The sequence below is a fragment of the Lycorma delicatula genome, chromosome 6 (genome assembly GCF_047948215.1).
Source record: "Lycorma delicatula isolate Av1 chromosome 6, ASM4794821v1, whole genome shotgun sequence".
Lineage (NCBI taxonomy): Eukaryota > Metazoa > Arthropoda > Insecta > Hemiptera > Fulgoridae > Lycorma > Lycorma delicatula.
Genome location: NC_134460.1, coordinates 8,087,274 through 8,663,989, shown reverse-complemented (window position 1 = coordinate 8,663,989; position 576,716 = coordinate 8,087,274). Strand labels below are relative to the sequence as shown.

The window sequence follows — 576,716 nt, the reverse complement described above, 5'->3', positions numbered from 1 at the left end:
CAAATATTATTTTAATTATTTACTACGGTTAACAAATAACAAAATTCTGACGGTTAATTTCTTTTAGGGGATAAATGAATTTATTCCTAATAACAACGCATTATTATTTTAAATTATCCTTTATTAAAAATTCAAAAAGATTATGGTGAAAAATCAGCATGCACCCCTACAAAAAAAACAATTAAATTAAGTGGTCTTTCCCATTTTTTCGTGACTTAAAGAAATCCTAAAACCTATTTCAATTGTTTCTTATTACCACTGATATTTATTAGATCGCATTTGTCAATATAATTTTAATCTTAATATATCAGACAAATCGGTAGATTATATTTTAAATCGTACAAACTCTGGCTATTAGCCAGCTGACAACATCGATCAGATTAAATCAGCTTGCTGTAATGTTACACTCATGTCCTGTTATAAGTTACTGAGAATTGTGGAGATATAATGGTCTACGAAATACAAAGCTTAACGTCCAGATTAATTGAGGACGTGTGATTAAACATTTAATTATGAATATTAATATGGTACTTTATCTAACCTTTTGACTCTATAAGCTTTTCAAAGGATTTGATTGATATTTGGAAGGATAACGCACCCCTTTCGATCCATATTTCCTGATTGATCACTACTCCTTTATTCCAATACAAAATTATTGCCATTGATATGACAAATATATATAAAACTTAATAATTTATCAATTTTTCCCCAGAATTATGAATGTTTTAACCGGAAAATGTAAAAATTCACAGGATTAAGATTCACTAGATAACATAAAAAAGATAGTAAGAAATTAGGATTCTGAATTCAAATAAATATATAAATCTATGTAATGAGATATTATTATATACCTACAACACTTTGTAAAACTTGTCCCTAACGTTCGATGATGGATATTTTCAACTTAAAGTAGTTTAAAATAATGATGAACGTTTTTTGCATGCATAATAGTTCATAAAACGTGTAAGACACATCGTTTAAAAACTGAATTATTGTAAAAATGAAAATAATACATAAACTTCAATGTCTAATTGGACTCAAATAACAATAAATATGATACTAATTTATTTGAGACTGCAATGGCAACTAAGTTTAATATGATATATTCTTCAGATATTGTTTTCACAAATTTATTAAAAAAAAAAAAACGGGTGGGGCTGTGTCGGGGCGCACGGCCGTTGGTTTAACGTGAAACGATACAGACCTTGGATAAAGTTCCTCCGAGCTACCAACCAACTTATATGGGAGTGCCACCATCGTATTTTTTTTTTTAACAAACCTGAAACTCCAATGGAAAATTTTAGTTCCTTTAATTTGCCAACTCTACAGATAAATTGATCGGTTTGTATGTCAGCGATTCACTTTTAGTATATTGGATTGAAATAAAAACGAGACATTGACTGCGTAATAAAATTAATTTTAACATAAAACAGACACTAAATGGTGCATGATATTTATTTCGATTAATATTCGACGACAATTTTCTTTAACATTTGTTCTCGTTGTCTTTGTTATGAGAAGTAAAAGGCATAAGGCACAAGAAGCAGCGGTAGGGGTGCTCCCGCCATCAGTGTCGTTCACTGAGCGCGCCGTGCCAGCTTTGCGACGCTCCCGAAACAGTTTCGCTCGCTCGGCACCGGACATTGGGGTACCTGTGGGTGGCCCATAACCTCCCCTTTCCAACGATATGAGGAATTTATATTTCCGGCTGGCTTTTGCGCGAGCTGAGGCTGACATATTGAATTTTTATACTTTTTTACTTGTTTACTTTTATTTTTTACACACAAATATTGTCCAAAATACACTAATTACTTGAATCGATTTATCTCGACAAATTCTTAACACAAACACACATATCACGTCGAAGTCGTGAGCTACACTAAATGGAAAGCGCCAGTTTTGGCTGATCTGCGATGTGCCCCCTCTCCGCAATATAATCTATTACATGCAATATATTTGATTTATTTTAAGGACAAAATTGGATTCGTCTCTCAGAATTAGTATTTGAAATTGTTTTCTGACAAACCTTTGCTTGTTTTTATTCATGATTGAGAACGATGCTTTTAAGTCTTGTTTTTTTTTTAATGATTAATTCATCAAATAAGACCCGTATTCTAGCTTCGACAGAGTAATGTTTCTATATGTGTTCAGAATGATATGTTTGTTTTGTCAGCTCTCCAGTTGCAAGAGATATGAGTTTAAGGACATGATTCTCCTTAGACATGCAGTATTAGAGTAATTAATGTAGCTCGAGAAAGTTAGCTTATCATCAAAAGTCGCACCTAAAAGTTTAATCTCGTTTGTTCTCTTTATCTCATCTTTACTTAAGTTTAATCTCACCGTGTTCTTGTATCCGTCTAGCTGTCCAGAGAAAAAAATAAATCTTGCTTTAGTTACCGATAATCTGAAACCACTACATTATGCTTATTTTTGTACTGAGTTCAGTGAATTCTGCATTATTTCCTTGGTAGTTTCAATTTCCTTGCCTCTACAGGTGATAGTGATATCGTCAGCGAAGATGCTTTTTTTTACCATCGGAGTGATCACATCAGCTACTCCATTAGTAGCTTCCAAGAAAAGCATCACTCTTAGGAGAGATCCATGAGGAACCCCATTTTAATTTCAAAGACTTTTGAAAGTACCCCGTTAGCTTTAACATGAATCGTCCGGTTGCTCAGAAAATTAGCCACAAAGTTCAACACATTCCAGTTAATACCGTTCTGTAGTAAGACAACTATTATCCTCTCTCTTCAAACCATCTCATAGGCCTTTTCAATTTTTAAGTTCACTGTAAGGAGGTGCTCCGTAGAGGCAAATGCCTCAGACACATCCGTCTGTACAGATACTAGGTGATTCATGGTTGATCTGTTTTCTCTGAACCCGTATTGGTATTGGGAGAAGAGTTTAATTCTTTCTAGATGTTTCATTTCAGTTTTATTTATTATATTCTCCATTACCTTGGAAAGGGTGCATGTTAAAGCAGTCGGACGGTAATTCTCTGCTTGTCTCTCTGATGTCACGGTTGGGTTTAGCCATAGGGATGACTACAGGCTCCCTCCAGACGTCCGAAAATACTCCATCCTTCAAGATAGTGTTGAACAGATGTATGAGGTGGTGGAGATTTTTTTATCTGAGAGCTTCCGTATGATGATATTCCATCAGGTCCAGGGGTAGAAGACTTTAAATTTGCAAGTACATCGCGTAGTTGGCTCAAGGTTAGAGTGGCGTTCAGTATCCCACCGGTTGATGTTAGTATTCCGCCGAAGCATGTCCTCTAAAATGAATTCAGGTCCATTCTTAATCTTCAGAAAACTGTCGTTAAGGTTCGATTAGCTCGAATTCAGTGAAAATTTATCGCCCAGAATGCTCTCTATGTCGTAAGGGTTGTGCATTACGCGGCCATTCTCAACTAGATCGTGTACACGGTGGTGTACATAGTTCCTGTACATCAAGTTTCCTTTGATCTTGTTAATCCTCTTCCATACCTCACTCATGGGGGTGACTGTTAGGCGAAGCAAGGTAATCGCACCACGCTTAGCGTTTACTTTCTTTATTTGTCATTCTAGCCTTCGAACGACGTTTTTTCTATTTCACAAATGTTACCTCATTCCGATGCCGTTTTTATCTGTTGAACGCATTCTTTGACGGTTGTATCACTAATTTGCATTCATTGTTCCACCAAGGAATGCGTTTTTTACCGATGAACCCAGGCATTCTGGATATACTGAGCTCAGCGGCGCGCTTTACAAGATTCTCAAAGTCCCTAACATATTCATTTATTTGAGCCCCGTTGCCTGTCAGATTTAGACCTCTAACGTCTTCAGAAACCAGTTCCTTAAATCTCTTCTAGTCAGTGTGCTGCAATAGCTACCTAAGATTCACTCTTCTTGGAATATTGGTTACTTTGCGTTTTTTAATCGCTGCTTCAATAGGGAATATTGCATATTGTAAATATACCAGAAGTAAGCGTCTAAGTCAAAGCCATAGCTTCAAGTCTAGTATGTATATGAATTTCTTTATGAACTTGTTATTCCTTCTAATTACGTTTATGGATTTTATTAAACAACTTTATCTAAGAAAAAAGAAAAAAAAATATTTTGTTTAAGATTTAAAATTTCCCAACAAAAAACCCGTCTTTATTTAAAATTTTAGAAAATCGAAAAGAAAAACACTATTATCGATTATGCTAAATTAAATTGAACACAAAAAATGCCGATCTCCTTGGCGGAGTGATAGCGTCTCGGTCTTTCAGCTGGAGGTCCCGGGTTTGAATCCCGGTAGGCATGGCAATTTTCATACGCTACAAAATTCAGTTTCCATATTCACACATATGTCAAAGCTTCTATGGTAAACTGATTTATTAAAAAAAAATTAATTTTGATTATGAACTTTAAAGAAATTATAAATTTAATTTTGATTACCGATGTAAGAGCTGGTTACTTTGTATTGTTTGTAACGTCAATCATTGAAAAAAAAAAAACAGAATTGTTTCTAACTATTTTAAGAAACTCTTATTTCCTCTAAATATTGTTTTTAGTATTTTATTTGATTTATTTTTTAGATGATATAAGCTTGAATCTTGTTTGTGCAATATGGAATTATAATTTTTTATATTTTTGTATAATTTTATTTTGTTTCTCGGAATAATAAAAGAAAAATAAATTTATTTGACATTAGATGAATAATACTGCTTCTGATAATTGAAAATTAATAATGCTCAATCAAAAACTCTGTACGTTTGACTTTTTTTTAAATATCCTAAATTGTAATAAGATGTGTTTAAGAGAACACGTTTTAAAAAAGTACCAAATTTTTATCATATTTCGATTGTTAATTATGTCTCATTTTTACAAGTGCTCTTCTACGAACGTCGAACTTGATGATGTATTTTTACTGATCTCTTTGATTCGTCCAAGTGCAAATCCATCAGTAATCAGTAAATAATTATCTTTACATAACCTTTTTAATTACGATTAGCCTTTACACTCTACATATTCAAATTGAGAGGTTTCAGTCACTACATATATATATATATATATATATATATATATATGTTAAATTTTGATATTTTTTAAAGTAATTAAAAGGACTAATGTACTATTTTGAATTTAAATCGTTTATTATTATTTCAAAATTTCTTCAGTCATTTTTATTCCAAACGCTTTTATCAAAATGATAATACCGTAATCTGAAACCGTTCTTTTCAAGTTATGTATTCATCTGGTATGAATTTTGTATATTAGTTGAATTATTAGCTAAAGTACTGATATATGATGTAGTACACATAAAAGTTTACCATTGTTTTATGAACTGACGGCATTATTTTGTAAGTGTGGATAATAGGTAGAATTTTATTAAAAGTGAATTTATTTTCAACTTTCGTAGTAAGGTTTCCCCTTTTCATTGGGAAAGTTTCTAATTCACATACCGGTTACATTTGGCCCACAATTTACAACCTATAAAATAATCCTATATGTAGTGTGTTCATGTATAGTAGATTTTATATTTTTATTTAAAAAAGTGCCTTTATTATTCGCAATCAACTGTTTTTTTATGATTCATCGACTTTATTTTATGTTGTTTTTTTTTTATTTTTTTATTTAATCTGTACAATATATATTACTTAAATATTTATCAATCTAGATATAAATATAAGTGAATGGAAAATATAGTTTTTGATTACGACCTCAAACAAATACATGAGTTTTACACAAGTCAACTCGAAATATATATTTTTTTTCTTTTGATTACCTACAAAATAAATAGCTTTTTGAAAATTTTCTAAGAAAAATTCTAAGTGGCATGATGAGACTTCCATTCTTTGACTGATTTTGTAGAAAACTTGCGAAACCTAAATAAATACTTTTACAGTAGGAGTAATTTAGATGATCACAAAACCTATACTTAACTTTTATGTGCCCACAAAACTTAAATAATGCATTTAATATATATTTATGTGAAATTTAATAAATAATTATCAAATGTAAATCTAATAAATTGACAATTTAAATAAATGTAATGTGGAAATACACAAAATTATAATTTTCTTTAATGAAGAGGCTAAAAAGCTAACGATTTTTGTTTCTTGATAATATCGCCACATAAGCTTGAAGCTTGTGTGTGAGATATGGAAATGTAAGGTATAAAAAGTAAGTAAAATGATAAAAAGTAAAACTTAACCATAACCCAATTTTAAATCGGCCAATCATGTATTAGCCTGCAACTAAATATCTTTTCTACATTCACTTTTAGCGTAACATTTCTCTACTTTATTTAAATTTAAAACCATGTCGTGGCAGTTTTCACACTGTTTCTCTTTCGGGAAAATATTAACAATTTGAAATAACTTAAGACTGCCTTTTTTAGATTTACATAAATCATAAATTTCGAAAATATTATTAGGAAGCTTACCATTATTGACTTTACTGACATGTACTAATCACACTTGTATGGCTGTTCAGGAATTGCTTGTTAGATATGTTCCAGTGTATTTAAATGTGTTATTGATATTGTGTACTGCTATCCGGAAATGTTTAAATTTTGTGAGCGTATAACAGGTTTGAAAAATTTAGTTAATTATGTATGAATAACTTAACAAGCTAAACCAAATTAAATCCGTAATTAAAAAAAAAATTGCTTTCGTATGGTAATGTAATAAATTTCAATAATGGAAAACTATACCTGAAAATAAATTGTACAAAAAAATCATATTGACTGGTTGAATGAGCAGAGAATGAAATTATGTAATTTCAATCTTTCTACTTTTAGCGTTGCATGTACTTAGTATTGAGGTGGATGTTTGTCTGTCTGTTTTAATTTTCATGACTTAACCTAGTAACTCATATTTATACAAAAACTATATTTCTTAATTATCCCTCAAACACTTTTACTTTTCATAAAAACAGGTTACTCTTGCACATCTGATAGTGAAAATTCTCTCATGTTGTTTGAAATTAATCTATAATAATTGTGTTATAATTAGCAATGATCTGTTGGAAACTTAATTTATATTGCATTCTTGATAGGAAATATACCCAGAATAATTAATTGAAAACTATTTTTTGTATAGTTTTAATATCACTGAACAATCGCACTGGAAGTACAATCATATGATAATTCAACGTTGAGAAAATGTCATGACACATCTGTTGATTCATAAATTTACACAGCGATACATTTATTTATTTATACAAATTGCAATTAACCGTACTAAAATTTTATAAATTACTCAGTTATTCAACACTTGCAAAAAAAAAAATGTAGTACATAACATTTTTCTATCGCAATAGTAAAGTAAAAAACCTGAGAAGAAAAGATTTGAAGCTTTTGAAATGTGGTGCTATAGGAGAATGTTAAGAATCAGATGGGTGGATAAAGTGACAAATGAAGAGGTGTTGCGGCAAATCGATGGAGAAAGAAGCATTTAGAAAAATATAGTTAAAAGAAGAGACAGACTTATAGTCCACATATTTAGGCCCTTGAATAGTCGCTTTAATATTGAAGGGACAGGTAAAAGGGAAAAATTGTGGAGGTAGGCAACGTGTGGAATAAGTAAAACAAATTGTTAGGGATGTAGGATGTTGGGGGTATACCGAAATGAAACGACTGGCACTAGGTAGGGAATCTTGGAGAGCTGCATCAAACCAACCAAATGACTGAAGAAAAAAATAGAAAAAATGTGTACTTTTACAAATAACAAAAACATCATGTGTAATGAAATTCAGAATTTTCATTTAATTCGTTATCCTTATTGAATTTTTTCCATAATCGGAAATTTGTTACTAAGCGAACTTAGTCGTTTGGTATCTCTCATGGAAGTCATGTTCTTTTTAAACGTGCTCTGTTTTAACTGGTGTAAAAAAATCCTCTTGGGAGTTTTAAAAACAGCAATCAGGCTACAATGTCTCTTGTATTTTTTTTTCAGCTGCATTCTCGCTTTAATTTCTTTTTTTTTTATTTTGCTGGAAACATCGTTTTAAGTTAATCGAATATTAACGGATTACTACTTCTACATTCTTATTTGTAATATTTGAACGAATAGAAAAATTTTACTTTTTTTATATTTCATATTTAAAAAGTAGGAAGTTAAACCGTCTGTTAATACAAATTAGACAATAAACCAAAAACGTGATATTATTTTTCAACATTTAACTTATTAAAAATATGAGTGTTTTCATTCATAAAAATATTAAATAGTTATCTCACCTCAAAAATTTTGTTCATTTTTTCAGTTTAAGGTTTATGTTTAATTTCTTTAAAAGTACTGTGATCATGTTAAAAATTGTTTATCGGGTGTTTTGAAAATTTTTACGTTTTAGAGTCGAAGCAGTTCATTAGACCAAGAAATCTATGTGTATATGTGAGTACGTATGTGTGTTGCACTGCATTTTTATATTTCAGGATTGAACGAACCGATTTTCTGAGAAATTTGACTCAAATATTTCTGTTTATGGGTCATTGATCATATTAATATTTTTTTTCAAAATTCTTTTAGTGGGGGGTATCGCGAGGAAACCAATTTCGACTTTCTTCAGTGGTATTTTATAAAAAACTTAATTAAAATAATTTTGTAACGTACATCCATGTATAAATAATAAAAAAAAAGTATTTCCAAAGATCAACAACTGCCTCATAAAATCGAAATGCTTCTCCCTTCGGTTTAATTATTTAAAAATATATTTTTTATAAGTTTCATATTCTTCGTATGCAGAGCTGTCAAAAACCGTCTACATTTTTTTTTTTAATTACAAATGCCGGACCTAAAGAAAAATTTTTTGAAAATTTTTTCTCGTATTTGAGCCATTATTGAAGGGGTTGTTAGACTTATAGAAAACTTTATTGAAGGAAAGGTGTTATCCCAAAAGTGGATAAAAACTTCAATTCTTTTTTATTATTCAATAGCTATAATATAATAATAGCAAAATAAAAAAATAATAAACCCCAGTCATAAGTTGGAAAGCCTAAAAAAAATTATTTTAATGATTTAGGTGGATGAATTTTCAAATAAATAGATGGGAAACATGTAAATCAAGCTGAATATGAACAGTTAGTAAAACATTTTGGAGTAAAAATGAATAGAAAAAGAAAACTGAATGATGGAAAAGAAAAATCCTGATGATCCAGATTATGGATCTGGGATGCATTAAAAAGGTATGAAAAGCTTTAACGTAAAATTTCCGTAAATTATCTTTTTAAATATTTAGGTACACTATTCTCTAAAACTACTCGGAAGAATTAAATGAAATTTTTTTATGGATGTTTACTAGGTTAAGATGTACTTACACCTTTTTTCTAGTTTTCTATCTGTAACGAATAAATTTTATTAAATTTTTACTGCCTGAAATTTTCATAAAAAATTACTTTTTAAAAAAATGTGGAAATAAATTTCATCAAAAAACAAATTAAGTAAAAATGTGTATATTCTACAAAAAATTCCCTTTAAAATGATGTAAGATGCATGTATCTATGACAACTAGTCCTTTAGAAAAATGTACTTTAATATTACATTGCCGAGATACAAGGTGCACCTTCCCTTAAACTAATCTGTTAGCTTAATATATATATATATATATACAAACACACACACACACACACACACACACACACGAGCATATGAATATTTTTAGAGAAATTTTCTTAAGAGTTTATTTTCCACCTCTAAAGAATATATATTCCGTTTTGTTTTTTTTGCCTGTAACTCTTTTAATTTTATTATTAAAAAAAGTTTGTTTTGTGTTTTTCATCATCACTTAAATATCTATTAAAATTAAATTAGCTTTATCCTGTATTATATTCCGGACCAAAAATGAGAAGCAATTATTTTCATTAATTTTGTATAAGTTATTCTTTATTTTTTCAATATTTTAAAACAACTCTGATTTTTTTTTCTATTTAAATAAAAGTCAAACACTTAATGTTTACTGACTTTCGTGAATTTGCTTAACTTCAATTTAATATGCTTTAAAAAAATGTGAGAGAAAATGAGTGATTTATATACACATAGTATAATATACTATACATACGTACTCGCAGACGCGCAACGTTACGAACCACAGAGATGCTAACAGCATCGCTGTGGTTGGATGATGTGAGCGGACGACAGGGTTGTCAAAAATAAAAGAGAAAGATGTTTTAATGAAAAAGTTGTACAAGGTATTGTATGACTTGACCGACGTAGCCGGGTCGTGCAACACTTTACCAGTTTTTTTTTAGTATTTCTTGAGATATATTTTATCTAACCAACCAATATCAGAATAGGACATTAATTCGATGTGGGTAACCTGAGTTACAGGTTTAAATGCTTTATATTTTCTAAGCTAAATTTACGATTTCTATTGGTATTGTCAAAAATAACAAGTTTTTTTTTTAATTTGATTTCTAAATCGAGCATTTTTATATTTTTCCTCAATACAAATCAATCATTCATGTAAAACAAATGTTTTAATCGATATGGGTTTTGAAATGTTTGATAGTTCTAAAACGTTTTTTTTAAATTCACCTTAATCTTCCAAGCAGAACCACTGAAATGATCACTAATTCTACAACTACGTATCATATTATGTATTACAATTTTATTTTTTTATTTTCCGTAGGGTGAGGAAAAAGCCCTGCCAGCCGCCGCCAGGCCCGCTCTGTCGGCAAGTGCAGGGCTCTCACCCGCTAACAAACCTCCCTCGCTAGTCACGCAGGGGACAGACATAATCCACATTGTATGAAAACAGCCCCTGCGCAATCACCCGGGCACTCTTGTCATCGAATTAGAACAGCCAGAGCGACGTCCCCAGGGGATAATTACAATTTAATTACCAGATCTTTTCTTAAAAATTTTACTCCAGAAGTTTTCCTCAAAGTTATCTGTTCATATGAATCAACCGGATAAATGTAAAACAAATCTACCCACCGAGTTGGTCTAGTTGTAAACTCGTCGTCGTAATTCAGCTGATTTTGAAGTCGAGAATTCTCAGGTTCAAATACTAATAAAGTTATTTTTATCCTTTGATTGGTTTTATGCAGCTCTACAAGATTCACTATCTAGTTTCAATTGTTTCATTTCAGTATAAACCTAACATTCTAGATCCCTAATAATTTGTTTTATGTATTCTAATAACTGCCTACTTGCTTAATATGTTATTTTTATCCTTTGACTGGTTTTATGCAGCTCTACAAGATTCACTATCTAGTTTCAATTGTTTCATTTCAGTATAAACCTAACATTCTAGATCCCTAATAATTTGTTTTATGTATTCTAATAACTGCCTACTTGCTTAATATGTTATTTTTATCCTTTGACTGGTTTTATGCAGCTCTACAAGATTCACTATCTAGTTTCAATTGTTTCATTTCAGTATAAACCTAACATTCTAGATCCCTAATAATTTGTTTTATGTATTCTAATAACTGCCTACTTGCTTAATATGTTATTTTTATCCTTTGACTGGTTTTATGCAGCTCTACAAGATTCACTATCTAGTTTCAATTGTTTCATTTCAGTATAAACCTAACATTCTAGATCCCTAATAATTTGTTTTATGTATTCTAATAACTGCCTACTTGCTTAATATGTTATTTTTATCCTTTGACTGGTTTTATGCAGCTCTACAAGATTCACTATCTAGTTTCAATTGTTTCATTTCAGTATAAACCTAACATTCTAGATCCCTAATAATTTGTTTTATGTATTCTAATAACTGCCTACTTGCTTAATATGTTATTTTTATCCTTTGACTGGTTTTATGCAGCTCTACAAGATTCACTATCTAGTTTCAATTGTTTCATTTCAGTATAAACCTAACATTCTAGATCCCTAATAATTTGTTTTATGTATTCTAAAAACTGCCTACTTGCTTAATATGTTATTTTTATCCTTTGACTGGTTTTATGCAGCTCTACAAGATTCACTATCTAGTTTCAATTGTTTCATTTCAGTATAAACCTAACATTCTAGATCCCTAATAATTTGTTTTATGTATTCTAATAACTGCCTACTTGCTTAATATGTTATTTTTATCCTTTGACTGGTTTTATGCAGCTCTACAAGATTCACTATCTAGTTTCAATTGTTTCATTTCAGTATAAACCTAACATTCTAGATCCCTAATAATTTGTTTTATGTATTCTAATAACTGCCTACTTGCTTAATATGTTATTTTTATCCTTTGACTGGTTTTATGCAGCTCTACAAGATTCACTATCTAGTTTCAATTGTTTCATTTCAGTATAAACCTAACATTCTAGATCCCTAATAATTTGTTTTATGTATTCTAATAACTGCCTACTTGCTTAATATGTTATTTTTATCCTTTGACTGGTTTTATGCAGCTCTACAAGATTCACTATCTAGTTTCAATTGTTTCATTTCAGTATAAACCTAACATTCTAGATCCCTAATAATTTGTTTTATGTATTCTAAAAACTGCCTACTTGCTTAATATGTTATTTTTATCCTTTGACTGGTTTTATGCAGCTCTACAAGATTCACTATCTCGTTTCAATTGTTTCATTTCAGTATAAACAAAAAATTCTAGATCCCTAGCAATTTGTTTTATATATCCTAAAAACTGCCTACTTGCTTAATATGTTATTTTTATCCTTTGACTGGTTTTATGCAGCTCTACAAGATTCACTATCTAGTTTCAATTGTTTCATTTCAGTATAAACCTAACATTCTAGATCCCTAATAATTTGTTTTATGTATTCTAATAACTGCCTACTTGCTTAATATGTTATTTTTATCCTTTGACTGGTTTTATGCAGCTCTACAAGATTCACTATCTCGTTTCAATTGTTTCATTTCAGTATAAACAAAAAATTCTAGATCCCTAGCAATTTGTTTTATATATCCTAAAAACTGCCTACTTGCTTAATATGTTATTTTTATCCTTTGACTGGTTTTATGCAGCTCTACAAGATTCACTATCTAGTTTCAATTGTTTCATTTCAGTATAAACCTAACATTCTAGATCCCTAATAATTTGTTTTATGTATTCTAATAACTGCCTACTTGCTTAATATGTTATTTTTATCCTTTGACTGGTTTTATGCAGCTCTACAAGATTCACTATCTAGTTTCAATTGTTTCATTTCAGTATAAACCTAACATTCTAGATCCCTAATAATTTGTTTTATGTATTCTAATAACTGCCTACTTGCTTAATATGTTATTTTTATCCTTTGACTGGTTTTATGCAGCTCTACAAGATTCACTATCTAGTTTCAATTGTTTCATTTCAGTATAAACCTAACATTCTAGATCCCTAATAATTTGTTTTATGTATTCTAAAAACTGCCTACTTGCTTAATATGTTATTTTTATCCTTTGACTGGTTTTATGCAGCTCTACAAGATTCACTATCTCGTTTCAATTGTTTCATTTCAGTATAAACAAAAAATTCTAGATCCCTAGCAATTTGTTTTATATATCCTAAAAACTGCCTACTTGCTTAATATGTTATTTTTATCCTTTGACTGGTTTTATGCAGCTCTACAAGATTCACTATCTAGTTTCAATTGTTTCATTTCAGTATAAACCTAACATTCTAGATCCCTAATAATTTGTTTTATGTATTCTAATAACTGCCTACTTGCTTAATATGTTATTTTTATCCTTTGACTGGTTTTATGCAGCTCTACAAGATTCACTATCTAGTTTCAATTGTTTCATTTCAGTATAAACCTAACATTCTAGATCCCTAATAATTTGTTTTATGTATTCTAATAACTGCCTACTTGCTTAATATGTTATTTTTATCCTTTGACTGGTTTTATGCAGCTCTACAAGATTCACTATCTAGTTTCAATTGTTTCATTTCAGTATAAACCTAACATTCTAGATCCCTAATAATTTGTTTTATGTATTCTAAAAACTGCCTACTTGCTTAATATGTTATTTTTATCCTTTGACTGGTTTTATGCAGCTCTACAAGATTCACTATCTAGTTTCAATTGTTTCATTTCAGTATAAACCTAACATTCTAGATCCCTAATAATTTGTTTTATGTATTCTAATAACTGCCTACTTGCTTAATATGTTATTTTTATCCTTTGACTGGTTTTATGCAGCTCTACAAGATTCACTATCTAGTTTCAATTGTTTCATTTCAGTATAAACCTAACATTCTAGATCCCTAATAATTTGTTTTATGTATTCTAATAACTGCCTACTTGCTTAATATGTTATTTTTATCCTTTGACTGGTTTTATGCAGCTCTACAAGATTCACTATCTAGTTTCAATTGTTTCATTTCAGTATAAACCTAACATTCTAGATCCCTAATAATTTGTTTTATGTATTCTAATAACTGCCTACTTGCTTAATATGTTATTTTTATCCTTTGACTGGTTTTATGCAGCTCTACAAGATTCACTATCTAGTTTCAATTGTTTCATTTCAGTATAAACCTAACATTCTAGATCCCTAATAATTTGTTTTATGTATTCTAATAACTGCCTACTTGCTTAATATGTTATTTTTATCCTTTGACTGGTTTTATGCAGCTCTACAAGATTCACTATCTAGTTTCAATTGTTTCATTTCAGTATAAACCTAACATTCTAGATCCCTAATAATTTGTTTTATGTATTCTAATAACTGCCTACTTGCTTAATATGTTATTTTTATCCTTTGACTGGTTTTATGCAGCTCTACAAGATTCACTATCTAGTTTCAATTGTTTCATTTCAGTATAAACCTAACATTCTAGATCCCTAATAATTTGTTTTATGTATTCTAATAACTGCCTACTTGCTTAATATGTTATTTTTATCCTTTGACTGGTTTTATGCAGCTCTACAAGATTCACTATCTAGTTTCAATTGTTTCATTTCAGTATAAACCTAACATTCTAGATCCCTAATAATTTGTTTTATGTATTCTAAAAACTGCCTACTTGCTTAATATGTTATTTTTATCCTTTGACTGGTTTTATGCAGCTCTACAAGATTCACTATCTAGTTTCAATTGTTTCATTTCAGTATAAACCTAACATTCTAGATCCCTAATAATTTGTTTTATGTATTCTAATAACTGCCTACTTGCTTAATATGTTATTTTTATCCTTTGACTGGTTTTATGCAGCTCTACAAGATTCACTATCTAGTTTCAATTGTTTCATTTCAGTATAAACCTAACATTCTAGATCCCTAATAATTTGTTTTATGTATTCTAATAACTGCCTACTTGCTTAATATGTTATTTTTATCCTTTGACTGGTTTTATGCAGCTCTACAAGATTCACTATCTAGTTTCAATTGTTTCATTTCAGTATAAACCTAACATTCTAGATCCCTAATAATTTGTTTTATGTATTCTAATAACTGCCTACTTGCTTAATATGTTATTTTTATCCTTTGACTGGTTTTATGCAGCTCTACAAGATTCACTATCTAGTTTCAATTGTTTCATTTCAGTATAAACCTAACATTCTAGATCCCTAATAATTTGTTTTATGTATTCTAAAAACTGCCTACTTGCTTAATATGTTATTTTTATCCTTTGACTGGTTTTATGCAGCTCTACAAGATTCACTATCTAGTTTCAATTGTTTCATTTCAGTATAAACCTAACAGTATAAACCCTCTATTGCGACAAATAGATGAAGAAAGAAGCATTTTGAAAAATATAGTTAAAAGAAGAGACAGACTTATAGGCCACATACTAAGGCATCCTGGAATAGTCGCTTTAATTTTGGAAGGACAGGTAGAAGGGAAAAATTGTGTAGGCAGGCCACGTTTGGAATATGTAAAACAAATTGTTAGGGATGTAGGATGTAGAGGGTATACTGAAATGAAACGACTAGCACTAGATAGGGAATCTTGGAGAGCTGCATCAAACCAGTCAAAGGACTGAAGACAAAAAAAAAAAAAAATAAACCTAACATTCTAGATCCCTAATAATTTGTTTTATGTATTCTAAAAACTGCCTACTTGCTTAATATGTTATTTTTATCCTTTGACTGGTTTTATGCAGCTCTACAAGATTCATTATCTAGTTTCAATTGTTTCATTTCAGTATAAACCTAACATTCTAGATCCCTAACAATTTGTTTTATGTATTCTAATAACTGCCTACTTGCTTAATATGTTATTTTTATCCTTTGACTGGTTTTATGCAGCTCTACAAGATTCACTATCTAGTTTCAATTGTTTCATTTCAGTATAAACCTAACATTCTAGATCCCTAACAATTTGTTTTATGTATTCTAATAACTGCCTACTTGCTTAATATGTTATTTTTATCCTTTGACTGGTTTTATGCAGCTCTACAAGATTCACTATCTAGTTTCAATTGTTTCATTTCAGTATAAACCTAACATTCTAGATCCCTAATAATTTATTTTATGTATTCTAAAAACTGCCTACTTGCTTAATATGTTATTTTTATCCTTTGACTGGTTTTATGCAGCTCTACAAGATTCACTATCTAGTTTCAATTGTTTCATTTCAGTATAAACCTAACATTCTAGATCCCTAATAATTTGTTTTATGTATTCTAAAAACTGCCTACTTGCTTAATATGTTATTTTTATCCTTTGACTGGTTTTATGCAGCTCTACAAGATTCACTATCTAGTTTCAATTGTTTCATTTCAGGATAAACCTAACATTCTAAATCCCTAACAATTTGTTTTATGTATTCTAAAAACTGCCTACTTGCTTAATATGTTATTTTTATCCTTTGACTGGTTTTATGCAGCCCTACAAGATTCACTATCTAGTTTCAATTGTTTCATTTCAGTATAAACCTAACATTCTAGATCCCTAATAATTTGTTTTATGCATTCTAAAAACTGCCTACTTGCTTAATATGTTATTTTTATCCTTTGACTGGTTTTATGCAGCTCTACAAGATTCACTATCTAGTTTCAATTGTTTCATTTCAGGATAAACCTAACATTCTAAATCCCTAATAATTTGTTTTATGTATTCTAAAAACTGCCTACTTGCTTAATATGTTATTTTTATCCTTTGACTGGTTTTATGCAGCTCTACAAGATTCACTATCTAGTTTCAATTGTTTCATTTCAGTATAAACCTAACATTCTAGATCCCTAATAATTTGTTTTATGTATTCTAAAAACTGCCTACTTGCTTAATATGTTATTTTTATCCTTTGACTGTTTTTATGCAGCTCTACAAGATTCACTATCTAGTTTCAATTGTTTCATTTCAGTATAAACCTAACAGTATAAACCCTCTATTGCGACAAATAGATGAAGAAAGAAGCATTTTGAAAAATATAGTTAAAAGAAGAGACAGACTTATAGGCCACATACTAAGGCATCCTGGAATAGTCGCTTTAATTTTGGAAGGACAGGTAGAAGGGAAAAATTGTGTAGGCAGGCCACGTTTGGAATATGTAAAACAAATTGTTAGGGATGTAGGATGTAGAGGGTATACTGAAATGAAACGACTAGCACTAGATAGGGAATCTTGGAGAGCTGCATCAAACCAGTCAAAGGACTGAAGACAAAAAAAAAAAAAAATAAACCTAACATTCTAGATCCCTAATAATTTGTTTTATGTATTCTAAAAACTGCCTACTTGCTTAATATGTTATTTTTATCCTTTGACTGGTTTTATGCAGCTCTACAAGATTCATTATCTAGTTTCAATTGTTTCATTTCAGTATAAACCTAACATTCTAGATCCCTAACAATTTGTTTTATGTATTCTAATAACTGCCTACTTGCTTAATATGTTATTTTTATCCTTTGACTGGTTTTATGCAGCTCTACAAGATTCACTATCTAGTTTCAATTGTTTCATTTCAGTATAAACCTAACATTCTAGATCCCTAATAATTTATTTTATGTATTCTAAAAACTGCCTACTTGCTTAATATGTTATTTTTATCCTTTGACTGGTTTTATGCAGCTCTACAAGATTCACTATCTAGTTTCAATTGTTTCATTTCAGTATAAACCTAACATTCTAGATCCCTAATAATTTGTTTTATGTATTCTAAAAACTGCCTACTTGCTTAATATGTTATTTTTATCCTTTGACTGGTTTTATGCAGCTCTACAAGATTCACTATCTAGTTTCAATTGTTTCATTTCAGGATAAACCTAACATTCTAAATCCCTAACAATTTGTTTTATGTATTCTAAAAACTGCCTACTTGCTTAATATGTTATTTTTATCCTTTGACTGGTTTTATGCAGCCCTACAAGATTCACTATCTAGTTTCAATTGTTTCATTTCAGTATAAACCTAACATTCTAGATCCCTAATAATTTGTTTTATGCATTCTAAAAACTGCCTACTTGCTTAATATGTTATTTTTATCCTTTGACTGGTTTTATGCAGCTCTACAAGATTCACTATCTAGTTTCAATTGTTTCATTTCAGGATAAACCTAACATTCTAAATCCCTAATAATTTGTGTTATGTATTCTAAAAACTGCCTACTTGCTTAATATGTTATTTTTATCCTTTGACTGGTTTTATGCAGCTCTACAAGATTCACTATCTAGTTTCAATTGTTTCATTTCAGTATAAACCTAACATTCTAGATCCCTAATAATTTGTTTTATGTATTCTAAAAACTGCCTACTTGCTTAATATGTTATTTTTATCCTTTGACTGGTTTTATGCAGCTCTACAAGATTCACTATCTAGTTTCAATTGTTTCATTTCAGTATAAACCTAACAGTATAAACCCTCTATTGCGACAAATAGATGAAGAAAGAAGCATTCTGAAAAATATAGTTAAAAGAAGAGACAGACTTATAGGCCACATACTAAGGCATCCTGGAATAGTCGCTTTAATTTTGGAAGGACAGGTAGAAGGGAAAAATTGTGTAGGCAGGCCACGTTTGGAATATGTAAAACAAATTGTTAGGGATGTAGGATGTAGAGGGTATACTGAAATGAAACGACTAGCACTAGATAGGGAATCTTGGAGAGCTGCATCAAACCAGTCAAAGGACTGAAGACAAAAAAAAAAAATAATAAACCTAACATTCTAGATCCCTAATAATTTGTTTTATGTATTCTAAAAACTGCCTACTTGCTTAATATGTTATTTTTATCCTTTGACTGGTTTTATGCAGCTCTACAAGATTCACTATCTAGTTTCAATTGTTTCATTTCAGTATAAACCTAACATTCTAGATCCCTAACAATTTGTTTTATGTATTCTAATAACTGCCTACTTGCTTAATATGTTATTTTTATCCTTTGACTGGTTTTATGCAGCTCTACAAGATTCACTATCTAGTTTCAATTGTTTCATTTCAGTATAAACCTAACATTCTAGATCCCTAATAATTTATTTGATGTATTCTAAAAACTGCCTACTTGCTTAATATGTTATTTTTATCCTTTGACTGGTTTTATGCAGCTCTACAAGATTCACTATCTAGTTTCAATTGTTTCATTTCAGTATAAACCTAACATTCTAAATCCCTAACAATTTGTTTTATGTATTCTAAAAACTGCCTACTTGCTTAATATGTTATTTTTATCCTTTGACTGGTTTTATGCAGCCCTACAAGATTCACTATCTAGTTTCAATTGTTTCATTTCAGTATAAACCTAACATTCTAGATCCCTAATAAATTGTTTTATGTATTCTAAAAACTGCCTACTTGCTTAATATGTTATTTTTATCCTTTGACTGGTTTTATGCAGCTCTATAAGATTCACTATCTAGTTTCAATTGTTTCATTTCAGTATAAACCTAAAATTCTAGATCCCTAATAATTTGTTTTATGTATTCTAAAAACTGCCTACTTGCTTAATATGTTATTTTTATCCTTTGACTGGTTTTATGCAGCTCTACAAGATTCACTATCTAGTTTCAATTGTTTCATTTCAGTATAAACCTAACATTCTAGATCCCTAACAATTTGTTTTATGTATTCTAATAACTGCCTACTTGCTTAATATGTTATTTTTATCCTTTGACTGGTTTTATGCAGCTCTACAAGATTCACTATCTAGTTTCAATTGTTTCATTTCAGTATAAACCTAACATTCTAGATCCCTAATAATTTATTTGATGTATTCTAAAAACTGCCTACTTGCTTAATATGTTATTTTTATCCTTTGACTGGTTTTATGCAGCTCTACAAGATTCACTATCTAGTTTCAATTGTTTCATTTCAGTATAAACCTAACATTCTAAATCCCTAACAATTTGTTTTATGTATTCTAAAAACTGCCTACTTGCTTAATATGTTATTTTTATCCTTTGACTGGTTTTATGCAGCTCTACAAGATTCACTATCTAGTTTCAATTGTTTCATTTCAGTATAAACCTAACATTCTAGATCCCTAATAATTTGTTTTATGTATTCTAAAAACTGCCTACTTGCTTAATATGTTATTTTTATCCTTTGACTGGTTTTATGCAGCTCTACAAGATTCACTATCTAGTTTCAATTGTTTCATTTCAGTATAAACCTAACAGTATAAACCCTCTATTGCGACAAATAGATGAAGAAAGAAGCATTCTGAAAAATATAGTTAAAAGAAGAGACAGACTTATAGGCCACATACTAAGGCATCCTGGAATAGTCGCTTTAATTTTGGAAGGACAGGTAGAAGGGAAAAATTGTGTAGGCAGGCCACGTTTGGAATATGTAAAACAAATTGTTAGGGATGTAGGATGTAGAGGGTATACTGAAATGAAACGACTAGCACTAGATAGGGAATCTTGGAGAGCTGCATCAAACCAGTCAAAGGACTGAAGACAAAAAAAAAAAAAATAAACCTAACATTCTAGATCCCTAATAATTTGTTTTATGTATTCTAAAAACTGCCTACTTGCTTAATATGTTATTTTTATCCTTTGACTGGTTTTATGCAGCTCTACAAGATTCACTATCTAGTTTCAATTGTTTCATTTCAGTATAAACCTAACATTCTAGATCCCTAACAATTTGTTTTATGTATTCTAATAACTGCCTACTTGCTTAATATGTTATTTTTATCCTTTGACTGGTTTTATGCAGCTCTACAAGATTCACTATCTAGTTTCAATTGTTTCATTTCAGTATAAACCTAACATTCTAGATCCCTAATAATTTATTTGATGTATTCTAAAAACTGCCTACTTGCTTAATATGTTATTTTTATCCTTTGACTGGTTTTATGCAGCTCTACAAGATTCACTATCTAGTTTCAATTGTTTCATTTCAGTATAAACCTAACATTCTAGATCCCTAATAAATTGTTTTATGTATTCTAAAAACTGCCTACTTGCTTAATATGTTATTTTTATCCTTTGACTGGTTTTATGCAGCTCTATAAGATTCACTATCTAGTTTCAATTGTTTCATTTCAGTATAAACCTAAAATTCTAGATCCCTAATAATTTGTTTTATGTATTCTAAAAACTGCCTACTTGCTTAATATGTTATTTTTATCCTTTGACTGGTTTTATGCAGCTCTACAAGATTCACTATCTAGTTTCAATTGTTTCATTTCAGTATAAACCTAACATTCTAAATCCCTAACAATTTGTTTTATGTATTCTAAAAACTGCCTACTTGCTTAATATGTTATTTTTATCCTTTGACTGGTTTTATGCAGCCCTACAAGATTCACTATCTAGTTTCAATTGTTTCATTTCAGTATAAACCTAACATTCTAGATCCCTAATAAATTGTTTTATGTATTCTAAAAACTGCCTACTTGCTTAATATGTTATTTTTATCCTTTGACTGGTTTTATGCAGCTCTATAAGATTCACTATCTAGTTTCAATTGTTTCATTTCAGTATAAACCTAAAATTCTAGATCCCTAATAATTTGTTTTATGTATTCTAAAAACTGCCTACTTGCTTAATATGTTATTTTTATCCTTTGACTGGTTTTATGCAGCTCTACAAGATTCACTATCTAGTTTCAATTGTTTCATTTCAGTATAAACCTAACATTCTAGATCCCTAACAATTTGTTTTATGTATTCTAATAACTGCCTACTTGCTTAATATGTTATTTTTATCCTTTGACTGGTTTTATGCAGCTCTACAAGATTCACTATCTAGTTTCAATTGTTTCATTTCAGTATAAACCTAACATTCTAGATCCCTAACAATTTGTTTTATGTATTCTAATAACTGCCTACTTGCTTAATATGTTATTTTTATCCTTTGACTGGTTTTAGGCAGCTCTACAAGATTCACTATCTAGTTTCAATTGTTTCATTTCAGTATAAACCTAACATTCTAGATCCCTAATAATTTGTTTTATGTATTCTAAAAACTGCCTACTTGCTTAATATGTTATTTTTATCCTTTGACTGGTTTTATGCAGCTCTACAAGATTCACTATCTCGTTTCAATTGTTTCATTTCAGTATAAACCTAACATTCTAGATCCCTAACAATTTGTTTTATGTATTCTAATAACTGCCTACTTGCTTAATATGTTATTTTTATCCTTTGACTGGTTTTATGCAGCCCTACAAGATTCACTATCTAGTTTCAATTGTTTCATTTCAGTATAAACCTAACATTCTAGATCCCTAATAAATTGTTTTATGTATTCTAAAAACTGCCTACTTGCTTAATATGTTATTTTTATCCTTTGACTGGTTTTATGCAGCTCTATAAGATTCACTATCTAGTTTCAATTGTTTCATTTCAGTATAAACCTAAAATTCTAGATCCCTAATAATTTGTTTTATGTATTCTAAAAACTGCCTACTTGCTTAATATGTTATTTTTATCCTTTGACTGGTTTTATGCAGCTCTACAAGATTCACTATCTAGTTTCAATTGTTTCATTTCAGTATAAACCTAACATTCTAGATCCCTAACAATTTGTTTTATGTATTCTAATAACTGCCTACTTGCTTAATATGTTATTTTTATCCTTTGACTGGTTTTATGCAGCTCTACAAGATTCACTATCTAGTTTCAATTGTTTCATTTCAGTATAAACCTAACATTCTAGATCCCTAACAATTTGTTTTATGTATTCTAATAACTGCCTACTTGCTTAATATGTTATTTTTATCCTTTGACTGGTTTTAGGCAGCTCTACAAGATTCACTATCTAGTTTCAATTGTTTCATTTCAGTATAAACCTAACATTCTAGATCCCTAATAATTTGTTTTATGTATTCTAAAAACTGCCTACTTGCTTAATATGTTATTTTTATCCTTTGACTGGTTTTATGCAGCTCTACAAGATTCACTATCTCGTTTCAATTGTTTCATTTCAGTATAAACCTAACATTCTAGATCCCTAACAATTTGTTTTATGTATTCTAATAACTGCCTACTTGCTTAATATGTTATTTTTATCCTTTGACTGGTTTTATGCAGCCCTACAAGATTCACTATCTAGTTTCAATTGTTTCATTTCAGTATAAACCTAACATTCTAGATCCCTAATAAATTGTTTTATGTATTCTAAAAACTGCCTACTTGCTTAATATGTTATTTTTATCCTTTGACTGGTTTTATGCAGCTCTATAAGATTCACTATCTAGTTTCAATTGTTTCATTTCAGTATAAACCTAAAATTCTAGATCCCTAATAATTTGTTTTATGTATTCTAAAAACTGCCTACTTGCTTAATATGTTATTTTTATCCTTTGACTGGTTTTATGCAGCTCTACAAGATTCACTATCTAGTTTCAATTGTTTCATTTCAGTATAAACCTAACATTCTAGATCCCTAACAATTTGTTTTATGTATTCTAATAACTGCCTACTTGCTTAATATGTTATTTTTATCCTTTGACTGGTTTTATGCAGCTCTACAAGATTCACTATCTAGTTTCAATTGTTTCATTTCAGTATAAACCTAACATTCTAGATCCCTAACAATTTGTTTTATGTATTCTAATAACTGCCTACTTGCTTAATATGTTATTTTTATCCTTTGACTGGTTTTAGGCAGCTCTACAAGATTCACTATCTAGTTTCAATTGTTTCATTTCAGTATAAACCTAACATTCTAGATCCCTAATAATTTGTTTTATGTATTCTAAAAACTGCCTACTTGCTTAATATGTTATTTTTATCCTTTGACTGGTTTTATGCAGCTCTACAAGATTCACTATCTAGTTTCAATTGTTTCATTTCAGTATAAACCTAACATTCTAGATCCCTAACAATTTGTTTTATGTATTCTAATAACTGCCTACTTGCTTAATATGTTATTTTTATCCTTTGACTGGTTTTAGGCAGCTCTACAAGATTCACTATCTAGTTTCAATTGTTTCATTTCAGTATAAACCTAACATTCTAGATCCCTAATAATTTGTTTTATGTATTCTAAAAACTGCCTACTTGCTTAATATGTTATTTTTATCCTTTGACTGGTTTTATGCAGCTCTACAAGATTCACTATCTCGTTTCAATTGTTTCATTTCAGTATAAACAAAAAATTCTAGATCCCTAGCAATTTGTTTTATATATCCTAAAAACTGCCTACTTGCTTAATATGTTATTTTTATCCTTTGACTGGTTTTATGTAGCTCTACAAGATTCACTATCTAGTTTCAATTGTTTCATTTCAGTATAAACCTAACATTCTAGATCCCTAATAATTTGTTTTATGTATTCTAAAAACTGCCTACTTGCTTAATATGTTATTTTTATCCTTTGACTGGTTTTATGCAGCTCTACAAGATTCACTATCTCGTTTCAATTGTTTCATTTCAGTATAAACAAAAAATTCTAGATCCCTAGCAATTTGTTTTATATATCCTAAAAACTGCCTACTTGCTTAATATGTTATTTTTATCCTTTGACTGGTTTTATGCAGCTCTATAAGATTCACTATCTAGTTTCAATTGTTTCATTTCAGTATAAACCTAACATTCTAGATCCCTAACAATTTGTTTTATGTATTCTAAAAACTGCCTACTTGCTTAATATGTTATTTTTATCCTTTGACTGGTTTTATGCAGCTCTATAAGATTCACTATCTAGTTTCAATTGTTTCATTTCAGTATAAACCTAAAATTCTAGATCCCTAATAATTTGTTTTATGTATTCTAAAAACTGCCTACTTGCTTAATATGTTATTTTTATCCTTTGACTGGTTTTATGCAGCTCTATAAGATTCACTATCTAGTTTCAATTGTTTCATTTCAGTATAAACCTAAAATTCTAGATCCCTAATAATTTGTTTTATGTATTCTAAAAACTGCCTACTTGCTTAATATGTTATTTTTATCCTTTGACTGGTTTTATGCAGCTCTATAAGATTCACTATCTAGTTTCAATTGTTTCATTTCAGTATAAACCTAACATTCTAGATCCCTAACAATTTGTTTTATATATCCTAAAAACTGCCTACTTGCTTAATATGTTATTTTTATCCTTTGACTGGTTTTATGCAGCTCTACAAGATTCACTATCTAGTTTCAATTGTTTCATTTCAGTATAAACCTAACATTCTAGATCCCTAACAATTTGTTTTATGTATTCTAAAAACTGCCTACTTGCTTAATATGTTATTTTTATCCTTTGACTGGTTTTATGCAGCTCTATAAGATTCACTATCTAGTTTCAATTGTTTCATTTCAGTATAAACCTAAAATTCTAGATCCCTAATAATTTGTTTTATGTATTCTAAAAACTGCCTACTTGCTTAATATGTTATTTTTATCCTTTGACTGGTTTTATGCAGCTCTATAAGATTCACTATCTAGTTTCAATTGTTTCATTTCAGTATAAACCTAAAATTCTAGATCCCTAATAATTTGTTTTATATATCCTAAAAACTGCCTACTTGCTTAATATGTTATTTTTATCCTTTGACTGGTTTTATGCAGCTCTATAAGATTCACTATCTAGTTTCAATTGTTTCATTTCAGTATAAACCTAAAATTCTAGATCCCTAATAATTTGTTTTATGTATTCTAATAACTGCCTACTTGCTTAATATGTTATTTTTATCCTTTGACTGGTTTTATGCAGCTCTATAAGATTCACTATCTAGTTTCAATTGTTTCATTTCAGTATAAACCTAAAATTCTAGATCCCTAATAATTTGTTTTATGTATTCTAAAAACTGCCTACTTGCTTAATATGTTATTTTTATCCTTTGACTGGTTTTATGCAGCTCTACAAGATTCACTATCTAGTTTCAATTGTTTCATTTCAGTATAAACCTAAAATTCTAGATCCCTAATAATTTGTTTTATGTATTCTAAAAACTGCCTACTTGCTTAATATGTTATTTTTATCCTTTGACTGGTTTTATGCAGCTCTATAAGATTCACTATCTAGTTTCAATTGTTTCATTTCAGTATAAACCTAAAATTCTAGATCCCTAATAATTTGTTTTATATATCCTAAAAACTGCCTACTTGCTTAATATGTTATTTTTATCCTTTGACTGGTTTTATGCAGCTCTATAAGATTCACTATCTAGTTTCAATTGTTTCATTTCAGTATAAACCTAAAATTCTAGATCCCTAATAATTTGTTTTATGTATTCTAAAAACTGCCTACTTGCTTAATATGTTATTTTTATCCTTTGACTGGTTTTATGCAGCTCTATAAGATTCACTATCTAGTTTCAATTGTTTCATTTCAGTATAAACCTAAAATTCTAGATCCCTAATAATTTGTTTTATATATCCTAAAAACTGCCTACTTGCTTAATATGTTATTTTTATCCTTTGACTGGTTTTATGCAGCTCTATAAGATTCACTATCTAGTTTCAATTGTTTCATTTCAGTATAAACCTAAAATTCTAGATCCCTAATAATTTGTTTTATGTATTCTAAAAACTGCCTACTTGCTTAATATGTTATTTTTATCCTTTGACTGGTTTTATGCAGCTCTACAAGATTCACTATCTAGTTTCAATTGTTTCATTTCAGTATAAACCTAACATTCTAGATCCCTAACAATTTGTTTTATGTATTCTAATAACTGCCTACTTGCTTAATATGTTATTTTTATCCTTTGACTGGTTTTAGGCAGCTCTACAAGATTCACTATCTAGTTTCAATTGTTTCATTTCAGTATAAACCTAACATTCTAGATCCCTAATAATTTGTTTTATGTATTCTAAAAACTGCCTACTTGCTTAATATGTTATTTTTATCCTTTGACTGGTTTTATGCAGCTCTACAAGATTCACTATCTCGTTTCAATTGTTTCATTTCAGTATAAACAAAAAATTCTAGATCCCTAGCAATTTGTTTTATATATCCTAAAAACTGCCTACTTGCTTAATATGTTATTTTTATCCTTTGACTGGTTTTATGCAGCTCTACAAGATTCACTATCTAGTTTCAATTGTTTCATTTCAGTATAAACCTAACATTCTAGATCCCTAATAATTTGTTTTATGTATTCTAAAAACTGCCTACTTGCTTAATATGTTATTTTTATCCTTTGACTGGTTTTATGCAGCTCTACAAGATTCACTATCTCGTTTCAATTGTTTCATTTCAGTATAAACAAAAAATTCTAGATCCCTAGCAATTTGTTTTATATATCCTAAAAACTGCCTACTTGCTTAATATGTTATTTTTATCCTTTGACTGGTTTTATGCAGCTCTACAAGATTCACTATCTAGTTTCAATTGTTTCATTTCAGTATAAACCTAACATTCTAGATCCCTAATAATTTGTTTTATGTATTCTAAAAACTGCCTACTTGCTTAATATGTTATTTTTATCCTTTGACTGGTTTTATGCAGCTCTACAAGATTCACTATCTAGTTTCAATTGTTCCATTTCAGTATAAACCTAACATTCTAGATCCCTAATAATTTGTTTTATGTATTCTAAAAACTGCCTACTTGCTTAATATGTTATTTTTATCCTTTGACTGGTTTTATGCAGCTCTACAAGATTCACTATCTAGTTTCAATTGTTTCATTTCAGTATAAACCTAACATTCTAGATCCCTAATAATTTGTTTTATGTATTCTAAAAATTCGGATTTAAATACTAGATCGTAGATATCGATGTTCTTTAGTGGTATTAACTGTACGTCTCAGGAATTGTCGGCCTGATTTTGTTCAAGACTACTCGTTTACCAGTACAGTTACACTACATTGGTAAGAAGTTTATGACTATAATTGATGATGCAACTATAAATAAATATATTTAAAAAAACTACAATGTTTTATCAAAAGATTGAAAACAAGATAAAGAGTAGGTTATCTTTTCGATCGATCATTAAAAAAAATTTCTTTCTTTCTTAAATACGCTTAGAATAGTAAAATTTTTTCAATATAATATTATGTTCTTTCATTTATTTTCCATAACTATTTTTTATTACCAATAAAAAATACTGATTTGTTTGACTTACAGTTTGAGAGTTCAAACTGTATTTGTGTTCGTTTAAAACGTTGGTTTTTTTATTTTCACGCTGTTTTTTTTACTTGTATTTAATTTTTTTTTTCTCGTTGTTTAGTAATAGATTGAGAATATATGTTAAAAAAAATTTAATTTTTAAAATCATTTTATATAATTTATTGTTAAGGTACCTTGTATAATGGCCTGATGTATCATTTAAAACCGCTTTTCAAGCACTTTCATTTAACGTCCCATCTTGATGAGTTTCAAACAATTTTCATTTTTCGGCTTGAAAAAAAAACATCCATTATGTTGTTTTAATAATTTTTAAATTCATTCTATACATTCATTCATTTTATTTGCGCGATTTACACAAATTGTTTGATAAATATATTATTAATATTACTGCAGCCGTACTGGAGTAATAGAGAAAGATACGAACAAATAAACAAAGTTATTACATCGACGCATCACATTACGTCTACCCTACTTTACGTATAAAAATAGTTTTTATAATTGCATTTTTTACACTTTGCGTAATTATAATTACATCGTGATTTATTAATTGAGCTTATTTTTATTAAAAACAATTTCTTTGAGGAAACAGCTTGGAATAATAATCTTTAAAGATCTTTTTTTAACGTTAATTTCTTAATGCAGTGAAGTGTATGTATAGATGTGTAAATATGAAACTAGAATTTGCCCATAGCTGTAGCCCTAGCTGTCAATTTAGTTACCGTCAAACCCCATCATTGGCGCCATTTTCTCTCTTTGATAGCCGACAAATATTTTCAACTCACAACAATGCAAGTTTCATACAACAGCATAGTTTTAATTAGGTTGAACATGTTGTGTTTTGTAACTACAAACTACGATTTGCGGACAGCATAGATTTTCTGTTACCATTTAAAGAAAACTGCTGCTGAATCGCATCGAATGCTTGTCGATGCTTACGGTGAGCATGCTCTTAGTAAATCACAGTGCTTTGAGTGGTTTAAAAAAAAATTCAAAAGTGGTGATTTTGACGTGAGAAACGAAGAACGTGGAAGACCACAGAAAAAGTTTAGAAAACTGCGAATTGCAGGCATTGTTGGATGAGGATAACGCTCAAACGCAACAACAATCCGCGAATCAATTAAATATAACACGAGAAGCCGTCTCCATACGTTCCATTCAGAAGCCTATGGAAAAGATTCAGAAGATGGGAAAATGGGTTTCACACGAACTGAATAAAAGATAGCAAGAAAACCGAAAAATCACTTGAGAAATGCTGCTCGCCAGGTACAAAAGAAAGTCATTTCTTCATAGGATTGTGACAGGTGATGAAAAGTGGATATATTTCGAGAATCCCAAGCGCAAGAGATCATGCATAACTCCAGGCGAACATCGATTTCAAGGCCAAATCATTATGGGAAAAAGTCAATGCTCTGTGTTTGGTGGGATCAGAAGGGTTTGATCTATTATGAGCTGATAAAACCTGGCGAAACCGTTAATACTGAACGCTACCGACAACAAATAATCGATTTGAATCAAGCATTGCGTGAAAAACGACCATAATATCAAAAAAGGAACACAAACTGATTTTTCTTCAATTATAATGCACCATCACACACCGCAAAACCGGTCGATTGAGGCGTTCAGTTGAGAAATACTTTCGCATGCGGCTTACTCATCAGATTTAGCTCCGTCCGACTACTGTTTATTTGTATCGATGGGACACGCACTTGCTGAGCAGCGCTTGCTTCATTTCTTATGAAAATTTACGTAAATGGTTCGATGACTGGTTTGCCTCAAAAGTGCAACATTTTTTTTGGTGTTGCATTCATAAATTGTTAGAGATGGAAAAAATTTATAGCTAACGATGGAAAATATTTCAAATAAAATATTTTTTTTCATTCTCATACAATAAACGTGTATTTTCTATAAAAAAATTCCGGTTTCATGTTTATACAACTATTTTTTAGTATTTTTTTTCATTTACTCATATGTTAAAATAAATGAAAATTTACTAGCGGATTCGTAAATTTTAACGTTCTTTCTTATTTTTTAATACAAATAATTGTAGTAAATTAAAATGATTACCTCGCGGTAGTCTTCAGAATAATATTCCTAAACCCTTTCCCTACATAGTTTTTTTTCATTATTAAGGTTGTTGCATGTCATTTGTTTGTGTTACACGATGTTTCCATTTACTAAAGTTTAGTTTCCGTAAACTAAATTTTCCAATTTTTTCTTATTTTTTTATTTTTTATTTTTTTAACTGAATTTTTACGGGCATCGACTGCTAAGGTCATTGCCCTAGTCACATTCTTTAAAAGAAATTATTATCTCCATCAGGATCGTCATATGTAAGGGTGTAAAGGGCCCTTACATTTTATTTAAAAACACAAACTTCACAATAAACATTAAAACATGAAAGACAAGGACAATCACAAACACTTACGGGGTGTAAAGGGCCCCGATATTAAAATTTGAGATACGTTCTCAAAAGACCATGAACTTAAAATTAAAATTAAACTAATCAATACCATATCTTTCTTTCTTCTACGAAGTCTCATTTATAGTTTGCTTAAGCACCCTCGGGGCGACCAGAACCGCCGTTGAGCAGTATATCAGTCGTGCCAGGGTGCCGTGGCAGTTGAATCCTTCTTATATCAGGCCATAGGCATGCACGGCGTACACCCATAGCCTCGCGCCCTCAATCCACCCTTGAGGGTCCCCCATGCCATCATCGGACACACCCCGACTCACTGCTCTTGAATGCAGGTGAGCCAAAATGGCCTAGGCAAGAGGGCTACCTCCCGTCACTATACGTGCCACGCTTCGAGACTCCCTTATATGTATGTATAAAACTACCGCTTAGAGTATCTTTTACCACAGCTTTAAACTTCCATTTTATATACTTTTAAGAAGTCCACTGGCGTGTAAAAATGCAACTATATTTTCTTCATTTCCATTATCCAGATCAGCACTAATATTATTTGTAAGACGGAACCTCTTTCTGAGGTCCTCATATATGGTACTCTTCTATTAGATGCTTGATTGTCAGTGTTTTATTACAAACACCGCACATTGGTCTCACTTCGCCGGTTAACAAATATAAATTTGTTAATCGCGTGTGACCGATTCTAAGTCTGGTCACCGCTACTTGTTCACGGCGAGTCAACTTAAAGTCGCTTTTCCATTTATAAGGAGAAGTTTTAACCGAGTTTAATTTTGTATTTAAACTCCTCCATTCAGCGTTCCACTTGTTTCTTACTATGTTGGTTAGACGGTTTTTAACATCTGCCACTCTTACAGGAAATGCATCCAAGTCATCGCAGACTGTTGCCTTTCTGGCAGCTTCGTCTGCGATTTCATTACCTACAGGTAATGAAATCGCAATTGCTGGTATTACAATACCAGCATGCCCCGGAGTCCATACAAATACGCATCGCTGTCCTCGTTGTTTTAGTACGTATAAAATGGACAGGATGTTTACAATTAGGACATCCTTAATGTTCTTGTATCCTTAATGTTCTTTTTCTTATTAATATTATTGTACATTTATTTTTTTTCAAAATATATTCTACTCACAGTATTTGTATTCAAATTTTGGAATATATAATTTATTTTAAATTTATATATTACATTAAAAATAATACATTTAAAACAAAACTGTTATATTTTTACATACTATTACTGACGGTATGTGTTACTTGTTAAACTTTATTAGCTATTCGTGACTTGAAACCGCATTTTAATCTCTGTGTTAAAAGTTTTATCAGGTACTTTGCATGTCAACTGACGCTGGTAAAAGAACTAATATTTTATTTTACCTTTTATTTTATTTGTTGTATTCAAATAGGTACATATTGATTTAACATTCCTGTGTTTGCGGTTACAATAGCTATAATTTTGAATGCAAATTTTTTAACTAATTATTTTATAATATTAACGAATTATTTATCGTTTAAATTATTAACAACAAAATTTAAAATGTCACTTTGGTATAGTTTTTTTTTAATCATAATTAATGAATATTAAATAAGAAATATTAAAGTCAGTGAATGAAGTTAATTTATAAAGGACATATATGTATGTTTAAAATTACAAAGACTAAGCTAAATTAAAGCTGAAGTTTGGAAAAAAACGATAGATACTTTGAATATTAGTGGCTCTGAAAAACCACGTTTAAGTCGGCTGTCAGGGTGGTTACTAGCAGCTGAGGCAGACTGATATAAAATTAATAAATTGACTGCCAAATGATCTGTTAGGTTTATAAGCTCTCGTAGTTGGTAAAAGCAAACGCAGGAGTATTAACCACGAATTACTTTTTAAAAGGCTACCAGGTGGTAGGCAAATCTACAACTGATTTTGAATCTCGTTGGTACTCGGCCTACAAGAATAACTGCAAAAACTGGCAGAGGTAAAAAGAGCCGACCTAATCTTCATTAAGTATCAGATCTATCATTTTCTTCTGTGCTTGTCGCCCGAGACTTTGTTGACGGGATGGTCACGTACTATCTGCAGTGATTGGAAACTCATGATCGTTGGGTCGGCCCAAGGTATTCATCAGAATAATGATCACTCTAATTGTTTCCATGGCTTAATACCTGCACATGTTTGGTCAGAATAAATAATCTTCCGATCGACTACTTCAACTAAACAGTCTCAAGATAATTTTATTAATAACTTCACCTATAAACTGAAAATTTTTCTTTTATGTTAAGATCATTATTTCATAAAATTTTGAGAAAAGTTTCCTAAAATTGTTATATTTGTTATCATTTAACTAATAATTGTTCGTATATTTTTATCACTTTCCTTGACTAGTATCTTTCGTTAAATTATTGAAAAAAAATTTCTTCACTTAAAACTACTTCAGATTATTGTTTGCCTAATTAGAAATTTTGATGAATATAATTATAAATATAATATATAATTAATATAATTTATAATTAGAAATGATGATGAATGTTTGATAGAATTGTTGATGTTTATTGTTGTAATGCTGAGGCATACTTGAACAATTTTTTATAGTCATTTTTTGTATTTATATATTTTTTATTAAAAGTTTACTAAAATTTATTAAAAAAAATTACAGTATACAGAATTACATGCATATACATTTATATTGAAGAATTCTTGATTCTTCTTTGTTATATAAATTACATTGATGGATCTAAACTAGTGGTTTAATAGGTCGTCCGTTCGTGATTAGGCAGGTAGATTTCATGTTTGGTTAGCTTCACTGAAGCAGTAAATATTCTGCTCCTGAAGTTAATCCAATAATCCATTGTCTTGAACGATATCAAATATTAGTAGAACCATAAAGCTGTTGTACTCATGTATTCTTTTATAGAAAAATCATTAAAGGAAATTCAAGTTACACAATAAGATGTATTTACTAAACATTTAATAATGTACGATTTCTTACACATACACACCCGTCTTTCTTTTCAATATTGACAATTTTTCTATGTTTCCTAGATACAAAGGAATCCGAAGTAGTTCACAGGTGAAGTAATATTAGAAAAATTATATACTTAGCTTAACTTTGTGGATTGTATAATTCATTCGAATGATACATATGCTTTGTTAAACGTGACAAATGGCAGTGTAACAAAATAATGGTTTTTCGTTGTGACAGCAAGCTTTTTTTTTTTTTTTGTCTTCAGTCATTTGACTGGTTTAATGCAGCTCTCCAAGATTCCCTATCTAGTGCTAGTCGTTTCATTTCAGTATACCCTCTACATCCTACATCCCCAACAATTTGTTTTACATACTCCAAACGTGGCCTGCCTTCACAATTTTTCCCTTCTACCTGTCCTTCCAATATTAAAGCGACTATTCCAGGATGCCTTAGTATGTGGTCTTTTCTTTTAACTATATTTTTCCAAATGCTACTTTCTTCATCTATTTGCCGCAATACCTCTTCATTTGTCACTTTATCCACCCGTCTGATTTTTAACATTCTCCTATAGCACCGCATTTCAAAAGCTTCTAATCTTTTCTTCTCAGATACTCCGATCGTCCAAGTTTCACTTCCATATAAAGCGACACTCCAAACATACACTTTCAAAAATCTTTTCCTGACATTTAAATTAATTTTTGATGTAAACAAATTATATTTCTTACTGAAGGCTCGTTTAGCTTGTGCTATTCGGCATTTTATATCGCTCCTGCTTCGTCCATCTTTAGTAATTTTACTTCCCAAATAACAAAATTCTTCTACCTCCATAATCTTTTCTCCTCCTATTTTCACATTCAGCGGTCCATCTTTGTTATTTCTACTACATTTCATTACTTTTGTTTTGTTCTTGTTTATTTTCATGCGATAGTTCTTGCGTAGGACTTCATCTATGCCGTTCATTGTTTCTTCTAAATCCTTTTTACTCTCGGCTAGAATTACTATATCATCAGCAAATCGTAGCGTCTTTATCTTTTCACCTTGTACTGTTACTCCGAATCTAAATTGTTCTTTAACATCATTAACTGCTAGTTCCATGTAAAGATTAAAAAGTAACGGAGATAGGGAACATCCTTGTCGGACTCCCTTTCTTATTAGGGCTTCTTTCTTATGTTCTTCAATTGTTATTGTTGCTGTTTGGTTCCTGTACATGTTAGCAATTGTTCTTCTATCTCTGTATTTTAACCCTATTTTTTTTAAAATGCTGAACATTTTATTCCAGTCTACGTTATCGAAAGCCTTTTCTAGGTCTATAAACTCCAAGTATGTCGGTTTGTTTTTCTTTAATCTTTCTTCTACTATTAATCTGAGGCCTAAAATTGCTTCCCTTGTCCCTATACTTTTCCTGAAACCAAATTGGTCTTCTCCTAACACTTCTTCCACTCTCCTCTCAATTCTTCTGTATAAAATTCTAGTTAAGATTTTTGATGCACGACTAGTTAAACTAATTGTTCTGTATTCTTCACATTTATCTGCCCCTGCTTTCTTTGCTATCATAACTATAACACTTTTTTTGAAGTCTGACGGAAATTCCCCTTTTTCATAAATATTACACACCAGTTTGTATAATCTATCAATCGCTTCCTCACCTGCACTGCGCAGTAATTCTACAGGTATTCCGTCTATTCAAGGAACCTTTCTGCCATTTAAATCTTTTAATGGACAGCAAGCTACATTATAGATACTGCAATTCAGTCAATTCAGACACCACTCTAAAAGTTCTTTCTTTATCTTGCGTTTTAATTTGTACTGATAATCTGGTATACTTTCTTTACGATTCGTTATATTCTTCTTGAATTTGGAACTTATACGAAATTTGAAATGGTTTATGAATATTCAGTATTGAATACTTCCCCATAACATAGAACATTAGGGATATCGAAATTATTCCAGTAGAAACTCTGTACTTGATCTGAGTCGATTTTTAGTTTTTGAAGGATAAATATTTAGTTTTCGAGCATTATTTGTTGCAGTATAGATTTAAACTAGTTGACAAAACATTACTGGTCAGTAATTTGCGGCTCCTTTGTGTATAATTATAGATAACGTTATCCTGTATTTGTATTACCTGATACATTTAGTGCAAGATGGTTAGAGAGAGGCGTTATACCGAATCCGGGACCGCCGGCTGCATAACATAACCGTTTGATGCAGCCTAACAGCTGCAGTGTCCAGCGGATAAAACCTGACTGTAAAATATTTCTAATAAAATAAATTACAACATGCGACGCTGATACGATTTAATTAGCATAGGAATCTATTTAATTGATATGAATGAAAGAATAAAATTTTAATTTTGGGATATCCATAAAAAGTATGTAAATATATTTTTGGTGCTTTAAAACAAAACACCAAGAATAATCTTTCGGATTGGAACCTTATATAGATGTGTGAATTTACATTTTTTCATATATATATCTCGTTACTAATTATAAAGTGATGGTTTTTTATATTCACACTGTTGTTTAGATTTTAGTGATGGAATCCCTTTCCAATTTATCGTTTTTCTTCTCTTTATTGTCTCTTTAAAATATTTGTGTGTATTGCTGTTAATGGTTAGTAGATGTTTCTTTTTCGATGTTTGTTTAAAATTATGTACCTTTTTAGTTATTCAATACTGCAAAATTGTTTTTTTTTTGTTCTTTTTTTTAACTTTGATATTGAGTATTCTGAATATTAGCCCATTAAAAAATGATCTATATTCAAATGGCGTAACAATAAAAGTATCATAAGAATTTTCATTAAAGTTTTTAAAGATATCCATAATTTTTAATTTTTTTAAGTCTGAGTTTATTCTGTGTTCCGAAAGGTTTAAATTCTATTTACATTTATTATTTTACTTTCCAAAATCGGGTAGATTACCATAACTGATAAAAAATTTAAATGATTGGACAAAAGATAGTTTTATTTTATTTTTTTTTTTTTCAGTCGTTTGACTGGTTTGATGCAGCTCTCCAAGATTCCCTATCTAGTGCTAGTCGTTTCATTTCAGTATACCCTCTACATCCTACATCCCCAACAATTTGTTTTACATACTCCAAACGTGGCCTGCCTACACAATTTTTCCCTTCTACCTGTCCTTCCAATATTAAAGCGACTATTCCAGGATGCCTTAGTATGTGGCCTATAAGTCTGTCTCTTCTTTTAACTATATTTTTCCAAATGCTTCTTTCTTCATCTATTTGCCGCAATACCTCTTCATTTGTCACTTTATCCACCCATCTGATTTTTAACATTCTCCTATAGCACCGCATTTCAAAAGCTTCTAATCTTTTATTCTCAGATACTCCGATTGTCCAAGTTTCACTTCCTTATAAAGCGACACTCCAAACATACACTTTCAAAAATCTTTTCCTGACATTTAAATTCATTTTTGATGTAAACAAATTATATTTCTTACTGAAGGCTCGTTTAGCTTGTGCTATTCGGCATTTTATATCGCTCCTGCTTCGTCCATCTTTAGTAATTTTACTTCCCAAATAACAAAATTCTTCTACCTCCATAATCTTTTCTCCTCCTATTTTCACATTCAGCGGTCCATCTTTGTTATTTCTACTACATTTCATTACTTTTGTTTTGTTCTTGTTTATTTTCATGCGATAGTTCTTGCGTAGGACTTCATCTATGCCGTTCATTGTTTCTTCTAAATCCTTTTTACTCTCGGCTAGAATTACTATATCATCAGCAAATCGTAGCATCTTTATCTTTTCACCTTGTACTGTTACTCCGAATCTAAATTGTTCTTTAACATCATTAACTGCTAGTTCCATGTAAAGATTAAAAAGTAACGGAGATAGGGAACATCCTTGTCGGTCTCCCTTTCTTATTAGGGCTTCTTTCTTATGTTCTTCAATTGTTATTGTTGCTGTTTGGTTCCTGTACATGTTAGCAATTGTTCTTCTATCTCTGTATTTGAACCCTATTTTTTTTAAAATGCTGAACATTTTATTCCAGTCTACGTTATCGAAAGCCTTTTCTAGGTCTATAAACGCCAAGTATGTCGGTTTGTTTTTCTTTAATCTTCCTTCTACTATTAATCTGAGGCCTAAAATTGCTTCCCTTGTCCCTATACTTTTCCTGAAACCAAATTGGTCTTCTCCTAATACTTCTTCCACTCTCCTCTCAATTCTTCTGTATAAAATTCTAGTTAAGATTCTTGATGCATGACTAGTTAAACTAATTGTTCTGTAGTCTTCACATTTATCTGCCCCTGCTTTCTTTGGTATCATAACTATAACACTTTTTTTGAAGTCTGATGGAAATTCCCCATTTTCATAAATATTACACACCAGTTTGTATAATCTATCAATCGCTTCCTCACCTGCACTGCGCAGTAATTCTACAGGTATTCCGTCTATTCCAGGAGCCATTCTGCCATTTAAATCTTTTAATGGACAGCAAGCTACATTATAGATACTGCAATTCAGTCAATTCAGTCACCACTCTAAAAGTTCTTTCTTTATCTTGCGTTTTAATTTGTACAGATAATCTGGTATATTTTATTTACAATTCGTTATATTCTTCTTGAATTTGGAACTTATACGAAATTTGAAATGGTCTATGAATATTCAGTATTGAATACTTCCCCATAACATAGAACATTAGGGATATCGAAATTATTCCAGTAGAAACTCTGTACTTGATCTCAGTCGATTTTTAGTTTTTGAAGGATAAATATTTAGTTTTCGAGCATTATTTGTTGCAGTATAGATTTAAACTAGTTGACAAAACATTATTGGTCAGTAATTTGCGGCTCCTTTGTGTATAATTATAGATAACGTTATCCTGTATTTGTATTACCTGATACGTTTAGTGCAAGATGGTTAGAGAGAGGCGTTATACCGAATCCGGGACCGCCGGCTGCATAACATAACCGTTTGATGCAGCCTAACAGCTGCAGTGTTCAGCGGATAAAACCTGACTGTAAAATATTTCTAATAAAATAAATTACAACATGCGACGCTGATACGATTTAATTAGCGTAGGAATCGCATCTAATTGATATGAATGAATGAATAAAATTTTAATTTTGGGATATCCGTAAAAAGTATGTAAATATATTTTTGGTGCTTTGAAGCAAAACACCAAAAATAATCTTTCGGATTGGAACCTTATATAGATGTGTGAATTTACATTTTTTCATATATATATATCTCGTTACTAATTATAAAGTGATGGATTTTGGTTTTTTATATTCACACTGTTGTTTAGATTTTAGTGATGGAATCCCTTTCCAATTTATCGTTTTTCTTCTCTTTATTGTCTCTTTAAAATATTTGTGTGTATTGCTGTTAATGGTTAGTAGATGTTTCTTTTTCGATGTTTGTTTAAAATTATGTACCTTTTTAGTTATTCAATACTGCAAAATTGTTTTTTTTTTTGTTCTTTTTTTTAACTTTGATATTGAGTATTCTGAATATTAGCCCATTAAAAAATGATCTATATTCAAATGGCGCAACAATAAAAGTATCATAAGAATTTTCATTAAAGTTTTTAAAGATATCCATAATTACTAATTTTTTTAAGTCTGAGTTTATTCTGTGTTCCGAAAGGTTTAAATTCTGTTTACATTTATTATTTTACTTTCTAAAATCGGGTAGATTACCATAACTGATAAAAAATTTAAATGATTGGACAAAAGATAGTTTTATTTTTTTTTTTTTTTGTCTTCAGTCGTTTGACTGGTTTGATGCAGCTCTCCAAGATTCCCTATCTAGTGCTAGTCGTTTCATTTCAGTATACCCTCTACATCCTACATCCCCAACAATTTGTTTTACATACTCCAAACGTGGCCTGCCTACACAATTTTTCCCTTCTACCTGTCCTTCCAATATTAAAGCGACTATTCCAGGATGCCTATAAGTCTGTATGTCGTATGTGGCCTATAAGTCTGTCTCTTCTTTTAACTATATTTTTCCAAATGCTACTTTCTTCATCTATTTGCCGCAAAACCCCTTCATTTGTCACTTTATCCACCCGTCTGATTTTTAACATTCTCCTATAGCACCGCATTTCAAAAGCTTCTAATCTTTTCTTCTCAGATACTCCGATCGTCCAAGTTTCACTTCCATATAAAGCGACACTCCAAACATACACTTTCAAAAATCTTTTCCTGACATTTAAATTAATTTTTGATGTAAACAAATTATATTTCTTACTGAAGGCTCGTTTAGCTTGTGCTATTCGGCATTTTATATCGCTCCTGCTTCGTCCATCTTTAGTAATTTTACTTCCCAAATAACAAAATTCTTCTACCTCCGTAATCTTTTCTCCTCCTATTTTCACATTCAGCGGTCCATCTTTGTTATTTCTACTACATTTCATTACTTTTGTTTTGTTCTTGTTTATTTTCATGCGATAGTTCTTGCGTAGGACTTCATCTATGCCGTTCATTGTTTCTTCTAAATCCTTTTTACTCTCGGCTAGAATTACTATATCATCGGCAAATCGTAGCATCTTTATCTTTTCACCTTGTACTGTTACTCCGAATCTAAATTGTTCTTTAACATCATTAACTGCTAGTTCCATGTAAAGATTAAAAAGTAACGGAGATAGGGAACATCCTTGTCGGACTCCCTTTCTTATTAGGGCTTCTTTCTTATGTTCTTCAATTGTTATTTTTGCTGTTTGGTTCCTGTACATGTTAGCAATTGTTCTTCTATCTCTGTATTTGAACCCTAATTTTTTTAAAATACTTTTAAAAAATTTTATTCCAGTCTACGTTATCGAAAGCCTTTTCTAGGTCTATAAACGCCAAGTATGTCGGTTTGTTTTTCTTTAATCTTTCTTCTACTATTAATCTGAGGCCTAAAATTGCTTCCCTTGTCCCTATACTTTTCCTGAAACCAAATTGGTCTTCTCCTAACACTTCTTCCACTCTCCTCTCAATTCTTCTGTATAAAATTCTAGTTAAGATTTTTGATGCACGACTAGTTAAACTAATTGTTCTGTATTCTTCACATTTATCTGCCCCTGCTTTCTTTGGTATCATAACTATAACACTTTTTTTGAAGTCTGATGGAAATTCCCCATTTTCATAAATATTACACACCAGTTTGTATAATCTATCAATCGCTTCCTCACCTGCACTGCGCAGTAATTCTACAGGTATTCCGTCTATTCCAGAAGCCTTTCTGTCATTTAGTTTAATAGTTAGTTTAATAGATAGTTTAATAGATAGATAGTTAGTTTAATAGATAGTTTTAAGGAGAATGTAATTTATGTTTTTTTTTTGGAAACAAGAGAATTTGAAACGAAAACAAAGTTAAAATTTTGTTCTTTGGTCCATTTTATCAGTTAGAATCGGACGATTCCGTATGCTGGTAAAATCTTATCGGTTCCGTATATTGTAATTTATTTTATTTAAGAATAACTGAACATCAGGTTTTATCCACTAGATAGCACATTTTGTTACCAACGATCCTGGTTCGGTATAAAATACCCCCTCCCCATCTAACGCTTAATATTAAGCATGTACGGTTAAACATATAAATAACTGTACCCGTTGCATAAACTTTGTAACGTTTTTTTTTTTCTTTTCTTTTGCATAAAAAGTATATCTTAGAATAATAAGATTTGCTTATCAAGCATACTATGGTATATTGATAGTGGTATGCTAATTATAATAAAGAAAATATATTCAGAGGGTATAAACTTAAGATTTGGAAGCTTCTCAAAAATTGTACCAAAAATAATTTTTTTAATGTTATTGGTTTTTTTTAAGAGGGTTACGAAACGTTAAGAAATGAAAAAAAGGAGACAAGGATTATTTTCGTTTGTGTGCGTATGTGTGTTGTAACTCAGGGCTGACTGAACAAAATTCTTCACATTTGACTTTTATATATACACGTAGGTCGTCGATGCTATTGCAATTCAGGTCAATATGTCTCCAAGAAGTAGTAGAGTAGGGAGGTTCATACCTCAGCTGGGATAGACTTGATGAAAGTTTTAGTTTTTAGTTCTTTTTAAGAAATGAAAATATTGTCTTCAGAAGTTTTCTCGAATTCAAACATAATGGTTTTAGTCAAACTTTTCTATTTCCACCAAACCTGATGTTTTTCGTTCTTGGTTGGTATTTATATGTTTACTAGGAACGTTTAGAAACTTTGTTGGCAATTTTTTGAAATCATCTTAATGCTAATAAATATGTATATATAGATAAACAAGAAGAAACGTAGTGCGTTGGTTTGTTTGCTGTATGTGGTTACATTTTTATTTTGAATTGAAGCACAAACTTTAATGAATTGAATTAATGAACTGTGAATGGTGTGAACTGAATGATTCGAATGAATAATATTACAAAAATATACTTTACTTTTGCTTTATTTTTTTTTTTTTGGAAAATTTCCTTTCTTGTCGCCTTGAAAAAAATAAATAAAATTTATTGCAATTCTTTTTGTTATTTTTTCATTACTGTTGCAATTTTTTTAAAATTATTATAATTGTAAGCTTCGTGCTTATAAATATTTATCTTAAATGATATAATGTTTTGAAGATAAAAAATAAAAACATTGCGGTTAGAACTGTGTTAAAAAATCACAATTTAAGAAACAGCTAAAAATGTTCAGGATTTTGAAGCTTTTCGTTGTAAACCTTTTTTGTTATTGTTAGTGCGCTAAATTCATGATCGTTATTTTGTTTCAATAGGCAAAAACATTTAATAAAATCATGTTTAATGGAACGTAAACCATTTAAAATTTTCGCGCCGGCGGCATTTAACCACTTTTTCTAGTATTAGATAAAACATATAAACTACGGTTCTTGTTATCATAGATTAATTTTAGATGAAAAATATTTTTTATTTCCCCGTTCTTTCCATCTTTTTTCGATGTTTTTTTCGACAGAGGGATTAAAGATGAAATTATTCAACTTTCATTATCAATTTCAGTTCCATTTCCCGTATAATTTTTAATAGTGTTAATCCAATTAATAAAGAAATAATAATTTAATTTATTTTGATAATTTATTTTAAGTAAAAAAAATTCGATTTAAATAAACTTTTTAAATAGGCATTTTCTGAATTCTGTTGTGCTAAATTTGTTTATAAATCTGTTTACCTTCTCATTTTTTTTTTTATTTCAAAATGGTTTTATTGGATCTGTTTCAATTTAATTAAAAATGGTCTGCTTTAATTTTTATTCTGTTTACTGTTTAATAATTTTATGAATCGATTTATTTAACTTTTAAAGATACCTTATGTATCCATGAAACTGTACGACTTTGTGCATTTGACATTTGGTAACATCGCATCTTGTAGCTGAGTAGGTAGCGTTCTGGCATTTCATGTGAAGTTCCCGAGTTCGAATCCAGATCAGGTATGGCATCTTTTCATATGCTATCAATCTCCACCGGACTAATGACCATAGGTGTTGTGAACCCCTTTTTCTTAACAAAAAAAGATAAAAAAGTATTATAAATTTTCAAATTTATTTTTACATTCGTTATGAATTTTTTTTCAATTTAAATCGATAAAATGATATTAAATTAATTATATTTTAAATTTTAAAAAAAATTATCGTTCAGGGGTTTTAACAAGTATGTGTTTTCAGCTTTTGTAGATAAATAATGACTGTAATTTTTAGGACGTTGATCCGTGAAGCGAGTTTTCAAATGTATTTGTTTGTTTGTATGAGTGTGCCTTAATTTAAAATGCGTACTGCGTATACAGCTTATGTAATAGGAAGTGGGTTTATACAACGGAGCATACATTTCAATGTAAACAAGCGTTCAGTATTTTGACTCAATATTTTTGGTGATAACAAAACGGGATTTTGTGTGTGTGTGTGTGTGTGTGTGTGCGTGTACGTGTTGTGGCTGGATGGATATCTACATAAATGTATATATGATCTTTTGTGAAACTTTTTTTTTTTTTTAGTCTGATTGGGAGAAAGGTTAAAAAATAATGTAGATTTTCTTAGGAAAAAACGAAGTAGATATTAAATGCCTGAATGTGTATAATCCTTTTAAAACCCACTAAAAGAATGATATATTGAATATTTTCTTTACTTTCTATAAAAAAAAAACAAACTGAATTTAACATACAAAATTGGATTTCTGTCCTCTCTTTCACATTCAAAGAAAAAAATAATAATTTCGTTTTCTATCTATTATTCAAGTGGAAATTTACTTTCATTTTAAGAAATAACTTGTTTTTGATGATAAACAATATGATAAACAGATGGTTTCTCCATAAGCTATTTTTTTATTTTCCCGTCTATGCAGCAGCTATAGCTATAAAAAAGTGAAAGTATGGTGATCGGTCAAAGTTGGAAAAAATCCGGTTATCACCGAATCGTGACAAATTTACCCCTAACGACCCCAGGAAACCAAAAATTGGCATCGAAATTTCCGCGACAAAATGTGCATACGTATGTATGTTGGCGTGTAAATCGCCTTTTCTCCAGAAGTACTTGAAAAATTTTCACCAAACTTGGCTATAATATTTTTATAATAGGGGCATTGATGCTATTAAATTTTTAATTCAAAAGGTCTCGGGATGGGGATACAGGGGGAAAAACGAAATCGTCTGCCGATTTTGCATACTAGGTTTTATATATATATATTTTTATAATTTTGTGAATAAAATTGTTAATAAAGAAATAATTGTAATAAAAAATTATTTTGCTAAATTTCACTCGCACACCTAAAAATGGTTTTAATTTTGAAGAGTTGTAAAAGACAGTACAAGGGGTTATTTTCGTTTCTTTTTTTATGTTAATGTGAACAATTATAAAAAAAACATCTTTTGTTTAAAAATGTGTTTGCTGAATTGCACCCCCACTCCAAAAAATAGTAATAATTTTTAACCTTGTAGTAGGCAGTAAGCCTTTATCGTTTCAGTTGTTTCTATTAGCATCTCGTTGGATCCTCAAATTGTTCCCCATCATAATGGGATCTTAACCCAGTCATCCCCCTTACACACACCGCATCCCACTTAGCGGCCAGACTACTGCTGTAGTCGTCTGCTATGTTGCGACGTTACATGTGAACGGTAGAATTAAATGAATAATATTTAAAGTATAAAAAATTATTTAAATTGGCCGCTAGTACCGCCACTGTCGCGCAAATGAAAACGGTATGCGCACGCGCTTTAGTTAGAATCATTGTATTAAAAACATAAAAAATATTGTTTTTAAATGAAATGATAAATATTTTTAATTAAGTTGTGTGTGTTTTACTTTTATTATAAACATATAGTTTATTTAATAATGGGAAAATACCTTCCTTATTTAATAAAATAAATGTAAATTTCTAAACCTTTCCTTTGAAATGAAGTAGTAAGACTGGGTAATGGACTATTATCAAAGCTTTTTAATGATATCTTAGAAAAAGTTACATACAAGGGGAGAAACGTATGTGAAGTTCAGAACTGTGCTACCTTCGAAATTGACATAGGAAAACGCCACGAGATTAAAATTGTCTTCCTTCGTAAATGATTTGTTATCCTCTGAAGATCTCAAAATAACAACTGGATAAACAAAAATATCATAAGAAACAGTAGAAGTAGAAATATCGTTTGAAAAAGAAAAGACAAAATATAAAATATATCAATATATTCCCAAACTTAATCAGAAACTATTTTAAAAACCAGGTACAATTATATAAAATAAAATATCGAAAATAGTTTGGAGAAACTACAGACTGAAATGGCCAAGAAAGAATAGTTCTCATAAATTTGACAAACTGAATTAAATAGGCCTGTAATCTAGTAGAACACATCTACAACAAATAATCTAACTTTATAAATGCAAAATTAAGGGATTTGAATTTGGTGATCAACCAGAAGCATCATTTACTGCAGAGTATTGTACCATCCTTTTAAAATCTAATCTAAAAAAAAGAAAAAATTTTTAAGGAAAATTATTTGACGACGTACTTAATATATATAAACACCTACCCGAAAAAAATCTAAACGAGAAGTTTAAAAATAACACAAATAATGATTGAGAGGACATCAGCTTTAATAGACAACACTTTATGTATGAGTGATAAGAATTTTAGAAAGAAAAACTAAAAGCTATATTATGATATTTTTTTTTTTTGTCTTCAGTCATTTGACTGGTTTGATGCAGCTCTCCAAGATTCCCTATCTAGTGCTAGTCGTTTCATTTCAGTATACCCGCTACATCCTACATCCCCAACAATTTGTTTTACATACTCCAAACGTGGCCTGCCTACACAATTTTTCCCTTCTACCTGTCCTTCCAATATTAAAGCGACTATTCCAGGATGCCTTAGTATGTGGCCTATAAGTCTGTCTCTTCTTTTAACTATATTTTTCCAAATGCTTCTTTCTTCATCTATTTGCCGCAATACCTCTTCATTTGTCACTTTATCCACCCATCTGATTTTTAACATTCTCCTATAGCACCGCATTTCAAAAGCTTCTAATCTTTTCTTCTCAGATACTCCGATCGTCCAAGTTTCACTTCCATATAAAGCGACACTCCAAACATACACTTTCAAAAATCTTTTCCTAACATTTAAATTAATTTTTGATGTAAACAAATTATATTTCTTACTGAAGGCTCGTTTAGCTTGTGCTATTCGGCATTTTATATCGCTCCTGCTTCGTCCATCTTTAGTAATTTTACTTCCCAAATAACAAAATTCTTCTACCTCCATAATCTTTTCTCCTTTCACATTCAGTGGTCCATCTTGTTATTACTACTACATTTCATTACTTTTGTTTTGTTCTTGTTTATTTTCACGCGATAGTTCTTGCGTAGGACTTCATCTATGCCGTTCATTGTTTCTTCTAAATCCTTTTTACTCTCGGCTAGAATTACTATATCATCAGCAAATCGTAGCATCTTTATCTTTTCACCTTGTACTGTTACTCCGAATCTAAATTGTTCTTTAACATCATTAACTGCTAGTTCCATGTAAAGATTAAAAAGTAACGGAGATAGGGAACATCCTTGTCGGACTCCCTTTCTTATTAGGGCTTCTTTCTTATGTTCTTCAATTGTTATTGTTGCTGTTTGGTTCCTGTACATGTTAGCAATTGTTCTTCTATCTCTGTATTTGAACCCTAATTTTTTTTAAATGCTGAACATTTTATTCCAGTCTACGTTATCGAAAGCCTTTTCTAGGTCTATAAACGCCAAGTATGTCGGTTTGTTTTTCTTTAATCTTCCTTCTACTATTAATCTGAGGCCTAAAATTGCTTCCCTTGTCCCTATACTTTTCCTGAAACCAAATTGGTCTTCTCCTAACACTTCTTCCACATTATGATTCCATATTATGATAAAGTGACAGAAATACTTAAAAGCAGGAATAGAAATTCGGGATAATCGAGAATTAATCAAGAAAAAATTAAGCAAATTTCGGAAATGCTTTTCTATTAAGTAGAAGCTCCAAAACAAAGAAGATTGGTTAAGATGAAATTTCAGAAAAGAGACCATCGAGAGACATAAAAGTACTCGTAGTTAAGGAAGGAGAGAGATGCTAAGAAAAATGTTAACGTGGTACACAGTTGTCCGAAACGAGATAAAAAAAAAAATACACGATGTACTCGTACAATTTTCTCTTTATTTTTATTTCCACGATTGTTTGGCTGGAACTGTTGTGGCATCTATGTTTTCCCCTATTAACAATTTGTTCGTTTACGATTTTACTTGTTATGATGATGCTGTTAAGATAATAATATTTTTTCTAATACTCGTATTTTCAGTTTAATTTTGGCACAGTCATTAGGAATTGATAATTCCTTCTGTATGGTAATATCAATGTTCATTTCTCTTTCTCTTGAACATTGGTAAAAATAGACATTAAAATATGAACAAATAGACATTGGTAAAAAAATATGAAATAGACATTGGTAAAAATGAAAATTGGTAAAATAGACGGAGCATACAGGAAAGTTAAGGAAAAATTTTGGGGTACAAAAATTAAAATCTAATAATGTGTTAAACAAAGATGGTACACCAATATATAATACGAAAGGTAAAGTCGATAGATGGGTGGAATATATTGAAGAGTTATACGGAGGAAATGAATCAGAAAATGGTGTTATAGAGGAAGAAGAGGAAGTTGAGGAGGATGAAATGGGAGAAACAATACTGAGATCTGAATTTAAGAGAGCATTAAAAGATTTAAATGGCAGAAAGGCTCCTGGAAGAGACGGAATACCTGTAAAATTACTGCGCAGTGCAGGTGAGGAAGCGATCGATAGATTATACAAACTGGTGTGTAATATTTATGAAAATGGGGAATTTCCATCAGACTTCAAAAAAAGTGTTATAGGAATGATACCAAAGAAAGCAGGGGCAGATAAATGTGAAGAATACACAACAATTAGTTTAACTAGTCATGCATCAAAAATCTTAACTAGAATTTTATACAGAAGAATTGAGAGGAGAGTGGAAGAAGTGTTAGGAGAAGACCAATTTGGTTTCAGGAAAAGTATAGGGACAAGGGAAGCAATTTTAGGCCTCAGATTAATAGTAGAAGGAAGATTAAAGAAAAACAAACCAACATACTTGGCGTTTATAGACCTAGAAAAGGCTTTCGATAACGTAGACTGGAATAAAATGTTCAGCATTTTAAAAAAATTAGGGTTCAAATACAGAGATAGAAGAACAATTGCTAACATGTACAGGAACCAAACAGCAACAATAACAATTGAAGAACATAAGAAAGAAGCCCTAATAAGAAAGGGAGACCGACAAGGATGTTCCCTATCTCCGTTACTTTTTAATCTTTACATGGAACTAGCAGTTAATGATGTTAAAGAACAATTTAGATTCGGAGTAACAGTACAAGGTGAAAAGATAAAGATGCTACGATTTGCTGATGATATAGTAATTCTAGCCGAGAGTAAAAAGGATTTAGAAGAAACAATGAACGGCATAGATGAAGTCCTACGCAAGAACTATCGCATGAAAATAAACAAGAACAAAACAAAAGTAATGAAATGTAGTAGAAATAACAAAGATGGACCGCTGAATGGGAAAATAGGAGGAGAAGGAGATTATGGAGGTAGAAGAATTTTGTTATTTGGGAAGTAAAATTACTAAAGATGGACGAAGCAGGAGCGATATAAAATGCCGAATAGCACAAGCTAAACGAGCCTTCAGTAAGAAATATAATTTGTTTACATCAAAAATTAATTTAAATGTCAGGAAAAGATTTTTGAAAGTGTATGTTTGGAGTGTCCCTTTATATGGAAGTGAAACTTGGACGATCGGAGTATCTGAGAAGAAAAGATTAGAAGCTTTTGAAATGTGGTGCTATAGGAGAATGTTAAAAATCAGACGGGTGGATAAAGTGACAAATGAAGAGGTATTGCGGCAAATAGATGAAGAAAGAAGCATTTGGAAAAATATAGTTAAAAGAAGAGACAGACTTATAGGCCACATACTAAGGCATCCTGGAATAGTCGCTTTAATATTGGAAGGACAGGTAGAAGGGAAAAATTGTGTAGGCAGGCCACGTTTGGAGTATGTAAAACAAATTGTTGGGGATGTAGGATGTAGAGGGTATACTGAAATGAAACGACTAGCACTAGATAGGGAATCTTGGAGAGCTGCATCAAACCAGTCAAATGACTGAAGACAAAAAAAAAAAAATGGAATATCGCCAATTCTATAAGGTGATAATTTTTATCTAATTTTATCTGTTAGGTAAAAATGTTAGCTATTAAAATAAAATATTTATTCGAAATTTCACCGATCTCCGTGGTAGAGTGGTTGTGTCTCGGCGTTTTATCTGGCGGTCCCGCTTTCGAATCCCAAACAGACATGGCTTTTTTCATTCACTAAAAAATTTAATTTCCAAACATCCACGTACAATGTTCAAAAGCTTCTCTGGTGAATTTATTCATCAGGCATTAAGAAAAAGATTCTTCGCTGATATTTTACGGTGCAGATGCATTAAAAAAATGAATTTATTCCTCCTTGAGTTTGCCTTGAATTCTTATAGAGCAAGTACTACTCGTATCTAATAATGAATCCTTTTTTTCATCATTACTTGTTTGTAATTTTTTGCATATTATTTTCGTCATGCCATACGTTTAATTGTGGCACTATTCAAAGAATAATCTTTGATGTATAGGTATCCAAGTATCTCTGAAATTCAGATGGGAGTAAGTTTTAGTGATTAATTACTTCCCCGACATTGGTTTCTGCTTTAAACGTGCAACCCTAAATTAATTAGTAAGAATTATTTTATGTACAATTAATTAAAAAATTGTTATGTTGAATGTCTATTTTATAAGAAGACCATGTTTTGCTTCATAAATTCTTCAGAGATTAGGCTTATTTTGTATCCACCGGACAAGAAATGGGGTCTTGGTATCAAGCCAAAGTCGGGTCCGTTTTAACAAATCATTAAAAAATATTATGAATTTTCAGTTTCTGATATTCTCAACACGGACTTTGTAGGATCGACTTATACGTATTCCAAAACAGGGAAGAAGAAGATATGAAGAATAAATTAGCGATAAGGCAAAAAGTCGTAGTACAAGATACTCTAATAAACTCCGCTAAGAGGAATTCTCGAGACTTCTACTAGGAATTAGGATCCCATTCTGATCAAAATACAGTGAGAGATCCTGTAATGTTACTCAGATAAAAACAGAAACCGATCAACGATTTTGTGTTTTATAGCTTAAATATATATTACAAAAATTGGTTTTGCTCAATAAGTTAAATATTCACCGGAAACAGGTTTCTTAAATAAATACATCCGGTGAGAGGTTCCTAAAATAATCAACTTCGCTTATCCGGAAATAATTGAAAATTGTATCATCCACCTGTACTGTAATTCCGTTTAGACACATCGTAGGTTTTAAAAATCTATTTACAGTAATTAAATATGATTAATTATTATTTATTAATATAATCTCTTACGGTGCATTTACCTCTTGACATTATTTGAAATGTTTATTTAAACACTCCACGATGAATTTCATTTTTGTGTTTTTTTTTTTTTTTTTTAATTATAAATAATTTAAACTGGCTTATAAAACCTAAGTATTTATTTAATTCAATTAATAGTATCTCAATAATCTATTGATGATGCTTGAAGATAATTGTAACATTTAAAATATTAGATACCCGTTGTAATTAATTATGTAACTATGTAATTAGTTAATTATTTTATTTTAGTAATTATATTAATAGCATCCATTTAATTAACTAGATGGATAGATGAATGTTTAATAAAACAACGATGTTCCTTAACTGTTTGTATTCATTATGTTATTTACGTATACATCTGTTACAGATTTGTACGTAAATAACACTACGTTTATTTTAAAGGAGGATATCTGATAATATGATACAGCGTTAAGTTCAATAAAGATAATTTTATATTTTATTAAAACCCATAAGATTTTATCATCGTAAAAATTTCTCGTCATTCATGTTTATTTGTCAGAATTTTTAGGAGTACATGAAACCTTCTTTTTTGGAATTATACATTTAGAAAATGTATTCCTATTTAAAATATATCCTTTTTGAGAAAAAAATAAGCTTATATTTACTGTTAGAATATTTTTTAGTCCGAAACAAAAAAAAAAATTATGTTATTAAAAATGTAACAATTATGTACTGGCCATAAACAGTTTGAGTACACCAAATTTATTAAAGCAATTTTCTTCAAAATATAATAAATTTTAAATCGATATAACTTTGTTCTTTTTAACATATAATAATTTACAGATAACTACAAAACCTTAAAAGTTATTCCAAAAAACTAGTACAGTAAGCATGTTTAAAAGATTTAAAAACTTAATGCTAACTGAAAAAAAAAAACAATGGCTAATATTATTTTATATTCTATACTAGGGAGTTGTCAAATTGAGTGCAATAATGTTTAAAATTCAGTAAACTGAGCGTAGTTTATTTTATGTGAGCTATTTCATCATAAGGTGTTTTATATCTAGGTAGACTAAACTCATAATCTGAACGCATTTTATGATATTATCATTTTATACAGAATTATAACTTAGACAGAAGGTCTGATACCACGCCTTCAAACTGGAAAATTCAGTTGATCGAAAATGTTTAAAGTTGCGAAATAATTTTACTTCGTTGTTTACTTCAGAATTCATAAAAATTTTATTTCAGTATTTTCCTTTTAATTCTATAGAAAAATTAAGTTATTTAAAAAAAAATACATTTTTTTCTTCCTTTTAAAAAAATATACTAATTATTATTATTATTATGCTTTTACGGCCAACATGGGACCACTTAAGTCAATTTTAGTTGGATCTTTTCTGAGAAAAGCGTGCTATTTAACTCTTTCGAGCTGCCCAGTATTTCTTCATCCGTTCAGATCTTGCTTTCTTTTCTTCATCCGTAAACACCCTCTTCGTTGTATTTTGTCGTTTGTCTGTCTTTTGTTTAAATCTAATGCTTTTATCTTTTAGCTTTGTAATTTTTCCAGTTTTATTCTGTAGGTCGGTCAGGGAAATTCCCAATTCTTTCATATCTTCTCTAATTTCTTTGATCCATCCTACTTCTAGCTTTTGGAACCAGAGCTTTTCAATGATATTTCTTGACAGTCTTGTTTGCGGTGTCCTTATGAGATGACCGAAGAAAGAGATTCTTTTTTTCCGCATAGTATCAGTAACAGGCTCTATTTCTCGATACACCACCTCATTTGGCACAATCCACCATCGGCCTTCTTTTTGGTGTTTTTTATTGATACACGTTCTGACAATTCTCCTCTCTATATTCAGAATTTTTTCAATTCGGTTTTTCTGAGTGATTTTGAAAAGGGTCTCGCTTCCGTAGGTGACTTCTGGCTGTACTACAGTTTTATAATGTTTAAGTTTTGTTTTAGCAGAAAGGCATTTTTTGTTATATGTTGACCGAGTTAATTTTTGGGATTTAATCATTTTATTTGTCCTGTTTTGCCATGTCACTTTTTCATTTAAATTATAAGTTATTATTTCCCCTAGATATTTAAATTGGTTTACTATTTTAATTTTCTGATTGTTTACCGTAATGCGCTCTATTACCAGTGGATCTATGGCCATTAGTTCAGTTTTTTCGAAAGAGATATGAAGCCCTATCTTTTCTGCTAGGTTTTGAAGGCTCATGATTTGTGTTTTGGCTTCTTGAATATTATTTGCTAAAAGAGCGAGGTCATCTGCAAATCATAGGCGATTTAGTGTGATGGAGTTTTTCTTAGTACCCATTTTTATATTTTTGGGATTTATTTCATACAATTTTCTCATGACAAATTCGAGGGCGCAGTTAAAAAGGAGTGGTGAGAGGCCGTCTCCTTGCCTCAATCCAGTTTTTATGTAGAAGGGTTGAGAGAGTTCACCTCTGAATTTCACTCTGGACTGGGTATTGGTTAAAGTTAATTTTATCATGTTTAAGAGTTTAGGGTGAAGGCCCAGGTTTCTCAGAATATTCAGCATGGATGGTCGGTGTATACAATAATAGGCCCTTTTAAAGTCGACGAAGGTGATTATTAGTTGTTTTTTCCGTCTTTTATATAAGTCCATCATAAGTTTTAGGGATATTATTTGCTCCGGGCAACCTCTCCATAGCCTAAATCCCCTTTGGTATTCCCCAATATACTAATTATATAATTTAAATTTCAGTTTCTTCCTTATAATTTATATTTTAACTATTTATTGTATTTTATTTCACCAAGCGCAATGAATTTTGAATATTTTTTGGAGGTGATCTTATTCAGATAAAGTTATATAACTTATATCAGTAGCGTAATGTGAAGATATGATAATACACAAGTAACTTTGTCATAAACTAATCCGATAACAAAGGCGAGCGCTCAGTTTACCAAGTAACACCCTAATAAATTTTATTTATAGGTTAACATATTACTGGAGTGAGAAGCAATTTAACGATATTTTAAAATAGCTTCCTTTCGTTGGATGTACCTTGGGACGAATCCAAGGATATGCATGTCATCTAACCACCTATTTTCGTCGGTAATAACAGACCAATTGTGCATTCAAGGTAAACGCTCCGCCCACATAAATGTTCCTAATCCTTAGAGGATTTTTTATTTCGTCATCGACCGTATTGTAAACTATATTTTTTCACGATTAGGGAAACTACTTTTCCGACGTATTAAATTATTTTTATTATTAATATTAGTGTTTTAACATACAAAATATCTACGCAAATCTATATGAATTTCTTGAGAAATGATAAATTGAAAAATATAGAACAATTTTAGATACAACTACTCCCTATAGATAAAAGCCTTATAATCTGAAAATCATAACTTAAATTTCTGGAAAATTGTCAGTTTTTACTGGAAAAAAAAAATGTTCAATGATTTTTATAATATCATTATTGGACAAACTCTATCCATGTCATCTCTAGGATTAATTAAATATATAGCTAAGTAGCTAATCTAAGTCATTCCTCTTCCATGAAATATAACCATTTGCTCCTTTTTAAAAGATAAAGTGATTCCACCATTGATATATCTTGGTGAAAGCGTTTACCGTGCGTCATTACTTAGGTAGTCAAACTTAGGTGGATAAAAGTAGGTTGAAATCCTAGTAAAGGATCCTAGAATCCTAGTTAAAGTTACTTTATGCGGATTTGAATTTTAGATCGTGGATATCGGTTTTCTTTGTTGGTTAGGTTTCATTTAACCACATATCTCAGGTTGACCTGAGACTGTACAAGACTACACTTCATTTACATTTATACATATCATCCTCATTCATCCCCTGAAGTAATGCCTTACTGTGGTTCCGGAGGCCAAACAGGAAAATAAAAGAAAGGTGGAAAAAGTAATGAATGTGAATGCAACATATCTATTTTTACAGACAAATCGCAGTCAAACTTCTGTGGTTTTCAAAATGTTCTCTTATCAGTTCTATGTAGTTTGCAGCCACCTTCTTTTTGCCCAGGAATGATTCAATAATATTTTATAATATCACTCATGCTGTTTTCTCAAATTCATTCAAACTCCTCTCAAAATCTTTTTTTTTTCTTGTTTAGCCTCCGGGTATTTCCATTCAGATATTACTTCAGAGGATGAATGAGGATGATATGTATGAGTGTAAATGAAGTGTAGTCACGTACAGTCTCAAATCGCCACATGGTTATACGATGTGGAACATCGTATACGACGGCCTCCTGGGATTTGAGTACCCAGGCGGTCGCCTACACTGACGATTTGGCGCTCCTGGTAGCCGGACAGACAGAGCAAGAGGTTGAGGTACAGCAAATGGAGGAGCGAGGACTGAGTGGCTTCCCAGAAAACAGCTATTGTGGCGATGGTTGGCTGCAGACGAATCAGAGAGTTGAAAATATCGGTCAATGATACAAGAGTTCGTACGTCGAGGAATGTTAAGTACCTCGGCGGCGTGTGGTTAGACAAGTCAGGTCTCTTTACTCATTATCTTAAGAAGGTGGCTGGCAAATCAGGAAGGACCCTTGACGCTCTTACAAGACTAATGAGTAACAAGCAGGGGCCCCCGGCCGAAATGAGACGGCTCATCCTCTCGGTGGCCACCTCGTTTCTGCTATATGCGGTGACGGTGTGGGCGGGGGCACTGGAGAGGGCGAGGTATGAGGGGCTCCTCTCCTCAGTCCAGAGAAGTGCAGTGATCAAGGTGGCCTCTGCGTATCGTACGATTTCGGGCGATGCTGTAGAGGTCATAGCCGGGGTCCCCCCGATTCGTCTGAGGGCAACACAGCTAACGAGATGGTACGACGGGATGACGAAGGCTGAGACGTGGGGAATTCTCCTGGAGGAGTGGCAGACCTGGTGGTATGTTACCACTAATGGCCCGTGGACGAAGAGACTAATCCCAAGGATTGGGCCGTGGATTCGGAAAGGGTATGGGGAGGTTAGTTACTATTTCACTCAGTTCCTCTCTGGCCACGGGAACTTCATGGCTTATCTAATCGGTTCGGAAGAAGAGCCTCCCCGACATGTGCGTATTGTACACAAGTAGACACACCAGAGCACACGTTTTTTAACTGTGCTTGGTGGGATCACGTCAGGGTACAGATGAGACTGGCATGGTTCACCCCAGATAACATTGTGGGGTACATGCTCCCAGGCAGGAGGGAATGGAACGCCGTGGAGAAAATGGTCGGCAGAATTCTGGGTACGAAGGAAGAGGAAGGCGGACTCGGGGAGGCGGCTGTACGAGGCTAGGAACAGGACTTGATGAGGAATGCTTCCTTTGAGGAAGTAACGGCCATGCAATGCTTGACAACGCCGCGATCAAGGGGATTTTTATTTATATATATATATATATATTTTTTTTTTACTTTGTTTTGCTGGAGAATTAGGGTGAGATGCACTAATGTATGTGTGACGGAATGTTATAAATTAAACAAAAAAGGGTCGAAGCTTGGCAGGACCAGTGAGGTAGTCTTTTTGCCTTGGGTTTTCGGATCCGACCAAATTCAAGAGTGGAGGGGTCGGGACTCCCCGATGATGACATAAAGAACCCTCAAGGTATGAATGGGTCGTGAAGTGAAGGATGTGCGAAACATACATCTGGAACTGTTAGATTAATGACAAGGTGGGTAGCTCCTTAACGGAAGGGCATAGTGGCTATCCGGAAGAGGAGTATCGGTGTATCCTAGTGAAGTTGGGGAAACCCCGGTGGGGAAGCCTCAGAAGGGGGCTAGCTAGGGCGGACAGAGTCTTCTGCCACGACACTCCGAGGTGGTTGTGTTTTGCTTAACGGCGAGGACCGGTAAAATAATATACGAATATAATACATAACAATATCGACCTCCGCGGCTGAATAGGTAGCATCTCAACATTTGTATGGAGGTCCCGGGTTAGAATCCCGATCAGGCATTACTTCTTTTCATATATCTCCACCAGGCTAATGACTATAATTGATGCCCGCTCTTTCATAACAAAAAAAAAATACTGCAATAATCATATTAATATTTTATCAGTGTAATGAATTCCTTGAGAAATCTAAACCTAATTCTTTTCAACATAGAGTTCTGTGTTTATGGTGGATTTTGAATTCAGCCTAGACTGGTTTCATAGATTTTCCTTCAACTTTGTATTAGTATTAATTCTTTAAATAATTCTTATCTGTTTTTAATCTTATACCAATTTTTTTTTTTTTAATTTATAATGTACTTTTTTTATTTCCATAAAAATTACGATATTTTATTTATTTTTATAGTGGTCTTTATTACATTTTTATTATATGCTTTTATTTGACTCGATCTTCGTGTTTGTCGTTCTGTCGGCGATGGAATAGTCAAAACTTTGCCATCGATTTTTAACCTACATTCTAATAAGCTAGCGAGCTCAAAATTTGCATATATATTTATCGCGGATGACAATATAAATGTAGAGCAAAAGTTTTACGAATAAATTGTCTTCATTATAAAAGATTTTAAATTATATTTCAAAGGTATACGGTTTGAAACGTATATACTCGAACTTGATCGAATAGGGTGAGTGAGAGAGGGTGAAGGAGAGTGTTCTTGTCTGTTAATATATTTCGTGTGTTATTATGCTAATCTATTTGATTCCTCGTTGGATTGCATTCAAATTAACTCCATCTCACAGAAAAAATTCAATGGCAGTTCTTGGTGTCAATGATGTGATTAGTGGCGTTATGTTAGATCAGCTACTTAGTTTCGTATGTAATCTCAAACATCGTGATAAGTTATTTCGTTGTAAAGTTCTCCAGGCATTCGGAGAGATTTGAATTTTCCTGAAACTCAATATAATTTGCAATTGAAGTAAACGATCGCAACACAATTCGATGTAGCTTTACGTGTTCTGATTTTTTTGCTGGTCCTACTTGTGAGTGATAGAATCACGTTCTAATATATCATTGCAATGCTGTTTTAAATTATTAAGTTACTGTTTCCGATAAAAAATATGTTGAATGTTGTAATTTCCTCTTGCATTGTTCTTTAGGTTCAAGAGTTCCTTTAACTTTTCGTTTTTTATTCTGCTTGTTTTGTTTCAAAATTTTCATTTTTTTTCGTCCTTTTTACTTCCTTGTACGAAGTAAAGGAAGTATTGTGATCGCGATAAAATTTCGGTATTCAGATTTCAACGGAAATGTCCTTTTTGACCATCCCTGAATCCATTTTGACTAATTTCGGCGTGACATCTGTATGTATCTCGCATAACACATAAACTATTAGCCGTAGGATGTTATAATTTTGGATTTAGGACTGTTGTAACATCTAATTGTGCACCTCCTCTTTTAATTACAATCGACTGAACCAAAAGTATACAAAAAAGCCCAAATTCCAAAATAGTTTGGATTTTGGACTTTTTCGTAACTCCAGTAATAAGCCCTCATTGATAGCTTTTCAACGATATATATATATATATATATATCATAAGTGGTACTTATTTTCATTGGTTCCAGAGTTATAGCCAAATGAAATTTTAATTAATGAAATGTTTGGATCACACAAGGGTACATCTGCTCGAATCAGACTTAATTTCCTTTTTTTTTTAACTTTTTTTGTAAATTTATGTGTATTGATTTATTAATAATTATTAACCTCTGATTGTAAAAAAATTACAATAAATAATAATCCAATAAAAAAAATTAGAAGTTATTAATGAAATAAAATTTTATATACTTTTCAATATGTGTATATGTAATTTAATAGGCGTACAAGAAAGTCATGCAGTGTCCACATCAGATTTCTATGTGCTCTTTTTCATTCGTTTTTAAAAAACTATGATTTAATTCAATAATTTTATTTATGTCAGAAAATTATAACTATTTATACATAATAGGGATATGCTGTGACTAAATAAAACTAGAACTTTAAAAATAAAAAAATCATATTTTTTTGACCGTTTAAAAACTATGTTTAAAAATATATATTTTTTAAAAATTATAACTTATGATCACAAGTAAATTACCAGTTTTTTGTATTACATCTTTACACGATTAATTTAAAAATAAAAATAAAATTTTTTAATTCAAAGTTTGTATTAAAATGATTGAAACTTCCGAACAAAGTTGTTAACATTGCTTATCTGTTGGATTTAGTTACATTAGCAAGTCAGATTGACGGTAAAATGATGCAGTCCGGTTAGGATTCCTCGTTGAATGTTCAAAATACTGAATTTACTGTTTGCTTGTGCTAACGCTTTTGCTGATGTTACCTTCCTTCCGTTTACAATTAGAGAGTAATTTGTTTGTCGTTTGTTAGAATGTTAAATGTCGTTTAAATATTTCTGGATTCTACTGTTCTCTATAAAATATCCATTCATTTATTAAAGTTTTTTAAAATTATGTAAAGCTGAAATATATATGATAATATTTTTGCAATTGATAATTGAACTTATGAAAAAAACCTGGTTATAAGACAAAAATATAAATAGAGATATTTCCAGTTAAAAATCTTGGATTACTAAGAAATGTACATAATATATAAAACTAGGTTGAAACACTGATTCATTGATCATACGTTGTTTTTTTTTTTTGTTTTTTTTTACTCATATCTAAACAGATATGTAGATTGCCTTTCTCATCAAAAGCTTTTCCTTTTCCTACTTTGTACGTTTTATCTTTATTGGAAAACCATGATTACATTTTCAAACATTTATTCCTTACTGGTACATCTGCCGATTTAAAGTTCTTTTATATGTAAACCACGTAGAAATCGGTCAGATAATTTTAGAGAACTTGTATTCATCAGATGTGAGTTTTAGTAATACAAATTTTATTAAATTATAGAAGCATGTTGCAAATAAAAAAGCTAAACTAGTAAACTAGTTTTTAATTTAGCCCACTTTTAATAATTAAGTTGCAATCCATGTATTTTTTTATTATCCAGAAAATTTATTACTTCTTTTTCTCAAAGTTTATTTCTTCCTTTAACATCTTAAATTTTCTACTATTGAGTTGTGTAAATTTATATATATATATATATATATATTATATTATATTACTGAGATCTGAATTTAAGAGAGCATTAAAAGATTTAAATGGCAGAAAGGCTCCTGGAATAGACGGAATACCTGTAGAATTACTGCGCAGTGCAGGTGAGGAAGCGATTGATAGATTATACAAACTGGTGTGTAATATTTATGAAAATGGGGAATTTCCATCAGACTTCAAAAAAAGTGTTATAGTTATGATACCAAAGAAAGCAGGGGCAGATAAATGTAAAGAATACAGAACAATTAGTTTAACTAGTCATGCATCAAAAATCTTAACTAGAATTTTATACAGAAGAATTGAGAGGAGAGTGGAAGAAGTGTTAGGAGAAGACCAATTTGGTTTCAGGAAAAGTATAGGGACAAGGGAAGCAATTTTAGGCCTCAGATTAATAGTAGAAGGAAGATTAAAGAAAAACAAACCAACATACTTGGCGTTTATAGACCTAGAAAAGGCTTTCGATAACGTAGACTGGAATAAAATGTTCAGCATTTAAAAAAAATTAGGGTTCAAATACAGAGATAGAAGAACAATTGCTAAAGTGTACAGGAACCAAACAGCAACAATAACAATTGAAGAACATAAGAAAGAAGCCCTAATAAGAAAGGGAGTCCGACAAGGATGTTCCCTATCGCCGTTACTTTTTAATCTTTACATGGAACTAGCAGTTAATGATGTTAAAGAACAATTTAGATTCGGAGTAACAGTACAAGGTGAAAAGATAAAGATGCTACGATTTGCTGATGATATAGTAATTCTAGCCGAGAGTAAAAAGGATTTAGAAGAAACAATGAACGGCATAGATGAAGTCCTACGCAAAAACTATCGCGTGAAAATAAACAAGAACAAAACAAAAGTAATGAAATGTAGTAGAAATAACAAAGATGGACCGCTGAATGTGAAAATAGGAGGAGAAAAGATTATGGAGGTAGAAGAATTTTGTTATTTGGGAAGTAAAATTACTAAAGATGGACGAAGCAGGAGCGATATAAAATGCCGAATAGCACAAGCTAAACGAGCCTTCAGTAAGAAATATAATTTGTTTACATCAAAAATAAATTTAAATGTCAGGAAAAGATTTTTGAAAGTGTATGTTTGGAGTGTCGCTTTATATGGAAGTGAAACTTGGACGATCGGAGTATCCGAGAAGAAAAGATTAGAAGCTTTTGAAATGCGGTGCTATAGGAGAATGTTAAAAATCAGACGGGTGGATAAAGTGACAAATGAAGAGGTATTGCGGCAAATAGATGAAGAAAGAAGCATTTGGAAAAATATAGTTAAAAGAAGAGACAGACTTATAGGCCACATATTAAGGCATCCTGGAATAGTCGCTTTAATATTGGAAGGACAGGTAGAAGGGAAAAATTGTGTAGGCAGGCCACGTTTGGAGTATGTAAAACAAATTGTTGGGGATGTAGGATGTAGAGGGTATACTGAAATGAAACGACTAGCACTAGATAGGGAATCTTGGAGAGCTGCATCAAACCAGTCAAATGACTGAAGACAAAAAAAAAAATATATATATATATATTATATAAATATATTTTATATAATATATATATATATTATATAAATATATAATATATATATATATTATATAAATATATTTTATATATATATATTATTCTTAAATTCCGTAACTGTAACGGTTGTAGCCAATCTGGCATGCCATAAATCATTTCCGAATTAAGCTAATGGACTCGATGAGGTAGCTAACACGGAAAGGACCAGGAAATTAGAAAGAGCATACGAAATAACAAAGAATATCTACAACAAAAAGAGTATATCATACGGATCAAAAATAAGACACTACACTACCGTGCTCAAACCAGAGCACTGTACGCATCAGAATGTTTAATACTCAGGAAAATGAATGAACTGAAAGAAATGGAAATACGTGAAAGAAGAATATTGAGGAAAATATTGGGACCAAGAAAACTAGAAGACGGATCTTACAGACTAAGAAGTAACGAAGAACTTTATAAAGGGAACATTGAACCGCTGACGTCGAAGATGAGAAAACGAAGAGTGAAGTTCTACGGTCATATACTCAGGATGACGGATGATAGGTTGACGAAGCGCGTCTTTAGTTTTTTTAACAAATATTAATGCGACTACGGATTGGGTCGTCGAAGTTAAGAAGGATCTCAGCGAACAACAACTGAACGAAGGCGATGAGTGTAACAGAACTGAGTTTAGAGAAAAAATTAATAAACTCATTTTCCGGAAACTTACAGATAAGACAAGAATTGGGAGGCAGTGGACTGATGACAAAAACAAGTTAAACGAGAAGAAATGAAATTGTACTGGGAAAACAGACGGAAGACATCTGTTGTGCAAAAAGTTCAACGCGGTCCAAAGAGACCATAACGAAAAAAAAAAAAATATATATATATATATATATATTTATATTTTATATTTATTTCATTGTTTCATGACAAAAAAAAAATATGTTAATCTAATATTTAAATAATATGTTCCGGTCAAAAAATATAGTTAAAAGAAGAGACAGACTTATAGGCAACATACTAAGGCATCCTAGAATAGTCGCTTTAATATTGGAAGGACAGGTAGAAGGGAAAAATTGTGTAGGCAGGCCACGTTTGGAATATGTAAAACAAATTGTTAGGGATGTAGGATGTATAGGGTATACTGAAATGAAACGACTAGCACTAGATAGGGAATCTTGGAGAGCTGCATCAAACCAGTCAAATGACTGAAGACAAAAAAAAAATGTTCCGGTCACTGTTATGCTTATGAATAAAAGATATGATAGGTAAAAGGTAAAATTAATTTCTGTGAGAGTAATGTCGATTACCTTTTACCAAATCTTATTGTTTAAAGAGCACACGTAAAGACGAAGAGAGCGAAATACCACTTGAATTCGTCGATTTCGATTACGAAATTATTTGACTCTATGAATATATCAACAGTAAATCCTTTTATTTTTTACTTTTCCTATTAATCATAAAGAATGCTTACGTGAATTACTGTGGTATTTTTCGGAAGTGATTTATGGCATGCCAGATTGTCTACAACCGTTACAGTTACGAAATTTAAGAAAAACAAAACCTTTAATACTGATGTATTTTATTGCTAAATGAAATTTAATATTCCTGGAAAATTACTTATATAAATATCTAATTGAAAATGTTATAAAAATTCTACGATTGTTGTAATTTATATGCGATTAAATTTTTATGTTGTAAAATTAAATCTTTATCGTAATGAATAATAATACCCTTTTTATAATTTTTCAGTATTTCCTTCTTTTTTGTAATCTTAAAATCTATGTTACTTCGACAAAAATTAAAATATACAAGAGTATAAAAAAGTACATTGAATAATGAGTTGGAAAACTAAATTTACTAAAATACAGCAATATACCGTTAAATTAATGACACTTTTCCCATTCATGTAACATATATATATGTATAGTCAAGACCAATATAACACGTATATGATTCAACTGTAATGAAGTTGGAAACGGTGAGGTTCGATATTACGGATATGTGCGTTATACTGTTATTATGTAAGTTACTCGTATTAGCGTCGGGTAAATGAACCGTAATCACTCTGATATCATAGCCCAATTTGTAACTAATTGGTTGCTGATGAATTTTAATTACAGAGTGTCACTAAATCTAATTAATTTAACCGATTATATGTCATTTTTCAATGATTTTAATATTGAATTTCATTTAATATAAATTGTCAGATTTCCTATAATATCGTTAATAAATTATGTAATTTGTTAACAAAATCTACATCTATCGATGTAGATTTTAGTTTTGTTGTATATTATTTAATCAACTTAGATTGATTCATTAATAAAAGAAAAATTAGATTAATCCTCAATCCTACGAACAAAATTAAATAGTAAAATAGTTTTATAATTCAGGAAATATATTTGAATTAAAATATCAGCAGATAATATTTATTTAGGAAATAAAGCTTTTGATATCAAGTTGCTTTACGGTTTTACAAGATAATCTACATAATACTGTATATTCCATATTAGTTAGCAGCGCATCTAAACATTAACATTAGGACATTTAAATGAAATAAATATTCTACTGCTGACATAATTAAATTAATAGCTAGATAACAAATCTCTTTAAATTGTAACTGCACTTTATTCAGTACTATTACAAATATACATTTCTTTTCATGATTCTTTAATTAAAATTTTATTACGTGCGCTAATTGAATATTTTTAATTGATTTATCTTATATTTCTATTTCAATTATATTTCATTGTTTATTTATTGCATTTTTTTTTTTTTTATAAAAAATGTATATTCATCCAATTTGATTTTCTTTTTTATTAATTACATCAAAAATTGTTTAATTGGGGTTTTAAAAGAGACAAAATACACAGCTACTATTTTTCAATTTAATTGGGCTATAAAACACATATAAATTACAAAAAATAACCATTACCTGTAATTATCAATAATACTTATATTGTCATAATTTTTTTTTTGTCTTCAGTCATCTGACTGGTTTGATGCAGCTCTCCAAGATTCTCTATCTAGTGCTAGTCGTTTCATTTCAGTATACCCTCTACCTCCTACATCCCTAACAATTTGTTTTACATATTCCAAACGTGGCCTGCCTACACAATTTTTTCCTTCTACTTGTCCTTCCAATATTAAAGCGACTATTTCAGGATGCCTTAGTATGTGGCCTATAAGTCTATCTCTTCTTTTAACTATATTTTTCCAAATGCTTCTTTCTTCATATATTTCCCGCAACACCTCTTCATTTGTCACTTTATCCACCCATCTGATTTTTAACATTCTCCTATAGCACCGCATTTCAAAAGCTTCTAATCTTTTTTTCTCAGATACTCCGATCGTCCAAGTTTCACTTCCATATAAAGCGACACTCCAATCATACACTTTCAAAAATCATTTCCTGACATTTAAATTAATTTTTGATGTAAACAAATTATATTTCTAACTGAAGGTTCGTTTAGCTTGTGCTATTCGGCATTTTATATCGCTCCTGCTTCGTACATCTTTAAAAAAATTCTACTTCCTAAATAACAAAATTCTTCTACCTCCATAATATTTCTCTTCCTATTTTCACATTCAGCGGTCCATCTTTGTTATTTCTACTACATTTCATTACTTTTGTTTTGTTCTTGTTTATTTTCATGCGATAGTTCTTGCGTAGGACTTCATCTATGCCGTTCATTGTTTCTTATAAATCCTTTTTACTCTCGGCTAGAATTACTATATCATCGGCAAATCGTAGCATCTTTATCTTTTCACCTTGTACTGTTACTCAGAATCTAAATTGTTCTTTAACATCATTAACTGCTAGTTCCATATAAAGATTAAAAAGTAACGCAGCTAGGGAACATCCTTGTTGGACTCCCTTTCTTATTACGGCTTCTTTCTTACGTTCTTCAATTATTACTGTTGCTGTTTGGTTCCTGTACATGTTAGCAACTGTTCTTCTATCTCTGTATTTGAACCCTAATTTTTTTTAAATGCTGAACATTTTATTCCAGTCTACGTTATCGGATGCCTTTTCTAGGTCTATAAACGCCAAGTATGTTTGTTTGTTTTTCTTTAATCTTCCTTCTACTATTAGTCTGAGGCCTAAAATTGCTTCCCTTGTCACTATACTTTTCCTGAAACCAAATTGGTCTTCTCCTAACACTTCTTCCACTCTCCTCTCAATTCTTCTGTATAAAATTCTAGTTAAGATTTTTGATGCATGACTAGTTAAACTAATTGTTCATAATATAATAATAATAATATTAATAACAATACCCTATTGAATAATTTTTACTTTCCCGTCTACTGCTATAACTAAAGAAAGTAAAGTATGGTAATCAGACCGATTTGGGAATATGCGGTTTTCACCGGATCTTTACGTTTTGACACCTGAGGAACTCAAAAATCCGGATGGAAATTTTATGGATCTTATGTATGTGTGTTCGGTGTGTTGGCCTTTAAATCACCTTTTATCTTCAAAACTACTCGACCGATTTTGACCAACTTGGTTAGATTACTTCTATGTATGGGGCATTGATGCCATTAAATTTTTAACTTAAAAGGTCAAGGGGGTGAGGCTGTACAGCAAGATCACCCTCAGTATCTCGAGATGGCTAATTACGGTCTTAGTTTTCTTAGATTCATTTGTTAACAATTAGAAAATAATAATATTTCTCAAAAAAATTTTTGCAAAATTGCATCCCACCCCAAAAATGCTATTAATAAACTAGTGGCTAAGTGGGTACAGTCTGTCATTTGTACCCCTCTCACCACAAGGAGCGCTAGTGTAACACTGGTGTATAGCTTCTGTAGTCGTCTTTCTTTCTTTTTCGTGTAGCCTTCAGCACCAGCTGTGTTGTAATGTGACAGATGAGCAGTAGAATTAAATAAATGATTATTATTTTACGGGTAAAAATGTATTTAAAGCGGCCGGCTAGTACCGCCACGCGCACGCGAATGAAATACAGTATGCGTGCGATTTTTGGTTAGAATCACTGAATTAAATAAACAAAATATATTATATTCAAATAAAATTACACATATTTAAAATTAAATTGTTTGTGTAAGCCGTGCATCAGAAAAAGCCGCTCGACGCAAAGTCCTACAACTGTGTTGTCTGCTTTTTCTTCTATATTGGCTGCATTTATTTTAAATATATCCTAGCTACTGTTCATTTTTTTTAATCTTATTAAAAATTATTGCACCAAATCGGTCCAAAATATTGGAGAAAATAATTTCTCCATTAAATAAACTTTTAAGCCCCCCCCCCCCCCCAATCAAGGATCTCAGTAGGATCCGTAATTAAAATACCAATTTTTTTTTGTTTCGATTTTCATGTTTGAAAATTGAACTGTATCTAAAATGGAAACCCCATGGAACACAACTAAAGAATTAAACTTTCTTTTTAGAATTGTTTATAATTTCTGATACTTTATCTGTTTTCCAAGTTTGGACGTTGAATCATTCAATTAAATAAACAAAATATGAAATTTAAATAAAATGATAAATATTTTTAAATAAGTTACACATGTATGTGTGCGTAAGTCGTGCATCAGACAAAAGCCGCGTGGTGGGAAAGTCCTTACAACTGTGTATTTGTGTTTTTTGTTTAATAACGTACAAAGAATAAAAAAAGGTTTGAGGAAAACGGAACTACTTGACAAAAATAAAAATACGGACCGAATACTTTAACGAAGATTATTAAATAAATACGAACACTGAAATCCATCGTAATACTTTCTAATGTAAAAAAATTTTTTTTTAAATTTGTTGATTGTTGTGTATCACCAAAACGGTAAAGGTTCATGTAATTGTGACTTCTAAAACACACAATAACTATACAGCTCATTAATTTATTTACTGATTCACTGTGTAGATATAAATTGATATCAAATAAAGTTTAAAATGAATTTCTAATAAAACAAAATTCTTAATTTTAATCTGTTTTTTTATTTTTAATTCGTTTACTGGGATATAGAGTTTATTGGTATTTTCTGGAATATACTGAAATATCGTTTATCCGAATTTATATTTACTAAAATTCTGTTTATCCTATATATAATCAATAAAAGAATATCAAGATTAAAAAAGTGAAAGTTATCATCCTTAGAAATAATATGTAATTGTTTTGATTATCTCTTTATAAGGATAGAAAAAAAAGTAAGTTCATCTACGAAAATGTTTAAAAATTTCATACTGTTAGATGGCAATTCAGACAATTTAATTTTTAATTAATTTAAGAAAAAAAAATTAACAATGATTTAAATAAATCAACTTAAAATTAGGTATGATTTTCACCCTACAAAATCCAACTTTGATTATGATGGTAGGTTACAGAAATTAATTGGATCTTAGTTACATTAAGTAATAAATAAAAAAAATAATTTTTCTTCTAGGAAGGATATGTAATATGTCTTGGAAAATATGGACATCCTTATGATATTTTTTTTTTTAATTAATATTTTCTCACTGTAAATGAACTGTTCCTTATTCATTAGGGTTGTAAAAAGGAAATTATGCAGAAAATTATTTGGAGATTAGCTAAATGGTTAAAATATTAGTATTTGTTTATTTATATATATATATATATATATATATATATATATATATATATATATATGTGTGTGTGTGTGTGTGAGGGGCGTGTCTCTCTCTCTCCCTCCCTCTCCCCCCCCTCTCTCTCTCTCTCTCTCTCTCTCTCTCTCTCTCTCTCTCTCTCTCTCTCTCTCTCTCTCTCTCTCTCTCTCTCTCTGTGTGTGTGTGTGTGTGTGTGTGTGTGTGTGTGTGTGTGTGTGTGTGTGTGTGTGTGTGTGTGTGTGTGTGTGTGTGTGTGTGTGTGTGTGTGTGTGTGTGTGTGTGTGTGTGTGTGTGTGTGTGTGTAAAAATCCAATTATCTTGGTTCTAATCCTGCAGAGGTGTCTGTTTGAACGGTTTATTATTCAACCAGCTGGATACTTTCAAACGTCACACAATTATGGAGTTGCGTGAGGGAAGTGGAAAAACAATTTATAGAGCACGTACGAACCGAGCCGCTCGACGCAAAATCACTGAGTTATGTCTTGCTCACGTCCTGGTTAAAAAAACATCATCATCCTAAGAACTTTAGATTGTTTGAGACATTTTCCGTTCATAGACAGTGTTTTCAAACGGTAAAAAAGAACGACGTTTTATTTTTTTTAGTTGGAATTCGTAATAGTTCAACGTGCAATCATCATCGACTAGAGTTATTTACTTGCATTATTTGTTTTAATTTAATTTTTTTTTTATTAATTCGTAATTTTATTTTATTTTGTTCTATTGCTACTTTTTTTTAATTTGTGTAATTATGACTGAAATTCCGTTGTAAAAATAAATTTATACGAGTGAGATTAAAAGTGCGGAAAAGTATCTCACACTAGCGATTTCGTTATAAAATCATAAATGTTTATACATGGGAATTTTAAAGAAAATTATCCTGTAACGAAAATGATAACCAGATGGATACCATTACTTGAAAAAATCTAAGACAAGTGATATTGTTTTCATAATCCCTCTACAGTTAGATCCCCTTTATTCCTCATTGTCCACTCCTTAACCTTAGTGTTTATCCTTTTTCCCTAAGATTTTGTAAGAGCTCTGATCAGTCGACAACAGTTATTCTGTTAAGACGGAAACCTATGCAGTTAAAAAATTCATAATACTCTTAATTATGTGGTTTGCCCAACGAGTATAAATTATCCTGCATACTGCCCACTGCTTCCTTTCCTTTTGGACCATTGTTTCCTTACCAATAAGTAAAAAGCCTAACTCAGAGAGGTTAATACCTGCCTTCAAATTCCTTTTTATATATATATCTATCTAAGAGATTAAACTTTCAAGAAATGAATAATTAAATAAGAATAACATTCAACACATTTTTAAAGGTTGAAAAAAGAAACACATTAACCCAGAATGTTACATTAACAATCTGTTTCATTTTAAATGTTTAAGATATATTTTTTTTTATAATCTATAAACAATATTATCTTTTTACCGAAAGTAAATTTCTCCAGATGAAACACTAACTGTAAAATGCCTATAAAAACTGAATTGGGCAGTTAAATTTTAACCAAAATATAAATCACTATCATATTTAAATAAATGTTTTGAAATTTCTTAAGAAAAAAGTAAATAATTATTAAAATAAATAAAAGTTAAGCCCTAGAAAAGGGCGTTGAATGGAATGCGTAATTAAAGTATCTTTTTTAAAAATAATTTTTAAGGTTTAAAATCCAGCTGTACCTTTAGAAATTTAAAAAAAAAAATGGGTTTTCCTATGAAACCCGACTTAAGGAGTTAATTATTTTCTGGATTTTTTATAATTTCTGATACATTATCTGTTCTATTTACAAACTGTATTATTAAAAAAAATTATATTAAGTAGTCGAGCAAGGAGGTTAAATAGGATGTAAATTTTTATTATAAGTTTTGATTTGGTGTTTTCCGAATTATACTCTTAATACAATCAGAATAAGTCTGAAAATAGAAACGTGTTTGGTTAAGGAGGTACCACTTACCTCAGGGCCCTTTTATGGACTCCACTCACCCAAAAAAAATCTGTTAAGAATTTTGATTTTTTTTTTAATTATACTTTTTTATTGTATAATATTTTTTTTTTCTTTGTCTTCAGTCATTTGACTGGTTTGATGCAGCTCTCCAAGATTCCCCATCTAGTGCTAGTCGTTTCATTTCAGTATATCCTCTACATCCTACATCCCCAAAAATTTGTTTTACATATTCCAAACGTGGCCTGCCTACACAATTTTTTCCTTCTACCTGTCCTTCCAATATTAAAGCGACTATTCCAGGATGCCTTAGTATGTGGCCTATAAGTCTATCTCTTCTTTTAACTATATTTTTCCAAATGCTTCTTTCTTTATCTATTTGTCGCAATACCTCTTCATTTGTCACTTTATCCACACATCTGATTTTTAACATTCTCCTATAGCACCGCATTTCAAAAGCTTCTAATCTTTTCTTCTCAGATACTCCGATCGTCCAAGTTTCACTTCCATATAAAGCGACACTCCAAACATATACTTTCAAAAATCTTTTCCTGACATTTAATTTAATTTTTGATGTAAACAAATTATATTTCTTACTGAAGGCTCGTTTCGCTTGTGCTATTCGGCATTTTATATCGCTGCTGCTTCGTCCATCTTTAGTAATTCTACTTCCCAAATAACAAAATTCTTCTACCTCCATAATGTTTTTTCTCTTCCTATTTTCACATTCAGCGGTCCATCTTTGTTATTTCTACTACACTTCATTACTTTCATTTTGTTCTTGTTTATTTTCATGCGATAGTTCTTGCGTAGGACTTCATCTATGCCGTTCATTGTTTCTTCTAAATCTTTTTTACTCTCGGCTAGAATTACTATATCATCAGCAAATCGTAGCATCTTTATCTTTTCACCTTTTACTGTTACTCCGAATCTAAATTGTTCTTTAATATCATTAACTGCTAGTTCCATGTAAAGAATAAAAATTAACGGAGATAGGGAACATCCTTGTCAGACTCCCTTTCTTATGTTCTTCAATTATTACTGTTGCTGTTTGGTTCCTGTACATATTAGTAATTGTTCTTCTTTCTCCATATTTGAACCCTAATTTTTTTTAAATGCTGAACATTTTATTCCAGTCTACGTTATCGAATGCCTTTTCTAGGTCTATAAACGCCAAGTATTTGATCATTTGATCAAGAGAATTAAATTGGACCAAATTTGTTCTTTTACGGAACATTTTATTTTTTCTCATTTGTACCCTAAATATTGCATAATTAAGTCATTAATATTGAAAACCATATGAGTATTTGAAATAAAATTTTGTCAAGGAGGAATTTATAAACCTTTGCCAGCTTTTTTCGTAGTGTTCAAAATTAACAAGTAATGAGATAAAGCTACATTGCTGAATTTTTTTTTTCATTTATTATTAAAATAATTATCGTTAAATGAAGTAACTTATTTTTTTCGTTGAAATTTGTTACTTAAAAGAAATTAATATCTTAAAGTATTATTTATGAACAGTTTAACATTTTATCTTAACATAATTTTAGTCTACAAATTTTTACTTTGGTGCGGTTGTTTTTGATTGGGGAAGTTACTCGTATAACAAAAACTCAAGGGGTTGGTCTAGTGTGAACGCGTCTTCCCAAATCAGCTGATTTCTAAGTCGAGAGTTTCAGCGTTCAAGTCCTAGTAAAGTCAGTAATTTTTACACGGATTTGAATGCTAGATCGCGGATACCGGTGTTCTATGGTGGTTGGGTTTCAATTAACTACACATCTCAGGAATGGTCGAACTGAGACTGTACAAGACTATTCACTTCATCTACACTCATACATATCATCCTCATTCAACCTCTGAAGTATTAACTGAACGGTAATTACCGGAGGCTAAAGAGGAAAAAGAAAGAAGTTATAACAAAAGCAACTATTTTACTACCGTGTACGAAGTAAAGGAAGTATTTTGATCGCAAAAAATTTCGGTTTTCAGATTCAACGGAAATATCCATTTTGACCATCCCTGAATCCATTTTGACCAGTTTCATCATGACATCGGTACGTACGTAGTATGTTGAAATTTTGGATTTAGGACTGTTGTAACAATTAGTTGTGCACCCCCCTTCGCACTGCAATCGTCTGAACTAAAAGAATACGAAAAAGTCCAAATTACAAAAAAATTTTGATTTTAGACTTTTTGCTTAACTGCATTAATAAACCCTCATTGAAGCTTTTCAAGGATATATCATAAGTGGTACTTATTTTCATTGGTTCCATAGTTATAGCCAAATTAAATTTTAATTTATGAAATATTTGTATCTTATAAGGGGAAGGCACATCGGTTCAAATCAGACTTCATCTCCCTTTTTTTTACTTTATTTTTTTAAATTTAAATATATTGATTTATTAATAATTATTGGCCTTTGATTAAAAAAAAAAAACGTTTTACAATAAATAATTCAAAAACAATAAAAAAAAAAATATTAAAAAATATCGTCGTGTTATCCCCACATCAGATTTGGTGAAACATCTGATTATTGGTTTTTGTTTTCATTTTTTTATGGTTATATCATAAATAATTTAAAAAACGTAGTATTAGGTAGATAAAAGACTTACATTTATTTAATGAGTAATAAAGGGACTTTTATTCTACCCTAATATTTCAGGTAAGATTGTTAAATTAATAATTACACAAATATTTTATGTTAATAAAAACTAATATGGTACTTACGCCACCGCAGCTACAGCTTTATTTAAAAACAAAGTAGTCAATCGGATTTCGGTGGAAAATAAACAGTCTCTTTATTAATTTTAATAAATGGTTATTTATATTTATTTATTTTATAAATATAATTTAACCAAACTTAACTTACGCTCGCTTTGCTCGCTAACCTTGACTAATTAACACCGTAATTTTTTGAGTATTTATTTAATAAATTCAGTAATTATTGCAATTATTTATTATTTAAATAATCATTAATTCCTTCCAAATAATAATCCGAGTAAATTCCTCGGTTATGCTATGTTAAGTTTGACCTGGTTCCAACTTCAGGTCACTAAACGGACTGGATATTTGGCTACCTGCAGGAAATGGAATAACAAACGATTTTGGAAATGGATTTATACCACTCTTAGAGCTGGCGATGTGGCGGCCAGGGTCAATGTTATTGCAGGTGTAACGGAGACCCTTCCGTTGTCCACATGCCCCCTGCGATGGCAAGCATGTAGCAATGGTGCCCATGTATGTCGGTGCATGGGAGCTCTGAAAGCTTCGGTGAGTAGGAGCCTGGAGTCAGTGCAGAGACTGCGCATCCGCTCTCTGCCAGGACATATGCCGGTTCCACCGGAGTACCGGATCGGACCTCCAAGGTTAGTAGTCCTGGAGTGGGGGTGTACCCCGGCGGCTAGCCTTGCTACAGAAGGGATCAATGTTCATGAATTTTCCTGAACCAACTAACGTGGCAGAGGGTGCACGTAAACACCCTCGTTTAGAAACCGCCGATTCGCCACAAGCGAAGAGGAAAAAAGTAAGGAGAGTGATAAGATTAGAAAAGATGCTGATAAAATCAGTAAAGATTTAAGAAAAGCTTTGTTTGGAAATAATGTTCCCAAACCAAGATTTTTGGTCATTACAAAAGAGAATGGTAACTTCCAAAAGTAAGTCCATTCTTAATTGATAGAGAGATTACAAATTGTGCTGGTGGTCCTGTCAAGGAAATCCGTAAGACGTTTAACGGATTACATGTCGAAACTATAAACGACATGCAAAGCCAGAAAGTCCAGGCGTTGAAGAAGATCGGTGAATTTGCGGTTACTGTCCAACCGCATAGTACACTTAATTCATCTAGAGGAGTTGTTGTTTGCCGTGATCTTCTTAACTGTACTGAAGAAGAAATAGTGCAGGAAATGTCTAGTCAGGGAGTGACACATTGTCGCAGACTTTCTATGAGACGAAATGGTGAGATTCTTCCTTCGGCCTCTCATGTTTTGACATTCAATAGGCCAAGTCTTCCTGAAAAGGTACGAGCTGGCATCCATCGGCTTGATGTGCGGGCATTTATTCCGCAGCCGATGAGATGTTTTAGATGTCAACGATTCGGACACACTGCAGCTAGATGTGAAGCGCAGGAAATTTGTATATGCGGAATGAAGATACATGAGGGTGATCCATGTAAAGACCCTCCAGTCTGCATAATTTGTAAAGGTCACCATAACTGTCGATCCAGGAACTGCCCAGTATACAAATCAGAAACAGCCATTCAGGAGGTTAAAACGCTTCAAAACGTCAGCTACCCTGAAGCGAAGAAGATTGTAAACCTACGTACACCTAGACCATTGACTACATACGCTGAAGCAGCTGCTGCTCCCCCCACACCTAAAATCAACGTGGAGCAGTTGCTTAATACGATGGCACCAAGTCTCGCGACAATGATAGAAAGAATCATTGATTCCAAGATCGAGTCGACTCATCAGATACAACAAAGTAAACATGAGAAGGCTCATTCCCGGACTGACGTCGCCGACAGAAGACCCGTACCAGCGCAGTTTAAAAAACCGGCAAAATCTTCGATTATAACTCCAGCAATAGACGTAATGAAGAAAAATCTTGATTTATCCGACAAAGATCTAAAGATCACCCCGACGACGAGTCATATAGCTAAGGATACTGTGACAAGAGTACAGGAAAAATCTGCGTCAACCAAAATGGAGGTGCAAGTAACTATCGAAAAAGCACCAGACACAGACGATATTAAAACCGTACCTACAGAGGCCCCAAAAGCTCAGAGAACAACTGTGGCGAGACCATCTGTATCAGCCGGCCCAAGCACAGCCTTAGACATTGAATCAAGTTCATCAGCCGCCGAAAGTGCATCGGTTGCAAGTTTAGACTCAATTGCAACGATGCTCACAGCACCATTGAAGCTTTCATCACCTGATGTAAGCCGGCGAACGTCATTGGCGTCAGAAAGAGAAGACGATGCCATGTCCGAAGCCTCAGACACTCTGTCGTCGGAAGTTGAGGCCGTTCGCAGAATGGAAAAACGTAAGAAAGGATGGCCGAAAAGAAAGCCTATGCGGTAATTTGTTGGATTTTAAATTAGAAGATTGAAATTTTGATCACTTATTTTCTTCATGGAAATATGAATTAAATTTTTATTTTTTTTTTTGAAGTGGGATGGGGCTAATGACCAAAGTAGTCGATGCCCCTAAAAACCTCAAAAAAAAAAATCATTAATTAGTCAAGGTTAGCGAGCGAAGCGAGCGTTGGTTAAGTTTGGTTAAATAAATAAATATAAATAACCATTTATTAAAATTAATAAAGTGACTGCTTTGAATCTATGTTAAACTCTATATCGGCCCATTTTCTACCGAAATCCGATTGACTACTTTGTTTTTAAATAAAGTTGTAGCTGCGGTGGCGTTAATACGTAAGTACCACTAATATTTTAGCAATTTGAGTAGACAACCCCCTGGGTTGTGCTTTGCTTTGTTGTGGACCCATCCCGCGGGGTAGGGTGGAAAAAAAAATATTTTACCAATTGTGTAACTGTACACTTTATTAAAGAATTGGTGGATCCTATCTCACTTTCAAATGAAATAAATTTAAATGAAGTCCAGCAAAAAATGTGTATATAATTTAATAGGCGTACAAGGAAGTCATGTTGTGTCCATATCATATTTTTTCCAAACATCTTTCTAGACAGTACAATAAAGCTTATTTTAATCTTTTCATGATGTAGTTAAAATTTTATAATATTATGTTATTTTATAGAACGATGCCGAGAAATTAACTGATAAATATTTCATCATTTTAATTAATTACTGATAACACAATTAAAAATTAACTAATCCATTAAGAATTAAATGGACTAAATGCATTTAATAAAAATAAAATTATTTAAATAAATACAGCTTCATACATGAAATTACTATCCTTGTAAATTTATCTTCTAAACAGATAAATAAAACAATTAAATATGATTTCGTAAGGGGATAACATTCAGCTTTTAATTTTGATATTTTGTTAACATTTTTAACGAGTATATCGAATAAACAGGATTGTAATAAATCTAAGTTCGGATAAATTATGTTGGAGTATATACTAATAAATGAATAAAAGATGAATAAACTGATTAAAATCAGGAATTCTGTTTTATTAGAATTTCATTTTATAATTTATTCCATATCAGTTGTTACCGATGTGTAGATAGATATACGACTGAACTGTATGTGGTTATTATGTGTTTATACCAGTCATAATTATATGTAAATTTTACCATTCTGATATTACACAACTGTCAACAGTTTCTTAATATTAATTTTTTTACATTAGACACCGTTGTTTCGGATTTCAGTGTTTGCATTTATTTAATATCACTCCTCTGATCTAAAAATTTTAGATAATAAAAAAGAACGTTTTAAACGTATAAAAACTTATTGAAAATTCTAAATTAAACGCAAAAAGATTCAAATCTCCGTGGCTGATTGGTAGGGTATCGGCCTTTCCGGCGGTCCCGGGTTCGAATCCCGGGCAGGCTATTTTTAATACGCTACAAAATTCGATTCTCCATATTCCCATGAGCAAACTCATGATTAATTAATTCATCAACCAAACAAAAAATTATTACTTCTTTCTGCCTATATGATTTGCTCTACATTTTAATTGTTTTCAATTAGTTCAATTTTATTCTATCAGATCTTTTTTTATTCTTTGTTTGTTATCAAGCAAAAAAAATCATTCTCGTCACAGCGAGAATAACCCCTATCAGGCTTAGGTTTCTGATGCTCCGGCGAGTTAACTGTGGGATACCTAGAAGTGAAGCTAAAAGACAGATGCTTGAAGAGTGAGAAAACATCAGTGGGAAACATCAGACACTGGAGGCTGGATCAGAAGAATAATTCCCAAGTCAGTATATGGATCAACAGGAGGTACGGAGAGGTGGGCTTCCATGTCACACAACGGACACGGTGAGTTTGGGGCCTACCTCCATCGTTTGGTAGGCGGATGACCCCAGACTGCCAACACTGTAACGAAATTGGCTCTGTAGAGCACTCGATATACAGATGTAATAGATGGGACGAGATTAGGAACTCAGTTGGGATAAGTCAATTGCATTTGGAAAGCACGCTGTAGTGGATGCTAAAAAGCAAACATGAATGGGATAACGTAGCCTCTGTGGTAACCAGAATAATACAGATCAAGGAGAGAGACGCAAGGGTGTGGAATGGGGACAGATACTGGAGGTAGGGAAATACAAGGGCGGTTTGCTGAGGTGGGTGGGTCGCTCTCGATGATTGAGTGGAGATCCCTTGAGTTCGGGAAAAATTGAAACCGGAGACCCGGCTAGATCCCCTCCTTGGAGGGGAACTAGTTTCTGTTCCAGGAGTAGAAGGTAAAACTACGGCGGAAATTCACAGTCAATTTGGTCAAGCAACCGCAGAATTTGCTTTCCTGAAGTGGTGCTTGTGGAAACAAATAACGTCTCGCTCAAAACCAAAATTCTCCTTTTCCGAACCCTGATTCTGCCAATCTTATTGTGTGGAGCAGAAACGTGGAGGCTACTTAAGACAGACCTCAGCAAACTTGAAGCGTTTCAAATGCGATGCGTATCCCAGATCATCAAAGTCTCACTTCGCGATCACATCCGAAATGAGAATATCCTCCATCGCTGCGAACAACAGCCAACAATCGAGGAATTGATTCAAGAACGAAAACTGCGATGATTTGGCCATGTCTACAGAATGAGTGGAAACCGACTACCATACGAATTCCTCTTGCATGGCCGATCTACCCATTGGAAAGTCCAACAAACAGCTCCATAGAAAACGTGGGTAAAGCAGATCGATGATGATATGAAAGATCGCGGACTAAACCTTAATGAGGCCGTACATGGAAGCGTCTTCTTAGTGAAATCAGACAACCATTGGCACCCACAGCTGCGTACCGGCTTAGGAGTCGAATCAATCCAAAAGCCAGCTAGGGATCAACAGAAGAAAAGAAAAGTTAATGATGACTACCTTAATTGCAGTACTTTCCACAAGATACCCTGCAAACTTTTTCTTGTTTTCATTGATTCTGAGAGGATTAAAAGGGCTACGATTTGCCACGATAGATGAAAAAAAATCGCTTACTGAATTTAACTATACCAAAAATGGTCTGAAATATTTATATATCTATATACGTATTGAACAATTGAAATGGTAATCTATTTTTAGATTTGAAGTATTTAAATTTTCCGGAAATAGCTTTTTGCGTTTTGTTTTTCACAATTTATTTAATTTACTGTCAGTTTTGAAAGTTTGTGTTTAAATTAAGTTATACAATTTAATTTTTTTCCTAAACCTGAAGATGTGTTAAATTCTCGAAACCGCTCCTTAAATATTTTATAATCGTTATTATTTTCTAATTGAAAGTGGTTGTATATTATTAATTAACTTAAGGTATACATAGAACTAAAAGAGCTGTTAAAAATGTATTACATTATAAAATAAAATAGCAATAATATTAACTTAATTAAGTCTACGAGTATCAGAACATTAAAAGAAATAATTCCCTTAACGTTTATAAATTTCCGAATACTTTTAAAATAAATCCCGACTTTTTTCAGTTAATTTATTTTAATTAATATGTTAATTTTTAGCACTTTATGTGTTGTAAGCGAACATTATGTTTTAAACTATGAAAGCTTTTAAAAACTCGTGTAAAAATTTAATTATATTTTTAAAATACTTCATAATCCAGAAGACTGCGCGACTAAATTTTTAATATAATAATGTTTCAAATAAAAGAAAAAAAATAGCTTTTTTATTTTTAACAAAATACTTTTAATATGAAAAGTTTGTTATTATTATTTTAAGGTGGAACAGTGACGCTAGTGTTTTTGATTAGTACTCTATTTAGCACCGGATTTTTAAATTGATGTAGGCATTTTAAAGAAAGAGACAGAATAAAAATTAAGTGAATGTAAATGATGAATTTCAATAGATCAAAGAGGAATGGCGTTATATCGAAGGAATTATTTTTTATCATTATGAGTTACTTTCTGCCTGCAGTAAATGTTTCTTTATAACGTTTTTCTCTTCCTGCTCAGAATATAAAGTTATTTTTATTTTTTATACGAATGACGAAGCAAACCAATTTATAGACTACATATTACTCTCTCCATTGGATTTGACTTGAATATGAATGAGATATTATTCAGGTTTGACATTAAATCTGTCAAATTGAACGAAATAAATGAGTTGTTGGCTGCAAAATTTTTAAGTAATATGAATAAAATTACATTATTGGGTCTTTTAAATCTAATTCAGTATAAGGAAGAGGTTCTTAACTTTTTCTATACGAATTCTTATTTATGTTTCTTTCATTCTATTTTATTTATGTTATTTTTAAGGACTTACTCTCTAGACTTCTTAGACCAATTTCCATGTTACTTTTTTATCTTGTAGTGTTTTATTTATAAGTTCCGTTGAAAGTTTTATCAAGATAACAAAAATGGTAGATTTATTAACGAATAATTGGTTCATCAATTTAATATATAATTGTGAACCGGATTATATATATTGCCTTTTTATATTATTTCTATTTAGTTCTGGATTACTATTTCTTAATACTACCCTGGGGTTAAAAGTATTTTCGACCGAATATTTTTACATATTTCGGAAAAATTCGGGTATATAAAAATTAATGACGTAAGATATTCCCGCAATATGTAGAGGTTTAGCTTATGCTTATGTGTAGTCTGTTATGCTGTTTCAATTTATTGTTTTTCTTATCTTTATGTACGTTGAGACTCTTCATTTCGCTTATTGAAGACTAATTTCTAAACGAGTAGCATTTTTTGTACAAGTATCCATTTTTACTTCCTTGTACGAAATAAAGGATGTATTGTGATCGCGAAAAATTTCGATTTTCAGATTTTAACGGAAATATCCATTTTGACCATCTCTGAATCCATTTTAATTAGTTTCTTTGATGTCTGTACGTACGTATCTCTCGCATAACTCAAAAACGATTAGCCGTAGAATGTTGAAATTTTGGATTTAGCACTGTTGTAACATCTAATTATGCACCTCCCCTTTTCATCAAATGGACCAAAAGTCTCCAAAACCCAAAAACCAAAACATTTGGATTTTTTTTAACTGCAGTAATAAGGCCTCATTGAGAGCTTTTCAACGATATATCGTATAAGTGATACTTATTTTCATTCGATCCAGAGTTATAGCTAAATAAATTTTAATTAATGAAATATTTGGATCTTACAAGGACAAGGCACATCGGTTCAAATCCAAATTCATCTCCTTTATTTTTAACTTTTCTGTTTTTAATATATTGATTTATTATCTATTATTAATTTATAACCTGTGATTGAAAAAAAAATTACAATAAATAATAATTAGATAATAACAGTAAAAAAATGAAAAAAATATCAGAAGTTATTAACGAAATAAAATTGTATGTACATTTAAAAAAATGTATACATATAATTTCATAGGCTTACAAGGAGGATATACATGTTTACACATGTTGAGGAGCGAAATAAACTGGAAGAAGGTTACGGAATTTATAGTAGCAGTATTAACAGAGAAGGATATAGATAAAAGGCGACTAGGTTACTAGTGTAGAATAGGGTAGGGTGGACAGTGGTGAGAGACGGCACGCTGAGGTGTGTCGTTCTCAATGATCCACTGAGGACTCCAAGGGTTTAGATAGGTTCTGATGAAGAAGAAGAGTAAGAAAAGACCCGGTGCCACGTTACGGCTATTCGAGGTATGTCGTGGTTACCAAATGGGCAAACAGAAAATCACTCAAAAGAGCTGACACCGGCGAGCCGACCTGCCATGCCGGACGTTCAGCCGGTAGGCGGGGAGGCTCGTTAGAGTTTACCAGACACTCCCCTGGATGGCGCAATACCAACCAGTCGGACCGGCCCAGGGGAGTAGAGTGGAAAAAAAAAAGCTTACAAGGAAGTCATGTGATGTCTACATCAGATTTTTAAATAAAATATAAGTAAAAAATTCAAACATTATTAAACTTAAAAAAAATAATTTTCATAATAAATCTGATAAAAGCTCATTCAAGAAACTAAAACTTTGACTTTTTTTATTTTTGTAAAGAAATTTAAAACATTTAAATATATACTTAATTTTAAGTATGGATAGATATCCATACTTATACTCCAATATATCCATACTCTTATATAATTTTTCATATGTTAAACAAAGGAAAATGAAGTTTAGCGAATGCTTCCACCTCGAAACGACCTATTTCTCACCATGAGACCATCACATTTCCAAGCCCCCATTGGGTATGAAAATAAATAAAAAAATATTAAGTGACAAGAGTAAGAGTTGCGACATATCATTTTAAAGGGAATTTAAAAATAAAACTTTTGATATAAAATACATTGGGCTATAAAAATTAACCAAAATAGCGATCGTTTAATATTTTCCATATCTAGTTTTAAAAGTTTCCTACAGTACACCTCAAGTGGTAGTCTCATACCGAAAAATATTTCGTTTTGAGATTGTAGCATTCTCCCAATTTTATTAATCTTAATGATGAATGTGTGTTCACGTTAAATTTAAACGTTGAAACAGTTGATTTACTGAAAAATTCATAGTTTTAACTGTAAACAGCATGATTAATTTTAAATGTATGAAGATGATGTAGGTCATCATTACTTTCATCGATAGGTGTTATATCATTGATCATTATTTAATGTATACAGCGATCATTATTACGGTTCAAACTTCAAAATCATTGTTGGATTTTATAATCTAGCAGCTACTCAGTTAATGCTGTAAATTTATAACGATTTTCTGCATCAATCAGTCATCATTACTTTCAGAGAAAGCGGGTGCTATGGATTTAAATTTTTTTATAGTTATGATAGCTAATTATTGGTATCTGACGTTATTTTATTTATATTTTACTTAAGAAACTGGATTTCTCAGACATATCTTTCATTAAATATAAAAAGGGTGTATCTCGAAAGAAGGTGCGTCCTAGGCCATTTTTAACGCAATTTTAAAAGGATTAACCGTATGGATACATGCAATCACACAGAATGATAGGTCCTAGTTCCATGCATCTAGATCTAACTGTTCTCGAGATACTAGCGCGAGCGAAATTTGCATGTCAATTCGCCTCAAACCCATTCTTCGCTATCAATTTTTCAATAAATCTACTCCTTCATCTTGTAAATCTAATAAAAACTATGATGAGGTTCTGTATCAATCGGTCATCATTACTTTCAGCGAATTGCAGATATTTTAGAAAAATGTGATTATTCTACAAACAATATATCTCAATAAATTACATTGTTATATTCAAATTACACGAAACTGTAAACGTTAGAGATTATAAACTTAAAAGTAAAAATAAAACTTTAAATATATACTATACGTAATTCTCAATATAAAAACGCAGCGTCAAATATATTGCATAATATTACTTATGAATTGGGTTATCAAAAAGTAAATTTAGAAAAGAAAAGAAATCCTCTTTTAAAAAGAAGTTCGTTTATGTTTCTACATGCAGTTTTACATTATTTTATATCAAAGTGTATTGAACAAACAAATTAAGATTTATTTATACATGTGGAGTCAAGCTTTCAGGATGTCTCGGCGTTAGACAGCTATCAAGAATGTTGAAATGAGTGAAGGAAACTAAAAAGAAGTAAGTCTCAAAATAGAGAAGGCAGAAAGTGAAGGGACCTATTGTTCTATCTCCGCATAGTGTATAGTTATTATATTTTTTTATATGCGTAACTGTCGAAGGTTGCTCAGGGCACCTGTCATAGGAGCATCTCAGGAGCCTCATTATAATAGTATGTGTAAGCTTTTGTTAAACTGAAAATTTTATTACAGGTAATAAATAGGCTAAGTCATATCTAAATAATCCTTGTGTGTCGATGGCTTCATCGTTCGGCATCCCGGACACCGTTTTGGAGCATTTCCTGCTCTTTGAAGCAATGGGGTACAGGTTGTAAAAAAAAGACACAACATGAATCGTGGTTGCCGTGTAGGGCGGGGAGGTAGTCCCGTTGCTTATGGTGCTTTGATCCGCCCACATGCAAGAGTAGGAGGTCGAAGTTCCTCGATAAAGGCATCAGGGATCCTCGAGGTTTGAGTGGGTTGCGGGGAAGCGTCGGATATGTGCAATGCACATTCGGCGCTGATAGGTTAGGAACGAGAAAGATAGCTTCCCGGAGGGGCGCGTCGACTATCCAGAAGCGGAAGTCGGCGTGCTTCGATGAACCTGGGAAGACTCCGATGGGACGCCCTAGGAGTGGGCAAGACAGAGGGGCAGAGACGACTGCCACGACTCCCTGAGACGACCGCGCATTGCCTAACGGCGGGGGCCGGTGGTCTTGGGAGAGTTTAAAAAAAAATTAAAAAAGGTACCTGAATTTACAATTTCACATATTTCCTCATCTTCGTCACATAAAAATCAAAGCCGTGTCATGTTCACACAAAGAATTTATTCTTTAATTTTCTGGTTTTTGTTTTAATAGGATAAAATCACAATTTTTATTTTTTAATTTATTTAATGGTCAGTTATTTACAGTGAATAAAACTTTTTTTATTGTTAAACAGGTTTATAGACATATTTATAAAAAAAAGTATTCAAATAGTAGATTATTCTATGAAACGGGGGGATACGATGAATTATTTTTACGTTAAAAGACAAATTAATATTTAAATTTTAAATTAAAATAGGTATAAAATATATTTAAATTACTTACCTCAGGAAAGTTTTACAGGGTTATCTTTTGTTTTGGTATCAAAGGAAATAATCGTAACATCTTTAATTCAATTACAATGTCTACAGTTCAAGGTAGGGATGAACAAAAACACACGCTTACATGAAACATTTTGTAGTGATGTGAATGTGCGCGCTCGCTGAACTGGGCTAACATTTGTTAATTACTGTGGAACACTGTTTTCATTAAAGACTATCGGTACAGGTCCGTATTACAGTAAGGGTGGTATGGTTAACGGCACTAGATGAAGTGAATTTAAATGTCTCATTGCTCCATTTACATTTTCTGAGCCCCTTTTTCCTACCACATAATCTTCATTGTAATGCGTACCAAAGTAGAGAACTAACAGACAACGTTAGAGCCGCTTTCTACTTAAATCCATACCATGGATTAAAGAGAGTAATGCATTATTCTACTAATCCAACTGGTCATGATAAACGTCTTTGTTTTATTTTAATACATTTTTTAGTTAATTATAAAATGTAATTTTTTAAAATAGCGTATTTTTTATTTATATGTACCTTATTTTCTCTTTATATGAAAATGAACGTTAAATAACTTCTTATTGATTAAGGGGGCGAGTAAGGGAATATATACTCGTATATACAGTTTCTTGTCAGTAAACGGTGCGTAAAGTTTTTTTCTTTGAAGAGCCTCTTTAGCTCTTTTTTATAGTTTTAACACACGTAAAAAACGTAAGGTAATATAGATAACATCAAGTAAATTTGCTTTCACTGAGTACAATGATGTTCACAATAAATTCTATGGTGATAACAATGTATATTTCATTTATATAGTTAGATATCGTCTTTACTGACAATAAAGGCGATACTCATGAGGAATAGTTGGCCTATGTTAATTTAGTTAACAGGAAAACGTGAAAAAAGTTTACTTCACTTTTCTCATCATTCGTAACGTGAGATTCTTCTTATTCCTGAGAATACTTATGTTATTTTAAGAAGTTCTCTCACATTAGCCTTGCCTACAATCTTTTCTTTCGTCATTGAACCTAACAGATATATAAAAAATTTAAACCTTTATTCTAGGTTTTGTTTTATTTTGCTCGTTTTGCTGTTATTAAACTGAGTTTTATAAACTCCTCGTCTTACATTTGTAAAGAAAGAAGAAGTAAATAGATAGACCTGCATATTAACCATAAAAGTTCAGAAAGTTTCATTTGGAGTTTAAAAAAAATGTGTCACAGTAAATGCGCCAGAAGAGTAGATTGCCAGTTTTAGTTAACCTTGAAAACGTACCCAAAAACTCAGTTTTTTATCTTTAACTCCGGTTACTGTGAACCGATTCGTATAAAAATCAATAGGGTTTTATTTCTTCTAGTTTTACTTCATCCTACCAAGTTTATTCAAAATCGGTTAAAATTTTAGTCCAGTAGAAAGAAAAAAACTGAAAATGTAGCCAAAACCCTGTTTTTTTGCCTTTAACCCTGGCTCCTAAGAACCGATTTGCTTGTAAATGAATAGGGCTCTATTCTCAATAGGTTTATATTATCTTTTGAAGTTTCAACATTACAGAATCGAATTCAGAAACTTCAAATCTTAAAGAAAAGTTGGTCCATTTCCGTCCGAAACCCCCTTATAAAATCTGACCAGGCTCAGTAGGGAATTTTACAACCTCTTTGGAAATCCGCTAAAAAATAATATTGTATAATTCTTTAAGATTTTAAGTTTCTCGGGTAGTATATCACAATTTATTTCGCAAAAAATATTTCTACTGGTATATATAATTAAAACTTATAGATTGGTATATAAATATTATTAATGACAGATATAGATAAAAGTGTTTTGTATTCTTCACCAATGCTATATAGGCTTTGTATAGAACAATTGATAAGCATAAAACCAGTTTTATCTCTTAAAGTAATTTATTCTTAAGGAAATAAAGGAAATGTAAAAAAAAATGTGCTCAGTAGAACAGAAAAAATGCTGGAAACATACCCAAAAACCTTGTTTTTTGTTTCTACCTCTGATTGCTGTGAACCGATTCGCTTGAAACTCAATAGGGTTCTATTCCCAATAGGTTTACATCTCCCTATCACGTTTCGTCAAAATTCGTTAAGATTTGTGTCATGTACAGCCGACGAAAACGTTTTATACGTATATACATATGTATATAAACATGACTAAGCGCAGTAACAGTTTCAAAATTCTTAAGAAATTTGCTTAAAAGTTTAGCTTTAATCTTTGTTTTTTTTAGGGATTCTTTTCAAATAAATTTTAGAATGACGAAGTTAAAAGCAGAAAATATTTTACATGAAGGGAAAGTTGGAACCGTGATGAGATTTCAAAGAAAAATTAAAACATATTTTTAAGAATTTGATTTGGTTTAAACTTTATTGCTGTAAACATTTTTATAATAAAAAAAGAACACAAATTAAAACAGGACAATACTAAAAAAAGAATCAAAATAAAAGAGGGAGGTCACTTAAGGTTTATATTTTTTTTCAGAAGTCTATCTTCTCCAATTGATGATTAATCTTTCCACTAGTAAAAATTTAATTGAACATTTTTTCTAGGGTGTCATAAGGTAACAGTCTGTTAATTCACAAAATAAGTCTTTTATGAAATTGGCATTACCCAAAGTCATTCCTGAAAGTAACATCCATTCAATGCTAGACTTTCTAGAGAACGCGAGAAGTGCAGTGATTTGCCTTCTTCACTGAATCGCATATATTTTCGCATATCAGCATACCAATTCTTTTGAAGTAAAGGTAATTTTCGCCTGTTCACACCAAGTATTTCACTTTTTATCACATTTTTAATAATAAACACTAGTCAGTATCTGTAATAAACATCACTGATATCAGAGAAAACAATCATAATGTCTAACGTCACTTACTTCCGGATGCTTTACTTACGTTCAACCAGAGATCGAATGGAACGTTTAGTTCAAAGAAACTATTCCCATTCTGTTCGAAAAGATGTATTTTATCCGTGATTTGTTATTTAATAGACGTTCTTTGTCAAAAGATTGTAAAGCATTTTGACATAACAATAAAAATGATAGATCATTTTCAGAAATATCATTAAAAACAATTTTAAAAAAATATATTTTTTTAATGATTTCACAAATGCTTCCTTTCAGTTCAATATATTTATTTCATTAATATTTTCAACTATTCGTCTTCTCATAAAATTAAAAAAAAAATATTCATTTGTTTTATCGTTAATTCCATTTTATGATACAATTTTTTTTTCATGTTTATCATTGTTTGTTTATAATATTAGGAACAAGAAACGTCATTCATGTTGAATCTGTGTAGTACGGTAAGGTAAATGTGGAATTAATTCAAATAATATTGATTGTACATTTGCTGCATGTAAGGCTGGTTATCTTTGTTAAATGAATCGGTTTTGTTGACTTCATAGTGCAGTTAATTTAATTATGCTGCATAATATTGTTTTTCCTTGCCGGCCTCTGTGGCGCGAGTGGTAGCGTCTCGGCCTTTCATCCGGAAGTCCCGGGTTCGAACCGGGTCACAGGCTTGGCATTTTCTCACGCTAAAAAACAAAAATTTGAGTTTCATCATATCTTCTAAAGTAATACCTAACGGTGGTTCTGAGGGCTAAAAAAAAAAAAAAAAAAATAAATAAAAATCGATTCGTTTGATTAATTGATTAAATTGAAATTTTCCTTATTTGGAACACATTCATTAGATTCTACCCGTTATTTCTGTAGTGATGAATCAGTGTTTCAACGGCGATTATAAGTTGATGTAGATATTTATTTGGATTATATATTTGTTTAAACAACCCATTGGTTTGTTGTTTTTTTTTTATTTATTGATTGTAAGGAAATAGGCACTCATTTTCCTGTTAGCTTTATTATATACAAATATATATATATATATGTTCATATTCACAATTATTTGAGATATTTTCACGAAGGATTGGTTGAGTTGTCCAACAATCTTCCAAAATGAAATCATGGATTTTTCAACTGGTCTTTTGGAGTAATTTGTCTTTTGTACTTTTGTAATCGCATTTAAACTATCTAAATCAGAAAGAAGTAGTTGATTTCGATGATTGCTGAGTTGCTAAAAACATAATTAAGCTACCACAACATAATTAATTATGTTCCTAACATAATTAAGCGAGATTTCTAGATCTCGAACCGTTAAAACTTTCAAAAATAAATAATTAATCATTGACCAAAACTTTTTATATTATATTAAAATTGATTTACTTTGAAAGGATTTGACAGATAAATTAATCGATAGAAGAATATCGTGAAGTTATAACAGCAATCATATAAAGTTTAGTTTATTCATCAAAGTTTATAAAGCGTAAATACGTAGATGGCAGTGGGTTGTCCAAAGCAGCTAGTGCTGATATTACTAACAGTAAAGTGGTGGAATAGTGTACTGAGACAGGACAGTTGACAGTCCAGCAATTCATCGCCACCATGCGCTTTAATTAAGTTTTCAAGAGTTTATGGGTAATACTTCTTAAATCTTATCACCTATTCGGTAGTCATTCACTTATTCATTATTACTGTCATCTGCTGTAGGTAATTAATAAATCTGTAAAAGTAATTAAACATTTTAATGTATAATAAACATTTCTTGTTGGTAATATAATGATATCAATAAATTATAACATTTGAAGTATTATAGTAACATTGTACTAAATACATAATTATAATAAATATGATAAATAATAGTTCTTTAATTATAAAATTAATTTTAATTTTAAATTCCTTCATGTTTTTTTTTTGTCTTCAGTCATTTGACTGGTTTGATGCAGCTCTCCAAGATTCCCTATCTAGTGCTAGTCGTTTCATTTCAGTATACCATCTACATCCTACATCCCTAACAATTTGTTTTACATACTCCAAATGTGGCCTGCCTACACAATTTTTCCCTTCTACCTGTCCTTCCAATATTAAAGCGACTATTCCAGGATGCCTTAGTATGTGGCCTATAAGTCTGTCTCTTCTCTTAACTATATTTTTCCAAATGCTACTTTCTTCATCTATTTGCCGCAATACCTTCATTTCTCACTTTATCCACCCATCTGATTTTTAACATTCTCCTATAGCACCACTTTTCAAAAGCTTCTAATCTTTTCTTCTCAGATACTCCGATTGTCCAAGTTTCACTTCCATATAAAGCGACACTCCAAACATACACTTTCAAAAATCTTTTCCTGACATTTAAATTAATTTTTGATGTAAACAAATTATATTTCTTACTGAAGGCTCGTTTAGCTTGTGCTATTCGCATTTTATATCGCTCCTGCTTCGTCCATCTTTAGTAATTTTACTTCCCAAATAACAAAATTCTTCTACCTCCATAATCTTTTCTCCTCCTATTTTCACATTCAGTGGTCCATCTTTGTTATTTCTACTACATTTCATTACTTTTGTTTTGTTCTTGTTTATTTTCACGCGATAGTTCTTGCGTAGGACTTCATCTATGCCGTTCATTGTTTCTTCTAAATCCTTTTTATTCTCGGCTAGAATTACTATATCATCAGCAAATCGTAGCATCTTTATCTTTTCACCTTGTACTGTTACTCTGAATCTAAATTGTTCTTTAACATCATTAACTGCTAGTTCCATGTAAAGATTAAAAAGTAACGGAGATAGGGAACATCCTTGTCGGACTCCCTTTCTTGTTAGGGCTTCTTTCTTATGTTCTTCAATTGTTATTGTTGCTGTTTGGTTCCTGTACATGTTAGCAATTGTTCTTCTATCTCTGTATTTGAACCCTAATTTTTTTTAAATGCTGAACATTTTATTCCAATCTACGTTATCGAAAGCCTTTTCTACGTCTATAAACGCCAAGTATGTTGGTTTGTTTTTCTTTAATCTTCCTTCTACTATTAATCTGAGGCCTAAAATTGCTTCCCTTGTCCCTATACTTTTCCTGAAACCAAATTGGTCTTCTCCTAAGACTTCTTCCACTCTCCTCTCAATTCTTCTGTATAAAATTCTAGTTAAGATTTTTGATGCATGACTAGTTATACTAATTGTTTTATATTCTTCACATTTATCTGCCCCTGCTTTCTTTGGTATCATAACTATAACACTTTTTTTGAAGTCTGACGGAAATTCCCCTTTTTCATAAATATTACACACCAGTTTGTATAATCTATCAATCGCTTCCTCACCTGCACTGCGCAGTAATTCTACAGGTATTCCGTCTATTCCAGGAGCCTTTCTGCCATTTAAATCTTTTAATGCTCTCTTAAATTCAGATCTCAGTATTGTTTCTCCCATTTCATCCTCCTCAACTTCCTCTTCTTCCTCTATAAAACCATTTTCTAATTCATTTCCTCCGTATAATTCTTCAATATATTCCACCCATCTATCGACTTTACCTTTCGTATTATATATTGGTGTACCATCTTTGTTTAACACATTATTAGATTTTAATTTATGTACCCCAAAATTTTCCTTAACTTTCCTGTATGCTCCGTCTATTTTACCAATGTTCATTTCTCTTTCCACTTCTGAACACTTTTCTTTAATCCACTCTTCTTTCACCAGTTTGCACTTCCTATTTATAGCATTTCTTAATTGCCGATAGTTCCTTTTACTTTCTTCATCATTAGCATTCTTATATTTTCTACGTTCATGCATCAAGTGCAATATATCATCTGAAACCCAAGGTTTTCTACCAGTTCTCTTTATTCCGCCTAAGTTTGCTTCTGCTGATTTAAGAATTTCCTTTTTAACATTCTCCCATTCTTCTTCTACATTTTCTTTTTTGCGTATCTTTTTTACTCAGACCTCTTGCGATGTCCTCCTCAAAAATCTTCTTTACCTCCTCTTCCTCAAGCTCCTCTAAATTCCACCGATTCATCTGACAACTTTTCTTCAGGTTTTTAAACCCCAATGTACATTTCATTATCACCAAATTATGGTCGCTATCAATGTCTGCTCCAGGGTAAGTTTTGCAGTCAACGAGTTGATTTCTAAATCTTTGCTTAACCATGATATAATCTATCTGATACCTTGCAGTATCGCCTGGCTTTTTCCAAGTGTATATTCTTCTATTATGATTTTTAAATTGGGTGTTGGCAATTACTAAATTATACTTCGTGCAAAACTCTATTTAATTTTAAATTCCTTCATTGTAATTTAAAAAAAAAAATTATTTGATTTTCTTATTAAAACTCAATATTTTAATAATATTTATTTTTGGTAAGATATGGCTCCGCTTTCTATTTACCACCATTAACATCAGAATATCATCTTTGTTTAATGTTTTTTTTAGAAAACATGTAATGTTTTCTATAATAGAATTTACTTTTTACAGTAAATTGCTTTTAATGGTTTAATTTCTTTGTATATTTTTATTAATATTCGAACTTTATTTAATATTTTTATATTGACTTCAATTTAAAGATATAAATAAAATGAGAAAGAAATTTATTGTCAAAAATAATTTTTAAAGAAACAAGTTGTCATCAAAATGACATCAGTGTCCTTGGAGAGATATGAATGACAAGAATAAGGAAGGAAGGAAGACAAAAAAAATAAAATCTGGTGTAACAAGAAGATCTTCCTCTTTTCCTCTTCTAAGTCTGCTACTACTACTACTAGTACTATTTTGTTAGATACAGCAGCTGTCAACAAAAACATGATGCACCTGTTGTGTAAACAATTTCTTCTGCTATATGATGGAAACAAACATCAAATTTCAGAGTACAATATTCTAAATAAAATGTCACGTTTCAAATGATTGTCTTCAAAAAATAATTGTATATTTACTACATTTTTTTTTTAAATTTCACAAAGATATTTATCTTTGTATATTTGTGTGTGTGTGTGTGTATATATATATATATATATATATATATATATATATATATATATACACACAAATATACACACAAACATACATTTGGGTGCACACATGTGTGTGTATGTGTGTGTGTGTGTGTGTGTGTGTGTGTGTGTGTGTGAATAGTATATGAAAATGATCTTAATCTTAAATAATTCTCAACCGTTAAAAGTAGAGAAATTAAATTTAGTGCTGCTGCTTCCTCTACTTGATCTACTTTTCTGTATGAGAATATTCATACTAAAGCTCTCAGTGAGTCATCATGAGGGTAGTTAAAAAATGTTAAATGGAAACCTATTACTTTTGTTTTTTTTTTTATCAAAACCCTTTCTGATACATCATTTTAAAGGACATTGGGATGTGCAAAAGATCGAATTAGAACAACGATAACCAAAATGGCAGCCATTTACATTTTTTCACATCTAGTTTTGAAAATGGTCTACATAGTAAAAAAAAAATCAGCAATTGTTCCTACATCTCAGTTTTTCAATACCAGACCATTACTGGGATATACCGTAAACCACTTTTGGAACTAAATACACAATCAAAATTCATTGTCGTAATACACAAAGAGAGGACTGGAAAGGACTGAATAATTGCTTCAATAGGACTTCAATTCGTTACCTGCAGCAGTAGAAACGAAAGAGAAAATCTATTATTTCCCACAAATCATAGCTACATCTAAGGGAAAGAATCATCGTCAAATTTCTTAACTCAAACAGTAACTCGGAACTCATTATACACCCTCTCTGAAAACTTTACCGAGGAGGAAATAATTAAAGCAGTAAAATACACTAAATCTGGAAAGGGCTTGATTTTGAATGAAGAACTCTGAATTCTTCGTCCATTCTGGTAAATGTACCAAAAGGGCATAGCAAATTTTATTCTTTTCCATATTAAGAGCAGGTGATATACAATATATGTTCAAGTATGCCAAGATTATTGCTATTCAGAAATTATATAAACAAGCTGACCAAAAAGTCAAAGTGTAAGTTACCAACCAACTGCACTTTTAAGTTAAATCTATAAACTGCTATAATGGAAGTTGTATAACAGGATAAACCCAGCTATATTTTCTGAGATCCATTAAACAGGTTTTCAGTCAGTCTAAATTGGAACTGTACGAACTAGGTCTGCCTGTAACATTGAATATAAAAGGAGGTTACCAGAAAAAATTCAAAATCTCTGTAATTTTCATCAAATTTTTTGTAGCATATGAGAGGGTCTATTTTCAAGATCTTATCTACAAGTAAATAAAGATTATACAATCCGGGAAAATTGTAAGATTGATTATCTACATGATTGAAAATTGTAGTATTTGAGTTACCAAACAAAAAAGCACATTTAGCCTGAGAGTGCTCATTAACTGATTACCATAGGGATCAGTGCTGGCACCAATATTAATAATCTATCCTTTACATAATTGATATACCAGAAACACAAAGCAGGATGGTTAAGTATTCTGGTGATTAGGACACATCTACCAGGCATGAATCTTCTGAGACCACTAAGAGAATTCTCACATCTGACCTGTCAACATTGAGGGAAACTTCTGTAAATACAGGTAAGACTGTTGTAACTTAACACCTTAACAGCAGGCTACCTGGTCAGGCATGGCATTTCTTCCATTTGCTACAAATTTCCATCGGGCTAATGACCATAGTAGTTGATGCCCATTAAACTAAAAAAAAAACCAATAGGCTTACTGATAGGAAGCTTAAGGTACATTTTGAAAGGAGAAAACTCTCTCATTATAAACAAAAAATGTACCTTCTATTAATCTTGATATAACCCATAATCTATAAACTTGCTCATCTTACAAAAACTGGTGCATAAATTAAAACAAGAAAAATATAATCAAAAATTTTGAAACACTATTTGAGGATCAATTTCAACAGCTCTGAGAACCTTAGCATTGGTGTATTTTGGGGCTGAATACAAAAAAAAAATAAATAATAATTTGGAACTGAGATAAAAGTAAGTAAATTAGAATGTATTTTTTATGCTGAACCTTAAAATGAAATCAGTCTTTCTTCATCACCATCAGATTTTTAGATATGACCCTTTAAAATATTGAGAAACTTCTTAAATAATAGAATACAAAAAATAATGATAATTACAATTAAAATTCCTTCTTTTACTTTGCAGACTTTTACGTTTATCATAACTTCTTTTTGCTTATATTCCTTTTGTGTTCAGTGAAGTCTCTTTTTATCATTCAGAAATAGTCACTCATCATAGATTCATCCCATCTGTCTTGATAACACTGTTCCATCTGCAATATATTTTGGTAGAACCTTTCTCCTTGTTCGTTGCTGATGTCACCTTAGTTTAAAAGGAAAATGTTCATATGAGAACGTAAAAAATTAACTTTCAATGACATACTGCAACTGACATATTACAACCTAAATTTTTGTGATTCACTAAGAGTTCATTTAGAAGCTGATCATGGTTTTCAGCTGTTTTGTTTCCAAGAAAACCAGTAACGACATCTTTGAATGACTTCCATGGTGATAGTTCTTCAGGATTCAGTTTGCTATCAAATATATTTTCACAAATTAATTTTTTTATTCATGGCCCGATGAATATTCCCTCTTAATTTGGTTTCACTTAATTGTGAAAAAAGTCAGTTAAATATTTAAAGCTGTGTCCATCTTTATCTAACACTCTTTTACAAAATTCTTCATCAGGCCTAGTTTTATGTGTAGAGGTGGTAAAATAATATGATCTGCTTCGCAAGGGGAATATTGATAACATTTTCCTTTCCTGGATTAAACTTTAACTGTGTAGTATTTTTGTGTAGCCCGACTATCACGCAAAGACAAGAAACATATATTTTGTGAAGCCCCTCTTGAAATTGAGAAGAAGCCCACCAGGCTGGTCTAGTGGTAAATAAACCCCGATCATGAATAACGTATTCAATGTCCAGTTCAGACATTAGCCTGTAACATCACAGCAAGAATAAATTAAACTATCTCTCCTAAAGTATTTCAGTAAGTTTTTGTTTTCTATATACTGAGATTTTATTTAATAAATTCTATTCTTTAATTCATGAACCAAGGAATTCTGCATGTTGTTTCAGCAAATACAAGTCATGAATTAGGTGACTTGGTTCTACTTGTGTGATGAGGTGAGATTCGGTATTTGATTCTTCTGAAATATAAATAATACCTATTGAAGTTGAGGATTCATCAGTTGAGCCTTCTAGGGAATGAGAAGTTACTTACCAAAAAGCTGGATCAATTGGAATCAGTAAATCAACACCATGAAAGTAATAGTCTCATAGCTGAATGAACATTTGGCCATGCAATACTGCTTTTATTGTTTGAATTGAAACCAGTAACATTTGTTAAGCAAAAATAATAATGGTTAGTAGACTCTCCCCAAATCATACATACGCCAAATGGCAATGCTCTTTTTTCCTTTTAACCACTGGGTTAGTTTAACGTAGCACTTGATGCATGCTCCATGTAGGGCTCAGGATTTATCTTGGTCTCCCAAGGTATAGTTAAAAAAATATTTGTAAGCAGTTTTCAGCAGATTCGATACTGGTCTTTGTTCACTTTACATGGTAAATTCTCCGCAAGCGTAACAAAAAATATTTGGGGAATTTTTACAAGCCCAATTTTTATTCATTGTAAAATTCAAAATGTTTTAATGAATGAAAGTAAACTGAAATATTACAGATATAAAATTATAAGATATAATATTTACAGGTATAAGATTAATTAAGTTTTAATTTATAAATACTTAAAATACTTCATAAAATTGTTTCACCAAAGAGTGCATAAAACAGAACACAAAACACACACACACACACACACACACACACACAACTTAACAAATCTTGATGTTCAAAAGTTGTTCTCTAATTAGAATCTTTCACTAAATTTTAGGCATCACTTATAAAACAATCTTTACAACATGTTTATGATAAAACTACTACCACAATTAAAGAACAAAGCGAGTCATATCAAGAGCTGAACTCATACTGATGAAAATTTCATCATGTTGAATTACTCATCACTTGACATGTCTGGCTTTACATGGAATGACATCATTCAACTCTTATGTATCAAACATGGGTCTACAGCATGCATCGCAATATAAGTCAGATGTGAATAAGCAAACATACTGATGTACTATCTTATTGTTCCATGAATGATGAAACAAATAAATGTTTCAAATTAAGGGGTTGTAACTTAAGAATGCTACGTGATGGGTTGTTTCAGAATACATATTCAGATTCAGCATATAAGCTACTATATATAACACCTACTCCCTTTTCAGTTCCAAATTGTTATTGTACAACTAAACAGCACCATTTCTCTTATTTCTAGAGTAATTAGAATAACACCAATATTTGGTTGTCAGAGTTAAATTATATACCTCTACCATATTTGCAGAGTACAGATAAGAGGCTCTTCAGAGAGAGTGTTCAACAAAATTTGCCAATTTCTGGACGTACCAGTACACTCTTACATTCCAGACCAAAATACTAATAGATTTCACTCAAGAAAACTTCCTCTCTCCTTCACTGTAGCTAGAGATTGTGCCGATTTTGATCTAAGAGATGAACAAAAGGAACTGGCACAAAATTTCTCTGTCTTGTTTTCACAACTTACCATGTATTTCTGAAATGATGCCTGGATTTGACCAGTCCCATAGTATATAGGTTGTTTTGAATAGACGGAGCACAGAGAGTAACACTACACGTCTAGAGTAGGCTGCCTTCATCAGCATGCTACTGTAGCAAACCATAAAAAATATAAAAGAAAACTCTCAGAGCATGTGAGTGAATCCAGATTTTCTGATACAAACCCTCAGCATCAATCGAATGCATAAAAAGACTTAATATTAGAATATGAAGGTATAGTTTTAATAAACTTTTTCATATTTTTATATAGACATGCATTTTATATATATATATATATATATATATATATATATATATATATATATATATATATAAAACACACAAACAATATATATATTTATTATATTAATGTACTGGTTAGCCAAACTTTGTTAAGTATGTTTATTGAAAAAACCAATTGCTAAATAATAATATAATTATATTTATTACTGAAAAACCAGTGTTCCTTTATAATAAGATAATCCATGTAATCACACCATAAATCTGAAGAATTCTGCATCAAAATACAAATAATAGTTAAATTATGTGCCTAATGATAATGCCTGCCATTATGATTTACATTCAAAATCACGGATTAGGACAAATGTTGAACGTTTTATTATTATTGCACATTATCTTTATACAAGAAGAAATAATTTATGATTTAAAATATTTATCTTTTAAATTATAATTTACTAATTATGAATTAAAGGTTAGAGTCTGCTACCTTCAGAAGTAACATAACTGTAAAGAAAAATAAGATTGTGTTTTATTTTTCATATTATATTTTGAATAATTAAAACATTTTAGTTTTACTGGAACAAAATAGTACGCAGTATTGATTGGAGATTTGTAAAAAAAATGTTATTTAACTTTTGCAAACCCTTATTTAACTTTACATAAATCACTTCTTAATTTTAGTTAATCAGTACAACCTTTGATAGTGTGTGTTATCAAGTTCAATATATTCCAATGTTTGTGTCGTGAATACTTAATGTAGTTAAACATTGTGCGGTACTGCATATACAAAAGTTACTTTATCAACAAATTATATCTACATAAAATCTGTTTTAATATAATTCAAATGGAACTGAACTGTTTTTACTAATCACTTTAAATATACCATTTAGACTAGTTCAAAATAATTATTCCATCCTGAGAAATAAATAAATAAATATATATATTTATTTAACAATTTTATTTGACTTAAAATAATTTACATTAATGGACCTTTTGATTAAAAGTTAACAAAATGAACATGAAATAACATATTACTTTGAAAATTTGTACACATAAATTTAAATATAACTGTCCTATTTTTCTTTTTTTAATTTATTCATTAACTGGATTATTAAATTTATTTTATCTGGGTTAGAGGGAAATATCCCAGGAGAAACCTACTATTAAATATCTATTATAATTTTGTTCTAGTTACATTTTTATAATTCATCATAACAAATCGACATGAAAACTGTAAATAAGACCACGGTTACTGATATTTTGCATGCATTTTAAAAATACATATCATTAACGTAATATCATTACAAAAAATGACTAACCTACATATGCAAAAAAGAAATTAAATAATTGTTTCATGATGTATTTTTAAATTTGTCATGTAATGGGCAATAAATTATGTATACTTGAATACTCAACTTTAATAAATTGTACTGGTATTTTTATGATATGAAAATTTTGTAAATTATACCATAAATAAATTTAGATATATGTATGCAAAATGTAATTTAAAATTTAAGAGAAAGGTAACATATTTAAAAAAACATATTATTTTAATTTTTTTAAGACTAAGATATAACAGTTATTCATTTCAAATAAAAACATTGCACTTTATCTATAGCTATGTCAGAGCTGGCAAGTTGGTAGGGGAGATTGCAGTTGCTAATCTATGTGCACGCGCGCGCGCGCACACACACACACACACACACAAAACCAGTAGAAAGAGAGAGAGAGAAAGAGTAATCACCCAGCAGTAGGTGAAAAACAGTTTGGAGAAAACAAAAATATTAAGATGAAACAGGTATTTTTTAAACTATAAGTCATATTCTCAGAACAGAAACAAAGGTATTTTTTTAAAAAGAAAAAACTATTGAAAGTTTAACTTTTTGTACCAAATAATAGAAATTTTATTAAATATTTAAAATATATATCATCATCACCATCATCGTTTTCAGTTCCCTTTATTCCAAGTTTCCTCGGATTGATTCTTTCAAAGAAATCCCCATCTACTTCAATCCATAAACGATCCCATTATTCTCACCACATTCTTTCTATTATGCACTTTCTACAACACCATACTTATTTTTTTAACCATTCTCCCATCCTCAGAAAAAACTGTTCCAAAATAAATAAACTCTTTTACCCTTTCTATTTTTCTACCATTCATAGTTTTTGCTCTATCAGTTTACTCTCCTCAACACTAAACTACATACCGTGTTTCTGAATTTCTTCACTCCACACATTTATTGCACACTCTAAATCTCTTTCAGACTTCCCCTCCCCACCAGGTCATATCACCATATCTCCATACCTCCCCGTATCACCAGGTCTTTCGCAAATAACACATTGCTCATTCCTTCTGCTATTTCCTTTTTAATTTTCTTAAAGATTCCATCCATAATTATTTTGAACAAAAAAGGCGATATCACACTTCCTTGTCTCAACCCATTCTCTATCTCAGACCAATCTGACGTCACTAGCCTGGTCCTGATACAACTCCAGTTCTCCTCACACATAACTTTAACCATCTGGATGTCCACTTTATCTACATTTCCTTCTTCTAGCAACTGCTACACAACTTTCCTATCCACGCTATCATATGCCTTTACTATATCCAGAAACATCACGAATAATTTCTTCTTATAATCCCACTTCTCACTCACTTGTCTCAGCAAAAATATTGCATCTATAGTGGATCTTACATATCTGAATCCCATCTGTTCCTCATCCAACTCCCCTCAGTCTTCCTTCTGATGCAATTTTCCAGTACCTGTTCAAATTGCTTTGCCATGTGTGAAAATAATATAATACCTCTGTAATGACTACATTACTTCTTGTCCCCTTTTTTAAATATGGAGATTATTATTCCTTTTCCAGTCTTCTGGAATCACCTTCATTTTCCATTTACTTCTGAATACTCTGTACAGCCACTGTAAACCATAAGCTCCTGCAACATTAACCATACTGTTGCATATCTCATCAGTTACTGGTGTTTTGCCACCTTTCATTTTCCTTAAAGCATTTGCTTTTTCTTCATCGTTATGTAACACCCCACATCCCTTACCATTGACCAGTCTTTTTTCTCCTTTCTTCCTCCCAATTGATCTGGGTTAAAGATTTCACAAAAATATTCTTCCCATTTACAAAGTATTTATTTCTCCTTTGTTATCACATGCTCGAGATTGTTCTTAATAAACATTGTAGCTCTCCTTTTCTTTTACTTTTAATGATATCAAACAACATTTTCTTATTCCCTTGAGTCCCCTTCCAGCTCTTCTCTAAATTCAATCCAATGTTTTCTCTTCTCTCTGCTTGAACTTTCTTAAATTCCATTTTTTCTTCCCTATATTAATCCCTATTTTCATTCTTCTGGCTTTGTCTCCATGTCTTCCACGCTATCTTCGTCTTTTCAACTACTGACCTTACATTATCATTCCATCACTTTGTTTTCATTCCTTTTCTTTTCCCACTGGTTCTACCACATACTCTCTGTGCTGTACCCAACATGACCTTCTTGAAAAACTCCCACTCTTTCAACACCTCTTTTATTTTTCTTTCCCTTATCTAGTTTTCTTTCAGTTTTCATATTTTAATTTTTCTTTCACTCATAACCTTCACACTGGGAATTTTCACAAATCAAAACTTAGCCAATACAAACCTATGTTCTCCTATTTATTCTATTTATCGTATATATATATATATATATATATATATATATATATATTTATTCACAAAATTATTTTAAGCAAAAGATAATTTTTTATGTTGAAAATTACATATAATACATAGCCTTGAAAACGATTACGTGAAAAATGAACTAAAATATATCAATTCAAAAAAACAACTTTGGAAACGTATATACTACTTTCAAAAAATTAATTTTCAATAATGAAGCAAGGAACTTTAAATTCAGGCTTCATCATTAGATGTACACAGTGTAGTATGGGTTAATAAAAAGCTGTGTCATCGTAGCTAGCTACTGTTGAAGTCCAAAATATTTGAAAAATCGGAGTACAATCATTTCTTTTTTTTTATTTTACTTGTATATTATAGTTAATTCTTTTGTTTCATTTGACAATTTTTTTTTTATTCTATGAATTTTAATTAATTAATTAACTAACTTAACCACTAGAATGTTAATATAATAGTATTCTTAATTAAAACTAGTAAAATACTTCAATGTAAACACGAAATTACCATATTTTTAATTAAAGTGGTCTATGAATTGTTATACCAAGTTGTATTTTTTTAAGTAATTCCAGTGGACTCATTTCGTATATATACATACATACGAAGTAATTCTATGAATTTATTTTACGGGTTTTTAATTTCATTTCAATGTAATCTATATTTATTTTCCTAAAAAAAGAAAAAGAATCATTATCTTCCAGTTTAATTTTAATATTACGTATTATTTATTTGTTGTAGTTAATTAATTGGTATGAGTTCCTTATAATTAATAAAGGTAAATATTTTTAGAAAGAATTTTTTATTCTTTCATTATTATTGATTTATAAATATTGTGAAAATAATCTAATTTTAATAATAAAAAGTAACTTTATACGAAATTTATTTTTGGATTTTACTTAATTATTGATTAACTTACAGTCGTTCTCATGGTTACTATCTTCTTTCAATACCCAAAAGGTAATTTGCTTTACAATTCGAAAAAAAAGTAAAGGTATTTCTAGAAAATACAATTTTTATTTTTATTCGCTTTGATTCATATTTTCATATAAATCTTCCCTAATTTATATTCCGACCTAATAAATTCAAAACAGAAATTTTAGTAAGCATTCATTCCATTCAATAAAAATTTGTTTTAAAAGATTTTATTTACTTCTCGGTATCATTTATGCAATAGAATTAAATTAAAAATTTTCATAAGAAGTAATTTTTAAAATAATACGAACCCTAACTATAATTTTTAGCTATAAAAAAAAATAAAGATGAGTATGTACAAGTGCGGCGATAAATCGAGCGATTTTGCAACGCTAATTTTTTAAGAGATAGAACTGAGTAGGGATGAAACAGCTTCTTTCATATTGTAGTGTACTGAAAAGCGTTTAATTGCAATGGAGCATTAGAGTGAACAACATACCTTTGCTGTGAAAGTGTTTTAAAAAAAACGGTGACCGTACGGTAATCCCTCAGCGTGAATTTCGAACATATTTCGCAACTAATCGCAATTTGCTGTTCCATCAGGTCATGCCGTTAAGACATAGGTTCGAAACTTTAAGGTGACTGGTTTTACGGTAAACAAGAAAGGTGTTAGAAACGGCACATACACTCGAGAATATCGAGATTGTGAGAGAGACGTTTGACCGAACTTAAACACGAGAATACTGTGTCACTCGGGCTGTCTGACCGCGGTATGTGGTAAATGAACTTCACACGTATAAAATTCAAATAATTCATGTAATTTACGAACGTGACTATCAAAACAGGGTACATCTCTGATTAACTTTACTTGTTAATTAATCAAAGGGAAGACCTTGTTAACAATTTACATATGAGCGATGCGGCTGATGATTTTCCTTGGTCAGGATTTTTTAACAAGCAATGTTAATTAATCAAAGGCAAGACATTGTTAACAATTTACTTATGAGCGATGCGGCTGATTTTCCTTGGTCAGGATTTTTTAACAAGCAAAATTTCCAATACTGGGTGTCCAGTTAATATCCGCCTTGGTGTAGTACCTTGGATTAGGTAATTACTCTATGTATTTACTGCTGGTTCAAATAATAAATAAATATAGACATTTATAACTTCATAATTGGAAATGATTCTTTAATATTTGATTGAATAATACAAGATTACGTATAAGTGTATTTTTTTTTGTCTTCAGTCATTTGACTGGTTTGATGCAGCTCTCCAAGATTCCCTATCTAGTGCTAGTCGTTTCATTTCAGTATACCCTCTACATCCTACATCCCTAACAATTTGTTTTACATATTCCAAACGTGGCTTGCCTACACTATTTTTTCCTTCTACCTGTCCTTCCAATATTAAAGCGACTATTCCAGGATGCCTTAGTATGTAGCCTATAAGTTTGTCTCTTCTTTTAACTATATTTTTCCAAATGCTTCTTTCTTCATCTATTTGCCGCAATACCTCTTCATTTGTCACTTTATCCAGCCGTCTGATTTTTAACATTCTCCTATAGCACCGCATTTCAAAAGCTTCTAATCTTTTCTTCTCAGATACTCCGATCGTCCAAGTTTCACTTCCATATAAAGCGACACTCCAAACATACACTTTCAAAAATCTTTTCCTGACATTTAAATTAATTTTTGATGTAAACAAATTATATTTCTTACAGAAGGCTCGTTTCGCTTGTCCTATTCGGCATTTTATATCGCTCCTGCTTCGTCCATCTTTAGTAATTCTACTTCCCAAATAACAAAATTCTTCTACCTCCATAATCTTTTCTCCTCCTATTTTCACATTCAGTGGTCCATCTTTGTTATTTCTACTACATTTCATTACTTTTGTTTTCTTCTTGTTTATTTTCATGCGATAGTTCTTGCGTAGGACTTCATCTATGCCGTTCATTGTTTCTTCTAAATCCTTTTTACTCTCGGCTAGAATTACTATATCATCAGCAAATCCTAGGATCTTTATCTTATCACCTTGTACTGTTACTCTGAATCTAAATTGTTCTTTAACATCATTAACTGCTAGTTCCATGTAAAGATTAAAAAGTAACGGAGATAGGGAACATCCTTGTTTCACTCCCTTTCTTATTACGGCTTCTTTCTTATGTTCTTCAATTGTTACTGTTGCTGTTTGGTTCCTGTACATGTTAGCAAGTGTATATAAATCCTTTTATTGATTCCGTAAGGCCGGCCTGCGTGGCGCGAGTGGTAATGTATCGGCCTTTCATTTGGAGGTCCCGGGTTTTAATCCCGGTCAGGCATGGCATTTTAACATGCTACAAAACAATGTCATTCATCTCATCCTCTGAAATAATACCTAACGGTGGTCCAGGAGGTAAAAAAGATACATTTTTACATACATACATACTTTTAAGACACATTTGTTAGATACATTTTTTTTTCATATTATATTTTGTAAGTTATACGTTGAGTCCATGGAGATTGATATAAATAGCTAGAAAAGACTGCCTGAATGTTGTGTGAAGCCATCTTATATAGTGTGTACGGAGCCGCTGAATCGTCAGGAGCCGAGTGCATCCGAAAGAAACTGTGTGAACTCATAGAAAGACATTTAAAGTTTATTAAGTCCTTCTTAAATAAATTTTTAATAACATGTTTGAGTCTGAACACTGGGATTCCAAAAACCATAGAATTCCCGTAGAGATACCGTAAAGTGTAATAGGTGACTCTAGCAAGAGTCTTACTGAGTTTGTACGGCTGAATTTTTTAGTTTGTTGTACGATATTTTTTTAATTTTTTGGCAGTCATTTTTGAACGATAAATCTTTATTTTGGGTGACTTAAAATCAAAAATCGTTAGTGCTTTCATGTCTATATTGTATTCGTACGTGTTAAAATAAAATTAATAATTTAGTCTTACGAGTAATAAAGTTTTTGATATCGTCGGATTCACTGCACATTCTGTTTAACTAAATAATCAAGCATCATGTTTTAACATTTAGCTGTATTTTATAAATTCAGCTTAAAACAATAATGTAATTTTAAAGTATTGGTAAAGGTGTTCCTACAGATTATATGCGTACAAGGTATATTATTGCTTAAAGATACATTCTTTCTCATAACTAAAATTTTATTTTTATTATTAAAATTAAAATTTCTGGTTGACAACAAAATATTCTTAGATCTTTAAAGGTTTACCTTTTACTATTTTATCAGACAAAAATAATTACTATCATTTTGGGATTTTATTTGACCGTTACGATTTTATTTTAAAATTTTAGAACCGCTGATCCGATTTCAGTTAAATCTTTACTGGGACAAAATTGATTAAAACGATTTTATAAAATTTAATATTTCATTTCGGGTAACGATCTCTCTATCACTCTCTCTCTCTCTCTCTCTCTCTCTCTCTCTTTTAGTGAGAAACTGTTTTCTTATCTTTTCTTCCGTACACATTTATTGAAAAATTTACTGAAAAAAATGAAACCAATACACCATTTATAATGAGTTTTATCTGTATTGTTTTCTTTTTTTCGGGGTAATTTTCGACAAATGTTTTTCTTTACTTATTATAAATGTTGCTTTCTGCATTATTTAATATTGTTTTAAAAACCGAATGAGGAAAGTAATTAACGCTCATTATTTGTAACAGTTTTTGTCAAAAGATTTTTTGAAATTTTTGTATGGGATTTATCCCAGTCTTTACCCGCAATATCCCTAGTCGTTCTGCTCAGAGATTAAGCCGATCTAATAATATATAAAAGAATAACTTTCCGATAGTATTTCCGAAATAAAAGCCATGCCGGATTCAGAAGAAGTTACAGTACAATAGATAATATTCATTATTTAGTTGCTATCATTAGTTAGTTGCTATCCAAGGTATCACAAATGTAAACTGTACGCATTTTTTATTGACTTGCCGCTGCATTTGGCAGAGTGGATAGACATTCGCTTTTTTTATAAACTTGTTTATAAAAGAGTAAGAAGACTAAGAATGTCTTCTAAAAGGGTTAACCTCTTTAAGGAAATCTATAGTGGAACACAAGTGACAATATTGGGTTCTAACGGATTAACGGAAAAATGTCAAATAACAACGGATCTAAATTAAGGTTGTCCGTTGAGTCGTTTACTTTTTTTACTTTTTTTTTGTTAATGATCTGGAAATGGTTTTGGAAGAGGAAATTTATGAAGCAGGCATTTTAATAAAAGATGCTGGTTTACTCTGATGATATTGTCGTGCTGGCTGTAGATACGATTTCGTTACAGAGAAGAAGTGGATCGCTCAGTTCTGCCAGAAATTAAATTTACAGTTTACTTGGTAAATAAAAAATTACGGGTTTTCGGATAGAATGGAAACTAATAAAACATGAATGTGGAAAAGAACGGATAGAAGTTTTAAACTGTTACATATATTTGGGTGTGCCACTCTTATCAAAATTATCTCTGGAAATGCATTTTAAAGAAAACTTACAAGTGCTGAAATCGGTCTTGAATACATTTAATAATCTGTTGTCCTACGATATTATCGCATTTAATAAGAAATTTGTTATTTTTAATGCGTGTGTAGATCGACAATTTATTACGATGCTTGAATTTCTGAGGGGGGGGTGGAGGTTTAGGATGTACGATAAGGTTGAAATTCTAAAGAGATTTTTTATGAAGATAGTATTTTGTTTTCCCCGAAATAATAAAGGGCGCAGACAAATTATCATGCAGTCGAAACCCCCACATTAAGTATAAAGGCTGTGTAATCAGCCGAGTAAGGGTTCATAAGTACCTAGGTGTTTTGTTTGATGATAAGTTGCTTTTTAGCAACCACATTAGACAAGTTGCGGCGGACGCCGTCTCTGTGATGCACAAACTTAGAAGGATTGCTCGGAAAGACTACGGGCTTTCTGGTCGCCAAATGTACTTAGTGTACCGAGGTGTCTTCGAGTCTATGATTGCATACGCGGCGCCAGTTTGGGCGCATAGGTTGGATAGAAATAGAGCACTGCTTCTAAATTTAAGGAGTGCCCAGCGCAGAGCCTTAATTGTATGCACTGGTGTTTTCAAAACAACCTCCTACGAGGCTACTACCGTATTGGGAAAGGCTCTCCCAATCGATTTAGTGGTGAAAGTTCGAGCAGCCATGTGGAAGTTGCGAAGAGGTCGGGAAACCGAGGTATTTGGGATACGGTTTCGGGCCGGGCTAGAACCGGAACGGAACGGTGATCACAATGCACCGGGTCTAAATTTCGAACAGTTGCCCATTTCCCGCCTGCGGAAGAGGCTTTGGGGCCTCGCGATGGAGGCATGGCAGCATGAATGGCACACCACGTCTAAGGGAAGATCTCTGTATAGATTTATACAGGATCTGGGGGGATGGTATGCCTCAAGTTCATTTTTAAGGGCGGCGGGTGCCCAAGTGCTCACCAACCACGTGAATTTGATGCAATATCTGTTCAGGTTTCGCCTAGCGGCTGATGAGTTGTGCGTCTGTGGGGAGGTCCAGTCGAACGAACACCTAATGTTCGACTGCCCTGCTCTTGGGGGGGCCAGAGACCGGGCCACCCTGGAACTTAGAGGTCAGGGGGAAAACTGGCCGCTCATAAACGGCGAGTCAATGTGGCGTGAGCCGCATTGTCGGACCGTGTGGGAGTTCCTCGATGAGGTTGTGATGTTCAACCGTCATCGGTAGTTTAAGTTAATTTTAATGGGGAATTATTGATTCCTGTAGCGTGTCGGTGAAAACCTTCCTGGAAATAATGGCTGCCATCAGCCAATAAAGCTCCAAGCGCTTAAATGGTGGACAGACACTAGCTGGCAAACAGCGACCGAGGCGTGGCGGCTTAAATTGCCGTCTTTTAATATGTAACTTGACTGTTTTAATTGTAACAAGGGGTGCGCCTCCCCGATTTAGTTTTAGTGTGACAAGTGAGCGGTAGGGACACATAGGCGGGTGCTGTATGGCGCCCAGCTTAACCGCTCACGCATGACAGGAGCTCATTAGGAGCAATTAGGTAACGAGGTCGCAAATCTGTTTCGAGGCACAGTAGCCGTTTATTGGCACAGTACATTTGGTCTATGCTCTAGGGCGACCGAATGGGGTGGTGGCGGGAGAAATGCCAGCTAACCAAATTCCCCGAAATACTCTAGCAACCGGTTGTATCTAGAAACCGGATTGGACCTTCTTACATACAATTACACTCAATTTAAAATACGTACAGGGTTGTTTAAAAGCTGCTAGAAACAAGGTATCCAAATGTTTTAATAAGGCGTATTATAGAAAATAGAATACATTTTTACGATGCGTGGAAGGAACTAGTTCAAAAGCATATTGTACCATTCAATTACGTCTAACCAGAATGTAAAGTGAATTCTGTGGTAGACTGATTAACAATAGAATGAAGTCCGATTACATAGGTATTAGGTACATCAGCCGCAGTCGTCTAATTTACAAAGGACTGGACTTGGCGCTTAAATTATGTATACAGTAATGAAAAATTAAATTTAATTAAAGGTTTTTTTTAAAGCAAGAGCCAAATTTATTTATCTAAATAAGTTCTCATTTTCTACTAATTCTCAGCTTTGTTCTATGTGTAATCTTTGGAAATTGATGATCTGAAGCGTATCTTAATGGAAGTGATTCGCCAATATTATGTAAATACTTCAAAACGCTTGGAAATATAGATTTTCTTTGATTCAGGAATTTAATTTTTAGTAATAAGTCTTTTGTTAATATTAATTTTGTAAATTTTATTTCAATAAAGACATATTATTATTATCCCAGTCTTTTGATAAAACTTTGGTTTATAACATCTCGCTTATTTTTCACATTATTGACAATTTTATCTTCCATTGTGACTTCCATTGTGGAGTGGTAGCATCTCAGTCTTTCATCAAAAAGCTCAGAGTTCGAGTCCCGGTCATTCATGCCAGTTTTCACATGCTAAAAAAAAATTATTATCCATAATCAGTAACTATTATTGGTGTCAGCCTATTGTTACTGTGGAAATAAAATAATTTTTTTCTGGGGTGAAGGGGGGTGTAATCTTATGTAATTTAAAGTAAATTTTGCTTAACACTTTTTTCTTTTAATCTCAGGCTGAAATTCCATAATTTCCGTTCTAAAATTGTAGTTTTTAAAAATATTTCATTCCTTTCGTTGAATTTATTCAATAACACACGGAAGAAATATTAAAAATCCATTTTTCAATCATTTTTATAAATACGAGGGTAAGTCAATTATTATCCGCAATGTAGTTATAAATTTTATTGCAATACAAATAAGAAACTTACATGTACATCATTTTTCAACATTGCATTTCAACGCACTTGGTCCATCGTTGCACAAGCTTCGTGATGCCCTCATAAAAGAAGGTTTTCGGTTGAGCTGCGAGCCAGGAATGCTTCTTTCACCGTTTCGTCCGAGGTAAATCGACGGCCCCTTAATGCCCATTTGAGTGGACCAAACAAGTGGTAGTCAGAAGGGGCAAGATCAGGACTATACAGAGGATGAGCCAGTACTTCAAAGTTGAGTTTCTGGAGTGTTTCAGCAGTGTGGGCAGCAGTTTGTGGACGTGCAACAACGCAACACCTTTCGACAGTAGTCCTCGGCTTTGCTTCAAATTGCAGACTTCAGCTTGGCAGTAAGCATCTCACTGTAACGCGCCCTGTTTATTGTCCTGCCCCTTTCCTCATAATTTTCCAGTACTGGGCGTTTTGAATCCCAAAAAAACCGTAAGCATCAATTTTTCTGCGGATGGTTGGATGTTGAACTTTATATCCAGGGCGAATTTGGATGTTTCCATTCCATACTCTACCGTTTACTCTCCGGCTCGTAAATGATGGATCCATGTTGCGTCACCAGTGATGATTCTGTCTAACAAGATGTCCCGTTCGTTACCATAGCGATCCAAGCGTTTTTCCAGATGTCCAAGCGCGTTTGTCTGTGCGACTGTGTGAGTTGTTTTGGGACCCATCTTGCACAGCCTTTATGAAATCCAAGTCTGTTGTGGATGATTTCGTAGGCAGAACCGTAAATAATTTGCAGACGATGTGCCGCTTCATCGATAGTTACTCGTCTGTCTAAGAAAACCATGTCACCACGTGCACGCTCAACATTTTCCTCATTTGTGGCGATAAACGGTCGTCCGGCTCCTTCGTCGTGCGTAACACTTGTGCGACCATTTTTTTAATTTTTCAATCCATGCGTAGGCACTCCGTTGCGGCAACACACTGCTGCCGTACTGTACCGAAAGTCTTCGATGAATTTTGGCCCCTGATACACTTTCAACCACAAAAAACGGATCGCTTTATGTTGTTCTTCTTTGGTGCAAACAGAAAGCGGAGCAGCCATGGTTAACGGCAGGGCAGCGATAATGGAACTAACCTAGCAGCATCAAACCTGCACAGACATAACAACAATTATACCACGCATGCGTCATCTGCGCAACACGACAAAACTACCAACATAAACAAAAATATAACTAAATTGCGGATAATAATTGACTTACTCTATATAACAAATTTATATATGTATATATTTTGTAACAAATTCATTTGGAAATTATTTTATTTTTATGATTTTATTCATGCTTTTTTATTATTTTGAGAAAGAAAATGAGATGAATGAAATTTAATAAATATCTAGAATGAAATCTAAGGCTAGCTAATTTTTGGGTGAGGCGGTCCATACATCTGTAATTAAAAACAATTTTTTAACATCTTCTTTGGCATATGTTACTTTATATCAAAATCCTGGACGTAGTTATAATTTTTAAAAGATTGTTATTTCGATAATTTTATCTGATCATCAGTAAAATATTTCTTTAATTAACCGATTTCCAATTATTCGTCATATTTATATCATTGTTTGGCAGACACATACATACCAGTACGAAGCTAGATTTTACAAGAATAGATAGTATTATAGTGTACGTTTTGTTATAATCCTTGTTAAAGCTTGTTATGAGAAAATCAAGGAGAGGATGTTTTGCAGTCCGTACTCTTTATTTCTTTTATAGCATATACAATAATAAACGTTACATTTATTTAGCAGTTTCCATACAACTTTATCATTGATTTAACTATTTAATTAATTCGGTAATTGAATTTTAATAAAATTAATAGGTTGAATGGCATTAGTACCATATATGGTACTTAGTAAATTACTCCCAACAGGCTGTCAGTACCACATTTAGTATTTGACATTTAAAAACACATGTGTCTCTTTATTTCTTTTAAAACACTCAATTTTCGAAATTTTTACATTAAAATTTTTATATTTATTTTAAATATATGTAATTATATTACTTCAGTGCTTATCGTGTATGATATGTCTAGGGTATACTGTTGGAAAACCTTTCTCCCAAAGAAACCTATTCCATGTTATTTATTTTCATTATTGATTTTCTGAGTTCTTTTAGCTTATATGTCTTACTAATTAACACAGGTCTTTTTTAGAAACAGCTGAAATTGTTGGCTGAGTTTTATGTGAAAAATATATTTCAACAAAACTTGTAATATCCTATTCTTCCATTGTGTAATAAGGCCACATTTTATAGGAAAAGTTAAATAATTTTTTTTTTTTTTATTAATAGTATTGTAGTAATAATTAAATATTATTGTAAATGAAATGAACACTTCAGTGGTAAAAGATAATAAATTATAAAAATTTAATAAGAAATATAAATCGTTGTGAACGTGTATGTCTAAAAGTTTGATAAAGCATATTTTTTTTTTTTGTAATTTTAATATTTTTAACATTTATTACTTTGATTTACTTGTGATTTATTTTAAAAACTACGTTTATTGTATTATGTAACATTATATATAAGAGTTTACAATATCTTAGAAATTGTTTAAGGAAAGTTAAAGAAATATGAACGACGAACTAGCGTAAAAATTAATCATTTCCAAACGTAATACAATAATACGTAAAGTTTCGTTAAATTTTTATTGAATAAATTTTGATAGCTTTAAACTGGCATTAGATCCAGTGCGTTTATATACTTCCAAACTTTCTCGACGGTAGAATGAAATTTTACAATCTAAATCTGGATTTAACTGTTTTCAGTAGGCTATAAATAATTTGAAATATATTATATATATAAACTTTTATCAGATGGAGTTTTTTTTTGTAATACTTTTGTTGTATTTTATTTCATTGGAAATTCATTTATCTACTTTTGTTATTTTATTATATCATTTAAAAATTGTTACACTAAAAGAAAATCTATAAAAGCTGTCAAAGATGTGTCGATATGAATTATTCAGGGAGTTTATAAAAACCGTTTCAAAAATTCAGGTGATGGTTCCTCACATTGAAATAAAGAAAAGACTTTATTATCAATATATGGACCACTGAATGTGAAAATAGGAGGAGAAAAGATTATGGAGATAGAAGAATTTTGTTATTTGGGAAGTAAAATTACTAAAGATGGACGAAGCAGGAGCGATATAAAATGCCGAATAGCACAACCTAAACGAGCCTTCAGTAAGAAATATAATTTGTTTACATTAAAAATTAATTTAAATCTCAGGAAAAGATTTTTGAAAGTGTATGTTTGGAGTGTCGCTTTATATGGAAGTGAAACTTGGACAATCGGAGTATCTCAGAAGAAAAGATTAGAAGCTTTTGAAATGTGGTGCTATAGGAGAATGTTAAAAATCAGATGGGTGGATAAAGTGACAAATGAAGAGGTATTGCGGCAAATAGATGAAGAAAGTAGCATTTGGAAAAATATAGTTAAAAGAAGAGATAGACTTATAGGCCACATACTAAGGCATCCTGGAATAGTCGCTTTAATATTGGAAGGACAGGTAGAAGGGAAAAATTGTGTAGGCAGGCCACGTTTGGAGTATGTAAAACAAATTGTTGGGGATGTAGGATGTAGAGGGTATACTGAAATGAAACGACTAGCACTAGATAGGGAATCTTGGAGAGCTGCATCAAACCAGTCAAATGACTGAAGACAAAAAAAAAAAAAAAAAATCAATATATGTTCGGAAACGCTTAGTTTGCCGGCTGTCAGCCATTTTATATTTTTAATATACAAATTTATTTCTCAGGAATGGCTCGTATGAGTTGAAATTTTGCATACTACTAGAGTACCTAGAAGAGATTTACTTGTATAAAAATAATAAAGATTTAATAAATACAACGTTTCTATAACTTAATTCCTGATTTAGTCTTAAGTCCCTAATTAATAACGTAATTAACCCTAACGTAAAATTTAAGGAAAATATTTTTTTGTACATTTTTAGCTCTAATAAAAAGATTCACAATTAGGCAAAAAAATTTAAAAAACTAACCTCACATAAAATTTAAAACTTCATCTTATTATAATTTTATTGATTCATTTTTGAAAAAAAATTGGAAAAGAATTTTTTATTGAAAAAGACTCGTTTTTTTATAATTTTCGCTCTTTAGAAAATAATAATTAGACATTTAATATTTCTTTGAATTTTAATTTATAACCTATTAGCAGATCAGGCAATGCTTCACTATTGCTAGATTTGATTATATACTCGTATACAGATTAAATGAACAAAATTGAAAGTGATAAAACATTAAAAACATTACGGAACTTCACAAAATTTAACTTTTCACTTTATCAGTTTTCTATTTTCCCCTTTTCCCACATTTTCCCCTTTTTGTCTTTCTTCTTTTCCCCTTTTTTTCTTTTTTCACGTTTCCCTATTTCCCATTCCCTTTTTCATTTCTCCATTTCTCTTTTTTCCTTTGTCAATTTTTCCCTTTTTCCGTTTTTTCCATTTTCCCTTTATCCCCGCGTGTAAATCGGCCCAGTAGTTTTTTAGTCTAAACACATACGAACATTGTTTTTATGTAAATAGAAGAAGAAAGTCTTTTTAAATATTTCAACCCCAGCGTCTCCTCGCGGATCCATTTTCGCAAAAATATTTTTTTTCACGTAACTAATATATATTCTAAATACGAGCCAAACCGAACCGTAAATGCAATTTAATCAAATATCTCAACCCCACCGCTATCTAGCGGATCCATTTTTTGCAAAGGTATTTCTTTTCATGTATCACATATTCTGAATGAGCCAAATCATGCCATAAATACAACTTTTTCGAAATATCTCGACTCCAGTGCCACCTAGCGGATCCAAACTAATTCAGAAACCTTCGCGGGCGTGCGAAGGTTCACCAAAGTTTCATCGCAATCGGATGAATCGTGTGGAAACGCATGCGGGTCAAACATTCATTTTTATATATACTGTATATAAGTTATATATCCGTCAAATATATATATATATATATATATATATATATATATATATATAAACGAATCTGATACGGTTAGATATCGTGATACGGTATTTTATATATATGTATTGTTTTTTTGGAAATGAATATGTTCTGTAGAACAGATTAAGATAGCTAAATAAATAGAAATTATTTTTTGAATAAAACAAGGAATGTGAAGGAAAAAGAATTTAAAAAAGAATGATAATATAAAAAAAAGAAGAGAAAATAAAATGAAAATTGATTACCGTGACTGTAAGCAGCTTAAAGTTTTCACTGACTTTAGTTTTTAACAAAAAACATCATTTTATCTTTATTTGTTGTATTTTTGTTATAATAATAAATATAATATTTTATTTTTAACTTATTATTTCACTAGTCAACCTTTTATATTATTAAATTTATTTTTTAAAACATCTGTTTTTGACGTATTAATTTTAACTTCTAATAAATTTAATTGTTGGATTAAAATTCTCTGTATAACATTGATATGCTGGTAATTAAAAGAAGCATTTCATTATACTTCATCTCCACTTTTAAATGTGGATTTTCCTTGATATTAATTAAATTAAAATCATTCCCATTTTATAGGAATTTAATAACTAAAAGTAAGAGATCAGTTCAAAAAAATTTTTTATACATAAATTTTTAATTAGTTTTCCCCGTTTTTAGAATACCAACATTGTGTCAGACATCATCTTTGTACGTACGTAGACATTATAATTTTCAAATTTCTAAATCAGTTTTCATGAAAAAACGTATAAAACGATCTTTAATTGTGTGAATTACATTGGGTGTATTAATATATGGAATAATAAAAAATGTATCTGCTGGTATCAACTAAAATTGCTACAATTCTTTTTATATTTTTAAGAGGTGTTTATGTTTTTATAACAGCTAATAGAATTTCAATATAACACAATACTTGACAGTTAAATTATATAATTAAATCGGCTCTGAAAAGTCCATTCAGTTAATATTTTCTGAATTATCTTAGTTTACGTTTAGTGGGCTAAAAAAAGAAAAAAAATACTGAAAGAAAATGAAAAAATTCATTCGGTTTCTGATAACTGTGTTCTCTTTACCGAGTCATAGAGGTTCTACAATTAATAAATAATATTTGTCTATTCAAATATTTTCGTAACATTGGGTTTGATATTTTATTCATGAAAAATAAACTCTCGTTCAATTTTGTGCAAGAAGACAGACTTTTCTTTTTTTATTCTGTTTCCTATTGAAAACGTATCAACTCATTCTAATATAATATTTTACAGAAAAAAAACAAAGTTGATCAATAAGTAGCGTCAACATTCCAACTTCCAGCATCATAAGGAACCATCATTCTAACTTTCTCAGCTTAAATTTTTTCGACATTGAATTGAGCGTAGTTCAAAAAAAAATTTCACATGTACAATTTCAGATACACTACTATAGCATATCTAAATTTTAATGAATTTGATCCCGTAGTTCCGGAGATTTTTGAGTTGTAAAATTATATACATAGGCCTTTTATACTACTATATTTTATACATATTAACATAAATAAATGTGTGAATATATATATATGTGTGTGTGTGTGTGTGTATGTGTATTTACTTCTTTTTATTTATATAATAACATGTAGTGAGTGATTCATAATCAACGCCCAGCAAAAACTACTGAAGATAAATTGATGAAAATCTGTTTGTTTATATGTTCTTCTTACGATATAAGTGCACACTAATAAAAAATGTTTTACACTTCCGAATTTAAAGGGTTAAATGGAATAATAATGAAATTTACTTTTCTTTTAATTTCTCGGTAACAAATAAAGATATCAACTTGATTTTTTTTTTTTCATATAATCTTCATGTAAATATTTAAAATTATTATCTAAAGTATTCGAAATTCTACCTTGAAAGGGGTGAAAAAAGGTAAATTTTGAACAATGATTACAAATCTTCTCAATTTTCGATTATACTAAAGGATATATTCACAAGATTTGTGCTTCCTAATACAGATAAATATCTAAAAACTATTCTCGGTTTTTTGAATTTAGATTTTTTAAGGTGTATGACGGCGTACGGAGCGGCGGTTCAACCAATACAGCAGATGATACTGTTACTGTATGTGCAACACGATTTTCTGCACCTGCCTCCGGTTACTTGACTAAAAAAACAAACTAAAAACAGATTTTTAAAAATGAGAAACGAAAAAGTAATCTTCTACTGTTTTGTGTTGGGTACTGGATGATCCGCGAGTAATGGTCTATAGCGGCTGGTTTTCTTCGCGCCCTTGCGATGTGTAGGTATGCAGTGGGAGTTTGATCGAGGTACTCGATCGTGGTAGGATCCCGGGTGGCTAGGGTTTCGGCTTAGGCATCGGATTGGTTAAAGGTAGGCGCATTGGCATCGTGTCACGGTTATATTGGTACTGTTTGTGATTCGGTTTGGGGCTCCCGTTGGTGAGGATGGCTGCGCTGCCGGGGTATGGTACCGTGCGACCGGGGGCGTGGTTTCCCTCCACTGGTGGCAGTCCTGATCGTGACTTGGTAATGCCACGCGAGACACCAAGGTGGGACCGGGTGCGGGTTTCTCCCCGGCTCCTGGGCGGACCGGAATGAGATTGCGTTCCCCTTGTTGGGTGACCTATACTGGTCGACTTATCTGGGTGTAGGTCTGAATTTCTATGTTGCGTAAAACGCAATTTTGATTGTTATGAGTGTAGCATTGATTTAACTTTTAACTCGTTCGTTTTCTGAGGGATTCACAGTCACGAACGGTGTTGTCTAATCTGTACTAGGCGCGGGGTTCGCGCTTACGCGGTTTCGGTTATTTTGAGGGAATTTTGTTAGGTTGGATGTAAAGATGTCCGTTTGAGGCATACGTGAAGGCGAAATTTGATATGTATTTACTGATGCAAATGTCTGCCAATAAATTTACATCGGTGGCATCCCGACCGAGGCCTGGCTGATGACTGTGAGATGTAATCAGTTAGAGGATCTAAAAACGATCTCCGGTAAAGCCCCTCAGGGCTTGGAACGGAGGAGGTGGTGTAGCGATCGGTCACGTCACAAGGTGGGTGTCTTCCCCCTACGGGGTTGGGATGTTGTGTGTTGGGTAACGCTAAAAGCCGGGCAAAATACAGTTTTACCGGTACGAAGGACGGATAATCAGCTATATCTAATATTTTTAAGATCTAGACCGACTACTTTGAAACCCGCATTCTTCAGATCACATTTTGGGTTCTGTACTTGCCAGAATGTTACTCTGAAGAAATTACAATGCACTGATTTTTTATAAATTAAACAGGTTTTAATTTTGACTTATTATTATTCTCATAAGTATGAGTAAGAACACAGGAAGGTCTAAGGGGCAGAGCCCTTTGCTTAGATGGGGTAGGCGAGCGAAGCGACTCATGACGTGCTGAGTATCCCCTGACCACGAGGGCAACGCAAGTAATTATATAGGGTGAGCGAAACCATGTCGGGGATGCTAGTATATAAGGAAATACAAATTTAAATGTATGGTATTTTCGTACTTCTCATACCTTAAAACGTGAACATAATTCATTTTCATCCCCCACATCCACCATGCGACCGAAAGTTATACCGTAATTTTCATCAAAAAATTGGTAAAAACAAAATTTTTGTGGAGTGGTCTTTCTCATATTTATAAACTAGGAAATATTAAAAGGACTACTTACAAAAAATTCAAAAATCAATTTAGATTATCAAAAAAAGACATCAAAGGGTTGCATAACTTTCCCAATTTTATTTTTGATAAATTTTTATTTTAAAAACGCCATACGGTTTTAAAATATCAGTAACATAATTGTGAAATTATGTTACTGTTATTGAGTATAATATAAAATTGAGTATAATTGCGAAAAATTTAATGTTCTGTAAAAAATGTGGGTCCAATTTAATCCCGTTGATCAAATTTCCTTAATAACCTTAATTCCTTATTTTCCTTAATAACCTTAATTCCTTATTTTCCTTAATAATCATTCAGTATGAAAAGTTTATTGAAAAAAAATTCTTAATAAAAATATTTCAGTTAATATAACGTCCCAAATGAAATTTTTATCATCGTAATGATATTGTATTAAAAAAACAGTCAACAATTTTTGTAAAATAAACTAATGACAATAAATTTAACCGCTCTCTTGGTCGATAACTATCTAATATAAGATTTCCCTTAGTGGATAATTACCTCATATAACATTTCTATTCACGGCCAAACTTGGAAAATAAAGTATCGGAAATTATAAATAATTTCAAAAAGAATGTTTAATTCTTTAGTTGTGTTCTACGGGATTTTCATTAATACTAGATACAATTCCATTTTCAACCTGAAAAACGAAATTAAAAAAAAAAAGATGTTTTAATTATGGATCCTATTCACCACCCTGTTTTTGTTTGGGGGGGGAAATTTTTAATTTATTTCATTATTTATTATTATTAAAATATTATACATAATTATATATATATAATATTAATATTATATATTATTATATATACTAATTATACATTATTATTAAATTATTTATTATTTTAAATTTATTTAATGAGGAAATTATTTTCTTCAATACTTTGGACCGATTTGGTGCAATAATTTTTAATAAGGTTAAAAAAATTAACAGTATGTATGTTTAAAATAAATACAGACAATATGAAAAATAAAGCTGATAACACAGTTGTAGAACTTTGCCGTCAAGCGGCTTTTTCTGATGCACGGCTTACACACACAATTTAATTTTAAATATTTATAATTTTATTTAAATATGATACTTTTTTTAAATTTAATTCACTGATTCTAAATAAAGCGCGCACGCATATCGTATTTCATTCTCGCGGGTGGGGGGTGTTAGCGGCCACTTTACATACTTTTTTACATTTTAAATATTATTTATTTATTTAATTGTACCGCTCACCTGTGACATCACAACAGTAGACGACTACACCAGCTGTATGTCAGTTCTACACTAGCGCTCCTTGTGGTGAGAGAGGGTATTTTTGACGCAGTCCAGCCACTTACTAGCCACTAGTTTATTTAGACAATTTTTTGGGATGGGGTGCGATTTTCCAAAAAAAATGGGAAATAATATTATTTTTATTTGTTAACAAACGTGACTAAAGAAAGTTACACCTTAATTAAGCGAAATCTTGAGATATTGAGGGTGATCTTGCTCTATAGCCTCACCCCCTTGACCTTTTAGGTTGAAAATTTAATGGCATCAGTGCCTCATAAACAGAAGTAATCTAATCAAGTTTGGTCAAAATCGGTCTGGTAGTTTTGGAGATATAAGGTGGTTTAGAGGGCAACACCGATTATGTTCGTGTTTACACGAACATCTCGAAAATTTCTATCTGATTTTTTGGATCCCTTAGGTGTCAAAACGTCAAGATCCGGTGAAAACCGCATATGCTCAAATTGTACCGATTACAACTTTTCCTTTTAAAGCTATAGTTCTGCTATAGCGCTAGAGGGAAAAGTAATATGTTGAAAAGTTACCTCATAATAAAAATATGAAAAGGAATGTTCAAAAATAATATTATATACTTAGAATGAATTACTACTATCTGAAATACGGATTTATACATTTTATTTTACCCTTACGATTTATATTAATATATATTTTTTACTTCCTTGTACAAAGTAAAAAATGTATCGCGGAAGTAATCGCGAAAAATTTTGGGTTTTAAATTTGAACTAAAATATCCATTTTGACCATCCCTGAATCCATTTTTACTAGTTTTAGCGTGACGTCTTTACTTACGATCGTGTGTGCGTATATATGTAGTGTAACTCAAAAACTGTTAGCCGTAGGATGTTTAAATTTTGTAAACTGACTTTTGTAACATCTTTTTCCTCCCCTTTTGATTGCAATTGACTGGTTCAAAATTGTCCAAAAAAGACCAAAATCGAAAACAATTAGGATTTTGGACTTTTTTTTTCAACTGCAGTAATAAGGCCTCATTGAGAGCTTTTCAACGATATGGGAAGTGGTACTTTTTTCATTTGTTCCAGAGTTATAGCCAAATGAAATGATAATTAATAAAATATTTGGATCTAACAAAGGGAAGGCACACCAGTTCAAATCCGACTTCATCTCCTTTTTTAACTTTTTTTTTAAATTAAATATTTTTTTTTTTTTTTTGTTTTTTTTTTGTCTTCAGTCATTTGACTGGTTTGATGCAGCTCTCCAAGATTCCCTATCTAGTGCTAGTCGTTTCATTTCAGTATACCCTCTACATCCTACATCCCTAACAATTTTGTTTTACATATTCCAAACGTGGCCTGCCTACACAATTTTTCCCTTCTACCTGTCCTTCCAATATTAAAGCGACTATTCCAGGATGCCTTAGTATGTGGCCTATAAGTCTGTCTCTTCCTTTAACTATATTTTTCCAAATGCTTCTTTCTTCATCTATTTGTCGCAATACCTCTTCATTTGTCACTTTATCCACCCATCTGATTTTTAACATTCTCCTATAGCACCGCATTTCAAAAGCTTCTAATCTTTTCTTCTCAGATACTCCGATTGTCCAAGTTTCACTTCCATATAAAGCGACATATACTTTCAAAAATCTTTCCCTGACATTTAAATTAATTTTTGATGTAAACAAATTATATTTCTTACTGAAGGCTCGTTTAGCTTGTGCTATTCGGCATTTTATATCGCTCCTGCTTCGTCCATCTTTAGTAATTTTACTTCCCAAATAACAAAATTCTTCTACCTCCATAATCTTTTCTCCTCCTATCTTCACATTCAGTGGTCCATCTTTGTTATTTCTACTACATTTCATTACTTTTGTTTTCTTCTTGTTTATTTTCATGCGATAGTTAATGCATAGGACTTCATCTATGTGACTTTGACTTCGTGTAATTACTATATCATCAGCAAATTGTAGCATCTTTATCTTTTCACCTTGTACTGTTACTCCGAATCTAAATTGTTCTTTAACATCATTAACTGCTAGTTCCATGTAAAGATTAAAAAGTAACGGAGCTAGGGAACATCCTTGTCGGACTCCCTTTCTTATTAGGGCTTCTTTCTTATGTTCTTCAATTGTTATTGTTGCTGTTTGGTTCCTGTACATGTTAGCAATTGTTCTTCTATCTCTGTATTTGAACCCTAATTTTTTTTTAAATGCTGAACATTTTATTCCAATCTACGTTATCGAAAGCCTTTTCTAGGTCTATAAACGCCAAGTATGTTGGTTTGTTTTTCTTTAATCTTCCTTCTACTATTAATCTGAGGCCTAAAATTGCTTCCCTTGTCCCTATACTTTTCCTGAAACCAAATTGGTCTTCTCCTAACACTTCTTCCACTCTCCTCTCAATTCTTCTGTATAAAATTCTAGTTAAGATTTTTGATGCATGACTAGTTAAACTAATTGTTCTATATTCTTCACATTTATCTGCCCCTGCTTTCTTTGGTATCATAACTATAACACTTTTTTTGAAGTCTGATGGAAATTCCCCATTTTCATAAATATTACACACCAGTTTGTATAATCTATCAATCGCTTCCTCACCTGCACTGCGCAGTAATTCTACAGGTATTCCGTCTATTCCAGGAGCCTTTCTGCCATTTAAATCTTTTAATGCTCTCTTAAATTCAGATCTCAGTATTGTTTCTCCCATTTCATCCTCCTCAACTTCCTCTTCTTCCTCTATAACACCATTTTCTAATTCATTTCCTCCGTATAACTCTTCAATATATTCCACCCATCTATCGACTTTACCTTTCGTATTATATATTGGTGTACCATATTAAATATATTGATTTATTAATTATTTATTAACCTCTCTGATTATAAAAAAAAATTTACAATAAAAAATAATTCAGTAATAAAAATAAAAAAATATGAAAAATATAGGAAGTTATTAATGAAATAAAATTTTATGTACTTTTCATTTTTTTTTAAATGTGTATGTGTAATTTAATAGGCGTACAAGGAAGTTATGTGGTATCCACATAAGATTTTTTTAAGTTTAAAATAAAGATTCTTTGAACATCTGAATGACATCAAATTAATTATACATTATATCTTAAAAAGTTAATAATATAGTTTGTAATTCTGATGAGGATTATAAATACAAAAAATAATCACGATTCAAAGGCGTTACTTAAAATCGAGGATATATTTATATACACATTGAACAGAATGTAGAAGAAAACATAAATTTTTTGTCTCTCCATTGCAGTATAAGTTTCCATCTATAATTATATTTAATTTAAAAAAATTATAATTTCGAATAGCTCATGTAATTTTTGTTAATTTTGCAATTTGTTAATTTCCAAGAAAAAAATGGATAAAAATAATTTTATAATCTGGAATCCCCAAAAGCAACAATAATTCCGGAATTAACAGCAACTTACTGTTTAGAAAATCCCACATAGGCTATATAGCTGCATTACACAGTTTTTTACATTTTCCAAAATTCGGTTGAGAAATTGGGTTTCAGTAAAAATAAATTAACTAATGAATATTCAAAATATAATAAATTATTACTAGATCTGAGTACATATATATTTGTTTACGTGTGTATATAAGAAACTTAACGTTTAATTTATAAAATTATTTATTTTTCATAGCGTGACAATGATTTAAATGAACTGATATTCATTCAACAAAAAATAAAGTAAATCCCTTCTCATTCCCTCCCCTCAAACTCCGTCTCATACTCTCTTTCTTATTCTCTCCGTTTATATGCATTTCTGCCATCTGCCACCCCTCTCAAACTATTTTACTTCTCCAATTTTTCCAGAGATTAAACATCCAGCCGACTGAACCGTCAAATAAAGTTATAATGATCGAATATATTATATAAAACTTCCTTGGGGGTTCATTGACTGACAGTAATTTCCTTTTAAATTTCATACTTTTTGACCTACTTGGAATGTACCCAAAAAAAAATTCCTTCCTTTTATTTATTATTCTATTAAATTCAGTTGTACATATCTGTGAATAGTTAATAAAAAAAAAATTATATAGTTAGTTATTACTTAAATTCATAGATTATAAACCGTTACGGTCAGAAAGTTATTAGTTGTTATTTTTATAAATAAAAACGGATCTAAAAATAAAATCACAATGTTCATTATTATGTAATTTTTTTTTTTTATTTTTTTTAAGACCATAATGGATCACTTTAATTCATTTTTTTTTTTTTGGCAAGTTCTTTCGTTTCTTGCTGATTTGTTGTTTTTCAGCTTTTCTTTTTTGCCAGTAATTTCTAAGGGTTTCAGATCTTCTTGCCCTTTCTTGTTCAGAGTAGTTTCCGGTTTTCGTTTTTAGGTTTTCACGGGTTATGTCTAATTCCTCCATGTCTTTCTATACTTCGTATAACCAGTTCGGTCTGCTTTTCTTGTTCCAGAAAAGTTCGATTATCCGTCTGATAATTCTGGTCTCTTCCATTCTGAAAATATGCCCTACAAAGGAAATTCTCTTCTTTCTAAATTTATTAGTTATCGGGATGATAGTTTTGTAAATCTCTTCGTTTGGAATAATTCTCCAAATCCCGTCTTTTTTAATGTTTTTCCCGATGCATCGTCGTAGAATCTGTCTTTCAATCTTTTCCAGTTTGTCGGTAAACCTTGTCTGGTACGGTCCAAATATGGTTTCGCATCCGTAAAGTATTTCTGGTCGGATAACTGAGTTATAATGTCTTATTTTTGTGTTTATGGACATGCATTTTTTGTTATAGATGTTTTCTGTTTTTATTGTGGCTTTGATGAGTTTATTTATTCGTTCATTCCAGTTTGGATTTTCTTGGAGGTTGTGCGTGATGTTTTCCCCCCAAATATTTAAAGTTTTCTACTAGTTCTATGTCATTATTGTTTATTTTTACTTTGCTCATGCATAGTGGGTCTCTCACCATAATTTTGGTTTTTTCGTATGAAATTTTTAGACCGATTTTTCCTGCAATCTCTTCCAGTGTTAACAGTTGGTATCTGGCCTCTTCTATATTTTGGGATAGTAGGGCTAAATCGTCCGCAAAGCCTAGGCAATTTACTGAGATACCTTTTCCAATTTTAACGTTGTCTTTATTTATTTTTTTCCAATCCCGTATTATAAATTCAAGGGCACAGTTGAATAAAAGCGGTGGCAGTCCATCTCCTTGTCTCAGTCCTGTTTTGATGTCGAATGGATCAGATATTTCTCCCCTGAATTTAACCTTGGATTTGGTATCCGTTAGTGTTAGTCCGATGATTTTGACTACTTTTGGGTAGCCCTAAATTTCTCAGGATTTTTAGCAGGGATTCTCGATGTACACAATCATATGCTTTCTTGAAATCAATAAAAGTCACTACCAGTTGTTTATTCCTTAGTTTATGATACCTTATAATTAATTTTAAATGTAGAATTTGTTCTGGCCAGCCTCGCCATGGTCTAAATCCCCCTTGGTATTCCCCTAGTTCTTGTTCCAGTTGGTCTTTGTTTCTGTTGTAAATTATTCATGATAGAATTTCGTAAGTGCAATCTAGTAAGGAAATTCCCCTATGGTTGTCAGGGTTGGTTTTATCACCTTTTTTATATAAAGGGTGGATTATTGCGGTTTTCTATTCTTCCGGAAATTCCTCTTTGTGCCATATTTTTACCATTTCTTTGTGGAGATTTCTGTGTACTTTTTCTGACGCGTTCTTTCATAATTCCGCAGTCAGGAAATTTTCTCCACTTGCTTTGTTGTTTTTCATTTGCTTCAGAGCTATCTTTACTTCTGCTAATGTCGGTGAAAGGATGTTTTCTCTTGGTGTTTTAATCTGGGTATTTGTGTTTATTTCCAGAATTGGTTCTTCGCAATTTAGAAGTTTTCTAAAGCTTTCTCTCATGATGTTGGCATTTTCTTTATCAGTGTGTGCCAGATTTCCTTCTGAATTTCTTAACATTAGTGTTGGGGCATTAAATGTAGTGTTCTTCAGTTTAAAGTTTTTGTAGTATTGTCTTGTATTATTTTTATGGAAGTCTTTCTCAATCTGTTCTAGTAATTTTTTGTGATATTCTCTCTTTTGATTTCGGATTATTTTTTGTGCGAGTTTTCTTTGCATTCTTAGATTTTGTTGGTTCTCTTCTGTCTTTCTTGATTGGAAGATCAACCAAGCCTTGTGTCTGTTTGCCAGTGCTTGATCACAGATAATCTTCCACCAATGGTGTTTCCTTTTTTTATCTGGCAGTGCAATTTCTGATGCTATTTCTTTTAGTTTTTCCACCAGGGCTTCTAGTTTGTTTTCAGTCCCTAGTCGGTCTGTTTTTTCGGTGTATGTGATATTTCCTGTAATTTTATTCCGGTCATATTGCTTTTTAGATCTTTTGTCCCTTGCAGATTTTCTCCGTGGTGTCATTTTGACTAAGTAATGATCTGAGTCTACTTCCAAACCTCTCATCACTTTTACATTGTAGATCTCTTTGTGTGAATTTTTTTCCATACAGACATGGTCGAGTTGAAACTCTCCTAGTTTCCAGTTGGGACTTTTCCAGGTTTTCATTCTTTTGGCTTTACTATTATGTAATTATTATATCTGATTTATTTTTAAATTAACAGACTGCTAGATTAATTAAATAACATTTTAAACCACACTGCTGTGGTTATATTATGTTAATCACAGTTAAAGTAATTTAAGCGCGGTTATATAATTCTCATTACTGAGAAAATTGTCAGTTTTACTGTGTAATATTATAAATCTATTTTGCCAATTTTCAAATCTGTAAACTGAATTTAAATCAATTTATATTGATTGTTTTCAAATTTATAAATTTTTATTAATTAAATTAATAAATATTTATTTAATGTTCATAAAATAAAGGTAATAAAGGTAAAATTGTTCAGTGTAGTTTAGAAAATATAAAATTATTTATTTATTTATTAATTAGAAAAATATTAGTTGTGAAATGATTTATTTCGTATTATAAAAGAAATATAATCACCGGCTTATATAAATAAGTTAATATATTAATTACAAATTTTGATAATTGTACATGTTGCTGAAAGTGATGTTTTTGATTAATGGAGGATATCACAACATATAGTAGACAGTTTCTAGATGCAATCACAATGGACTCTGTTTTCTCCCGTAATTCAGTTCAACTATTAATACTGCTCTTAAAAAGTGGAATAACATAAAATATAATTGTCATATTTTTTGTAAAAAAACATCAATCCTTTCTAGATGTTTCGGCAAATCCTTTACTTTTGTTTAAATAGTTTACCGCACTATTGAATACATTGGAATATTCATAAATTAGATCTAACATAAATATTTCTCGCTTATAAAAAATATACAAACTGAATGAATTGCAACATGACCCAGATAGTCATGTTTTGATCAATAAAAGTATAATGCTACAAATAATATGGTCCAAAGTACGAGACAAGTAATCAAAATATCGTGCATCTGTATCACCTTTATTATTCGTATTTCATATTTTATTAACATAAGCAAGGAGATTTCAAAGTTCATTTAATACTGGATATTTTTATGTACTTGTTGGGCAAATATACCACGGTAAAAAAAAAATATGAATATGTTTTGAAAATTATGAAAATATATTTATCTTATCAGCTGTACTGAAAAACAAACCAACATATTTGGCATTTATAGACCTAGAAAAGGCATTCGATAACGTAGACTGGAATAAAATGTTCAGAAAAAAATTAGGATTCAAATACAGAGATAGAAGAACGACTGCTAACATTTACAGCAGTCAAACAGCAACAGTAATAATTGAAGAACATATATAATCAGCAAATCGTAGCATCTTTATCTTTTCACCTTGTACTGTTACTCCGAATCTAAATTGTTCTTTAACATCATTAACTGCTAGTTCCATGTAAAGATTAAAAAGTAACGGCGATAGGGAACATCCTTGTCGGACTCCCTTTCTTATTAGGGCTTCTTTCTTATGTTCTTCAATTGTTATTGTTGTTGTTTGGTTCCTGTACATGTTAGCAATTGTTCTTCTATCTCTGTATTTGAACCCTAATTTTTTTAAAATGCTGAACATTTTATTCCAGTCTACGTTATCGAAAGCCTTTTCTAGGTCTATAAACGCCAAGTATGTTGGTTTGTTTTTCTTTAATCTTCCTTCTACTATTAATCTGAGGCCTAAAATTGCTTCCCTTGTCCCTAAACTTTTCCTGAAACCAAACTGGTCTTCTCCTAACACTTCTTCCACTCTCCTCTCAATTCTTCTGTATGAAATTCTAGTTAAGATTTTTGATGCATGACTAGTTAAACTAATTGTTCTGTATTCTTCACATTTATCTGCCCCTGCTTTCTTCGGTATCATAACTATAACACTTTTTTTGAAGTCTGATGGAAATTCCCCATTTTCATAAATATTACACACCAGTTTGTATAATCTATCAATCGCTTCCTCACCTGCACTGCGCAGTAATTCTACAGGTATTCCGTCTATTCCAGGAGCCTTTCTGCCATTTAAATCTTTTAATGCTCTCTTAAATTCAGATCTCAGTATTGTTTCTCCCATTTCATCCTCCTCAACTTCCTCTTCTTCCTCTATAAAACCATTTTCTAATTCATTTCCTCCGTATAAGTCTTCAATATATTCCACCCATCTATCGACTTTACCTTTCGTATTATATATTGGTGTACCATCTTTGTTTAACCCATTATTAGATTTTAATTTATGTACCCCAAAATTTTCCTTAACTTTCCTGTATGCTCCGTCTATTTTACCAATGTTCATTTCGCTTTCCACTTCTGAACACTTTTCTTTAATCCACTCTTCTTTCGCCAGTTTGCACTTCCTGTTTATAGCATTTCTTAATTGCCGATAGTTCCTTTTACTTTCTTCATCACTCACTAGCATTCTTATATTTTCTACGTTCATCCATCAGCTGCAATATATCGTCTGAAACCCAAGGTTTTCTACCAGTTCTCTTTATTCCGCCTAAGTTTGCTTCTGCTGATTTAAGAATTTCCTTTTTAACATTCTCCCATTCTTCTTCTACATTTTCTACCTTATCTTTTTTACTCAGACCTCTTGCGATGTCCTCCTCAAAAATCTTCTTTACCTCCTCTTCCTCAAGCTTCTCTAAATTCCACCGATTCATCTAACACCTTTTCTTCAGGTTTTTAAACCCCAATCTACATTTCATTATCACCAAATTATGGTCGCTATCAATGTCTGCTCCAGGGTAAGTTTTGCAGTCAACGAGTTGATTTCTAAATCTTTGCTTAACCATGATATAATCTATCTGATACCTTGCAGTATCGCCTGGCTTTTTCCAAGTGTATGTTCTTCTATTATGATTTTTAAATTGGGTGTTGGCAATTACTAAATTATACTTCATGCAAAACTCTATTAGTCGGTCCCCTCTTTCATTCCTTTTGCCCAGCCCGTATTCACCCACTATATTTCCTTCCTTGCCTTCTCCAATGCTTGCATTCCAATCTCCAACTATTATTAAATTTTCTTCTCCTTTTACGTGTTTAATTGCTTCATCAATCTCTTCGTATACACACTCTACCTCATCATCATCATGGGCGCTTGTAGGCATATAGACGTTAACAATCGTTGTCGGTTTAGGTTTTGATTTTATCCTTATTACAATGATTCTATCGCTATGCGTTTTGATTTATATATATATATATATCTCTTCTTTATCTCGTCCGCATCATTGTCGACGTTTCCATCTTTATTTCATATTCCTCACTCTTCTTTACTGTGGGCTTTCTCAGTAACCTATCTTAATTTTGGTCTTCCTCTCTTTTTTCCTTTGTCAATTTCAACCTTCAAAAATCCTGTATCCAATTTACTCTTCACTAATTCGGTTCACATGCCCAAACCATTTCAAAATTACATTCCTGAATATTTTTACTAAAAGTATCCAACTTTATTATTATAAAAATGTATTTATTTCTTATCTTAACTCATTTTTCATCGAAGTAAAGGAAGTACTGTTATAGCGAAAAATTTCCTTTTCCAGATTTCAAAGGAAATATCCATTTTGACCATCCCTAAATCCATTTTGCCTAGTTTCGGCGTGATCTCTGTAGGTCTGTATTTAACTCAAAAAAGATTAGCCGTAGTATCTTGAAATCTTGGATTTAAGATTGTTGTAACATGTAGTTGTGTATTTCCCCTTTTGGTTGCAATTGACTAAACCAAAAGTGTCCAAAAAAAGCTCAAATTCCAAATGAATTTGGATTTAAATTTTTTTTTTAACTGCAGTAATAAGCCCTCATTGAGAGCTCTTTAACGATATATCATAAGTGGTAGTTATTTTCTCTGGTTCCAGAATTATAACAAAATGGAATTTTAATTAATGAAATATTTGGATCTTATAAGGGGAAGGTAGATCTGTTCGAATCACACTTCATCTCCTCTTTTCTGTTCTTTTTTTCTTTGTTTTTTATTTAAATATATTGATTTATTAATAATTATTAACCCGTGATTGTAAAAAAAAATTTGCAATAAATAATTATTCAATAATAACAATAAAAAAAGAAATATGAAAAAACATCAGAAATTATTAGTGAAATAAAATTTTATGTACAATTAAAAATTAGTATATGTACGCGTAATTTAACAAGCATTATTGCATATGTGTATATGTAATACATTTGGTGAACATCTGATTATTTAATATTAATTGAAAATTTTAATTTTTAATTGTATTATTTTTGGATTTTCTAGTTTATTTCTGATTAATTTAATTTAATTATTCTGTAATTTCTGTTTAATTTTATCTAAATTTAAGTTAACTACAGAGTGACTGAAAAAGAAACCCTCACAAGAACAGGGATATACACTGAGGCGTCCATGCCCTATATTTATTAAACTGTAAAAAGTTCTTATCTATTACTCCTCTGATATTGTTGGACAATATTTTCCCTAAGACGGAGTTGATCAACATTTCGTTTATTTGTTTTATGTTGCCTATCATTTAATCGCCCATTGGTTTGATATAATTCTTATGATTTTAATTTCTGTACAAGTTCTCCAGTTTTCAAATTTTCTGTCTCTTTATATTCATCATCCTATCTTTATCTTTATTCTTTACTTAGTTTTACCATTTTATTACTATTTATATTTTCATCTTCTCTTAATATTCTTATTATTTCTTTGTTTGCAACATTTTCTTCCTGTTTATTATTATATTTCTTGGTTTGCAACATTCTCTTCTTTATTATTCTTTCTTTAGTTTTAACATTTTCTTCCTTTTTATATTTATCATCTTCTCTTAATTTGTTTATTCTTCCCTTTTTCTTAACATTTTCTTCTCCTTCATATTCATATTTTTTTTTCGTTTTTTGAGATATGTTTATTCATGATATCTTTCTTTTTCCTGTATGATATTGTTTCTTTTTCATTTTTCATTAATCTACAAATCATGCAATAATTAAAACTGAATATTTTACACCTTAAGGTAGAATTTAACATTTGTAACCGGTATACAGGAGTTCACTAAATGGAATAGTTTAATTATTATTAAATACGATTTAATTTATACAACACACCAGAAATCTGAAACGTTTGTTAATTAACAACTCACGAGATACGAATATTACTGATCTAGTAATACGAGAAATAAAATTACGTTTACTGTATCCTATTTTTTCATGTTTTTTTTTTGTCTTCAGTCATTTGACTGATTTGATGCAGCTCTCCAAGATTCCCTATCTAGTGCTAGTCGTTTCATTTCAGTATACCCTCTACATCCTACATCCCCAACAATAAGTTTTACATATTCCAAACGTGGCCTGCCTACACAATTTTTTCCTTCTACCTGTCCTTCCAATATTAAAGCGACTATTCCAGGATGCCTTAGTATGTGGCCTACAAGTCTGTCTCTTCTTTTAACTATATTTTCCAAATGCTTCTTTCTTCATCTATTTGCCACAATATCTCTTCATTTGTCACTTTATCCACCCATCTGATTTTTAACATTCTCCTATTTCATGTAAGATTGTTGAATTAATAATTGTATAAATATTTGATTAAATAAAAATATTTGATGTTAATAAAAATTAATATTTCAGCAATTGTGTAACTGTCTACTTTATTAAAGAATTGGAGGATCGTATCTCACTTTCAAATGAAATGAAGTGCAGAAAAAAATGTGTATACTCATATGTAATCTATAGGCGCACAAGGAAGTCAGGTAGTGTTCACATCAGAATTTTTAAAAATTATTCATTGCGTTATATTAAACGTTTTTGGATAGTGTATTTTTTCTTGTTTTTTTAAAAAAAACAACGTAATTTTTATTTTTATTTTTAAGGAAAAGTTGTGGTTAAAATAGCTTTTGCTTGCTTAGACCCTTCACCTGTATTTATTTTCAAAGTAAAATATAATTTCAAAGAAAGATTCACTAAGATTCTTATGTAATATGCAGTTTGAATCTTGGATTGTAAAGATTACTCACTTGAAATTAAATAAGTTATTCGGTTTTTTTACATTATTTAGTTTGTGTAAATGTACAAACTAGTCATGCATCAAAAATCTTAACTAGAATTCTATACAGAAGAATTGTGAGGAGAATGGAAGAAGTGTTAGGAGAAGGCCGATAATTTGGTTTCAGGAAAAGTATAGGGACAAGGGAAGCAATTTTAGGCCTCAGATTAATAGTAGAAGGAAGATTAAAGATAAACAAACCAACATACTTGGCGTTTATAGACCTAGAAAAGGCTTTCGATAACGTAGACTGGAATAAAATGTTCAGCATTTTAAAAAAATTGGTGTTCAAATACAGAGATAGAAGAACAATTGCTAACATGTACAGGAACCAAACAGCAACAGTAGCAATTGAAGAACATAAGAAAGAAGCCATAATAAGAAAGGGAGTCCGACAAGGATGTTCTCTATCTCCGTTACTTTTTAATCTTTACATGGAACTAGCAGTTAATGATGTTAAAGAACAATTAAGATTCGGAGTAACAGTACAAGGTGAAAAGATAAAGATGATACGATTTGCTGATGATATAGTAATTCTAGCCGAGAGTAAAAAGGATTTAGAAGAAACAATGAACGGCATGGATTAAGTTCTACGCAAGAACTATCGCATGAAAATAAACAAGAACAAAACGAAAGTTATGAAATGTAGTAGACAAAGATGGACCGCTGAATGTGAAAATAGGAGGAGAAAAGATTATGGAGGTAGAAGAATTTTGTTATTTGGGAAGTAGAATTACTAAAGATGGACGAAGCAGGAGCGATATAAAATACCGAATAGCACAGGCGAAACGAGTCTTCAGTCGGAAATATAATTTATTTACATCAAAAATTAATTTAAATATCAGGAAAAGATTTTTGAAAGTGTATGTTTGGAGTGTCGCTTTATATGGAAGTGAAACTTGGACGATCGGAGTATCTGAGAAGAAAAGATTAGAAGCTTTTGAAATGGGGTGCTATAGGAAAATGTTAAAAATCAGATGGGTGGATAAAGTGACAAATGAAGAGGTATTGCGGCAAATAGATGAAGAAAGAAGCATTTGGAAAAATATAGTTAAAAGAAGAGACAGACTTATAGGCCACATACTAAGGCATCCTGGAATAGTCGCTTTAATATTGGAAGGACAGGTAGAAGGAAAAAATTGTGTAGGCAGGCCACGTTTGAAATATGTAAAACAAATTGTTTCGGATGTAGGATGTAGAGAGTATACTGAAATGAAACGACTAGCACTAGATAGGGAATCTTGGAGAGCTGCATCAAACCAGTCAAATGACTGAAGACAAAAAAAAATGTACAAATCTTTGTTTAAAGAGTAACTTAAAATATTTTTAATCTTACTCAGTATATATATTAAATAAAACCTTCATAATTCTACTTTCTCTTTCGATTTAAAGTGGCTTGAAATTTTAAATTAGTTCTATTTTAAAATAAAATTCTTTGGTTATATCAGTAAAAATAAATAATGTTAAATTTTCTATACAATAAATTATCTTTATCGTTCTTCAATATTTCAATTAATATGTATTTCCGGATTAAGTCATTCCGTAAAATTAAAAAAAAAAAAATACATATCCTTTATGAAGCTTTTTGAAATATTTTTCTCAATTGCTTCTGAATTTTTAAATAAAAATGAAAAATATATAATCACTTTTATTTAGGTATGTACAAAATCTCGTTTAAAATTCTAAAATTGTTATTCCCGGAGACCAATAATAAATTCCTTTAATATTAGTAGCGTGCTAAAAAAATCATTTATTAAATCTATTACCGTAGAATCAGTATTCTTGAAATGAGTTTAGGTCTGAAAAGGATTATTTTTATGCAAACGTAAGGAGTTGACAGGAATTATGACTGGGCAAATCCGGAAATTTAAAACTTTTTGTGTTTTTTTTTTTAAAAGAACCGTTCTTGCTTCATGATGTTTTAAACTTGACCAGGGAATGGTGAGCTTAGTGAAACTTACGGGCTTACTGTTTCGTTTTCTTGTAATTTTTTCTGGGTATCTTCTTTGACAAAGCTCTAGCGTACAAGTACGCTCTTTTATAGCTGCGGGAGTGTTGTAACGTAAAACTTCTGATTGGCTATGTTAGCTCACAGTATGGTCTTAAAAAAAAATAATTTTAACTCGTTACAAAAAAGGAAATTTCTTTTTAAAAAATAAAAGAAAATAACCTCAAGAATAAAAATGTGATGTGGACACCACATGACGATTATTAAATTACAAACACACATTTTTTTTTTTAAATGCGCGTAAATTATTATTAATTTCATTAATAAAGTATTAATTTCATTAATATCTTCTGATATTTTTTCTTACATATTTTTTGTTGTTGTTATTATTGAATTATTATTTATCGCAAAAAAACCTTTTTTTACAATCAGAGGTTAATAATTATTAATAAATCAATATATCTAAATTAAAAAAAAAAAAAAGTTAAAAACGAGATTAACTCTGATTCGAACCGATGTGCCTTCCCTTACAAGATTTCTTGTAAGATACAAATATTTCATTAATTAAAATTGTATTTGACTATAACTTTGGAACCAATGAAAATAAGTACCAATTATGATATATCGTTGAAAAGTCCTCAGTGAGGGCTAATTACGGCAGTTTAGAAAGATTCCAAAATTCAAATGTTTTTAGGTGTGGTCACTTTTGGTCCAGTCGATTACAATCAAAAGGAGGTGCACAAATATATGTTACATCAATCTTAATCCAAAATTTCTACTTCCTACGACTAATTGTTTTTGAATTATGCGAGATATATACGTACGTCCAGACATCATGCCGAAACTAGTCAAAATTTATTCAGGGATGATCAAAATGGATATTTCCGTTGAAGTCTGAAAACCGAAATTTTTCGCGATCGCAATACTTCGTTTACTTCGTACAAGGATGTAAAAATTAGTTAATCCATAGGTCAAAATGAATTTTCCAACTGCCTGCTTTTATTAGACGGATGGTAGAACAGCTTTACTCAAAATTTAAAAAAAAAAAACATTAATATATAGATGTATAATAATTCTATCAAGGGTGGCAGAAAAAATATTGGCACTGCTTGTAATACGATGTAGAAGCTAGTGTACCAAAGCAGGAAGTCCCATGTATCAAGAAATCGGTTACTGATTCTGCAATCCGCCTCCCTTGCGCACGTAATCTAAACTTTCTAAACTTTGATCTATAGTAATTTTAGAATTTTCTCAATAAAAATATTATAAAATTCTATAAAATTTTTTTACCCTTAAGTAATTGTTTTAAATTTAATTTTAATTTATAATTTTTTTGTGATGTAATTACGAAAAAAAGATGTCTATTGGAAATCTAATGTATTTAATAGAAGACATCTTATTTTGATAGTACCCGATGTAGAACTTTGTTGATAACTTTATACTTATTTTAGAAGTATAAAGTTATCAATGATAATAAAAGTGGGATATTCAGAAAAGAGGATCTAAACTGCGGTAAAAGGCATTTCTATCTAGCTAAAGAGGCGGGTATCGATCCTACCTAAAGACCCTCGAGAACTGATCGATTTAACCTCGTAGGAGTTTTTTTTTGTATTAACCAGAAGACTTATATAACGAAACAGATATTACTTTCTTCAAAAATCAAAGAATAGAATCAAAAAATTTTACCAATCCGAATTGTCTGACTGTGAAAGTTTATAAATGAAATATAAAGGCAAATAGGACTTCCACTGGACCTGAAAATACTTCATAAATATTACATTAACCTGTTTATGTCTCAGAATTCAATGAATTCAAATAGCTTCTTACATCCTGAAATGTATACTTTTTCTTTGCTTAATCTATAAAAATAGTCTGCTCTGGAAATTATAATTTAAAATAAACCTAACAAACATAACACTGGAACATATTACCTATTCCAGGATTAAAAAAAAATATATGTATATATATATATAAAAAAGAAAAAAATATAAAATAAGGAATTTTTATTAATTATTAAAACTTATTAACTAATTAAAATCCGATATTTTAATAAAAGTTAAAATTTTATTCGTTATAAGTTATCTCTATCGTTTATTATTTTAATTTAAACTAATAACTAAATTTTTTTTTGTTTAAATTACTTATTGTAAAAAAAAATATGGAAATACTGTCATGAAAGTGAATTATGATGTATTTCTGTACTTCAAAATTTTGATGTATTAGTTTTAAAAAGTAACTTTTGCATGGTTATATATATTATACAGAAATGTTTGTTAAATATGAGCGAAGCACCCACTCGTGTCGTTATAAAAAAAAAAGTATAGGCATAAAACCTGTCTGTTTTTTCACCGCAAAGAAGTTGAACGGGTAAAAAGTTGGGCGTTACGTTTTACCCATGATGGATTGAGTAGTATATGGGTTACAAGAATAGGTAAGGCAGTTTGATGTAGAAGTTTTAGAAAGGGAAAGTGTGTTTGAAACTGTCTAGAAGATGGATATACCACATCTCCGGTCAAACGAATTTTCTTTATTTTCTGTTCTGATTTTTTAAACGTTAAAAATATTTTATTAATTTATAAAAATAATAAAATTTAGGAACAGATATACTGTAAAAAAACAACATGCTCTGTCAATTCTGCTACAAAATTTACGTGAAATTTCGAAATCACTAAGTATAATATCTATTTTTTCTTGTCTTATATTAAAAATAATTTCTTACATTTGTATTTTTTGCGTGGTTTTATTCAAGTTTGCAAAAATTTATAAAACCTTTGCTATTGTAGTTTAAGTAAAACAAAATTACTTACTTCTGTAAGATCAATCTAAAAATGAAATTTATTTTTATCTTTGATAAGAAGAATAAAAACGTTTATTCTATGTCTAATGAAGAAAAATATACGACTTAGGTAATTTAAAATAAATTAATGAAATCATTTAAAACTTTTTCTATTAATATATCATAAACTTTAAAAATAATAATAATAATAATATTAAAAGTTTACTTTGAAAATTCAATCAACAGTCTCAAAAAAATGTTAAAATTTAAATTTTAACATTTAAAATTTTTTTCGTCATAGAAATTATATTACTCGAATAAACCTTGTGTATGGAGCATTTTTAGAAATTATATTTGTTTGTGCTTCTAATTTTATTAGCAAATGATTTGAATAAAATATTACCCATTAAATATTTAATTTTAAACCAATTCAAAAAAAAAGGAAGAAATTCTCAATTCTCCTTGAATATGTTAATGTATATATTTTTTTATATATCTTCCAGCCGTACTCTTTTACTATAAAGGCCAATTTCAGTTATAATTTTTTTTTAAATAATAACTTCTTTAGGCGCGCCACGCCTATTTGGATGGGCATTGAACATGACTGATCGTCAGGTTCTAAAGTGAAACGGTCAATCGGCTGAATTCGGAGGAGCCGAATTTAGCCGAGCGAGAGTAAAGCTGTCAGCTGGGTAGTGAAGAAGTATGACCGTAAGGTTTTGTTGAGATACGCTCATTCGATTAAATTCGGAGAAACCGAATTTGTCCGAGCAAGAGAAAACCAGGCAGTTATGTGTGTCTTCTGTACTTGGATAGTTCGTTTTAGATTAAATATACTTATAATTGTTGTTTCGCGTATGGTAGTCATTCGTGTAATTGTTGTATCTATATTTCAGTGTACACGTTTAGTGAGTACATCATCGTTCTAATACCGAAAAATATTATTGAAGTGTAATTCAATCATTGTGTAAGTCAATTTATGTATTTCTCATACGTATAATATAACAAAGTAATATTTAAAAGCTACTTTTCATTATGCACGTAGCTACTTTCTTGTACTTCGTACTTAATGTATGTATGCTTTATATGTACATATATATAGTAATTCAGTCAATGCGTATGTAAGTCGATTTATGTATTTCTCATATATATGTATATTCTATTATATTATATACATAATGTAACAAAATAATATATAGGATACTTTTCATTATGCACATAGCTACTTTCATGCACTTCGTACAAAATTAATATATAAATAATATTTTTAATATTTTTGAAGTGAGTATTATAGAAACCTTAGGTTCAACCGCCATTTCTTTCTATGAAAGTAATGATTCTTTGGCGGTTGAACGTGAGGGTGTTTTCTAGGATGAACATGTGTTTCTAGTTAAAGACCTATATATGTTTATAAGAGATTATTACTTATCTACATTTCGCATACACAAAAGAAAGAAAAAAAAAACAAGGTGACAGGTCTCGAACGAGTTCAACAGTTGATTCAGTTAACTGACGCCTTTATCCATTCGGCTACACCGGCTGCTTGGCGCATCGCTTGAAAATTGTATTACATATGTTGCAAGTTATCTTTTATGTATAATTAGTGTTAGCAATATTATATGATCATTACAACTGTTCATGTTATTTGTATTAGATGTGTTTTCGTGTTGGTTCTAATCGGACCAAGTAAGCAAATAAAGAGTGCCTATTTAACAAAACTTTTTTTAAAAAAGTCATTACAGAAAAAATAAAACTTTTCGTTATTTCAACTAGATCTTTTTTTCGTTTCAATCACAATGTAATTATGTGATAATGTTATAAATCTACATTTAATACTTATCTAAATGTATAACATCTTTAGGAATATGAAGATCTTTAGATTGATTAATTTCATTCAACTATGATTGTGTAAGATCATTTTATATATGTATATTTTTAATTTATTTTTATTAACCTATATTTTCAAAAATTATTACTACAAATTGGGTAAAAATGTAAAACTCATTAGTTAAGTTCAATTTTTTTCGATCTATTACTTAAAAAATAATATAACTTATTATTATTAGTTCATATCCTTTATTTTATATTACTAATGTGTATGTTGCTATCTATTTAACACTTTCAGCACCATGTGTATAGTTATTATACACAGTAAGACTTTTATGTAGACCATGTGTATACATATTATACAAATGAGACCCAGTTCACCAGATAAGCTCATAATCTTAAAAATTTACCCTGGGCCCAAGCAAATTTTTTTCAAAAACAAGCAATATTAATGTAAGTTAAGTAGTTTGATGTACTTCAAATTATATTTTAATCAATTTAAGTCCAGTTTTAATGCGTGTATAAAATATATACATGTGGTCTGTGGAGAAAAATTGGTAAATGGTCCACAAATATAGCAGAGTACTTATAAATTTAAGAACATAAGTATACTGGTTTCTACAATATAATTATATTTAATATTCTTCTCTAATGTAAAAATACAAAAACTCATACAACTAATTAAAGATACAACGAATGACATAGGCCAACTATCCTAAAGTTTTACGTTTTTTTATTCTATTACTTTCACTGTTTATAGTCTAAAGTTTACTGCTTCTCAAGAAAAACAAATTATTAAATAACAAGCAATATTATAGGCCTATCAATGTACCATGACGTATCAACAAAACGTAACATACAGTATTTTACTTCAAACTATTATTTTTACTGTTTATGATTGGTAGTCGACTGATTCTCTGAAAAATACAAATTATAAGTTACCCTAAAGTGCTTTAGAAGTTACTTTATTAGTTATTGTTTCTACTATAATTGGCAGTAGACTGCTGCTATAAAAAATACAAATTATTAAGAAATGCTATAGGCCTAACTATTCTAAAGTATAAGTGTTACTTTAGTCTATTATTTCTGGTATTTACAATGTGAAGTTCGCTGCTTTATACACTTATGGATTTTTAAAAAAAACACTTCATACACATAACATTTTCCTTACAAGATAAACACTTACTTAATAAGTAAGTGATAAGTTACTTAAGAGTAACTTCGAGTGTCTTCTTAGCAGCAGTATTTCTATCAAATATTTTAGCAAAATGTGGATAACACATTACACACCTTCCTCTTTTATTAATTTGTACAAATTGATAGTCAGCTGGAATTATATTTGGTGGTTTCTGTGTATTATTTTGAGGTTTTAGATTGAAAATTATAAGAGTTGCTAACATCTCTCTGAAGCCTAAAATATCAATTGATTTATTTTCAGTGATTTCAAATAGTGCCATTGCATTGACTACTGCAGTATTGAGAAGCAGTTCAAACAAAATTTTTCGATACCACTTAACCCATCTTCTTATTGGGGTGGCATATGATTCTAATTGATCTGCAACATCTATATATGATTTTGCTGCATTATATTCTATAACAGTCGAGAGCTTTTTTACAATACCTCGTTTAGTCTGAACTTCTGCCATCTCAGGGACATTTTTCATGGTAATAAAAATAACATCACGTTTATCTCGCCACTTTCCTACGACGACTTTGCTTGTACTCAGATTACAAACCATTTCACCTCTCTGTAATTTTGCATCCATCACATTAAAAGGATTAAATTTTCTTTTTCTGAGAAGTGTACTAACAAGATGAGTTTGCTTTTTATTTAATTTTTATTTAATGTGTAAGCAAGACTAATGCTGGTGTAATAATTGTCTGCATATATAGTTCGACCCTCACCAAGTAAAGGTGCACTTAATTCCGTAACAACTTTTTCAGAAACTGGCACTCCTGAATTGTCTTTCTGTTTACCACTGTTTAATTTCAATTTCCAGGTATAACCTCCTTTTAAGCATAGTTTAAACACTTTAAGTCCGTACTTGTGTGACTGTAGGAATGTATTGACGAAAAAATATGCTCCCACGAAATACTCTCATCAATACATAAATTCTCTCCTGGATTATAAGCATATTGAAATTTATTGTTTAATAAATCTATAAACGGAGATATTTTATAAGTTCTATCATTTAACAGTAATTTTTTATTGTCTGATACATAAATCATGCTTAAAATACTCTCAAATCTATTGCATGACATTATTTTACAAACACTGTTAGCGTACATTGGATTACTTGACCAATAATCACGCAATTTAGGTTTGAAATCTAATCCCATCCATATACTAGACATAAGAACTGTAGCAGTTCAATTTTATCAATATCTTTCCACAATGTAAGGCGTGAATGTGGACGATCAGTTTCATTTAAAATTGCATTAATAATACATTGTTCTGCATAATGATCAAGTCTTCAAGAGATCAAGTACTTCATCGTCAACAAAAATAGAATAATAATCAAATACGGTACGTTTACCTCGTTTTAGTTGTTCCATAACAGCATGATTAATTCCAGGAGCATAGGCTGGATTAAAATCGATTGAGAGAATTTCCTCACTAACAGATCCCCATTGTAATTGATTTGGCAGAGACTGGCATTGATTGTCTCTGAGAATATTATTTTCTAGGGGCAACTCATCTAAATTATCTACAGGCAAACTTCTACGTTATTTTTTTCAGCTAATAATGTAGGTTGTTCAGAAAGTTCAAACTGTGTAAAATCATCACATTCACTTTCTAAATCACTAGATTCACTTTCAGCATTGTTAATATCAAATATTGGGTCATCAGAGTCTGAGATATCGGCAAATTCACTCGAGTCACTATCACTATTATTATTTAAGACGTCCATAATGTCTTGAGAATTCATCATCAATTATTTGCATTAACAGCAACACATAAGTCACAAAACAACAATCATAACCACAAAATTTTACTAGCAATGCTAAACACATGGACTCAAAGTCAGCTGATTTTGTGTAGCTGACAGGGCTACCAATGTGTTAAATCTTACAACCCAAAGGCATAAAACTTTTATCCCAGCCCAGACCTACACATTAACCCACACAAATCATTGCTAGCGTGAAGAATATTGATACCCAGCCTTCTCAACTTGGACAACACATGAGAGACAGTATGATACACACAGCCTGGGGTGAAACTGTGACTGTGTATATCATTGATACACATGGTCTGGTGAAAAAAAAATTGGGAAATCTATCGTGGGCTACTGCAATAACACTGCCATATATGCCTGGCGCTGAAAATGTTAATAAATAACCCAAAGCCCCAATGATTTGAGAGGATGATATGTATGACATGTAGATGAGTCTTGAAAAAACTTTGGCCTACTATTCCTGATATTTGAGGTTAATTTAACCCCGATCACCAAAGTACACCGATTTTTTTTTTGTCTTCAGTCATTTGACTGGTTTGATGCAGCTCTCCAAGATTCCCTATCTAGTGCTAGTCGTTTCATTTCAGTATACTCTCTACATCCTACATCCATAACAATTTGTTTTACATATTCCAAACGTGGCCGGCCTACACAATTTTTCCCTTCTACCTGTCCTTCCAATATTAAAGCAACTATTCCAGGATGCCTTAGTATGTGGCCTATAAGTCTGTCTCTTCTTTTAACTATAGTTTTCCAAATGCTTCTTTCTTCATCTATTTGCCGCAATACCTCTTCATTTGTCACCTTATCCACCCGTCTGATTTTTAACATTCTCCTATAGCACCGCATTTCAAAAGCTTCTAATTTCAGATACTCCGATCGTCCAAGTTTCACTTCCATATAAAGCGACACTCCAAACATACACTTTCAAAAATGTTTTCCTGACATTTAAATTAATTTTTGATGTAAACAAATTATATTTCTTACTGAAGGCTCATTTAGCTTGTGCAATTCGGCATTTTATATCGCTGCTGCTTCATCCATCTTTAGTAATTCTACTTCCCAAATAACAAAATTCTTCTACCTCCATAATCTTTTCTCCTCCTATTTTCACATTCAGCGGTCCATCTTTGTTATTTCTACTACATTTCATTACTTTTGTTTTGTTCTTGTTTATTTTCATGCGATAGTTCTTGCGTAGGACTTCATCTATGCCGTCCATTGTTTCTTCTAAATCCTTTTTACTCTCGGCTAGAATTACTATATCATCAGCAAATCGTAGCATCTGTATCTTTTCACCTTGTACTGTTACTCCGAATCTAAATTGTTCTTTAACATCATTAACTGCTAGTTCCATGTAATAATTAAAAAGTAACGGAGATAGGGAACATCCTTGTCGGACTCCCTTTCTTATAACGGCTTCTTTCTTATGTTCTTCAATTGTTACTGTTACTGTTGCTGTTTGGTTCCTGTTCATGTTAGCAATTGTTCTTCTATCTCTGTATTTAAACCCAAATTTTTTTTAAATGCTGAACATTTTATTCCAGTCTACGTTATCGAATGCCTTTTCTAGGTCTATAAACGCCAAGTATGTTGGTTTGTTTTTCTTTAATCTTCCTTCTACTATTAATCTGAGGCCTAAAATTGCTTCCCTTGTCCGTATACTTTTCCTGAAACCAAATTGGTATTCTCCTAACACTTCCTCCACTCTCCTCTCAATTCTTCTGTATAGAATTCTAGTTAAGATTTTGATGCATGACTAGTTAAACTAATTATCCTGTATTCTTCACATTTATCTGCCCCTGCTTTCTTTGGTATCATTACTATAACACTTTTTTTGAAGTCTGATGGAAATTCCCCTTTTTCATAAATATTACACACCAGTTTGTATAATCTATCAATCGCTTCCTCACCTGCACTGCGCAGTAATTCTACAGGTAATCCGTCTATTCCAGGAGCCTTTCTACTATTTAAATCTTTAAATGCTCTCTTAAATTCAGATCCCAGTATTGTTTCTCCCATTTCATCCTCCTCAACTTCCTCTTCTTCCTCTATAACACCATTTTCTAATTCATTTCCTCCGTATAACTCTTCAATATATTCCACCCATCTGTCGACTTTACCTTTTTGCATTATATATTGGTGTACCATCTTTGTTTAACACATTATTAGATTTTAATTTATTTATCCCAAAAGTTTCCTTAACTTTCCTGTATGCTCCGTCTATTTTACCAATGTTCATTTCTCTTTCCACTTCTGAACACTTTTCTTTAATCCACTCTTCTTTCGCCAGTTTGCACTTCCTATTTATAGCATTTCTTAATTGCCGATAGTTCCTTTTACTTTCTTCATCATTAGCATTCTTATATTTTCTACGTTCATCCATCAGCTGCAATATATCGTCTGAAACCCAAGGTTTTCTACCAGTTCTCTTTATTCCGCCTAAGTTTGCTTCTGCTGATTTAAGAATTTCCTTTTTAACATTCTCCCATTCTTCTTCTACATTTTCTACCTTATCTTTTTTACTCAGACCTCTTGCGATGTCCTCCACAAAAATCTTCTTTACCTCCTCTTCCTCAAGCTTCTCTAAATTCCACTGATTCATCTGACAACTTTTCTTCAGGTTTTTAAACCCCAATCTACATTTCATTATCACCAAATTATGGTCGCTATCAATGTCTGCTCCAGGGTAAGTTTTGCAGTCAACGAGTTGATTTCTAAATCTTTGCTTAACCATGATATAATCTATCTGATACCTTGCAGTATCGCCTGGCTTTTTCCAAGTGTATATTCTTCTATTATGATTTTTAAATTGGGTGTTGGCAATTACTAAATTATACTTCGTGCAAAACTCTATAAGTCGGTCCCCTCTTCCATTCCTTCTGCCCAGCCCGTATTCACCCACTATATTTCCTTCCTTGCCTTTTCCAATGCTTGCATTCCAATCTCCAACTATTATTAAATTTACATCTCCTTTTACGAGTTTAATTGCTTCTTCAATCTCTTCGTATACACACTCTACCTCATCATCATCATGGGCGCTTGTTGGCATATAAACGTTAACAATCGTTGTCGGTTTAGGTTTTGATTTTATCCTTATTACAATGATTCTATCGCTATGCGTTTTGAAATACTCCACTCTCCTCCCTATCTTCTTGTTCATCACGAAACCTACTCCTGCCTGCCCATTATTTGACGCTGAGTTAATTACTCTAAAATCACCTGACCAAAAGTCGCCTTCCTCTTCCCACCGAACCTCACTAATTCCTACTATATCCACATTTGTCCTACCCATTTCCCTTTTTAAATTTTCTAGCCGACCAACCTTTTTCAAGCTTCTAACATTCCACGCTCCGACTCGTAGAATGTTATTTTTTAATTTTCTGGTGACCACTTCCTTAGTAGTCCCCACCCGGAGATCCGAACGGGGGACTATTTTACCTCCGGAATATTTTACCAAGGAAGGCGCCTCCATTATTGCTATGTGAAAATGCAGAGAGCCACATTTTCTTGGAAAAAAGCAGCTGTAGTTTTCCATTGCTTTCAGCTGCGCAGTACTCAGAGGACTGAGTGATGTTGATACGGCCGTTTAAGTCGTCCTGACTCACGCCCCTAACAACTACTGAAAGAGCTGCTGCCCTCTTTCAGGAATCATTCCTTAGTCTGGCTCTCAACAGATACCTCTCCGATATGGTTGCACCTTCGGTCCAGCTACTCTGTATCCCTGAGCACTCAAGCCCCCTCACCAACGGCAAGGTCTCATGATTCATAGAGGAGGTAAACATTAAATAAGTGTTTTTTAAAAACTTTCACTAGTTAAGTGTGTAAAATAACAGTTTAAATAAAATGTTTTTTAATTACTTTATATTCGTTCATTTAGTAGTTAATAATGACATATATTGAACAAAATATGACGGCATTGAAAATTATTAAGTAAAAATTAAAATTGGAACAAGATTAATACAACAAAAATATGTCTATTTTTAAAATACACAGCATGTCCTACGAGGAAACCGAGATTTTTCACAAATGTAATTGTATTCCTCTCATCAGAATAATGAAAAAAGTTCATATAAACACAGGTCTGGAAACTGTTCTTTAGCGAGTTACGGCTAGCGAAAGATTTCACTCGGAATTCAGTTCCACCAGTGAAATGTGGTGGTACTGTAATTTTTAGGATTTAATTCAGCGACAAAATTAAATATCTATAGTTTTTGATCTGAAAAATTGAATAAAATAGATTTCAGAACTATATTTCCAGTATTTTTTATGATATACGAAGTAAAGCTAAATATTTGTTGTCTGAAAACCGTTTTTTTAGGTTTGCACAATACAATAAATTTGTTAATTGAATAATAAATGCGTAAAATTTATTAACGAAGCTTATCAAGAATTTAATTCTAAAAATATTGATGTAAATACTTCCAATAAAAAAAATCAATAAACTTTTTAAAATATCAATGTTTACTGAAGAAGGAGAACAAAAAATAAATGAAATTAAAAAAAAGATTGTATTTAATTTTGTTTTAAAACCATTTTTTTTTGTCTTCAGTACATTTGACTGGTCTGATGCAGCTCTCCAAGATTCCCTTACTAGTGCTAGTCGTTTCATTTCAGTATACTCTCTACATCCTACATCCCTAACAATTTGTTTTACATATTCCAAAAGTGGCCTGCCTACCTGTCCTTCCAATATTAAAGCGACTAATCCAGGATGCCTTAGTATGTGCCCTATAAGTGTATCTCTTCTTTTAATTATATTTTTCCAAATGCTACTTTCTTCATCTATTTGCCGCAATACCACTTCATTTGTCACTTTATCCACCCATCTGATTTTTAACATTCAATATAACTCTTCAATATATTCCACCCATCTATCGACTTTACCTTTCGTATTATCTATTGGAGTACCATCTTTGTTTAACACATTATTAGATTTTAATTTATGTACCCCAAAATTTTCCTTAACTTTCCTGTATGCTCCGTCTATTTTACCAATGTTCATTTCTCTTTCCACTTCTGAACACTTTTCTTTAATCCACTCTTCCTTCGCCAGTTTGCACTTCCTGTTTATAGCATTTCTTAATTGTCGATATTTCCTTTTACTTTCTTCATCACTAGTATTCTTATATTTTCTACGTTCATCCATCAGCTGCAATATATCGTCTGAAACTCAAGGTTTTCTATCATTTCTCTTTATTCCGCTTAAGTTTGCTTCTGCTGATTTAAGAATTTCCTTTTTAACATTTAAAACCATAGGAAACGATTAATTTTTCCCCTCGATTAACGTCCTAAAAATTTCGGTACGACCTCATTTCATCAGGGAAGCTGAATTCCAGGAGAAAACTTTCGCTAGCCGTAACTCGCTAACGAAGCGTTTCCAGACCCATATGTGAAACTTTTTCATTATTTTGATGAGAGGAATGCACCTGTGAAGTATGTATTTCCTCATGGGATACTTGTGTATGAGAAATTTTATTACTAATTTTGTTTGTTCTCAACAATTTCTCATCCATTTTTATTTTCATGGGGGAAACGGTTATAGAGAACATTAATTGTGTTGTTTTATCAGTTTATAGCAATTTTAATTAAAATTATGACATTTTAAGTAACTAAATAACATTTAATTAATTTATCTTTAGTAATTTAGCTAAACATGATGATGTAACTTGACATATTTCCTAAGTATGAAGTACTAGGTTTTAACACATTTTGTTAATGTGAATTTGGTGTGGGCCTGCACGTTTCAGATACAGAACAGCATGTTATTTTTTTTTTCCGTTACGTTTTTTATGGTAAAATCACTCAACCTACTTGATTTTATCTCCTTCAATATAGGTAGTATATAATGCCCATTTGAAAGAAAAAATATATATTTTACGTATCAGAAATTTACAGATCCAATCCTGTTGACGAAAATAAAAAAATAATAACGTAGGTAGAGCAATAGAGTTTATCTCAACTTGAAGTAATTTATTCATTTGAGAAATTAGTTCACAGTACAATGGTTAGAATTTTTTTAATAATAAAAATTAAATTAAGGTAGGTTCACTTTTCATTTCCATTTCGTATACGATTTATGCTTTTATGAACAATGATAATTCTAATTCACTTACTAAAAGAAAGCACGTGTAATAACGAAACAATTTACGCAGAAATTTATTTAATTGTTTTTACAGTGTATTTTATTTTATTACACGCACGATTGGATTTTTTTTCATTAATATTTAACACTTCTGAAAATATTTTTTTTCGATTAACATTTTTTTTACGTATATGGAATTTTTAATTATTCAGCTAAATAAGTTACTTCGTGATCTTTTAAAATGATATATATGATCACTGAACATTTTTGTTCAAATTTAATATAATACTTCATCACGAAATTTTCAAAAATAAAGAAATGAAATCGTATGAACAAACCACTATAAAAATATTTTTAAATGTTGCTGACTTATTCAATTCTTCATTCATTTCAATTTTTTTAGTTTAACGCCGAGTTAAAAACTTCTGTTTGATGATAATCTAGGGCCTAATAAAATCTACCTTTATTTCAGTCTGTTTTATTATTATTTTTTGTTATTTAAATCTAATTAACAAAAAAATTATTTAAACTAAATTACCTCGATTGTAAGGAATACTACATCGGACAGACAGGACGTAAATTTACTTACATACAGATGAAACGAACAGTAGAATTAAGTTTGCAAATTATTTTATAAAACAGTTTACCCCTACAAAAACTTAACGCAATCTAAAACTTTGGAAAGACAATATGAAAATTGTACACAGAAAATAAAAACTTCAACAAATGTAAAATCTTAACGTATACTAAAGATAAAGATGCTACGATTTGCTGATGATATAGTAATTCTAGCCGAGAATAAAAAGGATTTAGAAGAAACAATGAACGGCATAGATGAAGTCCTACGCAAGAACTATCGCATGAAAATAAACAAGAACAAAACAAAAGTAATGAAATGTAGTAGAAATAACAAAGATGGACCGCTGAATGTGAAAATAGGAGGAGAAAAGATTATGGAGGTAGAAGAATTTTGTTATTTGGGAAGTAGAATTACTAAAGATGGACGAAGCAGGAGCGATCTAAAATGCCGAATAGCACAAGCTAAACGAGCCTTCAGTAAGAAATATAATTTGTTTACATCAAAAATTAATTTAAATGTCAGGAAAAGATTTTTGAAAGTGTATGTTTGGAGTGTCGCTTTATATGGAAGTGAAACTTGGACAATCAGAGTATCTGAGAAGAAAAGGTTAGAAGCTTTTGAAATGTGGTGCTATAGGAGAATGTTAAAAATCAGATGGGTGGATAAAGTGACAAATGAGGAGGTATTGCGGCAAATAGATGAAGAAAGAAGCATTTGGAAAAATATAGTTAAAAGAAGAGACAGACTTATAGGCCACATACTAAGGCATCCTGGAATAGTCGCTTTAATATTGGAAGGACAGGTAGAAGGAAAAAATTGTGTAGGCAGGCCACGTTTGGAATATGTAAAACAAATTGTTAGGGATGTAGGATGTAGAGGGTATACTGAAATGAAACGACTAGCACTAGATAGGGAATCTTGGAGAGCTGCATCAAACCAGTCAAATGACTGTTTCAGTTTCCAGATTTCAACGGAAATATTATTTTGACCATCCCTGAATCCATTTTGACTAGTGTCGGCGTGACGTCTGTACGTACGTACATATGTATATATACGTATCTCGCATAACTCAAAATGATTAGCCGTAAAATGTTGAAATTTTGGATGTAGAACTGTTGTAACATCTAGTTATGCACCTCTCCTTTTGACTACAATTGACTGAACTACTAACCAAAAAAGCCATAATTCAAAAAGATTCGAATTTTGAACATTTCTTAACGGTAGTAATAACCCCTCACTAAGAGCTTTTCAACGGTATATTATAAGTGGTACTTATTTTCATCGGTTCCTCAGTTATAGCCAAATAAAATTTTAATTAATGAAATATTTGGAAGGGAGGGCACATCGGTTCGAATCAAACATCATCTCCTTTTTTTAACTTTTTTATAATTTAAATATATTGTTTTATTAATAATTATTAACCCGTGATTGAAAAAAAATTACGATAAATAATTATTTAATAACAACAATAAAAATATATATATATGAAAAAAATAGAAATTATTAGTGAAATAAAATTTTATGTACTTTTAAAAATGTGTATGTGAAATTTAATAGGCATTACTGCACATATGTATATGTAATAGATTTGGTGAAACATCTGATTATTTAATATTAATTGAAAATTATAATTTAGAATCGTATTATTTTTTGGATTGTCTAGTTTAATCTAAACATATACTAATCTAACTTAATTTATTTAATTATTCTGGAATTTCTGTTTAATTTTTACTACATTAAAGTTAACAACAGAGTAACTAAAAAATAGACACTCACAAGAACAACATTTACACTGAGGCATACATGCCCGATCTTTGAATAAATAACAAAAAATTCTTATCTTTTAGTTTTATTCGGCTGATATTTTCGGACAATAATGATCCATAAGTCGGAGTTGATCATAGTTTGGTTTATTTGTTTTATGTTGCCAATTATTTAATCGCACTTTGGTTTGATATAATTCTTCTGATCTTAATTTTTGTACAAGTTCTCGTGAAATTTTTTCTCTTTATATTCATCATCCATTTTTAATCGTTTTATTCTTTCCTTGGTTTTAACATTTTCTTCCTCTATATACTTAGCATCTTCTGTTAATATTTTTATTCTTTCTTTGTTTGCAACATTTTCTTCCTCTTTATATTTATCATTGTCTCTTAACTTTTTGTTCTTCCCTTGTTAGTAACATTTTCTTCCCCTTCATATTCATCATTTTTTCGTTTTTTTGAGATATGTTTATTCATGTTATCTTTCTTTTTCCTGTATGATTGTTTCTTTTTCATTTTTGATTAATCACCAAATCATGCAATAATTACAACTGAATATTTTACACTTTAAGGTCGAATTTAACATTTGTAACCGGTATAATACAGGAGTTCACTAAATGGAATAGTTTAGTTATTAACTATTTATACGATTTAATTTATACGTCACACTAGAAATCTGAAACTTTTGTTAATCAGCAACTGACGCAGATACGAATAATACTGATCTAGTAATACGAGTAATATAGGGACTTTAACTCTATCCTAATATTTCATGTATAAATATTTGATGTTAATAAAAACGAATATTTCATCAATTGTGTGATTCTCTACTTAATTAAAAAATTGGAGGATCGCATCTCACTTTCAAATAAAATAAGTTTAAAGTGAGTATATGTATTTTAATAGGCGTATAATGAAGTCATGTAGGGTCCACATCAAATTTTGTTTTAATCTTGCTGTTGAAATATTAAGAGCCTTTTTGTGATGGTAAAAAAAAAAAAAAATATTACTTCACGAAAAATGACGCTTATGTACATTCATTTTGTAGATATGTAGGTTAGATGTAACCCACCAGGTTGATCTAATGGTGAGTGCGTCTTCCTAAATCGGCTGATTTGGTAGTAGAGAGTTTCAGCATTCAAATCCTACTAAAGGCAGTTACTTTTATACGGATTTGAATACTAGATCGTGGATACCGGTGTTCCTTTGGTGGATGGGTTTCAATTAACTACACATCTCAGGAACGGTCGAACTGAGACTGTACAAGACTACACTTCATTTGCACTCATACATGTCATCCTCACTCATCCTCTGAAGTAATACCTGAACGGTAATTCCCGGAGGCTAAACAGGAAAGAGAAAGAAAGATATGTAGGTTAGATGCTATTTTTATTAACTTCATTTTTTTTTTGTGTTTCAGGTAATCAACTGATAAGTTTTGATATACATTCTATGAAAAAAAACAAACAATTATGTGAGTAGCCTACAGTTAGTAATAAGTATTTTAATTTTTTTAAATAAATTTTCTGTTTTTTTAATTTTTTTATTGAATTTGGTTTTTTATTTTTAGTTTCTTGGCTATATATTTATTTATACTGGATCTTAACTGTATTCAAGGATAAGCTAATCGGATTAAATTTTGAATGTCGAGGTTTTTGTAAATTTTATTTTTTCATAATTTTCTCCAAAAAAAAAAAAAATAAGTGTCAGAAATACGTAAATATATATATATATATATATATATATATATATATATATATATATATATATATATATATATATATTGGCTTGCTTTCTGCATATCTCCAGACTGAGTGGGCCGCTTTGGGTGAAATTTGGAACAATGATTTCTGTATATATGGTGGATTGATGCCATCTAATTTTCGTCATAATTGGTTGAGGGGCAGAGATGAGATATAGACTCCATTGTTTCCGTATCTCAAAATTTTACTCTGAAGGTAGGCTAATCTTTCACATAATTTAATGCAACATACTTTAACTTACATGGAAGATACTTTCTTAGCTAATAAGCTAATAAGGGGCTTTTTACCTTATATCTAAGGTAATTTCTGATGTTTTTTTTTTTTTTTTTTACCTCTAGGACCATCGTTAGGTATTGCTTTAAAGTATGAATTAGATGATTTGTAGCATATGAAAATGCCATGCTTGACCGGGATTCGAACCCGGGACCTTCGGATGAATGGCCGAGACGCTACCATTCGCGCCACGGAGGCTGGCTGCTTTCTGATAGTGTTTGGTCTTATTCAAATCCCCGTAAAGGGGTTGAGGCAAAAACTTTTTTTCTGTAGTTTCTGTACTCAATATTTCTTTTACTAATTAGATTATTCTGCTACATTAAAATGTCCCTTTGGTTATGTATTTGTGCAATCTCATTCAGGGGTGGATAATAAACGAAATTTTTTTTTTTTTCATTTTTCGTCAGTTATTTTTACTTGATAACTTCAGACTGGATAAAGCGATTTTTAAGAAATTTTGTACTATGATCTCTAAATATGAGTGAGTGATGCCGTTTAATTTTGATTAACATTGGTTGTGGGGTGGGGAGATACGGTCATCATGGTTACTGCGTCTCAAAATTTTACTCAAAAGTAGAATAATTTTCTTATATAACTCAATATCTCCTAAGAGGTTTACTCAATTTAGTTGGTGTTGTTTTCCGGTAAACACTAAATTTAAAACGATGAGGCAAAAAAAAAATTGTTAATTTTTTCCATTTATTGTAAAAATTTCTTAAATTATTGGCTAAAGTAGGTCTTATATGGAAAAAATACATTACATTTTATTTAGAAGTTAATGTTTTACGGGTTAGGTTAGTCTATACGTAAAACTAACTAAATGTATCGAAAACAGCTTTGCATACAACTTGGAAATTTAGCAAAATTGAGTAAAATCTATAATTACTGTAGAGCAAGTCAAGCAAACAACGTAGTTGAATAACAAATTACGATTTCTCAATTACGATTTGTCATGCAAATTTTAAACTTTGTTTAGTTAATAGCTTAATAAAAAATTTCCTTCAAAATCTGCCTAAACAGAAATCGTTAGTAGGCAGCAAGAGTTTCTGGGTTTTGCTATTTACCACTTGAAACAAAATATATAATAAATTATTTTTAAAATACAAATGATTGTAGTTATGTGATTAAATTCTATATAACAGTAATTAGAATGATTGAGAAAATGGTGGAAGAATATTTTTTAACAGAGTTAATTTAACAGATCAGAAATATTTTTAAATATCTATATTTCATATCTTCAGTAAATAGCCGTTAGCTTTGCAACAGTTAAATTACAATTAAAATTTTTCAACGGTTGTTAAATAATAAATTAATTAACTGACAAATATTATGAAATTCCTCACTGATAAAAATTGTAAAAATAATTTTTAAAACGCTAAAAAATAAAAGTTTACAGAAAAAATTCAGTTCCATTATTATAGAAACTTTAACGTAAATTGATGAAATTTTTCAGAAACTTGCATTTCATTTATCTCACAGACATGCCTACACACGCGAGGGCGTGTGTGTGGGTGAATCTTCTAGGACATATATTTGTCTAAAGATTTGTTCGAGGTGTAAGAATCAAATAGGAAGCGCTCCTTTTTTTACCATAAAGGAAACGAAATTTATTTAAAGTGAAAAACGTATTTGCATAGATTCTTCAGTTGATATGTAAGAATCGATTCAATCTGGGTTCGATTCAACCATGTTATTTTGATTCATGTTACGATAAGAAATATAAAAGAATGTTTTATTTTCAAGTTCGACTTTTTTTCTTTTTTTTTATAAGAAATTGCAATTTGTAGATTTGATTTCCTATATTTGTTATTTGCTTATTTATGTTCTAACTGAATAAAAAAAAAAGAAACATTCAAAGAATTACAGATTTTGTCGAGGTTTAAAATTATTTTTTACATGTAGATAAAAATTGTGGCTTGAATGTAATTTTCTAATGGAAAATATTTTCTATAATAAAGGCTTATGTCGTTTAAGAGGTACATGAATGAGACCTCTTTTGGTTAACAGTACTGAAAATGTTATCCTAAGCATATGAGATTTATTTTTCCTTCGTAAAAGTGAACAGCAATTTTATGATGGTAGGCTACGAAGTCTTTGTTAAAAACTAATTTATAATTAATTGATTTCAGCCAAATAATTAATTGATTGCTGTCAACTTAAAGTTTAATATTGAAGGCTTAATGTCAAATAAATTTACATAAATTTTTAAACTTCTAAATTAGATAATAATTATAATTTGATATCAATTAATAAATTTTCTGAAAAATGGGAAAATTAAAATTCAAGCTGTTTCAAAGCCCTTTTTTTAAGTTCTACCCTTAACGGATATATAAAAAGAGTAAAATTTCATTTTAAAGGATGCATGGAGTATTGATATTAGACTTTGAATAAAATTAAAAAATGGGTCTAGTAGTTTTAGCAGTTTTCGTCATTATGAATTTTGGTTGGTCATACAAATTTCAGCTTCAGAACGATGAAAGAATTTCATTAAGTTGTACAGAACTCCAAATTTTTAAGTCGATTGGATTTAGGGTTTATAATAGTTTTTCTTCATATCAAGAAAACTCGTTGACCAAAAAAGTTGAAATTGATATATATATATATATATATATATATATATATATAGACAGACAGAGAGAGAGAGAGAGAGTGAGAGAGAGACTTAGTCAAACGGTATCAATATATTTTTTTTATTAAGCTGTAATTTTGTTTAGGCAGTTCGTTTAATACTGTACCAAATCGAGCCATCATATTGAACTAATTAAGTACTCCAATAAATACAGATTTAAGCCTCAAAAAAAGGGGGAGCTGAATGGTCCCTCCTAAATGGGATAAAATATCCTTCTTTTTTTTAATGTTTAAGATTGAAAATCCCACTGTATCTGGTACTATTGTAGATGACATGGGAACTTTTTAAAGAAAGGATCTGACTTAAGAATTTAAAAACGTTTTTGAATATTTTATAATTTCTGATACTTATCAGTTTTTTTATGTTATGGCTGTTATTAAAAATTCTATACGAGTTAGCTGAGTCAAACAACTGGTCAAATTGAATCCAAATATTTTAATGTAAGTTTAGGTAATTATACTTAAAATACATTAGCTTTTTGCATAAAAAAAAAATTAATAGTACCTTTCCCCGATTTTATGACTCGATATGTTAAGATACACTTTTTTATCTTTTCAGTTTGCTTTCTTCTTGGATTTTTTAAATATTTAGAAAAAATGGAAACTTAAAATTGAACTTTAATCTGAACTGAAAAATTTATTAATTTGAGAAAAGTGTTAGGTTTCATGGGAACCGGTAAAAATGTACAGACAACATATTTACCATTTCATTTACACTTACATAGCACTACGTTTGCAGTTACGTCAGGCAGGACAAGGCGGTAACGGTGATTTCAATAACCGAAAACAAACATGAGAAAAACAAACAAACATGTACACAGAATACAAAGTAAAACAGACAAATACTTTTCCTGAACTAAATCTTGAAAAGAGATTTACATTTTGAATTACCTCTAGGTATTCTATATAACGAGAAATTCATTTGATATTTTACATGAATATCAAAACAATACCACATAGTAATTTTTGTTGCTAGTAGACTAAACGGTGACCTTTGGAAAAAGAAACTCAACTCCTTCAGTTTTTCTTTTTTTTTTTTTTTTGTCTTCAGTCATTTGACTGGTTTGATGCAGCTCTCCAAGATTCCCCATCTAGTGCTAGTCGTATGTGGCCTATAAGTCTGTCTCTTCTTTTAACTATATTTTTCCAAATGCTTCTTTCTTCATCTATTTGCCGCAATACCTCTTCATTTGTCACTTTATCCACCCATCTGATTTTCAACATTCTCCTATAGCACCGCATTTCAAAAGCTTCTAATCTTTTCTTCTCAGATACTCCGATCGTCCAAGTTTCACTTCCATATAAAGCGACACTCCAAACATACACTTTCAAAAATCTTTTCCTGACATTTAAATTAATTTTTGATGTAAACAAATTATATTTCTTACTGAAGGCTCGTTTAGCTTGTGCTATTCGGCATTTTATATCGCTCCTGCTTCGTCCATCTTTAGTAATTTTACTTCCCAAATAACAAAATTCTTCTACCTCCATAATCTTTTCTCCTCCTATTTTCACATTCAGCGGTCTATCTTTGTTATTTCTACTACATTTCATTACTTTTGTTTTGTTCTTGTTTATTTTCACGCGATAGTTCTTGCGTAGGACTTCATCCATGCCGTTCATTGTTTCTTCTAAATCCTTTTTACTCTCGGCTAGAATTACTATATCATCAGCAAATCGTAGCATCTTTATCTTTTCACCTTGTACTGTTACTCCGAATCTAAATTGTTCTTTAACATCATTAACTGCTAGTTCCATGTAAAGATTAAAAAGTAACGGAGAGAGGGAACATCCTTGTCGGACTCCCTTTCTTATTACGGCTTCTTTCTTATGTTCTTCAATTATTACTGTTGCTGTTTGGTTCCTGTACATGTTAGCAATTGTTCTTCTATCTCTGTATTTGAACCCTAATTTTTTTAAAATGCTGAACATTTTATTCCAGTCTACGTTATCGAATGCCTTTTCTAGGTCTATAAACGCCAAGTATGATGGTTTGTTTTTCTTTAATCTTCCTTCTACTATTAATCTGAGGCCTAAAATTCCTTACCTTGTCCCTATACTTTTCCTGAAACCAAATTGGTCTTCTCCTAACACTTCTTCCACTCTCCTCTCAATTCTTCTGTATAGAAGAATCTAATCTAGTTAAGATTTTTGATGCATGACTAGTTAAACTAATTGTTCTGTATTCTTCACATTTATCTGCCCCTGCTTTCTTTGGTATCATGACTATAACACTTTTTTTGAAGTCTGACGGAAAGTCCCCTTTTTCATAAATATTACACACCAGTTTGTATAATCTATCAATCGCTTCCTCACCTATACTGCGCAGTAATTCTACAGGTATTGTGTCTATTCCAGGAGCCTTTCTGCCATTTAAATCTTTTAATGCTCTCTTAAATTCAGATCTCGGTATTGTTTCTTCCATTTCATCCTCCTCTTCTTCCTGTATAACACCTTTTTCTAATTCATTCCTCTGTATAACTCTTCAATATATTCCACCCATCTATCGACTTTACCTTCAGTAGCGTATGATATTTATTTTATGTCATCATTATTACCGATTTTTTAGACTAAAATTATTATGATCTATAACCTGAAATTTTTATATAATTGTAAATTATAGTAATCCTAAAATCATCCTTATCTGTTTCGTGAAGCGTTGTTTCGCGAAGCACATGTAAGCATTGTTAAAAGGTAAACAAAGATTTAAAAAAAATCGCTTCTTCTTTGACAGCATTTAAATAATTTTAGAATATTTAGACACGACAATGTACTTATTTATTCAAAACTCTTTTTACCATAAATTTGTACCACTTAAATTTGATTGATCATTCCAAATGTTCGCGCTACCTCATCTAATCCGACGTTCCTGGTAAAAATATAATTGGAATTTTATTTTGTTGATGCTATAAAACAAATCTAATAATTCTATCTTGTACATTTTTTTTTTTATGTTTTGGTTTTCGTCCAAAATTTAGCCAGATTGTGCAATAAATAAAGCACGTAAGTTGTAAGATCTAAACTACTTAATGGTTGAAATGCATTAAAAAAAAAACTATACAACTAAAACACTGTAATCAGGATTTTATAGCCTTTTATGAGGCAGTGTAATCTCAAAATATATGAGTTTACTTAATCAGTAAATCCATTAAACGACCTTCTTATTTAGCTTAATGAATTTCTTGCTCAATAAATTTAGTTAATTCTTTTGTTTCTTCTAATAAAAAGATAGCAGATCTTTTCCGTAATCTTACTTTGAATATAAGAAATTAGATTACTGGAATGTTCTTAAAAAAAACTTTTTTTTGTTTTTTTTTTTATGAATATTTAAACACAAAGTAATAAAAGAAACGGGAAAACAAGCGACTTTTGTAACTAATTTAAGGGGGGGGAAATAGAATTGTTACAAATGTTTTATTAGTGTAATACGAAATTGCAAGATTAAATTTGAACCTTTTATTACCTCACAGAATATAAAATTAAGTTTATTAACGCCTTTAATAAGAAAAAATTAAAAAAAAAAAACAAGATATCTATCCTAATCTGTTATACTGCCTAATTTAATAAATTTAAATCAAAAAGCTTTATCTTCTATACATGTTGTAAAATGATAACTAGGGGCCGTCCCTGTTCGCGCATCACGAAAAAACGACTGGACAGATTTTAATAAAACTTTGCATATTTTTACCTCAGCGGCTTGGTTTTAACTCCAATTATAATTATCATGATATTCATAATGGGGCCTAACATGTTAAAGGTATTTATTAAAGAAAAATATCAATACGGTAACAAAATACAGTGCGTTCAGAAAGTCGCTGTGCAGCATGCTTTAGAATTATGTAGTGCATTCGGTTCTTTCTACATTAGGTTGTGGATGTCCTGTGGGTTCGTTGGACGTTGCTTTGTAATAAAACAAGACGTCAGTTGTTGAGTTGAGATTGAACGTGCTTCGTTTCGTTTCGTTTGCCGAAATCAATAATTGCGAGATACGTAATTGTTCTTTCGGTAGAGGAACGGACCTGTCTCTTTTACACGTCTTTCGTAAAGGTGATAAGTATAATAATTTAGTGAAGCACAAGTTTTCTGAAAAGTTTCCAAATACTCCTGTTCCTCATTGCGATGCAGTTAGAACTCTTATTAAAATATTTCGCGCAACAGGCTCTGTTGAAGAGACGCTGATCGAAGTGGAAGACCATCTATACTAAACGAACTGCTTGATATTTTGGATGGTGTGACCGAAATTCCATCAAAGTCAACGCGTAAGTTAGCTTAGCAACAAGATTTCGGATTTTCTACCGCACGTAAAGATGTAAGAAAAGACCTGAAAATTTTCCCCTACAAAGTAATGTGTGTTCAAGAACTGAAACCTACAGATCATGCCGAAAGAGGTTTATTATTCTTCAATGGAGGTTTAAACTTCAGTAGGTATCCACTGTATTAAGATTTTTTAGAGATGAAATGTGGTTTTTTTATCTGGAAGGGTATATTAATTCATAAATTACAAGACTGTGGTTAACAATTAACCCTTCATGAGTTACACGAACAATCTTTACACGAAGTGAAAATTGGAGTTTGGATCGGTGTAAGTAGAACGAGCATTGTGATTCCATTGGTTTTTGAAGTTTTAACAAACTTCATCAGTCAATTAACTGAAGTTGAAATTAGTCACGGTCGGTTCTAATAAGATGGCGCCACTGCGCACACTGCCTACAGGTCAGTGGTTTTTTTTTTTTGCGAAATATTTTCGGTGAACGAATTATTTCGAGGGGTTTGTGACCTGTACGATCGCCCGGTCTAAATCCCCTCAGATTACTTTCTGTGGAGCGTAGCGAAATAAGTAGTGTATCGCAACAGACCACGGACGATTGACGAACTAAAAACCACAATAACGGTCTACGTACGAGACAATCCTTTATATCTGCTGGTTAGATTGTTGTACTGATGTTCGAAAAGGTGATTTTCAACACTTTTACCTAACTATTCCAGTTATTACAATATACGTACGTATAAAATAACGAAATAAAAATACAAAGTAGTAATTAAGAAAGTTTCTAATTCAGTGAACTGAAACTTACCGAACGCACTATAAAATGTTTTTTTTTCCTTTAATAAATATCTGTAAAATATTTTTTAATTTTTTTTAATATTCTATTAGATTATTATTATTGCAGTTAGCTTAAATAAGTACATTTAGCGAACGTTTATGGGGTTTTATTGTTTTATTTTGGCTGTCGTTATTGGAGTGTGAAAAGTTAAAAAAACATGTCTTCCAGAAATTGAAGTAATCTTTCTTATTATTCAGTCTTCTGAAAGAATGAGAGTATTTTATTCCTCTGCATGATTCTCGTGCTGACTGAGAGTGCTACGCCCACATTCGAGCTTCAGCTTCGTCTACAGCAGGAGCTGTATCAGAGCTTCTACGTCAAGAACGAAGGAAATGTTGGAGGAAAGACAGCTTTTCAAGCATTAATTATTTATGAGTATTATTTACACAATCATTAAGATAACGAACGCAGCGGCTGTCAAGCGGAGCGGATCCCTGACCGGCTAGTTGTAAATAATTTTCTTTCTTTTTTAAAGTTTATTGTACATTTATATCTAATAATATTGCATTTTTAAAAACAAAAAAAAATTTATTTCATTTTTGTTTTCTTACGTATAAAGCCGAAAGTTTGTTTGTTTATCTGTTCTAGCAAGAACCAACCGACCGATTCGTTTCAACTATTTATGTTATTTCAGAAAAGGATTTAAGCCATAGAAGGAGGTTCTAGCCCCCTTGGAGGTGAAGTTATCAATTAAAAATATTCATTAAAGAGGAAAAAAATTAATTCTTTTACTTCATTATTAGATTTTACGTAATCATGGCAACAAAATAAGTTGTGATTTTTTTTTGTCTAAAAGTGCATGTACTTTATTTACATTTTTTACAAACTATTTTGTCTTTTGTAATTAGTTTCTTTTTCAGGTTTCTATAAAGCCTGAATACTTTATCTTTATTCATTAGTATTATTCTCACAACCATGGTAGCATCGGGGGGGGGGGGCAAGATTTTAATGGCGAGCGAAACGAGCTCTGCGTTCCTAGAGTGGGCCCTGCAGTCCCGGGTAGCCTTCGGAGTTTTTGTTAGACGGTTGAGTGAACAAAGCTATTCCCATCCCAGCTAGTATTAAAATTAATAACTTATTATTCCGTTATTATTAATTAATATTAAAAAAAATTAATTTATATTAAATATATTTAATATATTATTAAAAAAAAATTAAATAAAATTAAAATTAAATTTAATATATTATTAAACTTATATAATATAATATAATATATTATTTATATTTAAATTTATATTAATTTTTATTAAAAAATTAATGAAGGTAGGAATTTAATTAAAGTTTGCTTGATGAATTCAAATATTAAAGAATGATTTCTGTAGTTATTGAGACAACTGATTGTGATGAAATACATTGGAGATTACACCTGTATGATGTAATTATCAATTTTTAAAAAACATATTTTTTTTTGTTTTTGTTAAGCGAGATAATTTGGTCTCTGGGTAATTAATTAATAAACCTACCCGATACAATAAATCATAAACAGCAATGAAGAAATGTACTTGATAAAAATTTATTGGTTAGAATAATGATTTCATTATATACATAAATTATTTAATATATGCAACTAATTAGCCCGCCGGGATAGTCTAGTGATTAAACTCGTCATCGCAAAATCAGATGATTTTCGAAGTCAAGAGTTGTAAGGTTGGAGTCCTTGTAAAGGCTGTTGCTTTTATATGGATTTCAGCGTTCGGCTATGGAAACCGTTGTCCTTTGGTGCTTGGGTTTCAATTAACCACACTTCTCAGGAGTGGTCGGCCTGAGTCTGTTGAAGACTCTACACATTTACACTTACCCGCCAGACTGTGAAAAGATGCCTTGGCATCTAGACAGAGTACTGTTGAAATCATTTCACTGTGCTGTTACTGTGTAACCTGGTATTACATAAAAAAAATAAATTAATTAATGATCTTAAACTTGTGCTTCAATGCTCATTTCTACACTACTGATAATCCGTTGAAATGAAAAGAATTTAAAAAAGTACGAATAAAATAAGTTACTTTATTAACTTTTATAAAAAAAATTCTTGTTTTAATTCATTTTGTTTTTTGAATAAATATTTTTTTTTTTTTTTTTAATTTCAATGGTCTTTATCATATGAATATCAAGTAATATGTTATTTGAAGTTTGATGATAATCTCTGTATTTTGTGCACAAAATATAGAGTTCCTTATTTTACATGACATAGTGTAGTTTCTAAGCTTCTACTATTATGAACTATTACACTTCATACTGCATTAAGGAATTAACACGTTTCCGTTTCTGTAATGAATTATTGATTTTAACTAATCTATGTTTGGTTTTGTTGCTAATGGGTAGTGCTTCATGTGCTATAAAAGGTTTGAAAGGAATGATAAGACGTTTTACCTACACACTAATACCACCACTCACGCGCGCACCCATGCACATCCTCTATTTATCTACCTACACTTTCGCGCGCGCGCGCACATACACACACATTATCTATGTCTATATATAGATATATATATTCATGAACTTTAATAAAAGTAATATTTTTATTTAAATAGAAGTAAATTTGTTTATTTATTATTAATCAGGCAATATTACTAGGTAAGCTTTTAAAACAATAATAATTTTTTAGAATACAGATTACCATCTTTGTTTACGCTTATTCCCAAGTGGTATAATCGGATGGTATGAGATAAACTGAATAATTTATGCTAAAGATAAGCTGCATACATAGTAAAGTAATATTAGTAGGCCAGTGTATGACATTTATTATTAAAGAAACGGATTGCCTAATGTTTTTCAGAGTATTAATATTTATTACCCAGAAGGAAATAAAACTCAAAATAAATTTCCTACATAAGGTTTTATTTTTAATTATTCTAATTTATTATTAATTTACCCCCGACCGTAGCGAAGAGAAAAAAGAGGGTATATGTGTTTCACCTGTGCGATGTATGTTCGCGATTTTCTCCGTATCTATTGCAACTATCGATTTGTTACTTTGACAGAATTATTTGTCGTATTCCTTTGAAGATTTTAAGCTTAAAATTTTTAATTTTATTTATTATTCTTTTTAATTTTTTACTCCATTTTTTTAGTTTGAAATTTAAAATTTCTTCAATGAAATTTATTAAAATTTTATTTATTTAATAATTTCCTCTTAGTATTAAAATTATAAAACTTCATTTTTATAAAAAATAAAGTTCATTACAGAGAACTAATTCTAAATATAAGATTGAAATTCTTAGAAAAGCTGTTTACTAAACCAGGTACAGACAAAGTAACTCGTGGTAACAAAAATTGATTGTCACAATGAACAAATGGTGGTTCATAAAGTTGTTTTAAACTATCATGTTTTTACAACAAAAAAACTATATTATTTTAAAAATCTATCATGTTATTTAATAAAAAAAAATACCCAGGTACTCTTTTTTAGATTGTTACCAACTTTCCGTAAATTAAAATCACTACATTTCATCCCATATCATGAAATATATTTTTTTCTGTCCTTCAAAATAAAGATATATCAGGAGTACTCGTTTTTCATATGAGTAAATACTGAATTTTAAAGTTTTTTTTTTCCTTTGCCATTACGAGCTATGATAACATTTTATACCTACAGATTAATATTAAAAATTGATTGTCAAGTCGATATGAAATTTGGTGCGTGTACTAAACATGTTAATGGTTTATCTGATTTTAAGGTTTTATTCTTTACGAACTGCTTATCCAAAACATTCCCAATCAAAATTCACTTTTTTAAAAATTGTTTCAAGGGAAAAAATGCGATAAGCTTTTCAACATAACTACGTACCTGTACTGAATTTTTATTTTCTTTATAATACGGTAGAAATATTTGCGTGAAAAGAGAATCTAAACGTATTTTTCCTTTTATAGATGGTTGAAAAAGAGGCCCAATTTTTTCTTTTGTTACTTATTTGTAACGTTTTTTCAGAGCGAAATTCTATATTATATTACAATTGGGTATTTGGACTTATACCGATTGGACAAAATTTTAGATATCAGAATTTTTTTTAAATGTTGACATTTTAAGACCCCCGCAGACCAAAATGAAATTTCCGAATGCAAATACACCGGTGTATTTGCCTGTATTTTGTTTTAATATCTCCGGACTGGGTCAACATAATTTTATTTCTACGAAAATGGCTAAAATATTTCTTTGTATGAAGCATTGGTGAAATTTATCTTTGAAGAAGTTACAAAAGGGAGTTCTGGTTTTCGAAATTTTGTATTTTTTGTTATCGTCGTAAAATATTTAGCTTTAGTTTAGTGAAAGTACTTAAGTTATTTAAAAATTCAAGTTTAAGTCATTAAAATTAGGCATCGGGAATATTTAACATTTTTTCTAAACAGTTTTTGTTTCGTATCTTAAAAATTTGTTTACCAAGAAAGCTGAAATTTGTTACAAATATCTTCCTACATGTCTCAGCCGTGACCTGAACTTTAAGAAAGGGAATCACGGTATCCGAATTTTTTTTTTTATTAGTAAAGTTACTCTAATTAAACAGATTTTCCTCCAAATTAGCTAATTTATTGAAATAAATAACTACGCCAATGAATAAAGTTTTAAGTTATAAAAACCTATGGGATTGAATGGGACTTCAATAAGGAATATCAATCTTTCAGGAATATAAATCCTACTGTATATAAAATTAATTTTATGACAGAATATTCTATAAAAAAAAAAGGAACCCATAAATTGATGATACCTACGGTGCCAGATGCTTAGTAAATTCAGTCCCATAAAATCCGACTTAAGAATTTATAAACATTATGACGTTTTCATAATTTCTGATGCTTTACCTGTTTTTTTTTTTTCAAGCTGTCGCGATTATTACAAATCTATGAAGTTGCTGTTGCCCAGGTTAGCAAATGATGACCCACCGGGTTGGTCTAGTGGTTAACACGTCTTCCCAAATCAGCTGATTTGGAAGCCGAGAGTTACAGCGTTTAAGTCCTAGTAAAGCCAGTTATTTTTACACGGATTTGAATACTAGATCGTGGATACCGGTGTTCTTTGGCGGTTGGGTTTCAATTAACCACACATCTCAGGAATGGTCGAACTGAGAATGCACGAGACTACACTTCATTTACACTCATACATATCATCCTCATTCATCCTCTGAAGAATTATCTAAACGGTAGTTACCGGAGGCTAAACAGGGAAAAGAAAGAAAGGTTAGCAAATGAAACCAAAATTTTTACCCAAAGATTTTTTTTTAAGCAATTACTCTAAATACAGTATAATTTTTAGATAAAAACCTCATTTCATCAGTGGTTCAAATGATTACAAAAACGTTTTACTAAGAATTTTGATTTTCTTTTTTATTATTATACTTTTAATATTTCATAATTGTTTACTACTAAATGTAGTAGAAATAACAAAGATGGACCACTGAATGTGAAAATAGGAGGAGAAAAGATTATGGAGGTAGAAGAATTTTGTTATTTGGGAAGTAAAATTACTAAAGATGGACGAAGCAGGAGCGATATAAAATGCCGAATAGCACAAGCTAAACGAGCCTTTCTAGATGAAGAAAGTAGCATTTGGAAAAATATAGTTAAAAGAAGAGACAGACTTATAGGCCACATACTAAGGCATCCTGGAATAGTCGCTTTAATATTGGAAGGACAGGTAGAAGGGAAAAATTGTGTAGGCAGGCCACGTTTGGAGTATGTAAAACAAATTGTTGGGGATGTAGGATGTAGAGGGTATACTGAAATGAAACGACTAGCACTAGATAGGGAATCTTAAAGAGCTGCATCAAACCAGTCAAATGACTGAAGACAAAAAAAAAAATTGTTTACTTAAAAACATTATTTGATCAAAAGATTAAATCGGACCCAAATCTTTTTCTGAACATTTTGATCTTTTTAAAAATTTAGGTCAAATGTGGTTCCTGTGCCAGATCAGCTAAACCAATAAAACTGTTATTAATAATAATAATAATAATAATAATAATAATAATAATAATAAAAATGAATATAATCATTAATAAATTATAATTACAATTTTATTTTCATTTATTTAATAAATATTTCAAGTAAAGTTGTCAGGGTTTTACGGACTTGGTACTTTTTATGAAGTGAATTTGTGTAAGTGTATATTTTACAAATGAACTTATGTCTTATGAATGTATGTTTTGTTGAGGGGATTAATTTGGAACCCCCCCCCCCCCCTAACGGTTGTTGTAATTCTATTTACTTATGGTTCCTTCTTGAACCAATTGTGAATAAACGAATCGGTGTAATTAAAGTAAAAATTATTTGATTAAATAATATTAAATATTACCTTCATGTCAGTAATTATTATTTGAGTTTTGCGTTCGTAAAAGTCAAATAATAATAATAATGTACAATTTTTTTTCTTCAATTAAAAAAAAAAAATACTTAAAAATTTAATTTCATTGTATTACGTCCATTTTAAAATTTTCTTAACAACCGGAAATGATTTGCGATCCTTTGCCGGAGTTTTTCCAAATTTCATTTAAATACTCCAATATGAAAGCCAATGTAGAATAATCTAGGTTATTCAACGATACTCACAAAATTACGTAGCGGAGAGGAACGGGTGCTGCTTTTTATAGGAATGGATGATGGATTTCTCGGTAAGGCTAAAACGTTTTACAATGAACAAAATATCTTTATTTTGTTATTTTAAGTTTTGTGAAACAAATTTATAACCTAGAAAAATCTGGTCATGTATGATTAAATAGCTTATGTAACTTTTTTATAAAATGTAGTATATAGATTATTATAAAAGTAACGTAAATTTATGGAATTTTTTTATACGCATAAATTAAATATACGTATAAAATTAATACGCATTTCAAAAATTTATAATTTGATATTTTCATGAAGATAATCGTGGTTTCTTTATTCAATTAATTATTTTTTTACAATTTATAATTTAATCTCATCGGCTGACGCCTTACATGGAATACATTTATTTTATAACGTATTAAAATCTTGTTTCTGGCTTTATATATTTAGCGATTTAATACCACGAGGATGAAGGAGTTGTGTTCGTGGTTATGAAATCCAACACAGTAACTGATATTGCTGGTGTAAACATGCTGAATAATTCATAGGTTACAGTAGATGAAGAGAGAGGTTTGCAGATGAATATTGAACTGTGATGAACAGCGCTGTAGTTATGTTCGGATGCAAGTATACACTTTAGACTGGGGAAGCCCCGTAGCGTTGAACAGAAGAGTCATGAAAATCTTTTCTGTATTGTTTATCATATTTTTTCACTCTGTTTAACTCTATCTCTTTCTATCAAACGCGCGCATGCATATAAGCGTTTACAATATTTTTATCTCTTATAGATGTAAAGAGCGCTCATATTTTCATATTGGTAATTGAATGGTATCTGTAGTGTTAACGAATATTTAAGTAGTAATTATCATATTAGGCCAATCTAATATAAAATATTTATTTATTACTAATTAAATTACCCTTATTTTAGGTTTTACTAATTTAAGAATTACATATTACCTCTGTAATAAATAATTATTTTTTTAAATAATTGGTGTCTATATTAAGCTGTACAAGCTATATAAGTATCTATAAGCTCTATATTAAGCTCAGTGATGCGTACATGCTTATTATTACCATTTTTTTTTTAATAAATATTTCGCTAATTATCATAACAAGCTATTATCCTAGTCCAGCCGCGAAGTATTTAGGTGTGTGGCTGGACAAGAACCGATCCTTTACTATACATGTTGATGAGGTGGCGAGGAAGGGCGAAAATGTGGTGAAGGCGCTGAGCAACATGATGAGAAATAAGGGCGGTCCTCAGACTGGTAAGAGGAAACTGTTGGCCAGTGTGTACTCTTCTGTGGTGTTATATGGAGTTCCTGTATGGCCGGGAGCGTTGTCGAGGGCAAGGAACGTGAGGCGTTTGGTTATGCAACAACGTAGGCTGAACACACGTGTCATCGTAGGGTATCGAACGATCAGCGCCGAGGCGGCTTCGGTTATAGCTGGAGTACCGCCCGTAGACTTACAAGCGCAAATGAGAGCTGCAATAGTGAATGGAGGGGACAGAAAGGAGGCGATTGACAGTCTCTACATGGCTTGGTGTGACAGATGGCGAGATTCAGACAAAGGAAGGTGGACCTATGGGCTCATACGAGACGTCAGCAACTGGGTGGAGCGAAAGCATGGTAATACAAGCTACGAATTCACCCGGTTCCTGTCTGGACATGGATGTTTTCGAGATTACCTGTACAGGATGGGCAGATGCCATACAAATCGCCGTCACGATTGCGGCGGACTGGATACAGCAGAGCATGTAGTATTTTTTTGCCTTAGATGGCGCAACTTCCGCGTAGTGCTCGAGGGTCAGGGTGTGGAGGGGCCCAACAATATAATCGAGGCAATGTCAACAAGTGGGAGTGTGTCTCGACTACGATCGCATCAATGATACGAGAGAAGGCCAATGAAGAGCGGCGACGGCAGGATGAGTTGATGCGAATTTATGGAGGCTTGGAGTTCGATGATGGGTGATCAAGGGAGGCCAGTTTCTGGGGGTGGTCGGCGGGGGCTCCTCGGAGTCGTCGCTCGTCGATCGCCCCCTGGGGACGCCTTCCGGTCACACGGATTCGGATAGTGGAGTGCCTGGGTGATCATGCAGAGGCTGTACATACCATATGGCTTAGATCCGGCCCCTGCTTGATAAGAGAGGAGGTTTTTTAGCGGGTGAGAGCCCCGCCCTGCCGTCAGTACGGGCCTGACGGCGGCTGGCAGAGCTTTTTACTCCGCTACGGAAAGAAAAAAAAAATTATCATAACAAACATAAATTTGAGATTTTGTTAAACAAAATTACGTAAAGTATCATGGTATAAAAATAACTGTGAAAAAAATATAATTTTATAAAATTACTAACGACCTTTCTTGTGTGTTCTAATTTTACTTAAGTTAAACAGGATTTTTTATATGGTAATTTAATATTGTTTGATGCCATATCAAAACGGAATACGTTGACCTTATGCGAGACACCACTTATTCTCAAAAAAAAAATATGGCATTCCCAAGAATTAAAATCATCTTATGCTAGGCTTGTTAGCATATGACAGATAGTTTTTTCATTATATTTTTCATGAATGAAATTAAATGTATTTTTATACAATGCAATTAAAATTGAAAAATTACATCTATAAGCATCACCTTCTCTGTGTTTATCTATAAATTGTTCGCGTAATACGTAAATATCGTAATGCTATCGTTGAGTAATGATTTGTTTATTTCATATGTTTTACACGTTGCCGTAGCCTTAAAAATATAAGAAAAAAATATATAAAACAACGAATTAACGCACCATATTCCGTTTCAGAAATAATGTTGTACCACCACATCACCTCTTAGCAGAGAATACCGGCTGTAAATCTTGTCATAATTTCTTACAAAGGAAATTTATTTCTATCGGCCAATAAAATTAAACCCCTTACGTAAGATTTTTGCATTTCTCTTTACTGATTTAAACAAAAAATATAATTTTACCATAAAACCCCATTTGGTTTTCATATAAAATAGGGAAAACAAGAAATTCATCTTTGAAAAATTCAAAAAACGCAAACAAACTGAAAAATCATCGTAACATTTTATTGTTAACTTTAAAAGGCAAAAGACTGAAACAAAATCATGCCGGTTCATATTTTATGATCGAAGAGAATCAAACATAGCTTTAGAGGTACGTTGCAAAAATGAAAGTTTGCAAATCAGTCAAAAAATGCGGTATAGGTGTTTCTTGCATTTCTCGACGTTTCATATCCTGAGACCTCAAAAACAAAAACAAACAAAAATGGCGGATAACGTTTGTACTTACGTTTTTTCGTGTGCTGACGTGTTTGAAGGTTAATACCTTTTAACTGAATAAAACAATTTTGATGAAATTTTGTGCTGAGACACGTGTATGGAATGGAATGGAATGCAAAGTTGGCAGGAGTCTATTACTCCCTACTTTATCGCAGAACCTGGACAGAGTCCCTTGCTGCTGGATCTTTCTAATCGGGCTTGTTTTTAAAAGGGTTATTTTTTAATCTCGGATCTAATTTTTCAAGTTTTGTCTATTATTATTTTAGTGAATTTAAGACGGATTTAATTGCATTCCAATCCGTTGTTAAACCAGCGTTATCGAACCCATTTCATGGGCCGACCGCGGAAGGCTAGGGTTATAAAGCCTGTCCTCCCGACGTAATTCCCCTTCAGACCGTCCACTGAAGTCCTTTCGGTGCTAACTCTTTAATAGGCTAGCAGGAATACGCCACAACGAGGCACTAACTATAAGGAGGGAGCAATGTGTCCCCTTTTCCGGAGGAGTCGCAATTACTGGGTTATTTTATCTTACTGTAAGTTTAACTTACAGATGGTGATACCTATTCGCGATCGCGGTTTTGGGGCGGCGATTTTCTGGAAAGAAGTAAACAGTAATTATTCTCTCCACGTAACTATTAACCTTCAGACACGCGTGTGTCTGAGAAGGGGTTGGGGGGACCGCGTGGCCGCAGTGAAGAAACCATTTGTTTTTGTGGTAGCTGTTGGCGACACGTGTATACGGGGCCGTTTTGTAGGTAAAATTATGTGATCAATATCTACAAGGGGTGAGATAAATAGTTTCTTTAGTGTCAATTTTATCACAATCTTGTAAAAATAAACGTACTCTATTTTATGCTCAGCGCATGCGTACATGCTTATCTTACCACTTTTTTTAAAGTTTGCCCCGAAATTGTCCTTTCACCAAATATAAAAAAGCTACCTTTTATTTATTGAATATTTTATAAACGAATTTTTTTTTTTTCCTAGGCATAGTAGTAGGCTCAAAAAAGAATTACTAGCGGGCAATGTTGAGGGTAGGAGAACCGATAAAATTTTAAAACATTTATTTTTAAATTTTTTGGGGTTTATTTTCATACGTCATCATCTTTCCGCTAAATAAGAATAAGTAACCAAGGCAAGGAAAGTACTGCAGTTTTGTTCATTCCTTTTCTAAATAAGTTTTAAAAACGTTTTTTGATACGCTGATAACAATTTATTGTAAATATTTATCTCAAACTTAAACATCTTTACAATGAAAAAGTTTACAAATTATTGTTTAATATCATTATAGTTGAATTCTACGCATTTTTTAAATCAGAATCGAATCTGTCAATCCTATTATAAAAGATTTCTGCCTCCTGTTCTTTGAACCGATCTGTGACATTTTTGTGGGCACCATGATAGAAAGAAACTATTCTGTTGATCGGAAACTATTCTGTTTTTCGCTTAAAATTCTTTTACTTACAGAAAAAAAAATGAAAATCATGTAATCCTACGTATGTATTTTTCGATGGATAGTCTAATATGAAGCTTATGCAACTGTTCTGAGTAAGTTATCATGGGTCAGATATATCGCCTTCGTTAGAAAACCACGTCGATGGTTATCAGAAATTCGCGTATCTAAGATTTTGATTTAGCTTCTGCATTGACAGATGATCCTTGAGGCACATAATCGTTCAGAAAAATGCCTTTCCGATCCCATTAAAAATTTTGCTCTTAATAGATGGGCGATCAAATCGCTTCGCCATGAATTTATTCTCCTTTCATTATATAACAGATATTATATTTTTTTTTTTTTTTTTTTTGTCTTCAGTCATTTGACTGGTTTGATGCAGCTCTCCAAGATTCCCTATCTAGTGCTAGTCGTTTCATTTCAGTATACCCTCTACATCCTACATCCCCAACAATTTGTTTTACATACTCCAAACGTGGCCTGCCTACACAATTTTTTCCTTCTACCTGTCCTTCCAATATTAAAGCGACTATTCCAGGATGCCTTAGTATGTGGCCTATAAGTCTGTCTCTTCTTTTAACTATATTTTTCCAAATGCTTCTTTCTTCATCTATTTGTCGCAATACCTCTTCATTTGTCACTTTACCCACCCATCTGATTTTTAACATTCTCCTATAGCACCACATTTCAAAAGCTTCTAATCTTTTCTTCTCAGATACACCGATCGTCCAAGTTTCACTTCCATATAAAGCGACACTCCAAACATACACTTTCAAAAATCTTTTCCTGACATTTAAATTAATTTTTGATGTAAACAAATTATATTTCTTACTGAAGGCTCGTTTAGCTTGTGCTATTCGGCATTTTATATCGCTCCTGCTTCGAGCATCTTTAATAATTTTACTTCCCAAATAACAAAATTCTTCTACCTCCATAATCTTTTCTCCTCCTATTTTCACATTCAGCGGTCCATCTTTGTTATTTCTACTACATTTCATTACTTTTGTTTTGTTCTTGTTTATTTTCACGCGATAGTTCTTGCGTAGGACTTCATCTATGCCGTTCATTGTTTCTTCTAAATCCTTTTTACTGTCGGCTAGAATTACTATATCATCAGCAAATCGTAGCATCTTTATCTTTTCACCTTGTACTGTTACTCCGAATCTAAATCGTTCTTTAACATTATTAACTGCTAGTTCCATGTAAAGATTAAAAAGTAACGGCGATAGGGAACATCCTTGTCGGACTCCCTTTCTTATTAGGGCTTCTTTCTTATGTTCTTCAATTGTTATTGTTGCTGTTTGGTTCCTGTACATGTTAGCAATTGTTCTTCTATCTCTGTATTTGAACCCTAATTTTTTTAAAATGCTGAACATTTTATTCCAGTCTACGTTATCGAAAGCCTTTTCTAGGTCTATAAACGCCAAGCATGTCGGTTTGTTTTTCTTTAATCTTCCTTCTACTATTAATCTGAGGCCTAAAATTGCTTCCCTTGTCCCTATACTTTTCCTGAAACCAAATTGGTCTTCTCCTATCACTTCTTCCACTCTCCTCTCAATTCTTCTGTATAAAATTCTAGTTAAGATTTTTGATGCATGACTAGTTAAACTAATTGTTCTGTATTCTTCACATTTATCTGCCCCTGCTTTCTTTGGTATCATAACTATAACACTTTTTTTGAAGTCTGATGGAAATTCCCCATTTTCAAAATATTACACACCAGTTTGTATAATCTATCAATCGCTTCCTCACCTGCACTGCGCAGTAATTCTACAGGTATTTCGTGTATTCCAGGAGCCTTTCTGCCATTTAAATCTTTTAATGCTCGCTTAAATTCAGATCTCAGTATTGTTTCTCCCATTTCATCCTCTTCAACTTCCTCTTCTTCCTCTATAACACCATTTTCTAATTCATTTCCTCCGTATAACTCTTCAATATATTCCACCCAGATATTATATATTATTATTAATTTTCCTTAGTATTATTGAAATTATTTGTATTACCGTATTTTCTTTTCATTTATTAGCTCATTTTTTTAATATAATCAATTGTAAAAATAATCTCCATTGTTGGAAGCAGTACTGTCTTCTTCAGGTTAATTTCGTTATTCAGAATTTCTTTTAATTTTGAACTACAATTGAATTGATAAATAAAATTATTTTCTAAAAACAAAAAGAAAAATGTAGCTTACAAAAGCTATTGTGTTGTTTTTTAACGCGCGCAAGTATTTTTCCATCTATTTGGCTTTTATCACCGCAGCGGTTTAATCTAATATTGTGTAAGGGTTAGTGTTTAAATTTCTTGCTGCGGTACTGATTCTCCCGTTAAAGCCCATCAGGGCTACGAACGGGCGGGTGTCTTTCCCTATGGGGTTCGGATGCGGCACTGATTCTATTCCATTTTTTAAAAATTAGATTAGACGACTTGTTACACCGAGTAAATGCTACAACGAACTCAAAGTTAGTTGGAATAATTGTTCTGTTGGTTAATTGTTCTTCGCTAATAAATAAAAAATCATGAAAAATACAATTGGGTATAATAAGATGAATTATTTTTGCTAAAAGAAAAAAATTATATTTGCGAGATCTGTAAATAAAGTAATAAGACTGGTTCGGAAAAACTTTTTATTTACGATCCAATTATACATAAACTCTATCACCTTCGAAATAGTTCCCTTGAGAAGCCACGCAACGCTTCAAAAGGTTTTCCCACTCTTCATAACAGTGTTGGAACTCAGAAACCAGAATATCCTTCAAATAGTCGGTTACATTTTTTTTATGTTTCCTACCGTTCCAAAATGGTGTCCTTTGAGGTGTTTTATTTTTTTTAAAATCGGAATCAGCAAAAAGTCAGGTGAATAAGGTGGTTGAGGAACTGCAGGAATGTTTTTCTTTGCCAAAAACTCATCGAGAGTGCAGCGTGACAAGGTGCATTGTCATGACGCAGCATCCAGTTGTCTTTGATGGCTAGTCACACGCGGGCAACTCTTTTCCTCAATCTTTCAAGAATTTCTCGGTAAAAATATTGATTTACAGTCTGTCCTATAGGCAAAAACTCCCAATAGACAATGCCATTACTATCGAAGAAACAAATTAGCATGGATTTGATTTTTGATTTTCTCTTTTTTTTGGGGGGGGACGTGAGTTTCCCACTCCTTGCTCTGACGTTTTGTTTCTGGGTCGTACTCAAATATCCAAGATTTATTACCAGTAATAACATTTTTTTTTAGAAAATCAAGATCATTTTCAATTGGCCCTAGAAGATCGCGACACACTTCCAACCAGATTTTTTTAATTTCTTGGAAATATATGAAGAAATCAACCTAATTTTTGGTGAGTGTAATATCTTCATGTCAATAAACCAATTTCTAAATTTTTTAAATTCGACCTTGAAAGGGGATGAAAAAAGGTAAAAAAAGTTTTTTAACAGTGATAGTAAATTTTCCCAATCCCAAATATAGTAAACGAGATAATCAGTAGATTTTGGCCAGCAGATACTCTTCAGATAAATATTTAAAAACCATTTCTGTTTTTTTTAATTTCCAATTTTTTTTAAGGTTTCGAAGGTAAAGACGCTCTGGCTCAACCAACACCACATTCACTGCCACCGTTACTATATGTGTGACTGACTGCACCTGCCACCGTTTACTTGAGTAATACACATAAAATAAAAAGGTGATCGCAACGAAAAACCCACGTAACCATATAGCACGGACAAAGCTGCGACGAGGCGCTATTTATATATATATATATATATATATATATATATATATATAAAACACACATAATAATCTTTTTTTATAAGGAATAACTATTATATAACAAGTTGTTTACCGTATGTTGAGGTATCTTGATGAAAGTGTCCAATGGAGATTTTTGTTGCTCGTCTCTTCATATTATGTCCCTCATAATCTTAATGTTGTATTTGAATTTGAATTTGAATAGGGGGAATGTTTATTCCTTCTAAATAGATTTTTCGAATATAGCGCCTTAGTTTACAGCGCATTTCTTTTTAAAAGGTATTTTATAACTTGGGTTATTTTCTAATTTTAACAAACATTTACAGTATTTATAAGGTTCATAATGCAGTTTGTATCAAAAACGATGATCCGATTTCAAGCAAATGTATTTCGTAATAAAAATTTGTTGCACGTCTTTTTTTTTTTTGTCTTCAGTCATTTGACTGGTTTGATGCAGCTCTCCAAGATTCCCTATCTAGTGCTAGTCGTTTCATTTCAGTATACCTTCTACATCCTACATCCCCAACAATTTGTTTTACATACTCCAAACGTGGCCTACCTACACAATTTTTCCCTTCTACCTGTCCTTCCAATATTAAAGCGACTATTCCAGGATGCCTTAGTATGTGGCCTATAAGTCTGTCTCTTCTTTTAACTGTATTTTTCCAAATGATTCTTTCTTCATCTATTTGCCGATATACCTCTTCATTTGTCACTTTATCCACCCGTCTGATTTTTAACATTCTCCTATAGCACCGCATTTTAAAAGCTTCTAATCTTCTCTTCTCAGATACTCCGATCGTCCAAGTTTCACTTCCATATAAAGCGACACTCCAAATATATACCTTCAAAAATCTTTTCCTGACATTTAAATTAATTTTTGATGTAAACAAATTATATTTCTTACTGAAGGCTCGTTTCGCTTGTGCTATTCGGCATTTTATTTCGCTCCTGCTTCGTCCATCTTTAGTAATTCTACTTCCCAAATAACAAAATTCTTCTACCTCCGTAATCTATTCTCCTCCTATTATCACATTCAGTGATCCATCTTTGTTATTTCTACTACATTTCATTACTTTTGTTTTGTTCTTGTTTATTTTCATGCGATAGTTCTTGCGTAGGACTTCATCCATGCCGTTCATTGTTTCTTCTAAATCCTTTTTACTCTCGGCTAGAACTACTATATCATCAGCAAATCGTAGCATCTTTATCTTTTCACCTTGTACTGTTACTCCGAATCTAAATTGTTCTTTAACATCATTAACTGCTAGTTCCATGTAAAGATTAAAAAGTAACGGCGATAGGGAACATCCTTGTCGGACTCCCTTTCTTATTAGGGCTTCTTTCTTATGTTCTTCAATTGTTATTGTTGATGTTTGGTTCCTGTACATGTTAGCAATTGTTCTTCTATCTCTGTATTTGAACCCTAATTTTTTTTAAATGCTGAACATTTTATTCCAGTCTACGTTATCGAAAGCCTTTTCTAGGTCTATAAACGCCAAGTATGTTAGTTTGTTGCACGTCATGCGTGAAAAATTACATATGTACTATATAAAAATATTATATCAAGTTGTAATTGTTCTATGATCCCTCCATCTGCTGCACAAATAAAATAAAGACTATAGCAGATTCTATTCTCTATATATACACTATAGCAGATCCTAGTTTTCAGGTCATCTAAATCAGCAAATAATGAAACAAACACTTTGTTTCACATATTCCCACACGATAATATCGCAAAGTGTGTTGTCTGAGGATATTATGGCTAAAAACAGAGTGCTAGGTCTTGGGCCCCCTACGTCCTATTCAGAATTGAAGCGATTATTTAGTAACCGACGAACTCGGTTGTGCAGATGTATGGGATCCCGTCTTCTTGAAAAATGAACAGACTTTTCACTTAATTTTGGAAAAATCCAGTCTTGCAGCATCTCAAGATAAGAATGCTCTGTAAATATTTTTTTTAAAAAAGCGTCATAAATTTTTATAAATGAAACCGCACAAAATACTTTTAATTTTTAGTGAATCTTGTTCCTGCTTTACAATATTTTATGAATTCTCTAATCCCCATATCCAATCATTGTGATGTGAAACTTTACCGTTTAAATGAAAGTTTGCTTCAACACTAAAAAGTAACCATTTGTTAAGTTTTTAGAGGTAGTATGGACTGTATTTGGTTGAAATGAACTAAAACCATGTTCTTGAATAATTGAATTTAATTTTTTAAATTAGACGCCTTTAAAATATTATACAATACAAGTCACAGTAGACCGATGAATAATTGACCGCAATAGACGGAATTATACTTGAATACAATTAATAAATAACGAGAGTCACATTAGACTGTAAAATTCTAAATACCACTAGTCACCTAATATATCCTAGTAGACTAGGTATTATATGACTGCACCCGGCGGGGTTCTGTACTCGAATGGTCACATTAGACCCGTTAGTCACCTTAGACTAAACGTACATGACCGCACCAAGCGGGATTCTCGACTGGAATGAGCTTGACTGACAAGCCAGTGCTAGTAGACACCAGAGTGCAGCATAAACCGGCTCAACTGGTAACCGGAACAGGATGGTAAGAACTTACCATTTTCTATATCGACTTATCATAGAAATATTTTTTTTTTGTCACTTATATGAAGAACTTGTACTAGTTGTAACGATGGCTGAAATACAAGTTTCTTCGTAATCTACGCTGAAAATCATACGCAATTTCTCAGCTAGCAGGACGAGCGGACTCTTTCGGGCTTCCCTGAAAAGCCTCTTGTATTTGTTGTATATTTTCATCTGAAGTGCGTGGTCACCCTATACCCTTTCCCTTACATAATCATGTTAATTCATCAAACGTTTTTACCAGCGACGAATTTTCTTAGCCGATGGTAGATTAATCCTGAAGTGATATCGTGATGCACGCTGAACCGTTATTACTGTATTCTGTCTTGCTAAAATTGTAGAACATAACATCCTTTCTATTGCATAGACGCGATATTGTTTACCACTAAAATTAGTATACGTTTGAACGCTAAATCTGATATCCAATATTTGAAATTCTAGGTTGAGCATGATGCATATTTCATTCATTAAGCATGATTAATGCACTTTTGCATTAATCATGCAAAAGTGTATGATTTTGAAATCGGGTCATTCTTTTTAAAACACGCTGTATTTTCTTTATTAGGTCGGAATGTTACATTCTTAATAAATAATGACGGTGATTGATTAGAAATGTACTTTGTGATTTTATAATTGTGAAAGACATTTTAAAATTAAACCGTCATAGAGTTTCAATATCTCGTTATTTTCTACATGTTATTCCGTATATTCAAATTTGCTTGAAAACAGAATTTTTTTAATGTTTTTATGAAGTGAAATATTTAATATTTTTAGTAAAATTTAATAATTGTTTTGAATCTTGAAATTTATAATATAGTATTTTGTCCATATACAAATTTTTTAGTCAGTAATTTGCAGAATTAATTTCGAAATATTTTCTCATACTGATATAAAAAGTTGATAATCTTAAAGGTTCGTTTAATCAAATAATTCTTATGCGTTTTGAGTTATAAGCTTTCAGTAGGCTTTCATTCTTTCAGACATGGATTTCTATTGTTCTGTTTTGGTGTAATCCGTGTTTTGACTTCGGTTTCACCAGGAATTTTGGCTTTCATATTTTAATATCTTCCTTAGTTTGTTTTTCATTTTAACAGTTCGTTTCTTCTGTTTTACTTAGTTTTTAGATAAAAGTTTGGTTAGAAAAATTTGTTAAAAAACCTACATATGAATATTTTTAGTATTTCTTAAAATGTATTCTCTATCTCTATTTTTTTTTTTTTGTCTTCAGTCATTTGACTGATTTGATGCAGTTCTCCAAGATTCCCTATCTAGTGCTAGTCGTTTCATTTCTGTATACCCTCTACATCCTACATCCCTAACAATTTGTTTTACATATTCCAAACGTGGCCTGCCTACAAAATTTGTCCCTTCTACCTGTCCTTCCAATATTAAAGCGACTATTCCAGGATGCCTTAGTATGTGGCCTATAAGTCTGTCTCTTCTTTTAACTACATTTTTCCAAATGCTTCTTTCTTCATCTATTTGCCGCAATACCTCTTCATTTGTCACTTTATCCACCCGTCTGATTTTTAACATTCTCCTATAGAACCGCATTTCAAAAGCTTCTAATCTTTTCTTCTCAGATACTCCGATCGTCCAAGTTTCACTTCCATATAAAGCGACACTCCAAACATTCACTTTCAAAAATCTTTTCCTGACATTTAAATTAATTTTTGACGTAGTAAACAAATTATATTTCTTATTGAAGGCTCGTTTCGCTTGTGCTATTCGGCATTTTATACCGCTCCTGCTTCGTCCATCTGTAGTAATTCTACTTCCCAAATAACAAAATTCTTCTACCTCCATAATCTTTTCTCCTCCTATTTTCACATTCAGTGGTCCATCTTTGTTATTTCTACTACATTTCATTACTTCTGTTTTGTTCTTGTTTATTTTCATGCGCCCTATCTCTAATAATATATATATATATACTTTTTTACAAAAAAAAAAAAAATTAGAGCTGGCAAATTATTGCATGATATTGAAAGTCATGGAGCTTTACCATTTTTTTTAAATTTTCAATTACATTTGATATTTTTAAACTAAATTACTACATTACTAATTAAATTACTACATTAAAACTAAATTAGTTTTATATCCATAAATACTGTTTTATTGTTTCTATAAAATAAAAGTATCCTTGATAAACATTATTTAATTTATGAATATAAAGAATAAAATAACAGAATATATAACAAAAAGAATAGCCAAATTAAATTACAGTACGTACAGATCCAATAGCCATATGAATAAAACAAAATAAAAATAAATTCCGCATTTAAAAATAAAATATTTCCAACTTTTGAATGTTTATTTTATGCAAACATTTTACTTTTTTAAATGTTGTTTTTATAAGCATAAATATATTATTTTAAATTGATTTCAGTTAACATGGTTAAATTTAGTGAAACATTTAAATAATTTTATTTTTATATATGTATATATATATAAAACATGGTATGAAATATTTATCTTTTTTAAAATTTCATAAAGGTTAATTTTGAACTGGTATTCATTCGTTTTGTCGATTCAATTTCGGTTTTTTATAACCAATAATCGAGCCTTTTTTCTGTTCATTTTATTCATTTGAATAACGTTGCTCCTCATGTTCATTGTTTTTTATTATTATTAATATTACCACCAATGTTACGTTATTTTATTTTCAGTTTAGAATTGTTCTGAACTAATCTTAAGTATAGTTTATATTTGTTGTTCACATAAATAAAATATTTATTTTTTTCGTACGTAATGAAATTTGATAAAATATTTTTGAGTTATCATTATTCAAATGTTTATAATGATGAAAAATTTGTATTTAAAACCTAAAAAAAAAATATAAAAATAAATTAAAATTAAAATTTATAAAATACAAAATATATTAAAATTTTTCTTATAAATATATTAAAACAAAATTCTTCTACCTCCGTAATCTATTCTCCTCCTATTATCACATTCAGTGGTCCATCTTTGTTATTTCTACTACATTTCATTACTTTTGTTTTGTTCTTGTTTATTTTCATGCGATAGTTCTTGCGTAGGACTTCATCTATGCCGTTCATTGTTTCTTCTAAATCCTTTTTACCCTTGGCTAGAATTACTATATCATCAGCAAATCGTAGCATCTTTATCTTTTCACCTTTTACTGTTACTCCGAATCTAAATTGTTCTTTAACATCATTAACTGCTAGTTCCATGTAAAGATTAAAAAGTAACGGAGATAGGGAACATCCTTGTCGGACTCCCTTTCTTATTACGGCTTCTTTCTTATGTTCTTCAATTGTTACTGTTGCTGTTTGGTTCCTGTACATGTTAGCAATTGTTCTTCTATCTCTGTATTTGTACCCTAATTTTTTTTAAATGGTGAACATTTTATTCCAGTTTACGTTATCGAATGCCTTTTCTAGGTCTATAAACGCCAAGTATGTCGGTTTGTTTTTCTTTAATCTTCCTTCTACTATTAATCTGAAGCCTAAAATTGCTTCCTTGTCCGTATACTTTTCCTGAAACCAAATTGGTCTTCTCCTAACACTTCTTCCACTCTCCTCTCAATTCTTCTGAATAGAATTCTAGTTAAGATTTTTGATGCGTGACTAGTTAAACTAATTGTTCTGTATTCTTCACATTTATCTGCCCCTGCTTTCTTTGTTATCATGACTGTAACACTTTTTTTGAAGTCTGACGGAAATTCCCCATTTTCATAAATATTACACACTAGTTTGTATAATCTATCAATCGCTTCCTCACCTGCACTGCGCAGTAATTCTACAGGTATTCCGTTTATTCCAGGAGCCTTTCTGCCATTTAAGTCTTTTATCTTTATGAAATATGGTATTAAAAAGTATTTAATCCAGTAAAAGGAGCGTAGTGATTACTGCAACCCCTTGCATGTTTTCCAACGATGTATTAAGCTTTATTGAGGCCTGAGAGCAGTTTTCTTGGTGATACCTTTTGCGTATTCGTTAAAACTATAGTATCAATCTACTATTCGATATATACGTTATCTAGTTGATAGTAAAATTTGCAAAGTTAAATTCCTCGTTCACCGTGACTTTTTAAATAGCATAAAACTTGTTCTCTTTCGGAGAGTCTCATAAAGATAAATCCAAGTAAGGATTCTCAATCTCTCATGTTTTCGAATTATAGAAATTGACAATCCCAGTATTCCTAATAAATTACGTTATTGCCAAAGTAAATGATTCCAAAAATCGTTAACCTAAAAAATCACAATAATTTTGATTTAGATATAAAGACGCTTTTTTTTTAGATTATCACAGCTTGTGTTTGAAGAGTTTATATTTTAATATCTTTGGTAGCGATATTGAAAATTTTACGAACGTGCTTTTTTGCCTCTATTAACTTGTTATTTCTTCTATCATTCTGCTTGAAATACTCAGTGGACTGTTACAAATGACAAAGTTTTATAATTACATAGATATCTCATGTTTACTTCACAACATTTTTACTACTACTCCTACTTAGCTGGTAACTATGACAATTAAGACCCCAGTTTCCTTAAATTTTACCTTGGCATTAGTTTAAATTTTTTACGGATTTTTTTCTTTTTATAAAATGCAGACAGGAGATAACAAATACGGATGTACTATTTTTAATATGCTAAAAAAATTTTCACGTTTACATTTATCATATCGTAACTTTTATAAATTACGAGATGCTGTTGGTGGTTTTGTTTAAAATCAAGAAGCAGTTGTATATATTTTAAATTATTTCAATTAATTTAATACAGTAATAATTGTACGTAGTTACCTTCCTTTGTTAAAATTCGTTGAAAATGAAATAACAAATAATTGAAACGAACGAAGTTTTTACTAATATATATTTTTTAATAGTATTTATCGATTTAAGCTGATCTTAAGAATTTTATCCTTCTCAAATTTTAAGGAAATAAAATAGGGGAGGAATTTGAAACTAAATCTGGAACGAGATAGGAAAAGAATTGTTGAGGACAATCGGGATAGGGACCTACCATCACTCCCGCGGGAACTTCTATAATGTTTCAACAAATGTTACCCTATAGGTACATCCCTACCTTATCAAATGCTGTTTGGCTTGGCCACGGAAGAAAATGTTGTTTTGTATTTCCTTCAACGCAGGAACTTTATTGTTACAACCTTATATGGTGATATCTGGAATACGGTTAAACTTTCCAAAACTTTACTCTATCCAATAACAGTTAACTTTGAAGCGAGTTGTTTGTTTCCTTTGTTTTACTAAGTATTTTACATAACTCATGTATATGTATATCGCTCTATGTTAACATTAATTAAAATGACAAATGTACTAGTATTCGTGTAGTTTAAATATTTATTTAATGCACGCTGAGCGTCCTAACGCCTTTCTTTTTCCGTAAAATTTGTAAGTGAAGCAGAATAATTTAGCTGGAAGAAAATAAAGATGAAAATTTCAATTTAATTGTTTTTACCTATAATAATATTATCACATTGCACTACTGTTTGTGTAAAGAAAAATGTTCTTCTTAAAAAGGAAAATAATCTGACCTGATATTTACCATTTTAACTAACATTCCTGATTATTTCTTTAAATAATACTACTTTTTAAATAATAGTACTTTTTAAAAATTACAATAAGCTGTACAAATCCAAATAGGAAATCGTACTTTTTATTAGCTAATAAAATTTTTATTTGTGTTTTAGGTTAATATTGTATTATATAAATTTATAAAATTTATTTTTTCTTGATAAATATCAACGACGGATAATACAAGAGTTTCGTTGAAATAACAGCTTTTTTTCACACTATTTTTAGGCATTTAAAAAGGACATTTTCTGAGAAATCCCTCTGTCAAATGATGAACTTGTATAAAACATTTTTTTTTTAAATGTTTAATTTTATTTTAATTAAAATATAAGTAATTAATTAATTAATTATTAAATTGGCATATCGTTTTGTGTTGATACGTTTACAGATCGTTATGTCATCAGTAGCAAAAAAAAAGACATTCAGCCCCATAATTAACACCTTCACTCTATTCTACAATTTGAATTACTTTAATTACCTGGAAAAAACATTACTGATAAATAAATAAAAAAATGATTGAACTATTAATTAATGTGATTATCAAGCCAAGGATTTCTTCGGAGAAATTTCTTCCCTAAAGTTTATTGACGTTCTTTTTGTAATCTGTTTTTTATTATGCTACTCAGAAGAGAGTCGAAAGATTAAACTGATTTGTTTCAATCTAAAATATATATCTGGATAATTTCCATCAGTATCATTCTTTGCCTATATTACACCCACGACCACAGTCTGAATTTAAATGCCTCAATAAAACGCAAAGAACAATCATTTTGAGTGTCATACTTAAAGTACCATACATACTGAGAACATTGAATTTCAAGTTAGTAAAGTAAATTTAAGTTTTGTAAATGTAAGTGGGTTGATGCGTACTAGTAAATTTCTTAACTTTGAGTATATCTTATTATTTGTAAGGTGCGTAGTAGAAGTAAGTGTGTTTAAAAATGAATATCGGGGTTTTAAAGCTGTATAATATTTCTTGAGTTTCACGTATATTGATTATTTATACATGAAATGAAAGAAAATGTGAAACAGTTTTAGCTGTGTGCAAGTTCCAACTGTTTCCTATACCTTCCGCTTGAAAGCGCTAGTAACAAAGATGGCGACCGCCCGTTAATACCGTTCAACGTGTGTTCCGTTTGAAGTTCTCATTGTGATCGTCCCAGTGACAATAATATTCGTAGGTGGTGTAAACAATTTGAAACCACTGACTGTATTTGTAAAGGGAAGAGTACAGGAAGACAGAGTGGGTCGGAAGACAATGTTGAACGTGTAAGAGAATATTTTGAGCGTAGTAGTCATAGGAAATCCGTTAGGAAGGCTAGCCGCGAATTTTCCTCAACTGCAATACGAACCACAGAACTTTATTTGGCAATAATATGGCGCGACTCCTCACTGCCATAACGCTGTATTTGATCGGTTGAATGAAATTCTATCCGAATTCTTGTCTTATTCTTATCTGAATAGGTCGCCGAGGACGTTTTGCCATGGCCTCCACGTTCGCCCCGACTGACCCCGTTCAATTTTTTGTTTGCGGGTTTATAAAGAATTAGTGGATGTACCACCGTTACTGGTTGACCTACCCGATTTGAGACGCAGGATTGAAGTAGCTGTCTCATCAGATACTCCAGACTTGCTGATTAAATTATGGAATGAATTCTCCTATCGACTGGTTGTGTGCCGTCTGAAGAATGGTAATCACATTGAATACTTATAGGAAAAACTGTTTGTGTTTCTCTTTCATTTCATTTATAATTTATTAAAGTAAATAAAATTTAATAAATATTACATAACTTTAAAACCCCGAAATTCATTTTGAAAAACACGGTATATTGAATGGACAAAAGAATGAGGTGTTATACGGTCTAAAACAACCTTCAGGCTTCATTTAAAATAGACTTACGTACGCACACATCAGCAGAGCAGATATAAGTGATTCGCCTCATTCTGCTGTTGAAACTATATTGTTCTCTCACCCGTCCATTATCCGCGTCTAAATAACCCTTCCAGCCTGCGCAAAAGCTTTCCTTACATATCTTACTGTGCTTAGATTTATTTACTTACTGTAATTAAATTAATCCATCTTGCAGTTCCACCGAAGTATATTCTACCCTTTACCCATCAGCTTCAACACAATACTCTCCATGCAAACGACCATCACCCTGCGGTCAGTTTTGATTGCTGTTACTTGTAACTTACAACCGGAAGAAAAATGTGGACCATATACTAATGTTAAAAGTTACCGTATCCCTGTTTTTTTTTTTTAAATATACATCACATAGACAGTCCCCCTGTCTATGTAATTTATATTTTTTTATATATTTATATTATAATGTTTTATGAATTTATATTTTTTAGGAAAAAATAGCCAGTAAAATGGGTGTTAATAAAATATGGTAACCCTTAAATACGTTTTCAACAGTTAAACATAAATTAAATTCAAATACTTCAATCTCGAAACTATCTGTTTTTCGGTATGAGAACACCACATCCTAAAGCCCCCATCAAATAAGTTTTGTGTTGGATAGGTTGCGACGTATCGTTTTAGAAGGCATTGAAGAAAAAACATTTAACGTAAAAAATAACTTTGAGCTAAAACCTTAACCAAAATGGCTAGTTACAAAAGTGCTGCTATACAGAAAGCGTGATCTCAAATAACTTCTTTATAGTTTTTTTTTGCCTTCAGTCATTTGACTGGTTTGATGCAGCTCTCCATGATTCCCTATCTAGTGCTAGTCGTTTCATTTCAGTATACCCTCTACATCCTACATCCCTAACAATTTGTTTTACATATTCCAAACGTGGCCTGCCTACACAATTTTTCCCTTCTACCTGTCCTTCCAATATTAAAGCGACTATTCCAGGATGCCTTAGTATGTACCCTATAAGTCTGTCTCTTCTTTTAACTATATTTTTCCAAATGATTCTTTCTTCATCTATTTTCCGCAATACCTCTTCATTTGTCACTTTATCCACCCGTCTGATTTTTAACATTCTCCTATAGCACCGCATTTTAAAAGCTTCTAATCTTTTCTTCTCAGATACTCCGATCGTCCAAGTTTCACTTCCATATAAAGCGACACTCCAAACATACACTTTCAAAAATCTTTTCCTGACATTTAAATTAATTTTTGATGTAAACAAATTATATTTCTTATTGAAGGCTCGTTTAGCTTGTGCTATTCGGCATTTTATATCGCTCCTGCTTCGTCCATCTTTAGTAATTCTACTTCCCAAATAACAAAATTCTTCTACCTCCATAATCTTTTCTCCTCCTATTTTCACATTCAGTGGTCCATCTTTGTTATTTCTACTACATTTCATTACTTTTGTTTTGTTCTTGTTTATTTTCACGCGATAGTTCTTGCGTAGGACTTCATCTATGCCGTTCATTGTTTCTTCTAAATCCTTTTTACTCTCGGCTAGAATTACTATATCATCAGCAAATCGAAGCATCTTTATCTTTTCACCTTGTACTGTTACTCCAAATCTAAATTCTTCTTTAACAAAATAAAAAATTTTTTTTTTTAAATTAGCCAATGTTTTTTCCTAAAAGTGATATTTTCGTTATGATCACTTGCGATGAACTAAAATTAAGTGCCTAAACTTAACACAGAATTTAAAAAAGTTATAATCGTCTACCTGTCGGTGAATCTTATGTACTAGGACTCCGCAAAGGAAGAAAAGAATCGCAATTTATTTTATGATAATCTTAGTTGAGTCTAATTAAACATATAAAAATAAAAAAACATTGAACAGAATTAAAATATTCTCTTTTTTTTAAACGTTTATTTAACGTAATAGTATTTTTTTTTTTTTTTTTAGGAAAAAGGAATGTTTTTCTCTTATTTTTAGTATCTTTTTTTAATGTTTACTATATTTTTCTACTTTATTTTAAATAAATTAAAAACAGTTATTTGTATTTATATTAGTCATAGCATCTTAATTAGTACCTTCTACATGACGTTCAGGATATGAAGAAAATCTTTATAAACTTAAAAACTACGTCCAGATTATGCGACAACAAGATAATTAATTTATGATTTTATTTATATTTACAAGTTCATAACGGTTTGAAATATAATTAAAATGTTTGCAATTCAATAAAACGTCACAACAAAACATGTATATTGTACTACATTAAAGTATTAATTTTATTTAGCATTTTTTTGCTTGTTTTTAACACACAGGAGGTTTTGCCTGCAAGCGACGATATATATAGATATATTAATATGAAAAACCAGACTTCCACATCCTCCCTCAAAAATTGCATATTTGGTTTTTAATGAAGTTCATTTATGTTTCAAACATTCATCGTTCAGATAATCAAAAATATTTTTAATTTTTCTGAGGATAAATGTTATAATTCAATTTATTCAATGATAAATATTTGATCAAACTAAGCGTATTTGTAAAAAGCTGATTTTCATCACGTATGTGTTAACTTTAGCGACGATTTTAATAATCATTATTATTTAACATTTGTTTATTATTACTTGTTTTAATTTATGCATAAACAAATAAGTACACTGGAATCTAAAATCATTGTTACGAGATAAATTAATCGTTTTTAGTTAAAAACAATTAATCTGTACTCTAAAATTCATAGTTGAAGCTATTCTCTGAAATTTTACCGCATTTATTATAATATTTGTAATTACAAAGATATATTTGTATAAATATTATAATTGAATAATTTAATAAATATTTTTGAGAGAAAAAACAGGATATTTAAAGGTTTTGTTTTGAACGTTAGTAAAGAACTTTGGTTCATTCTTTCATGGAAAAAAAATGTTCGTTTATATGAAAGCACCATTTTTTCTACCAGCCTGTTTTACGGATATAACTACAACAAACCGTTTTAATAAAAGAAAATAACAATGCTGAAGTGTAACTTTATGTTGTTCTTTTATATTTTGCAACAAAAGCGAAATATTCCGTTGAATTACATCGGAAAATTCAGCAGTTTTACGCTATTTTAAAAATTATATTATTACATTCATTCTTTGACATTACGTATCTTTCCAAAGTACTAGGCTATATATTCGTTGTTTTGTTTTGTTTCTAACATTGTCAGTGGCAAATATTTGTCTTTTAATTTTTAATTCAATCCATGTGTTTTTTTTTCTGTTTTAGGAAAACATTCTTATACTATATTGATAAATATTTTTAAACTTAAAAAATATGTTTAAATTAAATATAAAAATGTAATATTACATTGCAAAATTAATTTTACAAAATATTGTACCGTACATAAACTTACACATAAAAAAACAATTTAATATATTTTTTTTTTTCAAAAAGAAGATTAATCTTTTGTGTAATTCCCCTGATTGTGAAAAGCAGAATGATATTTTACAGTGCCTATTTCGTGTTAAATGTAGAATATTATTCTATACGTACGTTATTAAAAAAATAACATTCATTTATTGTGCGTAAAATAAAACATTAATCCTTTCTTTGAAGCTACGTATCTTTTCAAGGAGTAAACAAAGAGAAAAATTGACAAAAATGTTCGCTTCCTAACACTGGTTATTTATTCATATGTAATGGAGAATAATTACATGAAAAATGTTTAAAAGATTCAAGAGATCGATTTTTTTTACTTTTTTCTACTTCCCCACTGCAAGAAATATCCCCTAAAATAATTTTTTGATTTATATATTTACTCTAGTTAAATGGAAAAAGGCTTCTAAAACACCCAATGAAAAACATACAACCAATTCAAAGTTATATAACTTTTTCGAATGGGAGCAATGGCGGCTCTCGTATAGGCACTGTGGAACTACAGTACTTCCTATTTTCACTTGATAATATCGATAACACTTTATATAACGAGTCCTTTTTTTAATTATTTTTTTATACTTGTAAAATATATAATCCTTAAGCTTAATGTCAGTAGTAATCCCCCAGTTTATGAAAATGATTGTATGGAACTGTGCGCTTCACAGTTCCAGGCGTGGTTTAGGATGTTATGCGCATGCGCACATAGGAATCTCCACGCGAGGATGCGAGGGAGAGAGCACTGTCGTTCCCGCAGTGCCGACCCTGGCGTATTGGTGGGTAAACTATTTTTTTTTTTTTTTTTAAACTCCGCGTCTGTATGGAATGTTCCTGGTTCGTTTCCTTTTCTAGTTTAGTCGGTGGAAGGAATACGAAAGCGGTTTAATTGTTTTTTCAGGACTGATCAGAAAATGGCGGAAAGCAAGAACTCTTTGATTACCAAATCTGTCCAAAAACACGCTAGAAGGTCGAAAGAGGAGATAATACTAAAAACTAATTATGTATTTGTTTTTATGTACATAGAAGTTTAAATTAAACACCGTTGGACTATACTGTTTTTAAGCGGACATTTTATTAAGTTATCTAATAATACTAAAAAATTTTTTTTTTCTGTATTGACATTTTATAATTTATTCTATTAAACCGAATTAAAGAAAAGTGTTCAGAAGTGGAAAGAGAAATGAACATTGGTAAAATAGACGGAGCATACAGGAAAGTTAAGGAAAATTTTGGGGTACATAAATTAAAATCTAATAATGTGTTAAACAAAGATGGTACACCTATACGAAAGGTAAAGTCGATAGATGGATGGAATATATTGAAGATTATACGGAGGAAATGAAATAGAAAGGGGCTTTATAGAGGAAGAAGAGGAAGTTGAGGAGGATGAAATGGGAGAAACAATACTGAGATCTGAATTTAAGAGAGCATTAAAAGATTTAAATGGCAGAAAGGCTCCTGGAATAGACGGAATACCTGTAGAATTACTGCGCAGTGCAGGGGAGGAGGCGATTGATAGATTATACAAACTGGTGTGTAATATTTATGAAAAAGGGGAATTTCCGTCAGACTTCAAAAAAAGTGTTATAGTAATGATACCAAAGAAATCAGGGGCAGATAAATGTGAAGAATACAGAACAATTAGTTTAACTAGTCATGCATCAAAAATCTTAACTAGAATTCTATACAGAAGAATTGAGAGGAGAGTGGAGGAAGTGTTAGGAGAATACCAATTTGGTTTCAGGAAAAGTATAGGGACAAGGGAAGCAATTTTAGGCCTCAGATTAATAGTAGAAGGAAGATTAAAGAAAAACAAACTGACATACTTGGCGTTTATAGACCTAGAAAAGGCATTCGATAACGTAGACTGGAATAAAATGTTCAGCATTTTAAAAAAATTAGGGTTCAAATACAGAGATAGAAGAACAATTGCTAACATGTACAGAAACCAAACAGCAACAGTAGCAATTGAAGAACATAAGAAAGAAGCCATAATAAGAAAGGGAGTCCGACAAGGATGTTCTCTATCTCCGTTACTTTTTAATCTTTACATGGAACTAGCAGTTAATGATGTTAAAGAACAATTTAGATTCGGAGTAACAGTACAAGGTGAAAAGATAAAGATGCTACGATTTGCTGATGATATAGTAATTCTAGCCGAGAATAAAAAGGATTTAGAAGAAACAATGAACGGCATAGATGAAGTCCTACGCAAGAACTATCGCATGAAAATAAACAAGAACAAAACAAAAGTAATGAAATGTAGTAGAAATAACAAAGATGGACCACTGAATGTGAAAATAGGAGGAGAAAAGATTATGGAGGTAGAAGAATTTTGTTATTTGGGAAGTAGAATTACTAAAGATGGACGAAGCAGGAGCGATATAAAATGCCGAATAGCACAAGCTAAACGAGCCTTCAGTAAGAAATATAAGTTGTTTACATCAAAAATTAATTTAAATATCAGGAAAAGATTTTTGAAAGTGTATGTTTGGAGTGTCGCTTTATATGGAAGTGAAACTTGGACAATCGGAGTATCTGAGAAGAAAAGGTTAGAAGCTTTTGAAATGTGGTGCTATAGGAGAATGTTAAAAATCAGATGGGTGGATAAAGTGACAAATGAGGAGGTATTGCGGCAAATAGATGAAGAAAGAAGCATTTGGAAAAGTATAGTTATAAGAAGAGACAGACTTATAGGCCACATACTAAGGCATCCTGGAATAGTCGCTTTAATTTTGGAAGGACATGTAGAAGGGAAAAATTGTGTAGGCAGGCCACGTTTGGAATATGTAAAACAAATTGTTAGGGATGTAGGATGTAGAGGGTATACTGAAATGAAATGACTAGCACTAGATAGGGATCTTGGAGAGCTGCATCAAACCAGTCGAAGGACTGAAGACAAAAAAAAAAAAACCGAATACGGTTTTTAAATACAGCGTGCTTAAAAACCATGCACAATATTATTGAACATAATAAAGTGTACAATTAGATTATTATCCTGCTTCCAGCTATTCTATTTGATTCATTTTTTTCGGTTCATTTATTTTACAGAATAGTTTAACTATGGAGTTGAAAAGGCCCAGAAAAAGATTTTCTGGAGCAGCACCTCCACTAATTGAAACTGCGAGTCGCCACTGACTGGGAGTGAATTATGATAAAATTTTATTTAAAATATTACTATAATTAAATATTTAAATAAATTAAAATTGATATTTTTAAACTTCAGGTACTCGTGTGTTCGCTTTTTGCTGCGGTTTATCACAATTTGGTGTTCTTCCTAGTGGTAAGTCCCTTACGCCACCACTCTCCTTATCCGTTTCTGTCCCAAGGCTTTTTCTTCGTCTCTTTGTTGTTTCCAATCTTCACCTCATCCATTAACTTCATTCTCTTCTTCCTCGCCTCCTTTCTCTTTCTTCTGACCCTTCCGATTCGGTTGTCAATATTCCACTTCCTCTACACACACGTAATATCCGGTTTCCTTTGTGTACTTCACGCGTACAGTAGTAAACCTTATTTCTTCTTTCTTCCTGTTCATTACTTCCTTATTTCTTAGTGTATCTTTTATGTTACTTTTTCCGTATTCGCAGCACAAGTCTAAATCCAGTTCTCCTCCCTTTCCTCATTGTCAATACTTCACTTCCAAACAAGACACTTCCTTAACTTAAGTCCAGACTTTTATTACTTTGTAATGCGCTATACTTACTGAAGGCTTCCTTTGCCATCGCTATCCTTTCTCTTAGTTCCATTGCGCTGTTCCAGTCCTCTGCCACCATAGAACCCAAATATTTGAAATTTTTTACTTTTTCTGTTTCCTTCAATTATTCTTAGAAATAAACCCTTTGTTGTTCCTTCCATTACTTTAGTTTTTCCTACATTTATTTTCATTCCACACTCTTTCATTCCTTATTCCTGGGTTATTAATAATCTTTAAAACGCGTTTGTTCCATCAACTCGTATTACCCTATCATCAGAAAGCCTTATACATCGTATTTTTCGTTTTCCTGTGTTCTCTCTTCTAATGTATTCCTTAACATGTTCTCTACGTAAATGTTGTACACTATGAGTTGAAAGAAACATCCTTGTCTAACACCTTTAGCTAGACACACCCGCATAGTATGAATGTGATGCTCAATCATATTCCTAATTACTTTTCATCGCTACTGTTTCTCTCAGCTATAATTATTTAATTAATCTTGTTTAATTAAAAAACTAAGGTATTTTACGGGTTTTTAAAAAAACCGTATTTTAAGTCTTTTAATTTATTTAATTAGCATTAATAAATATAACATATAATTATGTTATATCAAGGTATTTTAATGCAATTAATACATTTTATAGATCTTATCAGGGACGTTTGGTTTCCTACTCCCCAGACCGGACTAAGGACGAAGGACGGTCTTGGAGGTGCGGGAGAGGGTGTATGCGGCCATCGACACTATACAGGAGTGGTTGAGGTCCAGGGGTCTGCAACTGTCTACGGAAAAATGCCGGTGTATTGCCTTTACGGGTAGAAGAGTGCTAGAACCGTTCAATATTTCCATCAACGGTCATGCTATAGAAGAAGCGAATAACATCAAGTACTTAGGAGTTATCCTCCAGAAAAACGGTAGATACACCGAGCACATAGTCAATGTATGCAACAAGGCAGAAAGGATGATAAAAAGTCTAAACATCATTATGTCATCGCAGAATGCCCCTCGGGCCTCAAAGCGCCGTTTACTGGCGACCACCGTCGTGTCTTCGCTTATGTATGACGTTCCGGCCTGGTGGCGCTCTATCGCCATCAGGCGCAACAAAGAGAGACTGGCGAGGACGCACAGGTGTGTGCTCCTAGGTGTTGTGTCCGCATACAGGACAGTGTCCTATGCCGCCCTGTGCGTGTTATCGGGTACACCTCCTATTGACCTAATCGCAAAAAAGAGGGTGGAGAGGGCACAAGGCAAGCCAGAACAAGAGGTCAGGGATGCCGTTTATAATATCTGGCAGGAAAGATGGTCGCAGGAAGCTGTGGGTCGATGGACGAGAACCCTCATCCCCAACATCAAGCCGTGGTTGTCGAGAAGATTTGGTGAGGTTGATCATCACCTATCGCAGTTTTTTACAGGACATGGTTCCTTCAATAACTACCTGCACAAAATAGGCAAGAGAGAAGAACCAATTTGCAACTACTGCAACGAGATAGATGATGCTGAGCACACCTTTTTTGAGTGCAATAGGTGGGACACACTTAGACATAGTAAGGCACTCACAGGTATAACTCCAGAGACAACAATAGACTACATGCTAAGAAGCGAGTCAAACTGGAATAATTTTGCTAGTTTTGTTAGACAAGTTGTTCTACAGAAATACTCCGACGAGAGAAGACAAGGTGTTGGCTAGAATAGGACTGGGTGGACAGCCTTGCTGGTGAGGTCCAGCATGCTGCGGTGTGTTGGCACTGATGAGCCACCAAGGACTCCACGGGTAACAGTCAGGCAAGAGCACACTGAATACTGAAGGGACCCGGTACCGCGCCGCGGCGAACTGGGTCTGGCGTGGTGTATTAGTATTGCCCTTTTGGGTCCCCAAGGGGCCAATATTGATAAAGAACTCTCAAAAAGAGCTAACCGGTAGGCCGACCTGCCTTGCCGGTATATAGCCGGTAGGTGGGGAGGCCTATTTGAGTTTAAAGACACTCCCCTGGGCGGCGTAATACCAACAAGTCGGTCCGGCCCAGGGGAGCTGAGAGAAAAAAAAAAAAAAAAAAGAAAAGACCGGACTAAGGGAGGGTTTGGTAAAAAGTAAGATCTGAGCAATATTACTAGATAAATAATTAGTTATAAAAATATAGACGCGATTTAAGTCGACATTTACTTTAACAAAATTAATTTACTTATTTAAACGTATAATAGTAAAACAAATACAAGGCGCTAACGAAAATTGAATATCAAATAACACTTATTCTAAAATGTTAAAAGTCTCTTGTTAAATTTATTTTCGTTTAAACGGAGATACAACAAAATTCACCATTTATAGTAATCCTTATATTTAAAATTTCATATAGTAATATAGCTTTTCTATAAAATATAGTGTTTTATTTTACTTAAGATGTTAATCTTTCTCTTTATACGAGTTCTACAGTCAGGTTTGATAAAAATGAATCTTTATTTTATGAATAAGCGAGACTCATTTTTTTTGGTCAAAAATATTTTTCTAAAATTATTCTATATTTGATTCATATTTATGAGCATTAAACAGTGACGTATTTTTTATTTTGAACATTTTTCAAGATACCACTTTTTATCATTTTAACATTTTGTAGCACACCGAAAATATATTAGATTTCAGACGGGAATATATGAAGGCGTAATAAATATTTAAAGATTATAATATCTTTTTATCACCACTTTATTTATTAACATTTTTTAAAAATATCCTTAATTTGTTTGATATTGGTTGGTCTAATAAATAAAATCGACCGCATAAAGAAATTTTATGAAACTTTTGTCTGTGTGTAAATATGTGTGAAATTCACATTCATCGACTAGGTAGCATTTAATTATAAGTGACTACAGCCTTTTATTCTATAGGAACTAAAAGTAAGTAATAAATGAGAACAATAAAGACCTTTGTGGTCGGTAATATGGTGAGAGAGCGTAACTGTAATGAGACTGAACTGAGCTTAGTTCATCCGCCTTACACTTTATTTGGCCATCTAATTGAGTGAAACTGCTCTTTTTGTGCGAACTTTTTTGTTTTACTTTTTTATATTGTAAACGTTAAGCTGTCCTTCTCTTTTCTTTTATATATCTCTTAAGTAAAATATACGAATTAGTTGGTTTCTTTATCATCGGTAAAAACATGGAATTTTTTTTACGTACTTATATCCTTTTGTGAGGAATGTTGCAGTAAAAACGAAAACAAAGTAAATATTAAAACAGTCGATTTAAATAGGCTTCTTACATATATTACAATAAATACGTTTTATAGGTTAATAAGTATAAATTACTAACCTTTATTAGTAAATAAAGAATCTGCCCTTTCTTCTTTTAGAAAACGTTTACTTGTATCATGAAGTTCTTGAGTATATTCCAAAGCATTGCTATAAGTTAATATCGGTCGTTCTAGGTTATTTCAATTGTACGAGAACAAATCTTGGGCTGTTTTAAAAACTGCAATTTTTATAAAATGAAGTCAGCCGGGGACAAATTGGGGCTGCGATTTTGCCATTACCCGATGAAAATACGATAGGCTCAAAATAAACTCCCATCATGTTTCTGGCATATATGAGATACAACCATCCTACTTGAATCAATCACATGCGTAAAATAGATTGCATTTTAATTTCATAACAATGTGCGACAGTGATGCGCTTGTAAAAAAAATACCGGTTCTATAAAGACCGGTTTCACGATAAGGCGAAACAAGATAGGAGGTTTTACTCTCCTATTTTCTTAGCTTAGAGGCGGATCTTAAGATATGCTCTTAGATTTTTACTTTAACATTTCCGAAAATTATTTGGATTACTTAGCAGTATGGAACTAGATCTCACCAGATTTTTTTTCATAATAACTTTTCTCCTAACAAAACCAATAAACCACTTACAGAAATATAGAATTCTCGGCGTACCGGGAGGCTTCAACTCCTGTAATGTCATTCGATAAGGGCATATCACTTTAACATTTTAAGGACAAATTCTACACTTCAAGCAGTACTCAAATACCTGTCTCGAAGACAATTTTCAACTTGATTTCAATGAAACATCTTAAATTTTATAGTAAATTCTATCTAACCCACCGGGTTGGTCTAGTGGTTAACGCGTTTTCCCAAATCAGCTGATTTGGAAGTCGAGAGTTACAGCGTTCAAGTCCTAGTAAAGCCAGATATTTTTACATGGATTTGAATACTAGATCGTGGATACCGGTGTTCTTTGGTGGTTGGGTTTCAATTAACCACACATCTCAGGAACGGTTGAACTGAGAATGTACAAGACTAACACTTCATTTACACTCATACATATCATCCTCATTCATCCTCTGAAGAATTATCTAAACGGTAGTTACCGGAGGCTAAACAGGAAAAAGAGAGAGAGAGAGAGTAAATTCTATCTACTTCTGTTTTCATAATGGCTTGTTTAATTTATTCTTATACTTCTTAGCGGTATAATATACTCATAAATAATCGAAATTATAAATTCTCGATATTTACACCGCTTAGAGCTGTTATCAAAAATAAAACTTTGGTCTCGTTTTCGAGCTCTTCAAATAAAATTGGACAGCTTGAAAACTGATCTTCAAATGTTTCTTGAACAAATACTTATATTAACAAAGCAAAATAATGCTAATTTCTAGAAGAAACAAACATTCTTTTACGCTGTACGACTTGACGACTCGCGTTTTAAATCGCCAACGTTTCGATGACCGTTGAATAAGCTATGATGTGTGCTGGATAAATTTTAAATGTGTCCAGCATTATCTGTTCATCTATATTCAATCCTATGAACTGTTGTAATTATCAGAGCGTAAATAAAGATCATGTTGCAATACCTCTTTATTTTCTATTTAGCCTGCGGAACCACCGTAAGGTATTACTTCAGAGGATGATAAATATGAATGTAAATGAAGTGTAGTCTTTTACAGATGTTGCATTTCGTCCGAAATTCACGTTTTTACTGCCACATATATTTTATTTTTATTTAGTAAATAAATACAAAAGAAAATACTAAAGTATTTATGAGTTCATAATCATAAATTGATTCAATATTAGTTGAAAATTATCATTAGGTTTTATTAAAAAAATTTTTTAGACGATTTTTCACTTAAATAAGGAAAAAATTCATACAAAAAATGTATTAATTAATTATGTAATTAATTTTGGGGAATTAATGCACCAATAATTAAGAAATAACATTATAATACTGCAAACAGACAAATACGTACTATCGTAATTTCTCTATTATTGTTTCACCTGAAAGTACAAGTAAATTGGTGTTGTGGGATGTTGATAGATAATTTACACAAATTTTCTCAGAATTAAATTCTGTATCAATTTAACTAATTAGTTTCATTTGTTTATTCACAATTTAACAAAGCTATTTTACGCCAAACCTAATAAAACTTATTTTTCATCTCAGTATTTTTATTTATTACTCCCTGTTTTGTAGAGAATAATGGTAATACAGTTCTGGGATCCATTTTTTTTTTCATTTTTTCAGGCAAAAATCATAAAAAAACCAATAAATTTTCCCTTAATTTACTTTCTCATAAATTCAGTAGGGCTTCATTTCAAGAGGAGCAAAAATCGGGGCGAAAATTTCCACTAGCTGTAACTCACTAACGAAGCGTTTTCGGATCCACGTTTCTATGAACCTCTTCATTATTTTAGCGAGAGAAGTACGCCTATGAAGCTTAGCAGAATCCTTCTGGGATACCCTTTATATATAAATATATATTTATTTCGATGAAAAAGGCAGTGGGAAACGTACTTTACACCTCAGTTTTGTTTTAAAAGCCTGGGAAAGGATGATTATTATTCTGAATAATGGCTAAATCGATTTCAGCTGCAAAATTAATACCTTAAATCAATTTGCTTAAAAGAAGCAGCGAAGAAGTAGCGAATTGCTATTGTACCGTAAGATATTTGCCTAATTTTCTTTTATTTTAAAAATAAGATGGTAATGGAGTGTTATACGTTATTGTTTTTTTTTGTACTGCATACCTTAAATTTTTGTAAAAATAATGGTATTAATATTAATTATACAGTCATAAATTAAAATTTAAAAAAGGAATGAACTGAAGTGGAATTCAGCGTTTTAAACTTAATTTTTAATTGATTACCAATAAGGTATAATTATGCATACTGTTTTATATAAAAGGCAAGAGGGTTAATTTATTTTTTCCTAACTGACTGAAAAATGATGAAGTAATGCTTTTCATTGCAATCGTTCAGTTTTTCCAGTTGTAGTTATTTATTTATACATTTTATATATATATATAACGAAAGAGCTCGGTGGATTGTTCTCATGCTTAGAGTTGGGTTCGGTCCGGTTGGTAAACAGGATAGGAGTATAAACACTCCGCGACAATATATACATACACGACAATATATATATATATATATTGTCGCGTATTCGCGGCTCAATCAGGATATTGAGAGATTGACAGTTGAAAATGTTTATGTAATTACAATTTATTAGTTTAAAAGCAACAGTAAAATAAGAAAAAGTAATAATAATGACAATAGTAATAGTAATAGTAAACAACAAGTATAAAAAAAGTAAATAAAAAAAAGTATAGTGACCAAATCAACAATAATAATCAGAATAATAATAATAATAACAGACAAAAAAACCATCTCACAATAATATTTAGAATAACGACAATAATGGCAACACTAAATAATAATATTAAACGTCAATAACAAATAAATAATCATAAATCTTAATAATAATAAAAATAATAATAATAAACAGAGATTACATACAAAACAGAATTTAAAATACTGGTCAGGATTTATTCACAGTAGATAAATAGATTTTTTTTTTATATTCCCACCTACTCCTCTGGAACGGATCTACAATCAAGTTTGACTCGCGCCAGAGGAGTGTGTCCTTTACTCTAGCTCGCCTCCCCGCCCGCCGGCTGTATGTCCGGCACGGCAGGTCAGTTCACCGGTTAGCTCTTTTATTTCGTAGGTGGAAATTCCACCTACGACAAGCCGTCATCAGCGAGCGGTTTCTTCTTGACGAGCTTCCTCATCTTTCTTCTTTATAACTGCGGTTATAAACGACGAGATCACATTAAAGTTATCCTCGTTAAGTAGCATTTTATCCACCACATTCTCCGTAGATAATGGCCCTATACGTCTTACACAGGATTGCCTGCTTTCAGTCCAACGGTTACATTCAAATACTACATGTTCAGGGGAATCATAAGCCCCACAGTAAGGACAGTTGTTGTTATCTACCCTTAGTCTCGCACATAAATAGGACCTGAACGACCCATGCCCTGTAAAAAATCGCGTTATCCAGTAATTTATGTCCCCGAACTTCCTTTCTATCCACGGTCGGATCAAAGGTATCAAACGATGTGTCCATCGTCCCGTGTTGGCTACATCCCAACGATGTTGCCAATTACGCAGCATCTCTTCATATGCTTCTTTAGAAGGTTGTCCACATGCTATACTCACTCGCATCTCCGCCAGTTGTTTAAGCGGAGGAACTCCTGCAATTACGAGTACTGCCTCGGTGGGGACTGAAGAATATGCGCATATCACTCTTAAGCCCATGCGCCGTTGAATTCCTTCAAGGGCTCTTCTGTTCTTGTCGGCACGCAGAGTTCTTTCCCAGACTTGTATACCGTAAAGTAAAATGGAATTAACTACGTGAGCGTAAATCTTACGCTTCGTAGTTCTGGATCCTGTCATATTACAGAGTAATCTGCTAAGATTTTTGACCGTGCATTCAGCTCGTTTACGTATTTCATTCACGTGTGCCGTAAAACTTCTCCTCTTGTCAAGCCAGATCCCTAAATATTTGGCTGAAGTCTGTTGCTGGACAAGATTACCCCTACTCGAATTAGGATGTCAGATATTCTCCTACGACCTGTCATGACTACGTATTTTGTTTTACCGTGCGAAAGTTTTAAGCCTTTAGTAGACATCTAGACTTCTGCCATTCGTATCGCTGCTTTTGCCTTCTTCGATACCTCTACTTCAGTTAAATAGATTGGAAATACTTCAGATAAATAGATTGGAAAAGCATAATTCAACCCCATTGACAAAAGACATTAGCGTGAGCGTTAGTCTAAACACTTTTAACCACCAGTCTTGTATTAATAACAATAGATAAGACAAGTATAAAATTCTTTCACTGCAAATACCTTTGCTTTTAACAAATAAAACTACCGTAATAGTTTATGAATGAAATGTAGTAAATTATCTCTTTCGCTTATAATCTTACAGTTACTAACCGAACCATTTCTTGTTTTCGTATACCGGGATTACTTGTAAGATCACCTTAGTTGTATCGAACATGCACTCGAAATTCCCTCTTTCACTGACCTCCTCACAGAATGCACACCTCGCAGACTCTCCTCGCGTAACTGATTTTTAATTGATCTTCCCCGGAGTTTTTATACTCCTATCCTGTTTACCTGCCGGACCGAACCCAACTCGGAGCGTGAGAACGATCCATCGAGCTCTTTCATTCCCATGCATTCCAAAACTTCTTCCGATAACTTTTCTCACGAAATGACAAGTGTTTATTGTGTGTCAGTGGGCAGTATTACAAAAGACGATTGTTAAACGAACCTGTTACTTTTACTAAAAGGGTTTCTTTTTCCCCCTTTCTGGATTCCTCCCATTATTATATTTTCTACTACTTTCTTCTTAATTCACAGGATCCGTTACTTAGGTCTGCTATACCGGTCTTATTATAATATATATCCTTAGGTCAAAAACTTTTCAAACTACCATTAAAAATTGACTTTCTTGAGTCGCATTAAAAAATAAATCGGATTCTACGTTTTATATCATTTCGTATGTATTATTAAACTTTCTCAAAATTTAATCATTCTCGTCTGGGAAATTAACCTTACCTTTAATAAAATCATAGTTTCTGATAAAATTTACCTATTTTTTCGTGTATTAAGAAGATTTCATCCCGTATAAAAAATGTTAAAACCGGTTATTATCATAAAAAATTCAGTTTACGATAAATTACTCTTTCTTAAAATATAGTATTGAATAAAGAAGGATTAGGATTACCCAGTAAGGACTGAGCCTCAATTTAGGATTTTAATACCGCCATAGGATATCAAACCATAGTCATCTGATGTTTCATATACAGATCCGCCATTGAATTATTTTTATTTTTAAGTAGCCCTATTGAAATACTTCTGAAAATTTTATGGTCTGAAATTTATGAGGAATTATTTTAAAATGTTTTTAGGATTTTCAAGTTTTCTCTTTTGGAGGTATGAAAAATAATTTTTTTTTCTATTTTCTCTTTTAATTGTTTTATTTTCGATAAAAGTAAAATTTATCCGATTTGTAAATTTCTCCAACCGCATGTAATTTTACTTAGGTAATACAACACATTCAGATCTTCAAATTATTGGAAGACAAACAAACAACAGTTTAAAAGATATCTTATAGAAAGTTATTAATAATTATCTATTAAATCTAATCTATTTAATCTTTTAAAGTTTTTAACATGAAGAGGAATTTTCCATTTTAAGAGAACGAACTCTATTTTTTAATTTATTTAACCAATTTTCATAATCCCTTACCATTTTAATTTATGAAATAGATAAATGATGCTTTATTTTTTTCATTGAATTCGAAGTTACAAGATTAATCCAAGAATTATAAATTTTGAAATAATTTTACTTCCGAATTAGTAGGACAACACAAAATATTATTTCATTGTTTTAGGATTACTACGTGATACTTTGTGAATTGTACTGACGTAACAATTTCAACTTTCTGTTGTATTTATTAATGAATTAAGAGGATTCATTCGGTTGGAACCACGTACTTTCATTTTCGTTCCGGCAGTATTATCTGAATCGATTTGAAACTTTAACGTAAATCAAGTTTTGTTGAAACCCAGACCAAAGTGGAAATTACATTACTAGCTTTTGAAACGTCTCGTCTGAAATAGCACTTACACTTCCTCACCGCATCACCTCCAATCCTAGATTTATCTACTTCCTTATCCACTATACCCCTCTTTCGTTACATCCTCTTTCCGACAGATTTTCATAATTGCTTTTACTGTTGAAAGCCTCTAATCCTGGTGTTTGTTTCTCACCAAAAACAATGACAAATGAATTTAGATGTGCTTCCAGTAAGAAAATAAACGCGCTTGTAGTGTTTATAATTTATTTAATAATCCAAATCTCAACAAAAAGAAATTAATGAACATCGTTATATAATTTTATTTTATTTTTTTAATTGCAGTGTATGACGTAACTTATATTATTGGTAAATTGATTTTCCTCGTTATTAGACCTAATTAAAAATAATAATAATTATTCTAAGCTAAAGTAGAGTTTTTTTAATGAAACGTACATAAAATTTTATTTCATTAATATCTTCTGATATTTTTAATTTTTTTTTATTGTTATTAATTATTATTTATCATAAAAATGTTTTACAATTAGAGATTAATAATTAATTATTAATAAATCAATATATTTAAATTAAAAAAAAAAAAAAGATGAAATCTAATTCGAACCGATGTGCCTTCTCCTTGTAGATACAATTATTTCATTTAATTAAAATTGTATTCGGCTATAACTCTGGAACCGACGAAAATAAGTACCACTTATTATATATCGTTGAAAAGCTCTCAATGAGGGCTTATTACTTCAATTTCAAGAAGAAGTCCAAAATCCAGTTTATTTTTGGATTTTGGGCTTTAATGGACGCTTTTTGTCCAGTCGATTGCAATCAAAAGGGGATTTACACACAACTATATGTTACAACAGTCCTAAATCCAAAATTTCAACATTCTAGGGCTAATCGTTTTTGAGTTATGCGAGATACATACGTAAATACAGACGTCACGTCATAACTGATTAAAATGGATATTTCCGTTGAAATCTGAAAACGGAAATTTTTCATGATCATAATATTTCCTTCATTTCGTACAAGGAAGTAAAAAGAAGTGATAAATAATTAAATTTTTATTCTGATCGTAACATAAAATACATTGTACAGAACTCGGCAGGACTGATACAGTATATATATATATATATATATATATATATAAAGAAGAAATGTCCCAGCATCTGGCAAGATTGATCAAGGGAAAATATGATAAAACCTTGATCAGAGCAGTATCTCAAAATGAGACAATTTATTATAAAATAAAAAAAAATACAAACGGATTAGAGACCATATAGATTTGTTAAAATTTAAGCACATGGTATAATTTTAAGATAAATATATGAGAATACTATGTATAAAAAATACGCAATTCATAAGACGTTAATGAAAATTAGCTGAGGACATATTTGGCACAAGTTGAACGGGGAAAATGCAAAATTTATTATATATTTTAATTATTATTATTACTTAAAAATTCATTATTTGTTATTTCGTTAAAAAATTCGTTATTTGTTATTTGGGAAGTAAAATTACTAAAGATGGATGAAGCAGGAGCGATATAAAATGCCTAATAGCACAAGCTAAACGAGCCTTCAGTAAGAAATATAATTTGTTTACATCAAAAATTAATTTAAATGTCAGGAAAACATTTTTGAAAGTGTATGTTTGGAGTGTCGCTTTATATGGAAGTGAAACTTGGACAATCGGAGTATCTGAGAAGAAAAGATTAGAAGCTTTTGAAATGCGGTGTTATAGGAGAATGTTAAAAATCAGACGGGTGGATAAAGTGACAAATGAAGAGGTATTGCGGCAAATAGATGAAGAAAGAAGCATTTGGAAAAATATAGTTAAAAGAAGAGACAGACTTATAGGCCACATACTAAGGCATCCTGGAATAGTCGCTTTAATATTGGAAGGACAGGTAGAAGGGAAAAATTGTGTAGGCAGGCCACGTTTGGAGTATGTAAAACAAATTGTTGGGGATGTAGGATGTAGAGGGTATACTGAAATGAAACGACTAGCACTAGATAGGGAATCTTGGAGAGCTGCATCAAACCAGTCAAATGAATGAAGACAAAAAAAAAAAATTCATCTGTGGAGTAATATTGTTTCTATAAAAAAAATTCGTTTAATTATATAAATAAATTTGTTGATAGATTTGCTTTAAATGGTTCAGTGATTTAAACAAAAAAAAAAAAACATTGTTTTGAGAACAGAAAACAATTCTGTTGACTGGTTTCATAGTGATGGACATTATTATTTTTTTAAGAATAAATTACTATTCTGCAAACGGTCTTTATGGCTGTGGAAATTTTATCCTTGGATATTAAAACGGCAGAAATTCTAATTATTTTTTTAAAAATGTTAGCTGAAAAAACAGATTTTTCAAATTTCTTTTCAAAAAATTGAGTTTATGGCAAATATTAAAACGTTTAAACTTAAACTTAACATAAACTTTCAAAACGGAGTATGGAAAAATTAATAAAGCGAATAAATTTAAATTGCTATGCGAAGTAATTAAATACAAACCTTTAGATAAAGAATAGAATAAGGAGCTAGTAAAATGAATCTTGCGCATCGCTTAACAAAGCATTTACACAATAAAAAATCAATTCCCAGAACAACAAAAATTAGGCATTATAATACAATTATTAGACCTAAATATTTGTATATCTCGGAGTGTTTATATATGAATAAGAAAGGCGAATTGAAAAGCTAGAGAAGAATGAGAGGAAAATACTAGAGCCAAATAAAATTGAAATTAATAAATAGAGGATAAGAAAAAATGAAGAGCTTTATAAATTTTATGACAGACTTTCAGATGTAATAAGGAAAATAATACTGACGGTTTTTGGACATATTTTCAAAATGGAAGAAAAACGATTAACTGAAAGGATTTTTAATTTTTTAAATGCTTTAATGGTTTAATTCTTAAAATCATTTTTACCAGATCTTGTATATTTCACAAGTCTAATATGGTTGTGACCAAGTAGTAAGTAGTTGCGTCTACCGTTCAACTTAAGTAGTAAAATTAGCTTTGCCGCCCATCCTTACGGAAAAATTGCTGTCTGATGGGCGTGTTCGCATTGGGTGGGAGGCGTGCTTCCGACGAACTCTGCTTTAGATACTGGAGTTCAGGCTACAGGGCCAAGTTCTGTAATGGCGCAGATAAAAGTGACCATTGTTTTACGTGTGATAAGGCTGGCCATATACGTAAAGATTGTAAGCAGAAGCTTCGATGTACATCCTGTAATTTTTGCACGTAGGTCGAGGATACAAGACGGGTCCATCTGCGTCAGGAGTTGTGTCTTAACAGTAACGTCATGGTGTCTTTGAGGGACAGCTCCACCCGGGAGAGGTGAAAGGTTTTGGTCTTCCACCTTCAATGATCGGGTGGGGACTCCTTTGAGATGCCTTTGGGGGGAGAATGTAAGACCATAGTCCCGGTGGGAGTTTCCCCACTATAGAAGAGATGTCAAACCGGAGTCCCGGTAGGGAATTCCCTTTTGAGAACTCCTCATTTCAGGGAAAGCATGCAAAAAGACCGAGTCCCGGCTTCCTGGGCGAGGCCTTGCGTCCTTCCGAGGTAGTTTGAGGTGAAGCTGAGTTTATGACCGCCTCCGGAGGGGGAGGGGAACTACAGATTAATTAAAATTTTTTTTTAAATATGGTGAGCCCAACCCTGGGCTAACAAAAAAACATACTTTATTTACAAAATAAAATCAGTAAAACTGAAAATAATAACATTGGCTATGAGAATAAGCTGTATAATCTTAACCACGGAATTTTTTCCTTAAAAACGCTTAAAAAAAGAAATTTATTATTTTTCCCGATATTTTTATTAGCAAGTAAAACGTTAAAATTATCAAATTCTATCGGTAATACTTTTAACTTGCCATAAAAATTAGTTTGAAACAGCTTAAGTGATAATACTCTGGGCATCTCCAACAAAAATATATGTTTATAAATCTGAAAGGTCATCCTCTAACTCGTTTATAAAGGCGAAAATGGTCTACTACCATGTCTTTTTCATAAAAAAAATTTAGTCAAAAAGGTTAACTGTAAAGACAAGTAGAAAATCTTTATTTAAGAATATCTGGGTGCGTATAAAAGATGATTTTACAGATATTCAGGCTGAAAACAATCCTTTTATACAAAAATATAATAAATTAAAAATAATAATATAAAAAGGACAAATCAATAAGTTAAAATGCCAAACTTTAAACAAAATTTATAAAAAATAATTTTTATTAATATGGTTTGGAATTTTGAACATTTTTTTCTAAAATTTTAATACTACTACAACTTTTATTTCTAACGATTAATAATTTTTTATAAGCTTTAAAACAATACATTAATAAATTCTGAATAAGGTTAAATCCTCCTTTATAAATCCGCATGGGTCGCGAGTCTTCTCTCGCAAGTTACTAATTACGTGCGCAAAAAGTTGTAATTTGTCACTACTCATTCATTTATAGTCGGAAAAAATAGAAAAAAATAAAGGTTATAGAATAAGATTCATAGATTTGAAACAACTGAACCGTATGTCTGTGCGATTTTTTTTACGTATGTTATTGCTGAAAATCCACAAGCATAAAAAAAATCGGAAACAATACGTGACTTTCTTCGTTTAACCCTTTCCAGAGTAAAAATCTTTTTATCGGAAAAACATTTTTATACACAATTTTATAAAACATATTTCGCAGATTAAAAAAAAATAAATTTGGTCCAAATCGGGCCAAATTTGAGTAAGATAAAATGAAAACTATCGTGAATGGCGAGACCGGGACGCGTGGGGTCGCTTGGCAACAATGCGAAAATGATGGAATTCAACCCCACCCTGCTAGAGTGATATAAAGTGACAATTTATTCTCATTTTCCTATCTTTGTTCTATACATTGAGTAACGGTACCTTCTTGGACAAAAGGCTAATCCTACACAAGAGTTTGCGTAAACGTTGACAAAAAATCCCCCTCCCACTTGTAATTCGACCAACTCTGTTAGAAATAACACTAACCGAATGATCCCGATGTCGCTACGCTCTACGAAAACGAACGATTCAAACTGAATACGCTAACGTACGAGGTTGCAGTGGGAGATGTTTTTCAAAGCATATTCACACGACCGGCTCCTCCGCTGGCCGCAGTGATGCAACTTCAAATTTCTATAACAAAATTTCCCTTTACAAAGTACAGATACAAACTACATAACGTTAAAGATTGAAATCTGTTCTTTCCAACGATAATAACAGTTTATGAATAGAACGATCGGTTCATAGTTTACAGTCGGCAAAAGAATAGCCTTTCAAATCCCCATAATTGGGTTAACGGCATTTAACAGGAAAAGATATCACTCTCTCATATTCGGTTTATAAATTTTTATAGACAAATATTCTCCTTATAACACAAGATATTACATCAAAGTTTTAAGTTTAATCATACCAGATATATTAAATAAAGTAAAATCCATCGTGTACAGAATACATTAGTATAAAAACATAAGTGTAATACAAGAGAAGTGTTAGTTACTAAAATTATCAGTTCGGTACAGCTAATACAAAGCAAGCTTGTGAAATACAGAAAGCTACCGAAAACGTTGTTCTTCGAGCTAAGTGTTGTATCCATTGAAGTAGAAGACATTTTCGTAAATGTATTATTTGTTCGAAATATATTTGTAAATGAGAGTGTTAATAAACACATAGGTTTTAAACAAAACTTGTAGATAATTTTATTTTGAGTAAAATGTTATATATGTATTTTTATAAGTAAAATAATCTTAGAAATAGTATATATTTTAAGTTCTTTAATCAAATCATCCCATAATTAGTCATTATATGAAATATATAATAATAATACTATAATATTTCATGCATAAAAAAAAGGAATTATACCGGTATTTTACTAGAAATATCATAGGGAACTATCAAAACATTTAAAACAGAGCTGCAAAACGAACTAAAAAAGAATAAATAAAAAAGTGAAATGAGTTCTTATTAATAAGAACTATAATTCTCCTTAATAAGAATTTTTTCAGCAATTGCAAATACTGTATTTGCAAATACACAACAGTAATCGTTTATACCCCATTGAACGAAGTAAAGGAAGTATTGTGATCGCGAAAAATTTCGGGTTTCAGATTTCAACGGAAATATACATTTTCACCATCCCTAAATCCATTTTGACTAGTTTCGGCGTGACGTCTGTTCGTAAGTATGTATCTCGCATAACTTAAAAAGGATTAGCCGTAGAATGTTGAAAATTTGGATTTAGGACTGTTATAACATCTAGTTATGGACCTCCCCTTTTCACTGCAATCAACTGTATCCAAAAAAATCCCAAAATCCAAAAAGTCTGGATTTTGGACTTTTTCTTAACTGCAGTAATAAGCCCTCATTGAGAGATTTTCAATGATATATCATCATAAGTGGTAATTATATTCATTGGATCCAGAGTTATAGCCATATAAAATTTTAATTATTTAAATATTTGGATCCTACAAGGGGATGGCAAATCGGTTCGAATCCGACTTCATCTCCTTTTCCTTAATCTTTTTTTTTTTTAATTTAAATACTAAATTTTATTTAATATTTTTGTTTATTAATCCGTGATTGTAAAAGAATGTTTACATTAAATAATTCAATAAAACCAACAAAAAAAAAATTAGTAATTAATTAAATTAAATAATTAAATAAGAATAAAAAAAATAAAAATATCAGAAGTTATTAGTGAAATAAAATTTTATGTATTTTTAAAATTTTTTTTTATGTAATTTAACAGGCATTATTACATATGTTTATATGAAATAAATTTGGTGAAACATCTGATTATTTAATATTAATTGAAAATTATAATTTAGAATTGTGCTCATTTTGGATTTTCTAGTTTAATTTCTGTTTAATTTTATTTACATTGAAATTAATTACGGAGTGAAAAGATAACAATTTTTTTCAGTTTATTAAACGCAAAAAATTGTTATCTTTTACTTTATTACTCCTCTGATACTGTCGGACAATATTCCTCTAAGTCGGAGTTGATCATCAATTCGTTTGTTTTTTGTTGCCAATCATTTAATCACTGTTTGGTTTGATATAAGTTTTTTAATCTTAATTTATTTTCACGTCTTCTAGTTTCAGCAAATTTTCCACTTTATTAAAGAATTGAAAGATTGTATCCTCCACACGCTTCCAACACTTTCAAATAAAATAAGTTTAAATGAAGTGCAGAAAAAAATGTGAATATGTAATTTAATAGGCGTACAAGGAAGTCCACATCAGATTTTTCGAATTAGAAGTGATACAAATCCAATCAATACTTACTGCCGCTTTAATCGCCGAACGAGCTCGCTATTATCCAGGAGATTAACTATGAGCCAGCTCACATGACTGTTGTCACATTTTGTATTTGGTATTAAATCGTTGTATCTCCTGCCGATTACTAGGTACTCCCAGATTAGTATGTACCGGAGTGTATCTTGTAAACCATGGCGACTCTGTTACAATTCTTAATAACTTAGTTTGCAATCTCTTAACGATGTCAGTAATGGTACTTTCATTTATAGTACCCCATGGCTGGATTCCGTAGGTCCAAATAGGTTTCAGGATTATTGTATATAACAGCTGTTTCCTTCAATAATGAAAATTGTGACTCCCTGCCTAGCGATCCGTTCATCTCCCTGAACTTAACATTAACCTATTTCTGATTCTCCCTGACGTGAGTCCTCCACGTTACGCGGCGATCCAGGTGCAGAACCAGCTACCGCACGCTTTTAGAGGGCGGGATGAAAATACCATTCATTTGAACTCGAGGGCAGTCCCCACCCTCACTGCAAAAGTAACTTGTGTAGACCTTGCCTGATTTACTTCATTCTCCATTTAGAATGCCATTCACTAATTAGAGCCAATACAGTCTGCTGCTTTTTAGAAACTGGACTTATGTTAGCATCCACAGCCAGGAATGCCTTCTCGTCTGCAAACGATGAAGTCCTCAGATGTCCGAAAGTCCTCTGTGAAGATCGAAAATTAAAAAACAGGTCCAAAAATAAACCCTTGAGGTAAACCCGATTCGGTATCAAAGAATACTGTCAGATCCTAATTGTATCTCACTTGATAGAAATGTCTCACTTGATAGAAATGTATTGGAAAATTTTGTTTTAATAAGTAGTTAAAATCGATCACATTTTGAGGTTTTGTTTTTAATCCTCAAAATTATTATTACTTTTGTATTTTGTTTCAGTAGGCTTAATTCATATAATTTTACTCAGAATCTAATGCAAAAGGTATATTTAAACGTTTATTTTTTAATTACCCATTTAAGAAAGTTGTTTTACATCGAACATAAAATAGTGTGTTTTCGATCACTAGTCTCTAGTGTTTATCCCAGATTTCTGGAAAACTACTAAGTTTTAAAATATACGAGATCTGTAAATAAAGTAATGAGACTGGTTCAGAAAAACCTTTTATTTGCAATCCATACATGAACTTTATCACCTTCGAAATAGTTCCCTTCAAAAGCCATGCAACGCTTCAAATGATTTTTCCACTATTCATGGCAGTGTTGGAACTCAGAAACCGGAATATCCTTCAGATGGTCGGTTACTATTTTTTTTAAGTTTTCTACTCCTCCAAAATGGTGTCCTTTGAGGTGTTTTTTTAAAGGCGGGAACAGGAAAATGTAGCAGGGATTCATGTCAGATGAATAAGGTGGTCGAGTAACTACAGGAATGTTTTACTTTGCCAAAAACTCATCATTTCAGAATGCAGTGTAACAAGGTGCATTACCGTGATGCAGCATCCAGTTGTCTTTGATGGCTGGTGTCATGCGGGCAACTCTTTTTCGCATTCTTTCAAGAATTTCTTTCCGCAGTCCAAATTCAATTGTTCTGCTATCATTCTGACGGTCGGTCATGTCGTATCAAGGTCACCGATTCGTTCAACATTGTCGTCATGTTTTGACGTTAACGGTCTTCCAGAGTGTGGATCATCCGCCATCGGAAAATGCTTTAAACCACCAAAAACCTGGGCTAGTGCTAGTGCTAGTGCGTCATCTCCATACGTCATTTTCAAGTTTAAAAGAGTCTCGGTAGCATTCTTACCGAGTTTAACAGAAAACTTGATTGCACAACCTTACTCATAAGTAGTATCACTTATTTTTGTAACGCAAAACAAAAAATTGTTTCACTAAATGTTCGTTTACTTATCGCATGGCAACAATAAACTAAAAATATTAATACCTAATATAAATCAGCTGTTTTTTATAACCATTTATTTACTAGTAACTTTACAGCGTTGCCATTTTGGCTGCCAAAAAAACTAGTGTCATTAATTTATTTACAGACCTCGTTTTTTTTTTTTCAATTTTACAGGTTAGATTTTATATAAAACCGTTAAATTTATAACTTAATTTGCCTCCCAAGAATTTCAGTCTGAAAGCGCAGAAATCATTCATCAGTCGACATTCGCTAACGAAGCGTTTTCGATGTTTATAGTTCTGAAAGTGTGTGTGTGTGTACGTGTGTGTATTATACATATATATATATAAATTAGATTTAAAATAGCTTTTTATATTTTTATTATCATATCGTAAGACCTTATAAAGTCGGAAATTACAGAAAATTATTTGGGAAAATTATTCATTTTTAATTTTAGCAGTATTTTTTTGTTATTCTTCTATATTCTAACAGCTGGGAAATTATTTTTCTGTAACTGATATTAATTTTCGTTATATTTATTTATATCACAAATAGATTTAAAATTATCGGAAAAAGACATTTTTAATGAAAATTCTTACGTGAAGTTACATATAAATTTTTAAGTTAATGAGAAACTTCACATGGTAGTTAACACTGAAATTATTTTATCTACGAAGTATGTTTTCCAAGTTCATCAGAAATTGTTACGTGTAGGATACCAAAGAGAATATTGTATATTTTGCTCTTTGTGAATCTTTAGTAACGTATGAGAGTGACCACTTGGGATGACGCTGTAATTTGTTGTGTAAATAAAATTGCGCAGACTGTGAGAACCAAGTAATCAAGTCTGTCGGATTTCAGAGGATGTTTCCTAAAATTTACTAATGATCAACAAACAAATAAAATTTAAGTTTCTACGAATACAAAGGGAAGTTAATAGGTTTAATAATATTTATTTCTTAGTTTACTTTTTAATTACAGTTGTATTTTTTAAACTTATTAATTTACTAATTTCAGTTTATTTATTTAGGTAATAATAATTGTTTTAGGTTTTAAAAAGTTTTATAAAACCGTGAGAGAAATTTTCTATTATAGTTTCTTCAACTTTATCCCAAAATCTTGTGTAATTTCGTTCAGGTATTTCTTTACTTATGAAAACGAGGCTTTTCTTACAAGGCTTAAAACATCATTATACAGGAAATATAGAAAAAAACTTTTATATTAAAGAAAATTATTTATAAAACTTAAAAAAGTATGATTTAGTTATTTGCATAACTTTCATATTACACTAAATGGAGAAGAGAAATTTATAATTTTTGATTGATCAGAAATTTCAAGGATTAACATATTAAAAATGGAGTCCAGTAATTGCAAACCTTTTAGATTCTCTACTGAGAGTTCCAATTTGTGCATAGAGCACTAAAGGTTTAGGTATAAGGCTAAATTTACTTAGGCATACAATATCATTAGCAATAATTTTTGTGGCCGGTTTTTTATTCTCGATTATAGTAGAAGAAACTTGTAATATTATTTGTATATTTTCCATCAGAGGATATTTAAATTAGTGATGACCAGTGGTCAGTTTATGAAGGGAATGTAATGATTATTAATACAAGTATAATGTGTTCGTTTTTGTACTGTATGCAGTAAGAAATATTTATAACTACACTAAATATTTTTTTTTAAATTATTGTCTGAAATTAAAGAAAATTATAATAAATTTTAATTGTGGAAAGAATTTTTGCTACTGGTTAAACACACTGTATTGTAAAATATTCGGTTTTTAGAATGAGTTTAATCATACGAGAAAAAATAATATAATACCTTGCTCAACGACTGTCTACCTCGTGCAACCAACCTCTTATTTTAACCGTACTCACTGTACTATTTATTGAGGGGTTTCGTTGGAGACCCTTCTTGAACTGATTATTGTGATTCGGTTTACCTGTGATTCGTTAATCGGGACCGACTGTAAATAAATAAAAAATCCCTTTCGGCGTGCCGAAAGGCGGATCTAGATTTCACCGGTGATAAGTAGGGAATAAAAAAGATTTCACCTTAAAGTTAAGAAAAACTTCAAATTTACTCAATACGACAATAGTTGCATGTGAAAAAACTGTTTCACATGTTTAGCACACGATAAACTCCATCGTCTTACAATTCCAGCAACATTTTAGTCATCCCTTGCTATAAGGGTTGGTCATATCAAAAATTTTTTCAGACAAAAATGTTAGGTAATGTTTAGAGGACAAACGAACACTTTAAACTGATTCGATACTTTACCTATTAAGGGAGGTATGATTTTTTTTGTCTTCCAAACCCCATCTTTTCTACCCCATGAGCTAATGGTTGGTGATATCAAAAAACTTTACTTAGATAAATTTTAGGCCCTTATCCAAAGAATAGTAGGAACTTTAAATGAATTCGATATTTTACTTAATAAGAAAGTTATAGCGATATTTTGTTTTGGTCATCCCATATTGTAAGGTTTGATCATATAAAAAATTGTTGCAAACAAATGTTTTAGGTAATGTTGAGGACTAACGACCACTTAATGCCGATTCGATACTGTGCCTATTAAGGGAGATGAGATTTTTTTGTCTTCGAAACCCCATTTTTTCCACTCTCTAGGCCAGTGGTTGGTGATATCAAAAAACTTTACTTAAATAGGTTTTAAGCCCTTATTCAAACAGTAGTAGAAAAATTTAATCGATTCGATATTTTAGAAATATCGAACAAATAAATAAATGTTTAAAAAAGTTATACCGATATTCTATTTTTTTCGAAAAAAACCCCCCTCCGCAATTTCTACCTCCATGATCCGATTTTCGCCGTTAATGAACTCGACCAAGATTTTCGGACGATTTTTTTTTTAAGGAACAATTTGAAAGTGATTGGTACAAAATTACGGCAGTTATCGTGTCCACAACGTGAAAAACGTGAAAAAAAAATCTATATATAAACATGAATATATAAACTTTTGAACGGATGGTTTAGGGGTCAAGGGTATGTGAAATGCGAAGATATGTCGAAATTTTCCGGAAGTCGAATCATGCTACGCATTATAGGTAGCTTTCTTATGAAATCTACCTAAAGAATAGCGAGACAACAAAATTCTTTAAATTTTGAAAATATGAATTCGTGGAAAAATGAAGGATTAATGTTATTAGTAGTTTTGCCCACTTCTCGTAAATAAAATCTAATGAATACTTTTAAAAAAAAATCTATTTTATAACTTTTTTTTAAAAACTGTAACTTTAGCATTTTCAAGATAGCTTATTTTTGTAAATAATTATTATCAAATGTTTATGTAAAAAACATATTGTCTGCCCTTTTACCATATACTTTATCATCCATTTTCTTTATCTCATCCCAAATTTTTTAATTAAATCAAAATTAAATTATTTTTAATAGAAAAATTTCATCAAATTTAATAAAACTTTTATTAAAAGATCATTGAAAAATTCTCTTCACATTTCATTATAAACTACATGAGGTCCTTTCATCTTAATTAAGCTGACAACAAAATTTTAATCATAGTATTTTTTAATATTACATTATTACGATAGATTTGGTTTTAATGAAGCTTTTTATTTTATTTTATATTTTTATTATTTCAAAAATTAAATTTTTTATTGTTTTTTCTTTTTTTAAATACTGATTTTATAAATTACCACCAGTTCTTTTTTCTTTGATTTATTTATATATATATATTCTACATTAAATGTTAGAATTTTTTTTGTAAAAGTATGAACTTTTTACGCATAGCTTATTTCAGTCATATAAAACGATATGCCTTAGGAGGTTTTTCACAATAAAAGGTTCTGAATAAAATCTAAAATCAAACGTAGAACTCAGGGTAACTCTAACTCTATAGGACTCTTCTTTTTCTTATTATATTATCTCAAAAAGAGAAAGTAACAGACAACCTTATATATATCTACTTTACAATTTCCTTTTTTTTCTACATCTTTTATTCTTAAATTTATTTTTTTTTTGTATCCAAGTAATATTTTGTCTATTGTTCAATTTATTCTGCATTGTCTTTTAAAATGCTTAGAATAATAAGTTTTTCATATTAATATAATAATAATTTAGGATGGTTATTTTAATTAAAATAAACAATGACAATTTTGTTCCATTTATGTTATAAAAATAAAACACTTTTATTATATTTTTATTTTACTGTTTTTTTTTTGTTTTTTTTTTTAATGAAGCAATGAGAAAAATTTACTTTTTGTTTAAAGTAAATTAAACCTTTGCATATGTTTAAAAAAAAAAAAAAAAAAAAAAAAAATATATAATGTTTTATATGCTTTAAATAAATGTATATATACAATGTGTTCGGGAAGTCACCGTAGTATCCCTAAAATTAACTAAAAATATGAGTTACAACATGGTATTTTCGTTGGGGTCAGTTAGCAACAGTTTTTACAACGTCACAAACGCTGAGAAAAAGACAGTTGTGCTAAAATGTCTGACACGAGTAGTAGTTATAGCGTCGAGGAGCGGTTAGTGATAAGTGTATGGGATCATGAACGACATCATACGAATTAAACAATGACGTTAATTAGTGATATGTTTTGGCAACGCTTTAATAAGCCGCCACCACGAAAAGCAACAATGTTGGCTTGGGAAAATGTGCGTTTAAATTAGGCAGTGTTTAAGATATGCCGCGGAATGGACGAAAGTTAACGCGGTTAGAAATATGTGCTTATGTTGCAGTTTCCATTGAACAATCCCCAGTTAAATCAAATCGTAAACGGTTTGCCAAACTTCGTATGCCGCGGACAACAATGCAAGGCCATTTGAAAAAGTACTTAAAAGTAAGGCCATTTCGTCCGATGTTCATCTGTGAACTGTCAGATGCAGACGTCGAACGTCACGCTGCATCCTGCCGGGTTTTATTAGAAAAATTCCCCGCTGCAGTTCACCGTGGAAAGGTGCTTTTTACTGACGAATATGCAATCTATCGCAGTTTTTTGCCACAAACGTGTTACTTTGGGCGAAAGAAAAACCTAATACGCGAAAGAGTTGGAAAGAAATACACCGCACGTCATGTTATGGGCTGGAATGACAGCTCAATCATTTTTTAGGTCCTTATTTTTTTGACGGGCCACTAAATAGAGGTGTCTCCAACACCTCTATTTAGAGGTGTTGGAGACTCTGTTAATACCACAAGAAAAGAATCTGATTGGAACGAATATGATTGCAGCAGGTTGGAGGACCTGTACATTTTTCTCTATCAGTCCGCGCATTTCTGAGTGAAAAATTTCCAGGACATTGGATTGGCCGCGGTACTCCAGCGTCACGATCTCCGTTATCATGGCTACCACGAAGTCCTGATCTCACCACACAAGACAATCCATTATGGGGAATTATCAAGGCACACTTATCTGCACGTCACTAAACCACAAATGAAGAATTGCGTGACGCTGTGAGGAACGCCTTCCGTTACGTAACACCGGAAATGTTCTGTCGCATGTCACAGGACGTGGCGACGTATAGAATTGTTCGTGCAACATGAGGGTGAACACACAGACCCACTGGACCATTAAATTAATACTATGATGTATCAAGTAAGTAAATAAATTTATTCATTATTATATAGCATTTTTCAATTATAACTCGTTACAAATTTTTTGTTTTAACTTTACCGGTTACGGTGACTTCCCGGCCACCTTGTGTATAAAATCGTTATTCTACTCCTATTACCACATTTAATTAAATTTTAGAAGCCATTTCTCCAAATACAAATTCACCTGCAAGGACAGAAACAATTATGTAATCCATACACTTTTTAATCAATACGCACGCGCTCACCCACATATATTTTTACTTATCAATAAATATACATTAGCAGTTTGAGGCGAAGGCACTCCCTGGAGCTGCGTTAATGCCTACCTATTTTATGTTACTGGTATTGTATGAAAATTGAGAAGGTGGGTGTTTTTAAATGGCTACGTATGCATTTGAATTCAACTTTAAATTGGAGAGGACATGTTAAATATATTAATATCATTCTTTACAGTTTTCTAAAAAAACTTAATATTATTCGTAAATTCATGTATTATATTAGTAGATTTTTTAAATATTATATTATGATTTGATTTAACTGGTCATGCATCAAAAATCTAAACTAGAATTCTATACAGAAGAATTGAGAGGAGAGTGGAGGAAGTGTTAGGAGAAGACCAATTTGGTTTCAGGAAAATTATAGGGACAAGGGAAGCAATTTTAGGCCTCAGATTAATAGTAGAAGGAAGATTAAAGAAAAACAAACCAACATACTTGGCGTTTATAGACCTAGAAAAGGCTTTCGATAACGTAGACTGGAATAAAATGTTCAGCATTTAAAAAAAATTAGGGTTCAAATACAGAGATAGAAGAACAATTGCTAACATGTACAGGAACCAAACAGCAACAATAACAATTGAAGAACATAAGAAAGAAGCCCTAATAAGAAAGGGAGTCCGACAAGGATGTTCCCTATCTCCGTTACTTTTTAATCTTTACATGGAACTAGCAGTTAATGATGTTAAAGAACAATTTAGATTCGGAGTAACAGTACAAGGTGAAAAGATAAAGATGCTACGATTTGCTGATGATATAGTAATTCTAGCCGAGAGTAAAAAGGATTTAGAAGAAACAATGAACGGCATAGATGAAGTTCTACGCAAGAACTATCGCATGAAAATAAACAAGAACAAAACAAAAGTAATGAAATGCAGTAGAAATAACAAAGATGGACCGCTGAATGTGAAAATAAGAGGAGAAAAGATTGTGGAGGTAGAAGAATTTTGTTATTTGGGAAGTAAAATTACTAAAGATGGACGAAGCAGGAGCGATATAAAATGCCGAATAGCACAAGCTAAAAGAGCCTTCAGTAAGAAATATAATTTGTTTACATCAAAAATTAATTTAAATGTCAGGAAAAGATTTTTGAAAGTGTATGTTTGGAGTGTCGCTTTATATGGAAGTGAAACTTGGACGATCGGAGTATCTGAGAAGAAAAGATTAGAAGCTTTTGAAATGCGGTGATATAGGAGAATGTTAAAAATCAGATGGGTGGATAAAGTGACAAATGAGAAAGAAAGAAGCATTTGGAAAAATATAGACAGACTTATAGGCCACATACTAAGGCATCCTGGAATAGTCGCTTTAATATTGGAAGGACAGGTAGAAGGGAAAAATTGTGTAGGCAGGCCACGTTTGGAGTATGTAAAACAAATTGTTGGGGATGTAGGATGTAGAGGGTATACTGAAATGAAACGACTAGCACTAGATAGGGAATCTTGGAGAGCTGCATCAAACCAGTCAAATGACTGAAGACAAAAAAAAAAAAAATTTTATTTGCAGGCCTTTGATAAACAAATTTTAAAACACATCGAACTGACAGCATTGTACTGTCTATAATATGTTATTACTAAATGTAACAAATTCTTTTAAATTTACCAAAAGTTATTCCTGTAAGTATCATTTATCGATTACATTTTGATTTTTGCATTATATATCGTAGATGAAAGGTATATCTATCATTGTATATTGCACGCGTGCGATGAAACGGTGCCGCCGGGTACCTCTTATCTGTCCGCATAGACAATATATGCGGAGCGCAACTTTTTATTGCATTAGCTCGTTTATTTTTGATCTAATCAAAATGTGTCCTTACAATTTTTGTGTAGAATTTCCAACTCCACATTTTTAATAATTAATTTTTTCCGTAAAATCATATTTAACGACCTATAGACAAAATAGTGAGGAAAAACATGGTTCTTATTTAATTTTATTTACAAAAAAATGTCGGAATGGTAGCGAGGTTCTTGACTTTTAGTATGTTAATTGAAACCCACTGGGTTGTTTTAGTTGTGAACGCGTCTTCCCAAATCAGCTGATTTGGAAGTCGAGTGATCCAGCATTCAAATCCTAGTAAAGGCAGTTTACTTTTATACGGATTTGAATACTAGATTGTGAATACCAGTGTTCTTTGGTGGTTGGGTTTCAATCCACATATCTCAGGAATGGTTGAACTGAGATTGTAAAAGACTACACTTCATTTAAACTTATACATATCATCCTCTGAAGTAATAGCTGATCGGTAATTCCCGGAGGTTAAACAGGAAAAAGAAATTTAAGTATGTTAATTGAGGCATGTTTAGTGAACTTCTTAACCTGGTCTGATGGACAGGAAATGTTTGTCCCTATATTCATGTTTTGAATCTAATGCTCCTACACTTAAAAGGTTTTAATGCTTTTGGTAAACTGAAGCATGTTCTTAAAGCTAAGACCGTATTGTTGCAAAAAGATATTGTGCCTTTTTTTTTATAATAAGTTTCAATCCTGCAGATGTAAAATTTCTAAACATTTGAATGATTTTAATAATAAATTTGAAAAAAAGGTTTTCGATGAGATTTGGAAAGTTGCAACTTTATCCCGCTAATTCTTTAGTGAAAATTTTGTCATTATAATTTTTTGTACAATTTTCTTTAATTTCTGTATGTTAAACTTCTTTGTTTTCTAATTTTTTTATACGTTGTATAAGATACATTATTAGTCAGTCAGCCAATTTTATCTGTTGGAAGTGGCCGCCATCTTCTTGAACACAAGCTTCAATTCTTTTTACAGCGTTTCTTGCAACTTTTTTCAAAGTTTGTGGCTGGATATTTAATACAGATTGTTCAATATTGACTTTTAATTGTTCAAGTGTTCGTGGTTTGTCGCTGTAGACTTTTTCTTTGAGATAACCCCGTAGAATAAAATCCGGCGCAGTCAAATCTGGAGATCTTGGTGGCCACAATCCTCGACCGATAACACGATTACCAAAGAATTCCTCGACGAAATCAGAAGTTGAACCTGCGTAGTGCGATGTCGCACCGCCATGTTGTAGCCAACAGTGTCTGTCTTCCTCTTCCAAGAGTGCGATGAACCGAAATAAAATATCTTGATATCGTTCTGCATTAATGGTGTACTCAAAAAAATAGGACCGATTATTTTCTTCCGTGATATCGCGCACCACACGCCCGACTTCTGCGGGTGTAATTGTTTTTCCTGATAAACGTAGGGATTTTCAGCACTCCAAATTCTACTATTTTGGCTGTTTATGTAAACTTGACTTTTGAAATTTCATGGATGAGTGATTGATGGGTTGCGTTTTATATGGGACACTCTGTATTAGAAATATATAAATATTTTTAAAATATTTATCTTCTTTGGTGGAAAACCCTAAATAATCAGGCTTGTCCTATGGACAGATTACCTAATTATCATCTATTGTTAGTATTATTTTGGTGCGAAGAAGTATATTATTTAAACATTTATTATAATTTATATTATTTTATTTTGTAAAAAGTATAATTTAGTATTTTACGAGTATATTACTTACTTTGTATGTTATTTTACATTTATATATGAATACTTATTTTAAGTTAAATTTATTTTTTTTACCACATTTTATTTATTTATAAGTTATGATGACGGTATTAAAGACATTTATTTTATTTATATAAGTATGTGTGTATGCGTGTGCGTGGGCGCACGCGCACGGTTGTACTTTTACATGTAATGTAACACATTCACAGTTTACTCTTTTAGAAAGAGTAAAATTTAGTTTATAAAGTTCGACTTAAATTGATTTTTTTTCCTTTGTATTTGTAGGCTTGCGATTTTTTCCTGAGGCAGGTTCTGTTCTTTTTCATTAAACTTTATCTCTCATCCTTTTATTTTCAGAATAAATATAACCCGTTGAAAATTACACTTAGTTCTCTCTGTAATAAGTATAATGTACCTTTTCTTACTTATTTTCTTCAATCATACTTTATCATATTTTTCTTAACAAGGTTTTTACTTGTATTCTGTTTTATATCGTATACCACGGTTTTCCTGAAAATAATTTACTTATATACTTATATGTCATATATATATATATTAGAAGGAATTTTTTTTACTCTTAATTAGAACTAATGTACATTTTGAAGTTTTTAAAATAAAAAACTAATTCAATTTTTTATCCTTTTTTTATTTACCTTTCGTCTCCACAATTACATTGTTATGGTTTTCAAGTTAGGAAAATTCTCTTCCATCAGGGTAATCTCTTTATTTTCTTTTACTTCCTTCGTTTTTAATCCATAAAAGTATAGTATATGCAATTTTTTATATCGTTATTCTACTGAAGTATTTATTATGAATACATATTTTCTTCGATTTTGTTGATAACTATTCCGAACGACCCAATATTTCTATATTAAAATCATTCTGTAAGATATGTGTTTTTTTTTTTTTGTCTTCAGTCATTTGACTGGTTTGATGCAGCTCTCCAAGATTCCCTATCTAGTGCTAGTCGTTTCATTTCAGTATACCCTCTACATCCTACATCCCCAACAATTTGTTTTACATACTCCAAACGTGGCCTGCCTACACAATTTTTCCCTTCTACCTGTCCTTCCAATATTAAAGCGACTATTCCAGGATGCCTTAGTATGTGGCCTATAAGTCTGTCTCTTCTTTTAACTATATATTTCCAAATGCTTCTTTTTTCATCTATTTGCCGCAATACCTCTTCATTTGTCACTTTATCCACCCATCTGATTTTTAACATTCTCCTATAGCACCACATTTCAAAAGCTTCTAATCTTTTCTTCTCAGATACTCCGATCGTCCAAGTTTCACTTCCATATAAAGCGACACTCCAAACATACACTTTCAAAAATCTTTTCCTGACATTTAAATTAATTTTTGATGTAAACAAATTATATTTCTTACTGAAGGCTCGTTTCGCTTGTGCTATTCGGCATTTTATATCGCTCCTGCTTCGTCCATCTTTAGTAATTTTACTTCCCAAATAACAAAATTCTTCTACCTCCATAATCTTTTCTCCTCCTATTTTCACATTCAGCGGTCCATCTTTGTTATTTCTACTACATTTCATTACTTTTGTTTTGTTCTTGTTTATTTTCATGCGATAGTTCTTGCGTAGGACTTCATCTATGCCGTTCATTGTTTCTTCTAAATCCTTTTTACTCTCGGCTAGAATTACTATATCATCAGCAAATCGTAGCATCTTTATCTTTTCACCTTGTACTGTTACTCCGAATCTAAATTGTTCTTTAACATCATTAACTGCTAGTTCCATGTAAAGATTAAAAAGTAACGGGAATAGGGAACATCCTTGTCGGACTCCCTTTCTTATTACGGCTTCTTTCTTATGTTCTTCATTTGTTACTGTTGCTGTTTGGTTCCTGTACATGTTAGCAATTGTTCTTCTATCTGTGTATTTGAACCCTAATTTTTTTTAAATGCTGAACATTTTATTCCAGTCTACGTTATCGAAAGCCTTTTCTAGGTCTATAAACGCCAAGTATGTCGGTTTGTTTTTCTTTAATCTTCCTTCTACTATTAATCTGAGGCCTAAAATTGTTTCCCTTATCCCTATACTTTTCCTGTAACCAAATTGGTCTTCTCCTAACACTTCTTCCACTCTCCTCTCAATTCTTCTGTTATAAAATTCTGTATAATATGTGTTTACCAAACATTTTTTTCTTAATTTCTTTCTGAATTATAAAGCCCTCTCATAATGTAACTTATACAATAAAACTAGACAAAAAATTATTGGAATTCTTTATTTATTTTAGGTTTTTATTTATAGGCTTATTACTTTTATTTTATTTAAGGTTATCATTTATTACTGAATGGTAATTAATTTCCTTCCACTGAATTTTCAAAGGTGTGTGTAAATTTCATTTCAAGTTTTTAAAATTTCCTATAATAAATATTAATGTAACCGATCTATCTGTTATGTAGTACAATCGAATAGTTTCAGGCTATTTTGTTTCAATTTAAAATTTGTTTAGTAGAGTTGAATTGAATATTCGAATGATGCTAAATTTACAGTAAAATCGCCAACACATCTCAAAATGCGCTTCTTTTGTAAAAAAAAGTACTTTTTACCATTTAATAACCGGTTAATCAAACCGGTTGATTGTTAAAAAGGGTTAAATGAATCAATTAAAATATTAATTTTTCATCGCTATCTGTTATTTTTTTAAAGCCACCTAAATTTCATGTTTCAGAAAATCTACAAAAAAAAGGTTTTTTTCTATTTTCATATTTATAAAATGAAAATTGAGATTGAAATGAAAGTACTGTTTTATAAATTTTATGCAAATAAAATTCATGATGAATCTAATCCTGTAATTAAATTTTCCTACAGTTTTTTTTAAGGTCGCAATAAAATAGTAATGTTACATATTAAGTTTTACGGCTCTTAAAATAACTGTAGAAATTGCAGTTTAGTTTTACTTTGTTATAAAAATGTTATATTATTTACTTAAAAGTAAGATTTTTATTTTATTTTATGATTTTTTTATTAAGTTATATAAAATAAAAATAATTATAAGCTATTTATCAGGTAGAAAAAATATTTTTAATCTAAATTATTCGATAAATATAAGGAAAAAATACTGAACTCTGATCATGTTCACAATTTGTTCAATTTTAGACTATTACATTTTTTTCTGAAAATTTATATAATTATAACACATTTCATAATAACGGAAATTCATACCAAAATTAGAAAAAACAGATTATAATGTAATTATACTCTTGTGTAAACTCTTTTAATTTCTGTTGCTTTGATGAGTAATTTTTGCTATTTTTTTTTTTTTTTTTTTTGGTGCAAAATACGAGTTACAATTTAATCAGCTTTTTTTTTAAACAAAATTATAAAAATACACAATTTAATCGAAATAATTATTTTTTAATCAGTTTTGAAATTATCATAAATATTAATTAATACTGTTTTCATTACACATTAAAAAGTTATAAAGCATTTAAAATCAAAACCTTTAGGGTTATTAAAATTAAAATGGATATAAATTGTTAATCAGGAACATTGTTTCCACGCATCACAGTCAACTAGTACGTATGTTAAACTGTACGTGATTACTTTTTACGTTGGTATTGTTAATTTAAATAAAATATTTTAAAATGCTACGGTAAGAAGCAGCTAAATATTCTTACTCGGTCAAATTTTTTTTTTTTTTGGCTCAATAACAATCGGATCTCCTGCGGAGCCATGAATAAGTTTCCATTAATTTCAACACCATATACTCCACGAAACAAACATTAATAATAAAGAATAAAAAGAAAAAGAACGAGAAGTAACGTGAAATGAAATACGACACCACCAAACTTGACGGTGTTAGATTCCAAACGCAGACCCTAAGTCGAGTACATGGGCACGTTTCAACCGTCGGACGTCTCTGCTGTTATCGAGTAGATTAATTGCAAAGTGGTTTACATGATTCTCAAGCCTCTGCAGGTATTTTAGACTGCGCTGTTGTGCAAATCTCACGAACCGACGGGATCTCCAGATAATCGTGAATCTCGTCATTCCGTGTGAACCGTGGCGCTTCAGCAGTTACCTTCGCTACATTGTTCTAGAATTGTTGTAAAAATTTCCATATTACTAGTTATAGCCGTTCCCCACAATTCTACACCTTACGTCCAGATTGGGCGCAAGATAGCCTTATAAATTAAGATCTTGTTGGATAACGTGAGACCCCTGTGTTCCTCTGTAGAAACCTGTAGGAACTTACGCAAGGTAAGTTCCCTTACCTTGCGTTTAGCTGTTTCTTCTTCATCCTTGCGTGACACTTCCAGGTCAAATGACGATCCAGATGAAGTCCCAGATACCGCCCAATCTCCGTTTGCGGGATCAAAACACCATCAAAGTACACACTGGGACAGTCACACCTCCGCATGGCAAATGTGACGTGCCTCGACTTACTTGATAACCTTAATCCTCCACTTTTTCTGCCATACGCAGACACGGTCTAGTTCCATTTGTAGGTCCTGCGAGGGTAGGCGAGAGTTTTTATTAACGGGAAAGGATAGCAATGTCATCTACGAACGTATCGACGATGCAATCAACTTGGGCCGGAATGTCCGCAGTGAATATGATATGGAATACATCACAGAGCCCTGAGGGACAGTTTGATTTTTAAAAATAGAACAAATTAAAAATAAATATTTACGTAAATTATTGATTCTCAAACTTTTTCGCCCACCGCCCACATTGAGAATCAAACATTTTCTAACGCTCCCAAAATGTTTAAACTTATTATCTGTTGAAAATAATTTCAATTGCTGTTTTTAAGAAGCGCTCTTAAAAACAGCAATTGAAATTATTATTTTTAAACGTGGCATAACCTATTTCTGAGTTGAAACTTAACATTTTAAATGAAAGCAATTAAAACGCGTATTCAATCATAATTGGAACTATTTTTATTAAAATTGTGTCTATATAGTTGTTATACCTGTATAATAAAAATAGAGATAAAATATTCAATATAACAATACAATAATTAAATCAAACCCTTCAATTGAAAAATTACACTTACATTAATATGAAGGATGAATCTGATGTGCTTATTCCCCAATTTTCTGTGGGCCCTCAAGGGGCCTGTGGGCGCCTTCAGCGCCCTCAAGGGGATGTTATCGCCCACTTTGAGAACAAATGATCTAAATTAAATAAAAGTTAGTTACTACAATAGAACTAATAAAATCTCGAAAATAATTATAAATTGTAATGAAATGTTACATTACTGTTTTCATATAAATTACGTGATATTTTATGGCAATTAACTACTAAACTGGGGGCACTTTTACTCTTACTTGATTTAAAAAGTACGCTACCTTTGCTGCAGTGTGCGTTAATAGGAATACTTCTTATTGACTTTAAGCTTATCATTTATTTCCGGCAAAGTGCAGTAGTTACAAAGTTACCCATCATTTAACGGTCAATACCGTTCTAGTTTTAATATCGCTGTAAGAAAAACAAAATTAATTGAAGTTAGTTCCTCAAGGTTTCTCTAGGTCCTGTGCCGTATTCAATATTCACTTCGAAACTTCCAACGTCGCCACATTTGACGATGCATCTGCAATCCTTCCCGTTAACGAAGGCCCTGAACTAGCCTCGCGGAAGCTACAAACGGACCTTGTCTGCGAATTACAGAAAAAGTTGAGGATTAAAGGTAATCATGATAAATCGAAGTGTGTAATATTCGCCATGCGGAGTGACCGTCTATTGTTCCAGTGTGGACATGGATGGTATTTTGATCACATTCTCACTCGTGCGCTGAGTGTGTGGTACCTAAAACTTCATCTAAATCGGCGTTTGACCTGGAAGTATCACGTGAGGATTAAAAGAAAACAATTGAACGCGAAGTACAGGGAACTGCATCGGCTGCTGCGAAGAAACTCACACCACACGATACCCAATAAAATTCTTATAATCAGAGTTATCCTACAACCGATATGGAGTTGTGGAGAATAGCAAGTAGTAGTAACATAGATATCATACAACGATACCAGGAAAGTAACGAGAGGAATTGCGGAGGCGCCACGATTCATACGAAATAGCAAGATTAACGTATATTTGGACGCGCAGACTGTTCGGGAGAGCGGCTGTGTCCGAACACAGTCATCTTCGGGACATCTGCAGAGAGGACCCAACTCCGACAGTTGTAAGGAAGCGGCCTCACGCCGTACTGGACGAACCACCGTGATGGTGCGGTGCGGTAGCCGAAAATCGACAAACCAGGCTTAGGGGCCTCCATATCGCGTAAGCCATAAACGGAATAGTGCGTCAGACGCGTTTCCGGGGTCGCGAGTGAATAGTTTTTCGCGAGTTATATAATTTGAAGACTTCAAATACGGTAAGTCGCGCATACAATAAAAACGCGGTCTAAATTAAATTTTTTTTTTTTTTTTTTCGTGTGTGTGTTCTGCTTCTTTTGTTGCAGATACCAGCAGCCACCGCAAGAGCAAATGGTTTCTTCACTGCGGCCACGCGGTCCCCCCAACCCCTTCTCAGACACACGTGTGTCTGAAGGTTAATGATTACGTGGAGTGAATAATTACTGTTTACTTCTCTCCAGAAAATCGCCGCCCCAAAACCGCGATCGCGAATAGGTATCACCATTTGTAAGTTCCCTATTACCTTCCTTTCCTTTCAAGAAAGAAGAAAGAGGGAACGAGCCCAGCAGCCATCAGCCCAGCAGTCGCAAGCCCAGCAGCCACCTGCCCAGCAGCCACTGACAGCACAGAAGAGCGAAGAAACCTGCACTTTCCCCCGTTCAGCCCTTCGGGGCTTCGGGAATTACAAGGTTAATGGTATGTAACTTCGGTTACTACCAATTCTTGGAAAGTGCAGGCCAAAGAAGAACGAAGAGGTCTTCGGGAGAAGAAGAGGGAGAAGATGAAGATGAAGAAGAAGGAAGACCAGCCACTCGTCTCAACATCACGGACTGGAGTCCGGAACAGAGCCCAGCAGAGATGCGTCCTGAAGGGCAGCCATACCAGAAGCGGATGAAGAGCTTCTAAACATCCTCTCCTTTTCGAAACTTACAATAAGATAAAATAACCCAGCAATTGCGACTCCTCCGGAAAAGGGGACGCATTGCTCCCTCCTTACAGGTAGTGCCCCGTTGTGGCGTATTCCTGCTAGCCTATTAAAGAGTTAGCACCGAAAGGACTTCAGTGGACGGTCTGAAGGGGAATTACGTCGGGAGGACAGGCTTTATAAGCCTAGCCTTCCGCGGTCGGCCCATGAAATGGGTTCGATAACGCTGGTTCAAGAACGGATTGGAATGCAATTAAATCCGTCTTAAATTCACTAAAATAATAATAGACAAAAATTGAAAAATTAGATCCGAGATTAAAAATTAACCCTTTAAAAAAACAAGCCCGATTAGAAAGATCCAGCAGCAAGGGACTCTGTCCAGATTCTGCGATAACGTAGGGAGTAATAGACTCCTGCCAACTTTGCATTCGATTCCATTCCATATTTGGAGATTCCAAAGGTTCATGAATGTGAGACAGCACAGTTTTAAATACTAATAATGTTTAGAAAATCACGTTAACCAGTTACCGTCAATCTGCTTGATAACAGTAGGGACGTTGAAATGCCTCCATGTACTTGCTTTGGGGCTACTGATTGACAATTTGCAGTTACGATCGCCAAATCTATTATTGACTATTTATTTGTTAATTGTTTATTTTTTTTGTTTTGTTTGGGGGCGAAAAACGCCTGAGCGTTATCATCGCCCGGAATTTTTATTAATAAAAGGGTAAAATAACACCAAAATAATAAAACTTATAAGGTGTAAAAGTAATATTAATCATATAATAAAAATTTGTTAAAACAAAAGTCAAAAAAGTAAAATAAAACTCAAAACTAATTATGGGATTTTAAAACTAATTATATTATGACAATTCCTTAAGAACCCTCCATTATGTGCTTTTTATCAAACGATTTACTCACGGTTCTATTTAACGAGCCGATTGCAAATATACTAGTTGCGCAGAACAAAAAAAAAAATTATTAATAGGCATAACAAACGATAAATTGAAAACTGCCATTCGACTGTTTCTACCATACTCTACAAAAGTAGAAAAGTAGAATAGAAGAATAATAGAACCTCCCTACAGGAGGTGGAGACCCAATCCTATATCAACACTTATTCTGATTCTTTGGACATCCAGAAGTATATATTTTAATCCTTCCAGGATTCGGATTAATCTCCCACATTATTACTAACGAAAGAGGAAAAATAATAACATTCGGCCATCTAGGAATAATTTATGCAATGCTAGCAATTGGTATTTTAGGATTTATTGTATGAGCACACCACATATTTACTGTAGGTATAGATATTGACACACGAGCATACTTCACCTCCACAACCATAATTATTGCAGTACCAACAGGAATTAAAATCTTCAGATGAATGGCCACAATACAAGGAATAACAAAAAAAAAAAATCACCCCAAATGATTTGATCTATAGGATTTGTATTTCTATTCACTATTGGAGGATTAACAGGAGTAATTCTAGCTAACTCTTCAATTGACGTAATTTTACACGATACATACTATGTTGTAGCCCACTTTCATTATGTACTATCAATAAGAATAGCTATCAATTACTATCAATTAATAGGAATAGCTATTAGGAATACTATCAATTTTTAGGTTTAGCAGGGATACCACGACGATATTCAGATTATCCAGATAACTACATGACATGAAACATAATTTCATCCATAGGATCATTAATTTCAATAATCAGAATTATAATATTCATATTTATTATATGAGAAGCTATAGCATTTAAACGAATTACAATTTTTAAAAACAATAAATCATCCTCAATTGAATGATTTTCAATTACACCACCCCCCGAACACTCATTTAATGAATTGCCACTAGTATCTAAGCCATTCTAAGAGTGGCAGAAAATTGCCATGAACTTAAAATTCATTAATAAATTAAAAAGTAATTTCCTTAGAAATATCATCATGAATAAAATTTAACATAATAAATAGAGCCAGACCAATTATAGAACAACTATTAAATTTCCATGATCACACTATAATAATTCTATTATCCATTACAGTAACAGTAACAATTATAATAGCAACAATAACAAAAAATAAATTATCAAATAACATATTAACAGAAAATCAAATAATAGAAACTTCAAACTAGAAATCAAATGTTCTACTTTTGCCCTATAATAGGTTCCTCCACAGTTTACAACTTCTACCTAATTACGTAAGTTTAAATCTCGCTTGTTGTTTCTCATTTAATTTCAGCTTTAATACTTTTAATAAAGTAAAAAAATAACGAATTTTTTACTAGGATTTAAACAGAATAGCAGGATTAACACAATAGCAGATCGGTAATGTAGTTTTCATTAAATATATCACTTCAAGCTAGCAGATGGATTTTCAAGCTTCTAAACTCCTCAAAAAAATGTATATTCATAAATGAATATTATACATATTTTAAAATTTCATCTTTTATTTTTAATAACGTATTAATTTATGTGTTCGATGAATACATAAATTAATTGTAGAATTTTGATTTAAAGATTGCTTTATACATTTAAGCGATTATAGACGAATTAAATCTCCTATAAAATAGAAGAATGAATAAAATACATTGTACGAGAAAGGAATATTTGACGGTGACGTGTAGAAGATGTAGGGAGAGATGGTTGGAGATTACCGGCGGGGGGGACTTTTCATAGCACATCTAATTACAAGGTTTGAAGTGGGATGAGAGAGTCGGTCGGTCTTCTACCTCAGACCTCAAATATTCACTGTATACGCTATATAGGGGTAACTTTAACGACCTGACTCTGTTATAGCATGCTTACCCATCAGCACTTTCTCTCTTACTTTCATACTCTGTAACCCCTCTCGTATCTTCTCGAGCCGTGTCATCTAACAAGGCCGTGCTTGATTACCACCGCAGCTATAATGACTTGGTTGTCCTTATACCTTCATTCCGTTCCGTTTAACAACCTTGTTACTCACCGACAACTATACTGACTTACTTCTCATCCTCCTTTAACGCCCTCAAATAATATCGGCCTAGTTAAGAAGGTAAGATTGTGATAGTAAAGGTATAAAAAAAAGCTGTTAAAACGTTATGCTCAGATTGATATTAGATTTCAATAAAAAAATTAATATTAACGCCTCCTAGGTTACCTCATTTTTTTATTATTTATAACATATACATTAAACGATGAAAATGACTTTTAATAACGCTTATTATCGTTTAATATAACCTTTTAACTGAAACTGCAATTTTGAGACTTTTTAAAATAATTATCGGTGCGGCAGAAGTAGATCTAAGTTTTTTATTTACGTTTAATAAACGCTTATATGTTTTAAAAACAGAGAATATTAGTAAAATAAATCGTATAAATTTAAAAAACTAGTCATCTAGGATTTTATAAATGTTTTATATTCATTTATAAAATAAATATTTTATTTTATAAATGGAAATATAAAATACTATTAAAATATTAAACCGAAATAAAATTTGATGAAAGTTTTTTTTAGTTCAAACTGGAGATATTAAGAACTTATATTTATATAATATAATAGCCACAGTTAAAAATATTATTGAACATTATTTTTATCTCAATTCTTTTATTTACAATCGGTTCCAAGAAGGAACCGTAAGTAAATAGAATTACAATAAGCGCTTGATGGGGGATTTCCAATGAATCCCCTCAATGAAATATACATACATAAGACATTAGTTCAAATGTGATATAAATATAAGATAATATATAAATACATTTTTTTTTTTTTTTTTTTTTTTTTTTTTTTTTTTTTTTTTTTTGTCTTCAGTCATTTGACTGGTTTGATGCAGCTCTCCAAGATTCCCTATCTAGTGCTAGTCGTTTCATTTCAGTATACCCTCTACATCCTACATCCCTAACAATTTGTTTTACATACTCCAAACGTGGCCTGCCTACACAATTTTTCCCTTCTACCTGTCCTTCCAATATTAAAGCGACTATTCCAGGATGCCTTAGTATGTGGCCTATAAGTCTGTCTCTTCTTTTAACTATATTTTTCCAAATGCTCTTTCTTCATCTATTTGCCGCAATACCTCTTCATTTGTCACTTTATCCACCCATCTGATTTTTAACATTCTCCTATAGCACCACACTTCAAAAGCTTCTAACCTTTTCTTCTCAGATACTCCGATCGTCCAAGTTTCACTTCCATATAAAGCGACACTCCAAACATACACTTTCAAAAATCTTTTCCTGACATTTAAATTAATTTTTGATGTAAACAAATTATATTTCTTACTGAAGGCTCGTTTAGCTTGTGCTATTCGGCATTTTATATCGCTCCTGCTTCGTCCATCTTTAGTAATTTTACTTCCCAAATAACAAATTTCTTCTACCTCCATAATCTTTTCTCCTCCTATTTTCACATTCAGCGGTCCATCTTTGTTATTTCTACTGCATTTCATTACTTTTGTTTTGTTCTTGTTTATTTTCATGCGATAGTTCTTGCGTAGGACTTCATCTATGCCGTTCATTGTTTCTTCTAAATCCTTTTTACTCTCGGCTAGAATTACTATATCATCAGCAAATCGTAGCATCTTTATCTTTTCACCTTGTACTGTTACTCCGAATCTAAATTGTTCTTTAACATCATTAACTGCTAGTTCCATGTAAAGATTAAAAAGTAACGGAGATAGGGAACATCCTTGTCGGACTCCCTTTCTTATTAGGGCTTCTTTCTTATGTTCTTCAATTGTTATTGTTGCTGTTTGGTTCCTGTACATGTTAGCAATTGTTCTTCTATCTCTGTATTTGAACCCTAATTTTTTTAAAATGCTGAACATTTTATTCCAATCTACGTTATCGAAAGCCTTTTCTAGGTCTGTAAACGCCTAGTATGTCGGTTTGTTTTTCTTTAATCTTCCTTCTACTATTAATCTGAGGCCTAAAATTGCTTCCCTTGTCCCTATACTTTTCCTGAAACCAAATTGGTCTTCTCCTAACACTTCTTCCACTCTCCTCTCAATTCTTCTGTATAAAATTCTAGTTAAGATTTTTGATGCATGACTAGTTAAATTAATTGTTCTATATTCTTCACATTTATCTGCCCCTGCTTTCTTTGGTATCATAACTATAACACTTTTTTTGAAGTCTGACGGAAATTCCCCTTTTTCATAAATATTACACACCAGTTTGTATAATCTATCAATCGCTTCCTCACCTGCACTGCGCAGTAATTCTACAGGTATTCCGTCTATTCCAGGAGCCTTTCTGCCATTTAAATCTTTTAATACTCTCTTAAATTCAGATCTCAGTATAAATACATAAGACATAATAATTCTTTTGTATAAATGCACTTTAATAGATTCACTTCATAACAAGTACAAAAGTCCGTAAAAAAATAACAAGTGGAAGGCGTGTCAAGTAGTGAAATTTACGAGACCAGGTAAACCTGCAGACCAATTAAGTCTTTTACCCATTCTATTGAAGTTATTTGGGAAAATGTTTTTGGAGACTGTGGCCAACCTTACAACGAGAAAATATTATTTCGGGTCATCAGGTTTCAGAAGTGTATTTGGTTAACTGGCATTTCTCCCACCACCACCCCATTCGGTCGCCCTAGAGCATAGAACAAATGTTCCGTGCCAAGAATGGCTACTGTTCCTCAACGGTTTAGCGACCCAAATCCTAAAAGCTCCTAGTGAGCTACCTAACGTGCGTGAGCGAATCAAGCAGGGTGCCATACAGCACCCGCTTAAGTGTCCCAATCGCTCACTTGTCAAACATAAACTAGATCGGGGAGGCGCACCCCTTGTAACAATTTAAAACTATACGAGTCTATAAGTAAATGACAGCAATTTTGGCTGCCACGCCTCGGTCGCTGTATGCCAGCTAGTACCTGTCCACCATTTAACAGCGCTTGGAGCTGATTTGGCTGATGGCCAGCCCTATTCCCAAGGTTGGTTTCCAGCAGCAGAGCTGTAGGAGTCCAATTGCATTTTACATTTAATAGTCCCTTAAATTTACCGATGACGGTTGAACATAGCAACCTCATCGAGGAACTCCCACACGGTCCGACAGTGCGGCTCTCGCCACACTGCCTCGCCGCTTGTGAGCGGCCAGGTTTTCCCCTGACCTCTAAGTTCCAGGCTGGCACGGTCTCTGCCCCCCCCCCAAGAGCAGGGCAGTCGTACATCATATGTACATTCGACTGGACCTCCCCGCAGACACACAACTCATCAGCCACCAGGCGAAACCGAAACAGATATTGGTTCAGGTTAACATGGTTGGTGAGCACCTGGGCACCCGACGCCCTTAAAAAAGAACTCGTGGCATACCATCCCCCCAGATCCTGTATAAAACTATACAAGGATCTTCCCTTAGTCGTGGTGTGCCATTCAAGCTGCCATGCCTCCATCGCGAGGCTTTGTAGCCTTTTCCGCAGACGGGAGATGGGCAACCGGACGAAATTTTGTTCCGGTGCATTGTGATCACCGTTCCGCTCCGGTTCTGGCCCGGCTCGAAACCGCATCCCAAATGCCTCGGCCTCCCGACCTCTTCGCAACTTCCACATGACTGCCCGAATTTTCACCACTAAATCGATTGGGAGAGCCTTTCCCAATACAGTAGTAGCCACGTAGGAGGTTGTTTTAAATACACCAGTGCATACTATCATGGCTCTGCGCTGGGCACTCCTTAAATTTTGAAGTAGTGCTCTATTCCTTTCCAACCTATGCGCCCAAACTGGCGCCGCGTATGCGATCATACTTTCGAAGACGCCTCGGTACACCATGTACATTTGGCGGCCCGACAGCCCGTAGTCTTTCCGAGCAATCCTTCTAAGTTTGTGCATCACAGAGACAGCGTCCGCCGCAACTTGCTTAATATGGTTACTAAAAAGCAACTTATCAACAAACAAAACACCTAGGTACTTATGAACCCTTACTCGGCTGATTACACAGCCTTTATATTTAATGTGGGGGTTTCAGAAGTGTATATTCTACCGTTGAACAGACGCATAGGTCAGTGAATGTCATCACCAGTGCCTTTTTCTTTTTTTTCTGCTCCTCCGTGACGGGTCCGCAGTGAAGAAAATAGTGTCGCGTTCGGAGAAGTGTCCTGACTAACGGACCTCCCCACCTACCGGCTGTATATCCGGAATGGCAGATCAGCCCGTACCGTCTGGATCGCTATGTTTTTTTATTTTTTTTTTAACTGTGCGCTCTTTTTGGTGCTCGGCAGTTGGAAGGGGAAGCCCGGCCTGGGTTCCCTTCCGTCTGTCCGAGTATATTCTGTTCTGGTCTATCAGTTCTCTACTTACTCGTTAGTGAGCGTTATTATATGTTTCTTATCCTTGTTTCCATGTTTGTCAGGCGATCCAGTCCTAGTTTTCCTCCTCTGTTCGTAGGAATAAGGTGACGTACCTTTGTACAGTCAGCTAGTTTTCCCGGTTTCTTATGTATACCATCACGTTTTGTAGTGATAGTCGATGGATACTTGAGGCATACCGGGGTTCACCAAGTCCTTGGAAGGAACTTATTGTTTAATGTTGACTTGCACATCTAGTTTTTCAGATTTTTATTTTCTAAACGGTTCCGATTTCATTTTTATAACTATTTCTCTCATGCGTCCTTGTTATTCTTTGTAAATACTTAATTCATTAAAATATAAACGAATTAAAAAAATAAGTCTATCATAGAGAAGTTATAGATTTATTTTAATTCTTTGTTATATTATAAAAATTTAAATCGACGATGGTCACAAAAAATTAATGATATTTTACAGGTTAATATACAAATTTTACAAATACCGAAAAGAAGATGAGAACTCAATAAAAAAAGAAATTAATGTCCAATTAATATATAACTATTACAATAATAAATATTTATAAAACAATAGGTAACTTTAATAATAGAATTTAAAGGAAATTACGTATATATGTATATATTTTTTATTGTGTATGTGTCACACACACACACGCGCGCGCGCGGGAGGGGCACCTTTTTTTAATAAAAAAGACTGGTTCAAAAAAGCTCTCATAATAATACTGTTCAAAATAGCTTTACTTCAAACTACAGCATTTGTGAATATTTTTTTAGCATAATTGAGTGTTGTAAGGGAAATAAAGACATTCAATACGTATTATTTTAATGTTGTCTGAATAAAAAGTGAATTTGAATTAAATAATACGGAATTATTTTATTTAAAAAAATTAATTGAAACTTGAACTAAACATTTAGCAAGTAGTATATAATTAATATGTATAACTATTTTGATAAAATAAAACTATACCTTTTTATTCGTTTTAATATTCTATATTAATAAAATAAAACAAGTGTTATTTTAAGTTAAATCATAAGTTTAAGAATTTTATTACTTAAAACTAATTATATACAGAACGGTAATAAAATATAGGAACCGTTTCAACAGTTAAATTTAGAAAAATTACCTACCCAAAAATGAAACCACCACACTCCCAAGGACTCATTAAGGGTACCTCATTTAACCCTTTAAATGGAAAAGGTAGTGTTGTGACATCATTTTAAACATTTTGACTTAAAGCTTAAATGTGTATCGACAAATATCCTATCTTGTTTCAGTTATCGTTTGTCTGACATTTTATGTTTCAGTTTCAATAAATATTGTAGAAACAGAGTGAGTCATTTTAATGAAATTTGGGTTACGTGTGCCGATAAAATTTTCTACAGAATAAATGGGCTTAAAAATTTATTCATTCGTCTATTTTTCCATTAAAAATGATAGTCCAAGGGGTACACAAATCTCTGTTATTGAAAAATAATCATTTCCTTTTTCTAAAACGTATAGCAAAATAATTCAAAATTCCTTACACAAAAAGCTTAATAAGAAAAAAATCTGCCAAAACATTTACGTAAGTTTCCTTTATTGATTAATGAAACCGTAATATTAATAATGAAAAATTAAACAATAGTTTTGGAGCATAATTAATTAATAGTGTGCTAAGTAAAAAAAAGTGATGATTAATTCCTCACAAGGTAAATTTTTTCTGTTTTTATTTCTTTATACCCTTATCTCAAAAACTATCAAAGTGAAAAATTAACTAACTAAAGCTTAAAACTCATTCGCAAAGACAATACAGCTTTAGTATAGCTAATAAATTATTTAAATGACAAAAGAAATCACCTAAATCTGTTAAGCAATTTTTCATTCAGAGATATTATAAATACTTATAAAAATCGATTAAGATGAAAATTTATTAAAAATGTTAATTACTTTCATTCTGTAATTCTGAATTGTTTGTTAACAACAGAAAATGATAGGCAGTAAGTAAGTTTCTATGTTATATGCTGGTATATGGTGGTAAGCGAACATCTATAGGAAATTTAGTCAATATAACACCAGAAAAGCAATTAATTAAACCCTCAAAGCAACTAATAATAAACTAAATAGCAATTCAAAACCTACCTAAAAGTGTCTCCCAATGGATTCTGTCAAAGTGTTAGTCAATTTTTAATTAGTGATTTGACGTTTAATACTTCACCGAATAACAGTTGTATTAGTCGTTATCTAAACTTATATTTACTTATAAAATTAATTAGAAAAAAGTGATTAACAAAAAAATACGTTTGTTTGATAAGTATTTAAAATGTGTAAGTAAAAATTATTTAATTTCATATTTGAATTATTTTACTACTCATTTTATTTTGTCAAATTAACGTTATTACCAACGATGTTAAACTCTGATTATTTTTCAATGAAATTTTCATGAATCTCACTAAGTTTAATTCAACTACTCGTAGGAATGTGTAGTTTACTTAACTTTATCAAATTCATTTCAGACTAGATCGGTTAGAAAGATAAGAACAAATTTTATTTATTTATTTTTTAATAATTATATATATTTAACTCAAACTGAGAGGATAGCATGGCAATTTTACTTGCATGCTTGTAAATATATAGTTTATTACGTAATATCGTGATGTGATATTATGTAGTTTTTGTGTGTAAGACTAACGAACGAAACGTATTGTGGGTAATTTTCATTCCCTGATGATGGTGATACATTGATTTGGCGAAATGTGTAGGAAAAACTATTTTTATGACTAATGTATGGTACAACGATAATAAAAATTATGTATATATATATATATATGTGTGTGTGTGTGTGTGTGCACGAGTAGCCAGAAGGTTCTCTAAGGGGCATCCAAAACTTAAAAATGGAAAGGTTAGGGTTATGACGATTCATTTTAAAGGGCATTGAAAAACGTTCGGTGGAAAACACTTGTACGCAACCCTAACCAAAATGGCTACCATTTAATATTTGTTTTAGCGCTAATTTCAAAAACGTGTACGTACGTCTAAGTAAGCATTCAATAGTGAAACATTAAAAAATAAAAACCTTAAAAAATGCTATTATTTCAAACTACAAAAGGTAAAAAAACTTAGCTGCAATTTTGAAATTATTTAAAGTAAAATTTTTAAATCTATTGTCGCTTGTTCGCGGCTCTACCAGGATATTGAGAGACTAACAAATAAAAATGTGTATATAAATAAAATTTATTACTCTAGAGACATAAATAATAAAATAAATAATAATAGTGATAATAATAATATCAACAACAATAATAATAAATATTTAATATCCTATAACATTTTTTTTTTTTATGCCGAATAGCACAAGCTAAACGAGCCTTCAGTAAGAAATATAATTTGTTTACATCAAATATTAATTTAAATGTCAGGAAAAGATTTTTGAAAGTATATGTTTGGAGTGTCGCTTTATATGGAAGTGAAACTTGGACGATCGGAGTATCTGAGAAGAAAAGATTTGAAGCTTTTGAAATGCGGTGCTATAGGAGAATGTTAAAAATCAGACGGGTGGATAAAGCGACAAACGAAGAGGTATTGCGGCAAATAGATGAAGGAAGAAGCATTTGGAAAAATATAGTTAAAAGAAGAGACAGACTTATAGGCCACATACTAAGGCATCCTGGAATAGTCGCTTTAATATTGGAAGGACAGGTAGAATGAAAAAATTGTGTAGGCAGGTCACGTTTGGAATATGTAAGACAAATTGTTAGGGATGTAGGATGTAGAGAGTATACTGAAATGAAACGACTAGCACTAGATGGGGAATCTTGGAGAGCTGCATCAAACCAGTCAAATGACTGAAGACAAAAAAAAAATAACATTTTTTTATAAAGGTTTTTATAAAAAGTTAGATTTAACTTTAAAGGATTCTTCACCTTCGTTTTTGATAGTAAAAAACTGACCTAGTAATTTTAAACGTGGTAATATATGTCCATTCAAACTGATGATCGCCTGAGACGCCCAAAAATCACTTAGACCATAGAAATCATCACAAAAATCCGCAAAGCCTTATTAAATCATCCTTGAATGAAAGTACGCTAACTTGTTCACATTGGACAAATCTCAATAGATTGCGACCACTACGTTATACTCAATTTTTTATGCATGAAAAAGAAGACTTCTCGAAGGTGTTTAGACTTATTTATACGCGATTAGGCTGATTTTCTTCAATATTTTATAATTTTAGATGAAACATGGATTCAGGATTACACACAGAAACCAAATATCAATTCAAATAGTGGATGAAAGTGCGCCAAAGAAAGCAAAAACGGCTCTATGTGAAGGTAAAGACCACGATTTTTTTATTCTCGTGGTATAATGCTCGAAGACCACCTGGAAAAAGGCAGGTCCATCACCGGCGTATATTACGTTTCATTACTAGAACGATTAAAGTGTGCTCTTCTGGTCAAACATTTACATCTGGCAAAAAAGAAAGTGCACTTTTAATCACGATAATTTGACTTCGCACACGTCTCGGGTTGTTGCAAAATTCTATAAAAACGTTCATTTTGAAGAAAGTTCAGGTAACCATTACCTGTGAGTTTACCGTTGAAAATGTGAGGTCCAATAAGAACTCCAATAAGAATTCAATACCAGAAATTAATGTAAAACGGTGTTGTTAATGGTTTCATGAGGATTTTCATATTTCCAAATATGTTTGTTTAGTGTATTCCTCCTCACGTAAATGTTACTTCATCTGTAAGTAATATCAGCGATAGATTGCGTTGTTTTGTAATAATCATTGAAAATAGTCCAGCCGTAGATTCTAAATCACCTTCAAGATATTGAACTAGTTGAGGATGACATGTACAGAGACATTTATTTTGTAATGTCCGCCGTATAATTTTGCGTAGAATCGCTAAATATGTAGATAATTTACGAGTAATAATCGTTAGACTTCGATCTATCATTTGCTCATTTATATTTGTTTCCCGTTCATATTTTTTTTTTTTTTGTCCTCAGTCATTTGACTGGTTTGATGCAGCTCTCCAAGATTCCCTATCTAGTGCTAGTCGTTTCATTTCAGTATACCCTCTACATCCTACATCCGCAACAATTTGTTTTACATACTCCAAACGTGGCCTGCCTACACAATTTTTCCCTTCTACCTGTCCTTCCGATATTAAAGCGACTATTCCAGGATGCCTTAGTATGTGGCCTATAAGTCTGTCTCTTCTTTTAACTATATTTTTCCAAATGCTTCTTTCTTCATCTATTTGCCGCAATACCTCTTCATTTGTCACTTTATCCACCCATCTGATTTTTAACATTCTCCTATAGCACCGCATTTCAAAAGCTTCTAATCTTTTCTTCTCAGATACTCCGATTGTCCAAGTTTCACTTCCATATAAAGCGACACTCCAAACATACACTTTCAAAAATCTTTTCCTGACATTTAAATTCATTTTTGATGTAAACAAATTATATTTCTTACTGAAGGCTCGTTTAGCTTGTGCTATTCGGCATTTTATATCGCTCCTGCTTCGTCCCGTTCATATGTAACATTAAATGTTTCGCTTTCCCTTATGTGCCGGTGATTGCCAGTAAATACTTGCCGGTTAGGAATGTTTCGATCGGGAATTCTCGGACGATATTCTTCAACGGCTCGTGTAGCATTGCCGTTACAAAAACCAAAGATGATATGAATGTCGGCATATTCCTGATTTCTGAACTTATACAGCATTTATCTTTTACTATAAAACAAATCACTTATCGATTATTATTAATCGCTTTTAAACTCGGTTCAAATGAACTACTTAAATGCATATAAATCGCAAATTTATGTTACAAATTAAATAAATTTCTCTACTAAAAATACTTCTCGATACAAGTACTTCTCAATACAAATTCAGCACACTGAAGCAAGATTCTGAATCATAAACACAATAATGTTTGAAAATTTTGTTGTTAAAGCTCTGCTCTCTGAGAGATTAAACACAGACTAATAATTTGGTACAGTATTACAGCGCCTCTATTGGGGAATTAATACACCAATAATTAAGAAATAACATTATAATACTGCAAACAGACAAATACGTACTATCGTAATTTCTCTATTATTGTTTCACCTGAAAGTACAAGTAAATTGGTGTTGTGGGATGTTGATAGATAATTTACACAAATTTTCTCAGAATTAAATTCTGTATCAATTTAAATAATTAGTTTTATTTGCTTATTCACAATTTAACAAAGCTATTTTACGCCAAACCTAATAAAACTTATTTTTCATCTCAGTATTTTTATTTATTACTCCCTGTTTTGTAGAGAATAATGGTAATACAGTTCTGGGATCCATTTTTTTTTTCATTTTTTCAGGCAAAAATCATAAAAAACCAATAAATTTTCCCTTGATTTACTTTCTCATAAATTCAGTAGGACTTCATTTCAAGAGGAGCAAAAATCGGGGCGAAAATTTCCACTAGCTGTAACTCACTAACGAAGCGTTTTAGGATCCACGTTTCTATGAACCTTTTCATTATTTTAGTGAGAGAAGTACGCCTATGAACCTTAGCAGAATCCTTCTGGGATACCCTTTATATATAAATATATATTTATTTCGATGAAAAAGGCAGTGGGAAACGTACTTTACACCTCAGTTTTGTTTTAAAAGCCTGGGAAAGGATGATTATTATTCTGAATAATGGCTAAATCGATTTCAGCTGCAAAATTTATACCTTAAATCAATTTGCTTAAAAGAAACAGAATGGAATTGCTATTATACCGTAAGATATTTGCCTAATTTTTTTTTATTTTAAAAATAAGATGGTAATGGAGTGTTATACGTTATTGTTTTTTTTTTGTACTGCATACCTTAAATTTTTGTAAAAATAATGGTATTAATATTAATTATACAGTCATAAATTAAAATTTAAAAAAGGAATGAACTGAAGTGGAATTCAGCGTTTTTAACATAATTTTTAATTGATTATGAATAATTTAAATGTCAGGAAAAGATTTTTGAAAGTGTATGTTTGGAGTGTCGCTTTATATGGAAGTGAAACTTGGACAGTCGGAGTATCTGAGAAGAAAAGATTAGAAGCTTTTGAAATGTGGTGCTATAGGAGAATGTTAAAAATCAGACGGGTGGATAAAGTGACAAATGAAGAGGTATTGCGGCAAATAGATGAAGAAAGTAGCATTTGGAAAAATATAGTTAAAAGAAGAAACAGACTTATAGGCCACATACTAAGGCATCCTGGAATAGTCGCTTTAATATTGGAAGGACAGGTAGAAGGGAAAAATTGTGTAGGCAGGCCACGTTTGGAGTATGTAAAACAAATTGTTGGGGATGTAGGATGTAGAGGGTTTACTGAAATGAAACGACTAGCACTAGATAGGGAATCTTGGAGAGCTCCATTAAACCAGTCAAATGACTGAAGACAAAAAAAAAATGAATAAGGTATAATTATGCATACTGTTTTACATTAAAAGGCAAGAGGGTTAATTTATTTTTTCCTAGTAATTACAGACTCTAGGAGTATACTTGAGAGCTTGAGCTGCAAACTCTCAGGTCCATCGTCCAGATTATTCATGATATCCTTTCAAGGATAAATAAGACTGTGGTACTGATATGGGTCCCTGGCCATTCTGGCATTCTCGGGAACGAACGAGTCGATGAGGATGCCAAGAGAGCTGAAATAAATGGCATCGGAGTACACTCTACATGTGAGAGAGACTTTATGAGATCAGTCCGTGTAAAATTGCGGTCTCAGTGGAATAGATTCTGGCTGCTGATTCCTCCCACGGCATTACATATCCGGGAGAATGTGCTCGAGAAACCTCTTTCCCCGAGCAACAGAAGAGAAGTCATCTTAACTCGGCTAAGGATTGGACACACCTGGCTAACTCACACTCATCTACTTGGCTCTCCTCAGAAGATCTGTGAGACTTGCAAGGTCAAATGGTTCGTGTACCACCTGCTCTTTGATTGCCCAATCTTTGGAACCATCGGACAAAACTTACACCTGGGTTCGGATATGAAATTTCTATTTTACCAGAACGAAGGTACAAAACGTCTGTCGCGGTTCTTCTCCTAGAGTGGAAAGAAGAATACGATTTAGTGATTTTTGTCTGATATACGTATTTTATTTTGTATTTATTGTTATCACTTGTCTTTGTTTATTATTTATTTTTATTGTCTCTTTATTGTTTATCTTTTTCTTTATGATTTTTGTTGTTTTATATAATACTACATGATAGTGTTGCTGTAGTCGCTAATGACTAAAATTGTTGATGCAACTGTGAATAAATGCATTAAAAAAAAAGAATGAACTGAAGTGGAATTCAGAATTTTTAACATAATTTTTAATTGTTTATGAATAAGGTATAATTATGCATACTGTTTTATATTAAAAGGTAAGAGGGTTAATTTATTTTTTAGCTTTTATAGGAAAGTTTAATCTATTTCTAAAGGATGCAAATTATTCTATGAATAAGTAATTTACATGTACTCCTTTATTCTTTATATATTCCTACATCAGGTACTGTTTAGAAAGTCCAAGCAATAACGAAATGCTAACCAACGTTGTGATAAATAATTATTTCATACTAGCTCTTATAACAGAATTTATATAAATAGATAATACATATGCATAGCGGTGTATTACTGAATAAGGAATTTTCATTAAAAACATTCTATTTATCAAAAGATTTTTCAGTTTTACGGATATTTCAGTACTTAATCTTTAGTTTAATTGCTTTTTTGGCCTCTATTTAATGTTTAAAATATTTTAATTAAATATAATAAAAATTATTTCAAAACAAAGTAATTAAGAGTGTTATTAAATTAAACTACAAGTAGTCATTATGAAAGTAAATTTTTGTTTTTGTACAGCTTAAACTTCTTGATGGGAAAATTAAGTTTTATATTACTATTAAAACTTACTTTTTTCGTTCCAGCGAGCTATGTAACACGAAAAAAGTAAGTTTTTTGTTTTATATTCTTTTTATTTTTCTCCAGTGTTCTTTCACGTATTTTTTCTGTCTATTTATTCCCCTTAGATGTTCTTTGGGATTTTTATTCCGGGAAACATTTAAATCTCTTTCTGAGTTTTTTCTTCTTCTTTTAAATATTATATCTTGTTTAATTCTTATTTTTCTAGATCAGTTGTCTTCAACCTTAATGAAATAAAGGGCCATATGCCTGAATTTGACGGAGATTACGGGCCACGCAACAAATTATTTATGCAAATATTGGCCATATATGGTCATATACCACTATAGGAGAGTAAACGTGTTTTTTTATAAGTATGCTTATAAAAGTTTATAGCTTTCAGGTTTGCCACACTGGAACATTTAATTATTATGTTTTACGTTTGGTTTTATTGAATTTTTCAAGGAAACCGATTGAAAAGCAATGATCAAATATTACCTTTTAAATTTATTTCAGTATTCATACAAATTATATAATTAAAATTTTTAAGCTAAACAACGTGTTTAATTAACTTTTAAAAGTTAAATAAAGTTCATACAATTACCGGTGGAAGTTTTCATGAGTTCAGTGAGACAGTTGACACTGTTTTTTTCTTCACTATTTTCTCAATATCAGCTTTGATGTTGAAAGAAGAAATTCTAAGGGTGTTCTTTAAATGTCTCTCACTGCTGATTTTGCTTACTTCATTTTAGAAAAAAAAAATTGTTCACAGGTGTATATGATGCTAAGAAGTGAAGCTAAGTAAATCGAAAGCATTTTTTCGATTTCCTGAGAATTATATTCTTTCGATTTAATTATAATTATATTATTATTATTATATTATTATTAATTATATTATATTATATTATTATATTATTATTAATTATATTAATTATTATTATATTATTATAATTATATTATTTAATTATAATTATATTCTTTCGATTTACTGAGAATTTGTCTTCATCGACATATTATGAATAAAAATCCATCAGTCCAGTATTTCTAAACTTCTCTTGTAAATTCGTATTGCGTTCCAATTCGATTAGTTCCATTTGCATATTGGCGGGAGCTTTCTCAACTTCAACACTAAACGGTGTAAAAAACAGGAACAAATCATCATTTGGTTTGAAATCTTGGAACCTATTACTAAAGTCAGACTTCAAAGAATAAATGGTATCTACATTTCTCTTTGTTGGCATATTCATAGAGAGTCATTGTAGAGAAGTGTGAAAAGTATTTTTTTTAACTGCAACTTATCCTGACTGGATGACTGACTCATCAAAGCCCAACAAAAACTACTGATGATAAATTGATCAATGAAATTTACTATTTTTTTTTAACTTCTCGGGGAGAAATGAAGATATCGACTTGATTTTTTGTGTATGTATCTTCATGTAAACATCTAAAAACCAATATTTAGATTTTTTGAAATTCCGGTTAAAATGGATTTTAATGGAAAATTACCTCTTATCTTATAATTTAAAAATAACTTTACCTCCAAATTCTTCCCTTTCCAAAAGTTGGATAAAAGCTATCCTTTATTTATTGCGTATTTATAAATGAATTTTTTTTCGTCTTCCTAGACATAGTAGTAGTGCAAACGACCGAAAAAACAAATATTTTGGGGGTGGGGGAAAAATATAGATTTTTTGATTTTGGGAAAACCCGTTGCGACAAGTAGGTTGATGAAGTGGAGTCTTTAAATACTGCATCGGAAGAGTGAGTAGAAGGTGAGAGGAAGATTGATGAAGTTAATAGATTAGGTGAAGATTAAAACCTACAGGAGAACGAAAGAGCTGATTTGGAAGTCGAGAGTTCCAGCGTTGAAGTTCTACTAAAGTCAGTTATTTTTATACGGATTTGAGTAGTAGATCGTGTATACAGGTGTTCTTTGGCGGTTGGGTTTCAATTAACCACACATCTCAGGAGTGGTCGAACTGAGACTGTACAAGACTACACTTCATTTACACTCATATATATCATCCTCATTTATCCTCTGAAGTAATCCCTGAACGGTAATGCCCGGAGGCTAAACAGAAAAAAAAGTAAAGGAGAACGAAGGAGTCGACTTGGAACAGAAGTGGATGGAGCAGCGGTGGCGTAAGGGACCTGGCATCAGGCAGAACATCAGATTACAATAAATGTTTTACAAGATAAATAATTTTCATTGTAAAATTTTCAGCTTAAATATATTTTTATTGTATTGTTGGCATTAGAATATTGGCATTAGGATGCCAGTTGGGAAAATTAATATATCAAATTTGATTTTATTCCTGCTGTTTTACTAAAATATGATTTATTTAATAATATTAGTCTCTATTCTTTGTACAGCCTCCCTAATGTATTACTTCAGAGGATGAATGAGAATGATATGTAAGAATGTAAATGAAGTTATCCTTGTACAGTCTCCGTTCCTAAGATTTGTGATTAATTGAAATTCAACCGCTAAAGAACTCCGGTATCCACGATTTATTATTCAGAACCGTATAAAAGTAACTGACTTTACTAGGATTTGAACTTTAGAACTCTCGACTTCGAAATCTGCTGATTTATGTTGAAGAGTTTACCACTAAACCAGGTAGTCTAATAATATTAGACAGTACAAGATTTGAATTAGTTATTTTAATGTTCTCTTTAAATTGGGATTGTCTAATTTGTACTCAAAATGAAATATTTTTGTGATAGCATCTTTATTTAACCCATTTCCCTTCCGAGGTATCATATTTTTAGCTGAAATTTAAGCTATTTCTTAGAAAGTTCTTTTTTATCTTTAGTGTTAAGATGTACTACACGGTAAGAAATTGACGATGTAATAATTTACAACTCTTGTAAGTTTTGTTTTACGTGAAATACTTTCACCGGTCATTATCATAATGCAACACAAGATGGTATTTATGATTTATAGTTCTAATATTTTCTACCGTACAAGCAATTTGTCCTTTTCTACCTCATTTTCTTAACTGTACCGCATTTTTTGTTTCGTAGAATTTTTTAATTCATTTGTTTTTGCTCAGAAAACTTTCACAATCTTCTTTTTATTATTAATTTTACTCCCTCTTTTTTCTTTCTTTATAATTCCACAAAACAGATTAATCTTTTTGTTCTTTCATCTATATTTTTCATTTGTTTTTATTTTCCCTATTTAATAAAAATTATTACGGGAACACACAGATTAAAGTCGTCGACACTTTTTTGTTTCTATGCGCATGTGTGTCAGCACAAACATTACTATTACTACTGTTATACTAAAAACGTTTTCTTTTTATTTTTATCAAAAAGTATTAATCTTATGATTTTATCTTTATTAAATAAATAAATCTATTAGTTAACACTATAATTCTAAAAATTGTAAATTTGTATAGGTTTAATAGAATTTTATATCTTCTACTTTAAAATTTCTAGGAATTAAAAGACAGCAATAGAAAAGTTTCTATTGCAGTAATTTACAATAATACTAGTTTAGATTATATATATATATATATATATATATATATTAAAGATTTTCTTTTAACATTTTTTTGTGAAATAGTAAAAAAGTACATGTTAAGGAAGAAAAGCTGATATAACGATAATGTAGATTAATTTTCAGAAATTAAAATAGGTTAATTTATACTTTTGCTTATATTTTTGTAATAAGTAATATTTGCTAAAAAGAATATTCAATTTTTCTTAAAAAATAATAATATTCACCTGTATAAAATCTTAGAACAGATCTGTTTTCGTGTAATTCAGTGCAATACTTCAACATACGAAGAATAGTTATGTATGCTTCCATTATGTTTTTAATAAATTGATGACAAATTTTTAAGATTTTCACAAAAATGTACGTTAAATAAAATTAAAAAAATTTGTTATACACAAATAATAATACTTTGTTAATGAAATTTTAAATTAAAAAAAAAAAAACTTTAATTTTATATATCTCCGTTCATCGTATAATATACATACATATATATATATATATATATATATATATATATATTCACCGTTTATAAATGTAGGTCAGATAATTTTGATTGGCTTCTGAATGTGTAATTATTTGGTAGTTATGTTTTATATTAAGCATTATTTACCTTAATACTCTTTCATACGTATATAATTTAAATAAATTATATTGATTTTAATTTATATATATATATATTTATATTATTTTATAACTATTTGTGTATTTGATTTTTATATAAAAATAATCGTATATATGTAATAACTGAATTCGGACACAAAACTGCAAAAGATAAATATTAAATTAAAAAAGCAATTAAGGTTAGGTTGTTGATTTAATTAAATTAAATTTTCTAATTTTCATATTCATAAAAATGGGTGGGTGTGTGTGCGAGCGGCGTATGGCTCAAGTACACGCACTCTCGTACACACACAGTAACACAGTTTATTTTTAACGAGTGTATATTTAAATGAAGACTTCTATTTTAAGTACATTTTTTTTTCAATTCCTTATATTGGAAGACTAGTTATTTAAAACTCCCACGTGATAAATTTCAAGTATCAAGTAAAAAAAAGTAAGAAATTGAATTGTTCTCTAATTAATTAATGTTCGTATTGATTTTGAAATATAAAAAATTATTTACTTGAGTTGCTTTACGAAATTTACGCCCACTCACTGGATGTAATTGTTGATTCTCTTTCAAGTAAATAATTCGTATATATGACTGCGAAAGAAAAAAAAATTCTATACAAATTAAGATAAAAAAAATTAATGGCTTTACGTGTTATTCGAGTTATATAATATTTAATTAAATTGTTGTCAAGAGTTGTATTTAGGTATTTTTATAAATCATTTCCGTTAAATTAACAAAGAATAAATAAAAGTCTAAAATGAAATTGTACAGTATTTATTTCTGATAAAATTAATTTTAATTAACAATAATGGTATTATTATTATTATTATTATTATTATTATTATTATTATTATTATTATTATTATTATTATTATAATAATAATAAATAGACCTGGATAATTTCAGGCCTATTTCTATCATCGGTACTTTTTCCAAAGTCTTCGAGAGGATTCTGTTTAGACATGTTTATGACCATGTTCTCCCGATGTTGTCGTCATTTCAGCATGGTTTTATTAAAGGTCGTTCACCAGCTTCTAATTTGGCCGCCTGTTTTGCAGGATCCAGTTAATGCAATTGAGCATAGGGGTCAAGTAGATGTGATATATTTTGATTTTACCAAAGCTTTTGACAAGATACCCCATCATTTGTTGTTAACAAAGACCAAGCGCTTCGGCTTCAGCGATCGTTTTAATGATTGGGTGTCCTCTTATCTTCGTGACAGGCGTTTTTCGGTTCGTTTTGGTGGATAGATGTCTGAGGAATCCTTCTTGGCTAAGTCTGGAGTGCCGCAAGGCTCTGTTTTGGGTCCCCTTCTTTTTATTATTTTTATAAATGATATCGGGCATCTTTTGACGTGCAATTTTCAGATGTTTGCGGATGACGTCAAAATATATTGTCCGATCGGAAATAGTATGGATCACCTGTTGCTACAATTGAATATTAACAAGGTTGTTGAGTGGGCTGACCGCAATTGTATGCCCTTGAATTTTCGGAAGACCAAACATTTGACTTTGTCTCGTAAGACGTCGAGCTCTGTTTTCAGCTATAGGATTGGTACGCACGTTATTGTCGCTGAGACATTGGTTGAGGACCTCGGGGTTTTATTTGACGCGAAGTTGTATTTTCACGAATATGTTGCTCGGATTGTCAGTAAAGCACGCCGGGACCTTGGTCTTGTCCTTTGGATTTGTGGACGGTTTAACAATATTTCCACTTGTAACCTGCTGTACAAGTCTTTGGTGAGGAGTCGCTTGGAGTACTCGACCGTGGTGTGGAATAGTACACGACGTTTTGCCTCTGATCTGGTTGAGGGTGTTCAGAATAGGTTCTTGAACTGGATGCGTTTTAAGTTTGGAGATTTTTTTGTTGGTGCTAATAGAGAGGATATGTTGAGGCGATTAGGCCTTTCCAGGTTATCTGATAGAAGAACGTACTTTGACTTTGTTTTCTTTTATAAAGCTCTGCACAACAGACTTCCGACGCGTTATCATGTTGTCTTGCGGAACCAGGCCAGGTCAGTGAGGTCTTTTAGGCAATTTGTGACGCCGGTTGGTTCCACCGTGTCTCCGATTGAGCGGTGTACCGGTGTTGCAGTGAAGTTCCAGGATAAGCTAAGCTTTTGGGAAGATGAGGCAACCTTCGTTAAAAATTTGAGAGGGTTACGTGGCGATGGATCATTGTCCTTGGTGTGATGCTCACTTTCATGATTTTAAAATTATTGTTGTTTTTTTAAGGATTATTGCTTATAACTTGTTTTATTTGGAATATATTAGTAATGTTGTCGTTTTGTTTTTGTATGTTTTCATCTATGTGTTTTTATTATCACTCCGTAGCTACCGTTTTTAAAGTTCTAATTATTTTTTTGTATTTGACTGCATAATTGTTATTATTATTATTATTGTGTTTTGAATATTGTATTTTTAATTTATATGTGGGTGTTCTTTTGTGACTTTATGTGATATTGTGTGGCATACAAAGGTTTTGTAACTGTTCTGTTGCACAATTATAAAAAAAAAATTATTATTCCACACTTTCATAGCCTTTAGCCGGTGACATCCCCTAAACTCGGATTAATTTATACCAAGGCTTGCTATTGTTGACTTCTGGACAACACATGTCCAGGGACAACAAGGCATAAGTGCCTTCTTGACAACATGGCAGGTAATCACGTTTCTTTGCATTAGCGCTTGGGTCTTCCACTGGATCTTCAGTTTTACAAGACTTTTAGGTAAAATAGATGGTATTATTCCCTCAGCAGATATAATTATCGGGATTATATAAACTCCTTTTCCACATTTCTTTAATTTCAAAAGTAAGATCTGTATATTTCTGCAGCTTCTCATTGTGTTTAGTTTTGATGTTGTTACTTGGTGGGATGGCTACGTCTATTAGATAAATTACTTTTTCCATTTTATCAACAACTACTACTACATCTGACTTATTACAATTGATGGGTTTTGTTGTTACAATTCCTTTGTTCCAGAGAATTTTTGCATTGTTGTTCTCCAAAAAGGAGGCTGGCTCTTAAGTATTGTACGGCTTATTTTGAAACCTTAACTTGTATCTGTTGTAGAATTCTATGTGTACGATTTTCGCCACGTTTTTGTGCCTCCTGGTGTAATCCGTCGAAACTAGAATCGGACAGTCAGTGATTATTTGTTCTATTGTTTTATTGTGTTGCATACATAGCGTACATTTGTTATTGATATTTTCTTTAAGGATAAATCGCTTAAAATTTCTTGTTGCTACTATTTGATTAAGTAGTATTTGATTAAGTATAACACTTTATAATATAAACTGTTATAGTTATGATACCAAAGAAAGCAGGGGCAGATAAATGTGAAGAATATAGAACAATTAGCTTAACTAGTCATGCATCAAAAATCTTAACTAGAATTTTATACAGAAGAATTGAGGGGAGAGTGGAGGAAGTGCTAGGAGAAGACCAATTTGGTTTCAGGAAAAGTATAGGGACAAGGGAAGCAATTTTAGGCCTCAGATTAATAGTAGAAGGAAGATTAAAGAAAAACAAACCGACATACTTGGCGTTTATAGACCTAGAAAAGGAATTCGATAACGTAGACTGGAATAAAATGTTCAGCATCTTAAAAAAATTAGGGTTCAAATACAGAGATAGAAGAACAATTGCTAACATGTACAGCAACCAAACAGCAACAGTAATAATTGAAGAACATAAGAAAGAAGCCCTAATAAGAAAGGGAGTCCGACAAGGATGTTCCCTATCTCCGTTACTTTTTAATCTTTACATGGAACTAGCAATTAATGATGTTAAAGAACAATTTAGATTCGGAGTAACAGTACAAGGTGTAAAGATAAAGATGCTACGATTTGCTGATGATATAGTAATTCTAGCCGAGAGTAAACAGGATTTAGAAGAAACAATGAACGGAATAGATGAAGTCCTACCCAAGAACTATCGCGTGAAAATAAACAAGAACAAAACAAAAGTAATGAAATGTAGTAGAAATAACAAAGATGGACCGCTGAATGTGAAAATAGGAGGAGAAAAGATTATGGAGGTAGAAGAATTTTGTTATTTGGGAAGTAAAATTACTAAAGATGGACGAAGCAGGAGCGATATAAAATGCCGATTAGCACAAGCGAAACGCGCCTTCAGTAAGAAATATAATATGTTTTTATCAAAAATTAATTTAAATCTCAGGAAAAGATTTTTGAAAGTGTATGTTTGGAGTGTCGCTTTATATGGAAGTGAAACTTGGACAATCGGAGTATCTGAGAAGAAAAGATTAGAAGCTTTTGAAATGCGGTGCTATAGGAGAATGTTAAAAATCAGACGGGTGGATAAAGTGACAAATGAAGAGGTATTGCGACAAATAGATGAAGAAAGAAGCATTTGGAAAAATATAGTTAAAAGAAGAGACAGACTTATAGGCCACATACTAAGGCATCCTGGAATAGTCGCTTTTATATTGGAAGGACAGGTAGAAGGGAAAAATTGTGTAGGCAGGCCACGTTTGAAGTATGTAAAACAAATTGTTGGGGATGTAGGATGTAGAGGGTATACTGAAATGAAACGACTAGCACTAGATAGGGAATCTTGGAGAGCTGCATCAAACCAGTCAAATGACTGAAGACAAAAAAAACAAAAAACTATTTGATTCTGTATGCTACATATAAACCCCTCCGTCGCGGAATGTAATTTTCCTTGCACAAGCCATTATTTGAAGCTGCTTTGTTGACCCCTTCCTGGCCGTAGCATAGATTTTTAATATCGAGTACTCCTCTTCCACCTTCCTTTCTTGGGAGCGTAAATCTTTCTTTTGACGAGTGGATGTGGTGGGACTTTTCTTGGTAGAATAATTTTCTAGTGAGTCTGTTCAACTCGTATGTGTTTCACTGTACTTTATTATACTTAATATATACGTGAGTACTGATACTGCACATGTGTTCACCGCCTTCACTTTATTTCCCCCATTAAGTTCCGATTTTAAAATTAATTTTAACCTTTTTTCATACCTTTTCTTAAGTTTTTCTTTAATGGCTTTGTGTTCTAATTTTATTGTTTGATCGTATCCTTGGTATTTGCACATGTCGTCTTCTTTCATTGTTTCTATGCTACCTTGGGTTTGCAGGTCGTAATTTTGCGCCTGGTGGAACTTTTCCTTCACAATGGCGTTTATCTTACATTTACTTATTCCTAGCTCCATTTTAATGTCTTCGCTGAACATTTCATTTTTTTTTCATAGTTATCGGGCATCGACTACTCTTGTCAATTCTTAAAATAAAAACTACGAATAAAAGATAACACGTAAAAAAAAGTATAAAATAACAAAAATTATACACCCTTATAATCACTTTAATATATACGACTTACCGATACGTGGTTTGAATATACTAAGTCGTTGAGAAAATCATCACAGCCGGATTGGATGTAAAAGGTCCTATTCAGTACAAAACAAGAAATAAAACAAAAGAAAAGGAATATCTAAATATTCTCTCAGGGCATAGAAGATATTTCAATGACATGCCTCCTAAAATTAAATTAAATTTAAATACAGTAGAAGAGACCGGCTGCATAAAGAAAAAATAGCTAGTCTCTAATAGCACATTCTTTGTTTCTCAAAATGTTCTTTATTCCTTCTTCTATTTTAAATTGACGACGCAGATCCCCATGTACGATGCAATCTTCCAATAATTGTTTGACTCTCAACGGTTCTGACACTCCTCACAAACCGGTTGATTGCTGCCAGTCAATATATAACTCGACGTTAGGTTCGTATGTCCCATTCGCAACCTTGTTATAACAACTTGCTCTCTCCTCTTGATCGTAGATGGGGTTGTCCACTTTTTTTTTTTTTAACTTATTAAACACCCCAAGGCAACCAGCCTCCGCCCGTTAGGACATAGCATGGTCATCTTGCAGTGTCGTGGCAGCAGTCTTTGCCCCCCCTATCTGCATCCTACCGAAGGATCTCCCGCCGGGGTCCCCAAAGCCTCTTCAGAGCGAGCCAACCACCTCTGTCGGGCAGCCAACCCACTCCTCCGCTATGGGGCTACCCTCCCCGTCCCTATCCTACTTGCAGCCGGCACGCCTTCCGCGCACCGCTGCCTCCTCGCGTTCCCCTCATACCTGAGGATCCTTAATGCCATCCTCGGCGAGCCCCAACCCCAGCATCTGGAGCCAGAACACCCTAGGCAATAAGGCTACCTCCCTGGGCCCTAATCGTCGCCACGATTCAACCCCAGCCTCCAGATTTTTTGAGGCTTCATCTAGTGACTGCACGTCACCCATCCAGTGTGCTCCCCAAGCACTATTCTATACACAGTATTACAATATATATCACAATTACATTCGCAGCATACTCCGCACGCCGCCCTGTGATCCACAAGGGCGCGCGTGGGAAGTAAAACCCATATACCCCAATCACACAATCACCATCAACTAATTCCCAAAAAACAACAGCAATAATAACAACAATAAAACAAATTACGAAATACAATAATACAACAATACGACACCGACTCAGTCATCCACCAGAAGCCACACCTCATAGGCGTGCACGCAACCGAGGGGGTTCCTCTTTAGCCTTCGAGTCCAAAATGGTGTGAGCCAGGTCTGCCGACTCCTGCCATCCCTGCGAGGACCTGACCATCCGCCTGACCACATCGTAGGGTGAGAACGCCGCTACCCTTCTCCTCTCGACGTCCCACCGGACACAGTCGAACCAGGTGTGTTCGACCGTGTCTACTTCGTCGCAGTACCTGCACGTCGCTGATCTCCTGCGTTTAAACCTGTGCAGGTAACTGCCGAAATCGCCGTGGTCCGTGAGCAGCTGGGTGAGGAAATAGTCCACCTCTCCATGTCGTCGCCCCACCCAAGCTCTCACGTCCGGGATCAGGCGCCTGGTCCACTGGCCCGCCTGACTCACTGCCCATCTCTCCTGCCACCGATCCAGGATCCGTGCCCTCGCCTCTTCCTTTGAGACCCCACCAAACCTCATACACCTTTCCTCAACCAGTAAGTCGATCGGTGGGGATCCCGCGACGACACAGATCACATCGTAGGAGACCGTTCGATGCGCACATGGAGCAGCCTCCTGTGGATCGACTCCAGCTTCCGACAATACTTCTCCACTTGCAAGGAGAGTCTTTCACGGCGTTAAGTTTCGTTGTTAACTCTTTCCAAACTCTGTGCCATTCACGTCTGACACAAACAGACATGTGATAAATAATATCGGCAGGTCTGACGGGAATTTCCTGGGACTCAGGCTCGTCAGCAGCCGTTCGAGATGCTTCATCCGCAGCCTCGTTTCCAGCAATACCGGAGTGTCCCGGGATCCATATCAGTGTGTTCTGTTGCCCCTTCTTGTTTAGAATCCGGAGCAGTGCAAGTATATTATTATTATTAATAATAGAATAATTCCTTAATTTAAAATATAACAGCAAAAATTGAAGAACATGTTACAGTAATTGCATATTAATCATTATAACCTTATTTATCTTATAAAAATTTTAATTTTTAAAATGATATTTTGATTTTTAATAAAAAATTTAAAATAAAGTATTTTATTTTTCAATTTTTTTTTTAATTTTATTAAATTTTAATAAAATTTAATAGGGTAGTGTAACAGAAATTAATATAAAAATTTATTTTCTCTAACAAAATATATGATAAAAATACTGCACATGTTTTATGATGTGAAAATAACGGATCGTAAAAATTTTGCTAGTAAGCAAAACTGAAGAATCACTGGTGTGTAGAGAAGTGCCAATATTGGTGTTTTGTTTTGTTATCTTTTTTTTTTGCTCTTTATTTTGTTCGAATCTCACACTTTAGATTAGCATATAAACGAGTCAACCCGTTCTAAAAAACACAGCCCTTATTTATTCTAAAATACAAACACGCAGTCAAATAGATGCTGAACGTTTAAACGTATGAGGCCATCGGTTACCCAAACTTAAGTCATCCCTTCAATACCATTTGGTTCAAGTCTTTCTCTTTTACAAAAAGAAGTATTTTTATTTATTTTTTAATAGTATTTATTTAGATAGAACATGAAGGAAAATTTTAAGATGTTTCCTAAACATTTTCAATTTGATTGTTTATAGAATATAATAAATTTTGTTAAATTGAAATGAAGGCAGTAAAAAATCATTCTTTCATTATTATCAACGATATTTACGAATATTTTGTAATAGATTTTTAGAAATTGTTGTCTTCCTTTAATATTTATCTATTGTTATTTTTATTTATTATCTACTATTTTATTATCGTTTACTTTAATTGAAAAAAAAACGTAAAGATGTTTATTAAAATGTGGTGTACGGAGTAATCTACGAAGTATGTAAAAATTTTTGGGACATTTTCTACTGGTAAAAATTAAAAAAAACGTTCATATAAAAATATGTTCAGAAACGCATCGTTAGCGAATCGGCTGGCAAAAGATTTCACCCTTATTTTTTCGTCGGTAAAATTAAGTCAGAATGTAATTCTTGGGACCGAGAAAGTAAAGAAAGTAAGAAGTAAATTAAATGGTTTTATACGAAATATGACCTGAAATGTTGAAAAAAAAAATAGATCCTATTTATATTTATATAAAATTTTTTTGAGAAATTTGGAGTAAAAGACTGAATATTGGGGCCGAAATAGAACGCAGTATTTTATTTTTGGTGTAATTAACTTTGTTTTACGGGTAATAAACTCATGAAGGATTTTAAGATTTTGACCGGCATATCCAGGAAAGTTATTCAATTCATTGCCGGGTGATTTTTAAACGGTGAAGAATTTTTAAATTAGAAGAATAACAGAAATATGGTTAGTTAAATTTTATATTTAAAAAAATTTTAATGGATAATAAATTATATTGAGTAGATTTGGAGGTAAAGAATTGAAAATTTTGTTGCTAAATAATCATTTACTTTGAGCACCAGTGATGATTTTATTAGTTTTATTTATGATTTTATTTCCAATTCCTTGTTTTACAATTATCAGCTAAAATAACTATATAATCTTGTTTTTACTTTTATTTAGTAAAGAGAACAGTTTTGTGTATACCCATTGACATCAGATTTGCCAAACTGATAAAATAGAGATCGTCAAGGATTATAAGATTTTAGACTTTTTTTTGTAGTTTAACCATGCCGTGATTTTTAACCACGACAAAAAGGTTTCAAAGCTATGTAATATTTTTTAACGTAAATTGATTAATTATACATGAAATGAAAGAGCAATTTAAACAGTTTTAGGTATGTGCAAGCTCCAAAATATTGCATGCTAGTATCGCGAATAAAATGATGCACCCTGACGATTATGATTTTATGGTGTCAAATTCAGTGACGAATGAACATTTCACGTTAATGGAAAAGTAAACATTCATAATCTGCGTATCTGGGGATCAGAATATCCTCACGAAATATTTCAATGTCTTTACATTGAAATATTAAAAAAAAAAAATAATCACTCAAAAAAAAAAAAAACAAGATCATACTCAAACAAAAATCCTGACATTGTCATAATTTTACATAAAAAAAAAAAAAAATGGTTCAAAATATATAAAAATAAACTTAAACAATAAATAATCTTAATATTGAAAATAACAGTAGTATAATAATAAATTTGTTTTTAAAGAACCAAATAAAATAATTAAATAAAACATATGTAACTATCTTATTAAACTAAACCTTAAGATAAAAATTAAACCATGAGGTTTTTTTTTTTTTTTTTTTTTTTAATAATTATATATTTTTAAATACACTTATTATAATATAATTATATCCCTCAGGTTTTTTAAACTTTAAAATTTATTTGAATGAATAAAATTATTTTTAATAAAATCCTATTTAATTTAATTAAAAGTTAATTTTAATTAAATCCTTATGAAATAGGTATTTAATTAAAATTTTAATTTTAATTAAATATCTTATTGATGCATTTAATTAAATAATTTATTTTAGATGATTATCTTTACAAAAACTATTTTACATTAAATTAAAATCTACATTATATTAAAATCTTTATTTAAATATAAGAGGTTATCTATTATATAATAAATTTTTTAATTTATATAACACTTATGAATTAAAATATTATATTTAATAAGATTAAATATTAAAGGGAGAAATAGATATATTTAAATAAATATATTACTATATATAATATATATATTATAATATAACTATCTTTTTTCTTTTTTGTAATATAATAATTAATCAATTGAATGATATTATATAAATATCTTATTATAACGAAAAATCTTTTGTTGAAAAATTAAACTCAAAAATTAAAAATTGCAAAAAATTGCAAAAAAATTGCAAAAAATTGCAAAAAAACCAAATAAGTAAATAATGTACCGTATAAAAAAAATGATATATAAAAAAAAAAGGAAAAAGTTCTGGGGAGTTTCTTTAAACTTCCCAGAACTGAATGTTTTTTATGCCATATCCTGAAGGTAAAGTATACGAGCCGTTCTTTTTTGCGGAACCATGAGGGTCTGGAATGAATTATTTTGTTATGCTAAAACTTTCCCTCTTTCCTATACTGCTATACGAACCACAGAACTTTATTTGGCAACAATGTGCGCTTCCTTACTGGTATAATACTGTACGTGATCAGTTGAATAATAAAATTCACTCCAAACGCTGGATTGGTCACCGGTGACCAAATGACAGGGGGCTTGTTTGCCGTGACCTCCACGTTTTCCCGATCTTATCCCATGCAATTTTTTTCTTTCGGGGTTTATAAAGTATCAAGTGTATGTGCCACCGTTATCGGCCGACAATCCCGACTTGAGACACAGGATTGAAGCAGCTGTCGCATCAATTACTCCAGATTTGCTAATTAAAGTATAGGATGAACGCTTCTATCGGCGTAAATGTGTGCCGTATTACGAATATTGCTCACATTCAACACTTACAAATAAAACTTTTTGAGTTGTTTTTTTCATTTCATGTATAATTTATCAACGTAAGTAAAACTTATTATTTATTACATAATTTTAAAACCCCGATATTCACTTTGATGCCCGGTATTTTGATTCCAACCAATAACGATAAGTTGAAATATTTGCTGTGTAACATTAAGTAGCTGGTTTTAGAAAATAGGAAGAGTTTTTAACTGTTAATATAAAAAATTTGATCTTTTATAACTAATTTAAAATGCAAATAATGTTAAATTCGATAGGAAACAATTCAGAATAGTAAATTTATATTTTCCAGTTAACAACGTTTTATATATTCTAACCTCCATTTTGCTAAGAAAAAAAGTGGTACAAAAATAATTACTAATATTATTTGATCTTTTCTTTTAGATAAAATAATGTGTACATTTATCTTGTAAAAACTTATTGTGAAGACACGTGCCTTCTTTTCCGTGTTTGCGCGCTCGAGTAAAATAACTAATTCAACATAATATGTGTTAACTCCCCCTATATTTTTCATTGTAAACCGATCACTTTCAAATAGATAGGGTTACAGTTTTTTTCTCCGAGTAACTTATTTTCAGGTTTTTCTACCGAATTTCCTATCTTCCTACTTTATTATTATTTTTTCTTTCACTATTCTCTGTCCATTATCTTTCACCATTCATCAAGAAAGCTATTATCAAACCAGTTATCTTACTTTTCTATCGTACCTTTTCAATTATTTTACTCCAGCTCTTGTGATTCTTTTTTTTCGCACTATATTTTCTATTCTTCTATCTAACTCTATAACTTCTCTAGGTATTGTTTGAGTTCATTTTATTGGCTGTATATATATAAAGCCAAATTCTTTTATTATTCAAAAAATTAATACCTCATTTTATCTTTTAAATTATTCTAATACTAAATTTTACATGTTCATAAAAGAAATGGTGCGAAATTGAAAGTACCTCAATTTTTTCAGTTTTTTTCTTTATTTCAGGAATTTTTTTTATCGACGTATGGTTCACTAATAAGAATGAAATAAAGATTTTTAAATCTAAATCTAATGTACTGGTCTTTTCTTCTATTGATTTTCCATGTAATTATTGGAAATAAAAAATTCTGTAAAACAATGTAATATAAAAATAAATCTTTATTTTGTTTCTAAATATTTTTCATTCTAAATAAGTAAATTTTTCCAATGTTTCTATTCATTTGCATCTGTTTACATTAACAAGATTATTTATTTGTAATTGCATACGTTAAAATATCTTTCATTTTATTTTCCGGAAAATCTAAAGCATCTTTTTCTTTTAGATCGTTTAATAAATTATATTCGCTTATTCTAACAAAGTTCGGATATTTTGTGACCTTTAGCAGATGTAAGTCTGTCTCTCTTATTTTAAGAATGGTATATTTTTAGGCCAATAGTATATTGCTAATTCGTTTTTATTATTTTGTGTTGTGTTAGGAATAGGAAAAAATCCTTCTGTTTGTATTAAGTTTGTTTTATAAAAATTTTAAATATATTTTGAAGTTGACCTTTAGGATTACACATTTTAAATTATTCTTTTTTTCTCTATTTTCCATAAACAGCAACTACAGGATATTTTGCAAGAAAAGTTATTTACAGTAAAACCATAACATCGAAAATAGTATATAATGGTAATTCCACCCGATTAATTTGCAATTTTTTAACCAGGACTTTAACAGTTTCTTATTTTATTTTTATCGCTAAAGCTTTTTTAGCATTTTCGTAATTAAACAGATGTTCCGATTCGAACTATTTATTTTTATAATATTATTTTCTCCTGAAACTCTTTTCACTTTTTATGGTAATAAATTCTAGGATGCTTTATTGGTGTAACTTCTTGTACCTCATAATAATTTAAATTATGCGTAATATTTATTATTTTAGTAATAAAACGTGCAATATTTTGTGCTATTAATCCTCTTTCTGCAACATTTATTTCTTTTCACATTTTAGAAAATAATGTTGTGTATTTTATAAAATAAGTCTTACCATATTTTATGTAGTTTTTATGTAAAACTTGTAAATTAGGTTATTGGATTTTTCTTCGATGATACGCATAATTCATAGGCAAAGTATTAAAATTAAAACTTAAGCTATAAATTTTCGTCTATCTTTATTATTTTGTTGTAAACTAACACCGTATCCTGTTAAGTTTTCTGTTCTTTTATTTGCTCATTAATAATAATACTTTTTAATCTTTTAACTCTCCGTTACTTTTTAATCTTTACATGGATCTAGCAGTTAATGATGTTAAAGAACAATTTAGATTCGGAGTAACAGTACAACGTGAAAATATAAAGATGCTACGATTTGCTGATGATATAGTAATTCTAGCCGAGAGTTAAAAGGATTTAGAAGAAACAATGAACGGCATAGATGAAGTCCTACGCAAGAACTATCGCATGAAAATAAACAAGAAGAAAACAAAAGTAATGAAATGTAGAAGAAATAACAAAGATGGACCACTGAATGTGAAAATAGGAGGAGAAAAGATTATGGAGGTAGAAGAATTTTGTTATTTGGGAAGTAGAATTACTAAAGATGGACGAAGCAGGAGCGATATAAAATTCCGAATAGCACAAGCGAAACGAGCCTTCAGTAAGAAATATAATTTGTTTACATCAAAAATTAATTTAAATGTCAGGAAAAGATTTTTGAAATTATATGTTTGGAGTGTCGCTTTATATGGAAGTGAAACTTGGACGATCGGAGTATCTGAGAAGAAAACATTAGAAGCTTTTGAATTGCGGTGCTATAGGAGAATGTTAAAAATCAGATGGGTGGATAAAGTGACAAATGAAGAGATATTGCGAAAAATAGATGCAGAAAGAAGCATTTGGAAAAATATAGTTAAAAGAAGAGACAGACTTATAGGCCACATACTAAGACATCCTGGAATAGTCGCTTTAATATTGGAAGGACAGGTAGAAGGGAAAAATTGTGTAGGCAGGCCACGTTTGGAATATGTAAAACAAATTGTTAGGGATGTAGGATGTAGAGGGTATACTGAAATGAAACTACTAGCACTAGATAGGGAATCTTGGAGAGCTGCATCAAACCAGTCAAATGACTGAAGACGAAAAAAAAAGTATTTATTGGGATCCGAATACATATTTCCAACACTATATTCAGTACATTAAAATCTTAATTTTATATTATTTATTTATATTATATTCTCTAGAATCAAATCCATTTCTTTTTATTTTTAAGAAAACTTCACGTGTATATATATCTTTTTTTTATTTAGGTAATAAAGCTAAATTCTTTTAAACGTCCGGAATAATAAAACAACACGAAGCGTTAAAGCTAAGCTATCCATGGAATTCTCCACACGTACTCCACTTTCTTCACTCCTTAGGGGACAGCTGAATCCTCTTGTAGTATCTTTTTTCCTTTTAACCTTAACCCCGTTTTTCATGCACTACGATGGATATAGAAGTAAATGTTGCAGGAGTTGGAGGAGACTAATAAATACACTTTCCGTAACCTGCAACGACAGGTTTGAAGAGAACATGCAAAAATGTTACTATCAAAATAAGTAAATTTAATGTATAAGGAGAAGGAAGTAATCTTTTACCAAAATACTACCTCTTAATATATTCCTACCGCATTCGTACTTACAGACAGAATATTTCATAGTCCTATATATTTATTGACTTGTACTTTGGTATTGCTTAGAGACAGTGAAGGGTATTTCATTGTATTTTCTATTAATTTCATATATTAAATAATGTATATTAAGTTTCTTCGAACTATTTTGGATTGATTTTTTTTAAAACTATTTTTGTGACAGTACTGATTTACAGGATGAGTCGAAAAAGAAAAAAACTGAAATATAACATCTACGTATTCCAACTTAGGTATGATTGGGTAAAAAATGTTTTAGTAAAACAGCTTTAACTTTTTTTATTAAACTCTTCATAAAAATATCACATAGTAATTTTTCATTGAACATTGACGGGAATTTCTCGGTTATCTTTTACGTATGAAATTCATTTTTTTTAGGTTTACCTTATTTTAAATTTTATGTAATAAAATTTAATGATATTATAATACTTTAATTATATTACGTTTACGTCACAAATCGTATTGGTTGTTGACATTTCAAGTACATATTAGTTACTGGTATATTTGTACAGTATTTACTTTTATCCTTTTTTTTCATAACACATTTTGGTATTTGCGTATTAACGCCACCGCAGATACTGCTTTATTTAAAAACAAAGTAGTCAATCGGATTTCGGTGGAAAATGAACAGTCTCTTTATTAATTTTAATAAATGGTTATTTATATTTATTTATTTTATAAATATAATTTAACCAAACTTAACCTACGCTCGCTTCGCTCGCTAACCTTGACTAATTAACACCGTAATCTTTGGAGTATTTATTTAAATTCAGTAATTATTGCAATTATTTATTATTTAAATAATCAAAACACTCCTGTTAATTAGTCAAGGTTAGGGAGCGAAGCGAGCGTAGGTTATGTTAAACTCTATATCCGCTCATTTTCCACCGAAATCCGATTGACTACTTTGTTTTTAAATAAAGCTGTAGCTGCGGTGGCGTTAATACGTAAGTACCCACATATTAATAAAATGTTCTCAAGTTTTAATTTTATTTATGTATCTACAGAAAATCCTCAATAAAAAGAGAAACTGGTAATTAATGTTACTATGTCCAGTGAATTTTAAGATAGTCGTCAATTGGTTTTTTTTTCACTCTACTAAAATTGTAATTTTTTTTGTTTAATTTGTCGTATGAACTTCCATTTTATATTGTACTACATTTTGCACGAATATAATTAAATATAAAATATAATTACATTAAAATGAAAAGTTTATATTTAGTAGTAACAGTTTTAGTAATTGAAGACTTTGTTTGATACGTAACTCAAATTTTTTTATATATATTTACGTGATGATAAAACTCTTATACTGATGACGTACAAGTGTCCCATATAAAAAGCAACCCAACCTTATATTGGTAGGTATTGAAATAATAAAAAGGTATGTGTAAATGTAAATGTAATTTTTATTATTACCATCCATTACCTTACATTTAGAGTAAATGTTGGAAGTGGCCGCCATCTTCTTGAATACAAGCTTCAATTCTTTTTACAGCGTTTCTTGCAACTTTTTTCAAAGTTTGTGGCTGGATATTTAATACAGATTGTTCAATATTGACTTTCAATTGTTCGTGGTTTGTTTCTCTAGGCTTTTTCTTTGACGTAACCCCATAGAAAAAGATCCGCTGCAGTCAAATCTGGAGATCTTGGTGGCCACAAGCTTTGACCGATTACACGATTACCAAAGAATTCCTCAACGAAATCAGAAGTTGAACATGTGTAGTGCGATGTTGCACCGTCATGTTGTAGCCAGCAGTTCTGTCGTCCTCTTCCAAGAGTGCAATGAACTGAAATAAAATATCCTGATATCGTTCTGCATTAATGGTGTACTCGAAAAAAATAGGATTGATCATTTTCTTCCGCGATATCGCGCACCACACGCCCAACTACTGCGGGTGTAATTTTTTTCGTGATAAACATGTGGATTTTCGGCACTCCAAATTCTACTGTTTTGGCTGTTTACTTAGACATCCTAATGAAACCGTGCTTCATCTGTGAAAAATAACGAATCCATAACATTAATTCCGTCACGCAGAAATCGACGGAACCGTTGACAATATTGTAGCCGTTTTTCTTTCTCGGGCTCAAGAAGTCGATGAACGGTTTGAATGCGATAAGGTCGTAATTGTAATCGTTTGGTCGCCCGATGAATAGTTGATTAAGACAAATTAATTTCAGCAGACAAACGTCTGATCGATTTATTTGACGAGGCGAGTAATCGGTCTTTGATTTCAGCGACTGTATTTGTATTCAACACTGACGCAGATCTTTTGTGTTCCTAGTTATTAACAGAACCGGTCTCTCTAAATTTTGCGACTGACCTTAATACTGATGTTTTGTTAGGAGCCGGTTTATCTGGGTACTTATGGCGAAACAAATCTTGCACTGCAACCACTGATTTCGTACTGAAGTACGACTCAACAATGAAAACACGTTCATCTAGCGAAAACACCATCTTGTCTCTAGCGATACACTGAACTTTATGATTGCATTGTTGTTACAATCGGTAGTGTTCTACTGCATCGCCGCGATGTTCAGATGTTGGACGAGTCCATTTCAGTAACGAGTAGGGGAGTAAGCTTGACTTTTGAAATTTCATGGATGAGTGATTGATGGGTTGCGTTTTATATGGGACACCCTAGTTATTATATGTAATAAATATGAACAATGAAATTATAAAAATTTTGTAATTAGATCAACAATTAAATAATTTATTGTATCGATGTAATGTTATATAAATTCTCACAGATTTATCCACATTTAATTAGTATAATAATTATGTTTATATAACTTTTATTATTAGGATTTAATTATTTTTTTTTTTTGGTCGATGTTGGTTAAATTTCAGTCGTGTATCTGCACTCAATTCTAGTTTATTCCTGAGATAATTATTTAAGTAAAGATAATATACAAAATGATATTTCAGTATGGTAACAACTTTATACTTCATATCTGAGAAGTATTTGGATGTAGAAAGAAATGGAGTTCTACATATCTATATAGTTAAATAAACCCCTGTTTTAAGGTTGGTTTTTAATTTTTCTCCGCCATCTTGGATCGGCCATATTGAATCAAACTTAATTGACACGTGATTTCGATTTAAAATTTTATAACAAAAACAACGGTAAAACCAGTTTTTCTGTTACTGCCTTCATTATTGAGTTATAAGCATTCACATTTGAAACGACGGAAAAATCGTGTTAACAATAAAACGATGTAAAATTCGCTTCATCAATAAATATTATTGAGTTAATAAAAATTTTAAAAATTTTTTATCACTGTTTAAAGTTGGTTAAATGTATTCATTATGAATGTAAAATGTAATAAAATTGTTCATGTAGCGCGTTTTACCTCTTTCTATCGTTAACATGGTTTTTCCGTTGTTGCAACTTTGAATGCTTATAATTCGATAACGAAGGCATTAACAGAAAAACGGTTTTCACCATTATTTTTATTGTAAAATTTAAAATCGAAAATGTAAAACCTTCCTATTTAAAAAGTAATAATTTAAGGATCCTAGATGGCAGGTTTTTGTCTTCAGTCATTTGTCTGGATGCAGCTCTCCAAGATTCCCTATCTAGTGCTAGTCGTTACATTTCAGTAAACCCTCTACATCCTACATCCCTAACAATTTGTTTTACATATTCCAAACGTGGCCTGCCTATACAATTTTTCCCTTCTACCTGTCCTTCCAATATTAAAGTGACTATTCCAGGATGGCTTAATATGTGGCCTATAAGTCTGTCTCTTCTTTTAACTATATTTTTCCTATTTGCCGCAATACCTCTTCATTTGTCACTTTATCCACCCATCTGATTTTTAACATTCTCCTATAGCACCGCATTTCAAAAGCTTCTAATCTTTTCTTCTCAGATATTCCGATCGTCCAAGTTTCACTTCCATATAAAGCGACACTCCAAACATACACTTTCAAAAATCTTTTCCTGACATTTAAATTAATTTTTGATGTAAACATATTTCTTACTGAAGGCTCGTTTAGCTTGTGCTATTCGGCATTTTATATCGGTCCTGCTTCGTCTTCTTTAGTAATTCTACTTCCCAAATAACAAAATTCTTCTACCTCCATAATCTTTTCTCCTCCTATTTTCACATTCAGTGGTCCATCTTTGTTATTTCTACTACATTTCATTACTTTTTTTTTGTTCTTGTTTATTTTCACGCGATAGTTCTTGGGTAGGACTTCATCTATTCCGTTCATTGTTTCTTCTAAATCCTTTTTACTCTCGGCTAGAATTACTATATCATCAGCAAATCGTAGCATCTTTATCTTTACACCTTGTACTGTTACTCCGAATCTAAAGTGTTCTTTAACATCATTAATTGCTAGTTCCATGTAAAGATTAAAAAGTAACGGAGATAGGGAACATCCTTGGCGGACTCCCTTTCTTATTACGGCTTCTTTCTTATTTTCTTCAATTGTTACTGTTGCTGTCTGGTTCCTGTACATGTTAGCAATTGTTCTTCTATCTCTGAATTTTAACCCTAATGTTTTTTAAGATGCTGAACATTGTATTCCAGTCTGCGTTATCGAATGCCTTTTCTAGGTCTATAAACGCCAAGTATGTTGGTTTGTTTTTCTTTAATCTTCCTTCTACTATTAATCTGAGGCCTAAAATTGCTTCCCTTGTCCTTGTTTTTTTTTTTTTTTTTAATAAAGTGGAACCCCATTTCTTTCTGCCTCCAAATACCTCTCAGATATGCGGAAATTCTGCTTGGTAGATTCTGGGATGTCTTCAGTGGGGACAATTGGACGATAACTACCATGTTCTTTATGGGTGTTCAAAAGACGAGTTTATGCGTACGGAGATCTTCTGTCAACCTGATTATATCGGGTCAGCGTTGGTTCTCCGTGTAAACTGGAGGAGCCGGGCCAAGAGGCCAATAGTGGAGTTTTATAGTGTATTTAGCAAAGGAAAAGATTGCTGAGGGAATCTACAGCTCTCCTTGAATTTCTCATTTATTCTATTTTTGTTGATGTTTTGTTTTATAAATTATGTTTTTTGTTTTTGTTCTTGTTCTTTGTTTTGTTTTAATTTTACTGTGTTGTTATTGTTCCGTGTAATATTTTTTATGTTTCGGGTTGTGTGTTAAACTCACCTTCTATGGGTGGGTAGTTCAGTTCCTTTGTTTAAGACTCGGTGAGATGTGTTTTGTTTTGAGTGCTACTACTTAAGTAGTACACCGATGGGAATGTCAGTTGTGGCATCCTGGCCGAGTCGGACTGGAATATGTCAAAAGCCGAGGTTTCGAAGATGACCTCCGGTAAAGCCCACAAGGGCTCGTAACGGCGGGGTGGCGGAGGGTGGTCTTCCCCTACGGGAGTCAGGATTTGCAGTATAAAGCTATGTTCATAATAAATATCACGGTGAAATGAAATTTTTTAGTCGTCTTAGAATTCAGTTTGATTGAAGCCTTCTAAATTTACAGCAAAATGATAAAGATCGTTGCTTTAGCGCAGAATTTTTTTTTTATATACATTATTACGTTAGTTTAATAAAATTTATAGTACAATATTATAAATGAATGTATTTGAAATGTATATTTCTCACTATTACCTTTATTTGTCAATATTTTATTACGTATAATATTAAGTAAATATTGCTATTATCTAACATTATACGACAGAACGGTAAAGTGCGATTTTATGTTACCATTAAGCAAAACTTGTTGTTCACGATATTTGTTTTGAAAACTCATTTGTTGTTTTAGATTAAAATATAATAAAACTTTATGTATTAAGTAAAAGCTTTGTTATGTCGTGTTTTATTTCTTTTTGAGTTATTTTACTTTACAGATTAAATTACGAAAATTTAATTTGTTTTAAATAAATTAATTGTTATATACATAGCTTAATTAATTTAGAAAAAATTCTCCAAAAAAATCTTATTTATTTTAAAAATTATTTTACAAAGTTATATTATCAGTATATATACTTAATTTATATATTTTCAGTTAAAAATTTGTACTAATTAATCGCATGTATGTGCATAATCTTACAAACAGAACATTTACTATGAACATCTCCTGAAGCTTTACATCTTTATAATTTTTCAATAAAATATACAAAAAAATTACTTTTATACATACTGCTGTAGCAGCTCTAAGGAAAGTACGAGTATATAAATTGGTAAAAAAGAGAAAGAAAAAAATTGCTTTTTTCAATCTTGTGATTTAAGGAGGCATTAAACATAAATCGAAATAAATAATGAATAATCTGTGAAATTATTTTTTTTAATTCAGTCCACCCAATACAAAAAATCTGATGTGGAAACCACATGACTTCCTTGTACGCCTATTAAATTACATAAACAGATTTTTTTTACAATCAGAGGTTAATAATAAATAATTAATAAATCAATATATTTAAATTAAAAAAAAAGAAAAAAAAAGAAATGAAGTCGCATTTGATCCGATGTGCCCCTTCCCCTTGTAAGATGCAAATATTTCATTAATTAAAATTTTATTTGGCTATATCTCTGGAACCAATGAAAATAAGTACCACTTAATTATATCGTTGAAAATCTCTCAGTGAGGACTACTTATTACTGCACCTGATTTTTTTTTTTTGATTTTGGGCTTATTTGGACACTTTTGGTCCAGTAGATTGCAATCAAAACGGAGGTGCATAACTAGATGTTACAGAGTCCTAAATCCAAAATTAGTCCTAAATCCAAAATTTCTACATACTTAACATTTCAACATACATCGTTTCATAAATAGATTTTTTTTTACAATCAGAGGTCAATAATTATTAATAAATCAATATATTTAAATTTAAAAAAAAGGAGATGAAGTCTGATTCGAACCGATTTGCCTTCCTCTTGTAAGATCCAAATATTTCATTAATTAAAACTCTATTTGGCTATAACTCTGAAACCAATGAAAAAGTATAACTTACGTTTTAGCGTTGAAAATCTCAAAATAAAGGCTTATTACTGCAGTTAAGAAAAAGTCCAAAATTAAAAAAAAAAATGGATTTTGGACTTTTTTGGTCACTTTTCGATTCAGTCAATTGCAATCAAAAGGGGAGGTGCACAACTAGATGTTACAACAGTCCTAAATCCAAAATTTTAACATACAACGGCTAATCATTTTTGAGTTATGCGAGATACATACGTAAGAACATACGTACGTACAAACGTCACGCCGAAACTAGTAAAAATGGATTCAGGGATAGTAAAAATGGATATTTCCATTGAAATCGGAAAACCGAAATTTTTCGCGATCACAATACTACCTTTTCTTCAAACAAGGAAGGAAAAAGGAACGTTTGTATGTATGTAGCTATTTATATTGTTCTATATTTGATCTTAACTCCGTTGACTAATATTCTACAAACTTGGTAAATGATACTACCTTCGGGGGGAAATAAGGTATTCAGTCTTTTGAAAAAATTGAAAAAGAGATTGGGCTTTTTGGTCAAAATAAAATTTCAAATCTTCACTGTCGTTTAGCAAAATATTTTTACTTCCTTGTACGAAGTAAAGGAAGTATTATGATCGAGCAAAATTTCGGTTTTTAGATTTCAACGGAAATATCCATTATGACCATCCCTGAATCCATTTTTACTAGTTTCACCCTGACGTCTGTACGTACGTATGTATGTATCTTTACAAGATGTTACCAAAATGTTTTTCCTATACTATCTGTTTTAAGATCTCTTGATTTCGTATTATTATAGACTAAACAAATTATCAATTTTTCCCTATAATATCACATTTCAAAGGTATATATATTTTATTATCTGATTTTTCTATTTTCCGTATTTTATTATTATTTAGTGCTACACTCCACACAAATATTTTTAAAAAATCTTTCCCATTCTTAGACCTTATTAAATGAGATTTCTTTTTTCATAAAATAAATTCTTTTGTGAGATATCCTTTCATAATCTGGTGTACTGCTTTTGTACATATAATGTATTATGTCCATGTATTTTACAATTTAATTGCTCATTAACAGCTTCTTTCGGTCGGATCTCATTATCTTTATACTTTATATACTTTAAAACTGAGTTTTTACTATTGCAATGAATCCAAGCCAATCACTATTTCTTTGAACCATTTGTTCAATTCTAACAAAAGGATCTTTGTCAGAAATCAAAAGGATCATATCATCAGCAAATCTTAATACTTTTTATTCTTTGTTTTTCGGTAGCTTCTCCTTTCACAAATTTGCTTCTTGAATTGTTTCGTGTTTATAAAAGTTGAGTAAAAAAGGAAAAAGACTGTATTCTTGTCTCACTCTAATTTGAATCATATCTTGTCGTTCTTCATAATCTATTCTTTATACAACTGTTTAGCTTTTGTAAAAATTGTACAAAAGTCTATTTCTATATTTTAGTCTAATTTGCTTTAAATGATAAAATAATTAAATATCTTTTTGTGAACTAAAAAAAAATTGTGGTTTGTCTACTTACCTCTTACGTCTAAGATTTTCCTGTAGATCAAAATGGCTTACTTTGTACTAAATTCTTCTTCAAAGTAAATTAATCTTCATGTAAAAAATCTTCCACCAACCATTGTATTCTAATTTAAATCAACAGTAATTTACTTTTGACGTTTGATGTTACAAAAAAAGAGCACTTACCTTGTCCTTTTTTTGTGTTAATAATTAAACTTTTTGTCTTTTAACTCTATGTTTAATTTTTCTGTCATAATCTTTTCGTAAAGTTTTTTGTGTTAATAATTAAACTTTTTGTCTTTTAACTCTATGTTTAATTTTTCTGTCATAATCTTTTCGTAAAGTCTTTTGTGAGATTTTTCCTTTCATAATATGGTATACTTTTGTGATTTTATACGTATAATATACATATGTTCATATTTTTACGATTTAATTTCTCATTAAAAACCATCCTTCCGGTGTTCTTTGTTGGTTGGGTTTCAATAATCACACATTTAAGGAGCGGTCGACCTGAGTCTGTTGCACACTATATAGTTTTGAACAAATAAGCTGCATTGTAACCGGTAAACATGTGTTTATCAGTTACATTGCAGCTACGTCAGGCCTGTCAAGCGGGTGTAGTGGTAATTCCATTTGTTCATACACACACACACACACACACACACACACACACACACACACACATACACACATACACACACACATCCAAACCCAGCAATAGCTGGAAAACTAGTTGGAAAAACCAAAAACAATATTTACTGATTAATTTCTACTAGATAGTCTTTTTTGTCCTGTTACTCCTAAGCAAAATAAAATATAATTTTAATAGTGTATCTATCTATTCCTTCTTTTCTTTCTATTTCCTGTTTAGCCTCCGGGAATTACCGTTCAGGTATTACTTCTGAAGATGATATGTATGTAAATGAAGTGTAGTCTTGTACTGTATCAGTTCGACCATTCCTGAGATGTGTGGTTAATTGAAACCTAACTATCAAAGAACACCGGTATCCACGATCTAATATTCAAATCCGTATAAAAGTTACTGCCTTTACTAGAACTTGAACGCTGGAACTCTTGACTTCCAAATCAGCTGATTTCGGAAGACACGTTCACCACTAGACTAGGTGGGTTATATCTACCTATTCCTATTGCCATTTTTAAAGCCTTTTAGAATCAAAGTCTGATTTCAAGATGGCCTAATTTCGTGATAGGTTTATTTTTCCTTCATTAAATCGCATTTGATTATTATTCCTTTCGTTATAGTCCTTTCATATATATATATATATATTCCTGTCAATAATTTTTTTGATTTTTTTTTTTTGAGTCCCTACCAATAATAATTCTATCCGCAATTTATAATCGCAAAATGTTTTGTAAAGTTTTCTCTTATTTCTGTGTATGTTCTTACGAAAAATAATTTTCTTTTAAGTTCATTATAAAAATGTTTTTGATGCTCTGCATCTTTTAACAATTTAATTATTCTGTAGAGTCTATGTAGCTTTCTACCTTAATTAACTTTAGATTTTTTTTTATCCTTTCGCTTGATAATCAGTTTTTAATACATCTTTTGTTATTCGTGGTTATCTACCATATTATGAAGATAAGATGTGTATTGTATGAAAACTATTACACTTTTAACTTTTTTTATCCAAAAACGTTACGTTTACTTAAATTTTTTTTGGTTTTGACCTTTGTTTTTAAACAATTTCTTTTTAATTTATAAAAAAATAACTATAATTATTGGGTTAGGATTAACTTAATATCAATTAAAAATAATTTTATCTTTTTGAAAAAAGTAAATGAATTTAAAATAATTTATTGCTTTAAATATACGGAAATAGAAATATTTACGTTTTTTTTCGCTTTGTGTTTTCAGTGATTAATATTTTGTTTTTACAGTGAGAAAAATAACGTTTAATTATTTAGCCGCATAAAATGAATATTAATATATCACTTAAGTGGTTACACTTAATTATAATAGAAATAATTATTATTATAATTATTACTACAATTCTAAATTTAATTTTCCCATTAACTAAAAATTATATTTCAACCGGAAAGTTTTCTTAATAAACTTATGTGAAATGGACATTATAAGTGCATTATTTTTAAGTAAGCTGGTTTTATCCATTAGACGGAAGTAAATGTTACAAAGAGAGAAAGGTTGTCCCTGTATAACTCACCCCGACCGATTCCTTTTTCCTTTCTCAGTTTACTTTAGTTATGATAGTCCAAATGGTTTTAGGCGCCTCGAAGCCGTCTGAGAGTGCTTAACAATCATTAGAACACTTCTTATACAACAGTCGTAACAACACATGTCTCTTTTCAGTTTCCCCTCTCGGTTTTATCTCTACTTCCTTATCTTGATTCTTACTTTATTTATTTTTAAGATTATTTTCAATTTTTTTTACATGTTTCTTCCCGTACGATTTTTCACATCTTAAATCTTTTCTCAACGAAATTTCTGTATATTTCTTTCTGTATTTATACAGTCAAAGAATATTAATAAAAATGTTGGTCATAAATTACTTGCCGAGCTATGATAATGACAATTTCTTTGGAAATGTACAAACATTACAAACGTTTTTATTATATATCAGCACGTTATCCAATAATTGTAATCATATAACGTCAATAGAATTTAACGTGAATTTAATACAGTTTTTAATTTAGTTATTTTTAAATTTCATCATTTATTTATGTTTACTAATAATGTGTGTGTGTGTGTGTGTGTGTGTGTGTGTGTGTGTGTGTGTGTGTGTGTGTGTGTGTGTGTGTGTGTGTGTGTGTGTGTGTGTGTGTGTGTGTGTGTGTGTGTGTGTGTGTGTGTGTGTGTGTGTGTGTGTGTGTGTGTGTGTGTGTGTGTGTGTGTGTGTGTGTGTGTGTGTGTGTGTGTGTGTGTGTGTGTGTGTGTGTGTGTGTGTGTGTGTGTGTGTGTGTGCGTGAGTGATATTAATCATTATGAGTTATTTTTATTTGAAATTTACAAAGTACAAAATTGAATTTCTTTATACGACAAATATTACACAACTTAATTTTAATTCATTTCAATTTTCTTGTTTATGAATTTCTTTATGTATTTATATGTGTGTGTGTGTTTGTGTGTGTGTGTGTCTGTGTGTATACAGAGAGAAAGAGTGACAGTTTATGTGGGTTTATAAAGTATTGAAACCCCTTAAATGACTTTTTTAAGAGTTAAAGACAGAAAAATTAAACTTATTATATACTCCATTTTTCAGTATGTATCCATTGGTCGGAAGAAATTCTAAAGGTTTAAATGGAAATGGTAGTGTTTAGATACATGAATTTAAAAGGTATTAAAAAGTAGAAATTTTGACGTAAGAAATTTTTGACTTTGACAACCTTCACAAAAATTTAATGATTTTCACAACTAACTTCAAAAGGAGCCTACATTACAAACTAAGTAATTTTGAAAAAGAAACGTTTGGTAAATTTTTTTATTTTTAGCATTAATAAAGAGGTACTGTAGACCAATGATAAAACTAACTGTGAAAACAAATTCAGGACCTGCCATGTTGGTTAGGGTTTCTGTAGCCTGAATATTGTTACGTTAAAATATTTGTTTTCAATTTCTTTAAAATAGTAGTTTATAAACTTATTCTTTCCCCTTAAAATTTTTGAATGGCTCCTCTCATTGAAACCTCATGGATGCTTTGGGTATAGTAATCACAAAAAACAGGTAGTATCGATCTATTTCCTAATTTTTAAAATTTCATCCCTCCATCTCTAACGGTTAAAAATTTACTTAAGGATTGCTATTCTTTATAAACACCCTGTTTTGTTGTTATTTTTATTATTTTATTTTTACAGTAGGTTCCTCAGGTAAAAAACCTGAGGAACATTTTTTTTCACATCATTTATTAGATGAAAATGTTTTTAACGAAAAAAACATTTTATTTTAAATAATCTATTATAAACTTTAAATAATTATTTTTACGAAAATCTATTTGTATTAGATTCTACTACAGCGTAATACTTTCTAATTATGATGCCATTTTTTTATTCAAGAGAAGTAATTTTTATTTCAATCGTTCCAATGATACTTAGCTCACGCTCTTTAGTAGTCTTTAAATCATTTCTTTGCATTCGTCTTCATATTTTTGATTAAGGTAAAGATTTGTTTTCTTTAGATTTTTACTTTATTTATAGAAGCGATTTTGTAGATGTATCCTACTATAATAAAAAGTATTACATAAAATAATCTTTGACATCAAAACAGGACTGAGACAAGGAGATGGACTGTCACCGCTTTTATTCAACTGTGCCCTTGAGTTTATAATACGGGATTGGAAAAAATTAAATAAAGACAACGTTAAAATTGGAAAAGGTATCTCAGTAAATTGCCTAGGCTTTGCGGACGATTTAGCCTACTATCCCAAAATATAGAAGAGGCCAGGTACCAACTGTTAACACTGGAAGAGATTGCAGGAAAAATCGGTCTAAAAATTTCATACGAAAAAACCAAAATTATGGTGAGAGACCCGCTATGCATAAGCAAAGTAAAAATAAACAATGACATAGAACTAGTAGAAAACTTTAAATATTTGGGGGAAAACATCACACACAACCTCCGAGAAAATCCAAACTGGAATGAAAGAATAAATAAACTCATCAAAGCCACAATAAAAACACAAAACATCTATAACAAAAAATGCATGTCCATAAACACAAAAATAAGACATTATAACTCAGTTATCCGACCAGAAATACTTTACGGATGCGAAACCATATTTGGACCGTACCAGACAAGGTTTACCGACAAACTGGAAAAGATTTAAAGACAGATTCTACGACGATGAATCGGGAAAAACATTTAAAAAGACGGGATTTGGAGAATTATTCCAAACGAAGAGATTTACAAAATTATCATCCCGATAACTAATACATTTAGAAAGAAGAGAATTTCCTTTCTAGGACATATTTTCAGAATGGAAGAGACCAGAGTTATCAGACGGATAATCAAACTTTTCTGCAACAAGAAAAGCAGACCGAACTGGTTATACGAAGTACAGAAATACATGGAGGAATTAGACATAATCCGTGAAAACCTAAAAACGAAAACCGGAAACTATGAGAAATTAAAAAATAAAGAAACAAGATTCCTATCAAAACCCAAGAAAACAATAAGCCGGGTGTACTCTGAACAAGAAAGGGCAAGAAGATCTGAAACCCTTAGAAATTACTGGCAAAAAAGAAAAGCTGAAAAACAACAAATCAGCAAGAAAAGAAAGAACTTGCCAAAAAAAAAAAAAAATGAACTAAAGTGATCCATTATGGTCTTAAAAGTAATAATAAAAAAAAATAATAATAATCTTTAAAAGATTAAAAAAATGAAACAATATTAAAAAAACTTCATTAAGAACTAAATTTTTATTAAAATTAGATTTTCTTTTAAAAACTAGAAACCTGGCAAAGTATTGCATGATTTTTCTTGCTATCAATAATAAAAATTAGAAGAGTTCCAGCCAAAAAAAAAACAAAAAGTAGAAGAGGTGGTAAATGAATTTTTATTTCTATTATTTTTTTATTATTTATATATGTATTATAGATAACCAATCGACATTATAGTAAAAGTTCTGAGTTTGTTGTCAGAGTTGATTTTTTTTTTTTTTTTTTTTGTTAACTGAATTTTTACGGGCATCGACTGCTAAGGTCATTAGCCCTCGTCACATTCTTTAAAAGAAATTATTATCTCCATCAGGATCGTCATATGTAAGGGTGTAAAGGGCCCTTACATTTTATTTAAAAACAAACTTCACAATAAACATTAAAACATGAAAGACAAGGACAATCACAAACACTTACGGGGTGTAAAGGGCCCCAATATTAAAATTTGAGATAGGTTCTCAAAAGACCATGAACTTAAAATTAAAATTAAACTAATCAATACCATATCTTTCTTTCTTCTACGAAGTCTCATTTATAGTTTGCTTAAGCACCCTCGGGGCGACCAGAACCGCCGTTGAGCAGTATATCAGTCGTACCAGGGTGCCGTGGCAGTTGAATCCTTCTTATATCAGGCCATAGGCATGCACGGCGTACACCCATAGCCTCGCGCCCTCAATCCACCCTTGAGGGTCCCCCATGCCATCATCGGACACACCCCGACTCACTGCTCTTGAATGCAGGTGAGCCAAAATGGCCTAGGCAAGAGGGCTACCTCCCGTCACTATACGTGCCACGCTTCGAGACTCCCTTATATGTATTTATAAAACTACCGCTTAGAGTATCTCTTACCACAGCTTTAAACTTCCATTTTATAGACTTTTAAGAAGTCCACTGGCGTGTAAAAATGCAACTATATTTTCTTCATTTCCATTATCCAGATCAGCACTAATATTATTTGTAAGACGGAACCTCTTTCTGAGGTCCTCATATATGGTACACTCTTCTATTAGATGCTTGATTGTCAGTGTTTTATTACAAACACCGCACATTGGTCTCACTTCGCCGGTTAACAAATATAAATTTGTTAATCGCGTGTGACCGATTCTAAGTCTGGTCACCGCTACTTGTTCACGGCGAGTCAACTTAAAGTCGCTTTTCCATTTATAAGGAGAAGTTTTAACCGAGTTTAATTTTGTATTTAAACTCCTCCATTCAGCGTTCCACTTGTTTCTTACTATGTTGGTTAGACGGTTTTTAACATCTGCCACTCTTACAGGAAGTGCATCCAAATCATCGCCTTTCTGGCAGCTTCGTCTGCGATTTCATTACCTATAATACAGAGTTGATATACAGAGTTCAGAGTTGATATTTCACAGAAGTAGTCAGTTTTTCGTGTTGATTTTTTTTGTAATAGTTAGGTATGTGAGGGTATCAATAGGAAATTTTTTTCAGCCATATACAGTTTAATTTCGAGAAAAAAGTTTTTTTTTTTTAAATGAAGGAGGGCAATTTTTTGTTGTAGTGGCTTGAGTAGCTGCCTTAGATTTTTGTTTGGATGTGTTTTACGAGCAAACGCTTAAATGAATTCGGACAAAATTAACCCGAATTTTGAAGGGGCAAATTTTTAATAAGATTTTCTCTAAATACCATTGAAGAAATCGAAATTGGTTTTATTGCGATATCCCCGAATGAATTTTTTAAAAATCTAATATGATCAGTGCCCGATATATATAGAAATATTTGAGTCAAATTTAAAAAAAAAAACGGTTTGGTCAATTTTGAGTTACAAATCCAAAAAGAATGCGACACATCTACGTACGTACATATATATATACATATAGTTGGATTTTTTTGGTCTAGATGAACTATTTGTACTCTAAAACGTAAAAATTCGCAAAAAAATCGATTCCCCATCTTTGACATGATCACTATAATTTCCCCGTTAATCGCTGAGAAAGTAAAAGGTACAGATTTTTTTAATCTTTTTAAAATTTTTACTTATTCATGTCTGCGCCAAATAAAATATTTAGAATTTTATTGGTGAACGTTTTTAATTTGCTATTGACATAAAATTATAAATTTAAAGAAAAAATTATAATTTATTATTTTTTTATTGCAGATTCTTTTGTTTTTTTTCCTTCATATTTTTAGTTTTATTATCAAAGAGAAGGAAACATATTCTTCTTACTTAATACGTTCGTCCCTTTTTTCCTTAAAACATACTTCTTATATTATATTCTTATTTACTCAACATACTCTTGATTATACAATAAATTATTAATTTGTAAGAATTTAAACTATAACTTTACTAATTCCGTAAGTGCACGCACGTTTAATAAATTGTTTATTTTCATTAAAGTAGAGTATACCATAATAAAACTAACTCGACATTATCTCCTACCCGTTATTTATTTATTTATTCACTTCTCTCTGACTGGGTATCTTGGGTTGCTTATATTTCTCTTTCTGTATTACTTCCAAAAATTTTAGTAGTAAACTCATTACTTATTCGCTGTAGTAAGTAAGTAATAAGTTAGTACTTCTCACTAATTGTTTATTTATAATATATCTTTGCTCATAAATTACACGAAGTTAGTAGTTAAGCCTCATTTTCTACGTAAATCCTTTCGAATTCTACTTATCTGATGTCTCTTGTTTCAGGTTAGTTTAGATTATAGTTGTATAATAAAACCTTAACGTAACCGCAGTTAAAATTAAAAATTAGAAATAAAACTTTAATTTCAGAATTATTATTTAATAGTGATTAAAAATCACCTTACTTTATTTTAGATAAAACCTGGTTTTTTTTTTTATTTCATCTTTAAAAGTGAAAAAAATTAACACTATTAAAATGTTTAATGTAGCTAATTTTAATTAATGTATGGAAATGTGTTTTTATTATTTTTTTCGTCTATATAGTTATACTGTATCGCTAATATTAGGATATACATGAACAGTATAATACTAGGAATATACAGTGTTAGAACCAGAGATAAATATTAAAAATTAGAAAACACGACAGCCACAAAACATTGCTGATAAACATTGTTCTTTAATTAAAGAGCGTGCGGATGACAATTTTGTATGTATTATAATTTTTTTTAAATTTATTTAAATATATATAGGCCTATGACAATCCCAGAAAGGTAAGGATTCCAACGCGGGTTCCTATGTTCAAATCGGTTCAGCCGTTGAGCTGGTACGGTGGAAGAAACGTACTTACTTGCATCCTAAACAGAAGTTGGGCTGTTTGTTTTTGGCATCTAGATTTTAGACTGTGTATTTATACTGTGTTAATATTTGTGTATTTATATTGTGTATTTATAACATAAATATATTCTCTTTATATCAATATGCCCCCCTAAAATATCAGTGTTGTAAATACGCCCCCTAAAAATCATGCAACTGGAGAAGCTCTTATCAATAACTGTGATTACGACTGAACCGTCTCTGTAGTTTCTGTCCTTGGTGAAAACGCCCCCGTATTCCTCGTTTTGGAGTAGGTAATTTTACGATTTCACAGCTATATCCAGCTGCCAATAATAAACGGCCGAACTCTCTACATTACACTTCTTTCTGGGAAAAAATATTTCAAGAATACATCTAGTTTTATTAATGTCATTAAGATAAAGGAAAATATACAGTTTCACTTTAATAAACGACACCTTTTCATAAGGAAAAGATGCCTCACACAAGGTTCTCGCATCATCTCACCACTCTAGTCTCACCCACAGTCCCCATTATTATTAAACATACATTTTTTTTAAATTTTAAATTGTTTTATTTTATTCATAGATTTAATTCTATTGTTTTTGTAATATTCTTCATTCGTATCACTCAGTTCAATCCCAGCTCAGACAGTGATAGAGACTCTGAGTTCACAGTTCATTAATTCAATTCATTAAAGTTTGTGTTTTAACCGGTAAATTTCGACTACTACATATATATTGTAGCCTATGACTCTCTCGGTAACCTGAGGATTCCAACACAAAATCAAATATCTCAATCGATTCATCCGTTGAGCTGTTACCGTGAAACAAACATATATACATTCACACTAAATACATCACACTTCTTTTTGGGCAGTTGTGTAAAACGTATGCTAACTGGTTACATTTTACATGACGCAGTTTTTGAAGATGGAAAAATTTCATAAGCTCATTTGACAAAAAAGCGTAATTTTATTTTTGAAAAGTCCAGGATTTATGTACATACATTTGTATTTTGAATTGATCTTTTAACGATATCCAGACTAATGACTGATTCTGATGAAATTTACATTGGTTTCTGTATATGGTGCTTCCATTTAATTGGTCACAAATTATCAAAGCGGCAAGGAAATACAGAATTCATCGGATCCATATCTCAAAATTTTACCCAAAAGGTAGGTAAATTTTTTCAATTAGTTTAATACCCCTAAGGTGGTTTCTGATGTTTGGATTCAAACCCCCATAAGTTTGGGGTAAAAACCTATTATTTTGGCGTTTCTGGACTTAATGTCACATCCTTGTACTAATTTTATGATTCCATTACATTAATATATCACTTTGGTAATGTTTTTTGAGTAACTGCATTCAAAGTAGAGAATAATAGACCTACTTTTTTTAATGTTGTCGGTTACCTTTTCACTTGATATTTTTAAATTGGATTAACTGATTTTTTTACGAAATCTTGTGAGATGACTTCTGAATATGAGTCATTGATGCCATTTAACTTTGGTTACAATTACTTACAATTTACTTTGCAGAATTTCATAGTGTTTTTTTAATCACATTTCATTTTATTCCATTAAAATATTTGACAATAAAAATAGTTTTTCTTTTGATTATCAAATTAATTAATCTACAAACTAATAAAGTCAAATCTAGGATAAATTTTCTTTATATTATTACTCATATTACACCTATTTTTCTACAATGGATTGTTTCCTAAAAAATGGATACATTAAGTTATTATTTTTCACAACTTATTCCCCTCGTTATTAATACTGTAACATTTATAAATACCTTACGTAAAAGTTTTAATAGTTATAACTGTTTCTCTGAAAGTAGTAATGTCTCCCATCCATTCATCCATTCACCCCATGTTGAAATTAGCCAAGCGTGTAAACAGTAAGACAGAAACATTCTGTCTTACTGTTTACGACTAACAGTCAATAAATTGCTTGGGATCTTGCTAAACAGTGATTCTTTTTAGAACGAGTAATTATTTAGGGTCGGAGTAATTTTCATACTTCATCATAAGGAAAGTAATTTTTTTTTATAACATTCCAAAAGATCCTCATTTAAATTCTGAGTTTTTAATACATTAATTTTTTTCAGTTAGAACAAATCTGTTCAAAACGTTTTTAAAATTATTTCATGAAGTAATTTAGGTAGTAAGGATAAAAAAAAACTTTTAACTTAGAGATAATCATAGTTCGTTTGGATAGTCGTTCATAAATTTCGGAGATACACGTGGTTATTCTTTTACGAATTCTATACCAATTTTCTAGAGGATGTTTATTCCTATAAGAAAAGAAATTCTTTTTCCACATGTGTATTATTTGACCAGCCGATGGAGAAACATTTATCAATAATATTCTCTTCCGATCCGGATAAAAATATTATTTCCTGAGGAGTTTTGTAAGGATTGGTGTTCCCTGCCTGGAGGGGGCCTTTATCTTTCCTGTCGGTGGGATTTTATTGTATTACATTTTTACATGGGAAATAGATTCTCTCATTAGTGACCTCTTTAACATTTCCTTGATTCTTTCTTCCCCATTAAAGGTTCCACGGATGTAGAGGACGGAACCTTCTAAATCTTCCCCGATGAAGATGACGTTAATCCAATCCTAATTCGGTGTATTCTCACTTGTTTACGACGCGACTGAAGAACTTTAATCGTTGTCCGGAAGCTGTACAATAAGCAAAACGACTTATGCGCTTGACTGGTAAATCGGAATTCGATTTCTAATTCTTCAAGGAAAAATCTTGACACGAGGTACAAGTCGCTCTTAAAAATTACGATTTATAGCACACGCCAAGCTTACAAACGAAATTTTGAAATTAAGTGCCTTTATCGGAGCCAAATATATTGTTGCACTCCATTTCCAGTGAAATTAAGGTGTTATTTAACCCTAAAAGTAACACCTTTATTCTACTCACCGCATTGACTCGCTGTAAGTGAACATCATTACTTTGAGAAAGAAACTGTGGTTACTGTCTTCTGAGCCTCAAACTGTGTACATGCGTCTCAGTAATAAGAAAGACAGGTTGGGGTAATGTAAAGCTATAGATTAATCTACTCCATTCCATCGAGAAATAATGTATTTTACATAAATAAATGTATACTGCCTCTACTCCATAGCAGCATCAGAAATAAATAAATTTAAAATATATATATATATATCAATAGGTATTTAAATGTTTAATTCTGGGATGTTTTACTTTTTGTTAATCATAACTAATATTTTGGGTTAGTTCCATATAATATGCTGATGGAATCGTGAAAAGTGTTAATAACAATAATTATTATTCTTTAAATAATTGTTACTTATAAAGTGAAGGAATGAAAAAATTATAAAAGATACATTTATTAAGTATTTTGTATTCTAGACCAAAAATCTGTAACCGTATAATGTATAATTAAGTATCTATTAAAAGTAAAATATTACCTTTGCGTGATATATAAATTACAAACAATAGTATTCTAATTTGCATGTCACAGAAATTAAAGAAATTTAAATAAGTTAGTAAGTGCGTGCTTGTTTGTTAGTATTTCGATTATAAAGTGGTTAAATTAAGCCTAAAAATGCCGGTGTAATTTTAATAAGGACTATACGTTTATATTTAGTTTAAATTTACTTACAATTTTGTTATCATTGACGTATAATAAAAATTGAACAAAAAGGAAAAGTTCAAGAAACTTTCATAAAAATGAAAATCTAAATCGCATGCCCATGCGATTTCAACAAACAGTTGCAAATATTAATATAGTACAAAAAGGAAACGTTAAAAAATGCTAACAGTTAAGAAACATACCGTAAATACGTAACAATTTACTACGTAAATAAATGGAAATGTCCCACTGGGCATCTCGAGATGAGGACCATCGTTGGAATGATTCTACGCAGTTCGGTGGACTTCGACACTGTGACGGCTTTTGTTTCGGGAATACTGCAAATGAAATATCGGGGAGCGAGGGAGTGAGGGACAGCTCGGTACGGAGCTGCCGTTCGCCGTCCTTGCACGAGTGGGCAGTGGTGATGTAGTGCGGGGACTCTCGAGCCCCTGAGCTAAAAAACTGAGTCCCGGCGGGGCCGTCCCTTCGGGGATGGTCCCCGTTAGAGGCGATGCACAAAGGACCGAATCTCGGTTGCTGGGTGATGGAGGCCGGGAACGTAATAGCCGGGCCTGGCGTTTCCCTCATTTGGCGGCTAGAAGCAAAGGCACCTCCCGGAACCGTGTTCATGCTTAATTGGGGGTCTGGTTCCGGGAGACGGGATTAAAAAAATAAAAATGTAAATAGAAATAACTTTACCAAAAATAAAACCATATTGATTTAGTTAGGTAGATGAAAATGAAATGTTATTTTAAGTACACTATTAAATTAAAATCAGGCCGTGTTGGGGTTCGAACTGATCACCTTCAAGTTCTTATACCATAGTGTGATAAGGTAAAGTACAATATGGCGTGGTAATCAGTTAGTGTGGGACTCTGCTTGGTTCCACGTAATCTATTTTTCATGTTGTGGCAGATGGGACTCAATCTTTTTTATTTAGAATCTTGATTTTTTTAAATTTATACTTTTAACACTGCATAATTTTTAAGGTATAGGCCTCAAATGATCAAAGGAGTTAAATCTCCTAATTTATTTTTACTGAAAATTTTTATACTTTTTACAGTTTTATTATAAATAAGAATATTAAATAATTAAGGCATTAATGTTTAAAACTTTTATGGTGTACTTGAAGTAAATATTTGTCGAAAACTAAGCCCGGAATTTTATGGAAGTCCTTTGTCGGTTTTTTAAAAAAATTTATTGTTGATATTTAAGAAAAAAGAAAAATTTATATGCTTGTTTTTACTTCGATTTCATCATCCCTGTATCTCCAATTGTTGATGATTATTTGATTTGATAATCGAACTACGTATTCAGTTTTGTAATTTTTTAATAAAGTCTTTGACTTTTCCCGTATATTTTAATTTTATTTCAATAACCGTTTTGTAATGGTCATTCTTTTTTAATTGTAATTATACTTCTTTAATATTTTTCAAATTTATGTTGCATGAATTCTAAAAAAAAACTGTTTATTAATTATATTATTGATTAACTCTAATCAGTTGATCCTAATTAGTTAATTAAATTAAATGTTACCTTGTTTTATTAACAATTTTAACCTTTGTTAATAAAATCAAAGCTTAGATTTATAATGAATGATATAAATCCAAGCTTTGATAAAATGCTATAGACAGATGACTTAACTAATGTAAACTATTTGATTTCCGTTTATGTTTAGTTATTTTTTATTATTATTATTATGCTTTTACGGCCAACATGGGACCACTTAAGTCAATTTTAGTTGGATCTTTTCTGAGAAAAGCGTGTTATTTTACTCTTTCGAGCTGCCCAGTATTTCTTCATCCGTTCAGATCTTGCTTTCTTTTCTTCATCCGTAAACACCCTCTTCGTTGTATTTTGTCGTTTGTCTGTCTTTTGTTTAAATCTAATGCTCTTTTCTTTTAGCTTTGTAATTTTTCCAGTTTTATTCTGTAGGTCGGTCAGGGAAATTCCCAATTCTTTCATATCTTCTCTAATTTCTTTGATCCATCCTACTTCTAGCTTTTGGAACCAGAGCTTTTCAATGATATTTCTTGACGGTCTTGTTTGCGGTGTCCTTATGAGATGACCGAAGAAAGAGATTCTTTTTTTCCGCATAGTATCAGTAACAGGCTCTATATCTCGATACACCACCACATTTGGCACAATCCACCATCGGCCTTCTTTTTGGTGTTTTTTATTGATACACGTTCTGACAATTCTCCTCTCAATTTTCAGAATTTTTCAATTCGGTTTTTCTGAGTGATTTTGAAAAGGGTCTCGCTTCCGTAGGTGACTTCTGGCTGTACTACAGTTTTATAATGTTTAAGTTTTGTTTTAGCAGAAAGGCATTTTTTGTTATATGTTGACCGAGTTAATTTTTGGGATTTAATCATTTTATTTGTCCTGTTTTGCCATGTCACTTTTTCATTTAAATTATAAGTTATTATTTCCCCTAGATATTTAAATTGTTTTACTATTTTAATTTTCTGATTGTTTACCGTAATGCGCTCTATTACCAGAGAATCTATGGCCATTAGTTCAGTTTTTTCGAAAGAGATATGAAGCCCTATCTTTTGTGCTAGGTTTTGAAGGCTCATGATTTGTGTTTTGGCTTCTTGAATATTATTTGCTAAAAGAGCGAGGTCATCTGCAAATCCTAGGCGATTTAGTGTGATGGAGTTTTTCTTAGTACCCGTTTTTATATTTTTGGGATTTATTTCATACCATTTTCTCATGACAAATTCGAGGGCGCAGTTAAAAAGGAGTGGTGAGAGGCAGTCTCCTTGCCTCAATCCAGTTTTTATGTAGAAGGGTTGAGAGAGTTCACTTCTGAATTTCACTCTGGACTGGGTATCGGTTAAAGTTAATTTTATCATGTTTAGTTATATATTAAAGGTTTTCTTCAATTTTCCTAATAATGTTAAGTAGTAATAATTAAATAGATTTAAAGTGTATCACTTCTCTATAAAAAATAAACGTTTAACTAATAAACAAATTTTTTTAACATCTTTCCAGTTCTTTTAAAGAAATACACATAACAGTAAGAAATTAATTCTTTTGGTCCGAATGACCTCGTCAGAGTTTTTTTAATTTTTTTATATTTTGTGATATCCTGAGTCCAGATATTACAATTTTGTTTTAAAATTATTTATTTATATATGTGTGTATGTTAAGTACATGTTTTATGTTTTAATTAGTTTTATAATATAACAAACTGCTGAATAAATGACTGATTGCGTATTTATTAACAAAACTAATTTTATTTTTTTTTTAAATCGATTAAGATGGTGAAATCTAAATAAAGCTATATTCGAAATGAGGTTTGACTTTATTAAAATGCTATCCGTGCTTTTTTCTAATTTTTTTTATAAATATGGTATCGGAAATTATAAAATTTAAATAAAAAAAATGTTTGAATACGAGAATTGTTCAGTAATTAGAGACAAATGATTGTAGAAAAGTTAAATCAGTTTAATCAGTGAAAATAAAATTAATTTTAATTTTCGATTTAATCTCCGGTTACATTAAGAGCTTTCTTATTCCAGAAGTAATGAATTTTTCACCTTGGTTTCAGAGCCACCTTGTATTGCTCGTTATTGCTGAACTTTGTGCCACGTAAAAGTTCTTTGAAAAGACTAAAGAAAAAGATATCTTATGGTGCGAGTAGAGGATATATATGCGGGTTGGTCTAAAGGGTGGAGCCCTCTAGGTAAATGATAATGGCGAACGAAGCGAGCTCAGCGGCCACAGGGTAGGCTCCGAGGTGCCCTTGAGTAGGCTCCGGGATTCGCCTGGGCTAATCTGAGCCCCGAGGGTCCAGATTCTGACTGCTGACTAGACAGCCGGAGTTTTAGATAAAATAGACAGAATATAATTCTGAGTTTACTTGAACGTTGAATAAGATAGGAATTATATTAATTTAAAAAATAATGAGTTTCTTTATAAATTACTTGAAAATACAACTTAATTTTTAAACTGAAATTTAAGCCGCATAACTGAAAAGAAATAAATAAATATGCATTTGTTCTATATGTAACTAGCGGGATAAGGAATAGATTTTATTGATCTTTTAAGAATATAACTGTAAATCTTTTAAGGAAATAAACGGTACTGAGTGAAATTAGAACAAAATTGTTTGTTTAATTTATGCTTCCGGAGAATAACATTTTAAGTAGTTTATGTTAATGGTACGTTTAATTCGATAAATTTAACGGCTAGGTTCGGAAAATTAAGACATCGAGGATATTTAATTGGACAGTTTAATTACTAACAGTACCTGGAATATTTGTTACGATTTTGTAAAAATAAAATTACACCTCCCTCTGTAAAGGGTTGTTAAAAAATGTGTTACACCATTTTTACGCATGATGGAAAACAAAAATATTCAGCTCTATAATTATATTATTACGTAGATTTTATTTAACTGAATAATTAACAAATAATAAAAATTTTAATTATTAATTACGTAATTAATTATTACTCACCACGATACTACACCACAAACATAAGTAAATTTGTTACAAATGAGTAACGACTGTGATTGTACAGTCGCGTGTAAATAAACTGGCGCCAAGACACATTGACGATAACAGTAATAAAACGAATTTTTAAGAGAAAATATCTTGTTCTAAGGTACTTCAAAAAGCAATTTTGCCAATGAGTAGCAATTTTTTTTTGAATGCTGCATTGTCTCCTGGTACACAGTAAAGAGATACGAGTAGTATCAGTAAAGAGGTATGAGTTTAGTATTATTTTTTACGTTTTTTTTTTTTTTTGTCTTCAGTCATTTGACTGGTTTGATGCAGCTCTCCAAGATTCCCTATCTAGTGCTAGTCGTTTCATTTCAGTATACCCTCTACATCCTACATCCCCAACAATTTGTTTTACATACTCCAAACGTGGCCTGCCTACACAATTTTTCCCTTCTACCTGTCCTTCCAATATTAAAGCGACTATTCCAGGATGCCTTAGTATGTGGCCTATAAGTCTGTCTCTTCTTTTAACTGTATTTTTCCAAATGCTTCTTTCTTCATCTATTTGCCGCAATACCTCTTCATTTGTCACTTTATACACCCGTCTGATTTTTAACATTCTCCTATAGCACCGCATTTCAAAAGCTTCTAATCTTTTCTTCTCAGATACTCCGATCGTCCAAGTTACACTTCCATATAAAGCGACACTCCAAACATACACTTTCAAAAATCTTTTCCTGACATTTAAATTAATTTTTGATGTAAACAAATTATATTTCTTACTGAAGGCTCGTTTAGCTTGTGCTATTCGGCATTTTATATCGCTCCTGCTTCGTCCATCTTTAGTAATTTTACTTCCCAAATAACAAAATTCTTCTACCTCCATAATCTTTTCTCCTCCTATTTTCACATTCACCGGTCCATCTTTGTTATTTCTACTACATTTCATTACTTTTGTTTTGTTCTTGTTTATTTTCATGCGATAGTTCTTGCGTAGGACTTCATCTATGCCGTTCATTGTTTCTTCTAAATCCTTTTTACTCTCGGCTAGAATTACTATATCATCGGCAAATCGTAGCATCTTTATCTTTTCACCTTGTACTGTTACTCCGAATCTAAATTGTTCTTTAACATTATTAACTGCTAGTTCCATGTAAAGATTAAAAAGTAACGGAGATAGGGAACATCCTTGTCGGACTCCCTTTCTTATTAGGGCTTCTTTCTTATGTTCTTCAATTGTTATTGTTGCTGTTTGGTTCCTGTACATGTTAGCAATTGTTCTTCTATCTCTGTATTTGAACCCTAACTTTTTTAAAATGCTGAACATTTTATTCCAATCTACGTTATGGAAAGCCTTTTCTAGGTCTATAAACGCCAAGTATGTCGGTTTGTTTTTCTTTAATCTTCCTTCTACTATTAATCTGAGGCCTAAAATTGCTTCCCTTGTCCCTATACTTTTCCTGAAACCAAATTGGTCTTCTCCTAACACTTCTTCCACTCTCCTCTCAATTCTTCTGTATAAAATTCTAGTTAAGATTTTTGATGCATGACTAGTTAAACTAATTCTGCATTCTTCACAATTATCTGCCCCTGCTTTCTTTGGTATATTTTTTACGTATGCTATTTATTTCAACAAGCTATAATGGTTTTTTCGTAGCTGTCATTTTTTCTATTATTTTAAAGAAATGAAACAATTTTCTCATTATTATTACAGTTAAAACGGAGATGTCAAAAACGTAATTAATTAGACAGCTATAAAAACTCTTCGCTGTTCATTCTTAATTAAATTATTGTATTTCTTTACATTTAATTTTGTTAATTAAACATTTATTTAACTTTTTTTACTTCAGTAAATTATTGGTTTTTTTGTAACAATTATGTATTATTATTTATTGTAATAATAATTATATTATTAATATTTTTTTATACATATATATATTATTATTATTATGCTTTTACGGCCAACATGGGACCACTTAAGTCAATTTTAGTTGGATCTTTTCTGAGAAAAGCGTGTTATTTTACTCTTTCGAGCTGCCCAGTATTTCTTCATCCGTTCAGATCTTGCTTTCTTTTCTTCATCCGTAAACACCCTCTTCGTTGTATTTTGTCGTTTGTCTGTCTTTTGTTTAAATCTAATGCTTTTGTCTTTTAGCTTTGTAATTTTTCCAGTTTTATTCTGTAGGTCGGTCAGGGAAATTCCCAATTCTTTCATATCTTCTCTAATTTCTTTGATCCATCCTACTTCTAGCTTTTGAAACCAGAGCTCTTCAATGATATTTCTTGACAGTCTTGTTTCCGGTGTCCTTATGAGATGACCGAAGAAAGAGATTCTTTTTTTCCGCATAGTATCAGTAACAGGCTCTATTTCTCGATACACCACCTCATTTGGCACAATCCAACATCGGCCTTCTTTTTGGTGTTTTTTATCGATACACGTTCTGACAATTCTCCTCTCTATTTTCAGAATTTTTTCAATTCGGTTTTTCTGAGTGATTTTGAAAAGGGTCTCGCTTCCGTAGGTGACTTCTGGCTGTACTACAGTTTTATAATGTTTAAGTTTTGTTTTAGCAGAAAGGCATTTTTTGTTATATGTTGACCGAGTTAATTTTTGGGATTTAATCATTTTATTTGTCCTGTTTTGCCATGTCACTTTTTCATTTAAATTATAAGTTATTATTTCCCCTAGATATTTAAATTGTTTTACTATTTTAATTTTCTGATCGTTTACCGTAATGTGCTCTATTACCAGAGGATCTATGGCCATCAGTTCAGTTTTTTCGAAAGAGATATGAAGCCCTATCTTTTGTGCTAGGTTTTGAAGGCTCATGATTTGTGTTTTGGCTTCTTGAATAATATTTGCTAAAAGAGCGAGGTCATCTGCAAATCCTAGGCGATTTAGTGTGATGGAGTTTTTCTTAGTACCCATTTTTATATTTTTGGGATTTATTTCATACCATTTTCTCATGGCAAATTCGAGGGCGCAGTTAAAAAGGAGTGGTGAGAGGCCGTCTCCTTGCCTCAATCCAGTTTTTATGTAGAAGGGTTGAGAGAGTTCACCTCTGAATTTCACTCTGGACTGGGTAATGGTTAAAGTTAATTTTATCATGTTTACGAGTTTAGGGTGAAGGCCCAGGTTTCTCAGAATATTCAGCATGGATGGTCGGTGTATACAATCATAGGCCCTTTTAAAGTCGACGAAGGTGATTATTAGTTGTTTTTTCCGTCTTTTATATAAGTCCATCATAAGTTTTAGGGATATTATTTGCTCCGGGCAACCTCTCCATGGCCTAAATCCCCCTTGTTATTCCCCAAGGTTTTCCCTTGGTATTCCCCACATATATATATATATATATATATATATATATATAGTCGCATCAATAATTAAATCATTGGCGACTTATCAGTGATGTAACTGTACCGGTAAATTTGTAGTTTTGAACAAACTCGGTCGACTAACCTGAGACTTGTGGTTAATTGAAACCCAACCACCAAAGAACACCGGTATCCACGATCTGGTATTCAAATCCGAATAAAGTAATTACTTTTATTAGAATTTGATCCTGAGAACTTAACCAGCCGATTTACGACCATTTTATCATTAGACCAATCCGGTGGGTTAATTTATTTTTTTAAAAAGTATTTATTGTGTGTTGGATTAAAAAAATACAATTCTTATCTTTCCTGCTGAACTTTCATGAAATTCACGCAACTTTTTTGACACTGATTATTTTATTTCTTATATAGTGGAAAAATAATAGATGGAAAAAGTTAAAAAAATTCAGAAAATCGATATTTCAAAATTTGATCGGCTCTCCCCACCACCAATATTGCTCCCCAATTTTTTTTGACACTTCCACTATCATCATGCTTAAGCAGACAAAAACAATTCGGTTGAAAAATATGTAATAATAATTCTTTTTTTTTTTGGTAAAGGGAGAAGTTGGGGGATTTTTTTTAAATGGTAAATTAACCATTTAAGCATGTACTGAACTTAATATAAAGTAAGATTATGTTTGCAAAATTTTGGCAATGTGTTGGTTCGTCACGGTACGATATTTTACTATTTAGCATCACTTACCTATTTTATACTCTTTATTTTTACCTGTAGATAGAAAAAAGAGTATGTTATTTGTCCAACTCCTAACTAAGATGTAATTTAAGCTTATTCTAAAACAATATTATCATAATTAGATCCGCATCAGGCATGTTTGGGTCTGCCTCCTGTACAACCCATCTACCTCAATCCCCTTGACTCTTTCGTATGTTTGTACCTTCTCTTTTATTTGGATAGCCCCCACTGTCCCGCACGGCACTCCCATCTTAGAAAAAGAGTTTTCTAATTTAAAATTACACTGGAAAAATTTTGGTTGTATTAGAAACAGAAGACTTTGTTTTAATGTATCCCTAGTACAAAATACTAGTAATATAAATTTTTACTAAGTTTTCCTAACTTTAGTTATATTTTTATTTTGATTACTAATTCACTGGACACTTGCAAGAAATTCTTAAACGCATACAACTCCTCACCATTTTACATATTTTTATGTTTTATTCTGTATACATATATATAGCTTCCGTATACATATAGACTAGCTTGTCGGGCTCACTTCCGCTCGCTCGACAATCTAGCCAGAAGGCAACATCTTGGCGCTGATCTTTTTCCAGTTTGATTTCTTGTTTTCGTAAACCCTTCTTACGCTAAGCGATACTTGATTGTCCTTGGTTCAGTTTCTTCTTAGAGGATATAATGAAAAAGATTGAAAAAAGTACATGAAGGAAGAAGAAAGAAAATGAATAATGAAAGGGAATAATAATTATATACAAAAAAATAAGAGAAGAGGAAACGGCGAAGAACGAAGTATACAAATTCCTGAAATGAAACTAAAGTAGAAAAGATAGAATAGAAGAAAATATAGTATATTAAATATTTTACATATATTCAGTAAACAAATATGAACTTCATTACATTTCTGTTGCCATGGTGATATAAATATAATGGAGTGAAAGGATTATTATTTTTTTTCTTTAATTCACTCTCGCAATGGGGCTAGAGCCTCGATTTACGGCTTAATACCTTTACTGGGATGACACAAATATGTCCTGAAAATTTAAAAGCAATCGGTCGGTTGTTCTCGCGAGAAGCTGTTGCAAACACACAAACACCAAACAAATAAACAGGAAAACCCTTGCATTTCAACACACTTAGTCCAGCGTTCCACAAGCTTCCTGATGCCCTCATAAAAAAAGGTTTTCGGTTGAGCTGCGAGCCAGGAATTCACCGCTTCTTTCACTGTTTCGTCCGGGATAAATCGACGGCCCCTTAATACCTCTTTGAGTGGACCAAACAAGTGCTAGTCAGAAGGGATAAGATCAGGATTATACGGAGGATGAGCTATTACTTTAAAGTTGAGTTTCTGGAGCGTTTCAGCAGTGTGGGCAGCAGTATGTGAACGGGCATTGTCGTCCAATAACACAACACTTTTCGACAGCAGTCCTCGGTGTTTGCTTCGAATTGCAGGCATTAGCTTGGCAGTAAGCACCTCACTGTAACGCGCACTGTTTATTGTCATACCCCTTTCCTCATAATGTTCCAGTACTGGGCCTTTTGAATCCCAAAAAAACCGTAAGCATCAATTTTCCTGCGGATGGTTGGATCTTGAACTTTATATCCAGGGCGAATTTGGATGATTCCATTCCATACTCTACCGTTTACTCTCCGGCTCGTAAATGATGGATCCATGTTGCGTCACCAGTGATGATTCTGTCTAACAAGATGTCCCGTTCGTTACCATAGCGATCCAAGCGTTTTTGCAGATGTCCAAGCGCGTTTGTCTGTGCGACTGTGTGAGTTGTTTTGGGACCCATCTTGCACAGCCTTTATGAAATCGAAGTCTGTTGTGCATGATTTCGTAGGCAGAACCGTGACTAATTTTCAAACGATGTGCCACTTCATCGATAGTTACTCGTCTGTCTAAGAAAACCATGTCACGTGCACGCTCAATATTTTCCTCATTTGTGGCGGTAAACGGTCGTCCGGCTCCTTCGTTGTGCGTAACACTTGTGCGACCGTTTGTGAATTTTTCAATTCATTCGTAGACACTTCGTTGCGGCAACACAGTGTTCTCGTGCTGTACCGAAAGTCATCGATGAATTTCGGCCCCTGATACACCTTCCGACCACAAAAACTGGATCGCTGAACGTTTGCTCTTCTTTGGTGCAGACAGAAAGCGGAGCAGCCATGGTTAACCGCAGGGCAGCGATAATATTCCATTATCGCTGCCCTGCGGTTAACCAAACCTAGCAGCATCAAACCTGCACAGACATAACAACAATTAAACCATGCATGCGTCATCTACGCAACACGACAGAACTACCAACATAAACAAAAATATAATTAAACTGCAGATGATAATTGACTTACCCTCATATATGCAAGATTTGTATTTTTGTGTGTGTGTGTGTGTGTGTGTGTGTGTGTGTGTGTGTGTGTGTGTGTGTGTGTACGCACGCGCGCGCGTGTTTGTTGTTCCTTATAACATGTATTTTGTCACCGTCTGCCTGATATATTTTATTCTTGAACTTCCGTTAGCACCCTTTTTTCTTTTCAAAATATTTGATATGTTGAGGCTTCATGACCGTTCTAGAATTTCCTGTTAATGCAATATAAAATATTTGTGACATTAATTATATATTTGTTTGAAAATAATAATGCGATAAATAAAATTCAAACACGATATAATCATTAAAACAATAAATACAAATCAAATATGCCAATCTCTGTAGTGGAGAGGTAATGTCTCGGCCTTTCATTCGAAGATCCTGGGTTCAAATTCCGATTAGGCATTTTCATATACTATAAATTTCCATCGGACTAGTGTCAATAGCAGTAGATCCCAGTAATCTCATAAAAACATTTGATTTAAAAAATTGCTTTCGATTTCTTCTCGTAAATGTTTACGATTTACATCTCCAAAAACATACTCGTTATAGATGGACTACCGTGTAAAGTGTAATGGAATTTAGTAATCAAATCAAAATAAGAACATTAAAAATGTAATAAGTGTATGACTTCCAGTCTCATAACCTCAGGGTACCAGAGCTTATATGTTCGATTATCTTTTTTGTATATTCTAATCTTTTTCTTGCTTACTGTCGTCTGTACTTTCTTATAAAATCAAATCTGTAAGCTGAGTTGTCAATTAACCTTGACCCTTTTTTATAAGATTATGACATTATGTTCCTTTTTAATTTCTTCATATCATATTATAAAATCTAATTTTAAACATTCTCCTGTCACTCCGTATTTCATTTTTTGGCCTCCTTATTGTTCATGTTTTACTTCACACACCTCACAAAAATATTCTTAGGAATTTATTTAAAATTCTTAAATTTATCAGACAACTTTGTTTTTTTTTCCATAAAAATATTCTTGCCATTATACTTTTCCATTCTTTGTCATTTTTCTCCTAAATAAAAAATTTGGAACGCACTTTTCTTACACCTTAATAATAAACCCAAATTATCCTTCTTTTTTTTACCGCTTTTATTCTCCTATTTTCCAGTTATAATATCTCCTACAGTTATAGATAACTGTATGGACGAATTAGATCCATTTCTTCTAAATGGATCTAATTCGTCCATTTAGAAGAATGGACGAATAGATCCATTCGTCTAGATTATTCTTCCTTTTTTCTTTCTTTTTCTGTTAAGCCTCCGGTAGCACTATAAGATATTACTTCAGAGAATGAATGAGGATGATATGTATGAATGTAAATGAAGTGTAGTCTGGAGTCAGGTCGACCGTTCCTGTGATGTGTGGTTAATTGAAAGATTATTTTTACTTCAGACTAAATAGAGACCATTAGTTAATTAAAAATTCTATTTTTATTTCCCCCCCCTTGATTTTTATTCTATTCTTTTTTTTGTATTTTCTTTATTGGTTTTTAAAAATTAAAAAGCAAATCGGGTAGACTGCATCTTTGACTCACACCTTTTTGTATTGGAGTTTGTCTTTCTGTATTTTCTATTTTAATTATTCCTATTTGATTTTTATTATAACTAATATTATACTTTAGAAAAATAATGATACTTCGTGTATTTTTTAAAGAATTTAAACGGAACTGAAATTTACAACTATCAATGAAAAGTCTAGTAAGACTTTCCCAAACGAACCTTCTTATTATTATTTGTTCTTTCAGTTATTAATTTATTTCTATTAATATTCTATTTAATCTTCTATTTTCACTGCTCACGATAAGTTATAATTTATTTATCTCGTGTTTTGGCGGTTATATGGCATAATACTTTTTTTTTTAATTTGTAAAATGTTAGTTTTTCCACCATTTTTAGTTCTTACGCTTGATTTGTAAAATTAATATTTGTAATTTTATGCGTTTTAGTATACCTTAAGTTATTGCGTTTGAACTAACATGATAGCTTACACAGGTTTTGCGTAATGATTATTACGAATTTTTATTTTGGCGGCCATTTTGACCCGAACCTGACTGTCGATCGTGGCCATTCTTGTATTTCTGTAATCCTCTAACGATGCTTAATCCGAATCCGTGACAAAAGTATTCACAAACATGCATATATATTGAATTCAATAACGGTTTGTTGGATTGTCTGGTTGGATTGAAATGTGAACGCCTAAATACATAGGAATTTTCTAGCCGTAGGTGATTAAGAAATTTTATAATGCGGTTGGAATAAACATTGAAAGGTTTGCAAGTCGAAAAACAACGGAAGGATTTAAATTCTCTCATCTTTTGATTTTTTTTTACTTTTTTAGTGAAAAAATAAACATAACATTTGAATTGCAAAAATTGTATTAATTTATGCAGTATTAATGAGCAGGTCAATCAATTGTCATTAGAAGAAAGACTTCCCATAAGACTGACGGTAGTAATTTTTTACAATGCAAACTACGATATTAAAATGCACGGTCAGGATTCACGCAAAATGAAAGTATAAATTATTCAGAGCGGTTTGCTATAGAACGAAATTTAGAAAAACGTTGCTGGTCGATAGATGTTCTAAAAAACAAAAACATATCCATTGTATTAAGTATTTACATCAATTTAATGTAACTAACATATTAAACAGATGAGAGAAATTTTATTCTACAATAATAAATGTATTAATTGTATTAAATAAAAATACTTAGTTGAATATTATCTGTTAAATTACGGTACTTATTAAAATTAATTTTATTTAGTTTTTTAGTGTATTCCTTTTTTATTTAAATTGTTAATTACTTGGCGATTTTAATATATAAAAGAAAAAACGTTATACTAATGGTAGAAAGTGACGCAACCGATCCTTTGTGCTTCTGACGTTTTCAGTTTCGTGAATTCATAAATAAAGAAATCTCAGTTAAATAATATTCTGTTTGAATGGATATTTACATGTGTGTTGGTATTTTTAAGCTTTCACCCTCATTCTATCCCGTACGTAAACTTCAAAATTTACATAAAGCTGTTATATTTTCCTGGGTGAGGCAAGAGATATTTACAGTAATTTATTTATTTTTTATCTAAAACATTTTTTTAAATTCTAAGTAAATAAATAAATTAACTAGCTATTTCATAATTTTAGCTGATTTTCGGTAAGAAAAAAAAATCTATCTAAAACTAATTTTGGCGTTTTTCGATCAATGTTTTTCCAGTTACCGACAGTTGTCCAAGAAACGGATATTTAGTCAGAAATAAATATTATAAAAGTGTTAAAAAAATTACATGTTCGTTTTTATAAGCTAAGTAACGAAAAATTTTCATTATTAAAATTATCTGCAATTAAATAGAGGTGAATGTATTTTAAAGAATATATATATATATATATATATATATATATATATATATATATATATATACTAGCTTTTTTCTCTTATAAGGAAACTATAATTTTTTACCCTTGTTGGATACATTGCACAATATATATATATATATATATATATATATATATAAGATATATATATATATATATATATATATATATAATATATATATATATATAAGATATATATATATAATATATATATACGATTCCCCACTCCGTAATTCGATTGACTTTAAATTTTTTTAATTAAAATAAAATTACGTTCGTTGTACTACAATCATTTTTTCTACCACCACACAAAAAACTAAAAACTTAAAATTGACAAAAATTACCTCTCTCCCCTTATTTTAATTTTCTCTAAAGTTTACCATGGTCTATATATAGAAATTTGTTGAGCTATTTACAAAGAATTATATTCAACAAGTTTGGAGACAATAATCAAAATGCAGGAGTACATGCTAGATCTTCCGGAAACTTCTGTAACAATTTTTTTATTTTTTTATTTTTTGGAATAAAGGTTCTTGAAACCTTAAAAATACCCCGATACCCAAAATTTTGAGCAGTCACTATACTTTTCAAATTTATAACTATGATTCTGCACCAGAAGTAAAATTATAACGAGGGAAATAAAATTATTGTTTTGATTATAACAAACCATTAAATACAAACTGTTGTTCAAAAAACTAAGTTTAGGTTAATCATTTTCTTGTATAATTTAAAATGTGTGTATTTAAAATTATATAATATAATATTAAATAAAATAAAATTTTATTTGAGAAATTAATTCTTTCATAAAACGTAAAAATGTTCGTTTTTAATGACTGTTTATTTTTCTTACTTGGCTTATGAAAAGGAATTAAGTATACATTTAAAATGATTATCGTAGAAATTTACTAATCAGAAAATACCCAAATTGGTTTGGTTAATGAGTAAAGATAAACTATAAATTGTGGGTTTTTTATTTTTGAATATTTTACGCGAGCAAAAAATGTAATCAAAAAGCCAATTGTTCTTCAATTTTTAATGATATATTTCGAAATTAAATTTTAATTTAATATATTAACCAAACAACTGATTTTTATTATACTAAAATTTAATGATACTCTGATAAAAAAAAAAAATAAATAATAGAAAAATGGAAGATGAAATGTAGGCAGGTAGAACCACTCTTGAGAGATGTGGTTAATTGAAATCCAACACCAAAGAACACTGGTATCCACAGTTTAGCATTCAAATCCAAATAAAAACAACTAACTGCCTTTACAAGGAATCAAACCTTAGAACTCTCGATTTCTTAAATCAGCTGATTTTGCTCTAACAAATTTAACCACTAGACTAACCCGGTGACCCACCGGGTTGGTCTAGTGGTGAACGCGTCTTCCTAAATCATCTGATTTGGAAGTCGAGAATTCCAGCGTTTAAGTTTAAGAATTCCAGGTAAAGTCAATTACAGCGAAATAAAAAGAAGTTGAGAAGTGTCCATAGACTGGCATTGCTGCGTGTAGCTGCTAGTTACTGTACGGTATCGTATTACGCGCTGTGCGTACTGACCGGGGTCCTACCGGTAGACCTTCAGATAAAAGCCAGAACCCTCAGACACAGCGGTATGTCGAAAGAACAGATGGAAGGGATTATAGAACAAGAATGGCAAGAAGAGTGGACAGGGTCCAGAGTGGGAGAATGGACCAGACGCCTAATCCCTAATATTAAAACCTGGAATAACAATAGACTCGGAGATGTCAATTTTTACATGACACAATTACTGTCGGGGCACGGTTCTTTCGGTCAGTATCTGTATAGGATCGGGAAGAGAGCCACCCCGCAGTGCATCTATTGTCCAGAGAACGACGATGCCGAACATACGTTGTTCATATGTCCAAGATGGGCCGTTAACAGAGGTCAAATAGTAATTAATGGTCTTACACCAGAAAATCTCATAAACTGGTTGGGGTACAACAATGAGAACTTGGAATGGTTCCGCAGTTCGCCGGGGAGGTCCTGCGGGCCAAAGAGGATGAAGACAGAAGAATGGGAGTATAAACAGTAGGGTAGGGCGGACAGTCACTCCATGGAGGGCCTGTAAGCCTTGGTGTGCGGGTACCTGAGAAGGGGGTGAACTCCAGGGGAGTTTGAGTTTGGGTTAAAATAAAAGACCAAGTCCCGGTCGGCGGGGTCGTCCCTGCGGGAGCCTAGGCTCTTTGTGGGGTCGGCGCTGTCGATTAGAGGCCAAAGGCGTAAAGACCGAGTCCCGGTTCCCTGCTGAGGCGCTGGGGGACGACGGGGGACCTTGGCTCTAAAGCGGGGGATTAGAGGCAGGCAATGTAAAACAAAAGATCCGAGACCGGGGAGGCCAACCTGCCGTGCCGGACATATAGCCGGCGGGTGGGGGACGCGTCCTTTGAGAGTAAAAGGACACTCTCCCCGACTGAGTATACTTAATTGGATATCCGATCGGGGAAAAAAAAAAAAAAAAAAAAAAAAAAGGTAAAGTCAATTATTTTTATACGGATTTGAATACTAGATCGTGGATACCGTTGTTCTTTGGTGGTAACCACACATCTCAGGAATGATCGAACTGAGACTGTACAAGACTACACTCATACATATCATCCTCTGAAATAATACCTGAACGGTAATTCCCGGATGCTAAACAGGAAAAAGGAAGTAATATGATATGGTGTCCACCTATGTCATTGCCTGTGTCAAGAATCCCCCACTTGTCTTACCATTGATAATTTATTATAAGAAGGTGACGGATACGTTAAAAACCTCGAAGAAGATTATGAATGGCGTTTTGGATGCCTTGATTCTACGATACTAAAGGAAAAGACATATTCGATTACGATGGATATTGTTTTACTACGTAATAATTGACGAAAACTGTAAAATTCGCAACAAATAAATAATTTTAAAAAAACTTAATATTGAAGTTTTTATTTTTTTTTTTGTCTTCAGTCATTTGACTGGTTTGATGCAGCTCTCCAAGATTCCCTATCTAGTGCTAGTCGTTTCATTTCAGTATACCCTCTACATCCCACATCCCCAACAATTTGTTTTACATACTCCAAACGTGGCCTGCCTACACAATTTTTCCCTTCTACTTGTCCTTCCAATATTAAAGCGACTATTCCAGGATGCCTTAGTATGTGGCCTATAAGTCTGTCTCTTCTTTTAACTATATTTTTCCAAATGCTTCTTTCTTCATCTATTTGCCGCAATACCTCTTCATTTGTCACTTTATCCACCCGTCTGATTTTTACCATTCTCCTAGAGCACCGCATTTCAAAAGCTTCTAATCTTTTCTTCTCAGATACTCCGATTGTCCAAGTTTCACTTCCATATAAAGCGACACTCCAAACATACACTTTCAAAAATCTTTTCCTGAGATTTAAATTAATTTTTGATGTAAACAAATTATATTTCTTACTGAAGGCTCGTTTAGCTTGTGCTATTCGGCATTTTATATCGCTCCTGCTTCGTCCATCTTTAGTAATTTTACTTCCCAAATTACAAAATTCTTCTACCTCCGTAATCTTTTCTCCTCCTATTTTCACATTCAGTGGTCCATCTTTGTTATTTCTACTACATTTCATTACTTTTGTTTTGTTCTTGTTTATTTTCATGCGATAGTTTTTGCGTAGGACTTCATCTATGCCGTTCATTGTTTCTTCTAAATCCTTTTTACTCTCGGCTAGAATTACTATATCATCGGCAAATCGTAGCATCTTTATCTTTTCACCTTGTACTGTTACTCCGAATCTAAATTGTTCTTTAACATCATTAACTGCTAGTTCCATGTAAAGATTAAAAAGTAACGGAGATAGGGAACATCCTTGTTGGACTCCCTTTCTTATTAGGGCTTCTTTCTTATGTTCTTCAATTGTTATTGTTGCTGTTTGGTTCCTGTACATGTTAGCAATTGTTCTTCTATCTCTGTATTTGAACCCTAATTTTTTTTAAATGCTGAATATTTTATTCCAATCTACGTTATCGAAAGCCTTTTCTAGGTCTATAAACGCCAAGTATGTCGGTTTGTTTTTCTTTAATCTTCCTTCTACTATTAATCTGAGGCCTAAAATTGCTTCCCTTGTCCCTATACTTTTCCTGAAACAAAATTGGTCTTCTCCTAACACTTCTTCCACTCTCCTCTCAATTCTTCTGTATAAAATTCTAGTTAAGATTTTTGATGCATGACTAGTTAAACTAATTGTTCTATATTCTTCACATTTATCTGCCCCTGCTTTCTTTGGTATCATAACTATAACACTTTTTTTGAAGTCTGACGGAAATTCCCCTTTTTCATAAATATTACACACCAGTTTGTATAATCTATCAATCGCTTCCTCACCTGCACTGCGCAGTAATTCTACAGGTATTCTGTCTATTCCAGGAGCCTTTCTGCTATTTAAATCTTTTAATGCTCTCTTAAATTCAGATCTCAGTATTGTTTCTCCCATTTCATCCTCCTCAACTTCCTCTTCTTCCTCTATAACACCATTTTCTAATTCATTTCCTCCGTATAACTCTTCAATATATTCCACCCATCTATCGACTTTACCTTTCGTATTATATATCGGTGTACCATCTTTGTTTAACACATTATTAGATTTTAATTTATGTACCCCAAAATTTTCCTTAACTTTCCTGTATGCTCCGTCTATTTTACCAATGTTCATTTCTCTTTCCACTTCTGAACACTTTTCTTTAATCCACTCTTCTTTCGCCAGTTTGCACTTCCTATTTATAGCATTTCTTAATTGCCGAATGTTCCTTTTACTTTCTTCATCATTAGCATTCTTATATTTTCTACGTTCATCCATCAGCTACAATATATCGTCTGAAACCCAAGGTTTTCTACCAGTTCTCTTTATTCCGCCTAAGTTCGCTTCTGCTGATTTAAGAATTTCCTTTTTAACATTCTCCCATTCTCCTTCTACATTTTCTACCTTATCTCTTTTACTCAGACCTCTTGCGATGTCCTCCTCAAAAATCTTCTTTACCTCCTCTTCCTCAAGCTTCTCTAAATTCCACCGATTCATCTGACAACTTTTCTTCAGGTTTTTAAACCCCAATTTACATTTCTCAATATTGAAGTATATTTTTAATTTCATAAGGAATACAGTTAATTTACATCTTTGGGTAATCTTGGTAGCTGAATTGAATACCGGATTGTAAAATAGTAAAAAGAAATAATATTACTTATACTTACTGTGTAATTTTATAGTATATAATGTTTATATTTTAAACAAATACCGTATTTTTATTAAACTATAAGTAACGTAATAAAGTTTAAGTGTTTCTTTTTCTAAACAGTGAATTCATTCTACTGAAATTACAAAATCCTTTTTTAGTATTCAAATTATACTTTTTTTTTTACATATTATTACTTCATATACAACTTTATGTATCAATAAATAAAAGAACTCTTATAAAATTTTATGCGATTACAATTTCACCGGCTAAGAAGCTAATCTCATTTGGAAACAACAGAAATTTTTATGAAAAAACAAACTCTCATTTGAAAACAATTCAATAAAGATAAAGAGTAGTCTATAAACAGAAAAAGACTGTATTATACAGGACATAAAAGTTTTAAACTTTTAACAAAAACTTTTATCTAAAAATCCAAGAATTATAATATACTTTTACATTTTACTAGTTTAAAGAACTTTCAAATACATTCGTTGATTATAAATTAATTCTTTGAAATAAAAAAACATTATTTTATAATGAGACTTTAATACTCTTGAGCTGAGAATAAAAAATAAACTGGTACAGATGTTACTTAAATTTTTCGAAATTTATATTGAGCCTAAAAATAAACATCCTCTAATATTAAAGTTAATTATTATTTGTATATCTATTCAACCTTGTATTATATTGGGAAAGATTACAATGCTTAGTGTTAAATAACAAACATCTAAGACCCGAATTGACCTTTTTGTAAAGTGACCGCAAATGTAAGAGTCCAGAGTCTTCAGATAAGTTACAGCGTTCAAATCCTAGTAAAGCCAGATATTTTTACATGGATTTGAATACTAGATCGAGGATACCGGTGTTCTTTGGTGGTTGGGTTTCAATTAACGACACATCTCAGGAACGGTCGAACTGAGAATGTACAAGACTACACTTCATTTACACTCATACATATCATCCTCTGAAGAATTATCTAAACGGTAGTTACCGGAGGCTAAACAGGAAAAAGAAGAAGAGTCTTCAGATAGGGCTATATACGTAAAAAAACTTAGCACCTTATTTATTTAAACAAAAAATCTTTCTGTTTTACGTCTGATATGAAAACAACTGTAGATGTGGTTCTAGGATCTCTATTCTATTTGTCATGTTAAAGACTATAAGAAACCATCAAGTTTACCCCTTAATTTGGGTTCCAAGAATTTCTGTACGGTTTTATTTCATTCTTTATCCAAAAATCAGAGCGAAATATTTCTCTAACGGAAAATTTCCGAACCCGGATTTAAATGAAAAGACGTGAAATTGTTTTGAAAAATGTCATTGTATAATTTACTTGTATTATGTTACTTTTTTAATAAATTATAATTTAAATTTGAACGCTTCTTGTAGTAATTTTCTTTACAATGTTTATCGTAGTTTATTTTTAACAACTAATTGAAAATAATGTTTTGTTCTAAATTACTTCATTTCTATTTTCTTTCATTAAACAGAAAAAATATATATATTTAAAACCGAATACTTATGTTATTACTATCATAGAGTCTAAAGTGATTTATATATATTTTACATTTTTCGTTTGTTAAAATAGTAACTAACATATTGTAATTAATGATAACTGTAAAAGTTTTAAATATTTAGGCTACTAAAACTGTCTAAGTTATTTCAAAAATGTTAAGTTACAAATAAACATGTCCAAGCAACTGTTTTACAATATCAAACAGACTAAATATTTTCAGACAATTTAAAAGAAAAATATTTTGATTTATTAAATTAAAGAATTTCATATTTTAAAAAACCTATGTAACCTATTTATAATTTGTTTCTTTGTAAGAAAATATGTTATAAGCATATTGAATATATTTACGATAATAGCTTTTTCTACTGATTAATTTTTTTTTTTTTTTTTTTTTTTTGTCTTCAGTCATTTGACTGGTTTGATGCAGCTCTCCAAGATTCCCTATCTAGTGCTAGTCGTTTCGTTTCAGTATACCCTCTACATCCTACATCCCTAACAATTTGTTTTACATATTCCAAACGTGGCCTGCCTACACAATTTTTCCCTTCTACCTGTCCTTCCAAAATTAAAGCGACTATTCCAGGATGCCTTAGTATGTGGCCTATAAGTCTGTCTCTTCTTTTAACTATATTTATCCAAATGCTTCTTTCTTCATCTATTTGCCGCAATACCTCCTCATTTGTCACTTTATCCACCCATCTGATTTTTAACATTCTCCTATAGCACCATATTTCAAAAGCTTCTAACCTTTTCTTCTCAGATACTCCGATTGTTCAAGTTTCACTTCCATATAAAGCGACACTCCAAACATACACTTTCAAAAATCTTTTCCTGACATTTAAATTAATTTTTTATGTAAACAACTTATATTTCTTACTGAAGGCTCGTTTAGCTTGTGCTATTCGGCATTTTATATCGCTCCTGCTTCGTCCATCTTTAGTAATTCTACTTCCCAAATAACAAAATTCTTCTACCTCCATAATCTTTTCTCCTCCTATTTTCACATTCAGTGGTCCATCTTTGTTATTTCTACTACATTTCATTACTTTTGTTTTGTTCTTGTTTATTTTCACGCGATAGTTCTTGCGTAGGACTTCATCTATGCCGTTCATTGTTTCTTCTAAATCCTTTTTATTCTCGGCTAGAATTACTATATCATCAGAAAATTGTAGCATCTTTATCTTTTCACCTTGTACTGTTACTCCGAATCTAAATTGTTCTTTAACATCATTAACTGCTAGTTCCATGTAAAGATTAAAAAGTAACGGAGATAGAGAACATCCTTGTCGGACTCCCTTTCTTATTAGGGCTTCTTTCTTATGTTCTTCAATTGTTATTGTTGCTGTTTGGTTCCTGTACATGTTAGCAATTGTTCTTCTATCTCTGTATTTGAACCCTAATTTTTTTTAAATGCTGAACATTTTATTCCAGTCTACGTTATCGAATGCCTTTTCTAGGTCTATAAACGCCAAGTATGTCGGTTTGTTTTTCTTTAATCTTCCTTCTACTATTAATCTGAGGCCTAAAATTGCTTCCCTTGTCCCTATACTTTTCCTGAAACCAAATTGGTCTTCTCCTAACACTTCCTCCACTCTCCTCTCAATTCTTCTGTATAGAATTCTAGTTAAGATTTTTGATGCATGACTAGTTAAACTAATTGTTCTGTATTCTTCACATTTATCTGCCCCTGATTTCTTTGGTATACTGATTAAATGAAATACGAATTTTTGAGTTTAATTTAATCCGAAACGAAAAAATAAACTGCATTTATTCAGTTTTATTTACGCATATAATCAGTCTATTTTACAAGGGAAATTTTAGTATTTTAAAATTAGTAATTACTTAAATTAATATTTTTATGCAAATTTATATATTAATATTAAAATTATATTGATGAATACAATCCTACAAATGCATATCTAAATAATTTAATTAAATATTAAATTCCTTTATGGAATTATTAGTAATAAATTCCAGTAAATTAATATATAGTTTACATATTTTGTATTTATTGAATTGCAAGTGGATCTATACGTATTACTAATTCATGAAGCCTCTATCAGAAATTTATTTGCTGTAAAAATTATACAGTATGTATATCATTCATTAGAAAACCATTCGTAGATTAAAATTAAACATATTCGTAATTTATTCTTTGCCAATTTTAAAAAGTAGTATCGAAAGATAATTGTAGACAAGATGCTGTGGAGTAAAGATAAATCAATATAATTTTTTTTTCCTAGTAAAGCCAGATATTTTTACATGGATTTGAATACTAGATCGTGGATACCGGTGTTCTTTGGTGGTTGGGTTTCAATTAACCACACATCTCAGGAATGGTCGAACTGAGAATGTACAAGACTACACTTCATTTACACTCATACATATCATCCTCATTCATCCTCTGAAGAATTATCTAAACGGTAGTTACCGGAGGCTAAACAGAAAAAACAGAGAGAATATAATTTTTTAACTTGCAATTTGTTGATTGTTTCATTTACTTTTCAATCTATAAAAACAATATTTTTTCGGAGAATTTTAATTTCATTAATATTAAACCTTAAAGAATATTTATTATTATTGCTTGTTTTATATTCTCTTTTGCGGGTCTTACCCTCATTTTTTGTTGCGATTCCGCAGACAGAACAACAAAGTTATAAATAAAAGCAGTCGGTTTTTTCAGTTACTTTCTCTACAAAGCCTTCATATCCATAACTATAACTCCGTTTGAAACTTTCTTATTACTTTTTTAAAATTTCTTATAAACTTTCATCCATTTGACATGGTCAAACCGTATTAGTAATTCCAACGATGATAAAATTGTCTACTTTGTGTATGACTAAATATACAATATAAAACAAATTTGTAATAATATAAAATAAACAACTTTTTAATCTGTGATTGCAGAAATAATATTTTTGTTAAAATTCGTTTTTACAAGTACAGGCCACCTGTTCCATTATACCTCTACTTATGACTTTAAAGATTTATGATTTCCATATATAATAATGCTAGAAAAAATCGAAGATATTAATAATAATGCCAAAAAAAATATCTTAATTAATTGAGATATTTTTTTCCCCAATTAATTTTCTCTTAATGCTTTACATTGTTAAGGGTGATTTTTTTAGTTCTGTTACCCAATTGTTAATGTCTGATAATTTTTTTCTAAGAAAGGTAAATTTTGTTTTGTGACACGAAGTTGGTAGTGCTACTTAACCGGTATAGATAACGGCAGTGTGAGTTGATTCTCCTTCAGCTGTGTAAATTTTTGTGCCGTTTCCGGTCGTGTTACTAACAGAATGTCTTTAACCATAGAACAACGAGTTTTCATTCTTGAACAATATTTTGCTACGAAATCGTACGCGAGTGTAAAAGAATCATTTCAAATTAAATTTCTTGGTGTTCCTCCGCCAGAAAAATGTAAATTTCTAGGCTATCAAACCGATTTCGAGAGACAGGTAGTGTTTGCGACAGAAAACGTAGCGGTCGACCGACTCGCTTGACAGATGACGTTTTAAAGAATGTGAAAACAAGATTGCTCAATTCTCCACGGAAAAATCTACGAAAACTTTCCGCGCAAGTTGGTTTGTCGTATTCGAATGTTCAGAACGCCGGTAAAAAATTGAAATTGTATCCGTATCGCGTACGATTAGTCCAAGAGCTTCAACCTCCAGATTTAAACAAGCGATTGCAATATTGTCATTGGTTTAGGTCTCTCGTAAATGATAACGGAATCGAATTTTTATACACAGTGTTCTTTAGTGATGAAGCTTGGATCCATCTCGATGATTATGTGAACAGTCAAAACTGTCGAATTTGGGCGGTTGAAAATCCTAACGCTTACAAGACAAATCTTTGCATCCTCAAAAAAATTGGTGTGTGGTGTGCGATATCTCGTCATCATACAGTCGGACCCGTATTCTTCGAACAGACAGTAAATGGTGAAGTATACAGGAATATTGTGCGCCAATTTGTGTCCCTCCTGGAACCTCAAGAACGGTATTGCTGGTTTCAGCAAGACGGCGTTACATGCGACACGTTTCGAGAAACCGTGGATTTTCTGCAAGAGTTCTTTGATGATCGAATAATAAGCAAGGGCTTATGGCCTCCAAGGTCCCCAGACCTCAATCTCCTGACTACTTTTTGTGGGGCTATGTTAAGTCCGAGGCCTTCAAAAACAATCCTCACACTATTGATGGAACTTGAAGTTATTATTACAGACTTAATCACCAATATTTCCAATGCAACTCTTAAAAAGTTTTCTGCTAATATGCTGAAAAAAGTCCCTGCGTGTATAACCGCAAGTGGTGGGCATTTTGAGCATATTCTTTAACAATTATGTAATTTATAGCTTGTTATTAAATCTCTTTTGTAAGTAACAAATACATTTTTTTATTCCACCTAAATTTCGCTTTATTAAATTACATTTAAAATTGGGTAACAGGACTAAAAAATCACTCTGTATTTTATTATTAAAAATTTTCATTAAAGAATATTTTGAACGAAACGAAGCAAAAGTAAACTTTTTAGTCGTTTTTTTAAACCTAAGTACGCCTAACTAATCCGACAAAATACGACTATGTGAATTACGCAAAAAATATGCCTTATTAACTGTCGAATATCTAATCTTTTTCTCATTTTCCTAATCCATTTAAGGTAATTTTTTTTTTGCCAGAGATATTATAATTGCCTATTTTTCGGTCCATTTAATAACTCTTTCAGTCAGGAAAGGTTATTTAAAAAATTAAATATAAGTAACATTATTTAAAAATTAAATGTTTATTTTGATAAGATATGTGTGAATTGATTAATATAATAAAAAACAATCATGTTTTAGACGGTAATGAAATATTAAAAAAATTTTTTTTTTGGATTATCTTGTAGATAAAGAAAAAAATAAAAGGAAGAAAAATATTCCGAAAATCGTGTAGTAATATAGACTAAATAGTGCACTTGTATACCACTACTCATAAGTCAAATATTCTTTTATCTATTTTCCTAATGTGTATTTTGCAATTTGTTCTACTAGTGAGCAATAAGCAATGCGCCCGTTCGGCTCAATGAAATGAGAAAGATATGAATTACGTAAACGAGTCTTGAGCAGATTCGAGCTTACCATTCCTGAGACGTGTGGTGGTTAAACGTACATATTAGTTCCGCATGGTAAATTACGTTAAAACAATTTCACTTTGCATTTTTGTTTTGTTTTTATGTTTTTCCAGTATTTTTTTCATTCTTTCCCTTAAAGTTTTTGAAAAAAATGTAAGATTTAACTTCATTTCTACGTTTGTCTCTTTTACTCTTGGAATGTCCTAGAAATTGTACATTTGGTAGTAGGTTTCTAAACGTTTCTCTATCAAACATTTACTCTTCCTTTTAATTTAGTTTATTTTATTTTTTTTTTTTTCAGTTTTACGGGCATCAACTGCTATGGTCATAAACCCGATGAAAAATTTGTAGCGTATGAAAAAATATCATCCCTAATCGAGATTCGAACCCGGATATATATATATATATATATAAAATTTTTTTTTTTTATTTTATATATATATATATATATATATATATATATATATGACATCGCAATTTTTATTATAATTTAATAATATTAACAATGTCATATCTATTGCACTTTTATATCACAAAGAAGGCCTCACTGGGTCATCCATTCCAATGCTTCGGGTATAAGATCATGGATGTCTTGTAGCGTGCCTCTAAAACATGTATTTGGACAAACCAGGTCGTGGTGGGGATCGTTTGTTCTTCACCTCCATATCGGTCGCATCGTGAGCTTTCTGCAGCTCCACATTGGGTCAAGCTTTTATCACAGATACCATGATTTGTGCGAATTCTGTTGATGTTGCACCACTGTTGTCTGGAAAGAGTAAATTCTGGTACCGTCAGAGTTGGATCTGTCACAAAGTTCAATTTATTGATATTCTGACCGTGCCCTAGTGATTTTCAGTGATCCTTTCTGTTGAAGTCGTTGACCCGATCGGCGGTTGCTACAGATGGTTGCCACAGGCTGCCTTAACAATGCCTCACCGGGATTCGAACCCGGGACCTCCAGATGAAAGGCCGAGACGTTACTACTCCGCCACTTAGATCGATCGGCTTTTTAGCTGTTCCTTTTCGATTAGGTTTGTTGCTGTGTTTTAAGGAATAGTTAAAAATTATCTTAATCAGTGTGTTTTCACTTATATTCTTTTTTAAGTATCCAAGAAGAATAATTTCCTTCTTTATGTTGATTCTGAAAATTTGTTAATTTTCTGATATACCTTTTCATTTGACCTTAGTATATTTATATTTTGTTTGCACATAAGAAATAATATTTTCATTATTAAGTATGTTTTCGATTTTTGATTTAATTGCTTTCGTTGTTTTTCAGGTTTCATTGTTATGTTTTATAGCTTAAATTTTAAATTAAGAAGTTTATTTTTTTTTTTAATTTTAAATGTTTCTCGTCAGTTGATATATTAATTCCATTTTATTTCCTTTGTTCGTTCTTTTTTTTTTTTTTTTTTTTTTATCTGGAATTTTACCGGCATCGACTGCTAAGGTCATTAGCCCTCGTCCAATGTTTAAAAGAAATTACTATCACCATCTGGATCGTCATATGTAAGGGTGTAAAGGGCCCTTACATTTTATTTAAAAGCACAAACTACACAAAATATTTAAGACATAAAAGACAACGACAATCACAAACACTTACGGGGTGTAAAGGGCCCCGATATTAAAATTTGAGATAAGGTTCTCAAAAGACCATGAAATTAAAATTAAAATTAAACTTATCAATACCATTTCTTTCTTTCTTTATATATATATATATATATATAAACTACCGCTTAGAGTATCTTTTACCACAGCTTTAAACTTTCATTTTATAAACTTTTAAGAAGTCCACCGGCGTGTAGAAATGCAACTATATTTTCTTCATTTCCATTATCCAGATCAGCACTAATATTATTTGTAAGACGGAACCTCTTTCTGAGGTCCTTATATATAGTACACTCTTCTATTAGATGCTTGATTGTCAGTGTTTTATTACAAACACCGCACATTGGTCTCACTTCGCCGGTTAACAAATATAAATTTGTTAATCGCGTGTGACCGATTCTAAGTCTGGTCACCGCTACTTGTTCACGGCGAGTTAACTTAAAGTCGCTTTTCCATTTATAAGGAGAAGTTTTTACTGAGTTTAATTTTGTATTTAAACTCCTCCATTCAGCGTTCCACTTGTTTCTTACTATGTTTGTTAGACGGTTTTTAACATCTGCCACTCTTACAGGAAATGCATCCAAATCATCGCAGACTGTTGCCTTTCTGGCAGCTTCGTCTGCGATTTCATTACCTGTAATACCAGCATGCCCGGAAGTCCATACAAATACCCATCGCTGTCCTCGTTGTTTTAGAACGTATAAAATGGACAGGATGTTTGCAATTAGGACATCCTTAATATTCTTGTTCCGAATTGCGACGAGTGCACTTAATGAATCGGAACATATTAGCACTCTCTCTTCGCAATAGTGTTCAGTGTAGCGAAGAGCTTGCTGAATTGCAGTGAGTTCTGCCGTGTAGACACTGGCCACATCTTGCAGTCTCCAAAAGTGGGCTTCTTCATTTACATATATCGAGCATCCAACACCATGTTCGGTTTTAGAACCGTCAGTATAAATTCTAATATGTTCTTCGTAACTACTGACGGTTGTCAAAAATTCCTGCTGGATGATCACTGCTGGTTTCTTTTTTATTTCTCCTTGAAAGAGATCCAAACTTGCTGTTTTGTACTATTTCTCTTAGATATTTAAATTTTGCAGTTACTTCGTTTGTATCATATATTGTTACCAAATTTTATGGCTCTTTTTTTATGTCGTTAATGCAGTCAGCTATTTTATAGGATATTTGAAGACCTGTTCTTTCTGTTTACTTAGTTTAATGTTTATATGTATATTTTTTGCTATATTAAAATCATTCAGTTATGTTAAGATCATCGGAAAACACAGAAAAATTTACTTTTAATTTTTTCTTTTTTTTTTACATCCCAGTTTAGTTGTTTCTAATTAGTTGAATTCTAGTATTTTTTCCATTATTTGTTGACTTTATCTAATCCGAATTGAAGAAAATTACAGATAAACCATTTAATTCTACGTTTTGTTTCAGAATGATACTCCGATGTTAAACCTATAATTTTTATTTTTTGTTAAAATTTGGATTAACATTTATTTTTCAATTATTTTTATTATTATTATATATGTATTTTTTTTTTTAAATTGTAAGATTTTTACTTTTATATCTTAAGAATGAGGACAAAAATATCCTAATAAGAAAATGTGTATCATAATATTCCATTAAATAAAATGGCTTTAAAAACTGTGAATAATAAATAATAAAAATAGTCCAGGAAATTATGGATTGTAAATTTTTTATTATGAAAAATAAATTGTTAGAAAAAAAAAATTTGTAGGTTGAATTCACATTCATACTCATTAAACAGTTTCTATAAGTGTTCACTAATAATTAACAAGTTTTAATTTATATTTGTTAATTATCTTATTTGCTTTTATCTTCACTCAGTGTTCATGTTATTTATCACTAAAAAGTGGAAAATTCAACCTTTTTGTATTGTACAAACCATGTAACTCTTATAGAACACATTATTGGTAGTTTATTTTTAATTTAATGTGACTATTACAATACATTAAAGCTTCACTTTAGCTGACCTCAAATGTGCGCATACATGATCTAAATGACATCGAATTACCTATTAAAGTGTCATCCAGTCAAACTGTAATTAAGTAAGTCCTGTAATTAAATTCATGTGTCATCCCAGTGAGTAAATTATAAAACGTATTGTGGAAAATTAATTAAATAGATTTACAAAATTTGTTGTATTATTTGTTTTTATTGTTACCATTTTATTTTTATCTACATTTTATTATGAAACATAAAAATATTTTTTTTTTTTTGTCTTCAGTCATTTGACTGGTTTGAAGCAGCTCTCCAAGATTCCCTTTCTAGTGCTAGTCGTTTCATTTCAGTATACCCTCTACATCCTACATCCCTAACAGTTTGTTTTACATATTCCAAACGTGGCCTGCCTACACAATTTTTCCCTTCTACCTGTCCTTCCAATATTAAAGCGACTATTCCAGGATGCCTTAGTATGTGGCCTATAAGTCTGACTCTTCTTTTAACTATATTTTTCCAAATGCTTCTTTCTTTCTCATTTGTCACTTTATCCACCCATCTGATTTTTAACATTCTCCTATAGCACCACATTTCAAAAGCTTCTAATCTTTTCTTCTCAGATATTCCGATTGTCCAAGTTTCACTTCCATATAAAGCGACACTCCAAACATATACTTTCAAAAATCTTTTCCTGACATTTAAATTAATTTTTGATGTAAACAAATTATATTTCTTACTGAAGACTCGTTTCGCTTGTGCTATTCGGCATTTTATATCGCTCCTGCTTCGTCCATCTTTAGTAATTCTACTTCCTAAATAACAAAATTCTTCTACCTCCATAATCTTTTCTCCTCCTATTTTCACATTCAGCGGTCCATCTTTCTTATTTCTACTACATTTCATTACTTTTGTTTTCTTCTTGTTTATTTTCATGCGATAGTTCTTGCGTAGGACGTCATCTATGCCGTTCATTGTTTCTTCTAAATCCTTTTTACTCTCGGCTAGAATTACTATATCATCAGCAAATCGTAGCAACTTTATCTTTTCACCTTGTACTGTTACTCCGAATCTAAATTGTTCTTTAACATCATTAACTGCTAGCTCCATGTAAAGATTAAAAAGTAACGGTGATAGGGAACATCCTTGTCGGACTCCCTTTCTTATTACGGCTTCTTTCTTATGTTCTTCAATTATTACTGTTGCTGTTTGGTTCCTGTACATGTTAGCAATTGTTCTTCTATCTCTGTATTTGAACCCTAATTTTTTTAAAATGCTGAACATTTTATTCCAGTCTACGTTATCGAATGCCTTTTCTAGGTCTATAAACGCCAAATATGTTGAATTGTTTTTCTTTAATCTTCCTTCTACTATTAATCTGAAGCCTAAAATTGCTTCTCTTGTCCCTATACTTTTCCTGAAACCAAATTGGTCTTCTCCTAACACTTCTTCCACTCTCCTCTCAATTCTTCTGTATAGAATTCTAGTTAAGATTTTTGATGTATGACTAGTCAAACTAATTGTTCTGTATTCTTCACATTTATCTGCCCCTGCTTTCTTTGGTATCATGAGTATGACACTTTTTTTGAAGTCTGACGGAAATTCCCCTTTTTCATAAATATTACACACCAGTTTGTATAATCTATCAATCGCTTCCTCACCTGCACTGCGCAGTAATTCTACAGGTATTCCGTCTATTCCAGGAGCATTTCTGCCATTTAAATCTTTTAATGCTCTCTTAAATTTAGATCTCAGTATTGTTTCTCCCTTTTCATCCTCCTCAACTTCCTCTTCTTCCTCTATAACACCATTTTCTAATTCATTTCCTCCGTATAACTCTTCAATATATTCCACCCATCTATCGACTTTACTTTTCGTATTATATATTAGTGTACCATCTTTGTTTAACACATTAAATAAAATATTTGCATGCAAAATAAAATATTAAAAATATTTCGTGTAAAATAAAATATTTCTTCTGAAGGTCCCGGATTCGAATCCCGGTCAGGTATGACATCTTTTAATCTATTAATTCCCAACGAGATGACGATAGCTGTTGACGCTCGCTTTTATAAAAAATAAAAAACTGAAAATCAATATTTATACTTTGCAAATATACAAGTATTTTAACAGTATTTAACTACTAAATATTGCAAACAAATATTTTTTATTAATTTGTTAGTTTCTAACATTAGCTGAAAACAAATAGCAGTTAATGAATTTTTAATCGGTTATTTTAATAAGTTTTATTTTTTAAGTCATCTTCTGCCATTCATTTTTACTCTTTGTTAATCGCTACCGGATTCAGATGTTGAATCGTTTTCGTTGATGTAAATATTCCAAATAATTATATTCTCTTATGTAAATATTTCATAATTGATTTTTTAATAATTTATTAAAGAAACTTGAAATCCATTCTACGAAGTTTTTTACCGATGTTTTTATTTGCCGCTTGTAAAAATGGATGATCATTTTACGCGTTCATACTGTGCTCAAATGCGGTCTTGAAATTAGTTATTTACTTCAGTTTAGATGCTTAAGTCATTTGATCAAGCTTCCAGGACTTATGAATAAGTCACAGTCCCATTTTTCTTTCTCAATTTAACATTATTAAATAGATAGTCATGTAAATTATCCATCATCCGGGTACCGTTTCTTTAAATAAATACACCATGTCTTTACTCCCATTTACATTGCAAATAACATTTCATTAATTCTGCTCTCATTCATAAATTTTAAACCGGCCAATTACATCACCACAAAAATTTTCTTTTTGAACGTTTTAACGTCTTATACGTATCAAAAAAGGCAGTCTTGTTTAGCTTTATAGTAATTTAATTCTTTTATATCCGGTTGTTTAATTGTTTTTTATACGTAATGCTGATAATGAACTGATGATTTATTTCAGTCATGGGAAACTAATTTTTTGGCTATCGTTGTTCTGCGCCGTAGCAAGTATTTACGTTTGATAAATTCATCAGATCATTTACGGTTAATTTTGAATAACATTTTCATTATTTTTTATCTCCCAGGTGTTTAATATAATGTGTTTAGAATAAGAGTTATCCTAGCTGTTGTTTGTAGTAGTGATATTTAACTGCAGCGTGTGCGATTGTGATATTGCAGTAATGACGAGAGATTAAATTTCTCAATCCTCAGCAGTATTTATATAATACTTTATTTTCTTTTGGGGTACATAAATTAAAATCTAATAATGTGTTAAACAAAGATGGTACACCTATATATAATACGAAAAGTAAAGTCGATAGATGGGTGGAATATATTGAAGAGTTATACGGAGGAAATGAATTAGAAAATGGTGATATAGAGGAAGAAGAGGAAGTTGAGGAGGATGAAATGGGAGAAACAATACTGAGATCTGAATTTAAGAGAGCATTAAAAGATTTAAATGGCAGAAAGGCTCCTGGAATAGACGGAATACCTGTAGAATTACTGCGCAGTGCAGGGGAGGAGGCGATTGATAGATTATACAAACTGGTGTGTAATATTTATGAAAAAGGGGAATTTCCGTCAGACTTCAAAAAAAGTGTTATAGTTATGATACCAAAGAAATCAGGGGCAGATAAATGTGAAGAATACAGAACAATTAGTTTAACTAGTCATGCATCAAAAATCTTAACTAGAATTTTATACAGAAGAATTGAGAGGAGAGTGGAAGAAGTGTTAGGAGAAGACCAATTTGGTTTCAGGAAAAGTATAGGGACAAGGGAAGCAATTTTAGGCCTCAGATTAATAGTAGAAGGAAGATTAAAGAAAAACAAACCAACATACTTGGCGTTTATAGACCTAGAAAAGGCATTCGATAACGTAGACTGGAATAAAATGTTCAGCATTTTAAAAAAAATAGGGTTCAAATACAGAGATAGAAGAACAATTGCTAACATGTACAGGAACCAAACAGCAACAGTAGCAATTGAAGAACATAAGAAAGAAGCCATAATAAGAAAGGGAGTCCGACAAGGATGTTCTCTATCTCCGTTACTTTTTAATCTTTACATGGAACTAGCAGTTAATGATGTTAAAGAACAATTTAGATTCGGAGTAACAGTACAAGGTGAAAAGATAAAGATGCTACGATTTGCTGATGATATAGTAATTCTAGCCGAGAATAAAAAGGATTTAGAAGAAACAATGAACGGCATAGATGAAGTCCTACGCAAGAACTATCGCATGAAAATAAACAAGAACAAAACAAAAGTAATGAAATGTAGTAGAAATAACAAAGATGGACCGCTGAATGTGAAAATAGGAGGAGAAAAGATTATGGAGGTAGAAGAATTTTGTTATTTGGGAAGTAGAATTACTAAAGATGGACGAAGCAGGAGCGATATAAAATGCCGAATAGCACAAGCTAAACGAGCCTTCAGTAAGAAATATAAGTTGTTTACATCAAAAATTAATTTTAATGTCAGGAAAAGATTTTTGAAAGTGTATGTTTGGAGTGTCGCTTTATATGGAAGTGAAACTTGGACAATCGGAGTATCTGAGAAGAAAAGGTTAGAAGCTTTTGAAATGCGGTGCTATAGGAGAATGTTAAAAATCAGATGGGTGGATAAAGTGACAAATGAGGAGGTATTGCGGCAAATAGATGAAGAAAGAAGCATTTGGAAAAATATAGTTAAAAGAAGAGACAGACTTATAGGCCACATACTAAGGCATCCTGGAATAGTCGCTTTAATTTTGGAAGGACAGGTAGATGGGAAAAATTGTGTAGGCAGGCCACGTTTGGAATATGTAAAACTAATTGTTAGGGATGTAGGATGTAGAGAGTATACTGAAATGAAACGACTAGCACTAGATAGGGAATCTTGGAGAGCTGCATCAAACCAGTCAAATGACTGAAGACAAAAAAAAAAAAAAAAAAAAAAAAATTATTTTCTACCGTATTTTTATCTACATAAATATAGCTAGCATGCAAATAATTTGTAAATAACTCGATTCAATCGGCGCCAAGAATAGAAACATCAGATCGGAAATCAAATATAAAACATCAAAACATAATTGTACGCGTAACAATCGAGACGGTCTATTATTAGTACAACGCCACGCGGTTTCTTTTTTTTTTTTTTGTTATTAATGATGGGGGAAAACCATTTGCGTATGCCCCATGATGGGCAGGCACTATCGGACTAGCAAAACGTTCCACTAGATGTTATTTAAGCGCGTATGTGTACCTGCGCCCTGCCGACTAAACCTAAACACCTCACCAACTCTCCACCCGGGTCCAGATCCGCAATTAAGCATTTACACAGGCCCCGGAGGTGCCTTTGAGCTCGGGAGATCCAGAAGCCCCGTCGTGCATTCATCGTCGCCCATCCACGCAAGCGCGGACAAACTACGGCTCCGTAGGGAGCTGTTCATCACCCTTTTGCTCTCAGGTCCAGAATTTTCTGTCTCAACTCCCAGGACTTCGCTACGATCTTTCTAGTCGTCCTGCATGTTCCCAGCTTCATTTTCTTTGGATTATGCTAGTTACTAATCTTACCACCGCGTCATAGTTTGTCCGACTGTGTAACATTATTTCGACTATGGTTTCTGATACGATATGATATCCTAGCCGAAGGACCCCCATCATACCCAATCGTCCACAGCTGAGGACCCAATTCAGAGCTCTGAGACACACCACGCGTAGACTGGTACTATAGATCAGTATTACCTAGTTTATAAACTAGTCTCCTGTCACTCAGATAATCTTCAATCATTCTCTGGAGGTAGCCGCTATTGTCCAACTTCCTCACCGCCTGGAAGATGGCTTTTCAACTGAGGGGTGTTGAAGGTATTTCTTAACAGGACTATCACCGGTGTACGTCGGTTCTTCCGTGTACCCGCCGCTGCCGCATCTGCGATCCTCATTACTTCGTGGACTGCGTCGACATCTCGATTCCCCCTCGAGGGGAGAAGATCCCGCCTCGTAGCGTGTCCGGTCGCTACACCACTCCCTCCGTTCCTAGCCAGTAGTGGCTTTAACAGAGGACATCTTCTAGACTGCGTCGACAGTCGCCCTCCCGGGTCTGAAACCGTATTGGTTCACAATTAGCCCGCCTTTACTCTCTACCTCCTCCAGGAGTCTATTATCGACCAGTCTCTCGTATAACTTCATGATATTGCTGATAAGCATATCGGCCTATACGAGGTTGGTGCCTCCTCCAGCCCGGGATTCCTTATCAGGACTAACCTGGACTTCTTCCGGTACGTAGCCCGCGCACAGTGTGTAATTAAACACTCTTAATACTTCTGCTGGTGCTACCTCCACCAGAATGCGCATCGCCTCCATCGATATTTCTTCCGAACCAGAACTCTTATGTAACTTTATCCGTATACTGGCTCGGACTTACTCATCTTCCCGAAAGAGCGGAATGTTATCAGCCACTACCACTATCTCCTCACGGAGTGGAGTCTCGCCATCAGGATATGGAGTCGTCACACTGGTTTGTTTACATAGGATAACTCTTAAAGTAAATAGGGTATAGTAATACTGTTGTCACCGGTGGTCCTTTTGGTCGAATTTCTTTAGTAAAGTTAAAAATGCAGCATTAATATTCAAATATTCTCCTTTCTTTGTACCCAAGATTTTGTAAGTAAATAAATAGTTTTTCATATTATCTCATCGATCCAGTATGCTTTATGTAGTAAAGAAAATGCTGGAAAAAGCAGTATCCCCCTATGTCTGCAAGTTTCAGGTTGATGTAAGAGAACTTTTGAAAAGTTAACATTGTATTTAAGACGTATCCTCTTTTTTTGAAATAGAAAATATTAAAAGTAAGACAGACGTTAAATTTAATACGTTAGTTATAAATTGAGTAAAGAACAGTTATTAAAAAAAATTATTTTTATTTACGCTAACTTTATAACTTATAGTAGAATTTTTCATTTCAAATAGATTTTATAACAAAGCTGCTACCTATTATGATGGGTACCTTGATTTGACTTCCGGAAAATTTTGACATAAATTCGCGTTTTACATCCCCCATACCTCAATACCATCATCAGTTCAAAAGATTACATATTTATTTCACTTTGTTATAGACACGATAACTGCCGTAATTTTGCGCCAATCACTTTCAAATTGTTCCTTAAAAATAACTCGTCCCAAAATCTCGGGCGAGTTCGTTAACGGTCAAAATTGGATCATAGGCAAAAAAAAACAAAATATCGCTATAACTTTCTTATTAAGTAAAATATCGAATTCATTTAAAGTTCTTCCTATACTTTGGATAAGGGCCTAAAACTTATCTAAGCATAGTTTTTTTATATCACCAACCAACCATTGGCCCAGGGGTGGAAAAAATGGGGTTTTGAAGACAAAGAAAATCGTACCTCTCTTAATTGGTACAATATCGAATCGGTTTAAAGTGGTCGTTAGTCCTCTGAACATTACCTAAAACCTTTATCTTAAACAATTTTTGATATGACAAACCTTTACGGCAAGGGATGAGTAAAATGTTGCGGGATTGTAACTTGTCGTATGCTAAACATGTGAAACTTTTTTCACATGCAACCGTTGTTGTACTGAATAAATTTGAAGTTTTTCTTAACTTTAAGGTGGAAATCTTTTTTATTCCCTTCTTAGCACCGGTGAAATCTACCTTCGCCTTCCGGCGTACCGAAAGGGATTTTTTAAATTATTATATTATTGTAGATTTTATGATAACGTATAATTGTTTTAAATATTTCGAATAAGTAGAATACATTATAATAAATTTAATCTTGAGTCTTTCTTGCATATTTCAATTGAGTTTTATTTAATATTAGTTAAAATTAAGGTTTAAAGAAATTTTTTTTTGTAAGTAAATCTAATATGAAACATAGAAATACTTTTTTCAATTTAACCTTTGGAAAAATTTTTCAGAGCGAAATGGATGTAAAAAAAAAAAGATAGTTACAATTGACACTCGTTTAATGAATTTTAAAACTTGACTTTTTCCCGGGCCGCTTGATTGAACATTATCTTTCATTTTATCGTACAACTGTTTACTCCACTAACACGTTTCTTTATATTTTTAATTCTTTAAGTTTTTTAAGACTTAGCATAATATCTTTTTATCTACTCCGTTATTTTATTAATTTTTGCTTATTTCTTATATATATTGGAATTTTAAAACTACTTTATTATATTGTTTAATCCATGATTTTTTAACTGATCGATATTTATCTAAATTTTATTCACCTAAGATTATACGATTTATTAAATTTTTTTTTTTTTTTTATTTACGGTGAACGATTTTTTTTTCAGATGATAATAAATGATTTGTTATAAATAGTTGTATAAGAAGCAGTGGAATAATTTCAAAGCCTCTTCCTTAAACGTAAAGCATATATAATAACTTTTCGAAAGTTTTCAAAATGTTTTGAGGGTGTTTTTGTTAGCAATAAATAAACCATATTAATCATTTAAATTATTATTATTATTAAATCCTAACGTTATTAAATAATATTTTTAAAAAAACCAATAGTAACCTACCAGAAATTTAATTAAAAAGTGCTTTATAAATCACATTTTAAATGTAACCCTTCTAACGATTAGTTTTCAATAAAAAGTCAAAAATATGTTTCATATAAGTATTTTCGTTATTTTTTTTTGTAAAGAATGACTATTTTAATTTTTATTTACGCTTATTCAGATAATATGAGAGTTGTAATCAAAGATCTTTTAGAAGCTAAATTTAGAATTCGTTCTTTTATTAGTGAAATTCAGAGATACTCGTGAACTTTTCAGTACGACAACTTTGATTTTGTGTTATAACAGACCATATGAGTGTCGTCCACATCTAAAGGCGACATGCTATATGAAAAATTAACATTTATTTCTATATTTACAGTGATCAGAGGCAAAACTTATATTTTTCATGTTAAATGTTTAACTTTTTTCGTGAGTTACATTTCAACGACTTATGTTTCACTGTAGGCCTACGGATATCCAAAAGGAAGGACTATTTTCGTGCGGTCTGTTTTTTATTTTCCAAAAAAGCAGTAACGGAACACAGTTTGGCACCAGTGCACTTGTGGTGAAGTTAATGTTGACACTATTTATCTTGTCTTAATAATGTTGTTAGTAACCACTTTATGATTAGAATGTTAGATTTAGGATCTTGGAGGGTTCTACAACTTAGAATTCACAGGTTTAGGATCTCTATTATTTGATCAAATAGTGTTAATTATTTTGTTTGTTATTGGAAAATTTAGAGTTTTTGTTTTGTTTAATGGTAACCGCTACATACTTCTCTTTAACCAAATTGAAATGCCAGAAAAAGGAGATAATTAAATTAATTTGCAGTTTTTTTTTTTATGTAAGGTGAAATTTTACTTTAAACCTAATTTAAATGTATCTGGATGATTTTCTTTGTAAAATATATTTTGCTCTGGGGGTATCTCAATAAGTTTTTTCTGATAAAATCAATGGAAGAAATTTTTTAATTAAAAATAACAGAAATGTAGGCGATTTTTTAAAAATATTTTTTTAAATTTATTTTTTCAAATAAAATTACGCGTATAAGATTATTACAACTTATAACAGCTTTATTATAACGTTACATTACATTTTTTTTTTTAACGTTAATTATAATATTTGATATATATTTCTTTATTTTTAAAAGATCAGATTTCTGTTTTTTGCGTTTTTTCCAGACGGTTTTTTTAACTCAATCGAGGTTTTTGTATGCCTATTCATATTTTTTAATAAAATAATAAAACTAAAAATTTTGTTTAGTTTTATACACATACTAACAAATTAGGATTTTTAAAAAAACTGAATAAAATGAAAAATAAAGTTATTTAATTTTGAATTTGATGCTATTATATTGTATTGCTCGTAAAAGTTTAGCGTTCTTTCTACATAAGGTGTCTGAAGATTAATATTACAATGAAGCGAATATACTGCAACTGACGTCATAGACAGCAATAAACTAGCTATCCATCTCCACCCTGTGCGTTCAATTGAGCTTTCTAAATTTTGTGAGTAATAATATAATTTTAATTTGATATCGACTTCAAAAAGTTGAAATTTAATGAATAATTAATTTTTTTCATATTCGGTGGGTGAAATCGCATTTATTTATTTAGTTACTTTTTGTTATTTATTGTTACAATATTAATTTTACAATTCAATAATTTATTTTATATCACAAAAACTGGGTATAAAGTGTTAAAAAAAAAAAACATTTGATGAATGAAATATAAAATTAGATAATTTACAAAATGAATTCATTGGGTAAATATTATTTTTAATTATCTTCTACATTTAATTTGTTGTTATATTAATTATTTGTAAAGTATTTAATTAATTCTCTTTTTTTCAGGTAACTCATTCGTATCAACTATAATAATAGATAGAAATTCTGCTCGTTAATTACGGTGAGATTTAATTATTATTTGTTAAATTAAATTATTTCACAATTATTAACACGGTTAACCTTATTATTTCATAGCACTAATCAACTGATTACTATTTTATTATTCATTCATTTGGTAAACATATTATAAAATTCATAAAATATGCAAAATAATTATAAATTTCGTCAATTAAGGTAATAACGTCGATCATACAGGAAGGAGCATGAGGATGGGGTCTACACAGGAAGATTTGCACTTAGCCAGGTAAGTGACAGAACTAATTATTCGAAGCGGCATCTTCGGCGGAATTGACAGCGTTTCAGAAGGTCAGAAGACCTTGGTCAGAAGGTTGTTCAGGATTATCAGGGACGAGACATTGAAGGAGCATGTCACGATTTCATTGTACACAATTTTTATTTTTTAGCTGCTGATCATCTATGATCCACGAAAGATTTCTTTTTATTCCCTTTAGGTTTTTCCAGTATTCTCTCATGCGATCGGAGAAAGCCTTTTTCCTTTCTTCTAAAAATGTATCTCCTTTTGATGTTTGTTGGGGTTTTTCTTCCTAGATACATAGAAAGAATTAATCAATAGTTAAAATTGATTAATATTATTTCTGAAGTTGTTTTTGTCAAATATAAAATGTTGTTTAATTCAATCTTTCTTCATCAATTTTCTGAAGAGGTCATAGAAATATATACCTTATATCTTTTTCCCTAATTTTCTCTGAAATTTTTAAACTAAATTTATACAGTTCTAAATTTAATCTTTCCTATAAGTCCAGTTTTTTTTAATAATTGCACCTAAAAAAAAGGTTTTACATAAAAATAATTTAAATACAATTTTTTAATAGTAATAATTATATTAAAAAATGAAAATATTATTACATAAAAAAAATTAATTTCTATAAAATATAATTAAGGACGTGGACATATCTTCAACGTCTTTCATAGAGGCATCAATTAACGCAGGAAAGCAAAGTTTGCAGGTTTGGGTCACGACTTTATCAAATTAACTGCTCTAACAACAGTTAAGTTTACATCAGCTAAAAGTTATAACACAACTTAGAATTTCATTTATAGTACTAGTATGTTATAAAACTTAAGAGTGCGTGGAAAATTAATGTTAATAATTAATTAGTTACCGTGTTAATTGGTTTAATACGTAATTTTACACATGTGTATACATATTTTTTAAATTACAAAATAAAATATATCATAATTTTGTTTTCTACCATGAGGATGGTTCCTACATTATTTCGGTCTCATGTATTTCCTATTAAACATTTTAGTTTCAGTATCTTTTAAACCATTTATGAATTTAATTTTTTACGGGCTCTCTTTTTTGCACCTTCTATTTATCCTTCTATGATCGATTTTTCTCCTCTCAGCTGTATTTTCTGAACCTTTTTGATTAACCTTCTATTGTCGATCATTCTTCCCATTTTTTTTTTTTTTTTTTTTTTTTGTCTTCAGTCATTTGACTGGTTTGATGCAGCTCTCCAAGATTCCCTATCTAGTGCTAGTCGTTTCATTTCAGTATACCCTCTACATCCTACATCCCCAACAATTTGTTTTACATACTCCAAACGTGGCCTGCCTACACAATTTTTCCCTTCTACCTGTCCTTCCAATATTAAAGCGACTATTCCAGGATGCCTTAGTATGTGGCCTATAAGTCTGTCTCTTCTTTTAACTATATTTTTCCAAATGCTTCTTTCTTCATCTATTTGCCGCAATACCTCTTCGTTTGTCACTTTATCCACCCATCTGATTTTTAACATTCTCCTATAGCACCACATTTCAAAAGCTTCTAATCTTTTCTTCTCAGATACTCCGATCGTCCAAGTTTCACTTCCATATAAAGCGACACACCAAACATACACTTTCAAAAATCTTTTCCTGACATTTAAATTAATTTTTGATGTAAACAAATTATATTTCTTACTGAAGGCTCGTTTAGCTTGTGATATTCGGCATTTTATATCGCTCCTGCTTCGTCCATCTTTAGTAATTTGACTTCCCAAATAACAAAATTCTGCTACCTCCATAATCTTTTCTCCTCCTATTTTCACATTCAGCGTTTGTTATTTCTACTACATTTCATTACTTTTGTTTTGTTCTTGTTTATTTTCATGCGATAGTTTTTGCGTAGGACTTCATCTATGCCGTTCATTGTTTCTTCTAAATCCTTTTTACTCTCGGCTAGAATTACTATATCATCAGCAAATCGTAGCATCTTTATCTTTTCACCTTGTACTGTTATGATTTAGGACTGCTGTAACATCTAGTTAGGTGCACTTTCCTTTTGATTGCAATCGACTGAATCAAAAGTATCCAAGAAAGCCCAAAATCAAAAAAAGAAATTGGATTTTTGACTTTTTCTTAACTGCAGTAATAAGCCCTCATCGAAAGCCTTTCAACAATATATCATAAGTGGTAGTTATTTTCATTGGTTCCAGAGTTACAGCCAAATAAAATTTTAATTTATGAAATATTTGAATCTTAGGGGAAGGCACATAGGTTCGAATCAGACTTTATTATATTTTGTTAATTTTTTTTTTTTAATCTATATATATTGAGTTTAAGTATTAACCTTTGATTGTAAAAAAAATGTTTACGATGAATAATAATTCAATAATAACAAAAAAAAGAAAAAGAAAAAATATCATTTTTTAATTTAAAAAAATTTTATGTACTTTTCATTGTAAAACTGTGTTAATGTAATTTAATAGGCATACAAGGAAGTTATGTGTTGTCCAAATCAGATTTATTGTCATATCATTATCTGGCGCTAATAAGTGTAAGCCGTGTGTACAGATATTTTGAAAAAATAAAAACGTTAACTTTACTTATGTTTATATTTAAGAATGTTTCATTTTTACTAAAACCTATAAATATTTTAAAAAAATCTATCAACTAGATTGGAAAACGGAAGTGCCTTCGCTTAATTAAACATAATACTTTGGTTTACGAGAAAAGTGATCTAATTATACTTTCCTATGTATTAATTTTTTTATAAATTAACAAATCATTTGAAAGATCTTCCAAACAATTCATTTAAAACAAAATTAAAACACGTTATTTTACAAAAGCCGTATTACTCTGTCGATGAATTTTTAAATAATATTTTTGTGTTGTGTTGCTTTATTTATAATACTTTCCTGAACAATGAAACTATAAGTAAATTGTACAGAGTAATAATGACGTGAAAGGGAGGCATCCTATGATACCTTCCAAGCTACTATATAGTAGATAAAACAAGCTACTATAGAGTATGTAAAACAAATTGTTGGGGATCTAGGATGTAGAGGGTATACTGAAATGAAACGACTAGCACTAGATAGGGAATCTTGGAGAGCTGCATTAAACCAGTCAAATGACTGAAGACAAAAAAAAAACAAAGCTATTGTACTACAGATCTTTGGCTTTTTTTCTTGCAGCATTTGCACATAATGAAATAATCCTTTTTTAAGGATAAAATTCGAAATCGACTAATACTCTTATAAACTTACTTAATTTTCAAAAAAATGATTTATTATTGAAAGAAAGATAATTTTTCAAAAAATTAAAATTATTTTTTAGACCAATTAAAAATTATAAAACATAAATGGATTATTTTTTGTTCAGTTATTTAATCAAAAAATTAATTTTATAAAATCTACTCTCAGTTTTCAAAATAAATAAAGTTAAAAGTTTTCCGTTTAAATAAGGCTTTATTTAGGAAAAATAAGTTACTAAATAATTCCAAAGTCAAGAAGACATTTTCGTTTTGCTTAATTTTTGGTACGAATTTTTTTTATAATGATTTATTTTGATGCAATTTAGATTTATTATTTTTATTTTCATGTTAATATAAACACTTGTTTTAATTTGTTTAATATTTCAATGATTATTTGGAATGATATCATTTTTTTTTTTAGATGACTACTGCGTCAATTGACGCAGTAAAATGATAATTATAAACGATTATGTTAATTATAAACAAAATATAGTATTTATGTATAATTTATTTTTAAGTTTTTTTATAATTAAATTAAATTACTTATCCTAAATGTTAAACAAATTAAGTTTAATTAAAAATCATTTTTTATAGATTAGAAGATAAAAGAAATACTCAATGAACTTCCAACTAATAATGAAAATTTTAAAAACTAGTTTAGACCACCCCACATTCTATAATAATTTATGTTTTTTTAATTGTGCTAATGCATTAGATTAAAAGGAATTAGACTGAAAGGTACCATTCTGCAGGTTTTAAACACAAGAGATATTATGCGTATAAGGTAATACAAAGCGGCGGAAAAAAGAATTACACAATACACTGTGGGTTGCTGAAAGAAGATTTGGTGGGACGGGTATGTGTAACCTCGTTAGGCTGAAATGAGATTTGCGATATTTAGACGAAGAGTTTATTACAATGGGAGTTATATTTGCATAATATATACTATTCTCGACTGCTCTGATGGCCCTGTTTCTTTGTAATTAAATAATGGTTTTACTCAAATTACACTTTACAATAGTCTCATTTTAGAATAGATAAAATTAAACTTTAGTTACCCTTCTTAAAATATTCTGAAAATTTGAAAATAAGAATAAAAATTGTTGGCAGCAAGTACTAAATAAATTTTGTTTTTTTATATCGTTTGTAATGCTGTTTTTTATTGGTAATATTTAATATTAAATTATACTCTGCTGGTCACTGACATCCAAAAGATCTTTCAACCAAAAGGTTCTGGTTTTGAATTCTAATCAAGCAAGGCATCTTTTAAAAACTATTTTTTTTTTTTTTAATTTCATTATCTCCCACAGCTTGACATCAACTGTACAGTTCAGCCAAAAAAAAAAAAAAAAATCCACAGAATTTAGCCAAATCTTTAATACTGGGAAAAATAATAAAACTTTTATTTTGACATGTCTTAGCGTATTAAAACTAATAACACTTGAAATATCTTAGAAATAATCACATTGATCATTTTCTGAAAAATTTTCGCGTTACTTCGGAAGTTGATCTGGAATAATATCAGAAAAAATAACATATAAATATATGTCTAGAAACGCTTTTTTTCGAGTTATGGGTAACGAAATATTTTGCCTAAGGAAAAAATGAAATACCAAAATTCATTGAACCTAATTTAAGGAGCAAATTTTAATGTTTTAAATACTTTTTGAAATGAAAAATTGAATAAAACAATTTTCATCGGGTAATTTGAAATCAATAGTTAAGATTGCTTCGACAATTCCTTAACGTTATGCGGAACACTTATTACTTTTTAGATTAAAATATTGTTTTTCTAACCATCTGTTTTGTTTTGAATTAAAATCAAAATTTTGGAACTTGTATTTTTTTTCTTCTTATTGTATTTACATAGAATATTTTAAAATTTAATTCTCTGCAAGTTTTTTTTATAAACTATTATACTTTTATTTACAATTTAACAAAGTTAATTTACGACAAATCTAAAAAAAAAAATTGTTGGACTTAGCAACAATTTTCTCAGAAACTATTGGAAATGCAGATCTTAGTCTTGTTTTATTCAAGTGTTCAGATCAAAAAAGGCATAACTTAATTTGATAACTAATAATTGTAGTTTACTGTCATTTTAAATTTGGATTAGAACTAGGGTGAAATAAACTCGAAAACGAAACATTTCTGGACATACGCTTATAGGAAAATTTCGATTTCATTGATATTTCAAATAAGTTCCTGTATATTTCCATGAATTTTGAATCACTCTAAATATTTCAATACATTTTTCTTACTTTTTATCCCTACTTTATCAGAAACCAAATCATCTTCCTCCAAAAATATTGGAGTGTGAATTAATCAATAAAAAATTAAGGAACTTTATTTGATGCTATTGGTTTCTCGATTGTTATTCTAAATATAGAGTGATATGAATTTTTAAAGGGCCTTCAAGTTTGTGGAATTTCTATCTAGCTGAAAAACCGGTTGGGAAAGCAAGTATTTTGTTCTAATAACACTCATAGAACGTTTTCAATTCGAGAATCCTGATGAAATATAATTTTTAAGTTATTGGTTAATTTAAAAAATAAAAATACACGCGATCAAAAATAAGATCTTGTTTTTATTTTTTTTTGTCTTCAGTCATTTGACTGGTTTGATGCAGCTCTCCAAGATTCCCTATCAAAAATTGTAACTCGTAATTGCAGGAGTTCCTCCGCTTAAACAACTGGCGGAGATGCGAGTGAGTATAGCATGTGGACAACCTTCTAAGAAGCATATGAAGAGATGCTGCCTAATTGGCAACATCGTTGGGATGTAGCCAACACGGGACGATGGACACATCGTTTGATACCTTTGATCCGACCGTGGATAGAAAGGAAGTTCGGGGACATAAATTACTGGATAACGCAGTTCAGGTCCTATTTATGTGCGAGACTAAGGGTAGATAACAACAACTGTCCTTACTGTGGGGCATATGATTCCCCTGAACATGTAGTATTTGAATGTAACCGTTGGACTGAAAGCAGGCAATCCTGTGTAAGACGTATAGGGCCATTATCTACGGAGAATGTGGTGGATAAAATGCTACTTAACGAGGATAACTTTAATGTGATCTCGTCGTTTATAACCGCAGTTATAAAGAAGAAAGATGAGGAAGCTCGTCAAGAAGAAACCGCTCGCTGATGACGGCTTGTCGTAGGTGGAATTTCCACCTACGAAATAAAAGAGCTAACCGGTGAACTGACCTGCCGTGCCAGACATACAGCCGGCGGGCGGGGAGGCGAGCTAGAGTAAAGGACACTCCTCTGGCGCGAGTCAAACTTGATTGTAGATCCGTTCCAGAGGAGTAGGTGGGAATATAAAATAAAAAAAAAAAAAAAAAAAAGATTCCCTATCAAGTGCTAGTCGTTTCATTTCAGTATACCCTCCACATCCTACATCCCTAACAATTTGTTTTACATATTCCAAACGTGGCCTGCCTACACAACATTTTCCTTCTACCTGTCCTTCCAATATTAAAGCGACTATTCCAGGGTGCCTTAGTATGTGGCCTATAAGTCTGTCTCTTCTTTTAACTATATTTTTCCAAATGCTTCTTTCTTCATCTATTTGCCGCATTACCTCTTCATTTGTGACTTTATCCACCCATCTGATTTTTAACATTCTCCTATAGCACCGCATTTCAAAAGCTTCTAATCTTTTCTTCTCAGATACTCCGATCGTCCAAGTTTCACTTCCATATAAAGCGACACTCCAAACATACACTTTCAAAAATCTTTTCCTGACATTTAAATTAATTTTTGATGTAAACAAATTATATTTTTTACTGAAGGCTCGTTTAGCTTGTGCTATTCGGCATTTTATATCGCTCCTGCTTTGTCCATCTTTAGTAATTTTACTTCCCAAATAACAAAATTCTTCTACCTCCATAATCTTTTCTCCTCCTATTTTCACATTCAGTGGTCCATCTTTGTTATTTCTACTACATTTCATTACTTTTGTTTTGTTCTTGTTTATTTTCACGCGATAGTTCTTGCGTAGGACTTCATCTATGCCGTTCATTGTTTCTTCTAAATCCTTTTTATTCTCGGCTAGAATTACTATATCATCAGCAAATCGTATCATCTTTATCTTTTCACCTTGTACTGTTACTCCGAATCTAAATTGTTCTTTAACATCATTAACTGCTAGTTCCATGTAAAGATTAAAAAGTAACGGAGATAGGGAACATCCTTGTCGAACTCCCTTTCTTATTACGGCTTCTTTCTTATGTTCTTCAATTGTTACTATTGCTGTTTGGTTCCTGTACATGTTAGCAATTGTTCTTCTATCTCTGTATTTGAACCCTAATTTTTTTTAAATGCTGAACATTTTATTCCAGTCTACGTTATCGAATGCCTTTTCTTGGTCTATAAACGCCAAGTATGTCGGTTTGTTTTTCTTTAATCTTCCTTCTACTATTAATCTGAGGCCTAAAATTGCTTCCCTTGTCCCTATACTTTTCCTGGAACCAAATTGGTCTTCTCCTAACACTTCTTCCACTCTCCTCTCAATTCTTCTGTATAGAATTCTAGTTAAGATTTTTGATGCGTCACTAGTTAAACTAATTGTTCTGTATTCTTCACATTTATCGGCCCCTGCTTTCTTTGGTATCATTACTATAACACTTTTTTTGAAGTGTGACGGAAATTCCCTTTTTTCATAAATCGGCTTTTTCATAAAGATCTTGTTAAATAATAAATAAGCTTGATTGATTTTTTGTAACTTTTTTCAGTAATTTTCTTTAATTCTAATATTATATACATTTTAGGATGTTCCCTCTAAACCATTTCATTGTAAATATGAATAATATTTAACTAAGTATACAGTTGTTTTTTTATTATTTTTCTCATGTTAAAGAGATTTATTTCATAGGCGGTATTTACTATTTTTGTTGAATTTACAAAATCTTATGAAGTAAAGACTAAAAATTAGAAGTGAAAAAACTAAAAATACTAACATGATATTTGTATATTAGTTATATTAATACAATAAACATAGTAGTCGTTCACAAATGAAATTATAATTTCAAGGTAGAACGAGTTGTTACTGAAATAAAAGTAAACTGAAAGTAACTTAAACGTATAAATAACTTCAAAGACAGATCGTTTAAGCACTCCTTTCAAATAATAATTTGAAAGGAGTGCTTAAACGAAGCTAAGTATACAGGGCTTTCTCTCTTTGAATATATACGGGTATAGGACCGTTTCAGGTGATGCCTTCCGCTTAGTGGCCGGATTTCACCCTTGATCGCCTCGTTCGGAAGAGGGTGGAGATTACAGGGAAGTGAGTAAGAAGGGTGCGGAGGTATCGCTTTTCCGCTAGTGGCAGGAAAAATAGGATTAGTCTACAAAAGACAGATGAACACAGACTAATTCCAGATCTTCAGAAATTTTTTTTTTTGTCTTCAGCCATTTGACTGGTTTGATGCAGCTCTCCAAGATTCCCTATCTAGTGCTAGTCGTTTCATTTCAGTATACCCTCTACATCCTACATCCCTAACAATTTGTTTTACATATTCCAAACGTGGCCTGCCTACACAAGTTTTCCCTTCTACCTGTCCTTCCAAAATTAAAGCGACTATTCCAGGATGCCTTAGTATGTGGCCTATAAGTCTGTCTCTTCTTTTAAGTATATTTTCCCAAATGCTTCTTTCTTCATCTATTTGCCGCAATACCTCCTCATTTGTCACTTTATCCACCCATCTGATTTTTAACATTCTCCTATACCACCACATTTCAAAAGCTTCTAAACTTTTCTTCAGAAATAGGTGTTCTGAAAAAAAAAACGTGGAAATGGGATACGAGTTGACCCAGTTTCTTACCGATGACTTATGTTTTAAAGCATACCTGCCGATGCGGACGTTAAAACTCTCTACGAAATGAGAATATTGCGGGAAGGAGATGACATCCCAGAACACACGGTGTTCATATGTAATCGGTCCCTGCAGCATGAAGTATGCAGGAGAATTTCAGCGTGTTTACCGCAGAAAACATCATTGGGACTCTGGTGTAGAACGAACGATCGTGGCACACGGTGTACGATGTTGATTAAGATCATTCGAACAAAGTATACGAAAGAAGTTCGGGGTTGAATATTTCCCACTGAATCTCCCTTGGGGCCGGTCCCCGGCCCCAATTTCGAGGGTTTAAAAAAACCGCATGACTATGATGAGTTCGAGGCGTGAAGCTATTAACGAGAGTGTGGATGGAAAATGATACATGGGGTCCTGTGATTATATCGTAAGTTTGACCCGTTATATCCCATGTTACAAGGGGCGGGTTTTAGTGGGTAGGCCGGTAAGGAAAGTCCCGCATATTTTTTTCCTCTACTCCCCTGGGCCGGACCGACTTGATGGTATTACGCCACCCAGGGGAGTGTCCGTTACTCTAATAGGCCCTCCCCGCCTACCGGCTATATACCGGCATGGCAGGTCTGGCCTACCGGTGGCTCTTTTGAGATTTTTTATTCTCTATTATGTCCTCTATGGAACCACATCATACCTACAAGTCGTGATGTGACCCCCGGAACTTTCATAATACTCTCTTGTCCCTACAGCACACCCCAAGGAGTCCTCAGCGGATCATTGAAACCAGCACACCTAAGAATGCTGGCTTTCACCGCTGAGGCTGTCCACCCAACCTACTAGAAACCCATACTTTTTTCATCTTCATTCTTCTGTTTTAGTACTGTCTTTATATAATCAGCGACCTTCCTCCAGTTCTCCTTACTGCTGAGCATGAAATCCACGGTTTCCTTCGGCGTTTTTCCATGAATACCCGCGTCGTGTCTTAGTCTTATCCATTTATTACATACTAAAAACGTATGCTCAGAATCATCGTCCTGTTCGCAGTACATGCACATGGGTTCATTCCTTCTTCCCACCTTATGGAGATAACCATTGAAACACCCATGTCCCGTCAGGAACTGGGTGATCCAATAGACAGTTTCTCCATGCCGCCTGTTTATCCATCCTGTTAATTCTGGAATTAAGCTTTTTGTCCATCCAGCCACTCCAGCCTCCGCCCATCTCTCCTGCCAGATTCTATGTATGTTTTCCCTGACTTCATTTTCTGCTCTCTCTAAAAACCTGTCAGTTCTATATCTGGCGATAAGGTCAATCGGTAACATTCCCGAGAGCACACAGAGGGCCTCGTAAGAAACAGTTCTATAGGCAGATACTACTCCCAGTAGTATCCCCCTGTGTGCTCTCTTCAACCTGTCTCTATTTCTGCTAATAGAGAGAGCACAACTCCATGCCGGCACGGCATACATCATTGTTGACACTACGGTTGTCGCTAAAACTCTTCTTTTTGATGCCCGAGGAGCGCTCTACTTTGATAAAATTATATTTAGGCATTTAGTCAGTTTCTCCGCACTCCGACAGACACTTAGTACCTGCTCAGTAAATCTGCAGTTTTTCTGTAAGATGAGTCCAAGATATTTTAATACTGTTACTTCCTCAATATTATAGTCTCCAATTCGTATATCTACTGGCTGCAATACACGTTTTCCAGTGAATTTAATGTATTTACATTTTTCAGTCGAAAGCTGCAATCCCCTATCAATGAGCCATCTACCAACTGTCTCTAATGCAGCGTTTGCCTTGTTCTTAACTCCATCGATCGTTCTGGCCTGCACAAGGATTGCCAGATCATCTGCGTATGCTATAATTTGTACACCCTCAGGAAATGTTAGCCGAAGCACACCATCAAAGGCAATGACCCATAAAAGTGGTCCAAGGACTGAGCCCTGCGGTACTCCGGCGCTCATACTAAACGATATCTCTTGCTCTTGCGCCTTGACTTTACAGCTGCGACTTTTGAGGTATTCCTCTACTTGCCTTCTCAAGTACGGGCTAATTCCCTTTTCAACCGTGGCCGCATTAATATGTTTCCATGGAATCGACCCGAAAGCATTCTTCACGTCTAAAGAGACAAGCAAAGGAATGTTTCTTGTCCGCCAAGTACCTCTTCTAGTTCCGTTAGCCCAACTAATCACCTTACTAATTGCCTGAACTGTTGACCTGCCTTTCCAAAAACCAAACTGATTAGCACTTATTTTCGCACCATCTTCCACCTCCTGCACTATGCGGCCAGCCAACATTTTTTCAACCACTTTTCCCATCGTGTTGAGGAGGCTCAACGTCCTGTATCATTTGTGCCTTTAGGCAAAAACACAACTTTTGCCTCCTTCCAACACTCCGGGAAAGTCTTGTGAATCAGGCCGTAGCTGGCCACCTCGAGTATCTCTCAAGGTGCTTTCTTGATGAGATTCTTAATTAATGCAGCTGGTATTTGGTCCGGTCCGGGGCTATTCTTAGTCGCAAGCATGCTGCCAGCACATTGCAACTCGCATAAGGCAAATCTTCTGCTATCGCATTCAGTGGGGTTGCGCTCCTCAGTTATATGCGGGAAAAGACTAGATACTTGTGTTTCAGCCCAATCCTTAGAGAGTATCGGAAGCCTTCTGCCAAACCTCTTTGTAACTATTTTAAAAGCCATGCCCCATGGGTCACTGTCTAGTTCAGCACACAACCACGACCAGTGTATTCTCTTCTCTTTCTTTATAGCTTTATTGAGAGCTCTTCTAGCCTCTTTATAGTTGCTAACTGCCTCCTGATATCTCGAGTCACCCGCGGGTCTGAGCCTTTGCATTACACGTCTCCTGGTTTGTAGCGTCTGTTTAAGGAGCGCTATTTTACCTGTCCACCAATAGACCGTGTGTTTCCTGAAGGTCTCGAACCTTGGAGGTTTGAGACCACACCGTGCTATGAAAAGTTCCCCTTTTTTGACGAAAAAAATAATGTTTGATATTTATAGAAATAATAAATAGATTTACGAATTTTTTTGTTTGAAAAACAGAATCTGACATTCGTTATAAAACTCTTTTGGATAATAAATAATATTGTATCAAAAATAATCTTGTTTTATTTAAATAAAAATAACTATGGAACCATCTTTTTATCAATCCAGTCATACCTTTCATCAAATATACCGGCTTATAAGTCATCAAAATTGTATTTTTTTTAATTCGTATATTTTTTTTTGTTTTTTGAGTCAAAAAAAATTCTGTGTATTTTTCTTTCTTTCTCTTATGAAAAATAATTTTTTTTTATTATTTTTAGTTATTTTAACTGTTTAAGAATAAATTTGAGGTTATATAATTTGGTTTTTATCAGAGTAACTTATATTTCTAAGCGTTTTCAGACGGGTTTAATTATAGCGGTTAATTTCATTCCATAAAATAAGCGTAATTTTTTTTTTGTAATAAATTAAGTTAATTGTATTTATTTTTTCTAAAAACCAAAAGAAAAACGTATTTTTATTCACTTAATGAATAAAAGTACAATAAAAGAAATTACGTTTCCTTTTTATCTTTAACCGGTGAGAAATTCTTTTGATTAAGACATATGATCTTAAGGGACATTTTAATCTAGTTCTAACGAGCCAAATCATTGCGGACCAATCAGGAAGGAACGCGTGACAGAAAGCCGCAGAATAAATTGAATTCTTGATTAATAAAGCAAACGTAGCCCTATTTGCATATAAATTAGAAAACCAGTATGGCAAAAATCTAGCTATCAGCATCATATTCAAATTAAACTCATCTTAACTAATGTAACACAATTGAATGTAAACAGACAACCTGTCTGTCAAAAATGGAAATTGTGTACATTATACACAATGCTCATATAACAAAAGGCTCATATAACTAATGTGTATGTATGTATGTATGTATGTATATGTATATGTATATATATGAATTTTAATTTCACCAAAAATTGAGACTAGTTCAGTAATGTAGACTACATCTATACTTAAATTACGCCATTTGCTTAGTATAGTTGACAAAATAATCTATTTAAATTTTAAATAAATAATTAAATTTACTTTACTCTCATAATAATGCTGTCAAAAAGCGTTCGGTGGAACGCTTTTTGGCTGGAGTACACCGGACAAATCCAGTGTACTCCAGCCGTTCCTATTTAACCTATTATATTGGAATAACAATAAAATTATATTTAAAAAAGAGATTATTCCTTGTAATAAGGCTTTTACATATAGATCCATCAGTCCTTTATCAGATACATATGTATATGTATCTGGCTTGTAATTTATTCATATTCCTTTTGGGGGTCTGCCCTATACATGTTATGGGATTTATCCCACAAAATAGGAAAAACAGGATAGATCTAATGGGAAATCAATCGGATTAAATTGGTATCCCCAACAATAGACTCAAACAGTTAATTTAATGTTGTTTTTGACAATTATAATTACGTCCGTCCATTCTGTTTTTTTTTTCTAATTATATTAATTATAGTAATCTGCACACGTTTTCTTTTATTAGGACTAACATTTCTCAGTTTTTCTTTGTAAAAATAAATAAAAAACAAATTTATTAAAAAAAAGCCAGTTAAAAATTAATTCAATTATTTTTTACACCTGTTAAAATCGGCGTAAATTAATATATATATATATATATTTTTAATTTGAATTCTACTTGCTAAAAGTCGAAATTTAAAAAGAAGTGAAAACAAATCTTTTTTTAGCTTCTAGTGTGATTTTTTTTTTAGAAGTCGAGGGAGTGATGTGGTGACCAGGATTGTCACAAGGCCGATGTCTTCTCCTAGGGGGAGGAGGATTTTTTATGGATGACCTTGAATGGAAGGATGAAAAGCATTTTATTAGTTATCAAGTCACACCTGGGAGTTTTCTTTGAATTCCCTCCTCTCCTGATTACGCGCAGAACTTCTGCTGACGAATTCGATTATTTCTTTCTCACAAGCCCCTCGTATATTAAAAAGCTGAAAGTCTTCAAGAAGCCTTGCGAATACGTCAACTTTCTTACTGTCATTTCGACCCCACGACCCATCCAACGTTTTCGAAGGTGGGAATGATGGTGGTGATCTATTGGAAGTCCTTCGTGGTCTTCCATAGTGAGTAATCATTCTTTTGCAAAAATGACTATTTGCATGGCTGCCACAACTTTCACCACTAAATCGATTGGGAGAGTCTTTCCCAATACGATGGTAGCCTCGTAGGAGGTTGTTTTAAAAATACTAGTAAATATAATTAAGCTGGGCATTCCTTAAATTTTTGAAGTGCTCTATTCATATCCCACCGATGCGCCGAGCCGCGTAAAAGGTCATGCTTTCGAAGAAACCTCGGTACGTCATGTATATTTGACGGCCCGACAACCCGTAGTCTTTCCGAGCAATCCTCCTAAGTTTGTGCATCACTAAGACGGCGTCCGCCGCTACTTGCTTAATGCGGTTGCTAGTGATATTGACACCTCCTTCTAACCTCATAGGTCGTGCCTCCCTGTCCTCCACGTTTTTTCTACGGTATCGAACGCCTTCGATCTCACCGCCGTCGAGCTGCTTCTTGCATTGCAGGAGGTGTGAACAGGCTCGCTTGTTCTCAATCCAACTCTGATAGGAGACCCCGTCGGTCCTCTTATTGTACAGGACAGGCGATATGTTCTTTTTTACCACTACCGTTGCTATTGGTAAAAAGCACAGTTGATGGTACATATTATTTTTCGGTATCAATATTGAAACATCTCCGAAAACTTTCTAGTCCTAAAGGTAAACATAATTAGCTATTTCTTGTGATTTTCATAGTTATTATTTTATTAAATGATTTTTTATTTATTTTATTTTTATGATTAGTTATAATAAATGAAGTAAGATTTAAATTTTTTAATAAACTATTTTGAAAAATATTGAACTTAATTTTAAAAGTACCCCTTTTTTATATTTTTACTTTCCCAGTTTTATAGATCTACTATATACGAACATACAATCAGAAGAGAAGCAAACTAATTGGTTTTTCATTTCCAGTTTTCACAGATCTTGACGTTTCATGATCCTTCTCTTAAATAAAGACAATATTAACATTAAAAAATTCCGGAAAAATGTATGTACGTTGGCCTGTTTTTTGCTTGATATTTCCAGACTGGATGGACCGATCTGGGTGAAATTTTTCATGATATTTCTGTATAAGGGGCATTAATATCTTTAAACTTAGATGACAATTGGTAAATGGGGCAAGGGGACACAGACATGCAGATCTTAGAGTATTTCTCAAATTTTTACTCGAACGGTATGTAAGCTTTTCAGATATTTCAATGCCCCTTTGGTAGCTAAGATACTTTCTGATGTTCTTTGGTCTTACTCAAACCCCGATAAAGATGTGGGAGTAAAAAAATACTTGCATTTTTTTAATTTAAAGCCCAGAACTTAATTTCACTGAAATTTCATGGTCTCATTTTAAGAATGATTTGCTTGTGTGGAATCACCGGAATCGATTAACATATTTTGTATGAAAATCAGCAAAAATGAAATTCCATAAGCAAGAATACATTATGAAATTTCTTTATGTGTGTTAAAGCAAACGTTGACGTTATTAAAGTTAAGATCTTATTAATAATAAATTTTCCATCGTGGGCAAAATACTTCGCCTACAAAGGAAAGTCTTGCTACCGAGTACGGTAAAAAGGCAGTGAAAACTTTCATTTGTAGGCTTCGTTTACAAAGGGCTGCCTTTTTTTATACCCTTTTTCATGTACTTTTATTAGACAATAACTTAATGAGTTTACAAAGCAAATTTCATATCTCAGCTTTGAGAAAATTTTATATATTATCAGCTATTTTATTTTATTTTTATATACCATTGTCAATCATTTGGTTGAATCATTGACATACATTGCATAAAAATCGGTTTATTCCGTATTGTTTTTTTTTTACAATCTCTTTTATTTCACGGTTACATGTAAATATATTTTATTTATTTTATCCGAAAATCTTCTGCATCGATTAATTTATTAAAATATAAAACAAAAATTATACAAAAAATCATAGATTTTCTTTTCGTTGCAGTAAAATACTTGTATATGTATATAACGCATATCTTATTTTGTCGGTACAAGTTCATCTATTAAAGGTCATATATATTCCTTTTGATCTTAACTTACAGTACTTTCGATTGTATATTTACATAATATATATATGTAGCCCAGTTCAGTAATGTTTGCATATCTTTGAACTGTTTTTTTGTTTATTTAGGGAATATTATTTATATTTGCTAAAATTTGAATGACAACTTGATTGGTTTCAAAGGGAGGAGAAATTTGTCTGGTATTGATCTTCCGTACATCATCGTGGTTTAACTTTGTTGTTTTATTGGTTATTTAAGCTACATGTTGAAGTAGTATTTAAATACATATATGGGAAGTAAATTTAACAGAACATCTGTCTCTCCTAAGAAATTTATGACTTCGTTTCGGTTTTGATTCTATGAAGTACATATGAATTTTTTTTAAATATTAAAAATGTAGTTAAAAAAAAGAATCCTTAAAAAAATTACGTTTCTTCATTAGCTTTTCATAAACTTTCATTATACCGTATTTCCAGCTGTCAATCTCTCTATAAAAAAAAAACCTATTAAATTAGCTGAAACAAATTTTTCATTATGAAATAAAAAATATATCAAAAATTAAAGGTATATCAAGATTTTATTAATCAACCTCCTATACGATTTTCAAGATATTCACATATTGATACGTAAAGAAATTATAAATTTATCATTCAGAATTATTCAAAACATCCGATTCAAAAACTTGTATATCATCAGATTTAAGTGATTTAATACATGCAGTTATGGAACACAATAATGAATATTGTCGTCCAAGATAATCAAGCGTTTGCCATATTTGCCAGGCTTATTTTTAATTAACTTGGTACACAAACAGTTCTCCTTTAAAAAAAAAATAATAATTCTTATTCAGAATTCGATTAAGAAGGAAAATGTAACATATTTTTAAATGTTATACTATCTGGTAATTCGTGTTTTTGTAACTTTATTCTTGTCTCCTATGTGCTATAATGTTTTACAATAAATTTGAAGATCAAATCCTAAATTGTATCTGTATAAAATATTTTTCCTATTTAATTTCCTTTAAAAATCTATTTCAGATTTTTTGTTGCCGGCCAGCTACGGAACACGAAAGAAAACTATTTTATTGCTCTCTTTTCTCCAGTGTTCTCATACGTTTGGAAAAGGCGATTTACCTTTCTTCTGACCATTTATTCCCTTTAGATTTTTTTGTGGAAATTTTGGGTTTTTATCTTCAAAGAATGTTAAAAATTATTTAATTTTCTTTTTGAAGATATTTCTGTCAAATATTAAGTTTTGTTTAATTTCTATTACTTATAGATTTTATATAGTCTGTTCTCCCTAAAATATATCTAAAGTTTTCTATTTTCAAAAAAATCTTTTGTGGTTAATATTTTTTTTATCCATTCTCTGAAGTTGACCATAAAAAATATAGCTTCTGTTCCTAATTTCAACTGCTATTTTTGGCCAAAATTTGTATAATTCAGGGTTTGATCTTATCCCATAATGCGGATCTACTTTAATGATTGGATCTAAATATTTTTCCGCAGAATTCATTTTTCTCTCTTTTTCTAAATCTTCTGTTTTAATTTTACATCCTTAAAAATCACTTTTCTGATCCATAAAGATTTTCTAGTTTTACTATTTAATTTTAATTTCCTAATTTAATCGCTTAGATAAACATTTTTTTTAGGATTAGCTCCTAACGTTCATAAAAGATTTTTCAGTTTTTCTGCTCTTATATTAATTGCCTCTTTTTTCATTTATAATGTTGATGTTTTCTTTGAAATATTTAAAGTTAACTGTTTTCATAGTGTTTCTTTCAGTTGTTTTGAGTACTTCTGGTTCATTTATATTATTGGACATAAATTCTGTTTTTTTTTCCAAATGAAATTTTTAGACTACTATTTCTGCTGTTTCCTTGGGACGTTTTAATCTCTTTTTAGCGCTTTTAAGTCTAGATTTATTATAATTAATTCATCTCCCATAACTGAACAGCAGATCTTTAATTTTTCCTAGTTTTATTCCCTCTATATTCTTCAATGTTTTTTTTTTTACAATTTTCTAATAACTTTCTCTAAATCACAGTTGAAATAAAATGGAGGTAGTTAATCAATCTCCTTTTTAAAATTGAAACTCAACTTAAAATTTTGAAAAGTTTTTCATAAATGAAACTTTAGAGGTTGTATTTGTTAGGTTTTTGTCTTACCTTATTTTAAAAGTCTTTATTGCTTGTCATTTTGTTTTTTGTTATGTTTTATATTTCATTACTGCAAAACGCTTCATTCCACATAAATATTTCTAAGAATTTCATAAAAATTCTTAAATATATGTATATGTAATAATAGTAGATTTATTTTTTTTACATGAAAGCATTCATTCTTATTAATCTGCTTTTGATTTCTACCTTGTTTTGTCTAAATAACAAAATGTCTAAACTTCTGGTATATTGTATTCATCTACCTTAATATTTAATTCTTCATTATTTTTTTTTTATCCCATTTTATTGCCCTTATTATATACTTTTTTATTTTTAAAATGAATCTCTTTCCTACTAATAAATTCACATCATTCAGAATTTCTTTTAACCTATCTTTGGTTCTGCAAAATAAACCACATCAACCGAACATTTTCTTTTTTTTTAGATAGTCATACCAACCACTTTTACAACTATCCTTTAATTATTGTATTATTTCTTGTATATTTAAATTGTAAAGAAATAAGAACAGATTATATTATTTCTGAACTAAGAGCTTACTCATTTTATTCATATTTTACTTGTAGTTTAGACTATCGAATCTCAAATTTTAAGTTCTGTGCTTTCTCTGATATCTTAAAATAAAAAAGTAAATAGAGAGAAAATGAAATACGAATGATATACGTATATCATTATCACAATTCGTAGAGATATGGGGCGAACTGTTTTGACGCAATACGAATCCCTTGTTATAAATTAAATATTAAAATTTAGTTATGATTTATGGATACATTTTTTTTTTTAATTATTATTTCATATTAAGTAAGGCAGGAAAGGGACTATAAATATTTCAGATTCTCTTTGGCCAAGATTCAAATTTTAAGCCTGCTAGTAAGAAGTTTAGACTCGGTAAATCTAGTGTTATAAATATGTAACAGAATTTGTACCTTTTTTACACCGATATTTAATTCATTCTCTTTGTACTTCTGCCTGAATAATAATATTGTTTTATCCTATATGTTAAAAAACTATAAACCTGATGCAATTGAACGGTATGGGTTTTATTTAACCATGTGCGCGCGCGCGCGCACACACACACACACACACATAATTTAATATAGATGATATACATTATTAAATGAACGGACACAATGCAGATTAAACAACTATTTTCCTGAATAGCTTCCCAACTAACCAAAACAAGGACTGTATTACGATAAAAGCTTCAACAAATTTATTTGTTGAAATATATATGTATATACATATATATCGGGAGATTCGAAAAGGACTGCACAACTTTAAAACATATAAAATTTATTGGAAAACTTACAGATTCGGTTGAGGTCTCATTTCATAGAAGATTACATCAAATTTGTTTGTTTGATTACATTCACTTTGGTTCGATGTGGCTTGCATTTGTAATGCGACTTCTCATCTGAATCTCATCTGAAGGCGATTTCATTTCAGACTGTAGCCAGCAAGTCCGCCGTTACCTCTGCAGCTGCGGCGTTAATTCGAAGTCTTAGCTCAACAAGATTAGCAAGCAAAGGCGTTTCATAAACCCGATCTGTAATGAAACATCATATGAATAAATCTAGCGGAGAGCGAGGTGGCCATGCATTTTGACCTTCACGACCGATCCACCCATCTGAGAATAAATTATCAAGAAAATCTTGGACTTATAGGTGGCAGTGAGATGGTGCCCTGTTTTGCTGATAATAATGGCGTCCATCATGGCCATTATCGTCTAACCGAGGAATTAGAAAATTTTGAGACGCGTTTAGATAAATAATATCATTTGTAGTTGCCTCCTGGAAGAACAATCTGCCACAACGAACGTTTGGTGCCAAGAGTAAATTGTATGCCTGATAGGATGATCTCTACCGTACTGTCTACGAAAATTACGTTAAACTGCAGTTGCCGAGTGAAAATCATCAAATCAAAACATACAGTAAGCACGTTCCGCACTAGTAAATGTATCCATTTTAACAACATTGGTGGGCGAATTCGGTGTTAATGAACTACGTAAGTCAAAATTTTATCGATTTTACTATGAAATTAGACCTCAACCGAATTTGTAATTTATCTAAATAAATTTTTATATGCCTTTAAAGTTGTGAAGTCCTTTTTGAATCGCCCGTTATTTATTTTTTTGTTTTTTGTCGTTTTCTTTATAATATTTGATTCTTGTAGTTTAAAAAAAATATTTTTTGCAATATAAACGTTAAATACATAAACGCAATGCATTTTTTTTTATAATAGTGTTAATTTCTTTCCTGTTTATTCTACCTTAAAAATTTAAATAATTAATTGGTGAACACAAATATTCTTGTTAACAAATATTCTCGTTAATTAATATTAACGAACTTAAAAACGCAATAAGAATAATAAGTTTAAATGAGTATTTGTTTACTTTTTTGTTTTTCATATATTTTAGAATACGTAACGGAGAATTAGTTGACAGAATCGATTCGGTTTAACACTGTAACATGGTTGCCTACTAATCAATCTAGCAGCCCTTACTGTTTCTCGTCCAATCATGCATACATTGTTTACTGCAGCCACCAATCACGTCCTAATCATACTTCCAACAAAACAAAACAACATCACACCAACAGCATTAAAATCTAGTCACCCTTTACTGCAGTGCTTTTAACATTGCAACAAGAATAATGAATTATTTTTTGTTATTTTGTAACTCTAAAATATATTGCAGTTACATTTCACTAGAGGTGTTTAATAATTCCGTACGTAAATATTTAAATTACATCATCGACCGAAATATTATTAATGGTTTACTATTTTGTAATTTTAGCAGTTATTTATTTCGTTTTATTTTCTTTAAATATACAATTTTATTTAAACTATTTTTTTAACTCCTTGGTTTGTAGGTTATACTATTAGTAGCTTGTGATAACAAAAATCCTGTTGTGAAAAAAGCAATTTTTTTTAGAGGCTTAAATAAAGGAAAGGACGTCCTGTTTACTAGATTCGTTGTTGACATGCCAATACTATATTCAATAAACCAAACGCCAGTGTAGAGTCGAGAATTCAAAATTAGACAGCACAGCGTTGAATCTACACTGGAGATGTAATTTAATGTTTTTTTTTCTTAAAACTTACATTATATCACTAAAATAATATGTAGTTTTCTGTAAGCAATTATTTATTTTTATTCATAAATTTCCCATGTAAAATGTATTTACATGTATGGGAGGTATTTTTTAATGATTGTTGATATTTAAATGACTTCTAAATTATTTATTATACTGAAAAATGATAAAAGTTTATTTTTCTAGCAGATTGCGTTTTATTTATTTATACGTCCCCCACCCCACCCGGGCAATGAAAGAAGAAAAACAAAGATATTAATAAAATATTGATTATTTTTCATCTTTACCCCAAAATGTATTAAAAAAGTTCGAAATATTCAGTTTAAAAAGTTAAGGTTCGATTTGATCACATTGATCGAATGTTTTTTATACCGTAAGAATGATGCATTATTAAAAGTGTAATTGAGAAAAAAATCCAAAATCGTAGTGAAACGTTTTGAATCCAAGTTAAGCCTTTGACGAAATAACGATTTTATTAACAAGATTATATTGAATTTAAGGTATAATTACTAAACAGATAAAATATTTTATAACAATAATTCGTGTCCCATTTGACCCCTTTCCTTTATAACTTATCTTGGATAACATTTTTCATAACGGCCACAATTTGAAAAACAGAAAGTTCAAATTATAAAAAATTCAACAAGGTTTTAAAAATTAGGTCTTAAAAGAACCGAAAGAAATGAATCAAATAGAATAACTGGAAGCAGGATAATAATCTAATTCTATATTTTATTATATTCAAGAATATGGTACATATGGTATTTGGTTTAACCGAATAAATAATAAATTGTCAATACAGATAATATTTTTTGGTATTATTAGATAATAACTTAATAAAGATACTAAATTCCAATGGTGCTTAATTTAAATTTCTATGTACACAGAAACAAATACATAATTAGGTTTTACTAATTAACTTCTCTTTCGCCCTTCCAGTGTATTTTCGGACAGATTTGGCAATCAAGCAGTCCTTGCTTTCCGCCATCTTCTGATCACTACAGAAAAAACAACTAAATCACAATCATATTCCTTCCACCGACTAAACTAGAAAAGGTAACTAACAAGGAACGTTCCATACACACGCAGAGTAAAAAAAAAAACCAGCATGCCAAGGTCGGCCCTGCGGGAGCGACAGTGCTCTCTCTCCTACGCAGCCTCACGTACAGCTTCCTATGTGCGCATGCGCACAACAGCCAAACACCACGACGCTGTAACTGTGAAGTGCACAGTTCCATAGAAAGACTCTAACTTTTTCATAAACTGGGGGATGAAAAAATGCTACTGATATTAAGCTTAAGGATTATGTATTGTACAAGTATAAAGAAAGAATTAAAGAAAAAAGGGCTCGTTATATTAAATGTTATCGGTAATATCAAGTGGAAATAGGAGATGCTGCAGTTACACAGCGCCTATACGCCAGCCGCCACTGGATATCATCTACATTAATAACAGATACATTTGGATTTTCAGTCTCGAAAATTAATTTTAAAAAAATTCATGTTTGTAGTATGGGTTCCGTTTACCCCACTTGATTTTTAGAGTTTATTTATTAGAAAAATTTTTTACTTCAGTAATTTGGTCCTATTTAGTGCAAAGTTACTTAAGTTTTAGCGTTTTAACAAGGCTGAAATTTATAATTTACTAAAAACAGTTGTGGATCCTATCCGAAAGGGAATGGAACATAGTTGTTGGGTTCCTTAAATCCTTAGCTTGCGGAGGATGGCTGATGGGATCTGATACTGTTATAGATGTATGGATAGAATAACAACCCGGGTGACTAGGGGTCTGCCTGGGTGCTTACTTCATCAGGATAGGCATTTTAGCATCAAGCCCCGGTAAGCTTAGATATTCGCTGTTAGAATGAGAATGGGTGTGTGGAGAACTCTTCAATAGAGCTGCGGTGTAAGAAGGTATTGACTTCGCTCTCAAAAGCAGTCCAGAGGGGTATGTTATGCGTCCAGAGGTATGGTATGTTAAGCGGTCCAGAGGTAGGATATGTTTTCATTAGAGGCTTATTAAATTTGTGAATGTGTTTCTTTATTTTTAAGGAAACCAAGGGGACAGAGTAAATTGAATTGTAGAACAGAACTGTCGTGCAATCAAAGTTTTTTGTTGGTATGAGGATAGAATTGTTTGTATTTTAAGATTCAATCAAGTAATGATCTAAGTGCATTGTCCAATTGAAGTACGGGAAGATTTTTTTGTAAAACCTTCGGTGTTAGAAGAAGGCGCAGGGATCGCGCTTCCGTGAATCGGTTAATTTGATAGTTCAGGGTTGTAAGTTATATGAACGCGGTTGGAAAAAGCCATAGAAGGCGATAATACGTTGCGTAAATACACTGATGGAAATGTCTGCCGAGATATTTGCATCGGTAGCATACTGACAGAGGCCAAACTTATGACAGTGTTGTGTTATCAAGTTTAAAAAGTCTAAAAGACGAGAATGGGGTTTTCCGGTAAAGCTCATAAGGATTATGAACGGGGTGTTGTATGGCGACCTGCATCGTCACCAGGTGAGTATCTGTCCCTTCGGGTGTTAGGATGTGGATCCCATCGGACAAATGAATTGTCCGATGGAATCGAAAATCAGGCAAAAAGTGGTGTATTCGTGTATATATATATTATTTAATTATTCATACCAAATTTCAACTATTTGGTAATATTTGGCTAACTTTTTCCTGCACTGTGACCGGGTTCGGTACATTGGGCTCCATCTTGATAGACGTGTAACGTGGAATTATCACCTGAAAATGGAAAGGAAGCAACTTAATACCAAGTATAAGAGACTTTATTGGTTCTTATGTATGATGAACTCGTCCCCCTGTCGTTGTTCAGTAAATTTTTGATATATAAGGTGATTCTAAAACCGGTTTGGGCATATGGTATACTATTGTGGAGCACGATGTGCGAAAGTAAAGTTGAGATTATAAAGGTTTTCAGAACAAGTTGGCGAGATCCATTCCAGAGGCACCGTGCTTCGCTCGAAATGAAGAAATTTGCGACTATCTTGGATTGTCTTATATTCGTGACGAGATCAAATGGTTCGTTTAAAATTTAGACAACGGTTAGATAATCATGTGAACTTTGTAGCTGTTAAGATACCCGGTGTCTGAAACGCCAACACACCTGCTGGAGTTGGGATATCTGAGAGGCACTTGAATTCTTTTGGTATCAAACATATGATAAACCTTACTGCCTTACTGAGGATCTAACGTCCTATTTTTTCTCGTGAACTTTTTATGCTACTATTTTGTGTATCTGTATCTATTGTTTAATAATATTGTAGATTCTTTTTGGATTTGTTCTTTCTCTAGATTATTATGATTTCATGAATCTTTGTAACCCCAATTAATACAAATGTTTTTTATATAGACTTTTTATGTGTATGTAGTTTATTTATTTACTGGGCATAAATTAATTTAAAAATCGAATGTCATTTGACGCGAATTAAATCTCGTTTTTATTCTATGTTGATAAATTTTAAATGTAAACATAATAAAAGAAATATAAAAAATAGAAACGGGTATAAAAGAAAGAATAAAAAATGGAGGAAAATTGATTATTATAGAAATACTGTATGTTGATTTTTTATAGAGTTGTTTTTTTTAATGTAAGCTTACATTCTTGGTATCTTCGTAGGCGCATGCGCACTCACATACATCCACACAGAAAAAGAAGTAGAACAAAGTAATTTTTGTTCTTTTTATTATTATTATTTTCGTCGTTTTTTACTGTAATTTTCATAATGTACTTAGAGTTGCGGTACTATTTTTATACTTTTACATTTTCCTTTGTAAAACATTTTTCTTAAAAAAATTCGTTCAATGCAAAATATTTCTTTTATCCATTTATTATAGTAATTCTTAACTTTACGTTAAACCATTCTATCTACAACTTACTTCAGTACTTATTTCTAAATCGTCTTCTATAATTTTATTTTCATAGAATCATCTTTGTATTTTTATCTTTACAATCGTTCAGTAAAATATTAATGTTATAAGAATCATTCTAAAAGAAAAAAAACTAATTCGTAATATATCAAGTGGTAATTTTTAGCGATTACGAGTATTATTTATTTTTTTTTTAAATAATTTAAAAATATATGTTTGTTTATCTTACAATAATAAAACCTTAATTACTCTTAATTAATTAATGCACAGTTAATTAGTTGCATCAGTGTGACTGGACTGTTTTTCTTTATTTTTGTTTTGTTTGTACTTCATTTTCTGTTTGTTTAGACTAACCACTTTAGTAGCACAGTGGTTTGGTTGTTTTGAATAACCCTCCAGGTTGGTTTAGTGGTGAACGCGTTTACGCAAATCAGCTGATTTCGAAGTCCACAGTTCCAACGTTCAAATCCTAGTTTTATAATACTAGAATACTAAATCGTGGATACCGGTGTTCTTTGGTGATTGGGTTTTAATTAACCGTCTAAAAAATGGTCGACCTGAGTCTGTACAAGACTACACTTCACTTATACATGTCACCCATCCTCTGAAGTAATACATGATGGTGATTCCCGCAAGCTAAACTAGTAAAAAAAGGTTGTGTTGAATACGATTAGACTGATGATGTATTTGTTTATATTATTGAATAAAATTCATTATTTCAGTTGGGTAAAACCGCATCACATAAATATTATAAAAATAAAAAGATTGGTTCAAAAGTACAAGAGATTGGTTTTACAAACCTTCAATTTATTCCTAGTCAAATGAATTAAGCCATTTTCATCAATATAAAAATTTTAATGAAAAAATACAGTAAATTTTTTACGTGAATATTAGAGAAACATGATAAAGGCATACAAATTAAAACTTTCACGGAACAGTTGTCTGAAGTAAAATTAATTTAATAATTTTAAGACTATGAACATTTAAAAAAAGAAGCCCCAAAAAATTGATTGTTAAAATTAAAAAATTTATGGAAAATTCATGTTAATTTCTATTTAAACAAGTGGATAGACGATCGGGTATTCGTATTTTCTTGCATTGTCGATCTTGGAATACCTAACTCTGCAGAACGTTTACGCGTTGATTTCATCAATGATCGCTGAATCGTCGCCTCACCAGGCATCGATATAGGTCTCAACTTGAGTGTTCGACATCCCATTGCGTGGGTCATCAAGAACACTTCCCGTTGCAAAAGGCTTCTTCTTCCATATCAGTAACGTTTGCCGTGATGGTGACGATTTCCCAAGACGTACAAAAAAGTCATTCATAATGTTTTATCAATGTGTGGACGTTCGTGGACTCACAAACAAACCAACAAACGCTCTTCGAAAGTAAATGAACTCGTAACCGCTATCGTTCCACATCGGACTACGACTAAGATCATCCCACCGCGAATGAACACACCGGACGATCCCCACCACGGCTTATCCAACCCACCTCTTCCAGAAGCAGTGAACGATATCAGCGCTGAGAATTGATAGCAGTAGAGCCCGATTAAGCTGTATACATTACAATATAAAGCGACTTCCCGCCCGCTCTATACTGTGTAATGAGAACGTGATTTCACTCAACGGTAAGGTAATTATTGCTGTTACAACTACGGTGCTTTTCAGTAGGTAATGCTTGATTAAATAAAGCGCTCTAGGAAATATAATAGATCACTTGCAGTTCTGTATGAATAAAAGTGCTGCACAGGAGAAGCTCGCATAAGTGCTGTCAGGAGTTCTTTTCTTATATTATAATGATATATTAATGCATCAGTGCACCTGACATCAAACGTTTATTATTTATTATCTGTAGTTCATGAATTACTTTAAATTAGAATTTTAAATATTTATGCCTAAATCTATTTTTATTTTTTATTTTTTAAGGACTGTTTTTTTTAACCCATACTGAACTAAGATATCCAAAAATAAATTTTGAATATCTATAATCTGACTGTTAAAGTTCTTAATAATAATAATAATATTTAATTTAAACCCCGTTTAGAAAGGATACGAAAAGGGTAATTACTTCTAAACGTTTATTGTTATCTACCAAAAGGAAAAATGAAGGTTAAAGATATGCAGGATTTGAAATTAACTACGTTAGATGTTTAATATTATGCATTTTATGAGAAGAAATAATAAATAATTTATCCGAAATTGATACTTTTCAACGGGAGGGGCTCGGTAATGAGATTTTCATAAAAATATTTATGGATCTTTTTAAAACGAAGAATAGACAAAATTAATATAAATTTATTAGTTTTATTTTAATATATTAGTTGGTGTGTTTAAAATATGTACTCACCTTATCAATGATAGTAAAATTTTAATTTGTTCTGTTATCGTAATTGAAATCTTAGTACACTTAGGATCAAATATTTACACTAGACCCGTACCATCATAAGTGAAAATTGTTTTACCCACGAATATTTTTAGGGAGGTATTTTTTTAAATTTGTAGTATTAAAAAAAAGGTATTTTTTTTTTTATTTCTGCAGATTCAGAATACATTTTAGCCAAACATATCAATAGAAAAGTTTGAATTTTTATTTATTAAAGTCATGATCATCGGTACGGATGTCGATATAAAAATTATTCAGTCTCACAAACGGTATCGTCATTCTTAAGAAAAACAGTCACCCCGTGCCAAGCTTAATAATAATTAAAGTAAAGAGGGAAAGGGTTTCCCTCTTCATTGAGAGTAATGTCTCAAGACTAATGGGTCTTCTTCATTGAGAGTAATGTTGAATATCAGTATGTCAAACTTGACAAAATAATACAATAGAAAACAAATTTCTCATTTCTACAAATAATACCTTCGGTCAATTCACCTTAGGAACTGGCTAAAACAGTTATAAAATATTAACTAAAATAGAGCTAATTTATTTATTTTATCTAAGGAAATTTTGAAAACTTCCTAGCAAACCGAGAATAAATTATAAGTAAACATTAAAAAGAAATAAAAATTGAAGTGAATTTTAAACAGATAATCAAAACAAAAAAAAAGCCGGCAAAGGATTGCATAACCTTCTCAGCTTCGTCCTACAGACTTTTAGATTCGCCATAAATCTTAAAATATTAATGACTTAATTATGCTGTGTTTAGAAAGCGATTACGAAAAAGATCAAAATATCCGTTAAAAATTTGGGATCGTGTTTGCCCTTTTGATCAGATGATGTTTTTACCTTAAAAATTACATTCTATGTAAAGTGTAAAGAGAAAATAAATCAAAATTCATATTAAAAAAAAAAATTCCTTTCGGCACGCCAGAAGGTGGAGGTAAATTTCACCGGTGCTAAGTAGGGGATAAAAAAGATTTCCACCTTAAAATTAAAAAAAATTCAAATTAATTCAACACAATGGTTGCGTTTGAAAAAAGTTTCACATGTTTTTTTTCGACAAACACTATGTTACAATTTCATCAAAATTCTGGTCATCCCTTGCCGAAAGGGTTGGTCATATCAAAAATAGTTGACCACAAAATTTTAGGTAATGTTTAGAGGACTAACTACCACTTTAAACCGATTCGATACTGTGCCTATTAAGGGAGGTACAACTTTTTTGTCTTCGAAACCCTTTTTTTCCATCCCGTGAGGCAATGGTTGGTGATATCAAAAACCTTTAAGTAGATAATGTTTAGGTCGTTATATAAAGAGTAGTAGGAACTTTAAACGTATTCGATATTTTTACTTAATAAGTAAGTTATAACGATATTTTGTTTTTTTTTCGAAAAAGCTTTTCTTTTCCACCCCCATGGTCCGATTTTGCCCATTAACGAACTCAACCGATATTTTGGGTCTTATATTTTATGTATCAATTTGAAAGTGACTGGCCCAAAATTACGGCAGTTATCGTGTCCACAAGAAAGTGATATATATATATATATATATATATATATATATAAACCTTTAAACTGACGGTGGTTTTGGGGGATGTGAAACGCGAAGATGTCGAAATTTTCCGGAGTGATAGATTTCTTATGAAATCTTCCTAATTATTGTTTAACCTGACTTCTTTGTACAAATGAGTTTTTATCGTACGATATATACTATATTTATTTAATAATTGATAAAAAAATGTTAATAAAAAATTTTGAACCACATTACCCTCTTTCTCAGCTGTCTACGTTGCTACTTTATATAAAACTTTTTAATATCAAAAACTTTAAAAACGGACTAAGTTTCAGAACTATAAAAAGTATTATTTTTCTTTTTATTTCCCATGTCTCTTACTGTATTTAGTAATAATGTATTATATGCAGTTGGACTTTAGTTCTTGAAAATTAAAGTTTAAAATAATTAATATTTTAAATACGATTCCCGTTCAGCCGCTCTTGTATTTTTAGGTTTTAATTTTCGAAGAAGTTACTCACTTCACCATTACTACTACAGCACCAGCTTCTCCCTGTAGTACATCTTCCTGCATGTAAGAGACGTCTGTGGATTCACACCCTTCCGATATATAAAGATCACTCCAACCACCAGCCTTAGATGTTTTCATATCTTCAAGCCACGCACCCGTCGCTTCCCCGAAGTTGTCAAGGAACGTCGCTGTTCACCCGTACTGTCATAGGATTTAGACGGAAAGCCTTCCCACTGGAAAGGCTAGTGTCCACTGGTTTACATTACCGGACTAAGAGTCTCCCGCCGCTGACTAATCGACTTATTTCCCGATTTCTTTCCAGAACACCTGGAAATTAAACGGTCCGCGCGCCGTAACTCTTCCACAATCATGTCAGCGAAACTCTCAGCACCACTGTTATCAGAAATAGTCGTGAACCAAAAGTTTGGTTTATCGCTATATATTTCCTTTATATTTTTGCTGCTGCTAGATCAATAGCCGGGAAAGTAAAAATTATTTTAAATAATGATTCAGGAAAACTTTTAATGCGACGATGCTCTTTTCTGAAGGAAACGGTTTTTAAAAAAAAAATTTTTTTTATACATTTAAAAAATTTTGATCAGGCGTTAGGCGTTCCGTTATGAGTAATATATCTAGGTTATACCAAATGGGCCCCATATAATGGAGTCGGGGCTCCCCGATGATGGCATTAAGGACCCTCAGGTATGAGAGGAACGCGTGGGGGTAGCGGTACGCGGAAGGCGTGCCGGCTACAGGTAGGATAGCGACGGGGAGGGTAGCCCCATTGAGGAGGGGGGAGTTAGCTGCCCGAATGAAGTGGTTGGCTCACCCCGAAGAGGCTTTGGGGACCCCGGCGGGAGATCCTCCGGCAGGAGGCAGATAGGGGGGGGCAGAGACTGCTGCCACGACACTGCAAGGTGACCATGCTATGTCCTAACGGGCGGAGGCTGGTTGCCTTGGGGTGTTTAATAAGATAAAAAAAAAAAAAAAAAGGTTATACCAAATGGAACATTAGGTAATCTGTAGCTTATATAAAATTAAAAATGTTTTTTGTATTTTAATAAAAGCATTTCTTGATCTTAGAATATCTTCAGAATATGTCAGAAAGTTATTCTGTATAAAAGAAGCTTTATTTATAACAAAATTTATCTGTAAGCCTAATTAATTTGTAAATAAGTAATTAATTCCCATCGTCATTAATTTTAAGATTTTCTTTCTGTAAAATAATTATTAGACTTTAAATAAAGAAAAGCTTATTTACTAAAAATAAGTACAAATAGAAAATATTATTCTTAACACCCTGTCTACACCCGCTTAATACTTATTACGTATTTATTTACGCTTAAATTAGTCACTTCATTTTAAGTTTTTCCTTTATTCGATTTTATTCACTTAGAATTTATATTTCTAAATTTTAATAACATATATTAACGTAAATTAAACCTGCTTATTAAAAATGTAAAATTCTTAGTTAATTTTACCTCTTAACAAAAGTTTAGTGTAATCTCTTAAAAAAAAAAAACGCAATGAAATATTTACACTTTTTAATCTCTTTCGGTTTTACCAAATATTTTATTTTATAAATCCCTTAAATGAATTTATATTTACATTTATTTTTTATGAGTAAATAATTACCGTTTAATTAAATAAAAAAACGGGTTTAATTCTTTCTCTTGTTATATCATACTTCTCTCCATTTTTAAATATAATTATTTCTACTTTATTAGAAAAATATTATAATAAAATAAAATAATACTTTTTTGACTTTATAACTTGATTATTTTTTTTAACCTTATTAAAAGATATTAATAAATAACGGTAAATATGATGTCAATGACTATCGCAGACACAATTAATTAAATTATTCGAAAAATTTTTTCATAGTATTTTTAATGGATGCTATCAACATAAAAAGAGTCACAAGTTCACTTGGATTCAGGCAACCAAAGGTCTAAAATCAGTAATTGACTATTTTGTTATTCGACAGAAATCTTTTCTAAAAATAGTGCGTGCTAGAGTTCAAAGAGACGTGGAATGTGAATCAGATCATTATTTAGAAAGAAGTTTGGCACAATAGTAAGAACTGCTTTAAAATATTAGGAGAGAAAACAAGGGCAAAACTCTTCCAAAAAAAAAAAAAAAAAAAAAAACGGATACGATTCAACGGGATTTTTGTACAAGCTCGGCGTGAAAGATAAATTAAATCCTTAACTACAAGAACTCGTCCAAGATATATAATCGCTTGTTATATATATGAACCAGCTATAGTTGATATAGGAATTATTGAATCGGCTATGAACCATTCTAAACCATACTGGAAGAATTTCCAACTAATCAATTTGATATTGGTTTGCTTGGCATTTTTCCTTCCACCACCCCATTCGGTCGCCCTAAAGCATAAAACCGAATGTCTGTGCCAGAAACGGCTACTGATCCTGGAAACAGTTTAGCAACCAGTGTCCTAAACAGCACCTGGAGCTTACCTATCAGCGTGAGTGGACTAAGCGCGGTGCCATATACCACCGGCTTACGTGTCCCAACCGTTGACTTGACATATATTTACTAAAATGGGTAAGCGCACCCCGTCAACTACTAAAAATATATATGACATACGTAAATTAAAATTTATTTTGTCTAGACAGCAATTCTCTGCCACGCCTAGGTCGCTGAATGCCAGCAAGTACCTGTCCACCATATTAAAGCGCTTGGAGCCCTAATTGGCTGGTGGTCAGCCGTATAACTCAAGGTTAGCTTCCCACTGAAAATCAAATTGATATAGGAAAATTAATTATTGTATCATAATGGGTTAACCACGAGAGATGTAGAAGACAGGAAATCATATATGCGACAGAACTACACCAGCAAGAAGTTAAAAGAAAAGCAAAGGAAACATTATGGATGAGAACGTGTGATAAAATATACTCTTGTTTTGAGTGATTCACGTTCTTGGGGGGCTTGGAATGCTCAGCGCTCTCTGTATTGTATCTCCCATAATATTTCTAATTTCTTTTTTTTCTCATTTCTTGTTTTCTATATGACATTATCAACATACACTTGACCATCATTTTCCACTTAATTTGAAGAATATTATATGAATAGCTTTTATGAATATTTTATGAATTAGTATTAACAAACAAAAAGAAGTAAAGTTTCTACGTGTTTATGTAATAGTTTATAAATCTTTTATTGTACGTTGCAATTTTCAAAGAAGCTATAATGTTATTTGGTAATAATCTAGATTTATTTATGTTTAATAGTACACGAAATTATAGTGCACAAGTGAAAATAATATGGAAATTTAAAACGTGTAATTTTTCAAAATCATTAAAATTCCTGACTTCGAAGAATTTTATCAAAATAATTTTACTTAAGTATTTTTATTATATTAAATGTTTTACCCGTACATCTTTTCTGTATTGGTAAGCTAAAGCTTTTACAGGAATATGATTAATTTTGTTGAAATATTCATACCCATTAATTTGATACCTCAATGGATATGCAATATCAAATGTAATTTAAACATTAATTATTTTTTTTTGTCTTCAGTCATTTGACTGGTTTGATGCAGCTCTCCAAGATTCCCTATCTAGTGCTAGTCGTTTCATTTCAGTATACCCTCTACATCCTACATTCCTAACAATTTGTTTTACATACTCCAAACTTGGCCTGCCTACACAATTTTTCCCTTCTACCTGTCCTTCCAATATTAAAGCGACTATTCCAGGATGCCTTAGTATGTGGCCTATAAGTCTGTCTTCTTTTAACTATATTTTTCCAAATGCTTCTTTCTTCATCTATTTGCCGCAATACCTCTTCATTTGTCACTTTATCCACCCATCTGATTTTTAACATTCTCCTATAGCACCGCATTTCAAAAGCTTCTAATCTTTTCTTCTCAGATACTCCGATCGTCCAAGTTTCACTTCCATATAAAGCGACACTCCAAACATACACTTTCAAAAATCTTTTCCTGACATTTAAATTCATTTTTTAAGTAAACAAATTATATTTCTTACTGAAGGCTCGTTTAGCTTGTGCTATTCGGCATTTTATATCGCTCCTGCTTCGTCCATCTTTAGTAATTTTACTTCCCAAATAACAAAATTCTTATACCTCCATAATCTTTTCTCCTCCTATTTTCACATTCAGTGGTCCATCTTTGTTATTTCTACTACATTTCATTACTTTTGTTTTGTTCTTGTTTATTTTCACGCGATAGTTCTTGCGTAGGACTTCATCTATGCCGTTCATTGTTTCTTCTAAATCCTTTTTACTCTCGGCTAGAATTACTATATCATCAGCAAATCGTAGCATCTTTATCTTTTCACCTTGTACTGTTACTCCGAATCTAAATTGTTCTTTAACATCATTAACTGCTAGCTCCATGTAAAGATTAAAAAGTAACGGCGATAGGGAACATCCTTGTCGGACTCCCTTTCTTATTAGGGCTTCTTTCTTATGTTCTTCAATTATTATTGTTGCTGTTTGGTTCCTGTACATGTTAGCAATTGTTCTTCTATCTCTGTATTTGAACCCTAATTTTTTTAAAATGCTGAACATTTTATTCCAGTCTACGTTATCGAAAGCCTTTTCTAGATCTATAAACGCCAAGTATGTTGGTTTGTTTTTCTTTAATCTTCCTTCTACTATTAATCTGAGGCCTAAAATTGCTTCCCTTGTCCCTATACTTTTCCTGAAACCAAATTGGTCTTCTCCTAACACTTCTTCCACTCTCCTCTCAATTCTTCTGTATAAAATTCTAGTTAAGATTTTTGATGCATGACTAGTTAAACTAATTGTTCTGTATTCTTCACATTTATCTGCCCCTGCTTTCTTTGGTATCATAACTATAACACTTTTTTTGAAGTCTGATGGAAATTCCCCATTTTCGTAAATATTACACACCAGTTTGTATAATCTATCAATCGCTTCCTCACCTGCACTGCGCAGTAATTCTACAGGTATTCCGTCTATTCCAGGAGCCTTTCTGCCATTTAAATCTTTAATTATCCATTAATTATACGAGAGTAAAATTACTGTTATCATCAGTCTTCTTAATTATTTCTTTATAAATTTTTTTACAAATTATTTCTCGCATTAATGTCCTTGTATGTTTTCCCAAAAATAAAAAAATTAAAAATTATGAGGTAAAGTATGTATGTTTTCAAAACAAAACCGGTTTTAATTGTTATTTTCAACGATTGCAAATACAATTTTTGTTTTTCTTTACTGCTGGTAGACGTATAGCCTGAAAATATTATTTAGCAGAAGGGTTATTGAACCGTAACCTGTAACTCTTGTTTGTAGGATGCAAAGTGATAATTTAATTTTTTCAGTCTCGCCTGTGAGTTCGTTGTCTGCTTTTTTTTTATAAAACAGAGAGCTTTGGCAATTATCATCATGAGAAATATCGATGGTTTGTCGGGTGTTTAGAGGGAGTAACGGCAAGTTCAAAACTCGTTTCGTGATATATTGTTTTATTAATTAAAAAAACATTTTAATGTTTAGCGAATTACGATTCTACCCATTCCATTTTCTAAAATTTTTATCAGCTCAAAACTAGGAATAAACTGGTGTTAGAAATATCCGTAACGTTTAACAGCCTGCTATATATTGAAGTTAGAAACAAAAAGATTTTTTCAATATAAGCTTAAACCGGTAGAGATTTTAAAGATTTCCCTGTAACGCATCAGCGTTACACTCGAATAGTATGTCGAATAGAACAATTTATTTTTAAATTTAATAACTTCAGACATAAATAGAAATTAATCAAACGTTTGAAATTATATTTATTATATAATTTTAACATTAAAAAATTATTATTAAAAGGTTGTCTGTAATAAATCATTTTTAAATAAATTTTGTTTGAAAAGAATAGATAAATCAAAGGCTATTTTACTACATATTATAAGTATTTATTTATTAATAAATATATATTCGCATTTATTAAAAAAGCTATGAACAGAGGTATAAATATTATTTCTCCTGTAAATAAATTTTACACTTTAAAACTTCTTTTTCCATTATTTTAATGATTAAAGACATTTGATATTGAATATTAATTCAGTGATAACTGTTTTTTAAGATTTTCAGTATATCCACTGTATTATTTCCCAAAAGTAGATGTGTGCAAAAAATGTGATTTGTATCTTTAGGTTACTGTAGTTATAAGGGATTATGTTCTTGTACAGAATAAATGTATGTTTAAAATGTTGGGTATTAAAAAATATGAGTGGTTATAGATTGCCAATATATAGATGTAATTTATTATTTTTAACAGCAGTATCTCTAAGATTTGATGTGTTAATTAACTAAAAATTAAATAAATATTTATTGATTATGGTTAAGAAATAAAATACAGTTATTGATTAATTGTGAATAAATTTAATGTCATTTTGTACATAAAAACAAGATACAACCACTTTTTAATCTGAATTAAGGTTTAACTCTCTGTCAATAGCGAGAGTCGTATACTCTACCACAATGTAAATTATCATGCATACACGTTAATTACATCGAACAGTTCTATTGTATCAGTATATGATTAATTACACTGGACGTGAAATGAATAAAAAAAATTTATTTATGTATGTGTATATATATATATATATATATATATATATATATATATATATATATATATACGAGGTCTGTTCAAGAAATACGTAGACTGTTTGAATTGCTCGAGTCCAATTGGTCCCAGTCAAATCCGCTTGGCGTCGCCACGTTCGTATAGATCAGCTGTTTACAAAGCAGTTTTTTGATTGCAAATATCATTATTGGTTGCTTAGCTACGCGGTTGTTTGTGAAGTGTGTTTTTTTCGTTTGACGGATTTTAGAATGAATGACTTGAACTAGCAAAGAGTTGCTGTGAAATTTTGTGTTAAACTCGGAAAATCTGCGAGTGAAACTTTTGATATGCTCAAGACGGCTTACGGCGACGTTGCTACGAAGCGTGCGACATGTATGTCCATGCCACTTAACTGTAATGGTCGTCAGTCGATTGATGACGATGAGCGTCCTGGACGTCCTTCCACGTCAACTGACGACTCACACGTACACAAAATCAACACCTTGGTTCGGGCAAATCGACGTATGACCATCAGAGAGCTTGCTGAGTGTGGGATATCAGTTGGATCATGTTACGAGATTTCGAGATCATTTTACGAGAGTGGTGACTGGTTTTTTCCAGTTTTTTCCATCACGACAACGCTCCAGCTCATTCGGCTCTCAGAACTCGTGAGTTTTAGGATAAACACTCGATCACTGTTCTTCCCCACCCACCTTACTCACCTGACCTCGCTCCTTGTGACTTCTTCTTATTCTCCAAACTCAAAAGACCTTTGAAAGGAAGAAGATTTGAGAGGATTCACAAAATTGAGGCAAATGCGACGAAGGAACTGAAGAACATCACAAAATAAGCATTCCAGGACTGTTTCCAAAAGTGGAAACACCGCTGGGATAAGTGTGTGCGTCGGGGAGGAGAGCACTTTGAAGGGGACCCAGACAAGTAACTTCTAAATAAAGTACATTTTGTTTTATGACGTTAGTTTACGTATTTTTTGAACAGATTTCGTATATATATATATATATTTTAATATAAGTGTAAGTTTTCTTTTTATGAAATATAACTATTTAATTTAAGTAACCTTACCGCTTGTTAACATATAACTACTGTAATGTAATACCACAACATGCAGCTTCGCATATAGCACCAGTTAAATGATATACTCGTCCGCTGATTTTTAGTTAAAAGAACTCAGTCATCGTGAGATGATTGCACTTCATTCTTCAACATCGAGTACGGCCAATCAATATGAAAAGTACAAGACATACGACTATAACTTTTTGTTTCACTCTTGTGATTATTATATAATGTTTTGATTTAGCTAATATTTATATCCATATCATTAATTATATATGTTTTATTTATTGTATTTATATATTAATTTTTAGTAATAAATGTTAAATGAAACTAAATAATTTTGTTACAAAACAATTTAATAATAATCGCCCCTAAGCGATAGACGTCTAATCTATTTAGTTCCAATAATAATAATAACTTGAATTTTAATAAGAGATTTATTTACCCATCAACGTATAAAATTACTTTTTTAAAGTAAAGCAAGAGAGATGTCAATGTCAAGAAATAAATCATCTTGTAGTTATTTCCACAGGTAGACACATCCTTTCAACCATATCTGCCTCCATTTTCTTCTATTCCGTTAAATTTTTGAATTCTGGTAGCACTCATTTCCATATATATATATATATATATATATATATATATATATATATATATATATAATTTATACTCTTTTTCATCCTCTTATTTTATCATCTGCTGAAACTTCTAGCAATATTTAAATCAGCCTATCTCCAAGTACGATATTTCCAGCTAGTTAGGAATGATTCCTATTCTACATTATTCTGATTAAGCTTCTTTCTCATTCATTCTTCTTTTTATTTCTTCATTTTTCACCTGTCTATCCATTTAGAGTTTTCCAATCTATCTCTATGCTTATATTTTCAAGGGTTTCAAAGTTTCTTTATCCCTTTTTCTTAATGTTATTTTTCACATCTTCATTTTTTCAAAAAAATCTAAAAGCAACATTTCATCTTACAACAATTTAAAATGGTTTCTTTCTGTTAATTACACTTTAATATTCCGGCTGTTATTTCCTTTTAACTTGCCCAGTATGCTTAATGTTATTAATATAATTGCAGTTATTAATGCAATTTTTAATTACCTGAAATAATTAAATAAATTGTTTTTTTTTGTTTTTTTTTTTTTTAAGCAGTGGTACTAAAAAATATCCTTCACCTCAGCCCCACAGACTTTTGTTTAGCTTCCGTGACCGCGGTTAGGATTTAGCAAATAAACCTAATAAAATGGAAATGTAAGTTACATGTAAAATAGACCTAAGTTAAATGAAGCTGTAAAAACAATCCTTCATAGAATATTTTTAATTGCCGGCTAATCGGCAATTGCATAACATTGGATACGTAGCCGGTCAAGTTACGCACTTCAGTTTTTCAATTCGATCATTTTAAGCTATTTGGGGGGCTTATGCATCAGGAACCTTTTTTAATGATTAAAATATTCTCTAAAAATTATTTTAAATTAATTAAAATCGAAGTTTTAATAAAAATTCGACTTTTTTTGACGCGAAACGTCTTTAAAATCACATCGAAACATACGGGTACTAGAACAGAAATTTGTAGCGTAACGAAAAGGTCTATATCGTCCTGCCTTAATAACTCTCTAACTATTAGTCTCAGAGACGTAAATGCGGTGTCATTTTTTATAACTTACATGGTCAGCTCGCCGATACGACTCTGACTTTGCACCACTGTCGAGAGGGTTGGTGGTGAGGAGGCACAAGGCAGATCGGCCAAAATTGGCGCTCTCTCTCATTTCCATTCAGTGTAGTTCACGAATTAGACATGATAGCGCGATGATTCGTGTGCTTGTGTTTGAAGTTTGTCGAGATAGATCGAGATTTAAGTAATAACAAGTGTACTTTGGACAGTATTTATGTGTAAAAAATTAAAGTAAACGTGCACAGAAAGAATAAAAAAAAATAAAAATGCAATATGTCAGCCTCAGCCCGCGCAAAAGCCAGCCGGAAATATCAATTATCGTTGGAAAGGGGAGATTATGGGCCACGCACAGGTACCTCAGTATCCGCGAACGAATGAGACTGTTTTGAGAACGTTGCAAAGCTGGCACAGTGAACGAAGCTGACGGCGCGAGCACCTTTACCGCTCCCCTTTCGCTTATGTCTCTTACTTCTCATATCACAGACCAGTTTTAAACAAAACAGTCATCGGATATTAGTCGAAATAAATATCAGTACCATTTAGTGTCTGTTTTATATTAAAATTAAATTTAGTACGCAGTCAGTGTCTCGTTTTAATTTCCATCCGATACACTGAAAGTGACTCGCTAACATATAGACCGACCATTTTACCTGTAGAGTTGGCCAAGTGAAGGAACTAAAATTTTTCATTGAAGAATTTCAGTTTTGTTCAAAAAATACGATGGATGTTCTCCCATTTAACTATACAGATAAATTGGTCGGTCTGTACCTCGGAGGAACTTCATTCAATGTCTGTAACGTTTCACGTTAAACCAACGGCCATGCGCCCCGTCACAGCCACACCCGATTTTTTTAATTTTGGAGCTTTTCCATCAGGGGAGGGGTATTAAGTTATTTTAGTGAGTTTATTGTTTAATAAATTACGTTTTGAGCATTAAAAATTTGAAAATATAAAAAAAAAGTTTTTTTACATTTCGGGGGCTCCCATACTCAAGGAGAAATAGTCGGGTAAAATTAATTTTTAAGAAAATAATCTCTTACTGGTGAAAATAAAATAAAAAAGAACGTTAAATTTACTAAAAAATAAGACATCCATATTTTCAATAAACAAAGTTGTAATTCTCTATGAAGAAGATGAAAATTTCTGGGTACATTTTTTTTCTTTTCTAGAAGTTCTTAATAGGGGGCTACCAAAAATTAAGATCTTAACATTTTAAATGCATATTTTGTTTCAAAATAAATTTGTAATTGGTTACAATAATAACGAAACGATAAATATGATAACATAAAAAAAATCGCATGCAGAGAGACTTCCAATTAAAGATTCTCAAAAACTACATACTATTTTCTCCATTTTTGAACCACTCAGGGACAACCGGTAATCGCCTAGAAGACGCTGCCTCGGTCGGCCCTGAGTGACGTGGTTGCAGGTTAACCCATACTGTGCATACAGCTAACATCGCTATCTTGCCCGTCGGGGTCCCTCCTGGTTCATTGAGACATCATGACCACCACTTCTGGTTGCCACGATGCCCCTCCCCAGAAAGGCTACTCTTCCCGTCCCTATACTCTAAACAGAGTCCGAGTATGCACCCCACGCATACCTCCTCCGAATCGCACGCCCACCTCAACATGAAGAGGTTCCTCAATGCTTCATCCGAGCGCCTCACTCCAACCACCACTCTTGCATGTGGATGGTCCAAAAACGTCCTCGGCATTGAGGCTACCTCCCTTGTCATTACACGTGTCCACGATTCGACCCCTGGCGACTTTGTTTTTTGTTTTTTTCGCCAGTCCTTCTTTTTTCCTTCCATATAATGCACTCATTTATACAAACATGTGTTTCCCAGGCAGTACCCCCTGGGCGTATTCCTAGAATTTCTGGGAATCATATTTTTTTGAAATCTAACCATTCATGATGGACCTAAAATCCTACAGGATAGCAACAGTAAATGACAAAAGGGATAAAAACTTACAACTAGACATAATTAAATGACAAGACTTCACAAGTTCCTTATAAACAACACAGCAGAAGTCCATGCTTAATAAGGAGGCAAATAAAAAAAAGTTTTACAAAATCAGTTTTTTTTTCATGTACAAGAAAAAATAAAAGACCTAACACTACGTAAATGTAAGCCCAAGAGAGGACTCCTGGGTACCCATTGCTCACAGAAAGCCCGGCCTTAAGTTGATCCAGGTCGAAAAGAGAAAACATCAGTTAACCCACTTCACCGAAAAAACCATAAAAAATTCACGGCCATTTGACGTATCTTACAAGAACCTACATAGCAACTATAGAACAATTTACATTTTAAAACTAATCTAACAAAATAAAGTATTCAACGTCGAGGAATGATAGTAAGTATAAAGAATCATCTCTTCTAGCTTGGTCTTTAGGATGCCCGTGATCAACGTGGACACCTCTTCCCACTGTCGTCATCCCCGAAGCATATAGCCAACCGTATTCTCTGGCTCAGCCAGTCCAGCCCTTGTAGCCGGCGACGACTCAACCAACGTTCACATCTGTAGATCGTGTGCTCCCGGGTGTCCAGCTGCCCATAATAAACACAGAATGGAGAGTTTCGTCGCTTGAACTTGAAAAGATAAGTCCCGTATTCCCCGTGGCCCGAAAGAAACTGAGTCAGCAAATGGGAAACCTCCCCGTGCTTCCTCAGATTCCAGGGGACCAGTTGGGGAATCAACCGTCGAGTCCAACCGCTTTTTCGTGAAGCATCCCTATGGTCCTGCCATTCCTGCAGTAACAGCTGTCGTTCCGCCGTCTTCGATGTACCCTACTGCATCAAAAACTACATGCTAATATCGCTATTCAGAACAGTCAATGTATATACACAGTAGTATTAGTAGCTCAATACAAAACAAAAACAACCAAAGGATTAATAAACAAGATATATAATGAAATACTGAGAGAAAAAAAATTAAAATTAATAATTAAATTGAATTTTTTTTTATAACTAAAATCACTTATTTCGCTTCTGTTAATCTTCTGAGTAATTTCTTTTGCAATCGCTGTATAATCTCGACGTTGCTGCTATTTTTAGTATCCAAAGCTGGATCCCATAGGTCCAAAACGTTTCAAAATACAACAGCTGCTTGTTAGATAGTGAAAATGGTGATTTCTAAAAATTAAAAAAATATTTTTGTTACCATAGACCATTGGAGTGGGACGGGTAAAAAATTGTTATAGGGAGGTTTTAAGCCCTGTCGATGTAAAAAATATAGATTCAAATAATTCCCATTAACACCTTTTGTAAAGCAAGGTATAGCTAAACACAAGAAAAATATACAGTCCTTTTTTGGACGGGGGGAGAATATTAAAAAAAAATTTTCATAATTGGTGATCTATGAAAAAAAATTAACTTTTATAAAATTTTGTAAAACCCTTTTGCTAAAGTGCACTAGTAAGGATTTGAAATTATATTTCAACCAAAACACCCCCGCCCGTTTTTTCAGTTTTTGCAGATTTAATACATTCATTTCCATCTAAAAAATATAGCACTTGTTTATCATCTTTGAAAAGAATTGGCCACTGGATTTTGAAAGGGGTCCAAAGTTATAAAACCCAGCCCAACGTACAAACGTAGGAACACACATATGTAGGTGTGTAACACACATACGTATGTATGTATGTGTGTACCTACGTACATAAATACATACGCACAAACGTCTGTCTGACAAAAAAACTTTTTTGGACTTGGAATCATTTGAATAAACACTTTTATATTCGCAGATTATTTACAGTGTATTTATACGGTTTTCTTTATCTTTTTTTTGGTTTCTGGTTGTATTCTTTGCTTAGCAGAATATACGATAGCATTTTAACATGTCGAAGATACCAAATTTAGGTGACACATTTTCTCCCTTCATCATTAGGAAATAATTTGTACTCTGAGCATTCGTACTTTCAGTTTAAATAATTCTTGCTACTGCCCCTTGTACCTCCAAGTACTTTACATGGGGCAGAGCAACAAAAAAAGATAAAGTATAAAAAACCTTTTTCATACTTCCTTATGGCACAAAACTTAAGCCAATTTTTTTACTGATCTATAAACATTCCCGTTATCGATGTAGTCGGAAAAGTAATAAATATAGTATAAATCTTTCAATACTTCATCATATACTGAATTAAGTCATTGCAAGTATTTTTTTTTTCAGAATAAATTATGAAATAATATTAAATTTTTTTTTTTACAAAATCAATCTGAAATTAAGAGAGCAATAAGTTAATGCTGTACGTTATTAACTGTAATTATAAGTGCTTTAAGTGTCTAATTTTATGCGGAGACATACTGTTTTATAATATTATTGCATCATTTTCAGCAGTATTCCGTCCTGAAATGAGTTACGTAGGCAGTAAGGGTGTTGTGCAAATAACAGCTCGTAGAACCTATTACGAAGACCTGTTTTATCTTGTCGATCAGCTAGAGCACTTTCTCGTGCACACACTTATCCAACGTTACTTCTCATACCCTTAATTTTCTTTTCCCATCCTTTTAAGCTTCTGTATTTTCTTTACCAACTTCTTTCTTTTTTTTTTCTCCTCTCCTTTCTCTTAATATAAGTGCACCAACTTTTACCCTCTACTCTATTTCTTGCTATTGTGCAGTAGAAAGGAGACTACCTGCTGACCTATAGCTCATTCAATTACCGCCTTCTAAATTTTGTTTTATTTTTCCTTTTCAACGTTCTGTACTCTTTTTTCATACTATTTCACTGATCATTCTCTTCTACTCGTGCTATTATAAACACACACATTCGGAAATGTACCAATACCTTATCATATTTATGATTGCATGCAAATTATATATTTTGAAGATTTTATTTGGCAAGGTGGATTTCATTTTAAATAAAATTTAAAGAAAATAAAATTCTCAATTTTATTATTTAATTAATCATTCGTATCTTATTAATAATATTTACCTTAGCTGTTTATAGATCAAATGTTTATTAAATAAATAGGAATTCATAGATTTAAATCTTTCCCTTTTGATTTTAATTCGTATATAAACGTTTTTATCGCTAAATGGGAGTATATTTTTGTTTTATCCTACCTTTTACAGTAGTTTCATATGTGTAAAATGCTTGAAAATTAGCTGAATTACAAGAGTTCTTCGAGAGTTGTTTTTTTTTTAAAGTAATGATGTTCGTTATATACCGGGAGGAATATGATGAGTAAACCTGTTATTTATACTGCTGAATATCACTTTGATGGAACTGGCGTATATTGATATGGAACAAAATGGTCAGAACAGGAAACCATTTCATTCCTCATTTTTCCTGGTAAGTCTAGCGTATAGTTATTGTTAGAATAAATATGAATGAAAATATATAAATACGAGTATGTAATCGAGTCATATACTTAGGTTATATTTAATTTTTTATGAGAAATATTTTATTCGCAGAAACAACACTGCTATTTTAAAATACAGAGTGTCCCATATAAAACGCAACCCAACCTTATTTAGGTAGGTATTGAAATAATAAAGAGGCATGTGTAAATGTAAATGTTATTTTTATTATTACCATCCATTACCTTACATTTAGAGTAAATGTTGGAAGTGGCCGCCATCTTCTTGAATACAAGCTTCAATTATTTTTACAGAGTTTCTTGCAACTTTTTTTCAAAGTTTGTAGCTGGATATTTAATACAGCTTGTTCAATATTGACTTTCAATCGTTCAAGTGTTCGTGGTTTGTTGCTGTAGGCTTTTTCTTTGAGATAACTCCATAGAAAAAAATCCGCCGCAGTCAAATCTGGAGATCTTGGTGGCCACAAGCCTCGACCGATAACACGATTACCAAAGAATTCCTCGATGAAATCAGAAATTGAACCTGCGTAGTGCGATGTCGCACCGTCATGTTGTAGCCGGCAGTGTCTGTCTTCTTCTTCCTGATATCGTTCTGCATTAATGGTGTACTTGAAAAAAATAGGACCTATTATTTTCTTCCGCGATATCGCGCACCACACGCCCAAATTCTGCGGGTGTAATTGTTTTTCGTGATAAACGTAGGGATTTTCAACACTCCAAATTCTACTGTTTTGGCTGTTTACGTAGCCATCCGAATGAAACCGTGCTTCATCTGTGAAAAATAACGAATCCATAATATTAATTCCCTCACGCAGAAATCGACGGAACCGTTGACAATATTGTAGCCGTTTTTCTTTCTCGGGCTCAAGAAGTCAATGAACCGTTTGAATGCAATAAGGTCGTAATTGTAATCGTTTGGTCGCCCGATGAACAGTTGATTAAGACAATTTAATTTCAGCAGACAAACGTCTGATATTTGGCGAGGCGAGTAATAGGTCTTTGATTTCAGTGACTGTATCTGCATTCAACACTAACGCAGATCTTTTGTGTTCCTTGTTATTAACAGAACCGGTCTCTTTAAATTTTGCAACTAACCTTAATACTGATGTTTTTTTAGGAGCCGGTTTATCTGGGTACTTATGGCGAAACAAATCTTGCACTGCAACCACCGATTTCGTACTGAAGTACGACTCAACAATGAAAACACGTTCATCTAGCGAAAACACCATCTTGTCTCTAGCAATACACTGAACGTTATGATCGCATTGTTGTTACTATCGGTAGTGTTCTACTGCGTCGCCGCGATGTTCAGATGTTGGACGAGTCCATTTCAGTAACGAGAGTAAGCTTGACTTACTCTCATGGATGGAAATTTCATGGATGAGTGATTGATGGGTTGCGTTTTATTTGGCACACTCTATATATAAAGCGTATAATTCTAGGCTTTCTAAAGAAAACGAAGAGTGAAGTGGTTTCTGGTTGTATTCTTTGCTTAGCAGAACATACGGTAGCATGTTAACATGTCGAAGATACCAAATTTAGGTGACACATTTTCTCCCTTCATCATTAGGAAATAATTTGTACTCTGAGCATTCGTACTTTCAGTATAAATAATTCTTGCTACTGCCCCTTGTACCTCCAAGTACTTTACATGGGGCAGAGCCACAAAAAAAGAGTGGGAAAGCAATAAATTAATATTCCTTTCTCATTATACAGCCTTATATAAGAGATGATTAAATATGTAAATGTAGAACGGATTTCATTATTACTGAAGTAATGTTATTTTAGCGAACAACATGAAATTAGTATGCGCGTTTAATAATACACAAAACATGATAATATCACGTTATCACTTTAATACTAAAATCGAATGTTATGTTTGCTTTACTCATGTGGGAATTGTTTTTGTAAAATAAAGGGTTTTTTATATTTTTATTTTAATAGAGATTAAGAGTTCTGGACTTATCCAACGGTTTCAACCAGTGGGATTATTGCGCAAACACCGGATAGTAAATAGTCACCGGATTTGTCCTCAGGCCTGATTAGATCAAGGATTCATTAGATTTACACTTCCCGGCATTCTGAGCTAGATCCCGGAATTCTAGCTGTTAAATGATAAAATAATATATTAAAACTAAAATTACAAAATACTATGGGATTTACGAATTTTTTTTTGTTAATTTTTTTATATTTTATAGTAAATAAAAAAAAGGTATATAGCTATTCAATTTAAACATATAAATACTATTTTTTAATTAAAAAGTAAGTAACGTTTAAGTAAAATAAAGTTTTTCTATGTAAAATATATGTTTAATTTTTTTGTTAGTAGTATTTATGTATTATTATTCGTTAATTTATAGCTGAATTGCAAAATTCAAGTAAATATTATATTTTACATTGAAAAAATTATTTATGAATTAACAATTTCTTTTAACCAAGGATTATATTTGTTTAATAAATAAGCAGATTTTTTATGTTTTCAGTCATTTGACTGGTTTGATGTGCAGCTCTCCAAGATTCCCTATCTAGTGCTAATTATTTCATTTCAGTATACCCTCTACATCCTAGATCCCTAACAATTGTTTTACATATTCCAAACGTTGCCTGCCTGCACAATTTTTCCCTTCCACCTGTCCTTCCAATATTAAAGCGACTATTCCAGTCTCTTCTTTTAACTATATTTTTCCAAATGCTTCTTTCTTCATCTATGTGTCGTAATACCTCTTCATTTCTCACTTTATCCACCCGTCTGATTTTTAACATTCTCCTATAGCACCACATTTCAAAAGTTTCTAATCTTTTCTTCTCAGATACTCCGATTGTCCAAGTTTCACTTCCATATAAAGCGACGCTCCATACATACACTTTCAAAAATCTTTTCCTGACATTTAATTTAATTTTTGATGTAAACAAATTATATTTCTTACTGAAGGCTCGTTTAGCTTGTGCAATTCGGCATTTTATATCGCTCCTGCTTCGTCCATCTTTAGTAATTCTACTTCCCAAATTCTTCTACCTCCGTAACCTTTTCTCCTCCTATTTTCACATTGAGTGGTGCATCTTTGTTATTTCTACTACATTTTATTACTTTTGTTTTGTTCTTGTTTATTTTCATGCGATAGTTCTTGCGTAGGACTTCATCTATGCCGTTCATTGTTTCTTCTAAATCCTTTTTACTCTCGGCTAGAATTACTATATCATCAGCAAATCGTAGCATCTTTATCTTTTCACCTTGTACTGTTACTCCGAATCTAAATTGTTCTTTAACATCATTAACTGCTAGATCCATGTAAAGATTAAAAAGTAACGGAGATAGGAAACATCCTTGTCGGACTTCCTTTCTTATTACGGCTTCTTTCTTATGTTCTTCAATTGTTACTGTTGCTGTTTGGTTCCTGTGCATGTTAGCAATTGTTCTTCTATCTCTGTATTTGAACCCTAATTTTTTTAAAATGCTGAAATATTATTCCAGTCTACGTTATCGAATGCCTTTTCTAGGTCTATAAACGCCAAGTATGTCGGTTTGTTTTTCTTTAACATTGAAAAAATTATTTATGAATTAACAATTTCTTTTAACCAAGGATTATATTTGTTTAATAAATAAGCAGAATTTTTTTTGTCTTCAGTCATTTGACTGGTTTGATGCACCTCTCCAAGATTCCCTATCTAGTGCTAATTGTTTCATTTCAGTATACCCTCTACATCCTAGATCCCTAACAATTGTTTTACATATTCCAAACTTTGCCTGCCTGCACAATTTTTCCCTTCCACCTGTCCTTCCAATATTAAAGCGACTATTCCAGGATGCCTTAGTATGTGGCCTATAAGTCTGTCTCTTCTTTTAACTATATTTTTCCAAATGCTTCTTTCTTCATCTATTTGCCGCAATACCTCTTCATTTGTCACTTTATCCACCCATCTGATAATAAGCAGAATAATAAAATAAAAATATAACAGGAGCTATTAAATATTGTTTTAAATTTTAATAAATATTTTTTTTTTTAAATATAACTAGAGGGCTTCGGAATTTAATTGCTTACGGCGATCTCTTATTTTGTTCCTTTTTAACAACTTTTCTAAAAAAACTTCCCCCACCCTTAAAAATGGATTTAATTTTGAAAAGTTATAGAAGGCAGTATAAGGGATGATTTTCGTTACATTTTTTATTTAATATTTTTGTGAAAAATTATAAAAAAAAACATCTTTTGTGTAATACGTTTTTGCTAAATTGCACCCCCACTCCAAAAATTAGTAATAATTTTGAAACGTTGTAGAAATCAGTACAGGGGGTCTTTATCGTTGTAGTTTTTTCTGTTAGCATCTCGTTGGATCCACAAATTTGTTCCCCATTAAAGTGGGGTCTTAATCCAGTTACCCGCCTCCCCCTTACAGACCCCACATTCCTCTTAGAGGCCATACTACTACTGTAGTCGTCTTCTATGTTGTGACGTCACAGATGAGCGGTAAAATTAAATAAATAATATTTAAAGTGGCCGCTAGTACCACTACACCCGCGCGAATGAAATACGGTATAAGCGCGCGCTTTAGTTAGAATCATTGTATTAAACAAAAAATATTGTATTTAAATAAAATGATAAATATTTTTAATTAAGTTGCGCGTGTAAACCGTGCATCAGAAAAAAGCTGCGTGACGGTATAGTCCTACAACTTTAATGAATAATTCGATTCCTTTAAACTTTAAACTTTAATGAATAATGCGATTTTTTTCATAATACGAAGAAATAGATTATTTTTATCTAATTAAAATATTACAAGATTGATTAAAATAAGTAGAAAACAAGTAACAAGTATACATTTCTAACAAGTGAGAATTTAACGAATACGCTCAACAACGCGCGAGTGAGTGTTAACACGGATAGCATAAATCCGCTGCATTTTCGTCTTGTGTGCACCACGCGCTAACACGTGTTCGTGTTTTTTGCGATTTTCAAACGTTTTATATTCCAAGAGTTATATTTAAGCGAGTTAAAAAAAAAATCAGTAATACACCGTTCAAAAGCCACAAGTGAATGTATTAAAAAAAAAAATAGTGATTTAGTCATCCAAAAATGCTCACTTACGACCGAATAATCTTCTTGGAAAAGGTGAAAAAAAAAGTTGCTAAATATATTCAATATTATTGTTTTATAACTTTATTCTAATTTAAAGGAATATATAAAAAAATATTAAATTTTTTATATGAAAAACATTACAAATGAAATACAGGCATTGTAGATAAGAAAAAAACTGAAAATTTTTAAGAAATAAACTGAAAGAACAGCGTTCTTTCAGCCTATTTATTTGGGTGAAATTTAAGAAAACCTGAAGGAATTATTTACCAATGATATAGATGATTATTTACATCATATGTTCCTTGTGTAGATAATTATCTCTACACAAAGTTTTAGTTTATCACAATAACATGGAATATTCTAAAAAATAAGATGAATTAAACCACTTTAAAATGATGTAGTTATATTTTAAGGGAAATATCACCTAACACATTCTAACTAGTATTTACGATTACTTTTTTATGTTAATTTCCTGGTTGTTAATGGATATTCAACAAACTATAACATCTGGTAAAAAAAATTTCCCACCTTGAATTTCTATATTTTTTGGTTTGAATCAAAGATTTGATACTGTTGGTTGACCCACCGGGTTGGTCTGGTGGTGAACGCGTCTTCCCAGATCAGCTGATTTGGAAGCCGAGAGTTCCAGCGTTCAAGTCCTAGTAAATCCAGTTATTTTTACACGGATTTGAATACTAGATCTTGGATACCGGTGTTCTTTGGTGGTTGGGTTTCAATTAACCACACATCTCAGGAATGGTCGAACTGAGAATGTACAAGACTACACTTCGTTTACACTCATACATATCATCCTCATTCATCCTCTGAAGTATTATCTAAACGGTAGTTACCGGAGGCTAAACAGGAAAAGAAAGATACTGTTGGTTAAGTATACTAAATATTAGCATTTATATAATTAAGGAGTGTACGTAAGTGCACAGTTACCAACTATTAAACATTGTATCTCACAGTTTGTATTTAATTTTATTCGTTTCCTTTTTTTTAAACCCGATGAGTGATTTAGAATAATACTGAAGATATATCAGAAAGGAGTATGAATTAATGGGAAATTTTACTTTTTTGTGCTTTTCTGTTTGTAATAAATTATAACATTTGTACTATTGTTATTAAAAACATTACTGGTAGATTTTAGAGCTAGTATGGACTGTATTTTTTTATGTTAGATGATGACGATGATTAAATAAAACAAACCCATTGTTGTTCTTGATGAATCGTTGTGTTTAATTTCTTTTTACACATAAATTTACTTGAACATTATCAAGAATTACAACTAATATATATACTTGAACATTATCAAGTAACACTATGTCTAAGCGTCCATCCGGACTGAAACGAAAAACATGAACGTACTGTACGGGATTCTAACTTAGAATATGACTAACACTAATTGACCATCCGGACGAAATGAATAATGCGACCGTATTTGGCGGGATCCTAACATAGAATAATCATATTAGATTTAACTCGCCGGCCAGCGTTAGTAGCTGCTAGAGTGCAGCACCAACCGGCTCAACGTGGAACGGAACAACTACAAAACTATCTTTGGAAAAATTTATTCATGAAAGTGTACTTACCCTTCAAAATTAAAGTTAATTAATCTAAAAAAATTTGAAAATAAGATAACACACGAAAAACCATTTACAAAATCTAAACCTTTATAGCCGATCATAACCGTTAATGATAATTCTTAATCATTCATTAGACGCTTTAAAAGAAGTATACTAACAGAAATAATAAAAACAATATAATTGAAAATAAAAAATATTTATGAAACAATAAAAGATGTACTTTCACCCAGGATTTTAAAATAAGAATAAAGATAATTATAAATTAATTTTATTTCAGGCAATCCCAGTAAAAATCGTAAAGTTAGTTAAAAAATATCTAACCATTTAAACTTCAATTAGACTGCCCGTCATGACCTGCTGCTCGCCTCTTTTGTAGGTTGGGTAGATAAAATTTATCTTAAACATTCTGTTGTGTTCGCATTCACTGTATTAATATACTGTTCGGGTCAATATGTGCTGCAAAATATTTTTTTATGAAATTATTTGTGTTGTGTATAAGAACTTTCTGCTTAATATTATTTGTTATTAATATTATATTTGTTATTAATAGTAGAAGGAAGATTAAAGAAAAAACAAACCAACATACTTGGCGTTTATAGACCTAGAAAAGGCTTTCGATAACGTAGACTGGAATAAAATGTTCAGCATTTAAAAAAAATTAGGGTTCAAATACAGAGATAGAAGAACAATTGCTAACATGTACAGGAACCAAACAGCAACAATAACAATTGAAGAACATAAGAAAGAAGCCCTAATAAGAAAGGGAGTCCGACAAGGATGTTCCCTGTCTCCGTTACTTTTTAATCTTTACATGGATCTAGCAGTTAATCATATTAAAGAACAATTTAGATTCGGAGTAACAGTACAAGGTGAAAAGATAAAGATGCTACGATTTGCTGATTATATAGTAATTCTAGCCGAGAATAAAAAGAATTTAGAAGAAACAATGAACGGCATAAATGAAGTCCTACGCAAGAACTATCGCATGAAAATAAACAAGAACAAAATAAAAGTAATGAAATGTAGTAGAAATAACAAAGATGGACCACTGAATGTGAAAATAGAAGGAGAAAAGATTATGGAGGTAGAAGAATTTTGTTATTTGGGAAGTAGAATTAGTAAAGATGGACGAAGCAGGAGCGATATAAAATGCCGAATAGCACAAGCGAAACGAGCCTTCAGTAAGAAATATAATTTGTTTACATCAAAAATTAATTTAAATGTCAGGAAAAGATTTTTGAAAGTATATCTTTGGAGTGTCGCTTTATATGGAAGTGAAACTTGGACGATCGGAGTATCTGAGAAGAAAAGATTAGAAGCTTTTGAAATGTGGTACTATAGGAGAATGTTAAAAATCAGATGGGTGGATAAAGCGACAAATGAAGAGGTATTGCGGTAAATAGATGAAGAAAAATATAGCATTTGGAAAAATATAGTTAAAAGAAGAGACAGACTTATAGGCTACATACTAAGGCATCCTGGAATAGTCGCTTTAATTTTGGAAGGACAGGTAGAAGGAAAAATTGTGTAGGCAGGCCACGTTTTGAATATGTAAAACAAATTGTTAGGGATGTAGGATGTAGAGGGTATACTGAAATGAAACGACTAGCACTAGATAGGGAATCTTGGAGAGCTGCATCAAACCAGTCAAATGACTGAAGACAAAAAAAAAAAAAATTATATAGTTCACTAAATAATAATACTAATTTATTTATGAAATATAATGTCGTTGAATTATATAGTAAAATCAACGACAACAAATATAAATATATATTTACTTGAATAGTCTACTATTTTACATTTTACAAATTTCGAACGCATGATTTTATAGAGTTGACTAACTCACTTAACTATAGACCTTAATAACAGTGTTTTATGGAGTTAATTAAGACATTAATTAAATGAAAAATAGGCTGTAATATGAAACCCACCGGATTGATCCAGTGATGAACGCGTCTTCCCAAATAAGCTGATTCAAAAGTCGAGAGTTCCAGCGTTCAAGTCGTAGTAAAAGCAGTTACTTTTATACGGATTTGAATACTAGATCGTGAATACCGGTGTTCTTTGGTGGTTGGGTTTCAATTTACCACACATTTCAGGAATGGTTGAAAAGATTACACTTCATTTACACTCAAATACCATAATAACCATATCATCCTTATTCATCCTCTGAAGTAATACCTGAACCGGTAATTCCCGGAGGCTAAACAGGGAAAAGAAAGAAAGAAGACTGTAGTTTGAAAATTTCCTTTGAAATTTCTGTAACACATAAATATAATCCAAACTTTTAAAAATATTTTTATTTACGGTTGAAAATAATAACACACATATTGCTTACATAAAGATTAGCTCCATTTAATACAAATGATCGTTTTATTTTTGAAGGACAAAACTTGTACCCCGTGCGCGTTCTGTTCTTATAATTTCCCAGTCTGAAGTTTCTGGGAAAAGCAAAGTTTTATCTGGTCCTTGCGTTACTTTCACAATGATTAGCGAATTCAATGTTCTAGGCATGTATTTTCTTGATTTCTTTTTTGTTTAGTGTAATAAGTGATTTTTCCATTTCTTTTAAATAAAATCTTTTTTAGTTACTGAATTTTTATTCCGGTTTTTTCGCGATATCCCCAAACGATTTTTAAAAAAAATGATATGAACCATGCGTCATAAAGACAAATATTTGATCCAGATTTTAAAAAAATCGATCAATCGTGAGATATAAGGCCGAATGCAGTGCGAAACATACGTACGCACATAAACGTAAAGATTTAAAAAAAAAACAATATCCTATTTTTGTCATGATTATCATATTTTCCCCTTTAATATAGCTGTTCTAGTCATATTCACCGGGCAATATATACGTATATAAGCTGTAGGAAATTAATATTAAATAAACTTATTATCTGGGAGGAATTAGAATATAAGCTTTATTTAAAAAGCAATTGTTTTTTTCTCTCTTTCTTCCTTCATCAGTTAAAGGTAAATTCAAAACTGAGCAACTTTTCAATTGCCATATATCTAAACATAAAGAGTTCTAGATCAATCTATACGTATTAATTAATCTCATTATAATATTAATAAATTGTATAGTTGACTCACGTTTTAAATTGTTATTATAATTATGTATATATTTATTTTATATGACTAGCAAATCGAAAATATATAATCATAAAAGAACCATTTGAAAGGAATTCAGAGACTGTTTTATGTAAATTTAATGTAAAAAGAAAAAAGTCAAAGATATTTTGTGCCTTTTTATTATTCATTGCGTGCAGTAGAAAAGAAAAATGTACTTTAAAGGCCCACTTTTATCGTAAATTACATTCTTATAAGAAAGAGAAATGCGAGCAGACCAACCATTTTTGTACATAATGGGTTCACTGCTACCACCTTGCAACTGTATTACATATGACCGTATGTTCTGATAATGCGCATTTCTATTAATATCATCTTTTTGATGATATATGTTGTATTTATTATGTAGCTTTATGTAGCTCTATAAATATAGTACGACAAGTTAACTTGCGTTTTGTTAATATAATATTTTGAGTGAAATTATAACTTTTTTTTAGGTAAAATGAAAATTCATATTTTGTTTTATTTCGACAGTGTCCCTCATTCTATGTTTTTGAATAAACCATTCTAGATTTTAAGAGGTTTGGGATTTTATTTACGATTATTATTTTAAACAATTGTTACATTTTTAAATGATGACCAATGACGTTCTACCGTACAATATTTAGGATACCAATAATTTATTCATTCACGCTGTAACTACTACAGGCTGAGGTCTAACAAATATACTTTGTATATATATAATTTTTTTAATTTATTTATGTTTTATAATATTTAAAATATTTTAATACAGATCAGAATTAGAACTTATAAATAAGTGGACTTTCTTAATAATGAGTACTGATTATCAAACAAAAATGTTGTTTTGTCTGATCTGAAAGTCCTTTATTTACTCTTAGAATTCTGTCCATGAATTTGTGAGATTTAGTGGCAGTTAAAACAAAAAAAAAAAGATTTAATAATATATATTTATATGTAAATTTGAAAACAATTAATTCTTTGGAAATATTTAGAAAAAATTTATTACTTTAATTCACACATGTACAATAATTTTTAAAGCTTTTATATATATTTTTTGTATAAAGTTGTGTCATGTTTAAAGTACAGAGTGATACAAAACTTATTACAATCTGACAGTGTAGTTTTACATAGGACAAACAGGGTGTTACCAAAATCGTATGATGGCACTTTACTTTACCGTAGAAATCATTTCCTCTTTGAATCGTGTTGCTTACACAGATGTCAATATGAAAATTTTACGAACAAACATAAAAGAAGGCAAAATAGACACACTTTAGTAATTCAATATCTATATACACTACATGAACCAAAATTAGTTTAAATAGAAGTACTATTTGAACACATTACCATCAGAAATGATCTTTCAAAACTTTTTTTTTAACACACATATCTACAATTTGTTTCCTCGAAACAATATACATATGTGTTGAGCGTGTACTATTAACTCCTCTATTACTCCACTTTTGTTTTGACTGGCATCCTGTAACAGCTGTCGATGGATGATAATGAAATAAGTATTTTGTAACGCGTGAAAATATTCTATATCTGAAAAGGAATCGAACCCAAAACTTCTGAATGAAAAGCAAAGACACTAATACTACGTTGAGGCGAGATTAATCTACTGCTAAAAGTGACACACAGATACAAGTTTTCATGCTTCTTATTTTAAATTAATATACGCTAATGTCGATTTAAAAATTATTTTACATTCAATAATATATTATGTTACAAACTTGCTTTTTTTTCTTTTTTTTTGGTCTTCAGTCATTTTACTGGTTTGATGCAGCTCTCCAAGATTCCCTATCTAGTGCTAGTCGTTTCATTTCAGTATACCCTCTACATCTTACATCCCTAACAATTTGTTTTACATATTCCAAACGTAGCCTGCCTACACAATTTTTTCCTTCTACCTGTCCTTCCGATATTAAAGCGACTATTCCAGGATGCCTTAGTATGTGGCCTATAAGTCTGTCTCTTCTTTTAACTATATTTTTCCAAATGCTTCTTTCTTCATCTATTTGCCGCAATACCTCTTCATTTGTCACTTTATCCACCCGTCTGATTTTTAACATTCTCCTATAGCACCGCATTTCAAAAGCTTCTAATCTTTTCTTCTCAGATACTCCGATCGTCCAAGTTTCACTTCCATATAAAGCGACGCTCCAAACATACACTTTCAAAAATCTTTTCCTGACATTTAAATTAATTTTTGATGTAAACAAATTATATTTCTTACTGAAGGCTCGTTTAGCTCGTGCTGTTCGGCATTTTATATCGCTCCTGCTTCGTCCATCTTTAGTAATTCTACTTCCCAAATAACAAAATTCTTCTACCTCCATAATCTTTTCTCCTCCTATTTTCACATTCAATGGTCCATCTTTGTTATTTCTACTACATTTCATTACTTTTGTTTTGTTCTTGTTTATTTTCACGCGATAGTTCTTACGTACGACTTCATCTATGCCGTTCATTGTTTCTTCTAAATCCTTTTTACTCTCGGCTAGAATTACTATATCATCAGCAAATTTTAGCATCTTTATCTTTTCACCTTGTAATGTTACTCCGAATCTAAATTGTTCTTTAACATCATTAACTGCTAGTTCCATGTAAAGATTAAAAAGTAACGGAGATAAAGAACATCCTTGTCGGACTCCCTTTCTTATTACGGCTTCTTTCTTATGTTCTTCAATTGTTATCATTCAAACTTGCTATCATTTAAATAATTATTTTAAAAATTTATGAAAATTACTATAAATTGCTAAATTTATATGTAAAAATATGGTATTTTACAACATTTTAAAAATAGACACTAAAATTCTGTAAAACCTCTACGTATCGCTTGGAGATTAAAAAACAATATTATTCTAGATTTTCATACGAAAGTAGTAACTTGTTTGTGATTATCTTACGCTGATTATTGAAATTTTAACTAAAAAATTACACTACAATATAAATAATAAATAATTTTATTACATAGATAATGAAAATTTTATCATCTGCGAACAGAGTCGTCTACAAATAGGGTTACAAATCATGGCCTATTATTTTGATCATTGATGAACCGTATGAAAATAAAGAGACCTATAACACTTCCCTGAAGCACTCCGCGTTCAGCTTCTTAAACTGAGCATTTAAATTTTACATGTGTATTCTTATTAAAGTATGAAATTTCATCTATTTGTTTACGGTTCGCAGGGTATGATTTTAGCCGGTTTTAAGCAGATCTTCTAATGAGTCTATTGTTATTAAACTATCCCACAATTAAAAAATTTTGAACTAAATCGAATGCATTATTGAAATCGCAAAAAATTGAAAACTGAATTTTTTGTTATCTACACAATCAAAAATATTTTAAAACTGGGAAATGGTTTTGTTTTTAGATTTTTTCGTAATTTAAAACTGGGAAATGGAAACTGGGAAATATTTTTTCGTAAAACCACTCTGAATGTTCGTCCGTCCTTAGTAATTTTACTTCCCAAATAACAAAATTCTTCTACCTCCATAATCTTTTCTCCTCCTATTTTCACATTCAGCGGTCCATCTTTGTTATTTCTACTACATTTCATTACTTTTGTTTTGTTCTTGTTTATTTTCAAGCGATAGTTCTTACGTAGGACTTCATCTATGCCGTTCATTGTTTCTTCTAAATCCTTTTTACTCTCGGCTAGAATTACTATATCATCAGCAAATCGTAGCATCTTTATCTTTTCACCTTGTACTGTTACTCCGAATCTAAATTGTTCTTTAACATCATTAACCGCTAGTTCCATGTAAAGAATTGAACTGCTATACGCATGGGAAAGAAAAAGTACAACGTATATATATTTTACAAAATATTAACCAAAAATATTTAATTAGCCAGCTTCAGTTATTTCTTCATCGAAATAATAAAAAAAAAACATACATCTTAATAAATTTTAATATTATTGATTTCAAAAAAAATTATTCAATCTAAAGCACGTTCAACAAAATTAAGCAAACGTAATTTTTTGTATATTAGCATCAATACTTTGAAAAAAATGTTTTCAATTTTTTGATAATTTGCAGGCTTATCGTAAAGCGTTTTTAATGATAAAATTAATTAAATAAATTTTAAACAAATATTTTTTTTAATTTTGTTTTTAAATAAAATCAAAATTAAAAAAAAATTTTATTTTTATTTTTATTTTTTTTAAATTTGGGATCACCAGCAAAATGTGAGGAGTGTTAAGTTATTATAGTAACTGTTGTTGAATAAAAGACGTTTTGAGCATTAAAAATTAAGAATTTTTTTTCATTTTGGGGACTCCCATGCTCAAGATCGTAAAATAATCCCTAAATGCTAATAAAATTTAAAAAAAATTTTTTTTTAAATTGTTAAAAAAATAAAAAGATAAAACATAATAAGATACAAACATAATTTTAAATGAAATTGTAATTTTCTTGGAAGAAGGGAAAATTTTTGGCCAATCTTTTTTCAAGAAATACTAAAGATCAAAGACTATCAAAAAATTAAGAATTTTATATTGAAAAGCAAATGGGTAATTTTGAAGATAGATTTAAATTGAAAATGTATTTAAAAACATTTTATAATTTAAAAAAATATTTTTTATTACCACAGACCATTGGATTGGAAGGAACAAACATTTTTTATATCGGTTTGAAGGCCTAATGATGTAGAAAATGCAAAAAATTCTCATTAATCCTTTTTCTGAAGTAAGAAATACCTACAAAAAGAAAGATATAAAAAGTAATTTTTTTGGGAAGGGGTGAATATTAAATAAATATTTACGGTAATTTTTGATCTTGGTGAAAATTTTTTCAACTTCGTAAAAAAAATTATTTGTCAATACTCTTATAAAGATTTGTAATTTTATTTCGGCCAAAATACCCCCACTACTTTTTCCTTTTTTTCATTCTTTCGCCCCCAAAGGTGTCCGTGTCTATCAAGCTTGAAAAAAAATCTCGTAATGGGTCCAGAGTTATAAGACCAAAACAGGCCAATATACATACGCATAAACGTATATCTGACAAAAATTGATTTTTTGGACTTGGGAGTACCGGAATAAAAAATGTTTTTCGCATATTATTTACAATTTTATTTTATTTGAAATTTATTATGGTTAACATGATAACCATTTTAGATTAACTAATTTTCAAAGTACGCGGAATTGTTCCTTTAAAGGACCTTTCAGGGCTAGTTATGTAGCTTTATATTATATATGTAGAATTTTAGATATTATTTTAACGTGGCCTCCATTACCCACATGGCATCATTAATATAGTTACCATCTAATGGTATACTAATCCGAGAAATTTTAACAATCTAAGATCTTAATTGAAAGATTTGAACAATCGAATGATCGATCTATCGAATTATTTGTCTTCCTAACGAAAGACTGCATTACCGACGTCTCGACATATCATTACGTTATAACTGAATGTTAGAGAGGACGAGTCAGGGCAGGTGGCTAGTCGCCCCCGCGTCACTTAGGATTAGTCGAAGCAACGTCTTAGGAATGGAATGGAATGCAAAGTTGGCAGGAGTTTATTACTCCCTACTTTATCGCAGAACCTGGACAGAGTCCCTTGCTGCTGGATGATTCTAATCGGGCTTGGTTTTAAAAGGGTTATTTTTAATCTCGGATCTAGTTTTTTCAAGTTTTGTCTATTATTAATTTAGTGAATTTAAGACGGATTTAATTGCATTCCAATCCGTTGTTAAACCAGCGTTATCGAACCCATTTCATGGGCCGACCGCGGAAGGCTAGGCTTATAAAGCCTGTCCTCCCGACGTAATTCCCCTTCAGACCGTCCACTGAAGTCCTTTCGGTGCTAACTCTTAATAGGCTAGCAGGAATACGCCACAACGGGGCACTAGCTATAAGGAGGGAGCAATGCGTCCCCTTTTCCGGAGGAGTCGCAATTGCTGGGTTATTTTGTCAACGTCTTACCGGCTACCCTTGAGTAATTAAAAAAGTTTCAAAAAAAAAGTCCGTTGAACCTGTAGCAAAAAATCATGCGTACATGGAATACCTCATACGGTATAATCTTCGGAATGCAATCTCAGAGTTGTTTACTAAAGGATAGCCATTTTTACTACTGTAGACGTACAATTTTATTATTTTACATAGAAATAAAAAAGCAACGTCAGTATTATTGTAATTTTTAACTTACATATTTTCACGTGCAAAATAAGGTTATAGACTATTAACAAAATATACAGTCTAATTTCTATGAGAATAGTTTAACGTATTAACTCATTGAGTGAATACAAATTATTTACATGAACGGCCATAACAATACCATTTATTTTTTACTTAAGTAGTGAGAATTTAGTTTAATTATGAATTTTTAAAAACTTTTTTTGTCATTTAAACAAACTTACAAAAGTACCCCAATACTAAGTCATTACCAGGCACTGGTTAAATGAATTTTGACGTCTTGCAAGCGGATGATGTTTTTTTATAGATTATGATGGAAACAAAGAAATATTTCTTTTAAATTACAGTAATAAATATTGCGTTCTACTTCAAGTAATTCATCAGAGATCTTTCGAAAGGTTGATCAAAAATAAATTCATTTTACACATATATATCTATACCGGGTGATTCAAAAACGATTTCCAAATTTTAAAAGTATATAAAAAATTATTGAGATAACTTACAGATCCGTTTGAGGTCTCATTTCATAGAAAAATACATCAGGTTTGTCATCCAACATTCACTTTGGTTCGATACGGCTTCTATTTGTAATGCGACATACATTTCTCCTGAAGTCGATTTCATTTCAGACTATTGCCGGCAAGTGACGCTTTAGTTCTGGATCTGTGGCGTTAATTCGAAGTCTCAGCCCAATCTTTATCATTAGGCAAAGGCAGTACGGTTTAATGAAACCGTACAAGAAAAAAATCTAGCACTGTCAAATCTAGCACTGTCAAATCTGGGCCTTCACTACCGATCCACCGAACTGGGTATCAAGTTTCAAGAAAATCTCGGACTTTTAGGCGATAGTGAGATGGTTTCCCGTTTTGCTGATAGTAATGACGCCCTCCATATTGTTCATCATCGTCTAACTGAAAAATTAGAAAATTATGAAGTACGTCCAGTTAAACGATACCATTTACGGTTGACTCCTGGAAAAAGAACGTCCAAAAAAAAATTGGACCTTACGGCTATCACGAATGTGCTGCAAAGTTTTATGAGGGTTTTTGCTACCCCCATATTCGGTAGTTATGGGTGTTCAACTTTCCACTGATGTGAAACGTTGATACATCAATAAAAATTATATTGTCTAATAATGTACATTCCACACGAAATTACAGCCAAGCAGTTTTGTCGTGATCTGTTATATGTTGAACCATGGTTAGTTTGTACGGCTTCAAGTGCAATCGTTTACACTTAATACGCGCCAATCAGCAGGGATAGCTCCCTGCTGAGCTGCTATTCGTTTGTGCATGCACATATGGATAGCAGTGATGAGGTACGGGGGCTCTCGTCCTCTTGTAGAAAAGACCGTAGTTTCGGCTAGAATGTCCCTTTGGGTGTTCTCTGTTGAGCCAAAAGGCATAAAAACCGAGTCCCGGCTCTTAGGGTGGAGAAACAGGAACGACATAGTCGAGCCTAGTAACCCTACTCTGGGAGTTAGAGGCAGGCATTACTAGATAAGATCCAGCCGGCTTATAAAAGGACACTTCCCCAGATTGCGTTATGCTTCATGCTTATTTATTCTGGAATCCGATTCCGGGGAGAGGGGAAAAAAAATCAGTCGATCGTAGAGCCAGTCTCACGTGACGCACGTCCAGTTGATTTGTTCGAATTACATCTAAAGCTTTTTCTGAGTTGTTCCACAGCAGCTTCAGGGACGCGTGGGCGTCCAATTGTTTTTGTATGTTTAATAGAACGACCTGTCTCAACGAAGTTTTGATACCAAGAGTAAATTGTACTCTTACTGGTTGGCTCCCTGCCGTACTCTGCACAAAAATTACGTTAAACTGCAGTTTCTGACGTCAAATCGTTAAACCAAAACACACAGCGAGCACGTTCCACACCAGTAAATGTAACCGTTTTTAACAACACTAATGACAGAGCTGGTGGCAGAATTCGGTACTGATGAACTACGTGAATCAAAACTTCATTTGTTTTGCTATAAAGTGGGGCCTCAATCGAATCTGTAAGTTATCTAAACAAATTTTTATACACTTTTAAAGTTATGAAGTCCTTTTTGAATCACTCAGTATTATACTGATGCAAAAACTCTATGATTCTGTAATCGAAATTTTCAAATGGTTTCTTTTGATGTCATTAGTATTGCCATTATCTACAATGTATACGGTAATTTTATTAGAGAAGAAATTGCTTTATTGACTCGGAAAAGTCTTTAGTTTTACTATAAATTATATATAATTGTTAAACCTTCAAAAAATAACAATTATTATTTTTCTAAATTATTTTATCAACATTTTTGAAATAATATCGTTTTTTTTTAAATAAATCAAATAAGCTCAAAAGTATATGCGTTTTTATTTCTATATTTTAGGCATAGAAAAAAAAAACCAATTCAATATACTGAATTTGTAAAATAAGATAAAATACTGCTTCGATTTGTAATAGAGATACTTTCTTTACATCTACTCTTGTTGCATCTTCCTGTATAGCATTACTACAACAAAATAGAGTGGTAATAGGGTTTGATAGGATGAAAATATAGTTGCATATATGAGACGGCATATATTATAAGAAATATTCGTACCTCTTCACTCGGCCATGTCGAACAAGTGACAAAGTTTCTCATGTTTCATTCATGAAATACATAAGATATCAAACCGTTCTTTTTTCTTATTTTCTATTCAAAGTAGTTGTCTTATCTTAGTTTCGTAACGAAAGTAATATTAAGTGTAAAACTTAAAATTTAGTAAATCTAATTGTTAGGAAAGTTTTTATTTTAAATGCAGAAATATAAATTTGTGTTGTATTTTTTTAATACAAAATCTACATTATATATTTAATAGTGAACAGTCAATCGATATATTTTCTTTTTAGTTATTATAATTATGAAAGAATATCTTAAAAAGCTTAGGATGGTCACCAGAAAGAAAAACTGAGAAAGAATTATTAGATATCGGAAGATGAGGAGATTGAACGCTATTCATCGTGATCCCTAGGTGGTCCAAACGAAAACAAAAATTGTGAAAGTTTGAAGAGTTTACATACTTTGCGATTAAAAGAATCGATGTAATAAAGAAACAAATCTTATTAATAAACTTTAGACTAAGTAAAATTTTCGTGGTAGAAATAAATTTCCATATTACCCGTAGGGAGGGGTTGATTTTAACCCTTATGGAAATTCCGACTGGCTTTATTAAAATCAATTCTTGATTTTTTTTGCATGTTATCGTTATTATTATTTTTTTAATTAAAATAATATTTACGTCAACTTCATCATCCGGTGTTCTTCCTGTCGGCATCTCCCTTACGGGACTGCTGTCGTCATCCATTTCTATCAAAAGCCTTTTCCTTCGTTCGTCCCTTTGTAATTTCCAAGCTTCATATTATCCATTAACCTCACTTTCTTTCTCCTTTTAATTAGCCGTCCGATGCAGTGGCTAAGCCGATCTCCTTTTCCTTGTATATTATCAGCATAAGTCCTGTTTCTTCTTGTATCCTTTTCATTACCTCCTCATTCCTCACTGAATCCGTCCATCTTATTTTTTCCATCCTTCTCCATATCTACATCTCAAAAGCCTCAATCCAATTTCTTTCCCTCTTTCGCTTCACGGTTCGTTTTGTACAGTAGGACATTCCATACATAATATTTGATTAACCTCTTTCTTAACTCTTTCTTTAGAAGTATAGACTTTTACTACATACTTTTCTTACTGAAGACTTCCCTTGCTATCGCGATTTTTCCTTTGCTTCCATTGTGTTCTCCCAGTCCTCTGTCATCGTAATCCGCATATATTTTTTTATTTTTTTTTAATTCTATTTTTCCTTTACTTGTCCTTACAACTAAATCCTTTTTGTTGTTTATTTCAACTAAAAACAATTTTAAAATCTAGAAAATTAAATTTCAGTCTTTTGAAGTTAGCAAAATAATAATAATAATTACAAATTATTATTTTCTGACTTTTAATTTTCATCGATCTAAAAAACCAACATTTAAAGAATTAAAAAACTACAATATTTTTAGTATTAGTGAGCATTTTTTTTTGTGAAATCGGATTTTTTTATAGAATTTATTTTATTTTTTAGTTTAATTTTTATTTTAAATAAATAGGTACTGAAAATCATTGTTCTTTATGAAAATAACTGTTCTGTAAATAACAGAATGGGTGTTTGTAAAGAACAAAATAATTAAGGAAGAGATAAAGTAACTGTTAAGAATTTGAGCTGTTTTTTCTTAAATTCGGGAACGTATTATTATTTTTTAACTCTTAACTTTTTCATTAACTTTGTACGAAAATGCTTTAATTTTACGAATTATTGCTTATTTTGGAATAGAATGCAAAGTTGGCGGGAGTTTATTACTCCCTACTTTATCGCAGAACCTGGACAGAGTCCCTTGCTGCTGGATGATTCTAATCGGGCTTGATTTTTAAAAAGGTTATTTTATATCTCGGATCTAATTTTTCAAGTTTTGTGTATTATTATTTTAGTGAATTTAAGACGGATTTAATTGCATTCCAATCCGTTGTTGAACCAGCGTTATCGAACCCATTTTATGGGCCGACCGCGGAAGGCTAGGCTTATGAAGCCTGTCCTCCCGACGCAATTCCCCTTCAGACCGTCTACTGAAGTCCTTTCGGTGCTAACGCTTAATAGGCTAGCAGGAATACGCCACAACGGGGCACTAACTATAAGGAGGGAGCAATGCGATCCCTACTCCGGAGGAGTCGCAATTGCTGGTTTATTTTATCTAACTTGTAAGTTTTGAAAAGGAGAGGTTCTGTAGAAGCTCTTCATCCGCTTCTGGTACAGCTGCCCTTCAGGACGCATCTCTGCTGGGCTCTGTTCCGGACTCCAGTCCGTGATGTTGAGACGAGTGGTTGGTCTTCCTTTGCTTATTTTTATAGTACAAAAATTCATTTATTAAGCAATGATGACTGCACAAAAAAAAAGGGGAAATAGGTTTATAATAAATTATATAATTTATTATATAATTCTAAGCTTCCATAGAAGCTTGAATCCAACCTCATTGGAAGAACTAGTAGGAAAAATAGGCCTAAGAATATCATATGAAAATACTAGAATAATGGCCATAAATCACCTGGTAATTGAACCACGTAATCATAAACGGTCGAGCTAGACGAACGGTTTAAATATTTAGGAGAAAATATCACACAAATTCTCAAAGAAAAAATAAAACGGAAAGAAAGAACATAAAAGCTCAATTATGTACAAAATACCACCAAAACAGCATATAATAAAAGATGCATCTCAATAAATACCAAACTAAAACATTACAAAACTGTAATCAGACCTATAATATCATATGGAAGCGAACACTCTTCAAACTAAGATCCAACATTTCCTACTCAGCAGAGATACAAAGAATAGAAAGAAGAATTCTTAAAACATGCATAAATAAAAGACGACTTACTGATGGGGAAGAATGGAGACTCATACCAAACCAAGAGATACATAAAGACATAGAACCGCTCTAGACTACTTTATAAAGAAAAGAACCTCCTTCTTTGGACACATAATAAGAACAGAACCAAACAGGCTCGTCAGGAAATTGGTCGAGAAATACTGGAAAATGTCCAAAACACCGACTTGGATAACCGAAATTAGAGTAGATATGTAAGAACTAGAAATCACAATAGAAGATTTACAAAACAAAACTGATATTATAAAAATACTAAAAGAAGCAAACTTCAGATTTTGAATTAAAGAAAAGAAAACAACAACAAAGGTTTGTTCAGCAGAACTCAGAAGAGCAAGATCTTACAGAATAGTATTGGGAAGCAATCAAGAAAAAAAGAAAAAACGAACCAGAGTTGACTAAGTGGTCTATTGTGACCTCAAAAAAATATATATATATAATCAATGTAATTTATAGTTCATCGTTTAAAAATGTTGGAACTTTACCTAAAGAGCCGAGCCACTGAAATATATATATATATATATACATGTATACATTGTATATATTGATTTTAGATAAGTCATTGTTAATCGTTACGTTACTAATATTATTGATCACTAATGAAATTTACTTATAAATAATTGCCGTATTTACAATGAAACTGTTTTTTTTTTAAATACTGTTTTCTGATTTACTTTATCCATTTAAAAAATTGTTTTTTCCTTCTGTAACTTGTTCTGTATTTTACTTAATTAGTTCGCTTTAAACTCCTCCATCAAATCCGCTTTTAATCGTCGGTTGTATCATATCGCGACGTGAATTGCTTACAATAAATATAGTTCAGACAAGTGATTACGTTTTAATTAATACCTTTTATATATGACCTTTTATTAAATGCTTTACGTTTCTCTATTTCACCGGTAGTACTATACCTATTTTTATTAATGGAGAGCGTATGGAAAATTTCTAACTTATTCGGGATTAGCGTATATTTTCGGTCTTACGATTTCGTTTGCCCCGTGACGGAGATCCATATCCGTGTGAGAAACACACGAATAAGTAATAAACCGCTTCTCAAAGACTTCTCAAAGAGCACCTAAAGCGTCTAAAAGGAGGGTTGTTGCGTCCTCGGTTATGTCGTCGATATTATATGCTGTCCCGGTATGGCCTTCAGTACGGATAAAGAAGAACTTGACACGCTTAGTTAGGACCCATAGGAGACTGTTGTTTGGCGTGGTTTCCGCGTACAGGACAGTCTCCTATGAGGCGTTATGCGTTTTATCAGGAGTGCCTCCGATCGACCTTATGGCTCATTTCAGAGTCGAAAGAGATCAAGGTGTTGAAGTTCATGATGCGAAGCGTAGGCTAATAGAGAGATGGCAGGAGAGATGGAGCACAGCAAGCCCTGGAGACAGGACCAGAAGGCCCCAATCTAAGGAACTGGATACATAGAAAACACGGTGAAATAAACTTTTACAGGACACGGTAGTTTTAATTACTATCTGCATAGAGTCGGTAGAAGGGAAACTGCAGCCTGTATGTACTGTGACTGTGATGATGATGTCGAACATACTTTCACTGTATGTCATGAATGGAGGGAAGAGACAGACGGTATTGACCTGTCATCTGATGGAACTGGCAGACTAATCAATAGCATGTTAAACAGTAAAGAATCTTGGAAAAAAGTCGAGTCGGTCATCAAAAGAATACTTATGCAGAAAAACAACGATGAGAGGAGACTAGGATTTTAAACTTTAGCATAGGGCAGGGTGGACAGCCTCAGTGGTGAGGGCTAACATGCCGAGGTGTGTCGGTTCCGATGATCCACTGGGCACTCCTAAGGGTTTTTCGTTAATATCAAGATCTGAAAAGTTCCAATCGCCACGTCACGACAATACATGGTATTGACGTGGCGATATACGGATGGGACAAAAGAACTGACCGGTGGGCCGACCTGCCATGCCGGACTTATAGCCGGTAGGTGGGAAGGCCCATTAGAGTAGAACAGGCACTCCCCTGGGTGGCGCAATTCCAACCAGTCGGACCGGCCCAGGGGAGTAGAGTTCAAAAAAAAGTAATAAACCGCGCGTTATTAAACTTCTATTCATCTGGTGGAAGCACAACCGGAATGTTGATATATTTGACGGGTAAAGTCAAACATCGTCGCCTTCCTGGTATCACAATGACTTCACATTCTCCTACAAAATCAATATTATCCATAAAATTTTCTTCTCAATTTATAGCATAAATACGGAATATTCTGATTATTATAATATCACTTATATCAATAAATATTAATGGTGGGCTCTAAGGAGGAAAAAATAAAAAGTTTTTAGTTTCAACTGGAAAAATTTTACAATAAAACCTCAACAGATTAAAAATTCTATATTCAGACTTTTTTATTTTTAAACGATAATTGATAATAATTTTTAAAAAGCAGTTGCATATAGATAATAAATTGCTACGTTTGTTGATTTTGTATCTTCATAACTTGCAAAAACAGCCACTACAAAAACAAATGGTTTCTTCACTGCGGCCACGCGGTCCCCCCAGCCCCTTCTCAGACACACGTGTGTCTGAAGGTTAACAATTACGTGGAGTGAATTATTACTGTTTACTTCTTTCCAGAAAATCGCCGCCCCAAAACCGCGATCGCGAATAGGTATCACCATTTGTAAGTTCCTTATTACCTTCCTTTCCTTTCAAGAAAGAAGAAAGAGGGAACGAGCCCAGCAGCCATCAGCCCAGCAGTCGCAATCCCAGCAGCCACCTGCCCAGCAGTCACCTGCCCAGCAGCCACTGACAGCACAGAAGAACGAAGAAACCTGCACTTTCCCCCGTTCAGCCCTTCGGGGCTTCGGGAATTCCAAGGTTAATGGTATGTGACTTCGGTTACTACCAATTCTTGGAAAGTGCAGGCCAAAGAAGAACGAAGAGGTCTTCGGAAGAAGAAGAGGGAGAAGAAGAAGGAAGACCAACCACTCGCCTCAACATCACGGACTGGAGTCCGGAACAGAGCCCAGCAGAGATGCGTCCTGAAGGGCAGCCATACCAGAAGCGGATGAAGAGCTTCTACACAACCTCTCCTATTTCAAAACTTACAGTAAGATAAAATAACCTAGCAATTGCGACTCCTCCGGAAAAGGAGACGCATTGCTCCCTCCTTACAGGTAGTGCCCCGTTGTGGCGTATTCCTGCTAGCCTATTAAAGAGTTAGCACCGAAAGGACTTCAGTGGACGGTCTGAAGGGGGAATTACGTCGGGAGGACAGGCTTTATAAGCCTAGCCTTCCGCGGTCGGCCCATGAAATGGGTTCGATAACGCTGGTTTAACAACGGATTGGAATGCAATTAAATCCGTCTTAAATTCACTAAAATACACAAAACTTGAAAAATTAGACCCGAGATATAAAATAACCCTTTTAAAAACCAAGCCCGATTAGAATCATCCAGCAGCAAGGGACTCTGTCCAGGTTATGCGATAAAGTAGGGAGTAATAAACTCCCGCCAACTTTGCATTCCATAACTTGCAAAATATTTTCTGAAAACTGCTGTAGAAAATATTTTTAAAAAGAATGCAACGATTTCTTTCGTACTGTACTCCATTCTGTTCGACAAAATTGGAAAATTTAATTGAATCTAGTTATCTGTTTGAAGAACATTTTAAGGATAGAATGCGCTTTACCTTAAAGTTCATATTTATTTACATCCGGTGAAGTGGAATAAAGTATTAAGAAACTTACATAATTTTTTTAACGCAAAATTTCTTTATTTCTTACCGTAAATAAATCGATTCCTTTACTAAAATTAAAATTTTTAATTTATTTTTATAAGTACAATAAGTATATGGGCAGACAAAAGCAAGTCTGGCGTTAATTCCGGGAGAAATAAGGACAAGCTTAAGAAAGGCAGTGTATTAAGTAACTAAGTAAGTAAATAGTTGAAATGTTAGATAGTTAGAAAGACAATCGGTCACTGACAGTTACAACCTTACTGCTTTAATCTCGGTATAACAATCTAGCTAACCTAACCGCTGCACAACCCCCCGTTGCCGGACTAGTCCGAACATTAAGATGGATAAAGGGTAGTTTAAGTTACCTCTCGACCAAACTCTAATCAGTATTATTGACTGACTGACCTTATCTTAACTCCTACTGCATTGCAACTGTCCTTTCATTTATATATCCTAAATACCTATAATTTTCGGAAACATAAATTAATTTTAGTTTAATGGAAGATAATCAGTAATTAACTTTATTTATAACGATTAAAATAAGGTAATTGTTACATTAATTAGCATAACGTCTATTTTAGCGAAAAGGATGTTGCAAGTTGACAAAAAATATAATTTACGGAAAACAGCGTAATTCGTTCAATTAATGGGAAATATAAACAAAATTATTTTACTGTGAGAAGAGAGGAAAATGAAAACCATATGATTTTGTATTAGCTATATTCTTTTGCCCAAAAATTTCGGTTTCAATTTAACGAATACTAATTATGGTCTAACAAAATAAAATAGTTGAGTTTAAATTCATACTTGGCGTTTATAGACCTAGAAAAGGCATTCGATAACGTAGACTGGAATAAAATGTTCAGCATTTTAAAAAAATTAGGGTTCAAATACAGAGATAGAAGAACAATTAAACAGGTTAATAGTAGAAGGAAGATTAAAGAAAAACAAACCGACATACTTGGCGTTTATAGACCTAGAAAAGGCTTTCGATAACGTAGACTGGAATAAAATGTTTAGCATTTTAAAAAAATTAGGGTTCAAATACAGAGATAGAAGAACAATTGCTAACATGTACAGGAACCAAACAGCAACAATAACAATTGAAGAACATAAGAAAGAAGCCCTAATAAGAAAGGGAGTCCGACAAGGATGTTCCCTGTCTCCGTTACTTTTTAATCTTTACATGGAACTAGCAGTTAATGATGTTAAAGAACAATTTAGATTCGGAGTAACAGTACAAGGTGAAAAGATAAAGATGCTTCGATTTGCTGATGATATAGTAATTCTAGCCGAGAGTAAAAAGGATTTAAAAGAAACAATGAACGGCATAAATGAAGTCCTACCCAAGAACTATCGCGTGAAAATAAACAAGAAGAAAACAAAAATAATGAAATATAGTAGAAATAACAAAGATGGACCGCTGAATGTGAAAATAGGAGGAGAAAAGATTATGGAGGTAGAAGAATTTTGTTATTTGGGAAGTAAAATTACTAAAGATGGACGAAGCAGGAGCGATATAAAATGCCGAATAGCACAAGCTAAACGAGCCTTCAGTAAGAAATATAATTTGTTTACATCAAAAATTAATTTAAATGTCAGGAAAAGATTTTTGAAAGTGTATGTTTGGAGTGTCGCTTTATATGGAAGTGAAACTTGGACGATCGGAGTATCTGAGAAGAAAAGATTAGAAGCTTTTGAAATGCGGTGCTATAGGAGAATGTTAAAAATCAGACGGGTGGATAAAGTGACAAATGAAGAGGTATTGCTGCAAATAGATGAAGAAAGAAGCATTTGGAAAAATATAGTTAAAAGAAGAGACAGACTTATAGGCCACATACTAAGGCATCCTGGAATAGTCGCTTTAATATTGGAAGGACAGGTAGAAGGGAAAAATTGTGTACGCAGGCCACGTTTGGAATATGTAAAACAAATTGTTAGGGATGTAGGATGTAGAGGGTATACTGAAATGAAACGACTAGCACTAGATAGGGAATCTTGGAGAGCTGCATCAAACCAGTCAAATGACTGAAGACAAAAAAAAAAAAAAAGTTTAATTGTAATAGGGTGAAAATTACAGTTGCATCAAAATATACAGATACAGTAGCTGGATACCCGGTTTCTACCGGGTAGTCTCTTAATTCTAAGTATTAGTTCATAAAAAAAAATTTAAACTATGCTGAACTTGATTAAATTAATCCTCACTTAGGATAGAAAATTACGTTGTAATAGCAAATTTTAATATTCTTTCATCCTCAAAAAGTTAAGTAACAAAATATTTTATGACGTAATTACAATAAATTTTAGAAACGAAATATTTTATTTGCATATATTTTATACTTGGTACTGAATCAACCGATCCAATAGATTTTGATATTTGAAATACTTCCTCTCTAATTTTGGGATCCAGAAGGTTTGATAGGTTTTAAGAAAAAAATATAGGTTTTAACAAAAATATAGGTCTACTTAATAGGTAAACAGAAAATAAGATCAGTCGGTCTGTAAGTTTCTTCAAATTCGGTCGGGTGGGTCAAACGTGATCTTTTGAAAGATATAAATGTATTTAGTTTTAATAATATAGATATTCATACATACCCCACAAGGGATAGCAAAATAAGAACTACTGATAAACGTAAATACAGAGAGGTAAAAGAATAAGAAAATGGTTTATAGATGAGGAAAATCTAATAATAAAATAATGAATATTATGCATGTTATTATGCATATTCATTATTTGGCTATTCTTAATAGCCAAAAATTAAATTGGAGAAATAGAAGTTTAACTAAAAAATTGTGGCTGAGTTTGAAAAACAATTAAACGAGTAAGGGATGCTTAAACTGAGTGGTTTCATCTAGGAAGATGGCGATGAAAGATTGCTCTTTTCCTCCAACCTTGTTTAGAAGATTCATTGAGGATTTTATAAAAAAAATGATATACAGTGCGTTCCAAAAGTCGCTGTGCAGTATGCTTTAGAATTATTTAGTGCATTCTGTTGTTTCGGCGTTAGGTTGGTTGTTCTGTGGGTTCATTGGGCGTTGCTCAGTAGCGAACCAAAACTTCAGTTTTTGAGTTGTGATTGAACATGTTTCGTTTCGTGTTGTTTCGTTTATAGGAATCAATAGTTGCTAGAAACATAACGGTTCTTTCGGTAAAGGAACGCATTTTTCTCGTTGAACACGTCATTCGTGAAGGTGAAAAGTATACTGATTTAGTTAATTATAAGTTTTCTGGAAATTTTCCAAGTACTACTGTTCCTCATTGCAATGCAGTTCGAACTCTTATCGAAAAATTTCGGGCAACAGATTCTGTTTAAGACGCTGATCGAAAAGGAAGATTACCTAAACTAAACGAACAGCTGCTTGTTATTTCCGATGCTATTCTCGAAAGTCTAGTCAACGCATAATTTAGCACAGCAGCAAGATATCGGACTTGCTACCGCACATAAAGCTGTAAGAGAAGAACTGAAATTTTTCCCCTACAAAGTAATGTGCGTTCAAGAACTGAAACCTACAGATCATACCGAAATACTAAATTAATGTCATCAGTTTAAACGTTTTTTGACTAAAATTCCGTAGGTATCCTCTACAGAATAAGTAGAGATGTTTTTACAGATGAAGCGTGGTTTCATCTGGAGGAATATATTCATTTTACAAAGTACACGACTGTGGTCGACAACTAACCCGCATAAATTACACGATCAATCTTTACACGAAGCGAAAATTGGAGTCTGGTTGATGTTAATCGTGTATTTTCGAAACAGACTGGACCCGCCCAGTCTGTTTCGAAAATACAGTTAATAGTGATCGCTATTGTGCTGTTTTAACAAATTCCATTAGTAAGTTAACAGAAGTGGAAATAAATCACAATGACGCCACAGCGCACACAGCTAACAGACACGAATAATTTTGAGGGGTTTGTGCCTGCCCGATCTAACTCTCTCAGATTTCTTTCCATGGAGGGAGCAGCGAAATAATCAAAACAGACAACACACGATTGACGAACTAAGAACAAGGCTCGTTTCGCTTGTGCTATTCGGCATTTTATATCGCTCCTGCTTCGTCCATCTTTAGTAATTCTACTTCCCAAATTCTTCTACCTCCATAACCTTTTCTCCTCCTATTTTCACATTGAGTGGTGCATCTTTGTTATTTCTACTACATTTTATTACTTTTGTTTTGTTCTTGTTTATTTTCATGCGATAGTTCTTGCGTAGGACTTCATTTATGCCGTTCATTGTTTCTTCTAAATCCTTTTTACTCTCGGCTAGAATTACTATATCATCAGCAAATCGAAGCATCTTTATCTTTTCACCTTGTACTGTTACTCCGAATCTAAATTGTTCTTTAACATCATTAACTGCTAGTTCCATGTAAAGATTAAAAAGTAACGGAGACAGGGAACATCCTTGTCGGACTCCCTTTCTTATTAGGGCTTCTTTCTTATGTTCTTCAATTGTTATTGTTGCTGTTTGGTTCCTGTACATGTTAGCAATTGTTCTTCTATCTCTGTATTTGAACCCTAATTTTTTTAAAATGCTAAACATTTTATTCCAGTCTACGTTATCGAAAGCCTTTTCTAGGTCTATAAACGCCAAGTATGTCGGTTTGTTTTTCTTTAATCTTCCTTCTACTATTAACCTGAGGCCTAAAATAGCTTCCCTTGTCCCTATACTTTTCCTGAAACCAAATTGGTCTTCTCCTAACACTTCTTCCACTCTCCTCTCAATTCTTCTGTATAAAATTCTAGTTAAGATTTTTGATGCATGACTAGTTAAACTAATTGTTCTGTATTCTTCACATTTATCTGCCCCTGCTTTCTTTGGTATCATAACTACAACACTTTTTTTGAAGTCTGATGGAAATTCCCCATTTTCATAAATATTACACACCAGTTTGTATAATCTATCAATCGCTTCCTCACCTGCACTGCGCAGTAATTCTACAGGTATTCCGTCTATTCCAGGAGCCTTTCTGCCATTTAAATCTTTTAATGCTCTCTTAAATTCAGATCTCAGTATTGTTTCTCCCATTTCATCCTCCTCAACCTCCTCTTCTTCCTCTATAACACCATTTTCTAATTCATTTCCTCCGTATAACTCTTCAATATATTCCACCCATCTATCGACTTTACCTTTCGTATTATATATTGGTGTACCATCTTTGTTTAACACATTATTACATTTTAATTTATGTACCCCAAAATTTTCCTTAACTTTCCTGTATGCTCCGTCTATTTTACCAATGTTCATTTCTCTTTCCACTTCTGAACACTTTTCTTGTTAACATTTAAATAATTAATATGAACTTCATACATATTATCTTATCATTTATGATAATAATATTTATAATGACAAAAAAATATTAGTAGTAAAGAGAATAGATATGAATAGAGAATAGAGATAAGTTAAGTTAAAGTTAATTTGAAGTTAGGCAGGTGCAAGGGACCTGCCTAAGAGCAGATAAACTATATGATCAAATTAATTAAAGTTCCTTTTGTTTTAGGTTATGTTATTAAATTTTTTCAAGAAAAAAGAAATGCATCAATTACATTTTTGCAAATTTTTTTTTTGGTACATTTTTCCTATGACAATTTTCAAGCTGAATAACTTCAATAAAACAATGTAATTGTTCCTTTGAATATCATTAACGAATCCGATAATCAGTAACCAGGGAATAATTAATATTACAACTCTTTCTCACTCTCTCACTCACCCTCTCTCTCTCTTTGTGTGGGTGTGTGTGTGTAATATATATATATAATGTGTGTGTGTATATATATATACTAGGCAATTAGCACTGATTATTTTGTAAACATTTCCATAGCTACAACACTTGCTTTATAATACGATTACATGTCTGCTGTTTGTAGTAAGTTCGCATACACACACAATTCCTCGACACAAACAACAATTACTAATGCGATTTATTATGTACTTACTTTCACGGTTAATAAAAGTACTCGTAAATCATACACATAACATATTTAAGTATTCTATAAGATCATGGAATGTACAAACCTATTAGAGGTTATTATCAAAATTAATTAATAAAAGGTTTGCGATGAGTACGAGTATAATATGATATTCATTACCGCACAACTATTTAGGCTTATGATGATAATCTGTTGTGATAAACGTGACTCTGGTTTACTAATAAATACATGATTAAAATTTGATTACTGAATAAAATTAATGTCATTACTTGCTGCATTGTGCATCATTTTTTGTCTATTATGATCTATCAAACGTATAATAAAATATGGGCTTTTTCCTTTACTCTCATCAAATTTCTGCTCGTTTCAGAGATTACTGGTTAACAATCAATCGAATAATGATTTATAAAATTAATCGAATAAAATTATTATATATTTTTTTTTTTTTAATTCGAGAAGTTAGCATTTATTAACTTGGTTGTTGTTATAAATGATTCGAATACAGAACGATCTTAATGTCTACATGAAACGAATATATAAAGGTGATTGTGAAAACCATTTCAAGAATTCAGCGGATGGTCCGTCACATCCAAATAATGAAAAAAACTATCAACATCGGTCAGTGTCAATGTCTTTCATAACTATCAATGTACGTATAGTTTACCGGCTATCCACCATTTTGTATTTTTAACATAAAAATTAACATTCAGTAACGTTTATTCGTATCGAGCAAATTTCGTAAACTGCTATTATACATACAGATTTAATTCTATAAAAATAATGAACCTGGTCTCTCAATCCATTTCAAAATGTCGGTCATGTAAACTTTTTAGTTTTTGATATCTTTGCATCCGCTGGTTTATTTAAATTTGTTATTAAAAATAATTGTTAAGCGTTTTATGACAAAGAAAAAGACCCATTATTTATTTAAATCCGTTCACAAATAACAAAGTTATAGCAAAAATTAATTTTCATGGTTTCAGTAATATTTAATTTTATTATAATATTTATATTAAATTATTATAACTTATTATATGATAATTTTAATAAAATTATTCCCGTTGAGATCGTGTCGAGTTGTTTAATTTTGTAACTTTCTTACGATAAACTGCTGTAACATTTTTTTTTAACCTCTGGGATCACTGATAAGTATTACTTCAGAGGATGACATGAATGACAATTTTTTTTAACATGTGAAAATGCCGTGCCTGAACGGGATTCGAACCCGGGACCTCCGGATGAAAGACTGAGATGCTACCACTCGCGCAACGGTGGCCGGAAAAAATGTTAATTTAGGAACGGATTTGAATAAATAACCTTTCATTTTCTTTGCCATTAAACGCTTAACATTTTTTTTTTTTTTTGTTGTAATAATATAAATTTAAGTAAATAAGCGGTTGAAAAATATATTAATTAAAAGATTTACATGACCGCCATTATGAAATGGATTGAGAGATCAGATTCACTATTTTTATACAATTAAACTTCTAGATAACTTAGCAGTATACGAAATTTCAACCTGATTCCTGAAACATAAATTATTATCTTAAATGTAAAAAATTGCGGATAACCGGTAAACTAAGCATTTCCGGATATATGGTGGTATAAAGTTGTTTCTTTATTTCGATATTGGGAATCATCTGCTGAATTCTTGAAACGGTTTTTATTAACACGCTGTATATACTGGTATTTTTTACAGTATTACAGTCAATTTGTATTTTTATTTGAAAATCCTTACCTTTCGATTGATGTTTTTTTCCATATGTTAGGGGTGATGAGGGTAACTTAACTCCAGATTTGTAACACCCCCCTTCCATAGATTTTGAAAAACTCCAAAAGTTTTGGAAATGCATTTTTCTCTGAATCTATGCATTTTAGAGAAAAGTTTTTCAAACAAAAAATGTAGAGAACATTCTCTTTTACAATTAATGTTTTTAAAGTTATGCCGTATAATTTGAAATTGAAATACTAGGTGGCGCTGAAGTTGTAAAAAAAGTGTTTTTTCGGTTTTTTCACCGGAAAAAAATTTTTTTTCGTTTATATTCCATTTGGAAAAGTTGTTAATCTCAAAAAACAGACAACTTTTATTTAAACAATTTTCTTGTACGACTTACCGTTTTGGAGCTGTAGCTTGTGAAAGTGTGAAAATGTTACTATTAAGATTATTGACCTGTGAATTGGGCACGTGTTCGAAACCGATCTAGTCGTTGAACAATGCCGATCTCCGGGGCTACAGTAACAATAAGACCGCTGCGTTGTCATTGTACCGCTATAACTCTGGAATGCTATCCAGTGTTTTGGACACTTTTGGTCCAGTCGATTGTAATCAAAAGGGGAGGTGCCCAACTAGATGTCACATCAATCCTAAATCCAAAATTTCAACATTCTACGGCTAATCGTGTTTGAATGCGAGAAACATAAGTACGTACAGACGTCTCGCCGATACTAGTCAAAATGGATGTTTCCGTTGAAATCTGAAAACCGAAATTTTTCGCGATCGCAATACTTCCTTTACTTCTCACAAGGAAGTAAAAATTTTAAATAACAACCATTTCGAAATTTTTTAAGGTAAAATTTTCAAAGAGATTATTTTTATTTAAATATGTTGGGTAAATAAACAAATTTTATTAAATAATTTCATTTGTTCCTAAGATACATATTTTTATTGAAGAAGGATAATGAAGCAATGTTTGGCGTTTGTCCAGAATAAATGTTTTGTCCGTTTTGTTGTTTTAAAGCAGTGCCTGAAGTTGGCCAAAACATACTGGAGCATTCTGTTTTCCTAATATTAACCAAAAATATTCCTAATGAATTTATTTATGTTAGATTTTATGTCCCAGTATCACTCTGTTTACATGTATTTCTATTTTAAATATTATGTTAACATTTTAATAATTTTCATGAAAAGATATTTTTAATTCAATACATTTCCAAATTATGTGAATTTCGTTTTATTCTTTTTAATAATTATCACATTTCTTTATTGTTTATAATGAAAAAAGAATTCTATACGGAAGAATTGAGAGGAGAGTGGAGGAAGTGTTAGGAGAAGACCAATTTGGTTTCAGGAAAAGTATAGGGACAAGTGAAGCAATTTTAGGCCTCAGATTAATAGTAGAAGGAAGATTAAAGAAAAACAAAACGACATACTTGGCGTTTATAGACCTAGAAAAGGCATTCGATAACGTAGACTGGAATAAAATGTTCAGCATTTTAAAAAAATTACGGTTCAAATACAGAGATAGAAGAACAATTGCTAACATGTACAGGAACCAAACAGCAACAGTAATAATCGAAGAACATAAGAAAGAAGCCGTAATAATAAAGGGAGTCCGACAAGGGTGTTCCCTATCTCTCCGTTACTTTTTAATCTTTACATGGAACTAGCAGTTAATGATGTTAAAGAACAATTTAGATTCGGAGTAACAGTACAAGGCGAAAAGATAAAGATGCTACGATTTGCTGATGATATAGTCTAGCCGAGAGTAAAAAGGATTTAGAAGAAACAATGAACGGCATAGATGAAGTCCTACGCAAGAACTATCGCATGAAAATAAACAAGAACAAAACAAAAGTAATGAAACGTAGTAGAAATAACAAAGATGGATCGCTGAATGTGAAAATAGGAGGAGAAAAGATTATGGAGGTAGAAGAATTTTGTTATTTGGGAAGTAGAATTACTAAAGATGGACGAAGCAGGAGCGATATAAAATGCCGAATAGCCAAGCTAAACGAGCCTTCAGTAAGAAATATAATTTGTTTACATCAAAAATTAATTTAAATGTCAGGAAAAGATTTTTGAAAGTGTATGTTTGGAGTGTCGCTTTATATGGAAGTGAAACTTGGACGATCGGAGTATCTGAGAAGAAAAGATTAGAAGCTTTTGAAATGCGGTACTATAGGAGAATGTTAAAAATCAGATGGGTGGATAAAGTGACAAATGAAGAGGTGTTGCGGTAAATCGATGAAGAAAGAAGCATTTGGAAAAATATAGTTAAAAGAAGAGACAGACTTATAGGCCACATACTAAGGCATCCTGGAATAGTCGCTTTAATATTGGAAGGACAGGTAGAAGGGAAAAATTGTGTAGGCAGGCCACGTTTGGAATATGTAAAACAAATTGTTAGGGATGTAGGATGTAGAGGGTATACTGAAATGAAACGACTAGCACTAGATAGGGAATCTTGGAGAGCTGCATCAAACCAGTCAAATGACTGAAGACAAAAAAAAAATGAAAATGAAATGGTTTTTGAACCAATTTCATTTATACTTTTATAAGAATTTTTTCTGATCCAATTACAATTTATTTTAAATTACTACTTTACATTAAATTCAAACTTAGTAAAGACAAAGAGAAAATATTTTGAATTCGAGTTGTTAAAAATGAGTCAAAAAGAGCTATTTTTCTTTAGGTTATTTGCAGGAAAATGCAGTTACCAGTGAAAATAAATTATATATATTTAACAGTATGTGTCCGAATGTAGCCCGCGTTAATTTTTACTATTGTACTGAAGCTAATTATTAATATTCAAACTCATCAGAAAAATTATTGCGTGTCTAGTATAATTTTACATATTCAATTATGATAATACATCTTGTAAAACAAACAACACGGCTAGATAAAACTACAATTTTATATGCAACAATATTTTTATGTATTACATGTTGTAATAAAATTTTAAAACATTATTTAAATTCTTTTATAATATAACATGTGTTTAGTCATATCCATTAATGTTATTTGTAAATTAGCTAATAGTCACATCAGGGCGTATACTAGTTAGAATAAATTGCGTGTGACAAAGGGCTTTAAAATAAAAGTTATTATACTGTATGATAAAAGTTTGTTTTAACAGAAAATATTTAATATTCTGTTTAAATAAGAAACGCTCGTTTTTAGTCTGTAATCCGGAATAATAAGTCTAAAATAAAGACATTTGTTTACCAAAATGTTCAAATGTATTCTTAGAATAGTCCGTGAATAGACGTCATTAAAAAGTTTCATTGTAATGTTATAGAATGAAGATATCCATTAACAAAATACAAGGAATAAGGTTAATGTTCGCATCAAAAGCGTCATTCAAAAGATTATTCAGAATGATTGCTTGGTTTATAAAAAAAATTGAAATAAATGCAAAAAAAAGGGTTCATTAATTAAACGATTTGTTTTTATGTAAGTGGATCATTTTATTTTATACTAGCTGACCCGGCAATGCTTCGCCATTGCTTGAGTATACATATAGATTAAATGAACAAAAATGAAAGTTTCATAAAACTTAAAAAACTGAACTTACGGAACTTCACAAAATTTAACCTTTCCCTTTTCCTTCCTACGTTTTCCTTTTCCCCTTTTTCCCTTCTTTTCTTCTTCCCTTTTATCCTATTTCCCTTTTTCGCAAAAATATTTCTTTTCACGTATCTAATATTTATTCTGAATTCGAGTCAAATCCGACCATAAATGTAATTATTCCAAATATCTCAATCCCAGCGCCACCTAGCGGGTCCAAAGTAATTCAAAAACCTTCGCGGACTTGCGTACAACTCACCAAGGCTTCATCAGAATCGAATGAATGGTATAGGAATGCATACGGAACAAACAAATAAACAATCATTCATTTATATATACTTATATATACATATATATATATATATATATATATATATATATATATATATATATATAGAGAGAGAGAGAGAGAGAGAGAGAGAGAGAGAGAGAGAGGATTTTTTTTCAAGGTAAAACCACAGTGAAAATAAAAAGTTTTTTTTTTGTAACACGTACTTATATAGTTACGCTATTTCTCTACATAGTCGCCACTCCGATTTCGACATTTGTCGTAGCGTGGCGTAGCGTAACCAACTTTCCAATACCCTCGTCATAGAACGGAGCCGCCTGTGTTTTCAGCCGTGTTTCTACACTGGTCTGCAGCTCGATGTGTGCGCCAAAATGTTGTAAGCCAACGTTTCATGTGAGTAAAGAGGTGAAAATCGGATAGAGCCAAGTCTGGACTATATGGTGGGTGATCAAACACTTCCCAACGAACACGCTGCATGAGCTTCTTTGTTACAGCTGCAGTGTGCGGCCGAGCATTGTCATGGATAAAGACAATGCCTGATGACAACATTCCTCTCCACTTATTCTGAATTGCCCTTCTTAGACGTTGAAGAGTTACGCAGTATGAGGCTGCAGTGATGGTCGTGCCACGTTCCATGAATTCCACCAAGAGAACTCCATTCCGGTCCCAGAATACAGTAGCCATACACTTTCTGTTGGAGAAGGTTCGCTTGAACCACTTTGCTATACTGGGAGAATGAGAATGCATCCACTGTTTGGATTGTTCTTTTGTTTCTTCAGTTTCAAAATGGACCCATTTCTCGTCCCCTGTGACAATTTTGTTCAAAAAATCTTCTCCTTCATTGTGGTAGCGCTGGAGAAACGTTAGGGAGGCGTCCATTCTCATTGTTTTGTGATGGTGGGACAGCATCTTGGGAACCCATCTCGCACTCAGTTTGCGGTACTGAAGTCTCTCACTCACAATGGTGTAGAGATCTGACTTTGAAATTTCAGAAAAAGAATCACTCAATACAGAAATTGTGAACCGACGATTTTCTCGAATCGCCTCATCCACTCTCTCAACGAGATCATCGGCTGACACTCGCTTCCTTCCCTGACCGCCTGCATCATGAATATCTGCACGTCCTGCTTTAAAGTTCCTGCACCATTGTCGCACTTTGCTGTCACTCATTGAAGTTTCACCGTACACATTACTTATTCGTCGATGAATTTCAGCCGCATTACACCCCTCAGCCTGAAGAAATCTAATTACCGCACGCACTTCACACTTGGCAGGGTATGCTATTGTTGTAGACATGTTTACATGCTAGCTGCGTGTTCAGAACTAAACGAAGTGACGCGACGTGATTGAATGCCATACTAGAGACGCTGCGCAATACATATTCTGATTTTTGCGCGGGTTTTTATTTTGCGACCGATCGGACCTTGAAAAAAAATAACCCTCGTATATATTGTTTTGAATAAAACAAGTGAAAGTAATTTATTTTACACGGATCGTTTATCAAGAACTAATCATTTTTTTTTTAATTGCCGACTATAGGGGTGGCACACCCTACAATTGCATTTTTCATGAATGAAATTATTTCCTTGATTTCTTGATAAATGTCTATCTTTAGTTGTTGGATTGCTGTTATCTTGTTAGCGTAGAACCTTTCCGTCAGGTAATCTTAAAGATAAAAAATCTAGTGCACTCATATCAGGTGAATAATGAGATAGCAGATCAGTATTATTTTATTTGGAATTATTCGACCGAAAATTGCGTTCTTCAGAATTTCGTTCTTTGGACAAGCTGCATTGCATGTGGCGCCAACCTGTTAACTAGATGGACTATGTAACTTTTGTTCAACTTGCAGCAAACAAACATTATTCCAGCAGCTTAAGATATTCGCCCCCGTTAACAGGTACGGCATTCTCACTAGCATCTTCGAAATAAAAATTGTCCAATTACGTCACCAACACTACTCATTCTATTAGAGTGTAGAGATCGTTCCTGGATTAATTTCGGATTCTCAGTTCCCCAAAACCGATTGTGCTTGTTTTAACATGTGCATCTCTAAGTGAGTTTATAATTAAATTATAGGCTTATAATTTTATTTGTTTTAAAAAACTGTAGTTGTAGAATTGTAGCAACGTTGCACTTCACGTTGATATTCATAGCTATTTTTTTAAGTTGTTTTGCAAGTTGAATTTTGCATAGAAAGAAATAAAAGTTTTTCGGTTAAATTTTCCATGTAGAGGTCACAAAAATTCCAATTTTCTACGCCCGATGTCTTACTGAAATGCCTAGATATTTAGTTATACTTTTCCTTACAACATTAATATTTTCTTGGATACATCTATCCGGTATAATTTAGCAATTGCCAACACCCAATTTAAAAATCATAATAGAAGAATATACACTTGGAAAAAGCCAGGCGATATTGGAAGGTATCAGAAAGATTATATCATGGTTAAGCAAAGATTTAGAAATCAACTCGTTGACTGCAAAACTTACCCTGGAGCAGACATTGATAGCGACCATAATTTGGTGATAATGAAATGTAGATTGGGGTTTAAAAACCTGAAGAAAAGGTGTCAGATGAATCGGTGGAATTTAGAGAAGCTTGAGGAAGAGGAGGTAAAGAAGATTTTTGAGGAGGACATCGCAAGAGGTCTGAGTAAAAAAGATAAGGTAGAAAATGTAGAAGAAGAATGGGAGAATGTTAAAAAGGAAATCCTTAAATCAGCAGAAGCAAACTTAGGCGGAATAAAGAGAACTGGTAGAAAACCTTGGGTTTCAGACGATATATTGCAGGTGATGGATGAACGTAGAAAATATAAGAATGCTAGTGTTGAAGAAAGTAAAAGGAACTATCGGAAATTAAGAAATGCTATAAACAAAAAGTGCAAACTGGTGAAAGAAGAGTGGATTAAAGAAAAGTGTTCAGAAGTGGAAAGAGAAATGAACATTGGTAAAATAGACGGAGCATACAGGAAAGTTAAGGAAAATTTTGGGGTACATAAATTAAAATCTAATAATGTGTTAAACAAAGATGGTACACCGATATATAATACGAAAGGTAAAGTCGATAGATGGGTGGAATATATTGAAGAGTTATACGGAGGAAATGAATTAGAAAATGGTGTTATAGAGGAAGAAGAGGAAGTTGAGGAGGATGAAATGGGAGAAACAATACTGAGATCTGAATTTAAGAGAGCATTAAAAGATTTAAATGGCAGAAAGGCTCCTGGAATAGACGGAATACCTGTAGAATTACTGCGCAGTGCAGGTGAGGAAGCGATTGATAGATTATACAAACTGGTGTGTAATATTTATGAAAAAGGGGAATTTCCGTCAGACTTCAAAAAAAGTGTTATAGTCATGATACTAAAGAAAGCAGGGGCAGATAAATGTGAAGAAAATTAGTTTAACTAGTCATGCATCAAAAATCTTAACTAGAATTCTATACAGAAGAATTGAGAAGAGAGTGGAAGAAGTGTTAGGAGAAGACCAATTTGGTTTCAGGAAAAGTATAGGGACAAGGGAAGCAATTTTAGGCCTCAGATTAATAGTAGAAGGAAGATTAAAGAAAAACAAACCAACATACTTGGCGTTTACAGACCTAGAAAAGGCTTTCGATAACGTAGATTGGAATAAAATGTTCAGCATTTTAAAAAAATTAGGGTTCAAATACAGAGATAGAAGAACAATTGCTAACATGTACAGGAACCAAACAGCAACAATAACAATTGAAGAACATAAGAAAGAAGCCCTAATAAGAAAGGGAATCCGACAAGGATGTTCCCTATCTCCGTTACTTTTTAATCTTTACATGGAACTAGCAGTTAATGATGTTAAAGAACAATTTAGATTCGGAGTAACAGTACAAGGTGAAAAGATAAAGATGCTACGATTTGCTGATGATATAGTAATTCTAGCCGAGAGTAAAAAGGATTTAGAAGAAACAATGAACGGCATAGATGAAGTCCTACGCAAGAACTATCGCATGAAAATAAACAAGAACAAAACAAAAGTAATGAAATGTAGTAGAAATAACAAAGATGGACCGCTGAATGTGAAAATAGGAGGAGAAAAGATTATGAAGGTAGAAGAATTTTGTTATTTGGGAAGTAGAATTACTAAAGATGGACGAAGCAGGAGCGATATAAAATGCCGAATAGCACAAGCTAAACTAGCCTTCAGTAAGAAATATAATTTGTTTACATCAAAAATTAATTTAAATGTCAGGAAAAGATTTTTGAAAGTGTATGTTTGGAGTGTCGCTTTATATGGAAGTGAAACTTGGACGATCGGAGTATCTGAGAAGAAAAGATTAGAAGCTTTTGAAAGGTGGTGCTATAGGAGAATGTTAAAAATCAGATAGGTGGATAAAGTGACAAATGAAGAGGTATTGCGGCAAATAGATGAAGAAAGAAGCATTTGGAAAAATATAGTTAAAAGAAGAGACAGACTTATAGGCCACATACTAAGGCATCCTGGAATAGTCGCTTTAATATTGGAAGGACAGGTAGAAGGGAAAAATTGTGTAGGCAGGCCACGTTTGGAATATGTAAAACAAAATTGTTAGGGATGTAGGATGTAGAGGGTATACTGAAATGAAACGACTAGCACTAGATAGGGAATCTTGGAGAGCTGCATCAAACCAGTCAAATGACTGAAGACAAAAAAAAAAAAAAAAAAACATCTATCCGAGCTCTTCCAGGTTTTCACACTCTTTCAACGTTTAATTTTTATCCAAATTTTTTATTATATTCCAAATATATCCCTATTATCCTATTATAAATATATCCCTATTTGCTTCTTTTAAGGCATATTATATACTACAAAATCACTGTGTTTTCACAATTGACGATCTGTTAAAAAAAAAAATTGGTTTTATTATTATCAAAACACGTTTTTTCACTGTTAAACTTGCCTTAATGACCTTGCAACAGTAGAACCACAACTGACAGCAGACTATGGAGAGCATAATGTTATCATTGTTTTTACTAATTACTTATTTTATTTTTTCAGTTGGTCAATTATATTGTTATATTCTGTTATATAATTATTCCACTTTTAATATTATCTTTCTGTCTTCTACTTTTCTTTCATTTTCCTGTTTAGCCTGCGGGAATTACCGTTCAGGTATTACTTAAGAGAATAAATGAGGATGATAGGTATGAGTGTAAATGAAGTACAGTGTAATCTTGTACTGTCTCAGGTCAACCATTCCTGAGATGTGTGGTTAATTGAAACACAACCACCGAAGAACACCGGTATACACGATCTAGTATTCAAATCCGTATAAAAGTAACTTCCTTTACTAGGACTTGAACGCTGGATCTGTCGACTTCCAAATCAGCTGATTTGGGAAGACGCGTTCACCACTAGATCAACCTGATGAGTACTGTTCTGTACTAGTTCGTCTATTTATAACTTGAAAGCAATATCGCAAGTTCCTCTTTTGTTTCTTCTTCCTCCTCTCTTTCTTTTCGTGTTATTTTTTATCGTCTTCCTCTTCCTTTTCTACATCTGGTTCTTCTTCTTTCTTCACTATCGTTATTATCCATTTGCTCTTTATTTTTCTTCATTTCTTTGTACACATCTTCCTCTTGTCTTCTCCCGCTTCTTTTACGTCCTCTTTTACTACTTCTTCCAAATAATTTTTAACTTACTCTTTTACTCTTCTTTCTGCTGTTCTGTCTAGTTTCTGTTTCCTTTTCCTAGTTCTCTGCTTTTCCTTTCTTGTAACTAAGTCCAGTGAAAACATATCTCCTCTTAGCCATGTTTTACTTCATATTTTAGGCTTTAGGTATATATGAATATGATGAATACGTTAGCTGTAATGGAATTTAATAGCTGATAAATTAGAAAAATGGTATAAAACGCTTCGCCAGCCCTGAGTCCTGCTGTAGTGTAAGAAATTGTAATTATTTAAACTAGTTCAGTAAAACGAATGCTTAGAAAATGTTAAAAAAACATAGCAGAAATAATATTTTTAAAAATTAGAATATTGAAAATTCCAGTAATGTTTATAGATTATAATGGAATCGGCTTTTTTTTTTTTTGAATGTAGACTACCATGAAGAAAATATAAGGTAAAGTCATTCACCCCGTTGTAAAAAATAAATTGGTAAAAACAGGAAAAATCCGATAAAAAAAACTGAGAGAAAATAAGGTCATGAAACCCTTATGGCTTTGGGAATGCAGTCGAATGTTTTGAAAAAAAAGAAGAAAATACTCTTCCAATTTTCAAGAGTAATATCTTAAAATGTTTGAAACAAGTGAGTTCTGGATCGGGCTTTTAAAAAATAATTCATTGAATTAATGAATTATCTGTAAAATTATTTTTAATTTTTGTTTGTCTTATTGAAGTTTATAAATTTATTATATTTCATTGTAATCGTTATAAAAAAAAACTTGAAAACATTATTACAATCGAATTGGAAAAAAAATTAAGCACACTAAAAATTAAAAATATAATTTTTTTTAATTATTTTCAGATTCGGTTTTTAAATTAAAAAATCGTTATCTTTTAAAGTAAATAATAATACATTAATAAATCATGTCAGGAATGATAATTATGCTACTTCACGGATAAAATAAGGAACCGCCCAATTTCCTGGGAAACCGTAGCCAAACGTTGATCAGAGCAGCGTTAAAAAATAACAAAACATTTATAAAATCGTAAGTAAATTAAAGTAACCATAATTTTAGGATTTCCCACCATCCCGGTGGGAAATCCTTTCGGCCTTTCCCCATTAGAGGCAAGGCGGGAGAAATGTAAGACCGTAGTCCCGGTGAGGAGATTCCTTCGGGTTCCCCTCATTTGAGACATGACGACTAATTGAACGACCGGGTCCCAGCTACCTGGATGGGACCTTGAATTCTGCTGAGGTAGTTTGAGGACAGTCCCGTCCGTAAGGGGGTGGTAGATCTTGGTTTCCCGCTTATGATGATCGGCTGGGGGGGGACTCCCTTGCAGTACCGTTGGGGGAAAGTAAGAACTAGTCCCGGTGAGGGATCCTGTCGGGGGTTCTCCATTAGAGGTAAGGCATAAAGACCGAGTCCCGGTAGGGAGATCCTTTAGGGGTCCTCTCATTAGAAACATGGCACCTAAAAGACCGAGTCCCATACATCTGGCGGGTACTTTGTTCCCGACGAAGTAGTTAGAGGCTGTGGTACTCCTCGAAGCCGAGTTTATGTTTAGTTGCGGATTCGACTCCGAGGCGGCGTAGAAAAAAGGAGAGAAAAAAGTAATTAAAGTAAAAATTTAAAGTCCACATTAATTATTTTTAATATAAATATATAAAATAGTTTTAAGGTAAATACATAAATATTAATTATAAAAAATAACTAAAGATAATTTACAATTTAGAAGGGGTTAATGAAAATTATTTTAGCTCACATTTATGTACACGATAAAGGATGCAAAAAATTCAGCTTTATTTCTATTTTAAAAATATTTCTGTTTATAAACTCATGGCAAATTAATATTGTTTCTGAAAAAGAAAATCGTTTAATTGTATTTTCAATGAACTGGTGGTACTATAATATATTAGAAATGGCAATGGAAGCATAATAATTTTTCTAGTAAATCGAAATATTGTGTAGAGTTATTCGAAAATACTCCGTTGTCTCGGCCTTTCGCTCAGAGGTCCCGGGTTCGAATCCCGGTCAGGCATAGCATTTTCACTCACGCTACAAATCATTCATCTCATTCTCTGAAGTAATGCTTCACTGTGGACTCGGAAGTTAAAAAAAAAAAAAAACTACGTTGTTAGGTTAATTTTTTTAGGTAATTATTTATTTTTTGGTACTAAATTAAAAACAGCTGTCGACAAAATTTTTATTTTTCGCCGGTTTATAAAGTTTAAATTAACAAATTTTATTTTTTAGTAAAAAGTATGTTTCATTTTTTAAATAATTTTTTTACATAATTTTTGTTCTTTGCTTTTGTTTTATTTTAAATTAATTTTTTTTTATTTAAAATTTTTATGAGCCTAATAAAATCTACCTTTAAAAAAATGTTCTAGGTTTTCTCCTTGCGCGTTATTAAATAAATAAAAAAAGGTATGCGGAGAAACAAGATAAACGTATTATTTCTGACTGGTAGCAAAGACTTTTTGGGATGAGGATTTATCTCTTTGTTATATTTCTAATGATTTTTCAAATTTTTAATGAGTTATTTTTTGAATATCAAAATGACATCGGGCTATAGATCATTAAACCGTCATCATTTTTTTTGTCTTCAGTCATTTGACTGGTTTGATGCAGCTCTCCAAAATTCCCTATTTAGTACTAGTAGTTTCATTTCAGTATATCCCTACATCCTGCATCCCTAACAATTTGTTTTACATATTCCAAACATTGTCTGCCTACACAATTTTTCCTTCTACCTGTCCCTCCAATATTGAAGCAACTATTCCAGGATGCCTTAATATGTGGCTTATAAGTCTCTTCATTTAGTTATATTTTTCAGAAATGCTTCTTTCTTCGTCTATTTTCATATATTTCATATTTCATATCTATTTTCAACACCTCTTCATTTGTCACATTATCCACCCACTTGATTTTTAACATTGTCCTACAGTACCACATTTCAAAAGCTTCTAATCTTTTCTTCTCAGATACTCCGATCGTCCAAGTTTCACTTCCATATAAAGCGACACTCCAAACATATACTTTCAAAAATCTTTTCCTGACATTTAAATTAATTTTTGATGTAAACAATTTATGTTTCTGACTGAAGGCTAGTTTCGCCTGTGCTATTCGGCATTTTATATCGCTCCTACTTCGTCCATCTTTAGTAATTCAACTTCCCAAATAACAGAATTCTTCTACCTCCATAATCTTTTCTCCTCTTATTTTCACATTCAGTGGTCCATCTTTGTTATTTCTACTACATTTCATTACTTTTGTTTTGTTCTTGTTTATTTTCACGCGATAGTTCTTGCGTAAGACTATTTCTATGCCGTTCATTGTTTCTTCTAAATCCTTTTTACTCTCGGCTAGAATTACTATATCATCTAAAATCTAAATGATCTATACTCAACATTAAACCCAGAAACTAATTCAGATTTACCCTCAGAAAAATCAAATGGAGAACGATTAGTTTCAGCCAAAATACAAGAAAGAAAAATTATAAATAAAGGAAAAGAAAAAAAATAAATCAAATATCCAACTGAAAATAACAAAAATAATTTAAATTAAAGGGCTCACAATACAAAATAAAAAAAAAATAATCAAAAACAAAACAACCTCATAAGAAATTCTCTGAGAAATTCTTCGCAAATCGTAGCATCTTTATCTTTTCACCTTGTACTGTTACTCCGAATCTAAATTGTTCTTTAACATCATTAAATGCTAGTTCTATGAAAAGATTAAAAAGTAACGGGGATAGGGAACATCCTTGTCGGACTCCCTTTCTTATTACGGCTTCTTTCTTATGTTCTTCAATTGTTACAGTTGCTGTTTGGTTCCTGTACATGTTAGCAATTGTTCTTCTATCTCTGTATTTGAACCCTAATTTTTTTAAAATGCTGAACATTTTATTCCAATCTACGTTATCGAAAGCCTTTTCTAGGTCTATAAACGCCAAGTATGTTGGTTTGTTTTTCTTTAATCTTCCTTCTACTATTAATCTGAGGCCTAAAATTGCTTCCCTTGTTCCTATACTTTTCCTGAAACCAAATTGGTCTTCTCCTAACACTTCTTCTACTCTCCTCTGAATTCTTCTGTTCAGAATTCTATTTAAGATTTTTGAAAGTACAGTCATCATTGTATATCATTAAATATAGGACAAGTGATTGGTTGGGACACGTAAGCCGGTGGTGTATGGCACCGCGCTTAGTTTACTCACGCTGTTAGGTAAGCTCTAGGAACAATTTAGGACACTGGTCGCTAAACTGTTTCGATGCTCAGTAGCCGTTTATGGCATAGACATTCGGTCTTATGCTTTAGGGCGACCGAATGGGGTGGTGGCGGGAGAAATTCCAAGCAAATCAAATATCATTAAACCGTAATAATCAAATTTGATATATAATGACGATAAAAACAACTTTAATCGTAAAATCACCTATGTAATGTAATTTATAGTTTAAAAAAAGCTTCTGTTTGTCATATTTGGAAAAACTTATGATGGGACTACCAGAGAACTTCCTTTCCTCTATAAAATCATCAAGCCAGTCTGCATTTGATAAAAAGTATTTATGATATGGAAAAAAACCACAGTTTAATCCAGAGCATCTTTTTTTTTCTAAAAATCGAAGTTAATTAATAATCTACTCCTAAAAATAAAAAAATTAGTTCCAGTATTTTATTTCGAAACAAAATAAGTAGACTTTGTGATTTTACTATTACAATATATACCGTACTAACCTTTAAATCCTTAAAAGACAATAGCGGCTTAGATGTGAAGCTTTGGCTAAGAGCCCGGCATATAAAGGAAAATAAAAAGGACTTTTAAGTGAAAAAGTAATGGTGAACGTACGCCCACTGGGAGTTGTTTAAAGGGGAACAAACTTGTATGCTCAGCAGATTTACTTTTTATGTGAAACAAAGGATTTTGTTGATACACTGCTTCAAAATATTAGATAAAGATTTATTTTTGTCTGTACCCTTGTTTTACTCGTTTATTTTTTTAACGTATTTACCTTATGTAAGGATATTATGTTATTTCGTATACTTTTAAATATTCTCTTTAATCTACTTTTGGATGTTTAATTTTAATATTTTTAGGGTGGTATATCTCCTGTTTAATTTTGTGTGTATGTGCGAGTTCGTGTGTGTTTTTAACTTAAAAAATATATTATTTATAAGGCATTACTCCTAAGTCACATTCGCTGGTTACTCCTAAATTACATTTTTGGTTTATGAATTTTTATAGAATTAAAAGTTATTTATATCTCCCACTTCAAAAAATAATTACTAAGTATAAACAGAAAGGAAAGGCTATTAACAGTACATTAACAATTATCAACAATACGTTATACAACGAGCCTATAACAGTAGCCATTGATACAGTAGTGTAAAGTTACGACACGAGCCTTGGCTATGCAGAATTCGCAAGAGTGCATGGTCATTATAAAGTTTCAAACTGTATATTCTCTACGACTGAAAAAATATTGCGATTAATTTAAATCAATGATAGAATACTTTGTGTACGTAATATTTATTAACATTTAAAAAAAAAATATATTAAACAATATATTACTCTAGCACTAGGTTATTAGTCATAAGTTCTACATTTTCTTTAATATCAATTGTGTTAAAGACATTTCTTCCTCAGAATCCGACATAATTAACAAAAGGATAAACAGTGTAACAGAGAAACTTAGTTAACTATCGGTGTACTTTCACATTAACCTCCGCTTGTTGACTATTAATCGAAGTAAAAGTTGATACATTAAACAATACCCGCTTATGATTGGACAGTATTTGAAAATAGTAGGCTTTTGATCGATTAAACACGTTTTCTTTTCTTTTTCTGTTTAGCCTCCGGAATCATTGTAAGTTATTACTTCAGAGGATGAATGAGGATGATTTGTATTAATGAAGTGTAGTCTTGTACAATCTCAGGTCGATCAATTCCTACCCACCGAGTTGGTCTAGTGGTGAACGCGTCTTTGCAAATCAGCTGATTTTCGAAGTCGAGAGTTCTAAGGTTCAAATCGTAGTAAAGGCAGTTACTTTTATACGAATTTGATTGCTAGATCGTGGATACCGTTGTTCGTTGATGGTTGGATTTCAATTAACCATACATCACAGAAATTTCGACCTGAGACTGTACAAGACTACACTTCATTTACATTTACATATATCATCCTCTGAAGTAATCCTGACGGAGGTTCCGGAGGCTAAACAGAAAAAAAAATGTCCACCATTCCTGAGATGTGTGTTTAATTGAAAACCAACCACCAAAGAAAACCGGTATCCACAATCGGTTAAACACCTGTATCATAATGAAAATCTGTTTTACGATGACCCTAATTGTGATACAGATTCCAGCCGTGTATTCAAACTTTGTAATACAGCTGCAGAAAAAATAAATTATAAAACAAGTGTTCAAATTCGATTCACAAAAAAATATATTATTTACCTAAAACCAGAAAGTTTATTTCGATTATTGATCAATCATCAGTAAATAATGAAGAATTAACAGGTTTTGAGATTAACATATAAAATTTTATTACCGAATGGAGGAACCGGTATATACAAAAAAAACATAAGCATTTAAAATTTAGATGAAAGAGAATGTTGAAAAATAATGTGGGATTGATAAAGCTAAAGAGATTTTTGGATTAATGGAAGAAAAAATTAACGCTTATTATTTCCTTTATAGTTTTTACTTGTTTTTGTTTGTCTTTTTCTTTTATTCGTTTTAATTCTGCTTTTAGTTCATTATTCTATTTGCGAGGTATCTCCTCCCCCTACTACCTGCGTAAACTATAATTATCCTTTCGCCTTTTCTAGTCAGCTTCTTCCTGCAGCTGGATTCGGTATCCATACCGAAATATACAAATATATTTTGCAAAGCGGCATCAATATACCGCTTTGAAATTATTTTTTCCAGCATTTTTCCAGGTTTAATTAAAGAAAAATATTTTATTCATTGTAATTTTTACTTTTTCGGCTAATGATAATTGCTGCTGCAGCAACATAACTATAAAAGGAGTATATACGATCAGCCAACATTTTGGGTTTTCGAAGTGTATGCTAATGTCAACACTTCAACACTTCTTTGTTAACCCCCACAAAAAAATTTTAGAAATTTCCGTAAGATATATGTACGTAGATGTGTTGGCTTGTATTTACATTGATATATATCCGTACTGGCTCAACATAAATTTTTCGAAAATGACCCAAAATTAAAAAAATGAGAGGTGTAGTTTACATCATTTTAATTTTTTAAATTTTGTTTAGTAGTCGTAGAAATTTACCGCAATGAAAGTATTTATTATGCTATTTAAAATCAAAAATTTTAATTCATTGGATTTTATGGGTAGAAGGATATTTAACACTATTTATAAACAGTTATTGCTTCTCCCTCTAAAACAAATTGACAAAAAATTTGAAATTTGACACAAATATTTAGCCAAAAATTTAACCAGCTTTGACTGATACTCGATCTCATTGAACAAGAGGACACCAGTGTATCGTTATTTTGTTTTATTAATGTTAAATAACATTGCACCAATTCAGGTCAACTTACTGAAGTAAATAATTATTTCAATAGGTAAACTTTAAGCCATAAAAAGTAAGGGTTTAAGAAGAACTTGTTCTTTCTCTAAACTTCAATTTTTAAGATTGAAACTGTTAACGACATAGGAACTTTAACATTTTGTTTTTTTCGCAGTTATACTCTAAATATAGTATAGTTTTATGATAAACCAATCATTTGGTCAAAAGAGTCACATGGGACTCAAGATGTTTTACTTGATTTTTTTGATTTTTTCTAAATATCATTTAATACTGCATAATTTTTACGGTAAAAACGTCATTTGATCAACGGAGCAAAATCGAACCAAAATTTTTTGATCTTTGCAATTGTACTCAAAATATTTTCATTTTATTAAATAATCAATATTTAAAAATTCTATGCCATACATGATACAAAAATTTGTCTAGATCTGGGAAAGTTATGCAACTTTTTAGCTGTCGTTTTTTACTTCCGATGAAATTATTTCTCATCCAAATAATATTTGATCGATTGAGTGAGATACAAAGACTTTATTTTTTCCTATTTTTGAAATTGTAATTGAATGAAATTTTCACCATTTTAAAAAAATTAGGGTTTAAATACAGAGATAGAAGAACAATTGCTAACATGTACACGAACCAAACAGCAACAGTAACAATTGAAGAACATAAGAAAGAAGCCGTAATAAGAAAGGGAGTCCGACAAGGATGTTCCCTATCTACGTTACTTTTTAATCTTTACATGGAACTAGCAGTTAATGATGTTAAAGAACAATTTAGATTCGGAGTAACAGTACAAGGCGAAAAAAAAAAGATGCTACGATTTGCTGATGATATAGTAATTCTAGCCGAGAGTAAAAAGGATTTAGAAGAAACAATGAACGACATAGATGAAGTCCTACGCAAGAACTATCCCTTGAAAATAAACAAGAACAAAACAAAAGTAATGAAATGTAGTAGAAATAACAAAGATGGACCACTGAATGTGAAAATAGGAGGAGAAAAGATTATGGAGGTAGAAGAATTTTGTTATTTGGGAAGTAGAATTACTAAAGATGGACGAAGCAGGAGCGATATAAAATGCCAAATAGCACAAGCTAAACGAGCCTTCAGTAAGAAATATAATTTGTTTACATCAAAAATTAATTTAAATGTCAGGAAATGATTTTTGAAAGTGTATATTTGCAGTGTCGCTTTATATGGAAGTGAAACTTGGACGATCGGAGTATCCGAGAAGAAAAGATTAGAAGCTTTTGAAATGCGGTGCTATAGGAGAATGTTAAAAATCAGATGGGTGGATAAAGTGACAAATGAAGAGGTATTGCGGCAAATAGATGAAGAAAGAAGCATTTGGATAAATATAGTTAAAAGAAGAGAGAGACTTATAGGCCACTTACTAAGGCATCCTGGAATAGTCGCTTTAATATTGGAAGGACAGGTAGAAGGGAAAAATTGTGTACGCAGGCCACGTTTGGAATATATAAAACAAATTGTTAGGGATGTAGGATGTAGAGGGTATACTGAAATGAAACGACTAGCACTAGATAGGGAATCTTGGAGAGTTGCATCAAACCAGTCAAATGACTGAAGACAAAAAAAATTAAGGATTTTCATAATATTTTATTCTCCCCCCACTTCGCATAAAAGTCCATTTTTTATAAAATTTTCAGATTATTTTTTATTGAAATTTCTTATTCAAAAAAATTTTATACAGTTCATTTCTAAAATCATCTTTCTAAAATGTATCTAAATGATATTTTGCTGAACTTTCCAGCTTTTATAGTTAATCGAAATAAAGAAAATTTCCTCAATAATTATCACGTTTCCTTTAAAAATACTTTTGAAAATATTCAATTATAATAGACCTTTAACTTCAAAGGTTATTAATTAACCACAACTTTTATGCAACAAGACCATGAGACCACGTATTGATAAATAAATTATTAACACTTCTCGTATTGATTAATATAACTTTCTTGAAGCAGAAATGAAACTGTTGGAAAACTGCGATCACGCAGACAAAATATTTTACGAGTAAGTTGGTTACCGCACGGAAGGGAGGCATTATGTAGTATACGTTTGAAAGAGAAGTAGGAGTTAGTGGGGATATATTTTTATTTTTTATTACAATACTTGGTATAATTCTACAGTACAGGTTACAGTATTTTGATTATAAGTTAAAACATAATTTGTTAAATACATCCGAGTTAATTTTTTTAATCAAAGTAAAAACTTTGGGGAGAGGTAATTAGAATACTAATTTAAATAAGGGGTATAAAGGAAATTGTGGATACAACAAATATATTGTAACTAAACCTGTAACTAAAAGTTTAGAACAGATAGAAATGATGGAGAGATGTATTTAACCAATCAAGTGACTGTTAAGTAAATTAACTATACTATATTTTAATAATTTTACTGTAAGATGCAGGTGATTACAAATGGAATTTACACTTTTGATGGTTTATAAAAAAAAAATCTACATTTATATATAAAGATCGGAAATATAGTATATGTAAAATCTAAAAGCGGGTCCCGGGTCTTCCTACTTGCTGCCTCTATCTGCCTCCTACAACCCGACATGCGGAACACGTGCTACTAATTGCCACAAAATTAATGCGTACGTGATATAAAAATATTTTTTGTAAGTAACTACGCCACGTCAAAGAAAATCACAACATTATAGTCTATAATAAATAATTCATTTCATATACTATTGTATTACATCATTTGTACTGTTTATTTACTTTAGTTTAACATTCTTGGAAATAAACGTATGCTTTCCAGAATGGATTGCCAGAAGATATTTCGTAACTATAATAGTGACTTCATAGTAACATACGGTGCAAGTTATTTCAAATTAATTAATGCGACTTTTAGAATACATTACTTTGGCTTCTGGTGTGAAGAGAAGTCGCTAAGTGATATTAGAGCAGTGGAGGGGATGCCATATCGTACTACGGACCCGCCTTCAGATATTACATACACTATAGTACAGTTTCACAAAGAATGATTTTTAAGTTAGTAAAACTGCTTTTGCTGTTGTTATCAATATTGATTATTGTGTTGCGTCACCATTTGACAAGATAGCTGCTACTCCTGAGAAGGAAAGCTTTTTGTGTGCTCGAAATCGCTAAAAGACTGTTACTATCGTCCCGCGACGTTTCAGAATAAAATACGGTAAATAACCTCCAACAAGGCAGTCTACCTAGAACAAAACAATTAGAAACACAATGTGTCTGTGTTAAAAGAACAATCTGGAAGATCTCCCTGTCAGAAGAGCAAATCGATCGTATTCAGCCTGTACCAACGTAGTCTATTTAAATCAAGTAGAGTAATGGGTCAGAATTTAAGATCCCAAAAACAATAATGAGGAAACTTTTGCGAAAAGATTGAAAATGACTCCTAAAATTATAGTTATAGTTATATAACTATATAATATAAATTATATTATAGTTATAGTTATATAGTTATAGTTATTATAGTTATAGTTATTATAGTTATAGTTATTTCAATGTTTAATTGATGACAACAAAAATTTCTTTGTATTTTGACAAGCAGGAATGTGTTGTCGAAGATGGTTTTTACCATCACATAATTTTTGATGAAGAATATAAATTTCACCTTACTGAAAAGACCAACAGACATGTTGTACGAATATGGTGAACAGAAAATCCTGACAAAACAGTGCAATATACACCGGGTGACCATTTGAAAAGTTACGACATTTATTATTCAACAGCTATCAGTTGCATCGTATTTCTATTTGTAGGCAAGTATACTATTCTCGGAGGGAACCTTTTTAAGATTATTTTCAAAGGAGTGAAACTCACCCTTTCCGCTGTATACACCCCAACTCAAAATCTTAAATGGCAATGGTAAAATTTAATTACATTAATTGACTACCCTTAAAAGTGTTCAGAAGTGGAAGGAGAAATGAACATTGGTAAAATAGACGGAGCATACAGGAGAGTTAAGGAAAATTTTGGGGTACATAAATTAAAATCTAATAATGTGTTAAACAAAGATGGTACACCAATATATAATACGAAAGGTAAAGTCGATAGATGGGTGGAATATATTGAAGAGTTATACGGAGGAAATGAATTAGAAAATGGCGATATAGAGGAAGAAGAGGAAGTTGAGGAGGATGAAATGGGAGAAACAATACTGAGATCTGAATTTAAGAGAGCATTAAAAGATTTAAATGGCAGAAAGACTCCTGGAATAGACGGAATACCTGTAGAATTACTGCGCAGTGCAGGTGAGGAAGCGATTGATAGATTATACAAACTGGTGTGTAATATTTATGAAAATGGGGAATTTCCATCAGACTTCAAAAAAAGTGTTATAGTTATGATACCAAAAAAAAGCAGGGGCAGATAAATGTGAAGAATACAGAACAATTAGTTTAACTAGTCATGCATCAAAAATCTTAACTAGAATTTTATACAGAAGAATTGAGAGGAGAGTGGAAGAAGTGTTAGGAGAAGACCAATTTGGTTTCAGGTAAAGTATAGGGACAAGGGAAGCAATTTTAGGCCTCAGATTAATAGTAGAAGGAAGATTAAAGAAAAACAAACCAACATACTTGGCGTTTATAGACCTAGAAAAGGCTTTCGATAACGTAGACTGGAATAAAATGTTCAGCATTTTAAAAAAATTAGGGTTCAAATACAGAGATAGAAGAACAATTGCTAACATGTACAGGAACCAAACAGCAACAATAACAATTGAAGAACAAACAAAAAAATAATAAAAAATTGACTACCCGAAAAAAATAATGAATTTTGGTGAAAAGTAAATTAAAATCCGTCCACCCCTTCGCTCGGTAGGTACGAAAAACCATTTGGTGCAGTACTTTTTTTAAATTTCAGTCCAACAAAATTATCTATAAAATTACGTGATATAACTTCTTAAGACATTTGGAATAGTTATAATCTGTGGATTAACACTGTGAAAATTATTTTTTAAATTACCAACAAAATTTCGCCCAATGTTTTCTAAATTTTCAAGGGTTGAAAAAAATTATTTTTATTAAATGTGACGATGTAGCTTGTGAAATCTCATTGGAATGTCTTTTGAATGACAAGTAATTTGGTACAAATAAAATAAAAATTGGTTCGTTTGTATTGAAGTTATGGTTAAAAATGTTTTTTTTTTTTTTTTTATATTGTTAGGATTTTTCTTTAGGTTATGTTGTGATACAGTGTTATTGACGTAAAGCGTTAGGTCTGAAATCGTCCGTTTTTCTTAAAACGTATGGGTTTTATGTTTCTCTAGTATTTGAAATTTTGCAGTTTCCATAATTGAAAAATATTTTCTTTACAAACCATCTAAAGTGTCGGTTTAATTTGTAATCACCCTATAAAATTTAATTTTCTACGTAAAATTAAAAGACGAATGAAAGACTCTGTGTTCAAAAAAAATAAATCTTTGCTGTCTACGTTAATATTTTTCTTTAACACAGGCTAAAATCCTTATTTAATAATATTTTCTTTCCATTGCAATTTGTTTCATTTAAGATTTAAAAACAGCATTTATCTCTGATCTTTATACAAAAGAAAATATTCATATTATTATAATAATACAATTTTATAATTATAACGATATTATTTTCCTTAAAATTATAATTATGTTATTATTAACTATATATTTTATTGAATTATTATCAAAGAAAAAATACACAAATTTTGAAGCGATGACAGAATAAAGTTTATCAAAGTTCATTCTTTTATAATTATATTTTGACTAATGAAATAAAAAACGCAAATTTGACTTGTGTTAATTTTTTAGAAAATAATTCTTGCAAATCTATTATCATACAATAAATTAAATTCTGTATTTTTTTTCTTACATTACATTCGTATAATGAAATGTTTCTTCTAAACAAGTAATATGTGAAATATATTTATTTACAGTATTCGTTTTTAAATAATTTCAAACGAGATAAAGATGGTTTTTTTCTAGTGACCAGAACTTTGGTAAAACAAATCGGAGAAATATAAATTTTATATAATTTTTTTTTTAAATATGGAATTTTCTATTAAAAATTATTGTTGTTCTCTATTTCGGGGCTATGTAAAAGCTTAAAAAAATACATTCTATAATTCCATCACTAGACATTGTATCGAAACAAAAATAAAATAAAAAAGTTTTATTGCAATAATTAAAGAAAACCCCTGTTAAAAATGTAAATTGTCACTTGGAAACGAAAATAAAATGGATGAAAAATAAATTAATTAATGTTCAACCAACCCCTTATTATATTCTATTAGCACAGCGTAATATGTATGATATTGTTCGTAAAAGTTTAAAAAGTGTTAACATTTATAAGCTCGATAGTTCTAATCAGACGTGTCTGAAATAATGCTAGCACTGCTAATAATACAGTGGAAGGGATAGTGTATTGTGACAGAACAGGGTAGATAGCAAGAAGCCAGTCGCCGATCCAGAAACCCATTTCCATCTACACTTCAAATGAGCTTCCTATAATTTGATGAATAATACTAGGTTATTGTCCAATGATAAATATATAAATTACTTTTTGTATTCATGAACTATCGTATTAAAAAAGTTTGTTCTGTGATATTAATATTTCCTCTTCAACAGTTGATTTTGTTCCCTCTCGGCATACGAACATCAGAATCCGTAAATTTTTTTTAAAAATTATATCTTCCAATTTTCTGATAAATATGATTTTATACTTGAATTTTGAAGTAAAATTTTGAATTACTATTAAATAAAAGACCTGAGACGAAGATGTCAATCTTTATTAAAAGATTTAAAAATATGAGTGTAATCTTGTACAGTCTCAGTTCGACTATTCCTGAGATGTGCGGTTAATTGAAATCCCACCACCAAAGAACACCGATATCCACGATCTAGTATTCAAATCCATATAAAAATAATTGGCATTACTAGGACTTGAACGCTGGAAGTCTCGACTTTCAAATCAGTTGATTTGGGAAGACGCGTTCAAAACTAGACCAACCTGGTGGGTTACATTGTATTATCAAAGTTACAAAACCTTACATTCTAGAATAAATGCTGAAAGTGGGCGCTATTCTTCAGAATACACGCTTCTACCTTTTTTACTGTATTTCTTTTATTTTAAGAGTTTGTGACTGATTATTTAATACAAGCTCATACGTATTGATCTTCAGTTGTGTAGTGTTCGGGCTTTTCCTTTGAGATAACCCCAAAGAAAAAATCTGGAAGTTGCAAATTTGAAGATTACGGCGACCAATTACTCGATTATCAAAGAACTTGTTAATAAAAACAATTGTTGAATTTGTGTAGTGTAATTTTGCACCGTAATATTCTTACTAACAGTATAGATATTGTTTCAAGAATGCAGTTGATCGCAGTAAAATATTTGATAGCGTTCTGCATTATTGGTGTACTTAAGAGTAAATAGGACCAACAACCTTTTCGTGAATCGCACCGTAGACGCCTACCTTTTGCGGGTGCTGTGGTTTTCATAATTTGCGTGGGGATTTTCAGCTCTCCAAATCCTACTGTTTTAATAATTTATGTAGCCATCCAAAAGGATTCGCCCCATCTCAGAGAAAAAGCATAAATCCTCTCGTACACGTATTGATGTAACCAATAACAATATTCTAACTTTTTTTTTTTGCCGGATCAACAAATTGATGAACTGTTTATATTTGATATGGACGAAGTTTAGTTCTTCCCCCCAATGAATGGTTGATTTTGGCTAATTAATTTCACCTTTCTTTTTTTCCCTGTTTAACCTCCAGGAATTACATACCGTTCACGTATTACTTCAGAGGATGAATGAGGATGATATGTATGAGTGTAAATGCAGTCTTGTACAGTCTCAGGTCGACCATTCCTTAGATGTGTGGTTAACTGAAACTCAACCACTAAAGAACACCGGTATCCACGATCTATTATTCAAATCCTTATAAAAATAACTGCCTTTACTAGGACTTGAACGCTGGAACTCTCGACTTCCTAATCAGCTGATTTGGGAAGACGCGTGCAATTAATTCACCTGCTGTGCAATTAATTTACTTCTTTGGCGAGGCAGTTAATTCATTGATTTTATCGACTGTATCTGAATTCAACATTGTCCTACATATTTTGTGTTCCTAAGCATTAACAGAATTTGTTTTTCTGAATTTAGTCAGCGACCTCACTATTCATATCTTATTAAGAACCGGTCTGCCTTAGTACTTAAGGCGAAAGAATTCTTGCCTTTTTGTCGATATCATATTGAAGTAAGACAATTCAATGACAAGTAAGATTCCTCTTGTGAAAACCCCATCTTCTCTTTCACTGAGCGTTCTGATCGTTTTTTTATGGCTAGTACACTGACGCGGTAGTCAGATTTGAAAGAGTCCATGCTAATAAAATGTGAGGGAGTACGGCAATCAATTCAAATTTTTTCAGAAGGCTGATGTGTTACTTTTTACACATTCTGTATTTTAAACTTAAAAACCTTTAAACAAAGCATTTAAGCTGAGTTTAAAGACAGGAACAAAAATAATCAATTTATTTTTTAAATTTGATTTTGATACACGTGAAAGTATAAATCTTAAAATTTGTCTATTAAATATTTTTTTGAGATTGATTTACTGATGTTATTCAAGAAGGGAGAAAAATTGTTCTTTTTATTTAAAAACGAATAATTTTTTCATTCAAAGTTTCTTATAAAAATATTAACAATTTTTTTTACTTTTTATGTTTTAAATAAGGTTTCAATAAAATAATATAAAACAGGACTACATTTTATAATTATACAATATGGATTTTTGACCTTCATTACATGTTCTTACATTGCATTCTCAAAATATCAGTCTAAAAGTTTTTCCGACCAGTTTATTTGAAAGTAAATCTAAGTATTTACTTTTAGAAAAAAATCAACATTACTCTGTTGATGAGTATTTTAATATTTGTTTAACATGTACTTAAATGTACTTAGCAATTTTAAATGGATTTATCAATTTCGAAATAGGTTTAACGATTTTGTTAAATAAACATTATTTCATGAAATTATCATTTTTATCTATTCATAATGACTAAAATAAAATTAAAAATTGTTCATTGCAATTTGTTTAATAACATTAAATATTTCTTATTATTTTCCTTCATCCTTCCAGATAATTAGTATACTAGTAGTAAACCCACCGCGATGGTCTAGTAGTGAACGTGTCTTCGTAAATCAGCTGATTTCGAACTCGAGAGTTCCAGCGTTCAAGTCTTAGTAAAGGCAGTTATTTTTATACGAATTTGAACACTAGATCGTGGATACCGGTGTTTTTTGGTGGGTTGGGTTTCAATTAATTACACATCTCAGAAATGGTCGACCTGAGATTCACTTACACCTTCACTTACACTCGTACATATCATCCTCGTTCATTCTCTGAAGTAATACCTGATGGTGATTCCCGGAGGCTAAACAGGAAAAAGGAAGAAGTTCACTGGTAGTTGTCCTTCCAGTTATCTGTTAATATACCTATCATTCCAGTTGTGATTTGTATAAACATCTTATTATCTCATATGAATAATTTTTTTTTTAATATGATTAATTTTAATTTTATTTATTTTATGATCTTATGCTCAAATTATTTTCATAATTTACATATATATATTTTTTTTTTTGTCTTCAGTCATTTGACTGGTTTGATGCAGCTCTCCAAGATTCCCTATCTAGTGCTAGTCGTTTCATTTCAGTATACCCTCTACATCCTACATCCCTAACAATTTGTTTTACATATTCCAAACGTGGCCTGCCTACACAATTTTTTCTTTCTACCTGTCCTTCCAATATTAAAGCGACTATTCCAGGATGCCTTAGTATGTGGCCTATAAGTCTGTCTCTTCTTTTAACTATATTTTTCCAAATGCTTCTTTCTTCATCTATTTGCCGCAATACCTCTTCATTTATCACTTTATCCACCCATCTGATTTTTAACATTCTCCTATAGCACCACATTTCAAATAGCTTTCAAACGCTATATATATATATATATACACATATATACATATAGTGAAAGGAAACCTAACTTTATTTTTTTTTAAATATCTTATATGGACATCACTTGACTTCTTGTACTCCTATTAAATTACATATACACATTTTTTAAAATGAAAAAATTGATTTCATTAATAACTTCTGATATTTTTGCATTTTTTTTTTTTGTTACTGTTATTATTGAATTATTATTTATTGTAAAAGTTTTTTTTTTACAATAAGACGTTAATAATTATTAATAAATTAGTATATTTAAATTATTAAAAAAAGTTACAAGAAAGAAAATGAAGTCAGATTTGAACCGATGTGCCTTCCCCTTTTCAGATCCAAATATTTCATTAATTAAAATTTTATTTGGCTATAACTCTGGAACCAATGAAAATAAGTACCAGTTATTATTTATCGTTGAAAATATCTCAGTGAGAGCTTATTACTGCAGTTAAGAAAATGTCAAAATCTAAATTTTTTTTACGTACATACGCACATACTTACGAACAGACGTCACGCGGAAACTAGTAAAAATGGATTCAGGGATGTTCAAAATGGATATTTCCATTGAAATCTAGAAACCTAAATTTTTCGCGATCACAATACTTCCTTTAATTCATACAATGAAGTAAAAATATAATATAAATTTATTCTTTAATTAGAACTAAAAGAAAATTTGTTTTAATTATAAAGTATAGCTAGTATGGATGTAAATTCACTTTTTTTATTTTATTGCTCGTTTTATATATATCGGGGAATTAGTTTTAATATATATATATATATATATTTTTTTTTTTTTTCATTTTTCTCAATGAGAGCAGGGAGACAGTATGTAAGAAAGCGTTAGAATTGATGGTAAGGGACTTCTGTTAGTACCAGCTCAAATGTGATGCCGTTCCTCTCTTGGGAAATTAGCAATTTCCATCTGGAAACACTTTTCCTCAGCAAGTGTCGATGTGTAGTGATTTTTCCTTCAAGGTACCTTATCTAGTCAGGTTATATCTTTCACCATTTCTTTTCTGATGATGCTTTATTACTTTCATTCATATTTTATATTATATTATATTTATTTAATAATAAAAATAAATTTAAATAAATATATTATTAATATAAAATTTAATTCTATTTTATATTTATATAAATTACCGGTATTTAATTTATATAATTATTATCTGTTATATATATATATATATATATGTATTTATATTTATTTAAATTTATATGTAACCTGTTAAAATGTTTAAAAACTGGAAACTAGCAAAATTGTATTAACAGTGTATTTTTTAATATTTTCCAATGATTTTCGTGTGGGTAGTATGTTGGATTAGTTAAGATGTCCTGTCTGTAACAACAAAACATTAATTACTTATTTTAACAAGTTGTTAATTAAATAGTCTGTTTACTTTTCATTTAAATATATTTTTAACTGCAGTAATTTAAAAATTATTAAATATACCTTTATGAAAATTTTCTATAAATAAAGTAATGAAATTGTTTAGAAGAGATTTAAGTAATATTAATATATCTTTAAACGAAAAAGATATTTACGTATCTTAATTTTTTTTAAAAACTATTTAAGTTTTTTTTTTCTTTTAGAAAAATTACATATCTAATATTTTTTTATAAATGATTTTATTTGATAAATTACATTATACCGGGATACCAACTTAAAATCGAACTTTTACAGACTAAAAAATCAAATAAAAAAGAGAAAAGACATAAAAAAACCTATTCATGTCACATTTTATAAATTAATTTTTTTTTCTCGTACTTTGTTTTTACAATCGGTTCCGAGTAAGGAACCACAAGCAAATCGTATGACAAAACGAATAAGATGAAGGGTTTCCAATGAACACCCTCAATAAAACGTACATATACAAAAAAAAAGTAATAATAAAGTATATATATATATATATATATACATAAAAATCTAAAGTTCGTTTGTGTACGGTTTCAGAAACTCAAAATGTTCTGCACTGATTTAGCTCAAATTTTAGCAATATATATATAACCCCCATCAAAGATTGTTTTCATCTATTTTTAATTTGTACATTTTTAATTTGGAAATGTAAACAAAGGAAAACCAATCAGATCAATGCAAGATGGCCGCTGTCAAACACAACGACCAATCACAAAGAGCCCATATGGCCGTTGCCAATGTAAACAAAATCACAACTGATTAAGTAACAAATTTCTTTGAATTATATTTAACAGTTAAAATATCTGTATTTTATTAAAAAAAAAAACACCAAAACAAAAAGAAAAGCCACCAAGAAAGATGACTTACAGTAAATAAATTAAAACACCCAACTTTCTTATAGCCCAGATAGACTTAAGACTATGCAAACAAAAAAAGACGAAATAACCAAGTACACAGAAAATAATAACCCTACGTAATGACCAAAAAATCCTTTGTTAGGTTATTTTGTTACATATATATGACCAAACAATCGTTTTTTGGTCATTTAGCATTCTTTGCTGTGTAAAAGCAAAGAACAAAATTCACAAATAGTAACACTGAAACCACACAAGTAAGTATTCGTTTTTTTTTTTTGTTTTTTCTAACCTCTGAAACCACCGTTATGCATTGCTTCAGATGATGATATGAATGATTTATAGCATATGAAAATGCCATGCCTGACCGGGATTCCAACTCGGAACCACCGGCTTAAAGTCCGAGACGTTACCACTCGTGCCACGGAGGCCGGCCAACATATTCGTTAGGAGCCGAATAAAAACACGACTTACCAATATGGCGTTGTGTGTCAAACTAATTTTATACGGACTATAATTACTTTTAATACGCGAAACCCTTTGCAATGATTGAACATTAACTTAATCCTCTTCAAAAATTATTCCTTTTGAACTAAGCCACATTTTGATATCATTGTTTTTGTATAACACGGCTGGAATTCTTTTCGTTTAATGATAAGAAGCGTTGTCGAAGACAATAACCGAATTCTCTTCCAAAGGAGATAATACACCGCTAAACTATTTCTAAATAATTCAAATTCGTGTAATTTTTTTACGAATCGCGTTTTTATCAAAATCTCACCTTTTTCTCAATTGACCTGCGGGGTTTTGTTTTCTTTGGAGACCGTAATTCATAAGTAGATTCATAATCGAGAATCACGTTGTACATTGAAGCAGCCCAACTTCTACTTACGTTAGCAGTTTATTAACATCTGAAATCAACGCCGTTTGATTATTCTGTAATTTGTAAGCATTACTCTGCTTTTGTAAGCATTTAAAATGATGTGTTTTTTCGCACGACTTAAGGGCTTTTTTTCGCAGCCCACAAATCTTTATATATAAAAATGTTAAGTTCGTTTGTGTACGCTTCAAAAACTCAAAATGTTCTGCACCGATTGAGCTCAAATTTTAGCACGATATATAACCCGCATCAAAGATTGTTTTTATCTGTTTTTTTCGCATCAGTCACATAGCCACGACCACGAGAAATCAGTATTTTTAACGGTCAACTGTCTACTAGTGACCGCGCCATCTGCCGGAAGCGAGGGGAACACTCGCCATACTAGCTAACGACAACCGCAGTCACATGCGAAACAATACCTGTTCCCAATTACATTGTTTATTAACAACAAAAAAAAACCTATCCACTTGCATCTGATTCAGATTATTATTATACAATCTGAATTAAATATTCACTTTAATAGAGGTCCTTTTGTGTGATCGTGTCGTGATTGAGCTGCGCCTTTCACCAAGCTCTGAATTTATTAGAAAACGACCAACAGTGGGATATATGTATTAATGACGCGTGCAACACTGCACATCCAAACCAAATTCGCGCATTATTCGCAATTATATTGACCGCTTGCTCCCCTTCATCTCCCACAGAGTTATGGGAAAGATATCGATCGCACATGGCTGAGGATATTTTGCATAAAGTACGCCTAGAAAATACCAATATGACTATGGCATTTACAACGAAGCATTGATAAATACTGAAGACAAGTGCTTAGCTATTGCAAATAAAGTTCTTAGTCAATCGGGAATGCCAGCATCCACCCGAGCTGCGATTGCTTCATTTGATGTGGATTTACGCCGTGTACAGAGTTATAACATTGGGGATCTTCGGTCATATGTCCGATCAAACATTCCCAAATTAACGCGTGAACAGAAAGGCATTTATGATCGTATAATGCAAATGATAAATGACGGTGTTGGGGGGACCTTTTTCTTGGATGCGCCAGGAGGAACTGAGAAAACATTCCTCATTAGATTGATTCTAGCAACGGTTCGATCAAAAAATGACAATTATCCTGTTGCGGAATATTAATCGGCCAAAACTCTGCAACGGCACGCGACTTACAGTTAAGAAATTGATGAATAACGTAGTGGAAGCAACGATTTTAACGGGGCCTTTCAAAGGTGAAGATGTCCTCGTTTCTCGAATACCCATGATCCCGACCGATACACCATTTTAATTTAAAAGATTGCAATTCCCAATTCGATTGGCATTAGCAATCACAATCGATAAAGCTCAAGGTCAATCTTTAGAATTGTGTGGGTTAGATTTAGATGCGGATTGCTTCTCATATGGGCAACTGTATGTTGCGTGTTCCCGAGTCGGCAAACCACCTTTGCCTTTGCCTTTGTATCTACGCAGACAGTGGAAAAACAAAAAATAGTGTATATCCTCAAGTATTGCAAAATTAAACTTCTATGAAACGTATGCTTTGTTTTGTTTCTCATTTCTCATCCATGCAACCACAATGTGCCACAGCGATGCGTGGCGGGTAGAGCTAGTATATATATACACACACACAGAGTGTTTCTAAAATGGTGGGCTGGCTATACTTTTTTGGATTCTACTTGTAAAACTAAACAAAATATATCCTTAGGAAAAATTGCGATTTCTCTTTCGTTCTCCCACTGTTCCCTATTTTGTTATTTTTATATAAAAATTTATATCTCAAAATCGGAGAGACGAATCGCATTAATAAATGGTGAACGTCTTGATAATAAAGTTTTAAAATTAGAAAAAATATCAGGAATTAAATATCTTCGCAAATTACAAAATGGCGGCCATGTTTATTTTTCAATCCTTTATATCTCCGTAAATATTAGTTTTATCAAAATTTATGTTTATTTTCTAAAATATTAAGCCTTTTATTTTGAACAAAATGTCATTTTATTTTTTTAAATTTGTTAAATATTAGCAGAATTATGGCAGAACATTGATTTTGTAATTTTTTATCTGTTTTCATGCCCTCCACTTTACGTTCAACTCGATTAAATATTAATTGTTTTTATTTATTGTTAATTCTAATATGGTAAATTATTATCAAATTAAGTAACAATTTTTTCACAATATTGTACCTTATAATTAAAAAAATAAAACAACTACCTGATAATTTTACTTCAATTATTGTAGAATATTAGGTGTAATTAAACAGTTAACAATTGTTAAAAGTTATCAGAGATGTTCGAAGTGTCCACATTAGAAATTACACAAGTCTCCAGTCTTTTTCTAAGAGATAGTCTTAACCGTTCAAAAGTTCCGGGAGTATTTTTAACTTCTTGAAATTTATTTTGAATTCTTTGTTGAAGATCCTCAATGTTGAGTTGAATAAAGAATAATATGTTTCAAATGGCCCCACAGGTAGAAATCAAGTTTAAGTGAGGTGATCGGGCAGGCCAGGGTATTGGCTCTCCGCGGCATATCCATTTTTCAAGGAAAGTTTCATGCAGTCAATCTGATATTAACAGGCTGAAATGTGCTGGAACTCCATCGTGGAGAAACACCACACATTTCCTCTTAATTGTAGAGTAGGTCTTCCAAAAAGTGTGGATGATTTTCGGTTAAATGAGCAAGATAATTTTCTCCATTTAAACGATTTGATAGAATGGCAGAACCCTAAAATAGTTATTAAAAATACCTGCCCAGGGAAAACGTTCAGGGAATGTTTGTTGATGGTTACTTTGGAAGGTATTTTGGAGAATTCTTGTCGCTCCAGATAGGCTGGTTAGGATAATTTTTAACTCCATTTCTGTTGAAGGAAGCTTCACTTTTACATTGTCAGCAGTAATAGTCGCTGTGTAAAATTAGTCAAAAGTGTAAAATTAATATCAATTGTTTTATTATTATATACTATTAAATTTTATTGTGAGAAAATTATTACTTAATTTGATACTAATTTAAAATACTAGAATTAACAATAAACAAAAACAATTAATATTTAATCGAACTGAACGTAAAGTGGAGAACGTTCAAAGACAAAAAATTACAAAATTAATTTCTGCTATTATTCGGCTATTTGTTAATCGATTTTAAAAAATAAAATGTCATTTTGTTCAAAATAAAACGAATAATAATATTTTAGCAAAATAAATATTTAATAAAACATAAATTAATATTTTAGCAAAAACATAAATTTTGATAAAACTAATATTTACGGAGATATAACGGATTGAAAAATAAACATGGCCGCCATTTTGTAATTTGCGAAGATATTTAATTCCTGATATTTTTTCTAATTTTAAAACTTTATTATCAAGACGTTCACCATTTATTAATGCGATTCGTCTCTCCGATTTTGAGATATAAATTTTTATACAAAAATAACAAAATAGGGAACAGTGGGAGAACGAAAGAGAAATCGCAATTTTTCCTAAGGATATATTTTGTTTAGTTTTACAAGTAGAATCCGAAAAAGTATAGCCAGCCCACCGTTTTAGAAACATTCTCTCTCTCTCTCTCTCTCTCTCTCTCTCTATGTATATATATATATATATATATATATATATATATATATATATATAAAATTACATTCGCACTGAATAAGATCACATAGGTACAATAGATCTAATGAAAAACAAACAAAAGAAATTTATCGCATCATTAAAGAAAGACGTATCCCATAGTTCTATCCCATACTTCAAAACCGGATTTAGAATCACCTTATATATTACAAAATTATTGGACAGTGACAAGAGTTATTTTCTGCCTCAACCAATAAACCTTTTTATATTTCGTGTTTAACTGTTTCCTTTTTTCTTTCGCGTGGTACTTCTACGTCAAACGAAGATCACAATGGAGCCCGAGGCACCGTACGCGGTCAGTGTGATAACTTAGTAATATATTTTTTCTTTTTATAGAAATTCTTCCTTAAATATCGGTTACAAAATTTTAAATCATAACGGAAGGTTGCCTATTTTGTTTTGTGTTTGAAACCGATCCCGTACTACGCCATTTTTAATCAACTCGTGTATGGCATTGTTTGTTGGGATATTGACATTCGGAAATTTTTACGAGATTATTTCAGACGTTTATTGAAAAAATCCAGAATGCATATAATCTACATCAACCCTTTATCGATCGGATAACGCGTTCTAGAAAAACACACACAACTACAAAGAACGAATTTATACTGCGGTGAAGTATGAACGGTTTATAATAGCAGAGACGAGAGTTGTAACATCCACAACTAATGGTATTTTAGTAGCAGCGTTAAAGATGTTTCTCAAATAATTGCAGTTCGACTTGGTTCGATATTAAGTTGCTCACCCGATAGTTTTTTTCATGATCCTGAAATAAGTAGGACCAGTTCTTTGGTGTGTGTGTGTGTGTGTGTGTGTGTGTGTGTGTGTGTGTGTGTGTGTGTGTGTGTGTGTGTGTGTGTGTGTGTGTGTGTGTGTGTGTGTGTGTGTGTGTGTGTGTGTGTGTGTGTGTGTGTGTGTGTGTGTGTGTGTGTGTGTGTGTGTGTGTGTGTGTGAGAGAGAGAGAGAGATTGAGAGAGAGAGAGTGATTGGAGAGAGAAATAATTTTCTTAATACTTATAAGAATGTTGATTATCGATACAATAAATAAAATCGCCTTTGTTTAATTGATAGAAAAGCAGAGATGAAGCTTATTAATTTTTGTAACATGTTAAATCCGTTAGCGGACAAAATTAATTTTTAATAATATTCGTAATTTTTAATTCGTTATAATTGATTTACTTAATTCGTCAAAATTATAATTCTTAAATATTAATAATTATTTCTCAAAAAAAAAAACGGATAAAATTCATATTGCTTTATTTAAAATTTTATTAATCTTCACATTAAACATTTTTAAAGTGAATTTAATTCACTAAATAAGAAAAATCATTTCAAAAATCTTAAGAAAGCTCTTTTATTTAATTGAACCAGTAAATATACTAATTGGACCAATTTAAAGATATTTTTATTTAACTCTGAGAATAAGGTTATTCGTAAATTTTTTAATGAAGATCATTATGACAGGAGCAAAAGAGTTTAAACAGAGAGAACATCATCTTTAACAAGATGTCATATTGATCCAGTGACTAAAGATGTATAAAAGATGTAAATAAATAGAAATGTAGGAAAATATATTGAATGTCATTTCGTTATTCCATTTCAATTTTTACTGAAAACAAAAGAATAGTCATTTACTCTTAATATATATATATATATATATATATATATATATATATATATATATACATGCATATCCACTCTACAAAAAGCAGATGACAGAATTGCTTTCGTTTAATATGACACAATATTTCGTCTTATTGTTAGGATAAAATACCTTATTATGCTTCCAATGTAATTTTTAATAAATTTCCAAACTATATAAAAATCTTCCCACCCATTTATTTCGAACAGAATTAAAAGGTATTGTTTTTCAGAAATAATATTAATCTGTCGATGAGTTTTTAAGTAGTACTAATTTAAAAATTTTAAATAAACATTATTTTTCTGCATCCCGTTCAACGTATACACAAATAAATAAGCGCAGAAAAAATTTTCATTTTTTTCGAAGCGGAGGGCGTTGTCTCAGGTGGTATTATTGAAAGTACTGTATGGAGCCCCAGTCTGGTCCATCGTACTGCATAGGGGGAGAGCCCGTGCAATTCTTATCAGGGTGCACAGGGCTTTTATAGTAGATGATTCGATCCTGTACCGGCAGCATATCGTATGCCGGTACAGGACCATCTCAGGCCTTGCCATTGGCGTAGTGGCCGGGTTTACGCCCTGGATCTTCTCTTTCGGAAGAGGGAGGAGATTTACAGGAGACTGGGTAAGGCGGATGCGTCGCTTGTCCGCAGGTGGCAGGAGAGATGGAATCAATTAACGAAAGGCAAATGGACCTACAAACTGACCCCGGACTTCCAGAAATGGCTGTGCTGAAAACACGAGGAACTAGGATACGAGTTGATCCAGTTCCTTACAATTCATGGATGCTTCAAGGCATATTTGTGCACGCGGACGCTGAGGCCTTCCGCGGATTGCAATTACAGGGTGGAGGAAGACACCGCAGAACACACGATGTTCGGTGCGATCGGTCCTGCAGCACAGAAAAGCATGTAGGAGAGAATTCAGCGTACTCACCCCAGAGGTCATTGGGGACTGTGCTTCAGACCGAACGACCGTGGCACTCGGTGTCCACGACGCAGGTTAAGATTATCCAAACCAAGTTGAAGGAAGATGTCCAGGGGTGAATAACTACCTCTGAGTCTCACGTCTTCCCGGCCCCAAGAAGTCGAAATTGTAAAAAAAACCGCAGAATCCCGACAAATTCGAGGCGGTTGGACTGCATTGGAGGCACGGTTGGTGACAAGATACATGGGGTGTTGTGATATTACCGTAAGGTGGGCGCGGCATCCCACCTTGTGGAGGGGGAGAAATTTTAGTGGTTTGGCCCGCAAGGAAAGTCCCATACTAGTATGGGGCATGAGACCGACCACGTGGTGCATATAAAATATTTCTCCTCCTCCGATTAAAAGAAACAGTTTTTTTTGTGGATGCCTTTTATTTTGTAGTTATTTTAAATTTCCCGGCGAATATAGCTATATTAAAGGGGAAAGTATGATGATCTCTTAAAATTGAGGTATCGGATTTTTTTAAATCTTTAGGTTTTAAGGTCCATCTAGTTCATCTACCCAATAAAAACAAATACACATTGTGCGTACGTATGTGTCACACTGCTTTTGGTCTTATTTTCAGGATTTACTGAACCGATTTTCGTCACATTTAGCTCAGATATTTCTACGTTGAATTGATCACATTGCTTGTTTTTCAAAATTCGTTTAGATGAATATCGCAAAAAAAATATAAATTTCGATTTTCTTCAGAGGGATTTTAGAGAAAACTTTGTTTAAGCAAATATTTTTTACCTAAAATCCATATGTATATAAAAAAAAATTTTCAAAAAAATCAACCCCACCTCTTAAAGTAGAAATATATGTTTTTCCCCTTAATCATCAAAATTCCTTAAAAAAAAATTGTTTAAAAATAATGAAAAAATAAATTATAACTTGATGAAAGTAAGGGGGAAAAATTTCTTCTCATTTTGGATCCGAAATATAATATAGATTCCAGAGCTACTTTAGTTTTAATAGCTCTTTAAGTGATGAATTAAGATATAAAAAAAATTAATAATTAAAATTAAAAAAGTTAAAGGCAAAAAAATATGGATTGTATTTTTTTTGAGGTAGAGAATACATTTTAAGAAAAATGTTTCTAAAAATATTCATGAACAAGTTATGCTTAACAAATTTTCTTAAGTAATTTTTTTCTAAATCTAGTACCCCCCTCACAATTTCAAAAAAGCTAAAATAAGAAAACGAACATTTTTTTTAAAATCGTCTGCGTTTTAGGTTCAGGGTCTCTAATTTAAAATTTTGTAAACATTTCTTGTTAGTATAAACTTTCAATTTTTTTGTTTGTTTATATATTTAAACCAAAGTTAGATAAAGCAAGCCGGGGAAGCCATGCAACACTTTTCCAGCATTTTTATATTCATTAGCTTTATATTTACCTTAATATTATTTAACTTATTTATATTTTAAATAATTGGCTTTAATTTCGTTTTTTTTTTTTATAATTGTTTGTTTTAACCTTGTTGATATATAACGCTTTTACAATATGCTTTCTCTTAATCCACTCAGGCAAGTAATTGCAATCTGAATCCACCCATTCTTTATGTGATCTATAAGATGTAACGAGTTTTATTATATACTAATCACAATAGAATATTCATTTATTATAATTATTTTTTTTTTTTTAAATTAACATATGCTGAACTGATCTCAAGAAATCATCGATTTAATAGAAAAATGTTATTTTGTAACTAATAATCATTGGTAAACGATTGACGTAATTTTTCATAACTAGTTTTATTTAAATATTAGAAATGTTTTGGTAGTTATGTTAGTACATAATTTAAATGAATTTATTTCACGTTATTTTTGTAACCGTTCGGCAGAAAATATTTCTGGTCAGCCTTCGCCTACGGTATCAAAATGGATCGGTACCCGAATTATTTGGCGGTCAATTTATTGGATTACACGATCAATGATTTTTGAACATTGCTAAGGAACTATTCTTGGTTTGCCTTATCGTTTCAATTAGGTGAGTTTATGTACGCTCTTCTATTTCATTTCTTACATTTCGTTGTTCTCGTTAAGTCGCCAGCGGCTGGGTCTGTGACTACTTAATGTTAGTTCAAACAGATGTTATGTACTTATTGTTCAATTATCTTGCTGAATCGATTGTGTAAAGATGTTGTGTCGTTATAATAAAAATAAAAATTGTATTACATACAAAAGTTAAGCAAAAGGCTTTTAATTAATTTCTCTATTTTGTTTTCACGATCTCTACTGGCACTGTTTTTCTACTTCTCAAAATTAATTAGTTATAATTAGAAAGAGAAATTTTATACAATTGAAATCTTAATATGTATATGCTACTTTCTTTGATTGGAAAATTTACAAGGCCAAAACCACATCGATACTAATTGTTTATCCTAATTTTCTAGATTTAAGAATACTATGAAAAAACTTTAAATATACTCTATCATGGAATCTTACTACAAAGTAACAATGACTGATGTAGTTTACTCATCTCTTTAAAAACTTTATTATTTATTTGAGCTGTTTAGTTTCAGTAATTTCTTTGCTCATTTTTAATATTTTGTATTATTTAATCTTTCATAATTGTTTTGCCTATTTCCGGTAACCCAGCACTCTCACGGCTGAAACTTTTCACCCAATTTTTGTAATTTATGTGGTAATGTTATTTCAGTTTCTATTGCTTTACGAAACGCAATTGTTAGTATTTGATAAGTGCGTAAATTTTAGTTAACGTTAAAAACACTCCCGTCGCTTAGGTACTAAAAATGATTTCTAAATATCACATACAATAAATAATCTGTCTTTTTTCTAAACATCCCTTAACCAAAATATATAAATTAAATTAAAATTTTTGTGCACTAAAATCATTCATTTTATTTATGTATAATTTTTTTGTTAATTTTCAAGACGTATTTATTACTATTAGCTTATTAATAACAATTATATCAGTAGAATTCTAATTTAATAACACACTTGTGACGTAGCATTCTCAAATTAACGATATGTAAATTAACTTAATTACTATTCATTTATTTAAATTTACTCACGATAAATTGATAAAAGAAGATAATCTAATATATTCTTGTGTTACATATTATACAGAGATAAGTTATGTATTTAGTCATTAATAACAGGAAATTGCTAAAGGTAAATCTTATGTAAAATTACATTTCACATCGAATGAATGAATTCGTTCTGAGTTAGGTGTACTGAAATTGTGTGCGTTTAAATTGGAGGACGGATGGAATGTAGTACTCAGTCAGGTGTAATTAGGGAGATTCAGAGTGAGATAAGTTAAGAGATTGAGGAGGCAGTGTTCCTTGTAACGACTCAAGTTCAGTGATCATTAAGCTAAATAGTATTACCCTACCGCGTTCTAACACTGCCACTGTGCTTACTAACTTAATGTATACTTACTGACTTAACTTGCTTACTTTTCTATTCAAAATTCAAGTAGTGTATTTTAAAGTTTTTGTCTTCATCTCTTCTTCCTCTTCTCTTTATTATTGTTCGTATTATAATCATAGTCTATTATTATAATTATATATTCAATAGCCACTTTCTCTTTCCACTTCAAAATGGCCACTTCCGAATATCATAAAAATTGAAATTTTTGACAAACATGTTTTTCTTGACTTTAATTTGAGTAAAAAAAAAATAAAATATATATATATATATATATATATATATTGTAGATAACGCAACGAAGATATGGCTGAAATTGTCAAAGTAGAACAGAAACATAATGCAATCTGACAGTTTTGTATCTGTTTTCATTTCCTTCAATAATTCAATTAAAATATTATTACTTTTCTATATAAATAAAAGCCAATCTTCGTTTTGTGTGTGCTCTAATAACTCAAAAACAACTTAACCGATTTCGCTGAAAATTTTACAATTTATTATTTGTCCCGGAAGAGTTCAGTTCCATAATATTTAATAATATAAAAACATATTTGTGCTTAAGACCGCACGGCCGAAGTGAAAACTTGAATGGGGTTGCAATCGTTTCGAATTAATATATATTACAAGTAGCATATACAGTTTACATTAAATAGTCACTTTAACCTTTGCCCCCAAGAACCAATCTGACGCACAATTGAACGTGTGTTTTTCACGATTATCCCCTGTTTGTAGTTAAATTTTCACGTTGAAAGAGTGGATTTACTGTAAAATACAAAGTAAAACACAGGTTTGAGATGCCCCCAAAACTACAACAAAAAAATTGAATATTGAACCTCCACGTCTCTTTTCACGGATTTATTCGAATATATTAAAGAACGGCTACTTTCAATGATGAATGCGTGTTCACATGTTGAAACAGTTGATTTACTGAAGAATTCATAGTAAAACATATACATTAACTGCAAATAGGATGATTAATTTTAAATTTATGATGACTATGTAGATCATCATTACTTTCAGCGATATGTGTGTTTATCATTGATAATTATTTAATATATGCAATGATCATTATTCACATTCAAACTTCAAAATTATTGTTGGTTTTTATAATCTAACAGCTACTCAGTTAACGCTGTAAATTTATAATGATGTTCTGCATCAATAAGTCATCATTACTTTCAGAGAAAGCGGGTGTTGTGTATTTTTTATAGTTGTTATAGCTAATTGTTGACAGCTGATGTTATTTTATTTATATTTTACGTAAGAAACGGAATTTCTCAGACATATCTTTCGGTAATTAAAAAAAGGACGTATCTAAAAACGGTGCGTCCTAGGGCATTTTTAACGCGAATTTGAAAGGGTTAACGCTAAAGGGTGCTTTGCAATCACCCGGAACGACAGGTCCTAGTCCCATGCGTCTAGCGGCCACCGTTATCGAGGTACTAGCGCAAGCGAAATTCGCCCCCCAGAATTGCAGGACCAAAATATTTCATATAAAGTAATTTTTTAACAATAAACAGCAATCTTTACCTACATATTTTCAAGGTTAATGATTTTTTAATGCATATAAATTAGGAGTTGAAAATCTTCACATATGTTTTCCAAGCTCAATAAATATTATAATATGTTAGACTTGAGAGGACCGTACTCCACAGGGTATAAGAAAACGGCCTCATACCGTATTAAACGAACCACCGTGAAGTACGAGAGTCAAAAAATGACAAACCAGGCTTAGTATCCTCTATATCGCGTAACCTATAAATGGAAACCGCGTGAAAATTCCGGCCGCGAAGGTGACCGTTTTCGCAATTAAATTTTGTTAAAACTATAAAAACCTAGACAACACCCCACACCGTCCCACGAAGAGACCTCCGGAGAACGGGGCGCATTTCTCCCTCTAAATAACTAAGGCTCCGTTAGACGCATTCCTGCTAGCCCATAGATGCTGGTACCGAAAGGACTTTAGCGGATGGACTGAAGGGGAATCACGCCGGGATTACTAGGCTCAAAAAGCTTAGTCTCCCACGGTCAGAACCAGTAAATAAATTTCACGGTGTTCCATACGGACCATATGCAAATTACCAAATCCGTACATAAATAAAATTTTAAATGTATAACCGCCTCTAAATAACTTATGAAACCCTCCCGATAATAGAAAGATACAGCAGCAAGAAACATTTTCCAGGCTCTGCGATCTGTAGGGAGAAATATTGAAACTCCCGCCATTCTTGCGTAAATGTTATACTTACATTGAATTTAAGCAATTATTTTTTTTATTATTATGAGCGATAGTGAGGGATAATTATTGTGAATCACCGGCAGTTTTTTCTCTCACCACCCGTCCTTTGCTACTACATATTATACTACACACTCATATATGCGTATATCTATTCTCGCTCTATGCCTTTTTCCCTTTCATATATATATTTATATATATGCTTAGCGTCTTGCGTTACGTTACAGATTTTGATTACGGGTCGGCGTTTTTTCCCCATGTTCCCACGTAATTCGTATGTACAAATCTCCTGACACAATGCGCCTGAAGAAGTTTTCACTTCAATAATTTAACATAATATTTAATCACATAATAACTGTCTGAGGAAGTCGATATTGACATGGACAACGATCGATATAGATAATGATAAATAAATATAGACGATATCTCTTAATAAGTACAACGAGATTAAATTAAGTAAAAGAAGTTTTACATTATTTATTCATACATTTCTTTTTTATGATTTATATAGTAGTGAGATTGGTGAAGTTTGAACTGTGGTAAAAATTCCGGAGGTCATAAGAACAAAGAAAGAAAATTAATAGTGAATTAATAATATACATGTTTTTGTTTTCGTAATGTTGTCCGTTTAATTGTTTTCGTAAGTTAAAAAAAAATAAATAAAAAAAAAACATAAATAATATTAATATTTGTGTGTAAGATAAAACCTTTATGAAATTTAAAGATAACAATGCGTCCAGAACGACAAAATTTTGGTCGACACATAATTGGTGCCAAAAAAATAAGTGAATATAGAAGAAATGGACGAACTATATTAAATATGTCGCAGTTACGTGCTACAAATACTTTACAAGAACGTGAAAATAATCGATTGCATCAACTTGTATCACTTGATCATCACATTGCATTTCAGTATAAATCTGAATTAAATATAGCTTGCATCCAATTCAAACGATGGAAATTTCAATTTAAACTGGCTTTTGCAGTAACGACAAACAAATAACAAGGTCAATCGTTGCAAGTATGTGGATTGAATTTGGAAAATCCATGTTTTTCTCATGGTCAATTATACGTTGCATGCTCCCGCGTAGGGAAACGTAGCGATTTGTTTATTTTTCCGCCAAACAGAATCACCAAAAACATTGTTCATCCCCAAGCATTGCAATGATTTTGATTTATTTAATTGAAATACAATTAATATTGAATTTATATTGTACATTGTATTTTTTTTGTAATATAATTTGTCAGATGTAATACAAAATTTATTTACTTCATATACTTAACTTTAGCAGCAGCGAAGCACTCCTGGGTCCGCTAGTTAATAATTATAAAACAGCCTCAAAATTTCTCATTTGTAAAACATCATTTCTCAATTTGTGAAATTTTTTTAATTTTGCTAAAAAATCACAGAGTGATAGACCTAGGGAAAATGAAGCGAAAATATCCTATTTTTATTCACATGAAGTTTATTTTTATCTCCTGATTCAGCCCCTGATTAGTGATTCAGAGACTAAAATCATTTTGTTAACATCTATATAAATGTTAAAAAAATTTGGTAATTCTTAAACAATCTTCAACCGTTAAAAAGCCGGCTTCCGTGGCGCAAGTGTTAGTGTCTCGGCTTTTCATTCGGAGGTTCCAGGTTCGAATCGCGGTCAAGCATGTCATTTTTCATATGCTAAAAATTCCATATCCCACGCACAAGTTTCAAGCTTATGTGGCGATATCATCAAACAAACAAAAAATTAGTAGATTCTTCAACAAAAAAACGACATACCATATGAAATCACCCCAAGTTCCCAGGGTGCTTTCATGGATAAGACAATTCAAAAGGTTTGAATGGAAAGGTTAAGATTATGACAAATTATTTTAAAGGGGGTTAAAAACAGAAGTGTATAATCTTATAAAACTTCAGGGACCGACAATCCTAACCAAAATATAGGTCATTTAATATTTTTAATAGCTAGTTTCAAAAGTGGTCGCAAGTACCTATTAAATGACTGCTCAACAGTGAAATATTGAAAAAATAACCACGTAACAATATTTATTCTACTATTAGTAAACGTTTTAGGTATGGAATTCATAATAACCGTATCTATCACTCCCTTGAAAAATTGTAATGAAAATTAAATGGCATCAATGACCTTATCCAGTAGTCATCGTACCAAAATTTTATAAAATCAGACTTCCAGTTTGAAGATATCAAGCAAAACGATAATTGATGTATAAAAGCAAGTTAGATTTATTATCCCCACCCATGAATACAGTTGTTCAAACACATAACCAAAGTTACATACTGATGTAATGGAATAATCTAATTATTTCATGAATGTGACTTTGAGCCCATAAACTATAAAAAATAAAAAAATCATATTTGCCCTCATCCCTTCAGGAGAAGGTTTAAATAAGACCAACAACATCAGAATGTATCTTAGCTATGTAAGGGACATTAAATTATATGAAAAATTTAGCTACCCGTTCAGTAAATTTTTGAAATAAAGGATCAATTTCCACTTTGATCGATTTCGACTAAAATTAAATGGAGTCATTGCCCCGTATAGAGTATTCAACATGGTAAATTTCATGTAAATCGATCCATCCATCTAATCTGGAGGTGTCAAGGAAAAAAAAGGTCGACATATTACATATATTATCAACATACATAAATTTTTTCCGGAATTTTTCAATGCTGTTACTGTTGTTTTTTTTTGTTAGAAGGGGGTCATGATACGTCAAGATATGCATAATCCGTGACGTACAAAATTTGACCCCAGTAGTATACGTTTTATATATGTTGTTTAATAACGTGTGTTTCAAAATTAATGTCGGGGTTCAATTGTTATGTAATATTTATTATTTTTTTACATTAATAGATTATACTTGAAAGGAAAGAGCAACTCAAACAGTTTTTTGTATAAATATTCAATATTAGCACCAATCGTCACACACATCCAGCCGACAGGAGAGTTCATATCATACTTTAATCAGCAAGTTCTAAGTAATTGATGCCATAGCTGCTACAATATTTTGTCTCAAGTCGGGGAGGTAAGCTGTTAGCTATCGCACATACACTTGATCCTTTATAAAGCTCCAAAGAAAAAAATCGCACGGGATCATACCGTGGAGACCACGGCAAACAAGTCCAGTCCCGGACAGCCTTCCTAATGGATTTCCTACGACTACGCACAAAAGACTCATACACGTTCAACGTTGTTTTTGGACACACTCGGTCGTCCTGTACTCTTCGCTTTACAAATACAGCCAGTGGTTTCAAGTTGTTTATATCATTTACGAATGTTTTTATCATTCAGGGATCACAACAGAACTTCAAACGGAACGCACGCTGAACGGTAATTACAGATTCACAGTTTGCAAACTGCAAAATAAAAATACAGAACGCTTTCTGATAGGGCAGATAGAAACCAGGGGCAGATAAATGTGAAGAATACAGAACAATTAGTTTAACTAGTCATGCATCAAAAATCTTAACTAGAATTTTATACAGAAGAATTGAGAGGAGAGTGGAAGAAGTGTTAGGAGAAGACCGATTTGGTTTCAGGAAAAGTATAGGGACAAGGGAAGCAATTTTAGGCCTCAGTTTAATAGTAGAAGGAAGATTAAAGAAAAACAAACCGACATACTTGGCGTTTATAGACCTAGAAAAGGCATTCGATAACGTAGACTGGAATAAAATGTTCAGCATTTTAAAAAAATTAGGGTTCAAATACAGAGATAAAAGAACAATTGCTAACATGTACAGGAACCAAACAGCAACACTAACAAATGAAGAACATAAGAAAGAAGCCGTAATAAGAAAGGGAGTCCGACAAGGATGTTCCCTATTCCCGTTACTTTTTAATCTTTACATGGAACTAGCAGTTAATGATGTTAAAGTACAATTTAGATTCGGAGTAACAGTACAAGGTGAAAAGATAAAGATGCTACGATTTGCTGATGATATAGTAATTCTAGCCGAGAGTAAAAAGGATTTAGAAGAAACAATGAACGGCATAGATGAAGTCCTACGCAAGAACTATCGCGTGAAAATAAACAAGAACAAAACAAAAGTAATGAAATGTAGTAGAAATAACAAAGATGGACAACTGAATGTGAAAATAGGAGGAGAAAAGATTACCGAGGTAGAAGAATTTTGTTATTTGGGAAGTAGAATTACTAAAGTTGGACGAAGCAGGGGCGATATAAAATGCCGAATAGCACAAGCGAAACGAGCCTTCAGTAAGAAATATAATTTGTTTACATCAAAAATTAATTTAAATGTCAGGAAAAGATTTGTGAAAGTGTATGTTTGGAGTATCGCTTTATATGGAAGTGAAACTTGGACAATCGGTGTATCAGAAAGAAAAGATTAGAAGCTTTTGAAATGCGGTTCTATAGGAGAATGTTAAAAATCAGATGGGTGGATAAAGTGACAAATGAAGAGGTATTGCGGCAAATATATGAAGAAAGAAGCATTTGGAAAAATATAGTTAAAAGAAGAGACAGACTTATAGGCCACATACTAAGGCATCCTGGAATAGTCGCTTTAATATTGGAAGGACAAGTAGAAGGAAAAAATTGCGTAGGCAGGCCACGTTTGGAATATGTACAACAAATTGTTAGGGATGTAGGATGTAAAGGGTATACTGAAATGAAACTACTAGCACTAGATAGGGAATTTTGGAGAGCTGCATCAAACCAGTCAAATGACTGAAGACAAAAAAAAAAAATTCTGTTGGGGGTTGCCATCTTTGCTAGTAGCGCTTTCAAGAGGAAAGTACTGGAATCAGTTCAAATGAGCCTCCACAAATCTAAAACTGTCTAAAGTGTTCTTTCTTTCATTTCATATATAAGTTAGTCAATGTACGTGAAACTTGAGAAATATTACATAGCTTTAAAACCCCGATATTCATTTTCCATAATTAGGAAATTAAAAACAACATAAAAGTGCTGTTAAATTCCCAGCTCAACAATTTTTTTTTTTATATCTTTTTAGTAATAAAAAGATTTAGGGTTATCAATTAACCTTAAATTTATGACTTTTCCGTCATGGATTCAAAACCAAAACCTCAAATTTTTGGTTTTAAAAATGTTTCCAACGATTTTTGTTAACATTATTTTTATAGTCGTGATGCAAATAAAATATCTTGAATGCAACTGTTGCTCACTGTACGAGGAAATGTTTTACTATTCAACCTGAATATTGGAATACTTAACCTTTTAACTGAATATTACCTGGATTTTGGTAAGCTTAGTATACTGATATGCAACCTTATATTTAGTAGAAAATAATGGGAAATCACTTCGCTTCTCAATTTTTTTTTTTTTATTAAGCATATTATGGGAAATTAAAAATTTGTATCGTCTTCAACCTTCTTTGAAACGGGATTCATTTCATCTCACTTACAGTTGTTATGTTTATTACATTTTTTTTTTTTAAACTTTTCTGTAATGTGTACGTTGCAGTCTTTCTTTTTCCTGTTTAGCCTTCGGTATTTACCGTTTAGATAATTCTTCAGAGGATGAATGAAGATGATATGTATGAGTGTAAATGAAGTGTAGTCTTGTACATTCTCAGTTCGACCGTTCCTGAAATGTGTGATTAACTGAAACCCAACCACCAAAGAACACCGGTATCCACGATCTAGTATTCAAATCCGTGTAAAAATAACTGGCTTTACTAGGACTTGAACGCTGTAACTCTCGACTTCCAAATCAGCTGATTTGGGAAGACGCGTTAACCACTAGACCAACCCGGTGGGTTACGTTGCAGTCTGTTCAACTAATAAACAAAAAGCAACTCCCTCCTCAGACCAATGAGATGATGATGTATATGACATGTAAATGACGTGTAGTCTTCTACAGACTCAGACCGATTATTCCTGAGATGTGTGGTTAATTGAACCCCGACCACCAAAGTACACCCGTATTTATTGTCTAATATTCCATTCCGTAAAAACAACGAACTTTTACTAGGATTTGAACCTGAGAACCTTCGACTTCGAAAATCAGCTGTTAAACAACTGATTCGTGACGACGAGTTAACCACTAGACCAGCCCCTGGGCGTTTATTACTTAATATGCATAAATTACTAATATTATTTAAATAAGTTAGTTCTTCACTTACTACAGTATCAGGTAAAAAAAAAAAAATTCTGTTTCAGTTGTTTGATTTTCTATTTTGTAGTAGTACTTGACGATTTATTGATAGTTTACCATAATTTTTCATAAACTGTATTATTATTTTTTTTAATAAAATATTACAAGATAAATGTGTAAATATATATTTAAGTGCTGTAAATCTGTTTATCCTTAATTCGAATCTTTTACACAAGAGTCTATCTTTGCCACCTCTTCTGTCTTTTTAGTAAACGCATAATCGTAACTCTTTTTAAAACACGTTGCTATATCACTGTTTTTCGTTTTTCTATATTCTAGTAGAAGAAGCGATAATTTATCTAAATCTGATATAGTTTTAACATTATCGCATAATTTTTTTGCTTCGTCAACTTTTTCATGTAATTTATCAAAACAGTTTTTACTGAGTGAAATTTTATCAAGTATATCTTTACTAACAGATTCTGTTTTTTCCACACACTTTGGGTGTTTCGATTCGACTTCTTCTTTCTTAACGAGTAATGCATTTGAAAAATCTGTAACACTCACATGTATTATACCTTTACTGATGTCTTTAAATTCTAAATCGAGTTCCTGTTTATAAAAATCTGCTAAAGTATTGAAATCATTTAATAAATCCTTTTCAAAACTTGTTATTGGTCTTTTACCTTCTTCACTGTTACCACTAGCCAGGATCTGAAATAATAAAAAATAAAAAAAAGTTAACGATAATATAATCTCAGTGTTAATATTATAAAAATATAAAAACCGATCAATTAAGTATAAAAATATGTATCTATTAAAAAACAGAATAAATACTTTTTTTTTTTTTTTTTTTTTTTTTGTCTTCAGTCATTTGACTGGTTTGATGCAGCTCTCCAAGATTCCCTATCTAGTGCTAGTCGTTTCATTTCAGTATACCCTCTACATCCTACATCCCTAACAATTTGTTTTACATATTCCAAACGTGGCCTGCCTACACAATTTTTCCCTTCTACCTGTCCTTCCAAAATTAAAGCGACTATTCCAGGATGCCTTAGTATGTGGCCTATAAGTCTGTCTCTTCTTTTAACTATATTTTTCCAAATGCTTCTTTCTTCATCTATTTGCCGCAATACCTCCTCATTTGTCACTTTATCCACCCATCTGATTTTTAACATTCTCCTATAGCACCACATTTCAAAAGCTTCTAACCTTTTCTTCTCAGATACTCCGATTGTCCAAGTTTCACTTCCATATAAAGCGACACTCCAAACATACACTTTCAAAAATCTTTTCCTGACATTTAAATTAATTTTTGATGTAAACAACTTATATTTCTTACTGAAGGCTCGTTTAGCTTGTGCTATTCGGCATTTTATATCGCTCCTGCTTCGTCCATCTTTAGTAATTCTACTTCCCAAATAACAAAATTCTTCTACCTCCATAATCTTTTCTCCTCCTATTTTCACATTCAGTGGTCCATCTTTGTTATTTCTACTACATTTCATTACTTTTGTTTTGTTCTTGTTTATTTTCATGCGATAGTTCTTGCGTAGGACTTCATCTATGCCGTTCATTGTTTCTTCTAAATCCTTTTTATTCTCGGCTAGAATTACTATATCATCAGCAAATCGAAGCATCTTTATCTTTTCACCTTGTACTGTTACTCCGAATCTAAATTGTTCTTTAACATCATTAACTGCTAGTTCCATGTAAAGATTAAAAAGTAACGGAGATAGAGAACATCCTTGTCGGACTCCCTTTCTTATTATGGCTTCTTTCTTATGTTCTTCAATTGCTACTGTTGCTGTTTGGTTCCTGTACATGTTAGCAATTGTTCTTCTATCTCTGTATTTGAACCCTAATTTTTTTAAAATGCTGAACATTTTATTCCAGTCTACGTTATCGAATGCCTTTTCTAGGTCTATAAACGCCAAGTATGTTGGTTTGTTTTTCTTTAATCTTCCTTCTACTATTAATCTGAGGCCTAAAATTGCTTCCCTTGTCCCTATACTTTTCCTGAAACCAAATTGGTCTTCTCCTAACACTTCCTCCACTCTCCTCTCAATTCTTCTGTATAGAATTCTAGTTAAGATTTTTGATGCATGACTAGTTAAACTAATTGTTCTGTATTCTTCACATTTATCTGCCCCTGATTTCTTTGGTATCATTACTATAACACTTTTTTTGAAGTCTGACGGAAATTCCCCTTTTTCATAAATATTACACACCAGTTTGTATAATCTATCAATCGCCTCCTCCCCTGCACTGCGCAGTAATTCTACAGGTATTCCGTCTATTCCAGGAGCCTTTCTGCCATTTAAATCTTTTAATGCTCTCTTAAATTCAGATCTCAGTATTGTTTCTCCCATTTCATCCTCCTCAACTTCCTCTTCTTCCTCTATAAAACCATTTTCTAATTCATTTCCTCCGTATAACTCTTCAATATATTCCACCCATCTATCGACTTTACCTTTCGTATTATATATAGGTGTACCATCTTTGTTTAACACATTATTAGATTTTAATTTATGTACCCCAAAATTTTCCTTAACTTTCCTGTATGCTCCGTCTATTTTACCAATGTTCATTTCTCTTTCCACTTCTGAACACTTTTCTTTAATCCACTCTTCTTTCGCCAGTTTGCACTTCCTGTTTATAGCATTTCTTAATTGCCGATAGTTCCTTTTACTTTCTTCATCACTAGCATTCTTATATTTTCTACGTTCATCCATCAGCTGCAATATATCGTCTGAAACCCAAGGTTTTCTACCAGTTCTCTTTATTCCGCCTAAGTTCGCTTCTGCTGATTTAAGAATTTCCTTTTTAACATTCTCCCATTCTTCTTCTACATTTTCTATCTTATCTTTTTTACTCAGACCTCTAGCGATGTCCTCCTCAAAAATCTTCTTTACCTCCTCTTCCTCAAGCTTCTCTAAATTCCACCGATTCATCTGACACCTTTTCTTCAGGTTTTTAAACCCCAATCTACATTTCATTATCACCAAATTATGGTCGCTATCAATGTCTGCTCCAGGGTAAGTTTTGCAGTCCACGAGTTGATTTCTAAATCTTTGCTTAACCATGATATAATCTATCTGATACCTTGCAGTATCGCCTGGCTTTTTCCAAGTGTATATTCTTCTATTATGATTTTTAAATTGGGTGTTGGCAATTACTAAATTATACTTCGTGCAAAACTCTATAAGTCGGTCCCCTCTTTCATTCCTTTTGCCCAGCCCGTATTCACCCACTATATTTCCTTCCTTGCCTTTTCCAATGCTTGCATTCCAATCTCCAACTATTATTAAATTTTCATCTCCTTTTACGTGTTTAATTGCTTCATCAATCTCTTCGTATACACATTCTACCTCATCATCATCATGGGCGCTTGTAGGCATATAGACGTTAACAATCGTTGTCGGTTTAGGTTTTGAATTTATCCTTATTACAATGACTCTATCGCTATGCGTCTTGAAATACTCCACTCTCCTCCCTATTTTCTTGTTCATCACGAAACCTACTCCTGCCTGCCCATTATTTGACGCTGAGTTAATTACTCTAAAGTCACCCGACCAAAAGTCGCCTTCCTCTTCCCACCGAACCTCACTAATTCCTACTATATCCACGTTTACCCTATCCATTTCCCTTTTTAAATTCTCTAGCCTACCAACCTTTTTTAAGCTTCTAACATTCCACGCTCCGACTCGTAGAATGTTATTTTTTTACTTTTCTGGTGACCCCTTCCTTAGTAGTCCCCACCCGGAGATCCGAACGGGGGACTATTTTACCTCCGGAATATTTTACCAAGGAAGGCGCCTCCATTATTGTTATGTGAAAATGCAGAGAGCCACATTTTCTTGGAAAAAAAAGCAGCTGTAGTTTTCCATTGCTTTCAGCTGCGCAGTACTCAAGAGGACTGAGTAATGTTGATACGGCCGTTTAAGTCGTCCTGACTCACGCCCCTAACAACTACTGAAAGAGCTGCTGCCCTCTTTCAGGAATCATTCCTTAGTCTGGCTCTCAACAGATACCTCTCCGATATGGTTGCACCTTCGGTCCAGCTACTCTGTATCCCTGAGCACTCAAGCCCCCTCACCAACGGCAAGGTCTCACGATTCATAGAGGAGGGAATAAATACTAAATATTGGATTTATGATTGTGGTATTCTGTAGATCGGTAATTCCTACAGAAGTACTGTAAATAGTAGATTATATTTAAATTTATTTTTCAAGTTTTTTTTCAGACTAGATGTATCCAATTTTTCATTTAGTAATGAAAAAAGAATTCTCTCTCTTATTCATGAAAATTAGAAGTTTTAAATTTTAAAATTTAGTATTCTTTTAAACTACTTATAAACTGATATTAATAAAATGAGAAGGTCCTCAATTTGAATCGAATATAAGCGTACATTTTATATATACTGAAATCTTACTTACAATCAAATTACATATTTCGATCATTTGTTTTTATTTTATAAAAAAAAAAATCCCTTTAAAGTAGGAATCTTGGAAAAATCCTCTGGGGGTTTCTTACAGATAAAATTAGTTCGATATTCAAAAAGTTTTTTATCAGAGAAAATTAGTCTTAAAACTTGAGGTAAATAAAACTTATGCACATTGCTTCATTCCAGATAAAATGATATTTTTCTCTTTTCATCTGATAATATTGTTTCTTTTGTTTTTTTCCTAATCTCGTTCTCGTAATAATTTCCAGTGATTCCGTTTTAATTTATTTAAAAATTATTAATTATTTATTAAATCTTCTTGAAATTCATTTTAAATATATATATATATTTATATACAGTACACCTAACTCAATGGATCGATTTTTCGGTTTAAAACTATTACTTGGTAGTTGCTGTAAAAACTTTCGGAGCTAGCTGTGAAAAATATTTCTCGTTTTGGTTAGGGTTGCTCTAGCTTAACATTTTTTTAACCCACCGGGTCGATCTAATGGTGAACTCTCGTCATCGCAAATCAGCTGTTTCGAAGTCGAGAGTTCTAAGGTTCAAATCTTAGTAAAGGCAGTAACTTTTATGCAGATTTGAATACTAGATCATGGATACCTGTGTTCTTCAGTGGCCGGGTTCAATCAACCCACACATCTTAGTAACGGTAGACCTGAGACTGTACAAGACTATACTACATCTACATTCGTACATATCATCCTCATTCATCCTGTGAAAAATACCTTACGGTGGTTCTGGAAGCTAAACACAAAAAGAGAGAGCCCAAAATGTTTTACGTAAAATCATTTTTTTTTCTGAACCCTTTAAATAACATAACTTATATTTTTAATTTAAACAATTTTATTCTTCTCTCGTTGGCGTTTTGGGATGTAATGGTTTTATACTGAAAAAAAATCGTTTCGAGGTAAGAGCATTCTCTGAATTTTATTTTTTTATTGTTTCACTGTTGAACAATTATTTAAGATGTACTATATAACAAGATACGAAAAACTTTTTTTTTAATTTTTACCCCTACTTAAAATTTTCGTGGGTTTCCTGGTACCATACCGAATGATAAATTGATTTGAGTTGGAAGATTTGGTAAATTTAATTTTTCTGTTTTACTATTAATAAATTCTTTAAGGTTTTCCATGCTTTATTAATACTCGTTGCGTGTGCGTCTTTGCGTTCTCGCGCTCATGTGTACTGTCAATAAATGTCAATACATAAAATCTTTTAATAACAGCCGTATATTAACAGATAACACATGTACAAAGTAATGAATGTTAAATAAATAAGTCATTTATTTGAATAACCTGAGAAAAGTAGTATTAAAAATAAGTCAACACGTGATTTGTATTATATGTGTTGCGATTCGTAAAATGTACATTTGTAAATAACATTTGTCTAACTTCATTATTCTGTATTCATTTGTATTCTGCAGTAATATTATATATGATTAAAAAATACACAGAAACGAAACAATCACGACAATTAAAGCCAATAAAGAACGTATTATTATAATATGACACAGCTTTCTGTGTTGATATAATGACGGTTATAAACTTGTTGAACTTGTTCTATACCATTAAAGGTTTGTGAAGTAAATACAATAAAAGTCACCTTAGAAATAATAGACGTGCCGATGAAAAATGCGGTTATAAAAGTATAATACTTTTTACATTTACATTAAATAAAGAACTACTAAAAATTACCGGTTTTTTTTTTAATAGTATTTAACGTTGTAAATTCTGAGCATTACTCTGAAGTTGGTCATCCTTCTATTTTGATTAATAAATTCATTTAATCTAGAATTATATGTTTTCTATCACATGACATAACATACTCATGAGAATTGCTGTAACTTTGCGATGGATTTTTTTTTCTTTGATTATTCAACTTTTCGTGAGTGTGGATCATTGGATACATACTTTATAGATAGTTACCCCCCCCCACCCAAAAAAAAATTCTTACTGTGAAATCGCGAGCATAGGAATATTACTTTGTTTAAAGTATGGAAATAATCGTATAATTATGGTAGTGCAACTACTTCCATTGAGAGTGCGGCCGAGGATAACGTAATGGAGATATTGCGTGAAAGATAGACGACTGAAAATGACGCAGCCTGGACAAAGAGATTAATCACAGACTTAGACATGTGGATGAAAAGGAAACATGGCGATATAAACTTTTATACGACACAACTGCACTACGGGCATGGAACGTTTGATCATTACTTCAATCGATTTGGCAGACGGTACTCTCCGTTCTGCATGTTTTGCGACAGAGAGGACGCAGCGGAGCACACCATATTTACGTGTACATAATGGCTTCTTTAGCGGACCCAAGCAGGTATCGATAGATTAAGATCCAAAAATCTGATATCCTTCATGCTGTCCTCGGAAAAGAACTGGAGAATCTTCGACACGTATGCTATGAAGGTGTTACGCGTTAAGGATGCTGAAGCGAGAGGCCGTGGACTTTGGCGTACGGAAGGGCGGACAGCTCCATCTATGAGGCCCGGTATGCTTAGGTGTGGCGGTTCAGATGAGCCGATGGAAACTTCGGGGCTAGCGTAAGTAAAATTAAGACCGAGACCCGGCCGTCTGCGGGGCCCTGGAACGACATAGTCGGGCCTGATTGTTAAGACCGAGACTCGGTCTCTGGGTGGACCAGTCGGGCCTGGTCACCCCTCCCGAGGATTAGAGGCAGGCAAAGTAAAGATCAAAAGATCCGACTGGAAGGGGGCCGAACTGCCGTGCCGGATTTACTGCCGGTGGGTTGGGAGGCTCCATTAAAATAAAAGGACACTTCCCTGGGCTGAGCTTTACTTAATTGTATGTCCGGCCTAGGGAAGTAGGGTGGAAAAAACTAGTTCCATTGATCTATTCGCTTTGTAATTAGTCACTTTTTAATGTTGATGCCACATTTCTAAATTGATTTCTGTTTTCTCCACTATTCAACGAAATTATTTTTCTACCATTCTCACAATTGTAATAGCATTTCTATCGTTCTACTCAAAAAAAAATGTGTATGACTATTACAAGGAATACTTTTCCAAACCATACGGTGATTTCTTCAATACTTTGCCGTAGTTACTGATGCATTTTATTACGATTATTTGGTGCTCAATAACGAAAATGTTATTAACCGCGTAAGAAACGTGATTCATAAATCATTAACAAATTAGAAATACGGTTTTCATTACTTTTATGATTCAAAAGCCTTATGTCATGCGTCCAGTGTTCCCTCTTACATAAATGAAAGAAAATTTATTGTCACGGTCTATTAGTGAACACATTTAAATGTTACAAAAAAAAAAAAAATGTTTATAATCCTCCGTTTTGATGGCTTGCTCACGTGTCTTAAAATTAATGTAAAAATAATTAATTAATCTAAGGCATTAATTAAAAAATATTGTTATTGTTGTCGTTTTCTGTGTTAAAAGAAAAAAAATTATTTTGAAAGTAGCATGATATTCGGTTTCTAAGAAATAATATTTTATCGCTGTTAATATCAGTTGCTCTAAATCAACAAGCCAAACCAACTGAAAAAGGAACTACCTATATTTATATCGCTGGACTCCGTTGACCGATTTTCTTCAAACTGTGTGAGCAAGTACAACCTTCGGGGATAAAATAATATGTTTGCAAAAATTGTATAAAGAGGTAGTGGTATTTTGGGCGAAATAAAATTTTAATTCATTATTGCTGCACTTTATCAACAAACCTTTCTTACAAAAGTTGAAGTTTTTATCAAGATCACAAATTACCAGAGTATTTTATTTAATATTCACCCGCCTCAACCCCGCCCCCAAAAAAAAACCTTACTTATATATATTTAGCTATACCTTGCTTCACAAAAGGAGTTAATGGGTGTTTTTTTGCATTTATATTTTCTGCATTAATCTATTTTCTACTTTACACCAGTGTTGAAAACTTTCCCCTATCACACTTCAATGATCTCTGGTAATATTTTTTAATTAGAACAAATGTTTAAAAAAATATTTTAAATTTAAATCCATCTCGCAAGAATCCCATTGCATTTAAAATGTAAAAATGTTAATTTTTTGAGTGACTTTACTGTATAGTATTACTTGAAAAAAAATTAGCTAAAAGTTTTCACTCACTTCTTTAAAAATTACAACAATGTTATTTATAATTATGGCTTTATCTATTGGCCGAGTAGATAGCGTCTCGGCATTTCGTGAGGAGGTGCCAGCTCGAATCCCGGTCAGGCATCTTTCCATACGCTACCAATTTCCACCGGGCTAATGACAATAATTGTTGATGCCCGCTCTTTCATAAAAAAAAAAAAACTTATAATTTTAATTATTTTTTAATAAAAAGGAATTATTTTATCATGAATATACAAATAGAGCTTAAAATGAACTGAATTCCGGATATGCCAGAAATATTTTTGAAAATTTTATAAACGTCTTGGAAATGTTGCTTAGGCGTTATTCGATATTAAATTCCAACGAAAGGTAATATTTTACAATCTCGTCTGATTCTAGATATTGTTTCTAATCTAGTAGTAAAAGGCATCGTAAAAATAAGAGAACAGTAGATTGATTGCACGAAAAAACGAATCTAATAGATGATAATTTTGAAATCTAGAATTAAGACTTTGGAAGAATGATTCCGTTAAATTCCCATAATCATACTTCATAAAAAAAGTAGCGACGAGTTCCATAACTTTCCCGACTTCGTAGAGGAGTCTCCCCATCCTATCAAAAAAAAAATTACTTTTTTGTATTCATAAAAAAAATATTACACCAATTTCTAACAATTAATTTACTATTGAATTACTGATAACTACTCTGAAGTTTGTATGTATGAAATATTTTGAGGAAGGTGTTACTTTTTGAAAAACTTTTTGTAAATATTATAAATGTTTAAGGAACAATAATTAAGTAAGGAAAACAGTTTGTCCTACTGAAATTTTCATCGGGATATAGTAATCCAACCGTTTTATTTCCTCTCCCTCCTTGATGTATTTAAGGAAAAGTTATTAACATCAATGTCCTATATAGAAGCAATCATAACAAATGTTAACTGTTTTCGTTAACACACTTCAGAAATAAAAAATGTACCTGAATTCTATACCTAAATGTACCTAACAGGTACATTTAGATACATTTAAATGTATCTAAATGTACCTGTTTCTTTTGAAAAATTCGATAAAATTAGCTTTATCATACGTATTTTAAACTGATATTATTTATTACGACATAATAAAATTAGTGAAAATTAACACTGATTTGAATTATTTGAAAGAAAAGAAAGACTCCTCCTACTTCTGCATCTTTCCACCTTCTTGACAGATTCTTTTTAATTTAATCGAAGCCTTTATATGGAATTTATTCTACCAGTTTTCAAGTTTCTACGGCTACCCGTTCATGAGATATTAAATAAAGTGAAACCCTATACCTAAAACAGACACATTTTATCTGGATTTCGATGATTTGCAATAAACAAACATTTCGAGATTTATTTTCGATACGGTAGTAATATTTTTCCTAAATTATATTGTTTAATAGTAATAAATATAAAATCATATAGACTAACAATTATACAAGTGTATCAGTATGTTCGAATAAATTAATAAAACTTTATCCAATTAATGAAAACAACAAAAATAGTGCTCTGAGGTAGATAATCCGGAACACAACATCTATGTTCCACGTCCAGGGCGGCAACAGCTGCCCTGGACCTTTGTACATCACATATAGCTGGCTAACGGGGTCCCGAGTAAATTCCTCGGTTATGCTTTGATAAGATTGACCTGGTTCCAACTTCAGGTCACTAAACGGACTGGATTTTTGGCTACCTGCAGGAAATGGAATAACAAACGATTTTGGAAATGGATTTATACCACTCTTAGAGCTGGCGATGTGGCGGCCAGGGTCAATGTTATTGCAGGTGTAACGGAGACCCTTCCGTTGTCCACATGCCCCCTGCGATGGCAAGCATGTAGCAATGGTGCCCATGTATGTCGGTGCATGGGAGCTCTGAAAGCTTCGGTGAGTAGGAGCCTGGAGTCAGTGCAGAGACTGCGCATCCGCTCTCTGCCAGGACATATGCCGGTTCCACCGGAGTACCGGATCGGACCTCCAAGGTTAGTAGCCCTGGAGTGGGGGTGTACCCCGGCGGCTAGCCTTGCTACAGAAGGGATCAATGTTCATGAATTTTCCTGAACAAACCAACGTGGCAGAGGGTGCACGTAAACACCCTCGTTTAGAAACCGCCGATTCGCCACAAGCGAAGAGGAAAAAAAGTAAGGAGAGTGACAAGATTAGAAAAGATGCTGATAAAATCAGTAAAGATTTGAGAAAGACTTTGTTTGGAAATAATGTTCCCAAACCAAGATTTTTGGTCATTACAAAAGAGAATGGTAACTTCCAAAAGGTAAGTCCATTCTTAATTGCTAGAGAGATTACAAATTGTGCTGGTGGTCCTGTCAAGGAAATCCGTAAGACGTTTAACGGATTACATGTCGAAACTATAAACGACATGCAAAGCCAGAAAGTCCAGGCGTTGAAGAAGATCGGTGAATTTGCGGTTACTGTCCGACCGCATAGTACACTTAATTCATCTAGAGGAGTTGTTGTTTGCCGTGATCTTCTTAACTGTACTGAAGAAGAAATAGTGCAGGAAATGTCTAGTCAGGGAGTGACACATTGTCGCAGACTTTCTATGAGACGAAATGGTGAGATTCTTCCTTCGGCCTCTCATGTTTTGACATTCAATAGGCCAAGTCTTCCTGAAAAGGTACGAGCTGGCATCCATCGGCTAGATGTACGGGCATTTATTCCGCAGCCGATGAGATGTTTTAGATGTCAGCGTTTCGGACACACTCCAGCTAGATGTGAAGCGCAGGAAATTTGTATATGCGGAACGAAGATACATGAGGGTGATCCATGTAAAGACCCTCCAGTCTGCATTAATTGTAAAGGGCACCATAACTGTCGATCCAGGAACTGCCCGGTATGCAAATCAGAAACAGCCATTCAGGAGGTTAAAACGCTTCAAAAAGTCAGCTACCCTGAAGCGAAGAAGATTGTAAACCTACGTACACCTAGACCATCGACTACATACGCAGAAGCAGCTGCTGCTCCCCCCACACCTAAAATCAACGTGGAGCAGTTGCTTAATACGATGGCACCAAGTCTCGCGACAATGATAGAAAGAATCATCGATTCCAAGATCGAGTCGACTCATCAGATACAACAAAGAAAACATGAGAAGGCTCATTCCCGGACTGACGTCGCCGACAGAAGACCCGTACCAGCGCAGTTTAAAAAACCGGCAAAATCTTCGATTATAACTCCAGCAATAGACGTAATGAAGAAAAATCTTGATTTATCCGACAAAGATCTAAAGATCACCCCGACGACGAGTCACATAGCTAAGGATACTGTGACAAGAGTACAGGAAAAATCTGCGTCAACCAAAATGGAGGTGCAAGTAACTATCGAAAAAGCACCGGACACAGACGATATTAAAACCGTACCTACAGAGGCCCCAAAAGCTCAGAGAACAACTGTGGCGAGAGCATCTGTATCAGCCGGCCCAAGCACAGCCTTAGACATTGAATCAAGTTCATCAGCCGCCGAAAGTGCATCGGTTGCAAGTTTAGACTCAATTGCAACGATGCTCACAGCACCATTGAAGCTTTCATCACCTGATGTAAGCCGGCGAACGTCATTGGCGTCAGAAAGAGAAGACGATGCCATGTCCGAAGCCTCAGACACTCTGTCGTCGGAAGTTGAGGCCGTTCGCAGAATGGAAAAACGTAAGAAAGGATGGCCGAAAGGAAAGCCTAGGCGGTAATTTGTTGGATTTTAAATTAGAAGATTGAAATTTTGATCACTTATTTTCTTCATGGAAACATGAATTAAAGAACCTTTTTTTTTATTTTTTTTTTTGAAGTGGGATGGGGCTAATGACCAAAGTAGTCGATGCCCCTAAAAACCTCAAAAAAAAAAAAAAAAATAGTAAAATATATTTTCTTTAATGAAATTAGTTATATACTTATCATCTTTCTGAATTCATATAAACTAATTTAATATTTTTTTTATTTTATGCAAATATTTGTTTATGTAATACCAGCTAACATAGTAACAGCGCATTGACGATGTCACCAGTACTCTACAGAGATGCCAAGCATCTGTTCGCAGTCTGGCGTGTAAGTGTAAATGTACTGGTAAACGTGTAGTCTTGTACCGACTCATGCGGACTACTCCTGAGGCTTGTGGTCTAAATCTGTTTTCATACATTTAAATTTACGTTTATACATTTAGGATAAATATTTGCAAATAATGTATATTTTATTATCGATTAATTAATTGTAATACTCTAATGAAAACAAAAATTATTAAAATTTAAAATTATTTAAAAACGACTTATTTGAAAAAAGAAACAGTTTTGATATATTTTCAATTAATTTTTTGAGGGAATCTTCAATTAAATTGGCTAAATACTACATCTGTATGTATATATATATATATCTGTGTATACGCGTACTTATGCATACACGGAATAAGGTTTGCTTTTCAAAAACAAGCATATCTTATTAAAAAATTTTCAACGTGGTTATAGATAAAAACGTTTTATTACCCAGTGTCAGTGTTATTTTCCAGTGTTTGAGAAATACCGGGTGATTCAAAAAGGATTTCAAAACTTAAAAATCATATCACTTTATTTAGATAACTTACATATTCGGTTATGTATAAAAGGCTCATTTCATAGCAAAACATCAAATTTTGATTCACTTAGTTCATTTGTACCGAATTCAGCCACCAACGCTGTCAACAATTTTGTTAAAAATTGATACATTTACTGCTGGGGAATGTGCTCGCTTTGTGTTTTGGTATAACGATTTGCAGTCAGCAAGGTTGCAGTTCAACGTGATTTTCGTAAAGAGTACGAAAATCACGTTGGCACCAATCCTTCATTGAGACAAGTTGTTTTGTTAAACATATAGAATCGCCAGCATACCCACGCGTCCTGAAGCTGCTGTGGAACAACACAAAGAAAGCTTTGCACGTAATCCGAAGAAATCAAGTCGACGTGTGTCATGTGAAACTGGCTTTCATAATCGACTGTTTGACGTGTACTACGTAAACGATTGCACTTGAAGCCATACAAATTAACCATGATTCAACACATTACAGATCACAACAAAGTCGCTCGGCTGCAGGAAATGATGGATAGAATTGCAGACAACGGTACATTTTTAGACGATGTAATTTTTAGTGATAAGTCGTTTCACATCAGGCAAGGTGAACACAACCACCGAGTATGGGTTAGAGAAAACTCTCATGAAAATTTGCAGCACATTCGTGATAGCCTTAAGATAGCCTAAGAAAATAAAGGCTGTACGTCTCGTTCTTCTTCGAGGTGGGAACTGCAAATGGTATCGTTTATCTGGATATGCTTTAAAATTTTATAATTCCTCAGTTAGACGATGTTGACCAAAATGGACGCCATTACTATCAATAAGACGGGACACCACCTCACAATCGCCTAGAAGTCCGTAATTTTCGTGATACTCCCAGATCAATGGTGGATCGGTTGCAAAAGTCCAGTGCATGGCTACTTCGCTCCCCATATTTGACTCTGCAAGAGTCTTTTCTTATGGAGTTCATTAATGACCGGGTTTATATACTCCCCTTGCCTGCCGATCTTGTTGAGCCAAGACTTCGAATTTAACCCGCAGCTGCCGAGGTAGCACCCGACTTGCTGGCTACTGTCTGGAATGAAATCGGCTTTCAGATGGTATATATTTCACATTACAAATTGAAGCCACATCGAACCAAAGAAGTTTGAGTGACAAAGGCTTGTGATCTTACATGAAATGGAACCTTAGCCGAATCTATCAGTTATTTCACTAAATTTTTGTATGCTTTTAAAGTTTCTGAAGTTTTGTTTTAATCCCCCGGTATTTTACATTCCTTAGTTAACAAAAATATTCCATTTTAAGTTTTTTTGTGACCTCAGTAAAGTATTCGATTTCAATAATTCCAATGATTTTATTGATGAAATAATTTAGTAGCTATGATATCAAAGGAGCTGCTTATAATTGGTTGAAGTCATACCTTTACGATCGTAAACAACTAGTTGAAATTTTATCTTTCTATTAGAATGTACTTTTAAAATTTAGGTCCTCACTTCAAAAAGTAGAACGCAGAGTGCCTCAGAGAAGTGTTTTCGATTACTTGCATGTTTTTTACTTCCTTGTACAAAGTAAAGGAAGTATTGTGATCGCGAAAAATTTCGGTTTTCACATTTCAACCAAATTTCATCCAAATTTTTTGGATTTTTGACTTTTCCTTAACTGTAATAATAAGTTCTTGTTGAGAACTTTTCAACGATAAGTGTTAGTTATTTCATTGTTTCCAGAGTTACAACCATATGAAATTTTAATTAGTGAAATAATTGGATCTTACAAGGGGAAGGCATATCGGTTCAAATCCAACTTCACCTCCTTTTTTAAATTTTTTTATTTTAGTTTAAATATATTGATTTATTAATTATTAACTTCTGATTGTAAATAAAATGTTTACAATAAATTATTATTCAATAATAATAATTAAAAAAAAAATATCAGAAGTTATTAATGAAATAAAATTTTATGTACTTTTCATTTAAAAAAAAAAAATTGTATATGTAATTTAATAGACGTATAAGGAAGTCATGTGATGTCCACATCAGATTTTTCGTTCATGTGGTTGGAGATTTTGGGAGTGAGGGGTGGTCCGAGATGTAAGAATTTCTTTCTAAATAAGATTAATTTTTTGTAAAACTTATTATTCTAGTACTTAATACATTTTCAGTATACTCTCATTTTGGTTTTACATGCACTCTTAATATTTTTAAAACATCTTTCATATGAGAGAGCCACATACAATCTGAGGACTGGTTCTACCAAGTAGACCCCAACTTTATCCAATGTGGAATGGAATGGAATGCAAAGTTGGCAGGAGTCTATTACTCCCTACTTTATCGCAGAACCTGGACAGAGTCCCTTGCTGCTGGATCATTCTAATCGGGCTTGTTTTTTAAAAGGTTATTTTTTTAATCTCGGATCTAATTTTTCAATTTTTGTCTATTATTATTTTAGTGAATTTAAGACGGATTTAATTGCATTCCAATCCGTTGTTAAACCAGCGTTATCGAACCCATTTCATGGGCCGACCGCGGAAGGCTAGGCTTATAAATCCTGTCCTCCCGACGTAATTCCCCTTCAGATCGTCCACTGAAGTCCTTTCGGTGCTAACTCTTAATAGGCTAGCAGGAATACGCCACAACGGGGCACTAGCTATAAGGAGGGAGCAATGCGTCCCCTTTTCCGGAGTAGTCGCAATTGCTGGGTTATTTTATCTTATTGTTAGTTTTGAAAAGGAGAGGATGTTTAGAAGCTCTTCATCCGCTTCTGGTATGGCTACCCTTCAGGACGCATCTCTGCTGGTTATCCAATGTCTGTCCTTGTTCTGTATATATGGTCATACAGAAAGCTGGGGGCATAGTAAATTATCTCCTCTGAAATGATGATTGAATCTATTGGTGAAAGATAAATTCTATGGAATAGCATCCTTTGCCCACTATTAACACCAGTTATTATTTCAAAGTCCGAAATCATAAGATTTCATTTAAAAAGAAATTGGCGAAATCTGCCCTGTGGTTGGAGCTAGGGGGGGCTTTTAAATATAATAATAATATAGAAAATGTATTTTCTGTTTTATTTTTGCTCTACTACTTTCATGGATTAACTTGCATTATATATTTTCATAAATAAAATAAAATAATAGAGTAGTATATTAAATAAAATAATAGGCGCGCGTGTGTTGTGTTTTTGTAATATAATGTATATATATATATATTTCTTTGGTAAGAAAAAATAGGTTAATAAGAGTTACGAGTATAATACTCGTTATAAGTAATGCACCGCAATTTTTTATTCTAGCTTGTACAAAATAAATTTTAGAAGTATAAAATGGTAAATTACCCCCTAGGTGCAGACTTCGTTCGTTTACAAAATATAACGTCTTATTTATGTTACCGTTCTCTGTTTTTCTTCGGCTGTTACTAAACGCAACATCGTTAAAAATGTATAAATCTTTTCGATTTAGTATATACGATATTCTATACTTTTAGTGATTTTATATAACCGAAATGTTAAAATAAAGATTAAATGAGTATTTTATTATCAAACACAAATATATTGTTTATCTGATAATTGCTATTTTTTTTTTTTTTTTTTTTTTTTTTTTTTTTTTTTTTTTTTATTGCGATTAAAATATGAATATATATATATATATATATATATTATTCCAGTTAAGGTATATTTTTAAATTTTTGACTGCATATTTACATTATTTTTAATTTATCGATCTTAAAATTTCATCTTATTGAAGTTGGCATGAGATTAAAACCGAGGTAGCTGAATGTTTTAACTGAAAATTAATTAAACAGTATATTAAATAATAGTTATATTATAAAATTGATTAAGAAGAGGGAGAAGAAGAAGATGAAGAAGAAGGAAGACCCACCACTCGTCTCAACATCACGGACTGGAGTCCGGAACAGAGCCCAGCAGAGATGCGTCCTGAAGGGCAGCCATACCAGAAGAGCTTCTACACAACCTCTCCTTTTCAAAACTTACAAGAAAGATAAAATAACCCAGCAATTGCGACTCCTCCGGAAAAGGGGACGCATTGCTCTTTCCTTATAGCTAGTGCCCCGTTGTGGCGTATTCCTGCTAGCCTATTAAGATTTAGCACCGAAAGGACTTCAGTGGACGGTCTGAAGGGGAATTACGTCGGGAGGACAGGTTTTATAAGCCTAGCCTTCCGCGGTCGGCCCATGAAATGGTTTCGATAACTCTGGTTCAACAACGGATTGGAATGCAATTAAATCCGTCTTAAAATACTAAATAATAATAAAGAAAACTTGAAAAAATTAGACCCGCTAACTAAAAATAAACCTCAAAAACACGCCCGATAGAATCACCCAGCAGCAAGGGACTCTGTCCAGGTTCTGCGATAAAGTAGGGAGTAATAAACTCCCGCCAACTTTGCATTCCATTCCATAAAATTGATTAGATAAAAATATCTACCTTTTAACTCATCCGTTTTAGTCCAAAATTTTCTGTTTTACAACAAAAATGGATTTTTAATTTTAAACATTTATTCGCTTTTTACGGACTCTAATTATATAACTTTTCTAAATTAAATTCTCCACAAATTTTTTCTAAAAATAGGCATCAACAGCTTTGGTTAATACCCCGGTGGAAATTGGTAGAATATTAAAAGATGTCTTGCCTGACCGGGATTCGAACCTGGGACTGAGATGTTACCTTCTTAGCTAAGGAAAACTTATCAAATTTTATTTTTTTGTTTGTAGTTTAACAAAATAGATTTATACTAACTTTTAAAGAAATATGTTTTACGATTTTAAGTATGGTTTTTATAACAATTTTCTCAGAAACTACTGGTGATTCAGTTTTTGAACCATCTTTTTTTTTTTCAATTTTTCATATAATATTGCATATAAATTCTTGCTCGATAATTTGCATCGGTTGAGTTTTAGTAAAAGATTATTTGACCTATAAACCAGAAATATAGGGAAAGTTTTGACAAGCTATAACTTGAAAAAAAATGTTTCCCGACCTATGTTTACGTAAATTATTTTATTAATTTTATGAGAGGTATACTCTGTAAGTGTGATATTTATTGCTTATAAGACGAGTTTGTGGAGGAAGTGGTTGTGTTTGTGTGTGTATGTGTATGTGTATGCACGTTTGCGCACACACACTAAAAGGTAAACATCATTTCCAAAAATTTTAAATTTCTTTATTTTTACGTAAAGGTTAAGAATTACTAGGCCCGGCTTTAATCTATACGCATTCTTCTTAATAATTACAATTATGAATGACAATTCTCCTCAGCGTAATTATATTGTATATCGTAGGCCTAGCCAGCTTTCTTAACAGACTTACAGAGAATTTACAAAGTTTATAATTATATTTTCTGTTTTATTTACATAGTTTATTAATAATATAATTAATTTATTATATTTATAATTATTTTAATCAAACAGCGTGGTCAAACCTCTGTTAACATTTGTGTATGCTTAAACGTAATATGTGCGGATAATCATTAGGCGTAATCAGGCTTAAACAGCTATTAAGCAGCGCAGGATAGAAATACATAGAATTGCTAGATAGGTTCACAGATCCCCACCAAATCATACTTATCTTACCTCTACTGTAACGAAAGTATGAACCGAACAGAGTTCTGTATATATATGTATATACAGAACTCTAAGTGGTGAAAAAAAGGCATCGCAGATAATAAAAAGGATCAAAATCGGTGAAAACAAACGATTTATCAAGGATACGATTATATTCTTAAAAAAAGAACTGTACCCAGACCTATATATTTCTTTATCGACGAATTATAATTTTTTTTTAATCGGCAATCTTTTTGTAATAAAATAACGTTTTATTGTAATTACCATAAGATTATTGCAATTAATAAATAATGTAATATAAAATGTTATTCTCTTCTATTATCCTGTCTGAGAACGCAGGAACACCCAAAAAATAAAAAAGTATTGTTAAGACTTCCTCCGGGCACTCCCATCTAGATCATAACCCATCAGGAGATCGCGTCATTTTTCGAACATGAGAATAACAAATTGTAGATGAATAATTTTGTATTAATCGGCTTTTGTACGGAATAATACCTTAAAACACTCCCTTGTAAAATTGGCCCTGTTTACCTGTCGGAGATTTCGAATAAAATAGGGTGTAAAGTTTATATTACATAAATGTAGATCTAATTTTTCATAATGATATATCGATTTTAATACGTAATCTCAGTAATATTGTAATTAGAATTTTTTTTTAATTTTTTTGTGATGAAATAATTCAGTATAGAATTAAACATAAGTCTTATTATTAAAATATTGGTGTGAATAATTGTACTGAATTAGTTAATAGATTACTGTATATTTCAATAAGGATTGTCGGTTCTATCAGTTTGAGTAAAATACCGTTGTTTAAATATGTTATACAGGCTTAAATTTATTTTATAGTTTAAAACAAAATCAAATTGGATTAAAAGTATAAAAAAACCGCTGGTGCGTAAAATTTATTCAAAACTGATGTAAAATAACAATGGAAATCCTGATTGTAATATTAATTAAAATTCACTATGTGCCCGTTTAAGCACATAAATGTAGTACATACAAGTAACTTATGAGTGTTTTTTATTTGTAAATACATTTTCAGAAAATCATATTTATATAATGCCTTTTGTTTGTTGTACCCTACATGTTCCTTTCATTAACATTCTAATTCCATTCGTATTATTTTGCCAACACATTTCTGATTGTTTTAGTTCTTAGCAGATTTAATTCGTTTTATTATTTATTTTTCAATAACAAAGAAAAGTCTTCGTTAGTATAATTGAAACTGTTAATTTTACAAAATTAATATTTATTTTCTAAAAATTAATAAATTTTTATATCAATGAAGAAAAATGTTGATAAAACATTCAAAATTTTAGATCTTCCATACGTCTTTAGTTAAACTTTGTATCAAATCTCTTTCATTGTTGATTTAAATAATATTATGTTAAATGTTTAAACCAAGTATTGAAATTTAACCGTAGATTTTTTCTTCCTCAATGATTTTTTTTTATATTAAAATATATATTTTTATCGACGAAGTATACATTTTTTGTAGTTGCCAGTTTTTTTTAATAAAATAAAGTTTTATTGAAAATATTATTATCATTTGCTATCCTAGATGAGGACGCAGGAACACCCAAAAAATAAATGGAAACGCTACGTTAAGTAGCAGAAAAGACCAGACTACAGATCACTTGCTACAAAACAGATATGATGATTCAAGACGAGTAAGACCTAATACAATTACTAAGTATCAAATACGAGAAGATGAAAATCTTATGGAGAATAGTCGAAATATTAACACAGACTGGCCTACCGATAGAATTACTGAAAGAAAGAGCAAGAAAGTTGGATTTACTATGGTCGCATCAAGAGAATGCCCACTAAGAAAATATTTTTAAAAATTCTAGAATTCATAGAAAATAGTAACACACAATCAAACTGGTTAAAGCAGGTAATCGAGGTAATGAAAGATCATAAAATGTAACCAGAAGTGATGAGATAGAACAGATAAGAGTAGGGGAAATGGTTCAGAGTGTCAAATGTATCATCAAGGCTAAGAAAACGGGAAGAAACTACAACCGTACACGTGAAGAATGAAAAAAATTCCCAATCCAAAAGGATGAAGTCATATTGGTTAGAAAAAAAAATTTGTAAAAGAAAAAAATCAATACTTATCGTGGTTCATAACAGGAAGTGATGAGATAGAACAGATAAGAGTAGGGGAAATGGTTCACAGTGTCAAATGTATCATCAAGGCTAAGAAAAGGGGAAGAAACTACAACCGTACACGTGAAGAATGAAAAAAATTCCCAATCCAAAAGGATGAGGTCATATTGGTTAGAAAAAAAAATTTGTAAAAGAAAAAAATCAATACTTATCGTGGTTCATAACAGGAAGTGATGAGATAGAACAGATAAGAGTAGGGGAAATGGTTCACAGTGTCAAATGTATCATCAAGGCTAAGAAAAGGGGAAGAAACTACAACCGTACACGTGAAGAATGAAAAAAATTCCCAATCCAAAAGGATGAGGTCATATTGGTTAGAAAAAAAAATTTGTAAAAGAAAAAAATCAATACTTATCGTGGTTCATAACAGGAAGTGATGAGATAGAACAGATAAGAGTAGGGGAAATGGTTCACAGTGTCAAATGTATCATCAAGGCTAAGAAAAGGGGAAGAAACTACAACCGTACACGTGAAGAATGAAAAAAATTCCCAATCCAAAAGGATGAGGTCATATTGGTTAGAAAAAAAAATTTGTAAAAGAAAAAAATCAATACTTATCGTGGTTCATAACAGGAAGTGATGAGATAGAACAGATAAGAGTAGGGGAAATGGTTCACAGTGTCAAATGTATCATCAAGGCTAAGAAAAGGGGAAGAAACTACAACCGTACACGTGAAGAATGAAAAAAATTCCCAATCCAAAAGGATGAGGTCATATTGGTTAGAAAAAAAAATTTGTAAAAGAAAAAAATCAATACTTATCGTGGTTCATAACAGGAAGTAACAAAAAAATTTGAATAACTACATCAGCTGCAATACGCGTAAGAACTTTTCTGAATTTTAAATAATTAAAACTTTTTTTGTAAAAGTTTTCAATCGTAAAATTAAATTTTTATCCTGTACATTAAATTATGTTCGTAGGTGGGATATTTATTTAATTGATTTACGGCTATATTTGTCTTTCTACTCGTATATTTAGATTTTTACGTATTTTATGAAATTTAAAGTAGTGTCGTGCATTAAGGTCGTGATGAGCGATTTCAATCGAAAATTATCAGGGTATTAAATGTTCTTAAGCTAAATTTATTTAGATTTCTATTAAATTACATAAAACAACAGTTATTTGTATTTTTTTTTTTTTGTACTATTTTTCTAAAAACACTGGTCCCGATGAGTCTGAGGAACCCCAGTCACGGTGGAGTGTCAGAATCTGTTAGGGTTCATCAGGAATAATCTAGTTATAGGCTAGATGTTATTAAGAGAGCACATGTGTGCCTACGCCCTATCGACCAAACCTCATATCTCATCGATTCTCCCCAGATTCGGGTTCACAATTAAGCATTGCCCGTCCCCAGGAGGTGCCTTTGGGTCAGAGGGATCCAGAGACTCCGTGCGTCATCACTGATGAGTGGTCAATTCTGATTCTTAATGCCGAGTCGAATCCTAATCCTGTGATGTCTGCGAACTCGGGAGACTTGGTATAGAAATCCCCCACAATAAGCATATGTCTGCCTCTGTGTCTCGTGATCTCATCCGTTAAATCATCCAGGAATTCGATGAATTTTTGCATTTAAGATTTTGGCGAGTGATTGCAACAAATAACGATCAGACCTCCTAGGTCAGCCCAAACTATGCCTGTTCTGGCACCACTACATAACACCGGAGTACCTCCAGTCGGGAGACCGATTGCAGATTCTGAAACCTGATCCAGTAATCATCGTGGTTCCTGACCGCCGCCACATTGGGTTCCGAGATGAGGATCACATCCACTGCCTCTATCTGCCCCGTAGCCCAATAGATATCCATGGCGTCCCTTGACCTGTTAGCCTTAAATAGGAGATACTTCATTTTGTGGTCGAACAACTCCTAGCTCAGTGGCCCTCCACACCACATAATGCACAGTGTGCTACTTCAACACACTGCTGTCTCCTATGTCCAGGCCTCCCACACGAAAAGCACAAGTTTAACCTGTCGGGGCCAGTGAAAGTCAAAGTCCGAGGTTCCGCTCCCTAACACCGGAAACAGCTGCGGTCTTCTTCTCTTAGTAGCACTCGACAGGACTGTTATCCTAAGCGAATTCTTCCTCCGGCCTACAGTGGTTATCTGCTCTCCTAGGTAGGGTGACAGTCGCATTCTGCAACTGTCTGAAGGCCGGTCTAAGGGAGGTAATCTTAACCTCTGCCTTTACTTCCGGTGGGAGGGCCTCCCTGACTGCTCTCAACACTTCTTTATTGACTTCTCAATTCAAGTTTCTTATATGCACTGCAGCCTGTCTAACTTACTACAGGAGGTTAGTTTTACCCCTGGAAGGTCTGAACAGATAAGGTCTTAGCCTCATCTCTCATCTTTTATTCTCAGTTCGAGGCCCTCTTCTCCTGCCTCATCTAGCAGAGATGACGGCTTTTGAGATTCTTTCTCCAGCTCCGGCCTTGACTTATCTTAAGAGTTGAGCATATGAACATAATCAATCCTTCATTGTTTGAAGCCACTTCTGCCCTACTTGGCGTCTTTCTCCTATTTGACTTTTTTCTCCCTGGCTATAAAGAACAATCTTCTCTTGCCATCTCTCCTGGCCAAGTATTCTAATAGTCGCTTAACCTTGTGCCCTGTTATGCCCAATATCATTTCCACAAGGATCGGGTCGTTGACTTAACCCTCTATCTTCAAAATTCCATCCAGAATATGCTTACTCACCTGGGCATCTTCCATGTCCGAATTTATGATGATCACCAAAGTTTCTCCCACACTGGCACCCTCTTTTATTCCTTCAAGTAGAATCTCAGTTTATGAAAGCTGTCTAGGACCTCCGAACACTGCCTCGGATACACTTTCCCTCATTAACCGTATTACCTAACCGTGAAACACCATCACATACTGTCCTGGCAAACAGGTTTTTCTTGTCATGTTTCAAGTCTAGGACCATTATCGCCTTGTGGCCCAATCCCAGATCTGGGGTATTCGTTTTAATATCCACACTGTAGAAAAAATAATCTTGCGGAGATCAGGCCCGCGATTTCTACAGTGAAATATTTGTCTTAATTTTTTCAGACAATTAAGTCTGGAAAACTTTTCATATTCCATTTTGCAAAACCATTTTGCGTATGTAAAAAAACTTCTTTCAATGCTTCTTTTATATTTGTGGGTGTGTGAGCGCGCGCGCGATAATAAGAATATAAGATCAGTAATTGTTTTATATATATACACTCTGTCGATTTACTAGGCGGAGAGGTAACGTCTCGGCCTTTCGTATGGAGGTCCTAGGTTCGAATCCTTATTAGGCATGGCATTTTTTTACGCTGAAAAATTCCATTTCTATATCCCACGCGTAAGCCTAGAGCTTATATGATGATATAATCAAGCTAAAAAAATTAAAAAATGGTTTATTTAGTGTCTTTTTTCTCCCATCAACAATTTTCTTTTGTGCATAAATTTTTTTAAATAATTATTGTCAATATAATCAGTACTACAAAGAATGTTACACAGTATAAATTCAATAAGATTTGTAGATCATCGACCTTATCCAATGCGTAGTAAGTAATTTTCCCGTTTCATCTTCAAAAAGCGTTATCAGCGGCTTCATTATCTTCTCACCTTCTCCTTCCTTCAGATCAGTAGAACATAAATACTTAAGGAAATCAAGTTTATCCATTCTCTCAAGGTTTATTTTTAACGCCCTTTGATTGTTTTATTAAGCAACATACAGACTTAAGTTTTAAGTCCTTTCGCATATCGTTGTATTGTATGATATTTATCGGTCGGAAGGCACCGCATTTTGGTTGCTTGAACTCTTTTAAGAACCCAGGATTCACACCACACGCAATGTGTATACAGTTATTTTTATTTTTGACCATTACGTTTAATAATAACACACATTGTCTGTAATCTGAAATTCTTTCTCTTGAGTAACATTAACCCAAATTATTTAAAATTAGCCAGTAAAGTTCTATCACCAATTTTTTAAATAACTGGGAATTTAGGGGAATGCCATAGTTTTCGCGAGTGAAATCTGTTTAATTGTAATCAGAAGCGATAATATTTAAACAAGGAATGAATCTTTGGAGATAATTCTCCGAATATTTCATTATAAGCTGATCATTTACGACTTTTAAGATATTTTTATTTTTTATAAACTATAAAATATAATATATTTATTTTTTATAAACTATAGTATATAATTATATTATAATTTTTACTTCCTTTTAAAAATTATAATAATAAGTAAAGGAGTATTGTGATCACGAAAAATTTCGGTTTTCAGATTTCAACGGAAATATCCATTTTGACCATCCCTAAATCCATTTTTACCAGTTTCGGTGTGACGTCTGTACGTACGAATGTATCTCGCATAACTCAAAAACGATTAGCCGTAGGATGTTGAAATTTTGGATTTAGGACTGTTGTAACATCTAGTTGTGCACCTCCCCTTTTGATTGCAATTGACTAGAAGAAAGTGTCCAAAAAAGCCTAAAATCAAAAAAAAATTGTATTTTGACTTTTTCTTAACTGCAAGAATAAGTCCTTACTGAGAGATTTTCAACGATATATCATAAGTGATTCTTATTTTCATTGGTTCCAGAGTTAAAGCCAAATGAAATTTTAATTAATGAAATACTTCGATCTTAGGAGAAGGCACATCGGTTTGAATCAGACTTCATATCCTTTTTTTACCTTATTTTTTTTATTTTAAATATATTAATTTATTAATAATTATTAATCTCCGATTGTAAAAGGTTTTACAATAAATAGTAATTCAATAATAACAATTTAAAAAAAAATATTAGAAGTTATTAATGAAATAAAATTTTATGTGCTTTTCATTTCAAAAAAATGTGTACATGGAATTTAAAGGTGTCATATGGTGTCCGCATCTGATTTGGTGAAACATCTGGTAATTCGTTTTGTTTCCATTTTTTTGATGGTTACATCATAATACTCTAAAAAACATAGTATCAGATAGATATAAGACATATATTTATTTAAAAAGCAATAAAGGGACTTTTACTCTATTCTAATATATCAGGTAATTTCAGGTTGTTGAATTAATAATTGTATAAATATTTGATGTTAATAACTAATATTTTAGCAATTGTGTAACTGCCCACTTTATTAAAGAATTAGAAAATCGTTTTTCAGATTTAAATGAAATAAGTTTAAATGAAGTGCAGCCAAAAATGTGTATATGTAATTTAATAGGCGTACAAGGAAGTCATGTAGTGTCCTTATCAGATTTTTTAGGATGTAATATCGCCTGATTTATTACACAGGAGACTACTGTAATAGTGATTATTCTGAGTTAATTCACAATTGTAGGAATATTCTCGAAAGTAAAATAATTTGTTTGACTAATAGCTATTTAATATTTTACTATTTACTATTTTATTATTACTATTTTACTATTTAATATTAATCCCTTTCGCCACGTCTTACTTCTGTGAATCGGTTTTTTGTCTATGGATGCCCTAAAAATTAAATATAGGAATAGTCTTTTACCACTTGAAAACAGTTTGCTTTTGTGTGCGTTTCTAATATAGATCTACGTATGGAGAAACTTTTATATGAAAAACAAACGCAACTATCCCATTTATTTATTTTCTATACGTTTGTACTTATAAATGTATGTAAAATATTTATAATAAAAGATTTTTGATTTTTTCATAAAATGATTACATTTTTGTTTATTTATAAAGTTATAGGCTAATTTCGGGACCTCCCTTTCATATCACCGCGACTTCGCTCTAGGAGGAGTAAATGGGTAAAATTAATGTTAAAATAAAGTAGCCCCAAAGTAGCAATAGTAATTTTTTTTTTTAATTTTCAAGAATATTGAACAGCAAAAAGATAAAACCGTAATTTTAAGGTAAATTCAAACGTGATTTTTTTTAGGAAGGGGTGAACATTTTTTGCAGATTTGTTTTGTAAATATACTAGACATTAAGGGATAATAAATATCAATATTTTCACATTTTAAAAGTAATGGGTGTTATACATTGAACTTTTCAACAGTAAAAAAAATGTAAAATCCAAGATTTTGTTGCCTTGATATAGAAAATATTAAAGTAAAAATATCCCATTAACTCCTTTGAAAGAAAAAAATAGCTAATAAATATTTCAAATTATTTTTTGGGGTGGGGTGAATATTAAAAGAAAATTGGGCAATTTATCGCGATAAAAAGGGCTTCAAATTTTGTTAGAAAAATGTTTGATTTAATGCTTTAGTAAAATTTTATTTTGACTAAAACACCCTCAACCCTTTCAGCAATCTTTGCAAAAATTTAATATAACAAATCCCTCTGAGGACCATCTTCCTACCAAGTTTGAAGAAAAATCGTTTACAGCTGGAGCTATTAAGCTTCTCGCATATTTACAGGAAAAATTAATTTAGAAAAACGGTTTTTTTTGGGCCTAAGGGATAACGTTTAAACAATTCTCTTTGCAATTCTAATAAAAAAAGTTAAGATTTTTTTTTTTTTGTTAAAAAATGTTTTTTTCTTAGTGTACCCTTGAGGTACAATTTTAAAAAGAGAGTGATTTTTTAAATCGATTACTACAGTTTTCCTTATTGGAAGGACAGGTAGAAGGGAAAAATTGTGTAGGCAGGCCACGTTTGGAGTATATAAAACAAATTGTTGGGGATGTAGGATGTAGAGAGTATACTTAAATGAAACGACTAGCACTAGATAGGGAATCTTGGAGAGCTGCATCAAACCAGTCAAATGACTGAAGACAAAAAAAAAACAGTTTTCCTTTGTTTAGTTATATTAGCCGGGAAGGTAAAATTACAATTATACGAAATAATCTTTTGGGAAAAAACTAAAATAAATGTAATAAAAATAATCATTTTGATATTGTTATTTGCTGATGATATAGTAATTCTAGCCGAGAGTAAAAAGGATTTAGAAGAAACAATGAACGGCATAGATGAAGTCCTACGCAAGAACTATCGCATGAAAATAAACAAGAACAAAACAAAAGTAATGAAATGTAGTAGAAATAACAAAGATGAACCGCTGAATGTGAAAATAGGAGAAGAAAAGATTATGGAGGTAGAAGAATTTTGTTATTTGGGAAGTAGAATTACTAAAGATGGACGAAGCAGGAGCGATATAAAATGCCGAATAGCACAAGCGAAACGAGCCTTCAGTAAGAAATATAATTTGTTTACATCAAAAATTAATTTAAATGTCAGGAAAAGATTTTTGAAAGTATATGTTTGCAGTGTCGCTTTATATGGAAGTAAAACTTGGACGATCGGAGTATCTGAGAAGAAAAGATTAGAAGCTTTTGAAATGCAGTGCTATAGGAGAATGTTAAAAATCAGACGGGTGGATAAAGTGACAAATGAAAAGGTATTGCGGCAAATAGATGAAGAAAGAAGCATTTGGGAAAATATAGTTAAAAGAAGAGACAGACTTATAGGCCACATACTAAGGCATCCTGGAATAGTCGCTTTAATATTGGAAGGACAGGTAGAAGGAAAAAATTGTGTAGGCAGGCCACGTTTGGAATATGTAAAACAAATTGTTAGGGATGTATGATGTAGAGGGTATACTGAAATGAAACGACTAGCACTAGATAGGGAATCTTGGAGAGCTGCATCAAACCAGTCAAATGACTGAAGACAAAAAAAAAAAATTGTTAATTGAATCCAAAATTATACATTGAAGCAACTTAGTATTTAAAATTGCATAAACTTAGGTTTTTCTTACAAATGAAAATAGTCAATTTTAATTTTAAATAAACCGGTCAGAAAAAATAAAAATTTAATAAGTTATTGAAAATTGTAAGTGAAGGCAATATTTTGTTTCTGGAAGACAGAAATACTGTGTAATATAAAAAATAATAATTAACTAAATATGAAATAAAATTTTAATTAAAATACTTATTTTTATATAATTGATTTTGTTTTTACCTGATGTAGAAAAAATGATATGAAGATAAAATGAACATGAAAAATAACCTTTATATTCACAGAAATCATTTTTATTTTGAAAATTCAAGAATGATGAACGTTTTCTTACAGTGCTGTGTGAGATGTAAGCTTTTATTTCTTGTAAATATATTCTTCGTATATAAACTACGTTTATCAGTGCAAGATATATATATATATATATATGTGTGTGTGTGTGTGTGTGTGTGTGTGTGTGTGTGTGTGTGTGTGTGTGTGTGTGTGTGTGTGTGTGTGTGTGTGTGTGTGTGTGTGTGTGTGTGTGTGTGTGTGTGTGTGTGTGTGTGTGTGTGTGTGTGTGTGTGTTTGTGAATGTAATAGATATATATCTTTGCTACCGTTTTGTTCTCTGTATTATGTCACAACTATTTCTACTTATTACACTTTGGCTATATTTATTATGCATGCAAACGCAGAGACGTTATATTTATTCATATATGTTCAAACAGCAATAGCGTCTTTTGTCTCTTTTAATAATGTTGTTCTTTATACTAAGAATCGCTAACCTTGTGCATCTATCTTTCTGTTACTTTTCATTATTATTAGTACTTATTTTATCTTGTTTTATTATTTTTACATTTTATCATCCTTCCTTTTTAGTTTTCCGTTCCTTTTTTTAATAAATATTGTCCTTACGAGGAACGTTTCTATTGTATTTTATTATATACATGTATTTATGTGTGTACGTATTATTTGTACAATTATCAATATGAACACTTTATTTAAATATTAATTAGGTATTATTTTTTTGTCTTTAGAAAATTAGTTTGCCTAGAAAATTTTTTTGTTTGCCTTGACGATAATTTTTACTTTTGTAATAAAAATTTGTATATCTGTTAAAAAAAAACTGTAACAAATGTTATCAATCATTGACGTTGTCACTTTATTGAAGAACAAATGGTTAATTTACTTCCAATGTTCATAATACAGTACTTTTTTACGGGATGAATACACATTGAGAAAGAATACAAATATCCTCTGACTTTCAATACTTTAAAAAATAAAAATTTAATTTTAGATATAAAATTAAACACATAATTTTATGTATATAATAATGAAGCTTTGATTCAACTTGATTTATTTAATAGCTTATTTTATAATATATAAATTTGCGGACCTCCGTGGCTGTAGGTAGCGTTTCAAATGCAGAGGTCCTGGATTCGAATCCCGATCAGGAATGGCATCTTCTCATATGCTAAAAATTTTCACTGGGCTAATTATCATAAATGTTGATGTCCGCTCTTTCTTAAAAAAAAGTAAATTTAAGTATGCATATAAATTTATACATATATATCATTCAATAATACCAGATACAACATACTTCTCACTTGTGGCAATGTACGTTTCGTGACTGGAGTATGCAAGTTAATCCGTTCTTTATTTGTACATAATTTCTGTCAAATTTATTATATCATCGACTAATCACGAAATTATAAGAAACAAGAAAACATAATTTTCAGTATCGATGGAATTTAAAAATATTTTAAATATTGTGCTTTAAACTGTTTAAATTTTAAATAATATTCTACTCAATTTTTTTTGTATTTTATCTGATTCCGAAAGAGTTTAAATAATTGGTGTTTAAACATTCGAATTTTTGTCTTGAATGAACAAGATGAACTATGCACTTAATTATTTACTTAAACATCTTCTTATTTTGTTTTTTTTTTTTAACTTAAAATACCGAAAAGTTATGTAATATATCTTTGTTTATATCAAATTATAAATTAGGTTTTTTTTAATACTGTGATGGTTGTATATTATTCAGTTTTATACTTTTCATTAAATTGATCTTTGGTAATTTTATTTTAAATTGTACAGAATATAATGAAAAATGTATTTATTTTTTGATTCAAAATGAACAAAATAAAGTTGTTTGAAAAAATCGGGTTGGGGTGTGTCGGGGCGCATAGCCGTTGGTTTAACGTGAAACGTTACAGACCTTGGATGAAGTTCCTCCGAGCTACAGACCGACCAACTAAATGGGAAACCACCATCGTATTTTTTTGAAAAAAAACTGAAAGACTCCAATGGAAAATTTTAGTTCCTTCATTTGGCCAACTCATCAGATAAATTGGTCGGTCTGTATATCAGCGAGTCACTTTTAGTGTATCGGATTGAAATAAAAACGAGACATTGACAGCGTACTAAATTTAATTTTAACATAAAACAGACACTAAACGGTACATGATATTTCGACTAATATTCGACGATAATTTTGTTCAACATTGGCCTATGAGAAGTAAGAGTCAAAGGCTATTAAGCAGCGGTGGAGGTGCTCGCGCCGTGCCAGCTTTGCGGCGCTACCGAAACGGTCTCACTCGCTCGGTACCGGACATTAGGATATCTGTGCGTGGCCCATAACCTCCCCTTTTTTAACGATATGAGTAATTTATATTTCCGGCTGGCTTTTGCGCGGGCATATTGCATTTTTATACTTTTTACATTTTTACTCTAATTTTTTACAAATAAATATTATCCAAAATACACTGATTATTACTTAAATCGATCTATTTCGACAAACTCTAAACACAAACACATGAATCACCGCGCTTTCACGTCTTAAGTCAGTGTAGCTCACTAGCTACACTGAATAAAAATAAGCGAGAACGGCAGTTTTGGCCGATCTGTACTGTGCCCTCTCACCGCCAACCTGCTCGTCAGTGACGCAAACTTAAAATTGTATAGGCGAGCTGACCATATAAATTATAAAATGACACCGCATTTACATCTCTGAGACTAATTGTTATGGAGTTATAAAGGCAGGGCAATAAATAATACCTTTTCGTTTAACTACAAATTTCTGTTTTGATATCAGTATGTTTCGTTGTGATTTTAAAGACGTTTCATGTGAAAATGGTAATTTCCCAATTGTGTTCCTTTTATCCGTCATTTTTGTGTTTATTTTATTTTTCTTCTTAAGAAATATTTGTTTCTCAAGATCAGATTGAGAAATCATTTTAATATTTTGTACATATGTTTACACCAATAAAATCATATGTTGATAATAATCTTTAGTTTTATCAAATTACGTTTTATTAGATAAACCTTTCATTATAAATAAAATGACTTCTTATTATTTTAATAATCGATTGACAAACATGCGAGTTATTGCAGAAAATTAATGACGTAATTTTAATCCGGATTTTATCTCGCTGTAAATGTATCAGGGATATTATTTTACACTCTGTATACATTTAAACGATTAACGTGTACAGTTTTTTAAAAGTTAACCGAAAATATTGAAATATTACGAACATTCAATTCCATTGAAACAATAACAGATTAATTTATAAATACTGTGTAATTAAGTTAAATATATAGAGTAGGTATTTTCGATTTGTGTAAGTGGATATTAGGTGTAACTACGCAATTCTGTTTAGCGAAAATTCCTCAATAATATGTTACAGTAGTTATTTGTAATTAATGATATTTTACGGAATGTGGATAAATATATAGCTATAAACATAATTATGTAATAACTATAACCAACCTAACGATTACGAATGATCTCATGTGAATAGCACGTACAATGTCCAACAGTAAGAAAGCAAAAATATATTACTAAGATAACCAGATTTCATTCGGCAAGAAATTTACTTTTATAGCTACGAACTAAAGAAATAAGTATTCCCTAGAACATGTGAATAGCCCATCGATGGTTAAGTCTAGTGAGCTGCTACATCGCTGCGTTCACACTTGCAGGATTTGTTATTGTCCTTTAGGTTTTTCAGATCCTTTCACCAAGTGGAAATTAAATACCTGGTGAATAATTTTAAAGATTTTTTATAGTAACCCAAGTAGAATTGATTGTCCGAAGGTTATAATAGTGTAATAGCTGAAGATTTTTAACGATCTTATTCTCCCCTCCTCGTTTCTGTTCATCACTTAAATGATGAGATCCTCGTATTAAGGACGACAGCAAAGTTTTAGAACAAACCTCTCTTAAAAACCTAGATTATTTAAATGCGCCTGACGATAATAAAACTGATTACACTGATGAACATGATTTTTGTCTCACGAATACCAGTGGGTGTACTTAATGCAGTTTTTTATCCTGTCTTCAAATATGTATTCGGAATTTCTCCAACACCCACAGTTTTTTTGTTATATTAATTTTTTTTAATATTTTAAAACTTTTTTCGTCCATTTATCCATTGTCAAGTAAAAGCTCCTACAGAATTGTAAATATGGTGGAATGAAACGAGCTAACTTAGATGGTAGCGTTGCTACTGTTGTGCAGGTTTAGACATGTACAGACATGCTAAACGAGATCTAGTGGCACATATTCATCAGAACGATATCATTTGTGAACCGGTGAACACGTCATTGTAAGTGCTTTGTGTGTCTGAATTATTATGTATTACATATTTACGACTTTATTTCTTTTACATAGTCGTTAGTTACAAAATGCCTAGAGTTTGCTTAAATCATCCTAACAATTTTTGTGATGTATGTGGCGAAGTGATGGTGAAGTGCCATAAGCAAAACCTTACTCCATTAGTAAAAATGTGTTATGAACTTTTTTTTTGGGTGTAAAGTCGGAGACCAAACAAGGGTCTGGGCCCTACATTTTTGTTGTTTATAGTTTTCTAGGCTTCTCACTCCATGGAAAAATGGCACACGCCAGATGCCATTTGCTATCCCTATGATTTGGAGGGAACCCAAAGATCACTCTTCTGACTGTTATTCCTGTTTAACAAACATTAAAGCGATTATGTCAAAATCAAAACATACAATGGTGTATTCTAACTTGCAATCTTCAATGAGACCAGTTCTACACTGTGAAGAATTGCTCTTACCAAAGTCTCAAAAACATGTTACATTAGATGAAGAGAGCTCAGAGTCTGGTGGAAGTAAGGAAGAAAAAGAAACAGACTCTGGTGATACAACTTTTGAACAAAGCAGTTTCTTCTGAGCCTCATTTACTGACTCAAGAAAATCTTAACGATCTCATACGAGATTTAAAGTTATCCAAAAATCGGTTTGAAATGCTTGCTTCCCGGCTAAAAGGATGGAATCTTCTTCAAAAGAATACAAAGATAAGTACTTATCGTAATCGTCATTCTGAATTTAGACTTTTTTTCTGAAGAAAGCTTTTAATGAGCTGCTACTGTGGAACAAAAATTGATAAATACACCTTAAATACATTACAATCTTTTTTTCGGCAGTCGTGTAAAAAGTCTTAGAATTATGTGTTGTATCCGAAAAAGAAAGAAGTTCCCCATTTAAAGTTTTCATACCGTGACAAACTTAAAATTGAAATGAACACTATATATATATATATATATATTAAAATAATAATGAAATATTAATTATAAATTATGAATTTTTATTCTTTCTGTTACAGGATTGAATTCACAAAAAGTAGAATTAACCTTAGCGCCTCCGATAAAGGAAGTACAGCGTAGAGTGAATGAAACGCTCATTGTTACTTGTCAAAATCCAGGAAATCTAAATGATATTTTTTGGAAATCTCCCTCTAATGATAAAATTACAGCAAGAAAAGGAAGGTAAGAAGTACAGCTTGTTTCACTATTTATTTTTTTTTTGTACCAATCTTTTATTGTAAAAATATTCTATTACAGTAATTAATCCTAGAATACATTCAAGCGCAATTCAGTAATTAAAAAGACAAATGGCTGTAGAAAAATTATTTATTCATGAAAATGGAACCAACATTATTTTTCAACACAATTCCCAGCTTCATTTTGGCATTTGTCCCGTATTTCTGTGAGCTCTCTTATTCCATTATTAAATAGTTGTTCACCTCAACATCTGATCCATTCTTGTACTGCTCATTGTAGCCGAACATGGTATCACGTAAAAACCATCAAAAAGAAACCTGATAGTGCGAGATCGGATCAGTAAGATGGTTGAGGCATCATCTCACTTCCCAACTTTTGAACAGATTCGTTTGATCGGTATATGGGCAGTACGTAATCTTGCAAAAATTTTACGCCTTTTGATAGAAATACATGCATGAAAAAATTTTAACTAGAATTCTATACAGAAGAATTGAGAGGAGAGTGGAAGAAGTGTTAGGAGAAGACCAATTTGGTTTCAGGAAAAGTATAGGGACAAGGGAAGCAATTTTAGGCCTCAGATTAATAGTAGAAGGAAGATTAAAGAAAAACAAACCGACATACTTGGCGTTTATAGACCTAGAAAAGGCTTTCGATAACGTAGACTGGAATAAAATGTTCAGCATTTTAAAAAAATTTGGGTTCAAATACAGAGATAGAAGAACAATTGCTAACATGTACAGGAACCAAACAGCAACAATAACAATTGAAGAACATAAGAAAGAAGCCCTAATAAGAAAGGGAGTCCGACAAGGATGTTCCCTATCTCCGTTACTTTTTAATCTTTACATGGAACTAGCAGTTAATGATGTTAAAGAACAATTTAGATTCGGAGTAACAGTACAAGGTGAAAAGATAAAGATGCTACGATTTGCCGATGATATAGTAATTCTAGCCGAGAGTAAAAAGGATTTAGAAGAAACAATGAGCGGCATAGATGAAGTCCTACGCAAGAACTATCGCATGAAAATAAACAAGAACAAAACAAAAGTAATGAAATGTAGTAGAAATAACAAAGATGGACCGCTGAATGTGAAAATAGGAGGAGAAAAGATTATGGAGGTAGAAGAATTTTGTTATTTGGGAAGTAAAATTACTAAAGATGGACGAAGCAGGAGCGATATAAAATGCCGAATAGCACAAGCTAAACGAGCCTTCAGTAAGAAATATAATTTGTTTACATCAAAAATTAATTTAAATGTCAGGAAAAGATTTTTGAAAGTGTATGTTTGGAGCGTCGCTTTATATGGAAGTGAAACTTGGACGATCGGAGTATCTGAGAAGAAAAGATTAGAAGCTTTTGAAATGCGGTGCTATAGGAGAATGTTAAAAATCAGACGGGTGGATAAAGTGACAAATGAAGAGGTATTGCGGCAAATAGATGAAGAAAGAAGCGTTTGGAAAAATATAGTTAAAAGAAGAGACAGACTTATAGGCCACATACTAAGGCATCCTGGAATAGTCCCTTTAATATTGGAAGGACAGGTAGAAGGAAAAAATTGTGTAGGCAGGCCACATTTGGAATATATAAAACAAATTGTTAGGGATGTAGGATGTAGAGGGTATACTGAAATGAAACGACTAGCACTAGATAGGGAATCTTGGAGAGCTGCATCAAACCAGTCAAATGACTGAAGACAAAAAAAAAGAGAAATACTGTTTTTTCCTTATTTTGGGTTTTAGTTTACTCTCTACCATGTCAAAATAGTACTCGCTATTGATTGTACGTTTTCTTCCAATTAATCTCAATAAATTGGGCCTTTATTGACCCAAAACGCCATTAGCATCCCTTTACCGGCTGATGTATATGTTTTGAATTTTTGCCCGACGGGGGTACTCAAATGTTTCCATTCCAAACGTAAACGTTTGTTTCCAGCAAAAAATAATGAATCTAAGTTTTATCGCTAGTTATTATACAATCTACAAAAGAACAGATTTTAGCGGAATTACCTTTCACTAAAAACTGTTGTTTACGTTCCGTATAAATTTCAGTGTCTTTGACCACCGGGTTGGTCTAGTGATAAACTCGTCATCACAAACCAGCTTATTTTGAAGTCGAGAGTTCAGATCATAGTAAGAGCAGTTATTTTTATACGGATTTGGATACTAGATCGTGGATATTGCTGTTCTTTGGTGGTTAGGTTTCAATTCACCATACATCTCAGGAATGGCCCCACCTGAGATTGTATAAGAGTACACTTCATTTACTTTCATACATATCATCCTCATTCATTTTCTAAAGCATTACCTTACGGTGATTCCGGAGGCTAAACAGAAAAATAAAAGATGTAAGTGGCTTTATGATTTTGAGTCGACTCTCACAGAATCCACTTTTAAAACGTTTTGTTGTGAACACAAATTCAGTTCATCATCGATAATCAAATGGACAGAGCCGAAACTTGGAATTTTAAGCGATTTGTTTGATTTATATGCGTAGGTATTTTGCAAATAGGATCAGTAATGCGATTTTGTAAGCATCAGTTGAAACTTCCACCGTTTTTCCGCTCCGATAAAAGAAATTTTTTTTGTCCGATTTAAATTGTTCGATCCACTTATAAAAATTTGAAATTTTTTACGATTATCGTACATATTTTTTATCGTTCTGAATATCAACCAAGAGTAAATTTCAGTTTATTTTACACTTTCAGAAAATAAAAATCTTATCACAGCACGTTTTTTCCTTCCACGGTACAGTTTTCAAATGGAGCCGACATTTTGAAATAAAGAAAAGATGTAATAATGAGAATTCTTTTCAAGTAGCCGACATTTTCTATGTTCAGGGAAACAGAGTTTCAGTTTATTTATTGAATAGCTTTTCCGCTGTTATCATTTGTCTTTTTAATTATTGAACGATCCTCGTATTAATAGATAAACGATTTCTTCTGTGCAACCTGATGTATCGATAATCATTTTTATATGTTTATGATATAAGAAACGTAAAAATGGATAATTCTGTTTGTAAAGTTGGTATTGTTTGAAGTTTACATACTAAACTTTTTTTTGGTAAGTTTTATGTAAATATTGAGAAAAAAATTAAGTTTTTATAAACTTATAACGATAATGACCTTAAAACTGAGAAATTGTATAAATCTTCAATCGTACTGTTTTTTTAAACACTTTTATTTTTTTTTTAAGTTTTGTTTTAACCTCTATAGGAGAATTAGAAGTTACAATGAAAGCAACATCCTGCTTTTACACTTTCAATTGTTTTGTAATGGTTTTTGTCTTTAGTGAAGTAAGAAAAGTTTAAAACAACAATATTTCCTCATTTTCTCAATATAATTTATTATTTTGTAATATAAACTTATTTTTGATTTTCTTAAAATTTGCTTTTTTATAACTATTTTTTTTTCTAAAAAGATAATAAAATTTATGCTAAATTAGTTTTATAATAAATCTCAATGTGAGATTGCAATCACAATTATCACATTCCAAAGAGAATTAAATTATAACAATACAATAAAAAAAAAAACAATTTTAAAAAAAGGTATAAAAATCGTGGAACTAATACCACTGCCCAGTAATTTACTGTATTCCCATTTTTTTCAGCTATAAATTGTATAAAGGATGTAAAAGCTAATGGTGTAGTCTCTCCCAAAGTAAAGTACAACGTTGTTTCATTTTAACTTATTAAATATATACCAGGGTAGTAGGAAGTTAAATTGTAAATAAATTAGTTTACCTAACTCCAACAATCCATATTCTTACTACTATCCTGTAGATTATTTTGAGCAGTAAAAAAATACTCTCAAAGGGTTAAGAATGTTAAATAAGATGTTTGATCAAAGCTGAAATTTTTAAGTAATTAAAAATTTACCAGCGTAGCAGAAAGCAATAAGAGTAAGCAAGTCATGATATAAAGTAATTCCTCTTTCCACTTTCTTTTATTTAGCTCAGAAAATTTTTTTTGGAGCTAATAGGATGCTGTTTCTACCAGAGCAAAGAAAGTACGATTGATCAAAGTTTAAATATTAAAGTTGTTAAACATCCACCAGGATAGTAGAAAGCAACCGGCAGACAAAATAGGTTATAACCTAATTATTTGTGAACATAATTAAATATTTGTAAACTAGTAAATACAGATAGTATTGGAGAAATAAAATAAAAATAATGGTTTTGGTTCTTCATCTTTTGTGTATCTGACTATCGATTGGTTTCAATAATCACCCTCCGTTTCTCTTGGCCCTGAGCATCTTTTCTTAATTTCTTACCTTCTAATGTCTGTAAGCATTCTAATGCTTTTTCTTCTCTTTTTTTCCCCATTCTTTCTCTAATCCTTTGCTAAATCAAATTCTCTAATTGACCTTTCCTATTGAAGATTCTTACACTCCAGATTCCTATTAACAATTTAGATTTTTCTCCTTCATTTCCCCAGATGATCAAAACATGTGGTTTTCCTTGGGTAGTACCCAACCAGAATTCTTTGATATTACTCTAGAATATTTTTTCTCAGAGATTACATTGCCTATGAGTCCAAGGACTCATAAGAGTCTATAATAATAAAAGACTATTAGAGTATAGTCCAAGGTAATCAAAAATACTACAACTCTTTATATATTTATACTATATATCTTTATAGTGCAGTGCTTTTCCCATCCCTCTATATTCTACGCTGTTTAACTTATAATAGGTAAATCCATCTACGGAAGTTTACCATCCCTTCATGGGAAGGACGATGTACCTTCTATTTTTTACACAATATGTTTTTAGCTGAAAAAATATTGCTATTTGTTTCTTGCTAGTGGAAGAGAAAACAATAACTATCAATAGTATTTATTTATATTCAATATTTTTCCATTTTAGAATTTTAATGCGCACTCACTCTATCACAATTAATTTATCTGAAATTGTATTTGAATAAAGGCGACATAATTCACTTTATAGTAAAATGGTTTTATTAACTCTGTTACTTTTTCCAATTCTTAATGTTATTTATTCCTAAACCAACTTCTCTTTTGTATCCTATGCAACTGGCTTTTCTTTTTCATTTGGAAAAAAAAAAGAAGCAAGCAAATGGAATATGAAACATCTCCAGATATATGTTTCAGGAAACGTTTTATTCATTTTCAAATAAATAATCTAATCCAAAGTTTTTTATATATTTCAGAAAAGCTTAAATGAACACCAGAGTGGAAATAGTTTCTGATCCACATTCTATTTATATTCAAGTAAAATAATTTTCAATATGAAAGTTATGATACATGTCATTATTCTAACAATACTTTAAAATATTGGTTGAATTTTCAAGACTTATAAATAAACCAAACAAAACCAGTACAGATAGAATCTGAATAAATTTATTTCAAGAATATTTCATAAATTTTTACCGTAAAAAAAATTAAAATAGAGTAATTAAGTACTACACAAGTAATACATTTAGATATCCGCTGCAATTTAGAAAATTACTTAAAGTTTATAAAACGCCATAAATATTTTACTGCATCTATTGTGCACAGTAACTTTAATTTTTATATTTCTTAAATATTATATTACCTTAACACTAAAGAAAAAGAAAAGTATTTTGATACATTTACTAAGTTTCTGTGCGATAAAGTAAAAACTAAGTTCTATTAAACTTATCTACTTATAAGAAGTATATAACCTCTCCAACACTCAAGGGACTCTGGATAATCTTCTCATATCATAATCTTTTTCTTCAACGACTTCGTAAAACTCTATAAACATTGTTTTTTTTTTTTTAGCATCTTTTAAAACCTTTGTTACAGTTATTAAAAAAAGGTTCTTTGTTCTTATTATTTAATACTTAAAATAAACAATAGCAACAAATAAAGTAGCAAAAAAGTAAATAAAACTTTTAATATTATTGAATATGTAAAGTAGAAAACTTCATTAATACTAAAATAGTAAAATTACAGACTTTATTTATTTAAACAGCTAAAAATTTTAGCCCACAAATTTTCTAATTAATAATATTTCATGGCTTAATTTATTAAATTATAAAACTAATATTTTTATTGATTAGCAACCAATTTATTAATATACAAATATTTTCTTGTGTAAAATAGAGTAATTTTATAAATCATTAATTAATCGTAATTTAATTTAAAACAGTGAAGATACTAAGATAAATTACTTTTTCCATAAAAAATTAAATTAAAAAGATTTTTTATAAATAATAAGTAAAAACAATAACATAATCACAAAATTTTAGTAGTTCTTCTGTCCACTATATATGAATAAAACATTTGTCGGTGATATATTCTTTCTAAAAAAAAAAAAAATCCTTTCAGCATGCTGGAAGGCGGACGTAGATTTTACCAGTGCTAAGTAGGGAATAAAAAATATTTCCACCTTAAAGTTAAGAAAAACTTCAAATTTACTCAATACGACAATGGTTGCATGTGAAAAAAGTTTCACATATTTAGTATACAACAAGCCCCATCTTCTTACAATTCCAGCAATATTTTGGTCATCCCTTGCCATAAGGGTTGGTCATATCAAAAATTGTTTCACACAAAAATTTTAGGTAATGTTTAGAGGACTAACGAACACTTTAAACTGATTCGATACTTTACCTATTAAGGGAGGTATGATTTTTTTTGTCTTCCAAACCCCATTTTTTCTACCCCATGAGCTAATGGTTGGTGATATCAAAAAACTTTACTTAGATAAATTTTAGGCCCTTATCCAAAGAATAGTAGGAACTTTAAATGAATTTGATATTTTACTTAATAAGAAAGTTATAGCGATATTTTGTTTTGGTCATCCCATATTGTAAGGTTTGATCATATAAAAAATTGTTGCAAACAAATGTTTTAGGTAATGTTGAGGACTAATGACCACTTAAAACCGATTTGATACTGTGCCTATTAAGGGAGGTATGATTTTTTTTTCAAAATCCCATTTTTTCCATCCCCTGGGCCAATGGCTGGTGATATCAAAAAACCTTACATAAATAAGTTTTATGCCCTTATCCAAAGAATAGTAGAAACTTTAAAATGAATTCAATAATTTATTTAATAAGAAAGTTATAGCGATATCTTATTTTTTTCGAAGAAGCCCCCCTTATTTCCACCTCCATGGTCCGAGTTTGGCCATAAATTAATTCGACCGAGATTTTTGGATCATTATATTTTATGTATCAATTTGAAAGTGATTGGCGCAAAATTACAGCATTTATTGTGTCCACAACAAAGTGAATATATATATATATATATTATATATATATATATATATATATATAACTTTTGAACTGATGTTGGTTATGGGCTCTGGGGGGATGAGAAACGTGAAGCTATGTCAAAATTTACTGGAAGTCGAATTCACGGTACCCATAACATATAACGAATAAAATAACTAATCAACAAAATTAAGGATGTATGAATGCTATGTAATTATAATTAGATACATTCTATAAATCAGTCTTTACACTAAATTAGTATAAAAGAAGGTTGTGGAATATTACAAGTTATATTCCTTATAGGAATAAGATCTTATTGTATACTGTCATGGTATCGTCGATGTTGAAAAGAATATATAATCGACTAAGTATGCAAATGGTCAGCTGGAAAGAAAAGTAAGAGAAGAATTCAAATAATGATGAAGAGAATGGCAGAGAAAGAATACAGAAGAATAGCGATTTGGATAAACAGTGAAAAGATTCAAACTATGAAAATTTAACACAAATTTAAAATTTTTTTACTATGTATAATGTAAAACAATGTAAATGTATAATCAAAACAATTCTAAAATAAATGTAAAAGTAGAGGATAAATGATTTAAAAAGTAAAAGATATGTTTAGGAAGTATTATAACATGCAGTGGCCATGTAAAGAGGAAATAGAGAGAAAAATAGCATTCTGAAAAGTAAAGAATCTAGCAATAAACTAACAATCTAGTAATAAATTTTCTCCAAATCTACCTTAACATATGTAGATTTAGAGAAAAAAGATTGTTAAATTGGAGTATAGTATTTACTAGATGTGTTTATTGTATTTGTTTATTTAATGAAGTATTTGGTCTTGAAAAATGGACCGTGAGAATAAAAGAAGGAGAATACTTGAAATGTTTTGAGATGTAAATATGGAAGAAAATGGAAGCAATAAATTATCGAAAAAATAGGCAAACTTATATAAAATTGTTAATTAAATTAAAAAACAGACAAATCCATAATAAGTAAATAAAAAACAGTCAGGTGTGACACATATTAGAAGAGAATTCTGTTTAAAAAAAAATAATAGAAGGAATGATACCTAGAAACAGGAGCAGAGGAAGGTGTAAGATGTTAACTGATTTGAAAGAACAAATTTACCACTTGTGAAGAGAGAAGCTCCAAGGTAGGAGTATCATTTTGTGGAACTACTTCAAAAGGCCAGAACAAATTTGCAAGGTACAAAAATGTCTTGTCAGATTATTGTTTGGAACCCATGAATGTGATTTGTAGATTAGTTTTTACTTAATTAAAAATGTTAACTTATCCATCTGTTTATATTTATAAATGTGCAAGTCTGTATCACAAAAAAATGTCTTATTAAAAAAAAAAAAATAACAATTACCTCCTATTCCAAACTAGAAAATAATAATATTTTTGTGTAATTTAACTCAATAAATACTTCTGCTTTCAAGAAAGAGTCTAATTATGCACCTATTTCCATTTTACTTTCCCGTCTAGAAAAAGCTGTAGCTTTAGAAGGTAAAGTATTGTAATCAGTCCAATTTGGGTATATGCTGTTTTCACCGGATCTTGATGTTTTGACACCTAAGGAACTCTTTTTTTTTTTTTATTTTGTCTTCAGTCATTTGACTGGTTTGATGCAGCTCTCCAAGATTCCCTATCTAGTGCTAGTCATTTCATTTCAGTATACCCTCTACATCCTACATCCCTAACAATTTGTTTTACATATTCCAAACGCGGCCTTCCTACACAATTTTTTCCTTCTACCTGTCCTTCCAATATTAAAGCGACTATTCCAGGATGCCTTAGTATGTGGCCTATAAGTCTGTCTCTTCTTTTAACTATATTTTTCCAAATGCTTCTTTCTTCATCGATTTGCCGCAATACCTCTTCATTTGTCACTTTATCCACCCATCTGATTTTTAACATTCTCCTATAGCACCGCATTGCAAAAGCTTCTAATCTTTTCTTCTCAGATACTCCGATCGTCCAAGTTTTACTTCCATATAAAGCAACACTCCAAATATACACTTTCAAAAATATTTTCCTGACATTTAAATTAATTTTTGATGTAAACAAATTATATTTCTTACTGAAGGCTCGTTTAGCTTGTGCTATTCGGCATTTTATATCGCTCCTGCTTCGTCCATCTTTAGTAATTCTACTTCCCAAATAACAAAATTCTTCTACTTCCATAATCTTTTCTCCTCCTATTTTCACATTCAGTGGTCCATCTTTGTTATTTCTACTACATTTCATTACTTTTGTTTTCTTCTTGTTTATTTTCATGCGATAGTTCTTGCGTAGGACTTCATCTATGCCGTTCATTGTTTCTTCTAAATCCTAAGGAACTCAAAACACCAAAAAACTGGATGGAAATTTCTGTATGTTAATGTTATGTACATTTTTTCAGTGTTGGCTTCTAAATCACTTTATATCTCCAGAACTACTGGACCGATTTTGACCAAACTTAGATTATTTCTACATAAGAGGCATTGATGCCATTAAATTTTCAACTTAAAATGTTAAGGAGGTGAGGCTGCAGAGCAAGGTCACCGCAGTATCTTGAGATTTCGTCTAATTAAGATCATATTTTTCTTAGACTGGTTTATTAACGATTAAAAAATAACAATATTTTGCAAAGAAAAATTTTACAAAATCGCACCTCCACAAAAAAAAAATGCTGTTGTAGTCATTTGCTATGTTGTAATGTCACAGATTAGCGGTAGAATTAAATAAATGAATAATATTTAAAGTGTAAAAAAGTAACTCGATCTGGCCGATCGACGCGGTACCTGGTGCGTTAAGCCTCGCGGCTACACCAGCTGCCGACCGTAAAACGAAATTTGTTATATGTAAGTTGTGAAATTACATTAGTTTAGTTACTGCCGACTATTGCCGCTAGTACTGCCACATCCGCGCGAATTAAACACTGTATCCGCACGCGCTTTAATTAGAATCATTGGATTAAATTAACGAAAAAATATATATTTAAATAAAATGATAACTATTTTAAATTAAGTTGTGTGTATAAGCCGTACATCAGAAAAAACACAAAGTTACAGGATGCGTTCCTTGAACGCTACTTAGCCGCGTGACCGGGAAAGTCCTACTATTTCCTCAGCTTTTTTAATAACTTTTCCCACTAATTATTTGAAATAAAACTGAAAAATTTTCTTTAACAAAAACAATATTATTCTGTTAATTTTTTTAAATAACAATATACCTTGAATTTTCTGCATTTTAGTCAACATGCACATAAAAATTTTCACAACGATTTGTATCAACATTTTCTGAATTCTGATTTATTTGTAGTTTATATATATATATAGAGTGTACTTCCTGTAATATTTTTTTCATGTAATTATATTTTTAATAATTAATGTGGATTTAAATCACATCTATTTTTTATTTTATAATTAATTATCCGTTTTGTAATGCTTGCTATACCCAAAATTTTATTATGGTTTCCCTTGAGCTATCCACGAAAATGTTGGGACAGTTCCTTTTTTATCCATGAAGCGACATACCTATCCGACTCTGATGTGATCTACGTATAACATAACATATATGCATCAATCAGATTAAAGGGATTTATTTATTTATAGAAAAAGAAACTGAAAAAAATTCCTTTATAAAATAGTCGTCTTCAGATGTGCTTTATGATACTAAATCATTGATAGTTTTTAAAAAAGAGCTTTTTTATTATAACCAGATAATTGAGAATAAATAATGTAGAAGCTGTTATGGCAGAGAGATATTGGTAAAAATAATAATAATACTTCTGTTTCAGTTTAATTTTTTTGCACTTCAAAAATATTGTATGTTCAGTAATACCATATAATAAAGTCGACAGATTAGTTTTACTCGAAATTACAATTTCGTTTTCCACGACTCCCTATATTAATGCTCTTTACAAACAGATTACACTAACTGGGTCGACCTCCCTTTAGGCTGAATGGTTTCAATAAATTTAATATCAGTAGACTTTGAAGTAGAAATTTCACAGATTAAATCTAATATCTAATATTTCTGACATAAAAGGGATGTACTAATTAAAATAACGAAAATCAATATTTATATGTGACAAAAATTATTAAGTTCATATAAAACAAATAAAGAACAGATTTTTAGGCTAATAACCGTAGCTGTTGATACCCGCTCTTCCATAATAAAAAAAGAAAACAGTTTTATTATTAAATATAAAACTACTGTTGGAAGTCAGGGCCAAAGTTCAAGCCCAAATAATAATTAATTTGTTTATATATCTCTATTTGATATCGATCTTATTTCTGATGATGCTCCATTGTAATATATTATCAACTTTAGGTTGGTGACAAAAAATATTGTCGAAGTTTTTAATTTTTTTACTTTTAACATTTTTTTAAAAATAATTTTAAGTGTAACAGAAATATTGTTCGGAATCTTTAACAGGATATAATAATTTTAATTTTATCGGGAATACTAACTTGATTTTTATCAATTCATCATTTTAGATTATTATATATTTATGTTTTTATTATAACAATTAATAAGCGATTTAAATTTTTAATTATAAATAGATTTTACCTATTACAAACTGAACTTTCATTCCAAATGTTAAAGTAGATCGAATATCTTGAAAAGAATTGTTTTATTCATCTTTAAAAATAATTAATTCTGACTTTCATTTCAACACTAAAAATTAAACTAATTTAAACTTTAAAAAAGTAATAAAACATTTTAAAAAACGTATAAGAAAAGTACGCTTAAAAATAAAATATGATTTTTTTTTAATTTCGATTTTCATAAATTAATCCAAATTGAAAATAACTACCAACTTCCTAATCCCTAATTTAAAAAAGTAAATAGATTTATGAAATAATATTTTTTTTTACTTATTACTGTCTTTTTACTTCCGTGAACGAAGTAAAGGAAGTATTGTGATCGCGAAAAAATTCGATTTCTAGATTTCAAGGGAAATATACATTTTGACCATCCTTGAATCTATTTTGACTAGTTTCGGCGTGACTTCTGTAACTCAAAAACGATTAGCTATAGGATGTTGAAATTTTGGATTTAGGACTGTTGTAACATCTAGCTGTGAACCTCCCCTTTTGACTGCAATCCCAAAAGTGTCCAAAAACGCCCAAAATCCCAAAAACATTGGATATTGGATTTTTTCTTAACTGCAGTAATAAGCCCTCATTGAGGTATTTTCAACGGCATATCATAAGTGTTACTTATTTTCATTGGTTCCAGAGTTATAGCCATATAAAACTTTAATTAATGAAATATTTTGATCTTAGAGAAAGGCACATAAGTTCAAATCAGACTTCATCTCCTTTTTTAACTTTTTTTTTTTTTTTTAATTTAAATATATTGATTTATTAATAATTATTAATCTCTCATCGTAAAAAAAAATTTACGATGAATTCAATAATAACAACAAAAAAAAATAAGAAAAAATATCAGAAGTTTTAGTAATATAAAATTTTTATTTTTTTTTAATTTTTACATTTCAAAAAATGTAAATTAATTTAGCAGGCGTACAAGGAGGTTGTGTGTTGGCCATATCAGATTTTTTAAAGGTTACTATTTATTTTTAGCTAATTTTTTTCTAAATGTGAACTGGTTCACAACTCATTATCACGTAAAACAAAACATAAATATTAAAAATTAAAAAACATGACTGCCAAAAAAGAAATTGCTCTTTAATATAGGATTAACAAAGTGTGCGGGTGACAATTTTGTATATAGTATAATTTTTTTTAATCATATATACGAGTATATGTTTAAATTTGTTGAGCTGCTTTAATGGAACGTACATACATACATACATACATATACCCTGAATACATACATTCTTTTATGGGCAGTCGTGTTACAAGGTCCATTTCTGATTATATCAGTTAATTTTTGTTCTGGTTTGATTCAATCGTGATTTTGTATTGTACTAGCAAATACCTCGTTTGAATTTTGAAAATTAGACGATTGTTTCCAGAGGTATTGTAAGAACACCCCATTGACCTCCCAAAACAGCATTCTGACCCCACAGGGGAAGACACCCTCCGCCGCCCCTTCCGTCCCGAGCTCATACGGGCTTTACCGGAGGTCATCTTCGAAACCTCGCGGCATCCAGTCCGCCTCAGCCAGGATGCCACGAGTGACATTCCCATCGGTGTACTACTAATTACTGAACTCAAAACAATCTCAAGCATTTCACCGAGTCTTAAGCAAGACTGAAAATACCTAACAAAGTAATTGAACTACCTACCCGTAGAAGGTAAAAGTGTGTACAACACACAACAGGAAACATAAAAAAATTACATGGAACAATAAAAACACAGTAACAATGAAACAAAACAAAACAAGGACAAGAGCAACAAAAACATAATTTATAAAACAAAACATCAATAAAAATAGAATAAAAGAATAAAAGGTTAAAAGAAGAGACATACTTATAGGCCACTTACTAAGGCATCCTAGAATAGTCGCTTTAATTTTGGAAGGACAGGTAGAAGGGAAAAATTGTGTAGGCAGGCCACGTTTGGAATATGTAAAACAAATTGTTAGGGATGTAGGATGTAGGGGGTATACCGAAATGAAACGACTAGTAGTAAATAGGGAATCTTGGAGAGCTGCATCAAACCAGTCAAATGACTGAAGACAAAAAAAAAAGAAGAGAAATCCAAGGAGAGCTCTAGATCCCCTCAGCAATCCTTTCTTTTGTTAAGTACACTACAAAACTCTCCACTATTGCCCATTCGGCCTGGCTCCTCCAGTTTACACGGAGATCCAACGCCGGCCCGATAAGATAAAGCCGACCGATGGACTTCGTACGCATTAACTCGTATTTTGAGCACTCATAAAGAACACGGTAGGTGTCGTCAATTGTTCATACTGAGGACACATCCCAGAATCTACCAGGCCAAATTTCTGCAGTCTATCCCTAAAAGCACCATTGCCGGAAAGAAATTGCGTCACATATTTATTAGGGTGCAGCCAAGAGACCAGCAAACCAACAAAATTTGGAGAGAGATCATGCGTATAACGCCCACTATCTTCTCATCCCATCTGGCCTGCCACAAGGCATTGCCATGCTGTTCAATTTCTTGAACTTTATGCGAAGTCAATTCACTGGAAGCAGCAACATACTTCTGCTGCTTCTCAGACGCAATCAAGTCTATCGGTTTCATGCCTGCAATCACCAAGACTGCCTCCCATGAAATAGTACGGTAACCACCCGTTACCGTTAACAATATTCGGCGTTGAGCCCTTAATACTATGTCCCGATAACTTTTATATTTTAGCTTGTCCGCCCAAACAGGCGCCGCCATACATAGCACTAAAACAGCACCCCAGGCGTATCTCGTTTGTTACCAGTTAATGGTGATGATTAGTCTAGCCTTTCATGAGCTACTTGCATCCCTTTACCACTCTAGCCGCACACGTGTAATGGGATTCCGGTGGGAACGGGAATCCCATTATTATTAAACAGATATCTTTTTAATTTTTTTTTTTTTTTTTTAAGTAAATTTAATTACATTATTTTTGTAAGTTTATTCATTCGATTGATTCGAATCATTTAGTTCAAAACCGGATCACACTGTGATAGAAGGTCAGTTATTTGATTAATTCATTAGTTAGTACTTACTACATGGTAATGTTCACTACTACATATATATTTTTTTCGAGATTTTTCGAAATGAAAATATATAAAAACCTTCTTAATTAAGCTAAGAAATTATGAAATTATTATGGTAAAGGTTTGGTTGCAATTGATCGAGTAGTTTTTTGTTTAATCCGAACAAACAAAAGCCGCCTTCTTCTTTGTATAATAGTGTATACATATATATATATATTATTATACAAAGAGTATATATATATATATGTATAAAAATGTCTTCCTTTTAAATAATTCTTAAATGTGTGAAACTGGATTAAATATGGATCTTAAATATTTTTCGCTAAAATCTAGAATCCTGGATCTTAAATTTACTCTTTCAAATAATAATGACTTTCACTTTAATCACCCTTAAAAAGAAACTGATTTAGAATAATTTTGTACTTCTAATTCTAAACTCCTTTGAATACAATCTTAAATTGAAACTAAACGTTTTGCGTAGAGCTACGAAATTTAATGAAAAATTATTTCAAAACTTCCGTTTAAATCTTCATAAGAGGGTAAAACATAATGTAGAGATTTCATACTACCAATTTATATTATGAAACTGGTTGTAACATTTCATTCGACAGTGATGTATTGCCAAAATACTACTCAGTCTGTAATGCACACAGGAAAGTCACTCACGATTATTCCCTCATGACTAATTTTCCTCGTTTCACGAATATGTTGAAAGTTGTAATTTTGTACAGTTAATCCTAAAACAATGTTTGTCAACCTGGGGGTCGCGAAATTAGTCTACAATTTTACACGTAAATAATAATGAAATCATTTTTAGAGAAAAAAACCATTTATAATTATACTTGTAAACAAAGTAGATTAATGAGATGGTTGCGTTTGTTTTTCATTTAAAAATTTCTCCATATGTTAGAAACGAACAAAAGGAAATTGTTTTCTAAAAATAAAAGACTATTCCTATTTAATTTAAAACAACCGTAGGCAAAAATACATTTTTCAAAGAGATAAGAAATAGCGAAAGGGATTAATATTTTCAGTGCTTTTGTGACTAAATTTCTATAATCACTTCAACGAACAAGCCAAAACATATATAAATCATTAGATGTGAATTGTAGTTGTAACTTTTTATCGACAGACATTTCGATGAACTGGTCATAGATCTCAACTGGTAACTTAGCACCTGCAACAACGTTTTTACTAAATGGCTCAGTACCCGTATCTTTGAGAAATCATTTTTATCTTCCGGGAAATACTCCGCGAATTGAATTTTTAGCTCACGCAAATGCATTTCTTCATGCTATCCAAACTGTGGTCAATAATATCTTCTTCATACAAATTTTTCTCAATATATTCAGAAGCAAGTAAAAACATATAAAAACTTTTGATTTGAATGTGAATAATCCAGACATCAAGCTTCTTAATGGAAGTATGAACTTTCTCATTAGCAAGATGTTTTTATCACGTCCTTGTAAATTCACATTCAAGTCGTTTAAATGCGAAAATAGATCAGCCAAGTAACCCAACAGTAACATATACTCATTATTCTGTAAAAAAAAAAAAACGTTGAGAATGCCTTTATCCTGGAAAAATATTATTAAATTATCTCGCAATTCCAGTAACCGGATTAACACTTTCCTCCGTGATAACCATCTGACTTCTGTATAGAAAAGAAGATTTTTTTTCTTTTCGCCCATTTTATTGAATAGTTTAACAAACAGTTTATCGTGTAATGGACGACTTTTAATAAAAACTAACCGTTTTACAGTTTTACAAAGAATTTGTTTTAGATTTTCCGGCATATTTTTTGTGGCAAAAGCATGTTTGTGAAGGAAGCAGTATGTCCATTCTACCCTAGGTAAAAGACGATTTTTTAATTTGTTCAGAAATCCACTGTTTTTCTTGTTATTGTCTTTGCACCATCGCTCACCACTACAACGTGCAACACTTTTGTTCACTTTATGTAAAATGTTTAGTAGCTTCTTAAAAAATATGAAAAAGATATTGTCCTGGGGCATGACCAGTTTTTTATTTACAATATATTATACCAGTTTTTTATTTACAATATATTATATTTTCTTTGATTGGCCTATCTCTGTCGTATTCATATGTCACAAAACATAAGAACTGAGAAAGTTTGCCACATCTGTTGATTCACCAAATGGAATACTAAAAAATACATTGAATTCATTTGCTGAATTATATGATTGCGAACATCGGCAGCCGTCCCATCGATTCGCTTTGATACTGTATCGTTAGAAAGCGGAATGTTTTCCAATTTTTTGCGTCTTCCACGCCTATGAAAACATTGACCATATCAATGCAGCAGGCAATATGAGGTTTTCTGCGATTATATATGGGTTTTGGACATCTTAGTTAATCTTAATGCTATGAGGTAAGATGTTTCAAGTATACTTTTATTATTATGGTTTAATTTAACAAATTATCGTTCCTGTTTCGTCCATCTTTTGTAATTCTACTTCCCAAATAACAAAATTCTTCTAACTCCGTAATCTTTTCTCCTCCTATTTTTACATTCAGTGGTCCATATTTGTTATTTCTACTACATTTCATTACTTTTGTTTTGTTCTTGTTTATTTTCACGCGATAGTTCTTGCGTAGGACTTCATCTATGTCATTCATTGTTTCTTCTAAATCTTTTTTTACTCTCGGCTAGAATTACTATATCATCAGCAAATCGTAGCACCTTTATCTTTTCACCTTGCACTGTTACTCTGGATCTAAATTATTCTTTAAGTAACTGCTAGTTTTTTGTAAAGATTAAAAAATAACGGGGATAGGGAACATCTTTGTCGGACTCCCTTTTTTATTACCGCTTCTATTTTATGTTCTTCGATTATTACTGTTGAAGTTTGGTTCCTGTAAATGTTAGAAATTGTTCTTCTATATCATATAGATATCATATTATAAAGGAAGTGTCTAATAGTAAAAACAAAAACAAAAAAGGACAGAATTTCAGAGTTTATCCTGAAATAAAAGTTTAGAAGATGATGATGTTGCTGATTATATCCTTCTAAAACTTTACTTCAGACTAACTTAGAAAGTTTACGGGATGCATTTTAAAACAAGTATCTAGAGATCATGTAATAATGGTGTCTGGTTTTAGTAGAGTTAAACTTTCAAGACGTAACTCATTCTTACAAAAATTATAATAGCTTAGCGAATAATTTTATATTATATAAACAATTAGTATTAAGGAATATATTTATTAGTGCAAATTAATTAAAAATATTAAGCATGATGTTACAAAAAAAAACAGTTATAAAGAAAAAAACACACATTAGACTCAATTATTGATAAAAACATTCAATCAAAACATCTACCTAAATATGCAATAAGTACATACGTTTATTATGATAAAAGAGGATAGAGAAACTTATCTCTGTAAAATTTATTATTTCAGAAATGGCTGCTTAAGCTTTGTAATTATTAATTTTTTTTTTTACTAATATAAATTTATATTAGCATGTACTTAGCGTCACTCATAAGGAATCGACCTAAAGTTTGAATTTTATTTAAAAACATTGATATGGACACCACATATCTTACTTGTACGCCTATTAAATTACATATACTCATTTTATGCAGCAATTCATTTAAACTTATTTCATTTGAAAGTGATATACGATCCTCCAATTCTTTAATAAAGTGGACAGTTATATAATTGCTGAAATATTAGTGTTTATTAACATCAAATATTCATACAATTATTAATTCAAAACTCTTACATGAAATATTAGGACAGAGTAAAAATCCCTTTATTAATCGTATTACTAGATCAGTATTATTCATATCTTCGAGAGTTGCCGATTAACAAACGTTTCAGATTTTTCATGTATTGTATAAGTTAATAATAATTAAATTATTCCGTTTAGTGAACTCCTATATACTGGTTACAATTGTTAATTTCGACCTTACGGTGTAAAGTATTCAGTTTTATTACTGGATTATCTGGTGAATAATCAAAAATGAAAAAGAAACAACCATACAGCAAATAGAAAGATAACATGAAGAAATATATCTCAAAAAACGACAAGAGAATGAATATGAAAAAGAAAACAATGTTAAGAACAAGGGAAGAATAAAAAAAATTAGGAGAAGATGATAAATATAAAGAGGAAGAAAAGGTTAAAACCAAAGAAAGAATAAAGAGAAGAAAATGTTGCAAACCAAAAAATAAAAATAAATTGGAAGAAAATGAACAAACAAAGAAAGAATAAAAACATTAAGAGAAGATGATAAATATAAAGAGGAAGAAAACGTTATGACCAAGGAAAAAATAACAAGATTAAGAGAGGTTGATGAGTATAAATACAAATAAACTTTGAAAACTAGAGAAAGTGTACACAAATTAAGATCAGAATTATATCAAACCAAAGAGCGATTAAATAATTGGCAATAAAAAACAAATAAACGAAATAATAATCAACTCCGACTTAGGGAGAATATTGTCCGACAATATCCGAAGAGTAATGAGTAGTACGGAAATAGGGAGACGGTCGCCATCTTTGACATCACTAATTCAAGATGGCGGTGGTCGGCCATCTTGGACTGTGACGTCAGTGGCGGCCGTAGCCCGTAGTGTTGCCAACTTGATTTATTTTGTGTCGACTTGGTTATATATTGAAGTAATATTTCAAAGGTTGGTAGCACTGTTGTGTAGCGGTCGGATTAAATTAAATAAATAAATAATATTTAAAGTGAAAAAAAATTCGGAAGACTCGAACCCGGTCATGACGGGACGCGACCGACTGACGCCTTAAAACAATCGGCTGCAGTGACTCCCTGATGTAATGAGTGAAAAATGTTCTACATAAGCTGTGAATTTAACGTCACATCAGTCTATACACACACACACATACATATATAAAAACACAAGTAAATTAAAAAAAAGTTTGACGTACCTCGAGGATGATTCTGGTCGTCCAGGCGATGGCGTCGGGAGGCGTCACCGCGAAGGAGAGAGGTTCTCGTCGTAGATCGTGCACCGGGAGGCGATGGCGGCGGTGTCTGCTGCGCGTGTGTTTGCGTGCGTCAGCGGAGTGACGCAGAGGTGTTTACCGTGCGAGATGCGGCGCTCGACTGAAGAATTGTGGGACCAACGTGGTTTATAAGTTGTCCGATTGACCAATCGCAGCGTTTGAATTCGAATCGGCGCATGCGCACTAGCCGTTAGTGCGTACGTGCGAACTGGATCGTCGTTTCTAATAATAGCGGATGCGATAAGGAAAATGTTTTTTTTTTATTATTATTATCAGGTCTCTAATACAAAAGTGTGTGAGTTTTAACCGGTTAAATCCAGTTGTGTTTGTATATAAGTGAAAAAATTTGTTGCATTTCCACACCACCCAAGAGGTAGCAACCGTGGTGCGTTGAGATTTTTTTAGAGTGAAATCTCTCCCCAGTCGTTTTTAAAAAAAAAAACAATAGTTAGTTACAATTTATTGTATGGGGGTTTAAAGTGTTTTTTGTTTTGTGTATGTGTGTAATTTTGTGTTGATTGTGTAATGTGTTGTAGTCCTTAAAAGGACTTATTTAAACATCGTAGAAATTAAAATATTCCTGCAGACGATCGTTGACGGTTTTCTTTATACTCTTCTTTGCGTTTCGTATTCTTGTATAAAATAAAATAAAGAGAAGCGATATGACGTCCTCTCATATATCAATTGGTTTTAACGTGTTCGAATTCTGAATTTTCATTTGTGTCGTATGCCACCAACAGCGGTTGAGTATCATCATCACCGTCGTTGTTAGAATAATCTACCTCATCGCGAGTCCTGAAGAAAAGTCCTCCGTCCGTCGCTACATTAGCAATTACTCTTCTTTTTTCATTAGCAGCAAACACGTTTACAGCGAGTACGTTATTTTTTCGATGCGACGTATTGAGATTTTTTAACACCGTCACATTCAACTTCATATTCGACGAACGATTTAATTTGAACGCCTTTATTTTACCGCCGTCACCGTAGAATCCAGAAAACAGTACTTCTTTCCTGTGAATAAGTGCGATAGCTTGTTCACCGCATTCAAATTCGCAATAATATTTTCGTCCATATCCGAAATCATCATCATCATTGAAAACCACTCTTATGGTCAAGTTATCACTGTTTTTATCGAAATCATGTTCAGATGGCAATATATACGTAATTGTGTTTTAATTTAAAACACATAGGCGTCAGATGATGGTTACCAACGTGCACGCATACATCTTCTTCACTAAACTGATTCATGTTTACACCTCGAACGTTTCTCAACGAATAAACTGCTTCACTCAATTACACGTTATTTATAAGCTCCTCCCCACCCCCACAACTACCACACCCTGCTATCAACGAATCAGAATGTCACAACCTCCCCTCCACAATTCGGAAAAATTCATCTGATAGGTATGGTGATATCCTGACAAGTGCATTTTGTATGATTTGAAGCTACAATTTTTCAGAACAGAAATCAGTTTTTTGTTAAACACTCTCCTCACAATTTGCAACGTAAAAATCCGATAGTACATAAATCTATTACCAGATCGTGTCGCGGGCCTTGGAACCACTGCATTTCATAAACGTAACTAAATATCGTTTTCTATCTTGTTTTCTTTAAAAGAAAACATTTTAAAAAAACAATAGTTAATTACAGTTTTTATTGAATGGGGGTTTAAAGTGTTTTTTGTTTTGTGTATGTATGTGTAATTTTGTGTTGTTTGTTTAATGTGTTGTTATCCTGAAAAGGACAGTTTAAATAGCTACCTGTTAATCATTATTCGAATGCTACATCGAAAGCTTTACCAATTAGTCCTTTATATACGAGTTTTAATTTCATAGATACCATTGTTTCTAATTCATCCTCATTAAGCGTTTCGGTAAAACGTCTTGGTAAATAAACGTTAAATGGTTGTTCTTCTTCGCCATCTCGTAAACGACATACTTTGCTCTTCCCATAACGTGTAGCTATTTTCCTTAACCATACAATTTCTTAAGGTTGACCGATAGTGAGATCACCAACGGTTTTTGTTTCGAAGTTGGTAGCAACAAGTCGCTTATTCAATTGATGCATAAAATCTTTTCTGTTGCTGTCAGTCATGATGATGTTGTTTGTCCAAGAGTTAGCTTTAGAATGAGACTAGGATGATTACGAATGGCTATTTATACCCACACATCTGCTTATCAACATCCGCATTCGGTATTCCAAGAATCGACGAATAATATTTATTTTAATTGCGTATCAACCGCAAAAATATATTTCTACTTGCATATCAACTAACAACATCTGGTTGAGCCAACTATTTTTTCTTATCAAAGCAATAAATGATTTTTATTCTTATCGTCAGATAAAATTATTCCACGAATCGTATTTATTTTATGTTCTTATATACTAACCACATCCGGTCGAGCCAATTATGTTCTGTCATGCTGGCACGTGATATGTCGTGTTTTGAAAATATAAATTCGGTTTAAAAAAATCCAGCCTTATATTAATAAATTTTATTGATTTTTTATATTAAATTCAATGATATTACACAGCTTTAAGGGAAAAATATTTAGTTTGACGATGATTTAAAAAAAAAACTACCTTCTTGTCCGAATAATTGACGTAGTAAGATTATGTCGTGTTTTGAAAATATAAATGCGGTTTAAAAAAACCCAGCTTGATATTAATCAATTTCATTGAATTTTTATTTTAAATTCAATTATATTACGCAGCTTTAAGAGAAAAATATTTAGTTTGACGAAGATTTAAAAAAAAACTACCTTCTTGTCCGAATAATTGACGTAGTAAGAATATGTCGTGTTTTGAAAATATAAATGCAGATTAAATAAATCCAGTTTTATATAAATCAATTTTATTGATTTTTTATTTTGAATTCAATTATATTACACAGCTTTATATGGAATCTATCAACCTTGTCGCAAATAGATAAACCGCGCTATGTTATTGTAGGTTTTCAAACCGATAGAGTAGATAAAGCCATGAAGGACGCATCAAAATTCGATTCGGGTAACGTTTAAAATATTTGTGTAATGATCAATTCCAATAAATATCCGTATGAAGATTTACGAGGGAATCAAGCGATGATGTATAGAATGTGTATTAATTTTCAAAAATCGTATTATAAAAATATAGATTCGCCGTACACGTTCTCCGATTACAAAACCAAATATCCTTTATACGCGATCGACTGTTCGCGTCAAAATGTTTCTGTAAAGATTTGTGTAATCGATTTGACGATTAACGTTGAAGCGGAAAAGAATTTTAAACCAAATACAGTAGCATATTGTTTATTGATATACGATAATGTAATGGCGTATTCTCCGTTGGCGGGCAAAGTGATAAAGCAAAAATAATAAGTGAAAGGTCGCAGATATTTTTATTTTTTTAACCATCAATAGATTATTAGTTTTACGCGAACAAAAAAGTCAATGCTACAGACCAGAGAATCCCTATGATCTCATGCACATGCTTTATTATGTTATAATAGAATACATTTAGTAACAAATAACAAACTATGTATTGTGATGTAGAAGCTGTTTGATCGATAAATTTACTGTATTTTGCGGCGTCTTGCAAATCTGAAGGAAGATATGCAATAAATAAATATATAATTTTTTCCCCTCAATAGATTATTAGTTTTGTATTATTTAAACAATAATCTGTTACTTAATTCGTATGAATGACCTATGTACAGATAAAGTTATCATCAAGACCGCGGTGTTAGATAATTTAACATTAACATTGAATATAATGTTTATTTATTTTAACGTTGAATATATTTTATTTTTTGTTACATTCCACATATATGAACTTGTTTTTGCAAATGTTGTTCAGTAACTAATCGTTAATGAGAAAATTGTGATTGGTTGCAGTAGAGTGAATTTTGTCTGTAAAGGCTGTTTTCCTAAATTGCTTCGATATTGTATTTGATTGCAAGCGGTATAAAATGTTCATATACGAGATGGTAACGTAATCGTGTATTCTCCATTGACATCTCTACTAATTATTAGTTAATTAGATAATTAATTAATAATGATAATTATTAATGAGAAAATGGTGTTTGCAAAAATGTGCGAAATATGTGGATTTTGCCTGTAAATGCTGCATGATATGTAACTTTTTCTCTAAAACAGTGTGCACGGCTTGATCTGAATGCTGCTCTCTGATTGGCTTGTGCTAGAAGGAACATACTATAACTACTGACATGGTCATTTCCAAAACGAAAGCGACCGAACCATCTTTTGGCTGTTGCTTTTGATAACGTATCTCTCCTATAAACAGCACAAATCGCTTCGCAGGTCTGTGCAGAATTAGCTCCTTTATAAAGTTATAAAATGTAGCACAGTTTTGTAGAAAGTTCACTCATCTTCACAGCGCAATACTTTAAATCTGAGTATAAGAATTTTTTGCGATTTATTAGCTTCAACTGCCTGCAGACTGTCATAACGTTTGGTCTGACCCATTGCGACTCGCATACCTGAGATTTGTGATGCTAACGTTATCGAATGCGCAAAAGGCTCACTACGTTTTTAACTACCTTATTATTAATGAACGTAGACTGGATTAGGTGATTGCAAAACCAAGAGTTAAGGCTTGGTACATCTATAACAAGGATGTCGTCAGGGTAAGTCTGAAGAAAACGGAGATATTCCTCAATCGCCGATCTACATCGGATTTACCATATTGGACATTAGCAAAATGATCATGTACGAATTCCACTATGACTACATGGTGGAAAAGTACGGTCATAATATAAATCTTCTAATGTCCGATACGGACAGTCTGATGTATCATATCGTGACCTATAAAGTATTTATATCGATATTCTTCACGATATCGATCGGTTTGATACTTCAGATTACCTTCGCGATCACGTATGTTTTAGTAATACCAATAAGAAACGACTTGGTAAATTCAAAGACGAGATGACTGGAAAAGCTATTCGTGAATTTATCGTACTTCGTGCTAAGAAGTATAGTATTATAGCTTTAAAAAGAAAGAGAAGAATGTAGCAAATGGTATTCCTAGAGTATACATTGCAAAGGATCTTAGACACGATCTGTACATGAAAAGTCTTTTTAATGATTCCGTTACGTACACAAGCGCGTACAGAATCATAAGCACTTTGCACAATATATTTTCTATTAAGTCAAAGAAATCACTTTCGCCTTACGACGATAAACGTTACATAAATAAACTCAACACAGTTCCATACGGACATTACAGTATAAACAAAAAGAAACGTAAACTCCCACCTAACAATGACAACACTCCGCAAAAGAGACCAAGAACCGTAAACGAAGTGCTCATAACCCACGGTCACGACTATTGTAGTCCAAGAACCGTAAACAAAACCCTAGTAGCTCAGGACCGTGACTATTGTTAATTTTTTTATCATGCGGATATATATTGCCTTTCTTTTATTTAAAATAAAACCATTATGTAATAAATTATTGTAAGTGAAAAAAAAATTATATGTAAAAAAAATATGAAATAAAGTATATATCTAATAATATAAAGGACTTTTTAAAAAAAAAAAAAAAAACACTAAAAAAATTCTAATTACTTACATCAATTACTGTCGTCTCCCTCTCTAATGTGGCGGTAGCCCAATACATCTCGTCGACAGACGGGACAAATTCTGCTGTACCTTGCTAATTTTCGCACACAGTCTTCGCAATATCGATGACTGCAAACCAACAACTCGACAGTTACCGATTCTGTTAAACAGATTGGATATCTGTCGGTTGATGAGTTTCCATCATTGACCTCAACAGACTGGCTTGAATAAGCGTCGACCTGTTGTAGAATTCTATTTAGAGTTCTACAATGAGGTCGACGTAGTGTCGAACTAACATCCACGTCTGTGACCTCCGGACGACGACACACTCGAACACGCCGACGTCGACATTGATGTCCACAACGAACACGATGGTTGGTACTACTACTACTATTCTGCCCATTATCACCATCGATAATTTCGTGTATTATTTGCAATTCATTATCTGGTAATAGCGTTCATGTAAAACTGTACAGAGGATGAGAGATGAATGATTTATAGCGTGTGTGAAAAATGCCATGCCTGACCGGGATTCGAACCCGGGACCTCCGGGTGAAAGGCCGAGACGCTACCACTCGCGCCACGGAGGCCGGCTAATATTGCCGACTTACCCTCAAAAGGTTTCATTTTCATTGAATAAGTCGATTTTTCTCTACATTAATTTGTCTCCTTAATTACTGAACGTTCCAGCATCAAGAATTTTGTTGTGTATCGAGTCTTCTTTTGACGGTTTAAAACTGTTGTGTAGTCGATGTTTTGATCGTTTACTAGTGGTATCACTTCTAATGTGCCGGTCTTGTTCAATATTTTGTGATTTTATCAACTTTTTCACTCATTGACCAGAGCAAGGTGGGTCATAGTCATTTTCAAAATTGAAAATGCTTGAACCAGCTTTGTGAAACACATACTGGATACTGCATCATGTTCATAAATATCTTCTTTTTATGCAACCTGAATCGAATTCTTCCTTTTTTTTATAATAAAATTTTAAAATGTATTGTATTTTTGTATCTATTTTCACTCATTTTCAAAATGCAATAACTTTTAAATAAATGAACTAATTTAATTAAATTAGTACATTTTTAAAGATTATAATTGTAATTTTAGTAAAAATACTCAAGAGATATTTTACCTTTCAGAAGCACGTAAATGTTGATAGATTTGATGAATGTTACTAGAATTATGCTATCCTAGAGCCATCTATCGGAAGAATACAATACCTTTTCTCCGGTCAAATTATAACTACTATTAACAAATATTCGTTTAGTTCACAAAATAAAAAAGTGATTATACTGAAGACCCGTTTGTTTTTGTTTTTCATAAGCTTAATAAATAATCCTTTCCAAAAAAAAATCTTACAATGAACGGAAATAGTTCAATAGTTCATGTGATTTCTCACATGAAGAAATAAGCAACAATTAATAATAATTAATTTTCGATAAAATAATTATGTTTGAAGAATTATTTAATTTGTTAAGCGTTTTATTTAAACAATAAAATATGTATATCGAATTTTTAAATAGAAATGTTAATTATTTCTTTTTAATCAACTTTATGGAGAATTGTATCAACAACATGAAAATTAATTACCCAAGTTAATTTTTTTTTTCTAAATAAAATAACTTTGGTTATCCAAAAATATTAATTTAGGTGAAATTTTTTATATTTGTATAAAATTCACAATGAATATTTTTTTTTTCTTGAATTTCAATGGCTTACGCAAATAGACTAATTGGAGGTTCTGTAAACTCAAATCTCCTGAATCAAACTGCGTAAAATTTTAATTAACTTGCCTTTAAATATGTACTATTCCAGATGAATAATATTAGCAATGCACGCAATACAATGATATGGTTTTTTAACAAAAGATTTCGTGGTTTTTTTTACCCTGTTTTCCACCGTTAAAATGCCGCAATTCTTACCGCATAAATATACGTGAAATTGAAGTGGGTAATTTATTGCAGTTGTAGTTATAAATTATATAATATTGACGTGTTAGAAATACATCTTGAGTATAATATCGTGACTTAATACAGTATTATAAGTTTTTATGTAACATCTTTCCATGAATTCAAAATAGAACATTTCATCAAAACTTAATCTAGATACGTAAATATTTTGCTGAATGAAATTTTATTTTTTTCTTTGATGAAACATAAAAATAAAATGTAAAAATATGTATTATATTAATTTTACCAATCTCTATCTTATTTTTTATTTTTTTTATTTATTTATTTAAAGTTTTGCTTTTTTTGTCTAAGAATTCCCTAGATAGTAGCTTTTATTACTTTGTCATAAAAACTTCCTACTCCCAATGTCGTAAACTTTTCACTACCAATAAGAACCGATTCTTAGTGACACTACGTGGCATTCTGGTAGTAAATTTTTTATTTATTTATTTTTTTTTGAAGCAGAGCATTGTATCAATATATATAAAAACAAGTACTGCCATGTTAACTGATGTCCTTCATATTAACGAAGAAATAACTTATTTTCTTAAACTAAATCCATTTTTCAGGCACAAAGATAATAATAAAGAAATAAAACAAGACTTTGTCCTTTTTAAAAATAATATCAGAATGAAAACAAATAAATTAAAAGTGTTTATAAATAATGTTGATTTTTGTTTATAATCAACATTATGCGGGTGTTTATAAGACATCCGCTGCAGGATACAGATCCAGTAATACACCTAGCACTTCTACAGTAAATAATCTGTTATTCTGATTAATGAATAATATTATATTATGCAGATCACATCAGAAAAAGTAGGGTAAACATATAAAGAAGCTCACATAGAAAAGTAGGCACATATCCTATTAAACAGCCAAAAAAATAAACTGCCTCAGTGTTTTCCATGAAGGATCAAAGGAAACCTTGGTAAAAAAAAATAAAAATAATAGGTTGTTTACAGTACATCTTCTAAAATATAAACACATGAAATAATATTTTAATAGATAGAGAAGCTTCCAGAAAGAAGAACGAGAAAGAAGAATCTAAAAGAAATGACAAACGGATTATTTATAGAAAAACATAGAAGGTGGTGAATAATGAAAATTATTACACTTGAACAATCAAAAGGATGAGTCGGGTATTGGTTCTGCAGGCCAGGAGGTTGACCAGCGGAAAGACAGTTTCTTAAATTTTAGTTTGGTATAGTGTGCAATAAAAGCGATCACAGTTTGCAGGAACAATCGGAGTAGTGTTTGGTAACAAACAAGTGAAAGACTGCATCAGGAGTATTCAATTTTGGACAGTGGTTAAAAACAAGAAGCTGTTTGATGAGTTATTTGTGAACAGGAGTGAAAGTGACATTATTCATAAAGTGAAAAACTAGTTCTTTTGTAAACAGTAAAAGTGAGTAATACTTGCATAAAGTTCAATTGTATATTTTTTTCGACTGTTATCTTATTGTTAACTCAATATTAGTTTCTATTGGTTATTATAAAGTGTATAATAAATCATAATTGTATTTTATTTGCTATTTTGATAAGTTAATTACGAGTAATAAATTGCATTTATAAGAAATTATTTTGTGTGTTATCAATCAGTATCGTTCTTCAACCACAAACATGCAACAATATTAAGCATAAATAAATGAGGGTACTAATTATAAAAAATAATTACAAACTAATTCATAATTCAGAATGCTTTAATGAAAATTATTATTTAAGGACATATTTATGAACACGTTAAAAGTAGATGCAGAAAACTCAGATTTTTTAAATTTTGTTAACTGTTATTGATAAATACATTGACAGAGTAATATTGTTCCTGTTAAAAGAAAATATTTTAATTTTATTTTAAGTAAATAATTGCTGGGAAGATTTTGTAGATTATCATCATCTGGTATCTGCATGGCGGCAGATCCCTTACACTGCTGTCTCCATATATTTCTGTCTCAAGCCTTCTCCTTCATCCCATCAATATTCTTCTTCATATTTAATGATTTTTGTATTTAATATTCTTCTTCTCCTTCATATTTCTTCTTCCTTGCTTCCTTTCTTCTTCTACTTACCTTTCTGATGCTTGGAATCTTGAAAATCCACTTCCTCCTATTTGTATACTTCCTACATAAGTGTGCTTTTTTTCTTTAATTCTGATCATTACTATCTCATTTCTCCATCTTACTTTTTCCATCCTCTTCATAATCATAACTTGAAAGCTTCAATTCTTGTCTCCTCCTCATCCTCATTGATCAAGTTTTATTTTCATACAACAAAAACTCCATATCTAGCTTTGGCTAACCTCTTCCTTAATGTTAAATCCAGACTTTCACTAAATAGAAATTTTATCTTCTTTCTAAAGGCCTCCTTAGGTATTGTTATCATTCTTTTTATTTCCATTGCTGTCCATTTTTCTCTCCCCATAGTCATGTACTACACTCAGTATGTAAGTTTTTGCTTTTTCTTTACTTCCCTCACTTATCCTTACCATTATATCCTCTTTATTGTTTACTTTTTAAGTAAGTAACAATTCTTTTTAGTTTCTTAAAATATTTTCTTTTTAGTATTCATTTTTATTTTGTACCTAGCTTGTTGGCCAATAGGGTATTCATTTTTTCTTGGAAATTTTTTTCTTACAATATTAAGCCATATTGGTCGGTCACCTCTCAACCATTGATCAAGTAAATTGTGTGTCTGTAAATAATACTTAAACTTTGATTTAGAAATCAACCCAAATTTCAAATGCTTCTCCACTATTCAATATTACCATTAGCCACAGTTCTCTCTCTTAAGCTTATTCATGCACAATGTTCTCCACAAATCTTTCACCTATGAATAAACCAGAATAACATGGTTGAAATCATCTTCACAATTCCCTTATCATAACCTGCATGAATTATCATCAAAAAATTTTCATTATCTCTAACCTATAATCGAATTTCCCCATGATCTGGAATACGTGTTTCAACACATTTTTAACTGGATATCTGAGACCTATTCTGGTTGTGAGATTTATTTATTATTTCTACGTAAATAATTTGTCATTGGTATAATACTTCCTTAGACTCACTGGGAAACTCACTTAGACTCGCTGGGGAAGTAAAGAGAGAAAAGCAGGTGACAGATGTTAAAAACCAATTTATAATCGCCCTATTGTTATTCTTCAGCTTAATTCTGAGAATAGTTTCATCCCTAGAACAATGTTACAGAAAATCCAGCGTAAGACCTTTTGTATTTTTGTCGGGGGAGGCATTATATGAGAAAATAGGCTTCAGTCTAAAGAAGGACTTTGAAATTGATATCAACTATCACATTTAATAAATTCAAGATTGGTGTATCTAAATGCAGAACTAATGTGATCAGGTGAAAGTGAGCTGGAAAAGATAAGTTTAACTGTGGAGCTTTAAGCATCTTAGCATCTATTCCTTCCTATATTCAAACATGTAAGATGCTTCCACACAGAAAGAACAAGTTTTAGCGACAAATAAAGTGAATATACTAAAAGTGGAAATGTTGTTGGTAGTCCTCTCTTCTATCTTTATCTTTTCTTTTCTTCCTATTTTTTTCTAACCGTACCCTTAGTTTTATTTTTAATAATATCTATTCGATAATTCTTCACAATTTTTTTCACATGAAAATTTTTTATTTTAATTTCAGAATACATGTGGAAGAAACTCCACGTGGTCTTGCATTAATATTTGATAGTATTGAAAGAAATGACAAAGGTAATTACACATGCAATGGAGTTGTAGAAGATAACAAAATGAGAATTGCCTTTACTCTAGTTACTATCAGTAAGTATATATTATTACATTTGTTTATGTATAACTTATAATTTATATATATAAAAATTTATTTTTAATGAATTTATAATTAAACATCATAGCAATGTATAATAATTATTATCAATAATAGTAATAACAATAATAATAATAAATTGAAGATATTCACTTGGTTATTTTTGTAATATTTAACACTAACATTTTCAGAGTGCACACTTCTTCATTAGATGTAAAATAAAAATAAATTTTAAAATTTAAAGGGAAGAATGTTATGTCTTTTTGGTTAAGTTGCTATTATCAATAAAAATTTCCTCCATTACCAGTTTATAACCTAACCAAAAAGAGTCAACATTCATCTTTTTAAATTTTTTAATTAATCTAAATTTTACATCTAATGAAGAAGTGTGTGTGAAAATGCTAGTGTTAAATATTATAAAAACAAGCAGTAAACAAATATTTTCATTTTATTATTACGATAATATATTTTTTTAATATAATCTTCTCTTCTTAACTATGTAGATATTGATATGTAGTTAAGTTATGGATTTTTATATGTATTTATTTTTCAGTTATATGCTTATAATGAATGTTAATTAATTTTCTCTTAATTGATAAGTAGTATTTTGTTAATATAACTTATAAGGAGAAATTTTGTATCAAAATTAATGAATGTGCTGAGTAATTCTATCTTATCACCATCATTCTTAATTATAGATGTGAAATAATAATAACAATAAAACATAATCCAAATAAAGGCTTTAAAAACCATAAAAAATTAAACTAAAATGTAAGTTTCTTATGTTTTCTGTTCTGATCAAGTTGAATCGTAGATTTTTTTTTAGATAAGTCTCAGTCAGTTGTATTGAAGATATATTCTTTGACAACTATTGAAAAAAGCTTAATACTTTATGTTTGGTATGATAATTGATAAATTAATAAATGATTTAATGTGCTTCATAAACTGGAAAAAGCTTTTTTTTTTATTTCTCCTGATGTCTAATAGATACCAGAACAAGAAGTTTTTTCAAATTAATGTGACTAATATGCCCAAAAAAAGATGTTGATCAGCAGGTGATTTTAAATTGGTAGGCAATTAAAATTGATAAATTTCAAATTAAAAATCCATTTTTACTAATCTGTTTATTCGTTAATATTCAAAAAATCTCAGGATAATTGGTGCAGCTTTCTTGATTTGGGCCTTATTTACAGCTGTATTCTTATTCATGTAATAAGCCTTCCTGTAGATTGTATATCCATGAATTACAAGTTAACATGTTATTAAGCGATTAGAATCAAACAGTAGATTGTGACCGGGGACATTATCAAAGAACTATTACTGTTAAAATATAATCTGTTTTCTTCTGAACTATCAACCTTCCAGGCGTTGAATTAACACCTCCCCTCTAGAAGAAGTATGCTAACCTTCACATACAGAAAATTGATTGAACTTATTTCTTATAAAAAAACATGTGTACTTCTAATCTGTTTTGTAAGCTGTTTTTGAATGTTTCCTGTTTTTGTAACCAAATGAAGAGTTTATTTATGGGTATGCCCACTCTTTACTAAAATACCCAATTTTTTTTTATTTTCTTTAATTATGTAGAAAGTAAAAATAAAATTATACATAAATAATATAGTTTTTATTTTTGGTAAATTTTACTCCAATCAGTAAAATATGTTGCCATTAACTGAGATGAAGAAATTAAAATAAAAACAATAAATACTTAGAGCATTAAATATTTATTAAAACAAAAATTCCTAATACAGTTTCACACAGTATAACTTATCAATTCTAATCATTATTTTATACATAATGAAACATTAAGTAAAGTTAGATTTATACTTCCATTTCAAAAAACATTATTTTATATTATGAAGTTTTCTTTACATTTTCAGAGTTTTGTTTTAACTATATTTATATATCCTTTTTTGCTGGAATATTACTACTTTTTCTCTCATTTATGAATTATATAGTTCATTTTTAAACTTTCCAAAACTTCTTTATCTAACCACCAGTGAAAGGATTTCATTTACTTCAGTTTTTTTTTTTTTTTTTTAATATTCAACTTCATATATGACTAATCTAAAGACATAGGCACACTAACTCAATTCTGCAAAATTATTGAAGTTATTAAACTTATTAAACACGTTAGATTTATTAATGAACATCTGTCTTAAGGAAAAAATGAAAATATGATACAAATTAATGGTTACACTTAATCTAGATTTTAATAATCTGGGAGTTGGCATTCAGATTTTTATGCCTGCACTGTGTATACAAGTATTAAGAAAAGTAATTCTTCATAACGGTTGCAATGAAAATCTATTCTTATATATTGTTTTCTCTAAACAGAACTGTAATAACTATCTCGTAGTCCAAACTAGACAGCTGATTTATAGTAGGTTACTGATATGAGATTGAGAAAATGCACCACAAAAATTATATTTTTTAATCACAATTTAATTTACATATAAATTTGTATAATTCATCTATTAATATAACAGTTACAGTACCTTAATCTAAAATACTATGATAGAAGGTGTAAAGTAAAAAACCACAGTTATAAATAGCCGATATATAAAACCACAAACTTATGTAAATAACATCTGAACAGCTGTGTACCTCCTAATTACTCTAGCTGATTAATTAGCAAGTAAATCACCCTACCTACTATAAAAACCATATCTATACGATGGTATTAATTACATTGTACAACTAACTATCCACATTTGGTTCTTTGAGGTACTAGATATCCTTCTATTTTTAATTACATTTTCAAAAGATGCATTCATTTAATTTTTAAATAAAACTATTGATTCAGAAATTAATGATTTTGTTTATCTTTTCAGAACCCATTTCATTTCGAAGCACACCTGATCTCCAAAATGCAACAGAAAATGAAAGTATGTTAGTTAAGTGTGAAGCAGATGGTGATCCAGATCCAAATGTATATTGGTTTTTAAATGGTACAACTTCACCTGAAGGTAAGAATTTTAAATTTTATTATTTTTGAGAGATATACATCCAAAAGCAGGCCAATAAACAGGCTCTTTTTTCATCCTCAGGCCAGTATTTCTAATCTGTGCTGGTTCAAGAGCCAAAAGCCATAATCCAGTAAAAATATACTTTTTATCGATACAAATATTTATGATGTTTTTATTGTCATTTACTGTATTCCAAAAAAAGAGTATCTTAATTTAGTTTTGAGTCTCAGAAATTTTTATAAATTTTTTTCAGTATTTTTACATGATCATATTTCAGTCCTTTCTTGTGTAATAATTTATTAGTTAAATATAGTTAAAAAATTAGATTGTTAAAAGTTTTATTCGAGAAGAAAACTGAGATATGCCCATTTGGATTACAAAATTCTTAAATTGTTATGTATTCACTAGATTCAATTCTATATGGTATTGCAGTTTTTATTTTATTATTACAAAATCAACAACTACTGAATAAAATTAAATAGATTGATATCCAGTTATTTATATTTTTTTTATTTTTGAAGTTTTCTTATAATATTAGAAATATTTTTCACAAAATAAGGTAAATTTAGTCTGTAAGCCTAAATACCTGTAAGGCACGCTTCATAAGACCTGTCCTAGATCATCAGTCTGCATTGTATTAGTCTTTTTCATAAATATTTACTGATTATTCTTTTTTCTGTTATCAGAATTCATCCATATATGCTGAAATTCCACTTAAACAGTCTGGCAAGAAAAAAAATACCCATAAAACTCTCTCTATTCGTGTTTGTTTATTTAACATGTTTTTAAAATTTTGTGTGTTTATTTTTTTTATATTCAAATCTTTGAGTTTATGGTTTTTATATGTTAAATTTGAATCTAAAATTGAAATATTGTCTTTGTGCTTATATTCTGTTTCTTATGATTTGTGAAATTGTATTCTATTATTGTACCTGTTTGTTTTTCTGAAATCTTAAAATGAATGTTCATTCATTCTATTTTGTATAATATTTAGTCCAAGAAAACATTTTTTAATTTTTATACTCCTAGGCAACTGATCTTTTGTCACTGTGTGATATTAACCTTCTTTTCTTAAAACCTTGGTAACTTTGTATCATTGTTTATTGATGTATGCTGTTATTACTGGTATGTGTTTTCATTCATTGGGCAGATTTTTTTATTAGGCACAAACAACAAATACCCTATGATCCATTAACAAATGAGAGACATTAATAACTAACAACCGAGTAACAACATCTTAACTGTGTACAACAGAATAATATCATCAACATACAATACCAGAATTTTATTTTGTAATATGAAATATGTATTAAAAATGTTACTAATTTTATTACTTTACTGTAACAATTTATTCAAATGAAATTTTTTTCTGCATTGTATTTAAATATCTCTCTGTACTAATTCTGCATATAGAGAATTCAAATCTTCTTTTCTAACCTTCAGGTCAATATTCAGTTCTGTAAATTTATATATAAAACAAAAATACACTATCAAACACTGAATTTTTGAACAATCCATATTTCTTTCTTCATCTTAGCATCTCTTAGTCTTGTAATAAATCCATACTTAGGTACAATATTATAATTACAAATAAAAAAATATAAAAAGGCAAAATAAAAAGCTACGGCTAATTAATTTCGTTATACTATTAAATCATAAATTTCTAAAATAAATGACCATGCATTATTAATATAATGATTTTTACTCATAGAAAAACAGTGATGTTTTCATAGAATAATTTTATTGTATGTGCGGTGTTACTATAATTATACTTGTATTTTTGTCCATATCATTATTTCTGAACCAATCATCTCCATACGTACTCATTACTTCTACAACAAACATGGATTCATTTTTAAAATTAATAAAATTTTAATCCTTTCAATAAATTAAAAACTTGTTTTTTTAGAATTGTGTATGTTTCTTTCATGTGTTTTAATCCAGTCATGAAAACAAATTATTTTATTTTAGTCAACGTTATCAAAATATACTGCACATGCATTATAAATTAGTAAATTATTTACACACTCCAGCAAACAATCAGCCCAGATGTTTTAATGATAAGAAAAATATAAAATGAAAAATACAGAAGATTAGCTGGGAATTGTATTTAGAAGCAATATAAAGAGAAGCCATTGTAATGAACTCTACATTAACCACTTACAATTTTTTATAACTTCAAAAAATTGTAAGTTAACTTTTGTAAGTAATATTGGTGAAAATAGTTGTACTTAATGTATTTGGTGGCCCTAAATTTGAAAATGATATGTAAAATACTGTAAGGTACAGTTTTTTGTTACAGGGGTTGGGGGTTTGGCTAAAAACAGAAGACAATGAAGTATTTTTGCAATGTAATGTATATTGAATAAAAAATATATTTTCACCTCCTTTAAATCTAATTAAAAATGTTTTGTTAATAACCATATGCAATAAAAAATATAAAATGTTACATAAAGGTATTATACTTTGCCAAAATATTTCACTTTTTCTCTTGTGTTTAGTAAAATCTTCTCTTTTTAAAAACCAGCAGTAATCGCCTATCATAGATGTCCCAGCATCCCTGGTGTCATGTTTCCATTGTCCTGCTGTCCTGGTAAAATCTCTCTCCTTGTTCATCACTTACCTGTAAAACAAAATGTTACCTGCAAACAAATTTTGTGGAAAATAGTCCGAATGAGAGTACAGAAAATTGATTTTTAAGACATGCAACATCCTAGTAATTCATAGGTTTTTAAGAGTTCATCTATGAGGGTTTTATAGTACTCATCTTCTTATTACTCTAAAATCCCTGCATTACACACACAAACAGTTCTGGGCTGCCAGTTCATTATCATTTAATTTTTCTTTAAAAAGGGGATTGCTTAAAATTTCCTTATTTGAGGTCCAATAAAGATGCCTTCTTTTAGTGCAGTATCACTTAACTGGGAAGATAGTTCTTTTAAGTAGTTGAAACAATTACCTTCTTTGTCCATAGTTTTAACAAAGTTTTAACCAAGCTTAATATGCCAAGGCAGAAGAAGTACCATTTTAAGATCAACAAGGGGTTGCATTCTATTTACTTGCAGTACCTAGTTAAGTTCTATGAGGCCAATCATTCTTAATGAAATGTTCTTGTGTTGCCCCACTGTCCCATAGGCAAAAAATCAGTACTTTGTAAAACCCCCTTGAAGCCCTAGCAATATACCTACCACTTTTAATCTTCACAAATATCCACTACTGATACTGTTTATATTTAACTTCATTTAGTATTGTGGGCAAGTTATAGTTTTCTTTCATTTTCACTGAATAAGCTAAAAGAACAGATGATTTTTAGTTTCCAATATGAAGTAAGACTTCTTTTAGGTTATATTTAGATGAATCTATGAAAATATGCCATTTAGAAGGTATATGTTCATGTTAAGTCCATTCATTAAACCATCAATATCATAACAGATGTATAGCGATCCTTCCATTTTATAAAACTTGAAAATGTTATATTCCGTTTTCAATAATATGAAACACTTGTGGGTTTCACAATCTACAGGTTCCACTGTTAAAGTCTGGAATCAAGAAGTTCAGCTTTTTGTTTTGATAAACCCAGTCATGTACCATATCATTTAATTCATTTTGACTTTATTAAATGAGGCCTTCTGGCGGTTGGTAAAAAACATAAGGTCACTACTAATGTTCTTAGGAAATTGTAAATCAGATCCTGACGAAGAATAAGAAACATAACGTTGTCCAAGTTTACAGGCACAATAGGCACCGGTAATTCTTGGCTGTGAGGAACAGATCTTAGTGCTTAAGGCAAATCTGGATACTCAGTTTTGCCCATTTGCTTTTTTGAATACCCCCCTCTGTTTTAGTATGCAGAAGTAGCAATCACTTACATGGTCAGAAGGTTCTCTCCACTATTAAATAGTAAAATGAAACACAAAAAGAGCGTTTTCATTAATATCAACTATTTTTTTTCATTATATTATAAAAAATCAACAGTATTTGAATAGACTTGGCTACATTTCTTATATTATATTATAGCCTTGGCTATATTATATTTATTTCTTATCTGTTTTCAAAGAGCAGCATATAATATATGCTACTAACATAACTTCTTTGCTTTTGAGATTCCTCTAACCAATCAGTATTATTATTTTCCAATTCTTGAACTGTTTACTTATATTGTTTTTAATTTTATATTTATTTTGTCCTATTAGAAGGTTTTCATTTTAATTATGACTTAACTCTCATTCAGTGTACTAATTAACCTATAAAATGTTATATCTATTTAAGAAACGAACTTCTGTGCAAAGATAACCTCATGCAATTGAATGCTTTGGCAAGATTTGCTATGTATCTTATATAAAAATAAAAATATAAGTACCTTATAAAAATTTAAATAAAAATATATGGTTTATTATATCATAATGTTTTTAATCCGGAGTTTTCACCATATTTTAAAATACATATTTATAAAATATTCTGTAAAGTTTAATTGAAGAAATAAAGTATTCTTAAAATAAAATTGACACAGAAAACTTATTAAACACAATACAAATCAAATGTACATTCAATTACATTACTACAGTGGTTTCCTAACAACTTTAAAATTAGTACTATTAATTACAGTATCACCTACAGCATAATTAACAAAAATGTTAAATTAAAGTATAAATTCCAAAAATAATCTTTTATTAATAAATTGAACTGATAAGATATTAATTTATTCATTTCAGGGCCAAGATATATGGTAACTGCAAAAGGATTATATATTAGAAATGTTACTCTAGATGATAGAGGTATGTATCAGTGTCGAGCAATGCAGATGTCACCAACTTTCGCTGATATGGCAACAAAAACCATCCAGCTTAAGGTTTTCCGTAAGTTTATGCCAATAAGTTTCAGCGTAATTATAATTGAATGTTGTTAGTTTATAAAAAATTGTGATCCTGCATATATTTTTATAATCTTACTCTAAATATGTTTTGCATTTATCTAAACCCACTAAATACAAATAAAGAGAAAAAATTAATAAAATTTGATTATAATTTATTAAAGATTAAAAAGGAAATTGATAATCATTCCTGTTCTTATAATTGAAAATTTTCACAAAGATTTTTAAAGTTTTAAGACAAGAAAGCTAATATATTGGTCTTCCATCATTGCTCAACAATGATGTTTCTGCATCACTATTGATAAAGTAAGTTTTCCCAAATGTCTAATTGCTTTGTATTAACTTTTTTTAAATGACTGTTTTTAATGAACTAATTTTGTGACCAGTTTCCAGGCAATGGTTGGCAACAGCTGATTTCTTTGGTCCTTCATATTTATAAATCAAATTCTCCTCCCCTTCTTTATACTTTTTCTCAGGTTAGGTTAGGTCAGTATGGTTAGATTAAGTTATCTCTTTGATAATATTAATATATAAGATATATTATAATATATAATATATATATAGATTATAGATTATAATATATAAGATTAATATATACTATTTCTATCTTTATTGAGATACATTTTTATCTATTCAACCTACATATATAATTCATGGCCAATCTGAGCTGGAAGATTCAGTAATTTAGATCTTGATCTCAATTTATTCTTTCTATTGATAAGAACAGCACTTTTTCACTTGTTATCGTTAATCTAAAAACAAAGTTAAAATATTCATTTTTTAATGTTTCATAAATAATATATATATATCAATATATTTTATTATTAATATTTCTTCATTTTTCATATGTGTACTTCCTTACTCATACTTTATCTTCTGTATCTACTGGTCATGAATGTCTAACAATCAAAATCACCATACTCTTAAAGTAAAATTTTGTCAGTAATCTTACTATAGTAAAATCGCTATCTTCTGAAATATTTACTGTCCAGCATGCAAATTTTACAATTCTTTCTAGTAAATTTACCAGTTTAACTGACTGGTAAAATTAATAACTTCAGTGGAAATACGTAATCTGTTTATTATTTTTATATATCAAGCAGGCTGTGGTTATGAGCACAAAACCAATTCGTGACTTGAGCACGTGTTAAAATGAAATTACAATTGTATTTTTTATTGAATTTTGAACTTTAGAACTGTGTATTTTACAAATTATACATTTTTTGTTGATATTTTATCTTTAAATGAGGATTGTTATTAGCATTATAAAACCAAAAGTAATTTTGTGACTTTTATTAAATTTACTACTCGAGAACTTAATTTTACTAATTTTGGATTAGGAGGTACATGTATCAGTTAGAATGTTTCTATTAACATTTCTAGATGTATTTTAATTTCTCCTTGTTATTACCATAATTTCATAAAAAAGACATGATAAACAGTAAATAATTGAACATTTAAAGCTGGTATGCCAGATATTTCGAGTATGTGAGCATTGCAATAAAATTTTTCAGATTGCCTATGACATTTCTCACTAGTCAGGCATCCTCCTTTTTACATTGGAGATATTTGAGGAGTGATAAATTATCTGAAGTTATCAAATTATTATGAACTGTTCTGTCTTTGTTTAATATCTGCATTTCTTTATAATTTAGTATTTTGATAGTAGATTTTAATTAAAAAATGTTCAAGAATGTTGAACGTTATAGGATTTTTAGATTTTCTATGACATTTTTCATTAAATAAGAATTAAAAATTGTGGTTTTCATATTCTTCATTACAATTCTAGACCTTCAAGGTTTTTTACCTGCAAGTACTTGCAGTAATTAATGGGCATTTTCAGAATTGATGTCAGAAGACTCCAGTTAACTAAACGTGTTTGACAATCACATCTCTGAATTAGGAATGTTCTTCTAAAATGATACTTTCTTAGCTTTTAATGCATTTAATGCAAAGGTTTTTTTTCTGAAAATGTTGTAAGTCTTGATAAATTTAACTTCAAAATAATTTTAAAATACTGATAATTAACAAAAATGAACAGTTTCTATATTAATTTTACTTTTTGTAGAATAAAATCAATATAAATTTTTATTTTATAGATAAGCCTAAGTGGAAGACACCAAATCAGACAAATCAAGAACTGGCATATGGATACTTATCTGGTGTAGTAAATTTAACGTGTGAAGCAATTGCTGATCCTGAACCTCAGTTTACTTGGAGAAGAAACAACGAAGTTATTGCACCTGAGCATCACAATGCTACTGTTATTAACGAACCACAACGCAGTATTTTACAGGTTAATGATTTTAGAAATTGAAATCTTTTTTGTTAAATAATATTTAAAGCAATAATATATAAATTACTAATTCATCCCTGGAAGCCAGCCTTGTTTTTTTATTATGGTAATAAAAATTTATGGTGTATACAGAAAGTTAAGTATTTGTATTACTTATTTAATTATTTGTATTACTTATTTTAAATTACTTTTTAAATATCAGTGTTTAGGAGTGACTGACCACAACACACTATAAATAGGATTTTTTTTTGTATTAATTTAAAATAAAACATTTGTGAGATTTTAAGGAAATATTTATAAATCTCCTACACTAAATGAAGCTTGCACACATTCAAGCACTCAAAAACATTCAGCCTTTGGTCTGGAAATAAAGTGAGGATAAACATATCCAAATTAAAAAAAAATATTATTTTCAGAAAATTTAAAATATTGTACTTGAAATTTATTAGAAGTTTACAGTATTCATTTCTTTTTGTTCCTAAATTATTTTGAAGACTTATCTGCTGAAATTTCTGCTTTTTAGAACCATTGGTTGTTAAATTTTTCCAAGGAAAACTTTTCCCTTCTTACCATAGATTCATTGAAAACTATTATGTTTAATTTTTGTATTACTATGCATAGAGTCTTGGATATTCTGTTTCAAATTAATTATTGGGATTTTGTGTTCTCCCATGACAACCATTTCTTACAAGAGGTCAATGTTAAGTTCTATAAGTACTGATTTTAATATTTCTGTACTATTGCCATTCTTTAGTTTTTCTTTCTTTAGTTTTTTTTTTTTTTTTAGAGAAATTTCATTAATTATATAAAACACCATTGTTAGATACAGATCACCAATATGATATACAAATCTGAATACTAGATTGTGGATATTGATGTTCTTTGGTTGTTAGGTTTCAATTAACCATACGTTTCAGGATTGGTCGACCTGAGACTGTACAAACCAGACTTCATCTAGACTTGTACATATCATCCTCTGAAGTAATACCTTACAGTGGTTCCAGACAGAAGCTAAACAGAAAAAGAGAGAGCTCACCAGTAGTATTGTTGGATTAAAATTGAATCTGATTTAAAATCACAACATTAAATTTGTAAATTGCTAAACATTAATTAATGCAAGTTTTTTTTTTACTGAAATATTTCATTACATTCGTGTTAACATTATATCATGAAAATTTAAAATTACAAATTAAATTATTTAAATTTACTTCTCTGCTTACTTGAACCTATTTAAATTTAAATGTTATACATTCAATAATTAATTTAAAATCATTTAATATACATTTCATAATTACAGTTGCCTGTACACAATGAAAGTGCATTTGGTGAATACAAGTGTGAAGCAAATAATTCTGTTGGACGAGTTGAAAGGATTATAATTCTTCAACAGGGAATAAAACCTGAACCACCAAAACTAGTGACTGTAGGTGATACTAAAATTCATACTGCAGATTTACATATAACTGGTCTCCCTCATGAAGATGGAATAATTGGTTATCGCATTCAATTTGTAATTAAATTACCTGGAATACAGCATACATGGGATGCACCTGAATATCAAGATTTCATGAAAGGTGATTATATTTTAAATAGTTTATTGAACAAATTTTAATTTTATATTTCAATACTTTTATAGTTTTTTTTTTTTTTATTATAATCATTTATATATATGTAATTAATTAATTAATTACTTTTTTATGAAAATACAAAAATATATATATAAAAAGAAATTTGAAAAACAGTGTATTATTACTAACAAGATAAAACCGTTTACAGTCATACTGTACAGCAATTTAGAATCTTTTGTTTACCATGATGTAAATCAAAGTTTCCTCAAAATCCATCATCCTGAACATATACACAAGCATTGCTGTTTCAAAGTTAGAATATGGATCTGTATTATATGACTCTGTGAAAGAGATAATTAAGGGTATACTTGACCCCTTGCACAACACCTGCATTTGCATGTCAATAGGGGCATTCGCCACTTCCCCTATACCAAGCTTACTGGTGGAATCCGATGAACTCCCATTGCGTTACAGGAGTAAATACAAGACTATCAAACACGCGATCAACTACTCACGGCAAATGACCAGACATGCTCGCATTTCACTACTTGAAGGAAGGACGTCCTTACCAGTCTTTCAGCCTCAGGCTGCTTTGCTATCTCCTAGAACTAGATCTGCCTGTCCTGAAGATCCTTGAAAACGGAATGGGATGCAGCACCCCTTGGTTACGTGCATCTCTAGATTGTATATTTACAATCTGGAAGTCGTAAATGGGACCTAGGTTTCCAGTCTACTAGAGACCAATTTAACAACATGGCTAAGAAGTACAATGGGTACATTCTCATATATACAGACAGCTGTTCTATTGTACTCCCTAACACCGAGATATTATATAAACTTAATACCTATTCTGTGTTCTTTTGTGAGGCTATGCAATTTACTCCGCCTTGAAAGTTATTGAAACTCATAGTGATGACAGCTTCCTAGTAATTACAGACTGTAGGAGTGTACTTGAGAGCTTAAACTGCAGACATTCTGAATCCATCGTCCAGATTATTCACGATATCCTTTCAAGGATAAATAAGATTGTGGTACTGGTATGAGTTCCTGGCCATTGTGGCATCCGCTGGAACGAATGGCCTGATGAGGCTGCCAAGAGAGCTGCAATAAATGGCATCCCGAGTACAATCGACATGTGAGAGAGACCTCATGAGATCAGTCTGTATAAAGTTGTGGGCTCAATGGAATAGGTTTGGCTGCTGAGTCCTCCCACGGCATTACATAACATTTGGGAGAATGTGCTTGAAATCTCTTTCCCCAAGCAACAGAAGAAACCAAGTCATCTTAACTCGGCTAAGGATTGGACACACCAGGCTTACCCACACTCATTTATTTGGCTCTCCTCAGAAAATCTGCAAAACTTGCAAGGTCAAATGGTCCATGCACCATCTGCTTTTTTATTGCCCAATCTTTGGAACCATCCGACAAAACTTGACCTGGGTTCAGATATGAAATTTCTATTAAACCAGAAAGAAGGTATAAAATCCATGTTGCGGTTCCTCTCCTACAGTGAAATGAAGAATACAATTTAGTGATTTTTGTCTGATTTATGTATTTTAGTTTGTATTTGTTGTTGTTGCTTGTCTATGTTTATTCTTTATTGTTCCTGTTTCTTTGTTTTATACATGATAGTGTTACTTTAGTAATTGTTAATGCAATTGTAAAAATAAAACACAAGCAGCTGACAAAATAACTACTTGTGATAATCTTTATTACTGGTAGTGCTTCTAAACTACTAGTAAAAGTTTTTTTATAGAATTACTATAGTATTTTTATTACATTTTAAAAAAATATTATAAAAGATTAAGATCCGGGTGGGTGATTTCCCATATAATTTCTCAGTATAATTTCAAAAGAGAGGTAATGGTTTATACAATATGTAGGCATGCATTATCATGTTGAAGAATGATTGATTCTGCCTAAAAAAAGCCAATTTTATTCTTTGCATGTGATTATTTACCTATTGATAAGCGGTTGGAGACTTGTATCCTGTAATTGATAATAATAAGAATACTATACCTTTATACAATAATGTTTCAAATCTTAAGTTTTATTCATTAATAAATTTTAAATTTGTAACTTAAATAAGTTTTATAAATGGCACATGTTTATTTATAATAACTACATTTTATCTGTCAGACTACCTTTTGACTATCGTGGCAAACTGTGAAATATTCTTGTTACAGATTTTCTGGAATTAGGTGGGGCTAAACTTAATAATATTTATACAACTGCATAGCCGATCTGATCCCTATGCAGTGATCCCTATGTAGTGTGAAAAATGTCAGACTTGTTTGGTGTTCTGATTATTTTTTATTTATAGTAATTAAAAACAAATTTAGAAAAAATAGAAAAAACTTTTTTCCATTAAAAGTCTATAGTATGAACTCCTTTTTATATTGCTATTCAGAAGGTAGATAGTTAGCACTGCATCTGACAGTCTTGTTTGCCATTAGTTGATCATTATAGTCTGGAAATGTTTTTACACAACCTCAAATATACTGACAGTATAAAAAAAGTCTACATTGTGATATTTTTACTTCAATGGATCAAATCACCTTTATGATTTGTAAACCTTTACTCTAATTTTATGAAAGTTAGTGTAAATGATATTTTTATTTCCCCTATTTTATCACAGTGTATGAAAAATGGAAAATGCGATTAAAAGTATTTTTATTAGCACTGGTTATTTTTATTCAAAAGTATAATTATTATCATTTAATTTTATAATGTTTAATTAGTTTCACAAAGCTTATGTTTCCTTGTCTTTTACAGATACCAGCAGTGGTAGTACTTCCTCAGTTTTTACTGTAATTGACTTACTAGAAAATACTGAATACGCTGTGAGAGTAGCATCTAGAAATGCAGCTGGTTTAAGCGATTTTACTGAAGAACTGCATTTCCGAACAAAATCATCAGAAACAAATGATGTAACATCAGTTTATCATCATTTTTTTATTTATAGTTATGCGTTTATAATGTTATATATGATTTTTCTGAATCACTAGTAAATGAGGCCAACACTTAAGAAAGAAAGGAAAAAAGATGAATTAATCAATATTTATCTTATGCGGTGCAAATGTCACATGCGATGGTCATATTATGAATATGTGATGTGCTGTGATTATTATGATTATTCACTTAAAAAATCATCTCTTTAATTGTAGAACTTAATTTATTATGATTTCTTTTTTAAACATTATTTTCTTTTTTTTTTTAATATACTAAGCGTATGTTCTTGTATTTATGGTATGCATTCTGATAGAAGAATTTGTTGAATGAGTATATTCATATAAGAGTGATAACTAGCATAAAAAAAAATATTAAAATGATTTATTATAGTAATATGTTACACAAAAGTTTGTTTTTATTGTTTGCTTTAATCTTTGTAAAATCAAAATATACTTTTTGTTTTGTTCTTTTTTTTTGTTAAATTCTTGTCATTTTTAAACATTTTTATCCCTGATAATTCATTATATCTGGCCGAAAATTGTAAAATTAAATCTTTTGTTTGGTATACATTATAAAACCCCATTTATCCAGGCTAAAGCAAAAACACAATTAACTAAAGACAAAAAAACAATAAATTTTTGAAATAATAAAATGTTATTATTAAAATCATATTATTTAAAGAACTATATATTTCCTTGTATAATTCTTTAAAAAAATCCATGATTGGCAGTATTAATCTACGTGGATAATACAAGCTAGAAAATTAAACAATTGTACTTAGAAATAAAATGTTTTTTTAAATTTCTTTAAAGAGTTATTCTAATTATAAGGTTTATAAGTAAATTTTATTACAGTAATTCAAAAACTTAAAATATATGTATTAAAGAAATTAATTTTATGGCAATGAAAAATAATAGACAAGGTTCATCATGGTTTTACTGGAGTCACACTTGCGAGTGTTAAATCACTACTGTTAGAGGTGATTCAAGAAGCTGTTTATTGATTTTGCTTGTGTTTAGGTACTTATTATAAAAATTCGATTTTTTTTTTTTTGAAAATAAACTAATTTTAGTCCACGGATTAGATAAAGCAACATTTAGTAAATTCAGTTTTACTGATACTGAATTAATGTGACTTTTTACTGACAACATAACATTTCTCATGATAGTAAAAATACCATAAGAATTAGTATGTATGATTTCAGTTCTACAAAACTTAAAAATTTGCTCCTCATTTTTTTTATACTACTAGTTCACTTTTCATTTGTTTTTGGATCTAATCTACTACTCGTAAATAATAGTGAAAATCAATACATGTAAAAATTACAATGTTTTAAATTTCTAACATCTCAGCCAAAATCTAAAATAATTTATTAAAAAATTTCTTTTTATAAATAGGATTCAATGAATTAAGTAGCAGTCATAAGTAAGAACCATAAAAAATGAGGCCCTTATAGCTTTAAAAGCTAGATTATACTGAACGGTCAGCGAGACAATTTTAAAATAAATCTTATCGTGATAGTGATTGATGTAATAATGTCATTATATTATTATTTTTTAATTTATTTTTAGCAAAACTAAATTAGTCATTTTACTTGGTAATGGGAAAAATAATTATATTTTCATTACAACCTTTTGCTTTATTTATAAATTGATTTAAATAATGATACATTTATGTTTGAATTAGTATTTTTATTTAAAATTTAAAATATATGTTGCACATATAGTGTAATTAATTTATTTTATTTTTTATTTGTTTTTAAAAGTAGTTTATGGTGGTGATGATGATGATGACAATTACATCATTAATGTTAAAAGATTCTGCTTTTTATAAAACAAGCATGAATCATGAATTTTATATATATGCACACACACACACACACACACACACACACACACACTTGTGTTCAATGTGAACTGATTGATAAATATCATATCACTTGATATATTGATACAAAGGGATATAGATATATTTGATATATTGTCATTAATGAATAAAAGGAAATAGCCAACAAGAAGTATATATATGTATGCATATATTAAAGCACATTACATATATATATTGTGCTTTATTTATCCAGTATAAGAAAAAATGTAAATATTTATTATTTCTTTATTATATTTATAATATATTGGATGTTGTTATGACTAAACATTGAAATAATGTTGCTTGGATTTTATTGTACATTTTTTTTTAATTGAGGTATTTTCTTATTTAGGTAACAATTGCAAACATGTACACTTTCACACACATGTGCACCTTTTTACACATATTTGCACACACACACACACACACACACACACACACACACACACACACACACACACACACACACACACACACACACACACACACACACACACACACACAAATACATACATATATATATATATACACTTATACAGATTAAACATAATATTTAAAAAATTTGCAGTTCTAAATAAAAAAAAATAAAATGGTTACAAACATGTATAAATTGATTATTAAAATACAATTAATTGTTGAATATTTAAAATATAATTGTATGAATTCTGATACTTATATTAATGTTGTTGAAACACATATAAAAATGTAGTTTTTTATATTGTTATTATATTTTTACATAAAAATAAATTGAGTAAACATATGTTAAATTTATTAAAGAGTTGTCTATTAAATATAAAATATTTATAAATCTATTTTTTTTTTTAATTATCAGGATCATATTTACAAATTGTTTATAAGAATTACTATTATTACTGAATAAATTCATTGCTGTTTGAATAATAAAATGTTTCCTTAATATTGTTATCATTATTTTTTTATATTATTTGTTATCACAGAATCTGACTAGAATACAAAAATGAAACTTTTTCATTGGTTGACTAGCTAAAAGAATGTATCTAATAACTAATCTCAACACTGATTATCCCGTAGATTACTGTTACAAGTTGCTTATACTATAAATTCTCTTTTGAATGCAAAATTTTATTAAAGAAATAAGCTTTATTTTATTAGATATGTTACTATAACTTGTGAAAGTAGTAATCACTATTAACAGTAAACTGCTTTTACAGCATATGCTTTTCTTTATTACTTACATGGTTTCTTTTCCACCACTAAATCATCTCTGACCATTCCTTAAATACTTTTAAAGATTTATAATTTTATATTGATATAATGTAGTAATTTTTTGCTGTTATTTTCATAAAGAAAGTACTTAAGCAAATACCATTGGATATTAAGTGACTACTTACAATAATGTCATAATAATTTTAAATTGAAAAAACATACTTATTTTACAAAGTTATAACAAAGACTATATGCATTTCATATAAGTAAAAAATACAGCACGATAACAAGGTCAAAAAAAGTTGTATATATTAAAAATTACGATTTTTCCCCTTTCATGTACACTATTATTGGAATGATCAAAAATCTGGAACATTTATGTAAAAGATTTATTCTTACATAATCCAAATTTAAATATTAGATTTATGATTTGCATTTGTTTATATATATATGTTGGTTTTGAATTCTATTGTTTCCTGACCTCTTTAACAGATTGGTCACCACCAATCTGTCTGAAATGAAGACACATCTGTTCCTTTCATTTGAGTTTTACCAACTAAATCACTGTCAGGCTTTGTACTTTTCTGTGTGCTATAATTTTTTTCTCATCATTACCTTAAGTAACTATTAGGTCTAGTAAATATAGTTCCTATAAAGGATAAAGCATTAATTAGTAGAGCAAACTGATATTCAATTAATCTCTTAATGTTTTTAGGGTTTCACTACTTTTGAAAATTTTAAATTACTTTTTTACATTAAGTAACAAATAATAATCAATTTTTCTAGCAAAAAATTGAGACCAAATTTATTTGTGTAAAATTAAATTCAGTTAGCAGAACTGTAATTGGCAAGGTCTGTTTTAGGAATGAAATCTGTTTAAAAATTAAAACCATGATCAAAACTATCCAATATGTTTCATTTCTTATATAATATTGCATTTATATTAGTAGGCTTATTGATGTACATTGTTCATCATTAAATAGACAAGTAGATGGTGGATAAGTTATTTTAAGAAAGTGAGGATTTTAGTTTTGTATTTTACAATTAATTTGTGTATTGAAATCACTTATATATTACATTAGATTTAAATGGAAAGGCAGTCCAGTACAGATGTAACTGCTGAACGATTTCATTTTTTTAACCTTTTTTTTTGTTAATGCTTTTATAAAAAAACAATTTTAATGGATAAAACAAAAACTTGTTTCTTTTGATTAACTCTTTCATTGCAGTACAGTATGTTAAACATTTCATTTATTTTTTATCAGGAAGTTCCAGGGCACTTTAACTTTTAGCATAATTGACGTAAAAGTTAAAATCTATCTTTATTATCTATCACATCTATTGTTATAGCTAAGAATGTTTTGAACAAGCCATGTTTGGAAGGTTACCTGCCAATTCACATATATAAATAACAAATGATAACACATCTCTTCACAAAGCAGCAAAACAGTAATAATAAAATTTGAGTATCTACACATTATTAATATACCATAGTCATATTTATTATCAAAAATTATTTTACAGAACTGTAGTCATAAGAGAAAAAAGAGAGAGAGAGTTTTGCTTATTACAACCGTTATTAATTAATAAATATAAAAAATAATTTATAAATCGTGTAATTATAAATAATCAGTAACCTTTTTAAAAACTTCTAGACAACTAATGATATCAAAAGTACTCACAAAAAAAAAATTAATTATATAGACTTTATTTATATTTATTGGTGCTTGACGATTAAAAGTATTATGTTTATGATTTACATGTGATTATGAGATGGTATCGTGAAACCAAGATGGTAAAATAACACAAACTATGTGAATGATTTAAAAATAATGCAATCGTCTAACATTTTGTAATCTCAATATTATCTCAATTGTAATCTCAATGTAATCTCATTATTGTTCCAAAAAATTCTCACTTATGAAACAAATCTAATATTTATGAGAGTAATAAATTACTTTAATTTTACAACTTTCAAGAAAAATTGTAAATTTTTCATAAGTTTTCTTCACAAAAAATAGAAATTATACAAATTCGTTTTTTATATTTTATAGAGAAATTCCTTCACTGTTATTCTATTAAAGATCATTAACAGAGCTGAAATATTAATTTGTTTCTTGATCATCTCTTAATATTAATAATCACTGAAGATGAAACTAGAAGATGATTCAGAAAGGCTCTTCACTACCCAATAATAATTTTATGAATTGTATAATTTTATTTATTTTTAGATCTGTTATCATGTTCAATCTAATAAATCATAAAATGTTGAATTAAATGCATAAAATTAAGTTTTATACAACTAAGATTTTATTTAAATATCTACTGTTATATGATTAAGAATGTCATTCTAATTATTCTTCATGTTTAATAATTTTAAAAGTGTGAAAAATGTTTATAGTTTTAGAGCTTTATGCTCTGTAGACTTCATTGGTTACTGTCGCAGTTAATTTATAATCAATCATTACACGGTAAAATTATATTTATTATATATTATATATATGTAAAATTATTTCATTACATACATCAAAAAATATATATTAAGCATCAAAGATATATGTTCATCAAAATTAAGATAACTTGGCTGATACACATAGGAGAGATGAATTGCTGGACTGGCTACAGGGCTCTTGCTACCTATGTCATTTTTTCGTGGTATACTACCCCTCCACTGTATTAGCAGCACTACTTCAGGAACCCTAGTGAGAACTAATGCATATTAAGTGTTTACTTTTTTAAAGTTTGATGAGTAATACATATATTACTTATTAACAAGATGGTATATTAAACCATCATCATAATCATTCTATTAAATATAGAAATTATAATTATGTTCTGCTTAAAAGCTATCCAAAATGTTTTCATGTAGTAATCGTAGATATTATCACTCCAGCAATATCCATGGCATAACAATAGCATCACTGCCTTTCATCCAGAGGGTTCAAATGCAAGGGGGTCTTAACATTTTTCACATTTTATAAAAATTTATTTTTCATCACAAAAAAAGAGAAAAATGAATTGTAAGTGGATGTGGACCTGTTGTTCCTATGAATAAATACATACAAAATTATAGAATGATTAAGCATGTTTATTATATTTTAATTTACAGTTGGTAATAACATATTAACTTTAACAAAACATATATTCTTTATATTCTTTCGTTTATTACATATCAAATATTATATTATGCGTTACATTTAAGGCAGGTTATAGCAAATTACAGCAGTTTCTTTAAACAGGATAGCTTTTATACTAAATGCAGAATATTTATTACAGAAGTTTTGACTAACAAAAATTCCTGGAATCTATTAATCAAATTACAATTGTTGATAAAATTTAATCTTTGAATAGTTAATTATAATTAATAGAAAAAATGTTCAATGAACATTGATATTTATATTTAATCAGTGGAGAATGTATTAAATAATTTCAGTAACTAAAATATAAGTTGATTTGAATCTAAGAAAATGATACTGCTAGATATTAAAAAATTATTTTCTAATGTTAATTTTTTATTTACTTAACATTGTTTTAATATAAGTTGTATTCTGTGTTTATTTATTTTAATTAAATGTACTCTTATTCACACATACAGTTAGTAATTATATAAATACACTGTAAATTAATGTTTTGCATTTAAAAGATATAAACATACTGCATTCCATGTATTATGCCTTAAATATATTAAAATAATAATTTTTAAATATTCAAAGCTAAGTATTGTTAAAAAAAAAAGAAATATATAACCAAAGTTTATTACCAAATAATAATAATAATAATAATTAGATGTTTAAGCTATATACATGAAATTTTAAGTCATATATCAGTATATAAATTTATGAACATAATAGTAATGGTTTGTTATATTTTTACAGCTTATATTAATCAAAATAGTTTATAAAGAAAGTATTTTATAAATAGGAATTGAATAAAATTGTTGCACCGAGATATAAATAATTAATTTACTGTTTAGATTACTTTCATTTAAATCTATTAATTTATTCATATGTTTAAAATTACATTTTAATAGGTAAATTTATATATTCCAGTGTTTTTGTATGTTCTTATGAAAAAAATTACTTGATCACATAGTAAGTTTAAAAAATTATCTTTGTAAATAGTTAAAATATAAAACCCACCTACCAACAATCTTTTAATGCATCCTAGCACTTTCAGAAACAAATTCCATCTTCAGGAACTTGTCATGTAAAGTATGTAAAATGTATAAAGGTGGTCATCATGTGTTAAAATTGTGTCGACTTAACATCCTGTCTTAATGAATGTCTCCACTCTAGATATTCATTACATTTTACACACTTTACATGACAACAAAGTTTTTGTTAATAAAAAATAATTTAAGTTCCTGAAGATGGAATTCGTTTCCAAAAGCTGTAACTAATAATTTTATCCATAAATTTCATTAATGATGCAAACCATTACCACCGATGCTAACTGATCAATTATGTTAACTTGTACAAGTTAAGAAGTTAAATTGAAATTCAAGATTAATTATATAAGTTTTTTTTTAATTTATTATCAATTCTAGCATTAAAAAAAGTATGTATTATTATTGTAATTGTAATATTAATATTTATGACTGTTAGTTGTGTATTCGCCCATTCATATTTTTCACAACATTTTTTCTACAAACATTCATTATATTTATCAATCACAAGGACTGACAACATACCATTTATAAAAAAAATTAATCAATTGAATTTGATAGAACTGCATAATTATAATATTAATAATTTATAGTAGTGAATTAATCATCTTTAAATTAATTTTTAAAATAAAAGTGTCTCAAAGAAACAGAAAATTAAAAAAATTAAATACTTTTCAGAAAAAATTATGCAGTTTAAGAATATTCAATTTATTGCCTTGAAGATGATACCTTGAAGTGACATTCATCTGTAGACATTCTTGCTCTTCCTTAAAAAAATACTCATTCGTTGATTTAGGGTAACAATATTTATCAGAAATTTTTATCATTGTCTCTTCAAACTTATTTTCAGTTCAACAGTTTTAATGAGTTGACCAAAGGGAGCTTTACTTTTACAAAAAGAAATGACACATCAAAATGTCAGGGTATGTTGGAGGCTAACAAATGTCACTGTCTTGGCAATAATCTGGCTATCAGTCTGATCTCCATTATGAGTATTTTCATAAATTACTGAAAATTATAGCAAAAATTTATTTGCAGCACTGCAACATAATGAATAGATGTGATATTAGATTTCAAGGCTTTCAACATCCTCAAAACTGTGAGACCTACAACTAAATATGATGTTATAACCCACCATACTGTAACTTACTTTCTGTAACATGGATGACACTAATGAAGCTAACTAGGATTTTTTTGGCAAAAATGTTGCTTTGTCATCATTTGTTTAAATGACAAATATTTTTCTGTCATTCATTTACATAAGTTTTTCCCATAAGTTTGAAAACAATCAAATCATTCAGTTTAGGTTCTTGTACTATCTTTAACTTACAGATGAAACTAAGGTATTTATCTGGCATATGAGTAGTTATCATCACTTTTTAGTTACTTTTACATAGCTGAACTTGAATTTGTTTTTTTTTTTAATTCTTGATGTATGTCATCTCCATGGTCAAAAGACCCCCATTATTATGATATCCTAATTTCAAAGGATGGTGAAAATCTTTAATCAGGACTAAATTAATACATCCATTGTTTTTATAAAGTTCTTTTATTGAAAAAATTCTTTGATTGTGCATCATTCCACTTTTAACTATTATTTTTAAAAAATGATAAAGTTTGGGTAGAAGAGTGGCACTTATCAGTTAGATCTACCAGTCGTTTTAAACGGATTTGTTTGTGACAGTCTTTGTAACTTGATTTTTTTTTGTCATTACCATTAACCTCTTATAATGCTTTCAATGTATAAACATTGCTTGGATAAATGAAAAAGATTTACATTAACTGGGTCTAGATTGAAATTCATTTGTTAAGAGATGTGTCGTTCCTTACTCTTTAACTTGGACCTTACAACATCTGCATCACCCCATTGTTATGATGTAATATTTAGATATTTATTAACCATTTTGCCTTGATTGTCTCTCCAAGATGTTTACTAGTAATATATTGGCCTATAAACTTTGACTATCTCCCTTTTTTACAAAACATTATTATTTTTATTCATTTTGTTATTTTCTTTTATTTTATTTTAAATCATATCAAAATTTACTATGCTTATTTGTAATAACATGTAATTGTGATCGAGTAAATTTCAAAGATTATTATATTTGTTATTAGTCTATAAAATACTTATTTTTTAAGAGTAATGAATTAATTTCTAAGCATAATTATTTTCCAGTAATTATACATGTAACAGTAATAAAAATTAAATATTAAATAAAATTATAATAAATAATAAATTTTATTATGTTACAATGTTTTATATAGTTACCATTTTAAATTTAACAATTATTATTGTTACTATAATAAAGTTTGGAAAGCGATAAATTGAAAATTTTGTAAAATAACTTAATTTAAATGTTATTATATTATTTGTTTAATTTAAACAAATAATTTAACAAATTGATTATGTTACAATTTTGTAATTGGCCAGAATTTTACTACAAAATAATATATATGAAACTAAACATTCCACTGTTGAAATTTATTACTAATAAATCAGATGTAAAATAAAAATATTACCAATATCCCATTATTACATGTAGTTTATAATATTTATTATACATTTACATACATGTAATTAATTAAGTAGCATTTAATGTTATTTAATAACATACAATGTTTATAGATTCCTGAAAATAAAAGTTTTGGTTACATAATTAATTATTGTAATAATAAAATTATTGTAAATATGTAAGTATGAAAATAATGTGTGATTTAAATCGCTTATATGTGTAAATGTAATATTGTAATAATAATTATTATATATCTAAATCTGGAAAAAAAGTTATTTTAATTATTATTGTTAGAGCACTATGAATATAATTTTTAAGTTATAATTTTGCATTCAATGTATAATGGATATTTAGTAATTTTAGATATTATGGTTCTATTATTTTTGTAATAAAAAAAAATTAATTTATGTTTATTATTATTTGTAATTCTTGTGTTAGTAAATTTTTGTTGTATTTTTATACTGTTTTTTTTTTTTTTTTTTTGTTTAATTGTTCACATTTGATTTGTTTAAATATGTTGTTTAATAGTATAATTCAAAATGTTAATTGATGATTGCTTTAAGGATTACAAAGTATTAGATCACTTTGTCCACATAATTTTACCTGATTAACTACATATATTTGTAACAACAAAAGATAAATCCTGCAGTAATTGATCTCTTGTCTTTCCTTTGTATAAAAAAAATATTTTTTTTTTCTCTATGGTTTTGTTCTTGACGAGTCAGAAAAATACCATTTACGTACCTCCCATTAATGGTTGAGTGTCAGACTCAAACCGGTATGGCTAGATGTTATTAAGAGCCTATGTGTTTCCAACCCTACTGACTAAAACTCCTATCTCACTGTAGCCCCCAACTGGAGGCAGAGCAGCATTTAAACACTTACTCAGCCTCCTGGGTGCCTACCTCTAACCAGCAAGGAGGAGCCACACCAGTCCTGGCTATGCCGTTCCCAGCCACCTCAACCAGTGGCTGGATCTTGGTCTTTTTGCTCAAGAGGTTGGGAGTCCTACCGTTTCATCACTGCCGCCCATTCAGGCAAACCCAATCAAATGACAACTCCAAAGAGAGCTGTCCCAACCCCTCCTTGCACCTTTCTCTTTCATCTGTATTTGGTGTTAATCTTCTTCCCAGTTTCTAGCATGTCAGTGGTTAACTGTGACACCTCAACCCACTGAGCTCGTTCTCTTAGCATATATTCAACGGTATTATCTGTGTCAGCCACCTCAGCCTGTAAAGATGCCTATTGTGATCTCACCTATGGCAGTTGTAAAAGATATGTTCAGCTGTATCTTTTAATCCATAGTATTGACAATCAGGTGTCCTCCTTTTTTTGAACCTAAACAGGTAAGAGGAAAACTCCCGTGTCCCTACAACAGTTATGTAAGCCAATAAATGAGTTCACCATGTTTTCTCCTAATCCATGGCGAGAACTGTGGTATTAGGCATTTAGTCCATCTGCCTTTTCATCTCATCCAATTGCATCTGCCATTCCCTCAGCAGTTGTTCCTCAGTCATTGATTTGGGGATTCCCTCTCGTGTCCGCACCAGTTAATGTCTAGCCCTTAATGTTACTGGGGGTATCCCAGCTATAACCTCAACTGCAGGTCCAGATATAGTTTGATATGCGGCAGTTATTCCTATTGCTAATCTTCATTGCAGTGAGTTTAGGTGATTTACTTTCCTCTTTTTCTCTAATGCCAAGGACCACACAGGGATTGCATGCAACATTATTGATGTAGCAACAGATAATGTCAATTGCCTCCTGCTATCTTGTGGGCCCCTTCCAGACGTGAATAACTTATTAAGTTCAGTTATCATTCTCTCTGCATGCTCCGACACTTCTTTCACGTTGGTAGAGAAGGGACCTTCTACCAACAGAAGACCTTTCTACCAACACTCCCAGATACTTCTGAATTCTGCTATTCTGGTGTCGTCCACCATCATCGCCAACTCCCTCAGTTTTCTCCTCCTCACTATAGTAACTACAGACATCTTGTTCAGAGTCAGAGAGGTTTTCCTTGTTCTCAGCCACTCACTTATCATGCATATGGCACTATTTGCAGTTTCCTCCACCTCATTTTTGGTATGACCTGGCACTGCTTATGCAATCATGCGACTGTCACCTGGAAGCTCAGTCCTCAAGAGGACATCATATATTTTGTTCAATAAAATTGTGCCCAGTACAGAACCTTGCGGCACACCACCATATATATATTAAATTCAACGGCCCCATCCTCAGTGTCTGCAGTCAACTTCTGTTTCTGTTTAGTGTCAACAGCAGGTATTTGCTGATCCCTATCCCTCAGTGAATCTGTAACAACTGGCCATGGTACACTAGTAAATACTTTTTCACATCAAGTAAAATTATCAGCAGTATCTGCCTACTCTGCCCCATACCCGCTGCCCTGTCTCTCACCCAGTCCATCACATCTATTATTGCAACTGTTGACTTCCCCTTAGTGAATCCATATTGGTTCTCGGATAGCTCACCCTCAGCATCTAGCTCATCTCCTAGCCTCTCAGCAACCATTCTTTCGAACAACTTGCCTAAGATATTAATTAGATACAGAGGTCTGTAAGCAATGCACCCACTTGTTTTTGCACTCAGTTTTGGCAGGAGAACCAATCTGGCCTCCTTCCAACATCTGGGGAACTTGCAGTTCGTTAATGCAGCACTCATGGTGTCAAGAACTGTCCAAGAGCACCTTTCAATGAGACTGCTTATCACCGCACCAGGAACACTCTTTTTCTTATTGATTCTGGCAGCAGTCCTGTTCAAGTCATCTATTGCAAAGTGCTGATTATGGGTGCAAGGAATCTCTGTTCTTTCTGTTTCCTTCATTGAAAAAAGGGACAGTACAGCCATTAGTGTCTAGCCCTTAGGCAGGCTTGGGAGTCACCTACCAAATTTCCTTGTTACAATCTGGTAGGCTTTACTCCATGGGTTGTCATCTAACTCATTAACGAGTTCTTTCCAAGCATCAGCCTTTGCTTTCTTTATAGCTGCTTCAAGTCTCTTTTTGGCCATTTGGTATTCTTCAGTCTCAGCCTCTGCATTTGTGTTCCCGGTTCTCCTTAACCGCCATGACAATTTTCTTAATGAGGTAATCTCTGTCCAGCAATATACAGTCTTTTCTACGAGTCGCAGTTTCCCTCTGACATACATTTTTACCACTGCCATCAGTTCTTCTGGATCTGTTGTCCTGCACTGGCCTATCTCCATTGCAACACAATCAGCTGTCCTCTTAATCTGAACTTTGTTGGGCCTCCATTGGCCTGAACATAGGCGGCACTGTTGATCACATCTGACGGTAAAAACACAAACCAATGTCTGTAGTTAGAATGAAACTCTTTGTCCAAAACACTCCAGTCTGTTATTCTCTCAACAATTCGTTCTGAAACAGCAGTTACATCTACAACTGAGCCCTTACATCTACCTATATACGTTGGCAATCCCTGGTCATTTAAAATTGCCTTGTTCATCTCACTAAACATATTAGCCAATATGTATTCTCTGCTGGTTGACCTGAATCCCCCCTCAGTTAAACGCACTCCAAATTCAGGTTACCGGCAAGAATCACTGCCTTTCTTGACCTCCTGATATACCGTTCTAGTTCTGTTATAAAATCTTACATCTTTCTAGATCACAGTTAGGCAATATATACCCTGAGATCAGCATATATTCAGTCAGTTCTAGTACTATGAAACAACCTCTTGCTATTACACTGAGAACTGCATACGCTCCAGAAACATTTTCTATGGCAGCATCTCCACAGTTGTGCACTTGTCATGCTCCTGTGGAAACCATCCTCCTGTTCGGTTCTGCCACTATTAAGAAGTCAACTTGGCTCGCCCGCGCTGCAGTCCAAACTAAATCGTAGTCAGCCACACACCTGTTTCCATTGATTTGGAAGCATTTCATGTTTTCACCTTACAGATAACCACTCTCATTACTCAGCAGATATTTGATATGTTCACTGCAGCTCGCCCATTTATCGCCTTCTACTCCACAGTTAAAGCAGCATTGATTGCAGTCCAGGCCATTACAGTTGGAGAAGACATGACCCGTCCAGCACCTGTAGCAGTGCTCATCAGATTCCTTGAGTTGGGTGCGGCAGAACACCCACCCGATCTTAATTCTATTTTCATCCTGGCTACCTTCATGGAAGTGATGACCATGGCTTTCAAAGTCGCACCAAACACAGTCTCACAGAAGTGACACTAAACCCTCCCATGCCACTGTCCTCATCCACTGTCGTCCCAGCATCCTTTACATGGACTATTGCCCTGTGGCCTCCCCTTGACCACAGATTTACTTGTAGTTCCTCCGTCTTGTTGCATATCACAGTTTTAAGCTCCTCAGCTTTTTAGAAACCATTCACCCATAATTGCAGCTTATCTTTAGAGCCCTTTCTGATAGACTGGATCTACCCAGCCTCCTCCATGGAAACAGTTTGTTTTTCACGCTTTTAAGTAGGTCCATGTAGGATTTCCCTACTGACTTGATTATTATGGTGCCACTATCCTTCACTGGTAGCAATTTTTTTAGCACACCTTGTTTTGTTTGTTTTAGTCATGAAACAAACCTCCACAGTGGATGGAGCATATACACTGACTTCTTTCATACCCTTATACAGGTAACTCAATAGTTTCCTAATAGTCTCCCCCAATCGACCAACTGGGATAAAAAAGGTAATTCGCCTTAACAATCTTCCTCAAGGCTACCAGGACATCAGTCAGGCACCTCTCTTCCTTGTTCTTACTGAGATAGTGTATAGTGTACTTATCTTTTTACGAAGTTTGAGACATCGTCTCCTAACATTACCAAATTCCTTTGGTAATTACCCCAGGTTTAATGACATTGCTTAGTATCAAGTCATGGAATTGACAGACATTATCAGCAGCAGAAAGGTTTTCACAACTTGTACAGCCTTAGTCATCTCCGCTGGCCATCTCCTTAGGGCGACCTTCTAACAATAACCAGATTCGCTTGCCAGATCACTCTGCGTCTGAAAATAATGGTCCACCATAAGTTTGGGGAAAGACGCCTTATAGAGATCTTTAACCGAATCCTCTACACTTCCCGCTCAGCCACGGATACGCATGGCACAGTCCTTCAACTCCTGGTTTCCCCAGAGCCAGGCAACAAGACTGCACAAAACTCAAATCTCCTCCATTAATCGTTCCAAGTTAGAACCATCAAACATGTCACCATCTGTGCTAGATTCCACCTAGCTTTATATAATTTACAAATTAAATAAATTGTAAATTTACTTGTATACTAAAAAGTATTTTTATTATAGTTTTTATATTGATTATTTCAGCTGGACATGGTAGGAACTGGGTTGACATTTTTTTCAGCTGATCAGTATTTTTACATATGAGGAATCTACTTTTTTTAAAGGTGTTAATTTTCTCCATTTTCAAGTATGTAATAATCAATAAAAAAAAATTAATAAAAATTTTTTTATCATAAATTTATGTTGACATTTAATCTATAATATTGGATTCCCATACCTCAATATTTAATAAAATAACTCTTCAAAATAAGCTCTTTTAACAAAAGCAGATAAAATGAATAAACTCTTTGGTGTTTGCCATTTGCTGAAAACAGATCAATTGCCCAGCAAACTATTATTTTGTCAATATTAAATATGCTATAAGCCAACTGCTAAAATTGAACAGTTTCCAAAATAAAAAAAATATAAATAAATGAATAAATAAATTTCAAAAAAATAAAAATAATAATAATAATTTATTTTATAAATTAAATATTTATTTATTCATTAAATATTAAAAATTTATTTATATTCATGAATAAATAAATTTTATTCATGAAAATACTATGAGGGTTATTTTTTTCAAGGTCCAATCGGTCGCAAAATAAAAACCCGTGCAAAAATCGGATGAACCTTTGCGCATATGTGTTGTGCAGTGTCTCTAGACGCTAAATCTTTACATAGAACTAGCAGTTAATAATGTTAAAGAACAATTTAGATTTGAAGTAACAGTACAAGGTGAAAAGATAAAGATGCTACGATTTTCTGATGATATAGTAATTCTAGTTGAGAGTAAAAGGGATTTAGAAGAAATAATGAATGGCATGGATGAAGTCCTATGCAAGAACTACCGCATGAAAATAAACAAGAATAAAATGAAAGTAATGAAATGTAGTAGAAATAACAAAGATGAACCACTGAATGTGAAAATAGGAGGAGAAAAGATTATGGAGGTAGAAGAATTTTGTTATTTGGGAAGTAGAATTACTAAAAATGGACGAAGCAGGAGCGATATAAAATGCTGAATAGCACAGGCGAAACTAGCCTTCAGTCAGAAATATAATTTGTTTACATCAAAAACTAACTTTAATGTCAGGAAAAGATTTTTGAAAGTATATGTTTGGAGCGTTGCTTTATATGGAAGTGAAACTTGGACGATTGGAGTACTTGAGAAGAAAAGATTAGAAGCTTTTGAAATGTGGTGCTATAGGAGAATGTTAAAAATCAGATGGGTAGATAAAGTGACAAATGACGAGGTGTTGCGGCAAATAGATGATGAAAAAAGCATTTGGAAAAATATAACTAAAAGAAGGGACAGACAGGCCACATATTAAGCCATCCTGGGGAATAGTCATTTTAATATTGGAAGGACAGGTAGAAGGAAAAAATTGTGTAGGCCGGCAATGTTTGGAATATGTAAAACAAATTGTTAGGGATGTAGGATGTAGGGGGTATACCGAGATGAAACGACTAGCACTAGATAGGGAATCTTGGAGAGCTGCATTAAACCAGTCAAATGACTGAAGACAAATAAAAGAATAATATACAATTACAATTTTTTTATGTAAATACCAATTTTAAGTAATGTTATAAGAAACTAAATACAAATAATGAAAAATCTATAAAATTATTAGAAATTGTCTGTAACCAGTGTGGTGGCATTGCATGGTATGATTTTAAAAACTTGTTTAAATAAGAATTTGAATATTTGAAATAATGAACTGAATACAGATGACTGCACCGAATTGTACATATTACTTTTTGTGTATTGCTAGTAATTAATAAATAACTTTCTTGCATTTGTATAAATCATCGTAATAAGTTTTGCCATTCCAGTGGTAAGTTAATTACTACTAAATCTCCAAGAAGGAATGTTACACATATGTTAAATAATAATAATAATCTTAATTCCACAGAACAAACAGATTACAAGTGAAAATAAAATTATTTACAGTTAAAAGATTCTTAATACATAAGCTTAGCAGACATACAACCAAACAATATAAAATAGAAGTAAAATAATAAAAGTAAACAATTATCACATAATCTTGTGGAACTAGATTCCCCCTATAGTAATAACTCTATTGAAGGTTACTATCAAAATATTTTCAGTTAGTAAAATAATAAACTTGAATAATTGTCAAGTGTGGATTTCAAAATTAATTATCGATACAAGTCTTGCAGTACTAAAATTTCAGCTAGTGACAAGATTATATATATATATATATATTTAATCTATATATTTATAGATTATTTATCTTATATTATATTATATTTATTTATCTTTACATTTATTTTATATATATATATATATATATATATATATATATATATATACATACAGATTAAATAACTCAGAACCATAAATACAATACAAGAATACAGTGATAAAATTGAAAATGAAATTAATCCTAGATAAACTTTAAAGAAAAAGTAAGATAATAAAAATATGAAACTTTAAGAGTCATCAATTCCAGCCAGAATCACAGGCCAATCAATTAATAAAACTCTCTACATCTTCAATCGACAACAACCGATCATAAATTGATGGTGAAAACCTTTTAGTCTTCTACGGATTTACATTCCCTTGGTAAGTGATTAAATATTTTTAGACCTAAGAAAGAACATTTAAATAACTCAATTCTTGTCCTAGGAGGAACTATATTATCCGCTTGCCACAAAGGATTCGTAACCAAAATACCATGAATTCTATCCTGTTTACGTCAATACGTCATTGGTATTCTATAGAAATACATATGATGCAGTGGCAAGATCTTAAGGCCTCTGAATAATGGGAAGGATTCATGTCATCTACTTTTACCCAATATTATACGTACTACATGCTTCTGAGCAATACAAACAGATCTAAAAACACTGTAATAAACTCCACCCCATACTTCAACCTTGACTCTACAAAAGCATAATATAGTGATAAATAAACTCTGTATTAGTTGCGAGAGCACTAAATCTCACAAACTTACTCAAAAAAGTAATTTACTGACCTGGAACTTCTTCAAAAGGGCACTACCATATCAGTCACCAAAACTTTTAGCACCTGTTTTCCTTACACGATAATGTAGTAACCCATACTGTGATGATAGAAATTCTTTGTTGAATTTACTAGAACACCATCACAATCCTTAAACCATTATATTACAACTATATCTTGGTTATACTAAGTACTGCTTTGTTTTAGGCAAGTGGGCTTTTACTTCATTCCTCTCTTTTCTTTCTAATTTCAACTTACACTTTACTCTCTTTTTTCTCTTTAGTCTCCGGAACCACTGTAAGGTATTAGTTCAGAGGATGAATGAGCATGATATATATGAATGTAAATGAAGTGTAGTCTTGTACAGTCTCAGGTCGACAGTTCCTGAGATGTGTACTTCATTGAAACCCAACCACCAAAGAACACCAGTATCCATGGTCTAGTATTCAAATCCATATAAAACTAAGTGCCTTTACTTGAAAAATTCTTCCTAATTTGTAACTTGTACAATTTTTTTTTTTTAATAAAAATACTTTAATTTATTTTTAATTAATATGTTCTTGCTTTACTTTAATCCTCTTCATTACAAATTCTTACTTAACTTACTTCTAAAATACAAACCTGTCTATAAAACTGTAACATGATTGTGCTGGTTCATATCAACATGCAGAGCCTGTAGACACACATGGACTTGTCAGTTGAAGATTTAGGATTATGTAAACTATTAATAAGTGGCAAACCAGATTTTAGTCATTTTTGGAGCCATCTTCAGCAATTGGTGATTTTGTATATCAATTTAGATGCACGCTTTGCATTTGAAACTAAACTGACATTCTGCAATCCCTTACACCTCTTTTGTACTGCTGAGAGGTTGTGGAGCTGAAAAGGTAGAGAATCACCGGCTTAGATTGGTTTAAATAGGCAATAATAACTCATTAGCTCATTAGGGACTTCTAAAATGAAAGTAAAGAGCATGTTTTTAGTGACCATGTCAAAATAAAATTTATTAGAAAATACTTTTATTAGAAGGTAAATTATATGAAAAATTTTCTGAACCCACAAATTGGAACAAAGTATTCACTCTATAAATAAAATAACAGAATATTTCAGTAAATTTGTATGTGGTATAAACAGGATACAGCTGGATTCATCAGATGGTAGTTGTTCAAATGATAAACAGACGTTTGTGTTCTAGTATTTATTCCAATAAATATAGATTAATAAACCATTTCTTCTAATTTGTATTTAATAATACATTATACACATCACATTCGAAGTGCATACATATACTACTTCATGGATAAAAAAGGAACTGTGCAGGAATTTGGCTGGATAGATCAAGGGAAACCATGGTAAAACTTTGATAAAAAAATTAACAAAAATATAATAATAAAAAATAATAAGAGTAACATAAAATAATAATAATAATAGCAACTTCACAAAATTTACAGTTAATTATACATATATAGTTATATATTTTCAGCACCATAACTTAAATTCATTTTTCTAATATATACTACACTGATAAAAAAGGAATTCTTCCAGCATTTAGCTGGATAGATCAAGGGAAACGATGGTAAAATTTTTATGAGAGCAGCATCATAGTTTATTATAAAGATTTTATATCAATCTGACAATAATTGGAGTTCATTTTTCTATTAAACAACAGAAATATATATAAAACAGTAATACATTAACAACTAACAGTTGAGGATTAAGGCAATCAAATACACAAAAAATAATTATTTAAGTATTTAATAATATTTTAATGTTTAAAATATAAGGAAATTTATTTAAGCCACGGAAAGGAAAACTAATTGTTCTGACATTTACCCTATTGGACCAAGGGAAACTATGGTAAAACCTTGGTCAGAAGAGCTTACAATATTTTACGCTGCAGTATTAAAGCCATATACATAATAAAAGAAATTTATTGGCGATACATTCATTGTATATTATTTATACATTTGATTAGCTTTTAAACAATAAAATTTGATGAATTTTAATCGTTACTTCTTGAATATCATACATCTTTTAAATCCTGTAACAAAAAAATTAAATTTTGAGATGAAACATTTAATAAAATACTGTCTTATGATAGCCTGACATACTACACACAAACTCAAGGATTTAAATGACAGATAAAAGGATACTAGGTCTTGGCAAGAATCGAACTAGGGATCACAAAAGAAAAAATAACAAAAATCTAATTCAAATCCATTTAAAAAAAAAGAAAATTTACTTTTTATCAAATATTAATATCACTTTACTAATATAAATTAATCTCATTCAATTTGGAACTGTCTTGCATTCATTAATATAAGATTTGTTGATTAAGAGCCATTATCAAAAGAATAACTCAGTTTTGTAACTCAACTTGTAATTTAGTTCGAGACTTACATCTGATCAAAGAAAATTCAGAATTGCTTGGTTTGATGCTTAAAGGGAAGAACCTGCTAACAGTCAGCACCTCGTTTTCCTGGTTCATGTATAGAAAAATGGATTTTCTGCCATATTTTTTGGAAGAAGGAGAATTAGTCTTCTGCACTGATGTAGTGAATTTTTAATTGATTTTGCATATCATACAAAATATACTGATTGGAGAGTATTCGTAGATTTATCCAAAAGAAGCTTCAAAGTTATCTTTCCTCACAATGAGAATACGTGTCTGTCAATACCTGTTGGACATTTTGTCCATTTAAAAGAGGATTACAATGATTTGAAGATTATTGCAATATTATTTTGAGATTGCTGCACATAATCCTTAACACACACATTTTATTGAGAAATCAGCAATCTCAAAATAATATTGATGCTCTTACAACAGCAAGGAGGATACACAAAGTTTCCTTGTTTTATGTGTGAATGGGGTAACAAAAACAGAGAAAATTGTTGGATAAGGAAAGATTGATCAAATAGAGCTTTATTAGAACCTGGAACGTAAAATGTGCTCCGAAAAGTTCTTATATACCTGAATAAAGTTCTTCTTCCATCTCTGCATATCAAGTTAAGTTTGATGAAGCAATTTGTCAATGCCTTACCAAAGGAAGGTAAATGTTTTAAATATTCTGTGAGAAATTTCCAGTCTTATCAACTGCCAAACTAAAAGAAGGTGTGTTTACTTGTCCTGACATTAGAAAACTTTTTAAAGTTGGTAATTTTGAGAAACAAATGAAAGTTGCAGAAAAAAAGGCTGTGGAGCCTTTAAAGACATAGTAAGCAAGTATCTGGGCAATAAGATCTGAACTTCAAATCAATCATTGTAAACTTTCTGTAGAAGTACAAAAATTTAGGATGTTCCATAAGATTGAAGTTTTACTTCCTAAATTCATTTGTGGACTAGGACTATTTTCCTAAAAAGCTGGCTGTCATTAGTGAAGCTATGGTGAGAGATTTCATCAGGACATGAAAGAAATTGAAAGAAGGTATCAAGAAAAATGTACTTCTACGATGATGGCAGACTATTGCTGGATGTTATACAGAGATGAACCCTATAGAGAACATAGAAGGAAAAGTGCAAAGAAAAATGTAAGTCATCCAAATAAACTTCGACACATGGAATAGAACTGTAAGAATTTTACATAATTCATCATTAAGGGTGGGTGAACAGGAGTATTTTATACTTCATCATTAACAGTAGGTGAAGAGGGGGGAATATTTTCCAAAGGCATGACTTACCTCATAAAAATGAATTAAATAAAAAAATACAAAAATATAAATTTAAAATGCACTATAATAGAAATTAGGCTTATTTTGTGGCAATTTTTATTACAAATAAAGGGGTCAGTGCCTGCCCTGTCTACCTCTTCAACCACTCAACTGTTCAACTATAAGAATGCATAATATAAGCCATACTAGTGAATATATTACATTAATTTATTATAAAAAAAAGGTTTTATATCTATTTTTTGTATCACATTTTCATAATTTTTCAACTTTTTACAAATCTTGAAATTCATGATTTGCAAAAAAGCCTGACATAATGGAAAAAAAGAAGGTTATTTTCAGATTCAGCGCTAGACAATACATAAGAATCAATTATCAAAAACTAAAAAACACAACTCATCGCTGGCTTGTGTAATAAGAATACAAAAATATTAATAATTACAATTAAAATTACTACATTTATTTTGCAGACATTTACTTTTATCTTAAATTTTCTTATTTGCCTTTAGTGTTCAGTGAAGTCTTCTCTTTTTATTATCCAGAAGTAGTCACTCTTCATAGATTCACTCTATCTGCCTTGATAACCTTATTCTATCTGCAATATATCTTGATGGAAACTTTCTTCTTGTTCATCACTGATGTCACCCAAGTTTAAAGGGAAAAAATCCAAACGAGAATAAAAAATCAATTTTCAACGACATTCTGCAGCCTAAATTTTTGTGGTTGACTAGAAGTTCATTTATAGGCTGCTCATGGTTTTCAGCTATTTTTTTTTCAAGAAAACCAGTAATGACATCTTTGAATAACTTCCATGCTGCTAGTTCATGATTCAGTTTGCTGTCAAATATATTTTCAAAAATTAATTTTTCTTTTTGTGGTCCAATGAATATTCCATCTTTTAATTTGGGTTTACTTAATTGTGAAAAAACCTCAGCTAAATATTTAAAGCAGCCTCTGTCTTTATCTAATGCTTTTACAACATTCTTCATTAGGCCTAGTATTACACATAGAGGTGGTAAAATAATTTGATCTGCTTCAATAACAGGAATATTGACAACATTTTCCTTTTCTGAGGTAAACTGATTTCTTTTTGGCCAATCTTTAACTGCATAGTCTTTATCTGAAGCCTAACTATCCTAAAAATACAAGAAACACATATATATTGTAAGGCCACTCTGGAGACTGAGAAGAAACCCATCACTTTTAGATCAGCAGTGATTTACCATTACTGTTCATCATGCTTAATAGCTTTTAAAATTTTGACATACTTTCATTTGTTTCAACTTTCATAGTTGTTTCATACTTTCATAAGAACAAACTAAATCATCTCTTCTAAAGTATTTCAGTCAATTTTTGTTCTGATTTCTATATACTGAATTTACTATAATTTCTATATACTGAAATTTTAGTTTGTTTAACAGATTCCACTCTTTAAGGCATGAACCTAGGAGTTCTGTATGTTGTTTGACAAATACAAATCGTGAATTAGATTGCTCAGTTCTGCTTATGAGATGAGGTGAGGTTCAGTATGTGATTGTTCTGGAATGTATATAATATCTATTGAAGTTGAGGATTCATCAGTTGAGAAATTTCTTTCCAAGAAGTTAGAGCAATTGGAATCTGTAAATCAACACCATGAAGAGCCAGTCTCATAGCTAAACAAACATTAGGGTATGCAATACTGCTTCTATTATTTGAATTGAAACAAGTAACATTCTTTGTGCAAAAATAGCAGTTATCATATGGTTAATAGGATCGCACCAATTCATAGGTACACCAAAGGCAAATGCCCTTTTTTTCCTTTTAACCACTGTGTTAGTTTAATGTAGCATTTCATGCATGCTACATGTTAAGCCCAGGATTTAACTTGTCTCCCAAGGGACAGTCAAAATAATGTTTATAAGCAGTTTTCAGCAGATTTGATCTGGTTTTCGTTGACTAATTATTTTGGCGAATTTTGCACAAACATAACAAAAAAATATTTGGAGAATTTTTCCAAGCCTGATTGTTTTTTTTAATGTTTTTATTTACAGTCGCATCAACAGTTATAGTGATTAGCGACTAAAGTAACACTATCATGTAGTGTTACATAAAACAACAAAAATCAAAAACAACAAAAATAAACAATAAAGAAACAGGATCAATAAAGAATAAACATAGACAAGTAATAACAAAAAATAAATAAATCAGATAAAAACCACTAAACTGTATTCTTCATTCCACTGTAGGGGAGAAACTGCAACAGACATTTTATATCATCTTTCTGGTTTAGTAGAAATTTCATATCTGATCCCAGGTCTAAGTTTTGTCAGATGGTTCCAAAGATTAGGCAATCAAAGAGCAGATGGTGCACGAACCATTTGACCTTGCAAGCCTCACAGATCTTCTGAGGAGAGCCAAGTAGGTGAGTGTGGGTAAGCCTGGTGTGTCCAATCTTTAGCCATGTTAAGATGATTTGGTCTCTTCTGTTGCTTGAGGAAAGAGACTTCTCGAGCACATTCTCCTGGATGTTATGTAATGACATTGGAGGACTCAGCAGCTAGAACCTATTCCACTGAGTCCGCAATTTTACACAGACTGATCTCATGAAGTCTTTCTCACATGTCGATTGTACTCTGATGCCATTTATTGCAGCTCTCATGGCAGCCTCATCGGCCTGTTGGAGAATTTTTTCAAGCCTGAATTTTATTCATTGTAAAATTCAAATGTGCACAATACTGCTAAGTCTGGTATATGGTATACTGTTCTTTAATGGTGGTTAATGTTTTTCCTAATTAAGAAATTTGATTATTCTTATAGTTTATTTTAGTATCATTAAACAAGCTCAAACAAATATACAACATTATTATTAAAAGGTATTTTCTTTGTTTAACTATATTTTGCATTAAAATAGTATACTCTAAATGTGTTTAAATATAGCAGGGTTTGAGTGTTCTCTTGGTTACCCTTTAGACTTAGCAGGTTTTGACTTATTTAGAATTAAATCTGAAGAATATTTACTGGTTTTTTTTTCTGAATGTTTACTTTGTTGCTGAGAATATAATAAAGTAATATTGTAGCTACAGTTTCACAGTCTAAAGTAACAAAGTCCTCATAAATTATTCATCAGTCAGTTTCATAAGTACTGTCAAATAATTTGAAATCTGTAGTCGCAGACACTGATTTAAAAGCTTACTATTTTACAACACATAGCAGATTTTTTATATTCTGTAAAATTGTCTTTCCTTTTTTTGTATTTAAAAGATTAATTGCCTGTTGCAATTTTCAGTTTATTATGTTCTTCCATTACAGGATTGATCATCAATTAAATGTGAGTAACCGATGTAAAAAACTAGTTGAAATAGCAAAAAAAATTCTGTTCAAAATGAAATAAGAGGAAGAGAAACCATTGAACATTTAGATATAAGTAAAATGGCTATTTGAATTGCTGTGGATAGGGAAAATTTTCTAGATATTTCAGCTAGCATGACAGACCCAAGTAACAGTGCAGTAGATGAAATATTAACTGAATCAAATGATAATCTTAAGCCAACTACTGCTTATTTAGCTTATGTCATCGTTACTAATAAAGACTATAACAAAACTCTGATTTACTTAAACGATCCTGTATAGACCAATGAATGCAATATGGAAATCTCTGAAGATTTAAATATTTCTACAGCTGTCTGTGATCATACTTAGGCAAAAAATAATGCCAATTTCTCTGAAAATGATTTTAAAGATATGGATTAATGGATTGCTTTGAGATACCAGTTACAAACCAGTTAGCAGAGAATATAGAAATTGAAAATTTAGTGTCAAATATCCAAGAAGTTCAAGATCAGCCACCTGTTGTAATATTGAAAAGTTGCACCTTGAAGATGGTTCAGAAACACTGGACGAATCACAGAATTCTGTACTAAGTAATTGTTCATACATCTATGGTCTTGGAAAAGAAATGTACATAAAAGTAGTAGAGAGAAAGGACTTAATTATAAAAGTTTAAAAAAAAGATAATGTTTCAGGAAAATGGAAGTATAGTCAAGAAAAATTTCCAAGAAAACTGAAACAATCTTGCAACTGTAAATTGAGTTTAGAAAATACAAAACTGAATTGAAGAAGTATTGCAGAACACGATAGAAAAATAATTTTTTAACGATTTTGAACAAATCTTGACTAGAGTGGAAAGAAAATGTCGCCACTTTAGTAGAAGTATACCTGGCAAAAGATATGAAAAATAAATGGAATAAAGTTTATCGAAGAATATACAGCTATAATTTTCACTTATGAGCTGAACGACTAAGAAAAAGAGTTTGTAGAACTTTGTTTTTAACACTTTAGGATTGGGAATATTCTCAGCTTTATCGTGGATTCAAAATAACAAAACTTTGCCCGCAAACCAGGTTTCCAAATGTGACTCAGATGAGCAGGTTGATGAACTCTCTTGTTTGTCTGAAAAATCTAAAAAAGGGTTTCTTGTGTCAGATAAGAAATTTATAGAACAAAAGAATCATCTGGAAGAATTTTTGAAAGACTTGCCCAAAATGGAATCCCATTATCGCTGTCATGATACTGAGAAACTATACTTTGAAACAATTTGGAACTCAAAGTGGAATTTTTCAAATACAAAGAAGTGTGCCATTCACAAGAAAGAACACCTTTGAGATTCAAGATGTTTGGACAAATGTTGAAAAAGGTTAGATTTGTCATGTATCTGTGAAAAAAGATGAGTGTCATCTGTATACTGGTTATAAACACAACTAAGTCTGAGTAGAGGATTATAAAAAAGGGATGCTAGGAAAGAGAAAGAACAAGATAATTTCAGTAGCGATGGGGTTAATGTGTTCACAATGGATTTAGAAAAAGTGCTTCTGGAACCAAACCTTAAAGTTTCAGCTCTTTATTACAAACTGAAACTTTGTGTGCATAACTTTACATTTTATAGTTACAAAACAAAGGATTGCTACTTATGGCATGAATCAGAAGATGGTATCACCTCCCAAGAATTTTCTTTTGTTGTTTGCAATTTTATTTTTTAAAGATTGGTGTAAAATCAGGTGGAACCATCATCTTATTTAGCAATGGTTGCACCTATCAGAATAGAAATTTGACATTATCTAATGCTTTGTTTCATCCGAGTCAAAAGCTGAATATTGTAATTATTCAAAAATTTTGTGGGAAAGGTCAGGATTAAATTATGTATTGTCTATTAGGCCAGGATGTAGTGCAGGAGATCCAAACGTAACTGATAACAGATCTATGAGATACAGTTCTGATGGAATTTTTTATAAATAAAAATACGATGATGATGGAAACCTCTTCCTAGGCATTTCAGCAAATTTGGCGAAGAAAATTCAAAGTTGTTGAAAGCATTATACTTGCAGATTAGAAAAATTATGAACAAAAGTACAACCATCTTTCAACAGCTTAAACTCTTCATTCCAGCCGATTACAATTCATTTTATGACAGCTTAAATCATGAGTAATAATTATATTCAAGGAGTTAAAATTCTCATATTTTTGCAAGTTCTGCTACCTCTGTTTTTAATATTTTTTCCATTATTCTTTTCTTTAATCATTATAATTTTTTTTTTTTGTTTAATCTAAGTTTTTGATGTGCGTTTGGTGTATTAAGTTTGGTACGTATAGTGAAGTTAAGAAGAAATGTTTAAAAAGTTTTTATACGAGTATGCAATTTTCTTCTTTATACAACTTGTAATTTTTAATGATAAACAATTTTACTGCTCTTATGATCTTTCATTGGCTAAATTTCCTTCGTATAGTGGTGCATCAGAAAAAAACTGTTATGTCTGCTTTAGGTGCCATTGCAAAATCTGCTAAGTTTTATTTACAAAGAAAAAATGGCTATTATCACGGTTTTATAATATTTGAGACCACTGCAACTTAATAATATATGAAAAATTATGAAAATATGCTGTATCATGTTAACAGCAGAGCTATATTAATTATGAGGATAACTTTTAGCTCTCCGAGTGAAAAGACTTAGCAGGTTTTGACTGCTAGCCAACAATATGCAAAATAAAAAAATTATACAATATATATATATATATATATATGTATGTATATGATTCCAGTACTGGACAGCAAAATTTATACATACACTAATAATATCATTCAAAATAGAAAACATAATTTCAAATAAAATGACAAATTATTAAAATAATACGTTTTATTGTAATAGATACATAATTTAATACCAACTGATGATGTGGATACTGTGAAAACCAATTGGAAATATTGGAAATTATTATGGTAAATACTGGAAAAAGTAAAATGCATTCATATGAAAAGTAATTCATCAGCCTTAAAATAAGCCCATATTGGACATTCTAGCCCAAAAATGTCAGAAGAAAATCGCTTTTATGATTCAAACAGTTGTTCTCCTTTTCCCTGTAAAAAAAAATTATTGGTTTTCCCATCAGAATGAAATGTGAAAATCATTAATGTGTTGCATTACAGAAGTAGATTTTACACATGTTATTGTCTAATTCAAATGAATGACTGTGATATAATTTCATACAACTTAAATAATCAAATTAATAGTTCTGTAATGTTTTAAAATCAATTGTATTAAACAGTTCAGATGATGTTTTTTTTTAAATAAATGTTAAGTGACACTTTTTATTATGGTATCATTATTCAATAATAAATCTCAACAGTGCGAAGATTTTGTTTAATCGAAGGGTACGGGAGACATTCTGCGATTCATCAGAACGGGACATAATCGATTAATTGTAACTTATATCATTAAATTAAATCGATGTTTATTCTATCAATCACAGTTTCCATGTAAACACGTGTCAAATACGACCTAGAGGGCTCCCTACCACGAAACTAAACAAATGAAACAGCTGTTGCCGCCAATAAACGTCCTAGCAACTGTAGACTGAAAGTAGTAAAAATTATAACAATTAAAATCTCGCAAATAATGGAGATAGTCAAGAAAAAATGGTAATTAACAACAAAAATAACTAAACACAAAATAAAAGTGAGTACAGGTAATCAAAGAGACACAAAACATCAAATCAAAAGTTATGCAGCGGCACGTTATTGAATTATTATTTATTATATATTTTTTTACAATTTTTTTGAAAGTCGTTTCAAAAAGTCATCCTACATCCCTAACAATTTGTTTTACATATTCCAAACGTGGCCTGCCTACACAATTTTTTCCTTCTACCTGTCCTTCCAATATTAAAGCGACTATTCCAGGATGCCTTAGTAAGTGGCCTATAAGTCTGTCTCTTCTTTTAACTATATTTCTGCAAATGCTTCTTTCTTCATCTATTTGCCGCAATACCTCTTCGTTTGTCACTTTATCCACCCATCTGATTTTTAACATTCTCCTATAGCACCGCATTTCAAAAGCTTCTAATCTTTTTTTCTCAGATACTCCGATTGTCCAAGTTTCACTTCCATATAAGGTGACACTCCACACATACACTTTCAAAAATCTTTTCCTGACATTTAAATTAATTTTTGGTGTAAACAAATTATATTTCTTACTGAAGGCTCGTTTAGCTTGTGCTATTCGGCATTTTATATCGCTCCTGCTTCGTCCATCTTTTTCCCAAATAACAAAATTCTTCTACCTCCATAATCTGTTCTCCTCCTATTTTCACATTCAGTGGTCCATCTTTGTTATTTCTACTACATTTCATTACTTTTGTTTTGTTCTTGTTTATTTTCATGCGATAGTTCTTGCGTAGGACTTAATCTATGCCGTTCATTGTTTCTTCTAAATCCTTTTTACTCTCGGCTAGAATTACTATATCATCAGAAAATCGTAGCATCTTTATCTTTTCACCTTTTACTGTTACTCCGAATCTAAATTGTTCTTTAACATCATTAACTGCTAGTTCCATGTACAGATTAAAAAGTAACGGAGATAGGGAACTTCCTTGTCGGACTCCCTTTCTTATTACGGCTTCATTCTTATGTTCTTCAATTGTTACTGTTGCTGTTTGGTTCCTGTACATGTTAGCAATTGTTCTTCTATCTCTGTATTTGAACCCTAATTTTTTTTAAATGCTGAACATTTTATTCCAGTCTACGTTATCGAATGCCTTTTCTAGGTCTATAAACGCCAAGTATGTTAGTTTATTTTTCTTTAATCTTCCTTCTACTATTAATCTGAGGCCTAAAATTGCTTCCCTTGTCCCTATACTTTTCCTGAAACCAAATTGGTCTTCTCCTAACACTTCTTCCACTCTCCTCTCAATTCTTCTGTATAGAATTCTAGTAAGATTTTTGATGCATGACTAGTTAAACTAATTTTTCTGTATTCTTCACATTTATCTTCCCCTGCTTTCTTTGGTATCATGACTATAACACTTTTTTTGAAGTCTGATGGAAATTCCCCTTTTTCATAAATATTACACACCAGTTTGTATAATCTATCAATCGCTTCCTCACCTGCACTGCGCAGTAATTCTACAGGTATTCCGTCTATTCCAGGAGCCTTTCTGCCATTTAAATCTTTTAATGCTCTCTTAAATTCAGATCTCAGTATTGTTTCTCCCATTTCATCCTCCTCAACTTCCTCTTCTTCCTCTATAACACCATTTTCTAATTCATTTCCTTCGTATAACTCTTCAATATATTCCACCCATCTATCGACTTTACCTTTCGTATTATATATTGGTGTACCATCTTTGTTTAACACATTATTAGATTTTAATTTATGTACCCCAAAACTTTCCTTAACTTTCCTGTATGCTCCGTCTATTTTACCAATGTTCATTTCTCTTTCCACTTCTGAACACTTTTCTTTAATCCACTCTTCTTTCGCCAGTTTGCACTTCCTGTTTATAGCATTTCTTAATTGCCAATAGTTCCTTTTACTTTCTTCATCACTAGCATTCTCATATTTTCTACGTTCATCGATGGATGAACGTAGAAAATATAACAATGCAAATATATATATATATCGCAAATATATATATTGCAGCTGATGAGCTGCAATATATCGTCTGAAACCCAAGGTTTTCTATCAGTTCTCTTTATTTCGCCTAAGTTTGCTTCTGCCGATTTAAGAATTTCCTTTTTAAAATTCTCCCATTCTTCTTCTACATTTTCTACCTTATCTTTTTTACTCAGACCTCTTGCGATGTCCTCCTCAAAAATCTTCTTTACCTCCTCTTCCTCAAGCTTCTCTAAATTCCACCGATTCATCTGACACCTTTTCTTCAGGTTTTAAACCCCAATCTACATTTCATTATCACCAAATTATGGTCGCTATCAATGTCTGCTCCAGGGTAAGTTTTGCAGTCAACGAGTTGATTTATAAATCTTTGCTTAATCATGATATAATCTATCTGATACCTTGCAGTATTGCCTGGCTTTTTCCAAGTGTGTATTCTTCTATTATGATTTTTAAATTGGGTGTTGGCAATTACTAAATTATACTTGGTGCAAATACTCTACTCTCTTCCCTATCTTCTTGTTCATTATGAAACCTACTCCTGCCTGCCCATTATTTGAAGCCGAGTTAATTACTCTAAAATCACCTGACCAAAAGTCGCCTTCATCTTCCCACCGAACCTCACTAATTCCTACTACATCCACATTTATCCTATCCATTTCCCTTTTTAAATTTTCTAGCCTACCAACCTTTTTTAAGCTTCTAACATTCCACGCTCCGACTCGTAGAATGTTATTTTTTAATTTTCTGGTGACCCCTTCCTTAGTAGTCCCCACCCGGAGATCCGAACGGGGGACTATTTTACCTCTGGAATATTTTACCAAGGAAGGCGCCTCCATTATTGCTTTTGAAAATGCAGAGAGCCACATTTTCTTGGAAAAGAAAAACAGCTGTAGTTTTCCATTGCTTTCAACTGCGCAGTACTCAGAGGACTGAGTGATGTTGATATGGCCGTTTAAGTCATTGTGACTCACGCCCCTAACAACTACTGAAAGAGCTGCTGCCCTCTTTCAGGAATCATTCCTTAGTCTGGCTCTCAACAGATACCTCTCCGATATGGTTGCACCTTCGGTCCAGCTACTCTGTATCCCTGAGCACTCAAGCCCCCTCACCAACGGCAAGGTCTCATGATTCATAGAGAAGGTTTTAAGCATCTTACTTGATAAATTTTGAAGGCAAGGTATAATTTTGTATTTTCTTATATTCTCTAATCAAGTTTTTCCCATGGTTTCCCTTATCCTTCTAGTCAAATGCTATAGCAGTTTCTTTTTATTATCCACGGAATAACTCGCCAACCACCAACAACTGTACTGTGATATGAATAAAGTATTTATCTTTTACGAAAAACAATCTCCACTTATAACTGCTTAATTTGATACAAACTAATTTTAAGATTTACATTACCTAATTATCTACTTAATAACTTCAGAGCTGTCATTTTCAAATCTAACTTCCTTACATTCTTATCAGACAATTCTCTGTTTTAATTTATAATCTATTTTTAATTAGTTTTACTGCATTTACTAATTTATTTCTTAATTATTGATATTATTCATCAAAGTTTACAAAGTGTTAATGCATAGATGCTCTGTAGTTCTATGAGGGTGTCTAAAGTAGTATTGGCTAATAACGCAGTAGAGGGGTTAGTGTACCATGACAGAACAAGAAGCCATTCATCAATACTCTGTGCCTCGATTGAGCTTTCTAAATTTTAATTGAATAGTACCATTATTATTTAAATATCAGTAATGTTATGATTTTTTCATAACATTAATTTTATTATTTTATTTATTTATGAGTCTCCTAAAAGTCTAGTTGTACATTCATAAATTTATTTTATTTTTAAATGATTTATTTCAATCGTGCAATTATAAAATTCTACGCCTTTTATTGAACTGTTGTTCATACAAAAAACAAAAAGTTGAAATTTTAAAACAAATAAATTTTGGGAGAATAATGTTAACAAGGGGGGAGCTAGCTGACCTTACCGTGAAAACCTGGACTATGCTGAACTACCATTACCAGTAGACAAATTTGAGTCTGGAAATTTTATAAATGTAGTAAACTCACTGGTGTATTATAGCTTTGGACAATTTATTCTCTGCTGTTAAATATCAATATTCTGATACATCCTTATTAGAAGATGAAAACAATCTCTTAAAAAATACATTATTCAATGAAAAAGAGAAAATATTGAAATACGAGCAAGATGCATTAAATCTGAAAGATTTGTAACATGTCTGAATGATATAAATCTTGTTTTGCGAAATGGGATTAATTGAGGGAAAAATTAGGTCATTAATTAAAAATAAAATCTATAAAATAAAGTTCCTCCTGAGAATTCTAATTTTTCCCTTTCTGAGTTTACATGTACTAGGAATAAGGTCTGTCCTTTCTCACCAAATTTTAACAGTTTTGCAGTACCTAACACAAAGGAGACAGATATCATGTGAATTTAATTTCCATAAATCAAAAAGTAATGATAGTTTACTATTTCAGCATCTTTTTTCATGAATCTGGTAAGCCTTTCATCAGAGAACCACAGTAGGGTTTCTTTCATAAGCGATAGCTAAACAAGAAACATGCAAAAATTTCAACAGTATAGGCTATCACAAAATTATTTTCCACATAGTTATATTTATTTTTGGGCTCCTTTTTTTTAAATCAAGAGAAAATATTTTTGTACTTAGCAATATCAATGCAAGTGAATATAGCTATTATAATTTGAGGAGGTAGTAACAAATTTTCAGAAAAATCTCAGTAATGATAAAAACTTTCAAATAAAAAGAACATTTTTTATAAGCTTAAATGAGTAAAAGGTTTCACATGAAACTGGCAGTATATAATTGTAAAATGTAAATGCACCAAGCGTGTAGCATTGACATGACCTCAAGTGTCTATTGTTAATAAAATGATTCATTTAAACCATGATATATAATCCATAAATTGTGTTCTGAATGCAACTTGAAATTTGTTGATGTGTGGCCTTTTACTAGCAAAATATATGTAAGATAAATCTTTTTTGAAAAGGAGAGAATAGCTGAAACTGTTAACTCAGATGGCAGAACTTATCAATGGTTGGTTGTTCATTGATTATTTTTGTATTATTGTCAATGAGATTTTCTATTCTTACTGTCTTACTGTGATTCTTCTCCATCCTGCCAGTTATACAGAATGGCACAAGAAATTATCCAAAATTTGGTTTTGTTAAAAAATATTTATTCGAATTGCAATACAGAAAAGTAAAATACAATGTGTTTAACCTGAGATTATGTTCTGTTTATGACCACATCATGTCTAACAACTTGTTCAACACGAACTCCTATGTTATTAATAACATGACGACACATATCCTCTGTTATCTTGTTGCACACCTCAATGATCGGCACCTGCAGTTCCACCATTGTACAAGGATGTTTAGAGAAAATCCCTTTAGAAATTCCCAAAGAAAATAAATCACATGGATTCAAATCAGGACTGTTCGGGGGCCAGTTCTGTCCACATGCAAAACGATTTGGAAATGATATTTGCATTAAAGGTTTCATGCAGAAAGTCTAAAAACAACATTAGTTGTGTGCGGTCTGGTTCCATCCTGCATGAACCACTAGTTTTCTAATTGAAACCCTTTTGCAAGAAGCAGAGGAACAAAGCGTAATACACAGCATGTTTAGATAACGTTCACTGTTCACTGTCTTCAAAAAAGAATGGCCGTATTACCCCGTTACTTGAGATAGCGGTCCATACCGTAATTCTTGGAGCGTGATGCACTTCTTCATTAAGCATGTGGATTTTCAGAAACCCAAAAATGCATATTTTGTATACCGACAACCCCTATCTAGGTGAAAATGTGCCCCACCTAAAAAACCAATACAATATGTCTTGGTTCACAGCCTGTTCAGCAAATGCCATTCTTTGATGTTTGTTGTCAACCATTAATTTAGGCAACACTGTTATTTTATATGGATACATATGCAAATTGGTTTTTAAAATTTGCTGCACAGATCGTCTAGAAATCCTACGTTGTGCTGCTGCTTTTCTTGTTGATTTGCCCAGGCTCCTCAGCAATGCTGCTCTGACAAATTCGACATTCTGTGGAGAATGAACATCGGCATGCTGTTTGCGGTTACTCTCAAATACTGAACCGACACTACTAAATTTTTCATAAAGTCTATATATTGTTTTAATTGAGGGTGACCACCGAGTTTGAAAATGTGCACAAAACTGTCTATGTATAAGCACCACACTTTTCATTTCATTAAAAAACAATAGTCTTTACGTGCTGTTCAACAGTCGGTCTTCCTTTGTCAACCATCTTGGAACAATACAGAACACTGTACTCGGAAAAAGAAATTAATATTCATGAACTGCTGTCACTTCTGCCAACACAAAACACATTCATAATTAATTATTAACCTAAACAATTATTGCCAAAACAAATGTTGGATCATTTCATGCCCCACTCTGGAATTACCCATTGTAGGCTTTAATTACTGCTGAGTCTTCTTTCCTAAGTTTTACTGTATTAGATAAATACAGAAATAATTTTATAAATAAAAAATTATAAAAATTTCAGCTGAACAACAGCTGGAAGGTACTGACTTTTTTAAACCTGATTTGTTCTGTCGCTACAGCATTTAATAAGTAAAATTTCCTACCCTGGCAGCAATCCTATACTTTTATAGGATGATATTGGTTTGAAAATCATGAATTTCAATGTTCAGGGTCTGAGTAAGGCTAACAGAACTGATGTATCTAATGTCTTCTTTACTAACTCGGTTAAACTGTTTAGTATAATTTGAATTACAGATACTAGATTAAATAAGAAAGTTTATTTATACTTCACAAAGTAAAGGGCTGGTTGCTAACTATTCTTGCAAAGTAAGAAATAATGTTGAGAATTCAATATTGCTGGTGAAGGAATTAAAAACTTTTGATAAATTCAATATCGAGTTCATTTTATTGTTGCAGCATTATCAATAAAAATACAACAGTACAATAATAGCGCTGCATAGACCCTCAGTGTTGATGGTTGTGTAATCAATCAATTACAGATTAGAGACATGTGGACAAAACCTCAAGTGTTGAAGATGTAAATATTTTAACCCTCCCTTGTATGTATTTATACCTGACAATTGCATATTTTATTTTATTTTATGGAAAAACCCCATCCAAATTCAGCCCTATTTTAAAAATTCACAATTATAACACACTTATGACAGAAAGTAAGTATTATTCACAGTACATGAAACTTCTACTTTTCAGAAATTACCTTGTTACAGAATTATATACTTTTTATACAAGCTTCCTATTCGCATTAAAAATATTTATAATTTTAAAAACATTTTATTGTAATTTTTTAGAAATAGATATTACTATTCCAATGGGGAGTTAATAAGCAACTATAGCAGCAGCTTATGCTAAGTTTTTTGTTCGGTTGAGTGGTCCTGCAACTAATGTCAAATAGTATTAATACTAGTCAATAGTATAATCAAATTTTACTATATATTATTTATTTTAAAATGCTATATTAAATTGTTTTTCATATTAAATTAATCTTACTAAAATTATTATCTACCTTCATGAATGTTAAGATATTAAGCAATAACCTAACACCATTTTTTAAACTATAAGAGTAACTGCATTTTTCTTTTTCTTTTAGGTAAGAATAACACAATTTATTTCACCACATCCAAGCTACGAGTCCATTAACACCATTGCGTATCTGCTACCAGAGAAATGCAAATCCTCAGTTATGGAATAAATTAATAACACTCATTGCCGACAAAAAATCTGTTGCTGATTTTTTACACATAATCTTCAAGATGATTTTTCAACTGAAGAGATGTTAACAATTTGTGGAATTCTGGAGGTAGGTTTAAGTAATGTGTACATTTTATGAAACAAAATTAAAATACAATAAAATCAACTTTACAAAATATACAAAATTAGAATCGCTAAAATTATATTTCCCATTATTTTTAAATTTCAACTATCTGAAGTCACTGAAAATAAAACATATTCAGAAGAAAACATATGGTCAAAAACATTTCCGCTTCATAAAAGTAAAAAAAATCTGATGTGGACGGCATATGATTTACTTGTACGCCTATTAAATTACATATACACATTTTCTTTAAATGAAAAGTATATAAAATTTTATTTCATTAAAAACTTCAGATATTTTTTTTAATTTTTATTGTTATTATTGAATTATTTATTATAAAATATGTTTTTTTACAATCAGAGATTAACAATTATTAATAAATCAATACATTTAAATTAAAAAAAAAAAAGTTAAAAAGAAGGAGATGAAGTTGATTTGAACCGATATGCCTTCCCCCCTTGTAAGATTCAAATATTTCATTTATTAAAGTTTTATTTGGCTATAACTCTGGAACCAATCAAAAATAAGTAACACTTATGATAATCGTTGAAAAGCTCTCATATAGCACTACTGCAGTTAAGAAAAGTCCAAAATACAATTTTTTTGGATTTTGGGCTTTCTTGAACACTTTTGGTCCAGTCAATTGCAATCAAAAGGGGAAGTGCATAATTAGATGTTACAACAGTTCTTAATTTTCAATATCCAATTTTAACATCCTATGACTAATCATTTTTGAGTTATGTGAGATACATACACATGTATGTATGTACAGAGATCATGCTGAAACAAGTCAAAATGGATTCAGGGATGGTCAAAATGGATACTTCTGTTGAAACCTGAAAACCAATACTTTGTACAAGGAAGTAAAAAGGAACACTACAGTCAGCACTAAGTCCAATCTAGAGACTGTTACAAAGTGTGAGCTAAGTGAGATGACATTACGCTAAAGCAATGTAGTGCTAGGAGGTGTTTGATAACAAATAAATAAAAACTATCTTTCAATAAGCAAAAGCGAAAGATATAATTTTCATTAATAGGAGATTGCCCTGTAATAAGATTTCAAGTGAACACAGCAGATTTAGATAAATTTTATAATTCAAAATTATAAATTGCGTTTTAGTGAAATATACTAATTCATTAAGTTTCATTCATACATAATCCCATGCAGACACAATTTGAGATATTAGCTGAAATAACAATAGATATAAATTGGAATAATGGGCTTTTGCATCAGTTTTGTATTAAATGCATTATTAGCAATTTAAATAGATAATTAGGGATATGAATGAGAAACCTGGCTAAACCTGTCACAAGTAAGTTTTTTCCAGCCCTGGATAATTTCACAGGAAAATGTGTCAATACCTACTAAAGCCCAGTAAAGAACTTCCCTGCCAGTTGCCAGAAGATGCTAGCACTATGTCAGAAATAGAACCGGGTTGACTGAGCCAACTACAAACTCCCATGGCGCTTGTCCTAGGAATAGGAAAGGGTTCACGAAGAAGGATAAGATAAGGAGAAGGAAGAAAACCCGTAGAGGGACTATTTCTGATTGGATTAACCGATATAATTCACTGACTTACCCAAATTAATTCTTAGCAATATACAGACAAACTTTACTCCAATATGGAGGCAGCAGTGACTACAGAAATTATTTCACTTGTCTATCTATAAGAAGTTGAAACAATGAAAAACAAGAAGGAAATTCACAATTATATGAGACATGTTTTTAAAGTAAGTACCGTTTTGAAATTCCGTCGCTGCTATGCTGCGGTCGGCATTCCACATATGCGCACTGTATAGCTGCATCTGTTGGCAAGCCGCAGATGCCATTATGGAAATATTCAACTGTGTTTACATTTGTTTGCGAGTATTTAAAATGCCTCCGATGATCGAGAATCCCGCCGACTGTGAAATACATGATGAGATTCATTTTCTTAGTGTTAAAAATATGAAAGCGGCTGAAATTCATCATCAGATCAGTGAAATGTATGGACAGAACAATATGAGCGATGGCATGGTATGAAAATGGGTTAGAGCTTTTAAAGATGGCTGCCAGAATATTCATGATGAGGAACAGAATGGATGACCTGTCATTACTGAAGATTTGGTGCAAAAAGTTGATGAAAAAGTGAGAGAGAACAGACACTTTACGATTTCTTCGCTATCTGAAGAGTTTCCTCAAGTTTCAAGAAGTGTTGTTGTCTATGAAATTGTGACAGAATGCTTAAATTATCAATGATGATGGTGTCAAAGCGACGTGTTGTAGTGGTTATTAAGTCAGGCGGCAGACTTCTACAATGACGGTGTTCAAAAGCTGGTTGCACGATATGACAAGTGTCTTAATATTGGTGGCAATTATGTAGAAAAGCAGATTAAAGTACATGCTTCATGTAAAAATTGTAAAATTGTTAAGAATAGTGTACTTGTTTTTTTTTTTTAATTTCAAAACAGTACTTAGTTTAAAAACATGTCTTGTATATTCCTTCTGCATTTACCACACAGCTATATCTCTTACAGAACATGACTCGATAAGAAATTCAAAACATTATTGCATGAAAAATTACATGCTATCAATTAAGTCTTATTGCTCACCCGCTAATGGAGTTACTGTTAATTTACACCTAAAACATTTCTCAAAGTTCACTCAACAGTGACAAAGAAATCATTTAGAGTGACTCAGAATTTCTTGAGTTTTAAAAAATTATCATTACAAACAAACATAATAATTAATTATATTAAGTATAACAATTATTAGTACGGTACTAGTTTGTAAATTTCTGAGTAATATGTAGTAAGTAAAAATCCATAATTTATTATTCAAAATAAATGTTAATAAACTATGGTTCATCCAAATGTTTCTTACACACATCACAGAAAACATCTCTACCTGTTCTCAACCGACTGAATTCTGGGATTAATCTAACCACTCACCAGTAAACAGTCTTTTTAGATGCCATTTAAAAGCAATTAATTACCTAAAAATAAACCAAAAAAAAAAAGTTGTGGTGGTTTGAAATAAATTCCAATAACAGTTAACCTTTACATTTTTCAATGGAAACTTCTTGTTAAAATTTCTCCAGTGGAAAAATTAACTCCAATTTGGAATATTCCTCCTTTAATACAAAAAAATAATTGGGAAATATAAATAAGAAAAGGACATGTTAAAGGCTGCTTAAAGCACATGTAGTTGCAATGCAGTAAGCAATGGGTCACCACTACTTAAAAAATACTAACATCTTTATTTGGTAACAAAAATGCAAGTCTTTGAAGTTTTTTGCAAGTCTTCCTGATTTTTTCTAAAAATTCTTGACTTTTCCTTAGGAAAAGTCACAATGTAGGTTACTTGCATCTGATCGCATTAGTTTTTACACAAAAGAATAGTGTATGTTTTAAATAAAAATCAACCTGTTTTCCGTGGAACATTGTTTATTAGATTACAAAATAAATAATTTACAATGTATACTTGAAAATTAATTGACAATATTAATATTTAAGTGGATATTAAAGTTTTGACTTCACAGACACCGTACAACTACTCCAGCCTCTGTGTAATACCTTGGTTATTGTAACTGTATACATTAAGTAATTGCCAATACACAAATATTTATTGAACACTTCTTTTATTCACCTTTAATTTACAATAATTTAATCGCTACACTGAATTATAATACGTTAAATTATAAATAAAGTCTAACAATATTTAATATCAGTATATAATAAGAACATAACAGTAGTTTGCTTACATTAAGTAAGAGGATAAAGAAAATAAATGAATTTTAACAAACACATTATAAAATTAAACTACATCATTCTGAAATATTATAAACACAATTTATAATATTATAAACATATTTCTAAAACTGAATCGATTGCACTTTTTATTATTACAATAACATATTCTATTTCACCAAGAAAATTATTTTCTAAAAAATTAAGAAAAAATATTTTTAAATATAACAATTATATAAACTTGTGATAGTAGTTTTAGCAAATTATTTTTGATAACTATTAAAATTGCAAACACCCAAAGAAAAGCTGTACTGTTAGAACCTTTTTCGTTTGTTCTTTTCGAAAGAATAGAACAAAAAAAAGAAAGAATAGAACGCTATTCATGCGGTTCGGTGGGAAGAGGAAGGTGACTTTTGGTCGGATGACTTTAGAGTAATTAACTCATCGTCAAATAATGGGCAGGCAGGAGTAGGTTTCGTGATGAACAAGAAGATAGGGAGGAGAGTGGAGTATTTCAAGACGCATAGCGATAGAGTCATTGTAATAAGGATAAAATCAAAACCTAAACTGACAACAATTGTTAACGTCTATATGCCTACAAGCGCCCATGATGATGATGATGAGGTAGAATGTGTATACGAAGAGATTGATGAGCAATTAAACACGTAAAAGGAGATGAAAATTTAATAATAGTTGGAGATTGGAATGCAAGCATTGGAAAAGGCAAGAAAGGAAATATAGTGGGTGAATACGGGCTGGGCAAAAGGAATGAAAGAGGGGACCGACTTATAGAGTTTTGCACGAAGTATAATTTAGTAATTGCCAACACCCAATTTAAAAATCATAATAGAAGAATATACACTTGGAAAAAGCCAGGCGATACTGCAAGGTGTCAGATAGATTATATCATGGTTAAGCAAAGATTTAGAAATCAACTCGTTTACTGCAAAACTTACCCTGGAGCAGATATTGATAGCGACCATAATTTGGTGATAATGAAATGTAGATTGGGGTTTAAAAGCCTGAAGAAAAGGTGTCAGATGAATCGGTGGAATTTAGAGAAGCTTGAGGAAGAGGAGGTAAAGAAGATTTTTGTGGAGAACATCGCAAGAGGTACGAGAAAAAAGATAAGGTAGAAAATGTAGAAGAAGAATGGGAGAATGTTAAAAAGAAAATTCTTATATCAGCAGAAGCATACTTAGGCAGAATAAAGAGAACTGGTAGAAAACCTTGGGTTTCAGACGATATATTGCAGCTGATGGATGAACGTAGAAAATATAAGAATGCTAGTGATGCAAGAAAGTAAAAGGAACTATCGGCAATTAAGAAATGCTATAAACAGGAAGTGCAAACTGGCGAAAGAAGAGTGGATTAAAGAAAAGTGTTTAGAAGTGGAAAGAGAAATGAACATTGGTAAAATAGACGGAGCATACAGGAAAGTTAAGGAAAATTTTGGGGTACATAAATTAAAATCTAAAACGTGTTAAAACAAAGATGGTACAGCAATATATAATAACGAAAGGTAAAATCGATAGATGGGTGGAATATATTGAAGAGTTATACAGAGGAAATGAATTAGAAAATGGTGTTATAGAGGAAGTTGAGGAGGATGAAATGGGAGAAACAATACTGAGATCTAAATTTAAGAGAGCATTAAAAGATTAAAATGGCAGAAAGGCTCCTGGGATAGACGGAATACCTGTAGAATTACTGCGCAGTGCCGGTGAGGAAGTGATTGATAGATTAAACTGGTGTGTAATATTTATGAAAACCGGTAAGTTCCATCAGACTTCAAAAAAAGTGTTATAGTCATGATACCAATGAAAGCAGGGGCAGATAAATGTGAAAAATACAGAACAATTAGTTTAACTAGTCATGCATTAAAAATCTTATTTAGAATTCTATACAGAAGAATTGAGAGGAGAGTGGAGGAACAATATAATTCTTAAAAACATTAATTTCAGTAATATACGAAGGTATATTACCCCTAAGACGAAAATAATTATAAGTTTTACCTCATATAATATAATATACGAGGGTAAGTCTATTATCCGCAATGTAGTTATAAATTTTATTGTAATGCAAATAGGAAACTTATATTTACACCATTTTTCAACATAGTCCCCTTGCATTTCAACGCACTTGGTCCATCTTTGCACAGATTTCCTGATGCCCTCATAAAATAAGTTTTTCGATTGAGCTGCGAGCTAGAAATGCACCGCTTCTTTCACTGTTTCGTCTGAGAGACAGTACTACCAACATAAAGAAAAATATAACGAAATTGTGGATAATAATTGACTTAACCTCGTGTATATATATATATATATAGTCAGTATACATACACATAGACATTTTTATAATTATTTTTAAAAGAATTCAAAACAATTTTTTACAAAAAATTTTATTAAAAAAAAATATATACAAGAATTTTTATAATGAAATTATATTACTATTTTTATCACTTAAAGAAATATTAATACGTTGAATTTTTATGTTGTAGATTTACATTATACTTGTAAATTTTGTAATTTTGATATTTGTAGATTTTAATTATACTTGTAAATTTTAATAACCATAAATTTAGATAACGTTTAAAATTATTTTAATAGATTATTCTTGCCGTCATTAAAACTAATGTCTTTAAGATAAGTGCACAGATTACATACTTCAAAAATGGAGCATTAAAAATGATGTATAGTCCAGTAGAGATTGTAAATGAGATTATATTGACAATAAATAGTAGCAGTAAATAAAGAAGATAGCTGATCATATCTAATATCTTATTACTTTATCGACGTCTATTAATATTTCTTATTTCTTCTCTGTTCTTACTATTACGGTTTCTTTAGAAGAATGATTTTAATAAGATTTAACGTATGTTGCTACAAGATTAAATTAACAGTGATGTATGTAATACATTGTTTAATTTTATAAATTTTTTATTCAATTTTAAACACACCTTAGTAGCTATAATGCGTGCGTACACACACATATAGACATATCTGCAGAGGTGGTTAAAGTTCACAATAGTTGAATTTTATATTATTTTTTCTACCGTTGTATTACGCGGTTAGAATCCGTTATCATACTGAAAATCCATTGTGAAACAAATTTTGATTAAGATACAGGTGTACAACCAATTAAAATCCTAATTTTTTCAAACACTAACCAATCAGAAATAGATATTATTTATCATTGGTTTTGTTTTTTTTTTTTTTTACTTTGATTTAATACAATTTGTAGTAGGTTACAAGGGTGATAATGAGATCTGAATTTAAGAGAGCATTAAAGGTTTTAAATGGCAGAAAGACTCCTGGAATAGACGGAATACCTGTAGAATTACTGCGCAGTGCCGGTGAGGAAGTGATTGATAGATTAAACTGGTGTGTAATATTTATGAAAAACGGTAAGTTCCATCAGACTTAAAAAAAAGTGTTATAGTCATGATACCAATGAAAGCAGGGGCAGATAAATGTGAAGAATACAGAACAATTAGTTCATGCAACTAGTCATGCATTAAAAATCTTATTTAGAATTCTATACAGAAGAATTGAGAGGAGCGTGGAGGAAGTGTTAGGAGAGGACCAATTTGGTTTCAGGAAAAGTATAGGGACAAGGGAAGCAATTTTAGGCCTCAGATTAATAGTAGAAGGAAGATTAAAGAAAAATAAACTAACATACTTGGCGTTTATAGACCTAGAAAAGGCATTCGATAACGTAGACTGGAATAAAATGTTCAGCATTTAAAAAAAATGAGGGTTCAAATACAGAGATAGAAGAACAATTGCTAACATGTACAGGAACCAAACAGCAACAGTAACAATTGAAGAACATAAGAAAGAAGCAGTAATAAGAAAGGGAGTCCGACAAGGATGTACCCTATCTCCATTACTTTTTAATCTTTACATGGAACTAGCAGTTAATGATGTTAAAGAACAATTTAGATTTGGAGTAACAGTACAAGGTGAAAAGATAAAGATGCTACGATTTGCTGATGATATAGTAATTCTAGCAGAGAGTAAAAAGGATTTAGATGAAACAATGAACGGCATAGATGAAGTCCTACGCAAGAACTATCGCGTGAAAATAAACAAGAACATGAAAATAAACAAGATTATGGAGGTAGAAGAATTTTGTTATTTGGGGAAGTAGAATTACTAAAGATGGACAAACCAGGAGCGATATAAAATGCCAAATAGCACAAGCTAAATGAGCCTTCAGTAAGAAATATAATTTGTTTACATCAAAAATTAATTTAAATGTCAGGAAAAGATTTTGAAAGTGTATGTTTGGAGAGTCGCTTTATATGGAAGTGAAACTTGGACGATCGGAGTATCTGAGAAGAAAAGATTAGAAGCTTTTGAAATGTGGTGCTATAGGAGAATGTTAAAAATCAGACGGGTGGATAAAGTTACAAATCAAGAGGTATTGCGGCAAATAGATGAAGAAGGAAGCATTTGGAAAAATATAGTTAAAAGAAGAGACAGTCTTATAGGCCACATACTAAGGCATCCTGGAATAGTCGCTTTAATATTGGAAGGAAAGGTAGAAGGAAAAAATTGTGTAGGCAGGCCACGTTTGGAATATGTAAAACAAATTGTTAGGGATGTAGGATGTAGAGGGTATACTGAAATTAAACAAGATAACAAGACTGTTGACTCTGATCGCTTTTAATTGTGTTCAAGGTAGTCGTAAAAGAATGGAGGAAAACATTGAAACTTAATGCAGTAGAAACAAAAAGTTTAGGTTACAAAGAGGGCAATCTAGGAATAGATTGTATTGTTTTTATGGAAAATCAGGCGGTAATTGAAAACAATTTTGAAGTAGCAAAAATTCAAACAGAAATGTTAAAACTCGCAGAAAAAACAGGATTGTGTATTTCCTATGAAAAACAGTTTCACAAGTATTAAAAATAAACCAAAATCTCTAAAAACTATCATAATAGAATTAAATGAATTAATTCATCAGTCAAAAAAAAGAAAATTCTGAAATATAAATCTCATAAATATACAATAAAAAATTTCTTAAAGAAATGTAACAAAGATTTTTTTTTTAAATTTCTAATTTTTTTAGGGAGGTTTTTACCTTGTCGAGTAAAAAAAATAAAACATATTTTTTTACATTTTCTGACAGTATATACTTTCAAAAATATATCTATTTTCAAGCATCAATTCATATTTGCAAAGTTATAACTTCAAGTAGTAGAAATGCAGATAGAATTTCAGAGCACAGCAAGTGACCTGACATCAAATCTCTACCCTCTATTGTTTAGGTTTGCAGTTCTTATCCGTTCTAAACACTTTTTATACTGTGAACAGAATATATTCGAGAATGTAATATGACTCTTATCATATTTGATTTGGGACATATATTTTAAAATGTTAATTTTTTTTTTATTTTCAAGATTATCAAATATTTTTAATCATAATTAATAATTAAAGAACCCTCTTACCAACAATTCTTTTAGATACATGTTCAAGCACATTCAGAATAAAATTCCATGATCAGAAACTTAAAAATTTAAGTTATAATCTTAATAAAACGAAAACTTCTTCTTTATGTAACGTTACCTGTCATTAATATACTATAATACATAACGATGGAGACATTCATAATGACAGGATATGAAGTAATTGTTGGTAAGCGGGTTCTTTAATTATTAATTATTTACACCAATGTGCAATATCTGATAAAATTTATTTTTAATCATGTTTGTTAGTGCGAAAGAAAAAACGAAAATAATTCATAAACAGGAGAAACAATAAAAGAAGACGCTTTTAAAGAAGGTGATATATGTGAAAGAAGCAATCATTTAAAGATTTTGAGGTCAATATTGATATGCTTCTTGTTTGGTTTTAATATCTGAAAACAATACTAAAATCTAAGATAAGTGATGTGAAGAGCTTTGCTCTGATAAAAATCAGAGCAAAGCTTTAGATTCATTAAAGATCAGTGTTTTTGTGAAAAAGCATTTGAGAAAAACAACTCTCATTTGTGAACTTTAGATATCTACACCGCTTTTGCTGAATCGGTAGAATTCCTAAGCATCTACCAAAATATCTGATCGGCATGGTTCTGGGCTTAAGATGTTCATAAATGTTATCCACATATTATAAACCAGAGGCTGGCCTCTGGTTTATAATATGGTTTATAAGAGCGAGTGTCTCGCTCTTTAATCCCGATGTCTTGGGTTCAAATTCAGGTGAGGTATGGTATTTTTCACAGTGTAAAAATTGCTATTTCATCTCATCCTCTGATGCAGTATCTAATGGTGTATTACATCAATGAGAATGGTAGTACAAAAACTAGAAAAATGTAATTTTAAATTATAAAAATTTTGTTTTCTCCTTAATCAAATTTCTTTTAAAGTGTAACTCTCGTTAAAAATTTTTGACAAATGTTATTTCTCTTGGTGTGTAAATTAATATGCCTCTTTAAATTACAAAGATGAATGAAACCCTTTTGGCAGAAGCTACAAACATAATTTTTCTCTTTATGAATATTTAAATGCGATTTTAAAGCAGAACTTCGATTAAAAAAGACTTCTGACAAAAGTTACAAACATAATTTTTCTCTTTTGTATGAATCTTAAGGTGTATCTTTAAATAAGAAGGTTGATAAAAACCTTTTGACAGAAGTTGCAGACATAATTTTTCTTTTTCGTATGAATATTATTATGTCTCTTTAAATTGTTTTTACGACTAAATTACTTTTCCATGTTACAAGAATATCTGTATTTTTATATGAATATTTAAATGTAATTTTAAAATAGAACTTTGACTAAAACTTTTCTGACAAAATTTACAAATATAATTTTTTTCTTCATGAGTAATAAGGTGGGTTTTTAAATCGTTGTCATGAATGAGAGACTTTTGAGAAAAGTTCTTTATTTTCTCTTTTTACCGTGAAGTTAATGTGTTTCTTTAAATAAAATTTACATCTGAATCTTTCATTGCAACATTCACAAACCGATTTCTTTCCTTTCTGAATAGGTAACTTGTTTTTACAACTTATATTTTCGACTTCTGTTGTTACATCACCATATGCACACTTACATTCACTGAAATTTTTTTTTTAATTCCATCACGCATAGAATTATTTATGGATCTCTTGCAACGCTTGTTACTTCCCTTGATAGTAACCTGTAAAATTAAAAATAATTAATAATTACAATCGCAAATCAAAAGGTTAAACCAAAAGTCAATGTCTGATTATGATGGAACAATAATGGTATCATCAACATGTTTTTTCATGGAGCTCGCTGTTACAAGGCACACGTACCTCGACATGTTTGAAAACTTTGCTGTTCCTCAGATTCCTGCAGGATACAAGCTCCCCAGGGGCCACAGTTTGGGAATCACTGTATTAGAGAATAATAATAAATATTTATAATAAATAAAATAAAACTACCACTTACTGCTTGTTTTTTTTTTTAAATTCTTAAAATTAGCACTTTTGTCACGGGCACTTCTTCATCAATGTATAAAAACCTTTTAAAAAAGACATGTTGAAAAACGAAGGCTGTGTTCCTCCTTAGCCAGATCGTTAAAGATTATGAAACTCAGATTTTTAAGAATCAAACTAAGGACTAACATCTTTCCTTTATTAAATTTTATTTCTTTTTAAAAGGTTTATAATACATCTGATTAAACGGCATGCACTGCAAAAGTGCTAATATGTAAACAAAGTCTGTCGTGTATGTTATTAATCTAATCTACTGTTGTCAACTGTTATTTTTACACACACTTGTATATTAGATCGTGGATACCAGTGTTCTTTGGCGGTTGGATTTCAATTAACCACAGACCTCAAGAATGGTCGAACTGAGACTGTACAAGACTACTCTTCATTTACACTCGTACATATCATCCTCTGAAGTATTATCTGAATGGTAATTACTGGAGGCTAAACAGGATCAACAACATTAAGAATGTCCCTATTGCAAACATCCTGTCCATTTTATATATTTTAAATCGATGAGGGCAGCGATGTGTATTTGTATGGACGTCAGGAAATGTTGGCATTGCAGGAAATGAAAGCGCAGTGCCAGAACAGCAACAGTCTGTGATAACTTGGATATATTTCCTGTACGAGTGGTCGATGTTAAAAATTGTCTAATACTATAAGAAACAGGTAGAATAATAAATGGAGAAGATTAAATACAAAACTAAATGCAGTTAAAACTTTTTCATATAAATGGAAGAGTGACGTGAAGTAAAACTCACCGAGAACAAGAGGTGGTGACCAGACTTACAATTGGTCAAACACGAATAAGAAATTTATATTTGTTAACCGGCGAAGAAAGACCAATGTGCAGTGTTTGTAATAAAGCACTTATAGTCAAGCATTTATAGTCTAATTGAAGAGTATACCATATATGAGGACCTCAGTAAAGAGTTCAGTTAAAATAATTTTGCTGCTGATTTGGAAGATGAAATAAAGAGAAGAAAAAATAGTTGCGTATCTGCATGCCAGTGGACTATTAACAAGTCAATAAGTAGATTTAAGGTGTGTTAAGGAATCTCTAAGTGAAGTAGTTTAATTCTATAGATAAAAAAAGGGTGTCCTGAAGCGTGGCATGTATAGATATTTTGGTAATATTCGAATTTGTTCTTCCATCTGTGTACTTGAATCCTAATTTTTTTTCTAAGGCATTTCTGCCATTCAATTCTTTTAATGCTCTCTTAAATTCAGATCTCAGTATTGTTTCTCCCCTTTCATCCTCTATAACACAATTTTCTAATTAATTTCCTCCTTATAACAATTCAATATATTCCATTCCACCCACCTATTGACTTTTCTTTTTGTACTATAAATCGGTGTACCATCTTTGTTTAACACATTATTAGATTTTAATTTATGTACTCTAAAATTTTCCTTAACTTTTCTGTATGCTCCGGCTATTTTACCAATGATCATTTCTCTTTCCACTTCTGAACAGTTTTCTTTAATCCACTCTTCTTTTGCTAGTTTGCACTTCCTGTTTAAAGTGTTTCTTAATTGTCGATAGTTCCTTTTACTTTTTTCATCACTAGCATTCCTATATTTTCTATGTTCATTTATCAGTTGCAATATGTTGTTTGAAATCAGGTTTTCTACCAGTTCTCTTTGTTCTGCCTAAGTTCACTTTCGCTGATTTAAGAATTTCCTTTTTAACATTTTCCCATTCTTCTTTTACATTTTCTACCTTACCGTTTTACTCAGACCTCTTTTGATGTCCTCCTCAAAAATCTTTTCTTTACCTCCTCTTCTGCAAGCTTCTCTAAATTCCACAGATTCATCTGACACTTTTCTTCAGGATTCTAAACCCAAATCTACATTTCATTAACACTAAATTATGGTTGCTATCAATGTTTGCTCCAGGGTAAGTTTTGCAGTCGACGAGTTGATTTCTAAATCTTTGCTTAACCATATAATATAATTTGCCGGATAACTGGCAGTATAACCAGGCTTTTTCCATGTGTAATTCTTCTTTTATGATTTTTAAACTGGGTGTTGGCAATTACTAAATAATAGTTTGTGCAAAACCCTGTAAGTCGTTTCATTCCTTTTGCCCAGCCCGTATTCACCCACTATATTTCCTTCCTTGCCTTTTCCAATGCTTGCATTCCAATCTCCAACTATTATTAAATTTTCATCTCCTTTTACGT

At 31.5% G+C, this 576,716-nt stretch overlaps 2 protein-coding genes across 2 annotated transcripts; one reads left to right on the top strand and one right to left on the bottom strand.

Moving 5' to 3' along the window:
* Nucleotides 1-136,854: 136,854 nt before the first annotated feature.
* LOC142326414 (neural cell adhesion molecule 2-like) lies at nucleotides 136,855-527,546 on the top strand. Its single transcript, XM_075368903.1, has 10 exons — nucleotides 136,855-136,942; nucleotides 149,667-149,720; nucleotides 321,180-321,234; nucleotides 480,909-481,071; nucleotides 512,070-512,206; nucleotides 515,045-515,179; nucleotides 519,892-520,035; nucleotides 522,149-522,345; nucleotides 523,643-523,919; nucleotides 526,689-527,546. Exons 5-10 carry the CDS (start codon nucleotides 512,176-512,178, stop codon nucleotides 526,919-526,921), a joined length of 1,017 nt encoding a protein of 338 aa, XP_075225018.1. The 5' UTR covers nucleotides 136,855-136,942; nucleotides 149,667-149,720; nucleotides 321,180-321,234; nucleotides 480,909-481,071; nucleotides 512,070-512,175; the 3' UTR covers nucleotides 526,922-527,546.
* On the bottom strand, nucleotides 446,789-475,696 carry LOC142326477 (uncharacterized). The gene is made up of 2 exons (XM_075369051.1): nucleotides 475,523-475,696; nucleotides 446,789-447,448 (listed from the first exon to the last, which is right to left on the bottom strand). The coding sequence occupies exons 1-2, from the start codon at nucleotides 475,589-475,591 to the stop codon at nucleotides 446,948-446,950; spliced, it is 570 nt and encodes a 189-aa protein (XP_075225166.1). The 5' UTR covers nucleotides 475,592-475,696; the 3' UTR covers nucleotides 446,789-446,947.
* Nucleotides 527,547-576,716: the final 49,170 nt, after the last annotated feature.

Bases quoted from the DNA above. Each gene is read 5' to 3' on its own strand.
- LOC142326477 (XM_075369051.1), bottom strand. From the start codon at position 475,591: ATGATTTCTGTGAATATAAAGGTTATTTTTCATGTTCATTTTATCTTC. The intron at 447,449-475,522 runs GTAAAAACAAAA...TTATTATTTCAG, and splicing joins TATCATTTTTTCTACATCAG to ATCCTGGCTAGTGGTAACAG.
- LOC142326414 (XM_075368903.1), top strand. From the start codon at position 512,176: ATGAGAATTGCCTTTACTCTAGTTACTATCA. The intron at 520,036-522,148 runs GTAAGTTTATGC...TTTATTTTATAG, and splicing joins CATCCAGCTTAAGGTTTTCC to ATAAGCCTAAGTGGAAGACA. The intron at 522,346-523,642 runs GTTAATGATTTT...TCATAATTACAG, and splicing joins CACAACGCAGTATTTTACAG to TTGCCTGTACACAATGAAAG.